Below are 576,716 nucleotides of genomic sequence, written 5' to 3' on the forward strand. Positions count from 1 at the left end.
TGTTAGATCAGTGGGCTCACCCTCAGTGTCTCCTACCTGGAGGGCTTAGTTAAAATGCAGGTGTGGGTCCCTCCTCTGCAGAGTTTCTCATCCCATGAGTCTGGGGTTAAACCTATCATGTACATGCATCACAGTTTCCCAGGCAATGCTGATGCTGCTGGTCTGGGGACCACAGTTTGAGAACTACTGTTATGGATGTGGCAGATTTTAAGCAAGACAGTGAGTGGGCAGATTTTTATTTTATATAACTTTTTCTGGTGATTTAGTGAAGCATAGATTTGGGGGTTTTTTGGGGGTTTTCTTGTCTGTTTATTTGCCTTTTCTAGGGCCGCTCCCATGGCATATGGAGGTTCCCAGGCTAGGGGTCTAATTGGAGCTGTAGCTGCCGGCCTATGCCACAGCCATAACAACTCGGGATCCGAGCCGCGTCTGCAACCTACACCACAGCTCACAGCAACACTGGATCCTTAACCCACTGAGCAAGGCCAGGGACCGAACCCGCAACCTCATGGTTCCTAGTCGGATTTGTTAACCACTGCGCCACGACAGGAACTCCAGTGAAGTATAGATTTGTGTAAGCACCATTAACAGGCTTTCAGCAGTACACATAAGCCATAACTGAAATTTGAACTAGGACAAAGAAGTGATGTCCAACTGGAAACAACAGGTAAAAGAAATCTCATTAACTGTCTGGGTTTGCTGGCTCATTGAATTTGATTCAGGTGGGGGCACAGGGGAGCGTGGAAGTGGAGTAAACGAGAGAGGAAGAAAGGCCTTGGTCCAACTGTGAAATTTCTAGTAGGGGGAACAGGATGATGGCATTAGCATCAAATGAGAGAAAAAGAATGAAGCAAAGGTAGCAGGTTGACAGGCGGTGGATATGCTAAACTGAGTTTGAAGGTGGGACTTTGAACTGGAGAGAGCCCGCAAATACTTGGTCATCTGAATCCGAAGCCTGGAGAAGATACTTTGGGTAGAGATACAGATTTGAGAATCATCAGCAAATAGGTGGGGCCCTGGGAACTGATGAGCTCACCCAGAAATGGGAGCAGAAGGAGAGTGGGGAGTTTGGAGTGAGTCCTGGAGTGGAGCTTCTTCCCATCCCTGCGTAGAAATCACCTGGGGATTCTGTTAAAATGTAGGTTCTGATCCAGCTGGTCAGGGGTGCGGCTTGAGAGTCGGCATCTCTAACAAGTTCCCGGTGAGGCCAAAGGTGCTGTCAGCACTATTTCTGTAGTAACAAGGCTCTCTTGAACCCCAGCACTAGAGGGCCGAGCGGTACAGAGAACAGGGAGAACTCCTGAAGTATGTATGACATCGGAGAACTGCAAAGGCAATTGGGAGAATGTTTTCACAGAAACCAAGAGAATAGACTTTTCAGAAGTTTACCCACGTCTTAGAGGTAAATGTATAGCCGAGGAAAGCAATCTGTTCTCTTTACCCATCTAAGGTTCATTGGCTGGGACCAAAGGCAGACTGACGACAGAAAAACAAACGAGGGAGTTTCCTGGTGGTTTGGCGCTTAGGACGCTGGGAACTTCCATTGGCCATGAGTGTGGCCCTGAAAAGCAAAAAAAAAAACAAAAAACAAACAAACAAACAAAAAAACCAAACAATAAAAGGATGGTCAAGCCCCAGGGCCTGGCTTACAATAAATCTACAGTAAAGTTTGAGGATGTCTGGTTTAAACGATGCAACATAAATGTGCTATTGGAAAGTTTCCTCCAAACAAATGGTGATCTGGGCATGACGTATATGCTTTGATGATTGAAAAAAAAAAAGCACAACCTAAAAGTTCAGAATTATGTTTTTTTCATCAAATTTGCTGAGGATTTAAGCCAGGGAGACAACTTCTCAGGAGCTCTGAGGGACTGCTCCCTGGAGGTTAGCGAGGAGACAGGATGGACAGTTTTTGCAACAAGAATAAAGAATTCAGAACATCAAAGATTACTAGTTTGTTTTGTTTTGCTTTTTAGGGCCGCAAGTACGGCATATGGAAGTTTCCAGGCCAGGGGTGGAATCAGACCTGCGGCTGCAGGCCTATACCACAGCCACAGCAACTCAGGATCTGAGCCACGTCTCCTGTTTTATTCCATCCGGTCCCCTCAGTGTGTGCAGTGGGGGCAGCTGCAGTGGCTGAGGGAGAATGGCCATGACATCCTTTTGTTTACTGATATGGCAGGTGACATTCTTTGCCCACAGTTGTTGGTTTCGGCCTATGAGTGTTGAGGCATTAACACCCGTATTAACATCCAAAGAACACAAATGTCAAGAAGAAGATGACTCATGTTTTGGAGCTCCCGCTGTGGCACAGTAGGCTAAGGACCTGGTATGACTACAGCTGCAGCTCTGACTCAGGAACTTTCATATGCTGCAGGTGTGGGCAAAAAAAAACCCCTCCTAATTTGAATGCAGATTCCCAGGATTGGGCTTTCTGGAGGCTGCGGCTGATGCTGGAGGGGTGTGTGTGGAGCTTGTGTCCCCTCTCTGCAGCCCCTCTCTTGCTTGCTGTCTTCTGTGGGGCCTCCCTCCTAGGCCTCTCTCTCCAGCAGGGTAGCCTGGCCCTCGTGGTAGCTCAGGAATGCAAGACGGAGGAGAGGGAAGCTGGAAGGCCTTTTTCGAGGCCGAGCTGAGAGGCAAGGGGAATCACTCAGAGGCCCAGCACAGGCAGGTTCAGAGGGAAAGGACTTTGCCCTGTCGAAACACACGACTGATTCCTCACCAGCCCCTGGGCTCCTTGTCTTGTGGGTCACTATTTCTCTTGTAGGTTTCCACTACAGGAAACTCAAGGATAAACTGAAGGACTTGGCTGAAATTTCACTGCGACAGTAGTAAACAAAAAATTATAGTTCCAGAGTTCCCGTCGTGGCTCAGTGGTTAACGAATCTGACTAGGAACCATGAGGTTGAAGGTTAATGATCCGGCTTTGCTGTGAGCTGTGGTGTAGGTTGCAGACTCGGCTCAGATCCTGCGTTGCTGTGGCTCTGGCGTAGGCTGGTGGCTACGGCTCCGATTCAACCCCTAGCCTGGGAACCTCCATATGCCGTGGGAGTGGCCCAAGAAATAGCAAAAAGACAAAAAAAAAAAAAAATATATATATATATATATATATATATATATATATATATATAGTTCCAGAATTCCCGTCGTGGCTCAGCGGTAATGAACCCAACTAGTATCCATGAGGATGTGGGTTTGATCCCTGGCCTCACTCAGTGGGTTAAGGATCTGGCATTGCCGTGAACCGTGGTGTGGGTCTCAGACATGTCTCAGATCTGGCATTGCTGTGGCTGTGGTGCAGGCCGGCGACTACAGCTCCAACTGGACCCCTAGCCTGGGAACTTCTATATGCCGTGGGTGTGGCCCTAAAAAGCCAAAATATATACATATGTATGTGTATATATAGTTCATGAATGGTCTGTTTATTGAGAGAAATTTTCCTTGAGCCTATCTGTATCTTGCTGGAGAAAATAAATGATGCCTTCAAGTTATACGCTCTCTTTTAAGCGAAAAGGGTTAATCTGTCGTGGGATCAGGGTAACCATGAATAATTCATGTGGTCAATAACAACGTATTCATGTATTCAGAGCTTTCCTTCAAGCTGGGTTTACAGAGATTAAACAGCCATTGTCCCTGTCCACAAAGAATTGCAGCATTTTGGCTTTGTAGTTGCCTTTTGAATTTTTGAATTCTTGGGGTTATTTGTGGCTCCCTAGGTGACCCTAATCTGTGGACGTGAGTGGTCATCAGCCTTGGAACATGAAACGCTGCTGTGATTTCACTGGTCTCATTCCCAGCTCGGGACAGGGGGCCCTCCGTCATTTATAAGATCCCCTACCAAATATTTCTGGGGAGTCCCAGTGGCATGTTATACATGTTGGCAAATGAATCCATTCCTTTTGGTTGCTACCAGTCACCTCCCTTTGGAGCTGTTGTTGATCTGCTGTCTGCAGTCTGTGCACCTGTGAGCTGTGTGTGGCTGATCGTGGCAGAGCTGAGCAGGCCACTGTCCCCTTTGCGTTTCCCTCTGTGGGATTCAGAGTGTTTCCTTTCAGGAAGATTTTTCAGCCTAGACATCCCGAAAGACTCCCACAAACATCAAAAGTGCTTACTAAAACAGAACATGGCGTTCCCTGGTGACTCAGCAGGTTACGGAACTAGCATTGTCACTGCGGTGGCGAAGGTTTGATCCCCAGCCCAGAAATTTCTGCATGCTGCAGGCCTGGCCAAAAAATAGAAATAAAATAAAATAAAAATAACAACAACAAAAAAAAACATAGATATTAACAAATACCTGACTTCCTGGTTTTTAAAATGAATGGATGAGTTTGTCAGAAAGGGAAGGAAACCCAGAGTCCTGGCAACAGACAGGAAGAAGCAAGCTGGGAAGGCACTGGCTGTTTTAGGGGTGGAGCCCTGAGTTCGGAGCTGACATGGAGGTGGGTGGGATGGGACGGAGGGGCTGGGGTCAGCGCCTTGGGCCTGTGGAAAGAGGGGATTCCCATCACTGCTCACCTTGCACAAAGGCAGGACCCACGAAGAGCTACACAGTTAAAAATAAATTTCATAAAATGGAGCTGGAAAGCAAATAAACCTGTCTGCCAAGACTGGCATACGTGTGGTTATAAAGGTCTTTTGAGAATCTGTGACCACAGCCTAACCTTCTTGTAAGTTTAGGGGCTGGCTGAATTCCCTCTATTTGTAATATCTGAAATAGAGAATCTTTAAATGGACCCAGGTCTCACAAGTACCTTGTAAAAGCGAAGGTAAGTCTTCCCAGAGGGGAAGGTACCACTCAGCCCTAAAAACGTGCTCACAGATTGCATTCCGAAGCACATGAGTGAACAATCACACACACACACCTACACATACCCACACACACCCACACCTCCCCCCTCCAACGCTACATGAAGAAACAAGCCACCATGAGCAAGAGTCAGCAGGAAAAAAATCTTTAGAGATTTCAGGTGTTAGAAATATCAGGTAGAGACTATGAATTGTGTTTGATATATTTCTAAAAGTAGGAATTGAAACCTAAGTAGGAAATAAACTAATGAAACAACCAGCATACTTAAATTTGAAAAAGAACTTCTAAAACAATGTCCTACTGTATAGCAGATAGCACAGGAAAAGATATTCAATATTCTGTAATAAACCATAATACAAAAAAATATATATATAACTGAATCACTGTTGTACAGTAGAAATTAACACAACACTGTAAATCAACTATACTTGAATAAAGTACTTTCAAAAAGAAGAATTTTTAGAAATAAGATATATAATAGTTGATATGAAAAACTTGTTAGAAAGATTAAATATAGACTAAACTGAAACCTGAGACAAATAAAGAAATGATCCTGAAGACAGAGCAGAAATACACACAAAAAGCTCAAGTATGAGAGGGAGGCTGTAACACACAGAGGCTACAGAAGTCCAACATATGTCTAAAGAGAATGGTGGGAGTTCCCGTCGTGGCACAGCGGTTAATGAATCCGACTAGGAACCATGAGGTTGCAGGTTCAGTTCCTGCACTTGCTCAGTGGGTTGATGATCTGGCGTTGCTGTGAGCTGTGGTGCAGGTTGCAGACGCGGCTCGGATCCCGCGTTGCTGTGGCTCTGGTGTAGGCTGGTGGCTATGGTTCCGATTAAACCCCTAGCCTGGGAATCTCCATATGCCTCGGGAGCGGCCCAAGAAATAGCAATAAGACAAAATAATAATAATAATAATAAAAAAAAATTAAAAAAATAAAGAGAATGGTGTCCGGTAATATCTGCAGATGTAATGGCTGGTTAAAATAAACGAGGAGTTCCTGTTGTGGCGCAGCAGAAACGAATCCGACTAGGAACCATGAGGTTGCAGGTTCGATCCCTGGCCTTACTCAGTGGGTTAACGATCCGGCTGTTGCCGTGAGCTGTGGTGTAGGTTGCAGACACGGCTCGGATCCCACGTTGCTGTGGCTCTGGCGTAGGCCGGCAGGTACAGCTCTGCTTCGACCCCTAGCCTGGGAACCTCCATATGCTGCGGAAGTGGACCAAGAAATGGCAAAAAGACAAAAAAAAAAAAAAAAAAAAAAGAATTGGTGTCCGGTAATATCTGCAAATGTAATGACTGATTAAAATAAATGAGGAGTTCCTATTGTTGCGCAGCAGAAACGAATCCGACTAGGAACCATGAGGCTGCAGGTTCGATCCCTGGCCTTGCTCAGGGGGTCAAGGATCCGGCGTTGCCATAAGCTGTAGTGTAGGTCACAGACGTGGCTCAGATTCTGTGTTGCTGTGGCTCTGGGGAAGACCCGGCGGCTATAGCTCTGATTCGACCCCTAGCCTGGGAACCTTCAGATGCTGCGGGTTCGGCCCTAAAAAGCAAACAGAACAAAACAAAACAAAAAAACGGAAGGAGCAGGGAAACAATGATATTCCAAACTGCTAAAATTACTCTTTATGAGACCAGGCAAGTTGGAAGAGAGCGTGGTGGGTGGTGTGTGTGTGTGTGAGGTATGCAGGTGGATGCTCGTGGGAGTGCGTGGTGTGTGTTAGTGTAATGGATATTGTAGCACCTTGTTCCAATGGGAGGACTTTCTCTTTATCCTCGTTTATCTTTATTTATTCTGTCCTTCCCAGTCTCAAATGGATAGTTTCCTTTATTTTTAAATTCCGTTCTATGGTTTAGAAGATGCATGTTATTATTGCTTTCTTTCAGGCAAAGTATATCATTAATACAAAGTTTTTCTATCAACATCTGGAGATATTTAGAATCCCAAGCCTGCTCCCAAATCAGAAAGGATTTTATCATACTATTTATTGGAGTCTCCTTCCTGTATCCCTTTTTCATGCTATCGAAAATTATAGATTTACCTTTAAGACAGTTTTCAAAGACAGCAAAGGTGAAAGAATTTTATAGTAAACAACTCATGTACCCACCACCGAGATTCTATCAGTATTTTTTCCACCATTGTTTTAGGGCATGTCTTTCCCTTTGTTCATCTCAGCTATCTGTTAATTCATATTTATTTATTTATTGTCTTTTGTCTTTTGAGGGCCGCACCCACGGCATATGGAGGTTCCCAGGCTAGGGGTCCAATCAGAGCTGTTGCTGCAGGCCTACACCACAGCCACAGCAACACTGGATTCAAGCTGCATTTGCCACCTACACCACAGCTCACGGCAATGCTGGATCCTCAACTCACTGAGTGAGGCCAGGGATCAAACTCTGCAACCTCATGGTTCCTAGTTGGATTCGTTTCCACTGCGCCACGACAGGAACTCCCATCTTATTTTTTGATCCTTCCAAGCATATTTGATAATGGATCTTTTCTTTTCTTTTTTTTTCACTTTTTAGGGCCACAGGTGCAGCAGATGGAAGTATGGATGGAAGTTCTCAGGCTGGGGTCCAACAGGAGCTGTAGCTGCCAGCCACCGCCACAGCCACAACACCACCAGAGCCAAGCTGCGTCTGAGACTCACACCACGGCTCACAGCAATGCCAGATCCCCGACCCACTGAGCAAGGCCAGGGATTGAACCCTTGTCCTCGTGGATACTAGTCAGGTTGTCTACCGCTGAGCCACAACAGGAACTCCCATTTACTTTTGTTTTGAAACCAAATAAAACAAAAGAGCTATTCTTAGTAATAAGTCAAAGCCTGATTCATTTGCCAATGTATTTTTTTTTTTCTTTTTACCAATTTTTTTTGCTCCCACCTCTTCCACTTGCTGCTCATTTTTGCATCTGTGATGATGTGTGACTCTGGTAAGGCCTATTCCCCAGTTTGTTATTCCATGTGATTTGTGAGTGGGAAGAGTGGTGAAAATGGCCTGTGTGAACTGTGCAGTGAATTAGAGTAAATGAGCTTTAAGCAGGGGCCGGAGATTTCTTCTCTGCTAATGCCATGCTTCAACTTTATGACGTCTGTTTGCCTGCCAAGAGATATTATGGCAGTCTTCGAATATTTATAGAAGGATTGGCTGGGATTCCTCAGGCTTTCTAAGGGAAATAGAATGTCTTGAGTTGCTCTCCATATTATTTTATTATTACTATTAAAATTTATTCTCTTCATAAAGAGCTAGCATTCCATAATAAAGAGTTTACCATTCAATCAAGTACCCATGTATGATATCTCCAACAGGCAGCACTTAAATGTCCAAATTCAATTTCATGAACGCAATTTCCCATTGAAATGGAAGCAACATCACGTGAGGAACGGATCTCCGAGGTCTCTAACAGGCAGACGTGTGAAGGGTTAAAAGCCGAATCACTAAGGGCTTTTGGCTTAATGGGCTTTTTAGCTGAAGGGAGTTAACAGGCTGAGTTCGTACAAAATGAGCCCATCACTTAGAGCTCCGGTTGGAAGAATTAAGAGGAGAAAAATCATTCCTTTATGTGACATGTTAAGTCATTTTTGTCTGGTTCTAAGGTAGAAATGTGTATGGCCATCAGCAAAGTGGAGGATAATTTTATTTTAGTTCCATTGAGGCATACTTGATAAGCTGTGAGAACAGGAAGGAAAGGGGGAAATTTTCTGGTTTTTTTTGTTTTGTTCTGTTTTCCTTTCCCTCATCAAAGACTTATAAAAACATCAGTTACTTCTGCTTAAAACAGGTCGATGGGGAGTTTTGTTGTGGCTCATGGGTAAGGAACCCGACTAGTAACCATGAGGACGTGGGTTTGATCTCCGGACTTGCTCGTTGGGTTAAGGATCTGTTTCTGCGGTGAGCTGTGGTGTTGGTTGCAGACACAGCTTGGATCCTGTGTTGCTGTGGCTGGGGTGTATGCCGACAGCTACAGCTGTAATTTGACCTCTAGCCCAGGAACTTCCATATGCCATGGGTGCGGCCCTAAAAAGCTAAAAGCAGAAAACAAACAAATACATAAATAAAATAAAATGGGTCTATCATAGTAGCTTCTCTATCAATTATTTGAACATTAGACAAAAACTGTGTTTCGATTTTGGCTTCGCTGTTACCCGTGTGTAACCTTGTGTGGGTGACAATGATTCAGAGCCTCAGTTTCCCCATCTATAAGGATATTAACCCTTTCCTTGCAGCACTGTAAACAGGAGCATGATAAGGTATAACAAATTACATGGCTCAGTGCTTGGAGCAGAATAAGTACACAAAATGTAGCCATCATTATTATTATGTTTCTTTTGCAATTGCCTCAATTTTTACTTCAGTCTTATTTCCTTAGGTAGCTTGCAGAGTTACCACTGGTGTGGGTTATTTGGAAAACATAATGTTTCCTTTCATTTTTATTTATGTATTTACTTATTGGGCCATGCCCACAGCAGGTGGAAGTTCCCAGTCCAGGGATTGAAACTGTGCCACAGAAGTGACCCAAGCCACTGCAGGGACAATGCTGGATCCTTAACCTGCTGAGCCACAAAGGGACTCCTAATTTTTCCTTTTACGATGACTTATAGAGACTTAAAATATCTTCAGACCAGACAGGGACCCTCAGTTAAATGAAGAAGTTGGTTAGATGACCACAGAAGTACATGGCAACCAAACTCATATATGATATATTTAGTTTCCCCTCTATGGAACTGGCTGGTACTACTCCCATCCCACGTGTTTGTGCTTCTGGTCAACCATTATTTCCACTTTCAGTCATCTAAATGCTTCATCTGTATTCCCTCTGATGTGCTGCGGTAAGAAGGACGGCATGACCAACGCCTGAAGCATGTGTTTGAATGGTTCTGTTGTGATCTTAGGATTCTCTAAGCTTCTGTTTCCTCATCTGTGAAATGGGGATCTGAATCTCTCTCCAGAGTTTCTGTTTATCCACATAAGTATTGGCAGTGAGGATGTCAATTCTCTATAAGCCATGAATACTCTCGATATATTAATGCAGCAATACCATCCATGTATTGTTAGCTAATAACCTGGAAGCAACATCACATTCGATTCTGAATTAGGTATATGTGGAATCCAAAATGGGGCACAAAAGAACCCATCTACAGAACAGAAACAGACTCACAGACATAGAGAACACACCAGTGGTTGCCAAGGGGGAGAGGGAGGGAGTGGGATGGACAGGGAGTTTGGGCTTAGTAGATGCAAACTATTACGTTTAGAATGGCTAGGCAATGAAGTCCTGCTGCATAGCACAGGGAACTATATCCAAGCACTTGTCATAGAACATGATGGAAGATAATGTGAGAAAAAGAATGTATATATATATGTATGACTGGGTCACTTTGCTGTACAGCAGAAATTGACGGAAGATTGTAAATCAAATCTACTTTGAATAAAAAAAAATCTGAAAAATCTGCTGATAGAAGTATCAAGAGAGAAGTGGTTTCAGGGCACTGAAACTCAAATTAGCTCAAGGTGAATGCACTGGCCCACTTGATGGGGAAGATGGACGCATGCAGGTGGCACTTGTTTCAGGCACGTTAATGTCCAATAGCTCTGTTGCTCCTGATTTCATTTTCTTACCACGAGGACAGGCTTTCCCTTGGCTGCTAACAACTTCCAATTTGTCTTCTTCAAACTTTGTGATCCAAAAAGAAAAGGTGCTTTTTTCCTCTACTTACATCTTAAAAAAAAAAATAAATAAAATAAATTGCAGGGAAGAATTCTCTGCCCAAATGCTTGCAGCCAGGGGAATGAGGCTCCTTGAGTGGAAAGACTTGGATCAAGAAGGCAGAGTCTGGGGCCTGGCAGCCCCCAGAGAATTATCTGATGGAGGAGAGGAAGAGGTCCTGGAGCAGTTCTCCCAGAGCCAAAGGCCCCCTGTGCAGACACCACGACAGCTGTCATCATGAGCAGAGGGAGAGAGAAGAAGAGGGTTCTGCTGAAGAGTCTGCTGTCCTCATGCATGGCCCAGGTGTCTTCATCAAATCAGCCACCCTCCTGCAGTGTGACCATCATCTGGGTTTGTCCAGGACAGTCCTGTGTCATGCCCATGCTCCTGGCATAATTATTAAAATCATCCCCTTTCCTTTTCAAATGTGTCTCGGTTTGGACAACAGGTCACTGTAAATAAGCTCCATTAGCCATTTGACCTCAACCACCCAACCTTAAATCATCCTATTCCTTTGACTCAGCTGAACTTGGATTTGAGCTCTGATCCCCTGTATATCCAACCCCAGGGCCTGATGGTTTCCAGCTGGGGTTCCTCTCAGGACCTATGTATTCTTACCACCTCCTTCCCCTCCCAGGAATATTCTGGATTTTATATAGGGGTGACAAAGGCTTTATAATCTGCTCATCTGCTCTGAGCGCCTCTGGTAGTAGAACTTTCCTTCCAGGAATTGCTCCGAGTTAAATGTCTAGTCATTTTCTAAATAGCACTGTTTCTCCCTGTGCTTTTGTTTTTTGACACTATCAGCCCCTAGAGGCATGGCCTTATATTTCCCGTTCTGATATACCCACCATGGGACATGGGGCAAGGGTGAGGATGGATAAAGCAATAAACACAGTGTGATGATAGTAAAAGAAGAAAAAAAATTCTTGATTGTGTCTGTCCTTGTGTCCTTCAAATACCAGCTAAGAAGGAAGCATCCTTTGTCAGCTTGGCCTGTTACCTCCCGGCTGTGGTTGTGCTGATCAGGTGGAGACAGTGAAGAAATTGCAATCTCAATTCCTACCCAAGAAAGGATGAGATAGGGAAGAGGAGTAAAGTGCCAAGGAGACGAGGTGTGCAATACTGAGGTCTCCCCCCACTGTAGTTCTTCCCTGTGAATGGTGTTCCTACCTCTTCATATGCTGCAGCAGGCGATGGAAGAAGCACTTCCTGAGCCTGTGCAGCTTGCCAACCTGAGTGGGATGGGGGAGGGGATGTCTGGTGCTTGCAGTTGGGGATTTGATAAAAAGACACAGCTGCTGTGGAGAGATGTACTTGGAGGACCCTGTGTGTAAAAAAGGCTTTTTGGAGCGTTTTTCATGTAGTCAACAAATCATATATGTTTGTCCTCTGCTTTGGGCCAGGCACCATTATAAATTCTAGGGATTTGGCAGGGCAGTATATAACATCTGTGAGATAAAGAAAGAAAATTATACATGGGTCTCTGACCCTGGTTCCTGGCATGGAGCTCCTAAAACCCTTGTAATTTCTTAAGTGATGAGAATACTAGGAGCAGAGTTTCCCATTGTGGCTCAGTGGAAAATGAACCCAACTAGTAGCTATAAGGATGCAGATTCGATCTCAGGCTTTGCTCAGGTCAAGGGTCCGGTGCTGCCATGAGCTATGGCATGGGTCACAGACGAGGCTCAGATCTGGTATAGTTGTGGGTGTGGTGGAGGCTGGCAGCTGCAGCTCTGATTCTACCCCTACCTGGGAACTTCCATGTGTTGCAGGTGCTACTCTTAAAAAAAAAAAAAAAAAAAAAAAAAAAAAAAAAAAAAAAAGAAAGAAAAAGAATACTAGGAGCATCTCTTGTTCTAATATTTGTCTTTGACCCCTGACACTGGGCTCCTAAAATTCCTAACTGATAAGTACTAGGTGCATCTTTTATTCTAAGGAGTCGACTGAATTGGCTTCTGGATGGCAGCTGGTTAAGTGGACGACCCAGCCATGATTAGAAGATTTGCATTTTTAGTTTCCACCTCCTCCATCCTTCAGAGAGGGAGAGGGGCTCCAGATGGAATTAATCATTGATCACACCTATGTAAGGAAGCTTCCATAAAAATCCCAACAGCAGGAGCTGTCTTTTTCAGGCCACGCCCATGGCACGGGGCAGTTCTCAGGCCAGAGATCAAATCACAGCATCGACGGGAGTGGCTGCATTGACAACGCTGGATCCTTAACTACCTGTGACGCAAGGGAACTCCCCAACAGTAGAGGCTTCTGAGAACCCCCCACACCGGGAGGGTGATGCACTTCAACTCCACCAGAACAGATGCTCCTGTGCTCAGGACACTCCTAGACCTCCCTCTTTGTATTTCTTCATCTGGCTATTCATCTGTGTCCATTAGTATATCTTTAAAAAAAAAAATGTCTCCTAGAGTTTGGTGAGCTACTCTAACAAGTTAACTGAACCCAAGAAAGGGGGGTGGTTTGGAATGTTCAATCTGTAGCTAGTCAGAAGCACAGCTGATTATGTCTGAATTCCGTGTGTGGTGGGAGTTAGTCTTGCAAAACTAAGACTTTAACTTGTAGAACTGATAACTATCTCCAGGTAGATAGTGTCAGAATTGAAATGAATTCTTGGACCCCTTGCTGGTTTGGTGCGCAGCCGTTTCAGATGTGAAGAGCTTTGCGTAAGAAGTGAAGTAGATTCTCAGGGAAAAACACTGTAGGCAAGAACTGGATTTTCCCTTACACAGGTGGAAAGCTGACATTTTTGTATTTTAGCATCTATATGTACATAGTAGAGCACTCTGTTCTGGCAGAGGCTACATTTTACTGGGCTCTGACAGTAAATAAACAATGTTTGTTTTGGACCGACAATAAATGAATGTAATAAAATACAAATGATACAGCATTTCAGGTAATGACAGGTGTGATAAGGAGAGTGGGTAAAGCAGATCTGGTGTGCTGGAGTTCAGGGAAGGTAGTTGCAAATTTAAAATGAGCCATCAAGGAAGGCTTCACAGAGAAGACATTTGGCAAAAACTCTGTGATGAGGGAGAGCGGGGCAAATACCTGGTAGAAAGCCTTCCAAACAGAACAGCCTTCGCAAAGTCCTTGATGCAGATGTGTGTCTGGTGTGTTCAGAAACAGCTGGGCCTGGGGAGTTCCCGTCGTGGCGCAGTGGTTAACGAATACGACTAGGAACCATGAGGTTGCGGGTTCAGTCCCTGCACTTGCTCAGTGGGTTAACGATCCGGCGTTGCCGTGAGCTGTGGTGTAGGTTGCAGACGCGGTTCGGATCCCGCGTTGCTGTGGCTCTGGCATAGGCCAGTGGCTACAGCTCCGATTCAACCGAACCTCCATATGCCGTAAGAAATAGCAAAAAAAAAAAAAAAAAAAAAAAAAAGAGAGAGAGTTAGGCCAGTGTGGCTGAAGGTGGTGGGGGAGCAGGCAGGTAGTGTCGGCAGGTCATGGACGGCTTGCTGTAAGGTCATTTAACTTTGAGAGAAATGGGAGCCTGAGGCTTCCTGGCAGAGGTTTCTAATTGCATCTCTGCCTAATGCATCTGGAGGGATATTATGCAAGGTAATTCCTGCAACAAATCTTCAGTATTTGTTTCTTTTGAATGTGACACGGTGCTGGTTCACTGGACACAGTGTATTCATTCAGGTTTCAATAGGCTCTGCTTACAGTACAGCGCTTTCCCCAGAGAGGCCCTTGTTGAATGAACAAATGAGACTGGACCTGCAGGTAGGTCCTCAACATCTTATTTCAACTTTATGGCACTCGCACCCTTTCAAGACTTGGGTTCTAGTCAGCTGTTTGTGCTTTCAACTAGATATTTCTGCCTCTGTCTTTGCTCACCCCATTTCCCCCTACTTGCAATGCTCCCCTCAAATTCATTCCACTTAATTGAAGTTTAACTCTTGTTAAAGACCCTGGATAGGCTCCAACTTCCTCCGGGAAGGCCCCCTAGACCCTCTGGTTTTCTTTTTTCTGAGCTCCTTCAGCATCATTCCTCTGATACCTTTCATTGGTTTAATCTGTTGTATTGGATAACTTTTGGGGTGTTTATTTAAAAACCACTTTTGTACTCTTTCTATGTGTTAGGCCACCAGGACATAAATGCTAGCTAGATCTCCGGGAGATACTTCTTTCATTTTTGTTTTATAGAGGATGACAATATGAGAGGCTCAGCCTAGGCAGATCTCATGCAATTAATGAACAGAGCGCAGCGGGATCAGATGCTAACTCCAGAGAGCCAATAGACAGGGTACCTCCTAGTCATAAAAGGGTTAAGCCCATCTTTCCGTCCCACCTCCAATTAACTCCACCCCTTTCCCCGTGGATTAAAAGCTGCGCGGCCAGGGCCTTTTGGTCGCCGCGGCTCGCCGTAGTGCTCCTCCCTCACCAGCTTGGCCCCGGCCAAACATGGCGGCCTCCGAGTCAGCGCCGGCTGTGAATCAAGGCTCAGCGGAGGGCGAGGAGGAGACGATCCTCTATGACTTGTTGGTCAACACCGAGTGGCTCCCGGAGACAGAAGTACAGGTGAACCAGGCTCGTCGAGGGCTGCAGCCAGCCTGGCGTGGACGCTGCACCGGCAGAGCCACGTAGCAAGAGCCACGTAGGAGAGTGGCGCCGGGTGGGCGGGGGAGCAGGGCTTGGCGGCTTGTGCGGTCGCCCTGGCAACGGCGCCGTGGGTAGTAGGGGGTCTGGGTCCCCCCGAGTGGGTTTTCCTGGGATTCCTCCTGGGCTGCAAAGTTGGGTTTTCGGGGTCTGAGGCACGCACCTTCCCACTCTGGTTCTCAGTTTCACCGCCTCTGCTTGGAGGGGAGGCGCAGTGTTGGACTCGGGGATCCTTCTCATATCTAGACTCTTCTGCGGTCCCTTCCCGCGGGCCAGCTAGGGCTGGCCAGGGCTGATCCTCATCTGCAGTGGCAGGATTTTCCAGGATCCTACAGTCTTCTCAGCAGCTGATGGGCTGCCGTGGAGCGCTGCATCAAACTTGTACGCCTATTTGGGCCCCAGTTCCGTTAGTTCTTGTGCATTTCAGAGAACAAGCATTTGATAAGTATATGTGTGTGTCATGTCCATGTCCCAGATACTGTGGCAGGTGCTGGGCTTACAGAGGTGAATAACTGTCGGATGCAGTCTAGAGGGAAGACAATGTAGTAAACGGTTTCCATCACTTAGGGTAATACGAGCTGTAATAGCAGGGTGAACAAAATGCCCTGGGGAGTGAAATTAGAGGCTATTGAGCAGGGACTGGGGTCTTTGCTAGCAAAGGGGTCGTAGGGGTTGGTTATCTTGACCTTGGGTTATAAGTTTCAGAGAGGGCCTCCCCGGCACAGGGTGAAGAGCAGGAACCAGGAATCTACTTTGATTCAACATACTTATTGTTCAGTGCGTGCCAGTCACTGTTGTAAGCTCAGAACATGCAGGAAGATCAAAAAGGACTTTTTTTAAAGATCATGGGTGGGCATAGAGTCCAGCCCATATGAATTCTTATTTACAACTTTTCTGTATTTCTTTACTGGAGAAAGTACGCATTCTCCTACTTCTCCTGTAAAGTTTGTTTTCCTTTAACCTCCTTCCCACTGCAGTTTGTGCTTGTCTTGAATAATTTGTTTTATAAGCCACAGAGATCCTCCTATGTTGTTGTTTTTCAAGTATTTACTTAGTTTCTTTGTCTTGAGCAATGTGACTATCCTATAGACTATGCAACTAGGAAGCTGTTGCTGCTGCCATTGGTTAAGTTTCCACTCAGCCCTCACTGGTTAGTTAAAATAATGTTTCAGAATGCTCGACTAGATAAAGTGATTAAATGAGCACAGCATCAACTTACACTGAAAGCTCATAACAGTTTTTTGTTTTGTATCTGTTTGGTTCTGTTGATGTAAACTGAACTACAAGCTCTTGGAAGAGAACTACATTTATTTCATCTTTTTTGTTTTTTGTTTTTTTTTTTTTGCTTTTTAGGGCCGCACCTGTAGCATATAGAAGTTCTCCAGTTGGGGTCAAATCAGAGCTACAGCTGCTGGCCTATACCATAGCAACACAGGATCAGAGCTTTGTCTTCGACCTACACCACAACTCCGGATCCCTGACCCACTTATCCAGGCTATGGATCGAACCTACATCCTCGTGGATATTAGTCAGATTTGTTCCTCATGAGCCACGACGGGGCCCCCTCTGTCATCGTTATATCCCTCCCCGGGACCAAATTCTGTCTTAATTAACGTGGAGTGAATGTGAGCAATTCATGTTTGTTGACTGAAATAAATTTTGTATACTTTTAAGCCATATCTGTCTGCACTTAATTTATGGCCATTGTTCATTGTTCCTTTTTCTTTTTCATGGTGCCCTGGGCCAGGGATGGAACCTGTGCCACAGCAGTGTCAACACAGGATCCTTAACCGGCTGAGCCACCAGGGAACTCTCCTCTGTTAAAAATGTTTTTTTGCTATTCTTCCTTTCTTGATAGCACTGTTAGTACACCTCACTCACTGTTTTTGTTGTGCCTGGTATTGTTTAGTCTCTAATTAAGAAATTATTTAATACATCATTATATATCAGTGTGGATGTCAGCATTTTTTCCCTGTGGATATACAAACAACATTCAATACATTTGCTTTGAGGTATGAGTTTGTTAATCCATATGACCATTTTTCCTGCAAGCAAAACTTGTTTTCGGCCTCTGTAGCCCACCAAAATAGACTGTGCTGAACTGGCAACCAGTGTGGTCTTTGCCCTTGACTTTTGTGCACTGATGTTTTGATTTGGAAACATTTCCCCACAAGTTCTTGTCCTCCCCTGCAAAATTCATTCTGACAGATGCCTGTAACTCTACCACCCTCACTTGCACTCCCGCTTTTCCTAGTCCTGCTTCTCCTTGTTCTGTATCTATAATTAGTTTCTAAATTCTGGTAACTTGTACTCAGCACTCTTGAGTATTAGCAAAGAAATGTAACTTTACATTTTGATAAGTATTCCTAGAAAATTCTCAAATGTTTTTGGTTTTTGTTTTTCTGTTTGTAGCCTAGAGGCAACCGAAAACATGGTGCATCCTTTATAATCACAAAAGCAATTAGGGGTAAGTATAGCTTATTTAATTTTCTGCATGTAATGATAAATTAGGAGTAATTTGTTTCCCATTTGTATTTTTTCCTATTCATAACTGTGCTGTTTTAGGACATTTAAGGAAATGAAAACAGATTGTGTTCTTTTGACTTCTAATGTAGCGCCTGATTAAAAGTGAGTAGTATAAATATTACCTGTTTTATCTTATAAAAAATGTATGTATTTCAAATACATGTGATATGTCTATATCTAAATCTACATGTATGTATACAAACATGTGTATGCATATGTCTGCAAACAGATATTTTTAATGCAGCTTAAGTATGACCTGAGTTTAGCTACTTTGGATGTGTTCTAGAAGAAACGAAACTCAAACCCTTATGAGTCTCAGAAAATCTATAGACATTGAAAGTGAAAAGAGGGTGACAGACTGTTTTAAGTGGTTTACATGGCGTTTCAGACACATCTGGTCCGAGTCATTCAAGTTTGATTAACGAAGGCACTCATTTAACTACTGACACTTTCCGTATGAGCTCACAGGATCTGCGCAAGTCTTGAGCACTAGCCTTTAAACTGTGCTGTGAGGCTTTCTGTATGTTAATTGATGTGGTCCTTTACCAGGCCAGCGAGGTAGGTGCTATTACAGATTGATTTTTTTTTTTAGCTGAGGAAACGTACCCAGTGTCCTTCATTTGGAGTTTGTCTTTCTGGCTCCAAAGCCCATTCTTTTTTTTTTTGTCTTTTTGCTATTTCTTGGGCCGCTCCTGCGGCATGTGGAGATTGCCAGGCTAGGGGTCCAGTCGGTGCTGTAGCCACCGGCCTACGCCAGAGCCACAGCAACACAGGATCTGAGCCGCGTCTCAACCTACACCACAGCTCACGGCAACGCCGGATCGTTAACCCACTGAGCAAGGGCAGGGACCGAACCTGCAACCTCATGGTTCCTAGTCAGATTCGTTAACCACTGCGCCACGCCACGACGGGCACTCCTCCGAAGCCCATTCTTATTATACTGGGGAGTGTCAGCTACTCAGAAAGAGAAAATTCAGCTGAAAAAGAATGAATGTGTATGTATGTATAACTGAATCATCTTGTTCAGCAGAAATTAACGCAGCATTGTAAATCAGCTATACTTCAATAAAACTTTAAAAAAGGAAAAAAAATTCAATTCCAAAGGAATTGAGTGCTAGAAATTAACTATATCTTCTGATAAAGGTAAAATAACTGTATCTTCTGTTAGAGCATATTCAGTTTTCATTATCACAAATGTGAAAGTTCAAAAATTTAGAAAATATACAAGTAATAAAATTGTACAAAGTTTAGGGAATGTAGATAACCACAGATTAGAGTAAGTAATTTGATCATTTTGCTAGAGAGAATCTCTTATTCTTTAGATGTTTTGCTATTGATATATATAATTGTGGATACATGTTCACACATACATGTACATTTTATTTTGCTTTTGCTTTTTGTTTTTTAGGGCTGCACCTGCGGCATGTGGAAGTTCCCAGGGTAGGGGGTAAATTGGAGCTACAGCTGCCAGCCTACATCACAGCCACAGCCACCCGGGATCCAGGCCACGTCTGTGACCTTCATCACAGCTCACGGCAACACCGATCCTTAACCCACTGAACGAGGCCAGGGATCGAACCTGCATCCTCACAGATACTGGTCGGATTCATAATCTGCTGAGCCGCAACAGGAACTCCCTGTGTACGTTTTAAATGGGATCACATGAAACATTACTTGTCAATAATGTATTAGAGTTTGTTTCCTGTGAACTTCCCTGCTTTAGACACTATTATTTTTTAAGTCTTTGTAAAGTACAAAATGGTATCTTCATCTTTTTTTTTTTTTTTTTTTTTTTTGTCTTTTATCTTTTTAGGGCCACACCCGAGGCATATGGAGGTTCCCAGGCTAGGGGTGTAATTGGAGCTATAGCTGCCGGTCTACGCCACAGCAACACCAGATCCGAGCCGCCTCTGTGACCTACACCACAGCTCACGGCAACTCCTGATCCTTAACCTACTGGGCGAGGCCAGGGATGGAACCCGCAATCTCATGGTTCCTAGTCGGATATTTTCATCTTTATACAAATATTTTGGTCTCAGAGAGTGATTATAATAACTCCTACTCCATGGTTTTATTAAAGCCTCTTAGGTGAAATTTAGCATCTCAAACCACTTTTACTACTTGTACTGTTAGGAAATATTTCTAAGTTTTGAATGTTACAAACTTGAGTCTTAAATATATGGTCTTGTAAAGATTATAGTGTAGGAGTTCCCTACACTGAGCCCCATGTGGCTCAGGAAACGAATCTGACTAGCATCCAAGAGGACACAAGCTTAATGCCTGGCCTCACTCAGTGGGTTAAGGATCCAGCATTGCTTTGAGCTCTGGTGTAGGTCGAGACACGGCTTGGATCTGGTGTGGCTGTGGCTGTGGTATAGCCTGGGAACTTACATATGCCGTGGGTGAGGCACTGAAAAGACAAAAATGAAAAATAGGTTATAAGTGTATGTATTTGCAGGAGTTGTATTTTCCTTGTTTTGTAATGATTTGGTCTACAATATATTTTAGATTTATTCATTAATTTCATCAATAAGTCTAAATTGAAAATGATTCCTATAGGATAGCTCATTCATATTTGGCTTTGCTGTTTCTTTTTATTACAGATCATTTATTATTTTTCCGCCAATATATCTGCTACAGGTGAGTGGTCAGTTCTTCAGAGAAATAGTATGAATATCAAATGCAAACAATGTTATCCTATTAATGATCTAAACTTTCAGAATTGAATCCCATCTTGTGTGTGATACAGATGCTGACATTCAGTTGAACCTGGTTTATGAAACAGACCTTTCAAACCCTTGGCCTAACCTGACAAGTTCTCTCAGTAGAAGTAGAGTAATTTCAGTCCTTTAGTCATTATTATCTCAGGACAACTTCTTTCTCTGAGTGTTCTCAGCCTTTTCTTGAAGGCCCCATGATGGACCTGTGCTTGTTTATCTTTTTAAAAACCTTTTTGTTCTTATTGCTGTCTCAGCTCTTGCTGATGGTCCTTCAGTTTCTGTGCCTGAGTGAAGGTTCTTTAGGTTTCAGTTTTTGAGAACTTTTAAATTCTTTTGAATTTTAAGTATATTTTTAGGCCTGGTGCTAATTTTCAGCCTTAAAAGGAAGAAGAGAATGATTATTCTGACCACAGATATAATTGTGCTTTCAGATACACAAGTAGGAGCTGTTGTATAGAATTATTTACCATAGATTGTTTTTTCCTTAAGGATGACTAATCTTAAAAGCTGCAGAGATTAAATAGAGTTCTATAAAAGAGACCTTTGACTCTTCTTTAGGTAGGGTTAGCAACAATGTTTTTCTACTTTTGCTGTGTGTAAATTTAATTTCTTTTTTTCTTTTTTTTTTCTTTTTAGGGCTGCACCTGTGGCATATGGAAGTTCCGGGCTAGGGATCAAAACAGAGCTGCAGCTGCTGGCTTACAGCCACAGTAATGTCAGATCTGAGCCACATCTGTGACCTACGCTGAATGCTGGGGCAATGCCAGATCCTTAACCCACTGAGTGAGGCCAGGGATTGAACCTGTATCCTCATGGATACTAGTTGGGTTCTTAACCTGATGGGCCACAAGGGGAACGCCTAAATTAAATTTCTTATTTAATTTTGTCTTGTTTTTGGGAGTGTGGGTTGTAATAGAGAAGAGAACCGAGTGAGAGAAGGTGGTCGTGGGGAGGGCAGTCTAAGAGGCAGGCCGTTTTTCCTGGGCTGCCCTTGCTCGTGCTGAACACCCTCGATAGGGATGCCGGAGGACGTTTCTCTTTAGGTTGGTCTTGACAGCCCTGTGCCTATTTATTGAGAAGCAGGACTTGCAAGAGCCTCCCACTGATAAAAAGCCTGGTCCTGTGTGTAAACACCTTATTCAGGCATCGGGAGGTCTGTTTCTCCCAGGAAGTCCCTTTCTTTGAATTGGTCACACTGACTAGTGGACAGATGTGAAGGCACCAATTGGTGATTCTCTAGTCTTCCCCATGTTAGGTTTCTTTCCAAAAGCTTGCAGTTCAGTTTTTTGCTCTTGAATTTATGGTAATTATACCTAAAGGTATAACTTCAAGTGTCTTTTTCAAGTTTTTTTCTTTTTTTTTTTTTGGCTTTTTGCTATTTCTTTGGGCCGCTCCCGCGGCATATGGAGGTTCCCAGGCTAGGGGTCCAGTCGGTGCTGTAGCCCCTGGCCTATGCCAGAGCCACAGCAACTCGGGATCCGAGCCGCGTCTGCAACCTACACCACAGCTCACGGCAACGCCGGATCGTTAACGCACTGAGCAAGGGCAGGGACCGAACCCGCAACCTCATGGTTGCTAGTCGGATTCGTTAACCACTGCGCCACGACGGGAACTCCAAGTTTTTTTCTTTTAATTGTGATATAAACAGGCCAACAACTATAGCCATTAATAATTGTTGCTATTCTGCCATATTTGCCTCAGAGTTTTTTTTTTTTTTTTTTTTTTTTTTTTTTTTTTTTTTTTTCCCCCCCAGGGCCACACCAGTGGCATTTGGAAGTTCCCAGGCTAGGGGTCCAATCGGAGCTGTGGCTGCCAGCCTCCCACAGTCACAGCAGTGCCTGATTTGAGCTGTGTCTGTGACCTACACAGCAGCTCGAGGCAATGCCAGATCCTTAAACTAGTGAGCGAGGCCAGGGATTGAACCCGCATCTTCATGGATGCTAGTTGGGTTCCTTTCCCCTGAGCCACAACAGGAACTCCACCCTCTTTTTTTTTTTTTTTTTTTTTTTAGTGCAAGATGTTACATCTGAAGCTCCCCCCACCTTTGCTTCACTCCTTTCCTCTCCAGGGGAAATTATGTTGTTCATATCATTCACGTGCATGTTTCATATTTTTATTATAATATTTCTGTAACTATCTTATGGCATTAAATACTTTCTGTTTTAAAAAATGAACATAGACATGTTGGATGTATGTTACAATATTTTTCTTTTTTTTGTTTTTTTAGGGCCACACCGCTGTGGCACATGGAGGTTCCGGGCTAGGGTTCAAATCAAATCAGAGCTACAGCTGCTGGCCTGCACCAGAGCAAGGTGGGATCTGAGCCGTGTCTGCGACCTACACCACAGCTCACAGCAATACAGGACCCTTAACCCACTGAGTGAGGCCAGGGATTGAATCTGCAACCTTATGGATGCTAGTCAAATTCATTTCTGCTGCTAAGCCACGATGGGAACTCCTGCAGTTACTAATGTTTTTTAATCCTCTTTTGTATTTTCTAATTTCCATAATGTTTTTTTTTTTCTTTTTTCTGTCCTACTACCCTCTGTCAAATTGTCAAATTATTTTCCCTCTGTTTTTTGCTTTTTAGGGCTGTACCCACGGCATAGGGAAGTTCCCAGGCTAGGGGTCCAATCAGACTATAGCTCCCAGCCTACACGTACACAGCCACAGGAACACAGGATCCAAACTGTGTCTGCAACCTACACCACAGCTCACGGGAATACTGGATCCTTAACCCCCTGAGTGAGGCCAGAGGTTGAACCCGAAACCTCATAGTTCCTGGTCAGATTTGTTTCTGCTGCACCACGACGGGAACTCCTCAAATTATTTTCTTTTTCTCTTCTCCACTTACTCTCTTGACTTTTTCATGTGTTCCTCCTCTAATTTGTTGCCTCACTTGATTCACAAAGGGTGGATCATTTCCTCATGTTTTTTGTGAATGATGCTCTTGGGAGCTTCTGCTTGGGAATCTTGCATCACATGAGTCAAGTGAAACTGCAGTCCAGTGTTGCATGTGGTGCAGACTTGGGGATTTGATTTGTTCACAGGAGGTTTCATTCTCAGCCCCCACAGACCAGAATTCCAGGCAGAGATGAGATTTCTGAAGTCTCCCGAGACCCATGGGGAGGTTTGTCTGGTTTTCCTTTCACTGATAGTGTAGTCATTTGAGGGTCCTGGCCTTTGCAGGAGTCTCACTTCCAACTCCTGTCCTTCCTGGGGCCCACAGCTTATTTCCTCTGCCAGGTGTTAACTCCTTTCTTTGCCTTGAATAATTCTGACTTTCAGTTCTCTTTGCGCTTGTAGTACTTGGAGGTTTTTCTTTCTTTCTTGTGAGTTTAGCTGTACACTAGAAGTTTTTTTTTGTTAGAGTTGAGCCAGAATTTCTAGGTGTGCATTGCAGGAAGGGCTTCTTACAAGCTTACTTTGCTAAGTCGCTGGTACCCTCAATATCTTTCCCTTAGAAAGAACATAAAAATTTATATCATTGAACACATTACCATGTGTTTGGAAATAGAAAAATGTACGTGGTGAAATTTCATATATCCAAATTTAGTAACTTTTGGTTTGGGATTTGCAATATCCAATTTTTATATTCTAATGGAAAAAAAATCCCTAGAGCTTGCTACAGATTTATATGCTACTTACAATATCTAGATATTTTTATGTAGTTTTCATGATTAGATTTTTTATTTTTTGTTTTTTCTTTTTTAAAGTATAATTGATTCACAATGTTGTGCTGCTTTTTGGACTTCCCGCGTGGCTCACAACACAATGTTGTGCCGCTTTTTTTAAAAAAATACATTTTATTGGAGTATAATTGACATGATTAGATTTTAAGTTAATGTGTTGTGGTTTCAGCCCTGCACCTTTTTTGCTCCCTGATGGACTGGTTCGTTTGGTGAATAAACAGATAAACTGGCATTTGGTACTTGCGAGGTAAGGATGTGTAAAATTCATGTGTTTCTCTACCTGGATTAGCATTTAAATTCCGTTGTGGATATCAATCTTGGGATCCTGATGGCCTGCAGTCTTGCTTTTTATTGTGTATTTAAATTCCCTTTGTATGTATGGTTAGTATTGTTTAAGTGTGTTAATTCAGTTGCATTGAATCATTTTGTCTGCTTTTGTACGTATATACTCATCTAACTATAAGGTCAAAAGTTGGATAATTAAAGTTGTGAAAAAAATTCAAAAATGATTAACTTCTTAATTATGTCTATGTTGAAGGCTGCTGCAAATATTCATATAGAAAATTTGTTTCTCTTTCTCTGCCATGAAAGCAATGGGAAACTTTTGGCTGCTGTTCAAGATCAGTGTGTGGAGATCAGGTAACTGTTACTATTAATTCATACTCAAAATTTCCCTTGAGAAAAGTTTTACATAATGGGAACTAAGATATTTAAAGGGAGCATATTTAAAAAAAATTTTACGATTAAGTCACGTAATTTTTAGGTGTCAAACACCAACTTCTGCCAATTAAAGGATGAGGGTTGTTTTTTCAGAGTATGCCTCCTGCTTCCCCAGATCACTCTGTCTCCTGAGAAACTTTATTTTCTTAGTAGACAAAGGCACGTCTTCCAGAACTCTGAAGCTCACTCTTGTTTGTCTGGTTACTGCCGCGTCAGCTAAGCAGGTGTTCAAGGCAGCTGCTCAAGGAGGTATAAGAAGTGTAGTGGCTGCTTTCCTCTGTTAGCATAAAGCTGTAGATGGGTTACAGGGCTGCAGAAGACTGAGGCTACATGTTACTTGAGGCCGGTGATACTCATCCGTCCTCTTAAGACCTCAGCAGCGTTACATACACATCTAGAAGACTTCTCTAAGCTGGGCTTTCCATGTACTTTTAAGTTATGCATCAGTTGTGAAAGAAATGGCAACCATAGCAATAGCAGCTGATTCAGGAAAATTAGTTCCTTTTTTTGGGAAATTAACAGCAGCAGATTAAACGTGTTACACCTCTAAAACTGTGGGCTCCTTCTTTCTCCAGGCAATGGAGATCCGCAGAAAATAAGCAACGAGGAGGAAATTTTAGGATGCCTAGATACCAGTCAAAAGTTTTGTATTTTTTTTTTTTTTTTTTGGAGTTCCCACTGTGGCACAGTGGACAACCCTACCCATATCCACGAGGATGAAGGTTTGATCCCTGGTCCTGCTCAATGGGTAAGGGATCTGGCGTTGCCATGAGCTCTGGTGTAGGTCTCAAGTGCAACTCAGATCTGCTGTGGCTGTGGTGTAGGCCAGCCTTTAAAGCTCTTATTTGACCCCTAACCTGGGAACTTCCATATGTTACAGGTGTGGCTATGGAAAACAAAAGAATCCAAAATTTTTTTCTGCTAATTGTTATTGACTAAAGGCAGTATTAGTGAGCATTCAGTTTTTATCACATTAGTTGTAGCTTTCTGTTTGTGCAATTTCCTTTTCCATTTATCCAAACAGACATGGACCCCTCAACTTTTTGGAGGAGTAGACAAAGGGCTTTGTCCTATTGGGGCACCAACTTCAAATCAGAAGGCTCCGTGATTCTTCTTCAAAGCATCGGGATAGAAATGATTGACAATACTGACAGCCTTTCAAAATTTCATTACCTCATCTGGCATAGCTTTCATAGGCAGGGCCCTCTTTTCTAACCACAGCAGTGAGCATCAAGATGGCACAGTACTTGAACTGATAGTGTTCATTGAAATGGACTGGCATTTCGTATTCCATTTGCTGCAGTGATGTGAAATGTATATTTTGGAGAAATGTGCTCCTGGTGTGACTTCTATACGAACATCAGGTAGTGATAAAAATTTCCATCTTTTTCCCATGAAATGAAAACGCAGATGGAATGATTTTAGGTGTTAGGATTGGTGTATGCATGCAGGGATTAGATTGGTAGGTAGGTTTGTGAAGGAGAGTTGGACCAGGAGTTTCTAGAATTTGTTAATAAAAAGTTGGGATGAAATTATTTGCTTTCATAAGAGGATTTGCTACTGGATTGTTAGCGTGTAAAATATTTATGAAACTTACACATATATCTAGCTCTAGGAATTTACTCATGCCTTTGAGAATGAGTCCTAAGGAAAGATTTCTGGGCAACAGAAGTGATGCTTATCGAGATCTTATTCATCTGGTCTCTAATTTGCCAAAGCTTTGCAACTTAATATGGTTAAAGACTCTTAAATAGTGCAGAGTCAGTTCTATCGGGAAGCCATTCAGAAACTCATTCCCAACGGACTCCCCTTTCCCCTGATGAGGTGCCAGTCCTTTATGCTGCACGTAATATAATCAATACATTATTACACTTCATGATAAGATAATGCTAACAAGGTTGGGCACTGTTGAAATGCTTTCCATGTGTTAACTCAGTCCTTGCAGAAGCCCTGTGAGGTAGGTATTGCTATTTTGCTCTATTTTAGAAGTGGGGACACTGGCACAATATGGTTAAGTACCTTGCCCAAGGATTTGGAATCAGCTGTGCTTGCTGCGCTGCTCATGCACTCAGCTACAGGTCTCTACTACCTTTTGATCATTTCCTTTGCCAAGTTCCATGTATCCTGTTGGTTTACATATGGGTTTCCTCCAGGATATTTAGGGCCCCTTCGTTGCACAACTCCAGGGGGTGCCATTTGCCTAAAACTCAATGTGAATGGGATCTGAAGTCTGCAGCTCCAGTTACACTGTGTGTTCCTTGGAGGCATGGGCTGTCTTTTTTTTTTTTTTTTTTTTTTACTCCCTAGTGCTTTTATATTTCTTTGAGGATAATAAGTGCTAAGTTGATGTTTGATGAGTAAGTGGCGTGTTTGCAAGTGGGATGGGGAAGCAGATGCTGGGGGCATAGCATACTGACCTGCTCAGAGTTGGCACTCAGTTTGTTGAAAATAGACATACACGCTTACTTTGCAGCAACGTGAGAGGAAGTGTCTTTGAGCAAAGATGTGGGCTGGTCAGCAAAGAGAAAGGACAAGGTAACTACCTGAAGTAAATGCTAAAAATAGTGGCCGTGCCTGAATTTTTTTTTTCTCTTTTTCTTTTTACGGCTACACCTGCGGCATATGGAAGTTCCTGGGCTAGGGGCTGAATCGGAGCTGCAGCTGACAGCCTGTGCCATCGCCACAGCCACACCGGATCCTAGTCACATCTGTTATCTGTGCTGCAGCTCACAGCAACACTGGATCCTTAAGCCACTGAGCAAGGCCAGGGATCAAACTCACATCCTCGAGGACTCTATGTTGAGTTCTTATCTTGCTGAGCCACAACAGGAACTCTTGCCTGAATTTTTTTTTTTATTTTTAAAATATTTTAATTTTTTTATTATTCAAATGAATTCATCACATCTGTAGTTGTATAATGATCATAACAATCACAGGATTTTCATCCCACAGCCCAAGCACATCCCCCCACCCCCCAAACTGTCTCCTCTGGAGACCATAAGTTTTTCAATGTCTGTGAGTCAGCATCTGTTCTGCAGAGAAGTTCCGTCTGTCCTTTTTTCAGATGCCACATGTCAGTGAAAGCATTTGATGTTGGTGTCTCATTGTATGGCTCCCGCGGCATATGGAGATTCCCAGGCTAGGGGTCGAATCAGAGCTGTAGCCGCCGGCCATGCCTGAGCCACAGCAACGAGAGATCCAAGCCATGTCTGTGACCTATACCACAGCTCACAGCAACGCTGGATCGTCAACCCACTGAGAAAGGGCAGGGACCGAACCTGCAACCTCATGGTTCCTAGTTGGATTTGTTAACCACTGCAGCATGACGGGAACTCCTTGTTTATGTTTTATATCTTGTATCTCTTTGCTCAGTGTTTCCTGTAAGTTATCTATCTTTGCCTCCAGTTTATTTCTAATGTCTTGCATCATCTTCAGCATCAACAGTCTAAAGTCTTCTGCTTGGAGGCTGGGAATCTCCTTACCGCTTACCTGATTTTCTGGGCTTTTTCCTTTCTCCCTCATCTCTGTTATAGTTCTCTGTCTTTTCATTTTTATAGGTTTTTGGCGTGGTGACCTTTTTACAGATAATAGAGTTGTAGCCTCTCTTACTTCTGATGTCTGCCCCCCTGTGGCTGAAGCTGGTAGGGGGCTTGCTGTAGGCTTCCTGATGGGAGGGGCTGATGCCTGCCCACTGGTAGGTGGAGCTGATTCTAATCCCTCTGGTGGGTGGGTCTTAGTCTCTGGATGGGATTAGAGGCAGTTGTGTGCCTGAGGGGTCTTTAGGTAGCCTGTTTACCTAGGGGTGGGGCTGTGATCCCACCTGGGTTGTTGTTTGCCCTGGGGCTTCTCAGCAGCTGAATGATGGGTGTGGCCAGATTTTCCCAAAATGGCCACCTCCAGAGAAAGGCAGCTGCTGAATATTCCCAAGAGCTTTGCTTTCAATGTCCTTCCCTCACAACAAGCCACATTCACCCCTGTTTTCCCAGGACGTCTTCCAAGAACTGCAGTCAAGTTTGACTCCGATTCCCATGGAGACTTTGTTTTGCCCTGGGACCCAGTGCGCATGAAAGAATGGGGTCTCCGTTTCCCCCAGTCCCGTGGAGCTCCTGTGCACACGTCCCACTGGCCTTCAATGCCAGATGCTCCGGGGCTCTTTCTCCCTGTGCCAGATCCCCACACGTGAGAGTTTGATGTGGGGCTCAGAACTCTCACTCCTGTAGGTGAGTCTCTGTGAACCAGTTAGTTTTCAGTCTGTGGAGCTTCCCACCCGGGAGGTATGGGGTTGTTCATGTCGTGAAGTCACCCCTCCTACCTCTTGATGTGTCCTCTTTTTCTTCTGGAGTAGGATATCTTTTTTAAGGTTTCTGGTCCATTTGGATAAAGAGTGCTCAGACTTTAGTTGTGAATTTTGTTGTTTTTAGGAGAGAAGTTGAGCTCCAGTCCTTCTATTCCACCATCTTATTTTTTTTTTTTTTTTTTTTTTTTTTTTTTTTTGCTATTTCTTGGGCCGCTCCCATGGCATATGGAGGTTCCCAGGCTAGGGGTTGAATCGGAGCTGTAGCCACCGGCCTATGCCATAGCCACAGCAACGCTGGATCCGAGCCGCGTCTGCAACCTACACCACAGCTCACAGCAACGCCTGATCGTTAACCCACTGAGCAAGGGCAGGGACCGAACCCGCAACCTCATGGTTCCTAGTCGGATTTGTTAACCACTGCACCACGATGGGAACTCCTATTCCACCATCTTAATCCCGTCCTCTGTGCCTGAATTTTAAGATGATTGTTTTTGCTATTCCGCATGGTATATTACGGTGAAGAGCACCTACAGTCCAAGACTGGCTCCAGTAGTAATATTGGTAGGAACCTAGTATTCAGTCACTATTTGGTGATTGGGTTAGAATATGAAAGGTAATTTTAGTCTCTGTGGTTATTATTTGATATTAGGGAGCAGTTACACAAAGGAAATGGTTTTTGTGGAAAACTGCCAAGCTGAAATCTACTTTAGTTTTAGGAGAGATCTCTGCCTTTTGCAAAAGGAGACTAGGGCTGCTGTTTGCTGACTTTGGTTTTGTGGTGAGAGGCAAATGGCTCTAATTGCCTGCTCCAAGGTGGCACAGTCAACCTACTTGTGTGTGTGGGGCTCACATGGGTAGGTGACTTGTTGTGAATTGCTGCGTTAATTTACAGTGCAGTGGTAGTTGCAGATTATAAGTGGCCAGTACATACTTCCTTTTTTCCTAAATAGTAACAGTTTCTTATGACTACGGGCTATTGCTGTTATATATATGGGGACCGATTAGAAACCATCACAGAACACAACAAAAAGCACTAAAATAAGGGCTGCTTATAAGAGAAGCCACCCCTTCTCCAATTTGCTTAACTGTCTTAAGTGAAAAAATTCTGTAAAGTTGTGACAAAACAAATTTATGTCTCCTTCTTTTTTTTTTTTTTTTTTGTCTTTTGTCTTTGTTGTTGTTGTTGTTGTTGTTGCTATTTCTTGGGCCGCTCCCGCGGCATATGGAGGTTCCCAGGCTAGGGGTCCAATCGGAGCTGTAGCCACCGGCCTACGCCAGAGCCACAGCAACGTGGGATCCGAGCCGCGTCTGCAACCTACACCACAGCTCACGGCAACGCCGGATCGTTAACGCACTGAGCAAGGGCAGGGACCGAACCCGCAACCTCATGGTTCCTAGTGGGATTCGTTAACCACTGCGCCACGACGGGAGCTCCTCCTTCTTTCTTCTTTTCCACCAAAAAGAACAAAGTACAATTTGTGATTATATTAAGAGTCAAAGTAATGAACATTTAAAAATTTATTTATTTTTAGAAGTTTTATTGAAGTATAGTTAATTTACAAGGCTGTGATAATTTCTGCTCTACAGCAAAGTGACCCAGCCATACATAAACACATATCCATTCTCTCTCACAGATTCTTCTCCCACAGATTCTTCTTCTTCTAGATGATACCAGAATACTAAGTAGAGTTCCCTGTGCTATACAGCAGGTCCCCATTGGCTAATGGTTCCAAATTCCTCGGTGTGTCTGTGCCACTTGACTTGGGTCTAGTTGATGCAAATTTATATGTACTGTCTTATTTAATCTTTTCCCCTAAGCTGTGAAGTTGGTGTCGCTTATCATATTTTATTGAAGGGAAAATTAAATCATACTGAATATTTTGTCCGGTTACCCAGAGAGCTGAAATCAGGTCAGCTTCACGTCAAAGATCATGTCCTTTCTGCTCTGTGCCACATGGAGGCTAGAGTCTAATTTACTGAGGAAATTTACTTTCATATTTGTACCTGAATTTTGTTAAAACGTAGTATTTTAACAAGTGGCTAAAAATCTTGGAGACTTTAAAATTGCTTTAAAGGTAATGCTTAGTCATTTCACAAATATTAGAAAATGCAGTTAAGTATTTATGAAAGAACAAATTTCACTATCCAAAAGTTGTTTACTATTAACATTTTGGTGTATGTTCTTTGGAACTTTTCTGTGTGTATGATACATATGTATTTAGTAGAAAGATCCTCTGTATTGGATACCTTTTTATTGGTAACTTTTAAAAATTTATATATTGTCAGCATCTTTCCATGTCAATAGTAATTGTATAATATTTCATTGAGTGTACATAGCAAAAGCTAATAAACCTTTTATACTGGCTATGTTTTTTCTTTCATAAATTAGACTGCATTAATTTCTTTGATATCTGTGTATATCTAATTATTTCCTAGGGATAACTTTATAGAACTTGCTGAATCAAATACTATGGACATTAAAGTTTTATAATTATTACTGAATTATTTTCTGGAAGGTTTACCTATTTTCATTTTTGAAGATTTAATAATTAGACTACTTTGGTATATATTTCAAGATCACAGACATTAAATAGGTCACTGATAGAAGTATTATATGACCGATTAAAACAAGACAAGACACTTTTCCCTAAGTGATTAAACTGTGTAATATGATATAGAGCAGTGGTTCTTAAACAGGATCAGTCTGTAGGGGAGGGAGTTATACTTGGGGCCCCATCCCAGATTTACTGAATCAGAGTTTTTGGGGATGGGTCCAGACATCTCTATTTATATTAAAAGAGAGTGCTTAAAATTACTCATGCTTGTAACACTATGTTTCTAGTGTAGCTGTGTTCCTAGTGGAATAATGGATTGGAAGAAAACATAGTCACCAGGGAAGAGCTCTTATTTGAGACACAAACCATCCATGAGAGAGAAGGAATGATTTAGTGTTGTCTAGAGAGGTTGTCTCGTCCATGTTTGTGGTGGTTTATAGCACTGTATAGTAGTGTTGTTATGGCAAAACTGTTGCCTTAATTTTATACGTATTTTGCAGGTCTGCAAAGGATGATTTTACATCTATTATTGGGAAATGTCAAGGTAAGAGTTGGCAAAATATTTTAAAAATGAAAAATTTGAATCTGGAGCAGTTGACAGTATTTAAGTCAGAAGAATTGTTTATTGACAAAGGTTATGACTGTATTAAAATAATTAAAAAAACATCTTAACTGACTTTCTTAAATCTTTTGCTTTAATATGTGAATTTTGGAGAGATTTGTAATTGAAACTGTTTTAAAAGAGTTTAAGCCAATTTTAGGACAGTGAATTTGTAAGCATCTTTAGTCTTTTATTTGGAATTCAATGCAGAAAATAGTTTGTACACATGTCAATTGTTGGTCAAATATAAACTGGTAAATAGTCTGGGATTTGATCATTCTCTGATATGGTTCAGCAAAAACTTACTGTCACCGATGTATTGAACCATTTTGCTGAGTCATGGGGGTATGATTGTGAGCCAGGCATGATCCCTTCCCTCGTGAGGCAGATAGACACTCACATGGGTGCTTACAGGCTTTGACAGATCTGATGAAGGAGAGATGCAGAGTGAGAGTTTAGTGTGAGATGAGATTGTTGGGGAAAAGTGGCTTTTGGAAAGCAGCCTGTGGAATGAGTAGAAGGTGAGAAAACGGGGAGCGTTTGAATCTGCTGGAGCAGTGCGTGAAAGAGCAGGGGGGGCCCTAGGGGAGGAAATGGCTCAGAAGGTGCTGTTGGGGAAACTCATCCATCACGTAGGTGTTATGCCCAGGGCCTGCAGGGCCGTCTGTCTGACCCTGTGCTTCTTTACCAGTGGGGTAGGTTGTAGGAACCTCGTGGTGATAATCATGGTCGGGGTGACGATGACACCCACTGTCATGTCCTGCCTGCATGTCGGGCACTGTGTTTAGTGCTTCCCATGCACTTGCCCATTTAACCGGAGGAACATGGTGTGTTTGTTTGTTGTGTCTTAAAGCAGTGCTAGGAGAAAAGAGATAATCGACAATGACAGAGCAAAGAAAAGGAAGGTGTTGGGTGGTTCTGAAATCTACAAAACAGTGGTAGTAAGGAGGATTCCCTAGGCTGGTCTTAAGCTTAAATTCACCATTCTAGGGCCAGTTTCCTTTTCATTTTTCTTATTGTCAGCTGTCCAGATGTGTTCACAGTATTAAAGAGGAAATATTTTAAAAATGTTTTGAGTCCCATGTGAATGGTGATACAAATTCTATTAGTATGTCAAAATCAGTATTCTTTATACGGATAAAGTAGGAATAGAGTTCTTTTTTGGGGGGGTATACAACGTGCAGTGGCTTGATGCGGAATCTCAGTTCACAGCAGGGATTGAACCTGGGCTGCAGCAGTGAAAGCACCAAGTCCTGACCTCTAGATCACTAGGAAACTCCCAGTAACAGAGTTCTTACGGAGTTCTCTTTGCACATAGTGTATTTGTCACTAAAAGCAAATGTGGAACTTCCTACATATTTATATAAATTTACCTCCTCTTCGTATAATCTCTTCCTTCCCTTGTGTTACCTGGAGTACCTTGTTCTTTCAGTACCCTGGCCAGTGGTAGGTACCATTATCTGACCAAGCCAAAAATCTAGAGATTGGCTCTTCTGTTCCCTTCTCTCCCTTCCTCCTTTCTGTCTTTGACAAATATTTTAGTTGCCACCGTATGCCAGGTGCTGTTATCCTAGGCACTACATGTACAATAAACAGGTTACCTTGATTTAAGGCCTTAAATCAAGGGGGAGAAGCGAAATAATTCATTGTACTTATGCCGAGTGCCCCAGTGGAGAAGCCTTACTTTTTAACTTAACTGACCACGTCCTGGGAATCCAATTAAATGGCTCTTGGTTCCTGCTTGTGCACTGCAGCCATCACAGCCCCAATTCGGGTCCTTAACATTTTCTTTTTCTTCTTTTTTCGGCCGCCCCACGGCATACCAAATTCCTGGACCAGGGATTGAATCTGAGTTGCAGCTACAGCAATGCTGGGTCCTTTAACCACTGTGCCGGGCCGGGGATCAATTCTGCATCTTGGTGCTGCAGAGATACTGCCAATCGCTTTGTGCCACAGTGGGAACTCCACTTAATATTTTTTTACTTGGTTTCTTGCAACAGTCTCCTGACAAGGTTTTCTTCCATATGCCTTTCACTAATCCTTTCTTTACACTGCTTGTCAAATTGACCATTCTTCAATGACAATTCTGTAGTGTTTACTCTTCAAGTCTGGCCCTACTGCTTTCTAGATATTAAGCTTGGACAAGTTACTTTAATTCTCTGAACTTCGGTTATCTGTAGTATGAGCATAATTTTGCAGATTGGGTTGTGGAAAAGTGTGAACTAATCGATGTGTAAAGCTCTTAGCATAATGTCTAACATGCTAAGTACCTAAGAGACAGTAAGCTACCATTATTGCTACCTAGTACTGTTATGCAGTTCTTAGTATCTAGCTCAGAACATGAGACCTTTCAAAGTCTGCATCTCTGTCCTGTAAGATGCCCCAGCCATATGCCCTGTGTTTAGTACAAGGTAGCTTGCAATTTTCTAGCCCCATTGTGCTTTTCATGCTTTGGTACAGATCGTTCTTTGAATCTAGAAGCTCCCATCTTTACATTTAATTAATTAGTCCTGCATGTTTTTGTCCAAGCATCAGCTGTTTGGGAAACTTTTTCCCTTGCTCTCTTCCTCGTAAATTGTGTATATTTCTTTATTTCTGTAGGACTTTTTGTACTTCCTTCACTACACACTACACGTAGCCTTGTCTACTTTCCTTTTTTAATTGCTGGTTTGCTTGCTTGATTCCTAATTAGACTGTAAATTCTTTGGAGGCAGGGCTCCTGCCTTAACTTCTCCTTCATTCCGAGTGCCTAGCATGGTGACTGACACATAGCAGATACACAGTTTTTGGCCATGTCCAGTGGCTAATGGCACTTGGGAACTATTAAAATGAGGTTTATTCGTAGATTCTTTTATAAAAATATTTCCTATGAACTAATTTTAGAAATTCATTATGGCGTGCATATGTATGTGTGTGTTATATATATTGTATGTTGTACACACGTTTATAGATAATTGTCATATTCATATTTGTTATTCCTGTTGCACACAAGTGTGTATACATACCACATCTGGAACAATAACATAGATAAGCGGCCCTGTTGACATAGTATCTTTTTGAGCATAATAGAAGGGACGTAGCATTTGTGAATTCCTAAATGGAGCTGTAGCATTTTCTGAATTTGTTTCCTATAGTCTCTTCACCAACATTTATTAAGGTAGACAAGGCTCGGCTTAAATAACGTATAGGGATCAAGAAGTTGCCAGAAGGGTAATTTGGGGATATTCAATTGCTTTTTCTCCAGTGCCTCCCTCTTTTTTTGGGTGTGGACTTGGGGAGCCTGCAGGGGGCTTCTGAGAAGTCTGCTCAGAATGTTGGAGTCATCCAGACCCACAGGGCCTCTTTGAGCTTTGTCTTTGGACACCGGCTCTGAGCCAATACTTAGAAATTTGTAAGTTAACATGAAAATGGAAGCTTAACCCTTCTGTATTTCACACAAATTGTAATATTTATTAGAGCTTTTACTGTCTACAGTTAATGTGGCAGCATGGATGAGATAATAATGCTTTGAGAGCTAATGTTTTATTTTGTTGGCTTCTGAATGTGTGAATTTATGACTTTAATACTGCATTAATGGCTTCTTTCCATTTCATATAATGTGAGGTAATGATCATTTGCTTATTATCAGACTCATCTTTATGGGAATAACTCTCATATGCCAAATGATATTTCCTGTGTATGCCTGGAGAGAAGGAGCCAGATTGTTGCTAATGCATTTTTGAAACTACATATTACTGTCTGCAAACTGAGATAGGAGTGATTTGGTTTCACTTTCACATTTTTCAATTATTGTTTTATAAAATAGATGCTACTTGAGGATATTTTAAACATGGCTGGCAACTTGTTTTGGCTATGTTGGCCAGGCCATAAGTAGTAATTCAGTCTTCTCTTTCTATCTTGAATAGTGACCTAAAAATGGCACAAGGAAGTAGACTTTTTTTTTTTTTTTTTTTTTTTTTTTTTGTCTTTTTGCCCTTTCTTGGGCTGCTCCCACGGCATATGGAGGTTCCCAGGCTAGGGGTCAAATCGGAGCTGCAGCCACCGGCCTACGCCAGAACCACAGCAACTCGGGATCCGAGCTGCGTCTGCAACCCACACCACAGCTCATGGCAACGCCGGATCGTTAATCCACTGAGCGAGGCCAGGGAGCAAACCTGCAACCTCATGGTTCTTAGTTGGATTCGTTAACCACTGCGCCACGACGGGAACTCCAGGAATTAGACATTTTTAGAGCTGTACTATGTCCAATCAGGAGATTTTTCTCATACCTGTGATTTTGAGATACCATAAACCAGACCTTCCTGATGCTAAGCAGCAGCTTACCTGTTGTGGGTGAGCTGAGGTCCTGTCAGCCCTCCAGGGGCCCTGCAGCTGCCACAGTGCATGCTCAGACTGGTGGCCTCCAGTTCCCAGCAGCCTTATCAGCTTACCCATAGGCACCTACAAACATAGTTTATGTATCTTGACATGATTTTTGTTTTTATCTTTATTATTTCCTTTCATCTGCCTACTAGATTTAATTTGCTCATGTTGATCTGGATGGAAGATGGAAGTTTTAGGTCACTGACTTGAAACATTTTTTTCTTCTATAAGCATTTAAGCTTGTTCTAATATAAGCATTTTTGTTACTGATATTATCTTGTGGTTGGAGAACATGTTCAATATGATTTTAAATGTATTGAGGCTTGATTTATGGCTCAGCATATGGTCTCTCTTCAAAAGAATTCTGTCTTCAAAAGAATTTGATTCTTGCATATGGTGCAGTTACTGGGAATGGTAGTTTATAAATGTCAATTACATTAAGTTGGATGTTAAGAGCTGTTAACATTTTTATGTCTACTGATTTTCTAATTGTTCTATCAATTCTTGAGAGAGGAAGGTTTAAGTTTCCAAATATAATTTTGTATTTGTTTATTTTACCCTTTAGTGCCATCAGTCTTTATGTATTTAAGGATTCTAGTTTTTATGGGCCTACATATTTTATTTTGTCTTCTTGATGAAATGACTCTGAAAAGACTCCTCCTTTACTGTGTTGGAATGTCCTATTCTATCTCCAGTAATACTTTTTGTTCTATTTTGTCTAGTATTGTCCCTTTAGCTCTTTTATGATTAGCATTTGTATGATGTATCTTTTTCTCTTCTTTTACATTTATCTGTGTATCTGTATTAAATGTACATTTCTTGTAGAAAGAATATAATTTGAGACTTTTTTCAGTCTGACAGTTTGCGTTTAGAACATTTACATTTAATGCAATTATTGAACTAGTTAGGTTTAATTTTACCTTCTTTGTCCTATTTCTTTTCTTTAATTCTAGCATTTGTTCTAAGGTTTACAGTGTATATTTAAATATTATTTTATTAAACACTGTGCATCAATTCCCTCTTACTCTTTTGTACTGTTGTCTGACTTTTTAATGTTAAACCATTGTAGTGTTGTTGTTGTCAGGCCACTTTAAGAAATTGAAAAGCAAGGACAAATCTTCTATTTTTACTTCTATTTTCCACTTCTGTTACTTTTCAACTTTATCTTTCTGTAAAGCTGAGCTTCTGTTTGATAGTGTTTTCCAACTTGAAGAACTCAGTTAATATTTTTTACAATGCAGATGTTTTGATAAATTCTCTCAGTGGTGCTCTGAAACCATCTTTGTTTTTTTTTTTTTTTTTTTTTTTGCCTTCATTTTTGTAAAATATTTTCTCTGGATGTAGCATTCCAGGTTGACTTTTTTTTTTCTTTTAGCTCTTTAAAGATATCATTGCATTGCTTTGATGAGAAATCAGTAATCTTTGATGATATTGTTTTCCTGTAGGTAATGTCTTTTTTTCCAGCTGCTTCAAAGATATTATAATTGATTTCAGAAACTTGATTATTACATGACTTGATTTTGTTTTTCCAGTTTATCCTGCTTTAGGTTCATTAAGCCTCTAAGATGAGTGGATTTGTAGATTTCATCACATTTGCAAGATTGATGGACATTATTTAAAACTCAAATAAGATTTAACTCAGTCTCTTCTCTTTTCTGGCATGCCAAATATATTATAGATTGGTTGTGTATTCCACTGGTTGCTGATGTTCTATTAATTTCTTCAGTTTTTCCCTCCATTCTTAGTTTGGATAGTTTCTTTTGCAAAATCTTGAAGGTAGAAGCTTATATAGATTTCTTTTTTTTGCAGTGTTTAATATGCTTTTAAATCCATCCAGTTTTTTTTTTTTTTAATTTAGGTATTGCCTTTTTCTTTTTTCCTTTTCAGGGCTGTACCTGCAGCACATGGAGATTCTCAGGCTAGGGGTCTAATCAGAGCTGTAGACGCTGGCCTGCACCACAGCTACAGCAAGGCCGGATTGGAGCCATGTCTGCAACCTACACCAGAGCTCACAGCAACGGTTCCTACCTAGTTGGATTCATTTCTGCTGCCCCATGAGGGGGAGCTCTGCCTTTTTCATTTCTAAAAATGGTTTGATATTTTATAGTTTGTATCAGATTCTGCTGAGAGTCCCTATTTTGTTTCTTTTTTTTTTTTGTCTTTTTGTTGTTGTTGTTGTTGTTGTTGTTGCTATTTCTTGGGCCGCTCCCGCGGCATATGGAGGTTCCCAGGCTAGGGGTCGAATCGGAGCTGTAGCCACCGGCCTACGCCAAAGCCACAGCAACGCGGAATCCGAGCCGCGTCTGTGACCTACACCACAGCTCAAGGCAATGCCGGATCCTTAACCCACTGAGCAAGGCCAGGAATTGAACCTGAAACCTCATGGTTCCTAGTCGGATTTGTTAACCACTGAGCCATGACGGGAACTCCCAAGCTCTGTTCTTTATCTCAGTTCACTGAGACTTCTGCCTCCTATTTGAGGTCCCCCCCCCTTTTTAAAAACAAAACAAAACAAAACAAAAAACAGCTGCATCCTCTGCAGGTGGAAGTTCCTAGGCCAGGGACTGAATCCTTACTGCAGCTGTGATCTCTGCTGCAGCAACTCGGGGATCCTTGAACTCCTTGTGCTGCGCAGGTTATTGAACCCATGCCTCCTCAGCACCCAAGCCGATGCAAGCCGGATTCTTAACCTACTGGGCCACAGCAGGAACTTTTTGCATTGCGGTCTGGAAAGTACTTCCTGGCAGAGAACAAGGATGGTCCTGGGGCTCAGCTCATCTGTTTCTCTTCTCCCAGTGATCACATTCTTGCACTGTTTGTCGTAATACCCCTGAAAACGGTTCTTTGCCATGTTTTATTTTTATAGTGGGAGGCCTCGTCTGAAACTAATTACTGTGTTTTTATTTTTTCTTGTAACTAAAGAAAAGTACATGATATCAAATAACAGAAGTAGAAAAAGTAACAAAAAGATTGTCTCAACTTGTACTCTTAGAAACTTAAAAATTTAATATAAAATCTTCTATGCTTGAATGAACCTGTGAATACATGGACTAGCTTTTCTGGTGGCAAAATGCAGTCATCCTGTGTCGTTTGTTCTCCAGCTTGTTGCCCCACTTAGGGCATTGATGCTAATGTCTTTTCCAGTCGATGTGTACAGCTGTGCCTCAGTCTTGTAAGTGTAGCCGCAGGGTTCCATTGTGAGAATGTGCACCACCTTTTAGTTTTCCTTTCCCCGGTTTGTAGAAGTTGAGACTCTTCTCTTTTCTCTTATCCATCTTTGTGCCCTTTCGCCCCCAACAGCGCTGGAAAAGACATGCTGTTTGCCCATGGGTGTAGTGTTCAAAATATGATAGCTACAGCCGTAGTTCCTTCCTGAAAGTTAGACCTGTTTATACAACCATGAGAAAGGTGTGACTGAAGCCATTCTTTCCTCCCTTGTCCGCACCATATGTTACCTATTTCAAAAATACTCATCTGGTTAACAGGCAGAGGGAAGAAAGCATCTCATTTTCAATTTACCTATCTTTAGTTATTAGATAGGACATAGGTTAAGTGGATTTAACAATTTTTTTAAATTGTTAGATCATATCTTTTTGTCTATATTTCTCTTGATTATTTGACTTTTCATTATTTGTAGTTTTCCTATATAGTATGACAGTTACTCTTTTGTCATATATGTTGCAAATATTTTTCCCAATCCATTTGTCTTTTAAATTTTTCATGATGTCTTTTTTTTTTTTGCCATGAAGCATTTTTTTTTTTGGTGACTGCATTTGTCATTTTTTCCTTTTCTTAGACTTTTCTCATTCAAAGATTGTAAAATTTTTCTCATCTTCCCCCAACACTCTTATTTCAAGCATTTAAATATTTAGCTCCTCTGCATGTCCTTCTAGCCCCCAGTAGTTTTCTTTTGCGCACTGATGTAAAGGTCAGAGGATATTTGGGAGAGTGTTCATTGGACCACTGGTGGTCACCCCATGGTCACACCCAGCTCTTTTATGCAGCATGGAGAATAAAACCTGGTATTCCTTATTTCAATCCCCCCCCTTTTCCATTTCTAATTTGTGTAAATGAGCACTGGATTGAAGTGTCCTCCTTTAGCACTTGAGTACTGCTGTGTACAACAGAGTCACGTTAACAAACCCAAGTTCACGTGCCTCAGTGAGGCCAAACAAACCGAAACGGAGTTTGGGGCAGAGAAAGGTTTTTGCTGTTTTCTTTTCTGCAATTTTATATCTCTATATGCATGACCTCTTAAAGGTCAGAGCCTTCAGAATAGGCTGTCCTGTGTATTTCAGACTATAGGCAACATTATTTTACAAAAGTACAGAGCCAGCATGACCAAGCAAAGGAAGCAGAGCACAGGAGTTAGAGCTAAAGAAACAGAATATGGAATCAGACTTGTTCTTCCTGTTACACTTAGGCACTGGTGATAAAGTTATGAACAAAAAGGACACAGTCCCTGATGCTTCGGAATTTATAGTTTGATGCATAAGGCAGATAATAAAAAGTAGGCAAATATATCCTTATTTGGGATAAGGGCTGTGAATGACATGAAATCGTTGGAATGCAGGAGAATAATGGAGCCTGCCTAAGCAAGGGAGATTGAAATGGAGATGTGAAAGATGGAAAGCAGCCACGGTTCAGGGGATGGGTGCTCCAGCAGAGAAGACAGCACTGGCAGAGCTCTGAGCTGAGAGCCACTTGGCAGCCTGGCAGGTTGAAGGGGCTGCAGCTGCTGGAGAATGAGAGTGGGTATAAAGAGTTTTGCCAGCAACTTGGCAGTTGTCAGATTGCTAGTTAACTTTATCATCAGCCTCTTGGACTACTTTTCAGAAAATTCCATTGTCACTTGCTTTGCAAAAATCGGTACTGTTCTAAAACCTCTTCTAAAACCACCCAGGGTGCTGGAAAAATCTGGTGATAATGTCTTTATTTTCACATTGTTGTGTGAAAGCTTATCTTGTTATGAAAACATATCTTTATCTGGGTCAAAACACATGTTGAATTTTCTGGAGCTACTGGCATAACCAGTAGAAGGAATAGTAAAAACAAATTCCCTTCAGGTGGAATTTATCTCAGACAAACATAGAAAGAGGTACATAAATCTCTTATCCTCTTATCAAAATGAAATAGGAGGAAAGGTGTGTTATTACAGGTAAAACAGGAATAATGGGAAAATGTTGCTCTGTTTCGTTAGCATGTGAATATTTTTCAGGGTAGTAAATTGTTCTCTTGCTGGTGTTTGTGTAGCATCTGAGCACATGCAGGTTTTGTATTATTTATCATTTTGTGCCAAAATTTACTTCCATGTTTGATTTTTTTGTTTACAGCCATGCCCCTGTCATGAGGATGTGGAAGTTCCTGGGCCAGGAATCAAACCCCTACCATAGCTATAACCAGAGCCACAGCAGTGACAATGCCAGATCCTTAACCTGATGAGCCACTCGGGAACTCCTGAGTTCGATTTTTTCTTTTCTTTTTTTTTTTTTGAAGCTATCTGAGGAAGAGAACTGATCTTTTGCTTAACTTTATTCCTGTCATTAAAAAATTGCTTTTCCAGAGTATATGCAGTATTTTGGTTAGGCTTTAATAAAATTCACTAGAGCTTTCTGTGTTCAAGGGCCTCTCTTGGATTTTTGGGGCATGGTTTTACCTTTTTTTTTTTTTTTTTTTTTTTGTCTTTGTCTTGGGTTGCACCTGCAACATATGGAGGTTCCCAGGCTAGGGGTCTAATTGTAGCTGTAGCCGCCGGCCTACATCACAGCAATGCGGGATCCGAGCCACATCTGCAATCTGCACCACAGCTCACAGCAACGCCGGATCCTTAACCCATTGAGCAAGGCCAGGGATCGAACCTGCAACCTCATGGTTCCTAGTTGGATTCATTAACCACTGAGCCATGACGGGAACTCCTGCTTTTACCTTTTTATAGGTAGTCAAAGTGAAGAAACTCATTGATATCTGATACACTCTTCCCATACACAGAACATGCTTTACATATATTGAGGAGATAAAAGGGAAGTTTAAATTCTGCAGTATCTCGTTTAGGTGGAGAGAAGACTTCAGTTATATCATTCACGTTTAATTGTGTTAGTCTCTGAGGTATGGTAAACCTGTACCATTACATTGCCCTATAACTACAGAGTTTTCTGAGAGGCTTGGGCTTAGAAGCATTAATCCCTTTCTACTCCAGGTCCTGGGGTGGCGATGTGGAAGAAGACATTGTCTCAGAGACTTGTGGGGGAAATAATCAACAGAAACAACATCTGATCTGATAAATGTTATGAGACACTTCTGTACACTTTATTTAGGAGGGCACAGAGAGGAGGGCAGTCAGTTTTGAAGACTGACGAAGAAGGAAGAGGTGACAGTTTATTTCAATAGGTGATTTTAACAAGAGCCTTTGGGTAACGTTGGAGATGAACGTTCTGGGTAGAAGCAGCAGTGTGCCTGAGACACAGGAACTGGAGTGTGCTGCTTTGTTTGTTTGCCAGGTGGTTGTACTGTGAGCGGGTCATGAGATGTGTGATGGAGGAAGGCGTGGGAGGTAAGCTGGAAAGCCATGGTGGGACCGTCTGTGAGGGGCCTTTCGTGTATATGGAGGAGTTTAGACTTGATTTTTGCTGGAAGTGAACAAGCAGCAGGAATTTTAAAGCAGCAGAAGGATGTGGTCTGTTTTACAAAGATGTCTTTGGACTATTAAGGGAGGATTAGAGAGAAAGAGACTGAAGGTGGGAAGACCAGTGGGAGGCTGTTGTGGAAGACTAAGCCGGAGATGATGAAAGCTGAATGGGGATATTAGCAGAGAAGAGAGAAAAGGCGGCGTTCCTGGGAAACCTTTGAGGCAGTAATCCTCAGGCTGAACCCAAGCTGAGCCTGGGGGCAGCGCGTTGTAATGAGGTACCCACGGCACATGCAGGCAGCACACTTAGGTTCTGGGCTTGGTTCCGACCTTGACTCGTGGTGGCACCCTGCGTCTCCTGACCTTTAGGCATTTTTGTTGGGAAGGGGAGGGCCCTTCGTTTCTGGGATTCTAATAAGGGGAAACGGAAGCCAACGAGCAAAGCTAACACCGTTTAGAGTTTCACAACATCTTTTCTGCAGTTAGTAGCCTTTCTATTGTTTTAACAAAAAATTCGGAACAGAAGAAAGTACAGGTGTTGGATTTATGATTGAGAACAACTCTTGATTCACATGCCTAATAGACATGTGTATTTTTTTCTCTAATACTGTGTCAGTATGATCCCATTTGGTATCTCTCATTCCTTGGCCATGTCTGCAGCATGTGGAACTTTCTGGGCCTTGGGTGGAAGCAGCACCACAGCAGCGACCTGAGCTGCTTCAGTAACAGGCTGGATCCTTAACCTGCTGCACCACAAGGGAACTCCCCACTTTGTATTTCTTCAGCATATATACATATATAATTTTTTTTTTAGGCCCTCACCTGCGGCATATGGAAGTTCCCAGGCTGGGGATCAAATTGGAGCTGTAGCTGCCGGCCTACACCGCAGCCACAGCAACGTGGGACCCGAGCCACGTCTCTGACCTACACCACAGCTCACGACAATGCTGGATCCTTAACCCACTGAGCCAGGCCAGGGGTCGAACCTGCATCTTCATGGATGTTAGTTGGGTTTGTTAACCACTGAGCCACAATGGAAACTCCATTTGGCATTTATATTTGATGTACATATTTAAATGACCTCAGTTGAAATTTTCATTTTTTTTTTTCTTTTTGCTTTTGGAGGATCTAAACTCATTGCATTGGAATTATTTTCTGCCTAGTCTTTATGCTTTTGATCTTTCTTAATTTCATAAGTATTTTGTGCATCTCATTCCTGAGCTTTGCCAGACAGGGCTTGCTCAGCATTTAGCCGACTTTGCTTCTCAAATAAGTGGGATGAGGCTTGTTACGGTTTGTATTTCTCACTTTTACTTGCAGTGTCTTCCTGGGAACTGTTCTTTTCTCGTGAACAGAAGTGTCGAGATCTTTAGGAAATGTTGTAGGACTTGAATACGTTCTTGAGTGGCAGTAACTACAAGTGTCAACTATCTTTGTAATATTAAAAGCACTTCTTTTCTTTTCATTCTAGTTCCAAAAGATCCAAAACCCCAGTGGAGACGTGTGGCGTGGAGCTATGATTGTACCCTGCTGGCTTATGCGGAGAGCACGGGAACCGTGAGGGTGTTTGATCTCATGGGAAGTGAACTCTTTGTTATTACCCCGGTACGTTCATACCTTAAAGTGAAAACATTTTTTTTTTTTTTTTTTGGACTACCTTTTGTGTATAGGTACTTGAATGAATGACCTGTGATGAGATAGGAAATTTAAATTCATTATTATTCTGATGTACATTTATGATGCTTAGATCTAGTTAGAGATCTTTGCATGAAATGTTTATTCTTTGTATTTTGTAGTGCACTATCCAGACATAATCTACCATCATTAAAAGATACTAGTGAGAGGTCCCATCATGGCTCAGTGGGTTAAGGACCTGACATTGTTTCTGGGAGGGTTTGATCCCTGGCCTTGTTCAGGGGTTAAGAATCTGCCACTGTTGCATGCTGTGATATAGGTCAGATCTGCATGCCGCAGGTGTGGCTCAGACCTGGTGGTGTTGTGGGTGTGGCATAGGCTGTGGCTGCAGCTCCAATTTGATCCCTGGCCTGGGAACTTCCATATGCTGCAGGTACTGCTGCAAAAAGAAAGAAAACAGCAACAAGATGCTAGTTACTAAACACTAAATAGAGGTTCAGAAAGCTGTTATAAAGTTCCAGTGAAGGAAAGAAGTCAAAGAACCATTCTGGAGAAGAGTTTGAATTTGTTGCCCTAAAAGGATGAAATTGAAATGGAGAGTGGAGAAAAAAATTAATGGTAGTAATAACATGTATTTGTATAGTGCTTTGTAGTTTATAATGACTTTGATGTATATTCTTATTTAATATTCACAACACCCTTTGAGTGCCTGGGGTAGATATTCTCTTCATTTTATAGTTAGGGAGCTTGAAATTGTGAGGAAGTAAAATAACTTCCAACAGTTATCCAGTTAATGTGTCTCTTTTAGGAATTCAGTGCTTTTTACTTTGTATCCTCCTTCCTGGAATGAACAAAATAAAAGCGCAGGTACTAGTGGTTCTGATTCTGGTTGCATCTTAGAATCATCGTGGAAGTTTTATTTATTTAGGGCTGCTCTTGAGGCATATGGAAGTTCCCAGGCTAAGGGTCGAATTGGAGCTACAGCTGCTGGTCTATGCCACAGCCACAGCAATTCCAGATCCGAGCTGCACCTGTGACCTACACCACAGCTCACGACAACGCTGGATCCTTAACCCACTGAGGCCAGGCATTGTACCTGCATCCTCATGGATACTAGTTGGGTCCATTTCTGCTGAGCAACAGTGGGAACTCCAGTCACAGGGAAAGCTTTATAAAGAAAAGAAAAACAAAATTTCTAGATCGCCCAGGCTCTGCTGACAGAGAGTTTGACTTAATTGATCTGATTGGGCCCTGGATATTAATAATGTTTCAAGTCTTTCAGCTGATCCTAATAGGAAGCTGGTGATGAGAACCAATGATAGAGTGATTTTTGTTCAGAAGTGGGTGGAAAAAGTTGAAGTTTTTGATTTGAGCCATTGGGCTCGTGTTATGGAAGTCCTGGGGAACCAGACTAGGAAGGTTAAATTACTATTTTCTAGATTAGCACTGTCCGATAGGAGTGCAGTGTGAACAATATATGTGATAATGTGTATAATTTAAAATTTTCTAGTAGCATCAAGTTCAACAGGGGAAATTTATTTAATATATATATTTTACTACAACATACCCTAAATCGTTACATGTTAAAATGACTGTGAAGTATTTCATTAATAATTTTTACGCTTTTTTTCTTCAACACAAAGTCTTTGAAGTTTGGTGTGCATGTTTATGACCTATCTCAGTTCGGACTAGCCACGTGTCAAGTTTTCAGTAGCCACATGTGGCCTCACAGTTTCACTGAGCGGTTTCTAGATGATGGGAGGACATCCAGGGTGAAAATCTTCATTATGTGGGCTGCCTAAGGTGCACACGTCTTCAGATCTACAGTAAATGTAGCCTGCTGTTTAGTTGCTGAAAAAATGCCGGTATCGAGAGTGTTTTAAGTGTCCTTCCCTTTAAATTCCTGATGAAGCAAATGGAAATAACTGGAGACTTTTTTTTCTTATCTTTTTTTTTTTTTTTTTTTTGGTCTACTTAGGGCCATACCCCTGGCACAAGGAGGTTCCCAGGCCAGGGGTCGAATTGGAGCTGTAGCTGCTGGCCTATACCACAGCCACAGCAACTCCAGATCCAGGCCCCATCTTCGACCTACACCACAGCTCACGGCAATGCTGGATCCTTAACCTCTGAGCAAGGCCACTGACTGAACCTTTGTCCCCATGGATGCTCATCAGATTCGTTTCCACTGAGTCATGACGGGAGGTCTGTCTCCCCCCTCCCGCCCCCCAGCGGTGGGAATTAACATATTAGAGCTTATATCTGAACTCTGTCTTAGAATTTTTTGAGGCTGCATGATGGTTTTTTGTTTATTTTGCAGTGGAAGTATAGTCTGAACAGAAGTTTACTTACTTGGACATGTCACCTGAAGAGGCTGCTATGGTTCCAGCTTGTGGTTGGGAGGGCTAGTGTAGACGCAGGGGTCTAGTTCTAGGCACTTGGGCTTGCGTATTTCTTCGTATCAGATCAATAGGGCAATTTTACCCAAAGTACCATCTGGCAAGGCCAGGGCCTTGCATATCTTTCAGTTACACATATGTTGATTTCTGTCAAGTACCGTTTGAGTAACTAGTTTCCCCCTCTTCTACAGGCATCCAGTTTAGCAGGTGATTTGAGCTATGCCATTGCTGGGTTGATATTTTTAGAATATAAAGCAAGCGCGCAGTGGTCTGCAGAACTCTTGGTCATCAATTACCGAGGAGAACTTAGAAGCTACCTTGTAAGGTAAGCATACACTGTATTTGGGGTGTACTATTTGAAATAATGTTTGTATGTCTGGTTTAGTGTCAAATTTTGGTGCTTTTTTGTCTTTCAGCATTTTATTATGAAAAATTGCGAATATTTAAGGAAGGTTGAAAGAATTTTTATAGTGAACCCTCATATACCTCCACTTAAATTCTATGTAGCATGTCACTGTACTTGCTGTATCATGTTTCTACCCATCTCTCTTTCAGGCCATTGCTCAGTCCTATTTTTTAAATAGATTTCAGAGTCAATGCTTGAATACTTTAATTTAGCATGCATATCATTGAAGTTCATGAATTCAGGCTCAATATTTGCTTATAGCTTTCTTTCTTTTGAGATAAAATTTGTATACAGTGAAATGCACAGATCTTAAATGTACCAACCACCGAGTTAGACAGATGTGTACACTTCTGCAATTGAAACCCGTATCAAAATGTAGAACATTACTGTCATGCTAGAAAGTTCCCTCATGCCTCTTCATGGTATATTTGCCTACACCCACTCTCAGAGCAACTCCCGTTTATAATTTTTTTTCCATCATAGATTAGGTTTTGCCTGTTCTGGTGATTTACATTCATGGACTCAGTTTGTACTCTTGTCTAAGTCTTCTTTCATTCAGCATATTTTTGAGATCTCAGTAGTTCATGGTTGATGAGTGTTTCACTGTATGAATATCTCATTTGTCTTAGCTTGGGTTTCTGTGACAGAAGACCATAAACTGGGCAGCTTATCAACAACAGAAATTTATATCTGACAGTTCTGGAGGCTGGAAGCCTGGAATTGGAGTGCTAACGTGGTCAGGTTCTGGTGGGAGCCCTCTTCCGGGTTGCAAACTGCCAACTTCTCCTTGTATGCTCACCTGGTAGAGAGAGGACTAGCTAGCTCTCCAGCCTCTTCTTAGAAGGGCACTAACCCCATTCATGAGGATTCTTTTCTTATGACCTAATATCTCCCACAGACTCCACCTCCAAATGACATCACTTTGGCATTAGGGTCTTACTATATGAATTTTGGGGAGATACAAACATTCAATGTATGGGGGGTCACAGACATTCAGTCCTAACACTCATGTTTGTTTAGCTATTCCTCTGTTGATGGACTACAGACTTTCCTGTTTTGGGCTATTGTGAATAAGGCTGCTATGAGCATTCTTTTTTATTGTTATTTTTTTTTTTGTCTTTTTGCCATTTCTTGGGCCACTCTTGCGGCATATGGAGGTTCCCAGGCTAGGGGTCTAATCGGAGCTGTAGCCGCCGGCCTATGCCACAGCTATAGCAATGCAGGATCCGAGCCGCGTCTGCGACCTACACCACAGCTCACAGCAACTCCGGATTGTTAACCCACTGAGCGAGGCCAGGGATCGAACCTGCAACCTCATGGTTCCTAGTCGGATACGTTAACCACTGCGACACGACGGGAACTCCTATGAGCATTCTTAATACGTCTTCATGGGTGCATGCTTTCATTTCTCTTGGATCAAATATCTTTGAGTGGAATTGTTGAGTCAGAGGGTGGATATAGTTCGTTTTTCAACGAAATTACCAGACCTTTTCCCAAAGTGGTTAGTCTTCCTGCTAACAAGTTATCAGAGTTCTGGTGGTTTTACATCCTTAGCAAAATTATTTGGTGCTGTCTACCTGTTTAATTACAGACATTTTAATGAGTATCTAGTGGTATCTCACTGTGGCTTAATGATGTTTATTTCTTATTTACCTCCTTGAATTTAGTGTTGGAACAAATCAGAGCTATCAAGAGAGTCACTGTTTCAGCTTTAGCAGTCATTACCCTCATGGCGTCAACACAGCTATTTACCATCCTGGGCACAGGTAAGCAACCCTTTGTCCTCGTATTTGGTGGAGTATTAGGTGGATGTAGAAGTCTCGGCACAGTTTCGAAGAGATGCAGTTGTCCATTCTGATTTTTATTCTGACTTCTCCATTTCCTCTCTTGTGTATAGTTAGCTTAATGTCTGTAATACTGTTACAGTCCTCTTCTGAATGTTCCTGCTCATCTGCCTGGCAGACAGCTTCTCTGAGCCAGATGGAGCACTGGAAGTTGTCATCAAGGAATGTCTTCTCTCTCGGTTCTCTGAATCTTTATTTTTCCTACCTGTAAAATGAGTATAATATGTAACACCCAGCATTGTTGGCAGAATTGATAACATAGTGCATATAAAAGGCCCTTCCTTGCACAGAGGGCCTCAGTGGATGTTCTTCACCGCTCCGTTCCTTCTTTTCAAGTTAGGGCTGCATCGATTTTTGCATGGTTGGTTCCTTCAACTATAGGCAGACTTCGGAGATACTGTGGATTCAGATTCAGACCACCGCAATAAAGGGACTGTTGTAGTAAAGTGAGTTACATGAATTTTTTGGTTTCCCAGTGCTTATCAGAGTGTGTTTACACTATACTGTAGTCTGTTACACTATCCTGTAGTCTGTCTAAAAAAGAAGTGCATGTCTAAATAAAAATAAAACATTGATCATAGATCATCATAACAAATACAGTGATAGTGAAAAAGTTTGGGGGTTCCCATCATGGGTCAGTGGTAAGGAACCCAACTAGTATCCATAAGCATGCAGGTTTGATCCCTGGCCTCACTCAGTGGGTTAAAGGGTCTGACTTTGCTGTGAGCTGTGGTGTAGGTCACAGACGCAGCTTGGATCTGGCGTGGCTGTGGCTGTGGTGTGGGCCGGCAGCTACAGCTCCTATTTGACCCCTAGCCTGGGAACCTCCATGTGCCGTGGGTGCAGCCCTAAAAAGCCCAATTAAAAAAAAAAAATTGCGCTGATAGACTTGCTTTATGCACGGTTGCCACAAACCTTCAAATTGTTTAAAAAAAAAATTGCAATGTCTGTGAGGTGTAATAAAGTGAAGCACAGCAAAACCAGGTGTCCCTGTTTAATCCTTTTTTGTATATTGCCACTTCTCCATGTATTTGCCATCTATTCTGAGGGTTACTTAAACCTTTGTACATTTTCTTTCTTTCTTTTTTTTTTTTTTTTGGTCTTTTTTTTTTTGTTGTTGTTGTTGTTGCTATTTCTTGGGCCGCTCCCACGGCATATGGAGGTTCCCAGGCTAGGGGTTGAATCAGAGCTGTAGCCACCGGCCTACGCCAGAGGCACAGCAACGCGGGATCCGAGCCGCGTCTGTGACCTACACCACAGCTCACGGCAAAGCCGGATTGTCAACCCACTGAGCAAGGGCAGGGACCGAACCCGCAACCTCATGGTTCCTAGTCGGATTTGTTAACCACTGCGCCACGACGGGAACTCCACCTTTGTACATTTTCTACTTTCAATGATGTCTCCCCTTTAATTTTGTTATTTGAGAATGAAATTTACACACATTTTACAAATTAGCAAAGCTAACCCTTTGGTTCTCTAAAAGGGAAGAATATCAAATTTTGAATCAAAGTAGCTTGAGTTCTGAATTTTGAGACATACTCTTTTGGCAAGTCCCTATAAACTCTCTGAACACTAGTGAACTTAAGTTTTTTGATTGAAAATGTATGCAAGGTTTTTTGTTCACTATTTAATCCTAGGTCTGTCCCAATGTTTTGTTTGGAATGGTGTGGCTATGAAAATTTCATACTAAAGTACATGCTGCCCCACCACATACACTGAAGTCCCATTTATACTTCGCTGATTCCATCCCCTCCGGCCCCCTAGAGATAACACTGTCCTGAGTTTTGTGTATCATTCTGTTGCTTTCTTTATAGTTTTACCAGTTATTTATATTTAGTTTTGCTCTTTGGCTATATAAATGGAATCATACGGAAGACATACAAGTCTTGCTTTCTGACTTGCTTTTTGGTATATGTTGCTCTAGTTCATTCATTTTTAAGTACCATTGGGATATTTCATTTTGTGAATATATTGCAACATATTTATTTATCCTTTCTCCTGTAGATGGAACTTTGCTTCCAGTATCTTTTTGGTTATAAAAATAGTACTGTGGCAAAAATCATTGTGTATTCCTCTCATGTATGTTCCAGAGTTTTTGTAGGATATATAGCTAGGAGCGAAATTGTTGAATTGCTGGGTAAATACATCTTGAACTTTACTAGGTAATACAAATGTTTTCTAGAGTGGTTCTACCAATTTAAAATCCCGTCAGCAGTGGATGAAGGTTTTCTGTTGCCCCACATTCTTATAAGAACTCTTGATGATGTCAGACTTTTAATATTTGCTGATCTAATAGGTGTAAAAGAATATTTCATTGTAGCTTTAATTAGCATTTCCCTGATTACTGAAGAGGTTGAGAAGCTTTTCATGTTATTGGCCATTTATATTGCCTCATCTCTGAAATGCTTTTTTATACTGTTATTTTTTATTAGGTGCTTGGTCTTGACATTTTTCTATATTCTGGATATTGATTTAGGGTTGATTTTATGCTTGATAAATATTTTTTTCCCAGCAAGTGACTTGTCTTTATTTCCCTTGTAATTTACCTTTTCCTTTATGAGTTGTATCCATACGTAGTTCCAAGTATTAAAAGGTTTGGAAAACTGACTCCTCCACCTGATTTCTTGCTGTCCAGGAAGTTAGTTACTTCACTTTTAGCTTCTTTTAGGAGATTGCTTTGGCTGTTTTGGCAAATCATGACCTTCTGTAACTTCCTAAGAAAGATTACATGTGAAGTATATTTTTTTGAAGCCTTGTATGTCTATAGGTAGTTGTAGTTTTTTTCTTGATGATTATTTGACTGGATAGAATTGTAGGCTAGAAGTAGTTTTCCCTTAGGATTTTGAAGGTATTGCCTGATTGTCTTCTATCTTCTAGTGTTGCTCTTGAGAATTCTCATGTCAAGATAGCATAAAATCCATTTTTTTTTTGTTTTTTTTAGTCCTCCTCCCCTCTGAAAGCTGAAATTTTATTTTTTTCCCTCCTGATGTTCTGAGGCTTGACTGTTATGTCTTAGAGTAGGGCTTTTAAAAAAAATTATATCTGTAATACTGGCCCTTCAATTTTGGTACTTACTTTTGGGAAAATTCTTTGTTTTGTTTTGCTTTGAATGGCCATACCTGCAGCATATGGAAGTTTCCAGGCTAGGGGTTGAGTTGGAACTGCAGCTGCTGATCTACACCACAGCCACAGAAACTCTGGATCCCGAGCCATGTCTGCAACCTACACCACAGCTCAAAGCAACGTGGGATCCTTAACCCACTGAGTGAGGCCAGGGATCAAACCTATATCCTAATGGATACTAGTTGGGTTCATTTCTGCTGAGCCACAACGAGAAGTCCTGTTTCTTAATTTCTTCCTCTGTTACTTCTCTTCTCTCCAGAATATCTTTTATCTAGATATTGAGTATCCTGAACTCACCTTAATTTTCTCATTCTTTTTTCCTCTTTGTTGTTGGGGAAAGGAAGTAAGAGATTATTTTAATTTCTGTGTAGCTATACATAATGAAAAAAGTGGTTTGAAGCACTTTTGAGATTTGTTATAAATACAATGATGCATGTGATTTTGCTAAAAAGAAAAAAAACCACCCGTGTGTTCTAGCTACTTTTTTCTTTTTTTTTTTTTGTCCTTTTGTCTTTTTTTTTTGTTGTTGTTGTTGTTGCTATTTCTTGGGCCGCTCCCGCGGCATATGGAGGTTCCCAGGCTAGGGGTTGAATCAGAGCTGTAGCCACCGGCCTACGCCAGAGGCACAGCAACGCAGGATCCGAGCCGAGTCTGCAACCTACACCACAGCTCATGGCAACGCCGGATCGTTAACCCACTGAGCAAGGGCAGGGACCGAACCCGCAACCTCATGGTTCCTAGTCGGATTCGTTAACCACTGCGCCACGACGGGAACTCCTACTTTTTTCTGATATATATTCTAATGTATTAATTCTCCATGCCTCATCTTTTTTTTTTTTAAACTAGTCATTGTGTTTTTAGTTTCCGTTTTTCTATTTCTCATGTCTAGAAGTCCTCTGTAGTCATTTTAAGAATCTCTCTTAAGGGAGAAAAAGGAATTGAAATGAGAATTAAGTGAGCCACTAGTTGTTTTGAGAATCAAATACATAGTAGATACTCAGAAAATGATCGGATTGAGTAAATAGACTACTATTAATTTTTCCCTTTTGATTTGTGTAGATCTTGTCTTGAGTCAGTTGGTATATCCTTAAGAAATTTGAAAGTCAGTTTCAAAAGTTCCAATTAAAACAGCTAAAAATTCTGGGGTTCCTGTTGTGGTGCAGTGGAAATGAATCCAACTAGGAGCCATGAGGTTGCGGGTTTGATTCTGGCCTTACTCAGTGGGTTAAGGATCCGTCGTTGCTGTGAGCTGAGGTGTAGGTCCCAGACACAGCTTGGATCTGGCGTTGCTGTGGCTGTGGTATAGGCCTGCAGCTGTAGCTCAGATGAGACCCCTACTCTGGGAACCTCCATATGCTGCAGGTGTGGCACTAAAAAGCAAAAAAAAAAAAAAAGAAAAAGCACACACAAAAAAACAGTTAAAAATTAGAAAAGAATATGCTAAATACAGTAAATAAACTGAAATGATGATAGGTGTTTGTTTTACTTTAGATGAAATTGAGTTATCACATGCTGAGTTCTAGAGTTCTTCACATTTTATAAAATTGAATGTAATTGTACATGCTGCAAATAATTACATTTTCTTAAATATTTCTTTTGCTTATAAAATAACACATTATAAGAATAAGAAAATTGTGTTGCTTTTTTTTTTTTTTTTTTTTTTTTGTCATTTCTTGGGCCGCTCCTGCGGCATATGGAGTTTCCCAGGCTAGGGGTCGAATCAGAGCTGTAGCTACCGGCCTACACCAGAGCAACAGCAATGAGGGATCCGAGCCGCGTCTGCGACCTACACCACAGCTCGCGGCAACGCCGAATCATTAACCCACTGAGCAAGGGCAGGGACCGAACCTGCGACCTCATGGTTCCTAGTCGGATTCGTTAACCACTGCGCCACGACAGGAACTCCTGTGTTGCTTTTTAATCCTTGTCAACTCCTTATATAAAGTATGGTCTTTTAATGTTTTTTTTTTTTTTTTTAATGTTTCAGATCTTGTATTTTCCTTGCACAGCTTCACATTAAGGCTTGAATTTCAATTTTGCTGCTGGAAAGGGAATGGAACGTGTTTTGCTTTGACATGCTCAGCTCTCTGCTGTGAATTTACCAAGCCTAGAGAGTGCATATATCATACCCCTGACTCCAGTTGCTGGTCTAATTTGTGTCGGGGGTGACCTATTTCTTCCTGTTTTCTTTGATACTATGTTCAAGCAGAGTTTGCTTTTTGCTCTTTTTAAGGCCTTTTCTTGATTTTGTTCAGCTTATTTTGTTGTTTTAATGCATGGTTATTAATAGCTTTCTCAGCGTTTATATACATTCAATAAATTAATCTATTGTCTTTTAAAAAGTATATGTGTTCTGTAAGAGGAATTGTCTGTATTAGGAAGATTGATGAGGTGGAAAGTCTAGTCTATTTGCTAAATGGCCTGATTTTCATTACTGTCTTATTTATTGTGGCCTGTGTTCATCACACAGTGTTAGGTTTGTGGAAGATGCAAAGATGGAGAACATTCCTGACTTCAAGTTCTCATATTTTTGAATGATAAATGATACACACATATGTTATATATGTACATGTGTGTGCAGTTGACCCTTGAATGACGTGGGTTTGCGGCCCACCTGTTCGTATATTTTTCATTAAATACGTGCTATAGTAATGCACGATCTGTGGTTGGTTGAGGAGGACATGCATGCATGGATGGGGAGGGCTGTGTAAAGTTACACAGAGATTTTCGACTCCTAATTCCCACGGTGTTCAGGGTCAATGGTACATCTCCTACTGCACACACAAACACACACAGGTAGTGTGGAATGTGTATTTCTCTATGTAAATGTGTATGTTTGTGTGTATGTACATAAATAACGGGGATGCAAGCTGGCAAGAAGTAAGGGCCTTAAAAGAGTACAGATAGTTTTATGGGGTTCCAGATACAGGGGATGTTACTTCCTTGAAGGATCAGGGTAGTATGACAGGTGGCATTAGGACTCACTTTGGAGAATGGATATGATCTGCACGTGATGGGTGTTCCAGACAAAGTGACATTGTGAACAGTGACAAGAGGCAGGGGGTCGCAGTGTATTTTTGGGAAATTCCAAGTGCTGTAGCTTGGTTGCCATTGTAGGGTGTGTGCAAGAGGGGAGGGAGGTGATAGCTGTGGTGGGAGACCGGGTGATGGAAAGGCAGGTTGAGGCCAGGTGACTGGGAGGATTAAGTGGTTTCTTATTCTCGAGGAATCTCAAATTTTTGAGATGAGGAAACATGATCAGCTATGCTTTGAGGCACGTTAGTTCAGTTGGGAGGTGCTAGAGGCTGAGTCACTCACAGACGATGTTTAGGCCACAGGCAACTCGGGCCTGTTCACTTTCCTGTGTAGAGTTGCTGTATATACATATGTATTGATTTCATTAATTTTTTTCTATTTTGATGAATAGATTTTATATTTCCAATTAGAATTCAGAATACAAAGACATACATACATGTATTTGTTGCCTTCAGAGCAGTAACATCTAGTATGAGAGCTCTGTCTCTTGATTGGTGCCTCTCTACGTGTGGGCTCCTTGGATAAGTGACTAATTTCTTGAGCGGAAAAGAAAAATTATTTGTTTCTTTTGCCTTTTCTCTTCTATTTGGTATTCTTCTGCAGTCCTCACATTTTTCTATTTTATTTTTCTTGTCTCTTGTAAAAGAAGGTTTTTGTTTTTGTTTTTGTTTTTAAAGGGCCTTACCCATGGCATATGGAAGTTCCCAAGCTCAGGGTTGAACTGGAGGTATAGCTCCTGGCCTACGCCACAGCAACGTGGGATCTGACCCTTGTCGGCTATACCACAGCTCATGGCAATGCCAGATTCCTGACCCACTGAGCAAGGCCAGGGATTGAATTCTCATGCTCATGGATACTAGTTGGATTTGTTTCTGCTGTGCCACAATGGGAACTCCCAAGAAGTGTTATTTTGTATCTCAATCCTTTGCTGATAGTTTTGCTTTGTTCAGCTTATTTCATAATGACGATGCCGTTGTCTTGGTTTATTGCAAATTCAATATTAGACTTCTTTTTTCCTAGCAGTATTTCAGGAAGGTAAGTGGGGTTCACTTGGCACCATGGCTTTAAAATGAATCATGCAGTAAATAGTTATTGCATGGTAGTAATTTGTCCTAAATCAGATTATGTTCATTACTGTTTTAGGCTTTCACTCGTTGGTCTAGGATGTAAGTAAATGTATTTCTGGGGGAGTGGTCTCAAAATAAAAATTTTGGAAAGGTAAATACATTATGAAATCAGAGGGAGGGCCACTTCTTGGTTCTTCAATCACACACAGTTTTTGATAGCAGCCAACTTGGAGATGGATGACGGCATTAAGGTTTCTGAATGAAAATTGCTAGAAAGCGAGGAGTGTGTGTGTAAATGCCCTATTGTGCGTTTGCTAGGTTGTTTATATTTTCCATTCTTTTTCAAATGAAAAAGTTGAAATATCACATTTTTATTTATTTTTGGTTACTCAAGTAATGTGGGCCTGTGATATTTATCATCCACAAGGATTTTTATAAATGTGAAATAAATCAGCCAGAGTGGAGTTGGAATAAATTGAGAACATACAAACTCAAGGTTTTTGAAATTCATCGTTTACTTGATGCTATGAGCACTGTTGAAGAGAAATTGAGGTGGTAAATTGGGTAATATGAAACAAAAATTAATTGAGAGGCTTCGGGATAAGCTCTATGGATTTGCTGATTTTTGACTGTTTTCTTTTTACATATTCTCACTCAGAGCTTAATGAATGCATTTTATCCTCTCCAGACTGTTTTATATTCTGGTTCTGTTCTCCTTCCTACACCTACCCCAGTACGTTTCTGCTTTCTCTTTTCTGTTCTCACTGTTCTCTTTGTTGTGTTAGTTTGGGCTTACATTGTACTCTGATTCCGTCTAGGAGGAGTCTCCTGTCTCCTCTGCGTTCTTACAGGGAGGACATTAAACTTTGGGTGCAGGTGGGGACTGTGCTGGGTGGTAGAGATACAGATGTACTGCTTGCCCTCTAGGCGTGTACAGTCTCTTTTGGGAGTCATACATTCACAATGAGGACAACCACGAAGTAGAAGTTCAAATACAATACTTTATCTATGTACAGTAGGCCTCCCTTATCTGCAGGGCCTGTGTCCCAAGACCCTCAGTGGATGCAACTGCAGATTGTGCCGAACCCTTTAGATACTATGTTTTTTTCTTTTTAAAAATTTTATTTTTTTACATTTTAAAAAATTAAAGTATCGTTGATTTACAGTGTTTCTTTAATTTCTGTTGTGTAGCAAAGTGATCCAGTCACACACAGTTCCTTGTGCTGTACAGTAGGGCCCCATTGCCCATCCACCTATGTTTTTTTCTTATATATACATACATATTTATGATAAAGTGTAACTTATAAATTAGGCACAGTAAGAATATTTGAGTTGCCAGCATCACTTTTGGGGCCATTATTAAGTAAAATAAGGGTTACGTGAACACCAGCCCTGTGGTACCTCCCCAGTCCATATCTGATAACCTGAATGACCACTAAGCATCTGAAGTATGAGATTCACTGGTCAAAGGGGTGATTTACCTCCTGGGCAGGATTGAGCAGGTTGGGGCAATAAGGGCAAGTTAGGTAGGCTTGTATTGCTATAAACTTTCCTCTTAGCACTGCTTTTGCTGCATCCCATAGGTTTTGGAGTGTCATGTCTTTGTCATTTGCTTCTAGGTATTTTTTAAATTTCCTCTTTGATTTCTTCAGTGATTCATTGGTGGTTTAGTAGCATGTTGTTTAATCTCCATGCGTTTTGTATTTTTTGCAGTTTTTTTCTTGTTGATTTCCAGTCATATAGCGTTGTCGGAAAAGATGCTTGATATGATTTCAATTTTCTTAAAGTTACTGAGGGTTGATTTGTGACCCAGAATGTGATCAATCCTAGAGAATATTTTGTGTGCACTTGAGAAGAGAGTGTAGTCCTCTGCTTTTGGATGGAAAGTCCTATAAATATCTATAAGGTCCATTGGTCTAATGCTTCATTTAGGGCCTGTGTTTCTTTGTTGATTTTTCTGTCTGGATGATCTGTCCATTGTGTAAGTGGGGTGTTAAAGTCCCCCACTATTATTGTGTTTTTGTTGATTTCTCCTTTTAAGATTGTTAGCAGTTGCCTTATATATTGAGGTGATCCTATGTTGGGTGCATATATATTTTCAATTGTTATGTCTTCTTCTTGGATTGATCCTTCAATCATTATGTAATGTCCTTTGTCTCTTATAATATTCTTTATTTTAAGGTCTGTTTTGTCTGATAGGAGTATTGCTACTCCAGTTTGCATGGAATATTTTCTTCCATCCTCTTGCTTTCAATTTGTATGTGTCCCTAGAAGTGAAGTGGGTCTTTTGAAGACAGCATCAATATGTTGTGTGTGTGGTTTTTTTTTGTTTTTTTTTTTTTTTTTTGCATCTATTCAGCCAGTCTGTGTCTTTTGGTTGGTGCATTTAATCCATTTACATTTGAGGTGATTATTGATATGTATGTTCTTATTGCCACTTTATTAAACTGTTTTGGATTTGCTTTTGTTCTTTTTTTCTTTGCTTCTTCTCTTGTTCTCTCCTCTTGTGGTTTGATGACTATCTTTAGTATTGTATTTGAGTTGCTTTTTCCTATTGGTGTGTGTGTCTATTGTACATTATTGGTTTGTAGTTACCCTGAAGTTTTGATGTAGGGATCTCTGTGTGTGTGTGTGTGTGTGTGTATATGTATATGTGTATATACGTGTGTGTATATATGTGTGTGTATATATATGTATATATATATGATATTGTTTTAAGTTGTTGGACACTAGTTGCAAGTGCATCTCCAGTGTCCTGCATTTGCACCCTCCTCTTCTCATGATTTCTGATTTTGGTAGCATTTTGTGTGTAGATTATTTCCTACCTTTACTGTTTATATGCCTGTACTGGTGAGCCTTGTCATTTGTGGTATTTTTGTTTGTGGTTGTGGCCTTTTCTTTTCTGCCTAGAGAAGTTCCTTTAGTATTTGTTGTAAAGCTGGTTTAATGTTGCTGAATTCTCTTAGCTTTTGCTTGTGTGTAAAGCTTTTGATTTCTCCTTCAAATCTGAATGAGAGCCTTGCTGGGTAGAGTAATCTTGGTTGGAGGTTTTTTCCTTTCATCACGTTAAGTATACCATGCCACTCCCTTCTGGCCTGCAGAGTTTCTGCTGAAAAATCTGCTAGTAACCTTTTCGAGGTTCCCTTGTATGTTATTTGTTTCTTTTCCTTAGCTGCTTTCAGTATTTTCCCTCTGTCTTTAATTTTGGTTAGTTTGTTCATATGTGTCTCGAGGTGTTCTTCCTTGGGTTTATTTTATATGGTATGTGTTGTACTTCATGGACTTGAGCGAGTGATTCCTTTCCCATGTTAGAGAAATTTTTGGCTATTATCTCTTCAACTATTTTTTCTGGTCCTAATTCTCTCTCTCCTCTTTCTGGCACCCCGATAATATGGATGTTGGTGCATTAAACGTTGTCCCAGAGTTCTCTTAGATTGTCTTAATTTCTTTTCAATCTTTGTTCTCTTTTCTGTTTCACATCAGTGATTTCCATTAGTCTGTCCACCTTGCTTATTCGTTTTTCTGCCTTCTGTATTTTGCTGTTGGCTGCTTCTAATGAATTTTTTATTTGAGTTATTGTATTTTGCATCTCTGCTTGCTTAAGCTTTAAATCTTGTATTTCTTTGCTCAGTGTTTCCTGTAATTCATCAAGATTTACCTCCAGTTTATTTCCAATGTCTTGAATCATCTTCACTATCATAAGTCTAAAGTCATTTTCATGGAGGCTGATAATCTCCAGATCATTAGCTTTTTTTTTGAGGGGTTGTTTCTTGCTCCCTTGAGATATAGTTCTCTGCCTTTTCTTCTTGTATAGATTTTTAGTGTGGTCTCTTTTTTTGCACACCAGTAGAGTTGTAGCCTCTCTTGCTTCTGATCCATTAAGCATTTTATATACATGAATCCTTTACCCTCGTGGGATAAAGGGAATATTCCACATAAATAGCTAGTACTTGGGGGGGGGGAATCAAAAGTGTTCATTGTGTGAATGAGGTCTTAAGGGATAGGATGATAACTTCACTGGCACAAAATGGAAGGAAAACAGTCTTGTGCACAGAATGGGAAGGAGTGCAGTGAACTACACGGGGGCCACAGTCTCTTAATACATCACCCTTGTCTAGGGAAACGTCACTTGGCCCCACAGATGTTTCCATTTTATCTTGTGGAGGGGATAATGTTGAGAAGTTCCTACCTTAGAGGTTTACTCAAGGGCACAGGTAAATTTTGTTTCCCTCTTATAAGGTGTAGGATCCATTTAGACCTATGACATGCTTTTGGAAGCTAATCAGTGAGCCTTTATAGCCATTACATTGCCATAAAATTGCCCATCTTTTCTTTCTAGTTCCTAAGGTCATATGTATTCTGTGAGAATCAAGGCAGTGAGGTGTAAAAAGATGCACTATATTGACAACTGGAGCAGCAGTTGGGTTCAATTGCATTAGGAAATTTTCATAAACCCTAGCTAGCCAAGATTAATAATTTTATAAGAATCAAGTCTAGCAGACATTATAGGAAGACCCATTGGCAAGGATACCTGGCAGGGAACCGTTCGCATAATTCAACAGAGAGTGGAGTTGGGTTCAGAGATAGGAGTGACTTTTCTGAGAGAACAAGTTTGAGCAAGACTTAAAAAATTAAACTACTGGTATTGAAATAGAAGGTAAGAATTTGGTTCTGAAATTAGGATTCAAAATAGACATGGAATGAGCCATATAGATGGATGCTGAATGTACTATATTGTGCTTTTGCAGTGAAGTTGCCTAAGTCCATCCTAATAATTGGGAGGAAATTAGGTTTTTTGATGATAGTCATTGACATCAACTGTGGATTGAGGGAAGGAAAGCCGTCTCAGAACTCTGTGACAGACAACATTGTCTGTATTGAACTAGTAAATTTTTGTAGGAAAGAACACTTAAGATCAAATTAAAATTAATTACAATTGGGAACATTTCTGTGATCCTGTAAGGAGGAATGGCTTCTAGCCATGAAGTGGTAGGTAACAGTTTTGAGCTCTTACTTTGCTAGGCATGGTCTTGAACACTTTTACTTTGGGGACATGGGGACATGTAGTTTTTCTTTCTTTTTTTCCCTCTGCTTTGTTGGTTGTATGCAGCAAGCCCATTGGTCATGGGACAGGGTATATACAAGAGTTTCTTGCTGTTATTATTTCAAATTAAAGTCCTTGGCTTTAAGAAGTTTTAAGCCACTAGATGGCAGGGTCTTCCAACAGTTACTAGATTTGAAGGCCTTTCTTAATAAATCATTAATAATTCTTCATGGAATCAATTTCTAGGGTCACGTTTAGCTCTCCCAGTGCATCCGGATTGAGTGTGGTGTGATGTGTTGGGGGGTTGCTATCCCTCCCGACCTTCCTCTTCTCAGATGGGCCTTACTGCCCCTTGTTCTGCTCTAGCCTCTGCCTTTACTTCTGCTCAGTTAATTCAGTTCTGGTGGTTTGGTTTTGTTTTTTGCTCATTACTTATAGTTTATTTTTGTTGTCTGACACCTACATGCCTGCTTTGAGTTTTAGCTTCTTAGAACGTCAGAGCTGGAAAAGAATTTCATCCATCGTTTGTCTCAGCCCCTTCATTTCTCAGGTGGGAGAACTGAAGCCTGGAGAGGTTAAACCAAGGACAAGGACTCTGTCTTATTTGTCTTCGTGCACCTGCTGTTCTTTGCACACAGCAGTGCACAGATAGATGTTTCTTGAGTGAAGCAACTGTGGCAAATGGTGTGAAGGATATAGACACAATCTCTTTGTCCCAGTGGCTTGACATTTAGTGATGGAGGCATGATTTAAATAACTGTTGCAGTTTAGAAGGTAGCCGGTGATAATGTGCCTGGGAAGTGAGCAAGATAAACCATTTCGTTTTGTTAAGGACCCCTTGAACTTTCTGCCCAGCCATCCCTGCTTGTCTTTCACTGGCCAGAAGCCCTCACTGCACCATCACCCTGCAGCACACCCTGTATGGAGGTCGCCGTGCATACAGTGCATACATCGTGCGCCCTTGGCCGGGAAGGCTCTTCACCTGATGCCTTTATCTGTCCAGGACATTGTTTAAAGGATAAATGTTTGCTTGGTGTTACATGTGAAGCCTTCCTGACCTCTTCTCCAGACAGCCAGGCTGTTTCTCTGCCCCACTCAAGGGAGTGGTCAGGTTGGCTTGTCCTTTTCCCTGGAGTGGACGGGGCTCGTTGTCATTCTGTGTGTGACTAGATGTCCACAGCCATCAGAGAAAGGAGGGTGGGGGCAGGACGCATGCCAAGCCTCACACCGTGGTTGATACTGATGCCCTGGGAGAGCTAAACACGGTGCTACAAATGGATTCTGGGAGTTAGGAGCGCTTTATTAAACAGCCCTTCATTGGCCCTGCACATTCGTCACTGCTGAGCACACAGTTTGCGTTTGTACATAGCGATGGGATGAAGGGGGCTCATATGATAAGACTATGGTACTTTGTTGCAGAGGGATTTGAACCCCACGCCCCTGGTTCCCAGCCCGTTTTTTTTTTTTTTTTTTCTATTTTCCACAATATTTTGAGGTTGAAGATTATCGGGAAAGTTAATCTCTTTCTCCTACTCGTGTTTTTAAGGAAAAGTGGTTTTAACTCCTACATATCATGTCTTTTAGCCTTCGGAATTTAATTTGTATTATAGAAATTCTGTATCTCTTTATATCTTTATGGAATAATTTACATATATAATTTGGGATACTGTATCTTAATGTCTTAAGCTGAAAAAATAGAAGTACAGGGAAGGATGTAATGAATACCTAAGTATCCTACTACCCAGGATTACCAAATATTAATATTGTCTGTTTTTCTTAAGGTGTGTATATGTATATGTATGGATACACTCAGATATAGAAATAAAAGATAATAGTACAAACAAATTTCCTAATTCCATTCCTTTTCTTTACTTCCTCTTTTTCGAGGCAACCTACTCTCATGGTTTTGGTGTATAACCTTCCAATATATATTTTTATATTCTTTTTATACTGTACATGTTTCCCTGAACAAATTACTGAATTTATTAATTCATCCCTTTTTTTAAAAAAAAAATATATTATTTTTTTCTTCTTAGGGCCACACCTGAGGCATATGGAAGTTCCTAGGCCAGGGATCGAATCAGAGCCGCAGCTGCCAGCCTACACCACAGCCACAGCAACACAGGTTCTGAGCTGCTTCTGTGACCTACACTGGAGCATGAGGCAGCGCTATATCCTTAACCCACTGAGTGAGGCGAGGGATTGAACCCACATCCTTACAGAGACAACGTCGGGTCCTTAACCTACTGAGCTGCAAGGGAGACTCCTGTTTATCCCTTTTAAACATTTAAAGTATTTCTATATTTCTGCATTATAAATATTTGCTGCATGAAGTGTAATTCTTTTACCAAGAGATCATTATGCCTATGGAAGAATTTCTCCAGAGTTGTCTTCGAACACAATTTAGGGGATTGTTGGCAGGGTGCAATTGTTAGGTATTGTCCTGTCAGTCTCCAAAATGATTGTTCCAGCCTCACCAGTAGTTTGTAAAGGTTATTGTGTCCCTAAACATAGAGGGTGGCTGGTGTGTGTGTGTGTTTTTTTTTTTTTTTTCTTCCCCTTTTAAATAGGGCTCTTTTATTTATTTTTTTCAATTTTGAAGAGGTCAACTTGCAAATTTTTAAAACTTAAAAAAAACTGGGAGTTCCTGTTGTGGCTTAGCAGTAGTGAACCAGACTAGTATCCATGAGGACTTGAGTTTGATCCCTGGCCTCGCTGAGTTAAGAATCTGTTGTTGCCATGAGCTATGGTGTAGGTTGCAGACACGGCTCAGAGCTGGTGTGGCTGTGGCGTAGGGCAGCAGCTGCAGCTCTGATTTGACCCCTCACCTGGAAACTTCCATATGCCACAGATGTGGCCCTAAAAAAAAAATTAAATTTTTTAAAAAATTTAAGCTAAAGCTGCCTGTCTAGGCCACAGCCACAGCAACACCAGATCTGAGCCGCATCTGCAGCCTACACCACAGCTCACGGTCAAATCCTTGACCCACTGAGCGAGGCCAGGAATCAAACCTGCATCTTCATGGATACTAGTCGGATTCGTTTCTGCTGCACCACAACGGGAACTCCTAGGCCGGTGATGTTTTAATCTGCATTATTGGCTTTTGTTTTTCTCCTTTTGCAACTTGCTTATTCTTTGTCCATTTTTCTTTTTTCTTTTTTTTTTTTTTTTTTGTCTTTTTTGTTGTTGTTGTTATTGTTGTTGTTGTTGTTGCTATTTCTTGGGCCGCTCCCGCGGCATATGGAGGTTCCCAGGCTAGGGGTCGAATCGGAGCTGTAGCCACTGGCCTACGCCAGAGCCACAGCAACGCGGGATCCGAGCCGCGTCTGCAACCTACACCACAGCTCACGGCAACGCCGGATCCTTAACCCACTGAGCAAGGGCAGGGACCGAACCCGCAACCTCATGGTTCCTAGTCGGATTCGTTAACCACTGCGCCACGACGGGAACTCCTGTCCATTTTTCTTTTGGGCTGGTTGTGGGAAATCTTTATAGATTGTTTGCTAAAGCATATTCTCTGTTATGTGTATATTGTGTTGTAGATAATGTTTCCTGATGTGGGACTTACCTTTGCACTCTACTTATGGATAGAACTTGTAGATTTTAATATGGTCACATTCGAAGGAGATGTCCTAACGACACTAGGGTAGGAGAGTGTTCACAGGTCAGCTTGCACAAAGCGTAATGGGAAAGATATCAGTGTGATGAGTTGGCTCTTTTAGAACTCTGCTCTCCCATGGGAATTTTATATTTGTCTAGTTTCATTACGTCACTTTGTTCAATTCCGTAAGAAATACTGTTGGCATTTTATTGGCTATTTCCTTCTTTAAGGTATTGAGAGCCGTCAGAGAACATGGCATCTCTGTCTTTATCTGTAACTCTGTCTTTCAGGAACATTTTGAAATTTTCTTCCTGATGCTTTGCTTTCCTTCACCAGCTTCTCGCCTTCACATTGTCTAGTGCCTTCCTGATCAGCTTGTGACTCTCCACCCCTGCTCCTGGCCCTTTCCCTTCTCTCTGTCTCATCTTCTCCTCTATAACTGCTGGAAGGCAGCAGAATGAGAGTGAGTATCTGTAGCATCTTTCTCTCTGTGCTACCTAAGCAGGAAATGGGTGCTTTAAATCCACTCATTCAGGAAACATTACTTGCATGTATGGTGCTGGGCCTCAGACTTCTCTCTCTTCCATTGACTGTTTTCCATGAAGTTATGTGGTTTCACTTCACTTTGGCTACGGTTACCCAAGAAGCCTTTTCCAACACTGATCATGATGGAAAGCTGATTGACTAGGCCACGTTGATTTACTGCCCTTAATCACTTGTGGATGAGCCCTATTCGACATGGAATCCTATAGAACAGTAAAGTAATGGACCAAATTAACATCTTGAGGCGGGGTTGATACCTTGGCGTGCACACTGCTGGAAATAACCATCACTGGTGTGGGCTGGGCCGCATCTCCAGACATGGCTGTTATCTTTCGTGCCATTTCATTCCAACCTCTCAGTTGTTCTTTCTTCTGTGCCCCTGATTAGAGTGTGAGCTCTGAGTGCAGGGAGCACAGCTTGCTCATTTTTCTGTGCTCAGTGCCCTGCCCGTTGCCTGGCATGCAGTAGCTGCTGGTCACCCCTTTTGTGAGTATGGCGATGAAATCACGTCTGTACCCTCCGCCTTTAAGCACACATGCCTGCTTGCCTGGTAACGTGCTCTTGTAGCTGGAGCCTCCTTGTCCCAAAGTTGCTCTACCATCTGGTGGGAACAGTACACGATTAGTTCCAGCATCTGTCTCTTTCCCGCTTACTCTTCAGCCCGGTGTGAATGGAGGAAGGGCTGTCGGGACGCAGTTACTGACTCTCTTTTATGTTTAATGGAGCTTCTCCTGTAGCCGGTTTGATCTGTGCATGGCCCTGTTTATCAGAATTCATGGGGAGGAAGTGTCTTCTAGCATCAGGGCCACGGGATGAAAAGAAATCCGAAATCCTATTAGCTCTCCTTCTATGGTTAGGCAAGGTAAGGTTTTACACACATTTTCTAATCTGAGAATTGGACATGACATCTGTCCCTTCCATGACATAGTGCAGATTAAATAGTCATGCTCACCCCCTTGAGAAAAGAATTATATGGTTAATATAAAATACATATATGCTCAGTGTTGTACAATGAGTAGCAGAAAATTACTTCAGTTATCAGAACCTTCTGTATCCTGGCCTTTTGGGGATTCGTTGAATTCTCCAACAGTGTTTTGTTTTTATTATAATATTAGGCAACTGATTTTTAAAGGTATGTTTTATGAGACTTAATGTGTTTTTTTCTGTTTGAAAAAATGCTGTGGCTGGATTCAGAAATGTAGATTCAAAATTACTTGTTTTTATTTATTCAGAGGAGTTTTTCCTAACAAATTGACTTTTGAAAAAAGCTCCTTATGGAAAATTTCAAGAATTTACTTGAATATACTGACTCCCTGGTTTGTGCCAGCCATTCGGTGGCCAACCTTATTTCATCCACATCCTCAGCTCAGCTTCCAGCCTCCTGCTCCTGGAGTATTATGAAGTAAATCTTGGACTGTGTGATACTTTGTCTGAATATTTCTGTGGGTATTTTTAAAAAATAAGGAATCTAAAACCAAATATGAAGTAATTATCATACATGTGAAAAAGGTAATTAGCAGTAATTGTCAATATCTTGAAATACATAGATTGTTCTTTTTTAATGTGTTCATCTGCTTTTCATTCTCTCCTCTCTCCCTGAGAGGGAGAGGGAGAGAGAGAAAGTGTGCGTGCATGCGTGTGTGTGTGTGGATGTGTGTGGGTGTGTGTTCTGAAGACACCAGGTCATTTATTCTGTAGTTGCCTATTGTCTAGATTTTTTAGATTTACCATTGTTTAAACTGTATCTCTGTGGTGGTGTTTGAAGGGTTTTTCTTTTTTCAATTGTATTTTCTTCAAATTGGTAGAGCCAGAGGAATACTATGATTTTATCTGCATTAGATACACTTTTTTTGAACTTTCTTTGGTGTTAAAGCATCACTTGAGCAGAATGGTTGCTGTTGGCAAGTAATACTTGTACTACAATTCACAGTACTAGCTTGACTTTGGACCAAAATATCTTTTGCCCTGGTAAACGGGGTTAATTATGTTGTGTTAGCTCAGAGGACTGGACTAGGGTAGAAACAGCTTGATGGGTTGCTTCAAGCCATCTTCTCAGAGTTTGTTGCTTTTGATTTGCTGTGATGGAAACTTGTTAGACCGTATGTAAAAGCAGTAGGAAAAAGGTTTTGGGTGAAGGCTGAAGTGTTTGTGAATAATGCACATGCAGATTACTTGAGGAATTTTGAGACTCGGAGATAGGACTAAGCTCTGCGGCTCAACCTGGAAGGATTTTATGCAGTTTTGAAAGTTTTACGTCTGAGAATATACATAGAGATGAGGTTTTAAAAAGCTGTTATTTTAAAATGGTTGGCTTATTTCAGAACAGGAACAGAGTGTTGTGGGTCAATTGTGCTTCAGAAGCAAACTCATAAAAAAGATCATGAGGCCGTACACCTTAAGCTTATGCAGTGCTGCATGTCGGTGGTGTCTCAAAAAAAAATGGGGGAAAAGAAGAAGACTTTAGGATCTGGCATTGTCACAGCAGCAGCTTGGGTCCCTGCTATGATATGGGTTTGATCCCTGCCTTGGGAACTTTCACACACATGGCCAAAAAACAAAGCAAAACTGAAAAAAGAAGTGAATGCTAGAAGGTTGATCAAACAGGAAGAGGGCAGTTGGTAGAATGGGTCTGACCAGTTGTCTGAGCGCTGGGGATGGGAAAGAAACAAGCTGTGAGTTTTCTTTGGGTGCCGTCACAGAGTACCACGGATGCAATGGCTTAAAACAAATGTGTTATCTTACACTCCTGGAGGTGAGACGTCCGCACCAGGTCTCGATGAACAAAGTTCAAGGCGTCAGTAGGGCTGTGTCCTTTCTGGAGGTACTGAGAGATGGCCTTCCTGCCGCTGCCAGCTTCTCGAGCAGCCCCAGTTTCTTGGCTCATGGCCCCTTCTGTCTTTGAGGCCAGCAGTGACGTCCCTCTGACACTGACTCTCCTTCCCTCCTCCACTTGTGAGGACCTTCATGGTTATTGGGGACAACTGGATCATCCAGGATAACCTCCCTATTTTACGGTTGTTTGTTTAGCGACCTTAAATCTAACAGGTTCAAAGGTTCTAGGGACTCGGACGTGGACGTCTTTGGGGGCGGGGTGCGTTATTCTGCCTGCCCCACAGTGTAAGGACCAGCTTTACTTTGCGCACTGACCGAGCTCTTTTTGGCTGCCCGGGAGCAGGCCGAAGGTCTTGAAGGGTGATGCTGAGAGCTCATGCATGGTGTTCCCTCATGAGGTACTTTGAATTATAGAACGTTTAAAAGTTATTGGTTAACATAACCATAAAGCCAAGTCCATATTTTGATTTGCCAGATCTAAATCTTATGATGTGTCATCATTATCTTTCACCTTTTGACTTTTATGCAGAACCTACAATTTTTTATGTTTTGATTGATCTCTGACCATGCTCTAGAAAAAGGTAAATACCAATTTGTGTAATGAGGTGCATCCTTTTTTTTTTTTTTTTTTTTTTTTTTGGGGGGGGACACAGTGTGGGCCTGGTGATGATGAATACTGCACACCTTTGGATGTAAAGGGAGCTTAATGTTTTCCATCATCTGGAGCAGCACTTGATTATGTAGGATGGAGCCTTATATGGATGTGACCAGAGAAACCTCTGTTTAATGTCTTTTTTTTTTTCCCCCCACTCTTAGGCGAAAGAGAATTTCCAAAGAAGCCCCCCCCCCCCAATTAAGGCATTGAGAAGGATATAGCTTCTTTTCTGCGACTCAATTTCCTTACTGTTATTGGGAACAACAAGAGTTTCCTTTCATATATCAGAAGTTTTACTTTCACACTTTCTTAGGCAGGTGGCTGTGATGTCTTTATACAGTTCTCTGCCTGATGTACTGAACGTAACTTCACAAATTATAACTGTTGGGATCCATTATTCATTAGCTTTGTTTGTGTCGTGGTCACGTAGACTTAACTTTTAGTGCTTGTTAGACTGTTTGCCTTGTTGGTAACTGGCCTCTAATTGCAATGAAGTGTAAAAAATAGAAATGCGAACCAGTCATAATGGGCAGCTAAACTACTAAACAGTCTTTCTTCAGCCCGGTTATTACTGTATGGTTCTGTTCCCTCCACAGCATTCCCAGCTGTCATTTCTTTCTATCATCTGTAACCGTGCCCTGGCTGCATCTGATGCACTGCTATAATTAATACATTTGTGTCTCTGAGGCCATGCATCTGTTTATTAGTTTATTGGTATTTATAAAGTTGCTTAGTGGTCAACCTGAAAACATTTTTTCTCATTTCTAAGTTCTCGTCTGGGTTTTAGGTGTTTGAATGTGTAAATGAAAGCAAAATGATAGTGGAAAAACTATCTGGTTTTCTATTACTTGTTCCCTCTAAAATATTTGCCACCCAGGATTAGTATATACTACTTTTATTTCAGTTTTCTTTGTGACGGTGCCTGTTTTTGCTCTGTTTTGATGCTGTCTTGCTCATATTTTTAATTGATCGTTTCTTTTTATCTTCCTCTCTTAGACTTTTACTGATCGGTGGGTGTGAAACTGCTGAAGTAGGCATATCACAAGCTGCTAGCTGTGGACTTTCTGCCTGGAGAGTTCTTTCAGGATCGCCTTATTATAAGCCAGTTATTACTGGTGGAGACAGGGTCACTGCAGTAAGTATTAGTTATGCTATTTCACTTTGCTAATAGGTCTTAGATAAGCCTTTTGTAAGTTATAAAGAAACAGTTTGCCTTGAATGAGGAAAGTAACTTAATGCGAGTGAAATTTTGGGACTTCTTTCAAATACCAAATTTATCTAGAATGTGTTTCATTTAACTTGGGTCTCATTCTTTAGGAACAGTATTTGCAGATACTAGAAAAACAAATAACCGAACTGTAGTTCCATTTCTTGCATTTGCTTATTTGGACATTAACATTTGTTGAGTCCTTTTGATGTGCTGGCTGCTGTTTTGAGTGCAGTTCCGTGTATTAGCTCATTTAATTCTCTCTCCCTTTGAGATCAGTATTGTTGGGAGCCCAAGTCTGTTGATGAGAAAAGTGAAATTCACCGGGGTCCCCCAGCTAGCGAGGGACAGAATAAGAGCAGAGACTCTGGCAGAAGTTCCCTGGTCAAGCTCTTAACTGCCCTGGCCTTCCATGTTGTTAGGGACCACTTGTTTTATTCTAAAATTGAGCTGCTCTTTTATACCAAGCCCTCCTTTATGTGGTAATCATCAGTATAAGCTGGGCTCTGTTGTGATAGTAAAAACATTCACATAAGTGTGCAAATGAAAAATCCTGACGTTTCAGTGGGTTGCAACATAAGCATGTTTTCCTTATTGGTGGTAAAGCCTGCTGCTGCCACCATGCCCCCTAGACAGTTGTTGCAAGGGCCGAGTCAGAGGTCTGTGGAGGCTGGTAACCTCTTGAGGGCGCGCTGCCTCAGCCTATGGCCTTCTGAGGGGAGGAGGGGACTGGAAGGTGGAACTCCTAACTGTCTGCCCCGAGAACTGCCATCGCTTCTGCTGACAGGTCATTGATTGTACCTCATCATATGGCCCCTCCTCCCGCCAGTGGGTGGGGGACGTAGTTTTCTGTGTGTCCAGAAAGGTGAGAAAAACTAGATATTAGTGAATATTAATTGTTTCTGCCACATTGGCCTCTCTGTGATACAATGTGTCTTGGTTGTTTGCAGAAAGTCTGTGATCCTAATTATGCACCCTGTGCTTGGTCCGTGGCCTTATGGGTGGTGGGCACTCAGATATTTTTCGAGTGAGGGAAGAAGTCAGAAATTGGCAGAAGTGAATGTGCTCAGCTGGTTATTCCTGTAATGAATGTGTCTGTTCCATTATTATTATTTTTTTTCTTTTATCTTTTTAGGGCCACACCCACAGCATATGGAAGTTCCAGGCTAGGGGTCTAATTGGAGCTGTTGCTGCCGGCCTACGCCAGAGCCGCAGCAACACCACATCCCAGCAGCATCTGTGACCTACACCACAGCTCATGGCAATGCCTGATCCTTAACCCACTGAGCAAGGCCAGGGATCGAACCCGAAACCTCATGGTTCCTAGTTGGATTCGTTAACCGTTGAGCCATGACAGGAACTCTGTTCCATTGTTCTGTCTCAGAATATATTGATTTCAAAATAATCATATAAAACAATGGTTGATGGTTTTGATGTTGAAAAGGAACCAGTGAAGAAGTACTCGTGAAAAGAAATCTTTAGCAATCATAGCAAGCTTTTATTAACTTTTTTTACTTAGCTTTTAGTGTATACTGAAACATGTGATTGTGAATTTAACCAAAGTAATTTTTAAAAAAAGTTATGTCCCTTTAATTGGTTTAATATGGCACCAGACCTTAAAACATTTGTCTTTGTGGATCAGTTTATTTATTTTGTTTTTTAATTTTGTTTTTTAGGGCAGTACCTGCGGCATATGGAGGTTCCCAGGCCAAGTGTCTAATCGGAGCTACGGCTGCCGGCCTACGCCGCAGCCACAGCAACACCAGATCCGAGCCACATCTGCAACCTACACCACAGCTCATGGCAACCCCGGATCCTTAACCCACTGAGTGAGGCCAGGGATCGAACCTACAACCTCAAGTTTCCTAGTCGGATTTGTTTCTGCTGCACTATGATGGGAACTCCTATAGATAAGTTTATATTGTGCTGTGTTTGTGCTTTTCCTTCCATTCACGGACCCTCTATTTACTCTGGCCTCTATTGATTGTCTCTGCAGGGTCCAGTACGGAGTCCAGTTAAAGTATTACTAGCCATGTTTCACAGATAAGATCTCCCAGAGCCTTAGGCTCCTTAACAACTAAAAATCAGGGCAGCAGGGGTAGAACCAGATCTTCTGGTTCCTGTTCAGCACCTTCCCTCACTCTCCACATGAAATGATATACATCTTGTTGGCACTGTCTAATTTATGCTGCGATTATCTCATAATTTATTTAAAAAAGGAGTGAAGTCGGAGTTGCTTATACATTTTGGACATATTTCATATTTGCAGTAATTGGGTCTTGTTTCTCTGATTTCACACCCTGCTTGTCATTTTATATGTGTGATGTATCAGGGCAGATCCTGAAAAGAGTTTGAATAGTTTGATCTCTTGATTCTAAATATGATGACTGCAACTTATTTTTAAGTAGTTCAGTCAAAGTATATATATGCACACACAGACAAAGCAAATGTGACAAAATGTTAGTAATTGGTGAACTCAGGTGAAAGATATCCTGGTATTTCATTGCGTAGCTATGAAATTTGTCAAATTTAAAGGTTGGGGGTGGGGGAGAAAGAAAAAACAGGAAAGTGTGGAGGATAAAAGGCGAGAGAAAGCAGGCGACCTGAAGGTCTGTTTTAATAGGTTTGGTCAGGGGTGTTTGTGACAGAGCCTGGGACAAGGGGAGGCGTGGGGGACAGTCACGTGCTATGAAACCTTTTTTTCACCTTGGCTTCTTTGAATTTTCTGGTGCCTTCACTCTGCTCTTTACCGAGGTATTGGAATCTGCTCTGTGGTCCTTCTCTCTCAGGCCCGAAGCCTCAGTATTGGAGTCTCTTAAAACAAAATTGCTTGTGTGCTGACAAAATAAGTGAGGGAAATATTGAATTGCAAATTGGATGCTCCACTGTATGATAAACTTCTTGAAATGCTGCAAGTGTATTTTAATTATGTTAGTGCCTTTTAAATGTGTCTTGCAGCTAAACCCACAATCATTCTGCATAGCCTTCCCCTACCTCCAAATAATTTGAAGCAATAGGACTAGTTCTTCTTGTCAGGTGGCAGATACTGTTCGCATCGAACCTGTTATTGTTTGTTTCAGGCTGCTATTGTGTTGAGGTGGATATCGACGGAAAAATGCTGCTGACACATATATTCTTGTCTCTCCCAAAGCTGCTAGATTGTAAAAGAGACTATGCAAAATTCAATATACGCATTGACCGAAGTTTCCAAATTAATGTCCGTGTCATCTATATGAGAGAGTTTTATTCATACATTTGTTTGAGGTCAAATCACAGCCCCAGGTCTCAGGAATGTAAAGGTAGCAGGCGTCATGGCATTACTGTACTGGAGGATATGGCTGTGTCTGCAGAAAAGGACAAGAAGCCATAGCAGATCCTGGGTTAGAGTTCAGTAACTGAGGGAAAGGAAGGAGCCCGGGCTCAGGAGTCAAAAGGCTGGGGCTGGAATTTTAGCCCATCACTTCCCACTGGTGTCTTAAGGCGCTTGCCAGGATCAAAGGAGGTGATGCATGTGAAGGTACTTGATGAATGGTAGAATGTTCACCAGTGTTAGATAGTATTACCTTTTTTTTTTTTTTTTTCTTTTTAGGGCCACACCTTTGGCATATGGAAGTTCCCAGGCTAGGGGTCCAATCAGAGCTGCAGCTGCTGGCATATGCCACAGCCACAGCAGTGCCAGATCCCAGCCTCATCTGTGACCCACACCACAGCTTGCAGCAACACCAGATCTTACCCAGTGAGCAAGTTCAGGGCTTGAACTCTGGGCTTCATGGATACTAGTTGGGTTTGTTACCACTGAGCCACAACGGAGACTCTTCTGTTTGTGTTTTTAAGGTGGAATTTTATTTTTTTATGTATTTTTGTTTGTTTGTTTTTTTTAAGGCTGCCCCTGCGGCATGTGGAAGTTCCCAGGCTGGGGGTCAAATTGAAGCCGTGGCTGTCAGTGTATACCACAGTCACAGCAAATGCCAGATCTGAGCCCCCATCTGTGACCTGTGCTGCAGCTTGTGGCAGTGCTGGATTCTTAATCCCCTGGAGTGAGACCAAGGATTGAACCTGCGTCCTCATGGATACTAGTTGGGGTCTTAACTCACTTAACTCACAATCCTTCAATGGTGGGAATTTTAGAAAAAAAATTGTATAAAAGTGAACAAAAATGACTTTCGTTATTGATGCTGCTGTTTTTCATTGTACAGTGTTGTGGAAAGAACACAGGCTTTTTGAAATCCTGTTTCCCTGTGAAAATAGAAGTATTTAGAATATCTTCATAACATCCTGCCACCTGCCTACATCTGTGCTTAAATTCCCTAACTTTTCTCATGTTATTTATCGGTGAACTGTACTTGCACCAGCTCAGGCCAGCTCCTTATTTGTCCACCAGATCTCAGACTCTTGCTTATTGAAGGGTATTTTTCCAGATCATGAATCTTGCTGCCTATTAGGTTTATCAGAACCAAACATGCGTTTGGTTTTCCCATTATAAAAGCTCTAAATCTTGGGGGATTTAGACACCTTACTGAATCCTGCTCCCACCCCATTTCTTTCCTCCTCTTGTGCATCTTTCAGAGTTGTCTCCACTTGATTCCAATTCCTCTTTTTCCATCCTCTGTTGAATTCACTTGAATGGGGCTTTATTGCCATGACTTCATTGAAACTATCTTGCTGATGTAGCAGTGCCCTCCAGTATTTTACCAGTCTTATCATTTTATTGGTATTCTTCAATTCCTCTTGATTGCATATACAAAAATCAGTGAGTTTCTTTTATTGTCCCCTTTCCCTCTTCTTTCTCCTTCCTTTTTAGTTGTGTTATTTCTATTTTGTCAAAACATGCAATATTTGTACATTAGTTTCAACCCTTATTCTCATGCTGCTTTAGTCATACATGTTCATTTCTATATTTAAAAGTTCTCAATGTCACTTTTAAGTTTTCCCAGTCTCTTGTTGGGGTGAAATTATCCTCTAAAGATGTTTGAGACGGGCTCGTAGATGCAGAGTTCTTTAAGTTCTTGTGTGTTTGGAATTGTTTTCCGTAGCCTGGATGTTTGAAGGGGAACTTGTCTGGACATAGAATCTTTGGTTTACCCATTCTTTGATTGATTGCTCTGCTTTGGATGTGGAAATTGAAAGGTTGATGTAAGTCAAATTATCTGCCCTTTGTATGTTATTTGGCCATTTAGTTTGGAGGCCTTGAGGATTTTCTTTTTCTTTGAAATCTAAGTTTCCCTAGGATATTTCTTGGACTTAATTCTCCTAGTACCTGTTTATTCTTTGAATATATAGATTGAGATCTTTTTTTCATTATAGCCCAAGTGTTTTCTTGGACTGCAATTTTTAACAGTGCTTTTAGCTAGACTTTAGGTCCCTTTGCTGGCTTGCCTTGTCTGTTCCCTTGTCTGTTCTCTGGACCCAGCCATGTTTTTTTCAGCTTGCTTTTGCTCACCACCAAGCCTTGTGGTGGCCTGGGTTGAAGTTTGGGTAATTCTCTAGCTTCATGTTAAGCTGAGGGTCTGGTTTTCATGTAGATTTATTTCTCCGTTCTTGTATTTTCTTGCTTTTGGAGGAGATGTGGAGCTGGGCCATCAGTAGTATTTTTAGCTACTCAGAAATTCTGGTAGGAACATTTTTAACCTGCATGAAAGAATACCCCCTTTTTTGCCTTTTCCTTTTAAATTAAGGTAAAATTCATATAACGTAAAATTGACCATTAACTATTTTAAAGTGTACAATTCAGTGGCGTTTAGTACCCTCACAGTTTGAGCAACTATTACTGCTATCTAGGTTCAGTACATTTTCATCACCCCAAAGAGAAATGGCAAACCCATTAGACACTCATTCCCTCTTCTCCCCTCTCCCCGGCTCCTGGGAACCACTAGTCTGCTTCTGTTGCTATGGATTTACCTATTCTGAAAATGTCATATAAAATGGAATCATATTATATGAGACTTTTGTATCTGGCTCCTTTCATTTAGCAACATATTTTTGAGGTTCATCCAAATTGTAACATGCATCAATACTTCATTCTTTTTATGACTGAAGAATATTCTCTTGTGTGGATATACTGCATTTTGTTAATGCATTCTTACTAAAGCATTTGAATTGTTTCTACTTTTTGGCTGTTATGAGTAGTGTTGCTGTGAAGAGTTATGCAAGTATTTGTTTGAACAGCTGTTTTTAATTCTTTTGGGTATATACCTAAGATGAAATTGCTGGGTCATATGGTAATTCTTTTTAATTTTTGAGCAGCCGCCATTTTATGTACCATTTTATGTTCCCACCAGTAATGTACTATTGATAACTTCAATAACACTTACTTTATAGTTCTAAAAAATACATGCATCTCTCCTTGTTTTTGTAAGCATATTTCTTTAAAAAATTTTTTTTTTTAATTTGTATTTTTGCTTTCCAGGGCCGAACCTGTGGCATATGGAAGTTCCCAGGCTAGGGGTCAAATTGGAGCCGCAGCTGCTGGCCTACACTTCAACCACAGCAACGCCAGCTCCTTAACCCACTCAGTGAGGCCAGGGATCAAACCCATATCCTCGTGGATCCTAGTCAGGTTCGTTAAATACCGAGCCACAAAGGGAACTCCTATAAGTGTATTTCTTAAATCTAAAAATGAAAAAATAGTCTTGTGTTGATTTTATTTCAAATACCTTTTTAAAAAAATTATTATTATTATTTTTTTTGCTTTTTAGGGCTGCATCTGAGGCATATGGAGGTTTCCAGGATAGGGGTCTAATCGGAGCTACAGCTGCCAGCCTATAGCACCTACACCACAGCTCACGGAAACCGGGATCCTTAACGCAATGATGGAGGCCAGGGGTGGAACCTGCAACCTTGTGGTTCCTAGTCGGGTTTGTTTCTGCTGCACCACAAATGAGAACTCCTCAGATACCTGTTTCTAAATGATGGCTTTTCTTTTCTGGTATTTTTCAAGAGTAGGATTAATTACTTCGGGAGTGAAATATCTGTTGGGAGTATTGACCTTTTTCATGGTGATGCTAGGATAAAATGGTAATGTGGGGTGGCTACATTTGAGAAGAGCCACTCATTAGAGTAGATTCTAATTTGCCTAGGTTGTACTAGACTTATTATGTATACATTTAAAAAACATTCGATTATGGGAAGGAATATTTTGTAACATTTGTTACTTGGTGAATTTTTTTTTTCCCAAATCTTACCATGATACTTATTCATGATTTTCTTAGTTATTTCTTAAAATATTAGATTTGTATAGTTTTCATTTTATGATCAAATGAATGAGAAAGCATGCCATTGACTTTTTTTTTTTTGTAAATGTGTTTATTTTTTAGGTACCAAAGACACTGGGATTATTAAGGATGTTGAGTATCAAGTTTTACAGTCGCCAGGGACAAGAGCAGGTAACAGAAATTGGCTTCTCAGTTCAAACCTTGTGCTTCTCAAACATTTTTGCCAGAGTCTCCTTAAGAACAGAGTTGAATGGATCTTGAATATTGTAGATTTCATCTGAACTTGTTCTTCATTATACACTATGTAGGTATGTGCATTAATCAGAATTCATGGAGCTGTTCACTGAAGCTTTATGTTTTACTATGTACCTCATTCTTATCTCAGTAAAGAAAATTAAAAAAAGTTAAAGAATGAACCTAGTTCTCTTAGGTCTGGAGATAGAGCCCAAAGGGGCATCCTGGAAGCATCATATATATCTTTGAAGTTTCTAATTTTATCTTATGTGTGAATTTTGTATCCTTGTCCATAACATACCCTGTTTGTTTTAAAATAAAAAAAGGTTCCTTCCTAAATCTGAGATTATTAATGTTCTAAGAGGATATGAACCATGTTGATCCAGGGCTTCAAGTGCCGTTGTTCACCTGTTTTGTTCTCAGAGGGAGAAACATGGATCCACGGCAGGGATGCTGGACCGTTTCATCCTGAACATAGCCGGGTGCTTAGGCACTGCCTCCGAGGGTGATGGTTACATTCACCCCCGCAGCATGGCTCTCTCCAGGGTCTTGACATACACGGGGGCATCGCACATACTCCTTTCTGTTTTTTTGGGGGGAATCAACCGAAGTTTCCCGTTTCTTCAGTTTCTTTACTAAACCAAGGGAAATTGTGAGGAGTGTAACAAGCATTGTCTTGCTGCATTTGTGCTTAATATATTTAAAATTTTGAGTACTAGTTATTTCTCTGCCATTAACTTCAACTAATTCATGTCTTCTGGGTTGGTTTGGTATTCTATCTGTGGAATTGAACAATGAAACTACTCTTTATGTCTAGAGAGTCACTTTGATTTTTAGTCCCTTGCATGTTGACACTGTGTTACAGTTAGCATTCTCTTTAGTCATTTCATGGAGTTTGTCTTTCAGATGATGGAAATATATGTGAAATGAAATGCTTCAGTCTCTGCCATGTGCTTCGTTCTTTTTAATTTACTTTGTTGTCTCTATTGGTCTTTCTGGTCCATGGTAGTGCATGAGAACATTAGTTTGTTTTCCTGGATCCTTTTTCTATCCTTTTTAATACTATTCAAATAATAACTTTTATCTTTAGTGGATTTTAAAGGGCTCACTATTTTTTTAAATTCTTTTGATGACAAGCAACTATGTGGAGTTTTAGCATTTATTTATTCTTTTAGACAAACAAGCACTTACTTCGAGCCAGCCATGGTGTTAGAGCTGAGGGTGAATAGATGAATAAAATGCAGTGAGCTTCCTCAAGGAGACCTCAGTGTCGTGAGGGAGGCAGATGTAGAAGCAGCAATAAAACAGTGCAATATTACATATTTTTAACCTCTTCCATAATGTAATATGAAGTGCCATCGAGGTGCAGAGGGCAACCATTTAACTCAGGAGGTGACACCTGATTTGAAAGTGAGCAAGAGATCCTCAGGCTGATAGGGGAAGGCTGGGCAGTTCCAGCCTGGGAGAAGCATGTGTCAAGTCCTGGATGGGTCAGAGAACATTGCTGAAAGCTCTGCTCTGCTGGGGGCTTGGATTCATGGACGCTTACTATTTGTATTCCGTATTCATTTTAGTTGGACCAACATAGTTGTGGATTGATAGACATGATTCTCCTTTGCACCATATCCTATGCATATTAAAAGCAGTGTTTATCGACTTGGTATGTTATTAGGCAGACATGGCTCTGTTCAATCACTGTAAGCTGACCATCTTCTTACTCTTTCGAACCTCCTGGGAAGTCCACATGGGTTTTACCTTGACTCCTGCTGTTGGTTTTTCTTTTGTGTGGAACTCAGCACTTATTTTTATCCATGTTCTCTATAATTGAACTGAAGGAGGAAGAAGCAAGCAACTGTTTTCCTTATATTTTGATCTTTCTTTGTGACACCGTGTACCAGAGTCCTTAAGTGTTTGGAATTTTAAAAAATTCTTTATGAAATTACAGAATGGTATTGACTTTTAGAATACTAAATATCTGAATGTTATATGAGTATCTTACTTGTATTCATTGGTTCCCGCCCCAGAAATAATTATGGGGCATAGATTTTTAGCATCATGATTTTAGAGCTGAAAGGCCTCATAGAGATTATCTGATAATTCCTTATTATTGTAAGTGCATTCTAGTTTATGAGTCCGTTTACATAGTCACACAGAATGCTCGCCTTAATGGCACTCTGATGCCTGTTTTATTGATGGAGAAACTAAAGCCTCAAGAGAAATGACTTACCCACATTCACCCACCTAAGTAGGGTCAGACATGGGTTTGGTCTTGAGTTGGCTCATGATCCAGTGCTTTTTTTCACTACCTTTTATTGGCTCTTATCTAAACCCTTAGTTGGACAATTGAAGAAACAAAAGCCAAGATATATTGTATTTAGAAGTAGCTCAGGTTAAAATTTACTTATCTTACAAAGAATGATCTCTTACTACTCAAGTTATATTTCTGTTTTAAAATGTGCTGTCTCTTCTATTTTTTGGACATGCTTTCCTATGTAGTTAGTAACGACATAGTTAATACTTACTTCATTTTGTTCTATTCCCTTGTCAGAGTATAAAGTAGCAGCATTGATTGGACAGTATTAGAGGAAATATTTATAAAATAGCTAAGGGAGTGATTTTCACCTTGTGCGCATTCAGTAAATGATACTGGTGGCTGCTGTTCTGATCTGTCAGTTTCTTTATATCCGTGGAGCCAATAATTAGTAGTCTCTGGGTCCTTTTTAAATAGTGGTTTAGCGGAGTTCCTGTCATGGCACAGCAGAAATGAATTTGACTAGGAATCATGAGGTTGCAGGTTTGATCATTGACCTTGGTCAGTGGGTTAAGGATCTGGCGTTGCTGTGAGCCGTGGTGTAGGTTGCAGACATGGCTCGGATCTGGTGTTGCTGTAGCTGTGGTGCAGGCTGGCAGCTGCAGCTCTGATTCAGCCCCTAGCCTGGGAACCTCCATATGCTGCAGGTCTGGCATGTAATACTATCTTTTGAAGTGTATATTGATAGTCAAAATTAGTTGTTTTCTTTTGAGCCTCTTTTGTCACCAGAAAGTTTAAATCTTTTTATGGTTTGGGCTTTCGAGGTCTTAAGAAATTCTTCCACATGCTGATGTTGTAAAAATGTTCTTATACTTTCTTCTAAAAGTTTCACGGTTTCGCTTTTCAGTTGTAAGTTTTATTTTTTTATTTTTATTTGGTTCCTAGTCAGATTCAATAACCACTGAGCCACGACGGGAACTCCAGTTGTAAGTTTTAAATTTGTTTTTGTGGCTGGGATGTAGTAGGAATCTAATTTAATATTCTCTACATGGCTAGCACCGTTTATTCAATGCCGTATTCCTTGCCAGTTACTTTATATAATGCCTCCTCCATCAGGATAGACATTTACAGAGGGTACATTAGAGCTCTGTTTCTCTGCTTTTTTCTGTTTCATCGGTGTACATGTTTATTTTCATGACATTTTCTAATAGTTTTAATAAACTGAAGCTTTGGAGTTAAAAGATAGTTTATTTTTTAAGGATGTTCACTTGGAAACTGTTTTTTTTTTTTTCCCCAAAGATTTTTTTTTTTCCTTTTCTGTATAGTTTTGCAGTACCCTCCGCCCCCTACCCCCTCAGCCTGTTAACCAGGCTTTTGAGGATGACTTTTCTGGTCTTGAAAATATATTTCTAGGAGTTCCCATTGTGGCTTAGTGGAAACAAATCCGACTAGGAACCATGAGGTTGCAGGTTTGATCCCTGGCCTCACTTAGTGGGTCAAGGATCCAGCGTTACTGTGTGGTGTAGGTGCAGACGTGGCTGGGATCTGGCGTGGCTGTGACTGTGGCGTAGGCTGGCAGCTGTAGCTCCAATTTGAGCCCTGGCCTGGGAACCTCCATATGCTGTGGGTGTGGCTCTAAAAAGCAAAAAAAAAAAGATTTCTGTTTATTTTGGGTGGTCAGACTGCTAAACTATAACAGGCTGGAAGATCTTCTGAACTCCCAAGGGCAGGGATTTATGCTTGTTTAGTTCACTGCAGCTTCCCCAGAGTGTATGTGTTATTGAATGAACTGTGTGTTATTGAATACGGAATATTCAGTAAATAATTGTTGAGTATTGGAAGAACAGTGCTTATAAATTCACCTTTTATTAAGCTGATTTTTTTTTCCTTTAAGCTCATGTGGTAATTGAGAACATGTTGAATGTGTGCACTGGAATTCAGTACTGTAATTTTAATACCGCTCGTACCTTTGAGAGGTAAAATGAAAGTCACTCATTTTTAATTGTTCTATATAGATGATAGACAGCTGAAGAAGGTGAGGCAATTTAAACTAATCTCAGCACAAAGATCTGATATTTAACATTAAAAAAAAAACTTTCTTAGAAGGGACATTTGAAAAATTTCATGTAACGTTTGAGAGAAGTCACAGTTCCTACCCTAAATATTACTGCCATTGTTAAAGGCTTTAATTAGTGTTTTTAATTAACACAAGATCAAATGGACATTTGAGCTAGTGGTTTAATGTAAATGAGAAGTAGAATTGGAAGTTAAAATAATGTTTTACGTTATTCATTTCAGTAGTTTTTTGCCATACAACAGACTCAATGAAGTAAGAGGAAAATATCTTGAAACGTTTTAGGAAGAGATTTGAGATGGGGTGGTACATAGGAGAGCTGACAGTGCAGTTAATTAAAGCAGACATAAAGGAATTATTAACGTAAGAAGGCAGTTTCCTGTGCAAAAAGCTGTCTAAGTCCTGGTCCCAAGCCCCGTGCTGTCTTCTTGGCGATGCTAACTTAACAAGTAATTAGCTAGACTACCTTTCGGTGAAGTTAAAACCATGGAGTAAATTGAACCAGATGTAAGTGATATTCACTGTTTTTCTTTTTGCTTTTTAGGGCTGCACCCATGGCTTATGGAAGTTCCCAGAATAGGGGTCGAATCAGAGCTGCAGCTGCCAGCCTACACCACAGCCACGCCAGATCCAAGCTGTGTCTGTGACCTGCACCAATGCCAGATCCTTAGCCCACTGAGCGAGGCCAAGGAGTTGAACCTGCAACCTCATGGTTCCTAGTTGGATTCGTTTCCGCTGCGCCACAGCAGGAACTCCAATATTCACTGTTCTTGTTTTTCTCACCTTTATCGAGGTATATTTGACAAATTTTAAGATAGAATGTACAGTGTGATGTTATGATATACATCCATATACATTGTGAAAGGATTTCCCCCCATTAAGTTAATACATACCTCACCTCACATACCTAGTTTTTGTGTTGTGTATGTGTGAAAACATTTAAATCCTACTTGCTACAAATTTCAGTTATACGATACAGTTTATCAACCATAGTCACCATGTTATTCATTAGACCTTCAGACTTAATCATCTTATAACTGAAATTTTGTACCCTTCCACCAACCTCTGCCTATTTCCTCCGCCCTAGCCCCTTATAAGCAACGATTTTTTCTACTGTTTTTATAACTTTGACGTAAAAAAAAAAAAAAAAGATTCCAGATATAAGTGATACATACCATTGTAGTATTTGTCTTTCTGTATCTGGCTTATTTCTTCAGCAAAGTGCCCTCCGTTTTCATACGTATTTTTGCAAGTGACAGCATTTTTTCTTTTTAAAGGCTGAATACTCCATTATGTGTGTGTGTGTGTGTGTGTGTGTGTGTGTATCACATCTTTATTCATTCAGCCATCGATAGACCCTTAGGTTGTTTCCATACCTTGGCTGTTGTGAGTAAAGCTGCAACGAACTTGAGATACTGGTTTCGTTTTCTTTGGGTATACCTGCAGAAGTGGGATTGCTGAATCGTGTGGTAGTTTCTTGAGGAGCCTCCATCCTGCTTTTCATAGTGGCTCTGCCAGCTCATATTCTCACCAACAGTGCACAGATGATCCTTTTTCTCTCTGTTCTCATTAGCATTTGTTATCGCTTGTCTTTTTTATAATAGCCATCCTAATATATGATATATCATTGTGTTTTTGATTTTTATTTCCCTGTTGATTAAACAACTTTTTGTGTACCTCTTGGCCATTTGTGTGTCTTTTTTAGAAAAATGTCTATTTAGATTCTTTGCCTTTTTTTTTTTTTTTTTTGTTTGCTTTTTAGGGCCATACCTGCAGGATATGGAAGTTCCCAGGTGGTTAGGGGTCAAATTGGAGATGCAACTGCCAGCCTATGGCACAGCCACATGGGACCTGAGGCACATCTGTGATGTACACTGCAGCTTGATGCAATGCTGAATCCTTAACTCACTGAGCCAGGCCAGGGATTGAACCTGCATCCTCACAGGCACTCTGTTGGGTACTTAACCTGCTTATCCATAACAGGAACTCCTTTGTCTGTTTTTAAATTGGGTTATTCATTTTTTGCTATTGAGTTGTATGAGTTCCTTGTATATTTTGGATATTAATCCCTTCTTAGATATGTGGTATATGGATGTTTTCTCCCATTCCATAGGTTGCTTTTTCATTTTGTTGGTAGTTTCCTTTGCTGTGTAAGAGCTTTTTAGTTTGATGTCGTCTCATTCGTTTTTGCTTTTGTTGCCTTTGTTTTGATGTCAAATCCCCAAAAAATTGTTGCCAAGACCAATGTCAATGTCAAGAAGCTTACCCAATTTTATGTTTTCTCTAGGAGTCTTAAAATTTCAGGTCTTATGTTCAAGTCTTTCATCCATTTTGAGTTCACCATTTAGAGTTCACTTTTTTATATGGTATAAATTAGGGGTCCACTTTTCATTCTTTTTTCATGTGGCTGTCCAGTTTTTCCACTATCATTTATTGAAGATGAATGTATTTTTCGCTCCTTTGTGTATTTTTCGCTCCTTTGTTGTAAATCAATCAACCATATGTGCCTTAGTTTATCTCTGGCCTCTTCTATGCTATTCCACTGACCTATGTATCTGTTTTTATATACTATACTGTTTTGATTACTATAGCTTTGTAATACATCTTAAAATCAGGAAATATGATATCTCCATCTTTATTCCTTTTCAAGGTTGCTTTGACTACTTGGGTCTTTTGTGGTACTGTGTATAAGTTTTAGGATTTTTTTTTCCATTTCTGTAAAAAATGCCATTGGAATTTTGACAGAGATTACATTGAATCTATAGATCACTTTGGGTAGTATGGACATTTTAACAGTAGTAATTCTTACTTTCCCAATTCGTGAACATGGAATTTTCATTTATTTGTGTCATCTTCAAATTCTTTCATTAATGTTTTATACTTTTCAGTGTATAGCTTTCTTACTTCTTTGGCTAAATTTATTCCTAGGTATTTTATTCTTTGGTGATGCTGTTGTAATGTTCTTAATATCTCTTTCTGATCACTATTATTGTATAGAAAAGCAATTGAATTTTATATGTTCATTTTGTATCCTGCAATTTTATAAATTTATTTATTCTAACATGTTTTTTGGTGGAGTCTTTAAGGTTTTCTATATATAATATCATGTGATCTGAAACAGAGCCAGTTTTGCTTCTTCCTTTCCAAAATGTATGTCTTTTATTTCTTTTTCTTGTATAATTGCTCTGGCTAGGACTTTCTGTACTATGTACAGAATAAACGTGGCAAGAGTTTGCATCCTTGTCTTGTTCCTGATCTTTAGAACATTCTGCTTTTCACTGCCAAGTTATGTATTGTTGACCAACATTTCAGCTGTTGAAATGGTTAAAATGAAAATGGCATTCATGGTTGAGGAATGTGAAAGGAATTCACAGATACATTTTAACCAAAGTGAAAATTACAGCTGCATCTAAATTTTATTGCCTTTACAACTTTACTTAATTCAAATGAAGGAGAAGAGATTGTTCACATATGCTGAGAAATCTTAATACAGTATGAAGGATTATGGCTGGAATATTTGAGGTTTACTTCTGTTGTGATATATAGTTGATTAAAAAGCCATTTCCTATTTCCAAAGGGCACACTCCTGAGTTCTCTGCCTTGCCAACGAAGCAGACATTCAGACTTTCACATACTGCAGGCTCTGCTCACTGAATTTAGCATGTATTTTCTAAGTGTGGCTTTACGTCTTGTGTCCCAGTTACTGTCAGGATAATAAGTTATTTTCTGGGCCAGAAATACCCTGCATGCTATAGATACTCAGAAATGTTTCTACAGGAGTTCCCGTCGTGGCGCAGTGGTTAACGAATCCGACTAGGAACCATGAGATTGTGGGTTCGATCCCTGGCCTTGCTCAGTGGGTTAAGGATCCGGCGTTGCCGTGAGCTGTGGTGTAGGTCGCAGATGCGGCTCGGATCCCGCGTTGCTGCGGCTCGGATCCCGCGTTGCTGTGGCTCTGGCGTAGGCCAGCGGCTGGCTACAGCTCTGCTTCGACCCCTAGCCTGGGAACCTCCATATGCCGCAGGAGCGGCCCAAAAAATGGCAAAAAAAAAAAAAAGAAAAAAAAAGAAATGTTTCTACAAATGAAAAGCAGAGTTTATATTTCAGAAGGAAATCACTGTGTTTCTAAGGTAACTTAGGTGACTTGTCTATCATTGACTGACTACAACAATTGCTACTAATAACCCTATCTTCTGACTACTCTGCATATTTATGAAAGACAACTTGGGACATGAAAGAAATGTCCACTTGATGTGCATGCATGATAATGTCTGGGATTTGCTTTAAAATACTCCAGGGGAACAGAGTTGCCACTGTGGTACAGTGGGTTGAGAATCTAACTTGGGTTGCTCTGGAGGCATGGGTTCAATCCCTGGCCTGGTGCAGTGGGTTAGAGTATCTAGCATTGCTTTAGCTGAGGCTTAGGTTGAGGCACTGGATTCAATCCCTGGTCTGGGAACTTCCGTATGCTCTGGGTACAGCCATTAAAAAAAAAAAAAAAAAATACTCCAGGGGACAAAATTTCCTGAGGGAATTGCAGTGATTGGGGAATGATATGTGAGACAAGCTTGAAATGTTGATGTTCGTTTAAGGTGGTTTTTGGGCTCATGGGTATTTGTTATACTATACCTTCTATTTTTGTGTATGTGAATGCAAATTTCTACACCAAAATGCTTATAGAAAGGAATGGTAAGGTTCAGTGTGGATGTCATGGCATCAAATGAAACTAAAGGGATCAGAAGGAAAAAGCAAGTGGAAACATTTAATGTATTTAATTGCTTGAGTGTGTAGGAAGGACCGAAGAAAGGGGGGGATGGAAACATAAGAAAATTTATTATTTCTCTGATCATAGTACTTGTGTAACTTATTCACATGATGCAGTATACCGTTTTTGTGTTTGTTTTCTTGTTGGAGAGATTGATGAACTTCCTACTTGCTTTCAAAGCACTTGTAGTGGAGTTTGATGGCGCATATGTAATACCTGCAGGCTACCGTACAGATCAACAATGGCTAATTATTCAGGTGATGAAACAGTACGGTGTACATGGATATAATTCTATACCAAGGAGCATGCCTGTCACCACTGGAAAGGATGTGGCCCCGGTGAGGGCATGGAGTCAGGTGACATGGAGTGGGCTGGAAGACTCTGTGCCTGGTTCAGGCTCTACCACTGATGCTTGAATGATGATCGTGGGCAAGTGTCTTAACCCTTCAGGTCTTCAGTTTCTTCCTCTGTAAACTCTAAAGGATGGGTGGAGAGTTGCTTTATTAATAAAAATCTAGGCTTTAGGGGCCCATCTTTTGCAAAACCATGGAGCTAATCGACTTCAGTGTTGTGAACGGAGGATGCCAGGTCCTTTGTCTTCCACTCACTCCTCTCTCTCTCCATCACCCAGGAAGGGATGTGATCTATTTAAATTTCTACTTGAAGTGCTTTTGCTCTTACTGCGTCTCCTTCCCAGGTATCTGTGTTTTCAGCTTTCTTACGTTTAATCACAGCCTTCTGGGGTAGACCTGTTAGATCAAGTTAAAGCGATTTTGGTCCTCAGTGAGGAGAGTAGAGGATGCGAATCTTTTCTGTCCACTCATCCAGCGTGTTCCTCACTTCCTGAAATTGTTCTCTTTGCTTTTGATGGCTAGTGTGCCTGACTCATTTTAGACCTGAGGACTTAAACTCTGACATACAGTGGCCAGGTGGATAATAAGGTGAATTGAGCTACCTGTAAATTCTGATTTTTCAGTATCATCACATTTAGTTTTCAGTTCTGCAGCTTTGGGCCTCAATCTTGGGGCCCTAGTGGAGAATGAGGGGATTTGGCTAACTGCAAAGCTTAGAACCCTTCGAAGACCGAGTGTACTGCCTAGTCCCATCTGACTGTTGCTGTTTGGGCCCTTTGTTGCCAGATTTTCTAAATGGTCAGGAGAAATATGATTGTGGATTGCCATTTTCTGGTCTGTGTTTTATTCTTTGTGGTTAAATTGCCTTTGAAACCCTGTTCTTAATAAATGCTCGAATGTGAAATAAGCCTTTAGTTAGTGTTTCTTCTATTCTCCTGGTTCTGTTGTAGTTGGTAGGCAGGTGCCATCCCTGTCCGGATAGTTTCTCTTTTGGTAACTGAGCAACGCTGGTGTTCTCCTGGGAAGGGTCTGCGGGATGACCTGGACGAGTCGTACTGAGAAGGCACGTCTTTCTGTGTGTACCCGGGGTTGGACGTGTACTGTACACTATGAAGCGTCTCTCTTCGGTGGTAACACTTAGATGCCTTAAAGTGAATAATTCGTCAGCAGATCTGGAATATTTTACACATGTGTAGTGTTTCTTTAGTTAAGGGATGCATTTCCCTCTAGTTGGTCTTGAGGTTCTCTTGTGGCTCAGCAGGTTAAGGATCCAAAGTTGTCACGGCTGTGGTGCAGGTTTGATCCTTGGCCCAGGAACTTCCACATGCCATAGGCATGGCCAAAAACAAAAAACCAGAAACTTAATTTCCCCTAGTGGTCTTTTGTTCCCATCACACTTTGGACCCTCTTTTTCTCCCTCTCTCTCTCTCTGTCTTTCTTCTCCTTTCTTTTGCAGCATGAATTTATGGCCTGTCCCTGGTACAGAATATTCCAGGCATTGTGTCTATGTAGAACCTTGTAAAAGAGTGGACCCAAAATTCAAGAAATTTGTAATTTTGTCAACATCAATCCATAAGAAATAAGAGAACTCATGGTAATCTGTGATATAAAGGAATATTAAATTTTTTTTTTTTTTTTGTCTTTTTAGGGCTGCATCCACAGCATATGGAGGTTCCCAGGCTAGGGGTTGAATCAGAGCTGCAGCGGCTGGCCTAGGCCACAGCCACAGAAGTGCGGGATCTGAGCTGCGTCTATGATCCACACTGCAGCTCACGGCAACACTGGATCCTCAACGCACTGAGTGAGGCCAGGGATTGAGCTTACGTCCTCATGGACACTAGTTGGGTTCATTACTGCTGAGCCACACCGGGACCTCCAGGAACATTTTTATAATGCTCACATATTTGGCTTTTGGGTTGTATGTAAATCACGACGTTGTAAAGTAGATTTAAAAGGTTCTTTAAGGGCCAGTGTCCTATTTTTTTGTAATCTGGAGCACATTTATAGTGTTAAGAAGCTGTCAGGATCCTTTATTGAGAGAGATCATTTACGGCATGGCATCCCTAAAGAACGTTATTAAATTCTGGAAGCTATTTCTCTTTGGTTACCAGTTCCTTGCTCTGACGTTAATATAATTGTTGTCTAGGATGGGATCTTTAAGATGAGCCTTTCTCCAGATGGGACCCTCCTTGCAGCCATTCACTTCTCAGGGAAGCTAAGCATCTGGGCCATTCCATCTCTGAAGCAGCAAGGGGAGTGGAGTCAAAACGAGCAGGTATGTCTCTTGATGATGACTTTTCCTAGAGTGGTTCTCATTTAAGGGCGAGTATTGATAATACTGTCATTTTGGTGATACTTTACTGCAGCTCACAGCTCTTATTTAGTCTCATCATTCCAAAGCTGTCCCGTTCTTTACTTAATTATAATATTGTCCATGCAGTAGGACAGAGCAGGAACAGAGAAGTGCTCTGGACTGGTGGACGGTAATCTGCAGTTCGGAACAGTCTGTACCCTGAGTGCTATCTGTCCATTAACTCTCCATTTCCCTCTTTTTCTCATTACAAAAATAGAGTAGAGAGGTTAAGTTTTCAGCAAAAATCAACTAATATCAAAGATCTGAAGGGTCAGTATCCTAAAAGGGTTACCCTTCTTCCCAGATCTTGGAGTGCTGGTCACCGTGGGCTGACTTAAGGTTGCAGGGAATTATCTTCTCTTCATTCAAGAGGTAGATAGAAAAGATACAGAGAAAGATAGAACTGATACTTTTAAAACAATTAAAGTATAGTTGATATACAGTGTTGTGTCAATTTCTGCTGTACAGCAAAGTGATCCAGTCATATATATATATATGTATACATTCCCTTTTTTGTATTATCAGAACTGTTCATTTTTTTGTTTTAGTGTCTGAAAATGACAGGGTTTAAAATTAACCAATTTGACTTGTTAGTAACAGAATCAACATTTATTGTAATCAAAAGTCAGGATGGGCAAGTAAGGTCTGCTCAGAAAATGTCATGTGTTGTGCTGGAGTGACGATTTAAGAAAAATCTCAACTAGAGCTTATGTTATAAACCAGTTACTCCTCTGATGGTGATTTTGCATGTCAGCACTTTAAGTGTTAATTCCCCTTCTCTCACATTCCCGTTCCCTTTTCCTGGAGGAGTATCCTGTCACCAGCTGTGATGCGTAGTTTTGTGAGTCTAAGATAGGAGCCTATTCTCCCAAAGTTTTGAATGGATCGAGGCTGTTTTTGTTAGCATTCTTTTGATTTTCATTTTGTCAGCCTGCACCATTAAAAGAATTCTTAATTAGCAAAGAGCAGTTGGTAGTTTTCAAATAGAGAAGAAGGGAAAGGGGTTTATCTACACTTAGGTGCTCCATCACAGACTACATTTTGTTTTTGCTGTTCTTCAGTTTTTTCTCTTAGAAATAATTGAGGAAAATTCTTTTCCTGCCTAAGCTCCTTTTGGCCTTCACGTCTCTGCCTCTCTCTTTGTCTTACTGGATCTAGATTTATTCTAAATAGGAGAGAACCTCCTCAGTGTTCAACCTCAGGAGCTTAAATACAGGGAACATTTTTTGTGTCTCCTCTGAAATGAGAAATAAGTTAACTTACACCTTCCCTCTAAAAGTGGAGTGCATCACCTCTCAAAACTGTTTTCTGTCTTCAGCTAGGCTCATCAGAGAACTGATCCAGAAGGTACTGTGCATTTTTCATGGTACCACTGTATAAGTGATAAAATAGTTAGCTTTTGTTATTTGGAAGATCCTGATGTTTTATTATATGTGGGAAATTTCACTTTTGGGCAAGTCAGAATCAACATTTTGTTTTGATTCAGGTCCTCTGACTTCATGGGTCAAGCACTTTTTTCAGAGAATCTTCTTACAGCACTTATGTTTAGAGATGCTGACTAACTGGGCAAGCTGGGTATTAGCTAAGATATTAATGGGAAATAGAGATAGCCTGAGTGGTTTATGTGACACCTCCTGGATTTGTGTAGTTTGTTATATAGAGATGCTGGGAATGTGAAAATTTTAGTAACGAGAAGTATATAATATCCCTTATCAAATACATGGTACCTTTTGTGTATTCATCACTGGCTGAAAAACACTTAAAAACATTTAAAAAGCTGAAAAATACTTGAAACAACTGCTCTTTTCTCATTCCTCTAGCAATAATCAAGTGACCTTGGGTCAGCCAGGTAGGACAGGCGTTGTATTTCTTGATGGCTGCTCTGGGAAATGAATGGACAGCCCCTTAGTTTAAAATACAGTATATGGTGATATATAGCATATAATCAGCCTGTAATTTTAGCTTAAACTTTGCTGGAGAAAAAAGTACTAATGTTCCTGTAGCCCTGTACAGCCTTAAAGTCTTTTATCAAATTTTGAATTCAGCTCTTCTGGGACTTTTTTCATGCAATAAGTTAACTAAGTTAATGTGCTTTATTTGAATGAATTATTTTCTCTCTAAAACTAATGATTAAAGGTAGTTGTGGAAGTGCCTGTTCTGATGTACTTGTATCCAGTTTTGAGTTGATTAAATACTTTGGCTTTTATTGTCAATAGGAAAATCCATCTGGCTTGAAATCTGTATTAAGTTTTGTTCATGTTTAGAATACATAGAAAAATTACCAAAGTGATTTTCATTTTAAACATTGCCCATATGTTATGTTTATATATTTACATCTCATTTTTTGCCTTAATTTTTCTCCAAAGAAATTTTATTGCTTGCTTATTCTTCCTCAGATGTAGTAGACACAAAACTTAACCTTTTCCATTCAATTTCACTTGCTCTTTGACATACAGTAGGTGCTGGACTGATTTCATTAAGCGGATAAATCATTGAAGGATAAGTAGGAAGATGACAGTTCCTATGATTAATTTTGATATAATCCACAGCTGTTTTTACAACTTCATTAGACTCTCAGCTCTTTGAGAAGAGGCACTGAGTATACATTTCTTCCATGTGATCGAACAAAGCATATTAAATACTGGTAGATGTTTATGGAATGAATAAACAGTTGAAAGGTTGCTTTTATGCTATTGGTGACAAAGTGTTTGTTATACCTAGGTTCTAGTTGTAAAAAAAAAAATAAACACATAAAATCTTTAAATCTGAAGAAAACAGAGTTAAGCCATGTGCTTTAGCTGTGATAGGCTTTCTTTACAAAATTTATAGCTGTATTCTTAGGGCCTTCTCTGGGCACCCGCTGCACGATAAAGTGAGGGCACCTTCGGCCGTTTTCAGACACGGGGTAGCACATCATAGAGAGGAGAGACATGGAGGTTGCTTTTCAGAATATATCAGCGTAGGACGAGGAGTGAGCACTGCCCACCCCTACCCCCTGTACTTGCAGGGGGGTCTTGGGAGCTTGGTGAGCCTGTCCTAAAGCAGCCTACAGAGTTAGTACCAGATGTCCCATGGCATGGCCAGGTCATGTTCACCTCACAGATCGAGTCCATGGGGTTGATGGGTGGTAAGTCTGGGCCAGTTTGAATAGTAGGAGGGGAGCAGGGGGAACGTCAGCTTAGAAAAGGGCAAGGAAGCAGCTGTCAGGTTGCTAGTCTGGCAGGCTGCCTCTGCCTGAGGCAGAGTTAAGTTCGGGATTTTGTTTGGGCTTATTTCTTAAATATACTGTACAGATAACTTCATCAAACTCCCACAGATGATGAAATTGAACATTTAGTTCGGATATATAGGCTCAATCTGCTATGTACTTCTAGGATAAAAATGCAATTATATACCCCAAAGAACTTAAGTACTCAAACAAATACATTTGCACACATGTTCACAGCAGCACTGTTCACAATAGCCACAAGTGACACAGCCCAAATGTCTATTATTACAAGGGTAGATAGCAAATTGTGGTGTATATGTGCGAGTATTATGCAGCCACACGAAAGGAATGAACCGCCAGTGCATGCTACAACTTGGATGCACCTTGAGAACATTATGAAAAAGTACAAGAAGCCAGACACAAAGGGTTACATATTGTTGGAATCTATTTATACAAAATAGCCAGAATAGGTAAATCCACAGAGACAAAGTAGATTGGCAGTGGCTGGGGCTGAGGGGAAGGGAAAAGGGAAGGAACTGCTTAGTGAGCACGCGGTTTTATTTTGAAGTGATAAAAATGCTTTGAAATTAGATGGAGGTGGCAGAACATTGTGAAAGCACTAAATGCCACTGAATTATTCATTTAAAAATGGTTAATTTTATGTTAATTGAATTTCAGCACAATGAAAAAAAGATCTAGTTTTCTCCCCTCCAAAAAAATCCCACAAAACACACAAAAATGCATACAATTAGAGCACGATGCCCTGTACTGCTGTACTTTAAACCGACCTACCTGTGTTCCTGAGTGAGCTTAGTATTTTCCTAGCTGTGTGCCGTTGCACTGTGCGCTCCCACCGGGCCATCCCCCTCCACCCTTTGCCCACATCCAGATCTTCTCCGGTCTTTAACGTCTAACTCTGTAAGGCGCCTTTGTGTTTTTTAAGCACCCTTCATCTTTCTCAAGCCCAGATCCAAAACGATCTTTTCATCCTTCGAAGACCCCTAGTACTTGTCCGCTCTGCCTCTTCTTGGGCAGTTAGCAGTTTTGACTCCCATCACTTAGCTTGTGCTTGAGTAACGGGGCCTGTAAGGTGTGTTGCTGTTGTTGTTTTTGCCCTTTTCCCTCTCACAGCATAAGTGCACAGCATTCATTGACTAAATCGCAGAAGAAACTGCACTTGTGAGAAGGTGTAGAAATACTTGTACTATGTCAACTAATGGGCCTATAGCTTAGGCGTTCTACTTAGAGCTCCGTGATTCAAGAGATGGATTAGTTCGTTCACTGGTTCAGCTCCTGCAAAGGGGCGGGGGTGCTGGTAGATGTAGGAGTACAAGGCTGACAGTTCTGGATGCAGAGGAACAAATCTTCACTTTGGGTTTACAACTGATTGCACGCGAGACAGCCGTCACTTAAGCAGTCTACTGGGAATGGTCTAGTCTGGAGGCTGCTGCTTGTTCATGGTGCTCTTGCTCATGAACCATGATTCTCAAAGTGCTTAGGCTAGGGAGGCGACTCCTTCTTACATTTAAGAGTTCTTGTTAAATTTCTTTGTAATTCATATGTCCTTAAATTTACCCAAAGCCGAATTGTAGTTGTAGTTGGCAGGGCTTAGAGTTGCGAAGCATGTACTCCAGAGTGTGAGTGAGGAGGCACAGGTGTGAGCATACAAGTGAACGCTGGTGTGCATCTGGTGCCACGAGCGAGGTCCAGCTGGTGGTCTGGCAGTACTGAAAACTTCAAAGGTACCTTATAAATAGTCAAATAAGTTTTCAATTTAGTTGATTATTTTTTACTAAAACATACCTTATTCTATTCTGATTTTTTTTATAATTTTTTATTTTCCCACTGTACAGCAAGGGGGTCAGGTTATCCTTACATGTATACATTACAATTATATTTTTTCCCCCACCCTTTGTTCTGTTGCAACATGAGGATCTAGACAAAGTTCTCAATGCTATTCAGCAGGATCTCCTTGTAAATCTATTCTAAGTTGTGTCTGATAAGCCCAAGCTCCCGATCCCTCCCACTCCTTCCCCCTCCCATCAGGCAGCCACAAGTCTCTTCTCCAAGTCCATGATTTTCTTTTCTGAGGAGATGTTCATTTGTGCTGGATATTAGATTCCAGTTATAAGTGATATCATATGGTATTTGTCTTTCTGGCTCATTTCACTCAGTATGAGATTCTCTAGTTCCATCCATGTTGCTGCAAATGGCATTATGTCATTCTTTTTTATGGCTGAGTAGTATTCCATCGTGTATATATACCACCTCTTCCGAATCCAATCGTTTGTTGATGGACATTTGGGTTGTTTCCATGTCCTGGCTATTGTGAATAGTGCTGCAATGAACACGCAGGTGCGCATGTCTCTTTTAAGTAGAGTTTTGTCCGGATAGATGCCCAAGAGTGGGATTGCGGGGTCATATGGAAGTTCTATGTATAGATTTCTAAGGTATCTCCAAACTGTTCTCCATAGTGGCTGTACCAGTTGACATTCCCACCAACAGTGCAGGAGGGTTCCCTTTTCTCCACAGCCCCTCCAGCACTTGTTATTTGTGGATTTATTAATGATGGCCATTCTGACTGGTGTGAGGTGGTATCTCATGGTAGTTTTGATTTGCATTTCTCTTATAATCAGCGATGTTGAGCATTTTTTCATGTGTTTGCTGGCCATCTGTATATCTTCTTTGGAGAAATGTCTATTCAGGTCTTTTGCCCATTTTTCCATTGATTGATTGGTTTTTTTGCTGTTGGGTTGTATAAGTTGTTTATATATTCTAGAGATTAAGCCCTATTCTGATTTTTTGAAACATAAATTTTTTTTGTAAATAATTAAGTACCAGGACAATCTGTTTCTTCCCCCAATATATAAATTGCCTTTTATGGCAACTTTTTTTTTTTTTTTTTCCTGATAAAGCGAAAGAATGATGTCTTCTATCCTCAGGGTCCCCTCTGAACCACTGACTTATCATGTTAGTGGAGAGCAGAAAGCTCTTTCAGGCTATGGAAAGAAATACTAGTAAATACTAGTTTTAATACTTTATAAAGTGGTAGTGACTGATAAATTGGTGGTTAAACATAGATGCGTATTTTGTTGTCTTAGATGAGAAAGCAACGTTTTGACCGAAGGACAGCACCACTTTTTTTCAGGCTTAAGATTCCGTATAATCCCCCATTGATATTTTACTGTTTTTTTTCCCCCATACTGTTGTGATTCTGGAGGTTATGGAATTAACAGCAGGCCTGGAAAGTGTCTGGCAGTGGCTTAGTCTCAATTGTTTTGTGACGTTTGAGAGATCATGATGTGTCCTTACCTTCTCAGAGCTGGGCATGGCATTATGTTGCCATGAGACTAGAATGTGAATGAATTGAGTTTGAGGACTGCGTGGTTGTGTTTTTTTTTTTTTTAATGGCAGCACCTGTTGAAGTTCCTGGGGGAGGGGTCAAATCCGAGCTGCAGATGCTGGCCTGCACCACAGCCACAGCAACACCAGATCCGAGCCACATCTGTGACCTACACTGCAGCTTGTGGAAACGCTGGATCCTTAACCCACCGAGTGAGGCCACGGATCAAACCTGCATCCTTAACCTGCTGAGCCACAACGGGAACTCCCATATGTGTTTTGACTTTGTATGTTTTTAGTCATTGAGAGTTAGAACTGGAGATGACATGGAAGTTGTGGAGTCCAAACCTCAGGGCTGTGAGCACCAAGGCCTGGAGCATCGCTGAGCTCACAAGTGGTAGGGTAGCACTTCACTGCAGGCCCGTGTTGGTTCACAGCAGCATGGCTGTTCTAGCCTCAGTGTGTGTGTGTGTGTGTATGCAGCATTGTTAGCATATCCTGCTTTCATTTGTATTGTATACTTGCTGTAATTGTTCTTATTCACACTGTTTTCTTTGTTAAATTGAGTCTCAGTACTGGCATGTGCACTTTTTAAGTGTAAGAACAGTTGCTTTTCAAGATCTTAGGGAAGAATAGATTTCAAGTAGATATAACGGAAAGATCAAAGGAAAGCATCATTTCTATATCTTGTTAAAAATATTCCATAGCTCTTGATGTTCTCGTAATTTTATTACATTGTTGACTCAAGAAGTCTTTGTGCATATTTTTCCACATTTAGCCAGGCTATGACGACCTTAATCCTGATTGGAGACTCTCTACTGAGAAGAGGAAAAAAATCAAAGGTGAGTTTTATGAAATATGATAATTAAAACCTTAAGAGACTCTTGTTGTTTTTTAGATGCTTTTTAGATGAGGCAGGGAAAAACATCTTTTTTTTTTTTTTTTTCTTCTACTCCCCTAGGTTCTCTGGCCAGGGCCCTGTAAAATTAGATTGACAAAAGACTGATGAATAGGAGAAAAATAAGAGAAGTTCATGTGTATGAACACTGAGTTGACACCCATGCAGAGATGAGCACCCAAACAGAAACAGTAAATTTATAGAGAAGTGACAAGACAAATTGTGGGAAGGCACATTTGAGGGGCAGTAATGAAAGATAAGGACGAGGTTGTCATGTAGATTCCTTTGGTGCAGTCTCTGGGCTGATAAGGGGCTAGATTGGCTCCGGTGATTAACTCTTGACCTTCTGAGACCAACTTTGTAAATTGATGTCCTGCTTTTGGGCAAATAGGAGGAGTGCAGAGAGCTTTTCTTGTATCTGCCTCTCAGTTGCCAATCCTTAGACCGGAGTGGCATATGTGGCTTGTTTTGCTGCCCTATATATAAAAGTCTCTAGGTTCTTCTGTTTCACGTTGGACGATTTTCATAGAACCAGGGACAAGGCATCAGATGGTCAGGTATTAATATTTCGGGTTTTCCCAAGGCTGAGGCAGAGCCTGGGCCTGCCACTCTGCTTTCCCTCCTCAAGCCATGGCACAAGTTCATGGCTTTAGAGTTCAAAGGTCACAAGTGTGCTCCATTCGCATGTACCTGGGGGAGCTAGCTGGAGGGGATTCCTTATAGGGTAAACTTTGAATGGTTATCTCTAGGGCTGGGCTGAGGGTATGGTGGGTGGTAGTTAACTAGAGATTAGAGAGGCTTTCTCTTTCTTTACCTTGCATCCCAGTGTCTAAAAAAGTTGTTTTAACTGTTTTAACAATAAACACGTATTATTTTTATAAATAGAAAAAAAATCAATATTTACATTTAAATAAAAGCAATAGCGATTATTTGGTAGATTAAAATTAAAACCAAAAATTAAGAAGTTGAGTTATTTTGAGTAATTGGTTCATTTTTCTTATGGCAAAACTCCCCAGGCTAAATACTTCTGAATTTTTAAGTGTCTCCTATAAAATCTGTGATAATTGCGAGGTTCGGAATCTTTATTAAATCATTCTTATAATTCACAAAGAGCCTGAAAGTATTGGTTCGTTAATAGCCTGTGTTATATTCATGTATTATTTTCTTTTGTCAAATAATCATCTAACATTTTCATTCAGAAGAACATTTTTGAGAAAAACTATAATTTGTCAAGGCAGAGGGCTGACTGCATGTTTAGATGATTTGCTCCTTTTCATACCACCTTGTACTTAACTGTAAGCCCAGGAACTCTGCTTTTCATATTTTCTTGGCATTCTTTATTTGTGCTTATTTTATTTATTCTTCATTTATGCTTTATTTATGGATTGCTTTATGCTTAACTTGGAAGAAAAATTTTGGGTTGTTCTGGTCTTTTTTTTTTATGATCTTTGCTTTTAATTAAAATAATGAGTTATTCTCATGGAACTAACCTATTTTAAAATCTATCTCCTAGTCCAATGTTTGTATATATTTTAAAATTTATGTTCTACTGTTGTATGTATTACCTTTAATCTCATCAGATCCTTAGTGGAACAAGTAAGATATAAAAGGGCAATAAAATTAAAGTAAATATAATGCATTTCCTTTTGAATGCCTCAGTTTGGTGAACCACAATTCATTTTCAGTTCTTCCCAAATTCTTCACTGGTCTTACATATGTTTTCCTCTTTCTGATGAGTGGAAAGCGTAGGGGGGAGGGAAAAAACTCTTTTTCCTACTACTCTACTAGGTTCTCCAGCTGAGACCCTGGAAATTGGACTCACCAACGATGCATTAACAAGGAAAAGGCATACACATTTATTTAACACAGGTGTTGGGAACACAGGAGCCTTCATAAGGAAACGAAGACCTGAGGAACAGTTAAACTTGATCACTTTTATGCTAGGTTGGATGCAGAGTGGAAAGTTGTGGAAAACATGGTAGGACCAGAGAGTCTGAGCTAAGGGTAACAGACTGGGAGAGAGTCAGCAAGGCCTGTTGTTGCCGTTCGTCTTGGCTTCCCTCTGTCTTCGGAGATAAGGATGCCCCTTTCCTCCAGGTGTAGAGTGGGCACCTCTCACTCCTAGTGTCTTAAGGACGATCCAGAGGAGGGTCCGAGCCCTTGCGGAAGCTGCCGTTTCTCAGTACACACCTACCTTGTAACTTACATGTTGAAAATGGTGACAAATCTGAATGTTTTTCGTCTTTTGAGAGGAAAGACCTTAATATACTTACCTTGCATCCCTACAACGTAAGACTGGGACCGGCAAATTGGTGGCATCCAGATGTCTGTTAAATAAATTACCCTTTGTATCTTACTGTTGAGTAAAGATCGGAGTGACAACCTACATTCCATTTTTTATTTGTCATACCTTTAGGACCCAAATATGGTTTTAAACTTAATTATTGGACTGTGTCGTATTTAAGCCACACTGATGGGTGTATGTGTATTTTACTTTTCTCCCGTTAGATAAAGAGTCCTTTTACCCACTGATAGATGTGAATTGGTGGATGGACAGTGCAGTGACTTTGGCTCGCTGCTCTGGTGCCTTGACCGTGTCATCGGTGAAGACTTTAAAGAATTTACTGGGAAAATCCTGTGAATGGTTTGAACCATCACCTCAAGTCACTGCTACCCATGATGGGGGATTTTTAAGTTTGGAGGTAATGCTTTCCCTTTTAAAGAAACCATTGTGGAGTTCTGTCTTGGTGCAGCAGAAACGAATGTGACTAGGAACCGTGAGGTTGTGGGATTGATCCCTGGCCTCGCTCAGTGCCTTAAGGGTTGGTGTTGCTGTGAGCTGTGGTGTAGGTCACAGACCCGGCTGGGATCTGGCATTGCTGTGGCTGTGGCATAGGCCAGCAGCAATAGCTTCAATTAGACCCCTAGCCTGGGAACCTCCATATGCCTCGGATGCAGCCCTAAAAAGACAAAAGACAAAAAAAATAAGTAAATAAAGCAACCATTGTGTTTGAGAGTAAACATGTGTTGTACCAAAAATCTAAAATACCTGATTTTTTAAAAATTTGGGTTATCCCATTATTTAATCTTGTCTTTAAAAACATAAAGTTGCTACTGGAATCAGAGATTGAGTATAGTATAAAAAAGGTTTGTTTTAGTTTAAAAAATTGCATTGTGTAAGGATGAAGAACATTTGTAGTCATTTTGTTCTCTATAAAGCATTTCATCTTCATTGACTTGATATATTTTTTTTCTTTTCCGTAGACTAGTTATCTTAAGGTGTAAATAGTATTACTACCTAAGACATACATTTTTAACCTATCCCCATGAAGTATGACAACTTACTACTTCTGATTCTTTTCGTAAGAAAAACTTACTTGTCGTGACTAAAAATTTGAAAAAAGGCTAGTTCTTTGAAGTTATGTTTTAGTCATTTAGAATTCTTATTTTAAGTCTTTCGAAGGTAATGTCCTTCAGTAGCTTTCACTTCAGTGGAGATTGACAAATGTCTTTTACTCTTAAGTTTGGTACTGAGTCTAAAGTTATTCTTTAGAGAGAACCATGGCTTAAAATCGAAGCCAACTCTTTTAAGTCTAAAATGAAAGTTATCTTGAACAGACAGGCCTTTAGACTTAGAACTTTGTGAAGCTTTAGACATTGTTTAAAGGGGGGAGGTGGTGGGACGGTTCTTCTTGGCAAAGCAAATAAATACCTTCATGTTCATTTTCTAAATAGACTGAAAAAATCTTTTCACAGCAGGTACAGAGAGGAATTTACATACTTGACTCCTTTATTTTCCTAAAATAATTACCAGCCATATATTTTACAAGACCGTATATGAAAACAGGCTTTCGTTGTAGAGATGTGGAGCCGGTAATGTGTGTGCATATTTCCAGAGCCCTTGACATGTGTTGCGTTTGTTGTCTGGTTCCTTTGAGTTGCACTCTTAGTCTTAATCACGTGGCTGATCTAATGAATCAAACCAGAGTAGAAGTAAAATGTATGTATATATATTTTAATAGAGTTCCTATTGTGGTTTAGCAGGTTAAGAACCCAGCTAGTATCTGGGTCACAGATTTGGCTTGGATCCCGAGTCGCTGTGGCTGTGGTGTAGGCCGGCAGCTGCCGCTCTCATTCAGCCCATAGCCTGGGAACTTCCATATGCTGCAGGTTCGGCCGTCAAAAAAAAAAAAAATTAAAAAAATTGTTCTTTTGTTCCTCATAAGTACTTTAACCTCTCTCTCTTTTTTTTTTCCCAATTCAGTGCGAGATTAAACTTGCCCCCAAACGATCTCGTTTGGAGACAAGGGGGGCAGAAGAAGATGAAGGAGAAGAGGACTCTGATTCTGATCAGGAAACGTCCACCAAGGCTCGCTACTTTGGTTACCTACAACAGGGCCTGTACCTGGTGACGGAGATGGAGCGGTTTGCACCGCCCCGGAAGCGGCCTCGAACCATCAGCAAACACTACCGCCTGGTGAGCCTGCGGTCCACGACCCCGGAGGAGCTCTACCAGAGGAAGGTGAGGGTGTCACCCCGTTACTAGCAGAGGTCGCAGGCATGGGGTTTTATTTTACCTCCCGAGAAAAAGGTATTTTGTTAACAAAGGAAGAAATTTAGAGCGGGATTGTTACATCATCGACCTGTCAAAAATGCCAGTATTCTAAAGCTTTTGAAAATAACCCTGGTCCTGTGCCTGAGTCATGGAAATAAAAACAGTGGATGAAGGTGAATTCACTTAGACTGATCGTCTGCTTGGTGGCTCAGCCCAGGTTTTTGCTCCGCTTCCTGGGGCCCTCAGCTGTCGCCTCCTCTGGTGAAGGACCGCGGTCACTCAGCCCACGGATGGTGAGGGAGGAAATGCAGGCTTGCTGTTTAGGTCGGGGGTTGCCGGGAGGCGGATTCGATCAACCCTGACTGTCCCCGTGTTTGTTCAGTGTCATGGGCGGAGTCCTGGATGCACTGCTCATCGTGCCATTTACTCTGTAAACAATGGGCATTCCACCTCGATTTCTTGGCTTTCTGGTAAAGCCTCACAAGAAATACTTGATCTCTTTGCCCCTCGGGTTTGTGACCTGCTGCTGCCACGGCGCACGTGAGGGTGGTTCGGGGCACGGACCAGCTGTTTGGCCGAGGGATTGTCGTCATTCGTTATGTCATTAGAGCCACCCTGGGGACAGTTTGGTGATATGATGTTTCCCTATCCTTGTCCAAAGATTGAAAGTGAAGAGTATGAGGAAGCCTTGTCTCTGGCTCAGACCTATGGCCTGGATACTGACCTGGTGTATCAGAGGCAGTGGAGGAAGTCAGCTGTCAACAGTGCTTCAATTCAGAATTACTTGGTATGTTTAAGTACTTTGGTAACGTGTATTTAAATTCAAACATTCGGGATGCCTTTTGGTCGTTGGCCTTCACATTGGAGCACTTCCGTTGCTGACTTCTCTAGAGCTGACGAAGCGTTTTACTCACCTTGAAAAACTACCTCGTTAGCAGGTTCTGTCGGCTCTGCAGCTGGACCTCGGTGCTGAGGCTGTGTGGGCACCACACGCCACCTGGCGGGCCTGATGCTTTCCCTTGGTCATCCTCAGTTACCTCTGTGCCCCTGCATCAGCCAGGGTCCTGTCAGGAGCTGGGACCACACAGTAATCTGAACAGGGACAGTTTTGATAGGGAGAATTACTTTCTAGCAATGAGGGGTTTAACTGTACAAGGGTAAAGAGAACTCTAAAGACAATTCTAGGCTGAAGGGAATGTACCCAGGGAGGGAAGAAACCTGGCAGGGAGGCCTCCCCCTGGGCTGAGATTCAGTCACGTGTCCTTGGAAAGGAGTGGTTACAGCACTTGGGGTGGAAGAGAAGTTCTTGGAGCTGCCTCAGGCCAGGGCTGGTCCTTGGTTGCCACGGTTGGCAGCAGGGAAAGGCGGGATGGATGGCACGCTGAATGCCTATTGTAAGGGTGCCAGGGAGCTGAGGTTGGGGGGCTAGGACTGGAAAGAAAAAACTCCCTCTGAAGGGCAAGTGAGCCTGGCTTAGGAAGCTTCCTATTCAAGGGTCCGTGGGAAGTAGTCTCCGAGGAGGGGGAAGGAAGCACCACCACCTGTCCCTCCAGGCATGGCCGGCTGCCAGGACAGGAGCAAGAAGAACCAGAGCACCTCCGGGCCAGAAGCAGCCTCGTCCCCTGCAGTGGCCCCCAGCGCCCTCTGTTGACAAAGCTTAATATCATGTCAGCTGCAAATGGGAAATGTAGTTTATCCCAGAGCTGGCTCTCCTTTGCAGAGGAGAGGCAATAGTAGATAAAGCCGTATCAAGCTTGCCAGATGCCCCCCTTTGCTTAAGTTGTATTCTTCCTGCTACGTGCGACCACAGTTAAAGTTACCGTGTAGTCTGTTTATTGGGATCCGTGGCACCTTTGTAAGGAGGTAGTTGGACTCCTGCCTGCTTTTAGAAGGTTGTGACTTCACATGTGACATTTAGAAAGGAAAATATCTTTGCATTTAGGAATATTCTAACAAATGTTAGGAAATTTTCACAGTAATTGTTTTCTCTAGAAATTCATACACACAAATAATTAAAAATAAAAACAAGAGTTCCTATAGTGGCTCAGCGGTAACAAACGCAACTGTTATCCATGAGGATGTGGGTTCTATCCCTGTCCTCAGTCAGTGGGTTAAGGATCTAGCATTGCTGTGAGCTGTGGTGTGGGTCACAGACATGGCTCGGATCTGGGTGTTGCTGTGGCTATGGTGTAGGCCAGCAGCTGTAGCTCTGATTTGACTCCTAGCCTGGGAGTTTACATATGCTTCAGTCGTGGCCCTAAAAAGATTAAAAAAAAAAAAAACCTGAAAAAGTTGTAGGTAAAAAGTTGATGTTTCAACCAAATAGGAAGATGAACTGTTAATATAAGTAAGAGATCAGAGATGAGAGCAAATGCAAGATAATGAAATAAAGGACGAAGGCAGAGTTGCGTGTATTTGCCTTAGAATATGAGAACACTGTATTATCTTTTGAGACTTAGGACAGTGAGTACATAAGATCTTGCGTGTCCACTTAGTGGCGTTTTCTGTAAAAACAATAAAAGGCAGTTTTGGTCTCTGAAGGAGCTGACAGATGTTAGGAAAGACAGACCAAGTGCATTATTTTATCGGGGGAAATATGTGATCCAGCACAATAAACAGAAGAGTAAAGGCACCATGCCAGGCGTGGTGAAGGGGTCTGGGCCTGGCATAAACATGGCCTTCACTTTTTGGGAGCTTATAATCTTACTGAGAAGACAAGCTTCATGCCTAAAATAGAAAAGACCGTACAGGAAGATTCCAGATACGTGCTGTGGGAACCCAGTGAAGGTAGCAGTCACTGTAGACTCTAGTTATGGACGTCTTTATCATATAGTGAAGGTGTTTTGGGCTGGGATTTGGAAAGATGCAAAGTAGGCCTTCTAGAATAGTAAGAGAGGAAGGTGTTCTTACTGGGAAGAGTTGTATGAGCAAATTAAAAGAAAATGAAGGAGTTGCCATTGTGACCCAGCGGAAACGAATCCAACTAGTATCCATGAAGATGCAGGTTCGGTCTCTGGCCTCACACAATGGGTTAAGGATCCGGCTTTGCTGTGAGCTTGGTGTAGGTCACAGACATGGCTCTGATCCTATATTGCTCTGGCTGTGGCTGGAAGAAGTAGCTCTGATTGGACCCTTAGCCTGGGAATTTTCATATGCCGCAGGTTTGGCCCTAAAATAAAAAAAAAAAAAAAAAGAAAAAACAAACAAGCATGACTCATGAGACCAGTGACTAAGACTGTCCTATTCACTGTTGTATTTATGTCTATTTTCATGGCGCCCATAAAGTAAATATTTCTTGGATGAATAAATGAGCTCTGTAAGTAAACCAGTCTGTTAAATCAGATTCCATGGTTGTGAACATTGGGGCGTATGATTAGAAAGATGTATTGATTTGGGTTCAGGTGGGAAACCTTGCCAAGGACGAGAGGCTCCTGCAGTGTCCCTCGTGTTAGGTGTTGATGACGTGGACTGGTGAGGCGGCCATGGGCATGGAGAAGGAGAAGGGAATTCAGAAACATTTGAGGAAAGCATTGCTATGAGGGAAAGCGTGAAGGCGTATACAGGCAATAAATGGATTTTACTTTAAACTTATATCCACGGGGACTCTTCATAGGAAGAGGGCTAGTCAGGGGTTTTTAACGGAGTCCGAGGGAGCTGTGGGAGGGAGGAGTGGGCCCTTGGCTTTTACAAAGAGCAGCGTATCCTGCCTTTTCATAATTAAATTATCACCCGTGCTTTGGGATACATCTCATGGTCAAGGAAACACAAACCTTGATGTACACAGCCTCATACAGAAGCACAGAACCTCCTTAATTTTGTTTCAAAGTTAAACTTGGTCATTACAGTAGGATAAATCTTCCTTAATGGCTTTAATTTCTACTCTTTCATATAGCCCGAATACAAATTAAAGAGCAACTATCAAAGTTTGGGAAGTTTTTTTATGTTTCCAAAAAAAGTACTACTGAGCTTTCTGTTTCCATGTGAAACATTTCATGAGAAGAAAAGCAGGCCATTGGGATCATATTCCCTGCATCCAGTTCTAATTACCATTAGGAAAATAACTTGGTTTTTTTTTTTTTTTTTTTTGGTGCTTTTAGGGGTGCACCTGTGGCATATGGAGGTTCCCAGGCTAGGGGTCCAGTCGGAGCTGTAGCCGCCTGCCTTCACCACAGCCAAAGCAATGTGGGATCCGAGACGTGTCTTCGACCTCTACCACAGTTCATGGCAACGCTGAATCCTTAACCCACTGAGCTAGGCCAGGGTTTGAAACCAAATCCTCATGGATGCTAATTGGGTTCATTAACTGCTGAGCCATGATGGGAAGTCCAAAAATAGCTTTTTGATGTTGAACTTCTTAGCAGCTGCCTGTAGGTAGCTCTGTTCCCTCAGGTATAGCTTTATGTTTCCAGAAGGCAGTTGTCAGGTATTATCAGATGTCATGAGTTCTTTAATGCCTCTGTTTCCAGAGTAAAATAAAGAAACGATCCTGGGTTCTTCATGAGTGTTTGGAAAGAGTTCCTGAAAATGTGGATGCAGCAAAGGAACTGCTTCAATATGGACTGAAGGGCACAGACCTGGAGGCCCTTCTAGCAATAGGGAAAGGAGCGGATGATGGCAGGTTGGTGACAAAAAGTAGCAAAACGTAAAGGTGGCTTTGTGAAAACCTTTAACCTGAGACATTGGAAAGGGTAAACTTTGCTTTCTTTAGGTTGTTCTGCAATGAAGCAGTTGCCTTTGATTAATGCTTTTTTATCTGAGGTCACAGTTTTATTATGTTACATATGTTTGTATATGACACCTTGATGCTAAGAAAAGAGCAAATTCTATAAACACTTATTGAATACAGGCCGTTTCTAAGCTGGGGGCCTATTGTGGCGTGTACCTGGGTATGCTTACTAGTCAGATGAGCCACCATACGCAAGGCTGAGCTTCATCCACTCTGTTAGCATCATTACCTTCTTCAAGAAGTACTTTGATTAAATTATCTATCTTGTGACAGCACCTAATAAACTTTTAAGCACCATAGAAATGTCAGTTAATAACAATAATAAAGTTATTTGACAAGAGCCATTGTTCATCAGGCATTTGGAACTTTCTTGGAGATGTAAATGTGGTAGCATATTTGATAAGTAATGCAGCTGAGGCAGACTTTCATTATCATTTTAAGACCTTAAATAGAAGTGATTCACATTGTAAATTCTGGGAGCATTTTCTCCATAGACGGTTTCTTCTTAGCTGGCTCTAACCTCACATGTTTTTCTAAGCCATTTCCATTTTCTTGATTTTTTTCGAATTTCTGCCTCTGAAGATTACTGGTGACTTTTGCCCATCCTATGGATGTAAATGAGTGAATCATTTTGCTTATAAGAGCAAAAACTTTCAAATAATTGGTTGTTTCTGTGGCACTGATTAAGAAAAGTCAGTCGAAGTAGTGGAAAAGCATTTTGACTACCTGAAATTAAAAAAAAAAAGAAAATAGATTTTTTTTTTTTCTCTTGCAGATTTACTTTACCTGGAGACGTGGACATTGACAGTATCTCCTATGGGGAGCTTTCCCCAGCTGACGAAGAGCCTGCCAAGAAGAAAAAGGACAAGGAGCTCAAGAAGAGACAAGAACTACTTAAACTAGTGAACTTTTCAAAGTAAATGATTTATTACTGTTCACTTAGTAATTTCTTTAAAATAACTGGAAATTTAAGTGTTTTTTTTTTTTTTGACTAGTGATGATTGTTCTACACTATTTCAGCAACTTAAATTCACTTAATATTATTTTACTCTTGTGCTTTTGTATACTGTTGCATGAGTTCTGGGCTTAATGGAATATTGATCATTTTTATTTTATTTTAGATCTTAGATAAATGGGCTTGTAGCTGAATATGTGGCCTAATATGCTTATTTAAACAGGTTAACACTGGAACAAAAGGAACTTTGCCGTTGTAGACTGAAATTATTAACCTACTTAGATCGGCTGGTAACATATGAGGTAAGGAGTATTTATAATCAAACCAATTATGTTCATTTGATCTGTCATTATAAATGCTGTGAATGCCTTAATATCTGATATTCTTGGTCTTGAGAGCTCTTTGGGGAAAAGTTCATTTCATACAGAAGCAGGTTCTCTTGTATATCAGTTTTAGTAAAAGTGAGAGATTCGTGAAAGGCCAGAATTTGCTTTGTTAGTCTAGGGAATAGAAATGCGTTTGCTATTTCAGAGCATATGTGTTTCCTAGATTTACCGTCCTTTTCATTGACTTTTATTTTACATTTAAAACTTTAAGATTACAGCATATAGCTGTCTACAGCACCACATTTTAGTATACATTTGATTTTCGTATTCTTAATGTGAATACTTCTGACTTGTTTTATTTTAGTGATTTGTTAGTGGTTTGAATTTAGTTCGTTGAACTTTGATCCTAATTGCGGCCTAAATTAGACACCTAGAGTATTTTTCAAAATTGTTTCTTGAGGGCCCCAAACACAGATGTGCTATGTTGGGTATTTCAGTAGCACTCTGTACTGTCAGATTATTTAGGTATCGTTAAAGGTGTGAGAAACATTTCATCAAATACATAGCTTAGCTTGCTTTTTCACATGATCCTCATAGATTAAGTTACCCAGGATTTATTACAAACTTCTCACCTTTGAAGTTTGACTTCATCTGCAGGTTACTTCCTCCATCTGTCGTAGCCTTCCTTCTGTGGGCATCCCTTGGCTCGTGGTACAGCAGTCACCTATAGGGACTCAGTAAATGTCACAGCTATTACTGTGGTGCCCATCCCAAGAATAATGGAGGTATTTAGTACTTTTGATGCCTGCAGGCAAGTAAAAGCATTTGATTCTTCAAATGTTAATATTTAGAAATGTTTTCAAACAAAACATTAGTGCCAAAAAAGACAATTTCTGTGGTTATTAGAAAACATGTTAATTAGTATATCACTTCACGCAAACAGGTTAAAAAAAGAATTCCTGATAGTTTTATCTTTAGTACAATTAGTTTGACTGTTGGATTGTCATATATATTTTAAACATATCTTTTATTATGTCGCTAAGTTCTGTGATATATATATAGGTAATATATAAAGGTACATTGTGAATTTCTGTGTTCACTATAAATAATGTAGTTTATTGTAAGATACAGATATAGTTTATTATTTTTTTTATACTTAGCTTTAGTTTCACTGATACCTTAAAAAGTCCCATAAAATGTTCAGAGTTCACTCTCCATTAGTTTTCCTTTATTATTCTTTAGTATTGAATTTCTATTTATTTGAGAGTAGTAAATGCATTTATTATTGCATTGTAATAGTGACATTTAAAGTATTTGTTGAGCTCACAAAAAGGGAATTAAGCTAAGCTTTTGAAAAGTAGGTGAAGTTGATGAGTTTGACTGGTAAAAGTTAGATGTGAAAATGTTCCAGTATAATGGCTTGCCAGCTAGATGGTGGTAGAAATGGCCATTGCATTGCAATCGTAGGGCATGGCTCATTTTATTAATTCTGTGATAAATGAGATTAAAATGGATTTATTTAAATTTTACATGAGTGCCTACTGTATGCCAGGTAGTATGCCAGTGCTGGAGGTAGAGAGGTGAGCAAAGAATAATCTTGAGACCTCTGGAGTCCTCACTGTAAGGCAGTCGTGATATGGAGAACTGATGAGGGAGCGTAATGGAGCCAAACGCTGCATTTTTCGTGGGGATGTCTGAGAAGACTCTGGGAAATGGTATTTCAACTAGTCCTTAAAGAAGTAAGGCCCACTCAGGGGGCTAAGGGACTGCTGTGTGGGGGACGCAAGCCTGGAAGCTCCATAAGGGCAGGGGTTTTGTCTTGATTTCTTCAGTATCCCAAGAGCCCAGATGATACCTGGCTTGTTGAGGAGCTCAGTCAATATCGGTTGAAGAAACTAATAGATAAGAGAATACCTTAAACAATACCAACGTTGCTGAGGACTTACTTGTCCGCCAGTGTCTTAGGTACCGAATTCAGATTATTTCTTAACAACCCTTTGAGACAGGCATTATCATCTTCTCAATTTTATGGATGTGAAAATTGAGGCTTAGTGAGGGGTAAGTAAGTATTTTGTCTAAACAAATAGGAAGCAAGAACTCATAGCTAGGTGACTCTGATTCAGTAACCTGTGCTGTGGAAAGAAAGCCTTCTGCCATGAAAGAAGTTGGCATGTTCCTGAAAAAGGAAGCCAGTCAGGGTGGCGAGGCTGAGGGGGTGGGGAAGGAGGAGGCCTGGAGTAAAGGTAGGAGAGATGGTCAGAATGGTTTGTGGCCACATTTTGAAAGGGCTTTCCTGCTCTGTCCTGAACTGAACCTGTGTCAGAGGTTGAGAGAGTTGAGGAAGGAATGAGAAATGGGGAAGTGGAGACAGGGTTGTGGGCAGCTCCTTCCCAAGAAGGTTTATTGTTTAGGGAGCAGAGAAGCTGGTGGTAGCTAGAGGAGTGCATCAGATTAAGGGTTGCTTTGTTAATGGAAAGAAGGTGTATTGTCTGTATGCTGATTGGAACGAGCCAATACAGGGTGAGGAGAAATTTACGAACAGAAGAAAGAGGGACTAATTGGCATGATTTTAGAAATGGAAGCAATGGGATCCAGCATATTAGTGGAGTTCTGTGGCTTTTTAAGAAGCAGATACATGTTTTTTTCCTGTTGCAGCTGAAGGAAGGAAAATCATACTGGTATTTACGGGTTGATAGGTAGGTACAGTGGGTTGGAAAATGGAGGACTTCCCATCTGATAGTGTCATTTCAGGAAAGAATATGTGAAGCAGGGTTTTCAGCAGAGAGTGGTGGCAGCGGAATACAGTGTGGAAGTTCTGGAAAGAATGAAAGAATACTGGAAAAATTCCTAACAGAGTAGCAAAGAAAACTTCTAGTGGAAGTGGAGGAGTGTCAAGGGACAGCAGAAAGTATCTATTTGAATTTTGCTCTCTTGGATTTAGCAGTTCTTTAGCTTTTTAGTTTGAAATTTTTCAAACCTTCATGAAAGTGTAGAGAATTGTATAATGAACCCTGATGTATTCATGAACCAGCACCAGCCATTTCCAACATTTTGCCAGTTTGTATCCTTTATTCTTCACCTTCCCACTCCTGTCTTTTAAGTATTTTAAAGCAAATTCCAAGTATCTCATTAATACTAAAGTATGTATCTCTAAATGTGGTAAGGACTGAACCACAATAACATGATTATTTATAGCAGAATTAGTAGTTATTCTGGTACCTACTTCATGTTCAGATTTCCCAGGTTGCCTTCCAAATCCTTTTTTACAGTTGGTTCATGTGACTCGAGATCCAAAGAAAGTTGAGATGTAGAAATTTGTTGTGAGCTGTCAGCTTGGTTTTGTCATGTTTCTCCAGGGACTTTGGGAAACTTGTACTCAGGGTTTATGGTTGAGTTTAACTAGGGAGGAAGTTTGGCCAGGTGCCGATGATAAAGAGGAAGCAGGGATTGAAGTCTCCTCCTGAGGATGGACTGGGGACGTTAAGCTGGTTAGAAGGGCTGAGACTTTGAGGGGAGATAGGAGGTGGAAAGAGAAGTAGGGGCAGTGGATTGGATGCCTCAGCGAGGTGGGGGATTTGTTGACATGCCACATACTACACACCCTAGAGGGAGTGGGGAGAAGAGGAGCAGTGGGCACAAGTCTTGTGCTTGACATTTGAGTTGTCACAGAGACTTCTTCGTGATGAATGAGATCCAGGGTAAGGTCATGGGATGTGTAACTGAGGTGAAATAAAACAAATGATCACTGAAGATGAGGAGTCGGAACTAAGAACATTTTAGAAATGTTTTCTTCTTTGATTTCCTTGTGTATGCATTCAGTTCTTTTTCCCCTGTTCCTGCCGCTCCTCCACTTTCCAGATACAGATTTCCTTTTCCTTGCTCATCTTTTTAATGGCATTGTTCCTCATTTCATTTCATTCTCCTTAATCTCCCTTGACATTCTCACTTCTGTCTTAATAACTGCATCACAAGCTAACATGTCTTACTCAAGAATTCTCGACCTGTGTATCCACCTGCCTCCTGGAGAGTACCTTTTATTTTTTATGTTTTAAAGTTGAAGTATAGTTGGTATAAATGTTGTGTTATAATTTTTGTTGCAGTTGAGGTAAGTATTCATGCACAGTCTTAAGTACTCTTTCCCATTAATGATTTGTCCTAAGGTATTGAACACAGTTCCCTGTGCTGTACAGCAGGACCTTGTTGCTTATCGTTTCCAGTGTAGTACCTGCATCTGAAAACCCCAAACTCCCCACCCATCCTACTCCCTCCCCCTCCCCCTCGGCAACTGCAAGTCTGTTCTCTATGTCTGTGAGTCTGTTTCTGGTTTGCAGACAGGTTCATTTGGGTTATATTTTAGATTCCACATATAAGTGATATCATATGGCGTTTCTTTCTCTTTCTGACTGACTTCACTTAGTATGATAATCTCTAGTTCTGCTGTAAATGGCATTATTTCATTCTTTTTTATGGCTGATGAATTTTCCATTGTGTGTATATATATATATACACACACACATATATGTACATACATATATATATATATATATATACACACCACATCTTCTTTACCCATTCATCTCTTGGTGGGCATTTAGGTTGTTCCCATGTCTTGGCTATTGTGAATAGTCATGTTATGAAATAGTGGTGCATGTGTCCCTTTTTTTTTCCTTTTTTAGGGCTGCGCTGTAGCATATGGAAGTTCTCAGTCTAGGGATCAAATTGGATTTGTAGCCATTGGCCTACACCACAGCTGCAGCAACGCCAGATTCGAGTTGCATCTGTGACCTACACCACAGCTCAAGGCAACGACAGATCCTTAACCCAAGTAAGGCTGGGAATTGAACCTTCGTCCTCATGGATGCTAGTCAGATTTTTTTCTGCTGAGCCACAATGGGAACTCCTGCATGTGTCTTTTTGAATTATAGTTGGTCTGGATATATGCCCAGGAGTGGGTTTCTGGGTCATATCATAATTCTATGTTTAGGTTTTTTTTTTTTTTTTGTCTTTTTGCCATTTCTAGGGCCGCTCCTGTGGCATGTAGAGGTTCCCAGGCTAGAGGTTGAATCGGAGCTGTAGCCGCCGGCCTACACCAGAGCCACAGCAACGCGGGATCCGAGCTGCATCTGCAACCTACACCACAGCTCACGGCAACGCCAGATCCCTAACCCACTGAGCAAGGCCAGGGATTGAACCCAAAATCCCATGGTTCCTAGTTGGATTTGTTTCCACTGCGCCACGACGGGAACTCCTATTTGTAGACTTTTTAATGATGGCCATGCTGACTGATAGGAGGAGGTACCTCCTTGTAGTTTTGATGTGCACTTCTCTAATCATTAGTGATGTTGAGCATCTTTTCATGTGCCTGTTGGCCATTGCAGTGCACCTAGCACATAATTGACACTTAATAATTATTTAAGAGTGTTTGGTCTGCAATTTACATGCATCAGTCCAGCAGCAGTAAAGTTAATCTAAAGTTCTCATACAGCTGTGGTAGGTGCCCATAGTACACAGTCATGCTTAATTGCTGCTCATTTGTTTTTACCAGGTGGATTTTGGTTGTCCTCTTGTAATTAATTTTACTGCCTATTTCGTTTACTTCTGAATTTTTTTTAATTAACAGCATTTATAAATATAGCCATTTTCAAAATAAAGGCAAGAATGCAGATGTAGTACTTTAGTTAACTGTTGAGAGTTTAATTAATTCAGGCCTTACTTATTTAGGTAGGCAGAATTGTAATGGTTTTTCATATTTTCTTGTCACCCATATTTAAAAGCTTTTCATTAAATCACTGTTTCCCCTCAGGAAATCCTTGGAGTGCCTCATGCATCTGAACAGAGATATGATGCTGAATTCTTTAAGAAGTTCAGAAATCAGAATATTGTTCTCTCAGCAAGAACTTATGCTCGGGTAATTTTTTGTAAATAAAACAATTATAGTTATTAACACTTTCTAAGTCTTGGAGCCATGTTAATGTTTTTGCATGCATGTATCATTATATTTCCTTTATTTTGTTGTAATATTAATAAATGTAGAGAAAATAGAATCATCATATAAAATTTTTTTCCCCCCTAACTGCCTCGTGGCATATGGAGCTCCCAGGCCATAGATCAGTCCAAGCTGCAGTTGTGACCTAAGCTGCAGCTGCGGCAGTGCTGTTTCCTTAGCTGACGGTGCCGGGCCAGAGAGCCAACCTGTGTCCCAGTGCTCCTGAGACCCTGCCGATCCTATTGTGCCACAGCAGGAACTCTGAAAATAGAATCATGTTAAAAAATTTTTTTATTCATCATTCCTAGTTCTAAAAATAGCTTTTAGAGTATTAGATTGAGAAATGTGATACAGACCTGGAAAAATCAGGAATATTTCAAAGCACTTCATGTCAGAACTGCATAAACAAGTAAGTTTTAAGGTTAGGAATGTTGTCATACAAAATCACTCCTTTATTTCTAAGGTTCACAGTAGAAGCTTACACCTTGCCTTTTGTACAGGAAAGTAATGTACAAGCCCTAGAAATTTTGTTCACCTACCATGGATCTGACCTGCTTCCTCATCGCCTTGCGATTCTGTCCAACTTCCCAGAGACCACTTCTCCACACGAATATTCTGTTTTGTTGCCCGAAGCTTGGTATGTATACTATGTTCACTGAATTTTACCTGTTTTCTAAATAACAATTTTTGTTTCATGCTGAATACCTTAAATTAGAACAAAATTAATGTAATCTATTTAAATTTTTTTTCTGATTATAAAATTATTTCTAACTTACTTTTAAGTGATCCTGAAGCCAAAATGTGTCTAGCATAATAGGCTCACCTTAACTTAAGGAGCATGAACTTTGCCTTTTCTTTTCTTTTTTTAAAAAAACCCTTCTGATTTCATGGTTTGTGATCAATATGGTATTATGGTTAAGAGTAGTCTTTAGGATAACAACGTGTGTTTGAATTAGTCGTATCTTTTAGAAATTGAAGTATAGTTCTGACAGTATTAAGTAGTAGGTACAGGAGACCCAGGAATATCTGAATCCTGCTTGTCTCAACAACCTGTTCTCCCTATTCCAGAGGCACAAAGACAAATGGGAGATCAAAGTACCTCTTTCCTGTTAGACTAATGCTCCTTATCTCAGTTCAAGGCTGCTTGGTAGTAGGGTTGTGACATATGACATGGACACGAAGTCCGGGGGAAACATTGTCTCAGTTGTTCTGCCTGGTGGTCTTCCAAAGGCCAGAACATCAGTTCCTGGAAGTGAAGAAAAGAGAATATACAGTTGACCCTTGAATGATGTGGATTTGAACTTGGTGGTTCCACCTACATGTGGATTTTTTTCAATACTAAAAACTACAGGACTGCACGATCCTTGGTTGGTTGAATCTGAGAATGTGGACCTGTGTGTACAGAGGGAACCTCATATTTAAGGGCCTGACTGTAAGTTATATGTGGGTTTTGATTGCATGGAGGGTTGGCTCCTTCCTCCTCCCTGTCATTCAAGGCTCAGCTGTATTTACCTCAGAGATGGGCAGGTCATCAGCCCCAGGCCTGAGTGGCCCCTGGGAAAAGAGAGGATTGCAGAGCACACCTTGCTTCTGTCAGTGACCGCATAGAGGTACAAGGCAAGAATATGTCCATTTGTGAGACCTTTTTTTTTTTTTTGTCTTTTTGCTATTTCTTTGGGCCGCTCCCGCAGCATATGGAGGTTCCCAGGCTAGGGGTTGAATCGGAGCTGTAGTTCCTGGCCTACACCAGAGCCACAGCAACGTGGGATTGAGCCGTGTCTGCAACCTACACCACAGCTCACGGCAACGCTGGATCGTTAACCCGCTAAGCAAGGGCAGGGACCGAACCTGCAACCTCATGGTTCCTGGTCGGATTCGTTAACCACCGCGCCACGATGGGAACTCCCCATTTGTGAGACCTTTTGCATGCAGTGAACAAGTCCATTAGTAAATATGGCTCAGTCATTAGTTATCTGATTTATCCTTTCTAAATTTATTTGCCAAATCTTAAAATAATGCGTTGTGTCCATATCTTGCTTACTCACATTGCATATTTTTAGTAATAAGCAAATTAATGTGTATGAACTCTGCTTGTAATTTAGACAACACTGTAAGAGGGATTATGCCAGTTCTGACTGAAATCATTGTTACACACTTTAGCTACTGCCAACCGACAGTGTTAAGGGATATGTTGGAATTGGGAATCATTTGGCTTCCTCATTCCTCCTCTGTACCTTGTCCTGATACCATGTAAGCTTAGATTGATGATGATGATGAATGGATATTTATAGAGTAATTAGTATGTATTTGGCATACTTATATCTGGTCTCCAAATAATTTTTGTATTAATCTCTTTAATCATAGAAAGCTGATATTTACAGAGGTTTAATAGTATGTTAAACTTTGTGTAAGGGTTGCTAGGATTTGAACTTATAATTATTTAGAGTTGTAGGTCAGTAAGCTCTAAAAATAGAAATTATAAACTCCTTGTTTTGCACTACTGTTTGTACTACAAAAGTAATTCTTTGTTGTGATAAAAGTGAATTAAGAGAAGAAGCTTGGGATGCACTTTTCAATCAATTTCTTTTAGATCTGAATAGTGATAAATGTATTTATAAATATTTCACAGTATAATTCATTTATTTTCTATTTGCAAAATTAATCTGAATGGAAATGACTTTTTCTACTGTAAATTGTTAGTACAGAAAAATGACCACTGTCTAAAAGTTTTTTTTTTTTTTTTTGCCTTTTCTAGGGCTGCACCAAGGGCATATAGAGGTTCTCAGTCTAGGGGTCTAATCAGAGCTGTAACCGATGGCCTACGCCACAGCCACAGCAAGGCGAGATCCAAGCCGCATCTGTGACCTATACCACAGCTCATGACAATGCCGGATCCTTAACCTGCTGAGCAAGGCCAAGGATCGAACCCGCAACCTCATGGTTCCTAGTTGGATTCGTTAACCACTGAGCAGGATGGGAACTCCTAAAAGTTTTTTCTAAAGGCGATTTATCCTTAGATTTGAATGCATTTATTGTCATTGTCTTCTGCTGATTGCTTGGACAAACATTTGGTTTTAACCTGAAATTTCAGGATTGGCTTGTAGAATAGTTTTGCAATGCCCAATGCTAATACGTTATCATTGAATGTTCCGTTCTGGGGCCTGCCATACTGACTTACATTGCAATAAATACTTTAGGTACACTACAACAGTAGAGGGAATTAAAAGATGTTATTTTGAATCTTTCTTTTGGGATATGTTGCTTAGCCTGTGAAAAGACTGATTTCTAATGAGTCCTTCAGTTCTATTTTCAACTTACTGAGAAAATACAGTTTTTGGTAAATCTTTGTTTTTCAGGAAAGTCTTTCACATTGAGTGTATTTTTGTTATAGTTAGAGAAAGAACAATAGATTTTAATAGTATGTCTCTCTCTACTTACGATTTTATGTGGCTGCAGAGCGAAACCGCAGGTTTCAGACAGTGTCTTCTGGGAGGTCTTCACTGGGAGGTCAAAGAAATTATTCCTTTTCCTATAGTCTCATAATTCTTCATTCATTCTTATAGTATAGCACTTTTTATTTTGTATTATAGTCATTTTTATTACTGCCTTTTTGTCTCTTCTTCCCTTTTTTAATAAGCACCCAGCCTTAAACTCACTAACTCTTCAGGGTAGAGGCCATCTCTTCCTTAGTGTTGGATCCCCAGGGCCTGGTGGGGGAGGGTGCTTGTGTAGTGGGTTCTTTAAAGATGTTTGCTGACTCAGTAGATTAGGTGCCTCTAGTGCCCTTTTGCAAAAGAGATTAAAGGCTGTCCTGAAGGGATTGTGACAGAGTCTACTTTGAGCTGTTAACTTGGGAGGTACCCAGGTAATATTTCACCAAGGTTCCCAGGGCCTTAAAAGATTCAATTGCTATTTTAGCCCATAGTTGAAGCCTGTACTCTTTACCCTAGGGTTTTATTCTAATGGACATGTAGATCCATAAGATATAATCAATCATAGGACTTAATTCCTTTTGGGGGGACTGTATTCTTTAAGTACTTAGCATTCATCTCAAATCACTTGGAAGCATTGGGCTGATGGACACAAAGTGTCTGATTATTGGAAGGTGGACACCGCCCTGCACTTACCTGCTCACCATGAATGGAGCCTCTTCCACATGCCTGGCACGATGGTAGGAATTTTGAAACGAGTGAACACAGCTCCTTGTCATCAGGTGTGCTTCACACACCCACAGAATTCCCTGCTCACTGCATCATGCTTTCACACAGCAGAGAGTTGAGTTGGAAAGACTAAATCTTCAGCCTCTTTTGCTTTTTCTTCAATTTCTCCTCAGTTGTAATGTTCACAAAATGATCTTCCTTGTTCACTGCATTGAACAGCCAAAGAACTTTGTGTTCACTTGCCGTGTTTTCCTGTGAGGGCGTCCATTTTTCAGCGGCAGAGCCTGTGTTTCATCCTGCTTTATCTTCCATTCAGCCCCACCCACTTGTTTTCTGCAAGTAATAATGACTTTAATTATCTGTTGAATCGATTGGAAACAAGTCACTAAGGTCTATACGTATGGCTCCTAAACACAGAATGGCTGTGCAGCTCTGCACTGCCTGCAGCCTGCTGTTGGGATGCATGCTCCAGTGCCCTGCTCTGCCACACAGGCTCTGGCTGTCCCCCAACAGGCTGTAGGGCTTTCCAAGGTGAGTCTGTCCCTGCCGATGTGCCCTTCACCCAGATCTTCACGTGACTCGGCCGCTTTCTTCCTTCAGTCTCTACTGAAAGTCTCCCTCTTCCAAAAGCAACCCCCTTGCCTCCACTCCCCTCTCCCCCACCCCCTGCCCTTATCCAAGTTTTGTTTTTTTTCATAGCACTTATACCTAACATGTTATCTGGTTATTTACTGGTCTTCTCCATTTTATCTGATCTTCCTTGGCCTTTCTATTTACAATTTTATCCTCACTTGAAATCCTCTTCTCCTGCTTTATTTCCTTCTTAGCATTTATCTGTAAGTTAGTTTGGGTTTCACTTACTTACGTGTTTATTGCCTCTTTGCTCTTCTAAAATGTCAGCTCAAGTTGCACAAGGATTTTTGTTCATTTTCTTCCCTTCCTAACCCCCTGCACATAGAACTGTGCCTGGTATGTTGTAGGCACTCAGCATGTACTTTCTGAGTGTGTGGACAAATGAATGACCAAATTAATATAAAATCTATAAGGGAAGGAATTTGTGTCTTGTTCTCTAATGTAGCTTCAGAGTCCAGAAGAACATAGAAACAAAGCGGTACCTCCAGAAGCTGTTTTGATTCAATGAGTGTGCATCTCTGGGTTTTACAGCTGAGAGTTCAAGCTATTCAGTATTCTGAAAAGCAGTAGTAAGTTATGCTAACCGGTTGACCTCTTACCTGCTCTGTTTTGAGATCCCATTGGCAGATTTTTTTTTCCCTTGGCATTTAACCAGTTTGATTAACTGATTTTGACTAAACCAAATTTAATGATTGCTGGGAAACTTCTTTGGTTGGTGTTATTTTAGTCCTTTATATTGTCACTCTTAAATCATCATGTGTGTTTGACATTGATGAAATGTGACCGCACTGTATAAAACTCTTAAATTATATTTTCTGTCATAGGTGAAACATTTTTTTGTTAGTTACCTATTTTAATTTGTCATTGCTGTAAAATGTTTATTCTTTAGTTGACTGTTTTAGGCTTAATGAACAAAAATGACATTTCTTACTATCTTCTTTAACTTCCACAATTTGTAGTAGTAGAGTTTTTTTTTTTTTTTTTTTTGGTGAAAGAAAGATAAATATATTTTTTGACTTTTAGTACTTTTGATGCTTATAACATGTTTTAGAAAGTTTTTAGATTTTTTATTTATGCCTTTTGTTTTGTAAAACCCTTCCAAAATGACGACAGTGATATGGTTTAAAAGGTTGTGTTTTAAATAGGTGCCTGTTGAAATAGTATAGGTGAAGGCTAAGGGCCAAATTGCTGAGATTTGTGACTGGAACATGTTTCCTAGGTGAACCTCAGTCTTCTCACCTGTAAGATGAGGATGGTTATAGCACTTGATAGCACCGTGAGAATGACTGAGTTAATATATATAGAACACTGGGAACAGTGCTTGGCACCAAGTAATTGCTATCTAAGCATTAGGAATGATTATTAATGCAGAATCCCATGCTAAGGTCTTGGCTGACTATGCTTTATATAATTATTGTCCTAAACTTCTCATTGGGATATTTTTATAGTTACGAAAAAGTTGCAAAGTTCATACAGAAAGATTCCTATATATCCTTCTCCTGGCCTCCCCTTCCTTCTTACACAATTATAACATGTTTGTTAAAGCGACAGAATTATTGCTGAAACAGTGAGTTCTGCCTATAACTTGACATACACCTTCCTAAAAATCACTGCACTGTGCAAAATGGTGCAATGAGAACCATAGGGCTTATTGGGAGAATAGGGTTAGTGGAACAAAGGAATGTAATTTAAAAAATCACACTATAGTTTTACATGTGTTGAATGATTAAGACACACATAAATTCTAAAGTAGGGCATTTTACCTTGAAAAAGACCTGAAGGAGACTGCCTATGGAGTGGGTGTTGGGTGAGTGGCAGCCTGTGTGTGCATCAGGCGGAGGAAGAGAGTGATGAGAGCTCCAGTGCAGGCTTATGACCCCAGATGTGACTTGGGGTGGCTCCTGACCCATTCTGGGAACATGTCGTTACAGCTTGATGTTTGCGGAGTATGTGTGCATGGAGTTTTCTGTGTTCATCTGAGTATCTTGTGGATGGAATTGGCCATCAGCAAATGGGGAATTTGTTACGCTGAACTTGTTCCCTAAAATATCAATTCATTGAATCAAATGTGCATTTTGAAAACGGCAGTGCTGATTGTACAAACGATTAACTGAACTACTTATTTATTTGGATTTGACCAGTTTTTTCTCCTACTATTTTTTTTTCTGTTGCAGTATCTGATCTAGGATACCATATTGCATTTAGACTTCATTTACTTTTAATATATGGAAATAAACTGTCATTCAATATCTGTCACTCAGGAAGTTTTCTGACACATATATTTACTAGACAATGAAATTGATATTATTTATATTCCTGGATTGCTTCCAGAATCAGCAAGTAAAGATTGAATTATATTTAGTGTATTTTGGGATATTGCAATATTTGAAATATTTTGTAGTGTAAGCGGCAAAGCTGTTGATGGAAATAGAATATCTAGAACACCTCATGCTTTTCATCATCCTTGAAAAACTGTTTCTATAGAAACTTGGCAGTTTGTCAGCTTGTGAATATCTAAGTTTGTTAGATTATTTGATTGAAATTTTGACTATGAAAAGCATGCTGTAATATGCAGATGGGCTGTGCTTGTGTGAACCATGAAAATGTGTTTTAGATAATTCCATTTTCTTTTCAGAACTTGTGATCATTCGAGTTATTTGACTTCTGGTCATTCTCTACCTTTAGTTCCATAGTAATTTATGTGACCTATCATTGAGGCTAAAATGAATAAGAGGCTGAGTGAAAAGTTTGAAGTTACCAGTTGTGTAGGTAACATAAGATGTCAACCTAATCTTAGGTCCGTATTTACCTTGTCTCATGTTCAGAAACTGCTGTTACTCTAGAGCTTAAAAAGTACTTCTCCCTGCCTTCATTTAGAACAACCTTGCAAAACAGTCTGATAAATTGTATGACACACCAACTGGCAGAAATTTTTCCCCTGTGACCTGCAGACCCAGGTCCTCTGTGTGCTCTGCATACTTTATTTCAAGTGCTTGTCCTCGGCCTTTTATTCCTTTGCTAACACTAAATCATTCCTGCTTTTCTTAGGCCTTTGTTTTTTTGATACTCTCTACGCCACTTGATAATGCAACAGAAAGTCCAGGGTCTCAGGAGTTTGGGATCAACAGATGTAAACTATGATATATAGAATAGATAAGCATCAAGGTCCTAGGGTATAGCACAGGGAACTGTGTTCAGTAGTCTATGATCAGCCATAATGGAAAAGCGCTTGAAAAGGATTGGGTATATTTATAACTGAATCACTTTGCTGCACAGCAGGAATTAACACAACATTATAAATCAACTATACTTGAATAAAACAAATTAAAAAAAAAAGAATATCCAGGGTCCCCAGGAATTTTCCCATTCTCTCTGTTCAGTGGGAAATGTCATCAGGTAAATGCATTTTGCATCCTTTTCTCTTTTCTCATTGATAGGTTTTTGTCACTCCCTCAAAACTGGAAGGCCTTTGGGTGGCCAGTTGAGAGGATATTTTTGTTTTCAGAGGTTGCTAGTATCCTGTGGCAAGTCCTTTTTTTTTTTTTTTTTTTTAATGGCTAGGTTAACACATATATCATAATCAAGTGCTGTGAATATGGTGGTAAATGCTATGATGGATAATAACTGTTGGATTAATAGGTGGTGGTTATGTGAAGACACTGGGAAAACACAAGAGGCTGATGTAGCAAAGTAAATAAAATGGAGTCACGCATTCTTTTTAAAACAATCTGGGAAGGCAACCTGTCTGACTTTTCGTACTTAGTCCTCACATATATTGTATCACTTAGAGTACAAAAGATGTTTCTAGTTAATTTGTTAATTGAAAGTGAATTGGTACAGAGGTTTTCCAGGAAATAATTCTGAATCTTTTCTACTCATGTGTTTATGTGGCTCAGTCCTGTTCATAAAGATTTTTCTTTCCAGAAAAGTTTAAAAGGCAGTTTTTATTGGCTATTCTATTTCCTTCATAATTTTTGGTTGTTGTAATGAAATATCACTTAAACTATAGCTTAGATGATGAAATAATTATGCAAAGATGGGAGCATTGCATTCACTTTTGATTCTCAAGGGAAACATAAAAGTATTTCCTTTCCCTTTAAAATTGAAAAGTTGATTAGTTACCTAATCAAAATTCAGTTCCCATGTGTGCAGTTTATTTCTGAACTGCTCTGAGCAAAGAATAATAAATTGGTTTGCATTCTAGGCTTGAAATAAGTATTTGGCCTTCTGCAGTGACTGTCAATAGACAGGTGTAGAGACAGCCTGCTGCAAAATGGGGTATGTTGGCAGTTTCTGAATCCAAGGGCAATCTGGTGGTTGGATCAGAAGGAGAAACACCAGGCAGAGCCTCCCTTGTCTGGGAGCAGGGTCTGGGGCTGCGGCGGGAGAATTGGTTTGCACGTCTCCTGGTACCATGGGCATCTTGGATCTTGACTTGATTAGTTCTTTTTATTTTAAAGCAACCAAATAGAACTAGAGCAAATTTTTTTTGATTATGTGGGTGGAAACAAGTATTATTTCAGAGTAATTTTTATGGTCCTTGGAAAGTATGGTAATATTTGTTACGTATTTGTGACTCCGAGAAATTCTAAAGAAATCAAAGTATAATGCTATGTTAATTTCTTTCCTCTTCTATTTGACAAACATTTCATGATTGTGAAACTTTAAAGAAATTTCGAAATGAATTTTTTATTTTACGTACAATGAGATAAGCAGAAAAGGGATTATTGCCCTGCTTTTAGGGTAAAAATTTTGAGAGGCATTAGGGAAATATTTTCTGATGGAGAATTATTTTAAAAAATAATTTTAATTGCATTATTTTACTATATGTATAACTATTGTCAGATGTTTTTAATGTGGTTTAATACAGTTTGAAGTTTATGATTCTTCCAGTTTTATTATGACGTACTTGATGTATAGCAGTGTATAAATTTATGGAGTTTATGATATTATTTGAAATTAAAACATCTTTGAGAGGGTACTTTTTCTTTTTTTAAAACTAGTACATTCTTGTAAAAATCTGTTACTAGATCCAGCATTACCTAGTGATACCAAATGATACTCTTTTCACGGAGATGATTTTTTTTTTTTTTTATCATTACTCACTTTCTTCCAAACTTTAAATACCTTGACCAATCATTTCAGAACATGGGATCTTTAAGTAGATTATACCATCTTCCAAATGATTGAATTACCATTAGGGAACTAGGCCCTATAATTCTTTTTGATCATACAATGCCTTTTCAGAAGTCAAGATTTCATTAATATGTAAATACTTGCCTGTAACAGCACTGAATCTCCCTAGCACATGTATTTAACATAAATAAGTATGATACACTTTTTCCAGTTCCTGAAACAGGCCAGCCTGTTTAAATATTGTATCTGTACTAAGTAAATGTCTTTTAAGGAGCACATTCATTTCTGTAGCCAAAGCACAGGCGTTATTTTAAGAAATGTTTTGACCTCAGTGTGTACAATTTTTAATCCTAGAAGTTTAGGTACTGTGTGTAATAATTTTTAAAAAATCCTTGACATGTGTAAAAGGTGGGGTCACCCGCACGGTGCCGCACATACTGGACGTGAAGTGATGGTGTTGCACACTGCAAGGAGCACAGGCTTGCAGTCAGTAGTGTGAGTGTGTGTCCCAGTCCTGCTACCTGGCAGCTGTGTTACTTTTGGGAAGTCACTCAGCTTCTCTGGACTTGAGTTTTGTCATGTGTGAAATGGGGAAGTTGTAGAAGTATTGTGATGATTAAGTAACCTAAGAGCTCTATCGTGGAGCACAGTTCCTAGCATGTGATTGGCGTTTGGTCTTTGGCTGTGGTTGAGTTAATAGCAGATATGGCTGTAGCAGTAAGAGCAGCAGTGACAGTTTTTAGTACATGTTGATAGGAATGTGATATATTTTAGTTTCAATGGTATTAAGTAGGCTTGTAATAAACAAAATGCAGAATTATAATGGGGAATACTCCTTCTTAATGTCACCAGTGGTTTGATTTCTCACCCAGGACGGTGCCCCCTTCCTGGTTTCAGGTACGTAAGATTCCAGATAAGTAAAAAGTTGAACATTGTTTCAGATGAAGTTAAAGGTTTTAATTTAACTTTTTATTGAATTATAGGTAAAGCAAAGTGAACAAATCATAAATGGACAATTTGATGGACTGGCATACAGTGAACGAAATTAAAAAGAAGCAGACATAACCAGCATCCCTCATACCCACTCCTTTTACCCTCTTCTGGTCTCCTCACCCAAGAGACCCACTGCCCCGACTTCTAACATACGGTTTAGTTGTTACTTGTTAAAGGTGTGGAGTGGCTTATGAGGACTATTTTGCCTAAACTCTGGAAGGCATAAAGCACTTTTCTTCTCAACAGAAATCAGATTTCTGATGTTCTTGAAATTGAATGCCTCTCTTACTTTTCTAATGCAGGAAGTGCCTGACATTTTGTTTTTTTTATATTTAAAGTGTGTCTATCACAGACCGGATATATTTGGATCTTGCTGTTTTATCTGGTAATCTGCCTTTTAGTTGTCAGGCTTGACCATTTACGGACATGTCTTGTTTCATTGCACTTCACAAATACTGTGCTTTTACAAATTGAAGATTTGTGTCAGCCCTGCATCAAGCAAGTCTATCGGCGCCCTTTTTTCCAAAAGCATTTGCTCTCTTTGTCTGTGTGTCACATTTTCGTAAATCTTGCAATATTTCAAACTCATAAATTATTACATTTGTTATATGATCCGTGATCTTTGATGTTACTGTTGCAAAAGATTATGACTTGCTGAAGGCTCTAATGAGAGCTAGCATTTTTTTTTTTTTTTGTTAAGGAAGAAATTCAAAGTTAAGGTATGCACATTTTTCTTTTTAGGGCAGCACCTGCGGCACATGGAAGTTCCCAGGCTAGGGGTCTGATTGGAGCTGCAGCTGCAGCCTACACTATAGCCACAGCTTGCGACAACGCTGGATCCTTAACCCACTGAGCAAGACTGGGCGTTGAACCTGCATCCTTGTGGATACTAGTTGGATTCTTAACCCATTGAACCACAATGGGGATTCCTAAAGTATGTACATTATTTTTGAAGAATTAATGCTATTGCAAAATTAAAAGACTATAATGCAAAAATAACTTTTACATTGGTGGGAAACCAAAACATTCACATGACTGACTTTGTTGTGATACTGCTTTATTGCTATAGTCTGGAACCAAACCTGCAATATCTCTGAGATACATCTGTATGTTTAATGTGTAGTTCCGTATAGCCCGTTTAAAGCTAACATTTTGGTATTTGGTTATTTGTTTCACTTACTGTTTCCCTTTTCCTCTTTTCCTTCCTTCTTTTGCATGGGATATTTTTATAATTATATTCAGTCTCTTCTACTGGATAAGCTACACTTGCTTTTGTTTTGGTTTTTTTAGTTGTTACTCTAGGGCTTACCATGTATATATTTAAGGTATAATAGTCTGCTTTCAAACGGTAGCACTTCACATTAATGTGTAAGAACTAGGCTGTGGTAGTTTTCCAATCTCGCCCTTCTGGCTTTTGTACTATTTTTTGTCATACATTTAACTTTTACATATGTTATGGACTCCATAACACTTTTTTAAAAATCATTTTTGCTTTAACATTTAAAAATTAAAAGTGTGTTTTTAATATCCAGCACAAATGAACATCTCCTCAGAAAAGAAAATCATGGACTTGGAGAAGAGACTTGTGGCTGCCTGATGGGAGGGGGAGGGAGTGGGAGGGATGGGGAGCTTGGGTTTATCAGACACAACTTAGAATAGATTTACAAGGAGATCCTGCTGAATAGCATTGAGAACTATGTCTAGATACTCATGTTGCAACAGAAGAAAGGGTGGGGGAAAAACTGTAATTGTAATGTATACATGTAAGGATAACCTGACCCCCTTGCTGTACAGTGGGAAAAAAAAAAAAAGTGTGTTTTATGTCTACACATACATTACCATTTCCGTTGCTCTTCCCTGCTTTGCCCGGATAGAAATTTCTATCTGGGAACAATTTCTTTTCGTCTGAGAGACTTTCTTTAGCATTGCATATAGTGCTAGTGTGCTAGTGATGAATTCTCTCTGCTTTTGTGTCTGAAGTATTTTTTTTTTTTCTTTTTAGGTCTGCACCTGCAGCATGTGGAATACCCAGGCTAGGGGTCTAATCAGAGCTACAGCTGCTGGCCTACACGGCAGCTCACAGTGCCAGATCCTTAACCCACTGAGCGAGGCCAGGGATGGAACCCGCAACCTTATGGTTCCTAGTCGGATTCGTTTCCTCTGCGCCACGACAGGCACTCCCTGAAGAAGTATTTTACAATTTTTTTTTGAGTTTGGGACACTAGGCCGGTAGTTATTTTCTGTTAGTACTTAATGAGGTTTCACTCCACTGTCTGTTTACATTGCTTCTGATGAGAAGTCAGCTGTCATTCTTATCTTTGTTTCTTTTTACATCATGTGTCTTGTTTTCTCAGATGCTTTTCACATTTTCTTTATAATTAGTTTTGAGCTGTTTGATTTTGGTGTACCTTAATGTGGTTTTCTTCATGTTTATTCTGATTGTTGCTCATTGACTCTTTTGGATCTACCATATAGGAAATTCATGTCTACTGTGTTCTTCAAGTATTTTTCCCCTTCCTCCTCCTATCTCCAGTACACATACTCTTCTGGGACTCCACTTGTATGAACGTCAGCCACTTGATTCTGTCTCAGCTCTTTCTACTCCATGTTTCATAAATTTACTCATCTTCTGCAGTGTCTGCTATGAATGATACCAGTGTTTTTCATCTTATTTGCTGGATTTTTCATTCTGAGGGGGTAAATTTGGGTCTTTTTAATTTTGTCTCTCCTTATCATGTTGGCGTTTCTTGGAAATTGATTATGCTCCTGGCGATGGGCCATAATTTTTTGCTTTTTTGCATCCTGGTATTTTTTATTAGATGTTAGACATTTATGTTGGTTTATCTCACTAGTAGAGTTCCTATCTCAGTTGTTATGGAACATGCTTTGTCTTTTTAAAAATTCTATTGGTGTAATCAATCATACTGAGTTTTACCAGCTATCTTATTGTGTATACAGTAAGAATAACTTCACTGTGCAGTTGATCTAAATAGGTTTCTGAATTTGTAATGGGTTAAATTAATCTGTATGGGTTTTCTTTTTTTCTTTTTGTCTTTTTGTCTTTGTAGGGCCATACTCATGGCAAATGGAAGTTCCAGGCTAGGGGTCTAATTGGAGCTGTAGCAGCCTCCTACGCCACAGCCAAAGCAATGTCAGATCTGAGCCGTGTCTGCAACCTACACCACAGCTCACGGCAATGCCAGATCCTTAACCCACTGAGTGAGGCTAGGGATTGAACCCACAACCTTATGGTTCCTAGTTGGATGCGTTAACCACTGAGCCACGATGGGAACTCCTGTATGGGTTTTCTTAATCTAAAAAGTATAGAAAGTGATCCAACAGTGCAGGTATAGGAGTATTTATTGTTTCTTCCTTGTGGATAATTTACAGCTGGTTTTTATTACAGGATCAATTCCCTCACCATTTTCTGTATTTCCTGTCTCTAACTTTGTGAATGAGTGTTTATTGTGTATTTAAGAATCTGTATTAAAAAATGAGACTCATTTACTTCAAATTCTCCAATATTTTGCTTTCTTTTGCTTCCAATATTTTCTAGTTTAGCCTTGACCCTCATCAGCAATAGAGATGTTTTATAATATCTTGCACTCCAAGCACCTGTACCATTGCCTTCCTGATCACAGCCTATGGAACTGACACCAGAGCCTCTTCCTCTTTATCTCTGTGGTTTTCACTTTTTCAGTTGTGATTATATGTCAGTCTGCAATGTAATTTGGCCTAGGCTAAGAAGACTCTTGATGAAAAGGGTGTAAATAGACTTGTACAGCCATATCTCAGTGCAAATGATCTTTTATGCCACTTTGTTGATTGAAAACCTAGGACAGTCCACATCTCTTTGTGCTTATTTATGCTTATACACGCAGGCCAAGAGTTACCTGCAGTCTACAGTATTGCAGTGTCCTTATGGCATGGGTATAAGATAGGGAGTTATACAGTCCATTTTGAACATTTTACGTCAGAAATGTTTGAATAAGCCTAAGGTACATTATCTAAATCTTTAGCTGCAAGGAAAGCATATCTGAAGCTGTAAATACTCTTGTGGCTTTGGTGTATTTTTTCTTTTATTTTTCATACATTTATTCATATTTATCCATCTCTTCTTTAGTCTATCCATCATCCGTCCATCCATTAAATATTTAATGAGGTTTACATGAATGCCAGATACTGAATTAAGAATATAAAAATGACTAAAGCTTTGGAGGAGTTTATAGTTTAGTAAAGGAGCAAGGCACAAATAAATATAATTTAGTGCACTGAGAGCAGTAAAAGAAATACATGCAGGGTTTAGTAATTTGAAAGAAAGGCTGCTAAGTTGCTTGGACTGGGAAATCTTCAAAGGTTTGAAGTTTTTTCTTTAACGAACACTACATTGATTGACACAGTTAAAGACAATATCACAAATTGGCATTCCAAGAATCTTACTCTACTTTCGTCCATTTAGATGAGGGAAAAGTGCTCTATTTTTGGTTTTTCTTTTTACGTATCTTATATTCACGTTTGTTCTTTCTATTACCGTTATGCAACTTGGTTTCCAAACTATACATTTTTTCTTTCTTTGAAGTTGTTCAGAAGTTAGAGTCCCTTCTTGAAGCTTGCCGATGAATTTCTTGATGGAATCATTTTACTGAGATCCAGTCTACGCTAGGTACAGAGCGTATATAGTGATTCTACGCTGAGAGATGGTTAAAGTAGCAGTGAGCTAAGTGCTGAGTTATCTACATAGTCCTGGCCGTGTGGTCTTCTTCTTAAATTGATCTTTGTATTTTTCTCTTATTGTTCATTTGTATCTCGACCTAATCTTATATTTCTAGTTCTAAAGAATTTTCTTGCTGAGAGCTCTGCTCTTAGAATTGAGAGAATATCAATGGATCTGTTTCTACTGATCATTGAATCACTTACCCATTCATTTAGTAAGTCAGCAATGACTTTTGAGCTCATACTTAGCTACAAATTTATCATCATAATATTTAACTTATAGGGTGTTTGAGGATTAACTGGTGTAATGCATTTATATAAATTTCATTAAGATTATTATTTATGTATTCTTACTGTGCATATGAAACTGCTAGGAGTTGTGAATGCAGAGAAGTATTTACAAGAGAGGAGTATTTACTTTTAGTGGGGATATAAGATGAGTGCTAGGAACTTAAATCCAGGAAAACTTGAGAAGAATGTGCCACCTGTATACTGTCATAAGGTTAAATAAGAGTAAATGCTGGAAGAATTGTCCAGTTATTAGTAGTAAGAACTTAGGACAGGAAGAAAGCAGTCTGGCCTGGAATGGTCACAGGAACATCTGAGAGAAGTGGGAATTTGAGCTGGAGGAGGTGGGTTCAGATAGTTTGGGCGTCACAGTGCCTGAGAATGCAGGCTCTGAAACCAGACTGCCTGGGTTCAAATCTCACATGCAACTTTTTAGTTGCATGACTTCGGATGGTTACTAAACGTTTCTGTACCTCTGTCTTCTCTTCTGAAAAATGGAAAAGGGTATTGCCTATCTCAGGACTGCTGAATATGTGTGTGTGTGTATATAACAGCTTAGAACTTTATAGTGGTGCTCACACATTGTACATACTCTGTTGGTAATAGGCTAGGCAGAGTTGGATAGCTTTTCAGTTAATGTGTGAAGGATCCATTTGTTGCAGGTCTATAGACAGGAATATGCAGGGATTTTGAAAGATGACATTGAGGAAATCAGTCTTCTTATGGTTTGGAGCTGCATGGGCATTATTTATGCTGTTTTATTTGGTTATATGAATAAAGGGAAATAAACTCCTTTTCCTTTTGTTACAACTCTGTTAGTACTGCAACCTTATATAGGGTCAGGGTTTATAATGTACATTGATACAAATTTGGTATATTTCATTAGTTTTGTAGTTGATAGATTCAGATGTCTTCTACTGTTTTTTTTTTTTTGTTTGTTTGTTTGTTTTTTGGTGGGTCTTGATTTCTTAATGTTTTTTGAATTAAGGGCCTTACTCTTAATTCTCTGTACTGATTCTGTGTCAGTCTATAACACAGAACTGGAATGAAATTGGTTAGATTTTTTTCTTATTACTTCCCTTTTGATAGTTGTGGGCGTGTAGTTTTGGACTTCCCGAGTGTGAGGCTAGTCAATTCTTATTTGACTCTTAGACCTCAGATCTTTCAGTATCATCACATTTAATATGTATTCTCCAAAAATTGAAATATGACTGCCTCGAATCTACAGTTTAGTTGATAACTATAAATGAACATTGTAATTCACCAATTTTAAGTAGAGCCCATATTTTGTTTTCTTTTTTTTAATGAATAGTTGATCCACAATGTTGTATTAATTTCAGGTGTACAGCAAAGTAATTCAATTATGCATACATATATATACACACGTATTTATATATACGTATTTATGTATATGTATATTCTCTTTCAGATTCTTTTCCCTTATTATTATAAGATACTGAGTATAGTTCCCTGTGCTACACTGTAGGACCTTGTTGGCTATTATCTTACCTATAGTAGTGTGTATATGTTAATCCCAAACTTCTAATTTCTCTCTCCTCCTTTTCCTCTTTGGTAACCCTGAGTTTGATTTCTAGATCTGTATGTCTGTTTCTTTTTTATAAATTGGTTCATTTGTATAATTCTCTTTCTCTTTCTTATTTCACTCTAGTATGATAATCTCTAGGTCCATGCATGTTGTAAATGGTATTATTTTGTTGTTATGGCTGAACAATATTCCATTGTATAAACATACTGCATCTTCTTTATCCATCTGTTGATGGACATTTAGGCTTGCTTCCAGATCTTGGCTATTGTAAATAGAGCTGCTGTGAACATTGGGGTGCATGTTATATTTTTGGCTTAAAGTTTTGTCTGGATATATGCTCAGGAATGGATTAGCTAGGTCACATGGTAACTCTGTTTTTAGTTTTTTAAGAAACCTTCATATTGTTCTTAATAGTGGTTGTACCAATTCACATTCCTACCAGCAGTGTGTTGGGGGTTCCTTTTTTTCCACACCCACTCCAGTATTTATTATTTGTAGACTTTTTGATGATGGTCATCCTGACAGGAGTGAGGTGATATCTCACTGTAGTTTTGATTTGCATTTCTCTAATACCTAGTTATGTTGAGTATTTTTTTCATGTGCTTGTTGGCCATTTATCTGTCATCTTTGGAGAAATGTCTATTTAAATCTTCTGCCCATTTTTTTTTTTTTAAATTGGGTTGTGTTTTTTTGATACTGAGCTGTTAATATATTTTGGAGATCAATCCCTTGTCAGTTGCATCATTTGCAAATACTTTCTCCCATTCTGTAGGTTTTTTTTTTTTTTTTTTTTTTTGTCTTGATTACGATTTCCTTTGCTGTGCAAGAGCTTTTGAATTTAATTATGTCCCATGTGTTTATTTTTTTTGTCTTTTTGTCTTTTCTAGGGCCGCACCTGCAGCATATGGAGGTTCCCAGGCTAGGGGTCTAATCGGAGGTATTGCTGCTGGCCTACACCACAGCTACAGCAATGTGGGATCCGAGCTGTGTCTATGACCTACACCACAGCTCATGGCAATGCCAGATCTTTAACCCACTGAGCGAGGCCAGGGATCGAACCTGCAACCTCATGGTTCCTAGTCGTATTCGTTAACCATGGAGCCACAACAGGAACTTCCCATTTGTTTGTTTTTGTTTTTATTTCCATTATTGCAGGAGATGGATCCAAAAAGATATTGCTGCAACTTATGTCAGAATGCTCTGCCTATGTTTTCCTCCAGGAGTTCTGTAGTATCCTGTCTTACATTAGGTCTTTAATCCATTTTGAGGTCATTTTTGTGTATGGTGTTAGAGAATGTTCTAATTTCATTCTTTTACTTGTAGGTGCCTAGTTTTCCCAGCACCACTTATTGAAGAGATTGTCTTTTATCCATTATATTTTTGTCTCTTTTGTCATAGAATAATTGACCATAGGTACATGGATTTATTTCCGGGGCCCATACTTTCCATAGTTGCAATAATATAAACATGAAAATTGTCAAAAAATAAGTCAAAATGAAAATATGCATTTATACATATTTTTATATGTATAACACCAAGTGTTGAATGGAAAAAGTATTATTATTATCATTTATATTGGTTTCTTATTTAATGCAATGATGGCTTTTAAATAATTCAAATGATATTTTTACTGAGAGAGCAAGATCAGGTCTTTATTCAAATGATTCTTTTATGGTGGTACTGAAACAAAATAATCCAGATAAAAGGAAATTTTTAAAAATTAAACTATAGTTGATTTAAAAATACTAGTTGCAGGTATACAACATAGTGATTCAGTGTTTCTGTAGATTATAGTCCACTTAAAGTTATTATAAAATTTTGGCTATATTCCCTGTGCAATACCGTATATGCATGTATCTTATTTTATGCATAGTAGTTTGCACCTTTTAATTCCCTACCCCTATCTTGCCTCTCCAAAAAAAAAAAAAAAAAATTGCTGCAACTTTTGTTAAGGAGTATTTTGCCTATGTTTTCTTCTAAGAGTTATTATTGTTTCTAATCTTACATTTAGGTCTTCAATCCATTTTGTGTTTTATCTTTGTATATAGTGTGAGAAAATGTCCTAATTTCATCATTTAAATATAAATTTTCCCCATACTACTTACTGAAGAGATTGTATTTTCTGCATTGTATATTCTCGCCTCTTTTTTCAAAGGTTAATTGACCATATGTGTGGGGGCCTAATTCTGGATTCTCTGTTCTGTTCTGTGGATTTTTGTGTCTGTTTTTTTGTGCCAGTGCCATACTGTTTTGATTATTGTAGCCTTATAATATAGTGTGAAGTCAGGGAGTGTGAATCAGCTTTGTTCTATTTTCTCAAGATTGCTTTGGTTATTCAGAATCTTTTTTTGTTTCATAACCATTTTAGGAGTATTTGTTCTTCTAGTTCTGTGAAAAATGTCATGGTTATTTTGATGGGGATTGTGGTAAGTATGTAGATTGCTTTGGGTAATATGGGCATTTTAACAGTATTAATTCTTCCAGTATATGAACATGATATACCTTTCCATTTTTTGTATCATCTTCCATTTCTTTCATTAATGCTTTATAATTTTCAGAGCATGCATCTTTCACTTCTCTGTTTAGGTTTTATTATGAGACATTTTATTCTTTTTGATACTATTTTAAATAGGTTTGTTTTCTTTCTCTTTCTGATAGTTCATTATTAGTGTATAGAAGAGTGACAGATTTGTGTATATTAATTTTGTGTGCTGCAACTTTACTAAATTTATTTACTAGTACTAATAGTTTTTTGGGGGGAGACTTTAGGATTTTCTATATGTACTAGATATTCTATAATGTCAGTTTGTTTCTTCCCTTCTGTTTTGGTTGCCATTTGTTTCTTTTTCTCGTCTGAATGATCTGTCCATTGATGTAAGTGGGGTGTTAAAATTCCCTACAATTATTGTATTATAGTTAATTTCGCCCTTTATGTCTGTTAATATTTTCTCTATGTATTTAGGAGGTTCTCTATTAGGTGCATATATTTTTACACATTATTGACCTCTTTATCTTTATGTAATACCCTTCTTTATCTTTTTGTTAAAGAATTCCTTGTATTTATTATGTAAAGTATATTTGATTTACAGCATTAAATTCTACTGTACCACAAAGTGATTTATTTATAAATGTATGTATTCTTTTTCATATTCTTTTCTGTTGTGGTTTAATCACAGTATATACTTCATTTTAAAGTCTACTTTGATAAGCATTTTCTACCCCAGCTTTCCTTTTGTTTCCTTCTATTTCCATGAAATGTCTTTTTCCCTTCTCTCATTTTCAGTCTGTGTGTGTCTTTAGCCCTGATTTAAGTCTCTCACAGTTGACATATAGATAGGTCTTATTTTTTTTTTTTTAATCCAGTCAGCCACCTTATATCTTTTTTTTTTTTTTTCTTTGCCTTTTCTAGGGCCACAGCTGCAGCATATGAAAGTTCCAAGGCTAGGGGTCGAATTGGAGCTATAGCTGCTGGCCTATGCCACAGCCATAGCAATGCCAGATCCAAGCCACATGTGTGACCTACACCTCAGATCATGACAACACTGGATCCTTAACCCACTGAGCAAGGCCAGGGATTAAACCCACATCCTAATAGATACTAGTCAGGTTTGTTACTGCTGAACCACAGTGAGAACTCCCTATATCTTTTTTAAACCTTTTTTTTTTCTTTTGAAGTATAGTTAATTTACAATGATGTGTTAGTTTCAGGAGCAGAGTTAAATTATATATGTGTGTGTGTGTGTGTGTGTATATATATATCGATGTGTATACACATATATATATATGACAAAGAGATCCAACCTTATCTCTTTTTCTCCCTTCCTACCTGCCTCCATGTGAGTCTTTCTTGACAGTCCTCATGGTAGAAGAGCCTTTTCTGCTAGACTCCAGGTGGTTTTCAGCAGAGTTGCTCCACCTGTAGGTGTATTTTTGATGTGCTCCTAAGGGGAGGTGAACTCAGTGTCTTCCTGCTCTGCCGTCTTGATCTCCCCAGTCATAAAAATGATTACGTTACTGTTTTGTTTGCTTTTTAAGAATGTTATCATTGTAGCTTATTGTTTAAGTATAGGCCATTGAAACTGGGTTTGAACATATCTTTTTCTCCCTGGTAACTTTGCTTGTAGCAAGCATAGGTATGCTTCATCTTTCTGAGTACCTTCAGTGTGTTTTCTTCAAAATCAGAGCCGTCTGTTCAAGGGGCAGATGATGGTGGCAGTGGTGTAGAGGAGCAATTTTCATACCATTGATGTCGCTCGTCATCCTTTGCCCTTTGTTTTGTTGACCTTAAAACCATTGTGAATAGCATCCTTTCTCAGTTATTTATAACAAACGTTTCTGGAACTTTCTTCAATGGTTTTCCATTTAAGTTGATGGTTTTCCATGAACTTTAATGTTTTTACACCTAGTTTTCCTCAGAAACAATTTAATGATCCTTTGCTCATGGTTAAATGTTTGTTTTCTAACTTGATTGTAAGCATTTGGGAGAGAGATGATCTCTTGTGGAAACTGTTATTTACTTCTGCCTTATAAATCAGCGCCTCAGATTTTCTTACTATTTTATTTCATTGGCCAGGTGCCATATATGGCGGTGTCGGTAGAGTTTATTGACGTTGGGCATTTGTAAATATATTCATTAATAGGATTATTAATATGTTACTATTTGTCATAAAGTAGAGCTTGAAATGTTAATCAGTCATATATATCCCATATTTCATTTTTTATGACAAACTTTCTTTCTGGTGTTAGTAATAATGATGCTTTATTGATGAACACTTACTATATACCAGGTACTGTTCTAAAGGCTTTATAAGCTTTAATTTGATCCTCCCCAAATCCAGATGAGGTGAATACTCCTATTAGCCCTGTTTCACTAATGAGGAAATTGAAGCACAGGCAGAATGAATAACTCGATCAAGATTATATAGTTGGGTGGGTGGCATCACAGTTGTTAAACAGAGATTAGACTTCTAAGAGCATACTCTTAATTATACTGGATTCAAATTCAAGAAAACATTAGTCTCATTTTCATTTTAGGCACCTATTATTACAGTATTACTAAATACATGAGGCACCTGGGTCCCGGAAATTAAGTTAGTGGTCGAGAAGAATTCAGATCCTAGAATAGTGGTGTTTTTTTTTTTTTTTTTTTTTTAACTCATATATCTTTTTTTACACATTGGTAACATGTGAAAATATTGGCAAGTATCAAGATATCTTATTAGCTTATTCTATACTTTCTAAGTCATTTATTCACGAAATTGAATTCTGTTGGTCTAGAAGAGAACTCTGAATGGTGCCTTTAAATCGCTTTTTTCCATTTTGGCTTTCTGGGTGATAACTAGCTTTTTAATTGATTTCCCATTGAGTTTCAGATCAAGTTTGACTTGTTCAGTGATGGTAATCACATGCAGTTATACATGTAGGCCCAAATTATTATTTTTTGTTCTTTCTTTTCCAGAACATTTTCTTCTGTGCTGAATAATAGAAATAAATATAACTTCTCATCTTAAAACCAGTACATGAAAGGTGGCAATTAGTGGTAATACATTGTCTGTTTAGCCCTTTGTTTCCAAGGCACAGAACACGAATAAAAGAACTTTTTGTAAGTTTATTCCTGATAAAATTTCTTTGAAATAAAACACGTATATTTCCTGTGAAAAATAATTGGTGAGGGAATAGTTGAACATAATAGAACTTGTTATAGTCATTCCTCTCCTGCTGACAGATAAATGCTACCTTCAAATGAAACCAGCAAAGTTTATTGTTTGGACTAAAACAATGAATAGGTTCTAATAAAAAGAATCCTCAAATTAAGCAAAAGCAGCCATTATTTTGTAAAGAGATAATTTAACTTTACCATGTACTTCCTTTTTTAGTGGGGATGATGCATTTAAATTTTAAGTCTTCCCTAGCAAAGTGGAAAACAATAGGATAAAAAGATGAAATGAAGCATATATAAATATTGCTTTGTGTTTATAGAACTTTAAATTCAAGGTGCTAAGTTTTGCAACTAAGCAAACTTCCTATAGTTCTTTAGAAGGAACAGTTGCTATTTTCTAGGTTTTTTTTGAACCACCTTTTCACTTAACCCACTTAGTGATTAATTTCATGGCTAATATTTTTGTTGTGAACAGAATTAATGAAAATATTTTCCTCTGAATTTTGTTAAGCATTCTATCATTCTGTTTACCTTATAAAAGAATAAAAGAAAGAATAAGTACCTAAATTTGGGCATTTTAACAAAGGTAGTGATAGAACTCATTATTTTGAAGTTTAAAGAATTTCTGGTCAGTTTTAGAGAAATGTGTATTCTGAAATCTTTTTCCCTCATAAATATAACATAACATGTCAGATTATCTAGGTGGTACCTCTATTCCGTCACCCATATAGTTTGCTCTTTCAGCCGGGTAATAATCTATATCAAGAAAGTATTCTTGTTCTCATTCTGATTTGCAAATAGCATATAAATATAACTCCTTGACATATCGGGTTTTGTTAATTAACTCTCTGCTTTTATTGCTCTATTCCAATTTTGAATTTTTGTGATACTCATGAAAACACTCCAAAAAACTTGATTATGTTGTCAGTTAATTCATTTGACACATTATTTTAAAGTCTGCTGAATGTCAGGCACTATTTTAGGTTTGAGGATTGTGGCAATAGACAAAACAAACAAAAAAATCTGCCCTTAAGGAATTAATATTCTGACTGGAGAGGAAGTTTTCTTTCTTAAATGCTGTCATCGGATTCATGACAAAGAATTTATGGTGTTTTTACAGCAACCATTTTAACTCCTGAAATTCATTTTAAAATAATTTTCTTTGTAGAACCATCCTGGAAGAAAATCAAAGAGCAGAAAGAATTTTCTTTTTTTTGTTTTTATGTATGTCTTGATGACCAGACCTCAGATCAAGCCATATTTGGTAGAAGTTAGTTTCATAAGATTAGTGCTAGTGTCTACTGGTGTTGAGATTGTGTTTTATTTCATTTTAAATGTATCCTTTAAATAGACATGTTAAAAGGTCCTTCTTAGGTCATCTGAATTAAAATTTGGGGAGGTTTATATTGTCCTCTACCTGCTACACAGGAGTCTAACCTGGTGGCCACCTACTGGCCAAAAGGGTGAGCTTTGGACTCTCACTGTCATGCTGTGTTTAAATCCTTGGCTCTGTCCTTTACTGACTTTATGGGGTGGGGGGCAAGTTAACCTCGCCTCAGTTTTCTCATATGAGGGCGATAAAATCACCTATTATATTAAATGGGAAAAACTAAATTAGGCATTGTGTATTAAAAGTATTTCTTCTGTCTGGTCCATAGTGAGAAATCAGTCAATATGAAAGCTCATGCTGTTGCAGGTCATTGCTAATATACTGCTACTAGTACTCTTGTCACCGTGTCAGTGGTGATCAGCACATTTAGAAACGTGTAAACATAGTTGTGCTGAGCCTTGAAAATGCAGCAGAAATACTCTGTTAACCCAGGACTCTTCAAGCCTATGCTTTGGACTGAGCCTCAGAGCAGAACTTATTTTTAATGCGTGTTTTGATAAAAATAGGTATGTGTTCTTACCCATTTCTGTTCACTGAAGCTTAACAGTTTTACAGTTTTCAAACTATCAAATAAATGTTACTTTGCTGAGATTCCCACGCTATTACTAATCATTTTATTAATAGCCCTTGTACCTGACACATACTTTGTAAGAAAATACATATCTCAACTTGTGATAATTTTTCTCAAATATTTTTGGAAAATGTTTTGTGTAGCTTATGGAACCGTGTCTGCTTTAATTAGAAGAGGCAATAATAGGTTGCAGTGTTAATTTTTTTTCCTTGTTCCTCAATTCATTGTTACAATTTATTCTTATTATTATCTTTGTATCCAAATGTTAACTTTTTTCTTTTTCATTTTCATTTCAGTGATCTGTGATAAAGTATTAGTTATTGATGGGGAAGAAAATAAAATAGGTTTTTACTTGGTGACAAATAAAATACTGTTGTTTGTTGCATCTATTCTAAATAATCAGCTATGTGATTCTGAAACTTAAAAACATGAAATTGTAGTCTTTGAAAATGCGTGTCTGGTACATAGTTTGTTAGGACATGATATGCTGGCTAAAAAGTGGGTAAAATACTGTGTTTTTAAAAATATAATAAATTTCTTATTGTGAATATCTGATGGGGGACTTTGACTTCAGATAATTTGCACCAATAGTAGTAACTTCAAAGGGGATGCTATTTGGTGAATGAAACCTGCCCATTTCCAGACCTTTTTAGCTTCTCTCTTCCTCCTAATCCCCAGTGGTCTCCTATTACCTTTTGTGTGAAGACTGATCTCTTTATCTGTGTCATTTCCAAACACTTAAGAAGTATTTCTTGAGTAAAGCATGTTTCATAACTTAGTAAGATAAGAAAGTACAAAACATCACCTCATAATATACAAAAATGCAGTCGTTTTTCTGGGGCTATGATGCTGCTGTTGATACTCAAATACGAGAAAAGATGTACTGAACTATAAAAGCAAGGCATTTAACATTTTCAGAATTTTTGTGTTCATTCTTAATTCAGGCCTGTTTTCATGGATTTATGGAATATTAGAGCTAAAAGATACCTTAGAGGTGATGTTTGAAGGGCTTCACTTTAGAAGGTCGTGTGTCAAGGACGGCATAGCTGGTTAGAAGACAGATCTGTTTCTGTTTCCCTCCTTGCCTGATGGGCAGCACACCGCTCTGCTGTGGTACTTTACTGTCTTTGCCTGACTCTCCCTTTTTAATTTATTCTGAATTCCATCCAATCAGGACTTGTCTTTGCCCTTAGATTCTCCTTCTGTCATTTGTCAGTGATATTTTTAACCTGTAGAATATTTCTTCACTCTTGCTGTTACCTATTCTTTAGGTCTAGGCTGTCTAATACAGTAGCCACCAGCCACAGGTTAACTAATTAAACAAAATTAATTGAAATTAAACAGTAAAGTTTTCTTTTTTAGTATCAGTGTCACATTTCAAGTGGTTAATATGGGTACATGTAGCTTAGTGCTTGCCATATTGAGTAGCACAGTTATAGAATATTTCTGTGATCACAGGAAGTTAGATTGTAAACTTCTGTTTGTTTTGTTTTTGGCTACACCTGTGGGATGTGGAAGTTCCAGGGCCAGTGATTGAACCTGGGTCACAGCAGTAACCAGAGCCAGCAACCCACTGAGCCACTAAGGAGCTCCTAGATTGTTAGCTTTTTGAGGGTAAGGGACCATTTATGTTGGTATTAAGACCATAACACGTGGACTTTTGATAAATATTTAAAATAAAAAATATTAAAGTATTTGATGTACAGTGTTGTGCCAATTTCTGCTGTATGTAGACTTCTGATAAATGTTTTAGAATTTGTATTCACACATGACCCATACCATCCTTTAGTTTCTTGCCAAATTTTTTTTGAATTTTCCTTTTCCTTTTGAACTATTTCATGATTAAAAAGAAATCAGCAATTTGGTATTTTTAATTTAAATACTGTATATGATATGTATCATGTACCGCTTCACATAGAAATCTTGGAGGTTTAAGGCTACAGAAATACTTTTGCATCATGTTCCTGGTGTGGCCAGCCATTGAGGTCATGTGTATTTTAAATGCTGATTATGCTTTGTTTTTTTTACTTTTAAGTTATGATGGTGACTCCTTGATGATCATTCCTTGGCATGAGCGTAAACACCGAGAAAAAGATTGGTGTGAGGAGCTGGAATGCAGGTAAGAATGAGCCAGCATGATGGATCCTTGATTTTTTTGTGGATTGGATGAATAGAAGGCCCTGTACAGGTGGTGTGTAGTGGACGGTTGTTTATTTGAGAGTTTGAGTGAACTTTTTTTTTTTTTTTTTAAACTTTTTACTCAAGGTTTGTTAAAAATTTGTTTAGTGTAGTAACATTAAATGCTACAAAGGAATTATTCTACGGGTGGTCCTTATATAATGACTATTTTCATTTCACTCTTTGACATATATAGGTATATTTTCCATAGTTATTATGGTATGCATGCAAATTTTTTTTTGTCTTTTTTTTTTTTTTTTTTTTTTTTGTCTTTTGTCTTTTGAGGGCTGAACCTGTGGCATATGGAGGTTCCTAGGCTAGAGATTGAATTGGAGATATAGCCACCGACCTACACCACAGCTTACGGCAACACCAGATCCTTAACCCACTTAGCAAGGTCAGGGATCGAACCCAAGTTCTCATGGTTGCTAGTCAGGTTTGTTAACTACTGAGCCACAATGGGAACTGTCAGTTTTGTTCTTGATTCAGTTTTTTTGTTTTGTTTTTTGCTTTTTGGGGCTGCACCTGCAGAATATGGAAGGTCCCAGGCTAGGGGTCGAATCAGAGCCACAGCTGCTGGGCCTACAGCAGTGTGAGATCCAAGCCACATCCGTGACCTACACCACAGCTCACAGCAACACTGGATCCCTGACCCACTGAGCAAGACCAGGATTGAACCCTCATCTTCATGGACACCAGTTGGATTCATTTCCACTGTGCCACAATGGGAACTCCTTGATTCAGTTTGAATTTTCACTTTGATAAGACTTAACCATGGAAAGCCTCAGCACATGGAGGCGTCAGGTCCTGCAGAAGGGGGTGGGGGCTGAGGTGTGGGGCTGCAAGTCCAGATGAAGAGCGTTTGCATCCCTTTATCTTCCAATTCTCAAAGTCAGGTAAATATTCCTTGCTGGTTTTACATTTCTCATGAGTCACCTTATGTTTTTGATTTTTTCAAAACTATGTATATGAATTATGTGTCTGATAAATGATGAATAAAAGCCCTTACAGGTAGTGCGGCCATGGCACATGAAATTTGGAAGGTCTCTTCATTTTATCGCCAGTGTTGGCAGTGTTCCTTCATTTTGTATCTTTAAGTTTTGATAACTGAGTTAATAGAATATGTAACCTTTAGTTACCTTTTTCACTTCAGTGAATTTTATTGTAATAGCAATTGAATGTCCTGCCGGGTCTTTGCTGTTATTAGCTTTTAAAAACTTGTTTTAAATTTAATTTTTGTATTAAAGTTGTATATATTTGCAAATAGATTAAAGATTTAATGTTTGCTACAAATCTTGTTTAAAAAAAAATAGGCAGGGGGTCCCCTGTGGCTCAGCAGGCTAAGGATCTGGCATTGTCACTGCTGTGGTGTAGGTTCTATCCCTGGCCCAGGAACTTCTGCATGCTTCCTGTGCAGCCATCCACCCCCCAAAAAAAGCAGAAAAGAAGCAGAAAGCAAAACTCATACCCCTTTGTTCTTCATCTTTATATCTTGCTCACCTACTTTGAATTCTTTTAAAAGATTCTTCTGGCATTTACTCAGGTCTCTGAATAACATAATTGGATAGCTTCTTGATTTTTTAGTTCTGTGGACTTGCTTTAGTGGATGATAATGGTTCAGTTTCTCTTTACTCCATATGCCCATTCCTCTTTGAGTATTTACATGACACTTGCACCCCTTTAAAAGTCTTTCACTGTCATTGCAGTGGAGTTTCATGAAAAAGTAGAGCTTAATGTGTGGTATGTATTAGCTATATTTAAGTAGAAGTCCTTGGTTACCAATCGTGATGAGAGCTTGAAGAGGCAGATACATTGAAAGGGCAGAGGCCGATGCCCGTGGATGCGGCGGGAGGGAAGGTGTGATCCTGTGGACCACAGCTCTTGAGTTGGAGATGGTGCTTCCCGCAGCCGAGCACTGATTCGCCTGATGCTTCCCGCTCTCCTTAGCCTGGGCCTTTGTAGGGTTCCAGCAAGGAGCTAAAAGGAATAAGGGCATTTCTTCTTAGACCAAGCACCGCAGGCTAAATTATAAGCAAAACTTGCTGCACCGAAACTCCTAAAACTCTGAAAATGAAAAGACAGGGAAAGTTTGACAGAAGAGAAGGTACTTTAAAAGATGATACAAATTTGCAGAACATAGCTTTTTATTTTTTATTTTTTTTAGGGGCCTTGCCGGTGGCATGTGGAAGTTCCTAAGCTAGGGGTTGAGTCTGAGCTGCAGCTGCTGGCTTAGGCCACAGCCACAGCAACGCCAGATCTGAGCCTCGCATCTGTGACCTACATCACAGCTCACGGCAGTACCAGATCCTTAACCCACTGAGTGGGGCCAGGAATTGGGAACCCAAATCCTCATGGATACTAGTTGGGTTCGTTACTGCTGAATCACAGTGGGAACTCCCAGAACCTATCTTTTTAAAGTCCATGTATTCTAGCCACAGCCTCTGTAGAAGCAATGCCAAGTAGTCATGCTGCGAGCCACACGGGAAGTCCAAAGTCCGGATATTCTATTACTTTTATTTCCCCTGAACCATTTCTCCCACCTTGTACCTTCCATCTCTGGCAATTGCCAGTCTGTTCTCTGTATCTACGAATTTGGTTGTGGGATATCTTGTTGCTTTTCCATTTGCAGTTGGGCTCTGAACAATGCAGGGGTTGGGGTGCTGGCCCTCTACGTGGGCAAAAATTTGCCTGTAATTTATTTCATTTTATTTTACTTTATTTTTTGCTTTTTAGGGCCGCACCTGCAGCATATGAAAATTCTCAGGCTAGGGGGATCAGAGCTGTAGCCACCAGCCTACACCACAGCCACAGCAGTGCAGGATCCTAACTGCGTCTGTAACCTACACCATAGCTCACGGTAACACTGGATCCCTGAACTGTGGAGTGAGGGCAGGGATTGAACCCGCATTCTCATGGATATTAGTTGGATTCATTTCAGCTGCGCCGCAGTGGGAACTCCTGCCTGTAATTCATAATTGGCCTTCCTTTCATATCCGTGTTTCTCTGTACATGGATTTGACCAACCCTGAATGGTGTCACTATGTAAATATTACTATGCTGTAATGTTTACTATGGTACATAACCTGCATGTAAGTGGACACGTGTGGTTCAAACCCGTGTTGTTCAAGGGTCCACTGTAATTAATGCTGTCCTCTGTTAGGTCCAGTAATACTGGAGGAAGAAGAGCCTGCAGTAGTTCTACTCATAAAGTACATAATCTAGCAGGAAAGACACTGCTTCTGTAAATTACTCATGTGATGAAAGGTTATGAAGGGGACATGCAGCGGCCGTAGGAGCATATAATAGGCAGACTTAAACTGGAAGGAGGCCAAGGAAGGTTTTCCTGGGGAAGTGAGGCGAAACCTGAGATTGGAAGGATGAGTGGGATTTAGCTCGTTGGAGGGCGAGTTTGGCAAATAAGGAGCATTAAGAAGGCTCATGGTGAGGTTCTCCTTCAAGGACTGAAAATAAGACCTATCTTGTTGAAATATACAGAACAGAAGTGAGCTTGACACCAAGATGAGGCTAAAATACTTTATGGCAGATGACAACCTGTAAAAGCAGCTGTGGGGAAGATATAATCAGGTTTCTGTTTAAAAAAAAATAACTATTACCTCAGGATATCATTAATTCAGTTTTGATCTTGTTGCATTTGAAATGCCTGAGAAACATCTAAGAGCAAATAGAAGGATGCCTTTTCCGCTTTTAAGTGAAGTCTGGGTCAGGGGTAAAAATATAGAGGTTGTTGTAATGTCTGTGGTAAATTATATTGTAGCATTGAAGGAGGGTGGTACCTAGAGAGTCCAGGGAGCAGAGAGGAACCTGGAGTGTTTGGAAGAGCTAGTATTTAATGGTCGCTGAAGGAGGACAGTCTAGCAAGGATGACTGAAGAGGAGCAGCCAGAAGATGGGATGTGTGTGGCTGGACAGTATGGCATACCGGAATGAAAGCTAAGGATGTTTCTGGAAGGAGAAAGTGATGAAGTCCTATCAAATACTGCTGAGGGGGAAATAAGATAAGGACTGAAAAAACAGCAAAGGGACTTAAAATTACTTGTGGGTACTTCTTTGAAATGGGGCAGCTTTAAAGGGAAGATTTTAGCAGAAGTAATGGGGAAAAGCCACTGGTCAGAATGGTAAAGACAGTCGTAAGACTAGTTAGATAAAGGAATATCAGTTGCTGTTGCACAATAGCTTGTCCAGGGCATGAAGGTAAAACACCCAAATATTGGTGAATTTTGGGTCAACTTATATATTATGACTGCTAGTAATTTCGGTGAAAATAACACCTGTAAATAAAAATTAAGCACCTATTCCGTGCCAGGCAGTGTTAGTGTTCTCTGTGTACTTTATTATTTTATTTTGAATATTCTTGCATGGTATTATTCCCATTTTTTATATGAATAAAATGAATCTCAGATTGGTTTTAAATAAATAACTTACGCAAGATTTCACAGCTTCCAGTGATGGAATTACACTTGGGTTCTGACTTCAAAGCCCATTCATTGCCTTACAGTAGTGACAATTACCCCTTATCATTTACTGCTGACTTACTTTAGATGAATGAATATTCCTCATGGAACCTGGCCTTTCCCCTATTTCTATCTGAAATACCTTAGTTTAAGTTAGTTTTTTTTTTCCCCATTTTCAGTCCTTAACCATTGAAAGCCATTGGTCAGGGTCATCCTTATAAAAACTCCTCATAATTTATGAGCCCTGTGATGTTTTCCCTGTTTACAGTCCTCTAGTTGGTGTTTCTTTTTCACTTTTGCAAATGTCAGTGCATTCCTCTGTTGCTGACCTACTAAAGTAATATAACGTCAGATAATATAATCAGCATAAATAAGGCATATTTCCTCTTATTTTTATGAACATGGAAAATAAGGCTTCTTAATTTATATTTGAATCAGGATCAACTGGAGGTGTTTTTGCTAAACTAGGCCTGGCTTGCCGTCACAGGGGACTGTGATTTAATAGGCCTGTGGCAGGCACCCAGCCATGTGGATTTTCTAAAAGCTTCTTAGGGTGATTCTGATTTTATTAAATACTCACTTGATTCATTTGTGGCATAGTTTTTTTTTTTTTGATTTATTTTCTATTCTGATTTTTTTAATTGGGAAAACTAGTAGGAAAGTAAATAAGCATTTGAAAAATGTCCCATTTATCTTATAAGTGTGCAGGTATGTATAGGTGCGCGCGCGCACACACACACACACACACACACGCACGCACGCATGCATACTGCCCATCTCAGTAACCTCTCTCTCACCATCTCCATCTCTGCCTCCCTCTCTTTCACAAAATTATAATTTCTCCCAGCATTTCAATCAATTACTAATTGTTCTTTTTGTGCTTTGCAGAATGGTGGTTGAGCCCAGTCTCGAAGATGAAAGTGAATTCTTGTACGCTGCACAGCCCGAGTTACTGAGGTACAGGACGGCCCGGCTGACAGTGGAGAAGGTTATGGACTGGTACCAGAGCAGAGCAGAGGAGATCGAGCATTTTGCTCGACAGGTGAGGCCAGCGGTGTCATGTCGGACCCTTGGCATTCAGTGTGTGCTTTGGCCACTGACAGCAGTGCCAGGGGTCAGTATGTGGTTTGCAAAGGATGGAATGAATATTTCTTACTACTTTTAATCATACATTCTTTGCCTCAGAAACTCTCGCCGGCTTTTTTTTGATTCCTAAAAAGCAAATACTTACAAGCAAAGTTGTTGAAAATCTTTCTTGAAAATGTAAGCTGCAAAATATGTACCTATTTTTCAGAATATCCATATATGCTTAATAGACTTAATATCATTTTAATTTAAAAGATTGTATCAACATAAAAATGCTTGATGAGTCCCCTGTCCTAGTGCACTAATCCAGCTGATTTTTATTTGGCTTTCCAGGAACCCTGTTTGAAGCTGTTTCTAATGCCTTGAGTCCAAGCCTGATTTCCTTCAGTTCCCATGTGCCTTTACTGAGATGCATAATAACTTCATTAGAGAGGGGGTGTGGAAGAGAGAGAGATGAGGGTTGTACTAAAGCTTAAGAGATCAAAATACACATCTCGACTCTTCCACTCATAGACCTGTTGACTCTGGACCTTGCTTTTTTCCAGGGAGTAAGGTCTTACCAGCGTCAGCGAAAATCAACAAAGAAAATTTTGTAGAAGAGAACATTAACAATTCTACTAATTGTGTTCTCTGCAAATGTAAGCAAGAGTTGTCTTCCTCCTAGAGAACAGAAGTTGGCAATTTGGAGCAAAGAGTGGCAGAATGCCCTTTGAAATCTCATTCAGAGTCTGGCCAGTGGTTGACTTTTTCATTATACTTGTGGTCTTGGCTTTGGATTTCCTCCCATCAGTTTTTCATTTGACAGGAAGGGTTTTATCCAGAGGGTCTGATGAGCAGGAAGGAATAAACCCTTTTGTTAAAATTTCTACTTAGTGTATCTGGCATGGCCTTGTGTCTCCATTTGATAGCCTTCTTGAATTTCTGCTTAATTTAATTCCTATTTTTAGTATTCATAGAATTGAAGATTAATTATTTGCTCGAGCCAATGGGACTATTAGAGATTAGAATTTTGGGGGGATGGGTGAGAATGTTTATGATTGACTTTTCAGGTTTTAGAAGATGGCTAAGGACATTTGAAAATGTTTAGCATTCGAAGATACCCGAGTGAAAAGACTCTCTGGAGGCGATTCAGTCTAATTCTCTATGTTGTAGGCAGATAAACTAGGTCCATACACCGTAAAAGAAAGTGAACCATTTGCTCAGGGATATGCAGTTGCAGAGCAAGACAAATCTAGGTCTCTGCCTAATCTTTCATATAGAGTCCATATAATTACACACTTACAGAATCCTAATGACTGAGAGCAAGAGCAAGATAAATTAATCTAAAAAAGTGGTCCTCTATTTTCAGACCCAGCGTATCTTTTCTGTAGTAAATATTTTGTAATGCTTCCTTACTATGCTGATGTGAAAATCATGGCCATATCTTATTTACAGAAATAATTACAAAAATTAATATAGGGACTTAACTGTGGTGTATGGGATAAGTAAAATAAGTAACTGCTTGGGCATGACGACGCTAAAAATGTGACTCAAGTCAGTGAGGAATCACTTTGAACAAGGTAGCTGACGTTGTAGACAGATTCAAGTGTATTGTTGAGTTAAACAACCACAAATTGCTATCTGGGATGTGAGCAAATGATGGTAAACATGTTTTTTTTTTCCCCCCTCAGGACATTTGAAAAGGTAGGCAGGGATTAAGACAAGGTGGTTGTGCTGGACCTCCCTGCCCATAGTGGGACGTCCGGCATCCTTGGCTTCCACCTGCTTGGTGTCAGTAAGTTCCACTGATACTTGGGTAGACAGAAATGCCGACCCAGACTGTCAGAACGTGTCCTGGTGGACAGTTCTGCTCCCACTAGACAGTAGTCTTAGACCAGCGTCATGCATCTGGACATGAGCAGTTCATACTGGTCACGTTAACAAAGGCATTATTATTACTTTGCTGATATAGCAGAAACTCATCTGGTGATAACTGATGAAGAAAGCTCTCAAGTGAGTTGAAGAGGTGCATTTTTTTGTAGTTTTTATAGGCAAATGTAGGTTATCTGCCATGTAGCTAGATAGCTTTTAAGACCAATGGCATCATATGATTTATAGGACTTTACAGACACTTGCAGTTTACTGTTGTCTCTGGCTAATAAGAAGAAGGATCCTGTTTGGACCAGTTTTGTCTGAGCACTTGGTGGTTTTTAGCTGAACTTCTAGATGTCGCATTTGTTATTTGCTGCCTTTTCGGTAGTAGCCATTGTAAGGACCGCAAGGTGATGTCTTGTTGTGGTTCTGATTTGCCTGTTAGTGATTTTGAACATCTCTTCATGTGCCCATTGGTCATCTGTGTGTGTGCTTTGGAAAAATGTCTATTCAGCTCCTCTGCCTATTTTTCAATCAGGTTTTTGTTTTTTGTGTGTTGTTGAGTTGTGCGAGTTCTTTATGTTTTGGATATTAACCCTTTATCAGATATATGATTTGCAAATATATTCTCCCATTTGGTAGGTTGCCTTTTTATTTTATTTTGCTTATGGTTCCCTTTTCTGTGCAGAAGCTTTTTAAAAGTTTGATATTTGTCTGACTTGTTTATTTTTGCTTTCGTTTCCCTTGCCTGAGGAGACAGATCCAGAAAGATACTCTAATCTGATGTCAAAAAATGTACTGCCTGTGTTTATTTCTAGGGGTCTTACAGTTTCAGGTCTTAGATGCAAGTCACTAATCCATTTTAAGTTGATTTTTGCATATGTATGAAATAGTGGTCAGTTTCATTCTTTTGCATTCTCTTCCTACACCATTCAAGAAGAGACTGTCCCCTCTCCATTGTGTGTTCTTTGTTCCTTTGCCAGGAAAAAAAAAAAAAAACATATATATATATATATATATATTTATTTATTTCTGGACTCTCAATTTTCTCTTGTCTTTTTTTGGTCTTTTTCTAGGGCTGCACGGGTGGCATATGGAGGTTCCCAGGCTAGGAATTGAATCAGCTGTAGCCACCAGCCTACACCACAGCCACAGCAACATCAGATCCTTAACCCACTGAACGAGGCCAGGGATCGAACCTGCATCCTCATGGATGCTAGTCAGGTTCGTTAACCACTGAACCACAACGGGAACTCCTGAATTTTCTCTTATTGATCTGTATATCTTTTTTTCTGCTAATACGAATTTTAGTTTTAAGTGACTGAAATTTGGGTTACACAAAATATTTATTCACGTTTTTAAGAAAGTAGCACTAACAAAAAGAAAAAGGACCATACTGGAATGCAAAATATTATTTTTACACCTACTTGTCTTTATTTGTTTATTTTATTAATACTTTATTTTTTTAGAGTTTTCAGTTTGTACAAAAATTGAATAGAAAGTACAGAGTTCCCATATACTCTCCTCACTTTCTGTCCTACTCACTATTTATCCCAGTTATTAACATCTTGCATTTTTAGTGGTATGTTTGTTACACAAAGATGTCTTTTCATGGACAAGTGGATAAACAGTGGTACATCCACACAGTGAAATATTACTCAGCTCTAAGAAAGAAATGATTAGTCAAGCCATTGAAAGATGTAGAGGAATCTTAAATGTATATTACTAAGTTCAAGAAGCCAGTCTGAACAGGCTATGTACTGTTTTTGCTAGAATGTCCCTTAACTCGAATCAGGCAAAACAATGGAGACAGGTAATAGATCTATGGTTGCCAGAGATTGATGGAGGAAGGAAGGGTGAATGGATAGAACAGAGATTTTTTTTATTTTTAGGGCTGCACCCGAGACATATGGATGTTCCCAGGCTAGGGGTAGAATTGGAGCTGTAGCTGTCAACCTACACCACAGCCACAGCAACACAGGGTCCGAGCCGCGTCTGTGACCTACACCACAGCTCAAGGCAATGCCAGATCCTTAACCCACTGAGTGAGCCCAGGGATCAGACCTGCATCCTCATGGTTACTAGTCTGGTTTGTTACCTGGTGAGCCACGACAGGAACTCCCACAGAGAATTTTGAAGGCAGTGAAAATACTCTGTATGATGCCATAATGATGGATGCATGTCTTATATGTTTGTCTAAACCCTTAGAGAGTAAACACCCACGTGAACCTTGGTGTTTAAACTGTGACCATTGGGTGATGACGGTTTGTCATATAGGTTCCTTGATGGTAACAGTTGTACTACCCTGGTGGAGGGTGTTTGTGATGCGATAATGTGGGAGGCTGTGTGTGGGTGGGGGCGAGACTGGTATACTCGCAGTGTCTCAGTTTCTAATCCTACTTTTTGTGCTTTGCAGAACAGTAGTTGAGCCATTTACACACACACACACACACACACAGATAGGTAGATAGGACATATATTCTCCCTGACTTCTGTTAGCTGCCTTCTTTCCAGCATGGCTCAGCTCTGCCACGCCACACTGTTCTTTGTCATCACTTTCTCAGTGTTCACTCCTGGTTTCCCTGGGGTCTGGCTACTCCTGCCACTGCATTGAAACTCCATCAGACAGGCTCCCAGTTTGCCTTTTAATGTCCGATTCCCTTCATTTGGTAACAAGACTGTCCTTGGACAACTGCTGTTTCCTCTTTTCTGCCATCTCTTCTTGGTAGTCTCTGCGAATCCATTTCACTATCTTCCTTGTCCTTGTCTTGGTTCATTTTCACCTCTGTGTGGTGCAGAGTCTTTGGCTTGCCCCTTAAATATTGTTATTCCCCAGGGGGCTGGAGCGTCACTAATAGAGGGTCTTCTAATACTTGTAATTGCAGTTCTCCTAATTAGTCTGCTTATTTTCAGTCCAGTCCATTTGCAATTCACTCATCATTCAGTAAATACTGAGTATTCTTTCCAAAGTGTAAGACTGTTTATGACATGCCTCAGTGAAAATCTTTTGATGATATTTGCATTTTAGGATAAACTATAAGTTCCTTAGCTTGGCAAACAATGTTCTGTTTCATTAGGTCTGTCCCTACTATTTTAGTCTCATTTTTCTTTCTTTCCTTCCTTTCTAGTGCCACATTCTTGGCATATGGAAGTTCCCAGGCTAGGGGTCGAATCGGAGCTGTAGCAGCCAGCCTCTGCCACAGCCACAGCAACGCTAGATCAGATCCGCGTCTGTGACCTACACCACAGCTCATGGCAGCGCTGGATTCTCGTCCCACTGAGCGAGGCCGGGGATCAAACAGGCATCCTCATGGACACTAGTTGAATTTGTTTCCACTGCGTCACGACAGGAACTCCTAGCCTGGTTTTTCATTGCTTCACTTCATACCTTCTTTTCGGTTTAGGGAACAGGTCGTACTTGCCCAGCACGTCTTGCCTCTCTGCCTTCCATGCTGTTCTGCCCTTCTTCTTCCCTCACTTACTCACATCCATTGATTCTTAAACTCTCATTTTACATGTTCCCTGCTCTGGGAGACTTTGTGACCCTCTCCCTTTGGGCTGTGGTGCCCTCTTCTTTGAGATCCCAGTCTCCTCCGCCCTTCGCCAATCATTCATTTACCAGATTGTGTTTCCCTGCAAGTTGGAGGCGTCTTTGAGAGCTCGTTTGGAGCTTCTAGCAGGGGAGCGCAGCTTCTCGTATACCCTTGACCAGTCAGTCCTCCTCCATCAGGGATGGTCGTCCTCCTCGGCTGAGTGTGCACCTTTGGGAGGGAGGGCACACCTGGCTAGCCAGCCACATCAGCCAGACCAACCCTGGCCACCAACAGGGTGACAGAGTCGAGCCAGGTTGCCCTCACATCCCAGAGACGTCTTTGAAGGAAGGGACCTCGTCTTACTTAGTTTTATATTCCTAACGCCTCGAATGGTGTTCAGTTTGTAGTAGGTCCTCGATTCATAATTGCTGTTCCAGGAGTGAGGGGGTAAATAAGGCACTCGGGGTTAAGGCTACACTAGATGATTTTACCATCACTTAGGCTATGTCATTTTATAAAGCTGATGAGGCAACAGGGAGTGAGCTTGCTGTGTACTGAGCACCTGTAGAAAAGCCCTTCTTTGTTTTTGGTCTCAAGGAGGTGTAAATATTTGAATTGAAATAGAGAAAGTGTCTACCAAAATTAGTTGCTCAGCAAGTATTTATCAAATGTCATCTATATGGGAGGCATTGTGGAAGGAGAGGCACCGAACAGGAACATGGAAGCTAGACACTCGTGTTGAGGAAGAGCGCTGGAGTGAAAACAGGATGCACTGGGCATTATCACTAACTCGCTGTAGGTTTTTTCCTGCTTAAACATTGTTTGGAGAATTTAAGTAGACAAATATGTGTAAAACTGCCTGGTAAAATGTAATGCTCTACAAATTTAATATGGTTGTCTTTTTCTAATTTTTACTTTCAGGATTTCTTGCTGATTATTTGATTCTTTCGAGACAGTTTGTTGCTGGTATATTTAATAAAGAACTCTAATGTTTTGCACTAAACAAGAAATGCATGTTCGTGGTAATATGATTTTGTATAAAATGATTATAAGAATTCTGTACTGGAGGTCTTTACTTTAGGATATATGGGAAAGATACAACACTCGTAGACTAACTGTCACATTTCCATTTTAGGTTGACTGTGCATTATCGCTTATTCGACTTGGAATGGAGCGGAATATTCCTGGTCTGCTGGTTCTCTGTGATAATTTGGTCACTCTGGAAGCGTTGGTTTATGAAGCTGGGTGTGATTTAACCCTAACCTTGAAAGAACTCCAGCAGATGAAAGACATTGAAAAACTAAGATTGCTGATGAATAGTGTAGGTTTTATGCTAAAACTTTTTAAGTATTCCCTGTGTCCTTTAATTCATGTGTGTCTCCAAGCCAAAGATGTAGTGCCCTTCAAGCCAGAGAACTTAGTCAATAAAGGAAACTTTCTTGACTTTTAAAAGAAAAAGTTCAAATTTAACGAGTAAATTACTGAAGGCATCTGAAACCATTTTGGCTTTTTTTGTACCTTCCTTGCACTTCATTCATACTCATCTGTGTATAATTCCCACCCCCTCCCCTGTCTAGCTAGGAATATTTCTAAACTAGCTGTCATATTAGTAATCTTTTTTTTTTTTTTTTCTCTTCTGCTTTTTGGGGCCACACCCATGGCATATGGAAGTTCCCAGGCTATGGGTCGAATTGGAGCTACAGCTACCGGCCTGTGTCACAGCTGTGGAATCTGAGCCACATCTGTGACCTACACCACAGCTCATGGCAGTGCTGGATCCCCGACCCACTGAGTGAGGGCAGGGTTCAAACCTGCATCTTCGTGGACCCTAGTCGGATTCCACAATGGGAACTCCAGTAATCATATTTCTAATCCTTTACTTTGTTAAAATTCCCAACTACTTATATATTCCAAGGTTTTTAAAAAAAGTACTGAAGGTCAGAGGGCCGGATGGTTGTGTAAAGGGAACATCTTGGCTTGAGGGTTAGTGTGTGTAGGAGAGTTTGCCCGACCATTCTTAGATTTTGGGGAGATCTCTCTAGGGAGAAAGTAGTCTCCAAAGGTAGGAACTGATTGCTCCGGAGCCCTCTGAGTAGAGAGCCAGCTTCGAGACAAGAATGATGGGCTATGGAGGTGGTTTGCATGGATGGAGAAAGGGCTGGAATTGCGGGGGGGGGGGCCCCCTCTTGTTCTTTCTTTTTTTCATATTCTTTTCTCTTTTCCTCTCTTTTCTCACCCCTCTCACCATCTTTTTTCCTCTTCTCTATCGCCCTTTTCTCTCTCCCTATTTCTTTTCTCTTTGCTAATTTCTTTTCATTATGATACAGCCCGTGAAAATTGAGTTGTGTTCCATGCAAGATGCCTCTTAAGAGGTTCAGGTGTATCTCCTGGGGTCATTAAGAGGAGGGATTGTGTAATTTCAGGGATAATGAGTAAGATGATGGGTGTCATTTGGAGTTTTATGAAGGTGGGTATGAAGGGGTCAAACAAACAGAGGAAAAAGATGCAAGAGAATCTGGGATTCTGTAGCTAGGGCTGGTTACTTTCTAGAGCTTCTTTATGTTTATCTGTGTCTCTGCTCTTTTCTGTTTCACACTTGCCGTTGGCCTATGGTCTCTGTTTCTTTCTGACTCTTTTCCACATGTACACTTTTGGGACAGAATCTCTCTTTGCTCTGGAAGACTCATGACTGAGGAGTAGTTGGTGGTGGTGGTGGTGATGGGAATAGTGTCTTGGTCTTTCAGAGCTGAGGGGCCCCAGGGTGATGATGGCACTGATGACGTGGGCCATTGCTGCTTTGGCTCCACCAGCCCCAGGCGGAAGGTGATTCTCCTGCCTCTCAGTTGCCTTGTGAGGGGGAATGGTGTCTGTTTTAGAACGTTTGGGCTTTGATTGTTTCACGTGAACCTGCTTATCTTTGAGCTTTATAACTTGTTGTCTGTGATTATCGGGTATTTAATATAACTTGTGCTTGTTTGTTTTGGTGAATTACATTCTCAGTGTCCTGAGGACAAGTATGTGACCAGTGCTTACCAGTGGATGGTTCCCTTTCTTCATCGTTGTGAGAAGCAGTCCCCTGGTGTGGCTAATGAGCTACTAAAGGAATATCTAGTCACTTTAGCTAAAGGGGACTTAAAATTTCCCCTGAAGATATTTCAGTATTCCAAGCCTGATGTAAGTAGAAACTTTAACTTCTAAAAAAATTCTCTGTACTTTTTCCCCTACAGAATTACATTTCATATTGATTTCTTTCTTCTTTTAAATAATTAGCTTTGCAAGTAATTTCTCTTTAAGCAGAAGAAGTGGTTGTCATTTTTTTATTCTTTAAAAATGTTCCAGCAGTTTAGTCCAAAAATTTGTTGGAAGTTCATACAATTATGTTTATCTTGATTGATTTACTCCCGAGCGCGTCGACTGTCTATTGTATTATGGAAACTGGCAATACCAAAATGACTAATGGTTGAACGGTATTGAATTCTCACTGTAGGTAGGTGCTTCACAAGTGCTGACTCATTTAATCCTTATAACTATCCTCTGAGGTAGATATTTTTATTAATATTCCCGGAAAAGAAAATCGTGATGTAGAGTGGCTAGGCAGTTGCCCAGGGGCACAGGAAGGAGCGGAGCTCAGGTTCAAACACAGGTTTTTCTAATTTCCCAGCTGGGTTCTCAACCATCATGCTGTACTGTGACACCAAAGAAGAGGAAAAGATTTCTGCCTGGGAGGACCTTCATAATATTTATTAAGATCTTTAAGATCTCATAAGGAGATCTTGTTATTATTCTTATATTCTCTTATATTTGCTGAAGACTGATCTATCTCTCTGTATTTCTGTAGGGTTCAAGTTCAGATTCACTGGTGATAAGCCATTTTGTTAAGTGCTGCATACTTTGCAGTGTAAATAACCTCTTAATTTAGCCATAAATCAAATGTGCTATTTCAGGGGATAGCGGCTCCCTTTCCCCTGGAGGGACTGGAGCAGGGTGGCGTAGTCACTGGATGCACTGACTGTCGTGAGATTTAAATTAGGCTGGGATTCAAGCAGAAGCCATTGATGCCTCCTTCCAATCCTGAATTATAGTTGAGTGTACTTTGTGTACTAGCCTTCGTGAGCGATCTGAAGTCCTCTAAGGTATATGATTATAGATCGGTATAATCAAGATAAAAGGGAAAGTGTTGCTTAGTTAACCTCGCACATTTCTGACTTCTGGAAGGGTAGTCTGTGAGGACCATCCCTGTCCATTGATTGTTTAAAAATTTCCATCTTCTCATAAGCATTTCCACTTACTATTCTGATTTTTTTTTTTTTGGTCTTTTTAGGGCCTCACTTGCGGCATATGGAGGTTCCCAGGCTAGGGGTCAATTGGAGCTACAGCTGCTAGCTCACGGCAATGCCAGATAGGAGCCGCGTCTGCAACCTACACCACAGCTGACAGCAACTGCAGATCCTTAACCCACTGAGCAAGGCCAGGGATCGAACCCGTGTCCTCCTGGATGCCAGTCAGATGCGCTAACCACTGAGCCATGATGGGAACTCCTATTCTGATTTTAAATTGGGGCTGGTTTACTGTGAACCGAGGGTGGGCTGCTCATGACAGCAGAATGCCATCTGAGAAACAGGATGGATTGAGTATGAATGTTTTAAGAAGAATCTTGTTGTGGTCCTTCTTCCTTACAGTTTTGTACATCCTTTGTATACAGTCAGCTCTTTGTTGTTTTTATGTGGCAGTGGAGCATGTGCCTTTTGAATGAAACACCATTTGTCTCTGTTGAAATATGTAAACAACAAAGGAGAAAACGGTCGAGGTTCTGGGCTCTTCCTTCCCATCCAACTTGTCTGTTTCTCGCTGTGTTATCTTTCCGTGACACAAATTTGGTCAGGTTGTGATCTGTGGAAAGTCTCTGGCGGCCCACCATTGTCTGCAGGGTAGGCGCTGGTGTGGAAGGTGCTTGACGGTCTGCTTCTAGTCGGCCTCTGCAGCCTCATTTCCCTCCATGAAGGCACCAGCTCCCTCACTAACTTTGCACCTCTTCACCCTGTCCGGTCCTTTCATGCCTCCGTGTGTTCTTTGAGGCTGTTTGCTTTATTTAACAGATACCATCTGTCCCTTGGCATCCTGCTCTCCAGGAGTCCCTTGGCTGCGCATCCTTCCATGACTTCTCTGGGCTGCGGCGGGGCTTGCCGCGTGACAACCCATGTCACACGGTGTTGCGTTGCGTGTTCAGTCTCTCTCTCTGTTTCCTAGATGTGTCCTCTCTGTCTTGGGTGTCTTCTGGGACTAGCATGGTCCCTTCTAGAAAGCAAGTGTGCAAGGGCAGCTGAATGAACGATTCACACTGCATTTCATTATGATGCTTTAGGTCGCTTCATTACACTTGTTGCTTTACTAGGATGGTACCTGAAGCATTGTTTTTATTTTACCTTATTTGACTTTTTACAAAAACAATACCCCTTGAATCTGCTGTGAATCACGCACCGGGTATTTTTGGTAAAATAAAATGTATCTGTATCAGACAGCTTAGGCTAAGATATTCTGATTAACACGTGGTCTCTCAGTCTTAGTAGTTGACAACAGCAAACGTTCATTTCTCCCAAGCCTCTTGAAGGCTGTGCTTGGGCTTCTGCTCTGTTCCATGTATTATTCATTTCAGGACTCAAGCCTAGAGGAGCAGTCGCCTTTCCAAACGTGTGGCCCAGGAAAAGAACAAAGTAGAACCACACAGCAGCTCTTAGCTCTAAGCGTCTCAAGTTACTTCCTGTCACATTTCACAGGCTGAAGGAAGTTTGTGGCCAAGCCTGGTGTAAATGAGGCAGAGAAAAATAAACCTCTCCTAGAGTTAGGGAAACAGATAATGGGAAACAATAATGCAAATATAATGTTCTCTTTTCGACTATCTCATGTATTTCCAAACTCTTCCTCTCTCTTATAAAATCTTGATTTTAAGTGCTCATCTCTGTTTTAAGCCATTGCTCTTTGCTTGTCCCCCTGTTTGCACAGTGAGACTTGTGAAGTAACTTGGACAAATCTGGATGGAGCTGACTTGGCAGGAAAATATTCTATCTTCTGCCATTGTTCTGTCTTCCACTGGTATTGTTAAGATGCATTTGTGCATCAGAACTATATGGATTAAAAAGAAACCAATTTCCTAGGCCCAACTCAGAATAGATTAGAATTTGGGGGATAGGGTCTGGAATATACATTTGACAATTTATGCAGTGATTCCGACGGGAAGCCAGTTATAAGTGCAAATCATCCCCACTTTCCCACTCTTGTTTGCTGTCCCTGCCATTCTTGTATGGCGAGGGCCCCTTGAATCTGATGGGGATTAAGCTGTTGCAGGTTTCAAAGAGATGATCCTATTTTCAGTTCTTCTCTCTTCCTGGAGGTGGTCCTTCAGGAGTCCACGTTAGAAGCATTGGATGCTTAGTAAACCCTCCTTGTAGATCCCAAACCGTATCCCAGTGGACAAATGGGAAAGTCTGCTTAACACTAAACTCTCAATTTCTTGCTGGCCTGCTTTTGGCCCATACTCCTTAGGAAATTGAAAAGTGCCTCTAGAACTGTACTCTTCAGTGTATAGCCAGCCACTGGCCGTGTGTGGTTATAGAAATTAAAACATGAAATTGAAAATTCAGTTACTGAATCTCACTAGTTTTCTATGCTAGTCCCAGGGTTTTATAATTAAAAACAGTGCTACAGTGAATAAGCTGTCCATATTTATTTTGTATTATTGCTGTATCTTCAGGGTATATTCCTGCAAGGGGATTCCTGGGTCTGGAGGCAGAGTTGGGTCCATATTACCAAAGTTCCCTTCAGAGGGGCTGTTCCTCTACAGACAATGTAACGTGACTGTTTCTCCGCAGACAGAATTTGTTGTTATGTTTAAAATTTTTTGCCAGTGAGATGGGTGAAAAACAGCATTTCGATGTTGTTTCAACGTGTTTTCTCTAAATATGAATGAATCTGAACATTTTCTCATATGTTTGAGAGGCATTGCCATTTTGGTGAATCGTCCATTCTTGCCTTTTCCTCATTTTTCACTTAGATTTTTGTTTCTTTGTGCCTTAACTTTTAGAAATGCATACGTATTAGTGTCCTTATCCCTTTTTTATTGTGAGTCTTTCTCCCAGTTGGTAGATTGTCTTTGGACTTTTATTATGTATTATGTCATGTAAAATTTTTTACACTTTATTTTTGTATAATCAAATTGATCTTTGGTTGTTGTTATTGCTTCCATATTTTAAGTCTTGGTGAGAAAGCCTTTTCTTGCTGTAAGTTTGAAAAATCACTCATGTTTTCTTTCAGTACGTGTATGGCTTTATTTTTATGTTTAGATTCCTCATCTATTTGGAGTTGATTCTTTTGCATGGTGTGAGATGTGGAATAGTTGTCCAAGCACTATTTAGTTAAAAAGTTTATTTGTACCTGAGGGATTGGAGAGGCCACCTTTGTTATACACAAAATTTCCATTTGTTTTGAGCCGAATTCTAGAGTTTCTTTATTGCTTTATTGGTCTGTTTGTCCATGTACTACATACCACACTGTTTTAATTATAGAGATTTTCTGATGTGTTTTAAAAATCTGGTATGAATTGTAGTCCTCTATAGTTCCCCCATCCCAGTATTTTATTTTATTTTATTTTATTTATTTTTCTTTTTTAGGGCCCTACCCCTGGCATATGGAGGTTCCCAGGCTAGGGGTTCAGTCGGAGCTACAGCTGCCAGCCTACACCACAGTTCATGGCAATACCAGATCCATAACCCACTGAGTGAGGCCAGGGATTGAACCTGCGTCCCCGTGGATACTAGTCAGACTCGTTTTCACTGAGCCACGATGGGAACTCCCCATTCCAGTATTTTAAAAGCTACTTCTGTATGTTTTTTTACTATCTTAACTTTAGTATAATGTTCAGTCACCTTATTAAAAAATAAGATATCGAGTTCCCTGCTGGCTCAGCAGGTTGAGGATCCAGTGTTGTCACTCCTGTGGCTCAGGTCACTGCTCTGGTGCAACTTTGATCCCTGCCTTGGGAACTTTTGTCTGCTGCAGGCGCAGCCAAAGAAAGAAAGGAAGACTAGGGAATGTCATCTGTTCATGTCTGTCTGAGTGTCTTTTTGGAATGTTCAAGGTTTTTCCTCATGTAGATTTTCCACACTTGGTAAATTTATTCCTAAGCACTTAATTTTCTCTTTATATTACAGATTGAGTTTTCTTTACCCTCATTTTCTCTGTTTATCGTTTGTGTATATGAAAGTTATTGATTTTTGTATACTAGTTTTCACTTATTCTTTCACTACTTCATTGATTTCTTTTGTTGCCCCATTCTCTAGGGTTTTGCAGGAATTTTTAACATCTATTGTTCAGTTTCTAGTTGTGTAGTAGTGCATAATTTTAAGACTTTATTAAAAGAAATTATGACTTTCTTAGATTTTATCTTGCCTTTCTCTTTCTTTTTTTCTTTTTTCTTTTTTGCTTTTTTAAGGCCACACTCATGACATATGGAAGTTCCCAGGCTAGGGGTTGAATCAGAGCTACAGCTGCCAGACTACGTCACAGCCACAGCAGTGTGGGTTCCGAGCCACATCTGTGACCTACACCACAGCTCACGGCAACATCGGATCCCTGACTGACCAAGTGAGGTCAGGGGTTGAACCTTCATCCTCACGGATACTAGTTGGATGTGTTTCCGCTGCACCGCAATGGGAACTCCTCCCCTTGATTTGCTGCCTGTGGTGGGGAAGACTTACTGACGTCTTAGGAAGTCCTAGATGTGGGCTCTCATCTCTTAACTTGAGGTGGGGCAAATGATGGTTTAATAGTGACCTCTGAGATATTAGGACAGGAATGGTGGAAATAAAAGGAAGCGTGTCTCACATTATGTGAAGTTAGATGTCTTGTAGCGCCTAATAGGACAGCAGTGAAAAGTGTCTTTTAAAATGTGTGCATTATGATTCGTGTACAGAGTAGATTGTATTAAGAAAGATATGCTGAGTGGCCCAGGAAGAGAGCACAAAGGGGCCGTAGGAGTACAGAGAGGAAAAAGGATTCATGAGGAGTTATTCATTGGAACAGCATTTATGGAGCACATGCAAGAGACTCTAGACATCTGGGGAAGTTGAACTGAAGTCAGCCAAACAGAACTAGATTATTAGGGAGGTTTAGAGACTAAGGCTTTAAGCTTACGTTCCTTGAGAAGACATTCCAGGTAGAAGTAGAGGATGACAGGGAGACCTCATCGGTGGAATCCCATGTTTAGATAAAGGCAAGAAACTTAATCTAGGTGAACTAAAACTTTGGAAAGGCATTGGCCCCTAGGACCAGAAAAGAGAGTTGGCATCGGGCCATGAAGGAGCTCGAGTGCCGGGCAAAAAGTTTACTCTTTATCTCTCACATCGAAGGTCTGTTAAAGGGCTTTTTACAGAAGGTTTTGAACCTACCTCCTCACACATATGGACTCTAGAACTTTCAAGCGACACTTCACTGTCTCCAGGAGGGAAAGATAGGAAGCAGGAAGATGGAGAAGAACATCAAGGACTCTGGCTTCTGTTTGAGCCGGTTTCCCAAGTTGTGCCAGACTGGAATGCCTTCAGTCTCTTCATCTTCCTCAGGTGCTTTCTTTCCATGCGGGAGGCCTTTGTTACTGTTTTTTCCCCAGGCTCTTCCATTCTGTTCAGGAAGCTCTTCTGCAGGATGGTGAGAGCCCACTCTTGCTTAGGCTCCCAGCCAGCCTGCATTTGAATCCCGACTTGACCCTGACCAGCTCGTGCCTTGAGCAAGCTGTTTGTCCTCCCAGTGCCTCAATTTTCCCTTTATGTTAAGTAGAGACAGTACTAACTTAACAGGATTGTTTTGAGGATTTAGAAATTAATGCATGTCAAGCGCATAGAAGCCGTACCTTGCGCACAAGGAGAATGGGAAAAGTTGGCTCTCTTCATTAATTTTTATTAACGCTTGCTTTTGTTATTCCCTGCTTGTCCCTATTTCACCAGTTTGTCATTTTGCAACCTTGGATAACTAAGTCTTTGTCAAAGCTTGATGTCAAATTAAGGCTATGTTTCTTAATACCTTGAAGAAATCCATGTATATAAGTCCTTTAACCCAGATGCTTTTTTCTAGAAACCCTTACTTCCCTGGTAACCTTGAATGTTTCTTCCCATCCATTCCTTCCTTTCATCCATGGATGTGATTTTTCTCCTGAGAAAATGCCTCTGTTTGGTGACTTCTCTCCATCACTTTCCTATTTCTTTTGTAATTTTCTACTAAAATGCTGGAAACAGTAGATCTTTATTATGGAAATTATCTTAAACTTACTGTATTATTGAAAAGAGCTCTAAGAAAATAGTTTCACACTTCCTTTTTTTTTTTGGTTAATATAAGCATTCTGCATGTATTTATTTAATCCTCACAGATGTTAATATCCCAGCTTTATAGATGAGAAAAACAAAGCACAAATCTGTAATTTTTTTAATCTCAGAAAATACTCTAAGAATGGGAATCTGTAATTTGCAATGGGAAAGTGACCCCAAAGAGTTATCTTTCTGTGTCAGAAATATGGAGTGTGTTCTGTGATGTGAATATTACTGGATTACAGTGTGACTTCTTTCAGATACAATGTTGGTACTGTTTAGTTAAATGACTAATATATAATGTACTGAAAAATAGCAGGCTCGAACATCTCTGAATATTAGTTAAGGGATTTTATATATTTTTGTGATTGAAACACATAAAATTTGGCTTTAGGGTTAGAAACATTTTTAATGAATTGCCTTTGTAATTCACTCTGTTTCTTCTATCTACTTTATCTTGAATGGGTCATAAATTGAAGAATCTGTTTTCAGCAGATGCAAAGCTTATGGGTACAAATTATCTTTTCTAGCTGATTCTGTAATTAAAATGCAATTTCGTTTAGAATTATTAAAGACCCTAGAAGTCTGTAAGCTAAAGAAAAACCAAGATTTGTTTCTGCAGCTGATTAATTGCACTGTTTAATATTCTATTGAAGTGGTACTGGGATATGGAAAACTGACTCTAAATCTACTGATGTTTAGTACAACATGCTTTTTTTCCCCTCTAGTTGCAGCAAAAAATCATTCCTGATCAGGACCAACTGATGGCGATAGCACTGGAGTGCATCTATAACTGTGAACGAAACGACCAGCTCTCTCTTTGCTATGACATATTAGAATGTCTGCCGCAAAGAGGCTATGGGTAAGCGTCCTCAGTGGGCCAACTTTATGCTTGTGTCTTCGTACTCTAACAGTTAAAATGAAAATGTTACTTCCCTGAATGTTCATTATGGAGAATTTGGGGAATATTAAAAAAAAAAATGAAATTATCTGCACACCTGTTGCCCAGAGATTAAACTTTTATTTTTCCAACAGTATAGGGGAAATTGACCTTGGTAATTATCCATTGAAAAACAAACAAAAATATCACTACCACTACAACAAAAAAATACTTTAAGTGGATAGACAGTGATGTATCTTTGTGCTAAATTATTTCTAATTAAGCGTTTTTCATATTTATGGGCTAGTTGTATTTATTCTATGTATTTTTTGTTCTTATCCCTTGCCTAGAGTACAACTTTTAAGTATTAATGTATGAATATACATAACATTTTTTCTTTTAGTTTTATTGAGATATAATTAACATACAGCACTGTGTAAGTTTAGGGTTTATAGTATAATGACTTGACTTACATTATGAGGTGATTACCACACTAAGCTGAGTTAGCATCCATCATCTCTTACAAATACAAAAAAAAAAAAAAAATAGAAAAAATGTTTTTTCCCTGTGATGAGAATTTTTGGGATTTATTATCTCAGCATGTTTGAACTATAACAGACATCAGTGTTGACAGTGGTCAGCATCCCCAGGACCTGTTTATCTTATAACTGGAAGTTTGTCCCTTTTGACTGTACTTCCCCAGCTCCCACCTTCCACTTCTAGTACCAAGAAATCTGACCTCCTTTTCTGTGAGTTTGTTAAGGTTCCACATAGAAGTGAGATCATAGGGTATGTGTCTTTCTCTGATATAGTTCACTTAGCTGAAACCCCTCATGGTCCCTCCATGTTGTCATAAGTGGCAGGGCTTCCTCCTTTTTATGGCTGAATAGTATTTGTGTGTGTGTGTGTGTGTGTGTGTGTGTCTGGATCACATTTTATTTATCCATTCATCCACTGATGGTCATTTGTTTCTGTGTCTTGGCTCTTATAAATGATGCTGCAGTGATCATGGGGTGCAGATATCTCTTTGACACAGTGATTTCATTTTCTTTTTTTTTTTTGTTGTTGTTGTTGCTATTTCTTGGGCCGCTCCTGCGGCATATGGAGGTTCCCAGGCTAGGGGTCGAATCGGAGCTGTAGCCACCAGCCTACGCCAGAGCCACAGCAACGCGGGATCCGAGCCGTGTCTGCAACCTACACCACAGCTCACGGCAACGCCGGATCATTAACCCACTGAGCAAGGGCAGGGACCGAACCCGCAACCTCATGGTTCCTAGTCGGATTCGTTAACCACTGCGCCACGATGGGAACTCCCGTGATTTCATTTTCTTTAGATGTTTACCCAGAAGTGGAATTGCCAGATCATATGGTAGTGTTATTTTTAATTTTTTGAGAAATGAATGTACATAATTTTAATTGGTCTTATGTTTAAATGGACATTTATATAGCCTTCTTTTGGACCATTTAGTTTTATGCAAATCGGATTTATATTTTCTCTTTGGCAGTCACACAGCCATTATTCTTTTAATCACTTTTAAAGTGTAGTATATATTAAAAATGTCATGGAGAAGTTAATAACAGCACATGAAAGATCACTGAATGAAAATTTAGTGGGCCTGTTGCTAAGCCTTTGTGACTTCAGCTGAGTCACCTAACATTTCTGATCATCAGTGTCCTTATTTGCAAAATCAGATATTGAGACAAGAAGTCCTTCTCATGCTCTGTTTCTTTTTCTCCTCTTTTTTCTTTTTTTCCCCTCTTTTCCTTCCAAGATATTTTTTTTTGGGGGGGGGGATGAAATGAATGATAAAAGTCATTGATTTTTTTTCAACCCAATGTGAAATAGTTGTTTCATGTGGTCATTACTGGTACTGAAGTAAGGTGAAAAATTGATGGGGGAAGGATATTTGCATGGTACCAAAGCATTACCTTTAGCAAATATTTTAAATTTTTTTGGTAATTTTGAGAGGAGAAGTATACATTTATAAAGCCAAAGGCTCACTGCCATTACCTTTAAGTTACCAAACATGGGATCACTTACCATCAGCCTGGCATTATGTGTTTGCTGGTGAGAAGCAGTATGAAGTAAAATAGTTTACCCCAAACCTAATCAATCCTGTAAGCCAAACTTCTAGTGTATAGTAAATTCAGGGAATAGGAGAACAAGCTAAATGACACCATGACAAGAACAACCAGATACATTCAGAATGTAGAGATCCTTTGGGTCAGATTGTCTTTACACTTTGAAAAGCAGTGTCCTGGAGAAAAACAAATTGGTGGAGACGGGGAGGTGCTGTTCTAAAATCAAGGAGTCTAAAAGAACATGTGGAGCTCCCACCATGGCTCAGTGGTATCCATGAGGGTGCAGGTTCAATCCCTGGCCCTGCTTTGTGGGTTAGGGACCCAGCATTGCTGTGAGCTGTGGTGTAGGTCACAGGTGGGGCCCAGATCTTGCGTTGTGGTGGCTGTGACATAGGCTGGCAGCTGTAGATTCTGCCCCTAGCATGGGAACTTCCATATTCCTTAAAAAAAAAAAAAAAAAAAAAGACGAAAGAACTCTGTTCCTTTCTAATTTTTAACCATAAACTAATGTGTGATCTGGTTAAAGTCAGGGTATTGAAAGACTTGTAATAGATGAACAGCTGTTGGTTGCCCTCTTTCCCCATCTTCAGATACCTGTCTTCAAAAAGCAAACATCATTATAGATCATGTCTTCCTTCTTGACTTTGACTGCCTCATTTAAAATACTACGCTCATACATGTCATTTATTGATGTTACAGTTTTAGATAGTTACTGACTTTTCTGGAAGCCTACTCTTGCCCCACACTTACTTCTCTTAACCATTTTTTTCAGTGTAGTTAAAGCAGTATTTCTATCATTATGATTACGTAAATACTGTTGACACAGGGCTAGTATGATTATATTCCTTTTTATGCAACTTTTTGTTTTTCCTGCGTTGAATAATTTCTTTTTTTGGTTATTGTTTATGTTTCCATTTCCCTCCTCCACTCTTCTGACAGAAAGGTAAGCCTTTTCTTGGTCAAAGATATCTAGTAATGTCTCCTTTCTCTTTTTCACTCTGCTTCTCTCTCTCTCCCTTTTAAAACATCTTTCTTAGAATTGTTTTTTCTCTGGCTTTGATATGAAAGAATTGTTCGCTGTTGTGCTGCTGTACAACCACCATCCTGGGATTTTTGTTTCCCCCTCTCGTGTTCCATATTGCATTTCTGGGATTTATTATCTTCTCCTTTCTTTCCTCAATTTGATGGAACACCGTCTTGAATAGTTTCCTATCAAAGATTTCATGGACACATTTTATTTTAAGACTGTCACATGTCAGAAAAATATCATAATTGCATCCTTATCCTTGATGGAATCCTTGGCTGTGTATGGACGTTTAGGTTGATAATCTTTTTCCTTGTGAGTTTTGAAGGCGTCACTCTTGGCTGCTCCTTCGTGCATTGCTGAGGAGTCCAGTGCTGTTCTGAATGACTACTTCATGTTTAAATGGCTTTTTCTTCCTTTTTCGGAATGCTTCACTGCCTTCCCTCATCTTTAATGTTCTTAAACATCATAAGGATGTGTTTAAATTTATCATTGTTCGTTTATTTATTTTTGGGTCACACATTTTTGGCATGCAGAACTTCCCAGGCCAGGAATTGAACTCCAGCCACAGCACACTGTATCCTTAACTCTTAGGTCATCAGAGCACTCCATTCATAGTCTGTTTAAATAGTGTGTTCCAACCTGGAAACGCACATCCTTCAGACCACTGGAAATTTTTCTTCTATTTTTTCCCTGTTACATTTCCTTGATAAGTTTATTTGCATGTCCTTTTTTTTTCTGTTTTTTGCACTTTTAAAATTTATTTACTGCCCTTTTTACTCTTTCCACATCACTTTTTGTTTAATGATCTTGGAGATATCTACGGTTTTATCTTCTAATCCATATTTTGAATTTTAAAATTTATTTTGGCTTTCTTATTTAAATTCTAAGAACTTTTTCTCATTCACTTGGAAACAAAATTGCATCCTACTCGTGTTTCACAGAGGCATAAATACTCTTCTGTCTCTGCATTACCCTCCCTGCCATCATCTCTCACTTTTCATATTCTTTTTGTTTGCATCTCTGCCTTTATTTAGAAGATTTTCCTCCATGTCTAGTGATTCTGGACCATGAATTTATTTCTAAGATACTGAAAGCTGATTGGGAGCCTTGAGACAAGCTGAAGCCTTTTCATTACAGGAGTGTTTGGGAAATTGCCTTGTCTGTGAGCAGCTAGAGAGTGTCAGTCTTGTTTTGGTTTTGATTTTGGGGGGAGGGAGGATAATCTTAGATTCTGTCCATTGCAGTACAGAAAGGTTGGGTGGTCTGTAGCTCCAGCTCAGTCATCTCTTCTCATTATGGGTCTAGGTACTGACCACCAAAAAGGAATCAAAACATTTTGCGGAGTTCCTGTCGTGGTGCAGTGGTTAACGAATCCGACTAGGAACCATGAGGTTGCGGGTTCAGTCCCTGGCCTCGCTCAGTGGGTTAACGATCTGGTGTTGCCGTGACCTGGGGTGTAGGTCGCAGACGTGGCTCGGATCCCGCGTTGCTGTGGCTCTGGCGTAGGCCGGTGGCTACAGCTCCGATTGGACCCCTGGCCTGGGAACCTCCATATGCCGCGGGAGCGGCCCAAGAAATAGCAAAAAGACCAAAAAAAAAAAAAAAAAAAACAAAAACATTTCGCCTTGTTATAGGCAAAGCTAAATGGAGATGGTGCTAGTGTGTAATACTTCCCTTCCTCAGTGTAGGTTTAGGGAAGCTTCATGTAGGGAGAGGTATAACCACAGAGTGGACTCAGCATCTTTGTATTACTGACACCTGTTCAGATATGACCACAGGCTCCTTTGCCTCCTCGGTGAAGAGCAGCGAGTGTGCCTCTGGGAACCGTGGGTCTTCAGGGGGCAGCAAAAGGCTGGTGCTGTGGATTGTATTCACAGTTTTGTAGCAAAATGTCATTGCCCATCCTTTAGAGACCTTAGTCCAGTGGCTACTGGAGTGCTGGTGGTCAAAGTGCTCTTCCAGAGGGTGACAGGAGATGCAGAGCCCTCTCCTTCAGTACCCAGAGCAGACGCGGTGGAAAGTTTCTTCCTCGGGTGGCCTTGGTGGTAAGGACAGATGGTCCTTCTGTCAGCTTGGTGCCCCTTTTTGTCCCTGACCTCTAGGTAAAATCATTGCCTTCCAACTGACGTGTGATTTTTTACAAATGAAAGTGTTCGGCTTTGTTCTTCAGTAAGATCAAATAAGCGTTGAGTATCAATTAGAGTTTAGCTATTAACTTTTAAAAAGTAATTTGCCTACATGAGATAGTCATGGTATTAATAAAGTGATATTAAAGATATAAAAAAATTTTTTTCATGTCCTTTTAATTATTATGGTGAGGGGATTAATATTTTGTTTTCAAGGAGTATGGAGGCTAAAACGCCTTTTGTGAGTATGTGTGGCTCAGAGCTTCTTTGGCCTCAAATTAGTAGTTTCTGATCCAACAGATTTTTTTTTTTTAATAAACACAAAAAGTGTCATGATGCTCTTTGGTTGTTCCATTTATTTCTTAATGATTGGTTTTTTTGCAATTACAATTTTCTAAAATGCAATTATAAATTGGCTAAGTATTAAAATACAGGTCTTGGTGGTAGTTCTTTTTGTTCATCATGCCAAGATTGTCAGTTTATAGTCTCCCAGGATTAGTTGTTTATTTTTAGTGGTTAAATGGTTGTTATTTATGAAATGGTAAACTGTATATTTTTTCACTGTTTTGGACTTCGTATTTCTGAGCATCTTGCCTAGGTGGCACGTTCCATCTGGCTGAAAAAAATCTTTAGTCATATTTGTGAATGTCAGTTCACAACGGAAGAAGACATTCTGAAAATCTCTGACAGATGTTTATTGTAGAGCCACAAAGTGATAATTTAAAAAATATTATTTCTGGAGTTCCCGTCGTGGCGCAGTGGTTAACGAATCCGACTAGGAACCATGAGGTTGCGGGTTCGGTCCCTGCCCTTGCTCAGTGGGTTAAGGATCCGGCGTTGCCGTGAGCTGTGGTGTAGGTTGCAGACGCGGCTCGGATCCCGCGTTGCTTTGGCTCTGGTGTAGGCCGGTGGCTACAGCTCGGATTCAACCCCTAGCCTGGGAACCTCCATGTGCCGCAGGAGCGGCCCAAGAAATAGCAACAACAACAACAACAAAAGACAAAAAGACAAAAGACAAAAAAAAAAAAATTATTTCTGAATGAGTATGTTAAGGGAAGTTAGCTCTGAAAATTGGTCTTGTTGTTGAAGGATGTTAAATGGAATATACCCAATATCCAAATTTATCACTCGAGATCAAGACCTAAAACTTGATTTAAAAAGATAGTCCTTGTAAATTACGCTAAATAATTGCCACATAGTTTTAGACCAGGGCCTATTATTAGTTTAAAAAATGAGTGAGGCTTTTGTGTTTAAGTTAGGTCATTTTTAATTTTCCAAGTCAATAGAAAGGTTTTTTATTTTTTGTTTTTATTTCTTTTTAGGGCCACACCTGTGGCACATGGAGGTTCCCAGGCTAGCGGTCAAATCAGAGCTGCAGCTGCTGACCTACACCACAGCCACAGCAACGCCAGAACCAAGCTGTGTCTGCAACCTACACCACAGTTCATGGTAATGCCAGATCTCTAACCCACTGAGTGAGGCCAGGGGTTGAACCTGCGTTTTCATGGGTACTAGTTGGGTTCGTTACCACTGAGCCACAACGGGAACTCCCAGACAAAGGTTTTTTTAATGAGTTTTCTTATTACATCCTGATGTCTTGCTGGAATCCAGTCCATCACTGGTGGGAAGGCCCTGAGAGTGTCAGGTACAGTGGTTCTCAGTGGAGTCTCCCCTTCAAGTTGGGGACACAGAGTCGCATGGGGTGGAAGAAGCCTTTTATAGGCTGCTTAACTTTTCTGCCAAGTCCTTTCCACTTGTCCGTGCCAAGTCTGTCCTACCAGTCATGGTTTTTATTAGTTTATGATCTTTTTCATGGTCGTGTTTCTCCTAGTCCCCTATTTTTATTTTTATTTTTTCCTGAGCGTTGTCTCTACTCCCTGGAAGGAGTGATCTGTATGGTGGCTACGTACTTTTGCTTCATTTTAAAATATTGTAGTGGAGGCAGAGTGTGAGAACATGGAAGATGTCCACTGAGTGTATAGAATTCCACAGGAACCTTCCCGAGGAGCCCAGGTGGGGCAGATGGGCCTGGGAGAATGCCATTGCATGGGCCATGATTCCTGTTCTGCTCTGTGGGTTAAAAGAGCAGAAATAGATCATCACTTTACAGCCTTGGCTGCTTCTTAAAAACAATTTAAAAAGGACTGCAGTTGATTTGTAATTCTTTTTTGTTTTTAGCAGAGCTGAACTAAAAGTTGTTAAGAAAGTAATTGTCCAAATCTCACTAATCTGTATTGGAGAATATTGTTCTGCTCTTGTATTTTTTTTATCGTGATGTCTTTGAGTTATGAAAGATGCTGAATGAGTTTAGGAGATAAGACTGACGTTTTAACCTGGACAGTATAATACTGTTATATATTAAAGACAAGGCAAATATTATTTCCTTTTTTTATTTTTAACTTAACCGAATTTGGTATTTTAGATAAAAAGCTGCTACTGAAACAATTTAAATTCTCTTCTCTTAATCCTTTAGTCATAAGACAGAGGTAACCACAGCTCTTCACGACATGGTAGACCAACTGGAACACATTCTCAGGTGAGAAAAATGATGCTCTGTTGGCTCCATGCTGATTAAGGAGGTCTGTTTATGTTACCTGAAATATGCCCAGTGGTCATTTCCAGCTTAGCCTCCACATTTGCCTGACTCTCTTAAGAGTGAGTTTCCTTAATAACAAATGTAATCCCAGTGTATTTTTGCAGAATGCTGCAGTAGTAGGCACATGGACTTTGAGGATTAGTAGATGTATGTTCAAATCTAGGGGTTGCTGCTTACTCGCTGTGTAATTTTTTTTTTTTTTTTTTCCTTCACACTCACAGCAGGCAGAGGTTTGCTGGCCAAGGATTGAACTTGAGCCAGAGCAGTGGCAATACTGGATCCTTAACCACTAGGCCACCATGCAGCTCCTAGCTGTGTGATCTTTGAGCCTAGGGTTTTCTTAGCTATAATATCTGAGATGACGGAATTAATATTTGGCTAAGCATTTAAGGTGCCCCACACATAGAAGGTAAATAAGAAGTCTTAGTTCCTGCAGCAGTTATTACATCAATCAGCAAACAATGTTTATTATACCTCTAACTTTTCTTTTTGGGGTACAATACATTTGATTGGTTATCTGGATTATATTAGTAACTCTAGCAATGTTCTTTATTCTGAAAATGAAATTTTTTAAATATTTTATTTGTAATGATTTTTTTCCCCGTTATAGCTGGTTTACAGTGTTCTTTCAATTCTCTACTGTACAGCAAGGTGACCCAGTCACACATACATACATTCTTTTTTCTCATATTATCATGCTCCATCATACATGACTAGATACAGTTCCCAGTGCTATACAGCAGGATCTCATTGCTTATCCATTCCAAAGGCAGTAGTTTGCATCTGTTAACCCCAAATTTCCAGTTGGAAATGAAATATTAAACTATTACGGAGACTGAAAATTTCTAATTTGCTATTCAGGAGTCTAATATTGTTTGCTATATTCATTTTTATATGTATGTATAATGTGCTTGTGTGTAATTTTTAAATATTTGCATTAAAATAAAATTAAGGATAAATTTTGTTCTTACATAATTATAGAAATTGTGTATCACTTGATAGTGATAATATCTAAAGTTGAAGAATTTAGAATCTGCTAATTAGATCTCTCTTCTCTCCTCCCCTGAAAAATTGAACATACTCTGACCAAAGCTTAATAGGTTAAGTCAATGTAGCTTCATTCCTTACAAATGTGCATGGTTATCTTGGCTTTCTAAGGAAATTGAGAAGAGCTCTCTCAGAGAGATATAGTATATTTATTGCACAAAATCATTACTTCATAATAAACATCGTTTATTTCACCACATGTTCCTGGGTGTACCTGTGGGTTGTCTTGATAGTCCAGCTAGGCTCTCAATAGCACGAGGAATGAGTAACACCCTGGAGGTTTCTGGATAATACCGTGGTCTTTTACTGTTGGCCTTAATTTACTGACATTCAGAAAGAACTTTTTGTTGCTGTTCCACCTCATAGCCGTGAAGAGTTGGTAAATGTTGTAGTGTACATAATGTCATGTGACATGACCCGTGAGATTTATCTTTACGAAGAATAACTGAATTCTCTCCTGCCTCTTTTTAAGTCCAGTAGTGATTAATTCATAAATGTGAGATTTGGTGAGACAGACAAGGTATATATACAGTGCTGATGATTATGGAATGATCTATCTCAAGAAGATTTATTAGAGAATACGAATCTTATTTGTTTGTTTATAGAAAGGATTCTTGAGGGAGATTGAATCTTACGGTGTTTCTCTAGTTTTCCAACTCTAAAATTCTTTGCTTACTGCTTTTCTAGCAGCCTTGCCTATAACGAAATACTCACCAGGGTTAAGAGTTAAAGCAGGGTATTGCAGTGATATATTTGGCTTCTTTTGCTGACTTGAGGCTTTTACAGTCCAGGCAAGTTGTAAAAAAGATTTTGAGATAAGGATCTTGCCAGGCTTTTTAAAAGATGTCAACTTATCTCAAATATATTATAATAAAAGTCAGTAGGGGAAATAAGATTTGATATGTAATTATTAGTTTTTTTTGCTGAAAATTAATGTAGGTAGTGTGTAAAATTGGGTCATTTTCTGTGATACTCCTTTTTTTTTTTTTTCCCCCAAGTACCTAACACCTAAGTGCTATTTGTATTTTTAAGATCCTTAGAGCTTTCTTTTTGGGTAGCAAGACTTCTTTAAAAATTCTTCTTTCACTTATAGTGTGTCAGAGATTTTGGAGAAACATGGACTTGAGAAACCAGTTTCATTTGTTAAAAACACTCAGTCCAGCTCAGAAGAGGCACGCAAGCTGATGGTTAGACTGACCAGGCACACCGGTCGGAAGTGAGTAATAAGCCAAATTAATCGATTATTGTATATGATTAAAAAGAAGTTCTGTTTTTTTTTCCTTTGCTGACTTCATTTGTTTATTAGTTTTACACTTCACAATTAGGTTTGTGGCTGGCCCATTTTGAGAGTTCATTTTCATTTATTTTTCAAGGTGTAGATTATTATTTTTTAATATCTAAATATTTTAGTATCATTTGTTGAAAAGACTGTCCTTTATGTACTGTATTGCATTTACATCTTTGTTGAGAATCAGTTTTCCATATAATGGGGGCCTATTTTGGGGTTCTTTATTATGTTCCATTGATCTATTTGTTTATCTTTGTTCTCATAACCATACTGTTTATCATTATAGATTTATAGTAAGCCGTAAAATTCCTTATTTATGTCTCTTTAAACAGTTTATTATTGTTACTTATTTATCTGCCTTATGTTCCCTTTAAAATGATAAACTTATCTAGGGCAAGTGTCATCAGATATCTAATTTGGAGCCTTACATATCAACAACCCTTTCTCAATAATTGTTAAATGAATAATTTAATTTAGAAGATTTAAAAAACTTGTCTTTATTTTATTTGGCCGTGCTCTTGGCATGTGGAAGTTCCCAGGTCAGGGATTGAACCCATGCCACAAGCAGTGACCTAAACTGCTATAGTGACAATGCCAGTTCCTTAAACCACTGCACCACGAGGGAACCTGAAAAGTTAATCTTAAGCTTTCTTTATAACTATAAACAACTGGTTAATATTTCCGATTGTGTTGGCTCTACTCTAGAACTTACTCTTCAAATGAGAAAGCCATGCTGTTGCCGATAGATGGCCTGCTATCTTTTCATCGAATCCCCAGAGTACTTCTTAAGTCCTCGAGGTTAATTTCTACTTAGGGCATTCTGCTTACTGTAAATATATAAGACAGTATGGGTTCTTCTCCCTACCCCCAAAGTACTCAACTTGAAATGAATCTTAATTATTTCATATATGCTGACATGGTTTGGCCCTTAGTACATATAGAATTTTTTTTTTTTGTCTTTTTTATTGTTGTTGTTATTGTTGCTATTTCTTGGGCCGCTCCCGTGGTATATGGAGGTTCCCAGGCTAGGGGTCTAATCGGAGCTGTAGCCACCGGCCTACGCCAGAGCCACAGCAACGCAGGATCCGAGCCACGTCTGCAACCTACACCACAGCTCACGGCAACGCCGGATCGTTAACCCACTGAGCAAGGGCAGGGACCGAACCCTCAACCTCATGGTTCCTAGTCGGATTCGTTAACCACTGCGCCACGACGGGAACTCCGTAGAATTTTCTTATGCATATTCTAAATGGTGGCAGATTTCACTGAATCTGTTGCACATCAGGTTTTACCATCTTGAATGCAATACTCTTTCTCCCTGGAAAATACACCTCCATTCCAAAGCTGTAACTAAATACATCGGGCTTGTATTCAGGTATGTCTCTGTTAATTTGCAAACCTCTTGTAGAGTGCCTCCAAGCTCTACTCTGGGTTCTTATTTACTGAATGTATTCTGAAAAGACCACTGGAAATAAGGTCTTATAATTTATTTTAATTAGAACCTGTACTTACGGCGAGCCATGTGCGAGAAAACATTAATACCATCTGTCCCACTGTTGCCGCTTCCAGAACAGCTGGGCTATCAGAACTTGAATTCAGCTAGATGATACCTAGGCCCGATTTTATGAAGCTGGTGCAAGAGAGGCCCCCACTTTATCAAACATTTTGCTATTTCTCTGCCTGCAAGTCAAATCTGAAAGAGCCCTTCAGCCTTTGAAGCCCACCCAAAGGGTTCCTATGCTAAGGTCTAACTAGTAGATATATTTCAGGGATTATCCTGGAAGACGTGCAAATATATCAGTTTGTACTGTGTGTTTGCATGCTGGGGGAAAAACGTGTTCCCTTAAGCTTTATTTTGTGTAGGATAGAGATAATTGTTAGTTTTGAATTAACAAGTATAAAATGCTATAAGCAAATGAAGTTTGTAATTATTAAAAGTTTTAGTTGGAAAATTCCTGAAGACTAGAATTTTTGCAGGAATGATCCTAAGTGCTTACTTTTTCCATAGAAATACCATGTTTTTGTTTGTTTGTTTGTTTTTTTGGTTGTGTCTGAGGCTTGTGGAAGTTCCCTGGCCAGGGATGGAACCTGCACCCAGGTTGTGACAAGGCCAGACACTTAACCCTCTGTACCACAAGGGAACTCCCAGTTTTTGCAAGGATGATTCCAAATGCAAACTTTTTCCATAGAAATGCTATTGAACACAGTTTACTTGCCCTGTTTTTAATGCATAAAGAAAACAATGCATGGAAAGGAGATACCCAGTTGGTACTTGGCAAACACAAAACCAAGCGAAACCTGCCCTTTTCAGACCGCGAGATTCATGGTTACGTCAAATGTCAAGACTAGAACGACTGTGATTCCCAGACTCATATATATGCACACATACGTAGTTGTCTTTTTAGGGCCACACCCATGGCATGTGGAAGTTCCCAGGCTAGAGGTCCAGTTGGAGCTGCAGCTCCCGGTCTAAGCCACAATCACAGCAGTGGGGGATCGGAGCCGTGAATGCGACCTACATCACAGCTCTCGGCAATGCTGGATCCCTAACCCATTGAGCGAGGTCAGGGATTGAACCCGTGTCCTCATGGATGCTATGCAGGTTCGTTAACTGCTGAGCCAGGAGGAGAATGCCCCAAACTCGTACATATTTAACAGAGATGGACTTTTGAGCGGGGTGGGGAGAATTAGAGCACATTTCTTCCCCTTACTAGACAGTATTAGTGACCATGTACGTGACTACGGAAAAAACAAACGCTTGTAACTTTCAGATTTGTTCATTCACATTTGTAGAATACTATTTATTTTTTTAATTTTTTTATTTTTGTCTTTTCTAGGCCTGCACCCGTGGCATATGGAGGTTCCCAGGCTAGGGGTCTAATCTGAGCTGTAGCCACTGGCCTATGCCAGAGCCAGAGCAACGACAGATCTGAGCCACATCTGCAACCTACACCACAGCTCACGGCAATGCCAGATCCTTAACCCAATGAGCAAGGCCAGGGATTGAACCTGCAACCTCATGGTTCCTAGTTGGATTCGTTAACCACTGCACCATGATGGGAACTCCTAGAATACTGTTTTATACTGGAAAAATATGGGGAGTCTTTTCATACATTCTAGTTGAAGTTAATCCTCAGAATATACAAAAAAGGAAATCTGAGGCTCAAAGAAATTAAGAAATTTATTCAACTCTATACAGGTAATCGAGCCTGCTTTTATACTTAGGAAAAAATCTTGCTTCGGTGTCTGTTTTATCAAAATTAATCTCATCCATTCCTTATCATTCTCTGAGATGGGCCATAAGTGAGAAAAGTGAAATTCTGGAAAATTAAATGCTCACAATTACGCAGTGACTCTCTGTGACATTGTTGGCAAGACTGTTTCCGCTGCTTCAGGAGAATCTGAACCATTAATTCTCTAACTCTGGACACAGACATGAAATGGAATTTGATCAGCTGGATTGTGTCAGCCTCAGTGCTTGATCCCTGAATGGTAGATTGCTTCTGACCTGGAGGGCCTGTAAATGAACTAGAAAACCAGATGGGGGCTTTGGGCTTTCCCTGTGTGGTGACTAGCATGTCCTTGAGGGGACCCTGAAAACTCTATGGAGTTGTTACAAAGGGTACTGGCTTCTTCCTGAGCCAGGTGTAGGCACTGTCTTGTTGCACCTGGGCAGAAGAGACCTGGGCAGTGCTCCGTCCCATACTCCAGGGCCTGCTGCCAGAACTCCCACTGAGAGGACCCGGAGGCCGCCCTGCTGAGAGCCGCCTTTCTGCCTCTAGACTCAGGCCAGGTGTGGCCCCTGTTGCCTCTGGGTCTGCATGTGTGGTTGAAGCTAAGAAGAGTCCCTGCTGGTGGTTGCCAAGAGATGAAGATGGAATTTGAAAGCGACTCTCCAGGGGCTGTTTTGCTGTATCACAGCTGCTTTATCTTACCGTGCTTTATTTCACCTTAGCAGCTCATAGCTGGATTACCTTGGCCATTATCATTTGGTCCCATTCCAATTATGTGTCTAGGCAGCTACAGCAGAGGCAGTTCTGGCAGCCTCTCTGGCATTGATACATTGCTGCCCAACTTTCCCCTCTTTCTTTAATCATTTTTTTTTCCCTGGAAATTCAAATGAGATATATTTCTGTTGACCATCTGGGAGCTGTGTGTCATATAGAATGGTGGCTTTTTCTTTTTTTTTCTTTTTTTTTTTTTTACTTTTGGCCAATTGAAGAGAGCAATTTCATGAATTTATTTTTTTTCCTTTTCTCCTCTCTTGGTTTTCCAGGCAGCCTCCTGTCAGTGAGTCTCACTGGAGAATGTTGCTGCAAGACATGTTAACGATGCAGCAGAACGTTTACACGTGCCTAGAGTCCGACGATTGCTATGAGGTGGTATACGCACATAAACTGTTTCCTTGTAATTGAGAAATTTTAGCTGTTACTTGTGCTCACTGGACACACAGGTGATGGCTGTGAGCGTCACTGAAATTAATAGTATGCAGTTATTACATGATGCCTGGTAATTGAGTACTGCGGTATAGTTTAAGCACTTTCATATCTAACTTCCTATCTTCTCTCTCTGTTCGTTGCAGCATCATTTATTTAGTGGGTTGATTCCCAGCTGGGAAACTTCAAATCATACTTGACTACTCTCCATAGTTCTGTTGGTGGTCACCAAAACGTAGTTGATGTCTCTGAGAAAACTCTTTTCAGATCTGTCCTAGCTTCATCTCTGCTAATTTGCAATAATCCTCCAAGCTTGTTTCCCTACATCCATCTCTCTTTCCTGTTTACACTGAGAGAGAGAGAGAGAGAGGTGTTCTAAAACAGCCTATTCAGGACACTCCCTCCTTAAAATGTGTTGCTTGTTCCATATCGACAGTCAGAAAGTATCTATACTTCTTAGTGTGGCACAGAAGCCACAGGGCGTTCCAGCGGCCCTGTCCCGCCTTTGACACTCCACCACGTGCCCTGGGTGCTGGTCGTGCCAGATCTGTCCTGACTCCCTCCACTCTCGATGCCGTTTCCTGTTTCTGTGACTTTGTACACATTGACCTCTTTGCCTGGGCTGTATTCCTCTTTTTATAATTTGAAAATTGCTGATGATTTTTAGGGGTCAGTTCATTAATTACACCTCTAGGATGCCTTTCTTTGTCCTTTGATAAAACTTGTCTCTAGTATAGCCTTTCTTTCAAATGCAGTGACTTGTTTATTTCAGTGTGTTTCTTCCCTTTGGTCATTAGCTCCTCGGTGGGCATCATTGTGTTTTATTCATCCTCATCTTCCCCAGTGCCTATTCTAGTGTCTGGCACATAAAGGATACCTAAGGATGGTTAGATGACTAGGAGTGTAAGCGAGGGGGATTTAATCCTTATTTTGGAAGGTAGGGTATTACCATCACATTACTCATGGTTTGTATGGGAAGGATGATCCAGCTAACCCATTTTTAATGAGATACAGTTTGAAAGAGGGTTCTTATTTGAATATTCTTTTCAAATAAGCCCAATCAAAATTGTGTAAAGTATTTCTTATGTTGCCCTGCTCTGACACTGTAAAGCATAACCCATTGATAAAATAAGAGTTATAAAATAGGTCTCTGTTTTGTGAAATTGGTTGGCATTTTAAATTCAAGGTGATTGAGTTTAACAAGGTGATTTTAACAACTATAGACTGTTGAGAAATGAAAGGTTTTATATTTGAACTTCAGGATTTCTAGGCTTGGTGAGTGTAAAGTTGGTATTGAGTATCAGTTGTGCACAGTATCAGACCGTGCACAACTGCCCGTAACTTGCCTTTGTATCTAAAGCAAAACTTGACATTCGGCTTCAGGGGAAATTAATCTACATGCACATAGGATCCAAAAAGTTACTGTCAATAGTATGCCTGAAATGGTGTTTTAAGTGAGAGTAGCATTATTTCCTGGTATTTTCTGATTCTGATTGAAAAATTGGCATTATGTGTGTTACACTTGAACTCGCTCCTGTGTAGAGTAATCCTTCATGACAACCTGACATACTAAATCGTTTTTGTTATATTTTAACACCTTTGTATTAGGCTTTGATATTTTAACGACTTTGGGCCATTAGTCTTTCTCCTTTGAGAAAATATTTGAAAGCATATTATAATGGTTGTGAAACGATTCTAGGAGATAATTAAATTTGGCTGCTTAAATTTTAAAGCATTTTAGTGCCATTTAAATTACACTGTATTGTCTTGCTGACTTTTGGCCATTTTTGTTAGGTTTTGCTGTCCTTGGAAAATAATTTGAAATCTCACTGGCATAATTTTGATAAAGTGCAAGATTTCTTCTGTATAGCCTATAGAGCAGAAATCTATATTGTTCATTTAAGAAAAATCTTGAAAAATATTAAAGTGAATAAATGGTGTTTTTCAGCATTGGGCATTGACTTTTTTATTATTATAATTATTTTTAATAGTTATTTCCCCAATACAGTTTTTTTTCTACTGTACAGCATGATGACCCAGTTACACATACATGTACATATTCTTTTTTCTCACATTATCATGCTCCATCCTAAGTGACTAGACATAGTGCCCAGTGCTACACAGCAGGATCTCATTGCTAATCCATTCCAAAGGCAATAGTTTGCATCCATTAACCCCAAGCTCCCAAACCACCCCCACTCCCTCCCCCTCCCCCTCAGCAACCACAAGTCTATTCTGCAAGTCCACGATTTTCTTTTCTGTAGAAAGGTTCATTTGTGCCTTGTATTAGATTCCAGATATAAGTGATATCATAGGTATTTGTCTTTCCTTTTCTGACTGACTTCACTCAGGATGAGAATCTCTAGTTCCATCCATGTTGCTGCAAATGGCATTATTTTGTTCTTTTTTATGGCTGAGTAGTATTCCACTGTGTATATATTACCGTGTCTTCCTAATCCAATCATCTGTCGATGGACTTTTGGGTTGTTTCCATGTCTTGGCTATTGTGAATAGAGCTGCAATGAACATGCAGGTGCATGTGTCTTTTTTAAGGAAAGTTTTGTCCGGATATATCCCCAAGAGTAGGATTGCTGGATCATATGGTAGTTTATATATATAGATTTCCAAGGTATCTCCATACTGATCTCCATCGTGGTTGTACCAGCTTACATTCCCACCAACAGTGCAGGAGGGTTCCCTTTTCTCCACACTCCCTCCAGCATTTGTTATTTGTGGACTTATTAATGATGGCCATTCTGACTGGTGTGAGGTGGTATCTCGTGGTAGTTTTGATTTGCATTTCTCTAGTAATCAGGGATGTTGAACATATTTTCATGTGCTTGTTGGCCATCTGTACATCTTCCTTGGAAAAATGTCTATTCAGGCAGGTTTTTTGCCCATTTTTTAATTTGGGTTGTTGGCTTTCTTGCTGTTGAGTTGTGTAAGTTGCTTGTATGTTCTAGAGATTAAGCCCTTGTCAGTTGCATCATTTGAAACTATTTTCTTCCATTGTGTAAGTTGTCTTTTTGTTTTCTTTTTGGTTTATTTTGCTGTGCAAAATCTTGTCAGTTTGATTAGGTCCCATTGGTTTATTTCTGCTGCTCTTATTTCTGTTGGCTTTGGGAGACTGACCTGGGAAAATATTCATAAGGTTGATATCAGAGAATGTTTTGCCTATGTTCTCTTCCAGGAGTTTGATGGTGTCTTGTCTGATATTTAAGTCTTTATTAGCTATTTTGAGTTTATTTTTGTGCATGGCGTGAGGGTGTGTTCTAGTTTCATTGGTTTACATGCAGCTGTCCAGGTTTCTCAGCAATACTTGCTGAAAAGACTGTCTTTTTCCCATTTTATGTTCTTGCCACCTTTGTCAAAGATTAATTGACCATAGGTGTCTGGGTTTATTTCTGGGTTCTCCATTGGTCGGTCTGTCTGTTTTGGTACCAGTACCACACTGTCTTGATGACTCTGGCTTTGTACCATTGCCTGAAGTCTGGGAAAGTTATGCCTCCTGCTTGGTTTTTGTTCGTCAGAATAGCTTTGGCAATTCCAGGTCTTTTGTGGTTCCATATAAATTTTTGGATTGTTTGTTCTGGTTCTGTGAAAAATATCCTGGGTAATTTGATAGGGATTGCATTGAATCTGTAGATTGCTCTGGGTAGTATAGCCATTTTTACAATATTAATTTTCCAACCCAGGAGCATGGAATATCTTTCCATTTCTTTACATCTTCTTTAATTTCTTTGACTCTTTATGGCTAACTTAAATAAACGCAAGGAATAGAGAAATTGTTACATTAAAGTCATTTTTGTCACGTGGAGTGAGCCATTTTCACCCGTCATGTAAATGATTAAGGTTATTCATTGATAATATAGTTTCTGTCACAATATGTATTTTATAGCAGATTCCTTGTACATATTAGTAATTTTATCCTTATCAATCAATTTAGTAAAGTCCTGTCTAAAAATACCTTCTCCAGAATCCTAGAAACAGGTGAAAGTAAGGAGGTCCTATGAAAATCAGATTGCCTTCCTAATTATCAGAAAAACCTTGATTCTCCTTGAAATCTTCTTATCAACTCCTGCTTCTATTTCTCTGCTGTTTTCACCCAACAGCGGCCTAATAGGAAAGAGCATTCTTGGGGGAAAGTTCTTGTATTAGTTATATATTGACGTTATTAGTATGGATTTAAAGGGATCTCTTTAACAATTTTCTGGAGAAAGTAAATAATCTTAATTATAGAATAAATTTTATGTTAATTGTGGTGCTATTAGTTGCCTTGTAAAATACAATGACATTTGTACAAATACCTTCCATCAGTGGCTTTGGTTTTATTTAAATCTTAATTTGCAGATTGGAAAAAATGTTATATGGCATATTGTAATTCTAATGACTAGGTGTGAGTAGAACATTTGTGGCTTGGATGTTTAGTTTACAAGACTGACTTCAGATGCTTTAAGCAGTAATTTATTATGTGTATCATATTCAAAGACTTTCTTTCAAAGAACTGAAATGTTATAAATAGTTTAAGCAGAGTGTGGGATCCTGTTTTTATTGAGGGTGAACTTTAGATATTTTATTCAAGTATTCATTGTAACACATTAAAATAATTATGTTTACCATTGGTTTGTTCAATAAATTATTTCTTCTTTTGGAAAGATTTTTAAAAATTGAGATGCGTACACGTAACACAAAATTAACTGGTTTTGTTGATGGTGGTTTTTTTTTTTTTTATGTCTTTTTAGGGCTGCACCTGTGACATATGGAGACTAGGGGTTGAATTGGAGCTGTAGCTGCCGGCCTACACCACAGCCACAGCAACAGCAACACAGGATCCGAGCTGCATCTGCAGCTTACACCACAGCTCATAGCAAAGCCGGATTCTTAACCCACTGAGCGAGACCAGGAATCAAGCCGGCATCCTCATGGATGCTGATCGTGTTTGTTAACGGATGAGCCCCAGCAGGAACTCCCCCAAATTAACTGTTTTAAAGTGTCCTTCCTGGTCGTTTAGTACATTCTCAGTGGTGTGCAACCTCTTCCTTTAGGATAGAGCCATTATTTATTTCACTTGATATCAAAGCCTCTGTTGTGTTAAAACCTGAATCCTACCCTCTTTATTAGGCATTAATTCCAGTTCCTTCTTTTTCCCAGATATTTACAGAAAGCCTTCTGTGTTCCAGCCGCCTTGAAAATATCCACCTGGCTGGGCAGCTGATGCACTGCAGTGCTTGTTCGATAAATCCACCAGCTGGTGGGGCCCATAAAGGAAAAACCCAGTACAGGGTCAGTTATGAGAAAAGTATCGACTTGGTCTTGGCTGCCAGCAGAGAGTACTTCAATTCTTCTACCAACCTCACTGACAGCTGCATGGATCTGGCCAGGTAGAGCAACTGTATTCTCCGTGGGAGCGAGGGGTCGGAATACGCAAGCTCCAGTGTCGGTTTTATGCCCTCCTGTATGGGGTCCTCAGTCATGAGTACACATTGACTCTGCTGTATGGGGCACAGATGTTTGTTTCTTGAATATAGAAAGAAAACTTAATGACATCATGAATATCCATCAGCTTTCTCGTGACCATTTTTCCCTAGCTTGCTTTCCCATAGTCATTTGAGCTGATTGTCGGTAAGATTGTACTTCTCTCCTGTTGGGAGAAATTCATGTGGTGGCCTAAAAATATCAAGTTCTGGAAAATTTTGGCACATTTAGATGATGTCTGTACCTTTTACATGACTTCTGCTCTACTTAGGGACAGGGGACCTGAGATGATAAAGCTCAAAAGTTCCTTCCAGGTAGAATTTCTGGCTTGTGAATTTTGTTCTTCTCTTGGCCTATTGTACTGGAAATTTAGCATTCCTCTTTTTGCTATTGACTCTTGGGAGCCTTTTTTTTGCATAGGGGACATTTGCCCTTTGCCTCTCTTAACGATTTAACTATGTTGGTAAGTTCCTATTATATAAAATTTATCTTTCAAATTGCTATTAAAATTTTTAAAATTATTTTTTCTCATGCAAGGTTTCTATCTTTTGTATTATCCTTTGAAAGACCTCTAATTTGCAAGACCGCTGAAATCACTTTTCATGTTTTTTTTTTTTTACTACTTTATTGTATTTTTGCATTGAAATTTTAGCCTATTTGGGATTTATTTTGATGTAGTGATTTTGGTAGTAGCTATGTAGAGTTATTTTTCCCACCAAATGACAGGTAGTCGTTTCAACTGTAGCAAAATCTTAAAGGTAACTCCCCCCTCCCCAGAGATATCACAGAAAGAATCATGTTTTCTCAAACCATGTTATTGAACTTGACAGAGTTGTTTAAAATAGTAATTTTTTTTTCTCTCCCAAGGGGTTATATTTCTATTTCAGATGATGAAAATATCAAATAGAATAGCCTTTGAAACTGGGAGTTGTGTTTGACCTAAATCTTTTTGACAGATTTCCCAGAGATCATTTTAAAAACTGTACCTACAGTATTTCCCTTTCATTTCGTCCTCTTTTCTCCCACAAGGACATACCTTAATGACATATGTGTGTCATGTAGCACTTATGTATATATTTGTCACCTGTGGGGCCCAGATGTATTTAATTGTTCACAGTTTTATTTAATTTGAAAATAGCCTATCCATTTTTATTGATTAAATTACGGTTTATTAACTAATTTCTTGTAGTTGAGGAAGCAATACATCCACAAGATAAAATATTCAAAAAAACGAAAAGGATAGATATGGACAATGCCTTTTTGCTTCTGGTCTCCCTAGTTTTATTATCCTACAGCTGTTTTAAAATCAGTTTCTGGTGTACTATTCCAGGGGATCTTATTAAATGTTACCGTCTTCTTTCTTAAATCATAATTAAGTGTGTCCCTCTTGAACGTAACTTTCTGTGTCTTATTTTATTCACTTACAATCTATATTGAAGGTTTTTCCATGCGAGTACATACAGGTTTGTTTCATTCTTTATTGATGGTTGTTTGACTTCCAATAGAATTTATTTAATCTGTTCCTGACTTCGTGTCTTTTATTTTAAAAAGACCGTGGTGGTGAACATCCATAATTCTGTCTGGCCTTGTGAGAGCCTATCTGTAGTATACATTTCTAGATTTGAAATTCCTGGGTTCCAAGGTGAGTGCAGTTAGAATTTTAGTAGGTACCACAAATAGGTATCTTTTACACTCGAGTCAGTAAAAAGTATGTGTTAGTGCTCATCTGACTTAAATCCCCAAATTTTGCAAGAGCAGGCTCGGCTCATATTTGTTGTTCAGTCATATGGGTGGATACTGGGGTAGATGGCTTCATGTGCGGGTCCAGGATTTGGCATCTGTTGGCTCTTCATGGCCTGGTCTCTTCCTGCCTTTCTAGACTCATGCCCCTGCTCCTCTATATGCACTTTTAGAAAATGGGATTATCGTTAGTGAAAATATTTATTAAATGTACTTTCACTGAGTCTTTTAAAATTTGCTTAAAATATTCCATGGGTATCACAAATTCTTAGATTGTCACATCAACTTTCTCCTATATTTATCTCAATATTGCATCACCGACTGATCTTCTGATCAGAAAACTGTCTCCTATGCAATTCCTTAGGTTATTCTTTATTCCTCTGAGGGACAGAATTGTGACTGATTGAAGACCTTTCTGTTTTCCATAAAAGAATAACTGGAAATTACCAGGATTCCTTCTGTTTTTTAAAAATCCTTTTTCTATGATTATTATCTTTGGAATCAATGGTAAACAGAGCACTAAACCCAGAATTAAGGGGTCTTGCTTTTGTACCATGATAGCATAACATACTATCAGCATGACCCTGTGCAAATCACTTCACCTCCAAGCTTCAGTTTGGGCTTCTTTAAAAAGCAGATGGTGATATTTGCCTGTCTCACAGGCTTGCTGTGAGGATTAAATAAGATATCAGAAAGCCTCCAGCAGAATACCTGGAATGTGGTAGGTTTTTGATAAATATGTATTGGATCTCATGTTGTTGGACGTGGCAAGGCAACTTAGCTGAACATATGTTACTTTTCCTTTTAAAAAATGTATTTCTCCTAGGTGCTGCTTACAGCTGATAACAGATAGACCTGCTGCCATTCAAGAGGAGCTAGATCTTATCCAAGCTCTGGGGTGTCTTGAAGAATTTGGAGTAAAGATCCTGCCTTTGCAAGGTGAGTTTTCCACTTAAGTGTTGCACTGTTAGTAACTTACTTTGCATTAATTTACTAGTGTTCCTTTTTAGATTTTTAAACTAAATGAGCAATGCCTTTGGTCATTTAATCCATTAGCAATAGATCCCATCCTCTGTGCCATTTTTCAGTACATTAGTACAGCAGTGAGGCCATTGGATTAAACAAGAAAGAGGAGTTCCTGTTGTGGCTCAGCAGGTTACTAACCTGTCTGGTGTCCACAAGGATACCGGTTTGATCCCTGGCCTCCCTCAGTGGGTTAAGGATCCGGCTTTGCCGTGAGCTATGGTGTAGCTTGCAGATGTGGCTCGGATCCCATGCTGCTGTGGCTGTGGGGTAGGCTGGCGGATTCAGCTCAGATTTGACCCCTAGCCTGGTAACCTCCATGTGCCGAAGGTGGGGACCTAAAAAGACCAAAAAAAGAAAGAAAGAAATCAATGATGAGAGTTTTGAGAAATAGATGGATGAGAGTTTCAGGTTTATATCAATTTTGGATTGCAGTTTATTTATTTCAGTTGCAAAGATTTAGAAGTAGCTATAAATGATAATAGTTTATTTCTTTTTTTGCTACTGCAGAATATTCTTTAATTAAATACCTTTTTTTTTTTTTAATAGAGGGAATGACAGGAAGTTGTTGTTTAGAGTTCAGTTACTAGCCATCTCCTAACACTGCTCACCTTCCTTTATGTAAAGGTTAGAGGTCAGGTTTGTACCCCCCAAAACAAGCGTGCTGTTAGGCTGTCACCTGTCCTCAGCTGTTTCGTGCTGGAGCGTGGCGGCCATCTCCCAGTGTCCTGAACCTTACCTGACATGTGGGAGGTAGATTCTCTGTTGCTTCAAATCCTGGACCTCAAGGCTCTAAACGAAGTGGGTGGCTTGCTTATTAGCAGTGTGCTTGGCTGGTTTCCGTGTACTCACTTATCTTTATTCTTAACTCTGGAAATATTTGGAATTGGGGTGGGGGAGGTGTAGCAGAGTTCCTACCCTCTCTGGTTTTTGATAAATTTTCACCAGAATTGTCTCTCTCTCTCTCTCTCTCTTTTCCAAACTTCTAGTTCCCTCGGTCAGCGATAGCCTGTTATGGGTCCCTTGACGTCTTGTCTTCTGTAACACTTTGAGTCATGTGGATCTTAGGAATATGAGCCAGTAGAGACAGTCTTAGGTTTTCATGTGGACTTTCATTGTAGTTTTACTAAAAATTAAACTTCTGCTTGTTAGGAAAATTTATTAGACTTATAAATGGTAGTATTACAATTACCTTGAATATTGCTGTTGGAAAATTATTTGTATTTGTGATTATAAATATCCTGCAAGGTCTGAACCAATTATATTCAAGGTGATTGTTAAATCACTAGAAAATTCTGTTCAATCGCACCATTCACGTAATTTTTGAGCTCAAAGCTTCTTAAAATTATGAGGGTAATCAGAGTTACTCAAAGGCATTTTGAACTTATTCTCAAATATCTTAAATCATTAACTACCTCCTCTGAAACTTTTTTTTTTTCCCCCTGTTTTTTAGGGCACACCTGTGGCATATGGAGGTTCCCAGGCTAGGGGTCGAATCAGAGCTGCAGTTGCCAGCCTCTACCACAGCCACAGCAACTTGGGATCTGAGCCACATCTGTGACCTACATCACAGCTGATGGCAATACTGGATCCTTAACCCACTAAGCGAGGCCAGGAATCGAACCCGCATCCTTATGGATCCCAGTCGGGTTGTTAACCATTGAGCCATGAAGGGGCTTCTGAAACACTTTTTTAATTGAAGATTTCAGTCACAGGAGAGTCCAGAGTCCTATGAAACTTTTGTCCTTAATATCTCGTTAGGTCAAGTCATTATAGTTTTGATTCTGCGTGTGTTTATTTTAATCCAAGTTATTTAATCCAGTCAGATTGGTATAATACAAAAAAATAGTTTTCCAAATGCTATTGAATTTTGCAAATTACTTTGAGCTCGACTTTTCTGTGGTACTCCATGAGCAGTATTTGCACATCACCTGATGGGTTTGAATATCTGCAGCCAAACCTGCCATCCTGCTGTAGCTTCTGAAAAATTTCCTGACTGAGAGTCTTAAGAAAGACTTGGCTTTCATGTCTTGCCAGCAGTTCAGCTTGATATATTGATTTGGAGTTTCCTATTAGAATGACTGTCAGAAAAATCTTCGGAATGTGGAGACATCATATCCCTTTTGTATCCTATTTGTTCTATTTATGCCACAGATATAATTTAGGTTTCAGCTTCTTTTGTGTCCATCAGTAATTCTGGACAAATAAAGTAACTTGATATTTAAAAGATTTATGGTCTAGGTGTTTTTATTGTAGTCAGTGTACAGTAGTTCCTTTTGTCACTTTGTTTTGAAGCCTTCTTTGCCTACACTTCAGGAGTTGCTATTTCTTATCAAGAAGGCTAGTGGAAATGATAAGGTATAATTCATGAGTTAACAGTAAAGAGGACCAGAAATATCATACAGAAGTGGCTCCTGTGTAAGGGTCTCCTATGACGTGTTAGTGTGTGCATGTGTGTACTTCTCCCTGTATCTTGGGTGTTTGTGAAAATTATTCTTACTATTTATGAGCTGTTTGAGAATATTTTAGTTGTCTTCATGTTTTTTTCTACAATAGGGCAAGTCTGTTTTCTGGGCTCACCGTTTTGTATTAAGCCCAGCCTGGAGTCTCTTTTGCGCCTTATTGCTGAGTAACTGGACCCGTGGCTAAACTTTCTTTGTGTTTAACTTTTCTCCTTTACAAAATGGGCACAGTTGTAAGCCCATTATAGAATTTCTTATAAAGCTTGAGTCTGTATGTTTACAGGGCCTGGGACGTAGTACGAGCTCTGCAAGCATCAGGTGTCATTTTTGTTATTTTCCTTGGAATAGGTGCTTGTAATGAAGGTACAGCTAGAGTGGCCTTGCCTGCTTTCTCCTCTCTCCCTTCCTCCCCCATTTCCACTCTGCTTTCCTTACCTTCGAGAAAGATTAGTTTAGGCACTTTTATTCCCACAACCAAAATAATGGCTTTGAGGGCTTAGTACACTGATAACAAGACAGAATCATGCCTGCAGGTCATGTCTGAGTTTAAATTCTGATTCAGCCACTTTGAGCTGTGTGATCTGTGGCAACTTAATGTTTTTGAACTTCACCTTCCTCAGATGGAGATAATAATAAATATTCCCCAGAGAGTCCTTAAAGTTATCTTGAACACGGAGAATCCTTATATTAGAGGAGCCAATATTTAAACATTTCCGTGAATGTTCGTAATAACAATTGAGTGGTTTTTATGTTTTCTGTATACTTTGCGTGCATTTATTAATTCTTGAAAATACCCCATGAGGCAGTGGCAGTTATTATTTTCATTTTCCCAATCAAGGTTAAGTAGCTTGCTTATGGTCACACAGCTGCTTAGAGGCAAAGCTAGGTAGTTTGGCTCACGAACCTGCGTTTGTGACAGTTGACAGTACTCCGTTGCAGAGGAGGGGCGACAGTTCCTGTGCTCTCGCTCCCCAGCTCCGAGTCTGACTTCTGCACGTTACCTTCTTCCTCCCCTGTACAGTCAGATTGGTACTGATGCAACTTCACAAGTAACCGTTTATGTTGTGCACCTTGGATGCCCTTCATGAGCGACTGAAATGGATGGATAAGGGAATGAGGCTGTGAAAGACACTGAAGGAGCCCAATTGAATTCAGGTCCCATCACTTTCAGTGACCTTGGCCAAAGTACTTAAAAGTACTGCACCTCAGTTTCTTCTGAGGATAGTAGTGCCTGCCTTGTAAGGTTCCGCCTTGTAGGGTTAACATCCTTAAAGCACCTACAGCAGTGCCTAGGACACAGGTCGTAGTCATTTCATGTCAGCTGTTATCATAATAATTGTTCCTGTTGTATTTATTTGGTCCCACCTTCCCAGGTAATACGTGTTTCTTGAAAGTTAACACCTCTGTCCTAAATAGATACCCTTTCTTCCTAGCATATACCTGATGCTCTTGAATTCAAGGTTTTTCCGTGTACATGGGCTTAATTACCCCATAGTGTGAATTGGTGTCCATAAGACATGTTTTATTTTCCTAACGTCTAGCTTAAGTGGGAGGATTTTTTGGAGGAAAGTTAATGAGTTGGACCCACGAGCAATTTGAGGACTCCTGTCCTCCAAACTGGGGAGACACGGTGGACCTAGAACATGGATATTTGGACACGGAATGGATTTGCGGAGCTGAGGAGAGGTTGTTCTGGTGTAAGAGGAAGTATGTGAAGTTTCCAGACGTCACCATCTTTAAAATGTTCCCTCTGTCCCGACACGGCCCTTGAGAAGGTGACACTTTTTCTTACCTTACCAATGAACCAATGCCAGTTCATTGACTGTATTTCAGAAGCTTGATGACAAAGATTTGTGTGGTACATAAGTCATTCAGAAGCAACACTAACTTTAATTTTTTTTTTTAAATTGTGTCTTTCTCATAATTCTTACTGATCTGGGGGTTAACACAGCTTTCACTTTGTCCATTTGTTCAGTTGCCTTAGATTAGGAAGGTCATGATGCCCTTTGTTGTGTCCTGATCACAAGTCTTCAGTGTGTCTGTCTTTCTTTGTAGTGCGATTGTGCTCTGACCGGATCGGCCTCATCAAGGAGTGTATCTGCCAGTCCCCCACGTGCTACAGGCAATCCGCCAAGCTGCTGGGCCTTGCTGAGCTGCTGAGGGTAGCAGGTATGTTTTGAATGCTAAACTGCGAGTACAGGATCGGCATTATTCTCAGCATCATCCTAGGAAAATATTGGAAACATGCTTACAGGAGGCAGAGGAGCTGCTTTTAGGCAAAGACTTGTCTTTTCTAGAAAGGCTAGTGTGGTATAAAAATGGGTACCACCTCCATTGAGCTGCTTGGACCTTCTCCTCTTTAAATGAGGGCAGGCTTATTTGGGGTGCCAGGAAGTGGTTGAGAGGCCAGAAACAGAAGTCAGGATTACCATTTATAACCAGAAAGCTTCTATGTAGGACTAGCCAGCCCTCCCAGTTTACCTTCAGTGTCTAAATCTGGTATAATGTTTTTGAGCCTGAATAATTTTTTAGAAAAATTTGTGCATTTTGCTAGTTGGTTGGGTTTTTGTATGTATTATTTCATTTTCTGTTAAGTGGTGTTGATATGTTCTTCCCATTTTACAAGGGAAATTGAAGATCAGGAAAGTTAAGCATCTTGCTCGGCAGAGTTCAAAGGCAAACCATAACTTTCAAGGAAAATCTTTCTGACTCTGGTCACGTTTCACACTGTTCTGCTTAGCAATCTTTTAATACTTTTGTATTGTTGGCTTCTCCAGTGTGTATTCCAGTTGATGGGCAACTTCAAGTGTATTCTCATCTTCTTGAACGGTTTTTAAATGTGCAGCTTAAAACTTTTGAATGGGATCTGGCACCACTTTGTGACAGTTACCTTCCTATTTCAACTGAAAGAATAAAGACCCCCTGCTGACTTGAAACTCTAGTTACCTGACCTGGACATGTTTGTCTGTTTGCTAAGCAGTCTTCCTTTGGGACAAATCCATTTTCCAGCCCACGTGACCCCAGTCAAGATGCTTTGCCGCAGTGGCTGGCAGCCAGTTCAGGGTTGACTGTGTGACTCAAGCTGAGTCATTCAAAATCTCTCCTAATATTAGGTGGATAAACATAGGAAGACAGAGGCTCTTTCTTCCTTTCCAAAGGAAAATCATAAGGATACATACAGCCTTGGGGATGCTGGCAGTCGTTATTCTGGTCAGTTTCCTGAAAATAAATACGTTTGCGAGAGAAGGGAGATAGATGCTCCAGTGATATCCTACATTCCTCTGGGTCTAATCCTGCTTAAAGGTACTTCTACTTCCAGCATTGTTTTACTTAAATACAGGTAAATTCCATTTTTAGCTTTAAGAAAAGGATATTTTTGTTTATATATATATATATTTCTTTTTCTTTTTTTCTTTTTTTTTGGTCTTTTTGCCTTTTCTAGGGCCGCTCCTGCGGCATATGGAGGCTCCCAGGCTAGGGGGCCAATCGGAGCTGTAGCTGCCGGCCTACGCCAGAGCCACGGCAACTCGGGATCTGAGCTGTGTCTGCAACCTACACCACAGCTCACGGCAACGTCAGATCCTCAACCCACTGAGCAAGGCCAGGGATCGAACCCACAACCTCATGGTTCCTAGTCAGATTCGTTAACCACTGTGCCACTACGGGAACTCCTTGTTTATATTTTGAACTGTAAAATATATTTGGACATTCCCTCATGGTGCAGCCGCTTAAGGATCCAGCATTGCTGCAGCTGTGGCACAGGTTACAATAGTGGCCCAGGTTTGATCCCTGGCCTGGGAATTTCTTCATGCTGTGGGTGTGGCCAAGAAATAAATAGAATTAGTATTTAATGGACACATTTTTGTAATGTTTTAAAATCTTAATATATAGAACTCTTACTTTTAAGGCCTATAGTTGGAGTAAATTTTAATGTGTCAGCTGTTCTTTTCTAGCCTGTCTGAAAGCATCGCAGTAGCATCTTTACCTTTAGTAAGGTGCTGACACAGTGGCTGGGGCCGGTCATCCATCCGGAGGCGTCTTGGATGATTGGGGAGAACTTGGGTGTGGAATCAGAAGACTGGTTCAGTCCAGACCGTCTTATTCGTTTGCTAAATGATTTGAGCTTCAGTTTCTGCATCTGGAAAGTAGGAATGACACTCCTGGCTTCACCTGCCAGGCTGTATATAAAAGACCCAAGTGAGTCAGTGCATTTAAGAGCACTTTTTACCCTTTGAAGCCCTGTGATCATCTGGGAGGAATTTCATAAGGATCCAGCTCATAGACACTAATGAGGCTGTCAGAGATGCTGTCTGCATTTTCCATGGACCTGCCTGCTAGGATTCATCTCCCTTTATGTCCTGTGACATTGCCACGGAAACAGGAATATCAGTGATCCTGGCAAACGTGCACTTTGAATGGGATGAGCATTCTTCAGTCTGCAGAGAACACGTGCACAGAGTACATGGTGCTCAGCCCTCTTTCCTCATTGCAGCTATTTTAGCCCTGGTATTTGGAGCCATCTCAGCTTGGCCACCACTGTTGGACCAACTTTAACGTGGAATCTGTATCATAACTAACGTGCAGTATCATCAAAAGATAAGACTAGTATCCACATTTCATTCAACACAGTATTTTTATTGTGAGCCATGTGAGGACACATAATTGCTAACACATATCAGTGACCGCCCTGCACCAGCTCCTTTCTGTCTGCTTGTCACACGTTAGCAGTTCCATTCTGCACAACCACCCCTGTTGGCCACATTTTCAGGTGAGCAGATAGAGGCGGCAGAGAGGTAAAGCCCTCTCACTTTGTCAGGTACTTTTGATAGAAAGTTCTGTGACACACCAGCTGCCCCCGGGGATCTAGAAAGGGCTGAGGAAGCCGTGAATCGTGCTTCATCGTGGGTGTGATGGTCGTACGTGGCGTCCGTAACCTGTTATAGGACTTGAAGAAGGCGATTCTCGTGTTTTGCTACGGTGGAGTAGTATTAAGAAAGGCATCACAAGGCAGGTGACATGTTGCTGAAGCTTACAGAGTGTCATGGTTATTTATTCTACATTGTAAGCCACCCCGAAACGTACAGCTTGAAACAAAAAGCCATTTCTTTATCTCTCCCAGTTCTGGAGTTGGACTGGGCTTGGCTGGCCAGTTGAGGGTCTTTGATGAAGTCGTGGTCAGATATAGCTGCTAGGGGCGGGCTCATCTCAAAACTGCATTCTTCCCATGTCTGGCATCTGGGCTGAGAAGATTTAGAGAGCTGGGGAATGGGATAGTTAGGGCTTTCTCTTCTCTGTACGTTTCTCCATATAGTCTGCCTACAGTGTTCTCAGAGCACCCAGGTTTCCTATGTGATGGCTGAGAGCTTCCTGAGTTAGTGTCCCAAGAGAAACCAGCAGAAACTTCATGATATTTTTCTATAATTTAGTCTTGGAATTTCAGCAGCTTCATTTCCATGTGTCTTTTTTTTTTTTTTTTTTTTTTCCTAATTCCATTGTGTCTTATTCGCGGAATCAGTCACACAGGCCCTCCCAAGTTCAAGGGAAATACTTATAGGCTTTACCTGAAGTCAGCTGGACCTGGGTGATCTGCCCCTGAACAGGCTTGGATGGTTGCTCCTTGGCGGGTGGTGAGAGGCCTCAGCTCCTTGTCATATGGAGCTCTCCACAGGGCTGCTGCTTTTTTTTTCTTCCTTTTCTTTGGTCATGAAAGTTCTCAGGCCAGGGATTGAACCTCCACCATAGCAGTCACCTGAGCCATTGAAGTGACAATACCAGGTCCTTAACCTGCTGCACCACAAGGGAACTCGTCCACAGGGCTTCTTGTCTGTCCTCTGAACATGCCAGCTACTGGGTTTCTCATTGATCCACAGGAGAGCAGGAAGGATTCTGTGATGCCTTTTATGACTAGTTTTCCAAGTCACACGCTGTGACTTATACCTTGTTCTGTTTGTTAGGAGCGAACCACTAGTTAGCCTCACTCAAGGGGAGAAGCATGAAGCTCCACCTCTAGAAGGGAATATCAAAGAATTGGTGGACAGAGTTTAAATTATGTTTCATATACTCAAGGCCTTGTCATACCATCATTAGTGTCTTCTTCAGACTAAACATCTTGATCATTTTCAAAAATAGATTTCTAATCTGGCCATACTCCTTGCTCTTCTCCCTGTGAATTTCATTTTTATTTTGTTTGTAGTATTTCTCTAGATGTCATTCCTCAGGCCTGTTTTTACTTAAGTTTTTCCTTTTAACTGTCTGCTCAGATTGGAACTTAGTAGAAATAAAAGCAATTAATATTTGAGCTGTAGACCAAGAGATCATATTTGACCCATCTGCATATAAAATATTACATTAGCAGCAAGAGTAATTCTCATCTTATACTTTTATACTCATCTAAGTTACTTTTTACTCTGCCCTTCATAGCAGATATATGAATCTCATTTTTAATGTGAGGAATGAGGAATAAAGAAGTTAATAATTTATTGACTATTTCACAGTTAAGTTTCTGACTTTAAACCCTTCACTTTTATTTTGTGTTTTCACCTCTTTTGATGTCAGATGCTGATAATCAGTGGCCTCTTAAGCTGATGAGGGGCTTACATTACGTCTGCAAAATACCTTCACAACCTAGCCAAGTTGTCACATGAAAAAAAAAAAAATCACACTTAGCTCTTTCATTTTTGATTTGATATTCTTATAAATGCAGATATTTCAAGAGTACTCTCTAGGAAATAGGTTTGCAATTGTGATATGTGCTTTTATTATTGAGTAACTGTTACATATTGCTCCATTTTTAATATTACATGTTCTGTTTGTAATACATAAATATATTTTAATAATATTATGAATCTTAGTGCTCTAAGATCTCTTTTTTAGAAGTTCCCATCGTGGCTCAGTGGTAACGAACTCAACTAGTAGCTATGAGGACGTGGGTTTGATCCCTGGGCTTGCTCAGTGGGTTAAGGATCCAACGTCACCGTGAGCTGTGGTATAGGTTGAAGACGCGGCTGGAATCTGGCATTGCTGTGGCTGTGGTGTAGGCCGGCAGCTACAGCTCTGATTCAACCCCTAACCTGGGAACTTGTATATGCCTCAGGTGCAGCCCTAAAAAGCCAAAAAAAAAAAAATTTTTTTTTTAAAGAATCTTTTTAGGTTAGCTTGGGCTAGCCCTTGCCTTAGATTCTAGTCAAATCCCTGAAGCACAGAAAGAAGGTGAATGGAGGATATACTTAAAAGTCATTTAACTTTTTCTGTGCTGTAAAAGTCATTTTACTTTTTATTCCAGATAATGTGAGGGCTGTGTGTGTGTATGTGTATAGTGTGTGTGTGTATAAATAAGTTTCTGTTACCGCCTTAAAATATGAAAGATTTTTTATTTTTTTCTTTTTGGCTTAAATAAATTGTATTTGTGTTGCAATTTTGAATTGTCTTGTAATTGAAAACTACATTCGGAACCGAAACTAAGTTCGTTGAGAGTATATTTTTCGAGCCCCTGTTATGTGCAGGACTTGGTACCAGGTACTGAGAATTCATAACGAAACAACTGCCGTCCTCCAAGAACTGAAATTCTGATAGAGGATGGAGGTCATTAAAAAAGGTGATCCCAGTAGTTTGGTTCAGAGAAGGAGAAGGAAAGAAACATGGAGGAGGGTGCCCAAACCACGTGTTTTCAGCGAAGAAAATGTGGAGATGCCATAGAAGGAAATGACGTCTAAGCTGACCTTTAAGAACATTCCAGGGAAAATGATTTAAGATCTTCGAGTTGACATAAGCTGAATTTTGGTATATGTTCTTAATCTGGACGCTCACTATGCTAAATCAAAGCTTAGTACTGTCGGTGGTCAAATGACAAAACGAAAACAATTTCATAATGAGTGTGATGCCCTTTATTGGAGGGAAGGCAGTCCAGGGGTTGGGGCGCAGAGCTCCTCACTTGCAGTGGCACGCTCTTCTGGAGGGATTTGTGGCAAGAGTGAGTTTTGCGGCATGTTGGAGTAGGCAGCGTGGAAACGGGGCTCAAGTGGCCTAGAGGTCAGGATTTCCTTCTAAGGCAGCAGGTCCGGGTCTCTAGGGTAAGCTGAGCACGCTGGGCTGGGTAGGGGGTGGTGGCTGGTGTATATCAGGTCCTCTTGCTCACGTTTCCTGCGAAGTGCAGACTGGCTCAAGTTTAGATTTGTGACTTGAGCTGGGCCTCTTGGTCAGCCTGATACATGAATTAATTTTATCACAATGAAAGTCTGAAGTTTAAACCCTTTTTACTTTATGTTTACATTCTCCCCCTCGTATCTGTCATTTATTATAATTAGAACATTCAACGGGTAAGATATTTTAAAAAGTCAGAAAAAATGTTTAAAGTTCCTATTGGGAGGAAAACTTTACCTCTTCCCACTTAGGTTGGAATGGCTGGTCTGGGGCTGATATTCATCACTGATCACTTAGGAGGCAGAGCTAATACCATGACTAATAAAAAGGTGGGAAGATCTGAGTGGCCATGACTTTTGTCCTATAATCTTCTCAAAATCAGTCTAATCTCCACTATTTATTTTGAATTAATTGGAAAGATAGTGTTAAGGAAGATGCTGCCCAAATCAGTAAGTGGTTTGCCTGTGTTCACAGGGGAAGACCCAGAGGAAAGGCGTGGACAGGTCCTGATCCTTTTAGTGGAGCAAGCCCTTCGTTTCCATGACTACAAAGCGGCCTCTGCGCACTGTCGGGAGCTGGTGGCCACAGGTGAAGTAGACCCTGCCTAACCCCGTCTTCCTCTCCTCTTTATGGGATTAATAGTGGAAAGGCCCGTTTTGGAATCACTTGGCCTAGTTGGCAAGCCAGACACTTTGTATTTATAAGCCACGTTTTGTGAGTGCTGGCGAGTATGTGTTCCATGTGCTTGTACATTAATATAAATATTTTAATGAGCTCAAGGGTTATATTTTATCTGAGATTTTGGTTGCTTTCCATTCCATAGTAAAAACAGGCTCATAATTTTAATAGCAGTTTTATGTAGATATTTTAATGCCTTTTTATGTGTTTGTTATGTAAAAGAAAATTTAAAAATTTTGAAGTATCTATAATTTGTGACTAAATTGCCAATATTTCTATTCTTTACTTTTTTTTCAAAAGATAACATGACACTTTTCAAATTAATGGTGAGAAATTGCAAAGTCGTTTGCAACCCTAAAATGTTCCATATTGAAATTATAATTCAAATCCCTGGAGGATAAGCAGGTTTTATTGTGGAATAATTTCTCTATTAAAGAACACATTCCCCAGAGGGGTAGGAAGTGTCATCTTATTATAGGCTTTGCACTAAATGATCTGCTTTTGTAGCTGTGCCCGAGTATATGAAAGCTCAGGCCCATCTTTTTACCTGCTGTCTGTGGGTTGCTAGTGAGCGCTGACCTGCTGTCTGTGGGTTGCTAGTGAGCGCTGACAAATGCAGCGCTTTGCTCCGTGATCCCTCCTGGAGTTGGGCACTTTGTATATGACGTTTGTATGCTTTATATCTACTGTTAAAGAAAAAAAAATATTCTAATACTTGTTAAAAATGGTAAGAAAACTCTATTCAGGACTTTGGCAGAGGAAAGAGATCAGGTTCAATGCTGAGTGAAGAAAAGAGAGCTGGGAATTTATAGCCCAGGAGCAGAGTGAGGGCATCAACAATGGGTAAAAAAATCCCAGTGATGAGACCTCAAGGGTAGGGGAATTCTTTTTTTTTTTTTAAATTTAAAATTTTTTTTTGCATTTTAGAGCCTCACCCGTGGCATATGGAGATTCTCAGACTAAGAGTCCAACTGGAACTGCAGCTGCAGGTCTACACCACAGCCATGCAGGATCCGAGCCACGTCTGCGACCTATACCACAGTTCATGGCAATGCTGGATCCTTAACCCACTGAGTGAGGCCAGGGATCAAACCCTCAACCTCATGGTTCCTAGTCGGATTCATTTCTGCTGTGCCACGATGGGAACTCCCAAGGGTAGGGGAATTCTTACTGAACCAATTTAGCAGGATTTTTGCTGGTGGAGGCCAGGGTGATCAGGTATCAAGGATAAGAGGTTCTCCCTAAACTGACTGGGCAGGATTCTTGGTAAAAGTGGATTATACGGGTTCAGCAAGGACTGGCCAAGGTATAGGCCTGACTAAAGTTTGGTCAAGGAAAGAGTCTAGCAATGCATCTATGAAAAATTTGGAAACTCTAGGAAAAAGGTCAATGCTTTACAACCTCAGCATTAGAAAATCGGCTTTGTGGAAGAAGTGCGTCCTGTAATATTAACCTCGTGATTTTGCAACATTAAGTTGAGAGAATAATTATGATATTCTGGAAAATCATTGTCTTAATTGATTATTTATTTGAAGAGCTTTGTAATAATTGTTTTCCTGTAAGGATGGTACCTGGATTGATGGAGAGGAAATAGTCTGGGCTGAGGCCTTTGTACTTAGGAAAAAAGACCGCTTTCTAACTGGAACACCTTCAAATAAGAGTAAAAGTGCATTTTAAGAATTCAGAGTATAAGCATTGCATAGGAAAAAAAATGTCTGCTGGTTGTCAATGTCTGTGTTTTTGTCATTGTCCTTGAGTATCTTCATGTCTGAAGTGAAGGATTCTGTATAGCTGTCTGTAATAATCTCTCTCTAGCACTTTGCGCTTTATAAAGGGCTTTTAAATGCAGGTTATTTTTATTTTATTTTAAAAATTTATTTAAAAATTTTTTTGGCTGCACCCTTGGCTTGAAGAAGTTCCCAGGCCAGGGATCTAACTTGTGCCACAGCAGAGCCCAAGCCACTGCAGTGACAGCGCCAGACCCTTAACCACTGCGCCACAAGAGAACTCTGGTAAATGCAGGTTGTTTTTAAATAAACCTTGTTTGATACAACTGATAAGTCAATGAAGGAGACATTCTTATTATTGTCGTTTTTTTCCTAGTGGTAAAGGATGTGTGATGCTTGGAAATTTCATAAGCTCATGAAAGTGCTTGGTTCACACTCTCAAGTCTTTTTGAATTTAGGTATCCATTTTTTTTACTCAGCATTTAAGCTCTGTAGATTATTTGTAGTCATCATCAGGTAATCTAAAATTTAACCTAGTTTATTAGAAAAATGTGAGGGCGGCAGTGCTGAACTTTCTGGATAATCATCTTTCTTTTGTGTTTTAGGTCCTTAGGTGCTTCTGCTTATGATGTGTATCACTGTGTATCACTAACGACCCACTTTGCTCTGGTTAACCTAAGACCCAAGCAGAAAGCCATCGTATTTCTCATGTGAGACGGAAGTTTTCTTTTCCCTAGTGAAAGCCAATTTGTTTTTTCTGGACCACTTTTCAGGTTATTCTAAAAGTTGGGATGTTTGTAGCCAGTTGGGACAATCAGAAGGTTACCAAGACTTGGCCACTCGTCAGGAGCTCATGGCTTTTGCTCTGACACATTGTCCCCCCAGCAGCATTGAGCTTCTTCTGGCAGCTAGCAGCACTTTGCAGACACAAGTAAGTGCTCTCCATAAGTAAACCCTTAACTGTATCAAGTATATTTTGTTGGATCTGTGGATCTGAGATTTGTGGTCTTTTTTTTTTTTCCCCAATAAAATGAAAACTTTTGATTTATGGAAAACAAATTGTCACTTATGTGAAAAGGGATTTGAAGATATTCTGATATAAAATAGTGTTAGCTATTTTTTTTTAACAGAGGAAAAGGTACAGTATGAGAAAAGAAAGTAATGTTAGGAAATAAATTATTAAATATGGTGGAGAAAGTTAGTGTTAAGAATAAAATATATAAGAAATGGTTTGTGCAGTATGCTGGAAACCATGGAGGTAAAACCAGTGGTGGCACCATCCCCTTAGAAGTCCTTTGGAAATGGCAGAATGTGGGCTTCGATTTTAGAGAAGCTAAATGTCCTGCAATTCATGGGATGGACCTGCATCAGGGAGGGTGGTGCTTGGGTTGTGAAACTCTGTAAAACATGTGGAGAGATGCTGGATTTCAACGTTTTTATCTCATAGTCATTCATTACGTTGTATATGAATGAATGAATGAATGAATTCCACTTCTTTTTGGTCTTTTTTTTTTGGTGTCCTTTGATTTTTTAGGCCCACACTTGTGGCATGTCGAGATTCCTAGGCTCGAGTTGAACCAGAGCTATAGCTGCCGGCCTATGCCACAGCCACAGCAACGCCAGGTCCATGCCGCATCTGCTACCTACCTACAGCTCACAGCAATGCTGGATCCTTAACCCACTGAGCAAGGCCGGGGATTGAACCTGCGCCCTCAGGGATGCTAGTCAGATTCGTTTCCTCTGAGCCACAGCGGGAACTCCTGATTCCACTTCTGAAACTGTGGTTCCTCCTTGTGGAGGTGTTCAAGTCCCAAAGCACAAGCCTGTCACCACAAAGTCATCATTTGGAAGTAGTGGGATTTTTTTTCCCTCCAAAGAGAACTTCTTAAATTTCAACCCTGCTGAGTCAGGCGGGGCAAATTTAAAAACAATTCCTTTATAATGTATCATGTTCTTTTTTCAGATTCTTTATCAAAGGGTGAATTTCCAAATCCATCCAGAAGGAGGAGAGAGTATCAGTGTCTCACCGCTGACTAGTAAAGCGCTGCAAGAGGTGGGCAAGGATGAGAGGGAGGGTGAGAGATGGATGAAACGGAGCTGCCTGTGTGTGTGTGTGTGTGTGGAGAGACTCTTGTTCTTTTACACCTTTTCTGTGTGTGAAATAGAATATTCATATAGAAAAATACACAAAACAGTAATGTCCAACTCGATAAAGTGTCACGAGGAAAACACCCATGAAGCCATCATACTGATGAAGAAACCGTCAAGCCTTCTGGGAGTCCTGCCGTGGTGCCCTCTTCCAATTCACCTTCTAACCCTTCTCTCTCCTTCCAGAGAGCCTGACTGATCCTGATAACTAGACCCATTTGTGTTTCGTTCTTGTTTTAAAATAATTTTAAAACCTATCACATCCATCCCAATATAGTAGTTTAATTTTTACCTATTTTTATACTTTATAGAAGTGGTTGTGCTCAGTATCATGTGTTGTAGTTGATTCATTGTTGCTGCTCTGTAGAAGGTAATTGCCTTGTGCATGTATTCCAATTGTTTCCTTCTAATGTTGGTTGACATTGCTTTGTTTTCAGTTTTGGCTACTAAAAATAATGCTGTCATCGTCCTGTATCCGTTTCTAGTGAGCATGTGCAGACCTTTCTCTCTGGGTCTGCCCACCTTGCCCTGGAAGTGTGTCTTATCAGACGTGTGTCTACGCTCAAGCTCAGTCCATGATCCCAAATGACTTCTTCAGGTGGTTTTACAACCCTCACACTCTCAGCAGCAGTGTTGGGATGCCATTTATTCCAAGCCAGCACCTTGGCATGGATGCTTTTCTGAATTTCCCTGTGCCCTTAAATGTTTAAAGATAACGGTTTGTGATTTTGATTTGCATCTTTCTGCTTGCTAATGAGATGGACTTATCTCAGGAGAGACCCTCTTTTGTGAGGTTCCTATTCAATTCTCTCGTCCATTTTCTGTTCTTGAAGTTCTTATGAATTCAGTGTGTCTGAACCCATTAAGTGTATATGTGTCTCAGGAGAGTTATCCTGGGAGAGCACGGAGGAACTGTACTCCCGGACACCTCTCTCCTGTTGGTCAGCCTTTGCTCCGGGGAATGTAACTTTTTATGCTATTTTTAGCAACATAGAATTGACATTTTTAAGGTCAAAGACAGTAGCTGTTTCTCCTATTCTAAATGGATATATTAAGAGATGCCAATGCTCTTCATAGATTGGTTTCCATAGGATTCCTTTAGGTGGTGAGCCTCACTTTCAAAGTATAGAGTGTCGTTCATTTTTCTAGTAACTATTTCAGAAGGCATCTGTTGTGATAAGTGAGCTACATCTAATCTTTTTGTTTGTTTTTTGTGTGTGTTTTTTTTGCTTTGTATTTCCATACTTTGATTTTACTTAATTTTTTTTTTCGAGATATAGTTGACATACAAGATTATGTAAGTTACAGGTATGAAACATGGTGATTCACAATTTTTAAAGATTATGCTGTGTTTATAGTTATTATAAACTATTGACTGTATTCCCTGTGCTGTACAGTATATCTTTGTAGCTTATTTATTTTATACCGAAGAGTTTATATCTCTTAATCCCCTACCTCTATCTCGGCCCTCCCTCCTTCCTTCTCCCCACTCGGAATCACCAGTTTGTTTTCTTTGTCCTGGGTCTGTTTCCTCTTTACTCCATTCACTAGTTGGCAGTATCTGTCTGGCCAAACTCATATATAGTTGTTTAATGTATAGTTACTTTCAGAACCCTGATACAAAGCTTGAGTTGTGGAATCTCTTGATAGAGTTAGGACAAGAGTATTTAGTTTTTGCCTATGGTGGAATAGGAACAGTTACCTCATTTTTGTCATTCTATCGTTTATGTTAAAATTCAGTCTAACAAATGTGTATTGTATACCCATGTGTGTCCCCGGGTCAGTGCTAAGTGATCTGAGGATCTCAAAAGAAGTTTGAAGTAGGACTCTTGGCCCTTAAGGAGTTCTGCCGTCCACACTGCAGACAGTGGACTTCTTTCTTACTGTTGTTGTGATCCCTTTGAATTGAAGTCATAGCATTTTCCAGGGGCCAAAAGTAGTGGGGATGCATTTTGTCCTTTGGCCTGTCTTGACCTGTCCTCGTACTGATTCATCACTGTTTGGCTTTCCCTTACTGGGTGGGAAAGCACATTAAATTCTATGCTGTGTTCTCCACCGTAGGAAACGTCACGTTCGGAACAGTTCTTATATTGGCCAACAGTGACTAAATATTCTGTGTGTTGGAAGGAGTTGGCAGGTTTTACCATTTTTCAAGGTCCAGTTGAAGACCTGCTTTTCATGTGGTCTTTATTCCAGTTGGTGTACCTTTTGAGCCTCTGATCCTTCCCCACTCGTCCGGCCGCCTCTCCCACGCACCCTCCATCCTCATGTCTATTCATGCCTTCCAGACACGTGTTGTGTTCCAGTCAGGCTGACCTTGTGCCGTTCTGAGTCGGTTCTCTCACACGTTTGGTGTTATGTGAGGCTCCTCTGCCTGCTCTGCCCCTCTCGTCTTGGGCTCTGGTCATCTGTCTAACCCGCTGATCCCATCTGAGGTGTCATGTCTTTATAACGTTTTCCTTGAATCCTCACTGTCCCCTTCTCTGTCTTTCCCAAGCATCTCACGTCCTTGTACCATTAGTACGGTGTGGTTTGTCTGGCAACTGGAAATGTGTCATTTACTTTTGCAGTCTCTCCACAGAGTGCCTGAGACAGAGTGAATGCCAGGTAAATGTTTAATAAAACCAAGTTGGACACTCCCATTGCAGAAAGATTAGCATATGGCAAAAATGAGCTAGAGTGTAGATTTTGGCCTAAAAAGATAAGGAATTTCCACTTTAACTGATGTGTGTGTGCTCTGGTTGCTATAAGGTCTTTTTAGATTCTGGCCAGTGTGAAGGGAGTATCATTTCTCTGTTCAGAGTAGAATTGCAACATGATTCTGCTGAGTTCAGCTCCATCAGCTTATCCTGACTCCCCATCCTTCTTTATAAAATCCATGAAAAACCTTTTGTGGCTTTTGGGTTTCCTATTTTCTGCTTCTCTGATGAATTAGAAAGTGTCAGCCTGGCCCCTTGGTGGCCTCTTTGGGTAGGACATGCTGTGTTACAAGTGGGCACATATTGTTCCATTAAAATCTCTTCAGTAAATGAAGGAGACCGCCAGCAGTTCTTCACAGGATCCACTTAGCAAGGAAAGGGAATTCTTCCAAAAAAGATTTTTTTTTTTTAGTGCCTTAAAAGTTTTCCTCTTCCCACAAGCTGTGATGGATCCAGATCTCATGAAAGGCTAATCCAAGCCCTCAGTGAAGACATTCTGGCTTTGATTCATGATCACATTTCAGAATATCATAGCTACTATTATTAGATTTAAATACAGCGCTTAGCTGTATGATGCTGTGTGTTACACATTAACAGTTGATGTAATAACCATATTATGTCATAAATGAGAGCTGACTGTATATGTAATCTGCTTATTGCTGAAGACTTTCATAACTCAGTTGTGAAAATAATGATTTTTACTTGTATATCTGAGCAAAGTGCAGATGTAATTGCTGTGTGGTTGCATTTGCATTAGTACAAGTGGAGCCTCCAAGTTTGAGGATGTTGGCTCTAGTCTCTGTGAATGAGATCTGTGTTTTTAAATAGAACAAAATGCATAATTTGTGAATAACTACCAAATTACAGATTTCCACTTTCTTATTAATGTTGGCTATTATGAGTTTTAGATGTAACAGTATTCTACCACTTAGAGTGTATTAACATTTTGTGTAGCTAGTATTAGTTATATCACTGTAGCCAATGGTGTTTTCCCCAGATAAATCTAATTAGAGTTGGAAATGGATTATACAGAAGGTTCCCATTAAGAAATCATTTTCACTGTGGGAAATCTTGTTATGAACATTTTTAAGTGGCTACAGATTTATACAACTGGACGAATTAATGTTTAGAACTGGGGCATGTGCTGAGCATAGAGCTATTTTGAATTTATAAAAGGACTGTTAAAAAATGCTGAAATGAAAGTAAGCCAAATGGCAGTTATATTTCAATACCAGAGACGACCCATACTTTTCCCCTTTACCAGTCGTTGGGCATTTGGGTTGTTTCCACTTTTTAGCATCACTTTTTAGCTGCTAAGAACATTGGTCTTTGTGTAGGAATATGTTGATTTCTCATGTAGGTGTCTCGGAATGGAGCTGTGGCATCGTATGGTGTTTTGTGTCTTCAATGTTGGAAGGAATTGCCAGATGGTTTTCCGAAGTGCCTGCGCCATCTTACTTTCCCACCAGGAAGTATTAAGTTGACAGTTTTTTCACATCCTTGCTAACTCTTATTCCTAATGGGCTTTTTGATGAAAGCCATTCTTACCATTTTGGTATGCATTTCCAAATAACTAAGGATAATGAGCATCTTTTCACGTGCTTATCGGCCATTTATATGCTTTCTTTGGTGAAATGGCTATAAATATTTTCCTCATTTTTAACTGTGTTATTTTGTTATATCCTTATTAAGTTGTAATGATTTTTTGTTATTTTCATTTTTTATTTTATTTTTCATTTTAGGGCCATGCCTGCGGCATATGAAAGTTCCCTGGCTAGGTCTTGAATCAGAGCTGCAGCTGCCGGCCTACACCACAGCCACAGCAATGCTAGATCTGAGCCGTATCTGTGACCCACAGCGCAGCCTGCAGCATTGTTGGATCCTTAAGCCACTGAGCAAGGCCAGGGATTGAACTCGCATCCTCATGGGTTCTTAGCCTGCTGAGCCACAAAAGGAATTCCTGTTGCTATTGTTTTTAAGTGCTGGATACAAGTTGTTGTTGGATGTATGATTTGAAAATACTTTTCTTTCAGTGTGTGATTAGATTTTTTTACTTTCTGAATGGTGTCTTTTGAAGTACAAAAGCTTTTAATAGCACTTTTCTAAAATTATAGTTGATTTTTGATGTTGTGCCAATTTTTGTTGTTTAGCATAGTGACCAGTCGTACATACATATACATTCTTTTTCTCATGCTACCTTCCATTGTGTTCTAGCCCAAGAGACTGGATATAGTTCCCTGTGTTATTCAATGGGACCACATTGCTTATCCATGCTAAAAGTAACAGTTTGCATCTACTTAATTCCAAACTCCCTCCCTCTCCCTCTCCTCTCCCCCTTGGCAACCACAGGTCTGCTCTGTATGTCTGTGAGTCTCTTTCTGTTTTGCAGATAGGTTCGTTTGTGCAATATTTTACATTCCACATATAAGTGATATCGTATGGTATTTGTCTTTCTCTTTCTGACTTCACTTGGTATGATAATCTCTAGCTGCATCCATTTTGCTGCAAATGGCATTATTTTGTTCTTTTTTATGGCTGAGTAGTATTCCACTGTATCTCTATGCCATGTCTTCTTAGTTGATTCCTCTGTCAGTGGACACTTTGGTTTGTCTTGGCTATTGTGAATAGGGCTTCTGTGAACATCGGGGTGCATGTGTCTTTTTAAATTATAGTTTTGTCCTCTAGATGATATGCCCAGGAGTGGGATTGCGGGTCATATGGTAGTTTTATATTTAGTTTTCCAAGGAACCACCATGCTGTTTTCCATAGTGGTTGTACCAATTTATGTTCCTACTAACAGTGTAGGAGGGTTCCCTTTTCTCCATACCCTCTCAAGCATTTGTTGTTTGTGGTCTTATTAATGATGGCCATTCTGATGGATAAGAGGTGGCACCTCATTGTAGTTTTTATTTGCATTTCTCTGGTAATTAGTGATACTGAGCATCTGTATGTCCTCTTTAGAGAAATGTCTGTTTAGGTCTTCTGCCCATGTTTTGATTGGATTGTTTGTTTTTTGTTGTTGAGCTGTGTAAACTGTTCGTATATTGTGGAAGTTAAGCTGTTATTGGTTGCATTGTTTGCAACTATTTTCTCTCATTACATATGCTATCTTTTTGTTTTGTTTATGGATTCCTTTGCTGTGCAAAAGCTTGTATGTTTGATTAGGTTCCACTTGTTTATTTTTGTTTTTATTTCTATTGCCTCGGGAGAGTGACCTAATAAAACATTTGTACCCAGTCTATTAATATTTATTAACATTTTCTTTTATTGCTTGTGCTTATTGCCTGTGCTTATTATAGTTGTATCTAAGAAATCTGTGCCTAACTCAAGGTAGTGAAGATTTACTCCTGTGCTTTTCTTGAGTTTTTTTTATAGTTTCAACGTCTAGATTTATTGGTAAATAAGTAATAATTTTGGATGAGGTAAGTATGGGCTTGAGGAATATCCACATACAGAATCGATAGGATCATATTTGTTTTTTCTTTTATGTGATTTCTTGTTCCTTCTTAAAGAATTTTAAATCTGTATTGCACAACGACACAAACATATAAACATACAAACATATAACTGGGTACATATAAATCAGTATAAATGTATTGCCCCAGGCAATGAGCCAGGCTGGAGTTCTCTGCCTTACAGGGAATCCTTTTGCGTCTCAATTCTTCTCTGGGAAGGAACATCTGGGAGCCATTGCTGGCATCTGAGTTCTGAGCCCCCAAAGTGAACTCTGCAAACCCCAGTGTCTTTAGGCTCTTTTTTCTATTATTCTCAGTATTTTGGAACATGGTGAATATACTGAGGTATAGTTCATGGCTCCGTCTTGACTGGAATGTGTAATACTTGCTTTAATTACAAGTGTAGTACAGGCTTTTAACAGTCCACTTACACGGAGATAGGAGTTCAGATAATCAATATAATCTGCTATACTTTATTCTTGAAAGAAAAAAAAAGTGAAACACTTCAGATAAAATATTAACGTTTGTTAACCTTTGATGAGAGGTGTATGTGTATTTGTAGAAACTTTGGTCTTTCTAATTTTTTTAAATATAAAAATAACCAATGATATATTAATATAGAAGTTCTCTTTCTTCTCAGTTTTTTCTCCCTCCCTGTTCTATGAATCCTACTGCTCAGAGGTGACATTTTCAAGTTTATATATATCCTTCCGACTTTTTCTGAGTGTGGACGGATCGTACAGCTCTCCTCTTTCTCCTCGAGGACTATTATTTTGTTCTCTAAATGAAAATGGATTCATACTGCATATATTATTTTGAAGTTTGCTTTTTTTCATGCAATATTATGTGGCAGGGGTATCTGCCCTTGTCGTTACACAGAGACGTTTATGTCATGGTGGGATAGTGGTTGTTGGATGCATGTACCATGATTTATTTATCTTTTCCTTTGCTTTTGAGCATTTAGATTGCGCCCTGTTGTCCTCTATTTTAGACCAAAGGGCACTGAGCATTTTATGTACACGTCTTTGCATTGTGTACTAGGATTGCTCTGGGATAACAATGGGAGAAATGGGTTCCTGAGAGAGAGAATTTCCAATTTCTTGTGGTTTATCCTCCATAACCTTGTGTAAGTGCTAATTAAAAAATTGGGTAGGGAAAAAGAAAACAAGCATATACTTCGTATACCCTAGTTTTTTCTAACTACAGATCTCTTAATCTGGATCCAGGAATGCCGGAAGATCCAAAAAGGGTTTGTTCTCTAAAGCCCCTGAAATGGTGTATCAAATTTGATGTGTGTTTGTGTGTGTCTTCTAGTGACTTGTGTGTTGACATATGTACACATGCATGTGCATTCAGCTTCCTGGGGAAAGCACTTAATGCCTTCATCAGAAGTGTCTAGGGGGCTGTCCTCCCAAAGAGGCGGGCATCTAAGTGTAGCCTGGCCTGTTCATTAGCAGATGAATTGAAGCATAGTCAGGTTTCATAGAGTGATTTACTCCATGGGGTATTTTTCTATTGCTTCTTCTGGCAAAGAGTCCCAGAAGCAGCATCACCAATAAAAAGGGTTACATTCTTACTATTTTGAATTCAGGATGAAATTTGCTCTAAGTGTTAGGTGAAGGGAAGTAGTTTGGATTACTTGTAGAATTGTTGGAGGAGAAGGGATAGTGGCTGAACTCTGTAATCCTTACCTAGGCTATCGGTGCCACCAGCTCAGTTAATAGGTGGTTAACAGGTTGCTCAGAAACTAACCCTCATATTATAAGACATCAGAGAAAGCATCTCCTAAATAGATTATCCTAGGATTTGATCAACAAGAACTGTTTCTGTAGATAAGCCAGGCTTGACATGTGAAACTGCCCATGTTCTTGTGAACCTGTTTGGTAATGTTGTCTATTGCAGGATCTGAAAAATATCATTAGTGCTTAGTAAGTTAACCTTTGAGCTCTGCAACACTTGACATTAGTGAGATTTCATGTTAAATTTTATGCTGCGGGTTGTTGACTTGGTTTGGGGGATTAATCTATTTATGCCGTCATACACTCTAAATTAATTAGCAGTGTGTAACTCTGAATATAAAAACTGCTAGTAGTCATCATTTCAGGGGTAAATTTTGCCTAACCTCTTTTTTATTTCCATATTACATGAAGTTGAAAGAAACTATTTTCCTCATTAATGACTCTGGTTACACTGTAATCTTGGTAGGCTACCCCCAAATTAAATGCTTCTGTGGTCCAAATGAGCCTTTTATTTTACTTTCTCTTTTGTAATTCTTATTAGGGAGAAAATCTATCACAGACATTTCTGAGCATCTGAATTTCACTTACCTTCTGAAGCAAACTTTTCAGTTTCAGATGTTTTAAAATTTTCTATCTTGAGCTAGCCAATCCATATGAACAGAATAAATCACATTTATTTTTTGAAATGAAATAAGTTTTATTGCCTGTATTTTCTGATGTTTTTCAATTGATCTGAACAAAGTTGTATCTCTTTTAAGTGCTGTATTTCTTACCATGTTTGTTTTTAGTTCTGTACTTGAACTAGTTAATATTCAAATCTTTCAGTATGCCCTCTTGATTAAGAAGATTCTGACTGGGTCACCTTGCTGTACAGTAGAAAACTGATAGAATACTGTAAACCAACTATAATGGAAAAAAGTAAAAATCATTTAAAATAAAAACTAAAAAAATAAAAAAGATTCTAAAGATGAACCAAAATTGACAATGTGACATGGACTCTTATTTGAATAACATTTAGCTAGTGAAGCCCGAACCATACTACATTTTAGAAAATGTTTCCTCAAACATGTAAGTAGTGCATTAAAACCAGACTCATCCCTGTCTACAGATACAAACTGTAGATTGGGGGTTTTCACATTCCCTGAGCATTTGGTAATGAATAAACACAGTCCATGCACTTGAACAACTACTGTCTAGTTGGAAAGACAAACAAAATATAATGTCAATATATTATGGACGGTGCATTAAAAGTATGCATATAATCCTGTGAGTGCAGCAGGATTCCACTAACAGCTAACATGCTACATTTCAAGGAAAATATGGAACTTCTTTGTAACTTTGGAGTAGGAAAGTATTTTTTGCCAAAAAAAAAAAAAAAAAAAAAAAAAAACCCTGATAAATTGAACTAATTTTGAAGTTTAGGAGTTCCTCTTGTGGCGCAGTGGGCTAATGATTGGGCTTGTCTCTGTGGAGGTGCCAGTGTGATCCCCAGCTAGGTGAAGTGGGTTAAGGAGCCAGTGTTGCTGTAGCTGTGGCATCACAGCTTTTGGCTGGGATTCGGTCCCTGGCCTGGGAACTTACATATGCTGCGGGAGCAGCTGAAAAAGAAAAAAAACGTTTATAAACTTCTTTTACTAAAGATGCCATTGAGACAATGAAAAGAGTATCTGCAGAATAGAAAATATTCACAATTCATATATTTAATAAAGGCTGTGAATCCAGTGTGTGTATGTATGTGTGTGTATGTATATATGTATGTGTGTGTTTGTGTGTGTTTATATATAAAACTCCTGCAAATGAATAGGAAAGACAACCAACAGCAGAATGAACAAAAGAGATGAACTGGCACTTTGCAGAAGAGACAGTGGCCAATAAATGCAGGAAAGGGTGTTCAGTTTTATTAGTCACTGGAAAGATGCTAATTAAAACCATAAGGAGATCCCATCACATACTCCCTAGAACTGCTCAAATGAAGAAGACGTGAGATACCAGGTGTTGGCATGGATGTGGTGCAACCAGAACTCTCGTAGCTGCTGGTTAAGAGTATAGATTGGTATAATCATTTTAGAAAATGTTTGGCCCAGAGTTCCCATCGTAGCTCAGTGGTTAATGAATCCGACTAGGAACCATGAGGTTGCAGGTTCAATCCCTGGCCTCGCTCAATGGGTTAAGGATCTGGCGTTGCCATGAGCTGTGGTTATAGGTGGCAGACACGGCTCGGATCCCATGTTGCCATGGCTCCGGCGTAGGCTGGCAGCTACAGCTCCGCTTCGACCCCTATCCTGGGAACCTCCATATACCACGGGAGTGGCCCAAGAAATGGCAAAAAAAAAAAAAAAAAAAAAAAAAAGACAAGGAAAAAAAAAAAAAGACAAGACAAGGAAAAAAAAAATGTTTGGCCCTATTTACTAAGTGTGGACATTTGCATACTCCATAGCAGTTGCATTACTAGGTATGTACCCAGAAATGCAAATGTTCACTAGCATATTACTAGCATGTTCAAGGCAGCGGTATTGCTCTTAGGTCCAAATTAGAGAGTGCCCGAACACTCAAATCAGGATAAAAAGTTTTGATTTCTTCACACAGTGCCATCGTATATTAATAATGCATTGGCATTACACTAACAATGAGTTGGACAATCTTTAGGTACAAGAATGTGAATTTATGTTGAATGAAAGAAACCAGACACAAAAGAGTACATGATTCCATTCATATAAAGTATAAACCCAGTCAGATTTAATTTGTGCTGCAGGAAATCAGGATAGTCTTTCACCCCAGTCTTGGCAGAGGTGGTGGCTGGGAGTCAGCTCGAGAGGGGAGGTGTCTGAGATTCTGGTCGTCTTCCTTCCTTTTTTCCTTCCCACCCTGGGGCTTATGGAGTTCCCAGGCTAGGGATCAAATCCCAGCTGGAGTATAGACCTAGATCACAGCTGTGGCTCTGCCGATCCTTAACCCATTGCACCAGGATCAAACCCATGTTCCTGCTACTGTAGAGACACCATCGTAACCGGGTCAGGAAGTGAGGAGGCACCCTGGGCAGAACACATGAAAGTGAAGGGCGGGCACATGAGGATGAAAGGCAGCAGAGGCAGGACCAGCAAGAGACCCAACAACCACACCAAAGCACCGCCATCGCCACCCTGACGGAAGGGACACCACTGAACAGCCTGACACAAAGGGAAGTGAGGAGACACCCTGGGCAGGGAGGTTGCTTATGGGGGGCATATTCACCTTGCTTGATCTGTAGTTGACTTTTTTCTCAGATGGTAGCCCAGTGCCCACTGGGCAGTGTTGTCGTAAAGCTTGGGAATGTGAGTGTGAGGCTAGATCTAGCTCGGTACCTGGCACATACTAGGCGTTTGAGGAGTGGTAGCCATTATGATTCTTGGATTCTTACAATAAGAGTCCAAGGCACTGCTTGAGGTAAATAACCAGTCTAGATATTTCTTATTCCTCTCTGGGAGCCAGGTTCTCTGTCCTTCCTCAACAACTTGCATTGCTCATTTTTAGGTTTACTGCATCTAACCTCACTTAACAGACTGTTTTTTTTTTTTTCCCTTGCATTGTTTTGCTTTGTTTGCTTTTTACTCTCAGCCCTTCACTAAGACCCAGCTTGGTGATCAGCCACTTTTTCCTTTTTTGGATGGTTGGATTCAGAATCCTTGAATTTCTCTGCTTACCTGAGGCCCTTTTAACCTTTAAAAAAATTAGAAATAAAAACATCTGAGCTTCATATATGCATTCCGAGACAAATGTACTTTATTTAACCTTGTATATTCCCAGCATCGCCACCTTCATTGAGTTCCTGATTATTTTAAACTTGGGCTCGCTCACCAGTCTCCTAACTGGATTCCTGCTCCTGGAATACTATTTGTAAAACACAAATCTGTGTTACTCCCTTTGTTTCAAGCTGTGCAGTGGTTGTCCCTTTCATCAGGGTGGCGATGGCGGTGCTTTGGTGTGGTTGTTGGGTCTCTTGCTGGTCCTGCCGCTGCTGCCTTTCATCCTCATGTGCCCGCCCTTCACCTTCGTGTGCTCTTTGCTACACTTCATTGAATCGCTCAGGCTTTCTCCAGTTTGCCATGTTGATTGATGCCTCTCATTTTCATCATCACCCTTTCTTCCTCGGAAGCTTTAGATTCTTTCCTGCTGAAATACTACTTTCCCTGTGAACACAGCTTTCTGTGACTTTGCCTGTAGGCAGAGGGCACATGACTTCTCTTCAAGCCCCAGAGTGCTTTATGTGTACCTCTGTTTTAGAAGTTGATATTATTCTGCAGTGGTTTGTCCATATCTTTGCCTCCCTTTCTTGTTTTTTGCTGCTTGAGGGCAGAGACTGTGTCTTTCTTGCTATTATTACCTTATTGCCTAGTAAAGTGTGAGACATCAAATAAGAGTCACTGAGTGAGTACTTGCCAAGTAGGTGAATGAATTCTACCTGGTTTTTGTTTTTCCCCCAGGTGTGGTTTCTAAGTAATTCAAAAATACAACATAAATTGAGATGCTTACTATCTTTTACATATAATTACATACATACATATGTATATCTATAGCCCTATGCATATATATGGAGAAAGAAAATGTCTAGTTACTACAAATTTCTTTTGAGATTACTTTCCAGAATAGGGCTACTATGGAGTGTTTTTCCGAGAAGCACATATGTACATAGTACTGTTTCCACTCAGTGCAGAGTTACTGGGCCAGAAGCTGAGAAGCAGAATGAAGCAGAGTGTGCGTGAATCCAGAGCTTCCGGTAGCCCAGAGAGGCGTGCTGGATGAACTTGGTGGGTTACATGCACAGTGGGGTGCTGTCCAGTGGAAAGAGGCCCTGCCCCAAAAATGCAGGACAGGCGTTGAAGGAACCACCTGTACCACTGTGTAACAGCAGAAGCTCCTTGGCTGCGGCTGTGGCCTTGTGAGAAAAGAGGGGTGTCTGGAGTGCAGCTTGGAATCAGCTTGTTTTTCTTCGGTTGAGCTAAGTCACACATGATGAGCCAGCTATGTTGCCAGAGTGGAGAAGAAATGAGCCTCCTGCCATCTGCTCAAATAGTAAAGAAATTGAGGAAAGAATTCTAGTATTGCTACCATTAAACTGTTTCTGGTTTTTGCAATCCCTTGCAGTCCTTATGCCCAGTATACACATAAAATGCTTGGCAAAGCCCTAGCACATAGCAAGCATTCAACATGGCATCTATTGTTATGACTACTCTTGGAGGGAGAATTGTGTTTTTTCCTATGTAGGTCTTTCTACCTTGTCCTTTGAGAAGTGTCGATAATCTTCATTCCATCTCCCCACATCCCATCCCCCCCCCCCCCCCCCGCCACACGCACACATATGCTGGTGCACACGCTCACACATGCTGGTGCCCAGGCAGAGGGGCGGATGGATGCATAACCCTCCTATTGCTGGAATTGAGAGAAGGAACCGAGGATGTAAGACTTAGCCTCGCTGGTTTCCTCCTGGTCTTCCTGTTGATAGGAAGGGTGCGTTCTGCTCTGGTCTCTGTTCCTGAAGGTTAAAGGCTTGTGGGCTGTTGAATTTACTTGTTTCTTTAGGCCCTAAGGCTTTAAAATCTAGCGTGTTCTACCTTAACTGTGCATCTCAAATTTTTTTTTTGTCTTTTCTAGGGCCACACCCACGGCATATGGAAGGGCCCAGGCTAGGGGTCTAATCAGAGCTGTAACTGCTGGCCTACGCCAGAGCCATAGCAACACGGGATCTGAGCTGTGACTGGGACCCACATCACAGCTCATAGCAATGCCTGATCCTTAACCTGCTGAGTGAGGCCCAGGATCGAACCTGCAACCTCATGGTTCCTAGTCGGATTCGTTAACCACTGAGCCACGATGGGAACTCTGCATCTCATTTTGGAGTAGCTGCATTTCAGCTGTGCAGTTGCCCTGCAAGGCTGATGGCTGTTGGGTTGAACAGCACAGGTTTAGGGCAGTTTTGGGAGTTTATTCTTCTCAGTTTTCTGCTACCAATAGGATTGATAGGATTATTTTGCTTAGATGTGTCTGCTCTGCCAACTCCTTCTTGGAAAAGTTACTGCAAGATATAGACTTGCAGAAAGATGTTAGCTTCATTTTGACGGAAGAAAACTAGGTCCTATGTGGAATGTGAGCAGAGGGAGTCTGGGAAATGCAGTCTTTGACTTTTCAGCTTCTAGCAATAGTAGCACAGTTTGTCTGGCTTTGGGAATGGAGTGGGGTACACACCAAGCTGCAGTACCTGCTGTAAAATCTGAAACCCAGAGAGGTGCTGTTTTGTATTGATAGTAAACCAGTTATTTTTAGAATAATCGCCCTTCTAGTCAGTCACTTTAGCATGATATTTTTTTAAACATATCATCTGTTTTTCTGTTATTTTCATAATTAGATTATAATTTATTATACAGTGAGTTGATGATTTATACCTTTCCCAAAGTCCAAAAAGCCCATTAGGAAACACAGGGGTTTTTAATGTTTTTTTCTTTCCTTTTTTTTTTTTTTTTTTTTGGTCTTTTTAGGGCAACACCTGCAGCATATGGAGATTCCTAGGCTAGGAGTCAAATTGGAACTGTAGCTGCCAGCCTACAGGACAGCCACAGCAATGTGGGATCCAAGCCACCACAGCTCATGGCAATGTTGGATCCTTAACCCACTGAGCAAGGCCAGGGATTGAACTTCCATCCTCATGGATACTAGTCAGGTTTGGCACTGCTGAGTCACAATGGGAACTCCCATTTTTTTTTTTTTTTTATTAAATTGAGATATATTTGATACATGTCCTCGTGTAAGTTTAAGGTGTATGATGTGGTGATTTGATACATTAATACTGCGGTGTGGTTGCCGTTGTACCATTGCTCACACGTCTGTTGCATCACATAATTATTATTTCTTCCAGTGTTGGGACACAGTTTTGTTTTTCATATTAAAAGCGTAGTTTAGAAAATCTTTGGGGAAAATTTCACCAACAGCAAAGTGGGTAAATTGTAAATATTGGTTAATATAGCTTAAACACATTTCCCTTTAGAAGTAAGAATAAAATTCAAACGGTTTTCTAGAAATCATTATGTATCCTAACATGATGTAATCATTTTCTTTTACTTATATAACATTACTATAATTTAGCAGCTATAAAAAAATGCAGTTTTATTTCTCCTGTAGGACAGCACTCTGGCTTGGATGGGTTTTTGCCTGAAGTCTCAGCCAAAATCAAGATGCTGACAGGGCTGTGTTCTTTTCTGGAGGCTCCAGAGGAGAATTGGTTCCATACACATTCGTGGTGTGGCCAGAACTTAGTTCCTTGTGTTTGTAGAACCGAGACCCTCATTGTCTTGCTTGCTGTCACCAGAAGTTGCTTCTCAGCTTCTAGATGCCTCTCACATTCTTTGGCTCCCGGTCCCCTTCATGCATCTTCGAAGCCAGCAGTGATGCGTTGAGTCCTCTCAGGCTTCAGCTCTCTCCTGCGTCCTCCCCATGGCCTCTCTCTGGCCCCAGCTAGGAAAGGCTCTCTGCTGTACAGGCTCAGCGACTGGGTTAGTTCCATTCACGTAGTTCCCGATAATCTCTTCACCTCAAGGGCTGTGTTATTAATTGTATGTGCCAAGTCCCTTTGCCATGTAAGAGCATCTTTGCAAGTTCTGGGGATTAGGATGTAGACATCTTTGGGGGCCGTAATTCTACCTCCTGTTCGTGGTGGCTCTCAGGTTGGTCTCAAATGGTGAATTTGTCATTATTCAGTGATTACATGATTTATCACCTTTTTGTTACTTAAATTACATATTAATGAATAATGTGATGTAGATCTAAATAGCCAAACAAAACTATCCTTCTGGTAGTGGCAGGAAAGCTATTTAAAAGCAAGACTAGACCTCATAATTTTTTGTTTTATTTGACTGGGATACTGTAGAAAAAAATAAGTGGAAGTAGACAGACCTTAAACCAAAATTTTGATTTTTGCAGAACAAATTTATTTTTCTTTGATCAAAAGCACATGTGGTTGCTGTCATTTCTATTTAAACGAATGTTAATACATTGGTATTTTTCTCCACATGGAATCTCTTGGGTTAGTAAATGGAGAGTTTGAATTTTAGCTGATTGCTTCAAGATTGGCAGGAGGTTCCACATTATAAACCTTTTAAATGCTGTTAATCATCCACTTGTTTAGATGAAAAAAGCAAAATAGCTTTCAACATTTAAAGGTGGAGGATCATGGCAGCATTGTTCAAATGAATAATTTATTTCTTAATCTAAATAATAAATACTTTATAATGTCAAAAAAAAACATGAGTATCTTCTTGGAGGGTATTAGATTGGTAAAAAATAAAAAACCCCTTATTTGCCTTGTAAATATTTCTGAAAGGGATTATTTGACTAATAGGGTAAGATGTATTTTCCTTTACTCAAGTTTCTTTTGTAACTGATTCAAGGAGATGACGATATACTAATAGAGCTTTATTTCACATTTTTTCATCATTGGTAAAGATGGACTTTGAGTCTGTTTATGTTCAGTTTGAAGTAGTCGCATCATCCCTCTCTGCTCTTGCGCTGAGGCGTGTTTTGGCTCTTGCCGGTTTCTTTTTTTTGAACCCAGGGTGAAGGAAGTATTCCAGGCAGCAGCTCGGCTGACCTGTTCCACTGGACCACCGCCACCACCATGAAAGTCCTTTCCAACACCACGACCACCACCAAGGCGGTGCTGCAGGCCGTCAGCGACGGGCAGTGGTGGAAGAAGTCCTTAACCTACCTTCGACCTCTTCAAGTAAGCAGTGCCTCTTGCTTTTTAAAATCAGTTGTGTAATTCGTATCCATTCATTGGCACACTTTTCAGTTGGTTTCACTGCTGTTATACCTTTATCTGCTTTGGGTGATTAAAATAATCTCTTAAGAAATCTAGGTCTCCTTGGAGTTCCCGTCGTGGCACAGTGGTTAACGAATCCAACTAGGAACCATGAGGTTGCGGGTTCAATCCTTGGCCTTGCTCAGAGGGTCAAGGATCTGGTGTTGCCGTGAGCTGTGGTGTAGGTTGCAGATGCGGCTTGGATCCTGCGTTGCTGTGGCTGTGGTGGAGGCCGGTGGCTACAGCTCCGATTCAACCCTGAGCCTGGGAACCGCCACATGCCGCATGTGCGGCCCTAGAAAGGACAAAAAAAAAAAAAAAAAAAGAAATCTAGGCCTCCTGTCAGATAGGGAATAAGTAATTTACTTTCTAGAATGGAGTGCACTACCACACAGTACTTGCAAAAGGCATTGATATATATTCAGGTAAGGTTTGGTTTATACGTCAGAATTGAAGTTTCCTGGGATGAAAAGGAAAATGATGTGACGCAGGCTTTCTCCCTCATGCTCTGTCTCCGTAGGCCAGCAGTGGAAGAGAAGGCCAGGAGCCCGGCTGGGGGCGGTCTTAATTCTCTCTGGCTTCTGTAACAAAAATAACACAGACTTGGTGGCTTAAGTGACAGACATTTACTTCTCACAGTTTTGAAAACTGGAAAGTCCAAGGTCAAGGCCCTAGTAGACTTGATGTTGGGTGAGGACCTGCCTCCTGGTCCATAGAGAGCCGTCCATCCACTGAGTCCTCACGTGGCAGGAGGGTGAGGGACGTCCCTGGAGGCCCTTTTATAAGCGCACTAATCCCGTTCCTGAGGGCTTTGCCTTCCTGACCTAACCCCCTGCCCAAGTCCTCACCTCTCGATAGTGTTACACTGGGGCTGAGGCTTTCCACACAGGAAATTTGCGGGGACACAGACATTCAGTCTTCGGTAGCCTTTGGGGAAAGAGAACAGGTGCACAGATTCTTTCATGTGTTCTGGGCTCGGGACGAGCAGTGGCGCGGTTGAGCTTGCTTTCCGGGACATCTGGAGCCACCGCGTCCCTGCTTCCTCACCCTGATGTCCTTGATCTCACACTGGAAAGCGCAGAAGAACAGGACAGGTGGCATTTTATAAATTCGGCCCAGACACCGGCGTATCTTCTTCATTCATTCATCCTGCAGGAATCTTCCACATGTCAAATGTGCTTGTCACTGGGAAAGGAGTGGGGGAAACACTTCAGTCTAGTTCCCTTCCCTTGTGTAACCTGCGTTTCAGTGGCAGAGATGAGGAAAGCAACACATAGACATAGGCACACCGAGCTATGTGGCATGATGGGGCAAAGAGAGAGACACTCTACCCTGTATTCTGCTGTAGTCTCCATGGGAAAAGAATCTGAAAAGGAATTCAGGTAGAACCGAGTCACTTTCTTGTACAGCGGGAATTATCACAACGCTGTAAAACAACTACAGTAAAACTAGAAAATGTTTGTATGATAATGTCGTGGCAGGTGGTAATGAGTGCTCTGAAGAGAAGTTAAGAAGGAAGAGGAGGATGAGCGATTTGGGGGGAGGCGTTCTGAGTTAGATTGGGAAGCAGAGTTTCTCAGAAGGGGAATCACTTTGAGCAGAAAGCTGATTGATGGAGGATAATGTGAGAAAAAGAGTGTATATATGTATGTGTGACGAGGTAACTGCTCTACGGTGGAAAGTTGACAGAACACTGTAAGGCAGCTATAATGGAAAAAATAAAAATCATTAAAAAATATAATTCAAAACGAAAAAAAAAGAGCTTATTGAGGCAAGCAGAGCAAGTGTGTTTTCAAGGCATGTGCTTGACATCTTTGCCAGGATACAGAGGAGGCCAAGGCAAGTAGGTACAGAGTGATGAGTGGGGAGAAAGGAGACACGATCAGAGAGGTGGGGAAGAGGCCAGACTTGCCAGGCCTCCCCAGACCGTGCTAAGGAGTACAGATTTTGTTCTGAGGGTGATGGAGAGCAGTTGTGTGATCCCGCTTCACTTTCAATGACGTTATTCAACTGCTGCGTGGAGAGCGGGCAGTAATGCGTCAGGAGTGAAGCAAAAAGATGGCTTTCTCTTCCAGGACTCTGGGTGAGAGGTTGGTGGTTTGGATTAGGGGAGCCACGAAAGAAGTGGGAAGTGTTTGGTGTGGGGATGTATTTTGCGGACTTGCTGATGGTCTGGGGGTGGGATATGCAAGAAAGAGAGCTAAGGATGATGGCCCAGACAGCTGTGTAAGTGAAGAAACCACTCACTGCTGTGCCATGCACTTGACTTTGAGTTAAGTCTGTGCATCTCTCTTTGAGGGGTTATGTCTTTTTTTTTTTTTTCCCTCGTCTTTTCTCTCTTTAGGGCTGTACCCGTGGTATATGAAGATTCCCAGGCTAGGGGTCTGATCAGAGCTGTTGCTGCCGGCTTATGCCACAGCCACAGCAACGCCAGATCCGAACCGAATCTGCTACCTACACCACAGCTTACGGCAACGCTGGATCCTTAATCCGCTGAGCGAGGCCAGGGATTGAACCCGCAACCTCATGGTTCCTAGTTGGATTCAATTTCTGCTGTGCCAAGACGGGAACTCCCCTGAGGGGTTATGTTTTAGAAAAAGTTTTCAATGTTATGCCTGGATCTCTTGTGTTTATTGGGTATTGGTTGTCATTTTTACTGTCATTTATAGCAGCAGCTTCGTTGTTTTCTTGGGCTGTGCTTGGCCTAAAGCAAGTGCTTAGTAAACTTCAGAGGAATGGGTGAGTGTCTTTTACTTGGCTCTTCTGATAAGGAGCTTTACCATCTGTTTGAAGAGAACAAAACATAAGATAATTAGCCGCAGGAGCGACTCTAAAGTATTGCTGATGCGGAGTGCCGATGACCAGGCTCACAAAGGCACGTGTGTGGGTTGTGCTTGTGGAGCAGGTGTGGATAATGAAGGGGGCACAATCTTGTCTTGCCTCCATCTGGTGCGGTTTCAGCAGGCATGGTCTGAGGTGGGCCTGGAAGGAGGGTGGGCTGTCAGCATGGATGGGACCTCTGTGATGAAAAAGAAGGGCACAGGCCAGTGGGATGCATCAGGGGATGGTTTGGTTGGAGCTCAGAGTCAGCCTTCAGTGTGAGTTAACATTTAATAAATTTGAATGTTACTGAATGTCGTTTAGATTCGATCTTAGCAGCCGTTTGCATTGTTCGGAGCTCCTGACAGTTTTGGGAGCAAGGGAGCAGTGTGTACAGAGTGGTGTCTTGGAGAGGTTATTCTGACTGGCGTATAGAAAGCTGGCCACACGTGTAACGCTGACTACTTCAGTGTTTCTGAGGCAGTGATGTCAAAGCGACCAAGAAAATCAAGAGACGCTTCGGGGTGAGGTTGAAGTGCTGCGGTTAGAAGTGGTGCTTATACTCACATTCTCGGCTGGGCAGCCGTGTCCCTCTGACGCGCACTCTCAGGATCCCACAAAGCCCACTGACTGATCTCCCCCGAAGGCCACTGCTCTTCCTTTCCTCCTTCCTTCCTTCCCTCCACTCCCTCCCCTCTGAGCTCTCTTTCTTTTTACCCACTCTTCTTCACTCTGTTCTTTCAGGGGCAAGAATTGGGTGGTGGTTATCGAACTGGAACCAGAGCCAATGAAGGTCTAGAAAAACAAGGCTGTCATCCTTTTTATGAATCTCTCCTCTCTGATCCCTTCGTCATAGAGGTAAGGACAGGGTGCCTGTGAACACAGATTTAACTGTCGTGCTGCTGTGGGCATTTTACCAGAATTTTCTTGCTTTGTTCTTAGCCATGTTATTCATTGGTTTTATGTGATTTGCTTCATGGGTATTGCCACATATTATGAGCCTAAAAAGTCTGTTGATGATTTTACATAAAATATTATGTTTTAGTAAAGGAGAATTATAATCCAGGTCATCAGAAGATAGAAATCTACCATTATGTTTTCTAAGAATATCTTCATAGAGAAAAAGACGCCCCACAAATGGTGTAACTGCTTCTTTTGTCCAGTCTGAAGTGACTTGTGAGAGCTTCGCAGAAGTATTGCTGAGAACTGGGAAACTGGCAGAGACTAAAACTGAAGGAGAAGAAGTATTTCCAACAACGGAAGGTATGAAAGAAGTGCCCTGACAGTGTAACTCATGTTAGGAGAATAGTAAGACTTTATAAGTGAATGAGAGTTAGGAAAAACAGTAATAACATTTTTAGTGATTTTGACTAGCTTAACTTGACACCATCATTCATTCATGTATATATTATTGATTTAAAAAATTTAATGAGTACCTACTGATTTCCAGACACTTAGTAATATTGAGGATTTAAAAGGATAAATAAGAAACAATTCCTGTCTTTAAGTTACATGTAAAATGATTCTTACAGTGAATGGTATGGAATAAGGAGCTCAGTAAAAATTTCTTTCCTCCTTTATGTAAGAACTCTTTAAGTGTTTGTTTCATAGAATGTAGATGCATCTTTCATCTTAAGAATTTTCTGCATGGTGGCATATCTTTCCATGAAGAAATTTTGAAAAGAATGAAATGTATGCAGGTTTACCACAGACAACTTGCTGTTTGTACTTTTTTATTCTTTAGCCTTCTTACTTCTTTTCAAGGTTCCAGGTTAATTGCCTTGACTATTTTTTTCAGTTCTTTCTTTCTGCTCTGCCATCCTCTGCAGCACCTCAGAATTTGAGGGTTACTGGAGCTCCGGCTATCATATCTATATTCCAGGCATCAGAAAGGAAGGAGGGGGTGGAAACAGTTTTTTGGCAGTCCTGTCCACAGCTTCCACTTACATATTTCTGGCTGCTTCTAACTGCCAGCAAGTCTGAACCAACCTGTCTCTTAACCAAGCACATTACAGTGTGGAGTAAAGTTTGGGGAAATGTGTGTGTGGAGTCGAACTGCCAATGTTCCTGGAAACCTTTCCCGTAACTTCTTTTTAGATAGCGTTTTCTTTCAGTCAGGATTTATGTGCAGGTGGGACGAGGGGAAGCAAACCCTGCTTCCTTACCCACTGTGCGGAGCCATCGGATACCGGGGTTTTTACCAAGTGTGCCACCTTCCTTCAGTTCCGGCATGCCTGTCATCACCTCTAGTTTTTCCACCTCTTATTGTTTCTGAAGTCAGGGTACAAGTCACAACTGATGAGGACTTTGTTGTTTCTTTTTTGTTTTCTCCAAAAAGCTATTATTAAATTCATGACACATCTTACAGATGATAGTGAGCATACATGAAGAGCATAGTTGGATTGCTATTTCCCCTTTTAATTGTTCTTCCGCATTCTTTTCTTCTTTAAAAAAGTCTCTCTAATTAGTTACTCATGGATTAAATGATGATCAAGTATTGGGATACCTTATGCAGACAAAATCTAAGACCTTAAGAAAATACAGGGTCAGGCATGGGGGCATCATCTGTTAATTGGCACAATAAAGAGGTGAAATGATACCTAGCAATTGGGAAACTCTGACATGTAGTACTTTAATTTATGATTAAGCTTATAATATATATCTATATAGATACCCACCTCACATACAGCAGACATGCCTTACCAAAAGGCGAAAGAATGGAATCCCATGCCAACGGTCTGAAAGATGGCCGTGTCCTTGGAGCAGGTGCTCTCAAATTGATTTCTCAGGTTATTAAGGCTTCTGCTAGTTTCCAGAGCTGTTTTTGGAGAAAGATGGCGTGTACTTGAGTGTAAGGCCCTGCTGAGGCCCTGATTTCTGGGTTCCTGGCCTCTCCGACCACGGGCTTCTTAGAGGACTTGGCCATCTTTGCTGCAGTTGGTAACTGAATGATAAGGCATCAAAATGATCTTGAAACAGGAAACAGAGATTTTCTATGGGCTAAGATGGGCGAATACAAGAGGCCTTGGGAGACGGACAGATGGCAGGGCGAAGAAATGGTGTGAAGAGGCTTCCTGGAGCCGGTGATATTTGACCTGGGTTTTGGAGGATGAATACGAATAAAGTAGATGAAAAAGTGGGAAATGGAGAGGAAGGTGGTTTGGGGGAGGGGCAGGTGGATATTTTAGGTAGAGGGAATAAAATTCCCAGAAGCAATGCAGTTAGATATCACGATTTTTCAGGGACTTGTGTTATTCTGGTACCTGGAGGGAAGGGATGTGGGCAGCCAGTGAAGAAGTGAGGTGGCAGTAGGCTGTGAAGAATGTGGGTACTGAGTTAGACTTTTTGTTTGTTTGTTTTTGTTTTTGTTTGTTTGTTTTTTAGGGCTACACCGGTAGCATATGAGGTTTCCAGGGGGTCTATGGGTCTAATGGGAGCTGTAGCCACCGGCCTACACCACAGCCATAGCAACGCCAGATCCGAGCCGCGTCTGCAACCTACACCACAGCTCAGAGCAACGCTGGATCCTTAACCCCCCAAGCGAGGCCAGGGATCAAACCTGCAACCTCATTTTTCCTGGTCGGATTCGTTTCTGCTGCGCCATGATGGGAACTCCCCACATTAGATGTTTTAAGTGAAACCCTCTACTGAAAGCTGTAGAGATCTCAAGCAAAACAATATTATTCAGTTTTTCTTTAACTTCCTTATCTGTAAAGTGGGCGTAACTGCTTCAGGCTCCATCTCTGGATTGTTGCTCCCTAATGATGACAAGGGGACCCCATCTGTGCACCTTTTTTTAATTTAATTTTTCCTTTTTTAAAAAATATTACTCAATGAATTTATTACATTTACAGTTGTACAATGATCATCACAATGCAATTTATAGGATTTTCATCCCACACCCCCAGCACATCCCCCCACCCCCCAAACTGTCTCCTTTGGAAACCATACGTTTTTCAAAGTCTGTGAGTCAGTATCTGTTCTGCAAAGAAATTCATTTTGTCCTTTTTTCAGATTCCACATGCATTTCAGACTCCACATGCATGTCTCATTGACTGACTTTACCTAGCATGATAATTTCTAGGTCTATCTCTGTTGCTGCAAATGCCGGTATTTTGTTCCTTTTAATGGCTGAGTAGTATTCCACTGTGTATATGTATCACATCTCCTTGAATCACCCCTCTGTCAATGTACATTTAGGTTGTTTCCAGGTCTTGGCTCTTGAAAATAGTGCTGCAAAGAACATTGGAGTACATGTGTTTTTTCGAGTCATGGTTTTCTCTGGATAGGTGCCCAGGAGTGGGATTGCTGGGTCGAATGGTAGTTCTGTTTTTAGTTTTCTGAGGCATCTCCATCCTGTTTTCCACAGTGGTTGCACCAATTTACAATCCCACCACCAGTGTAATGGGGTTCCTTTTTCTCCACACCCTCTCCAGCACTTATTGTTTGTAGACTTTTTGATGATGGCCATTCTGGGTGGTGTAAGGTGGCACCTCACAGTGGTTTTGATTTTCATCTCTCTAATAATGAAGTGATGTTAAACATCTTTTCATGTGTTTTTTGGCCATCCATATGTCCTCTTTGGAGAACTGTCTGTTTAGATCTTCTGCCCATTTTTGGATGGGGTTGTTTGTTTTTTTGGTATTGAGCGGCAGAAGGTGTTTATAAATTTTGGAGGTTAATCCCTTGTCCATTCACTTGCAAAGATTTTCTCCCATTCTGTGGGTTGTCTTTTCGTTTTGTTTAGGGTTTCCTTTGCTATGCAGAAACTTTTAAGTTTGATTAAGTCCCATTTGTTTGTTTTTACTGTCATTACTCTAAGAGGTGGATCTGAGAAGATGTTGCTGTCGTTTATGTCAGAGAGTGTTTGGCCTATATTTTCCTCTTAAGAGTTTCATAGTGTCTGGTCTTATATCTAGGTCTTTAATCCATTTGGAGTTTATTTTTGTGTATGGTGTTAGGGAGTGTTCTACTTTCATTCTTTTCCGTGTGGCTGTCCAGTTTTCCCAGCACCACTTATTGAACAAGCTGTCTTTTCTCTATTGTATATATATATTCTTTCCTCCTTTGTCATAGATGAGTTGGCTGTAGGTGTGTGGGTTGAATTCTGGGCTTTCTATCCTGTTCCACTGATCTATATTTCTGTCTTTGTGCCAGTACCATATGGTTTTGATGGCTGTTGCTTTGAAGTATAGTCTGAAGTCCTGGCACCTGATTCCTCCAGCTCCATTTTTCTTTTTCAGGATGTCTTTGGCTATTCTGGGTCTTTTGTACTTCCAAACAAACTTTAAAATATTTTGTTCGAGTTCTGTGAAAAATGTCTTTGGTATTTTGATAGGGATTTCATTGAATCTGTAGATTGGCTTGGGTAGTATAGTCATTTTGATAATATTGACTCTTCCAATCCACGAGCATGGTATATCTTTCCATGTATTTGTGTCCTCTTTGATTTCTTTCATCAATGTCTTATAGTTTTCAGAGTACAGGGAGTACAGGTCTTTGTCTCTTTAGGTAAGTTTACTCCTAGGTATTTTATTCTTTTGGATGTGATGGTAAACAGGATTACTTCCCTAATTTCTCTTTGTGCTCTTTCATTGTTAGTATATAGAAATGCCATTGATTTCTGTGTGTTAATTTTGTATCCTGTGACTTTGTGAAATTCATGAATGAGCTCTAACAGTTTTCTGGTAGGGTCTTTAGGATTCTCTAGGTATAGTATCATATCATCTGCAAATAGGGATAGTTTTACTTCTTCCTTTGCAATTTGGATTCCTTTTATTTATTTTTCTTCTCTGATTGCTGTGGCTAGGATTTCCAAACCTATGTTGAGCATTAGTGGCGAGAGCGGACATCCTTGTCTTGTTCCTGATCTCAGGGGGAATTCTTTCAGCTTTTCACCATTGAGAATGATGTTAGCTGTGGGTTTGTCCTATATGGCCTTTATCATACTGAGGTAGGTTCTCTCTATGCCCACTTTCTGAAGGGTTTTTATCAGAAATGTGGGTTGGATTTTGTCAAAGGCTTTTTCTGCATCTATTGAGAGGATCATATGGTTTTTATTCTTCAGTTTGTTAATGTGGTATATCACACTGATGGATTTGTGGATATTGAGGAATCCTTGCATTTCTCAGATAAATCCCACTTGATCATGATGTACAATCCTTTTAATGTATTGTTGGATGCTGTTTGATAGTATTTTGTTCATCAGTGAAATTGGCCTGTAGTTTTCTTTTTTTGTGGTATCTTTGTCTGGTTTTGGTACCGGGGTGATGGTGGCCTCATAGAATGAGTTTGGGAGTATGCCTTCCTCTGCAATTTTTTGAAATAGTTTCAGAAGGAGAGGTGTTAGCTCTTCTCTGAATGTTTGATAGAATTCGCCTGTGAAGCCATCTGGTCCTGGACTTTGGTTTGTTGGAAATTTTTATATATGTATGTATGTATTTATTTATTTTTGCAAAGCTTCACTCTGGCTTTTATTTTCAGAGAAAATGGTCAGGAAAGCAAATTTCATCTCTTCTCATTAGAAGGCTAATGGGCAGGTCATGATAACGGGTGCGGGGGTGCAGAGGACCACAGAGGCTTGGATCATCTTTTAATCTAATAAAGGAAATCAGCAGAGATTCTTACCAATGAAACACGTGGGCATATGAAGGAAACTAGAGCCCAAGGGAAGCAGCATCTTTTAAGGGCCTGGCATCTTCAGGAGATTGTTGTCTTCCTTATGCCTTTGTTCATGCTGATTTCTCAGTGAAAAGCCCTCCTCTGCTACTAGGGAATAAGCACACATTCTTTTTTTTTTTTTTTTTTTTTTTTTTTTTTTTTTTTTTTGCCTTTTCTAGGGCCGCTCCCACAGCATATGGAGGTTCCCAGGCTAGGGGTCCAATCGGAGCTGTAGCCGCTGGCCTGTGCCAAAGCCCAGGCAACGCGGGGCCCAAGTCAAGTCTTCAACCTACACCACAGCTCACAGCAACGCCAGGTCCTTAACCCACTGAGCAAGGGCAGGGATCGAACCCGCAACCTCATGGTTCCTAGTCGGATTCGTTAACCACTGTGCCACCACGGGAACTCCCATAAGCACACATTCTTCAGAACTCTTTTCAGTTGCTAGTTCCGCCTTGTATTCTTGTTTTGTGGCTAATTCCTTCTGCTTTGTATCACATGAACTTGGATATGAACCTGCATGTCCTGCAATGCCTCAAGGGCAGAAGTGGTGATCTTCAAATCCTGTGCTTAGCAAGACAGGTATTTAATACATATCTCTTGGCTCAAGGAATGTTTGAACAATAGTAATATTTCTTTGAATATTAAAATGGCAAGCTCTTTTAATACCTGATTGGAGTATTTGAATTTACCTCCTCTGAAGTGGTGCCAGGATAGTATGTAAACTTGTCCACATTGTTTAATTAATACCAGAAGGGTTTGTGTTGGCTAAAATCCTGGAGAGCATTTCTGTTTCATCTAGCAAATACTGTTTAAAATGCCTTTTTTGGAATTATCATTGATTTGGGAGTGCGGGTGATGTGGTATTGTGGTTATGTTTAAAAGGGAAATTCCTGGTATGACAGTAATATGTGCTGAAATATTTAGAGGTGAATTAGATGATGTCTAGGATTTGCTTCACAATGACCGAGGAGGGATAAAGAATGGGAATTGAGACAAAGACCAGACATGAGTTGATCGTTGTTGGGGTGATGGATACGTGGGGGTTCATTAAACGGTTCTCTTTACATTTGCATGTGGTTAAAATGTCCCATAGTAATTTTTTACATTTATGGAAGAGGAGAATCTTCTGTGGTGTCACCACTGGACAATAAATACGAAACCATAGACCTAAGTTTCTTCTGCTCCAAATGCCCACAACACTTGACATTTTGGACGAAGCAAAAAAAAAAAAAAACAGACAAGGACACTTGCCTCATTTTTGACCACTTTCTTTCTTAGGTCTCAGGAATGCATTTCAAAGGGGGGGGGCCAAGATGCATTTTCAAAGATTGCAACTTGACCATTTACTATTATAAGTGCATGTAGCTGTAACTGTTTGTGGCAGACTTAGAGGACTGGAATGGACAAAGGGAAAAAAAAGGCTGCAACACCAGGATCTCACCCCAGAAATACTTTGAGATCACCCAGGGCCATCACAATCCAGGATGAGTATCTGAAAACTCTTCCACCCCCCCAACTCCCTCCACTGTGTTCCATTTAGCAATTTTCATGAATCGTGTATTTCTTGCATGGAGTTATTATATAAGGGATTTCCCATTGTGACTCAGCAGTAACAGGCCCAACTAGGATGCATGAGGACACGGGCGATCCCTGGCCTCCCTCAGTGGGTTAAGGATCCAGGACTGTGGGAGAATGGAAAAGGATCTGGCACTGCTGTGAGCTGCAGTGTAGGTCGCAGATTTGGCTTGGATCCCGTGTTGCTGTGGCGGAGGCCTGCAACTCCAGCTTCAATGCGACCCCTAGCCTGGGGACTTCCATATGCTGCAGGTGTGGCCCTAAAAAGCAAGGAAAAAAAAAAAAAGAGCTGTTAGATAAAAACACAAGAAGCCAAGTTAAATTTCAATTTCAGGTAAACAACAAGTAACATTTTAGGATTAATGTGTCTCAAATACTGCATGGGACATACTTATTTTTATTTACTAAATCTGGCAACCTTATTCTTGGGTCTCTGTGGTGCTTATAATTCCAACAGTTTGACTAGTTGATTAATTAGTTAAAGGCCCATTTCCCATTTTTCATTGGTTTAATTGTTCTGAAGAGCCTTTTTTAGCTCTGCCCTTCACTAAAACATTGAACAAAGGCCTACCTTTATTCAAAAATACCAAACTCTATATAGAATACCTGTATTTTCAAATCTAATTAATTTTTAAGCAATAAAACATACACTAAACTAACACTAAAAGGCTGATAATGAAAAACAGCTGGTTTTGGAGTTTCTGTTGTGGCTCAGCGAGTTAAGAACCCCTCCAATATCCGTGAAGATGTGGGTTCAATCCCTGGCCCCTCTCAGTGAGTTAAGGATCTGGCATTGCCGTGAGCTGCAGTGTAGGCTATAGATGGGGATCCAGTCCGGAGTTGCTGTGGCTGCAGTATAGGCCAGCAGCTGCAGCTCCAATTCAACCCCTAGCCTGGGAAATTCCATATGCTGCAGGTGCAGAAAAAGAAAACCAGCTGGTTTCTGCTACACCCTTTCCTGAACCCTAGACCCATTCACTCTTTAGAGTCCACAGTAAGTAGAGGATACCAGCCTTACAGCTACCTTCTCATCACTAAAATATAGCCTTATACTGTTACTAAGTTATCAATTTTTGGCATTACATGTAGTTTCTTTTGCTAGATGGAGATTTAATTTTCCCCCCACTATTCTTTCTCCCTCTTTCTAGTTTTATTACTGGATTGTTGGAAATTTTTAATCACAGTTTCAATTTCAGTTCTTGTGATTGCTTGGTTCATCTTTTCTATTTCATCTTGGTTTAGTCTTGGAAGATTGTAATTTTCTAAGAATTTGTCCATTTCTTCCAGTGCTGGGAGCCGAGAAGATACAAGGAGCCAAGGAAGGGAGCTTGCCTGAACGGTGCAAAACTGAGGGCAGGCTCCTAATCAAAAAAAAAGGACCTTGCCTGATGGCAGAAAAACCTGAAGGCAGGTTCCTAACCAAGGAAGGGAGCTCACCTGAACGGTACAAACCGAAGGTGGGCCTCTGATCAGGATAAAAGCCTGCCTGCGTGGTACAAGCCGAGGGCAGGCTGAGGCCTGCCTGTGCAGTACAGTCTGACGGCAGGCCTCAGGTTACACGGCTCTCATGTTGATGGGGAAGAATTGGGGCTTTCCTGGGAAAACAATTTCCATGTTTGCCCTGGAGAACATGGATTGTTTCTCGGGTGACCTAATCTTTCCTGTTGTTTTATTTGTTATTCACTTTTCCTCAGTCTTCCCTGATTATTTGCTTATTATTCTTATTTCCCATTCTTATTTTCCTATGGTGACTTGTGATTTAACAAAGTTACAATAATAATACGAATTTCATCCTGAAGGACTCCCCTATTTAAATCCAACTTAATTAGAACATAGTGTTTATCTACTAACTAGTTACACAGTAAACTTTAGAGTTAGGATTTTAATGAGGTTTATAGAAGTTACACACATATTATTCATGATCAAGAGAAACCTAGCTGTGAGTTTTGTCCTTGATTTTAGAAACTTTTAGCGGTAGCTGGCTAAGTTGATTTGTATTTTCTCATGCTGTTTCCCTGCCAAGGACACTTTGAATAGACACTAGTCTGAAGACAAGAATTGTTATGTTTGTGGCCTCTTCAGCTTGTAAAAATTGGCTGGCCATGAGATGGTTTGTGCTGAGTCTAGTCTCCTCTTTCCCACATGATATGCTGTGCCTGTTTGTCCTTGAATTGTACTCACTAAATTTAATTAGGCTGAAGATTTTAAAACATGACATATTGCTACTGTACCATGTGATCAAAAAACCAAGCCTAATAGTTAACCAATGTACTTTGAACACCATGATGTAATCTGTAGTGAAAAACTGTCTATATAATCAACTGTTTAAGCCAATAAAGTCTGAGCAGTCCAGCGCCCTGAAAGAAGGGACAAAGAGGCTGTCTCCATTAAAAACGCTGATGCCGTTCATCTCCTCTCGGGACTTGTACGCCCTGGCTGCTGGACCTGGTTGTTGGAGCTGGACTCCGACATTCTGGCTTTTCCATTTTAAAGTCTATTTTGTCTGATATGAGTATTGCTACTTGAGCTTTCTCTTGATTCCCATTTGCATGGAATATTTTCTTCCATCCTCTCAATTAGTATGAGTTCCTAGAAGTGAAGTGGGTCTCTTGAAGACAGCATATATATGGATCTTGTTTTTGTATCCATTCAGCCAGTCTACATCTTTTGGTTGGGGCATTTATTCCATTAACATTTAAGATAATTATTGATGTGTGTGTTCTTATTGCCATTTTATTAATTGCTTTGGATTTGTTTTTGTTGCTCTTTTTTCTTCCCTTCTTCTCTTGTTCTCTCCTCTTCTGGTTTGATGGCTATCTTTAGTGTTGTATTTGAGTTGATTTTTTTCTTATTTGTCTGTGTATCAATTATAGATTTTTGATTTTCAGTTATTCTGAAGTTTTGATATAAGAGTCTACGTATATACGAGCTTGTTTTAAATTGTTGGTCTCTTAATTGCAAATGCAACTCCAGTGTCCTGTATTCGTACCCTCCTCTTCTCACGATTTCTGATTCTGGTGGCATAATTGTGCGTGGGTGATTTCCTTTCTTTGCTGTATATATGCTTTTACTGGTGAGCCTTGTCATTTGTGGTATTTTTGTTTCCTGTTGCGGCCTTTTCTTTTCTGCCTAGAGAATTTCCTTTAGTATTTGTTGTAAGGCTGGTTTAGTGTTGCTGAATTCTCTTAGCTTTTGCTTATCTGTGAAGCTTTTGGTTTTTCCTTCAGATCTGAATGAGAGCCTTGCTGGGTAGAGTAATCTTGGTTGGGGGTTTTTTCCTTTCATCACATTAAGTATATCATGCCACTCCCTTCTGGCCTATAGAGTTTGTGCTGAAAAATCTGCTAATAACCTTATCAGGATTCCCTTGTATGTTATTTGTGTCTTTTTCCTAGCTGCTTTCAATATTTTCTCTTTGTCTTTAATTTTGGTCAGTTTGATTAATATGTGTCTCAGGGTATTCCTCCTTGGGTTTATTTTATATGGTACGCGTTGTGCTTCCTGGATTTGAGTGAGTGGTTCCTTTCCCATGTTAGGGAAGTTTTCAGCTATTATCTCTTCAAATATTTTTTCTGTCCCCTTCTCTCTCTTCTCCTTCTGATGCCCCTACAATATGGATGTTGGTGCATTTAACATTGTCCCAGAGTTCTCTGAGACTCTCTTCATTTGTTTTCAATCTTTTTTCTCTTTTCTGTTTCACATCAGTGATTTCCATTAGTCAGTCCTCCACCTCGCTTATTTGTTTTTCTGCCTCCTGTATTCTGCTGTTGGCTGCTTCTAGTGAATTTTTTATTTCAGTTATTGTATTTTGCATCACTTCTTGTTTAAGTTTTATGTCTTGTATCTCTTTTCTCAGTGTTTCCTGTAAACTATCCATCTTTGCCTCCAGTTTATTTCCAATGTCTTGCATCATCTTCTGCATCAACAGTCTAAAGTCTTTTTCCTGGAGGCTGAGAATCTCCTGATCACTTCCTTCTTTTCTGGGGTTTTTCCTGTCTCCCTCTTCTGAGTTATAGTTCTCTGTCTTTTCATTTTTATAGGTTTTTGGTGTGGTAACCATTTTACAGATAATAGAGTTATAGCCTCTCTTACTTCTGGTGTCTGCCCCCCTTGTGGCTGAAGTCAGTATGGGGGTTTGCTGTAGGCTTCCTGATGGGAGGGACTGGTGCCTACCCACTGGTAGGTGGAGCTGATTCCTATCCCTTTGGTGGGTGGGGCTTTGTCTCTGTGTGAGATTAGAGGCAGCTGTGTGCCTGGGGGGTCTTTAGGCAGCCTGTTTACTGAGGGGCGGGCTGTGATCCCATCTGGATTGTTGTTTGTCCTGGGGCTTCTCAGCACTGATGGGTGTGGCCAGATTTTCCCAAAATGGCCACCTCCAGAGAAAGGCACCTGATAAATAGTCCCAAGAGCTTTGCTTCCAATGCTCTTCCCCCACAACAAGCCACATTCACCCCTGTTTTCCCAAGTGGCCCTCCAAGAACTGCAGTCAGGTTTGACCCAGATTCCTATGGAAACTTTGCTTTGCCCTGGGACCCAGTGCACCTGAAAGTCCGTGCGTGTCTTTTGAGAATGGGGTCTCCATTTCCCCCAGTCCCTTGGAGCTCCTGTGCACTAGCCCCACTGGCCTTCAGTGCCAGATGCTCCAGGGGCTCTTTGTCCCACTGCCAGATCCCCACCGATGGGAGTTTGATGTGTGGCTCAGAACTCTCACTCCTGTAGGTGAGTCTCTGTGATACAGTTACTTTCCAGTCTATGGGGCTTCCCACCGGGGAGGTATGGGGTTGCTTATAATTGCCCCTCCTACCTCTTGATGTGGCCTCCTCTTTGTCTTCTGGAGTAGGATATCTTTTTGAAAGTTTCTGGTCCATTTGGTTGAAGATTGCTCAGTATTTGGTTGTAAATTTTGTTGTTTTTATGAGAGAAGTTGAGCTCCAGTCCTTCTATTTCATCATCTTAATCCCACCTGTGCACCTTTTCTTAAACACCAGCCCTGGCCTGGGTCACCTTCCTTGCCATGGATCATCTCATCCTTAGTCCATCCAATTATGATTTCACCACGTTTTTGTAGCCTGCTGCCACAGTTCTCTCTCCTTATTGCACATCAGAATCACTTAGAGGTTTTTTAAGAAATACTGGAGCCTGGGGTTCAATGTAGACCATTTATTTCAGAGTCCCTGAAGTGCACCCTCAACTTATCAGTTACCTGTTAAAAGTCCTAGGTGATTCCATCGGCAAGCCTCGGTTAGGACCCTTTGGGTGTTTTACTTAAGATCATAGATTCTAGAGTTCCCATCATGGCTCAGTGGAAACAAATCTGACTAGCATCCATGAGGGCACAGGTTTTATCCATGGCCTCATTCAGTGGATTAAGGATCCGGAGTTGCCGTGAGCTGTGGTTTAGGTCGCATACCTGGCTCAGACCTGGCATGGCTGTGGCATAGGATGGCAGCTGTAGCTCTGATTGGACCCCTATCCTGGGAACCTCCATATGCTGCATGTGTCTGTTCTTTAAACTCTGACATGCTTGCTCCCTCAGCCTCTCACCTGGCAGCCTGGAGAAAGCCTCACCTGTGTCTTTTATATCTTTGTCTAGTCTTTTCAACTTAAGGGTCACATCCTGAGTTCCATATCTATTTCTAACACTTTTAGATATGAGAGGTGCAAAATCAATGTCACTTCACAATGAAGAGAGAAAGTACAGTGCGTGTATTAACAGTTACTGAAATTGAGACCATGCTTTTGGTCAACCTGAATCCAGGTTCCCAGAGACACGTTTTCTCTTCTTAGTAGTGTCAGTGAAATTTTAATGGGACTGTGAGGATTTTCTTTCTGTTCCAGTGTTTCTTCAAATTGTCTTTCCTGACATGTTTTAATATTACACAAAGGGAAAGAATCCAGATGCATTAAAATACTATTTTTTTTCAATTATTGAATTGAATGGGAAAAACATTTCCTATTGTGTACATTAAGAATAGAAATATTTTTTTCTTTTTTCAATACGGCCTTACCTGCATAAGTTCCTGGAAGTACCTGGAAGTTCCTGGGCAGGGGGTCAGATCGAAGTATGGTTGCTAGCTTACACCACACCATAGCAACACCATATCTGCGCTGCATCTGTGACCTGTGCCACATCTTGCGGCCATGCTGGAAGCTTAGCTCACTGAGTGAGGCCAGGAATCAAATCCTCATCCTCGCAGAGACTATGTCAGGTCCTTAACCTGCTGAGCCATCACGGGAATTTTAAGAATAGAACTTTTTAAATAAAGAAGTGATTTTAATAATAGTCATCCTTTTATAATTTACATTTGGGTTTAAAATTTATGAAGCATTTTCATAAACACTATCATATTTTCTCTTTTTTTGCAGATAAACAGGCAACTTTATTATAAATGAAGTACAAATAAAATGTGATCTCATAGGTTTAATGCATTAAAATACTAATGACATTTCATTTTTTAAAAAAAGTGTATTTATATATTCGTTCCTAACCCTTGGAATTTATAAGAAGTCAATCAACAAACTATAACAGTACCTTTCCCAGCATGCCTTTTGTTGTATCTGTCAAATGGCTTTCTGACTTGAATAAACCTTGCATATGTTTTATCTTCCAGTTTTTTTTTGAGATATAGTTGACCTATAGCACTGTGTAAGTTTAAGACGTACAGTGTAGTGATTTGATTTATATACGTCATGAAATGACTGTCAAAATAAGTTTAGTGAACATCCATCATTTCATATAGATGTGAAATAAAAGAAAAAGAAAAATATTTTCCTCATGTTGAGAACTCTTAGAATTTACTCCTAACTTTCATACATAGCAGCGTTGATTATATGGATCATTTCTACATTGCGTTCCTTATACTTACTTACATTATACCTGGACGTCTGTGCCATCTGATGACGACTTTCACCTAATTCTCCCTCCCTCTTACCCCCTGCCTCTGGTAACTGCAAATCTGATCTCTTTTCCTGCACGTTTGTTATTGAAATACAATCGACCTCTAACGCTGTTAGTTCCTGGTAGATGGCATAGCGACTTGATATTTCCATGTGTTATGAAATGATCACCCCTTTGGTATCGGCTGATAATGCTAATACATCTGAGGCCGATGTAGCTGGCTATTTTATACTGTCAGATATTTGTTAGAAGCTCAGCAGATCTGAAGAATGATGTAGGTTAAATGATTCAAATTAAAAATCATAAAGATCTAACTCCTGACTTAGGTTCAGAAGTAGGTCATGATACAAATTAAACTTCCCACCATGGTCTGACTTTTCAGAATTTTTTTTTAATAAAGTAGATGAAAATGTTTTTATGGAGACCAGCTGAAGAAAATTGATCATTATTTATTTAGCTAAATGAATGATTTAATGGCTAATGATTTCCAAATCAATGATACGGGCAGCTTTCCTCTGTGAATTTAGTTCTGGAATTAAATTTATCATAGAGTGCTTTCCAGAGGCATTTACTTTGCATAGAATTAGTGCTTGGAGGCTTAGGCATAGATTTCATCTGATTTTGGCTGTATAACTTGTTTAGAAGATGCATTGTATTCAAGGTCAGAGAATAAGCGTTGCCAATTAAATTCATACACACTGCTAGATGTAGGGCATGCCTTTTCATTTATTTATTTTAATTTTATCTTATTGGGGTGTAGTTGATTTACAGTGTTGTGTTAGCGTCCTGTTTACTGTAAAGCGGATCCATAATTCACAAATGTGGATCCTTTCTTTCCCTTCATAGCTTATTACAGAACATTGACTAAACCGCCCCGCACTGTACAGCGGGCCCTTGTTAGCTTTCTGTCTTATGTGTGTGGACACTAATCCCACTTCCCAATTTATCCCTCCCCCTGCCATGGTCTCCCCTTTGGTAATCCAAAATGTAATTACTTTGAAATCTTTTTGTTCGTTTCACTTTTATAAATAAGTTCTTTGTATCATTTTTATTAGATTCCACATATAAGTGATATCATAGGTTTTTTTTTTTTTTTTTTTTTTTTTTTTTGCTTAGCATGATATTCTCTAGGTTCATCCATGTTGCTGCACATGCCATTATAGTCCATTCTTTTTTATGGTGGGTAATAGTCCACTGTATATTTGTACCACATCTTGATCCACTGCTCTGTTGATAGACATTTAGGTGGTTTCCATGTCTTGGCTGTTGTAAATAGTGCTGCAGTGAACATTGGGGCGCATATATGTTTTTGAAGTATGCTCTTCTCTGGATATATGCCCAGGAGTGGGATTGCTGGATCATATGGTAGTTCTATAATTAGTTTTTTAAGGCATCTCCATACTGTTCTCCATAGAGGTTGTATCAATTTACATTCCTACCAACAGTGTAGGAGAGTTCCTTTTTCTCCACGCCTTCTCTAGCATTTATTGCTTGTAGACTTTTTGATGATGGCCATTTTTACCGGTATGAGGTGAAACATCATTGTAGTTTTGCTTAGGGCAGGCCTTAAAATAAATAAATAAATAAATATGTATATTATATATAAAATAAAATATATTTATGTAATATATTAATATATGTAACATATAACATATCTAATAATATATAATTTATAAGTATATAGTACATATACAAACATATAATATGTAATATATAAATATACAGTATGTGTAAACATATAATATATATTATATATTATATTGTTAATATAACATATTAATAATACATATATCTTAAGGGGTCATGTAAAACCACTGATCTAGTCAGCTAGCATGATGTCTGGTGGATCCCAGTGACACCCCATGGATCCAGTCTATTTCAGATGCTCACTGATGATTTTGTTACACGTCGCTTCATATGACTTACTGATTCAAAGTCTGAGAAGCTTATTCTATGTGGGGGTTTGATTTCCACTTTGCAAGAACGATCGCGCCTCAGGGAGGGCTGCTGAGTAAGTTTGCGTGGCGTGAAGTGCGGGCAGTTACCTCGTCTCTCCCCGCCCCTCTCATCGGTTTTCTTCAGCAGTTTTGTGTGTAGTCAGGAGGGGTTCTGAGCTGGGCCCTGGGTTGGGTTGTAGAGATGAGTGAGCTGAGGTCTGTCTGTGGGAGAAGAAGGTGTCACAAGCTGACTTCAACGGTGTGTCATGGATCTGGGTTAGGGAAGAGTTATAGTCTCTTTGCTTTTGACTTGGGGACGTGTGGGATGGCGGGGTACCTGACGCCAAGGATAGTGGTTTTTCCCAGTCTTGGGGTAGGTCGTGGGCTTCGTGTGGCCAGAAACTCAGTGGCCTGAGTGCTGGAGAAGAGCATCTGGGTTCTTGCCTGCAAGGATCTGTCAGGAAGCCCCATTTGGGAAAGAAGGAACAGATGGGGAGCTTGAGCATTTGACAGTTTTCAGAGAGGATTTTTTTCCCTTTTTTCTTCCTCAGTACTTTATTAAGGAAAATTCCAAGTGCACAGAGACGTTGAGAAAATTGTACAGTGAACGCCACAGAGTTTCCACACTATCTTACTATACTTGCTACAGTCCATCCACAGAGCCTGGCTTCTTTGCTGACACATTTCAGAGTTGTGACATCATCACACCTCAGTGACACTGCCCTCTGCATATCTTTAGCCAGAGTCAGTATTTATTACACTTAGATGAGATGACATTACGAAGAGTGAAACACAAACATCTGAAGTGTAGATGTGAGCTTGTGTGAGCTGAGACGGGGGTAGCACCTGACTCCTCTCAGGACGCAGGTCATCACTGTCACCCCAGGAAGGTCATGTCTGCTTCCAGCAAACGCCCCCCCCCCCCACAGGCAGGTGACAGATGTTCTGCTTATTCCCCTGCTGTAGATCAGTTTTGACTGTTCTAGAATTCATTCAGTGGAAGCACGCAGGATGTACTCTTTTGTGTAAAACTTGACATTTATCTGCCTCTATCAGGAGGTATTTTTCTCCTTTCTTCTTCTCTTTTTTTCAATGATCGAGAAGTATTCCATTGTATAAATATACCACAGTTTACCCATTCTCCTGTGACGGGACATGGGGGCTTTTTCCAGCTAATGGTTGTTAAGAAGCTGAAGCTTTTTCAGAGTTGTCAACTCTTGTGTGGCATTTTTGTGGACTCTGTTTTTACTTCTCTGGGGTAAATACCTAAGGGTGGAATTTGGGGCCAGCGATTATGGATTCATTTAGTTTTAGAAGAAACTATCAGTCCTCTCTTACTTTTCAGCTCTTATGACTTTTTTGGCTCTGGTTTTCCAAGACCTCAGGTTCTCCATCTGAATTTTACCTGCCTGGCAAGGAACAGAAAGGAGCCTGCTCTCAGGAGAGAAGCTGTGCAAATGGGAAAGTCACCAAGGCCATTTCGTTTTCCTAAATGACAGCTACCTCCAGTCTCTGTCTGCTCTCAGTGCCTTCTGGTACTTGTTTTTTAGACCTTATCCAGAGTTTATAGTTTTCATCTGCATGAAGCCTGTACCAATAAGCGAATGCAATCACAGAAGAATTAAAATAGAATTATTATTCTGGATTTCCCCAGAGTTCATCCAGTGACAGTGGGGCAAAAGTCTGAGTCATAGTTCCCCAGAAAGGGGAAATAGAAAGCCACAATGCCTTTTTCTTAGGATTTAATTCCAAGGAATCAACTCACATGAATGAAGACTTACCCTGTGGAGAGGATTTTGAACTTAGCCCAACTTTAAAGGATCTTCATCATGAGCAGCTGAAATAGATTTCAAGGAGCCTCTTGAGAAATGGGCCAAATGGACATTCAAGTGGGTGAACTGTGCCAGCTCAGTAGCAGTCCTAGTAGAGAGGCTGAAGTGAGGTCTGGTTTTAAAGTGAGAATCTAAGAAATAAAAAGGCACATGGCGATTCGGCAATAGCTATGAAAATTATACTTGTGGGTGTTATTTAACCTAGCAATTCTGATTCTAGGAGTATATCCCATGAAAAATATGGCACATGCATATCGACTAAAAAAAAATGCACGACTTAAAAGTTGAGTTATGTTTTATTCAGAAGACGAAACTGAGAACTTAGACCTGGGAGGCAGCATCTCAGGTAACCCTGAGAAAACTGTTGCAAGGAGGTGAGCAGGGAGCTAGGATATATAGAAGTTTGGCAACTAGGAGCAGGTAGTAGGAACAAAAGATTACTCGTAATAACAGAAAACCAGGTATCTCAAGTTAAGGAAATTAGTGCTTTTCTAGGTGTGGGAAGATGCAAAGGTCTGGGGTCACTGGAATTATTTCTTTGACATGCACCTCAGCCTTCTGGGGCCAGTATCCTGTCTTTCACAGCCTGAGTTTCCTCTGCTCACCACCGGGAGCGGCTGCAGTCTGATGACCATTAGATGGCAGGTATTCTTTGTTTCCTTCCTGAGTTGCCTCAGGGCTCCTGCTCACCCTTGGCGGTGGCATCAATCACTGATGGCTGTGACATCCTTTGTTTGGCAGGCACTATTTTATATCTCATGTTCATTGCTTATAGTAACAGCAGATTGTGGATAGCCTGATAGATACTGACAGGAAGAGATATCTTATTGTGGATCTCCTGTTTCCTGTCTGTATTAGTCGGCTTGGGCTGCCATAACAAAACACCATAGGCTGGGTGGCTGAGACAACAGAAGTTGACACTCTCGCAGTTCTGGAGCCTGGGAGTCAGGGTGCTAGCAAGGTCAAGTTCCGGTTGCTCTTGGGTAGCTGTGCGGTGGGAGCACTGAACCCTAACCACTAGACTTCAAGGGCAGCAGTCTTGATGTAGGTTCCCAGTCCTCGTCCCTTTGCAGAAAGAATTTGGCAAAGAGACGGAGAGTATTGAGGCACACAGAGTGTTAAGAGAGAAGGTGAGAAGATGCATGTGGAGAAAGCACCAGCAGGCTCCAGTTGGGGGACAGGGTGGGCGGAGAGAGAGACAGACGAAGAGAAAGAGCGACACAGGCCTTGGAGGTGGTTTAAAGCACTTGCATGGGGGCAGTCCTTCCCGGTGACCTCTCGCTGGTCATCTTGCTTTGTCTGGCTTTGAGTCCATATCTGGCCTGACTCAGGGCCCTGCCCTGTGCGCATGTGGATCCTTTAGCCAAGGTGGATTCCCGTACCAGGGTCTCTGGGAAGTTGACGGGATGTATGGTGGTCTGGTGCCCTCTCCCTTCTCTGACTTTTAAGGAACCTTTATTCACATGTGCAGTTCCAGAGGTCTCCTCGACCTCAAGAATGAGAAATATGTGGTCTCTTTATCTTCATCCACGCAGGACGTAGCTCCTTCTTGCTCCTGCGGTCATCTTTATCTCGAAGTATCTGTCCACAGGAGACAGATTTTAGTTGCTCAGCTTGGGACCCATCTATCCCCTGCCTCATGGTGAGTGGTCTCTTCTGGCTGGTGCAGGCTGCCTGCTGCTGCATCTTCACATCAGGGCAGAGAGGGAGCGCACACGCACACGTGTGAGGAATGCTGGCAAGCAAGCTCTGAAGTCTCTTCTCGCAAGGGCACTAACTCCATCATGAGGGTCCCACTCTCATGACCTCGTCTAACCATCACCTCCCGAAGACCCCATCTCCAGATTCCTCACATTGAGAGTTTGGGCTTCAACATTTAAATTTGAAGGATGCACAAACACTTGGTTCATAACACTGTCTTTACAGATTAACTGCCTTTCTGAGTTTAGGTGATTTACATAGCTTTCCAAGCCTATATAAAATGAGATAATGCTGTTTTCTTTGTGGGAGTTTTTGTGGCACTTAGATACCTGGCATGGATTACTCTATCTCATACTGGCTCTTCAAAAAAGGTATTTTTTAAAAAGTTATAAGTATTTTTATTTTATAATAATAATTGTTATATAAAGGGATGGCATGAGCAGAGGCAGAGAGTTTGCATTATAGGTCATTGGAGTGTCAGATTAATTTGGCTGGGGTATAGAGTAGAGATAATGTCAATTAAAACTAGAAATTAAGGTTGGCCCATATTTATGAAGACCTTGAATGCCAAATAAGAAAGTTCCTTCTTTAGGGAATGGGAAACCACTGAAGGTAGGGATATATGTGTGTGTGTGTGTGTGTGTGTGTGTGTGTGTGTGTGTGTGTGTGTGTGTGTGTTTTAAGCTGGGGAGAGACACAATTATCAGTACTTAATTAGCATTAATATAAAGTTAATATGAAACTGTTGTTTAAAGAATGGATTGGAAGGAGAAAGACTGAGCGCATCAAGCCAAGTTGGGAGGTCATTGAAAGGGCCCGGTTTTTAATCAGTGACCTGCTAAACTAGGGTTTGTGGAGATGAAAACAGAAGGACATGTGAAAATTCTTCAGAAATAATTCACCAGGATTTGATGACTACCTGAATGTTGGGAGCAGAAAAGAGACTAGAGTCCAAGGTGATACTGGGATTTTATGTTTGGCTCATTGGGAGAATAATGTTCTATTTTCAAAATAGGAAAGATACTGGCTACTGAAAGATTAACTGGGGGAAACATTTTACGTACCAGTGTTTGACAAGCAGTTGGAGATGCACGTCTTGGGAGATGGGTCTGTCCTAGGGATTAGGAAATTCACTAAGGCGCCAGCTGGGGTGGAGAATACAGCTGAGTTCCCCGGGGAGGAAATGTGAAGTGAGATTAACAGAGAGTGACAAAATCACCTAACATACCCATCGTGAGCAACGAGGACCTGGGACCCCATGACCTTGAAGCCACAGACAAGGTTGCCTGGCAGCGCCTAGCACTGCAGTGAGATTTGAGGGAAAAGACCATTGAGTGTGGTGCTTTTTGGAGAGACATGGATGGAAGCTGGTTTTTAGGGCCCTGAAGGAAGGAGTGTCAAGGTGGTGTATGCAGTAGCAGGTGGTCACTCCTTCAGGAAGTGTGGTGGAAGGAGGAGGGCTGAGTGTGGGTTTTCACGGGAAGGAGTAGGCGCCGTGTGGCAGGCACGCTTGGACAAGCTTAAGAGGAATAGCTTGGGCTCCAGGCTGTGGGGTGTCTCTGGCTGTCTAGAACTTGGCCCTGGGGTGATTAGGGCAGAGGGATGATTGGGTCTGGAGGGTAAAAGCCAGAGGGGGGTGGTGGTTCAGAGATCCCACCCTGAACTGGTTGGTTTGCAGATCGAAGGCGTGCTCACAGGGAAACTGCTCTGGAACTGCAAGCCCCCCCCCCCAGTGTCAAAGCAGACAAGTTTTAAATGGGGGAATAAAACCCATGTGACTATTACTGACTCAGTGCAAATGCTTGTATTTTAAAGTGGTTATTTTCCATACTTGGTAAAAATAACAGTGAATCTTTTGCCTTCTTCGAAGGTGATTTTTGTCCTTACTTTCAGCTCATGGAAATTAACTATTTCTTTTCTCTTTTGCCTGCTGAAAGCTCTGTATTCAATGATATATGTTCAAGAAATGCTAGTGACCATCTTGTGAGTTGTATCTGTGAAATATAATATAGCTGTTTAAAAAATAAACCTACAGGGACTTCTGTACTCAGCTGGAGACTCTCCCTCCCAGACGTCTTCTGGGGACTGTGCATTTATTCCAACTATGTTGTCCTGGCTCTTTTTTGTTGGGTTGTTTTTGTTTCGGAATCTCCTTCAGGGTCTGAAGCGTATGCTTATGAATAGCTTCAGTAGGAGCATATTTCCCTCCCTTGAGGGTGCTTTAGTTTTTGGAAAGAGCCAAATGTACATGAAATGGAGTGAAAGATTGAGTTGATGATATGATTTTTAAAAATGTAGATCTGACTGGAAGACAGACAGTAAAGGGACTGACTTTTCCGCGTAGGCCTTAGCCCGGCCCCCGCCTCAGCTCTGAGAAGGATGGTCCCCACAGCTGGAGCAGCAGCCACTCACCTGGAGAAGGGCTCTGGGCTTTGGAGAGACAGGGCATTTCGATGCACTTGTCTGAAAGTCGGCTTCTTTTGTGCGTAAGGGAGGGAAATACCTGAAGAAAATAAAAACGAAGGTGGACAAATACTAGATGAGGTTGCAATTCTAGGTCACCCCATTAGAAAGAAAAGAAAGAAATAAAAAGAAAGTTAACAGGGAAGAATTATTCACATGTGAAACTATTATTTTTGTTTTTTTCTCCAAAATAAGGGTCCTGGAGTACTGTTGGGCAGGTATTAAATGGCAAAATACATAAGGCAGACATAAGTCAGAATAGCAGCCGTGTGTGTGTGTGTGTGTTTGTATGGTGTGCAATTTCTGAACCCAAATAGACCAGAATTTTCAGCACACTAAGCTTATGTGCTTTTTCCTACTTCTTCTGAAGTCCGAAACTTATCACTTAAAGGTTTCGTCATTCAGTTTTGATGGTGTCCTAGAGTACATTCAGCAATCTCATAACTCTTCTTTGCTTTCATATTTGGTTGTACAAAATTTGATTTGGGCCCTTTGCATTGTATTTTTAAATTATTTATTTGGAGAGTTTTTTTGGCCTAGTGTGTTTATTCTGAAAGGGTAGGGACTCTGGTTCTTATTTTAGGGCAATGTCTGGTTCAGAGAAGTTTCTTTTGATATTGAATGGAGGGCTGAATCTGTAAACAGGCCTTTAAATGAGTAGTTTTTGATCAGAAAACATGTCTAAAACAGTATGATTCCCTGGGAAGCCTGGAGCTGACAGGTGGTCCGGTTTGGTTCATCAAGTTTGGAGAACACAGAGGAAATGACTATTTAGAGAGTTAATATTCCCTTTGTAGAGGTGCAGTGGGAAAGCTCAGTTTCTTTTCCCATGAATCATCCACAGGGCATGTCAAGTTTTAGGTCAGCTTCTGACACTTCATCCACTTATAGCTGGCTCCTCACCCCAGCCCCACCCCCCACTGCCCAAGCTCAGATTTTATATGACTAATTTTAAATTTTGGTTTAAGTAAGACACAATTAAGAAGGTAAATGTTCTGGGGACAAAAAAATGTTCTGCATTTACAAAGTGAAATATTATTTACCTTGAATTATTTAGATACCGTTTGCCTTCAGTAATGGAGAGTCTTTGTTTGTTTGTTTTGTTTTGACCGCACCTGTGGCGTCTATGCGGGAGTTCTAGCCCAGGGATCAACATCACCCCCCATCCCCGACTCCTGTGCCACAGCAGTGACAAAACCAGATCCTTTACCTGCTGACCTGCTGAGCCACAAGGGAACTCCCAAGTCTTTGTTCTTTAAAAATAAAAGAGTACATCGTGATTACAGTGACTCCCTGTATTAGTCACTTAAGACCCTAAAGGAAGGAATTCCTCCACATTAATACAAAATGTATGTACACACAGGTGTTACTGGCAGTGTTCTCTCTCTTACTAAAGCCGTGATGTTGATACTGCTTATATCATTGAGATGTCGCTTATATAAAACATTTTGTGAAACACTTGTAGATGTTTGGGATTTTTTTTTTTTTTCCAGCTGAATCTGCAGTATGTGGAAGTTCCTGGGCCAGGAATCAAACCTGCGCCATAGCTACAGCAATGCCGGATCCTTAACCCGCTGTGCCACAAGGGAACTTCCACTAAGGTGTTAATATAATCAAAGCAAGAGACTGGTTTTCCTTTTATGGAGTGTGGTGAAGAGATAGAACAAAACCATATTATCACCATTGTAGTAATCAAAAGATTTCTCCTAAATCTGCACTCACGAAGCTGTATTGTCGCCCTGATTGTTCTCATACGGACACCTTCTACAGAAGCTGTCGTTGGTAGACAGAAATGTACAGCAAAACCAAAAGATCTGCTCTGGATGGAAACCATGGAAACCATCCTCACTGATCTGTTTGCACTTAGACTTTCTAGTTGCACTAACAGGGTTTTCCCCATGTGTAAGTAACAAATAGGATAATTTGTCTCCGTTAAGGCAAGTTATCACTTAACATAGTTTCACGTAATCTGTCAGTGATGCTGAATAGCCTTTGATAAAAAGATCTTAAAGAGTTCTCTGAAGCAAATTACCGCTGAAATCATAGAGGACTAAAATCATGGCACTTAGTAACTGTGATTGTCGTATGGATCCTCCAATAAAATAATGCCGTTTTCTTTTTGTCTGCATTCAGTTCTTTTGCAACTGGCAAGTGACGCTTTACCAAACGATATGACCTTGGCTCTTGCTTATCTCCTTGCCTTACCACAGGTAAGTTTACGCTTACCAAGAAAGCAGGACTTAAACGCGGAATAAACTGAGAGTCCTTACCGGGGATTTTCACCAGTGAATTGTTTATTATCTGCTTCACTTCCTTCTGATTGTTCTTGCTTGATGGAAGGACTGTGGTAAATACCCAGTGAGTAAATTCTACAGTTTTAACTGAAATGTTCATTTTTAAATCTACTTACACATGCATGGGATCTGCCTTTATAACATCTAAATTGTAATGTAGTCATATTAAGATGAGCTTGAGCTTGAGTAGGTGTGGTAGAAACTTTGATCCAAAATTCTGCAGTAATGATCAGAAACATAACAATTTATTTTTTACACACAATATTATTTATATAAATTTCTAGAATTAGGAAAACGAACCTATAGTGATAGAAATCAGATCGGTGGTTAAGAAAAATACCGGTTTATGATGCTTATGCTAATTTCCATTCAACCGAAGGTCTTTCCCTCTTGCCCCCCTGTAGGTGTTGGACGCTAACAAGTGCTTTGAAAAGCAGTCTCCCTCTGCGCTCTCTCTCCAGCTGGCAGCCTATTACTACAGCCTACAGATCTATGCCCGGTTGGCTCCGTGTTTCAGGGACAAGTGCCATCCTCTCTACAGGGTGAGTCCTCATGGTCTCCACTCTGTTCATGAGCAGGGTTCAAGCGTTGCTAAAACAGTTAAGACATGTGCTTACCTCTTTGGAGGGACTAATGTGCTTTGTGTTCAGGACGCAATCCCAGTGCCTGGCAGCCTAGCAGCCCTTTTGTGTTGGACGTAGTTGCTTTTCCAGGCATTAAGTAAGAGGTAGAGTTTCTGATATTTATTGTGAATCCTGATTTACCCCCTAGCTTTTCTAATCATTTGCTTTCTTTTACAGCAGTCTTAGGAAAGGCTAAAGTCATAGGAGGGGAGAAATGGAGAACTGGCTGTTTAATTTCCCTTCTCAAAAGGAAGATGGCTTCATCCAGTTTAGAAGAGTAGGCAGTGTAGTTCTTGAGCAACACTACATTTTATTTTTAAGCCGGAGCTATAAGAGTAGCAGTGGTGCAGATAAAGTGCTGATCACCTTATGCCTGCTTGCCCCCCAGCTCCTGATAACTTTTATTACCGTTACTGTTGATTTCTGAGTGAGCGCACCTGAGTATGGCCTCATGTTATGCCTGCCTTCTTTTGTGGACATGGAAGTGTTAGAGATGCCGCTAAAAATGGGAGCCCTCTGGGTTTGCTTGTATATACCAACTTTAATCATTAGCGTTGGGAAATTCCCTGCTTTTTATACTGGACATTTTAAGAGAATTATGACCTTAAGAGCAGATAAGCAAATAGATGAGACTTTCAAATCCGCCCTGTGTACAAATTCATGGTTCACATTTCATTGGGGCAGGATTCTTCCTTCCCCACCCAAAACAGAGTGTAAAAAAATAATTTCACGGAGTTTCTGTCGTGGCTCTGTGGTTAACGAACCTGACTAGTATCCATGAGGACATGGGTTTGATCCTCAGCCTTGCTCAGTGGGATAAGGATCGGGCGTTGCTGTGAGCTATGGTGTAGGTCACAGATGTGGCTCAGATCCCACGTTGCTGTGGTTGTGGTGTAGGCTGGCAGTTAGTTGCAGCTCCAATTTGACCTCCATATGCTGAGGGTGCAGCCCTAAAAAGACAAAAAAAAAAAAAAAGAAAAAATGAAAAAATAAATAATTTCAGCCAGTAAAACATATCTAAAAACATGTAAATCTATGAAAGTATTCCATTCATAGCAAAATCACTGGCTTTCATCCACAAGTTTTATTTAGAAAGAGGAGTGGGCCTGGGAAACCATCTGCCACACAGGTTACTCTCCCGAGGGCCTCATCATGAGATGGGTACTCTTCGCAGGCGTGTTTTATGAGGATAACACTGGGCCAAGAAAGGACCATTTCTTTCTTTTTTTTTGAGCCAGTTGATACGTGACTTTATTTTGGAAATGTTGAATTTTTTTGTTTGTTTTGTTTGGGGCCACACCTGCGGCATGTGGAAGTTCCCAGGCTAGGGGTGGAATTGGTGCAACCCACACCACGGCTCCCAGCAGCACCAGACTCTTAACCCACTGAGTGAGGCCAGGGATTGAACCCGCGTCCTCATGGAAACGAGTGGGGGTTTGTTTCTGCTGAGCCACAGTAGGAACTCCTGAATTTTTTTATTGTTGTTTTTGAAAACTACTGCTGCTTCATACAGTCCTTTTAATTCTATACTTTGGTAATATTCCTCTGTTTTGCTTTTATATCGCAAATATCTTTTTATGTGGAACGAGAAACTGACTTACTGTGTTATAAATTGAAGGAATGAAGTGATTATATAGGTGGAAGAGTAGCAAGTTTTATATCCGAAACAGTGTGCTTATTGCTTTTCTTATTACATGCAGTCAGATAGCTGGCAAAGAGTGTTCACGGGCGTACTTGCTGCTTCCGAACGCCTTCATCGTTTCAGGAGTGCTCTGTGTGTGCATAAGTACCACATAATCGGCTCCTGAACTCCCAAGTAGTATGTGCTAGTCCCATGTACATATCTGTATTAAGGTCATAGCGTGTGCCCCGCTCTGAGTGCCACCTTTTACCCCTGACCTCCCCGAGCACCCCGTGTGCCCTGGGCCCTGACGGAGCCTTGAGGTGAGAAGGTGAGCATAGTTGCCCAACCTCAGTGCACTCACCACTGCCCATGAGTCCGTGAGACACACTTACCTAGGGATGTGCTAGAGGAGCTGCGGGTTAGGGGACTGGAAACCCAGGTGAGACAGATGACACGTTCACACTGTTTCGAAAGCCAAAGAGCTGGCTGCAGAGCCTTATTTTGGCTTCATCCTAAGTATCATTTGCTAAGAATTTTAATTGAAGTTGACCTCTTCCAGAAAAATTGTACAATGTATATTTTTCCTATCTTCCCTGATAGTAAATTAATTTGCACCAAAAATTAAATCATGTCCTATTTGTGAGAGAGGTGAGGTAAGAGAAAACCATTACATTCCACCCCAGCTTTTATCTCTGACAGTCCCTGTTTCCTAACCGAGACACTCTCTGTGAAATCCCATTGACGGTTTCTGCAAGTATGGTGAGCCGAGAAAGAAGGTAGAACCTGGAAAGACAAAGGTTAGAAGTGAAAGTCTATCCATCCTGGTTTCTTCTGTGTTTCCCATAGTTCTTGTCACTTGGCAGAAAGTCTGCTTTATTTTCAGGTCTTACATTTTGCGTATCATTTCATCGATCCACTGTTGATTACCTACTATGAAGTCCATAGAGCTTGGCATCTGCAGTATGAAGAGTAAAGAGACTCGATTCCTGCCCCCTTTCACCCATCACACCATCAATTTTTCCCTTTCAACTGTGTCAACCCCCCGTTACTGCCCCGATTCCAGGCTTCACCTGCCTTTTACTTGGACGTCCTGCCCCTCTGGCTTTGTCCCAGAAGGAGCAGGTCCCGAGTTTGGGACCTGAGTGATCGCTGGCTTGCAGGTCTAACGGGTGCTTCCCAGCATGGTGATTTCACTGGCTGAGGTCCAAGCTCCTGCGTAGGATAGGGAGGCCCCATGGGGAACTGGCTGGCTCTTCCTTACCCTGCCAGCTGCGACCCCGATACTCGCTCATTCGAAGTTTATGTCCCAGCTGTTTGAATGTGCATTTCTCTCCCACGCCTCCACCGGTGCAGGTGTAACTCTCCTGTCTTCGGTACCCCTTCCTTCCTCCCACTGGCAGCAGCCAAGTCTGAGCTCCAAGGCGCCTCCTGGGTGAGGCCTTGGCCGCCGCCCTCACGGCTCTCCTGCACACAGCCCGCTGCAGCAGGTCCTGTATGCTGTGGGAGCTGATGCGTAGCTGCCTTCTCTCCACGTGGCAGTCTTGGCGAGGGCAGGGGTCCCATCTATCGTGGAATCCCGAGGACTTCACCCACTGTAGTTATTCAGTGACTGTTCATTGGCATGTGAATCCGTTTAGGAATTGTTTCAACTGCCGTGGTTCAGACAGCCTTCAGGCTTCAGTTTTACAGTTTTTTTGAGTCCTGACTCTTGGATTTGAAGGAGTCAACGGCTGAGCCCATTAGCTGGATGTTTTAAGTACATTGCGGTTTTCCATTCACTACCTAATGGCTCATTATTTGAGGCTTTTTAGCATCTTCTCTGCATAAAGTGGCACTGCTGAGTTTGGAATTAGATATGACACACTCCTGATGAATCATCTTGGAAACTGAAATCAAAGAGGTTTCAATTTGTTGCCTGCCCGTAATAACACTCAGGGAAGCTCAGCTTTCACTCAGGTGTCAGTGCAGCTTGTTTCCACTTCCACAGTCTTTGCACATTTTCTCTTCCCACCCCCCGGAGTTCGGAGCTGCGGGAATGATAACTTAGGTAAATTACCAGGTTTGAGTAAAAGTACTGACTTAATTTATGGTGTTATTTCTGACAAAAGCCCTCTGCATCTCCACGGGAGGCACACGCTGAGCCCGGCAGCAAGTGTGGATGCTCTTCAGAGCAGCCCCCAGGCCTGCGCTTGTCTTTGTAGAGATGCGCTTAGATGGCCATGTCGTGATGACTGTCCTGTGGTCACTTGTGGAGAACTTTCTCTGCGAGTACTTGTCCTCATTAACTTTTTTTAATCTTTAAAAAACAAAAATGCACACATGGCAAAAAAAAACCAAACCTCAAATGATGACAATTGTATAAAATAAAAAGTCAGTGTTTCCCTTTTGTGTCCTTCCAGAAATAGCTTATGGATATACATATTTATATAACAGTTTTATACTAATACGAGGAAACGCTACACGTTTTTCTGTGCCTTGATTTTTTTCCTTTATATCTTACCTTTTCCATTATTGTAAATGAATCTTTTTTAAAATTCGAAGTATAGTTAATTTACAATATCGTGTTAGTTTCAGGTGTACAGCAAAGTGATTCAGTTATATATACACACACATACATATTCTTTTTCGTAGTCTTTTCCGTTATAGGTTATTGCAAGACACTCAATATAGTTCTCTGTGCTGTACAGTAGGACTTTCTTGTTGATCTGTTTTATGTATAGTAGTTTGTATCTGCTAATCCCTAACTCCCGATTTGTCCCTTCTCTCCGTAATGCATCTCGATATATGATTTCCTTAGTGTTCTTTTTAAAAAAGTTTTGGAAGAGAAAATCAGTTAAAAATGGAAACATATCTTTTAGTTTTATATGCTAGAGAAGAAAGCCCAGCAGGGAATGAAATTCAAAACTTTATGGTAGACTATTTCTGAAATGTGTTTTTTTAAGCAACTAATTGAAAATACTAAGTAGAAAATTATCTCAAGCAAATAACAACCCTAGAGGGGAAACATACCACCTGTTTAAAACTTTCCAAACGATATTACCAAGAAATGGAGACTATTAAGCCTGAATGGATTTATTGCCTCTACTAGTAAGTTGTAGATTAAGTCATTAAGCATTCTGGTATCATAAATATTTATGTACATTTTGTTTTTATGGGGATTTGACCATATTCTTTAAAGAAATTGTATTTTTTTCACTCCACTAAAGAACCGCATTGCCAAATTTTTTGGAAAAACTAGAATAATTTCACTGTAGTTTTTAAATTTTTGATGCCTTTTTATGTTTTTAGCTTTTTTAAAAAATTAGAGAATAGCTGATTTTACAGTGTTTCCGTTTCTGTTGTACAGCAAAGTGACCCAATCACACACTTCCCTGTGCTGTACAGCAGGACCCCATTGCCCATCCATTCCAAGTGTAACAGTTTGCATCCGCCTACCCTAAAATCCCTGTCCATCCTACTCTCTCCCCACGGCTACCACAAGTCTGCTCTCCATGTCCAGGATCTGTTTCTGGATTTTTCTTTAAAAAAAAAAAAACAAAAAAAATTTTTTTGTTTTTTTTTGTTTTTTTTTGGTTTGGTTTTGTTTTGCTTTTTAGGAGCATTTGGCAGTCTCCAGGTAGGGGTTGAATTGCAGCCACCACTACTGGCCTGTGTCACAGCCACAGCAGTGTGGGATCTGAGCCATATCTGTGACCTACACCACAGCTCAAGGCCATGCTGGATCCCCAACTCACTGAGAGAGGCCAGGGACCGAACCTGGGTCTTCCTGGATACTAGTCAGAGTCGTAACCCATTGAGCCACAATAGGAACTCGGCTGTTGCTGTTTTGTAGATAGGATCATCTGTGCCATATTTTAGATTCCACATCTAAGTGGTATCGTAGAGTGTCCATCTTTCTCCTTCTGACTTAGTTGACTTAGTATGAGCATCTCCAGTTCCATCCATGTTGCTGCAAATGTCATTATTTTGTCTTTTTTATGGCTGAGTAGAACTCCATTGTATATATGTACCACATCTTCTTAACCCACTCATCTATCGATGGACGTTTAGACTGTTTCCCTGTCTTGGCTATTGTGAGTAGTGCTTTGATGAGCATAGGCGTTTTTGTAGTATCATTTTGATACTGGATGTGGAAGACTTTGAAACTATCTGTAAAGTCTTTCAAAAGTTTCTTAGAGGCTAAAAGCTTTCATACTCATGGATCAAGTCATTGAACTTAGGTTGGGGAAAAAGAGGGAGAGAGGTTGGAGTATACTCCACACTCAGAAAAGTAGTGACTTTTAGTGTGAGGCTGGACATAGAACATTCGCGGAGCCCTGCCAGCAGGGTGGGGAGAAAGGGCCTGAAGGGGCGGAGAGCCCTCTAGGCAAGAGGCTGGGCTTGGTTTACTTCCTCAGCGTGGGTTGCCTGAGAGGCAGATTGGCATCTGTAAACCAGGAACGTTAGGCTCCTGTGCCCGTCACCGGGTTGGTATGAGGGTCAAATGACATTCGTGTGAAAGTGCTTTAGAAACTTTAAGTGAAGTGAATGAATGAATGTATGAAATGAAGTATTGGGCTGGGAAGAGGATACCTCTGGAATGTTTTGAGAGGGATTGTGATAAGCACAGGGGGAAAATTCTTGAAATTTAAGTCAAATATTGGAAGTAATCGTGACCACTGAAGGTCCTGAAGGAAGGGATGGAAAGTAGTAGTGATAATGATAAGAAAATAATTTACATTAAAAGCTAAAGCTGGAGTTCCCGTCGCGGCGCAGTGGGTAACGAATCCGACTAGGAACCATGAGGTTGCGGGTTCGGTCCCTGCCCTTGCTCAGTGGGTTAACGATCCGGCGTTGCTGTGAGCTGTGGTGTAGGTTGCAGACGCGGCTCGGATCCCGCGTTGCTGTGGCTCTGGCGTAGGCTGGCAGCTACAGCTCCAGCCTGGGAACCTCCATATGCCTCGGGAGCGGCCCAAGAAATAGCAAAAAGACACACACACACAAGCTAAAACTTACAGCATGCTCATCCATCTACTCCATTTAGTCTTCATGAAGAGTTCATCGTGGAGATACTGCTTCAAATTTAATAATAACAACAACAATTTTAGGAAAATCTAAAGCTCAGGAAGGAAGAAGTGGTAATCCAGGTTTTTTTGATGCCAGAACTACTGTTTTTTTCCTCATAACTAATTTTTTTTGGGGGGATGACTTTGTAAGAATTAGTACTATGTTTTACTCAAAAAATTGAAGTGTTGAAAATATTCCTATACACTTAATATCTGACCCATAAACTTGAAGACACTTAGCAATGTATCATCAAGGAATTAATATAATGCCCCGATTTACCACGTTATTAGAACAGAAGTTTAAAAGGAGATACGTTGGTAGGAGGAGGTTGAACAGAAAATGATATTCTAAACTCTCTCTGTTCTCAATCTTCTCTGTTAGAGAAAACAAAAGACTTGAGAACATAGCTCAAGTCAGATACCCAGTTGAACACCTGCCATGGTGTGTCCTCCATGAGCATGTGTATTTTTACCCATGTGTGTGGATGTATACAAGATAAGAGAGAATGTATGTGGAGGAAACATTCAGTCTGAATGCAGGATAGAATGACAGCACCAAACCCACCACTGAAGGTTGATCACTTGTAAAAGGACTCAAGTGCCAAGTCTCATTTGCATTTAGTGGGAGCTGCGTATACATTGATCTCATCAAGATCCTCTTAATTTTAGAAGATACCGTTCCTGCCCAGCAAATATAAAAGGCTGGTTCTTGGGAGGCGTTATGCCCGGGCGTCCTGTCCTGCCGTGGACCCCGCGTGGCCTTTGTCAGGTCCCTCACCTCCTTCCCCTTCTGCAAGTCGATGGTGCTGGTAGACTCTGGGCCCACGGGACTGTTCGCATTAAGTGACATGCAGTTTATCTGTGTTTAGCATTATGTCTTTTCCATGCCGAAGACCAAAATGTTAGGTATTTGATCTTAAATATTTCTTTAAAAAGTGAACACATTTGATGTACAAAGAATATGAAAAAAATTATTCACAGAGGGGCTAGAAAATTACTCCTTCGTAGAGAGGAGAGATTAAAGCTGCTTAAGGTGTGTAGGAACCTATTGGCTATAATTTGTTGGTCTGAAATTGTATTTTTAACGAAGAAATCTGTTCTGAGTATTTAGTGGAGGCATCGATGAGATGAGAAATAGACCTTCCCCAATTTCATACCTGAAGGCACTTACAAGGATTTATTTTTGTTTTCATGATTAAATTCTTACACATTTATAGAGTTTTAGCCTTAGAAAGCTATCTGGTGGCACTCTCTTGGTCTACACCTGAAGAAATTGAGCCCAGAAGTGTCAAGTCAGTTGCTCCCTCTAAGGATCCCCAGCATTCTTGTTTTGTGGTTCTGTAAAGGTCTTTGTGTCCAGATGCCTTCTGTGAGTTGTTTATGGGGACAACTTTGTCAGTCACTGGTTTTAGTTCCTTGAAGGTAAGCTCTGGGCCTAGTTTGCTTTCATATAATGATGGAGAAAAGAGTAATTTAAAATATCTTATTTGTGCCTCCCAACAAACCATGAGGATGCTGCGCTTGTTGACTGTCTTATAGATGAGGAGACAGATAGGAAGTAACTTGCCCCCAAATTGCGTCTCCACTAAGTGAAGAATCTGGGACATGGACTAGCACTACTAACTTACAAGCCACTACTGCTGTTCAGTGGGTCTCCCTTTCACTCCACACCTGATTTGTGGAGGAAATTCTAATGTGCTGTGGAAAAGACAAATTCATGAAGTGCACATGGTCTCTGCCTCTGGAAGCTGTAATTTAATACTCAGAGAAGAAGGCAACATAAATTATGCAGTAGAGGGAGAATTGAAGTGCCATTGGTGTATACCTTTGAGTAATTTCCATAATCCCTTTCACTTCTGGAGCACCTGCTTCATGTGAGATGGTCAAGTTTGCAGTCACTAAGTCACCTGCACAAGGTTATCGAGCTACTAACTTCTGTGCGTCTGTGCTTGCTACACAATGCCAGGCCATTTCTTCATCGACAGAAGCAGAGAATAGGTTCTTTTTGCCACATATGAAAATGAAGGTTGTGTGTGCAGCTTGAAGCTCTCTGTAAGATAAGTAAATGCCAGTGTAAATGTTAGTCTTGGTAATGGAGCTCATTGTTGCTGCATTTTGGAGCTTCACTTTCTACTGGTTTTGGAATTTGTTTCATGAATTGCATTGGAATACAAAGAGAACAGACATGAGGTCAAGTGTATGGGCCCCTATCCTAGTAGAGGTACCAAATCCTTGAGATGCCAGAAAACAAAAGTGAAAAAATGGATGTGGAACAAAAATGGAGAGACCGTTGGGAGAATGAAGGTGGTTGATGTCATGAGCCGGCGTGGGAATCAGTATCCTGAGTCACACACAGAGATGGGCTGCCTGGCGGTAGCCTCTCCTTTAAAGTGCATTGGGCAGCGTGCGGCTGAGGACTTTGGTCTGGAACCACAGGGCCAGTATATATGGAAAACAGCCTTCTTCATTTTTTTTGATGATCGTAGGTTTGTTCCTGGAGTTTGTCTGTTTTTTTGCTCACCTTTTTCTAGTGATACCTGTGTAGTTCGCCTGGAAATTCACTCTTCCAGGAAGCCCTCTCTGATACCTGCCCAGTTCCCACTCCTGTGTATTTTGGCAGAAGCCTGTGCTTCCTTGTATCCCAGCATTTTGCAGTTGCTTGCTTGCTTGTCTCTCCTCATAGACGGCATTCCTGGAGGAAAGGATCGCATCTTCTTAGTGCATGACCTGGTACACAGTAGGTGCACAAAAAATAATTTGTTGAATGCTTGGCAGGTAGTCCTAGAGCTTATTTTGGAGCATTAGTTTTCAAACCCAGATGTTTAGGCTGGCGACACAGATCTTTGGTTTTTGAGAGCAGGACTCAGTGCATGCCTAGAGGTAGGGGAAAAATATAGTAAGATTGGCTTTTTCTTAAATCTACCTGCTGGAATCCAAGAGGATTTCTTTAATTGGTTTTTATCGTTACTCCCAGCCTGTTCCTTAATAGGATCAAGAGAGAGAATGTCAGGCTGGGTTTGCTAATAGAGTCGACATTGACACATCTCCTGTGTAGCTTAGAATAATGGCTCACACATAAGAAATGCTGACAGCTTACTATAATTAGATGTGTTTCTGAGAGCCAAACGTAGAGTCTAGAGATTTTTTTCCCCCTAATTTGCTTACATTAAAATACGTACCATTTCTTACCAGAAATTGGGAGGGATTGAGTTAATGTTCTCGTATTAGGTAATTCCACAATCATGGCTGAGCTGCTGTTGCTTAATTGACACCCAGACCAACTTTCATATAAATCAGTGTGGCCGGTTAACCAGTTGTTTTCCTTTCCTCTCAGCTCTTGGGTTCTGGACTTTGTTCTATTTGAATAATTGTATTGTTGTTAGGGAAGCTGCTAGAATTTACAGCGCAGTCTCCCATTGAGCCCCAAACTGAGTGGTGTAAAAATTGGTTGCATGCTTTCTTATGCAACTAGAAAAGTTTATGATTTTAGGAACAGGGATGGGTTTTACCCCCTAACTTATCCCTGGAGAGAACACTCTTCTTTCTAGCTATCTAGGCATTTCTGGTGAGGTTATTGAACTGCAGCTTTTTGGGAGGCGGTGACGGTGGCGGGGCACCTGTGTCAGATAGAGTTCCTGGACCAGGGATCAGATCCGAGTGGAGCTGTGACCTACACTGCAGCTGTGGCAACTCCGGATCCTTAATCCACTGTGCCAGGCTGGGGATCGAACCCATGTCCCAGCGTTCCAGAGATGCCACAGATGCTGTTGTGCCACAGCAGGAACTCCTGAACTACAGCTTTGTGGCAGAGAACACTTGGATGGTCCAAAGAATGTATTTTCCTAGGGCAATGATGACAGAAATTACTACTAGGGTGGATTATATATAAGTGACCAGATAATTGGGGAAAACTCTGGTATAGGATGATGGTAGCTAAAAAGCAGGCATACGTTATTTTTCAAGTGGGTAGAGATTTTTTTAAGGTAGAAGGACAGAGCAGGAGTCCAAAACCCCACTTCTCTACTCACTTCTGTGTCCTGGCTTTGTGGTCTGCACATGGACCACCTCTGCGATTGCCTCTGCAGGGGGCTGTGAGCCCCGACTGAAGGGCAGCAGTGCGAAGAGCCAAGCAGGTGCGGACAGGCATGGTCGTCGTCTTCCTGCTGTTGCTGTGTTTCTTTTAAAGAAAATACTCTTTTTGTTACTCACAGGCTGATCCTAAAGAGCTAATCAAGATGGTCACCAGGCATGTGACTCGATTTGGATGGGAAGCCTGGCCCGAGGACCTGGTGGCCCTGACCAAGCAGTTACAGCACTACAACGAACGTCTCCTGGACTTCACGCAGGCCCAGGTCCTTCAGGGCCTGCAGAAGGGTGTGGACGTGCAGCGCTTCACTGCAGACAACCAGTATAAAAGGGAGACCATCCTCGGCCTGGCAGAGTAAGCGGTGCCTTTGGCTCCTACAGGGGTGGATCTGAAATGCACGAGAACAAGTTGGGTGATCAGGACTGTTAGTCACAGTCCACTGAAGATTTACATTCATGGTTTTGCTCTAAACAGGATTTCCCTGACTTCTTCCGTCCCCATGAGAGACTTGTTTGTCTTTCCAAATAGATCAGTAGATGCAGACAAGATTTCAAGCCTGCAGATTGAAGTAGTAAGGATGGGAAATTTTTTTTTTTTTTTTTTGGAGTTTCCCACAATTTGATAGCCTGATACCAATATCCTTTTGAGGAAGTGGGGTATGATCAGGGGTGAAAAGGGTGAGGCTTACTATAGAAATGTAAAAACAAGATTGCTTTTTATTTCTGGCTGGCTTCTCATTTTTCTGCTACATGGAGATTTAATTTCTCCAGGCTGCTGAACATTCGGTACAGTTGACTTAGTGCAAGCGGCGGGACTGAGTGTTGTGGGTCGGGGGTACCTTTATCTGTCCTGAGTTTCTAGAGGAAGAGGAGCTGACCGGCCCTGGCAGTCTCTCTTGTTCGAGGCTGGTAGCGGCTGCCATCTCGCAGTATGTCCCAGAGGACAAATACACACTTTTGATAAATATATAATAAGAAAAGCGAGAAAAGCAAGCTCCCGTGTGAGATGGTGGTACAGTTCAAGGCCCCTGGGAAGGTTCCCACCTGGGGTCTGGGCTTCTCCTCAGTTTTAAATATGGTTTTTATTTTTTTGTTTTAGATCAAATGAGTTCAGATCAGATGAGAATAACTTACATGTCAGACAGTGGGAGTATGGAAACCAGTTTTTCAAAAGGCGTGTTCACTCACGGTGGTTATTCATGAGCAGTGTTTTGTTTTTAGCACCCCGGTTTGTGGAGTGTTTGTTTAGCATGGGCAAGGAACTGTGTTAGGTGCTTTATAACCTCTATGTTAGAAACATCTTTTAATCCTTAGAGATACCCCTTGATGTAAAGTGTTGTCATCCCCAGTTGATGGCAGAGGAACATGAGACCTGTTGATACTGAGTCTCTGGCCCAGGTTGGCACAGGTGGTGGAGATCACAGCTGTGAGTTTAGCCCTTTCTCTGCCACACACCAGGGGCACCATCTCATCTTCACCACAACGCCACGTGCCCTCCCCATCCTGCTTGGGTGAATCCTCAAGCAAGCGTTGGTATGCAGTTCAGTCTAGGCTTGCAGCCTTTGATACAAGGTTCAATTGTGCCTACATTTAATGATTATTTCTCATCCTGATAAGTTACCTTAAAATAACAAAGCGTCTCGGTTATGGTCATGCTGTATGCTGGTTTTCATTGTCATTCTTAAATCTTTAAGAAAGTGGCAAAGTCGCCTTGGTACTCTGTAATGATTTTATATTAGCCTGGCCTTCTTTCCTACTGGAAGATACCCCGAATTCTCTTTAGAGTGAGGCAGGGGACAAGAGATCAAAGAAGGGTAGTAGGAACAGCCTCTAGTGGGATTCAGTTAAGAGGAGAAAGATAGCATGTTTTTTGTTTTTGTTTTTCCTCTTCCCGTCTATTCTCTGTGAGATTCATAATTTCATACGGTCATTTGACATCCAGTTTGAAAGTGACCAAAGAGGTCATTTAGTCCACGCTCCTTACTTTTGGAAGAGGAATTGAGATCCGCAGAGCTTTAAGGCATTGTTCAAAGTCACAGAACCAGAAGTCGAGCCTAGGCTTCTGATTTCCTAGCCCCGTGGGCTTTTCCTTTGGGCATGTAGGAACCCTTGGTGCCCTGCTCATGGTTTCTTAGGAGAAGGTTATCGTGCAGACAAAGTTCAGGTGAGACAGGCCTTACATCATTAATTACATCTTACTAGGACTTTTGTCTTTTATTTTCTTTTTTAAGTATCCAGCTAGCACATGCTATTTGAAGTATGTCCTAGAGGACAAATACACACTTTTGATAAATATATAATAAGATCTTCTCTACAATCTTTTGCTTAGAAAAATATACAACAGTCTTTAGATGGCTTGTTTAAAATGTCTCCAAGTGTCCATGGGTTTTCTGAGGGTGGAGGTAGCATGTTCATGTCTCACATACTAGACTCCTTGAAGGAGCTGCTGCACCTGTAACGGTAGGTAATCTGACCTTTATTTTCTTACTAGTTGTATGTCCCTGTTAATGGCAGTGTGTTATAGTTGTCTTTGGTTGTCTGCTTATCTTAGTATATTCTCAGTGGTTAGGGAAACTTTGAGGAGAACATGGTATAGTTTGGTTTCTTCCCACTTTTATCAGGTGGTAAAGATATGAATACTTAGGGAGCACATACCTGGTGTCAGGCATCGTGCCAGACCTGCGTTTGGACCACTAGGGCGAGCTGCTCGTGGCGCCTGCTCTCAAGGAGCTCTCATCCATCATGTGGACGTAGGGACTCAATAAATACTTCAGGAAATAATTTGTAATTGACACTTAGCTAATAATCCATCCCTTGACAGACCTAACTCAATCTTGGCTTTTTTTTTTTTTTAATAGTTTATGAGCAAAGAATGGTTTTTATATTTTTAAAGGTTTGTGGGAAAACAAGAATTAAAAAAAAAAGACAATAGAAAGAAGAATATGCTACAGAAACTGTACGGCAGCCAAGCCTAGAAGATTTACCCCCTGGCCCCATGCAACAAACATTTGCCACCCCTGGCTGATGAGCCATGCACCGTCCTGGCTTCCTTAGTCAGGGGTAAATAGTCTTCACAGTATTACTTAATGATGGCAGAAATTTCATTCCCATTTCTGTGGTTTTGTCCACCAGTCTTCCAACCAACAATTCCATCCCTCTACTTCTGAGGTGGGGGTCCTGCAATAGTCTTCCCCAGTTGCCTGGACCATGGGTGCCCTAGACCAGAATTCCTTATATGCCGCAAATCTGGTGATGCCGTTCCCTGGTTTAAACTTTCCACTGACTTTCCTTTGCTTGTGGGTGAGATGCGGGTCCTTCATCAGACCTCGGACCCCGGCCACTCCTCTTGTGGCCCCCGCTCTCGCTTCCTCTGTCAGAAGCCCGTCTGTCTCTTCTCCCTGTTGACCACCTTTGCTGGGTTAATCCTCATTTCTTCTCTGATAGGTGAGTAGCTCAAGTTGGTCCCTCTCTCATGTCTGTCCTCGCACCATTTCGCAGTCGTTTCTTTTACGCTCCCACCATTCTGTTTAATTACGGTTCCCATTTCACATCCTCCACAGGCTTTGGGCTCCTCAAGAAATATCTTGTTTGTCTTCATGTCCTAAGAAGCTAGCAGAGTAGCCGACATGGTGTAGAAAATAAAAATGTGTTGAGTGACTGACTCTGCTGTCTCAGATAGCTGCCTGGAGGGCAGGGAAAGACAGAGTCCTTGGCACTACTCTTTTGCTGGTGTCTAGATCTGAGGTTTTTTTTAATCTCAGTACCTTTTGAACTGGGTCATTCTTTGTGGTGGGAGGGTGGTTGCCATGTGCTGTAGTCCGGTCAGCGGCCTCCCTGGCCTCTATCCACTAGATGCCAGCAGCTCTCTCCTTTCCACTCCCACTGTGATGGTCAGTCATGTCTCCAGACGTTGTCAGATGTCTCCTGGGGGACAAAATCATCCTTGGTTGAGATCCGCTGATCTAGACAATTCCTCGGTCAGTTACAGTGCACCACAGTGAAAAAGGAGCATTAAAATTCCTTGGGTGTGCTCTTCCTGAATAACTGAAGTGTTTTATTGAAGGCTGTGCCAACTGCACCCCTCTCAGCTGGAGAGTGGTTCTAATGAGCATTGCCTTTGCTGATAAGGTCACGTGTTTCTCTTCTCTCCCTCCCCTGTGGCTGATGGACATCCTTGAAGGACACTTGAGGAAAACGTCTACAGCATTGCTCTTTCGCTGGCCCAGCGTTACAGTGTCTCCCACTGGGAAGTTTTTATGACCCATTTGGAGTTCCTGTTCACCGACAGTGGGTAAGCACAGAATTCATGTGTCAGTTTATTTCCATGTCTTCCATCTTGGAGTCTATTTTAGAAGAATCTTGAAATCGTCGCGTTGCGCTATAATTATCTTTGTATAATTTCTCTTCATACATCTCTGATATACCAGTCTTCAAATAATAGTCTCTTAGTTTTTGAGAGTTTAATAACCCCGAGTTAGAGACTTTAATATTTGTTTATTTATTGAGAATCTATTGTGTACTAGGAACACTACACGATAGTAGGGTTACATTAGAGAGCAAGAGCAGGAATTCCAGCTGTCTTGGAACTAAGAGTCTAGGGTGGGAGACAGATTGTAATTGAGTAATGATGTAAGCAAATGTGAAATTAAGAGCATGTGAGGATTTGGCATAGTCAGAGAGGATGCTCCTGAGGAGGTAGCTCTTGACCTGGGACCTAAATACTGACTCAGAGTTAAGTACACTGCGGGGAGGAGGGACTCATTGCCTAGAGGGCAGAGCAGGTAAGTGCAAATGCTTTGACAAGAAGGAATGTGATGTCTGAGGCCTAACAGGTGGACAGTGTGGGTGAGGCCCTGAGAGTCAGGGGGCATGGGATGTGATGGGGCTGCTGGGAGCCAGGAAACCAGACCTGGCAGCAAGCCCATGCAGGCCCTGTCCAGGGTTCTGGGCTGTTTCCTAAGAGAAATGGGAGGTGATTAAGGATTTTGGTAAAAGATAGATGATACGATCAGACTTGCATTTTGGTCACTTAGGCCACCATGAGATGATACGATCAGACTTGCATTTTGGTCACTTAGGCCACCATGTTGAGAACATTTTGGGGAGGCCAGTGTAGGCACATATGGACCAGTTAGGGAGCTGTTATAGTGACAGATGACCTAGCCTGCAGTAGGGTTTTGAAAGTACAGGAGAAGTGAGAACGGGTTTCGGAGATACCTGGAAGGTGAAGTAGAAGGTACTAAATAAATTGCTTAGTGTTGATAAACTGGCTATGAGGTGAGTGAAAGGAGAAGAAGACACCTGGAATCATCTCTTGGATTTTCGCGGGTGATCTGCCTGTTTAGTGATGACATCATTCAGTGAGAGTGGATAGCACTAATTCAGGACACACATGTTTAGGGGAGGGTGAGGAAAAGGCAAAGGAGTGGAAAGGTCACACCTATTGCAATTCCCAAGAGGAGGGGTTTAGCAGACAGTGCGTCTTACAGACCTGAAATTCAAGAGAGGAGGTGGAGCTGGAATGCTGATTTGGAGTTGCGTGCATATAGATGCTAAGGAGCTGTGCTGTGGGTCTGCTTCAGGAGTGAATGTGGGAGGAGGAAGGAGAACTTAAGACAGACTTTGAGGATCTTCCACAATTAGTGGCAGAGGAAGAGCTGCCCGAAAAAAGGACCGAAGGAGCAATCGAGAGGGAGGTGGACAAGCAGGAACCTTGTCTGGGGAAGCTCTGGGAAGAAAGAGTTTAAAGATGTGTGGGTGACGTTGGATCGTCAAGACCTGCTTGTAATTTATCAGCTTTACTTTTTTTATTAGTATCTTTGAAATCTGCCGTCTGCATTTTAAGTATTTATGAAATTGCTACATGGGTGATAGTGTTTTCTTTGATAAATGTTGCACTGACTTCACGGTTTTTGAAGCATGGAGATACGTTCAAGTAAATGTTTCTTCTGATAGGCCTATGGACGTAAAGACATCTTGGCGTTTTATTAAATATCTTTTTCCTTTCATTGAATATGACATAAAAGGCTGTCCTATCTGTACAAACAGGATGCTTCATTGGTCTTTGAATATAGTATAAATTATGGAGCCATCTAGTAACGTGCAAGACTGTTCACGGCAAATCATCACACCTGACAGCAGTGCGATTATGCAGACGCACAGCAATTACAAAAGCAGGAAGTCATTACCGCCCAGGGTCATTACTTGTGAGTGACAAAACACCTACAAGGATTGAGCAAGTGGTGTTGGCTTGCTGTTCTTTGCCTACAGGACTGTCGTTCACCTACAGGATAGTCGTTTCGTGAGACTTGGTAACACAAGTATTAGGGGTCAGCTTTATCAATACAATGGAAATTGTCCAACCTTTACTTGTAGAGCAGATGCTCTTGGGAAGCGAATAGGTCAGAGTTACAGGAAGGAGAATGTTCTTTACCTTAGGGCTTTATATTATGACCGCTACCACAATGGAAGCCCTTCTTTCCATGATCTGAACCCTCCCTTTCCCTGTGGTGATCCTTCAGGCCACTTTCCCCCCAAGTAGTGAAAGATTCCTGACACTGGCACAAAATAGAATAAGTGAAAAGAGGCATTTGGGGCCTGTTTTCATCTTGTGGAAAAGTGCTCAGGCTTTGAATCCTGCAGGTCTGGGTTCAAACCCTGGCTCTTGGCTTCCCTCTAAGAGGTGCCCTTGGTAGACAAGTTGTTTCCTCCTCGGACCCTAGGTTTTCTCCTCTGCAAAGTTAGCATTCTTATTCCATTCTGCAGAACTGCCGAGAGGCTTGAGAGATTGATGCAGAACACCTGACACGTAGTAGACACCCCAAGGGAAAGAAAAAAGCAGCCGCTGTTGGTAATTCTGGAAACGGCCCAGATTTCCTGAAGTCCTTCTCTGTTAGCCTCACTTTGCAGTTCTGAGTTTTAAACAGTTATTTTCCAAGTCGGTGTGGCTGTCATTTATAAGATACCTGCTTTTGGGGAATTACTTGAGATGACGTAGTCCTGTGTGTGTAGGAAGTGCTCAGTAAAGGACGCCTGTTGCCGTTTCTGTGCTTTGGTGTCTTTTAAAATGTTTTTTGTTAGGTGATAATATGAGACTATATAAACCAGTCAGAATTGACATTTTATGAGAAATGAAAAGACTTAAAGGGGTTAGGGTTGTCCTTGTGGAGGAGAAGAAGCCTGTTCACATGGCCTTTCTTCCACGTCCCCACTCTGTCCACATAGAACGTTCCACAGGGGGACTCACCAGGTATTAGTGACGAGAAAGCAGAGTTAAATTTCATTTTTTTGGTTGGCCAAGACAGTTGGCTGCAGTGTCGGCAAAACTGAAGGAGGACATGCTGATTGTGACCAGATTTTTCCCCACATCATCACATACTCAGCTCTCAGGCAGCCCTGCGGGACCGTTCTGCCACATCTGTGGCCTTTGAGTGGCAAATATCTTGGACTTTTCCCTCAGGTCAGAGTAGTTGTGATTTAGAGGGTAAAATTGTCTGTTCCCACGGGAATGAGTGGAGGGGGCCTATTCACCCATCGTCCTGTGGTCATCATGTGGCTTTATGTCTCTTCACACTTTTAGGACTAGTCTTTGGAGGAAGTGGGCCTCGCGGTCAGCTCCTGGATCTGTCTTATCAGTCAGTGTCAGGTTGGGCAAAGGAAAATGCACTTAAATAAATTTGTTTCCCTATATGGATGCAAGTTCTTTCATTACATGAATCACTTTTTTTTTTTTTTTTTGCTTTTTAGGGCCCCACCTGTAGCATATGGAGGTTCCCAGGCTGGGGTCCAATCGGAGCTGCAGCTGCTGGCCTGAGCCTGAGCCACAGCCACGCCAGATCCAAGCCACGTCTGCAACCCACACTACAGCTTACGGTAACACGAAATCCTTAACCCACTGAGCGAGGCCAGGTATCGAACCCACGACCTCACGGTCCCTAGTTGGATTCGTTCCCGCTGAGCCACGATGGGAACTCCATGCATCACATTTTTGAGAGGTCACCATCTTGAAGCCATTACAGAACGCCTTCATCATGGGATTGGCACTAATAATTTATTCCTTATGCTTTTAGTACAGCTCATGCTAGTTTCTTTCTGAAGTTAGTCTCTGAAAGTTAAATTTGCTCTATATATTTGAGCTGCTTTCTAGCTAAAACTTAAGCAAAGCACTTACACAGTTTTTAAGGTTAGTCATTGATTTGATTAGGGAAATGTCCACAGTAGATTCATAGTATTTCTTCCTACTCTCTTGAATGTGGGTTCTTTGGAATTGTTTTCTAAGCAGAGACTTCATGTCTTGTTCCAAAGAGAAGGTAGCAGCTTCTTTTGATGGCAACTATTAAAGTGGGTTTTCGATTGCTGGCATCCATGAAAGACCTTAGCACATTGTAATTTCCTGAAGAGGGAGGTTTTCGTCTTTATCTCGTGTCGGGAAAGGTGTTCCAGGATCTCTCTTGACAAGATAATGGGGTGAAATTGCACATCAGGCGGACTGACGTGTAGGTGCAGAGGAACGGGTGAGGGGCGAGGGGAGGTAATGCTGACGGAGAGGCTATACTGAGAATCGCGTCAGACACAGATGAACTAAGCTGTTAGGATTTAGTCATTGTCCGTTTTCCAGACGGGTCTGTCTTGACCGCGTTTATCAGGTGATGGGAATGGCGTGTGGCGGGAGAACACTAGGTGACTGCTGCTGGGGGAGAGAACGGAGGTCCGTGGTACAGAAGGAATCCTGTTTCTGAAGCGGGGGTCAGCGTGGGTGCCTGACCTCCACCGATTGGTGATTGGTGGCTGCCTTGTGACAAGGCCCGCAGAGCCGCCCACGAAGAGTCCAGACAGATCTGGGCGCTGGGCTGAGGCAAGTCGCTTAACCTCTCCGATGACGGTTTCTTGTCCGTAGGTTGGTAATGACTTAGATTTAACTCGCTTGGCGTAGTGATCCATGTAATAAGGTTTTTTTCCTCCTCCATCGGGCGTGTTGTTCTGCTTGCGAATCTTTGTCCGTCCGAATCGTCCTATATTTCCTTATTCACTACGTTATTTGCAGACTTGACTGTGCCGATTAGGAAGGGACACCAGAAATTCTGTGACTTTCATATACTGCTGGCTGTACAGTGCAGGAAGACATTGGAGATATCGCAGGTTCGGTGCCAGACCACTGCAATAAAGCAAATATCGCAATAAAGCTAGTGCATATGAAACTTGCATTTATACTATACTGTCCTCTATTAAATGTGCAAACACATTATGTCTAAAAAAAAAATGCAGGTGTTAAAAGATACTTTATTGCTAAAAAAACACAGAACAGTTACAATAGTAACATCAGTGATCACTGATCCCAGATCACCGTAACCAACAGAATAATGAAAAAGTTTGAAATATCAAGGGAATTAGCAAAATGTGACAAACATAGAGTGAGCAAACATTGTTGGGGAAAAATGGAATGGAGTTGTTCAACACAGGAGTGCCACCAACCTTCACTGTGTAAAAATGTTTGCAGTATCTGTGAAATGCAGTAAGTGCGAAGCGCAATAAAGCGAGATAGGCCTGTATCCTTCAGAGGTGACAGTGCATACTTTGAATAGTGATGGTATCAAGAATAGTTCTGAACTAGCCATCCGTTTCTACCCACTGTTTCCCGTATGGGTCTTATGCTTTCCTGTCTTGATACTTTTGGTCATGTTATTTCTGCTTCATTCCTTTCTACAATGCCGAGCTCAGGTACCTCTTTTTTTTAAGCCTTCTGTAGTCATTGGGATTTACCTCCTCTGAAGTTACGGCCTCGGTGATGCTATTCTTAATAGGAGTATAATTGCATGCCCTTTATCAGCTCATACTGTTATTCTGCATTGTTGTTTCTGTATTTGTCATGCAGCTAGATATTCAAACTGCTGGGTGAGAGCTCTACCTCGGAAATCTTTATACCCTCACAGTGCTGAGCACAGGGCCTCATCCATAGAGGACACCTAAGTTTTTGTTCATCTGCCCATCTGTTTAGCATCCATGAGGCCATGTCGAGGTTTCCATTGTACCACATACTGATGCTTGATACTGAAAAACTAGAAATAAAGAACTCATGGTATCATCTTTGCCATCAAGTGTTACATATCTAGTGAGAGAAGCAAGGTGATAAATAGTTAAATCATGTTAAGGATAGAAGGCCACTCTGGGAACTTTTTATAGATCGGGGACATTTTTGTAGATAAGGATAGTTTTGTAAATGTTTGAGTTGTGTCTTAACAGAAAAAGTAGGATTTCTCTTTAGGTGAAAGTTAAGAGTGTTTTCAAATTCCTTGATATTTTGACTTTATAGATTGCTGCTGTTAGCTCAAGTATTATCACACATTCATATTTTTTTTTTTTTGTCTTTTATCTTTTTAGGGCTGTGCCTGCGGCATATGGAGGTTCCCAGGCTAGGGGTCGAATCAGAGCCCATGCCAGAGCCACAGCAACCTCATGGTTCCTAGTCGGATTTGTTTCTGCTGCGCCAAGACGGAACTCCCTCACTCATAAAAATTTTAAAATATGTTATGTATTAACTTTATAAAACAAAAACTGGTCTTGGCACTTTCTGAAAGTGGGAATTCCAGTAAACATGGTACAGTATTTCAGAGGAGTTGCTTTTAAATGATATGAAAGCTAACTTTGGTCTGGCCAGAAGTCTCACTTCCTGCTCCCAGATACCTGCATTGGTCTTCTTGGAAACCCTGGAACCTGGGCTTTTCTGTTAGTGCTGAAGGCTGCCTGAAGGGCACTTAGAGCTAGAAAGCTTAAAACTTATCCTACGTGGGGTGTGGGGTTACACCAGGCAGGAGGCACTGTGTGGTGCCCAGAGAGAAGCGTAGGACCAAAATTCAGCCCCCTCTTCACTCCCTAAACCACAAACTGATCAGCCCAACAAAACTCTGTAACAGTTTTTTCAACAGTTTAATTTTAAGTGATTTTTAAAAATTGCATTATAAAGACATCTAAGTCAAGATGAAAATATTAAGATATGTGCTCTCTTCAGGTGACATTCATTACTACAGAGAATTCAAGTGAAAGTGCAAGTGTATGTTCTTTCCTATTTATTTCTCTTTGAACACAGTTTCAAGTTTACGTTTAATGAATGTCAGTTCAGCTTGGATATAAAGCTTATGCCTAAAAGGTGAGATTGTTTCATCCCCTCAGTGTTTCCTGAAATAGTAAGTTTCTTTACATTTTTATTTTTTTTATTTAAAAAAATTTTTATTATAGTTGATTTACAATGTTGTGTCACTTTCTGCTGTACAGCAAAGTGACCCAGTTATTCATTTATATACATTCTTTTTTTCACATTATCCTCCATCATGTTCCATCACAAGTGATTAGACATGGTTCCCTGTGCTATACAGCAGGGTCTCATTGCGTATCCACTCCAAATGCAATAATTTTCATCTACTAACCCCAAACTCCTAATCCATCCCACTCCTTCCCCCTCCCTTGTGGCAACCACAAGTCTGTTCTCCATGTTCTCATGTTCTCTACAAGTTTTGTTTCTTTTCTGCAGATAGGCTCATTTGTGCCATCTATTAGATTCCAGATATAAGTGATACCATATGGTATTTGTCTTTCTCTTTCTGACTGACTTCACTTAGTCTGAGAGTCTCTGGTTCCATCCATGTTGCTGCAAATGGCATTATTTTGTTATTTTTTACCGCTGAGTAGTATTCCATTGTGTATATGTACCCTATCTTCTTAATGCATTCATCTGTCAAAGGACATTTAGGTTGTATCCATGTCTTGGCTATTGTGAACATAGGGGTGCATATATCTTTTTCTTTTTTCTTTTTTTGGTCTTTTTGTCTTTTCAGAGCCGCACTCACAGCACACGGAGGTTCCCAGGCTAGGGGTCTGATCAGAGCTGTAGCCGCAGGCCTACGCCACAGTCACAGCAGTGCAGGATCCGAACCTCATCTGCGACCTGCACCACAACTCATGGCAACACAGAATCCTTAACCCACTGGTGAGGCCAGGGATTGAACCTACAAGCTCATGGTTCCTAGTCAGATTTGTTTCCGCTGCACCATGACGGGAACTCCGCATACATCTTTTTCATTGAAACTTTTGTCCAGATATATACCCGGAAATGGAATTGCTGGATCCTATGGTAGTTCTATATTGAGTTTTCTGAGTACCTCCATACTGTTTTCCATAGTGGTGGTACCAATTTACATTCCCACCAACAGTGTCGGAGGGTTCCCTTTTCTCCACATCCTCTCCAGCATGTGTTATTTGTAGACTTACTAATGATGGCCATTGTGACCAGTGTGACGTGGTACCTCATAGTAGTTTTGATTTGCTATTGACATTTTTATAATGAAGCTCATATTTAAAATTTTTCTTGTGACGTAAGTAAATAGTGTATGGTGGAAGGTGACAGATCTGGGTTCACTTCCTAGCTGTTAAGCACTGGGCAGCTCTCTGCTGCAGGAACGTGAAGTAATGCCTACCTCCCAGGGTTACTGGAGACCTGCCTGAGATCAAGGGAAAATCATGCAGCATGACAATAGGCATTTAACACCTTTCTTTCCCTCTGTGTAAACTACCTGCACCCTGGTGGTTTACCATCTTTGATTAGGCAGCAAGAATGGACTTGTAAGAAGAAGGCTTTTTTCCTGGGTTTAAAAAAAAAAAAAAAGCCTGTTGTCTAATAAAGGAACCAAATCTCCCCAGAATTTCTTTGTCTCTTAATTTCAGTTTGTCCACAGTGGAAATTGAAAACCGAGCCCAGTCCCTTCATCTCTTCGAGACATTGAAGACGGATCCCAAAGCCTTTCACAAGCACATGGTCAAGTATATTTACCCCACGATTGGCGGCTTTGATCACGAGAGGCTGCTGTATTATTTCACTCTTCTGGAAAGCTGTGGCTGTGCAGATTTGGGGAACTATACCATTAAGCCAGAAACCCACATTCGGCTGCTGAAGAAATTTAAGGTCGTTGCATCAGGTAAAATGGTCATTTTCCTGCTTGAACTCTTTGTTTAAATTCAATCTAGGGCTTAATTTTCTACACTCAGTCATGTTCCTGCATTATGGCTGCTTTAACTGTGAAACCACAATATTTTGATGCTAATAAGCTTTAATTATTATCTCTCCAACTTCCTTCCTTACTGATGAAGGAATTAAATAGTGGAGAAACTTAAGTCACACAGTGGCTCACAGCAGACCTGGTGCTAAAATCCAAAGTTTTTGACTAATTTGCCAAAGGTTTTTTTCCTAGTCCCATTGGTTATATTTTATTTATTATAAATGACAAGGCTGAGACACTTTACAGTAGGCAATTCGGCAGAATTTCACTTCAGTGGAGCCTATATTTAAGTGTGTATGGAACTCTTAAAATAAGAGCACTTGCGCAAGTGAACCTGTGTATAACACAAAGACTCAGAGACCTAGAAAACAGATTTGTGGTTGCCAAGGGGTGGGGGCGGGGAGCAGGGAGGGAGTGGGATGGGCAGAGAGTTTGAGGTTAGTAGGAAAACTATGACATTGAGAATGGAGAAGCAATGAAGTCCTACTGTATAACACAGAGAACTGTATCCAGTCTCTTGGGATAGACCAAGTTGGAAGATAATGTAAGAAAGGGAAGGTGTATGTGTAGATGTATGACTGGGTGACTTTGTTGTATGGCAGAAAGTGACACAGCATTGTCAATCAACTATACTTTAATAAAAAATTTTAAAAATCAAAAAAGACCCCTTGGATCTCTGATAAATTGTGGGAATCTTGAGGATAGTGTCTGTGTGTCTATGGTCATAACTTCAAAATCAACTACATTAATACCTCTCAAAGCCATATAATACTTTATAATTTACAAGGCACTTGCAAATCTACATTCATCTGGTACTCATAACAACTGTGAGAATTTAGTTTACTAGGGGTTTACTGAGTGACCAAATCAGACTCTGGACTAGACACAGCAAAGAGGGAGGAAGATTCAGTCCCTGTCCTCAGGGAGCCGTCGAGATGCCAAGTGAATAACAGATGAAGCCAGCACAGTTTTAAGAGTCTGGGTAGAAGAAAACTTTGGTGCTGGGGAGAGACTGAGGGCGTGAGGGGGGTCGCCCCTCCCTGGGGTGCAGATCAGGGCGCTGGGGCTCACCGGAGTTGGTGACCTGTCTAGGCCTGCATGGTTGGTTAAGCTGCAGACGGGGATTCAAACTCAGATGCTCTGATGTATCTAATCAACAGGGGGAGCCGCCTGCTGTTAACTGAAGCTTTTCCTTCGGCCGTGCCCAGGGCCTGCGTGCGTGTCTGTATGCTGATATTGCAGTGAACTACTTTTTTTTCTTTGCTTTTCTTCCTACTAGGTCTTAATTACAAACAACTGACAGATGAAAACAGGAATCCTCTCGAGGCGTTGGAGCCGGTCCTTTCAAGCCAAAATGTCTTATCCATCTCCAAGCTCGTCCCCAAAATCCCTGACAAGGAGGGGCGCATGCTTTCCGCCAGCTCTCTGTACACCGTCTGGTTACAGAAGTTGTTCTGGGACGGAGACCCTCACCTGCTTAAGCAAGTCCCGGCGTCACCGCCGGAGTGGCTGGGGGCCTACGACGTCTGCCTCAAGTACTTTGATCGCCTCCGCCCGGGTGACCTCATCGCTGTGGTGGACGCCGTCACCTTTTCTCCGAAAGCGGTGACCAAGGTAACCCAGAGATCGCGGCCAGTGCACTGGCTGCTTTAAAAGAAGTGAAAATTGCTCTTACGTTCTGCACGTGTTGTTTTTTTATTTCCGTCCTCGAAGTGGAGGAGGCTTTCCTGTTTGGCGTTTCTGGTGTTTGCAGAGCACGAACTGTTTTCATCGGAGGTCCTTTTCCTCCAGCGCCGCCGTGCAGGTCGCCCGAGGCAGCCTCGGCTCTTCCCACTTGCACGTACGTTTTGTACGTGTTATAGTTCTCATCCTCTGGCATTTTTATAGTAAATACCCCTCCTGTTCTTTCCAGGCCCTTGTTACCTGCATTCAGAGGCAGACTGACAGCTTAGCTGTGGTTAAATGGAGGACTCACAGGAGCCCCAGCCATGACGCAGTGGGTTAATAATCCAACTGCAGCAAGTTGCTGTGGAGGCCCAGGTTCAATCCCCGGCCCAGCACAGTAGGCTAAAGGATCCAGCATTGCTGCAGCTGTGCTCGGATTCAGTCCCTGGCCTGGGAACTTCCATGTGCTACAGGTGTGGCTATAAAGAGGAAAAAAAAATTGAGGTCTTAACAAAGCTGGCCGTAACTATCAGGTTGTGCGTGACTTTGTGGGAGATTCAGCCTTGGGAGGCTGTGTGGCTCTTTCCAGTGTCTGCTCCGTGCTCAGGTTTGAGGCCCCTAATTCCTGCTCTCGATCCTTTAACAGTGTGGACTTTCACACAAAATAGATGATGGGGGAACTTCGCCCTCTCGCCCAGATGCTGCTGGTCAGCCAGTGGGAATTTCTGACTGCTCGGGAGCTCTCCTGGAAAATCTCCCAGCCTCTGATCTCAACTGCTGAACTGTAGTGCCTTTGGAACTCCTTTTTCATTTTCTCTCACCCATCGTAGCTGCTCCGCTCTCTTCCCCCAGGTGGCAAGTGTGCCCAGCACCCCATCCATGCATTGTTATTATGGCTAATAGTGTCCTGAAAACCGAGCCTAGAGGCTAAGAATCAAGTCATTTGCTGGAGGCCGGCACAGGTAGAGGTCCAGACATCTGTGGCGAATGCTGGTCTTAGCCCCCCGGCTAGATTCACGGTTGGTGGATGACCAAGGATTTCATTAGCTTCTTCTTGTAACTCAGTTCAGTTAATAACGTGGCTGGAAATTTTATAACCACTGCTGTAAAGAGGAGATAATCATTTTTGTTGTTTTTAAGGGAAAAAACTAAGGATGATTGTAAAGAGAGGGAGCATGATGTCTTTGAAAGAGCGCAGGTTTGGAGTGATATGGCTTTGAACTTTGAACCTGCCACTTATGAGCCCTTGTTTAGCCTCAGGAATCTTTTTTAGCCTAATGCCTCCTTGAGGCAGAGGCTGTGGCTGAGCAATCTGTGAAATTGCTAACAGTGTTACTCTGAATTTAACAGATGAGGAAAGTGAGGTTCAGCATGGGTAATTTGGTCATAGAGGAGCCACAATTTGAAAGAAAGGAGGCTTGTTCCAGAGTCTTTCCTCTTCACCACGGAACTGTACTGTCTCTAGGAAGTTGTAGAACAAACAGCTGAGTCAAGGGATCTGGAGCCGTTGTAGGAACTGGGAGAACTGTGGGGCCAGAGAGCCCCACGTCAAGCGGAACAGACTGTCACAGGCTCGTTCCAGAGCAGGGCTGAGTCCAAATGAGGAAGGCCCGGCAGGAACCTCACGGTGTCTGGGGAAAAAAAGGAGTCCAGCATATTTTGGGTTCGAATCTCCATGGATGAGGAGACATTCTAGTCCGAGTACTGGCAATGCTGGAAGCATGCTCTAGAGGGAAGGGGCTGAGCCAAGCGGGGAATTGAAATCTAAGAAATGACTCCAGAGCTGGGACCTGTGAACTGGCTGAAGGCGCTGGACAAGCAAACAGGCCAACCAGCAAGATGGAGGGGCCCAGGCTGAAGGAGCTTTTTCTTATTTTATATGAGGGCAGAGACAAAGCCTCACATGGCCCGCCAAGGCCACGTATTGATTGTGAGCCTGTATATGGGGTTGGACACACGGTCTAGGCTTTCCAACAACTACTATTACACATGATTAAACAAATTTAGAAGTTGGATTTTGAGTTGGCTCAGTTTCAGTTATTTGTGCTGTTTTAAGTCAGGTGGTTTTAAATTATAGCATCTTCTTACCACCTTAGTTTCTTAATTGCCTATCTTTAAGATGCCCTCCAGCCACCTGAAAATGTATGACATGGTTGGTTGTGGACGTATGTGCATTTTTCTGAGGAGTTTTTCCTGAGGCAGAGATGCAGAGCTGACCCAGTAGGGGTTGCTTTCTCTTAGTTCAGATGATGTACTTCTCACAAGATAATTCTTTTACCGTAAACTACCAAAAGGGGGTTTTCTTTCTTTTCTTTCTTCTTTCTTCTTCTTTTTTTTTTTTTTTTTTTTTTTTGTCTTTTTGCCTTTTCTAGGGCTGCTCCTACGGCATATGGAGGTTCCCAGGCTAGGGGTCTAATCAGAGCTGTAGCCACTGGCCTACGCCACAGCCACAGCAGCACGCGATCTGAGCCACATCTGCAACCTACACCACAGCTCACGGCAACGCCGGATCCTTAAGGATCCTTAACCCACTGAGCAAGGCTAGGAATTGAACCTGCAGCCTCATGGTTCCTAGTCAGATTCGTTAACACTGAGCCATGACGGGAACTCCCCAAAAGGGGGTTTTCTACTGAGTCGGGTAAGCTATGGAAAAGTGAGACAGATACCTTAACTTGGTATCTTGAGTCTAGCTTTATATTCATTCTCGTTTTATTAATTGGCAAGCTTTAAATTTTCCATTTGGAGAGGAGAAGTATAAAGTTTAGATACATTGTGTGTTTGAAATCAAGCAGTGCTATCCTAGAGAGAGGGAGAAAGAATAAAAGAATAAATTCAAATTGAAATACAACCCTCACATGTCAGAGGACACATTTGGAGAAGAAAATGCAGCCAGATACGGCCAAGCTTGCAAAACACCAGCTGTTGCCACAGCTTGTACATGATGTTAGAAATGTAAAATCAGTGTGTGTTGCTGTCTGTGGTGTGCAGTTTTGAACGTGAACCCGCGTTTAACTCAGAGCCAGGCTTTTGGAAGGAGCTGGGGAACTACTGCCTAGTGAAAACCCCACTAAGCAATGGTTCGGAAACTGGACTTCAGCGAGTATTCCCACACCCTGCATTTAGCACCCATTCCACGGCAATATAAACCAGAGAAGCTCTCTGCCTTCCTGAGAATAGTCTCTTAGTTGCCATTTGCATCAGCAAAATTTGTGGAAATTCTGGGGAAGATAGTCACAAAATGGCATTATGTCATGTAGGCAGAGACTGAATTCGCATAACATTCGAGGTGATGCATATGCGGGAGGGAAAAGAATACCAGTGTTTCAAGTGCATTGGCTCCCGTTCTGAACTGTCGTGATTCCTCTGAGTCAGGTTAGAGGTGCTCTCCTATTGCTTTTCCAATTCAGTCCTTAGAAACATTTTTGTAGAAGGGTCAGAGAAGGCATTTAGCGGGTTAGAAAGCCGGGAAAATGGTCACCGAAGCTGAAACGCGGCTCACCATGCTGTTGGCTTGGTTCAGACAGGATGTGGTTGGTTAAGGGGGAGCTTGCGTGGAATCCCAGCCTTCATGTTTTATCCTCCCCACTCGATTTCAATTGTCAGTATAGCAACATCCAAAAATAGGGACGTGGAAAATACTCCTCTGACTTAGGGGATGCTGCTCAGAAGTTTGTTGGAATCCTTTCAAAGCCCCAGGTAATGACAGAATTAGAAGAGCCCTTCTAGTATCCTGCCCGATGCCTCTCACCCTGGAATTGGATGGGCGTTCGCCACCCTCCCCCACCCCGCCTGCACCCTGTATTTCAGCTCCCACCCTGGGTTTCTGAAAAGAATGCGTCTCCGTAGGGTTAGAGCAGAAAAATTGTTGAGAATCTCTTATCTAGTCTGACTTCTAAGCTTCAAGCATCATTTCTACTGGAAAGTAAGGCATTACTTCTGCTTTTATACTTATTTATACACACACACACACACACACACATAAGGAATCTTTCCTTTTCGTCTTCTATTTCCCACTTTTGGGTTCTGCCTCCTGAAGCTGTGGAAACAGCATAAGGGCATCTCTTTTTCATATGACTGTTGAAATTCTTGAACTAGCCTATTGTTTCCTCTCTTATCTTATTATCCAGACGCTTTGGCACAAAAATCTCAAAGAATAAATTTATCTTAAAAACCATGATATGGGAGTTCCCGTCATGGCACAGTGGAAACGAATTCAACTAGGAAGCATGAGGTTGGGGGTTCGATCCCTGGCCTTGCTCAGTGGGTTAAGGATCTGGCGTTGCCGTGAGCCGTGGTGTAGGTTGCAGACGTGGCTTGGATCTGGCATGGCTGTGGCTTTGGCTGTGGTGTAGGCCAGCGGTTACAGCTCTTATTAGACCCCTAGCTTGGGAACTTCCATATGCCGAGGGTGCGGCCCTCAAAAGACAAAAAAAAAAAGACAAAAAAAGCCCCAAAACAAAACCATGATATGACCTCAGAATAAAATGTATTTCATAAGTTTAAGTCTCAGTCAAAAGTCTGCCTTGTAGTGTTTGTTGCCCCTGGAGACATTGGAATGTAAAGAACATGCCTGGAAGAAACTTAAAACGAAGGGTTTTTCTTCACAGTAAAATTATTATAATTGAGAATCGCGGGCCTCATGAGATTGGAAGATCTTTGGGGGCAGGGATAGTGCCTTTTACCTCTAATGCTTTAGTTTCCAGCGTAGTATAAAGCAGGTTCTCCTTATTGTTCAAGTAATTAGTTATTATCATATGTTGGCATTCTTAAGTCTTTTCTTCTTTGGATGCCTTAATGTTCTTAAACATTGTTGAGGACCCTGAAGAGCTTTTATTTATATATAACATCTATTGATATTTTATCATTTTAGAAATTAAAACTAAGAATTATTAGAAATGTTTAATTCATTTAAAACTACCAATACTAGACCTGTTTATAGGTTGATATGAATGGCATCTTAATGGAAAATCACTATTTCAAAAATAAAAATTAATGAGAGAGTGACATCATTGTATAGTTACATGTCTGGCTTAATAGAACACAGCTGGATTCTCTTATTTGTTTCTGTGTTCACTTTTTGTTATTTTGGATGGAGAAAATGAAGAGCTCCCAGCCCTACAGAGATACAAGGTTAGAAAAGGGAGGAATGCTTTCATAGCCTCTGGTGTAGTTTAGGGTGTTCTTTGATGCGACACTAAAGCTCAACAAATGGTAGGTTCTTAAAGACTAGTTGTCCTGTGGAATCAGAAACCCTATCCTTTATCTTTTGTACTCTGTTCTATTCACACCATTGTTCCAGATTTTACTTTGAATGGATATTCTGCCCAGATGCGATTTGTAATATAATGCATCAGGCGTTTGGAAAATCGCGGTTCCCTGAATTATGCAAATCATTCACGTTGATGCAGTGCCTTATACATTATCAACAAAGTCACATGGATAATTATGAACACCCATCTCAGCTGATGCGTCTTGAAACACTGGGAAGCCGTCAGGCTCACAGTGGTGGATAGAAGGTTTCCAAGATTCTAATTTTTGCTTGAAAGCTCAAATTTTATTATTGGCAACAAATACCGTGAGTTGTTTTCCTTGAAACGACAAGCTCGCTTTTTTCACTTTGGAGAAAATGTTTGCCAGATATTCAAGGCTGAAAAGCCCAAATTTGTCTATTAGTTGTTCTTTCAGGCAAAAATGATAATGTGTGCCAAAGCCGCTATTGCAGCTACTCATAGTTCAAGCAGTCACACAAATGCCTTTTCCTTATTACACTTCAGTATATAGTGAAGTGTCTGTATGTATCTTTCAGTTCATCGCATAGACATGCTCAGTGGTTGAGAGTTAGTCAAATTAATCATTTTTATTCCTTCATCAAGTACATTCTCAAGTGAAAACGCCCGTGGAGAACACAGTAACTCCTAGTGCAGTTTGTTGCCACTCCCTTGATTTGTGCAAAGCCCCCACAGTTTTACCCACCATTGCTCTTTTCACTATCATACACCTGTCAATACAGTGAAAAAAGGTAAATTATATTATAGTGTCATTATCAAAATAATTTTGACTTTGCCGACTCCATGAAAGAGTCAGGAACTCCTGTGGTTTGGGGACCACACTTCAAGAACCTCTGTCATAGATTATTGTTTCTAAAACCACAGCCATCCTGGATACCCACATGAAAGAGCATGCCAACTTCCCAAGTATTTGTAATTCAAATAATGTGAAGATACGTCTGGGAAGTGCAGAAAGGATTGTCTTAAAACATCAGTTTATTAGAATGGTTTAATTTCGAATCAGCTTTCCAGATGTAGGTGTCAGAAAGAATTGGAGACTGTAAATGGATTATGTGTCTGCTGATATCATTATTCCACCCTTTGACTTTGTGGACTTGCACTATATTTTTTCCCTCTACAGATTTTAGCCTTCATAATTATTTTAGCTAACACTTTTATTATTACTCAAGCTTAGCAGGAAGTTCTCTGGGAGAGACGTACACGAAAGGGGAAGGGGCTCAGAGTAGGGTGCAGCCCCTAAGGGACTTTCCTTTGACTGTCACCTCTGCTTGATTCCCAGGCCAGGCCATATCAGCTTGAGAAGGTTTGACTTTTCTGGGGCCCGTACGCAGTAGAGTTTGAGGGTGATGCGGAACCATCATTCCACCCCTCCTTCACTCACACCCCCTTTTAGAATTCAGAGCAGTGGAAATAAATTTCAGCAACAAATAAATACTGTTGGAAGAGCCGGAACTGGGGAGCATGGCCTGGATCTGCCATCCAGTGGTCTCTTTTGCAGAAGTTTGCACTTGTTTGAAACTTGGCTAGTTAGAGCTGCTGCGGAAAGTTACTCCAGAAGGAAGCAAGGATGAGGGCACACTGAGGACAGGCGTGGCAAACGGGGCATAGCTCTGGGGCAGGAGCGGGGGCTTCAGGAGGGGAGGGGGAGGGGAGCCAGAAGCGCTCTTCCTGCAGTTCTGCTTGCGGGTTGTGGGGGATGGTTTGTCCTCATAATGGAAAAGGCTGAAGAGAGGACAGTGGGCTTTTTGTCTCCTTAACTGATTCAGCTTCATGATGAAGCTGCCAGGAAGGGGAGAAAGGCATCCAGGGCCTGTCAGGACGTGGTGCTAGTGCTCCCACTTCGCAAGGCCACTCCTTTCATCCCTGTGAGTCTGGGGCAGGTCCTCCTGGGCTCAGTAGCCGTGGTGCAGCCTCCGCTTCCGAAAAATTCTAAGATAGGTCAGAAGAGCACATTCTCCCAACCCCATGTGGGCTAGACTAAAAGTTCACTCTCTGTTCTCTGGATTTTGCCCAGCTGGACTGATGATTAAAATTCTTCAGAAGTTCAGCAGTGAGCTTAAATGAGAGTAGAAATAGGGCAAGTATTACAGGTCAGCAACTTTAAAATGGCCTAAATTTAAATGAAATTCCCAGGGAGAAATTGACATCTGAAAAATCAAATCCTCTTGCCCTTTTGGTTAAAGTTCAGTTATATCAAAATCCAAAATTCTTAAGTTCGACAAAAGTAAAATTCAAACATGATTTTCCCAGTTTCTGCTCTGTCTTAGCCAGAGAGGACTGGTTTAGGGCTGGGTAATAATACCAGATTCCTTCTGGGTAATGTCAGAATATAGTCTTTTGCTTTAGGAGTGTAGCTTCTTCAGCAAATCTGAAGTTAAATTAATCCCCCCCCCCCAAGTTTTCTGTGCATCTCATTAAAAAAAAAAAGAAAAAAAAACTCTAAAAGGGAAAAAAAACAAACTTGTATCAGCATCAGCTCCATAGCTGTGCAATTTAGAAAACTCAAGCAATTCACCAGCCCTGAAACTGCCAAGTGAAACAAGCTTCCTGAATCCTCTCCTTAGTTCAGTCCAAACACACATTCCTAGAACGCTGGAGAGCAGGGAAGTGGCTTGGTGGTGTGGGCGCAAAGGAGAGTAGACAGAGAAGGCCTCACGGGGCTTAGCTTCGCCAGAATATCAGGTCAGAGCATTTGTCCAGAGATTGACCGGGTAGATCTCCCATCAGGTTACCTGTGGTGTGGCTCCTACACGGGAGGAAGGAGAAATACATCTGCGCCGCTTCTTCTCCAAGACTGATTATTTCGCCTGTCCCTGTGTGTGGTCACGCTGCCTTTCTTACTTGCGTTTCCCCATTTAAGCTCTGTGTTCCTCTCAGTTCAAGCATTACAGTGGCCACTGTCGCTGCCTTTTTGCAGTGGGATCCCACAGAAACCTTGGGATGTTTGCCACTCGTGCCCGTATGTTTGTCTTTGCTGAAAACCACCCTCAGTAGATCTTGCAACTGAAATCAATGTCGGTGTTTTTGAAACCTGTGCCCCTTAGGACCTGGAGAGAATTCCTTCCCTTGCTTTGTGCTTGTGTCTGAGTTTTATGCTTGCACTACTTTTGTGGAAATAGAGGTATTTCTATCATATCTTCGGGGTTTGATGGGGAAAGAGCAGTAAGTGGCATCCTGTCTCCCCAAGTTACAGTCAGTTCAGAGAGTGAGGGGTCAGCTCAAAGGAAACCCAAGTCACTCTACAGCTGGGAGGCTTAGAGTGACAGTCGAGTCAGCCTCCCTCGTACTTGCTCCCTGCACCAGGTCTTCAGACAGCCCTGCCAAGCACATGGGTGGATCTGGTGAGCGGTGCTGCTGCTCAGAAGGGCTGCTCCCCAACTTGACTCCCATTCACGGGGCCCAGAGAGGCGGCCTCGGGATTTGTGCTGTCCAGCAGGACTGTGGTGTGAGCCTCACATGGAATTTGAATTCTTCTAGTCACTGTGTTATGAAAAGTAAAACAAAATAGATGAAATCATCCTAAATATTATCATTTCAGCCTGTAATCAATATGAAAATATTAGTGAGCTATTTTAACATTCTCGTTTTTATTTGCTCTCCGCGATCGATGGTGTACCTGCGTCACCTGTCGGTACAGACATTTCAGCTGCTCAGCAGCCATGTGAATGTATAGGACAGATAATGCTTCTCTGGAACCCAAACCGGGCCTGTCCCACAGATGTTTACCCCTGGAAGGACAAGAGCAGAAGAAAGGTGCACTCTCCTCCCAGGCAAACCTCGAGAAGGAAGAGAAAGAATAGTCACCCACAGCGCCTCTCTTCTCGCCACGTCACCAGCTGTCCCTCCTCCCTCCCCGGGAGGGAGAGGTGGAGAGAGAGGCCTGCTTCCTTCTTGGGACCCGTCGGGGGAACCTCCTGCTCCGTGCGCCTGGGTAGGAGCTGCACAGGGAGAAGGCGGTTCCTGCCGCACACACTAAATGAATGTCAAGCTGCCGATAAATGATAAGACCTTAGGAGTGACTTGCACGCGACGTAATCTCCCCTCCCCTCCTCTCCCGTAGTCATCGCAACAGTCCTGCAGCAGGAACGACATCCCAGGTGGAAAGGAACAAACTGCAGGTTAGAGGTTAAGTAAGTTGTTCGAGGTCAGAAGGCAGTTAGTAGCGGGTCAGAATTGCAGACCTAGTCCCACCTAGTCCGTGTCACGGGTCGTCAGTGAGCGATGGTCCTTTTCCTCCTTAGACAGGCGCTCGCCGTTTTCCAAGGCGAGCTGCTCATTTGGTGGATACATTTATGTTAGGCTCTTAGTGGAGTCCGCACCTGCCCCTGTGATCTGTCCTCCTTTCTGTGACAACAAAGACATAGAATCCCTTCCTTCCTTGCTCTTGGGGAAATGGAAGAAAAATACCATATATTCCCCAAGGCTTTTCACCCTCATTTCTTTCTCTTTTCTTTTTCCTTTTTTTTGGGAGTGGGGTTTGGGGATGTGTGCCCACGGCCTGCAGAAGTTCCAAGGCCAGGGTTCCAGCCTGTGCCACAGCAGCGACAACTCCAGATCCTTTAACCTGCTGAGCCGCACGGGAACTCCCCCCATTTCCTCTTTCTGCTTCAGATAACCTGGACTTCATGTATTTTGATTACAGTGATCTCCTCCATAGAATTGGTGTGTTCCAAAAGAAAGAGAAAAAGGAAAAAAATTGCCTCCATGTCTTAGTTTTCTAGTGCTGCTGTAACTAATTACAACCTACCTAGTGGCCTAAATAATACCAATTTGTGCTCTTAAACTGCTCTAGGTTGGCAGTCAGACATGGTCTCACTGGGCTGAAATCATGGCTCAGGCAGGGGTATGTCTTTTTCTGGGGGGATCCAGTGTCTGCTCACTCATTCGTCCTGGGCTCTTGGCCCTTTCCCTCCATCTTCAAAGCCAATGGCATTGCATCCCTTTGACCGTCTGTCTTTGCATTTCTCTGAGCAAAGCCGGGAAAGGCTCTCACTGTTAAGGATTCACATGGTGAGTTTGGAGCCCTTGTGAACAATCCGGGATAATCTCCCCATCCCAGGCAGTAGACCCCTGATGACAGCCACGAAATCCCTTTACCCAGCCCAGTAACACAGCCGCAGATCCCAAGGATTAGGAGGTAGGCATCTTTAGGGGCCAAATTCTGCCTACCTATACTTTTATATAGAATAAGGTTTTATAAAAGGACTGAAGTTTAAACCAAAGAGGAAAAATGGTAAAAGGTATTAAAAAAATAGGGACTCAAAGTTGATGTAATATCGTAATACAGTCATAGTTTTGTTTATACCTGAGTAAATAGATTTTAGTTTATTCATGATAAAACATAATTTACTTTAAAGCCAAATAAACTCCAGGCATCTCTGTTTCTCATTCCTGGCATATTCATCTCCACATTGATCTTTATGTGTAATTATCGGAGTATACATTACAGCAGTGAATGAAGATCTTTGGATCAGCTTCATAATTTTTTAAATTGAAAGCATGTGTATTGAGTGCACATTTGTCTCAGAAGATGCTGTATTTCTGAAGCTCCTGTTGCTAGGTGGAAAGTGACATTCTCATATTTTTTTAGGACTTTTTTTAGAGCAGTTTAAAGTTAATAGCAAAATTGACAGGAAGGTACAGAAGTTCTTATTTGCCCCCGCCCTTACAGGTGCATAGCCTCCCGCCATTATCAGCATCCCTCCCCAGAAGGTGCTTTTTTTTTTTTAAACAACTGATAAACCTACACTGACTCATCATTATCACCCTAAGTCCATAGTTTACCCTAGAGCCCACTCTTAGGGTTGTACATTCTGTGAGTGTGGACAAACCCATAACGACAGGTGTTATCTGTCCATCATTAGAATATCATAAGAGTATTTTCATTGCCCTAAAAATCCTCTTTGCTCTTCCTGTTCATGCCCGACCCCCAACCCCTGGTCTTTTTACTGTGTCTAATTAGAATGTCATCCGTATAGTTGTATAGACTCTAGGTACATACAGTCCTAGGCTACGTAGCCTGATTGTAATCTGAAATCAGTCATGTGCATTTAAGGTTCTCCATGTCTTTTCATGGCTTGATGGTTCTTTTCTTTTTAGTGCTGACTGATATTCCATTGTGTCGCTCTATCATTTTGAAGGACATCTTAGTCACCTCTCAGTTTTCTCAGGTATGAATCAAGCGGCTATAAGCATTAATGTGGAGGTTTTTATGTGGACATAAGTTTTCAGTCATTTGAATAAATACCAAGGAGTGCAGTTTCTGGATTGTATGTTAAGAGTGTGTTTAGTTTTGTAAGGAACTTCCAAACTGTCCTCCAGTGTGGTGGTACCAGCTCATATTCCCACCAGCAAGGAACGAGAGTGCTTGCTGCTCCACATGCTGGCCTGCACTCGACGGGGTCAGGTTCTGGGTTTGGACCATTCCAGTAGGTGTGTGGTGGTATCTTGCTGATGTTTTAAGTTGCCTTTCCCTCAGGATATATGAGGTTGAACATCTTATATGCTCATTTGCCATCTGTATGGTAATTGAACCACTTTTTAATCACGTTGTTTATTTTCTTGTTGTTTTAAGAGTTGTATATTTTGTATAACAGTGCATTGTCAGATATATCTTTGGCAAATATTTTCTTCCAGTGTGTAGCTTGTCTCTCATCTCTTGATGTTGTATTTTTCAGAGCAAAAGTTTTTCATTTTAATGAAGTCTAGCCATTAAATATTTCTTTTATGGATTGTGCCTTTGGCATTAGATCTAAAAACCCAGCCACTCAAGTTCATCTAGATTTTCTCCTATGTGACCTTATAGGAATTTCTAGTTTTGTGTTTTACATTTAAGTGTATAGAGTATGGTACATTTTGAGTTAATTTTTGTGGAGAATGTAGGTCTGCGTTTAGATTCATTTTTTTGCATGTGAATGTCCAGTTCCAGCCCCATTTGTTGAAAGGACTGTCTTTGCTCCATTGTATTGCTTTTGCTGCACCCTCTGTCAAAGATTAGTCAACAGTGTGGGGGCATGCTCATATGGTAACCGTCCCCCCTAAGTTTTATGGTGTTTATTGCTGCTATTTTATGATCACGCTAAACTCGACTATAAAATGTTATATTTAGTCAGTTTTACAAGATGACTAAAATGTTAACTCATAATTTTTTTTTCTTGGTCTCATAATGAGTATTTTGCTCATTTATCTCTGGTTTTGGTGTAATCATCATTTGACTCCTCTGATTCTGAACTGAATGAGTTTTATTCATTCCAGATACACTCATGAAATGTTTATGTGAGCACATTCTCAGTGCTAGTGTTTTAGGTGCTGTAAATAAATAAAAGACTGCGAAGCTCCTTGCTCTTCTTGAGAGGCTCCCAGTTGATGGGATGAATCTGTGCATGCATCATCAAATGAACTATATTCATTTATTTTGTTTTATTTCTTTTTTTTTCCTAGGGCCGCACCTGCGGCACATGGAGGTTCCCAGGCTCAGGGTTGAATCGGAGCTGTAGCCGCTGGCCTACACCACAGCCACAGCCACGCAGGATCCGAGCCACATCTGCAACCTACACTACAGCTCACGGCAACACTGGATCCTCAACCCACTGAGCAAGGCCAGGGATTGAACCTGTGTGTCCAGTGATGCCAGTCAGATTTGTTAACCACTGAGGCACTACAGGAACTCCTGAACTATGATTTAAAATAAGAAGTACTGTTAAGGGTATTAATAAATGCTGTGTATACAAAGGAAGAGGTAATCAATAAATATTGAATGCCTTTTATATTCCAGGCACACATCTGTTGATAATGCTGCCTAACAGTGATTATTTCAAGGTTCTCAAATGCGCAGTATATACCACTCCCATCTGACCTTCAGCTAATCTGGGTACATTATTACAGTTGTAAACATTAGTCTCCCATTTCTGTTCTTGAATGCCTTTGCTTTTAAGGAACCATTTTCTTCCATTTTCCAAGGTGAGAGTTTAGTTTGATAAGCATATCCTATCTTGACAAAAATGCAAAAAGCCAGGAGCTTAGGAGATAAGAAAGAAGAGCAAATCTGAAAAGGAATTGTTTCTCTGGTGTGATTGTCAAAGGCACAGAATAAACGGGAGCAGGTGGGACACCTGAAGGATAAAGAATACAGGTTTAGCAACGTGATATGATGTAACAATTTACTCATAAATAAATAAAATGTGAAAGATGACCTTCTGTTCAAGACTAAGGAAAAGAAAGACTCTCCTGTTCGAGGTTTCACGTGGTCTTCTCATTTCCAAAGCTGATTATTTGTCCTCTTTGTCCTTTTTTCATTTATTAAAAGTAAAAACATCTGTTAAGTTCCTAGACCAGCCAGTCTGGCTTTCCCATTTGGTGCAGGATCTTCCTCTCTTCAAATATGCGGCATGGCTGATTTGCTCACACAGTGAACAAGTATTTATTGAGTGCTGGGGAAGGCAGTCACTAAGATGGCCTTGAGAGAACCCCACCTTCCAGCATTTAACCCCTTGTGTCCTCCCCTCCCCAGAGGGTGGGCTGGAATTATGAATTTACTCTCATGAGCAGAATACGTCCAGCGGAAGTGATGGGACACCGTTTCCAAGATAGGTTACCAAAGACCAACGTCCTTCTTAGGTGCACGTACACGTGCTTTCTCTCTCTCTCCCCCACGCCCACCCCCCATCATGCACTCTCCGGGAATCCAGCTGCCCTGTTGAGCAGCTCCACATGGCGGGAGACCAAGGCTGCTGATAACCAACCGTGGCAGTGAACATGGACCTGCTTCTCCTCCTGCCACCCCACTGAGTCACCAGATGAAACCACAGTCCCAGCCAAGGGTTCGATTATATAAACTCGTGAGCAGTCTTAATCCAGTGGCATCTGGCTAGGCCACACTCAGATTCCTGACTCATAGGGAACCGTAAGGTAATCAAGGTTTTAAGCTTCTAAATTTGGGTAATTTTTTATGCAGTAATGGAAAATCATCATCAGTTCCTCCTCTGTATCAGGAATTGTTCTCAGGGCTGGGCGCACAGCACTAAACGGTGTCGGCAAACATTTCGGACATTAGGGACCGTGCACCAGGGAGAGATGGAGACTGGACAGTAAACAAGATGATTAAGTTCAAGTATGCGAAACGGTAGTAAGCGCAAGAGAAAAATAAACCTGGAAGGACTCAGAAGTGCCAGACAGCAGGCTGGCTGCAGTTTAAATAAGATGGTCAAAGAAGATCTCACGCGAGCAAAGAGTTTAAAGAAGTAAGGCAGCAACAAGCTGTTTGGTTATCAAAGGGGAGATGGACTAGGAAGTGGCAAGTCGTGACAGAAAGCACGTGGGGCCTGTTTAAGGAATGCCAAGGAAGCCGGTGTGACTGCAGTGGAGTGAGAGAGCAGTGGGAGGGAGGTAATAGGACAGGGCCAGCATGGGCAGGGCCTCGCAGGACAATGAGACCCCATTGGAGCGCTGTGATCAGTCCTGGCATTTTCACAGGATAGCTCTGCTGCCATATAAAGGCATTACAGGAGGCAGGTGTAGAAGCAAGGCGATAGCTTAGATGGCAAGTGTATTTTTCCAAGTAAAAGATGAGGATGGTTTGGATTGGGATGGTAGCAGTGAGATGAGAAATGATCAAATGCTGGGTTTATTTGGAAGCTAGAGCCAAGGGGATTCATTGATGGATTTGATGTGGGATGTAGGAAAATATTAATAGTTCAGGATGGTGTCAAGATTGTTGGTCTGAACAACTGGAAAAGTGGAGTTGCCGTTTACTAAGATTGGGAAGGAGCAGCTTTGGGGAAAGGATCAGGAGTTGTTATTAAGATTTTTATTACGTTTTCTGTCAATTTCTGTACAGCAGAGTGACCCACTCATACATATATATAGTCTTTCTTTTACATTATTCTCCATCATGTTCCATCACAAATGACTAGATATAGTTCCCTGTCTTATACAGCAGGATCTCATTGCTTACCCACTCTAAATGCAATAGTTTGCATTTACTAACCCCAAACTCCCAGTCCATCCCCCTCCCCATTTGGCAACCACAGGTCTGTTCTCCTTGCCATGAGTTTGTTTCGTTTTGTAGATATGTTCATCTGTGCCATAATTAGATTCCAGATATAAGTGATATCATATGGCATTTGTCTTTCTCTTTCTGACTTCACTTAGTAGGAGAGTCTCTAGTTCCATCCATGTTGCTGCAAATGGCATAATTTTGTTCTTTTTTATGACTGAGTAGTATTCCATTGTGTCTATATACAGCATTTGCTTAATCCATTCATCTGTCATTGGACATTTAGGTTGTTTCCATGTCTTGGCTATTGCGAATGGTGCTGCAGTGAACATAGGGGTACATGTGTCTTTTTCAATGAACGTTTTGTCTAAATATATGCTCAGGAGTGGGATTGCGGGTCATATGGTAGTTCTATATTTAGTTTTTTGAGGTACCTCCATACTGTTTTCCGTAGTGATTGTACCAATTTACATTCCCACCAACAGTGCAGGAGGGTTCCCTTTTCTCCACACCCTCCCAGCATTTGTTATTTGTGGACTTATTAATGACGGCCATTCTGACCAGTGTGAGGTGGTATCTCATGGTAGTTTTGATTTGCATTTCTCTAATTAGTGACGTTGAGCATTTTTTCATGTGTTTGTTGGGCATCTGTATATCTTCTTTGGAGAAATGTCTATTCAGGTCTTCTACTCATTTTTTAATTGAGTTTTTTGGATTTTGTGCTCTTGAGTTATAAGTTGTTTGTATATTTTAGAGATTAAGCCCTTGTCAGTCGCACTGTTTGAAACTATTTTCTCCCATTCCATAGGTTGTCTTTTTGTGGTTCTTTTTTAGGGTTTCCTTTGCTGGAATTATTTTATGTATTAAAATTGATCTGCCTTTTTGTAAGATTACATCATTGGAAGACGGTGGGTGGTGGGCACATGGGACCTCTCTATACTATTTTGCAGTTACTTGTGAGCCTATAATTATGTCAAAATAAAGAGGTTTTTTTTTTCTTTTAAAGATTGGTAATGGCTTGTAAACACCCAAGTCAAGCTATTGACAGTTGTACATATGACTCCGGAGTTCAACAGGAAGCCTGAGTTGTAGAAATACATTTGGGAATTGTTAGCATAGAGAGGAGTTTAAACCATGAGGTTGGATAAATTTCCAAGGGAGTGAGTAAGGTAGAAAAGGAGAATAGGAATTCTCACTATGGTGCAGCAGGTTAAGGATCCAGCGTTGTCTCTGAAACAGCATGGATTTGATCCCTAGTCCTGCACAGTGGTATTAGGATCCGGTATTGCTGCAGCTGCGGCATGGGTCACAGCTGCTGGAATCCATCCTTGGCCTGGGAACTTCCATATGTCATGGGTGTGACCATTAAAAAAAAGAGCAGAATAGAGGATTAAGGGTCAGCGCACTCAATATTAAGATTCAAGGGTGAGGAAGAACCAACAAAGATTACCAAGATGTTTAAGATTTTTTAAAGTATAGTAATATTTTTATTCATTAATGGAAAAGCATCATAGCAAATGAAAAATGATACAGGAAGGAGAGGGGAGACTTTCGGAGGTTAATGGTGGGATGGTGGCCCCGAGAGCCCAGGGGGAAGGGTTGGCCTTGGGCAGGATGCCCGTCACCTCCCCACGACAGCGGCAGGGAGGTGGAGCTGAAGGGCACAGATGCGGGGAGGAGCGGGATGTGGGACAAGGCAGGTCCTTTAGCAGCAAAATAGGTGGGGAGTTACGGGGAGACTGCTGGGCCTCCTCAGGGCACCCTAGGGAGCTCCTCTCCCAGTTGTCACCATAGCCCTGCTTACGAACTTGGAAAATGTTAGCAAGTGTACTTTACTTGAGGCTTGATGCCTGCACAAACCTACCTCCCCTCCAGCATTTTGACTTTGCCTACACTTTATCCTGTCAAGTCATCCTCGTGCCAGATGCCCGCTTTTATCCTTAATCAGATTTACCTAATCATAAAGTATATGTTAGAATTTTTCCTTATCAATTCAACAGTTTCTTTCTTATGAAGTACCCATGTTAGAATTCCTTGCCTAAACAACTTAATCCCGGTATACTTATTTATTTACAGCATGGATTGTAAAGGTAAAAATAAACATTTGCTACTGTTGTTAAAACTTTTATTGCTACTGCTTCTATTTTTATTGAGGCCTGTGCTAGTCTGATGGACCGAACCCAAAGGACATTCGAGATATGGTCCTGCTTCCAGTGGGCTTACAATCGAGGAATAAAAGGCAAGGAAACATGAACACTGGACCCGAGTGTGATAATTTCCCCACACATTAGGTAACTTGATATTCCTGGATATCTTGGGGTGGCTCTTAAGCATTGTCATCTCCAGTCCTAAAGGACGACTGTCCCAAGTTTAACAGACAGTGCGTGTCCAATCCCACTTTCACATTCAGGTCTCCTGATCGCAAATTTGATGTTGATTGTGTGAACAGTTCTGTTTTAAGGCTTGGAAAGAGGAGAAGGGTAGCAGAAATAAGGAAAATCTAGGACATAGTGAATGAAGTATTTTGCATGTTCATGAGCCTATAAAAAGTCTGTCTTACCTTCTGATCAGTTGGAAAGTTCGTTTGACCTAAATGGATCATACATTATAAAGAGTCCCCCAAAGACAGTGCAGTTTGAATGTACACGGAGTGAGCAAGCTGGTGAATGCTGTGAGTGGCAGCGCGGCTTGGAGAAGAGCAGCCTCTTCTAAGGAGGGAAGAGACGTAGCGTGAGTGTCAGTCTCTGCCGGCTGCTGTACATGCCTCGTCTCATGCACTCTTCATAACCACCGTGCCCAGTGGCTGATTCCAACCCCTCCTGGTTTATTTGGCTGTGCCTGCAGCACATGGAAATTCCTGGCCAAGGACCGAACCTGAGCCACAGCAGTGACAGCACCAAATCCTTAACTTGCCAAGCCACCAGGAAACTCCCCACCCTTTTCTGTGGATCGGAAAACTTAGGCTCAGGGAAGTTAAGGGACTTACTCTAGCTTGCTAGCATGTAGGTGGCAGAGCCAGGATTTGAACCTCATTCTGTCACATTCTGAAACCTTGTTTTAAACCTGCTGTTTATGGAAAAGCTGGAGCTCTGTTTCATAGATTCATTTAGACTTTACTCATTCACACTACTGTAAATAGTCTGACACAAAACTGGTAGTAGAAGCTGGCAGGGCACCTTGGGGGCAGTCATTAGAAATGCACAACTGAGGTGGTTCTGAGCGGGGAGCAACCCAGAAGTGGTTTCAAAAGTAAAGCATTTGAAAGGATAAATTGGCATGACCTTGGGATCGGCTTCAGCTTTCCTGGGACTTCATAGATCTTATTTGTCGGTGCATGTGTGGCACAGAATGAAACTGTTCATTGTGCATGGGGCTGGCAGTGGGTGCCAGCTCAGAGACCGAGGGAGGGCATCCACACAGGTCTTTCTCGGGCAGATGCGCCGCCGTGCTCCATCCTGCAGAGCTAGGTTATTTCAGGCTGTGAGGAACCCCCACCCTCTCGTTACTTCAACCGAGGGATCACCGTGGTGGGAATAGCAAGGAGCCAACACAGTGAAGGTGAATGAAGGAAACCGTTTCAGGGAGTGAGGCTTCCCACACAGGTCATGACACAAAGGTGAGAACCTGCTCACCCCACCCCCACCTCACACTCACACACTCATGCTCACTTGAACATTCCCCACAAGAGGAAGCTATCACCAACCAGCATAGGGCAGCCCAGCAGGCAGAGCCTTGAGCCACCCTGCAGGTCATTGTTGCGCCTCTGTGTCGCTGCATTCGGCTGAGTGCTAGTCAGAGTGCTAGTGCCTGGACCCATCAGCTGTGGTCGGATTCTGAGAGGTTTGTTGCCGAGAGGATAACCTGTTTGTTTTGTTTTTTGTTTTGTTTTTTTGTCTTTTTGCCTTTTCTAGGGCCCCTCCCGAGGCATATGGAGGTTCCCAGGCTAGGGGTCTAATCAGAGCTGTAGCCGCCGGCCCACACCAGAACCACAGCAACGTGGGATCCCAATCCGCGTCTGTGACCTACACCATAGCTCACGGCAACGCCAGATCCTTAACCCACTGAGTAAGGCCAGGGACCGAACCTGCAACCTCATGGTTCCTAGTCGGATTCGTTAACCACTGCACCATGGCGGGAACTCCAGATAACCTGTTTTTAATAGATTCCTATTGCCGCTTCTTCGAAGAGGGGCTGTGGGTGTATTATTCACTCCGAATACTGTGACCTAAGTATCTAAGAAGCCTAAGCATCAGGCCATAGGTGTCCGTCAGCATCACCCTGTATTGAAGCGGGCAGCTGATCCTTCCAGCAGTCTGTCCTAGTCGTCCTGGCTGCACCTAAATGTGGCTCTCAATTAACCATTTTCCTCCTCCTGTCTTTTCACATCCAGCCCTCAAACAAGATACTGTAAGAGAAGGAAGACGACACTTACTGTAAAGTTGCTCTGCGCATTGTCCTGCCAGCTCTGTGAAGTAAATGCTTTTATCACCATTTTAACAGGCAAGAAAATTAAGGCTCAAGGAAGTTAAATAACTGCCCCAGAGTCCCAAGAGCTAGAAGTGACCACGTCAGGATGCCTACATAGGCCTGCTCCCACATCTCCCTTTCCGCTGTGTCCTTTGCCTGAGAAATTTGGCTGCCAAAGCCCATCTGGGGTGGTTGTGATTCTTGGCTTGACTGGCCAGCGGAACCCTCATTCTGTTCGTGCTTAGAAAATTATTTCACATTGGCTAAGGTAATCATTTAGTAGGAGAGATTGAAAACTGGCCAAAAGACCTTGTACACAGGCCAGTTGTAATAAATAACGCCTCAGCTTCCGAGCTGCTGTGCCTCTCTGCAGCCTTTGCAGGCATCTCTGTTCACGGACACAGGGACATCCTCCTTCCTGGGAAGCACGTGGGTTCTCAGTTTCCAGGGCGTGGAGTCTTGGGGAAGAGAGAAGGATACATCAGTAATCTCAGAGTAACGTGCAGCAGATGCCAAGGCATATTTTAACATGAAAAAAAGCGGAAGGGGAAAAGGAAGCTGAAACTCACTCCCTACCTAGATGCTCTTCTCTGTGTGGCTGACTTCACGGTTGCTTGTTGTTCAACCATAAATCCTCAGTGGCGTGGCCTCCCATTACTGCTCTGTTCTTTGTTCATCCCAGAAGCTCCCTCCTGTCATTTAAGTACCTTTTAACTTATAAGCAGATTTACCTAATTACTGTTATATGAATACTTTCTCCAGCCTGAGCAGCAGAGGGACCTATAATGAAAAACCATGCTCTCTGCTCTCAGCTGGTGCCAGCAGCTTCGGAGTATTGGTACCCGGAGGAAGATGCCTGTCTACCTACAGCCATCTCAGGGTGCTGGTTGTTCTTGCCTACCTGACAGCCAGGGGCAACTCTTCATAGATGGAGATGGTAAACAAAGAAATTAGAGGAAGATTGATAGTTGATATGACAGATGACTTGTAGTGTGGTAGCTTTAAGGTAGAAGTGGTTAATACATGAGTTGATGGGACCAGCCAGGACAAGTCCCCATGCTAGAAGAGAGATTTAAGCTGAATCTTTTTTGTCTTTTTGCCATTTCTAGGGCCCCTCCCGCGACATGAGGAGGTTCCCAAGCTAGGAGTCTAATCAGAGCTGTAGCCGCCGGCTTACACCAGAGCCACAGCAATGCGGGATCCCAGCTGTGTCTGCGACCCACACCACAGCTCACGGCAACGCCAGATCCTTAACCCACTGAGCAAGGCCAGGGATCGAACCCACAACCTCATGGTTCCTAGTCAGATTCGTTAACCACTGAGCCACAACGGGAACTCCTTAAGCTGAATCTTAACACATGAGGATGTGTGTCCTGAGCACCACAGAGGGAGTGATGAGAAGAGAAGGAATATTCCAGACATATTTGGCGGTTTTCATAAGGTGTGGAGTAACCTAGCACCTTCACTTGACTACAAGACATAGGGTATAAATGGAAGTGTTTGGATGGAGCTAGAGAGAGAAGGAAGGAAGGGCCTGGTAAAGAACGAGAGCTCTTGTGTATCTGGCTAACAGTTTTAGACTATCCTGAGAATGGATCAGTTAGACAGATTTTAAGCTGTGTGGTGACATTTTTGGATTCTTACTTCAGAAAGATCACCTTGGTGACGGTTGGAGAAAGGCACAGCAGGCACCAGCCCAGACACAGAGGAGCCCCGGTGTGAAGGCCATTGCGGCATTTGCTGGGAGAGCTGGTGATGGACCAGAGAGGCATCGACAGCACACTCACTCTGTTTCCCATCATTACTATAGTGCAGGCCTGTCCGCCGTGCCAGTTTTCATAAGGAATTTGTGTAACATCCTTTGAGGATACTGTTGAGGGATTTTCCATCCCACCTGTATGTGCGAAAGACTCTGAGGGATTGATGCCACTTATCAGATGTCAGAAATTCCCATGAGGAGAACAGGGGAAAACAGTTTAAAATGAACGCTGAACGCTGAGCCAGGAAAATCTGGAAAGTCCCTCTGTTAAGACTGTGGCCTCTCAACACACTGAGTTCCATCGTGATAGATCGTGACACATTGTCAAGTTCTTCTTTGGTAGCATGGCGACAGGTTTATAGTTAGACCTTTCTGAGTTCCTGCCACGCTTGACCTTGGGGAAATTATCTTCTGAGTTTTCTCCTCTTTATATTAGGGAACAGTAATCACTACTCTATACATGTAGATTAATTTTAGAATGTTTTTAGACACAAGCGAAAATCCAATTAAATTAGCCTAACTGAGCAGAAAATGCACTGGCTCACGTAACCCAAAGGCTGCCCTCAGGGTTGGCCGGTTCAGCAGGGGGTAGGCATCGAGGAGCCAGTCGCTTCTCATCTCTTTCCTCTTCTGTCTGTGCTAGTAGCTTCACCACCAGGCTCTTTGCTTCAGGACGCTCAGCGGTCATTACTGAAATGACATTGCTCCCTAATCCATGTCCACTCAGGTGGGGAGAGAGGGCTCCGTGCGAGCACCAGGCAGAAAGTCTGAGCTTTTTACTGGATAGATCGCCCCGAGGCAGTTCCTGCGGCTCTTGGCATGCCAGGCACAGGTTACTTTCCATCTCTGTTACCTGAACCAAGCAGTGTGGCGAGACGGATGAGAGCACCTTGAACGGTCACCTCTGCCAGGACTAACCCTGGAGTAGCCCCGAGTCGGTCCTACGCCCACTGCATGGTCAGCTCCTACGCGACGCGGTTTGGGTCTGAAGGAGAATAAGCACAACATCTGGAGCATGTCCCAGGAATAACTGTTGTGGTGGTTATGTAAAATAGCAGATTTAAAGAGCTTGGTGTCAATAGATACTCAGCATTGGTCAGTTCCTCTTCTGCTTTTCTTTATCCCTCCTTCTGGTTTATTCTGACTTGTAAGATTGAAAAATGGCATTCAGATTCCTTTCAGCCCAATTTCTAGCAACAGTTTAAGTTGGTTTTGAATGATCCTAAGTAGTTGTAAGTGTTGGGATAAGATCTGGATTTTTGGAGTTTGCTGTTGGCCTAACGATTAAGGATTCACTGTTGTCACTGCTATGGCACAGGTTTGATCCTTGGCCCGGGAACTTCCACATGCCACTGGCACAGCCAAAAACAAAGGATCTGGATTTTCATATTTACACTTGGTTTTGATATGAATTCTGTAGATCTACTTAAAATGCTCTGAAGAACCATTTGTGTCGGGTGTCCCCGGCATGGCTCTGATAGGAAGAGATTTTTAAGTGGGGAGCGTAAGTGGATGCGCTCAGATCTTGTTAAACCCTGTGCGTGCGAAGCAGCAGCGCAGCAGTGGGGACTTGCCTTCCTTACAGACTGAGTAACTTTTCATTTCATTCTTCATGGCCCTCTCCATTAAGGTAAAGGTGACCTTCAAGCTGTTGAAAAACTTAGGAATGTATTAGCTTGTGTCACTGCTCAAAGCAAATAGTGAAAAAAGCTAGGGCCACTTACACTTCGCTGAAGGAGAATTAATGGGATGCTTGTACAAGGCGAAAGGCAAAGATAAAGTGGCCTCTGTATCCTGCGTCATCTGTTTTTATTACATAAGCAATTGATAGTTAAAGCAAAGGAGCAAACTTGTCATGTTGATTTTGTTAAGTATATAACTGAATGTGACAAAGCTTGTGTTCTCATTTTTGTGTTTGAATATCTCAATTATGTTAAAGCAAACATTTTCAAGACTTCTCAGTTTCATTTTCTGTTGCAGCATAGCATTTAAGGTACTATTTCATAATATTCTCTTATTTACAGCTTTAAAACAGCGCTTAAAATGTTAGACAAGGCACTGAGAGTAAAAAATGAGTAAAATATGGATCCTGCTCTGACAGATCTTTTAATTTAGTAAGGAAGATAGAGAAATCAGGCTTATATGCAGCACTCAGAATCAGCACAGAGAGATGAATATAACATAGATGTTGCTTTTTATCAAAGTCAGTTAAATCTAACTTAGATAATTTGATACCTTGTTGGTAGCCTCTACCTCTGCTGGCCCCTGCAAGGCATCCTGTCGTCATTGGAGTAAATGTGCAGATGTTTTACAAACGATGAGTTACAGTGCATTAGTGGTTCCTGTAATTAGAGGGTTGTGATCCGCATTAAAACCGAACAAACAGGAAAGAACACTAGACTGTAGATTAATATCAGAAAATACCAGATTGCACCTCACCACAACAGGGGCTATGTTGTTTTATGAAGCATTTGTTGGCTTTTAATACATGCTTACATGTCAGTCCATGTATCATGGATACTGGGTTTTGGTATACAGTGTGCTTCTTACTATGGGTCTTGGACAGAAATGTCGAGACGTTACTGAGCCAACTGACAGGTACCCGACTGCATGCAACTTGGGCAGCTAGCATAGGACAGAGTCTGTATGTCTTTTGGTTCTTCAGTGTTTATCATTTAAATCCCAAACTATCTTCTTCTTTCACCCCCCCTTCCTTCTGTGCTCCTGATTGTCCCTCAGCCTCCAGTCCTGGGAACCCCTTTCAGCCATATCCCATCTTCACCCCCAGCCACTGGCGTTAACCAGGAGAGACCTGGTGCAGATTCAGGTTTCTTTCCACCAATGCCAGTGCCTTCTCTAGCCTCACAGAGAGTCAGCGAGTATAACAAGGGCTCGGAAATTGGCCTTGTTTAAAGTAGCACTCAGTTGATTTCAGTCTGGGTGGTCTAAAGATGACACTCAGGGAAGCAGTACTTCCAAGCAGTGCACTTCACTTTTTTACTGATGTACCCAGGAGAATTTAAAAGAACCCGGTTAGCCTCTCGCGCACTTGATGCCTTAGTCCATTCCAGCTCTGTAACAAAATGCCACAGACTGGGTAGCTTATGAACAACAGAAATTTATTGCTTACAGTTCTGGAGGCTGGAGGTCCAAGATAAAGGTACCAGCGTGGTGGGGTTCTGGTGAGACCCCTTTTCATGGTTGATAGTAGGCCCCTTCTCACTGTGTCGTCACGTTGCGAATGGGCTAGGGGTTTTTCTGGAGCTCCTTGTATAAGGCTCTAATTTTGTTAATAAGAGCCCCAGCTTCATGACTCAAGCATCTCCCAAAGGCCCTACCCACTAATACCATCACCTCTGAGAGTTAGGATTTCAGCATGAATTTTGAGGAACACAAACATTCAGACCATAGCACTTGATATTTAAAATCTCTCATGATTTTAAATGGTTACAAAGGATGATATACTTTTGAATACTTTAATATCGGCATTTAAAGTAAAACTATTACATAGCTCTGGTTATCCAGGATAATCTACGTTAATGTAGGGATTTAATATCTACCACTGTCCCTTTTAAAATACAAGAGCAATGGCATTCCCTTGTGGTGCAGCAGGTTAAGGATCCTCTGTTGTCACTGCCGTGGCTCAGGTTCAACCCATTCGCCATTGGTGTGGGGAAAAAAAAAATTACAAGAATAAGCACATCTTAACAGTTAGAAAGGTTACATCTTTCTGTTTTCTCAAACTATTTCTACTCTGTTTCTTTTGTCAGAGAAAATAAAGCTAGACACTAGTTAAAGGTGGTAGAGGCAGATTTTATTGCATGATAACTACTGCAATGGGAAGAGAGCCTAGGTAAGCTGCGTTCTACTTAACAGAAGCACAAAGCAGGAGACTTCAAATGCTGGGATGTGCTAAGGGAGGGACTCTGAGGAGGATGGGAGATGGGGCTGGTCCCTGTGACTAGGCCATCTGGGTTTGCTAATTGACACAGGTCTGTAAGAGAAACCTCCTATCTTTATGACAGAAGATAGTCGTGCAGATTGGAGCAAGGAACCTACTAAAGTTGGGCCCTTACCCTTCCACGGGGGGAGCAAGGGCTGTCTCCTTAAATCTTTGCATTCAGGTCCTTGATGAAACAATTCTGTGTGGTCCAAAATGTATATTTCAAAGGGGCAGAGAAAGGGTTTATAACTGCATGCTTTGAAAAAGCAACTGCTATAAGAGGGGCTCAGAAGGTTGGCTGGAACAGACTGGAGTCTGCTAGCAGCACTGAACTTTCTCAGGCAGGCATTTACAGGAGGACTTTGGTCGTCCTTGAGACAAGGCTTTAAGCTGTTAGAGGTCATGTGGCAAGCAGACTTCGGTCAGGCTCTTAGTGAAGGAGTTTGGACATAGAGCTGTTGTAGTTCATTTTTATATACTTCTCATCATAATGCAGGTTTTATGCTTACAAGTCTTATTTCTCTGCATCAAATATTATATAAATAGGAATGAACATTTAAAGCTTTTCAAATGATCATAGGACTCTAAGATTCTTTTAAAAATTATTGAGTTATTGTTTCAAATATTGAGGTATGTATTAGAACAACATAGCTTAACTTCTTATAAAATAAGCATTAGTTATGAAAAAAAATGTGTTTAAAACGTACTTCTAAATGAGATGGGTTGGGCGTGAAATGTTGTTTTTAATTAGTTTATGTGCCCAGGGCTGACTGTTAGTTATTGCTAGACTGATACAGCATTCAACATCAGTTCTTTCTGTTTTATATCTTTATAGATATGAATGTTTAAAAACTTTGTTCACACCAGATGGGGAAGGAATTTTGTCACAGCAGTGACACTTGATTCTTTGAATGCCTTCAAGGTTATCAGCCAAAAATCACATAGAAATATTTAAAAATTTTTTTTATTTTTGTCTTTTCTAGGGCTGCAGCTGCAGCATATGGAAGTTCCCTGGCTAGAGGTCTAATCAGAGCTGTAGCTGCCGGCCTTCGCCAGAGCCACAGCAATGCAGGATCTGAGCCGCGTCTGTGAGCTACACCACAGCTCACAGCAACACCGGATCCTTAACCCACTGAATGAGGCCAGGGGTTGAACCCGCAACCTCATGGTTCCTAGTTGGATTTGTTAACCACCAAGCCAGGATGGGAACTCCCAGAAATATATTGTTAAAAATTGTTTGTAGGAGTTCCCGTCGTGGCGCAGTGGTTAACGAATCCGACTAGGAACCATGAGGTTGCGGGTTTGGTCCCTGCCCTTGCTCAGTGGGTTAACGATCCGGCGTTGCCGTGAGCTGTGGTGTAGGTTGCAGACACGGCTTGGATCCCGCGTTGCTGTGGCTCTGGCGTAGGCTGGTGGCTGCAGCTCCGATTCAACCCCTAGCCTGGGAACCTCCATATGCCACGGGAGCGGCCCAAGAAATAACAACAACAACAACAACAACAACAACAACAACAACAACAACAACAAAAGACAAAAAAGACAAAAAAAAAAATAAATAAAAAAAATTGTTTGTAATAATTTATCAACTGACAACTCAGATCCTTCATAAATTTTGTTGAAAGCAAAGAATTGGAAACCTTACGACATACAAAAAGACATATGCTGTTGAGTTGGTGGAGTCCTGTCATACAGTATTTTGAAGTGCTTGTCCCCTTGTTTGGTGTTCTGGAGCTTTTCAGACTCTAGGACAACATATCAGAGTCTGATTCAGGGAGAATGTGGGGCATGTCTTTCTTGTGTAAGTGGAGGAAGGCTGCAGTGAAAGAGAATAGGCTTGACCTTGACCTCTAGCATGTTCTCAAGACCAGTCTTAGGAAAAATATTTGGAAAAGGTAAGCTGTTAGAAATGGACTCTCTTAAAATTATCTGAATCTATGTACTCTTTAGAAAGGCTTTGTGGCTGGTGGCACACATACCCTGGCTTGTAGACCACTGGCCCAAAGGAGAATGTCAGTTGCCCAACATGGTGCCCGCAGTGATCCCAGCCCTCCTTTGCATCTCTTCACTGCAGGACTCTCTCCTGCCTGAACACATTCCCATTTTCCATTTACATTAGGACTCTTCCTGGTGCCCCTACAGCTGTGGTTTTTCCTGGTGTGGCATGAGCATGAGATTGGAAAAAGAAGAGCCTCTACCTTTCCTTGGCCATGGGATTTGGCAGGTGCTATGAGGGGATCAGACTCCTGGGTTTTTTATCTTTTTCAAAATCGATGCTTCCTCTTTTCCAAATGGACTGTTAGCTGCTGCTCTGCATCCACTCTCCCCACCTCAGACTCCCCAAGTTAGTGAGCCCCTGTTTTTGGTGGGAGTGTATTATATCCCTTAGGGGTCTTAGAGTTCAGTAAAAGGTTGAGAATCACAGCTATACAACATCCTCCCTCTCTCATTCTCTTTTAGTCTTGTGTGTGGCATGGGGAAGTTCCCGAGCCCCAGATAGAACCATCAGTAACCAGAGACAAAGCAGAGGCAGTGCTGAATCTTAACCACTGGGCTACCTGGGAACTCCTAGAACATTCTCTCTCTCTTTTTTTAAATTAATCAATGAATGTTACTACATTTATAGTTGTACAATAATCATCATAACTGCAAAGAAGTTCATTATGTCCTTTTTTTAGATTCCATATGTAAGTGATAGCATTCGATGTTGGTGTCTTACCATCTGACTAACTTCACTTAGCATAATTTCTAGGTCCATCCATTGCTGCTAAATATGCCGGTATTTCTTTCCTTTTAATGGCTGAGTAATATTCCATTGTGTATATGTATCACATCTTCTTTATCCACTCCTCTGTCAATAGACATTTAGGTTGTTTCCATGGCTTGGCTATTGTATATAGTGCTGCAGTGAATATTGGAGTACACGTATCTTTTTGAGTCATGGTTTTCTCTGGATAGATGCCCAGGAGTGGGCTTGCTGGATCAAATGGTAATTCTATTTTTAGTTTTCTGAGATATCTCCATACTGTTTTCCATAGTGGTTGCACCAATTTACATTCCCACCAACAGTGTAATAGGGTCCCTTTTCTCCACACTCTCTCTATATGATCCTCTCAATAGATGCAGAAAAAGCCTTTAACAAAAATCCAACACCCATTTCTGATAAAAACCCTTCAGAAAGTGGGCATAGAAGGAACCTACCTCAACATAATAAAGGCCATATATGACAAACCCACAGCTAACATCATTCTCAACAGTGGAAAGCTGAAGGAATTCACACTGAGATCAGGAACAAGACAAGGATGTCCGCTTCTAATGTTCAACATAGGTTTGGAAGTCCTAGCTATAGCAGTCAGAGAAGAAAAATAAATAAAAGGAATCCAAATTGGAAAGGAAGAATAAAACTGTCACTATTTGCAGATGACATGATACTATACCTAGAAAATCTTAAAGACCCTACCAGAAAACTGTTAGAGCTCATCCATGAATTTTGCAAAGTTGCAGCATACAAAATTAATACAAAGAAATCAACTGCATTTCTATATACTAACAATGAAAGATCAGAAAGAGAAACTAGGGAAACAATCCCATTTACCATCACATCAAAAAGCATAAAATACTTAGGAATAAACCTACCTAAAGAGACAAAAGACCTGTACTCTGAAAACTATAAGATGCTGATGAAAGAAACCAAAGATGACACAAACGGTTGGAAGAATTGATATTGTCAAAATGACTATACTACCCAAGGCAATCTACAGATTCAATGCAATCCCTCTCAAATTACCATGGACATTTTCCACAGAACTGGAACAAAATATATTAAAGTTTGTTTGGAAGCACAAAAGATCCAGAAGAGCCATCCTGAGACAGAACGTTCTCCTTTTCACGCTTCTACTTTAGGTGCCACCTCCTTCGCCAAGACTTTCTTGCCTTTCTAAGACAATTTTCCTTGGTGCACCTACATAGTTTATACTTCTGTCGCATTTTATAAATATTTATTTTTGTGTTTGGCTTTTCCACTAGGAGGTATGGTCTTCAGTGGTAGAGCTTGTGGCTTAATTTACCTCTGTATCCTCTGGGCCAAGGCCAGACTTTGCACGTGGTATGTGTTGATGCGTTGAAAGGAGGAGGAAGAGATGAAGGAAAAGTAGCCTGAGGTTTTAAAGGGAACCCAAACAGAGAGGATATCTATCTATACTTTGTCAAAGAACCTGTTTTCAATCTTTCAAATTAACTGTGATTTTTTTTTTTAACTTTGCTCTTGGTTTCCCCCTATTTTATGTAGTTGCTATTAGCAATGTGAACAGGAGGCAAACCCTGCTTTTTTCACCTGACTGTAGGTAGCATCTGGGTTTCCCTAAGTTACCTGCCATTTCCTACACTTCAGCCTTATCTTCAGAGTCACACGATACTCATCTTTAAAAGAAAAAACAGTATCTGCTTCGCAGGTTGTATCAGCCTTAAGGTACCGGCACGCGAGGAGAGCTGTCGTGGGAACTGGGAATCAAGCACTCCCTGAGACGATCGCCCTGATGCTGTTACTCTTCCGCGAAGCTCCTTCCTTGCCTGGACCCCAGTCGCGAGGAGGATGAAGAGCAGTCCCGTCGGCCTGACACACAGGCCTTGGCATTGGGCCACTGCTTCCTCCTCCCTTGTGCCCTGACAGGCCTCGACTTACACCACAGACGTGCTCCCAGGTTCCCACTTGCTCCTTTGACCTGGGGGCCTCTTGAAATTCTTCTTTTCCTGTCTTAGTGCCTACTCACTCCCGAGGAGTCTCCTTAGACGTAGACTCCATCCGCAAGCCTTCCTGCCTCCCAGCCTCTCACTTCCGGTGGATGGGGACAGTTACCCTCCTGCACCTGGATAATGATCCGAGTCCTGCTTCTACGTAATGCCCTTTACGTCTTTCCACCTGGAGTTCAGCCTCCCCGGGCACAGGGACCTGATCTCGTTTTGTCTGCGTCACCAGCACCCGTTCCGAGGCAGATGCACAGCGCCTTCGCTGGGTGGATGTCACTGAGTGAACTGAAAGCCATCCCTGGTTTAAAGTCCATGTGCCTCTTCCTGTATGCCTTCCAGTCACTACCAGCTGCCACTGTCCTGATGGCCTCCATCTGGTCCTGAGTTGTTTGTTTCAAGTTCTTTAAAGTGTCCTTTTGCCATTTTGGTCTCATGGGCCCTGCTCCCCCAAGAACAGGATACTGCAGTCCCTGATAAATTGGAGCCCTTTTGGCACATTCTGGACCAAAGTTTCTAGGAGGATGTTGAGAACATGTTGTTTCATTGCACTTTTAAAGGTTCTTTTATCCCCCTGTATGTTGAGCCGAGTTGTTTAGTAATTTAGCAGCTATTTTCTGTTTGTCTACAATGTGCTAGACATTGTATTAGATGCTGGGGTTACAGAGATTTAAAAAGCACAGTTTCTACCCTCGAGGGTCACATTGTTTAGTTGGGGAAATGTACAAGTAGCCAGACAATTTTAACACAGTGTGTGATGTGTTTGTAAGCTTTAAAAGGAGCCCAGAGGGGAGGACATGATGTTAGGGACAGGGTCTCAGAGGGGTCAACCCTGAACTGGTTCTGGAAGGACAGGCAAAGGCAGGCTTGAGAAAGGGTGACATTTTTTTCCTCAAATACCTGTAGTTTCATCCTGTTAAAAACATAAGATTCTCCTACAGTGTGTTTTTAAGTGGAAACCAGATAAAACATTTCCATGCCGTTATGCTCAGTATCCAATTCCCTTCAGTGGCTCCCGAATTCCTGCAGGTGAGACTCCCTAGCTGCCTGGCGCTCAGAACTTCTTACAGTTTAGTCTTAGCTCCTCTTTCCAACTATAGCTTTTTGATATTCTAGTTTTGGGGGGGTGGGTGGCAGTGGTCGCTACACTGTGGCCCACAGGTCAAATGAGCCCACTGTCAGTTTTTGTACCGCCCTTAGCTGAGACTGGGTTTTACCTCTTCTTAGAGGAGTCTAGGAACTAGCCAGCCAACCAACCCACCAAAAGGGTATGTGGCCTGCAAAGCCCAGCATTTTCTGTCTGGCCCTTTACAGCCCTGCCCTGTCTACACAGAAGCCTCACCAGTGGTTTTACCTATGTCGTAAGCTTTCCCACTTGTGCAGCTCTGCTTTTGCTCTTCTTTCATCTTGAGCTGCTGTCATTCATCCATTCATTTGTTTATACGTTTGGCAGATTTGTTGTATATGAGCCACCATCCTGGGTTCTGGGACGATAGCAGTGACAGACAGTAAACAGACAGAAACACAGTGTGTGGGTTGTAAAGGACAAGTCCTGTGGGGTAAGAGAAAGAGGCCGAGTGAGGATAGAGGCTGCTATTGAGAGTGGTCAGGGGAGGCTTCTTGGATGAGGCGACATATGTGCCAAATCCTGAGGGAAGAAGCACAGGATGGAGCCATGAGGATACGGGGAGAGAACATTCCAGGCAGAGGGACCAGCACATGGAAAGACCTGCAAGGAAGGCAGTGTTGGGAGTGGGCTGAGAGTGTGGAGGAAGGCAGGATACAGGATTGGAGAGCTGGGGTGAGGTGAAGGGCAGATCCCATGGGGTGTGGTAGGGCATGAAGCCTGGGTTCTATTCTTAGTGAATTAGGAAACCATTAAATGGATTTGAGCAGAAGAGTTGACATGACCAGCTTTATGTTTTTAAGACATCACTCTGCTACCAGGCAATTGGAGTAACCGGGGAACCCCAGGATCACAGTGGCTGAAAACAGCAGAGGTTGGTGTTCTCTCGCGGTCCTCATCCAATGAGAGACACCAAAGGACTCCACACCACAAAATCACTTAGGGTCCAGGCTGACGGAGGTGCTACCGTTTTGTATTGGTGCCGTCTGGGACCTGCGCCCTCCTCAACTCCAAGGCTAGGAAGGAAGGGTCACGGGGTCATGACGATGTTGGTTACTTTTTGCCTTGGCTCAGAAATGACACACGACACCTCTGCTCAGGTGTCATTGGCTGGAACATGGCTCATCCTGCAGCAAGGGGGTTGGCAGATGCCGTGGATTCCATGGCGTCTTGGGTTTGGTGAGCACCGCTCTCTGTGCCACATGGGGAGACCAGTAGGGACCATGGAAATACTTGAGAGGTGGTGGTGCTTGGGGACTGAGTGGTGGCAGTGAAGGTAGGAGGAATTGTGTAGAGTCGGAATCTTTTTCGAAGGCAGATCCAATCAGATTTGCACACGTCATGGATGATTCCTAATTTTCTTACCCTTCCCACCAACTTCTCTGTTGTATTAAATGTGCTTTCTTTGAGCCTCATTCTTGTTTTTATCTCATTTTTCTATAGGGCCTGCAAAATAGATGCTTAGTACCTATTTATTGAGAGAGAGAAAAATTTAGCCACTCATGTTTATTTTACAAAAGCTGCATTTTAAAAATAACAATTACTAATTCTGTCAGGGACTAGCTTCACAAAATCTTCAATTGGTTGTTATAGTAGCGATGTGTATGAATGACGTGTTAATGCCATGGCTTCAAAAAAGAAAGTAAGGTATTCCCATCGTGGCTCGGTGGAAACGAATCTGACTGGCATCCATGAAGACCCAGGTTTGATCCCTGGCCTCGCTCAGTGGGTTGAGGATCCAGCGTTGCCGTGAACTGTGGTGTAGGGTCTCCAACACATCTCAGATCTGGCATTGCTGTGGCATAGGCTGGCAGCTACAGCTCTGATTGGACCCCTAGCCTGGGAACCTCCATATGCTGTGGGTATGACCCTAAAATAAAAAGACAGAAAAAAAAAAAAAAAGAAGGTTAAGAATGAATGTTCCTTATGGTTACAAGGGATGGTGAAAGCTGCACATTTTTATTCTGGTATATTTTAAAATTTTACTCGTCATTTCCTCCATCATAAAAGAACTTAAAGAAAACAAGTCTACTAATTCAGTGGTAAACATAAATCTTAATCCCACCCTGCAGTTTTCTGGCAATAAACCAGTTTTCCCAGAGCTGAGGCAAAGAGCTTAAGCACCCAGTTAAGTAAAACGCACAGTCAAATAACAGCTCTTACGCACTGTCGTTCTGCCTCTTTGAAGTCCCAGCTCTCAGGAAAATTAACTTAGGGTTGCATTTATCTATACTTTACATTCTTAATAAGTGTCAGGTTATTTTGTTATCCAAAAGATTGTTTAAAATAAGGAAATAAAAGCTTTTCTGAGGACACCGGTGATGAGGTCAGACAATTTAAACTCCAGGAAAAAAAAAATCACTCACCTCTTGTGGCCGACAGCAAGCGTGAGAGAGCATAGAGTTCAGGGTGTGGGAGACAAGGACCGCATAACACTGAGCAGATGGTCTGTGTGTGTGTGAGCAGGTGGAGGGCGCACCTGGACGTTGGAGCAGAGGGAGCGAGAAGAGCATGGCACTGAGACAGCAAGATGCATCCCGACACGGAGGAATGACGAAGAGTCTCTGTGTCTGGAGCTTAGGCTCTGGGTTACAGTTACACTGTGAGGCTAGAGGGTTACTTGAAGCCAGCCTGTGAACATCCTTAGGTACCATGCTAAGGAATTTGGGAGCGCATAAAGGGATTTTTCTACCAAGCAATTACATGACAGGTTTATTAGGAAGATAAAAAACTAACAGGTGAAAGATAGCCCATGTGTTGTATCGGGTGGTCAACTTAAAACTCAGCTTCCATGTATTGAGACTTACTATGAGTGAGGCATTTTGCTGATTGTTTTATGTATTATCTCATCTCATTTAATTTCTTAGGATAAAATTTTATCATAGATGACATTTTCCATATTTTCCGGAAGAAAACAAGGCTTGATGCATGTTGTCAAGTTACAGGGTTGCCCAGCTGGTGAAAACGAAACCCAGGTTTCTTTTTTCCCCGTTTTTTAAAGTTGTATTGACGTATAGCTGATTTACAGGGTTGTGACACTTTCTGCTGTAGAGTGATTCAGTTGTACATCCATTCTCTTGCAGATTCTTTTCCCACATAGGTTATCACTGAATATTGGGTAGAGTTTTCTGTGCTATAAGGCAGGCCCCCATTGGCCAATCATAACATATGCCTCATGCAGGTGCCAATCCCAAACCCCCCCAGTCCTTCCCTCCCTGTCCCACCTGTCCTTTTTTAGTAACCATATGTTTTTCCAAGTCTTGTGAGTCTATTCCTTTTCTGCAGAGAAGTTCATTTGAATCCTTTTTTTTAGATTCTACATATAAGTGATATCATACGATGTTTGTCTTTCACTGTCTGACTGACTCCACTTAGTATGATACTCTCTAGGTCCATCCATGTTGCTACAGGTGGCATTATTTCATTCTTTTTTATGGCTGAGTAATACTCTGTTGTCTATAGGTGCCATATCTTCTTTAGCCACCCCTCTGTCGATGGACATTTAGGTTGCTTCCATGACTTGGCTCTTGTAAGTAGTGCTGCAAAGAACATAGAAGTGCATGCATCTGGAGTTCCCGTCGTGGTGCAGTGGTTAACGAATCTGACTAGGAACCATGAGGTTGTGGGTTCGATCCCTGCCCTTGCTCAGTGGGTCAACGATCCGGCATTGCCGTGAGCTGTGGTGTAGGTCGCAGGCACGGCTCGGATCCCGCGTTGCTGTGGCTCTGGCGTAGGCAGGAGGCTACAGCTCCGATTAGAACCCTAGCCTGGGAAACTCCATATGCTGCGGGAGCAGCCCAAGAAATGGCAAAAAGACACACACACACACACACACACACACACACACACACACACAAAGCAGTGCATGTATCTTTTTGAATTATGATTTTCTCTGGGTAGATGCCCAGGAGTGGGATTGCTGGAGCAAATGGTAATTCTATGTTTAGTTTTCTGAGGCATCTCCATACTGTTCTCCATAGTGGGTCGTAGCCATTTATATTCCCAACAATAGTGTAAGAGGGTCCCTTTTTCTCTGCATCCTCTCCAGAATTTATTGTTTGTAGACTTTTTGATGATGGCCATTCTGGGTTGGTGTAAGGTGGTACCTCATGGTAGTTTTAATTTGCATTTCTCTAATAATTAGTGATGTTGAACATCTTTTCTTGTGTTTTTTTAGCAATCTGTATGTCTTCTTTGAAGAAATGTCTATTTAGATCTTCTCACTTTTTGATTTTTTTTTTTTTTTATATTGAGCTGCAAGAGGTGTTTGTATATTTTGGAGATTAATCCCTTGTCAGCCACGTCATTTGCAAATACTTTTTTTCCCATTCTGTGAAACTCAGGTTTTCTGAGTTTAGTACTCTTCCCGCTTACCAACTCATCCAGTGATGGTTGACAATGGGAAGTTAAATCCGGGACCTATGGAAGGACACAGAGAGACCCACTCTTTCTCCCGCAGCCCTGCTTCCTGCACGTGTACATTGCCTGTCCTGTTTCTTTTTTCTTTTTCTTTTTCTTTTCTTTTCCTTCCTTCTTTTTTTCTTTTCTTTCCTTTCCTTTCCTTTCCTTTCCTTTCCTTTCCTTTCCTTTCCTTTTCTTTCCTTTCCTTTCCTTTCCTTTCCTTTCTTCCTGCCACATTCACGGCATATGGAAGTTCCTAGGTTAGGGGTTGGATCAGAAGTACAGCTGCAGGCCTACACCACAGCCACAACAATACCAGGTCCAAGCCGCGTCTGTGACCTACACCACAGCTCACAGCAACACCAGATCCTTAACCCACTGAGCGGGGCTAGGACTCAATCCCGTGTCCTTATGGATGCTATTCAGGTTTGTTACTGCTGAGGCACGATGGGAACTTCAGTGTTGTTTTTAAATCCTTTTAAGGCTCTAGTAAAAGCATGTGTGAGTAGCTGACAGGAGACTAAAACCCAGGGTCCAGAGCAGCACAGATCAGCAGGGCCTAAAAAGGGTCCAGAATGGCTCAGGGGTATGTGGTGCCTCCATTGCAATAGGTTAAGTTTAGACTCAATCTTATATTCTTGAGGCCAAGTGAACTAACATTTTAAATATTATTAGAAAAATAGAACCCTTGCATATACCTGGCTGTTACTATTCGGTAAGCAATTGGTGAGTAAAGGAGTGCATGTAACATTTTATAGAGAATTGGGAAAGTTGAGAACAGAATTGCCCATAATCCCAACACATTAGTTCACATAATGATCTCTGATATGTTGTGTGTGTGTGTTTTCTTCAGCCACATGCACAGGTATAGTTCCGATTTTAAAGTAAGCCTAGCATAGACACTTTGATGATTTCTGATTCCTAAAAGTGAACATTTTATGGTAACCATTTTCCAAATGCCTGCACTGTTTTTATAATTCTAATTTTAATGGTTGCGTGATAGTCTATGTAGTGATTTATCATAAGCTGGTTACCATTTCTCTTATTATCATGACAGATCCCTTTTGAAGTTTTATTTTTATATTCTTATTCCAGTTATAATGTTTTCTTGTTTTGAATTTCTTCCTTAAAATAAATGATCAGAATTGGTTGTAGAAACGACTGCTCATTTTTGCACCGTAACCAGTAATCTATTTGAATATCACTTTCATCATAACCTCACCTGCTTTGGAGTATTAGCATTTTAAAAAAATCTGTATTTGCTAATTTAATAGTTCAAGTGGTCCTCGCTGTTTTTGTTTTCTTCACAGAAGAAATCCTACTTAGCACAAGTCCTGTTCACTCAAGTTGCATGTATTAAAATTTTACTCTTGTTCACTTTTGCCACACTAATACCTTATTAAATATGCCGTATATAATAATATCAGGTGATTTGTCTCACCTTTGTTCATTTCCCTTTTTTTTGTTTGTTTGTTCAAGTTATCTGTGGAGGCACGTAAAGAAATGACTGTGAAAGCTATTAAGACAGTTCAACATTTTATTGAGAAGCCAAGGAAAAGAAGTTCCGAAGAAGACATTCAGGAAGCAAGCGATTCTAAAATGACCTATGTAGATGCTTTGAATCATCTGGAGAAATCACTGGCTCACCTGGAAACCCTCAACCATAGCTTCATCCTTTCCCTGAAGAATAGTGAACAGGTAATGAAATGAAAACTTCTGTATGCTCATTCACTCATAGTATCAGGGTATTCTTTCATTTATCCTTTAAAGCTATAGACACAGTTTTGATAGGGTTTTCAGTCTTGCAGATTTTCTTCAATAGCCATTTTTTTATTGAAGTATGGTTAATTTTACAATGTTGTGTTAGTTTTGAGTGTACAGCACAGTGATTCAGTTAACATATGTGTGTATGTGCAAGTATTCATTCTTTTTCAGATTCTTTTCCATTGCAGGTTGTTACAAGTCATTGACTCTAGTTCCCTGTGCTATACAGTAGGTCCTTGTTGGTTATCTGTTTTATGTGTAGTAGTGTGTATATGCTAATCCCAAACTCCTAATTTATCTCCCTCCCCACAATCTTGCAGATATTTAAAAAAATAATCTTCAAACTTTATTCTTTAAGTTCTTTATTATCTCTTGGTTGTCAATTCAGTTTTCCCTCTTTAAAAATAATTTTAGGCCATGTAACACAATTGGTAACCTGGGGAGGACGGGGTTGGGGGCTGAATTGCACCCAGGATGGTTGCCTGGGCTGAGGGAGTGGTCACTAAAGCTGAGGAATGAGAAAGACTGGTTTTCAAGCTCTACTTCTTGCTAGAAGGTGGTTTGTCCTCCAGTTGAATATGATAGAGTTCCCCCTCTAAATTTCGGAAAATTCAGAAATGGCCATCCATAGCTGCTTCAACATTTTTTTTTTAATTACATGTATTCACTCTATTTTAATGTTGCATTTTCCAATATAACTTTATCCTTGATTTGGTGGTTTTGGCTGATAAAGTTTTTCCTGGTTGGTTTCTGGTTGAGATCCTCATGGTGTCTCAAAAAGCCCCTTCCTGAGAGCCAGGAGCCCCTGCCCGTGGTGAGGTTCGGGGACCAGGGTGGTGGGACTGCTCGATGAAACGGATTCTCTGTAGCCTTTGGAGCTTTTCTTCTGTATTGTCACAGTCATGGGAACTTTAACCTTCTTTTCTATAACTGAAAAGGTGACAAATCAATAAGTTAATGGTTTTCATCTAGGTGGAAACAGTGTTTAGGTATATAAAAAATACTCCATTTGCCCTTAAATGCTATGGAAAATGAACCTGTAAGTGGCCACTAACCTCCTATTTAATTTGTTTATCGAATTATATTCTTGGCTTGAAAAAAAAATAGTCTTGGCTATAAAGACCAGTCGGTGGAGAGGAGTCCAGATAATGAAGAAATTTAAGACATCAAAATATGTATGAGATACGTAATGCAAGCCCCTCATGCCAAAAGATAAAGGGGAGAATTCACACGTATGATAGCAGTTTTATTTCCTTTTGTATTTTTCAGTGCCTATTAACCTATCAAATGAATAATATTAAATAATGGTATGAGAATGTAGAAGCCTTTGCAGGGAGCGAATTGGCCTTACCCATCTTCATTTTATCTTGTTGACATTTGCGGTTCTATAATCAATAATTATAAGAACTAGGATAAAATTTGAATCTTCCTGTAAAAGTGATTTATATTCATCAGAATAAAATTTTTAAATACTTATTTTTCTAATTGCATATTTTATATTCAAATCTGGAAACCGTCATTACTCTCCTTGGAATAAGGATTGTCTTTCAGCAGCTATAGTAGCGTATACATGGAGCCAAGGGGGTTATTAACAGAAATAGCCATTTGCTTCAACTAGGCTGTGATTTAAAGGTACCACATAGCTCTTTGTGAATGTTCAGTTAGCCCACGATAGTCCGTCACATGAAATTCTTCTGGTTTCTAAATTGGACATTTTATGACTTCATTAAGGTGCCTTTCATAGCAAAGGCTGGAAATAACCTTCAACCTCTTATATCTGTCCCTTTTAAGTTCAGGCCTTGATTTTACCCTCTTCAATTATATACTCTGTGAAAGAACATCTTATATACTCAAAAAGGTTAGTGCAATTTCAATTAAAGGGCCATTGGAGCCTCCATTTCCTCTTTTCTCAGTAGGGACACTGGTAAGTGCCCTGCCTGAGTCACAGGCATTTTTCTGTAATAGAAAGTTTCACAATGGGGAGAATAGTGAAATGAAATCTCACGTGCCCAACTCCCAGCTTCAGCAGTTATCAAAATGTGACCAATCTTATTTCATGCCTACCCCTACCTATCTCTACTCCAATGGATCATTTTAAAGAAAATCTAGTCACTTATGATGGAGCATGATAATGTGAGAAAAAAGAACATATACATGTATGTGTGACTGGGTCATCTTGCTGTTCAGTAGAAAATTGGCAAAACACTGTAAACCAGCTATAATGGAAAAAATAAAAATCATTATAAAATAAAAAAAAGAAAAACAGTCATTTCTTTTATTCATGAATCTGACCACATCTAATCTATTTCTAAAAGATACAGTTTAACAGTTGTTATAACATTACCAATTAAAAAGTTAATATCATCAGATGTCCAATTAATGTTTTGATTTTCACCTGATTTTGTTTGTAAGACAAAGCAGTTATATTCAGAATTAGTTGTGAAACCTGGAAAGTAATAGAGTAGCATTAAGTAACCACATTTAAAATGCTGGACAGGAGTTCGCGTCGTGGCGCAGTGGTTAACGAATCCGACTAGGAACCATGAGGTTGCGGGTTCGGTCCCTGCCCTTGCTCAGTGGGTTAACGATCTGGCGTTGCTGTGAGCTGTGGTGTAGGTTGCAGACGCGGCTCGGATCCCGTGTTGCTGTGGCTCTGGCGTAGGCTGGCGGCTACAGCTCCGATTCGACCCCTAGCCTGGGAACCTCCATATGCCGCAGGAGCGGCCCAAAGAAATAGCAAAAAGACAAAAAAAATAAAAAAATAAAAAAAAATAAAATGCTGGACAAAAGTATCTTGTGTCCTGCTTCTTAAATCATTTGTTGTCACATGAGTTTTTTTTTACAGATATTGTCGAAGAGGGGAAGACAGGGTGGGACGAGGGTGCCATGGGGAAAAGGGAGGGTTTCCAATTCTGACCCCTTACTGGCTGGCTTTGAGACTTTGGACACATTACTTAACACCTTTGGACTTCAGTTTCCTTTTTGATAAAGTGGAACTAATCGAAACTCCTCGTAGTGTAATTTTAAACATTTAATTAGATAACATTTGTACCATACTTGGGTTTACATAGTTGGGACCTTTTTTTTTTTTTTTTTTTTGCTCCACACCTGCAGCATATGGAGGTTCCCAAGCCAGGGGTCGAATCAGAGCTGCAGCCACCAGCCTCTGCCACAGTCACAGCAGCACCAGATCTGAGCTGTGTCTGCGACCTATACTGTCGCTTGTGGCAACGCTGGATACTTAACCCACTGAGCCAGGCCAGGGATTGAACCTGCATCTTCATGGACACTGGTCATGTTCATTACCCCTGGAAGGCCATGTTTAATAGGTTATAACTGTTACGTGGTTATAGCACATTAATAATAACAATAATAACAGAGAAATTTGCACTTAATGAGCATTCCTTTGTGTCTGACATTGTACCAAAGGACTGATTCTTATATTACTGTTATTACTATTTTTGTCTTTTTAGGGACGCACCCGAGGCATTTGGAAGTTCCGAGACTCGGGGTTGAGTTGAAGCTATAGCCACATCTGCGACTTACTCCACAGCTCACGGCAACGCTGGACGCTTACCCCACTGAGCAAGGCCAGGGATCAAACCTGCATCCTTGTGGATGCCGGTCAGATTCATTTCCGCTGAGCCGTGATGGAAACTCCTGGTTCTTATGTTACTGAATGTTTACAACACCGTCTACTCGTAGGAACTGATGGTCCTCATCCTCACGTGATAGACAATGGAACTGAAGAGCACGGTGACTTACTGCTCAATAAAGAGCACAGCAGGAACTTGCACTCCAGCCTCAGTGGCCCTGGAGACTGCCTGTTCCTCGGTGTGCTGTCTGTGGTGGTGGTATGTTTGGTTTGAGAGTCTTGGCGTGTGTGTCACTCTGTCCGTGTTGATACTGACACGTTGGATGCCATACGTTTGCAGGAAACGCTGCAGAAGTACAGTTACCTCTATGATCTGTCGCGATCAGAAAAAGAGAAAGTTCACGATCAAGCCGTGGCCATGTGCTTAGACGGCCAGCCCCTGAGCCTGATTCGGCAGCTGCTAGAGGTGGCCGTGGGCCCTCTGGACATCTCGCCCAAGGCCGTCGTGCAGAGTGCAGTGGGGAACATCATCTCTGCACTGAGGTGAGCTGTCACCCAGCTCTGAGGAACCCCGGAGCTGATGTTTTGCCTGCCAAGGGCTTGTTTCATGGTTGTTATTAAAGATAAAATATCATCCTACAGGTGGGAACATTGTATAAACTATGAAGTACTTTATAACAGTGAGAGATTATGAGTAGACACGTTAGTCTCACGTCTTCCAATATCTGGAGAATGGACACACTCTCTCTCTCTGTCTCTCTCTCTCTCACTCTCTCTCGTAATTCTTGAAATATGGGAAAGGCCAGAATGGCGTGTGAAGCAGGGAGCTAAGTGTCAGACTAGAGTGTGGATTTTCAGAGCTTGATGTTTCAGAGCTTGTTGTTGCTAATTCCCCTTCTTTGCAGCAGTGAGGAAACGGTTCCCAGAAGTTTCTTTTGAAGTATACAAGGCATACACTGAAGTATACACTGAAGAAGCTGGACATCTGTCAAATATCTTAGGACGTTATTTACCTGCAATTAATGGCATAACACCGACAATTGAGAAATTCTAGCTTTCCGTCTATATGGTGCTACCTTTGCAGGAATGCATCCAAGAGGATTAGAAAAGAGGGGAGCGTTAAGCTGAGAAAATAATGAGGCATCAAGTGCTTTCTGTGAATAATGCAATTAGGCTAAAAGATTTAGTTGTGTTTAATTTATTCTTTTAAGCATTCTTTGTAATTCTGTGTTGCTCTTGAGGAACTTTTTGATTAAATGCGTGTCAGTTTTCAGCAGCGGAACTGAAAGTAAATGAGCCTTTATCAGTTTAATTACCCAGCTTCATCCAGTTTTCACCTTAATGCTCTGAGGTATCTGGTAATTTTATATATAGGGAGAGAAATAAAATATCCTAACAGTTTTTAGAAATCACCAATGCGAAATGAATAAATACTCTATTATGAGCTGTTGTGTTTTGTTAGTGATGGTAGTTATGAGTCACTTTCTTCTTTCAGCTGATGACAGATAATTGCACCTTCTGATTCAGTTATCTTTCATTATTTCTAAAATCAAGGCTTAGATGAAACAAAAACAAAAGTTTGAAAAATTGGCACCTTGAACATAATTTATTTTTCAAAAATTGCACATTTTCATAGAATCAAGATGTGACATATTATTTTTATATTTATAACTTTCTGACATAAATTACTTCTCTCTCCTTCCCTGTGCCCAGTTCTACTACTGAAGATTTTGTTCTGATCTAATAAACGTTATACTTAGCACACAGAAGACATTCAATAAAAGTGAATTAAATCTTTCAGGAAAGGACGCTCCAGAAGTTCAACTACCTCTTTTTCAAAGAAAAATAAATGCTATTGACTGAGTCCATAACATTTACTTTTTAGGAAGTTAGTGAAATTTAATAGGCATAAAATGATGAAGGCATGAACTTACTGAACTCAGCAGTTGGTTTAAATCATATAACTTAAATTATTCAGAAAACTCATCTAAAACTCCTTTTCTCTATTGTATTTTTAAAATTCAATAAATAGAGTTCCAGACCTACACATTGGTAAAATGGGGCATAATAATAATAGTGCCTGTCTCGTGGGCTGTTGGGATTATTAAGTGGCAAGATGTGTGGCCCAGCAGTGTCTGGTACCTAGTAAGTAAGTACCATGTAAATATTAGTATTTTTGGGGAAAAACAGGCCAACTGGAGAATTTAGGTGATTCTTATGTATCTAATGGTTGAAAGAAATCGTATGTTTAATTCCTTTGAATGTTTTTTGAATTTTTGAATGACACAATGCGAGTAGATTTTGTTACTCCCCCCCCTTTTTCTTCGCTATTCTCTTGATAGGAAAACAAGCCTATATTAGACTGGAGCTCCTTAAGGCGGAGAAGGTTTCGTGTCCACATCCTTAGCGCACAGCGCAGGGCTTGGTACCCTTGGAGGTCGCATATACCAGGACTGGCTCTGAGCTGGCGGTATCTGCGCTGAGATCTAGCTGGCTTCACGCGATGTGAATCCCAGCTTGTTGCTGAGGCTTGAGCCACCCTGTTCTGAATCCGTTCTCCCTGTCTCTCCCTTTGCAGTGGAGGCAGTGCTGACCTCGGGGGGCTGACCGACCCGCTCCGCGTCCTGGAAGGGGTTGTTGCCGCGGTCCACGCCAGTGTGGATGAGGGGTAAGACCAGAGAAGTTTGTGTGTCTCACTTAATGGTGTTCCTCAGAGTCCTAGAGTTACCTTTTAATACCCGTGTTTATGTCTTTTTTTTTTCTTTTTTTTTTTTGCCTTTTCTAGAGCCGCTTTCCACAGCATATGGAGGTTCCCAGGCTAGGGGTCTAATCGGAGCTGTAGCCCCTGGCCTACGCCAGAGCCACAGCAATGCAGGATCCGAGCCGCGTCTGGACCTGCACCGCAGCTCATGGCAATGCCGGATCCTCAACCCACAGAGCAAGGCCAGGGATCGAACCCGCAACCTTATGGTTCCTAGTCGGATTTGTTAACCACTGAGCCACAACAGGAACTCCACATCCGTGTTTATGAAGCTTCCACCACTACGCCTCTTTTCTGGCCATTTCCGAAGGAAGAGCTAGGGACTCTGGAGATACGTTTGCCCAGCTGTCCTCTTACCCATCAGCCCCCGCAGGGCACTCTCCTGTCTCCTGGGCCTTCCTGGCCATGGAGAGCTGGCCTCTTCTCTCCTCCTTCCCAGGGCGGCCAGGGAGAGGAAACTGCTCCAAGCTTCCTGAGGGGGTGGAAGCACATGTCCAGAAGCCTAGTGCTGATTAAGCAGGACATTCTTAGAGCATGTATGTTACTCTGTAAAAAGCTTTATATATGTTAGAGCTGTCTTGTCTGAGCACTAAGAGTATACAGGTTTTATAAGTCTAGAAAAGCGTGTGTCTCTACTGCGATTATTACTTTTCTTTCTTTTTTCTTTTTACAGCTGCACTGTAGCATATGGAAGTTCCCAGGCTAGGGGTCGAATCAGAGCTGCAGCTGGGGCCTATGCCACAGCCACAGCAACACCGGTTCTGAGCCGCATCTGTGACCTCCACTACAGCTTGGGGCAATGCTGGATCCTTAACCCAAGATCCTTCACCCGCTGAGAGAGGCCAGAGATTGAACCCATATCCTTAAGGAGACAATGTTGGGTCCTTAACCTGCTGAGCCACAGCGGAACTCCTAATGCCATTTCTAGAAAGAATTTTTCATTCAGGTGCAGTAGTAGTGGTCAGAATGACAGCAACAGCAAATGGACAATTAGGTATTTCCCAGAGTTTATGAAGATCTTTCCTATGGCTGATATCCATGGCAACCCTGTAAGGCCTCACCCCAATTTTCTTTTTTAATGGAACATATAATATAATAATAATGAAGCATATTTGAGAAAAACACTCATGGTTCATTGAGTGAAGTCATTGTTTTTATTTGCATATTACTTTCTAGTTTGATCTTAGTGTTAGTTACTTGCTGTTGGAACTTCTTCCATTTATCTTTGTGGACTTAATGGTTGTAGGTTTTTGTTTTGTTTTTACAGCTGCTCCTGCAGCATATGGATGTTCCAGGCTAGGGGTTGAATCAGAGCTACAGCTGCTGGCCTGCACCACAGCCAAGGCAATGCCCAACCTGAGCTGCGTCTGTAACCTACACTGTAGCTCGTGACAACACCAGGTCCTTAACCCACTGAGCAAGGCCAGGGATTGAACCTGCATCCTCAGGGGGTAGTAGCTGGATAGCTGGATTCTTAACCCACTGAGCTATGGTGAGAACTCCTAATGGTTGTGAGTTGTGACAGCTGTGTATGTTGTTGCTGTGTTCCGATGAGGAGCAGAAGGCTCAGAGAGGGGAATTGACTGGCCCAGAGTCATAGGCCTGGGGCATGAAAGCAGCTCCCAGTCCGGCCTGCATCGTAGTTCAGTGCTCAGATGCCTTTCCAGCATATTTTCATGCATCACTTTGTGCCCACGGTTCGAGTCAAAGAACGTAGGATAAGCCACGTGGGTACATCCGGAAAAACATGGCAAGCAGGGCCCTCTGCTTGACCTGACTTTTGATTTGCACAGTTTTCCTAAACTCCTTTGCTTGTGGGTCTTTAACTGGTAAGAAAGCTACAGCTGTGGCTTAACTTAGGCCTCTTATTCTAAAGAGCAGTGTCATTGTTCTGCATGTTTTCTGTGTGCCACACTCTGTGCTCGGTCACGAACATTTATGGGTAAGAAATAACCTCCAACGCCGAGGCGCTGGAGTCTTGCAGGGGAGACCAGCTCGCCCGTGGCCCTGGTTACTGTGAGATAGAGCAATAAGTGCTGTGCTGGGAGGAAAACGCCTGGTGGGGGAGAGTGGCTTCTGCCCCTGCCCAGGGAAGTCAGGGCAGATCCCCGGGGCGGGAGGGGGCATTGGACCTGGTGTATGGAATCTGAGTCTCTGAGCAGGAGGAGGTGGGCACTGGCCCTCCAGCTGGAGGAAACTGCCTGAGGAAGGCGATGCAGCAGATAGCGGGGTGGGCAGAGATGCTGCGTGGGAATCCTGCAGCCCTTCTGGAGGGTGCGTCGAACTGCTGTGCTTCCCGTCCGTCAGTTTTCAGCTGGCTGCTCCCCACTGAGCAGCTGTCAGCGGACCTGGATCCTGGCCTCACATGATGAAAGGGATCTTAACGGGCGCTGCTAAAGCCCCTTCCAACGGGGTCCCTCAGGGTTGTCCCTCTGGGGGCATCTTGAAAAGATTAGAAGGCAATGTTTTTCTTAGTCCATTTCCAGCCAGATATAGAGAGGACTCCAACTTAGTTCTCTTTAATACAGGCTGTCTTTTTTTAAGGTTCAGTTTCCTAAGAGGAAGACACTGGGGAATGGAGAATCTGAACAAGGTCTTACTTTTCATCCCAGGGACACAGAATAACAAAGCCTCCTTTGAAAAAAAAAAAAAAATACAGTGAATTTTTTTTTTTTTTTTTTTTTTTGCTTAAAAAAGAAAAAGAGGAAGACAGACAGAGCCGTAACTTTTATTCTTGGCAAGTGTGTTTTGAATGTTCACGGTCAAATCCGACACCCCTGTCCTCAGTGCCCGCTTCCTGACGGCGTGTCCTCCAGGTCACAGAGAGGAGTCACTCTCTCCTGTGTAGGTAGTTCTCAGGGGGGTCTTCAGAGTGACATGGGGATTCAGACTCTTTTAAAGTAAGGCTCTGGGATTCGTGTTACCAATTACTACATGTAAAGTAGATGAACGACAAGGTCCTGCTGCATAGCACAGAGGGCTGTGTTCAGTATCTTGTATTAACCTACAATGAAAAAGAATTGAAAAAGTGTGTACGTGTGTGTGTGTGTGTGTGTTTGTGTATATATTCTGGTGAACAGCAAAAAAGATTCGGTTATGTATCTACATACCTCACATGCATATATTCATATGCTCTTGGGTGAGACATAAACCACCCCAAGATACTCATGGCAGGGAGACTGCATAGAGAAGTCAGAATTTGGGTGTGTACGTTAATGGCTATGCCTAGGTGTTTGGTTTGATGCAGAATTTGTCGACAGTTTGGGCCTTTATGAGCACGTCCTCCTCTGACTCTCTTTGTCGGTAGGGACGTCATCTGCCTTTTAACCGCAACTCCTGCTTCTCCCGAAAGCCCCCTTTCCTTCTTTTACCTGCGTCAAATGTAAATGACATAAAACCACAGCGCCCAGGCGGATACCAGTGGAGCCATCAGCCACCTATACAGGCTGACGTTCCTTTCAGTTTAGCTGCATTATTGCCTCTAGATACCGGCGGGGGGGGGGGGGGGTATTCTGGGAGTGGGAAATAAAGTCAGAAACCTTGTATACCACCTACAATTAAAGTTTAGATTATTATTCCGAGGCTTGTCCTCATTACATTTATTTTTATGAACCTCTGTGTCTTCATCCATTACAGGCAGACATCAGGGTTGGGTTCAAGGCCGAATAAAGCACGTCACACACATTTTTTTGGTTTTTCAGTGTATTTTAAAGTCATGTTTACGCTACACTGTAGTCTGTTAATTGTGCAAAAGCAATGTGTCTAAGAAAGCAGTGTGCCTAGCTTGATGAATTTAAAAATACTTTATTGTTAAAAATGCCAAAACCATGATAATAGTGACATCAAAGACCTCGGCTCACAGAGACCAGAACAAATATAGTAGTAATGAAAACGTTTGAAATACTGTGAGAATTACCAAAATGTGACACAGAGACATGAAGTGAGTGAATGCTTTTAGAAAAACGGTGTCACTAGACTTATGCAACTCAGGATTGCCACAAATCTTCAATTTGTAAAAAAAAAAAAAAAAATGCAGTATCTGCGAGGGCAATAAGGTGATGTATAATGAAATGAAGTGTGCCTGGGTCTATTTATATCTGTAACATCATATTCTGAGAGACTTTTAAACTTCTAGTTCGTGCTAAGACTTAGTTTATTAGTTTCCTCAAGCAAAATAAGTTTTAAAAATTCAACAGCTAAAATAATAATGTTTTGAAACAATGCATCTGTTAAACCAGGAACTAAGAGAATACCGTCACGCATCCTAAAACCAAAAATCTAATGGGCAAACGTCACCCCCTCTGTGCCAAGGCCTTTGGCAAGTCACTTGGTCCTCAGCTCCCCTCTGTCATATTGTTATCATCATCTCCATTTTACAGCTGAAACGACACTCAGATTGTGTAGTTTGTCCTGTGTCCTCCAGGTAAGGACGTGCTGTGACCTTCTCTCACCATGTCGCGTCTCCTTTCGACGTTAAAGAGTCTGCGATGGACAGTAAGATGTCATTGAACTTAGAAAAGGCCTAGGGTCTTATTAAAATACAGATTTAGCTTGGGTAGATGTGGGCAGGGCCTGTAATCGTGCATTTCTAACCAGCTCCCAAGGGCCCCTTAGTCCATAGACTGACCTTCGCAATGTCTTAAGGCATTACTTTCCTTTGTTTTCTCACCTCTTTCACCTACTTCTCTCTGCCTTGGCCTTCTTGCCTTCGTTACTCCCTTTCCTGGACCTGTAAAAATTTTCCTAACAGAGATGACCCAGAAGCCTGAACCAATGTTTTAGTGATTCTCAAAAGGATGTACAGAAATAAACCCACTCAGAAAATAGATAATTAACGAGGCATTCCCCTGTGCACTGGGCGAAAAGGAAGAACGATTTCCTTCAAAACTATTGCATAGTTTAGGAGTTTCTGTTTGTTTGTTTAAATTGCTACTTAATCACAGTCCCAGCCTCAGCTGTCTGAAAGCTTCATGTCTATTGATCTGTGTCAGATCATCCAGACTTCATTGAGCTTTTCGGTGTTGTGTGGGGACTTCACATTAGTTTTAAAGCACAAGAAAGCTGGGAGTGGGGGGGATAGGGAGGGAGGGAGGAAGCAGAGAGGGAGGAAGGAATCAAACCCACTAGAGAAAATTGCATCTGATTTCTTCTTCTTCTTCATGCTCTGTGAGGCAGAGTAGATCCCCAGTGGTCTCCGGCACCTGCAGTGCATGAGCACTCTGTCTGTGATGTGAACCTGCTGGAAGCCATGGCCACTGACCAGGACGGGGGGTCCCTCTACCACGGCGTATTTCCTGGGGCCACCTCAGGCCCTATCCGTGACTTCACAGCTGCTATTTCTGTCTCATTCCAGTGAGATGTGTCCGTGCGTTTATTGGTAAACAAACCTCAAGAAGAGATGCTGATTGGCATGCTTTTGAGAGCAGCCAAGAAGACATTATTAGTATTTATCAAAAGTTAAGATCTGAGATTGGAATTGTGTGCACACTACAGTTCTTGCCTATGTAGGAATTTCTCTTTTAATATAACTTGATTAAGATAATTATTTGAAAAACATCACACTTTTTATACGACTGTAATGCCTTTAGCCCATTACACATTCATTTGTTTCCGACCCCCTCACACTGCCAGGTGCCCGGGTTGTTTCATGCGAGCTGATCCATAGAAGACGTTGCCCTGGGGAATGTCGGCGCCACCCAGCTGCCTGTGTAGGGAGGACCCCGTGCCCAGGCTGTGGGTCCGTTCCGCACCTACCCAGAGTCTCCCACTGCTCCTTACATGTCCTCCCTGCACCCTCACCCCCACCGTCTGTCCTTCCTGGTCTCTCAAGCCAGCCTAGCAACTTGCAGACCAGAACTGGCAACCTCACTTCCTACTGAGGCCAGGCAGGTCGTAGAAACGAGCAAGGGGACTGGGCTTACGGGAAGGTGGGACGTGCTGGAGCCTGAGGGGAACTTGAGAGCTCAGGAGGCCTCATCTAAGGAACACGGCTGCCAGTGTGTCGTATCTTCCAGCATTTCAAGGGGAGCTGGGTTGTTGAGAGAGAAGATCCTAAGAGATGTTATGACAAGGAAAAAAAGGGTTTTTCTTTTTTTTGTGTGTATGTGTGTGTATATATGTGTGTGTGTATACATATATATGTGTGTATATGTATATCCTGTGTGTGTTTATACACATATACAGGATGATGGATGGGTTTTCACAAAACTTACTACAGTAATCTTCATGATATAGGTAAGTCAAGTCATGCCTTACACCTTAAACTTACACAGTGCTGTATGTCAGTTATATCTCAATAAAATGGGAGGAAAAAAGCTGGTAAATTTTTTTTTTTTTGGTCTTTTGTCCTTTTAGGGCCACACCCGCAGCATATGGAGGTTCCCAGGCTAGGGATCTAATCGGAGCTATTGCTGTGGGCCTACCCCACAGCCCCAGCAATGCAGGATCCGAGCCGTATCAGTGACCTACACCAGAGCTCACAGAAGGCCGGATCCTTAACCCACTGAGCGAGGCCAGGGATCGAACCCGCAACCTCATGGTTCCTAGTAGGATTCGTTTCTGCTGTACCACAATGGGAACATGGTAAAACTTCCCATGGTAAAACTTAATTGTGTAACATTTTTGAATTTGGGAAATGGCATATATTATGTAAGCCAGTACAAAAACTTGGCTATTGGTTTATAACTTCGATATAGAAGATCGGACAGAGTGACCTCATGTTCCCTTGAGGTGTTCTAATTTTATGACATTTATATTTATAAGAAATTGCAAAGGTCTGTGCTTTTCTTGTTTGAACGTAGTCTTTTGTTCCCCCATTCTCAAGTAGTCATTTTATTTTGTGTCATGATAAAGCATCATGATATATGAAGTGCTTTCATAATTTTTGTCTCTTTTAATGTACCTCAACCATTTAAAATTCAAGTTTGGGTGATCTTTGTATGTTTATGTCACACAGAATCTGCAAACTCTTATGAAAGGATCAGCTTATTAATATTCTCAGACTCTGTCTTTTTTCATTGATTCAGTAATTGCCTTTGTTTGGTTGACACTCCGCTTCCAGTCCTTTGCAGTTTTGTGAGTTTCCTCTCGTGGTGCGTTACATAACAGAACACCACATTCTCAAAGTAATCATTCAGTGAACCCATTCATTGTCGCTGCTCCCATTTTTCCTGTTAATAGCATATTTGTATATTTCAGAGGACTCCTTATCTTTTGGGCCAAAACTGATTGTGTGGATATGTGTGCGTTTTCTTTAGTAGTTAATTTTGTAATTACCGTCAGTAGTACAATAACCTCCCTCCCAACCCTGAAAAATCCTCATTATAGGGGAAAAGGGGAGAAAGCAAATGTCTGTGTATTTGCAGTGAAACCGTGAGAGATTTTTCTCTATTATCTGTTTTATATCTTTTTAAAGTCATTTATGTAACTTTTATAATAAGGTAAAAATGCTTCAAAATCATGTTCTCTTTTTATTCCTAAGCTCATTACACCTTCTCCTTGATCTTATAAAATATTATAAAAATGGAATAATTTTCCTTCTCATTCTGGTTTCTTATATTATAGAAGTAATAGTTGGTTATTTTTTTACCCAACTATTTGTCTTGAAAAATTTAAAACCCACAAAAAAGTTGTAAAGATAGAAAAATCAAGGAATATTTTTTCCCTTGAGTCACCAATCGTTAGCATTTTATCACAGTTCTTGCATTCTCTCTGATTTTCTCTCTCCCCCTCTGTGTGTGTGTGTGTGTGTGTGCGCACTTGCCAGATCATAAGAGTGACTATAAATTTTAAAAACTCAAAATTAAACTATTTTGCAGCTAAAAACTTCAGGAGATAATGTTTAGTCGATGTCCTGAATGACTTCCTACAGAGCTGCCTTTTATTTTTGTGCAGTCTAAGTGAGCCCAAATAGTCACAACATATAGTCCAGCTCATCTAGAACATGGTCCTTCTAGAACACAGTATTTCTGCTTTAGGAATGAGTTGTCATGATTTTATTATATATTTGAACTATCAGCCAGAAGTTAGAGCAGTTTTCTCAAAAATGTCCAAAGTTATCAACTGCACAAGTTCTAAGGTAAAAGGAATCTAATTCAGTTTAATGACTTGGAAAATGTTATAATAATAATCTCTGTGTATCGCATCAGTACCTGCGTAATTTAAATCTTCTGCTATGGCTTCTGGAAGTTATCCCCCTTTGGGTCAGTAGCATTGCTCAGTCATTGACAAGGCAGTAAGGTCCGCTAAGTTCAGGGCTGGCTTTTGCTGTGAACAAGTCAGTAAACCTCTCTCTGGTTCTTTCCTCATCTGCAAACTGGAGATGAGAACAGAGTACATGGAAAACGTCGTAATGGTGAAGTGATGTGATTCGTGGCACATAGCAAGTTATTGACAGCTTTCCTCCTTTCACCACATGCGGGTTATTATTCCATACTTGTTATTAACAGTTTTCATCCTTTCATCGTATGCGGGTTATTATCTCGTAGGTATTAACCGTTTTCATTCTTTCACCGTATGCAGGATATTATTTCATAGTTAGTAGGAACAGTTTTCATTATTTTACCGTATGAGGTCCTGCATTATTTTTGTAACTTCCATCTAGTCTTTATGACTCCAGCTTCTTCTCATCCTAGCTCATTCTTGGCATTTGGGTGAGAGGGTCGGAATATCAGCGTCTTATTTATGTGAAGTTGGTTTGGAATCAAAGTGAAACATGTGCTTTAATCTTCTTTTCTCCTGAATTCTACTTAGTCTGACCACAGCAGGCCTCACCCGGAGGGCCTGGGGCTGCCCCGGCCTGCACCCCTGTCTAAGCACTAATGTGATTGTGCTGCTCACTGCCCAGATGCCCTCCTTCATCGCCATCCCCACAAAGCAAGACCAGTGTCCTCAGTAATCATGGTTGGCACTAATTCAGGTTCTTAGTTATGTGCCAGATAAGGTACCGTGTGCTTTATTTCATTTTAGATATGGCAGTCTCAACCACTCCATGAATAAGGGGTTGTTATCCATCTCCAGTTTATAGATAAGAAACTGCGGCTTAGAATCACGAATTGATTCCTTGGTCCACGTAGCGCCATCTGGACATGGTCAGTCTGGGAAGTGAATCTGGGCTGAGGACTTCAAGCCCTGTGCTCTTCAAAGTGTGAGGCTGCACAACCGTTGCAGCCCGTGGACCAGCTTCTGGTTATCCAGGTCAGGAGACCTGGCCTCCCTCCACTCTCCTCCGAGTCACCTCCAACACCTGTGCTTTCGCCACTCCCGGACGTGCCTGCGTGTCCTTCGGCATCTTTGACTTCTTTTTCCCTTGCCGTTCTCTTTATCTAGATTATATTTTCACACATGTCCTTTTATGTGCCTCCCATCTGTCCTTGATGGTCCTGTTCAGAGGCCACGTCCTTGATGCTACCCACTCTTCCTCTAAAACAGTTGTTCAACTGTATACTGTGTTAGTTGGAGAAGAGTCACTTGTGAGATTTTTCTGTTCCCTTGCACTGTTCTCTGAAGCCCAAGATCATATAATTTTTCAGCCCTGATCATCAAGTGCAAACTGTTATTTTGATGATACTGAAATACAACAATGATGATTATTCAGATGATGGTTACTGTTTATTAAGTCCTTTCTCTGTGCTGCCTGCAGTGCTGGCTGCTTTATATACCTTATCTTGGTTCCACAGCCTCCCGGAGACACACTTTCAGGAACTTTGCTTACTTAACTATAAAATGGGAATGATTTTGATTGAACATTATTAGGAAAGGGTGGGCCCAGGTTTCACAGGTCCATCAAATTCCAAAATAGTACTCTTTCCACTACACAATGCAGTCTGATTTCTTTGCACGTAGTAAATGTCTAGGAAGTATTTATGGCATTCTGCTTCTTTTGCACCTGTTTTGCCATTTCTGATACATATTAGGGACACTCATCACTCATGAGTAAACCTAACAGACGTCTTTGTAAATGAAGGAAATACTTAAACCAGTTATCCACAGCATTTTGTAATATATTTTATTCATAAATACAAATAACAAACTTTGTTTTTAAATTTAAATTGCCGTGAAATTGTATTGGCAAGTATATTATAGAATGCACACAGAGAGAAATACTCAGTGATATTACAGAATCTTGTTCTTCTTGGAAGTTTGAAACAGTTTTCTATGGTCTTGTTATTTCATCATTTGAAATTGGGCATAGGTGATTTATTGTTGGAAGTCTCATAAGAATCTGGTTATTAAAGAAAACCTGTATAATTCAGTGCTTTCGCATGGATCTCTAGGGCCTTGTGAGAGTGAGGCTTCTATATGGGCGACCTCTTAACAGTCATCCATAGTAATTCATGGACGTCATCGTCAAAGAAGTCCATTTGGGGGTATAAGCAAGGATGATGGTCCATTTGGGATTACAAGCAAAGGGATTCTAGTACTGGATAGAAAGTTGTACAAATGTCCCTGTCTCTGAATCCTTTTAGACATCCCAGTTCTTTAATAACCACACCGTCATAGTTTATCTTTAGGGTAGTATAAAATGTGACCCTTTATTGAAATTCTATCACAGAAAAACAGTAGAAGGAACACGGACTTTGGGATCAGACTGCACTCATAGGGGTATTTGTGGGCGTATTATATCACTTCCATGAAGCCTGTTTCCTCATGTAGGAAATGGAATTTGCAGGTACAGCATGGCGACTCTAGGTAACGATACTGTAGTATGTATTTGAAAGTTAGTGAGTTGATCTTAAAAGTTCTCATCTCCAGAAAAAAAAAAAACTGTAACTATATCAAGGGATGGATGTTAACTTATTGTCGTAATTATTTGGCAAACATGTATCAAATCATTATGCTATACACTTTGATACAGTGTTATATGTCAGTCAAATCACAGTAATTACAAGTGGGAACCTGTAAAATAAAATGGCATAATATTTACTCTGCATAGTTATTGTCAACTAGTCATAGCTTATATAAAATGGTTAGAATGATGCCTGGCACTATGAGTATCATTAGTAGAAGTTAGCCCTTCTTCTTTTTGTTTTTTTTTTTTTTTTCCTTTGAATTCAAGTTTATTAACTAGGTGATGAAATAAGCCATCCATGAAAATTGTATCCCAAGATTCATTTTGTTGGCCAAGACTAAAATAACAATCAAAGATTTTTCCAAATGCCTACCTGGTCATCTAAATCTCTAGCACCCTTCTCTGTGAACTGTCGTCAATAGGAACAGTTATCACTCTGAAAGCAGTGCTCTAAATTAAAAACAGTTTGATTTGCAACTCTTTAACTTTTCCCGTTATGCTAATTGTCAATTCATTTCAACAAAAAGAGAGTTTGTTAAACCCTGGGAACTAGATGGTCACTGGGCATACATCTTCACAGAATTTTGGAAAAAGCCATAGTTCTTAATGAACTTTGCTTAATAGATAGAGTAGCTAAGAATATATCAATAATGATTATTTTTATCTGCTTTACATAACTCATTTTAATGTGATGCTGTTTAAAAATCACATGTATTTTACATTTTTAGATACTTATTATGGGTTGCTTTAAGGTATTTAAAACCTACATTTTCCCTCTCAGTAGGAAAAAAGGAGAGTCACCCAGCAAACAAGCTTTTAGGTCGATCACCACACTTAATTACTGGAATGAGGCTAAGTCTTTTTTTTTTTTTAATCTAACCTTGATTTTGCAGAGAAGAGCTGGTTTCCTCTGAGGACCTGCTGGAGTGGCTGCGGCCCTTCTGTGCTGACGACTCCTGGCCTGTGAGGCCCCGCATCCAGGTGCTGCAGATTCTGGGACAGTCGTTCCATCTGACGGAGGAGGATGGCAAGCTCCTTGTGTTCTTTAGAACAGAGGCCATTGTCAAAGCCACTTGGCCCCACAGACAGGTAAGGGAGCATCTGCCTGGTCAGTTCGTGCTTACTGGAAACTCCCTGCAAGTGAATAATCAGCTTGCTAATGCAAACTTCCCAGAATGTCACCAGTTCAGCTATTTAGTGGTTAAATACGTGCAACAAAATTTGTTTGTTTTTCTGTATGTTTGACTGTACACAGTAGATGATGCCTCACTCATCTAACCTGTCTGAATCACTTTTCTCTTCGTAGGGTGTAGTCAGGATTTCTCACCCTATCAGTTAATTATGGCAGCTCACCCTTTCTGCAGAGAAAGGCCTCTCTAAGTGCAAATGCAGGGTACAGTTTAGCGAAGTAGTTTCTTTCATGCTCTGCCCAGGCACTCACATGTCCTCTCTTCTCTTATGTACATAGACAGGAAGAGGCAGACTCCCAAGAGCTTGGTTTCCCTCGGTCTGTCCCCACTCTGCTCTCCCCTGACCATATCAAACTTAATGGGACCTTGACTTCCGTACATTTGAGCTCTCATCATCATCGTTGTTGTGGTTGTTGCTATTGTCTTCCCAACACTGCGAAAACTCAGAAGCCCTGGATGTTATACTTAGCATTTTTCAAATCCCTCTAAGTATGCTGTGCAGGCATTCCAAGCTTAAATGCGTGTTGATTGAGTAAATCGAAATGCTAATTTCTAAATCAAAGCAATACGATGGCTGTTGAAGTTTGGCTTAGATGCTAAACTGATGCATCCTGAAGATGAAGGATCTGAGAGTCAGGAGCCTTAATCAAGTGCTTTAGCTTGCCAAGTAGACTAAAGGCCAGTAAAAGTTAGACAAGAAGACTTCCTAGGTAACCTGATCTGCAGGTTTCCTGGAAGTCTGACTCCAAATCAATTTACCTTCTAACTTTAAAGCCTTGCTTTATAATTTATATTTGTATCCTTATTACTTCATTTAAAGAACAACGAACTTTTTTTTAAAAAAGAGCCAAATACTTAGAATAACTTGAGACTCATCTCAGAGCATCTTCACAATTACCTCGTATATTCTATTTCCCTCTGTGGGAGAAATAAATAAATACTATTACCTTTTCTTCCAAATTACAAAATCTGAGGTTTAAAAAGATGGACTTACCAGAGATTCTCTAATCTTGCCAAATTGTTGAAATTAGTATTAAAACACTAATATCCGAGTAGTATGTCCTCTGAAGCATCATGACCTCATCAGATTCTCTAGTCTCAACATTTTGCTTTGAATTGCATCAAGAGACCACGCACAGCCTCTTTAAGAGCCGTCTCTGAGCACAAATACCATGGGCTGTGACATATCCCCCAGGTCCCTGGCATACTAGATGCCAAAGTATGCTTGTTTTCAGCCTGCAGGAAGGCTCACGCAGCATCCTTGAGGCGAGCTGTCAACTAGGTCACGTTGTTTTTGTCATGAGAACCTTAGGTTCTGACTCATCCTCAAGCAAATGAACATTGTTACTTGTATGTACTTTTCTGACAGAACCTCCATTTTCCAAGTTCTCCACATGCTCAATTTCATCTCCCCTGATGGCTGGAGCCTGGCAGGATGATGAGGCCGGATGCTCTTGTTGGAGCCTCGCTTCACGTCATGTTAGATCTTTATACCAAAGATATTACAGAACAACATGGAAACTGGGGAGAGGGGAAAATATCCATCACATGTGTCGTGTTGAAGTGTTACCGCCTATACTTTGCTATCTGAGTCTAAACACTTCAGAAATAATATAAGTATAACCACCATTTTTCTTTTAAGCTTTTCTCAGTGTTTCGATTATTCAGACAAGTTGAAGCTATTATATGATTTCAATGATGTCTCAATATTGCTGCGATTTTAATTTCATCTTACTGCAACTTTCTCCAGAAATAGGATTTACGGGGGCTCAGCCTTTGTTAACTCTTTTTCCTTGCACTCTTCTTCTAAACCGACTTGACCTGAATTTCACTGAACATGAACCTTTGCTCTCATCTGCGAAGTGCACTTGCTGCTCCTCACGTAATCAGTTTCTTCCAGTGGTGTGAACTTTTACAGGCCCTCAAAAAGCATTGCTCCTGGAGTTCCCATCGTGGCTCAGTGGTTAACAAATCCGACTAGGAACCATGAGGTTGTGGGTTCAATCCCTGGCCTTGCTCAGTGGGTTAAGGATCTGGTGTTGCCATGAGCTGTGGTGTAGGTTGCAGATGTGGCTCAGATCCCATGTTGCTGTGGCTGTGGTGTAGGCTGGTGGCCACAGCTCCAATTAGACCCCCTAGCCTGAGAACCTCCATGTGCCGTGGATGCGGCCCTAGAAAAGACAAAAAAAAAAAAAAAAGCTCTCCTGATTTCTCTTGACTTTAGTAAAATCATCTCATGTCTCCTTTGCTTTTTAAATTTTCTACCTCCTCTTACTTTCCCCTTGTTTACAAGCAGTTTTCCAGTCTTCAGAAGCTAATGATCTGAGTTTCTCGAAGTCCTTGGCAGTGGAAGTAAGAAAACTACCATACCACACTTTAATTCATTCTGAGTTTATATGTGGTGTGAGAAAATACTCCAGTTTCTTTCTCCTACTTGTGGCTGGTAAGGATGTGGAGTAAAGAGAACCCTTGTACATTGTTGGTGGGAATGTAAATTGGTGCAGCCACTGTGGAAAACTGTATGGGAGTTCCTCAAAAAACTGAAAATAAAACTATCACATGGTCCAGTTCTACTCTTGAGCATATGCCCGAAGGGAATGAAAACACTACTTTGCAAAGATAAATGCACCCCAGCGTTCATAGCAGCAGTATTTACAATAGCCAGGGTATGGAAACAACTCAAGTGTCCATCAGTGGTTGAATGGATAAAGAAGATAAGTAGATGTGTGTGTGTGTATATCTGTGTGTGTATATATACCCAATGGCACATTACTAGGCCATAAAAAAGAATGAAGTCTTGCCCTTTGTGACATCATGGGTGAGCCTCGAGGGCATTATGCTTAGTGAAATTAGTTAGAAAAAGATACTGTATGTTTTTACTTTTGTGTGGAATATAAAAAATGAAACAAAACTGAATATTACAAAACAGAAACAGACTCATAGGTACAGAGAACAAACTCCTGAATACCAGAGGGGAGAGTGTGAGGGGAAGGGCCAGAAACGTGGAGGAGATGAACAGGTCCACACTGTTAGGTCCACGTGAACAAGGATGTCATGCACAGTGCAAGGAACGTAGCCAGTGTTATTATAATAACTTTAGATGAAGTATAATCTATAAAAATACTGCATTACTGTGTCATATACTTCAAACTAATATGATATGGCAAGTCAACTATATTTTAATTTTAAAAAAACTATCATAGTGACTTAATCATGTTATTTGTCTGTAGATTTCTCCAAACTGAATTAAATCACCAAGTGTCTCTTCCTCCTCCTTTAAAGGTTAAGTATTCTGTCAGCCTGGCAGTGCTTATTCAGATTATTTTGGAGGGCAAGCAAATTTGGTGGGGCCACTCTGTCTTAAAATTGCAAATAGCTGTTTGCTGCCTGGAAAATGAATGCAAAAAAAAAAAAAAATGTAGCATCAGAACGGAAACAGCAGCAACTTCTGGAATGCTACAGAAATATGCCCGTAGCTTAAATTCGAGGAGGTCTCCATTACTGTTTCTGAAACCCTGTGTTGTCTGTCACTGGGGCAGTAGAAAGATCAAGACACTAGTGGACAGGTCATGTGCGTGTGTCTCCACCCTCCCTCCACCATTGTTTATCATCTTCCAGAAGATTCTTTTTGTTGTTGTTGTTGTTATAGCTGATTTACCGTGTTCTGTCAGTTTTCTACTGTACAGCATGGTGACCCAGTTACACATACATGTACACATTCTTTTTTCTCACAGTATAATGCTCCATCATAAGTGACTAGATAGTTCCCAGTGCTACACAGCAGCGTCTCATTGCCTATCCATTCCAAAGGCAATAGTCTGCATCTGTTAACCTCAAGTTCCCAATCCATCCCACCCCCTCCCCTTCGGCAACCACAATTCTGTTCTCCAAGTCCATGATTTTCTTTGCTGGGGAAAGGTTCATTTGTGCCTTGTATTAGATTCCAGATATAAGTGATATCATATGCTATTTGTCTTTCTCTTTCTGATTGACTCACTCAGAATGAGAGTCTCTAGTTCCATCCGTGTTGCTGCAAATGACATTATTTTACTCTTTTTCTATGGCTGAGTAGTAGTCCATTGTGTATATATACTACATCTTCCTAATCCAGTCATCTGTCACTGGACATTTAGGTTGTTTCCATGTCTTGGCTATGGTGAATAGTGCTGCAATGAACATGCGGGTGCATGTGTCGTTTTCAAGCAAAGTTTTGTCCGGATATATGCCCTAGAGTAGGATTGCTGGGTCATATGGTAGTTCTATGTATAGTTTTCTAAGGTATCTCTACTGTTTTCCATAGTGGTTGTACCAGCTTACATTCTCACCAACAGTGCAAGAGGGTTCCCTTTTCTCCACACCCTCTCCAGCACTTGTTATTTGTGGACTTATTAATGATGGCCATTCAGACTGGTGTCAGGTGATATCTCATGATAGGTTTTTTTTGTTTTTTTTGTTTTTTTTGTTGTTGTTGTTGTTGCTATTTCTTGGGCCGCTCCCGCGGCATATGGAGGTTCCCAGGCTAGGGGTTGAATCGGAGCTGTAGCCACTGGCCTACGCCAGAGCCACAGCAACTCGGGATCCGAGCCGCGTCTGCAACCTACACCACAGCTCACGGCAACGCTGGATCGTTAACCCACTGAGCAAGGGCAGGGATTGAACCCGCAACCTCATGGTTCCTAGTCGGATTCGTTAACCACTGCGCCACGACAGGAACTCCTCATGATAGTTTTGATGTGCATTTCTCTAATAATCAGTGATGTTGAGCATTTTTTCATGTGCTTGTTGGCCATCTGTATGTCTTCTTTGGAGAAATGTCTATTCAGGTCTTTTGCCCATTTTTCAATTGGGTTGTTGGTGTTTTTGCTGTTGAGTTGTATGAGTTGTTTGTATCTTCTAGAGATTAAGCCCTTGTCAGTTGCATCAACTGAAACTCTTTTCTCCCATTCTATAAGTTGTCTTTTTGTTTGCTTTTTGGTTTCCTTTGCTCTGCAAAAGCTTGTCAGTTTGAATAGGTCCCATTGGTTTATTTTTGCTTTTATTTCTGTTGAAAATTCTTAAACTGTGAGCCTTGGCTACTCGTGTGCAAAATGGAGCCTTGAGCCAGAGGAGACAGCGAATGGTTTGCTCATTTCTGTCATTTCCTTCACACACGTTCAACTGTTGTCTTCACCTCCATGTCCTGAAAACCTAGAAGACCCCAAAATGTTGATTGCACAAGGGTCTCATTTTCTTAATTACTCCCTAGCTCCTTCTCCTTTCTCAAAGGTAATATTAAGGATAGAGACAGATTCTTACAGGGTAAAGATAATAGATAATGACATTGCAGTGTTCAATTACCAGAAAATGTGGGACCGCTACCTTCACTGTGGCTGGTAATCCTCTTAGGCAGACTTTGCATACATCAAAGTGGGACTTAATATTTAATTATCCTCGAGGTGCCCAAAGTAGTGGCCCCACAAATCAATGTGTTGCTGGGAAACCAGCCAGCTCCTGCAAAATTAACCACAGAGTCTGTGGTGCCTGCTACCTCAATGGTTCTCACAGAGACTGCGATTTCTAGTTTTCTAATGATTAGTTAACAGAATTAAAAATTCAGAGGCCCTCATTTTTCAACAGCTTGAGAGGCCTTCATTTCCATTCCAAAAATATGCCCCAGCTTGAAGGGCCTCTGGAAGGCAGAGGAAGGGGGGAGAGAAACGTGGGGAGGTGGGGGGGGGGCATGAATGTATTGTGTTAATTGCCTTGGTACAATTTATCTAAGTTTTTCAGGTTTTGTAATTTTCTAGTTAACTGGTGCATGAAAAATATGGGTCAAAATACTAATGTTTCCTTAAAAAATTCCCTACCCCGTCATCTCAATTTTTTTTCCTGTTTTTATATAAAAAAGAACATGTGGCTTAGAGTTTCATCTTGCCCTGCAAAATTTCAGTCTGTCTGAATTCATGGTTGTAAGTCATCAAAAGAAAGAATTAGCTAAAGACAGCTTCTAACCGAATTACAAATTCATGCATTTTGCCTGCTTTGAAACATCATCAGCCCTTCTGGTCAGAGGCCAGTTTGGCTTCACTTGCCAGAACACCAAAAAAATATGTACTTCTTTGTCAGAGAACAATGGAAAAAGTTGTGTGCAAAGTTATATTTAGTTGCTTACAAAAGATTTACTGGTATCTTAAATGTCTTCAAAGCTGACTCATTGCTATAAATGACTTTCTTTTTTGTCTTTTTTTTTTTTTTTTTTTTTTTTTGCTATTTCTTAGGCCGCTCCCGCGGCATATGGAGATTCCCAGGCTAGGGGTCTAATCGGAGATGTAGCCACTGGCCTACGCCAGGGCCACAGCAACTCGGGATCCGAGCCGCATCTGCAACTTACACCACAGCTCACGGCAACGCTGGATCGTCAACCCACTGAGCAAGGGCAGGGACCGAACCCGCAACCTCATAGTTCCTAGTCAGATTCGTTAACCACTGCGCCACGACGGGAACTCCTGATTTTCTTAATATAGGATAGTATTTGATGTTAAAAATGTGTTCGAGAGTCACCGTTCTGGCTCAGTGGGTTAAGAATCTGACATAGTGTCCATGAGGATGTGGGTTCAACCCCTGGCCTCACTCAGTGGATTAAGAATCCTGCGTTGCCACAAGCTGTGGTGTAGGTCACAGATGTGGCTCAAATTCGATGTTGCTGTGGCTGTGGCATAGGCCTCAGTTGAAGCTCCAATTCAACTCCTAGCCTGGGAACTTCCTTATACCACAGTTGTGGCCATAAAAAGAGAAAAAAAAAATATGTTCACACGCATATATTGCCTAATAGCCATGAAATCACAAATTCCTAGAACTAGAAGACACTTTGAAAAGCATCCCTATTCAGTAGTCACATTTTATAGAAAAAGATATAGATGTCTAAAAAGGGAGAAGTTATTTCTTCAGATTTTAGCTTAAATGTCACTATTTCTAAAATGACTCCCTCCACCCAGTCGCAGCCTATTTTATGGGCATTTTTATTCTCTTCTAGTCACTTACCACTCACTATATGCTGACTTCTTCCTACCTGTCTCTCTCTCTGTTTATTATGTTATGTCTTTCTTCTTCCATTAGAATATAAATTCCACAAGAACAAGGATCTTACAGACACTCAGTAAATATTTGTTGAATAAATGAATATTAAATCCTAAAAAAACATGTCCAGGGTCACCTTTAAAATGGCAAGGCCAGGACTCCTGACATTCAGTCCGATGTTCTTGCCATGAATGATGATTAGATCATGTTGCTGCCCCCTTATATGCAAAGAAAATGATTTGCTTGGAATAACGGGAGTGTTTCCTCACAGTATAGCCTGGTGCTTTTAAATGGATATTGTTTTGTATTAATTTGCAGTATTTTGCTGACAGTGATTTCTGACCAGCTAGTTGCTTCTCATATGGAAGCACACAAGTCACCGGCATGTCTGTCCAGATATAAGCCAAAGATGGATGTGCCTTTTTTCCTAAGAGGATTCACACTGAGCGAGCATCCATACTACTGGGTGCTGCAAGTATCTGGAGACCTTGAGCAGGGACCCCTTTATGCATAATGGTCTCTTCCTTAAAAGACTTCGTCCTCTTGTCACTGGCATCGTTGGGGGAAGGAGAGGGCACAGTGGTGGCATGCATCCTAAGTGTCCATCAGTGCATTTAATCTTTAGGAGATGCAAACTCTTGCATTTGGAGTGGATAAGCAATGCGATCCTGCTGTACAGTCCAGGGAATGTTATCTAGTCACTTGTGATGGAACATGATGGAGGATGTGAGAAAAAGAATATATATATGTGTGTATGGTTGGGTCACTTTGCTGTAAAGCAGAAATTAACAGGACATCGTTAAGTCGAGTATAATAAAAATATTTTTTAAAACCCCCAAAAGTAGTCTCGCAGAGTAGTTACTATTCATGCGGTTTAGATGAATCACGTGACCTAGAAGATGCAGTGACACGACCTACCCAGCTTGTGAATGATAGGACTGGAGTTCAGACCCACGGCTGTGTGATTTGGAGGCCTGTGTTCTTGGCCTCGGCCAGGTCTCCTTCCTGTCTTTCAGAGGGACACTAAGCACGGATATGGGGCAGGGTTGGACTCCAGACAGCTTGCTCTGCTGACCTTTGCTCTCCCCACGTCACTTCCCGTGATTGAGTGGGATTAAGGGTGAGAAATCAGGAGTTTGATTCAGAGAGCCGAGAGCCCTGCTTCTCATTTTAGCTTTTGTAATCCCTCAGTACATGGCATTGTGTCTCTTTAACTGCTGCTCAATTAAAACATTCTGAAAAACGCCACACCTGATAACTGTCCTTTGAACAGAGCACTATGTGAACTATTCGCAAAAGGTTCTTCAAGCACAGGGTACAGGCCATTCACTGGGCTACGCTCTTCAGAGGGGTGAGGGGGGAGCAGGGGGAGAAGGAGGAGAGAGGGAGTGGGAGGGGAGAGGGAGGGGGAAGTGGGGGAGAGGGAGGGAGGAGAGGGAGGTGGGGGAGAGATTATGACATTGTAAATCAACTTCAATAAAACTTGAAAAAATGAAAAAAAATCACCTGCTAATTTAAGTATTCATTGGTGATCATTACCTGAGATAATGGTCACTGGTGTTTCCCGATGGTATTTTTTAATCAGTTGTTCCCCTCTTTATACGTGAATTTATTTATTTGTTTACATCGTCACAAGCTCAAGGATTCTCATTTTCTCTGGTTATAATCTATGACTATCATCACTTTTATTTTTTGCTCAAACTATCTCAGATTTGGCCACTGGGAGTTTCTTTCAAGTTTTCTCCTGCATCCTTTTGACTTGTGCCCGTCCCACCATTTTTTGAACCACGGATGTCTGAGTCCTCTTGTACTTTCCCTGCCAGGCTCTGGATTCAGCCCTTGGCTTCAAGGGGTCTTGACTTTTTAAATGAAGAATAGTATTTAGGAGCCAGTACTTGGGTGCCAGGTGTACTTGTCGATGTGGTGCTATGATAGCTTCTAGATCCTCTCGGGACAGAGCGTGCACATGCTGCCTACATCTCTTTTTATATAGATCTACACTTGCTTTGAAGACTGTGAGTTTGTAATGATACTTGCAGTTGCAATCCCGTTCATTCTAGTCTCGCTTTTCCTTATTTGTAAACTCCTTTCTCTGCCAGTGAGAAACTTAACTCTCATTATCCTCCAAGTAGTTGCTTATTTACTTAATCCTAGAGCACACATAAAATATTTTTGGAAATTCCAACCAACTTTCTAGCTGGACTATTTGTGTAGAGCTCTTTTTGTCTTTGGCCTTAGAGTAATAGCACTTGTCAATCCTCATTTTTCCGTGATTACCTCTCTCTCTCTCTCACACACACACACACACACACACCCCTTCAATGCATTAGCTGTATTCACTTAGAATACAGACAGGTTCATTTTATTTCTCTTTGTACAGTTTTCCCTGTTCTTATTTGCTTCAGGTATGGGTTTACCGTTGGAGTATGTGAAACATTTACATGCAATGTGACAGATCATCCTCTGGAGTCTGGTGTTTTTTCTTTTTTCACTTTTGATACTTTGAAGTGTAGACATTCTTGACCTATAACTGTGCTGAGTGTATGCAGTTGTCTGTAGTTTTATTTTCTTCTCTCTTTGTTTTGGAAGATAGGTATGTGTCCTATGTATAGCATGCGTAGGAGGCCACGTAATTCAGTGGCCACTGCTTTCTTCTGCTATGCAGAACTCTCTCTGGACGACTTCCAACTGAAATTAAAAAAAAAAATAGATTCAAAATAAAAGCTCTGAATGTTACAGCAGAAATCAGTTTTCACTTAAGCGGAGAAGATGTTTCCTGTACTGTAGTTTTCATATATTTTAGGGCCAGCCGTCTCTGAACTGACCATTAGGCTTTGTGTGTATATTTATCGTTTATACCTCATAATAAGGAGGTGATCATGTTATTCCATTCAGCACATGAGCAGATAGGCTCAGAGAAGTTAAGAAATCTTTGCAATATCTCTGCTAAACTGAAGCAGAATGATGTGTAATAATGAACTGCCTGTACTGGTTGCCACGGTGGTAGCTCAGTGGTAATTCAGACCTGTGTAGGTGTGAGTGTCTGTGTGTATGTTGTCCCGTGTTATGTTATATATTGTATTCTCAAAGTAACCTGATAGGTTAGCTGCTATTACCTTATTTTTACATATGAAAACACTGAGACTCAGCTATTTATTTTTACATGGTCACAGAGCAATGAAGTGGCAGGGCCAGTATTCAGAGTCTGAACGATACACTACAGTGAAAGCATTTCCAGCTCCATGAATTATTCTGTTAATACTTTTTTCACTTTTAACTAGAAAACAAAGTCTGGCCTTAAAAACGCGGCTTGTATAGCAGTTCTTTAAGGTAAACACAGGTATTTACGAAGGCTCAGATGGCGTGACTGATTATTTGTCGTAGAGAAAAAAGGTGTAAGGCGAAATCATTTCTTTCTTTATTTTAACACAAAGTATTTCCCCATCATATGTCTCATTTTAAAATGTTTTCATTAAATGTCATATTTAACCATGTGAAAATATGTATTATGTATTGAAGTTACACCTGCGCGTATAGGAATGATTTTGAAATATGCTTTATTGTGTCATTTCTGTCTTTAGAGATACAGTAAAATAAGTAGGATGATATAAAACATGGTTTGTAAGGACAGTTACCAACTTCTGTATGTTTCTGTGTTTGTGCACACACACACCCCCACATACAACCCCAAACATCCGGAAACCCCTTAGGAACCTAATTCTTTCCTTGGGTTCCCCCCACCCCCATCCCAAGGGCGTGTTTGCTGTGCCCCAGGAGAGACTTTTTATGGCAACCGAGAACCCTTTAGTCTTGAACAGTTCGCAAATAGGCCCTCATTTTCCTGAGAGAAGCAGAGCTTAAACAGCTGTGCTCCTCACCAGACCTGTAGGCACAGGTAGGAAATAATTCAGTCTCTCATCTCTTTATTCCTTCTCAGGACACCTTCCTGTGTAGACGGTCTCCCCTCCGGATGGCCTGGGGAAGGTCATTGGAACCTTTAGGCTGACTCAACAACACACTTTGTCTTTATTGCAAGCAGCACAGGCTATAGCGCTTGTGAAATTCGCTCAGTAGCTGTATCTCTTCTTTAGTTCTCCACCAGAGAGATGGGATGCATCTGCTAGAGGAAAGCTGTCCTACTTTTAATATTTAAACTTTAGTCCTATTTCTACAATTTTATATTTTCTATGTAATGAAACTTATGCTCAAAAATGGGCATGCTCATAATTTACATTCTGTTTATATTTTCTTACAATAATAGTGAATTACTGTAATTATCAGTAATAATACTGTTTATTGAGTACTTGCTGCATGCAGACGCTGGTCTATACACTGCTTAGACTGGAGAGGTAGTCAGTCTGACAGTGTATGACTAAGCTGGCCCCACAGCTCATGACTTTTGTGTTTTCTAAAAACTTGACTTAGCTTCGCCAGAGATATTGGTCAGATCCAGTGGACACAACAGGCAGTGTTGGCCACCTGAAACCTTATAAAAAGAGTAGCTGTAATATACAAGGGTCTAGTACTCTAGAGGTCATTTCTGTCGCCTTTTCATATTTCTGTATAGCTATTGAAGTAGGGATTTTTGTTTGTTTTGTATTTTGTGTACAGAGAGAGCTCAGTCTGACTTCGCTGGGTTGGCGGAAGGGGCTGCATGGTCCCTTGGCACCTTTAAATCAGGTGTCATCATAGGAGCCTTTTAGAACCAGGCTAGCAGCTCATAAACTCACGTGGAAGATAGGAGTACGGTGATGAATGATGGTTCTGTCAGTAATAATCCTCTGCATGTTGATAACTTTTTTTTTATTCATCAGGTACTTTCATATGCATTAGTATCTATTTCATATTCGCAAATATAAAGATAAAATAAACTGCTGTCAATGCCTATAGGAAGGTGCAGATTTCAAGAGAGGTGGCTCAGCTTAAGAAGTCGTGTTCATTTCCAGCAGCTGCAGAGACATTTAAGGTTAAAGCTGTTCTCATCTGAGTGTAAGTGACTCAGTCCACTTTTTCAAGGACAGTGACTCTGCCTGATAAGGAGGCACAGCTACTTGACAAATTGACGTACAGCAAAGGTTAAAGTCACCCAGTTCAGTGAGGAGAGAACATTACTTTCAGAGACACAAGGGAAAGAGACACTCGCCTGTTTGAGCTGCATTTGAATTTTGCCCTTTGAAATCCTGTGGTTTTTAGTTAGTGGTGTCAGGATGGAATTGTTACCAGCTCTACGATGCCTGTAAAAGAGTGGGCATTTTCACCCTTTGTCAGTGGGGAAGGGACAGAAGTGTTAAAAGAGGTGTACACACTTTCATTTTCACTGGGGAAAAGGACAGAATAAAACCAAATGTAGGAAAAAGGAGCAGTTGCTCTCACTTTTATGTTCTTGGATCTGTGGAAGGCATTAAGGAGTCATTCCAGATACTTTAATTATTGCACAAATGAATGAGATTTTTTGAAGAGATAAAAGTTAACCCATGATTCTTTTATCCTAAGCAGCCATGTTTCATTGTGTTCTTTTTCTGCCCTTCCTAATCTACAGGCATATTTTTTTTTTATTCTACTTTTTCATTTTTTTAGCGCTGCACCTGCGGCATATGGAAGTTCCCAGGTTAGGAGTCAAATGGGAGCTGCAGCTGCCAGCCTACCCCACAGCCCCACAGCAACGCGGGATCCAAGCGATATCTGCAACCTACACCACAGCTCACGGCAGTGCCAGATCCTTAACCCACTGAGTGAGGTCAGGGATTGAACCTGCGTCCTCGTGAATACTAGTCGTGTTCGTTACTGCTGAGCCACAACAGGCACTCCAATGGGCATAATTCTTATTGGAAGAAATCATAGCGCAAGTCCGTCATTATGCTTTTTTATACGTAGCATAGTATGTAGATGATAATATACCTAATCATTTATTGTGTGCCTACCGCGTGCCCGCCTCTGCTCACTATTCATATTCTCTTAGTATTTATAAACATCATATGCATATGTATTTTCATCTTACAGAAGAGAAAAATTAAGCCTCAGAAAGGTCCAAGAATGTCTCCAAAATAAACATTTTTCCATGTTACTTTGACTTTATCAGCACTAATTTGAAAGCTGCACATTTAATTGAATTGCCCTTTATCATGCAGTATTTTAGCGTCTCTATGTAGTATGTTATGAAGTTTGCTACAAAGCCCTTATAAAGTACGTCAGAACGTTTGAGAGCCACCCACAAGGAGTTTTTCCTTTATGTTAAAATGTGTTCTATAGTCATTTCATAGTATAGCTCTTTCGATACTTATGTCAGTTCTCTGTACTTTTATGAACTATATTTAGATACGCGGAATATATGTATTTCAATATGAAGTGCACAACTTTCCAAAAAGACAGAACCTGATTATGTCGTAGGTTCGCAGTCATGCTCAGCTAGGTGCCTTATTTTGAGATATTTTATGGTATTTTAAATTCCCATGATATTAATATAAATCACATGCACTCACCACCTCTGTAAGCCTCTGAGATGCGTTTGCTTTAACTTTTATTGTCTCAGAGCAATACTTCTCTTCCCAATACATTTTTTCAGAAAATGTATCAGATTTGTGGCATAGTGATTTTCTTCAACTTAAGGTTGTTTAAATTTTTTAGCCACTTATGAGCAACATTATCAGTCATGATATGAAAATATATTCGTCCAAAACCGTCTTCTAGAAAGTAAGTAGATAACGTCATTTTTTTTTTTTAACCCAAAAGTTGTATGTTGATTATTTGCTGTGCTTCATGTTCTCTGCTGACCACTAGGATTTTAATTATAGCTCACTTTTTCAACACTGAAAATTTGAAGGTGTTTTTATTGAAATTAAGACCAAAACAGGAAGGCCCAATATCATTGTTACCTTTAGTGTCCTAGTCAGTGTAGTCAGATGAGAAACAGGAATAGGAGCCGTGACTTCTTAAAAAGCAGAACTGCCTGAGTTCCCTTTGTGGTGCAGTGGAAGGAAATCCGACTAGAATCCATGAGGGTGCAGGTTTGATCCCTGGCCTTGGTCAGTGGGTCAGGGATCTGGCATTGCCATGAGCTGTGGTGTGGGTTGCAGACATAGCTCAGATCCCTCAGTGGCTGTGGCTGTGGCCAGCAGCTATAGCTCAAATTTGGCCCCTAGCCTGGGACTCTCCATATGCTGCACGTGTGGCCCTAAAAAGCAAAAAAAAAAAAAAAAAAAAAAAATTCCCATTACTGTAGATTATGTCATCCTAATTTCCAGAAAACCCAAGAAAAATACTGAAAACGACTAGAATTAATAAATACAATTTATTGGAGTTCCCATCATGGCACAATGGAAAAGAATCCAACTAGGAACCATGAGGTTGCAGGTTTGATCCCTGGCCTCACTTAGCGGGTTAAGGATCCTGTTTTGCCGTAAGCTGTGGTGTAGGTCACAGACGCGGTTCAGATCCCACGTTGCTGTGGAGTAGGCCGGCAGCTGTAGCTCCGATTGAACCCCTAGCCTGGGAACCTCCATATGCCGCAGGTGTGGCCCTAAAAAGCAAAAATAAATAAATAAATAGAACTTATTATAGGGGCTGAAATAAATAATAGAAGAATATATATGTGAAAATACCTCACTTACTGGTTAGGGGCTTAATATGTATGAGTCTAATTATAAAGACTTAACCTTTTTATGTTTTTTTTAAGTATAGTTGATTTATTACCTTTTTAACCTAGTGTGTCATCATTTTCTTAAATTATAGAGTAAATATTATTCTTCAAGTGAAGAAGTACTAACTCATTATCTAGAAAGCCATGTTTGGACATCTTCAATTAATACTCTTTTTTAAAGCACAGAGTTTGCTAATAAGACAGACTAGTCTTGAACTCTTTCCCCACAAGGTGAATTGTAAGCATCTCTAAAAACTGTTGAGAGGAGTTGCCTTGTGGTGCAGCAGGTTGAGAATCCTGCGTTGTCGGAGTTCCTCTTGTGGCTCAGTGGTTGACGAATCCGACTAGGAACCGTGAGGTTGTGGGTTCAATCCCTGCCCTTGCTCAGTGGGTTAAGGAGCCAGCATTGCCGTGAGCTGTGGTGTAGGTCCCAGACGTAGCTAGGATGTGACGTTGCTGTGGCTCTGGCGTAGGCCGGCACCAACAGCTCCGATTTGACCTCTAGCCTGGGAAACTCCATATGCCACGGGTGCGGCTCTAAAAAGACCAAAGACCACTGCAGCTGCTTGGGTTACTGCTGTGGCATGGGTTTAACCCCTGACCCAGGAACTTTTACATACCATAGGCATGGCCAAAAAATAATAATAATTATGAAAAATAAGACCGTTGAGAGACAGTTCTCTATGGATCCCTCAGATTTCTCCAAGTATTATGAGCTGAAGCACTTTGTGTAGCCTTGAATCCCTAAGGTTTTCTCTTGTTTTTTTTTCTAAAGCAATTTTATAGGTTTATATATATCACTTAATACATTTAACTCTCTTATCAGCTTTGAGTAATTTTTGCATAAAGTGTAAGGTTTAGGTTGAGGTTTCTTTCCCTTTTTTTTCCTCTGAATATCCGTTTCCTCCAGCGCCGTTTGTTGAAAACACTCTGTCCCCCATTGAATGCTAATGCCCTTGGTCAAAAAGTCAGTTGGGCTTGTTCTTTTCTGGGTTCTCTGTTCTCTGTCTTTGATCTTTGTGAATATCTTTCTACCAGTACCACTTATCTCTCTCACTGTAGCCAATTAAAAGCCTTACTATTGAGTAGAGTTATTCCTCCCACTTTATTCCTCCTTGTCAGGATGGTTCATCTGTTCTAGGGCATATGTCTTTCCATATTTTATAAAAGCTTGTCAGAATCTGCAAAGATCCTTGCTGGGAAATGTTTGATAAGCACTGCATTAGACCTGTAGATAAATCTGGGGAGAGTTGACGTCTTTACTATGCTGCATCTTCCCATCCATGAACATGGTGTATCTCTTCATTTATTTAGCTCCTCTTTGATTTCTTTCATTGGAATTTCATATTTTTTTACGCTATAGATCCTACACGTGTCAAGGTTTTATTTTCTTTGAAGTAATTATAAATGGTATTTTTATTGTCAGTTTTCACGTATTCATTATGTTAGTGTATAGAAATGTGATTGACTTTTGTGTGCTGATTTTTGTATCCTGTGCCTTTGCTGACTCGTTCATTAGTTCATTCACTCAATAAGTACCGTGCATGTACATTTTAAGTAGTGGGGATAAACGAGTGAGCAGACAAAGGGCTGTGTTTCCACCAACAGATAGGCACTATGTCACATACTTGTAAGTGCCAAGAAGGAAAATAAAACAAGGCAGGGGAGGAGATGGGGTCGGAGGCTACTTTAGGTAGGACAGTAACGCAGTGCGCCTCTAAGGTGACATTTGAAAGATCTGAAGGAAATGAGGGGAAGAGCCCTGCAGGTACCTGAAGAAAGGATGTGCTGGGCAGAGGGAGCAGATCCAAGTTCCCGATGGAAGCAGGTGTGATGAATGCAGAGGGCCTGAGAGACCCTGAGGCTGGAGGGGACTTGAAGGTGGTGAGGTCAGGTCATGACAGGTGGGTGTCTTGAGTTTGAAAGGTTGTTTTTTGTTTTTTGTTTTTTTTTTTTAACATTTCTTTATTTTTTTATTTTTTTGTCTTTTTTTGCCATTTCTTGGGCTGCTCCTGCAGCATATGGAGGTTCCCGGGCTAGAGGTCGAATCGGAGCTGTAGCTGCCAGCCTACGCCAGAGCCACAGCAACGCGGGATCCGAGCCGCGTCTGCAACCTACACCACAGCTCACGGCAATGCCGGATCGTCAACCCACTGAGCAAGGGCAGGGATCGAACCCGCAACCTCATGGTTCCTAGTCAGATTCGTTAACCACTGCACCACAACGGGAACTCCGACATTTCTTTATAAATAGGCAAGAAAATATTGCCGAACTCCTCCTAAGACCACTAATTTAAATAATTCTCAGCTTCTCTAGCTTACCAAGTTCTCTGGTTTCAGAACATCCTGATTCGAGTCTAATTACGTGTTGGCTCTGCCGCTTGCTGGTTATTTTACCGGGACAGAAAAGCCCATTTCTTCATCTGTAAAGTGAGGTTAATGACGCCTGTGCTGGTCTCCACACGAAACTGTTGTAAGAGTCAACTGACTTATTGTATTATAAAATTCTTTCCAACGCTAGAAAACAACTTTTGCACTATTATTCTGTGGAAGAATGACATGGGGTTTTAAGTCAGGTCTTGAAGGATCTGACAGGTCACTGTGTAAGCAGGACTCCCCACAGCAATTTCCAAGGATTTCATGGGCCATGACAAGTTTTATAAAAATGAAGAAATCGTGGTATAACGGATATAATTTTCCAGGTGGCTCCTTGGGATCAGAGCCAGAATGACCATCGCATCAAATGTTTTGGAAACATGAGTTAGTACAGACAGTTTAGCAGATATGTAGGTACCATCTGTCCTCATTATCCTTTCGGTGTATTGTCACCTGTCTTATATACCCAAATAAAGAGCATCTGTGTTAAAAGAGGCTAGAAGACAGGAGAACCAGCTTCTGGCTTAACTTTTCTACTTAAAACTGCTAACTTAAAATAGCAAACATTTCCTTCACAGAGGTGTGGGGAAATGGGACTTGCTTTAGGACTGCCTCACCATAAAAGAAGGATCATTTAGTTATTCAGTGAGAGGAAGGATGAGTAGTTTTCTTTGACAGACTTATTTTGCATTAGAAATGGAGAGACAGGATTTCCCCTGGTGGCTCAGTGGTTAACAAACCCGACTAGTATCCCTAAGGACTCAGATTCGATCCCTGGCCTTGCTCAGTGGGTTAAGGATCCAGCGTTGCTGTGAGCTGTGGTGTAGGTCACAGACGCGGCTCAGGTCCTGTGTGGTTGTTGATATGGTGTAGGCTGGCAGCTGTATGTAGCTCTGATTAGACCTCTAGCCTGGGAACCTCTATATCCTGTGGGTGCGGCCCTAAGAAGACAATAATAATAGAAATGGAGATACAAAAAAAGATGTTTATTTTGAAAAAAAAATTCAAAACAAAATTCTATGACATGTTCTTTAGTGAAATCTTTAATTTCAAATTAGAGAAATTTTCTAGAAAACATGAAGATGTAGCAGTAGTCATGCTAAAATGAAAATTAGCAATGCATTTAGGATAATTTAAACTAAAATATTGGCTAAAGTGGAGTAAGGTGAACTAGTACAATTCCATATGAAACAATTCATTATTTCAATGTAACATATACTGAATGTGAATAATCCAGTTCTAGGGAAATATACTTGTTTGAATTTATTTTGGCAAGAATATTAAGAACCATTCTGTGATTTTGTTCTGAACTTTTTTTTTTTTTTTCTTTTTTGGCACCCTGAGGCATATGGCGTTCCTGGCCAGGTATCAGATCTGAGGTGCAGTTGTGACCTAAGCCACAGATGTAGCAGCACTGGATCCTTAACCCACTGTGCTGGGCCACAGATCGAACCTATGTCCCAGCCCTGCAGAGATGCTGCTGATCCCATTGTGCCACAGCGGGAACTCCCTAAATAAATTTTAACATAAGTGTTAAAACAGTTATAACAGTTATGAAATTGGGTAAAACGGGGTTTTGGAAGGTTCTGGGGGGAGTAGGATCAGGGAGGGATGTTGTTGACTCTAACTATAATTCATTGTAAAAATTTCCAAAAGTGTGTTTATTTTTTCAGCCTTTTCTAGGGCTGCTCCCGCAGCATATGGAGGTTCCCAGTCTAGGGTTCTAATCAGAGCTGTAGCCGCTGGCCTACACCTCAGCCACAGCCACAGCAACTTGGGATCCGAGCCGCATCTTTGACCTACCCCACAGCTCACGGCAATGCCGGATCCTTAACCCACTTGAGCAAGGCCAGGGACCGAACCCGCAACCTCATGGTTCCTAGTCGGATTCGTTAACCACTGTGCCACAACAGGAACTCCACAAGTGTGTTTAATCAGAAGAGGCAAATGTGAAATTTTCTGTAAAGCAGTTCAGTGGCCTTGGCCATGAGTTTCAGGTGTGTGTCGCCCCTTCCAGGTGGATGTAGCCGACACGGAGGATGAAGAGAAGCGCTACTCGCTCTTCACAGAGCTCCTGGAGACCAGTCACCGAGAGGCTGAGTTCCAGCACCTGGCCCTGCTCCTGCAAGCTTGGCCGCCTATGAGACGGGAGTATTCGTGAGTATTAACTCAAAGTAGGCTTTTGTTGTCTCAACTCTAGGTTTAAAAATTCAGTACCTTCAGAGAGCCAATGAAAGAAAAAGTCAGTATCTTTGAGATGAAATTAGAGTTGTTTTTCTGGAAATATTATAGTTTTGTTCCATTTCCCCTTACTCCTAAACCCAAATATTTTATTCAGAAACACAGACAGTGCTTGATAGTACTATCTGATTTATGAAGTCAGCAAAATAATTCTGTGCCAGTATGCTGGCCAGGCAATTTCTGACTCTTACCACAGCTTACAGCGCTAACTTGCAATTGATAATGGGAATTATCAGTGCATTCCATTGCATAACATTTGTTGAGAACTCACAATGTTGTGTGCAATTGACATAATCAATTTACACAACACATCTAAGCAGGAAGGTGACGTTATCTGCTTTTATAGATGAGACAGTGGAAGCTCAGAAGCTCAGTAACCAGCCTCGCCTGCTTATTAAGCGGAGGAGGCAGCGTCCCGGCACCTTCACAGCCTATCTTGTTTCCTCCACGTCCCGCCGAGCTCACAGACACCACTCAGAGCTTCATGGAGGAGTTGCACCATCCTTGCTCTGGCAGCCAAGGATTCCTTTGGAAGAAGTGGCCAGGTTTCCTCTGAGCACATAGGCTGGCTGTCATGAGCGGCTGCTCCTCGTTGGCCAAAAGCAGGAGCACCAGGGCCTCTTGTCCCAGTGCCTGCCGGGCCAGGACTCCCTCGGCCCTTCCACCGCCGGCAGCCCTGTGTGAGCTTCAGACCCTAAAGGAGGATGTTCCCAAAAGTCAGTTCTTCCAGGAGCAGCCTGGGGCCGCCTGGGAACCCCTGGGCCACCCTCTTCGCCTCCATCCTCGGATGAGACCATTATGAATTTCTGAAGCAAACCAAGGACAGGGCTGTTGTTGGTGGGATCTGTTTTTTTAACCAAGTGTTTGCAGAAAGAAAAGAAGTGTTCTCAGACCTCAATCATTTGTGGCAGAGGAGGCACGCTGCCGTGTCTCTTGTGAGCACAGATTCTTCGCTTCCCTGTCTGAGACTCTGCAGCACAGATTCCCACATCGTAGAAACTTTGGTTTCACCTGTGACAGCGCCTCGAAACAGCACTTCCGTTTGGTTCCCAATTATCTTGGCAGAACTGCCTCAGGACCTAGGGGTGCTTGTTAAAAACAGAGCCCGTGCTCACCTCCTAAGTCCAACTCTGGGGCCAGGGTATCAGTTTCTAAACAACTCCTAGGTGATAACAGTGGAAGTAGATGTGGGACCTGTCAATTAGATGGTCAGTAATCCCTCTATTTTTTAGAAAATGGGTTGAATTGTAGATTTATTCATACACTCAGAGTGGATCTCTTAGCTAAAGAGAATTTTTTGAATTCAAAATATGATACCTCTAGTAGATAACTGGCTTTATAGCTTCTTTCACATTATTATCATTATTGTTTTGTTATTATTAATGGCACGAGGGGATTCATACCCGCACCACAGCAGTGACCTGAGCCACTGCAGTGATAACGAAGTCCTTAACCGCTGAGCCACCAGGGAATTCCTTTTTTATTTTGAGAACACTGACCACTTCAAATCTCTCACTCACAAGAAGCAAAATCAGCTTCACTTAAAAGGTTGATTGCATTTAAAGCATTGCAGTTGTAGACAAAAAGGTATTCATTTTTAACGGCCTAGTCTTGCTTTTGTAGTCCTACCTGAAATTTACAAATTGCGAACCTGTGTTTTTCAAACCTCTTTGTGAAATCATTAGCATCGGAACCAAGCATCAGCAGTCTCCTTACCCCTCTGACCAGCTTTGTCTGCTCTCCCTAAGAGAAAACCAGAGAATGAATCCAGGACGGTCCATTCCTGCTTCCTTCCTGGCTCAAAGTGGTGTTTTAGCACAGGGGAGCATAAGATGGAATACCTAAAACAGGTTCTTCAAGGGGCTTTTGAGTACTTTTCCCCCCACGAAAATCCAGTGTATGACTCCAGCACTTCCAAGACAACCAAAAAAAAGAGAGAGAGGGATGGGGAGGAAAGGGTAGAATGGCAATAACTGAATGTTGCTGGTCAACACAGTCAAAAACTGAGAAATTTGGAGTTCCTGCTGTGGTGCACTGGGTTAATGATCTGGCTTGACTCTGTGGAGTCGCTGGTTCGATCCCCAGCCAGGTGCAGTGGGTTAAGGATCCAGACCTGCGGTAGCTGTGGCACAGATCACAGCTGAGGCTTGGATTCAGCCCTGGTCTGGAAACTTCCATATGCCGTGGGGGCGGCCGAAAAAGAAAAAACTGAGAAATTTGCTTGAGCCATCTGACTGCTACCAGCTTTGGGTTTTTAGCTTTAGTCCCTTGTAGGACCAGGTATGGAAAGCATAACAGACATGCACTTACAGAAGCTCCACAGTTTTCCTTCAGTGTATCACAGCTGGCTCGTGGAAGAGATGTTTTTTTAATTCGGTGACCTTTATTATATTTATAGTTGTATAACCATCATCACAACCTGATTTTAGAATATTTCCATCCCAGTCGCCCAGTCCCTCTCTCCCCCCAACCTGTCATCCTGTTCCCTTTGGTAACCATAAGTTTTTCACAGTCTGTGAGTCTGTTTTTATTCTGCAAATAAGTTCATTTGTATCCTTTTTTTAGATTGCACATATAAATGATAACATATGATCTTTGTCTCTCACTGTCTGACTAACTTCACTTAGTGTGATAATCTCTGGGTTCATCCATGTTGCTGCAAATGCTGTCATTTCATTCTTTTATGGCCGAGTAACACTCCATTGTGTGTGTGTGCGTGTTATACACACACACACCTTCTTTATCCACTCCTCTGTCAGTGGACATTTTAGGTTGCTTCCGTGTCTTGGCTGTTGTAAATTGTGCTGCAGTGAATATTGGGGTGCATGTATCTTGTCGAGACATGGTTTTCTCTGGACAGATGCCCAGGAGTGGGGTTGCAGGATCATATGGTGATTCTGTTTTTAACTTTTTGAGGACCCTCCATACTGTTTTCCGTAGTAGTTGCACCAACTTCCATTCCCACCAACAGTGTAAGAGGGTTCCCTTTTCTCTGCACCCTCTCCAGCGCTTACTGTTTGTAGACTTTTTGATGATGGCCATTCTGGCTGGTATAAGGTGGTACCTCATAGTAGTTTTGATTTGCATTTCTCTAATAATGAGTGATGTTGAACATCTTTTCATGTGTCTTTTTGGCAGTCTGTATGTCTTCTTTGAAGAAATGTCTAGATCTGCCCATTTTTTTTATTGTGTTGTTTGTTTTGATATTGAGCTTCGGGAGGTGTTTATATATTTAGAAGATTAATCCCTTGCCAGTCACTTCATTTGCAAATAGTTTCTCCCATTCTATAATTCTATCAGTTGTCTTTTAGTTTAGTTTTGTTGAGGGTTTCCTGTGCATTTTGATAGGTTTTGTCAGGGGGGTGGGGGGGGCCCGCACTGCTGCCTGCTGGCCCATCAGTGTTTTCACGGCAGGGAGGCAGCCTATTAGAGAAAAACCCAGGAGGGCTGATTTCAGACCTTAAAGGGGAAAGCAGAGGGCAAGTCCTGAAGTGCACGAAGACGCTAACATCAGCCAGAGACCCCGAGCTTTCTTTGTACCTTGAAAAAAGCAGTATTCTTTGTCCTCATGGGTTGTTAGTTTGAGCTGAGACACAAAGGCTTTGCCACAGGCTGGTGTTGTGGGTCCCTTGTGGTTGCATTTGATGTTTTTCTCAGGGGCAAAGAATGAAACTCTTTCATGGGAGAGACCATCCTCATGGGTGCTCTGGGTCTAGAGTCTAGAGCCCAGCTAAGGAAGGGAATGAACGGACTCTTCATAAACAGTAAAATTGTTTTCAATGTTGTAAGTGAAATCTGCACCCTGGAATGGATGTGCCTTTACCTTGTCTCTTGAAATGTATCTCGGGATTTTTTTTTTTTTTTTTGAAGTCAGAGCAGTGACAGCCAGAGAAGGGGGATCAGAGGCAAACTTTGGTGTGCTTTATGTCTCCAAAATTAGGAAAGTAGATCGTAAGATGTGCCTGCTGTTCAGAATGATTCTTCACAGTGACAAACATCACTCATTAAATGATACAATCCTGCACAGAAAACAGGACATTATCTTTTCACAGCGAAAAGAGCCGAGGCCCAGAAAGGTTGGGTGGCCTCTCCAGAACCACGCAACTGGGCCGAGAGAGTCGAACTAACTTGTGTGAGTCACCCAGGTAGTCAGGGAGCCAGAAGGTGAGCCCGAATTGCCAGGCCTCCAAGCAGCCTGTGCTCCTGGACGCCACCCGCTGCCTCCAGGCTGGGGGGCCCCTCGTCCACCCCGCGGCGAGCCGTCTTCCCTGCGCGAGATGGTTTGTTTTCTCCGAGACAGACGTGAGGGACGCGCCATCCAGATTATGATTGCAGTTTGCCGAAAGCGTCTTCCTTCAAAAAGTGGAATTTCTTTTCGAGTTTAAAAGTATTCATCACAATTGATATAAGTTGCATCCTTTCCAACGCTTTGCCTTCTTCTCCCTTCGAACCAGCATAACTGAGAACCCGTGGGTGAGACTGGCCACCGTGATGCTAACCAGGTGCACGACGGAGAACAAGGACGCGCTGGGGAAGGAAGTTCTGAAACTCTGCCGCTCTTTATACCACACGGAACAGATGCTCCCTGCAGAGGTGAGTGGGTATTGCAAGCGACTTTCCTGGGGTGGCCCTTTGCTGTTCCAGACTCTTTCTTAGAAGCAACATCAGCCACTGTACGTGGGGAACATTCAGCCTAAGCTATCAGTAGGCAAAGGCCCATGGTTGTAACAGATCAGATGAAGAAAAGCCGCGCTGAAAGGACGCTTTGAGGACGTTTTCTCTTTGTTGGATGCTCTGAAGCAGTTGGCCTTTCTCAGGTCCTAGAGTAGAACTCAGTTTTCGGTTTTTTTCTTTTTCCTTTTTTTGGATGCCCTTTTATGTCTCACTCAAGTTTCTGTTCCAAGAGTTCATGGTAGCTCAAGGGTCATGTCTGGCTGAACCTGGCCAGTGGGTAACGTGGTCGTGAGCCTTAGCGCACCTCACAGGTGACCAGCCACTCTGATTTCCACATGCTTTTGACATCATTGTGATAAGATTGCATGACCAAAATACTTTTTTCTCTGTAAACATGGTAAAAACTCCGCCGCCTCCATGCGGAGCTTGGTTCTCTATTTGATCCCATCATGTGAGATTATTTGTGTAACATACAGTGAACATGGGTTGTGTATACATGTTCTCTGTTCACACACATACACATTTGTATATTCTAAAATAAGGACATGTTAACAACAGCTCCCTCCTGTGGCTCTGACCTCGGCAGTGTATTGGGTGAGGAATTTAAGTCTTAAATTGAAGCATTTGGATAACAGCACTAAATTGATTAATTGCTCTTTGAGTTTCTACCACATAGGAGATAAACTTGAAAATCAGAAATGTGATCCTTTGAATCTTCACTGTAATCACTCAAGGAATATATTCTCATTGTGAATGTACATTTAATGAATTGTTTTCTGAATGAAGGATGGCTAAGTTTTTTGATTAAATGTTAAAATATTGTACCCATTTTTTTAAAAAGTCTTCAACCACCAGAATGACAGTTATTGTATAAAATATTTAAAGTTCCAATACTGGAGTTCCTGTTGTGGTGCAGCAGAAATGAATCCGACTAGGAACCGTGAGGTTTTGGGTTCGATCCCTGGCCTCATTCAGTGGGTTAAGGATCTGGTGTTGCTGTGAACTGTGGTGTAGGTTAAAGACATGGCTTGGATCCCATGTTGCTGTGGCTGTGGCGTAGGCCGACAGCTCCCACTCTGATTCGACCACAGGCCTGTGCCTCAGGTGTAGCCCTAAAAAGCAAAAAACAAAACCAAAACAAAGCAAAATAAAGAACTGACATCAAAAATAACTCCATAACTCCAGTGGCCTGTGATTTGCATGTATCAACTACTTACTTACCTGGCATCTACACTGCTGTATCGTGAGCACCTAGAGGGTGGGGACCATTGCCGTAGCGTCTGTATCTCATCCGAGGCAGGATTCAATACATCCCGTCCATCACAGAGAGTGAGGACCCGCTCAGTCTGGTACCCCACTTTGAGTAATCTGTCCACCACGTGGGTTTCATCTTTGCCTTAACATAAGCTAAGATCAAACATTGTTGGGTCCAGACCAAAAGCTGGAAGTGTCCTACTCCCCGGTCTGTTGAATCTGGTTAGAAAATGTTATTCAGGACCTGCTGTAACCGTTTAACAAACTGGCGTTAATAGCAACACCTGACATTTGCTAGCACTCTAGGGCTTTCACTTCCGTTGACTCACTTCGCCTTCACCGCCTCTGCCACCACCTGTTAGGAAGTTCCTTGATGTCCATTTGATGGCTGATGAAGTAGAGGCTCTGAGGGCAAGGTTCTGGCTCAGGATCACTCAGGCAGTAAGTGGCACATTTGGTTCTCAAACCAAGTTTCTCCGCTTGAATGCTTAAAAAATAGATCCTTCCCAATGGGCCACTCTTAGCTCACTTGGGGTGGATGCACATTGAATGTCCGTTATGTAGCTAAGTTTTATTGCCAGTTTTCTCCCTTTCTATGGCCCTTCCTTCAAGAATGGCCTACAGAGTCTAAGGTCTAGATGATTAGTGTTTTATTTATTTATTCATTCATTCATTCATTCATTCATTCACTTATTTATTTTTAGGGCCACACCCGAGGCCTATTGAAGTTCCCAGGCTAGGAGTTGAATCGGAGCTACAGCCACTGGCATATGCCACAGCCACAGCCATATCACATCTGAGCCGCATTTATGACCGGCACCACAGCGCTTGGCATTGTCAGATCCTTAACCCACTGAGCAAGGCCAGGGATCTAACCTGCACCCTCGTGGATACTAGTCAGGTTTGTTACAACAGGAACTCCCAAGGTTTGAATCTGAACCACAGCTGCGACCTGCGCTACAGCTGCAGCAACTCTGAATCCTTTAACCCACTGTGCTGGGTTGGGGATCAAGCCCACACCTTCCCAGCAACCCTAGCCACTGCAGTCAGATTCTTAACTTACTGTGCCATAAAGGGAACTCCCACAGTGACTTTTCTTCATCCTTCTTTTGCTGTCTTGGTTTCTATCTTTTAATTGGATACATTTGTAGATTTTTTTTTCCTTAGGATACTGTGGCAAAAGGAACTTTGCTGATGTTGTATACTATTTTTATTCATCACTAAATGTGCTCAGATGAGAATTAGGATTGCCACAAAGGAAGGAAGGGTATTACTACAAATGAAAATGTCTGTTAAGTTTGGTTTTCCACATTCGGAAATTATATAGTCTCGTTTCAGAGTTCCATAAGTATCACCATGGCAGTGGGATTATCCATGACTCACTTTTTTTTTTCCTCTGACACCTTCGGTTGCCCGACTGCATGTGTGAGAAACACCCTTGCCTGGTTATCTCTGGTGGGACTTAAAGGGATGTACTTTCTCCTTCATCCCCATTCCCCGTCCCCCACGAAGTTCCTATACATAGAGATTTTTTCCCTCTGACTCTTCAGAACGCTTTTTTGTGACTGCCTGCTGTTGCTTGGGGTACTTGTTTACTTACAGCCGTGATGGTTTTGCTGATGGAAGGTACCACCAGGAAGATAAAAATCACCGTTTCTCACAGGGCGTATGTCCCACAGCCTTGAAAGTTACTTATCCTCGTTCTGCGCTTGTATCCATGGCAATCTGAGAAACAGTCTCAGGAGCAGAAGATCTGTAGAAATTGGCATAAAACTGGTTCTTGGCATTTAGATTTAAAATTCTGCATTCCAGCTATTTGCGACTGACCCTGAGGGTCCACGACTCTGCCAAGGCACAGCGTGAACCAGCATCACAGATCCCACAGGCGGGCGTGTGGGTGTTGGGCGCCTGGCTAATGAGTGAGCCAGCTAACCCCAGCTTCTCAGTCTTAGTGTGGTGGTTCTCTCTCCTGGTTGAGGCACGTCTGATGCTGTCGAGAGCTTGGTTTTTAGCCTGGGCGGCGCCCGTCTCCATGCGCTTGCTGCAGGTCCTGAAACACCTGTAGGCGCTGGATGCCCAGGGCCAGCAGCGGGTGGTAGAGGACAGAAGGCCATTTGGTGGGAGGTCCTGCTTCTCTGAGGACCATCAGCCGCAGGGTGCAGGGCATCGCCATAAATCACAGCCCATGGGGAGGACACCTGCTTCTCTTCATTCAAGGCCTCTCTTGTTCTATGTCCCGATGGCCCGATGGTTTGAGCCATGAAGGTGCCATGTATGGGGTCCTGTGGTTCCCTTTGCTACTTTGACTTTTCTTGCAGTGCCCAAATCCCTTCATAAACATCCTAATAAACTGTCCTCTGGTAGCACAAGGGGGACTACCTGGTGGACGCAGTTTAGTATGTAATTATAGACGAGGATTTAGCCAGTAACTGATAGCTAAGAGAGAAAAAAGACTCAGTCGCTCTCATAAAATGAATTCCTCCATTCCTGGATGTCCTTGCCAGGCCGTGGACTATCCCTTAGGCTGCCCAGAGGGGTATATCGGTTATTTCCATCAACTTTTTCATCAAAGCTAAGAGCAGCCAAATGATGTACTTATTCTGAATGTCATAGATTGCTGAGAAATACCTATTTACCAGTTACCTATAACTTAATGAATAAGCAAATGTAAGTATTAAGAGAGAAATATAAAAACATTGGGGGGTATGTTATGTACCAAGCAGGTTTGGAAGACAGAGAAGGAAGAACACTCTTGCCCTTGAGTAAGGCAGAAAGGCCGGGGAATAATTACAGTAGTGTAGATGACGTAGGAAATATTTTACAGAGCATAGTCAGGTGCTCGGAATGCCGAACGTGGGAGATCAGAGGTGCCATTGCAGGAGGTGGCGTTTTCCTGTGCCTTCGAAAGCTGAGACGTAAGGATGGATGGGGATTAATCAGACAGGCAGCAGAGGTTCCGTGGTGTGTGCAGACCCAGAGGCCTGAGAGCCTGGCGCGCTCAGCAGCACCATCCACTGTGGGAGCCACGGGCCATGCCTGGTTATTTCAATTAAGAAAACCTGGGTAAGATAGAAAATGGGGTTTCTCATTTGCAGGCTGCATCTCTAGTGCTCCCTAGCCGCATGTGGCTCGCGGCAGCCCTGTGGGACAGCTCGGGTTCGGAGCGTCCTCCTGCTCTCTGTTGGGGGGAGGGGGTGCAGGCGGGTTGGGGGGAGCGTTGCTCTTCCTTACAGGAACACTGTAAGTGGACGCTGAAACAGGTTGGTGCATGGCAGCCGTGCTAGACTGTTCTGCATGGAGTTTATTTTTCATCCTCCCAAATGTTTTCAGCAGGTTTGGGCATCCCAGATTAAAATCCGCATTTCTCTTTGGCCCAGATGCTGAATGAACCCCCTCTATGAGTGTCCGCTGTGCTTTAAGGCACACAGAGCACGTCTCTGAATTGGAATCCGTGTTCGAAGGACACGTTTTACAGAACTGCTACCCTGCTGCTCTTGATCATTTTCACACAAGTTTGTGTGGCACATCTTTCAGTCTGATTTCCAGCAGAGACCTGCTGGGTGAAAGACGAGAAAACTACAGCGAGTGCAGTTCCAAAGAGATCCTCATCCCAAGCTTTAACTAGGCGCTTCTTAGGTCAGCCTGATTTTTTTTTTTTAGGGCTGCACCTGCGGCATATGGAGGTTCCCAGGCTATGGGTTGAATCAGAGCTGCAGCTGCCAGCCTACACCACAGCCACAACAATGCCAGATCCAAGCCACATCTGTGACCCACACCACAGCTCACGGTGATGCCGGATCCTTAGCGCACTGAGCAAGGCCAGGGATGGAACCCACATCCTCACAGATACTAGTCAGGCTCATTACCACTGAGCCACCACGGGGACTCCCTGTGTCAGCCTGATTTTACCTGCTCTTCATAATAATGTAGCAGAATTATGAAAATACAAATTGGAGTTTTTCTTCTCTGATAGGATACTGTTGAAGGAGCACAGGAGAAAGCTCAGTCCCACCCAGCGTGGTAATTCTCAGTTCTTTCAAAAACAACCCTCGCTTTATTTAATGAGGTCGCACTCATCGTCTGGTCTTTGACCCAAGTGTTCTGTTCCTTATGTTACAGCGAAAGTCAGAAGCATGCAACTCAGCAGGGAGGAGAAGCTTGCAAATTTATTTTCTGTGCTTTTTATACTGTTGTTGGGAAGGATTACCATTTGTTATCTTCTGTAAAAGTCTGCTCTTTGATGACAGGTTCAGCCAGTATAATAAAGGGCCGAGAATGAAATTCAAAGACATCTGTGGAGATCCAAATACATTTTTGTTTTTTATTTGTTAGGTTTTTTTTTTTGTTTGTTTTTTGTTTTTTGTCGTCTTAGGGCCGCACCCACAGCATATGGAGGTTCCCAGGCTAGGGGTCCAGTCGGAGCTGTAGCTGCTGGCCTTCACCAAAGCCACAGCAACATGGGATCTGAGCCACCACAGCTCACGGCAATGCCGGATCCTTAACCCACTGAGTGAGGCCAGGGGTCGAACCCGCATCCTCATGGATGCTAGTAGGGTTTGTTAACCACTGAGCCACGATGGGAACTCCTCAAATACATTTTTCTGGATCACAGGCAGTTTTCATGAAGATGGAATAGCTTAAGTATATCAAACATTCAGTCCATCTTGACATTAGACCCATAAACAGGGTGTAAAATATTTAAAGTGCTGATTTCCTTTGTTGCATTTTCATAATATTAACGATTGATAATAGTTTTATGGTTAAGCCCTTAGTATATGTTATACATTATTGTACATTATGATTTATTAATACGCAGACAAAACACCACAGACTAAATAGGATTACCTCCATTTTACTTGTGAGGAAGCTAAGGCTCTGAGAGTTTAGGAGAATGAATTACTGTCCCATATCCATCCAGCAGGATCCCAGGAGGCCCAGAAAATAGCAGTATTGTAGATGAATATCTGATGCTTGGAAAGCTGTTACAAAAAAGATGGGGAAGCGCGCGAAGCAGGTACCAAACGCTACATCCGAGTGCCCCCAGGGGTGCGCTTTGCACAGACACGGACGCGCACACTTGGAAGCCAAGGTGTGGGAAGATGGAGCGAGCCTTGCTGGGGCTGCGAGGCACATCCTTGTTTTCTCACTCACACAGTCGCCCTGTGGTTTCAGTGCGTGAAGGAGCTGTGCTCGCTGCTGCTTCACCAGGCCCTGCTGCTGCCGTCCCTGAAGCTTCTCCTCGAGAGCCAAGATGCGGGTCTGCACGCCCTGGCCCTGGAGCACGTCACCGCCGTCGCTCAGGTACCCCCTTCTGTCGCAGCGAAGTGGATTCGTGTGGCCGTTCAGAGAGAGCAGCCACCATCTACTTAGGCCTGTTTAGTCCCCGCTCTTCTCTGAGCACAGTGGCTGTTTGTGTTTTGTCTGGGTGGGTGTTTGCTTGTTTTACAGACATTTACTAAAACTCCTGCCATGAAGCACACATTGTGTGTGTCTACATGCTGAGAATACCAATCCCAGTAATGAAGCGGTGTGTTAGTCTCTTTAAGAAAATGTCAGAGCTGCCTGCAACCAGCAGACTAGTCCTCTCGCCACTTGAAATTGGGGCGGAAGAACTCCTGGCAACAGGCAGGTTTTCTGTGCCTGCCTGTGTTTGGTTATCTACTAATTAAAGGTGAGAAAGTAGCTGTGCCTGCTGTTTACTGGCACTGTCGGAAGTTGCAAGCTCGCATCTCCTCTGGCACCGCCTCTAAAGCTGCGCCGCCGTGGTGAGGAATGGGGGGGTGGCGTCAAGGCTAGAAAGTTCTCCCTCAAGGCTGGTTGTCTTGTTATCGTGATTAAGGAAGAAACTCTCACTTCCCTTTTAAATTTTGTACTTTAGGACTAGATAGCTCAGGGTTGCGTTTTAATGAATTTGCATTGTGTGATTCTTACTGAAACCCTTCTGTAGGGCCAACGTTCTTTCATTTGAAGTGTGTGTGTCTGTGTGTGTGTGTGTGTGTGTTTTAACAAAAACATAAGAGAATGTCTTCTAGGGACCAGAGAAGGGAAGACACCCCTGGAGCGGAGGTTCAGCGAAGAGACTGATGAAAAGGTGTCGTGGATGTAAAATTTTGTTAATGACAAAGGATGCAGAGCGTAGAACGTCCTTGCATTTGGAAATAGTCATAATGAACAAAATGAGAAAAACCTAGTGCCGTATTCATTTAGGTGAATTTCTAAAATACCGGAGAGCCTCTGTGAAGTTTCACGAACACCCTGTTATCACTGATACCTGAGCCCAACGGGGGCCTTTTGGGGACCTGGACAGCACGGGACTTGAGGGGGACGGTCCAGTGGTAGCCTCCCCATCGCTCTCCACTAAAATGGATCCTGGGAAGGGCATTCCCGAGATGCGCTCCTGAATTCCATGGGCAAGCGTATCCACTTTAAAGACTCTTTATCTCAAAGGTATCAGTCAGAACTGCAACTAAAACTGGGCTTGCTTAACTGCGAACCAGCCCAGCTGCCTGCTACACCCCCTTCCCACACACACGCAGTCAAAGTAAGACGCTAAATGGGAATGTTGAAACCCCGAGTTGTTTTAAATGGCACTAGTGCACTGTGATCTGTACCCGTGACAGGTGGCGTTGTGCTAAAACTTGCATCATCCCTGCAGCCTGTGGTGTGGTTCTCCTGGGACTGCGATGATAAGTCCCCAAACCTTTGTGGCCTGCAGGTGCAAGAATCAAAGCTGGGGGTGTCAGGTGCTGAGAAGAGTCCCTGCCCTTCCCCTGAGGCCCTTTCTGAGGAATTCAGTCGTGAAACTGACTCACAGCTTCTCTATACTCGATCAGTCCGTCAGGGACCTTCCACTGTGTTCCCAGGACCCGATGCATCCTCCAGCGAACTAAAGTGTTGCAGAGTTTTCCAGCTTCTAAATATTTTCTGCCTTTTAATTTTGAGATGATTTTAAGTGCACATACAGTCGTGGGAAATAATACAGCAAGATTTTGTATCCCCGCTACCTCGTTTCCCTGAGTGGTGAGAGGTTGCATGACTGCAGCATAATTATAACCAGGACATCGACACTGATGCAGTCTCAGTTTTACATGCCCTCGTGTGTGTGTGTGTGTGTGTGTGTGTGTGTGTGAAGTTCTGTGCAGCTGTCACATGGAGTTTCGTGTGACCACTCCTACCATCAAGAGCCAGAGCAGTTCCATGACCAGGATCCCCCAGGCCACCTTTTATAGCCACAGCCACCCGCCTCCTCCCCCGTCCACCCGGCAGCCACTGGCAGCTGCTAATCTGTTCTCCATCTCTGTAATTTTGTCATTTCAAGAATGCGGTATAAATGAAAAGAAATTACTATAATTTATCACTGCTCTGCCAGTGCCATTCAAAGGTCATGGTACACCTTTCTGAGGAAAGAGTTTCATTGGGCCTTTTTGCAGGGCTCCTGTCAAGCTATTTTAAATCGTACTTGGTATTGCAGTGAGAAAAGAACACGTTGGCTTTCTTTGTGTGTGTTTATTTTGCTGCTCACTCTGTCCACTAGTGGGGGACTCTGAGTTCATCAATAACCTGTTTCTCCCATATCGGTTATGGATGGTAGTTCCCAGTGACATTAAAAGAACAAAACATCTGTCAAAGGGGCTCCTCTGATAGGCAGTGGTGCCTGCACAGTGCACGGATCCAGGCAGAAAAGCACCCCCTCTTGCTCACTGAGTATTATTCTGCTGTTCATGATGAGATACTGACAGCTTTATAGATGTTTACATTGCAAAGGATGATGCCTAAGTGCTGATGCCAGAGATTGTCCCAGCCTTCCCTCCAATAGCATCCTCACTTCTTTCCCTAAGCTTTTCTGAAATGGCAAACCTCTGGGGTTTCACATGTCCTTTTTACAAATGGCCAGCAGCCTCTTTCCTGGGCCAGAAATAGAAAGGCCCTCTTAGAGTTTATATTGTTGATGAATAATTAAAACCATGTGGGGTCCAGATGGCTAGATCGCCCTCTCCATCAGCCTCGTGAGAGCGAGAGCTCACCTTCAAAACCTTCTTCCCTCCAAGAAGGACACTCCTTGCTGGTGTGTTTGCATCTCGTTTCTGGAAGATTTTCTACCATGTGGAAGCCTCTTGACTCATTTCATCCCTGTAAGCAGATGTGTATTTATAACAGCTTCATAGACTGAAACATTTCCCGATTCATAATTCCAGATGTGCAGTGGCTTCTGCTCTTCACTGCTTCCTTCTTCTAAGCACTGCTGGGTGCCTCTGTCCCCACCCCACATCGCAGGGACTGTCCTGGACTGCGCGCCTGTTAAGAGGACAGTTCGTGGCGTGATAAAGGAAGAGTTTAAGACCTTCAGCACCTGCTCATTTCTCCCTGATGCCAGTAATAACTGTCTTGCCATGCCAGCTGTGCCAGGCGTTATAATAAGCACCGCCTCCCTTTACCTTCTTCCTAACCCTCTAGGAAGGTAGCATCCTGGTTCCGTGCTGAGACTCAGAGGTCATACAGCGAGTAAACAGCAGGAGCTGAAAGTAAAACCCTGGATCTAATGTTCAGAGTCTGTATTCAACCCTGCTGCTCCTTCTTCCATAACTGAGTGGGCTCTCTTATATTGGAAAAGGGTTATCCCCACAGAGAAATGGGGTTGCTGAAAGCACCTCGAATCTTTGAACATCAGCATTGCAAAGAGGAGCGCAGAGCTCGCCAGACAGCTTACCTGGTACAGGGCTTCCTTTTTCAGATCTGCCAAGTCACCAGGCCGGGGCCGAGCACTGCTGGGGGCAGGGGGCCGACCTCCTCCCCGAGGGCTCTGTGCCGCGTCCTGAAAGCCCTCGCAGGGGAGCACCTCGGGGATGAGGCTGCGCCCTTTATCTCGAAGCGTCACGTCATGGCCCTTCACGTTCGGGGTAAATGTGATCATTAGCCCCTTTGATGTTGCTGTGAAGGCCCCGAGACCCGCCAGCATGACTTCCGTGACCAGTGCGCAGGTTGGAGGGAGAGCTTTGAAGATGCTCAGAAAACACGCTTGGATTAACATATGTACCACTGACCTTTGGCGAGCGCCGGGGTTGGTCTGCGTTTAGCTGCAGGTTGGCCCCGCATCCCTGGATTCAACCACCCGGGGACTGTGTAAAGCTCTAGCGTCTGTTACTGATAGAAATCCAGGTATGAGTGGCCCACACCGTTCAGTGCCCACGTTGTTCAAGGACCAGCTCTATATACAACCACGAAAGCGTCCTTTCTTTGTTCCCCGTTTCACCCAGTCCGGATTTCCAACCAGGACCTCGCTGGCGAGAGTCTGTTCCACCTCAGCATTGCCTTTCCACGCGGAGCGCCGGCCCACACACCTTCCTTGTCGCCCCGCAGGCCGTGGTAAAGGGACGTGGGGCTGGGCTTCTAACAGCCTAGTTGGGCGTCTGCAGAGTCCTTTGGCTTTGGCCCCAACGTCAGCTGGTTTTCTCCTAAGTGTATCCAAACCCGATTAGGCTGAAGTGACCTCGTCATGAAACGAACAAGTTTCCTGTGTATCTTACAGGGATATCAATTGATATCAAACTGATTTTTTTTTTTTTTTTTTTTTTTTTTTTTTTTACACTCACTGTTCTTTTGGCTCTTTTAGTACCAGGCTCTTCCTCAGAATCTCAGGCATATCTTCTTATTTCTAAATATCATTTGAACCTGAACATGGGTAGGCATGTTACTTCTGCCCATCATCATGCTTCCTGAACTGGTGGTTGGTCTCCCCGAAGGAAGCTCTGCAACCCACAAACCTCCCGAGAGCTGGATGCCTCTCGTGACAAGCAGCTCACTCCCTCTGGGTCAACCTATGACATTTCCAGACAGCTCTGATGGTTGCTAGACCCATGGTACCCAGCCTGGTAACACCTGCCAGAGTGAGGAATGGGTGGGACGTGTCTAAAGACGAAAAAATTATCACACCTGTGTGCATGAGGCATCTTCTCACGGGGAGACTGGCAAGGGGTAGTAACACACGGAATTAAGCAAAGTAGGAAAGGGACAAGGAGAGAGTGTGGACCTAGCCAAACTCAAGACCCCAAATGGAACGTTTAGTGACAGTCATCAGGATGATTAAGCTTGAGTCTTCAAGTAGTCTCTCCTGTGGTTAGATCCTAAGTCAGAAGATTGTCCTGCTGTTAAATCCCATGCCAGGACCAGGGCTGGTTATCTGCTGAGAGGTGGCACCTGAATATCATGCAAATAAATAGGGAAAACAAGAAATTACATGCAGGCATTTTTCTTATTCCAAGTATACGCTTGTGTTGCCCCTTTATTCTTCTGTACTTGTAGTTGATATATTTAATAACTTTTTTTAGTAATAGTAGATGTAGCGGTGAGACAAATATCCTTCCCCAAAGTAAACAGTGAAATAATATTAAATAATCTTCTTTAATTGAAATGAGGTCCTGCATGCATCATGCTTCTGGGATTTCAGCTTCCCTCATTATTGTAATTACTCTTAGCTTCGTATAGATCCATAAAATCAAAGATTTAATTCAGAGAAGGTTCATTACCTATTGTTGAAACAGGAATTAAGCAGATAACATTTTAATGGCTTGGAAGACAGTAGTGCTTTTGTGCTTTAATAGATTTTTTCCCCCCCAAGATCTGCAAAGTTTCATTTATTCTCAAAAATTAATCACTGACCAAAAAAAAAAAAAAAAAAAAAAATCGCTGGTAGAGAAGGCAAGGATTTTACTTATTTTATGATCTATATGTAAGGCTTTCTCCTTCTGTGCTTTATTCCTGATTTGTTTCACTGTGACATCTTCAGCCATTTACTGAACTTAAACTCTATAACCAGGTGTTGTGCTGGGCACTTTAAAGCATAGATGGTCTCCACCCCTGTATGTCACGTGGAAAGTGGGAGACTCTCTTTAACAAGGACACACGTCTGTTTAGCTGAAAAGCCAGGATCGGAAGTTGGTCTCTCATCCCAAAGCCTGTCTGCCTTCTTTTCACACAACGACTGCTTCTCACTCTAATTCACAGTTATTTGATCAGAGGAATTGAATCAGCTAATCCTCCTGGACTTGTCTCATATTTATTTCAAACATCCACCTGAGTCCACAAACGACAGAATATATTTTCTTTCCCATGCCCCCAAGTCACCAAGCCAGTGTCAGGAATATGTGATTTTCCATAGACCGCATAACAACGTGATTCCTGATTGCAAAGGTACTGTTGAAATCAGAAGGATATGTATAGACACACATATCAGTTGCTTCAAGGAAGTACAACTTGTGAGCTTTGAAGCAGTAGGAAAAGAATCATGAGAAGATCATCTTCTGACAGCATGAAAGTGTAAAACATCCGTAAGAGAACAAATAACCAAAACAAAATTGCAGACAACAGATTGGAATGTTCATTATAACCAAAATCAGGGTTAATGTTTTACAAGGAACTCCTTCGCATGTGAAAAATTATGTTGAAACTCTCGTAAATGAGCAGAGTTTGATCCTTCCCGCAAGAAAAAAATTCAATGATAGGAAAGTTTGGGAAAAAAATTCATCCTTGCAAATAGACAAATTCACGTTAAACATCTTTGGGGAACCAGTGCATATCTCCTAAATAGCAAAAAGATTTCCTTTTCAAAATAACAACTTCCAAAGCTGAGACGTTTATAGTGAGACTGACCCACTGCTCCCCTGAGGACCATTCCAGCACCACTGTAAACGAGCCAGTCAGCCTCCCGGTGTGACTGCACTGCTCATATTCTCAGCAAAACGTGTTTCAGATGCTTCGCTCCGTATATTAGGTGCTTAGGCTGCCATACGGGAGTACCACAGATGGGGCAACTTAAGCATCAGAAAACTATTTTCTCATAGTCCTGGAGGCCCAGAGTCCAAGATTAAGGTGTCAGCAGGATTGATTTCTCCTGAGGCCTCTCTCCTTGGCTTGTAGACAGCTGCCTTCCCCCTGCGAGCTCACGTGGTTGTCTCCTGGCTTCTGTTCTAATAAAGATACGAGTCCGATTGGATAAAGCTTCACCCAGTGACTCATTAAACCTTATGTACCTCTGTAAAGGCTTGTCTCCACATTCAGTCATTCTGATGGATGGGGATTAGGACATCACGGTGTGAATTTGGGGGGATACAGTTCATCCCACAAGATCCCAGTTCTCCCTCTCCTAATAATTAATCCTGAGGAGGTAATTCAAATAAAGAAATCGTACATGTAAAACTCCTTCGTTGGTAGTGTTTCAGGAATATCAAACAATCAAAACCAGCAGTTTATAGCAGGTGTCGAATAACTTGTTCGATAGGCTACTTTGCAGCTGTGAAACTTTGTAGGCATGAAAACTATGTGAAAATATTCTTTAATCTTTTCAACATAAAATTGAGAAAAGCAGGATACAAGTGTCATCTGATTGACTGTGAAAAGTATCCGCATACGGATAATTCCTGGAGGGCAAAGGAGGATGGAATAATTTCCTTGCGGTGATCCAGACACAGACGACTTCTTTCTTTTTTAAAACTGTTTCCATTGTCTCTTTTCTTTTTATTTCAGAAAGAAAAAGAGTGCAGGTTAGAAGGAATAATTGGTGATAAGACAGCCCCAGGTTTCTGTGACAGGTAGCACCCGAATTTTAGTGCCTTAAGTGAGCATTTTACTCAAAAACAAGAAAAATCAAAACAAGTTGAGGCTTAGCGAATTCCTCTCCCAGCCCAGTGACTTAGCGCTGATGCCAGGCGCTGCTGTGCTGAAGGGAAGGGCTGCTCTGACCTCGATGTCCGAGACGGGCAGCTGGGTGTGTGGGGAGAATTGGTCTTGGCTGCCTGTGACCTGGGGCAGTGCACTTCTTCTCTGACCCTCAGGATCCTCCTCTTTATTTTTTTTGTCTTTTTAGGGCTGTACCCGTGGAATGTGGAGGTTCCCGGGCTAGGGGTTGAATCAGAGCTGCAGCTACCAGCCTACACCAGAGCCACAGCAACGCAGGATCCGAGCCACGTCTGAGACCTACACTACAGCTCATGGCAATGCCAGACAGACCCTTAACCCACTGAGCGAGGCTAGGGATGGAACCTGTGTCTTCATGGATGCTAGTCGGGTTCATTACCGCTGAGCCACAACGGGAACTCCAGGCTCCTCCTCTTTAAAATGCAGTTGTTGGAATGGGTCCTTAGAAGGGCCATCTCCTTCTGTACTTTAATTCTCTATTTTGTCCCAAATATGCACAGAATAATTATCTTTGCAGGTTTTTTTCTTGCACATGACAATTATAAAGTATGCTCTGGCCCTTCCGTATATCTTGCATAGATATCAGATAGAAATCCAATCAGAATCAGATCAAAAAATCAGAGGAAGGGAATGTAACAGAGTCAGCCACTTCATCTTCCTGGCACTTGATGGTGAGAAGCTAAACCAGAACTCCCCACTCTTTCCCCAGCCTCTGCTCGGGCTCAGTGGAGGCCGGCAGTTTGAGTCTCTTTAGGGGACCAAAGGGGAGCCATAGTGTGTCACTTCCAGGACTTAACCTTAGGCTTCCTCAGCCAGGATAGTGGACAGAGAGCTTGTTCATGGTGGACACCCACCCTGCCCCAGGTCACAGGCAGCTCATCCAAAAGGCTGGGCACATCCAGAGGGAAACCAGTTTTAAGGATGACATCACACCGGAGAGAAGCAGATAGAAGAGGGGAATCAGGAGCAGCAGTTGCTGGCATTGACAGAACCCCCGTCTCTTCCTCGAGCCGAGAAAATCCATCATCCCCTTGCTAGGGGCCTTTCAGGCTCCCAAGGGGAGGGGTGGTAAGTAAACAGAAAGCCTAATAAAGGTGCCCTAGCCTGAAAGACTTATTCAGGGCAGCAAAGAAAGTGTTACCCTGCAGTGTCTGGGCTCTGAGCCTTTTTTATCCGTGTATTTTATCAAACATTTGCCTGTAGCATCTTGGTGCACACTCCGTTCCCTCCTGGAGGGTTAGTTGGAAGGGTTCTTTATTTTTAAGGGTGAACCAAATAACGTTCACAGTAGCTGAGCTACTGTGCACATATGTGTGTGTGTGCGTGCATGCGTGCACTTGCACAAGCATGCTTACAGGCAGCAGTATACAGTGGAAGGATGGGTGCTTTGGAGTGACCCATCCATTCATATATTTATTCCACAGATCTTACTGAGCCCCTAGCACTAGGCACAAGCTATTCTGGGCCTGGGGGCCGCGGGATGAGCAGAGGAGACAGCATCTCTGCCCTGGAGGAGCTCTTGTCCTGGGGGAATAGACACTAAGCATCAACTAGTCGGTGATGATGGTTCCTGGTCCAGCTCACCCTGTAGCAGCCATGTGACATTTGCCACACGGCTCTGACCTCACTGAGCCTGTTTGTGCATCTATCAAGTGACGTTAGAACTGTCTTCAAGGGGCGTTTCAAGGCTTAGGGGGAAGGTGCCCTAGGGTAGGGGTGGGGGTGGGGGGCTCTCAGGAACGGCAGGCAGGACGTGTGGGGTTCAGGTCCTGCTTTCCTGCCCCCAAGCAAAAGAGAAAGGAGGGAAGGAGGACACACAGGACCTGAAAGGAACCCCGGAGGGGAGGTTGGAAAGCTCTTGTGCCCTGTCAGCAGAAGACTGGGGCTTGAACCAGCTGCTCTTGGCACCACCTCTAAAAATAAAAACAGATAATGCAAAATTGAGTTCAACCTCCATGTCTTCCTTCCTGAGTGGTGGGTGAGCAGAATGTGCATGTTGATGGGACGAGAGGCCAAGAAGAAACGGTTGCCCAGAGTGCACCAGACTCTTGAGTCTGAGCCGAGCACAGAGCTCGGGTCCTCGGCACGCATGCGTGCACCATACAGCAGTGTGATAGGGTTCCAGGATGCAGGGTCATCTGGCCGTTGACAAGTATTGATTAAGCTGGATGCTGAAACGAAAGGAGGTAAACCTCTGTGCCCTCAAGGAGCTCCCGGTCAGCAGGGACGGCAGGCGTGCCATCACCATAGTGCAACACGGGGAGCATGTACAGCACCTGCGAAGAAGGCAGAGGGAGGTGGCATTGGAGCTGATGTTTACATTGGATTTTGAAGGATCACAGGGTTATTGGAGGGAAGCCCAGCGCCGTCTGGTGGTAGGTCTTATCCCCAGAACTTCTTTTGTTTAAATCCTTGCAGCCAGCAGGCACCCTTGTCCTCCTCATCTTCAGTAGCCTCTCTTCCTTGTCACAGCACACAGCACAAGCTCACTGGGGACAGTTATGCAATAGAGTTGGTCTAAACATGAGATAATTGGCTTTGAAATGCCACATTATTTTCTGCAGTAACCACCACCAAGACTATTAAAAGCACACAGTGACTTGAAGGAGAAGCTGTTGTGAAGCTGTTGTGTGACACCCCAGTGTAGATGCGAAGCTCTAAAGTTTGCGCTATCATTCGTGTTGACTCACGAAAGTATGGACGCGAATATAAGATAATGATTACACTACAAAAATCTATAGCAAATGTGATCATTGTAAATGATAAAATTGTATAAAATAGAAAAATATAATCTATGTGTCAAAGCCATGGAAACCTTACGTAGACCAAGAAGGTAAGACCAGGGAGAAAGTACAGAGAATATGCAACCAAAGAGCCCAGAAAACATGTTTTAAAAGGGTAAGTGTGGGGAGTTCCCGTCGTGGCGCAGTGGTTAACGAATCCGACTAGGAACCATGAGGTTGCGGGTTCGATCCCTGCCCTTGCTCAGTGGGTTAACGATCCGGCGTTGCCGTGAGCTGTGGTGTAGGTTGCAGACGCGGCTCGGATCCCGCGTTGCTGTGGCTCTGGCATAGGCTGGTGGCTACAGCTCCGATTCAACCCCTAGCCTGGGAACCTCCATATGCCGCGGGAGCGGCCCAAGAAATAGCAACAATAACAACAACAACAACAACAACAAAGACAAAAAGACAAAAAAAAAAAAAAAAAAAAATGCATGTTCCTTTGTGAGGTTTTAAAAAAAAAAAAAAAAAAAAAAAAAAAAAAAAAAATAAAAGGGTAAGTGTGGTGCTAACAGCTTTCCAGAGGCTTAGGGAAGAACAGTTTTAAACCCCTCCTGTCGGTCATCCTGTTGACACAAGTGGGCTGATGGATATGCTTTTTCAGTGGAGTAGAAAAGGGTTTCCACTCTTCTGGAAAGATTTTTTTTTCCCGTGAATCTACATAAAGGAGAGGTTTGGGGTTAAAGGATGTGGGACACGGCGAGGCACCAACAAAATGGTACATGTTGTGTGAACGCTCAGGCTTTGGAGAGGGATGGACGGGGAGTTTGGGGTCAGAACGTGCAAACTATTACATTGAGAATAGATGAGCACCGAGGTCCTACCGTGTATGTAGCACAGGGAATTATATCCGGTCTCTTAAGACAGAACATGATGGAAGACAAGAAAGGGAATGTATGTATGTGTATGACTGGGATACTTCGCTGTACTGCAGAAATTGGCACAACATTGTAAATCAACTCTATTTTAATAAAAAATGTATACAATTTTTTTAAAAGAATGCTCCATCAAAAAAAAAAAATTTTTAAGTCAAAAAGCTCAGGCTTTGAAGTTAAGACCGGACCTAAATTCAGATTCTGGCTCCACAATTTAAGCAACCACGATGTTAAGCAAAATTCTTCCCCATCGATTTCCGTCTCTAAAACCAGGAGGCGAAAGTGCTGACCTCACAGGGCCGAGCTGGGAGGACTCGGGCAGTGAGGGGTGTACAGGGTTGGGCCAGTTTCTGGCCCTCAGTGTGGTAGCCGTTGCAGTGATTCAAGGGCGGGCAGGTCTTAGGCGAGAAGGAAACCAGGTCTGTCATCCGTGTGTGACCTCAGAGACACTTGTGTCCCAGTGTGCTTTTTGGAGCAGGCACCGTTGACCAGGGTAGAGGGGTTTCTGCTGACAAAGCAGAAAGGCAGTGCCCAGCCCACCAGCGGGGAGAAGTCGGCAGCACCCACTCACATCTGTCTGTCTGATTTCTCCAAGGTGAATGATTCCAACTGTGACCCGGAACTTCTCTCCCTGCTCCTGGACGCCAAGCTCTTGGTGAAGTGCGTCTCCACTCCCTTCTACCCGCGTCTCGTCCAGCACCTCTTGGCCGGCCCCCAGCAAGGGCGCTGGGACGCGGAGGAGCTGGCCCGACACCTGCGGGGGGCCGGCCACGAGGCCGAGGCTGGGTCGCTCCTCCTGGCCGCGAGGGGCACACACCGGGCCCTGAGGACCTTCAGCACGGCCCTGGGCGCCGGGCAGCACTGGGTGTGAGCGGCCACCAGCCCTTGGCCCGTCCTGGGAGCCTCCAGGGGCAGCATGTGTGGCTATTGATTATTCTCCATGGTTCCAGCCACTTGCAAATAAAGCTGTATATAAATGATGAGCAAGCTTTGTTTCTTTCTTATAGTGATTGGTCAACATACTTTCTTACTAGAGAGACTTGACTCTTATTTATTTATTTCGAACCGTCTATTCTGGTAGAATACAATTAACGCAGTGTCTAAAACTGCACTTCAGACCGTTGCCTGTGGTGTGGACTGGTCAGTGGTTGGCTGGTTGGAGCACGTGTCCTGGATGGAGGAAGGATGGACCCAGATTCATGTCTCGGGTTATGCAACTTTGGGCAAAGCAGTCCCTCTTGGATCCTTAGTCTGTTGCGTAGAAAGTGAGGATTGTGTTACTTATCCCACGCTCATCAGATACTCGGCAGGGGAAATGGTAGCTCTTCTCCCCCCTTGCTTGTGCAGACAAGTTTTGATTTTAAGGCCATAGGCGGATGATAATGCCTGCCCGTGAGGGCTGCCTCCTGATGAAGGGCCTCCAGCCCTATCAAGGTCCCAGTACAAGATTGACAGATTTGCATGACTATCAAGCTTGTGTAAACAGGTGGGTGGGTGGGCCACAGCCAGTGCAGATGCCTCCCTGTTGATTCAGCCTGGTGGGGGTCCCTGCTAACATATAGCCAATCATGGCAGGGCGTGGCCAGCAACACCCTTGGGAAAACCAACATAGAAAGGGCCTTCCCTGCATGGGAGGGTAAGGACCCTGATACGACCCGCTGGCACTTGCTTCCTCCAGAAGTGGGAGCTTGAAGGTAGAAGTTCTGGGCTTTGCTCTTGTGAGAGCCTCACAGCGGATTCAAGCCACAGCAACAACCTAGGCAGCGACTGGGAGAGAAGAGCAAACTGTGTGACTGCAGGACCATCAGGGTCCATCTGAGGCACCCTGGTCTTTCCCTCGACCCCAAAGCAACATTCGGAGGAAGGGAATGAGGGAGGGTGGCCGTGTATTCATCAGATGTTTAGTTTAGGTAGATAATGCCATCTAGGACACTCGTTATTACAGTGAATAACTTCTAATTCGTTTAAGTAATTTGGAAAGACTGTCTTTGGTCAACTTCCCTATTGCTTTGTCAGAGCCGGTGGACTGAATGTGATGTGCCTCGCTGTGTGTCATTGATGTGTGGCCCCTTGGGGCAGCCTGGTGGCCACCTTTCCTCCCCACACTCTGACCAGTGCCATACACACACCCTGGTTGGGTACACCCTCCATCTAAGAGGAACTTCGATTCACCTTCACTTGCCATCACCGTCGTCACCATCCCCATCCCCATTATCATCACGCCGTCCCCATCACCCCCATCACCCCCACCATCATTACACCATCACCGTCATCACCATCACCCCCATCATATCATCCCCATCACCACTGTCATCCCCATCCCCATCATCCCCGTTATCCCCCTCACCCCATCATCACCCCGTCCCCATCACCCCCATCACCCCCACCATCATTACACCATCACCGTCATCACCATCACCCCCATCATATCACCCCCATCACCACTGTCATCCCCATCCCCATCATCCCCGTTATCCCCATCACCCCCATCATCCTCGTCATCCCATCACCCCGTCCCCATCACCCCATCATCATTACACCACCCCCATCATCCCCAACCCTATCATCCCCACCATCACCATCATCACCATCACCCCACCATCCTCGTCATTCCTATCCCCATCACCCTGTCCCCATCACCCCCAATATCATTACACCATCACCCCCATCACCCCCATCACCATCATCACCATCACCCCCATCATCCTCGTCATCCCCATCACCCCGTCCCCATCACCCCCATCATCATTACACCACCCCCATCATCCCCAACCCCATCACCCCCATCACTCCCATCACCCCCACCATCATTACACCATCACCGTCATCCCCATCACTCCCATCATCACGTCACCCCCACCATCATTACACCATCACCGTCACTACCATCATTGGCTTCACCTTATTTCTGCTTCTATGAATGTAGCTATAGACTCCTCTGGGGGGAAAAGAAAAAGGTTTGTATCATCTTTGGAGGAGATTTATTGACATAAAAGCTCACTCTGCTGACTTTTTTTTTGGGGGGGGTGCTTTTCAGGGCTGCATCTGCGGCATTTTGAAGTTCCCGGGCTAGGGGTTGAACTGGAGCTGCAGCTGCCAGCCTACAGCACAGCCACAGCAATGCCAGATCCGAGCTCTATCTATGAACTACACTGCTGCTCAGAGCAATGCTGGATCCTTAACCCACTGAGAGAGGCCAGGGATCAAACCCACATCCTCACGGATACTGGTAGTGCTTGTAACCCTCCGAGCCGCAATGGGAACTCCCTCACTGTGCTGACTTCTTCCCAGTTATCTATCCCAGGATTGTACCAGCCTCTGAAATACTTCCCAGGAAAGGGCTCAGTGTATTTCTCCCAAAGTAGGTAACATCTGTCCAGACTGACCCACAGGCCCCAAAAGCCTTCCTAGAATTCTGAAGGCACTGGTTGTACATGTGGCTTTAATGAAGCTGCTGCTAGGAAGCATGCCGACTGGCAGCTTGGGTTTTTCTCTAACCTTCCAGCCAACTTCCATCCTTTCAGGTGACTGAAAGTATAAAGTGAGCAGTAGTCTGAGACAGCATAGTCCGTTTTAGTGGCATCCACCCAGAGGCGGTTTTCTTCTCATTTCAGAACTAGAGGCATTATACACCAGTATGGCATCCTGACTATGTAAATGAATAAACTGAGGCCCAGAGGGCCAGCATAGCACTGAGCGGTGGGTCCACATCCCAGCCCCCACCCCAATATGCTTATGAGGCCGAGATGCCCTAGAATAAACTGTGCAGCTCTGACCTGACTCATGTCCTTGCTTATCAGAGACCAGACTTGCAAGGTTTGAGCGGCTTCTATGGGGAAAAAAATAGAGCAAAGAAATAAAGGAAATCATTCCAGATTCACATCAATCGCATCAATCCTCTAAAAGACTGGCTTGGTCTTTCGAATGTTTTGTTGGCATGTAAACTGTTAATCATAAATGCTAGATAAAGAAGGAGTTCCTGTTGTGGCTTAGTGGGCTAAAGACCCAACTTGTATCCATGAGGATGTGGGTTTGATCCCCGGCCCTGCTCACTGGGTTAAAGTTCCACCATTGCCATGAGCCGTGATGTAGGTCACAGATGCAGCTCGGATCTGGCGTTGCTGTGGCTGTGGCATAGACCAGCAGCTGCAGCTCCAATTAGACCCCTAGCCTGGGAACCTCCATATGCCGAAGGAGTGGCCCTAAAAAGGAAAAAAAGGAAGTGAGATAATATGTTGTCTTTCTTTTTGTAAAAAAAATTGGCCCATACTTTTCTCTGAAAACAGAGTAAGAAAGGGCTTCACTCTTGCTCAGATGTCATAGCCGTGCTTGCCTGGAAAGCGGACCCCACGGCGAGCAGAGGCGGGAGTGAGCCTTTGGCATCAGGTGGCCCCAGCGTGAATGTCATGTGACCTCCAGGCAAGCCAGTCCTCTCTCTCAGCCTCATGCATAAGCGGGCTAGTAACGCCTTTCTGGATATTGCAGTTCAACAAGGTGACGCCACCGCCTCGCAGCCCCCAGTGGCCCTGTGCCCTTCCCCGAGCCCCGCTCCACCAGGGGACTCCTCTCTGAAGGTGGTGCTGGGACCCCTCTTCAGCTGCAGAAATTCTCTCCCAAACTTATACCCCAAGCTCTAAGCACACTTGATCATTTAATGTCATGGTAGCTTATCAGGAAATGAGGCACAGAGAAGGTAAGTAATTTGTCCAAGGACACAAAGCTAGCAAGTGTGCAACAACCCTAGGTCATCTGACTCAGAACCTCGCCCTTGGCCGTGATGCTGGACTAACACTGAAGGCCTTCAGGTCCTCTGCCAAGGAACCTGGATGAATTTCCTGGAGGGCATTTGAATGACACCAGGCTATATTTTCCAGCCCTCCCTTCAGTCACAACATCGTAGCAAAGGGGGGGCCGGGAAATGTCCTTGGAGTCTGCAGCTGCCGGCAGACGTCCCAGCCTTGTGAAAGGTGGGCTCCCTTCTCTCTGTTCAAGAGCTTTCATCCCGCAGTGGACAGACGCCCCTACTTCTCGCAAAGGACCTTCCCTAGTGTTCCAGGTTTCCCCCAAGGGGCAGTAAGTCTGACCACCACTGCCGGTCTCTGTAGACTCTGCTTATGGCATCACCCCACTGACGGCAACGAGAACAAGCCTGCACCTTCTAGTTCATACCCGCTTTGAAGGTCACTGAGCCCAGTGGTTAACAATCGCGCTTGTGCATTAGAATCACCTGAGGAGACTTGAAACCGGACTGAACCAGTCCCTACCCCCAGCCATTAAATCAGAATATCGGGGCTGAGGCGCCTTTCTCTGGAAGGGTGGCTGGGGCAAGGGGGAGCCTGGGGAGGGGGGGGCTGTCAAAGCCAGTTCTCTTTCCCGCCCTTCCCTGCGGGGTGAGCAGGAACTGCCCTAAAAGGCAGAGGACAATTTGGGGGGATGAAAAGGCCCATCCCTTGTTTAACCTGCAGCTGAATGTAGGCCTGGAGCTGAGGCGGTTCCCTGGGTCTGTTAAGTTGCCCCCTCCCCTTGAAAACTGGGTCTTATCATTCTGTAACGGGACTCAGTGGAGCAGGAGAGCATTTGAAGGCGAGTCTGCCCTGTTCTTTGGCAAGAGGAGGCCACCCTTTGCTCCAGGTAACTGGACACGCAGCTGCTGGCTCCTCTCCTCTGCCTCCAAGGGCGGGGATTCCATCCCTCTTCCTAACAACCCCAAACTCATGCTGCACTGAGGAGGGCCCAGAACCTGGGACAACAGGAACACAGCACCGGGCGTGCAGCGCTTGAGAGGAAGAAAAGGCCTCTCGTCGGCAGGTCCCTACGTGGGCGGAGTCTGAGAAGCCGGCCTGGTTCCCTGTGGTTCTGATGAACCTGGAGTCAGAGACTCACGCTGCAAACTTGAGAACACCCGGCTCACAGCTGAGAGCCGAGTGCCTCACGTGCACCGGGAGAGAAGTCACGCTCAGCTCCGAGTCTGAGGCCGGGTGGAGCGGGGGTGCCTCCTCCCCGGCGGCGGTCACAGCTCTGGACGGTGCGTCAGGATGCGGCGGATTGGATTTCAGAAACCAAAGCCCGCGGCAAAGGTCAGGGGTGCGGTGTGGAATCTGGACAGCCCTGGGGGTGGGGGAGGCTCTTGGGGGGCCGTCCTGGTCCTAGACCAGCCAAGCGCAGGAGGTGGGGTTTCACCCTCAGCCTGGCCGATGGAATTGGTGTCATCTGCACCCGCGACACGCCTCTTGCTGAGGCCGCGAGGTCCATGAGAAAGCCCCGATTGGACTCGGGGTTCTGGGTTTGCGATCCCCTGGCAGCTTCGCCTTGGCTTTCTCTGTGTGTTTCCTGTCTACACCTCTCCACTGCTGTGAGGCTCCGGTTCATAGGGGAGTGCCTCCTCCGGGGTCTGGGGGCAGGGGAGGGGGTGTCGGGACCAGGGCCCTGGCTGGAGCTGAGAGCTGCGTGGACAGCCTGTCCCCAGACCTGTCCGTCTACACAGGCGTGGCCAGGGAGTGGCCTGGCACGATGCCGTACTCCTTGAGGATTCTGGCTGGCTGCGCCCTGCTGTCTCCGTGGCCAGGCGCTTTGCTAAAAGGAAAGGGGTTGAGCACGGCCGCAGCGGCAGCAGCCGGCTGTCTCCACTTATAAAAGATATGACCCCAAAGGGACCCAGGCTCTGTTAGGCGAAAGAGAGCCTTTCAACCCTTGAATTTCTTATGAAAGTGGAACTTTTTATCCCGCAGCCCTCGAGAAGGGATGCTCCCTTTTAGAAAAAAAGACCTAACTCCAGCTATAACCCCCGTGGCTGGGAGAAAGCCCAGCTCTCCTCAAACTTCAGTTCGGTTAGGGCTCAATCCCTGTGCCATTTCGCTTTCAAACTCTCGCTGATTAGGAGGTGGGAAGACTGGTCCATTTGCGACGTCCAGAGGCCTGTGGACTAGAGGGACCCCTGGAGGTCACCCAGTCCAGCCTCCCCACCGCCCTGTTGGGACTCCCCCCGTCATCGCCTCTGTCTGAAGGTTGTCACAAAGCAGGGGTGGCAGCAGGAGCTTAAAGTTCCATCGCAGGAGTGGTGACCTGCCTCCTCCCAGCCGCAGGGGGTCGCTGTGATGCAAGACCCCCCCCCCCAAAGCCGCAAGCAAGCCCGGGTGTGTGCGGTCTGCAGGGGGTCTGGCCATCTTGCGCCCTTGGACGTGGCTGAGCCAGCCCTTTCGCTCATCCTCTTGGCCCACAACATGTTGCGCCAAGTCCCTGAATGTTCTTGAAGCTGCTCCTTTTACTACAGAGGACGCTGAGGCCCCATCTTCACCTGCTCCCCGCCCTCCTCAGCCTGGTCTCCTTGCCTCCGGTCCTTCTACCCCAGCGCCCCTCCTGCAAGCATCAGAACCATCTTCCTGAACCATATCTAACCCTGTCCTCTGCCTGCCCGGCAAGTAACGCACTCCAATGGCTCTGCGTGGTCAACCAGAGAGGCTCCCTAGCCGTGATAATCCAAGCCTTTCACATCATGTTTGGATCAGTGGCAGTTTTTTATGTAACTTGCAACGTCCATTATAGGTATATCCTCACAATAACCTCACTGCTAGAATTTTTATGCATTTTATTGAGCCTGATGAGGCTCACAGGTTAAACAATATGTGGATCATGTAGTCAGTCGGTGGGAAAAATGAGTTCTGAACTTTGTGGTCTTTGAGGCTCAAATCTCTATTCTGCATCCCCAAGCTCTGTGTGTGTGTGTGTGTGTGTTTCAATTGTGGTAAAACATACGCCGTAAAAGTGACCATCTTACCTATTTCTAAGTGTACAGTTTAGCAGTATTAAGTGTCTTCACACCGTTGTGCAAACAATCTCCAGAACTTTTTCATCTTGCAAAACTGAAATTATACACCCGTTAAACAACTCCAGCTCTCCCCACCCTGTACCCCCAGACCCTGGCAACTACCATTCTACTTATGCTGTAGCATATTTCAGGATGCCCCTCCTTTTTAAAGGCTGAATAATATTCCATTGTGTGTATCTACATACCATGAGCAGATGTTCTGTTTTGTTTTGTTGAGCCCCAGTTAGCATCATGGCATCTTGTCCACTCTCTTTGTTTATGGTAGGGCTATTCATAACAAGGTCTGCAAGCGGAAGCAGTCTGGGCTCCACATGGCAGATGCCCCATTGAAGCCAAGATTAAACCCACAAAAAAGAGCTGAGCCAGTGCCCTCTCAGGGCTCCATCCCTGGGAGTTCCCACCATGATTGGAATCTGGGTGTCCAACCCATGGAGCAGCAGCTGCTCCAGCAGAAGCATCCTTGGCACACAGGTGGACCGTGCCCTTCCCTGATCCCCTCCTTTGTAATTCCTGGTTTATTAGAGTAAATGCCGGGTGGGGATGGGGCGGGGTCTAGGCATCCAGGCTCCTGCTGCCAAAACTCCATCTTCCCTGGAACGATGCATCACCTCCTTTCATCCTGACAACAACTCTGGGAGGCCGGTCAGCCTAGTCCCCAACTTGCAGAGAAGGAAAGATAGGCACAGAGAGGCGAAGTCACCCCCGCTGTGAGTGAAGGACCTCTGCCATCTGAAGCTAACTCCTGGTGCCCCAGGGGCCGTGGTGTTGCCTGCAGGTGAATGGCGGCCTGCCTGGTGGTACAGGGAAGTGGAAAGGCACCCCGGACCCACCCCCAAGCTTGGTTCCCCGCCTCGTTCCCAGTGCCTTTTCTGAGCCTCTTCAAGGGGGGGTGGCTTTCAGTTCCCAGGAGCGGTGATGGCAGATGGCACAAGGATGACTGCCACACCACGCTGGGGTCTCCACAGCCCTAGACAGTGTGGGGGGGGGGGAAGAAATACAGGTGCTATTGATAGAGGACAGCGCAGAGCGATGGGACTGGCCACTGTGCACACTCATATCCAACTTCAGAAAGGGCAGGGGCGGAGGCCCTCCGGGAACCCCACATCTAGGGACCCAGACACCTGCACAGGTCCCTCTCATTTCTTATCAGTGTCACTGAGTCCTCTGCCTGCCAGTTTCACTCACTCCTACAGATGGGCCTTCTCCATGTGGCGGGGGTTCCTGGGCTTGATCCTGATGGCTGGGCCACCGGAGAGGAGAAGAAAGGGAGCCTTCCTTGTCCCTCCCATCATCAGGCAGATCCCAGGGACGGGCTTTGGTTGGGTCAGCACTGCTCTGCTACCAGGTGGGGAGCTGGGCCTGGCCACGGTCCTAGTTTAGATCTCAGCTGGACAGCAACAGGGAGCAGCTATCCTCAAGCCTCCAGAGGGGGTACCGGGAGGTCTGTGCAGCAGAGACGCGATTTCCTCAAGTTGGGATGTCGGCTGAGGGGCAGCCTGGTGCAGAGTGATGAACAGATCCGGGAGCAGCCTACTCAGCTGTTTACTAGCCGTGTGCACAGGCAGGGGCCTCGGTGTATCTGCCGCTGGCACTCGGTGGCCCCTCTCACCCCATGACCCCTCTCACTTTTAGACTTGCTGAAAGGGACAGAACAGCAGCCCCCCCACCCCCACCCCCCGCCCTTGTCTTGCCTTTCAGGAGCACCTGCAGGAGTTTCCATGGTAACGGGATGCCACAGCCCTGCTCTTCTCTGCCCCGGGGCTTATTAGCTCCTTTCTGTCTGTTAACCGTGCTGCTGCGAGTTGTGGGCCCAGAGAGTTTGCCAGAAAAGGGTAATTGCTGTATAAGTTCAGGGCTTCTGGTCCCGGAGGCGGCCTGGAGCTGGTCTGTCCTCTGGGGATGGAGGTTACCGGGGTCTGTGCTATTGCTCAGGCCTCTCAGCTTAGGGGATGACCTTGTAGGGTAGGTGCAGCAAGGTCCTGACAGGCTCCCGACTTCCTGGGGGCACTGTTCCCACCACCCTGGTATGTGGAGTGGCTGGGACTGTGCCCCGGGGGGTGGGAGGGGGATCATTCCTATTCGTCCCCTCCATTTACAAGGCACATCCCCAGCCTTGGACTCTCAAAGCAACTGCGCCAGGAAAATACTGTTGTCCTCATTTGACAGATGAGGAAACAGGTGAAGACGGGTGCAGTGACACACACAGGGTCACCCAGCAGGTGAGCAGCAGAGATGGGAAGAGGACCTGGGTATGGCCATCCAGCTCCGTCCCTCTTTCTTTCCGCTCCTCCTCCCCCATTCTCAGGTCTGCACTTGGGCTGCAGACCGACTCTTACCTCGAGAGTCAACAATGAGCTCAATGCAGCTTTGTGTGAAATAACCATTTTTCTTCTGCTGGAAAGAAAAGTGCATCTGTGTTTCATGGTGCCTGGTTATCGTCAGACTGAGAGACGGGAATTCTGGGTGGTGATGAGGTGGTCCAGGTAGCAGAGGCAGGTGAGGGGGTCATGCTATGAAGATGCTCAGAAGAGGCGTTGGGAGCTGCAGGGGGCTCAGAGCCAGGAAGCACCTGGATCTGTGTGTGTGTGTGTGGGGGGGGTTGTTTGTCAGTTTAGAGGGTTGAGAATGAGGCTCCCGCTTAAGGTGTGTGATAATTCTATACTCCATGCGGTGGGTAGAATCTTTTTTCAGTTAATAAATTAAACCTGTTGGGTCTTGGGGCCGTGCTGATTTAGACTTGGAATGGAGCTCTCATCATCCCTTGGTACTGGGTTAATGGCCATGGGAAATAGAGAGCTGAACGTGAAATGACTTTGCCCACAGACAGCTTACATCAAGGGGAGACGCTTTAGTTCATTATTCCCTAGGATGGGCTGACATTAGAGCAAACTTCTTACCTGGGCGATCTGCTGACCGCTGGGGTTGTACGGATGGGCTTCAGGAGGTCCAAGAAATCCAGAAATTGCCTGCAAAATTGTACATTATATATGGTGTGTGGGTGTGTGTGAGGGACGGGGGAGAGAGAGGGGAGGATGCCCATGGCTTTCTCTGAATTCTCAAAGATCCAGAAGCAATACTACTGAATAGGAACCTTTTTGAGGATGATACAAGTGGCAGGATTCAAGACACGAGGCATGAGAAATTGTGTTCCATAGAGCCTGTGCCAGCATGGAGCCTGCGGGTAGAAATATGGTCACGGCAGTCAGTGGACTTGAACTCCATTCTACAGGCCAGGTTAACTTCACATACAGAAAACCACACACCCCTGTGCCCGGCGACCTGGACCTCCATCCCCTTATCTGCTGTAGGAGCAGGCTGGGCAGGGGGTCCAGGCCCCCACGCAGCTGCTGTTCTGGTTGCAGCGTAAACAAGGCCATCTTTCTCAGCATCGCTGTGCTCCCACGGAGAACGGCCTTCTCTTCCCTGGCTGGCGCAGCTCAAGGACACAAAAAGAACTCAGAAGACAGCATATTTGGGGTCCAGAAGTGGTTGCTTTTAATGCTTGTCGAGCATCTAGTGAGATTCAGAATAAAACCCGCCACTGTGAAAGAGGCTGTGAAAGCAAAGGCGCTTTTAGTACCCTGGGTTCTGCCTTGTTCGAGATACTCACCTTTCCATGGTGAAACATAAACCTTCTGTGTGCCTTGGCACCAAGAAATGCCTGGTGATGGGTTGCTGTTGATTTCTTCTCATAGACCATCTGGGCCACCAAGGCGGGATCTGTAGGAATGCTTACGTGGTGGAAAGGGAATGGAGAAGCGGGCTCACACTTTTTCAACAGTCAGTTTTATGCAGCAAGGCAATTACTTGCGCAGGAAGAAGGAAGATTTACATCGTCTAGAAATGCAGAGCCTTGCGAATATCGTGCCGTAAAAGGCAGTGCCTGGAACACGGCCCGGCTGGGAGGTGGGTGGCTCTGCTTTCTGGGCCGCTAGCAGGACACCACCTGCACCAGATCCGGAAAAGGGGGGGCCCACTTGCCCTGGAAGCTGTGGGGCAAGGGCACCGGGTCCCTGGGGAGATCGGAGTGTGGGGAGCAAAGTGGTCTTGAATACTTCCCACTGAGCTGGATTTGATGGGAAGCCCCGTCTCGTCTCTCACTTTAGTCCTGGGAGCGCCCCCTCTTTGTCAGTCTGTTACCTGTCAGAGCTTTGGACAAAAGAGTCCTTGTTGTCTTGAAGGAAAAGAGAAACCCTTGTTCTTCGAGATGGAAGGGAAGGGAATGAACAAACATTAACTGAGTCCCTACTATGTGCCAGGCGAGGTGTTGGGCTCTCAGTGTATGTAGTTTTCTCCTGAACCTAAAGGCCTTCTGGGAGGTGGAAATTTTCATCCTTATTTATAGCTGGGAAAATGCCTCGAGACCACCCACTTGCCCAAGGACACTCAGGTCGTTAAGCGACAGAGCCCCAGAGCTAATATTTTTGGTTTTCGCTATATAGCGCTCTAATGTCTTAGACATGTCACTACTCTGCCGCTGCAAATTTGTAATCTCTTAGGCCCCTGGAAATGGCTGAGGAATCACCCAATTCCAGCATCCTTTTAGAGTGGGGATCCCTCTGCTGCCATGGCTCCCCAGCTCCATCACTGGATAGACCAGAAGCCACTGGAAGAGTCACCGGGTCTGCTACCCTCCTGGGGCCCGTGGCTGACAAGCTGGCAGCCCAGGGAACCGGCAGGAATGAATGTGGGGTCAGTTCACTGGCTCGGCTCTGGTGGCGGATCCATCAGGAGGCTCCTGTGTTGGGACAGGGCCGGGCCCAGGTCTCGCTCATGGAGAGACGGCAGCTTGGCCGCGTGGAGGAGTTGCTCAGCCAGTCCTGCATGATGGAACCACACGAGCAAGTGGAAGGCACACAGCAAACGAGAATGAAACGCAGTCATGCTCCCCAGATCCCAGAAACGAGCTTTTCCAGCTCATTTTCCGTCTGCAGGACTCTGAGATGAGTGGCTAGATGTTGCAGCTGAGAAGCGAGCCCCCAGACCACGGTGTCTCTGCAGCCTCTCTGGGGAAAAAAAAAAAAAAAAGAAAAAAAAAGGAAAGCAACCCTGTCCAGCTGCAATGTCCTTCTCCCCGCGGAGGCCCCGTGAACAGCCCGGCGACCTTGCTCCAAGCCCAGCAGTGAGCTGGGGCTATAATGTCATGAAACTCATTTCCATCTGTCAACTTCTTTAATTAGGTGGGGAATTTCATCGACTGTCTGTGGACCTAGAAGAGGACCCAATTCATCATCTTTCAAACTTGGAAGAAACCAAAATAAAAATATGCCAACTTGCAAGCCGATACGCTAGGCTGGCCTTGACGCTTTAAATAATCATTACAACTGAGCGAGGCGCTGGAGTAATAATCTATGCCCCGCGTGCCAGAGCCGGGGTGATATGCTTCGCGGCACTTTATTCCTATCCAGGCTTCAGAGTGCCAGCGTCTGATCCTGCCGTCTGCACGAAACGCTGCTAGCCTCAGGAGTCCTTTATTTCCAGGCTTCTAAAATCCTAATGCTAACACACATTAGTACAGCATTTTTTAGTTTATAAAATGCTTTTATGGACATCATCTCGTTTAATTTATGACTTACAACCTCTCCGTAACTCATACCCTCTCTATAAAGAATTAGCCTCACTTTACATAGAAGGAGGCCAAGAATTAGAGGGGCGAAGTGAATTTCCCAAGGTCACACAGGCAGGAAGAGACCACGCAAATCCTTGAGTTTGGGTCTTCTCACTTCAGGCCCCAACACTATGTATTCCTCTAGGGCAGTGCTGGCAGATGTCACTGTAAATGTTAGTTGAATACTTAGAGTGACGGGGAGCTCACTCTCAATCTCATTGCGCTGTGGAACAGCTCCGATTGTTTGAAAGTTAGGGCAAGATTGGCCTCCATGCAAAATCCGATCTTGGAACCTGCAGGAGCAACACAGAGCTTATCTGCTCTCCTGCAAACAGCCTCAGAACTCCCCACCTCACACCACATCACATAGCTCATCCTTCCCTAGCTTGCTAAAAAGAATAAGGAGTGTATCAAGTGTTTTGCTCAAACAGGCTACACTCTGTCTATAACACATTTCTAAGGGGAGTTAGGGAACACGGGCATCGCTGATCAAACTCACACACCATCTGGCCACCCCCATTGATAGATTTCTGCCAGCCACTGACATTGAAATAACTGGGCAGCAGTTACTGAATTTCTGCCTGCCCTCACTTTTGGAAATTAATCTCGGGTTTTTGTTTGTTTTTTACCTGAAGTGGCCCTGAAAGCCCTCGGAAATTTCCTGCAGTGTCTTGGGGTATAACTGTGTGATCCTAGAAACTCTTCTGTCTTGTGTATTCTCTCCTGTCCTGTCGTGGATTTCCACCTGCCTCCTCCTGCCTGTCTACCTTTGCTTCTGTAAAGACGGTTCTCGCTGGAGAAGTTGTGAACCAAAGAAGCCAGACCTTGAGCCCAGACTTCTCTGACTCTGGTTCCATTGTTCTTGGACCCTGTGTCACCTGCATGCCCTCTGGGCTCCCACTTTCCTGCTCAGCTACCCGCCCCTGGGTGAGGAAAACTCTAGCTTATAGACCTGATCGTGAGTCCCGCCCTGGGCCACGAGCAATGGACTTGATTTGCTCTGAGAAATCCTGTGCCCCAGGCCCCCTCCAGCAATGCCTGAATGAATAGGCTTGCACGTTTAGGGTAAAAGTTTGTGACTGTCACTTTATGGTTAGCCCCAAAGCAACAGAGGGGCCCTGAGGCTTGGGAAGTCAGGAAGCCTTCTCGGAGCAGGTGAGACTTGGGGCAAATTGACTGTAACTTGCTCACTACCATCCATTCAGGCTGATGACTACTCAGCTATAAACCAAAACACCTGACGCCAGTACCTCATCCATCCTCAAAAAACTGGATTGATGCCAAAGATGTGGGTCTAAGATGGCTTTTTCTTTCTTAAAATGGGAGAATAAGCAGTAGAACCTCCCTTAGTCCTTTTAGCTGGTCGCTGTGAACTTAGGTAACGAAATAAATCTCTAAGCTGTGAATTTAGATAAAGAAATACAGCTCACATCTCTAGACTACAGGCAGGTTCTATTTTTTTTTTTTTCAAGTCCTTCTTTTGTTTGTATTTGTCACTTGTGAGGAAGCCAAGGTATCATACTTCTTTTGGTCTCATCAACGCTGGAGTTAGGCCTGAGCTGAGACTTTCAGCCACTGCCCCCGAGGAGCTGCACAGGCTGGGCTGGGCTTTCAAGCAGGCATCTTATTGGAGGGGGAATTCTTTCCATTTGCGATGCGAGGCTCGGGGCCCAGGGCTCATCCTGTCTAGTTTTCAAGGCTCAGGTTGGTCCAGGAAGCCCTCAGGGATTGCCACAGCCACCCTCACCCGAGCACATGCCTGTCCTGTGCCCACAGAGGGGCTGCCCTCAGCCTGGCCTGGCCTCCTCTGCCCCTCTGTCTTGTTCTCCAGAACTGAGGTCACACTCCCCCTCCTCCTGGAACCTTCTCTGGACACCCGCCCCTAAGACTGTGTCTAGGGCCCTGTCCCTCACCTTTTCCGACCTGCTTTGTTGCAGGGACCCTGGTAATCACTGACACCTGTGTCCCCCACTGGCTGGGGCCTCTTCAGCAGCAGGGCCTGGCCTCCCCCGCCATCCCCCACCCACGGCATCTCGGAAGAATGGCCACCGTGCAGCAAAGTCTCTGGCTGCGGTCACGTCTGACCGGCGGGCTCAGGTCAGTGGTCGACTGCCTTCTGGCTGTGCCATGTGTGGGTCTCCTTTCCCAGCCCCGTCCCAGGGACTCAGAAGCAGTTCGAGGATCGTTGGTCTCCCCTCAACCCCCCTCCGCCTTCGGCCCAGAGCTGGGTACCAGGAGATCAATTCCTAGACTGAACTGTATGGAGTCTGGAAACACATGCCTTCACCTCTGCTTTTTTATATTCTTTTTTTCAAAATCTGCTTTTAGCCTAGCTTCGGGCCTCAGGTAAATCCTGCCAGATTTCTCCTGATCAGAGCCTGCTGTCTCATGTTTAAACTCAACAGGAGACCCGGGAAATGAATTGTTTGCTCCTAATTCACTCACGAAGTGATGCGATAATTATGTCTCGGCGTCCCCAGCGACAGTGGCGTGTTTGCGGGCTGCAGGCACGGGGGCGGTGAGCGCAGGTGGGCTCAGGGCTGCCTCTGCTGAGCGGTAAAGGGGCAGATACCTTAAATACGTTCGGTCCGAGGATTTGATTTGTCACCGGCCAGGGCTGGAAAGGGCCTTTGTCGTCCAGCCTTCTCTCTCCTAGTAGATTTCCTGGAAAACAGCGCGGCGAGCCCCCCGGAACCCCTGTGCAGGGGCGGGGCCGCAAACCTCCCTTCTGAGCCCCGCCCCCTTGTTCTCGCGCCCACCCCTGCACCTGCCGCCCGCGCAGGGCTCTCCCGCCGCGGTGACACCGGCAGTTGGTTTCCTTCGATGTGGATGCTTGGGCGTGTTTCCCTGTGAGCCTTCTAGAACAAGGGACGGTCCTGAGAGCCTCGGCAGGTTAGATGCTGCCGGGAGAGCCAGACCCTCCGTGGCCTCGAGGAGCCGCAGGGGCAGGCAGCCAGCTGACCTGCACATCTGGGAAGCTGGCTCCTCAAGGGGCGGTGGGGGGCGGCGGTGGGTAATGCCAAGGGTAGTGTCGCCTGCTCTGCGGCTCACAGCCTTGCTGTCCCTCTGAGCGCCGTGTATGGGTCAACCTTAGTTTCGCAGCCCAGGGGAGCTGGCACTTGGAGGGGCTGCCTGCTGCGCCTGGCCCAAGGAGAGGGGGCAGCCCTGCCCATCTGCTCTGCCACGTGCCTCTGCTCTCTGCGAAGGGCCGAGGACTCCACTTCCGGGGTCCTGCTCCATCCCCGCTCGGGTTCCCTAGATGGGTGCTGGGGGCTTGCTTTCAGCGTGTGGAGTCTCACAGAGGGCGAGGGCCTCACTCATCAGTCCCTTTATCCCCACACCCACCTCTCAGGGCCTGGTAGGAGTAGCTCCCAGACCGCTTCCACCATCCATTTCCAACCAGCGATGCTGGGGTTTTATTTTATCTTTTTACACGACCTGCAGCAGGAGTCTGCCCTCCTTGTTTCACCCTCACAAAGGTGTCCGCAGCCTTAAGACCTACAGCCACTCCATCCTGAAATCAGACCCAATTCAACCTGACCTCTTGCATCATACTTGAATAGATGTCACATCGAACTCAACATTTTAAGCGCTTCCCTTGTTTTAGGTAAGGTTTGAAACCCATTTAACCCTCACCACCACCACCTCTCTATGCAACAGGTGCTATTATTATCCCATCGCCCTGATGGGGAAACTGAGACACCGGGGCATTGAAGCAACTTGCCTGCGGTCACACAGCTAGGGAGTGGTGAAGCTGAGGTCCAGACCAGGCAGCCTGGTTCCTGAGTTTGAAAACTGAACCATTATTTCTGTTGCTCTAAGACCAGCAGGAGTGTTTGTCTGTTTTCTTCATTCCGGCACCTAAAACAGTTTCTTATTCATCACAGACACTCAATGAAAATTTGTTGAATGAGCACAGATGACTGAATAGGGGAGTGTGCAGTGTCTCCCACGTGGGAACTCTCACAGCAAGTGTTCAGCGGCATAAGCCGGCAGATCTCTGGTTCTCGGGGCATTAGGACCCCCTGAAGGGCCTGGTAAAAGCCAGATGGCCGCCCCACCCCCAGAGCTTCCCATCCAGCAGGTCAGCCCTGAGATGTGCTTTTCTAAAAGTTGCCTGGTGCTGCTGGCGGGGTGGGGGACCCCGTTTTGAGAAGCACTGGCCAAGAGTAAAACCCCGTCACACTTTTGCAGCAGGAATGGTGCTGGCAGGGGTCAATGTCCCCTGGGCCCCCAAAGTCAAGACCGAGGCCAGCCCCAGACTCACACCCTCCTGTTTGTGAGCACGTCGCCAGCCCCAGGCAGGCCTCTTTCCAACAGCCTCAGCAGGTCTGAGTCCTTTTAGCACCGAGTCACAACCGGAACAGCAGATGCAGCGTGAAGGTTGATATGTCTGTGCATTTTTGCTAAGACAGTGTATAAATGGCCCTTAAAAAAAGCCTTGGGTTCTTCAAAATTCCATAATAAAAATTATCAGCCTTATAGGAAAATAAGGTTAAAGGAGACCACTCAAAATCTACAGTGACCGGAAAGCCAAAGAAACCATAAAAATTAGTAATACGAGCACCCACAGGGCATTCAGCCCTGACTTCACTGGTATTTGCACCCAGCAGCATAAGCCACCCATTTTTTGCTGCCTTGAATTGGGGTGTGTACTTCCTCCACCAAGATTAGGTTCCGGAGGCCATTTCTTATCCACATTAAAAATCTACTCCAGGTGTAGCCTTCTTTGTTAATCCACTATTTTAATTCAGGGGATTAGCTCCACTCACAGCTTTCCCAGATAACCTCTCAGTAATCTGGAAAGCTTAGCAGTTCTAGTAGCTTCTAAGCCAACCACTTTGCTGTAAAGAAAGGCACTTTTGCAAATGGTCAGCTTTAATCTGAAGGTCTGCATGGATCGCGTGGGCTTCTTTTTAATTGTGCGAAAGTTGCCCCCATCGCTTCAACACTGTGACGCGCTGAAAGCAAATCTCACAAAGCAACATGCACCCCCCCACCCACCCTCGCGTTGTAACAGACAGGACTGGTTGCCAGGAAGATGGGCTTTGAACCCAGGAGCTGGCTGACTGCAAAGTCTGCACTGTCTCCTCTGTCTTCAGCCTCTGTTTGATGATGAATGTGCAAAAGCAACACCAACGCCTGTGCTGCTGTGGCCACGGAGGAGCATCTCTGCCTTGGATGGGCTCTCGAGGGCCTGGCGTGCGTCCTGCCCTTTGGCCCCCCTGCAGCACCTGCATGGTGCCCCGACCAGGTTTTATGAATGGAACTGGATTGGAGTCGGGAGTCAGAAAACCAGTCACACATGGAAGTGACTCCTTTGGGAGTGACATTTTTGACACTGTGTCTGTGGCTGACTTTCCCGGGGTGAGTTCTGGAAATTACTTCCGTGTTCACAGCCGAGGAAAGCATGCCATGGCAACCGCCACATGAATGATGAGCTGGGGCCAGGGTGCTTCCTGGGATTCAGCCACGCTGCAGAGTTCATGGAACACGTGTTGTCTTGGAACACTGTATGTGCGTGTGTGCAGGAGAGTGACCGTGGGGACCCTGGGATCAGGGCACGGAGGAGACAGCAGTCTGACCGAGGGTGGCTGGAGGGCGGTCTCCACCATGGGCACCGCAGAGGGGACAGACGGGGCTGAGCAGCCCCAGTGGCAGGATGCCAACCCTGCCTACAGTGGTGGGTGTCTGTGCAATGACCTTAGCATCCAGTCTTGCCCGGGATTCTGAAGTTGAGACTTCAGGTTCGTGGACTCTCCACCAAACCCCGAGAGCCTCCAGATCAAACCTTTTCTCCATCAATTAATCAATGTCGTGTTTGCTTTACCTGGTGATTTGAAGCAGTGAGTGGTCTGGGCTGAGAGTCAGACAAAGTCCAGCCCCCAGCCTGCCAGCCATTCATTTGCACGTGACCCTGGGCTCTCGGGGCCTCTTGGATCTCGCATTTGTAAAACCAGGGTAATCTCTGACTTCACAGCATCCTGGGAGCCTTAGGTGAGATGAGGAATTCTAGAAGGGTGCTGAGCACATGGTCCACCCTTGCGGAGGCATAAAAAGGTAGCTCACAACAGCAGGCTTCTGGGCATTTTTGTGGTCGGAGTGACAAGATACTCTTTGAAAGCAGAGAATCGTCCTGCACACTTTTCACTGTGAAATGTGGTGAAATAGTATAATCTACAGTTCGGTCTCTCCTTTCCATGGGCTGCGTGTTCAAAAGCTGCTTATTGGGGGCGTGTGGGGAGGGGGAGGGATATTTGGGTGTCCTTCTCTCAATCTCTGGTCATAAAATCTATCAGGAAAGTGGAAGGAACGTGAATAAGCGATTCGTCTAAAGTTTCAACCTTTGCTTTGTGCTCATCTGTGGGCCAGGTGTGGGTTCACATGTAAAACTGAGGAGTTCCCACTGTGGCTCAGCAGGTTAAGCACCCACTGTTGTCTCTGTGAGGATGCGGGTTTGATGACTGGCTTCGCTCGGCGGGTTAAGGATCTGGCGTTGCCGTGGCTCTGGTGTAGGCCTTGGCTGTAGCTTCACTTCAACCCCTAGCCAGGGAACTTCTGTGTGCTGCAGGTGCAGCTGTAACAAGGAAAAAGAAAAAAAAGTAAAGCTGAGAGGCGCTTCAGATATCGGGAGGGTGGCTGTTTACTTCCGCCTACAGGGCCCTCCCCACTCCCCTTCCGCTTCCTCATCCTCTGCAGACCCAGGAGGAAGAGGAAGAAGACAGGAAGCTTTTCCATCCAGCAGCCCCGGGGCAAGGCCCCACCCCTGCCCAGAATGGGATGTCTTTAGAGTTTTTAGCAAGGCCAGGCAGGGTGACTGATGGGAAGGATGCCCATCCGCAGAGCTGGCAGGTGTCTCTTCAGAAAGGATGAGGCCAGTGAGGTGCCTCTCAGATGCTTGCCATCAGTCCTGCCCAAGCCAGCATTTTGAGCTCTTCAATCAATCGCCCCCGCTGAGGCAGCACCAGCCGAGCACTCCTGACGTCAGATACGGGAGCCTTATTTGGCTCTAATGGGGATGGATCTCTGGCCGAGAAAGGTACATCCCTGTCCCAGGATGTGACACTCACGTGGCTGTGCACAGCCCACACACCTGTGCCCGCAGGCAGTGCCAAGCAGACCCGTGCAGGTGGAGGTTGACAGCAGCAAGGCTGTGTCCCCCTGGTTTGTCCTCTTCTCTACTTCTGGGTCTCTGTTACCCCTGATTTTTAGCTCATTTCCAAGTCTCTAAAGGCTGGGTGGCTGAGCGTGGTCACCCACAGCCGGCACCTTCCAGCATTTTCTGGACATTATCATTGCTCTATCCCAACACAGGGCTGGCTGTTCTGTATTCAGTAATTGGAGGTGATTCTGGATTTATTCTCTGACATGAATTTAGTGATTGTAAATGTCACAGCCTCACACTGTTTTGAAATACGTTCATGACTTCGGAGTCAATGGGAATTTGAATTTCGAGAGCTTGTTATTTCTCTTTCCAGGAAGAGGAAAAAAACAAAACAAAACCCCATACAGATGTAATAACACCTGGGTTTCCATGGTGACCACCTCCTTTACATTGGGCAAGGACTCCTCTCTGGTACCCACTCCCCTTTCCTGTTGGGGGACAGACGTTACCTGGTAAAGAAGACAACTGATTTTGAGTTCTCGCCTCCTTACTTGGCCTGAGTGCACAAGTCGTCCCTGTTACAAAAAACAAAACAGGTTTTGCTGATAATCGCCTCGTTCACATCGTATATGAAATATCTTGCTTCTATATCCCGATGAGTCTAGCCTTCCTAAAGCAGCTTGCACACACATCCCCCGACTGCAGTTGGAGACATTAATTGCAATTATTTAAAACAGAATGGTGTCATCCCGAGCCTCTAGAAAAATGGAGTTAGAAGCAGATGAAAGAATAGGCACCCTCCCCCCAGCGGGAGTGGAGCAGAAAGAACAGTGGGGTCGGAGGCCTGGGCTTCAATCCTAGTTCTATTACTGCTGGTGAGTCCAGAATGAGACCGTGAATCTCCCTGGGCCTCACTGTTCTCATCTGTAAAATGGGAGTAATGGCCACTACCTCATGCGTCACCAGGATTCAGGGAAGCAGCGGCGGTGAGAGCTGAGCTCAGAGAAAACACGTCGCACACAGGTGCCGGGTTGGAAGAGGGAAAAAAAGCTCATAATGGAGGGTTGTGCCAACGCAAAACTCCCAATTGCTGAGACTTACAGAGGGAGAGGAGGGGAAAGGAAAGAGAGAGAAGGGCAGGGAAGAGAGAGGATGGGAGAGAGACAGAGACAGAGAGAGAGAGCTGATTCATCCTGAAAAAACCCAAGAGGAAACATTTCCTCCAAAAGAAATATTCTGGGAGTCCCTGCTGTGGCTCAGGGGGTTAAGGACCAGATGTTGTCTCTGTGAGAATGAGGTTCCCATCCCTGGCCTCACTCAGTGGGTTAAGGTTCTGGCACGGCTGCAAGCTGCAGTGTAGGTCACAGATGTGGCTTGGATCCAGTGTGGCTGTGGCTGTGGTGTAGGCTGCAGCTGCAGCTCTGATTCAGCTCCTAGCCTGGAAATTCCCATATGTCTTGTGTGAAGCCGTTAAAAAAAAAAAAAAAAAAAGACCATTTTACATTGCACCAGAAGTAAAATTTTTACATTTACTGACACTTAAACCCCAGATTCTGCACATTTTTCCTGGAGAAGAAGCCCCGTCTCCTACCTGGGGTGGGGATAAGCCTGGCTTTGAGTTAAGATTCCAGAGCTTGGCTGAGAGATGCTTTATTTTCAACGTTTATACAAATGTATTATACAATTAAATGCCCCAAACACCCCATTGAGTAGGACTATACAATGAGATGGTTTTCATAAACTTCTTCACTTTATTTCTGGAGTCTCATGACTACATTTTAGGTGAGCGTAAAAGTTGAAGGATAGAGGCTTCTGCCTCCGGGATCCCTCTTAGCGTCATCATCTTTGGGCAGGTAGGATTCCTGCTGAATTTGCCATTGGATTGCAGAAGACATTCCTGAAATGGAAAAACCATAATCTTTCCTACTTGAATAGTGTTTCCCCATATTTATCAAATGTTTTCTGTACAAAAGATTTTTTTTTTTTTTCTTTTTTAGCCACTGTGTGGCCTATGGAGTTCCAGGGCCAGGGATCAGATCCGAGCCACAGTTACAACTCACTATGCTGGGCCAGGGATCGAACCTGTGTCCCCGTGTGCTCCAGAGATGCCACTGATCCCATTGCACCACAGCAGAAACTCCTATACAAAATCTTATAGAAGCCTGAACAGGGCCCTATAAGAGAGGTATTATTGCCATTTACAAATGAGGAAGGAGCCTGAGTCTCCAAGAGATGAAATGACTTGTTTAAGGTTGCTAAGGGTACCACTCTCTCTCCCAGGGACCTTGGTGTTCCCCACCCCTTCCCTGTGTCCCCGTTACTACTGCTGCTTTGCAAACCATGCCAGGCGGTGCTGTCAAACACCCATGTGTTATGCCTGTGGATCTGGCATTTGGAAAGGTCAGAGTGGGGAGGACTGCTGCTGTTTCATGCTGTCCGGGGCCCCTGCTGGGAAGACTGGAAGACTGGGGTGACATGACAGCCATCAGCCGTCACTCATTTGTCTCATAATTGAGGCCGGCTGCAGTGAGAGCACTTATACGTGGCCACACCACGTGGCTGCTTGGGGCTCCTCCCAGCATGGTGGCAGCATTCCAAGAACCAGGGTCCCCCAGTGAGCTGAGCAGGGGTCCTAGCACCTTGGAAGTCCCATGGCTTCCACCACAGCCACAGACCCACCAAGATTCCTGGGAGGGAAAATAGAGCTCACCAGCCTGAATGCAGGAAGGTCAAAGCACCTCGGGACAAGCTTGGGATGCAGGCTTGTCGATGTCAGGGGGCTGCTTTGGGAGATGTTCTCTAGGAGAAAAGCATGGAGCCCTTCTTGTTGGCGCCTCCCTCATGCATTCTACCCTTAGATGAGGGACTGTTTGGGACGGTGAGGACCCCGCTTGGTTTCTCTTTTGGATTCTCTTTTGTTCGACTCGCGAATGGGGCTAAAACATGGTGATGGCAGCAGGACTTTCTGGTTTCTAAGTTATCTTATCCCTGCCTAATTTCACAGAAGATCTGAGTTGGTTTTCCATATAGTGTGTGCACACATGCACATACACACACACATCATGGAGTATCAAAAAGCAGAAGAAAAAATCAGAAAGTAAAAAAGTAACTCACAGTACCATCCCATTTATTGTCTTAAAGTCACCCTTAAACAGTGATTGAAATACCGGGTCAGTCTCTGAGCTTCCTGGAAGTCAAGAAGGACCAGGAATGTTTGTAAAATTAGAGGTTCTTCCCCATTCCTTGTTATCTTTCCAAGCACTGCAGGCAGCTGTCAACTTAGGCTTTCTGGTAATTTTAAGAAGCATCTTACTTTTTAAAAAGATGATAACGGCCTGTGTTCTTGACATTTCAGTGGGAAAAGTCATGGGGAGGGGCACAGCTGGGGTCATTGTCAGGCTGCGGTCGAAGTCCCCTCCAGAGGCAGCATGTCCCACCCTGTCTCCTGGCTCATGATGGCCTTTTTCACAAAATCCACACCAGGGCCCTTGAGCAGAAACAGTTCTCAACTCCCACCACCCCCAAGAACAAATCAGAAATTCAGCAGAAGGATTAAGATGTGAAAAATACCTTTGGCATCTCAAAGGCGAACAGGAGACTGCCTTCTCTTTCTGTTATTTTTTTCAAGGAAGAGGTGAATTCTTTGAGTGACTTCTTTGTTTCACACTGAGCTGAGTACTGTGGCTTAATTATCCCATTCTTTCTTCTTCACAGCGTCTAAATCCTCTTTGTGATTTGATTGAGTCCATTTTGGCAACCAGACAAAAGTGATCCGTTCTGAGTCTGAAGAAATTAGCCATGAAATGAGCATCTCCTGACTCCTGGTTATTGCCTTTTCTAGGGTTTGGTCTATGTCGTCATTTAATATTGTTTTGAAAACACAGAAGGTCTATGGGCTCAGGTCTGAGGTCTGAGCTCGGAGGAGAACTGGGAGCCTGGGGTTCCCTCCCAGTTGCGTGGCCTGGGAGTCCGTTTCTAGAGCCCTCACTCTGTGTCGTCACACAGGCTGTTGCAAGGAGAAAGGGCACCGTGTTGGGAAAGCAGCAAGCCCGGGTCGTGATGCAGAGTGAAATGCTCCCTGCGTTCTGATCATTCTTCTTGTCACAGGCAAATAAGATCACATCCCCCTTCTGCTTAAAATGCTTGGCGGACCCCCCGCCAAACAGGGTCACTCGACTTTCTCTACCTTCCATCATCTGGACCCTCCTTCCCTCTCCAGAACCATCCTCATGATCTTCCTGAGGTGGGAGGCAGAGGGGGCCCTGGGCTGGGCACAGCTGGGACTTGTTTCTCTTCGACTCATCAAGGAACACGTTAATTGCATGGGCTGAGCGCTGCTGGAGTAGAAAGACAAGATGACCATTCAATCCCTCCCCAAGGAGACCTCCCCAATTACACATGCGCCGTAAGACTCTTAGAGGTCAGCAAGGGAGGGGGTGCCAGGCCATCCTAAGTCTTGATACCATCCCAGAACCCTTTGCTCTAGAATCCATCTTTGCCAAAAGATGTGCACGTATATTGGGAAGGGTCTGGTGTCCTGTCAGGTGTGAGAAATAAGAAGCTAATTGGCCAGAGGGAAGCAAAGACCCAAGAGAACTGTCCTGTGCAAGTGGCTCGCTCCTCCCTCGGGGGACACCTGTACCTGCACTCCTCTTTAGGGCGTGTACTCCTTCTTTGCTCGGACTTGAAAAAATAAGCCACTTCTGTGTGCTCTCCCACATGTGGTACCGAGCATCTAACAACTTTATACCTGCTTTTACAGTCTCTGCCTCCTTGAAACACTCTTTCTTTCCACAGGGGGGCAGGAATCGGGGCAATTCTGCTTCCAGTGTCTAGCTGGTCGTGTGGCTAGGACTCCTGATTTTCATCCAGGCTGCCCAGGTTCAATTCCTGAGCAGAGAATTCAGATCTCGCTTCAAGCTGTCATGCACTGCTGTCTCTCTGAGACCATTCCCTCAAGTGTCACTGAACCTCTTTCAGATTCTAGAAAGCTCGGAGGAGAGGAATTGAGCTCGCTGTTTTCTCTGCCTGAGCTTTTTTCCCCTTCGCTCACCCTCCACCAGACGGCCATCCACCCTCCCATCTCTGCTCAGGTGGGACGGCCTCCAGTCCCAGATCTGGATCGAGTCTCTAGCCTGTTCTCTGTCCTTGCACGAATCGGCCAAGGCTGTGACTCCCAGATAGCGTATGCTGGGGGCAGTACTGCTGGTGGTGGCAGATGCTGGGTCCTAAGACTTATCCTCCAATCTTGAGGAATTATTGTGAGCAGGTTTCCGCTCTCAGGGGTAGCAAAATAAATTTTCCTGGCCAAAGAGGATGCTTTTGTTCTGAAGAGACAGCTCCGAAGAGGGCCATTAGTTGCAAAAATGTAATGACCTTTGTCCCGTTGTCTTTGGAGAAAACTGAAGGAGCCATGAACTGGGGATGCAGATGTTTTATTTAGATATTTTTCTGCTTGGAATTGTAAATTGCTGGGTGCGGCTGAGCCAGAGCCACGTTCGGAGAAGCTTGCACCTTTTTCTCACATTTCATGATGTGTCTTGGTCCTGCTCAGTATGGGATGGATTTTTTGGTGCCAGAGTTGCTTGATCCAGGGGAGGAGAATGTTCTTATTCACAGTAGCTTTGAGCGGATGATCAGCACTAAGGTTCGAGTGTCACAGCAAGACGAGCAGGTGTGTCTCATAAACAACTTGACCAGACCAGGGACGAACACAACATGGTGTTAGTTAACCTTGAGACTTGCAGGATGTCTAGACCAGGGGTTGCCAGGCTTCAGGCGGCATCTGGTCCACCACCGCTTTTTAGAAATAAAGTTTCATTGGAGAAAAGCCGCACCAATTCCTTCACTTACTGTGACTCCCAGATAGCGTATGCTGGGGGCAGTACTGCTGGTGGTGGCAGATGCTGGGTCCTAAGACTTATCCTCAGATCTTGAGGAATAATTGTGAGCATGCTACAAACGGACACTAGAGCATCTGTGGCAGGGACCGAATGGCCCACAAAGCTGAAAGTAATGATCTTGCAGATCTTTCCAAAGACAGTGCGCCACCCCCGACCTGTCCACTGTGTTCCAATGTGACTGTCTTGCTGGGGTTCACGTCTGTGGGTGGCTGTGGGGTCCCTCCTGGAGGGGAGGATGCGCCACCGGCAGCTGCCCTGAGACCTCACCAGGCTAGAAGTGGGGTCCAGGGCCTTCCTTTCTGTGGATCTAACTCACTGCTTTGAGCCTGTCTGCTTCTCACTCCAGGCTCTTGCTGAGGGTCCCAGAAAGGAGAGAGCTGCTGTAATTTCACCCTGAGAATGGCTGTTCCATTCCGGTGCTTCCTCTCTTGGGTGGTTCTCTACAGGGCCAGTATATTTCCATAGCCTGTAGCCACGGGAGGGGGTTTTAACATCTTTGAGAATTTCTTCCCACTTGGAGTGAAAGCAGACCTTAGGGACCCCTCTATCTGGGCTCGCCAGGTTTTGGTACTTTCTGGATAATTACAGACGCCCTCCTGTGCCCCCTGCCCCCCTTACACATCTTCACACCCTCCCCCTCGCTGCCCCCTGCTTCTTGTCCCTCTGTACACCCATAAAGAAGGGCAGGAAGGGCCACTAAACCTCTGGCTCGCCCAGGACCCCTAGGCTGGGAGTTCCATCGCTGCTGAAGGACCAGGTGCCACCGAGAAGCCCCCTCAGCCCAAGACTGCATCGCAAAGACAATGGGCTCGCCAGCCCGGAGTCCAGTCAGGTTCAAGAAGGAGCTGTACTTATGATGAATGTCAAACCCACCCGAGGAGTAGATAAGCAAAACACAGACCGAGTTTAAATCATCCTTAGTAGAATCCAGGTCTCGCTCCAGACTCTCTGAGGCCACCTGAGGAGCAAACCTCACTGTCCCACCTTAACTTGAAAATGTCACCTTAAGATCTGGATGGCGTGAGAGCTCCCGGTGGAGAAATCTTTTATGGCGATACTTTATGCTGACAACAGCTCTACATTAGAGGGTGCAGCTGACTGAGATGAGCTTAATTTTCCATACAAATGTGGGCTCTTGGAAAGAAATCAGTTTTTTTCAGGTCGAAAATCTATTTTATCTCCCCTAATTAGGAGAATATGTAAAGCAAGACGGGGGGGGATGGTGCTCAATTTGCCATAAAAAGCAAGCCCAGTAGTTTATAAGATCACAATTTCCAAACAAGCTCTGGCCCATTAGAGGGATCATACATAATTCAGGACCCACTTGTTACTGCGTGTCTCATGCAAATTCCCTCAAATTACATTTCGGGGGAAAAAAATGAGGTTCATCTTCCAGCTTTAAATAGACTATTAGAAAAAGGGGTAGATGGAAAAGCCATAAAGAAGCAAATGATTTAAGTAACGTCGGTGTGAACTGGGGGTGGGCAGCCTTGAACGTAAGAGGGAAAAAGCCCCTGGTTCCGAGCCTCACATTAAGATAGAGCCCAGCAGGTAGCAGGTTGTTTTCACCTCCCTGTGTCTGCTTTGCAAGAATATCTCTCCCATCAGAAGTGAGGACCCTTCGATTCTGCGTGCTTCTTGTTTCTGGGGTCATCTGAATCATGACCTTCCAGTAAGTTGTCTTCTTGGACCTTAGAGGGGGGTGTGTGTGTGTACGTGCGTGCTAGGGGATGGGTGAGACAGAGAGACAGACTTAGGCAATCGGTGGTGCTATGACAAAATACCTTACTGGGTGGCTTATAAACAACAGACATTGGTGTCTCACGGTTCTGGAGGCTGAGCTGGGCACCAGCGTGGCCAGGTTCTGCGGAGGAGCCCTCTTCCGGGCTGCAGACCGCTGACCTCTCCTGGCAGCATCCCGTGGCAGAAAGAGGAGTGACGAGCGCTCTGAAGTCCCTTCCATCCCTTTTCTAAGGACACCGATCTCATTTGTGAGGGCTCCACCTGCATGAGCCAAATTACCTCCCAAAGGCCCCACCTCCAAAGGCTGGCCATCAGGTTTAACGCTGTGAATTTGGGTGGGGACACAAACATTCAGTCCCTAAAGAGAGCTCAGAGGAGGGGGAGAGGGGGAGAGAGAGAGGGAGGGAGAACGAGGGAGGGAGGGGGGGGAGAGAGAGAGAGAAAGACAGGGGGAGGGGGGAGGATAGGAGGGAGGGGGGCGGGAGGGAGATGGGAGGTGGGGTGGGGACCTTGTGTCTGGGTCTGGTGTCTAGCCAGCGGGAGGCTGAAGATGCCTCGCTGGGCAGCTGGCACAGTCAGAGATGCTCCTGGGTGCAGGAGGTGGAGGCCTCTGATGAAGAGATGCCGCTGCCTCCTTTTTTAACCACCGGCCCACTGGCCGGCCGACCTGGGCCCCGTTCTCCACTGTGATACCACCCGGACAGTAGAAGCTGGGGCACAGAGACCCTTGGCATTTGCTCCTGAAGAGTTTCCCCTGAGCTGCTCCAGCCCTCAGCTCTGAGGGAGAAGCTTGGGTTGCTGGGTGATCAATAAGCCAGACAAGGCCATGGGCAACCGGGGAGTTTAAGGGAGGCAATTAAACAAATTTCTCATGCAAGCACCCGGACGGGGATTAATTAAGATTTAAATAATTGAGCCTCCCTGGGTAAGTTAGAAGTGAAATACAAACGAAGAAGTACTTGGCTGAGGTCTGGGGGTGGCAGCGCCTCCTTCTGGAGACATAAAGCCGGCAGGGGCAGGAGGCAAGGTCCCTGTCCCCACCCCCGACCCTCTGCGCTGCTCAGCTCCTGCTCAAATGGGCGGTTCCTGGGGCCTGAGAACCGGTTTCCCACTTTCTCCAGCTCCATTCCTTCTACCTTCAAGGCATGGGTTCAGTCTTAGCTCCCCCTGCCCCCAGGCTTCGTCATCTTTGCGCTGGGTTCCTGCAGGCAGGCGTCTCCCTGACAGTCCCTCACTCTGAGTCCTTTCTGGCCCTTCCAGAGTTTAACCTCCCCCAAACAGCCCCAGAGGCTCCACCGAGAGCGCTGCATCCCCGTGGACTCCAGACTTTCCCCGATGTGCCTTTTCCAGCCTTATTTCCCATTTGCCCCTAGGCCTTTGGCTCCTGCAGAAGTGAGCTCCCGGATCCCCTCGGCTCTCTGCACCTTTGCACCCCAGGAAATGGCTTTCCCTTCTCAGGCCACCTTCTAGGCTGGTCTATCTCCCCCATGAAGCAACCCCTGGCCTTCCCCAGCCAGAGTGACCGTGTCCTACTGTGCCGGCGGGTGATGGATGCGTATGTGTCGGAAGAAGTCGTGGAGAAGGTGTGATCCAGGGCCCGTTGACCTGCCAGCTGGACCTGGGCAATCGGAAGCTCCTCACCCCCTCCCAGTCCTCAGTCCCACCCACCGTTCCCATGTGGGAACCACTTTCAAGGACGCGACCTTGAGAGAGCCCTGTGCTGTTGAGATCATCTGGGCTGCATGTGTGACTAAGCCCCGTTAAGGCCTCTCCACAAACTTAGAAGATTCTAGCCTTGGCTGCAGAGCTCTATTCACCTTGCAGCACCCCAACGAGCCTCCTACACAAGGTCCCCCTGCTCACTAAGCCTGCCACCCACCGAGCTGGGGGGGATGGCTGCTTTCTTAGGCCTCCTCTGCCCTCTGTGCCCAGAGGGCAATTTGGGATTTTTCCCTGGACTCCCAAGGTTTTGAACCAATAGCGTGCCTCATCCTCTCCTAGCTTCTCAGCTTCTTGGCTGAGAGGTCGCCTGAGTCCACGCCCTAAACTGGGGGTGATCTAAACGTCAGGGGAGTGAAGCAGCAGCGTGATCCCTTTCGTCCCAATCCCGGGAACAAATGTGCTGTGGAAGTTAGCATTGTTCAGGTTGGGGAGCGATGCGACGGCGCACCTGTTCTACATCATGCAGCAGCTCGGCAGGGCTGGGGTAGGTCCCTGCAGTCAAATGGGCTCATGTTTCTGCTGTGAAAGTGACAGGAGGCGTATGAAAGGGGCTAAAGACAATATTTAGCTTCAGTTAAAAATTCAGGTCAGATTCTGACCAAATCAGTTGGGAAAGAGTTTTCTGAGCTCTGTTGCTATTGGAATGGAAGTTAAAGAGACGGAGGGCCGGTGCTCCCCAAGGATTTCCCAAAGGTGCTCTCCAGGGAGGCTGCTGGAAAGAAAAAAAAAAAAAAAGAGCTTGTTTATGCTCTTTCCCAGCCAGACAGGAGAGTTAATTCAAACTCAGCTCATATCATATCGATGTGTCTGTAAGTAGAGAGGGCTGAGCTGAATGGAGAATGCAATTATAAAGATGCAGAGGGACCACTGGTGGCCTCAGGAAATCCTTCTAGAATCACGTCCCACGTGCACAGTGGTGTCTGGGGCTGGGGGAACTGGGTCCGGATGCCACCGGGTGATGGCTGCAGCCCCAGCCTGCGACTTGAACACGGTCTTGGGGGACCAACCACACCATCAGGCTTTGGGGCGGCCCCCCCCACCCCCCACCCCCGACACCACATCTCTGATCACTTTTGTCTGATACTCCAGCCGTGGTGCTTTAAAGAGCAAAGACACCCGGAAAGGTTAGGGAAAAGGGTCGGTACAGGTGATTAAAAGAAAAAATACCAGTCCCTGGTTGAGATGGTAGAGACTTCGGTGGGGGTCTTAAAAGAAGAACAGCCTTAATATCGAGGCATCCTTGCCTGGCCTGGGTAACCTAGATACCACCTCTCAAAGAAAATAGAGATCCCTTTCCTCGAGGGGGCCTCAGCAGCTTTCAAGTCACAGCTTCTAGGATTTATTGCAGGTCATTAACTGCTGTGCTACAGACACAGGGAAGAAGTGAGAAGATTAAAGAAACAGCAGAGGCTGTTGAGAAATAATTTGGCCTGTCTTTGTTGCTGGGAGTGTGCTGTTCAGCCATTATCACCTGTTAATTCTCGGTGTAACTTTGGGGAGGAAAATGCTTATCCCAGTGGCAGGCATCTTTTCAATTAATTCCATAGAGTCAGTCTGATTGTCAGTGGCTAGGACTTGGAGATGCCTTTCTTAGATAAATTTGAACTTAGGTAGGCAAGGCCTCAGCCAGGACCTGCTATGTAATTGGAAGTCCAATGCAAAATGGAAATACTGGGCCCCTTCTTCAAAAATTAGTGAGTTTCAAGATAGTGAATTTTCAGAGCTTTCAATGCAGCTTGGGGCCCTTTGGAGCCCGGGGCCCTGTGTGAATCCTTGGGTCACGTGCCCACGAAACCGGCCCTGCCCCAGGGCCTTCTGAGTCTTTAGAGGAAGTACAAGGCAGTAGAAGGTCTGTCTGCTCTGATCGGATCTCACCTCTGCCGTGAGAGTGCTGAGCCCGAGCTCAAGAGTGGTCAAGGGTCTCACCACTCAGATTGTTCCATCCTCCAGTGCTTTTGGCCAGAGAGGGCATTCGGTCACTCCACATCAGGATCCAGTGAAAACTCCAGGACTTGCCTCCTTCTGGCCTTGGCCTCCACGGGTTCTGGCTGAGGCTGCTTTTCTGCAGAGTCCCTGGGTCGGAAGCAGGGCCACTGGGATCTTTGGGGGTGGGGGCGTTCTGCAGGCATGTCAGCGCCGATCCTGCTGGGGATATTTGAGTGAGAGCTTCAAGATCGGGTTTCAGATTCTTTATTTTCAATCTCTGCTTGACTCAGTCAGGCTTATGTGCCGAGTTCTGGACTGGGTTTGGAAAGCTCTGTTCCTTCTCTCTTTCTCGGTCCACTGCATTCCTCTGGCAACATTTCCAGATGTCCTCCTCTCCTCCTCCTCCATTCTCTCCTTTTCTTTCTCTACTCCTGCTGAGGAGGGGATAAGAGCCTCCGTCTTGCCTTGCAGCAAAAAATCTTACCATTGTTGTGCTGTGAGTCTGGTTACAGGTCTAATGAAGCCTATGAGACTCCTCAGAGGAATGATTCTTACTGCACAGAATAAAATACATAGAATTACAAAACGATAAGACCAAATTAAATAAGGTTTCACTATATCGATATTATTATATCCATATAACTATGTAATATAACTATACATGTAGATGTGAAATGGACAGCGCTAACGGCCTGAACCTCGTCAGAACCCAGATTGGGGCTTGAACCCACGGCTTTAAATTACAATCACTCACCTGTGTCTGGACTCACTGACTGAGGTTCAGGTTCTTCATGTCTCTGCGCAGAAGGAATTCAGCGAGAGACAAAGTGATAGGCAAGAAATAGATTTATTAGGATAGGACTCTTGTGAGAGGCGCAAGCGGACAGGCAAGGAAGCTTCTGCCCCGAGGGTCCAGAGGGCTGCAGTTTTATCATCCAAGGGGAGTGGGGGCTAGAAAAGCCGGCCCCTTCCTTTCTGGGAGTAGTGGTAGCTCCTCCTTGGTATCCTGTAAGGTGTGTATTCAAATCAGCAGAAGGGCAGTCCTCAAATTCCTGCCCTGGGTCTGAATCTGAACGCAGGCCTCACCCCATCCCCCACCCAGTGACCTGAGGCGAGTCTCACCCCTCGGCTAGTCAAGCAAGCCTGCCTTTCTGACGGCTTTTTTTGAGCAACTGATTAACTTACAGTGATCTCCCAGAGTTCTCTAGATTTCCCTCTCCATCTGTGATCCTCTCCTGGGACTTCTGCAACTACCTGTGCCTACTCCATCCCTATCAGATATATCTAACACTACATGTGCTTTCAGTGAGTGAATGGATTTGATAACCCGATCTAGAAGAGACACTGTAACTTCCCTAAGTTTGAAGCAGCAATAGGCATACACAACATGTTGCTGTATCTGCAACAACTGTAATAGGATATAAAAATATCCCCCTGCGTATTGATGACACAGTTGCATTACTATTTACAGCTCTGGTTTGTTGCTTACTCTCCTAATTGGAAGAAATGCTAAATTTCAACTAGAGATGAATGAAACTGAAGGTGCGTAGCCAGGGGCATACACAATATTTTGATATATCTGCAACCGCTGTGATAGGACATGAAAATACCTCCATGTGTGCTGGTGACAAAGTTGCATTACTATTTATACCGCTCTGGTTCCTTGCTGACTTTCCTACTTGAAAGAAATGCTACCTTTCAGGAAGAGACGAATGAAAATGGAGACGTAATTTTTTCCCCATTCATGTTCTTGGATTGTCTGCATTCAGTCCTCCTGCTCTTATTAGCACATTTGTCCTAAAGTGTGCCGTGTCCCCCAAACTTCGCTGCTCACCCGCCCTTGCTGACTGGGACGAAAGAAGCTTGGTCTCTGCTTCCCTCCTGCGCCGCAGAACTGGGGCTGATGTGAGCCCGCGGCCGGCCTGCTCCACTTCAGTCGACTGAGCTCAAACCAGGACTGTCCTCGGTCGCGGCAACAGTGGCGGGCCTCGGACTCCAGCTACAGAAAGGACTTAAGCATTTTGCCAACACGCACCGAGCGAGAGAAGATGTATGACGCTCGTTCTTTAGGATGTGGAACCAGGTCAGCGTCCCAGAATGCAGTTCCCGCTGCAAACACAGTGCCCGCGAGGGAGGCCCAGCCCTCGCAGCGGTAGACAGACGGGCTGGCTGGAAACCGACACCCAATTGCATCTCCTTCCCATTTGGCTTTCTTTCCAGACAGAAGATGAATTAGATACCGAGCAAAATTTTTGGCTGAGTGAAGCATAGATGCTCTCGGCGCCAAAAAAGAATTAAAAGAAGCTGAGAGATGCTGTAAATAGGCCGGTGGAAGGGGACAAAAGGTGTCCTGTTGGGGGAAAGGTCACATGCGGAAAGAAACACTCAGTTTGAAAGACACCACAAGTGGAAACAAAGCGAAGCTCCAGGGGTTCGTGATGGAGAGGGAGGAACAGTGGGCAAGAGATGCTGGCACGTTTTTATAAAAAATTGAAGTATGGCTGATCTACAATATGACATGTTTTAAGGTATACAACATAGTGACTCAATATTTTATTTTATTTTTAAATTTATTTTTGTTTTTATATTTTGTCTCTTTAGGGCTGCAGCCAGGGCATATGGACGTTCCCAGGCTAGGGCTTGAATTGGAGCTGCAGCCGCTGGCCTACCCCACAGCCACAGCGACAGCAGATAGGAGCCGCATCTGTGACCTGCACCACAGATCAGGGCAATGCCAGCTCCTTAACCCACTGAGCCAGGCCAGGGATGGAGACTGTGTCCTCATGGGTGCTACTCAGATGTGTTTCTGTTGAGCCACGACAGGAACTCCTGACTCAATATTTTAAATAGATTATTCTCCACTTAAAGTATTATAAAATATTGGCCATATTCCCTGTGCCTTACAGTATATCCTGATAGCTTATTTATTTTACGCGTAGTAGTTTGTATCTCTTCATCCCATATCCCTATCTTGCCCCTCCCCCTTCCCTGGCGCCACTGATATAAACTATCCCTACTCTATACCCGTGAGTCGGTTTCTGTTTTGTTATATGCATTTGTTCGTTTTATTTTTTAGATTCCACATGTAAGTGAATACACAGAGTATGTCTTTAACTTCCCGAAGCACAATTCCTTGTAGATCCATCCGTGTTGCTGCAAATGGCAGAAAGTCATTCTTTGTCATGGCTGATACTCCACTGTGTACAGACATATATACACCGTGTCTCATCCATTCATCTGCTGATGGGCACGTCAGTCGCTTCCTTGTCTTTGCTACTGTAAATAACATGGCCGTGGACATTGGGCTGCACTCTCTTTTTGAATGAGTGTTTTTTGGTTTTCTTTGCTTGTATGCCCAGCGGTGGACTTGCTGCATCGTATAGTAGATCCTTCTTTTCCTATGTAGGACACCCTGGTGCCTAGAACCCCACAGTACGCTAGGGGTCCCTGCTCTTAAAGGGAATAATGCAAAGGAACTCTTTGGGATTCAAATCCTAAAACCTTCACGTCACATCTGGGAACTTTCAAGGAGCTGTAAACCTCAGTAAGCCTCATTTTCCTTACCTGAAAAAGAAGACAAAGACAGCTTTCTCCTTCAAAGGATGCTGAGGACGAAGCCATCCCTTCCTACCTTTTGACACACCTGGAGTGGGAGGAACCCAGGCTTGGAATGGGACAGGACGATCGGGTGGAAGGGGTCAGTTGGCTGGCAGTCTGCCCTCACACTTCCCCCCTTGAAACATTTGATTTTGGACAATTGTGGTCATCAGAACCTCTGGGAACAGTTAGGCTCCACCCCCTCCCTACGGGAACTACCATGGGCTTGGGAGTCAGGCGTCCTGCATTCCTGTCCCCACTGCCACTTCCTGGCTGGTGACCTGTCCTCAGTCTTCTCGCTTGTAAAACGGGCAGCAATTTCTCTTCGCAGAGCTGTGCAGGTGGTATAAGGTGGGAGAGCATATGCGGGACCCAGCAGGTGCTCGATTCTGCAGTTGCCGGGGCTTCTGCAGAGACCCTCTCTGGGGACTGCCTACACTTGTGACCAAGATTCCTCTGTTTCCTGCATCCCAGCCCCTGACCACAGCCAAAGGCACTGAAGCTGCAGCTCTGCCAAACCATATGGAAATGGAGTCCTAAAAACCCACTCATTTGCAGTATTGATATTAGTCTTGTTTTTATTACCAATAGTAACATAACAGTGGGGAAGAATACCAGCTTTAAAGTGGATTTGAGGGAGTTCCCACTGTGGCTCAGTGGGTTAAGAATCTGATTAGTATCCACGAGGAAGTGGGTTGGAGCCCTGGCCTTGCTCGGCGGGTTAAGGGCCCAGCGTTGCCTTGAGCTGTGTTGGAGGTTGCAGACACGGCTCAGATCTGGCATTGCTGTGGCTGTGGTGTTGACTGGCAGCCGCAGCTCCAGTTTGACCCCCAGGAAGCCTGGGAACTTCCATATGCTGCAGGTGCAGCCCCCCAAATTTTTTTTTTTAAAAAAGTTTACTGTGCCCAGGCATGGCTCTAAGTATTTTACAGATATTAACTCAGTTCATCCTTGAAACCACCTTATGTGATCAATAGTGTGGTCATCTCAACTGACTGAGGAGGGAGGAGTGGCCAGAGAGGTCAGATCACTGGTCCAAATTTCAGCCGTGGGTCAGCGTGAGCTGGGAATCACACGCACACAGCATCTCACACCCACATCCGGGGAAGAAGGGATGAAGAGTGGGCTCACCTCTGTCTCCCAGGGGTGACAGGGCCCAGGCCACACATCCCCGCCCCAGCCCTGGCTTCAGCTAGATCTCCAGACCAGGCCTCTGCCCTGTCCTTAAGCCATAAGATGGGGTGGTGGCACTGCCCACCGCACTGGATTGGGGCAATGATTGATGCTTTTGTGTGTGTGAAAGACCTTGGTCCCTGAGACATGGGGCCTGGGGGTGGCTGTGTTTCCAATGGCAGGGACCCCCAACCAGGGGATCCTGAGCCCAAGACCCTGCCTTCCCTCTTCCTGGGCGCCCCCCAGGCTCAGCCAGAGCACAGAGGATGCCTCTTGGCTGAGTCTGAACCTCCTCTGTGATGAGTTGCCTTCCAGGTTTGTGGCTGGTTCTTCATTGTTCCTTTGCTCTTGGGCCCTGCAGCTCGCACACCCCAGGCTGTGTCTCTGCTTTTCTGGAACACTGACTCCAAGCCATGGGTCCCCCCTCTTCCTCTCTGTTTTAGTTATTCTTTGCTGCTCCCGCAGAACGTCATGGCTGAAAGCAACCGTGTTTATGATTCCTCAGGACTCTGGGTCAGGAAGGAACACAGGATGGGGTGGGGGTGGTTCATACTGTCCCCTGTGATGTCTGCTGGGATCGGAACGAAGCGGACAGCATCTTTGCCTGTCTGGTCCCTTGGCCGGGAAGGCTGGTCTCGGCTGGGACGCTGTGTCTGTGTCATCTCCAGGGCCATTTTGCATGGCCTCTCTGTGTCATCCCTCCATCAGGGAAGCTGGATTTGTACGTAGACACAGAGACTCAGAGTCCCCACATCACAGAGCAGGGCTGTCAATTCTTCCTGAGACCTGGGCCTGGAGCTGGCAGAGCACCTGTCCCACCGCCTTCAGTGGTTAGTCTGGGTGCAGCCCACGGACAATGGGGAGGTGGGGCGGGTCTAAGCTAGGTGGGGGTATGGCAGCTGTGATGCAGGGGTGACTTTGGAGGCCAGCCACCACCTCTGTGTCCTTTAATGGTGACAGTGGTTGTGAGTATACCTGTGTGCTTGTTTCTAAGCTACATAGAAACTTGCCCAAGAGTTTTCCACCAGGAGAACTTAATCGATACACTCATGCCCGTCCTCACTGCCCCTGAAATTCCTGATTAATGACTGTCACTGGGGCCAGGGAAACAGCGGTAACGGGAGACTTGATGATCAGTCGACTCTGCCTCGGCTCAGGCCCTGGAAGCTTCCTTGCTCGGCTGACCGAGTCAGATAGGCTTTCTGAGAGCGAGCGCAGGGGCAGCGAATGACTTGGGCAAGTCCATAACAAATTGTTTCTTTTTTCCTGTTTAAAATAAAACCTGTTCCTGATAAACCCAGGGGACAGTCTGCTGGCAGAGCCCTGCTATCTTTCTGCTCCCTGCCCCCACCCAGTCCCAGCGGCTCAGAGGGTTTCCTGGGTGCAGAGCTGAATATCGAGACCAGCAAGAACCTGAGCCCTCTCCGTCCTTTTGAGAGGATGGGTTGGGCTGGGGAAAATCTGGACAGACCAAGAGGGTACCCACGGAGAGGCGGAGCAGAAGAGGCAGTGCACACTGTGTCCCCAGGGCAGAGATTCCCAGACTGTGTTCCTGGTGACACCAGCCCTGAGGATGAATGAGGTGCTTAGTCCCAAAAGGAGTTCCCAGCACTGAGTCTAGGAAATGCACACCTGCTAAAGGTTTTCTTATAGGAAATCAGCGCATCAATATATCAAAGGCTCTGAGAAGGCCTGCAATTAGGGAACATGTCCAACTCTGCTCAAAAAAAGATGCTCTACTTTCCCAGGAAGTTCCTCTTGTGGCTCAGCGGCTTACAACCTGACTAGTATCCATGAAGATGCAGATTTGATTCCTGGCCTCACTCAGCGGGTTAAGGATCTGGTATTACTGTGAGCTGTGGTGCAGATTGCAGACACTGGAGTTGCTGTGGCTGCGATGTAGACTGGCAGCTGCAGCTCTGATTCAGCCCCTAGCCTGGGAATGTCCATATGCCACAGCTGCAGCTGTAAGAAGCAAAAAAGAAAAGAAAAGAAAAAAAAAAAAAGAAAGCATTCCAAGACTGCTTCAGAGATTCTCCTTTTCTTCCCAGGATGTTTTAAGACCAGCCTTCTGGGGAGCACCCTTCACAAGGGCTTCCTCTGGGAAAGCAGGGAGACCCAGCCCAGCCCTCAGATGCAAAGGGAAGAGCTGGGCCTTGAGCAGGAGGAAAGTCAAGAGCTCAGGCAAGGTAGGACCTGGAGCAGATAAGTCTGGGCAGGAGGCAGGGAAGATTCCAGAAAATGACCTGGAGCGACCATGACTTCATTTCTTATCTGCCAACATGGCCAGCTGGGTTTCAAATGCAGAGCTCTTTTCACAGGGCTCCGTTGCCCCCATGAGTGTGATCCTGGGGGAGGAGAGAGGGGTCTTCACCCAAACCTCAGGCGGCAAGTGACTGGGTGTGGCTCCACCCTCCACGGCCCCAGATGGCCATGTTTGCCCTCTGGGGCCTGTTTTAGTGCATCTCATTGAAGGGCGTTGCCTTGAAAATTGGGTCTCATTAGCGTTGGGTGGGGAAGAGAGAAAAAAGAAAGTGAGGGAGAGAAAGAGAAAATTACTCAACTTTTCCAAATTTCCTTTGCTAGCATGGTAAGACGACTTTCACATTCTCATTTATTTATTTATTTTTATGGAGTTACATTTTATTCTGTAACTTGAGGGAAAGGAGACATTTCCTTTTTTTAAACTCGATGAATTTTATTACATTTATAGTGATACAATGATCATCACAACCCAATTTTATAGCATTTCCTTCCCACCCCACGTCCCGACCTGTATCTTTTGGAAACCATAAGTTTTCCAAAGTCTGTGAGTCATTATCTGTTCTGCAAAGAAGTTCATTGTATCTTTTTTTAAAATTCCACATATAAGTGATAGCATATGATGTTGGTGTCTCACTGACTAACTTCACAGAGCATGATAATTTCTAGTTCCATCTATGTTGCTGCAAATGCCATTATTTCATTCCTTTTAATGGCTGAGTACATGTACCACATCTTTATCCACTCCTCTGTTGATGGACATTTAGGTTGTTTCCATGTCTTGGCTATTGTGTATAGTGCTGCAATGAACACTGGAGTACACTATCTTTTTGAGTCATCGTTTTCTCTGGATAGATGCCCAGGAGTGGGATTGTTTGATCAAATGGTAATTCTTTTTAGTTTTCTGAGGAACCTCCATACTGTTTTCCATAGTGGTTGCACCAAAATAACATTCCCATCAACAGTGTTATAGGGTTCCCTTTTCTCTGCATCCTATAAAGCATTTATTGTTTGTATACTTTTTGATGATGGCCATTCTAGCCAGTGTAAGGGGGTAGCTCAAAGTGGTTTTGATTTGCATTTCTCTAATAATGAGTGATGTTGAACATCTGCACGTCTAGTTTGAAGAATTGTCTGTTTAGATCTTCTGCCCAGCTTTTGATGGGGTTGTTTGTTTTTTTGGTATTGAGTGTGGCAGGAGGTATTTATAAATTTTGGAGATTAATCCCTTGTCAGCCACTTCATTTGCAAATATTTTCTCCCATTCCGTGGGTTGTATTTTCATTTTTTTTTTTTTTTTAGGGTTTCCTTTGCTGTGCAAAACTTTTAAGCTTAATTGGGTCCCATTTGTTTATTTTTGTTTTATTGTCATTTAAATAAATAAATAAATAAATAAATAAATAAATAAATCCACCTCTAGGAGGTGGATCTGAGAAGATATTGCTGTGGTTTATGTTGGCCTATGTTTTACACTAAGAATTTTATAGTACCCGGTCTTATATCTGGGTCTTTACTCCATTTTGAATTTATTTTTGTGTATGGTGTTAGGAAATGTTCTAATTTCATTCTTTTACATGTAGCTGTCCCGTTTTCCCAGCACCACTTATTGAACAGGCTTTCTTTTCTCCATTGTATATTCTTGCCTCCTTTGTCATAGATTAGTTGGCTGTAGGTACATGGGTTTAATTCTGGGTTTTCTATCCTGTTCCACTGATCTATATTTCAGTTTTTGTGCCAGTACCATTTGGTTTTGATGACTGTAGCTTTGTGATATAGTCTGAAGTCAGGAAGCCTGATTCCTCCAGCTCCTTTTTTCTTTCTCAGGATGGCTTTGCTATACTGGGTCTTTTGTGCTTCCAAACAAACTTTAAAATATTTTGTTCTACTTCTGTGAAAAATGTCCTTGGTAATTTTATAGGGATTGCATTGAATCTGTAGATTGCCTTGGGTAGTATAGCCATTTTGATAATATTGATTCTTCCAATTCAAGAGCATGGCATGTCTTTCCATCTGTTTGTGTCATCTTTGATTTCTTTCATCAATGTCTTATAGTTTTCAGATCATATACATATTTAATGTGATGTTTTTCTTTTTTTATAAAAAATCCAACGTATATATAATTAAAAGGTTGCTGAAAGGTAGTTGGTTTAATTTCACCTTTAAAACAATCCTAAGACTTTTTCATCTGTCAATATGATGTAATAATCCTTTTACGCCTTACTACTGCTGAGAAGTTCAAATGAAAATAAGATGTGAGAGTATTTTGTAAACCATAAATGCTGTACACTTGTCAGTTATCAAAATCCAACTGCTACTACTGATGTGCTTTGTCATGGACTGAATGTTTGTGTCATCTCAAACTTCATGTTAGAAACCCTAATCCCCAATGTGAAGATATTGGAGATATATTTGGAGAACGGCCTATGAGAAGGTGATAAAAGTTAAATGATGTCATAAGGGCGGGGCCCTAATCTGGCCAGGCTGGTTCCTTTATGAGAAGAGGAATAAACACTAGAGATCTCTTTCTCTCTGTGCACATTCCGAGGAAAAGCTCTGTGACCGTGCAGTGAGAAGGTGGCCATCTGCAAGGCAGGAAGAGAGCTCTCAAGGAACTGAACTGGCCATCACCTTGATCTTGGACCTCCCAGCCTCCCAAAGTGTGGAAAATAAATTTCTATTGTTTAAGCCACCCAGTCTATGGTATTTTGTTACGACACCCTGAGCTGACTGCCCTCTTTTCAAAGAAAATTTCCTTTTGAGTCCTTACTGGGGTCCATACCCTGTCAGTGAAGAGCAGAACCATCAATCTCATGGACTCGGAAAAACCTGAAGCTAGCTAGATACTCCTTTAAATACGCAGGAGAACTGAGCTGATCACACACCAAACCTGTCTTTGCAACTCGCAGTGGCTATTACTTTTACAGCCTCTGGTCATGAAAACATGGTTTATTTTCTAGATGCGTGATGTGTGTGAGAAGATGTTTTTTAATCTGCTTTTCAAACACCACAGAGGAGCAAAGATTAGATGTTAACCCTGAAGAGACTACATGTGGATTACAATTTAGCTAAGAACAGCTTTAGCCGTAGTTGCTATTTTTAGGGTCACTCACTGAGGCCGTTGGTTGCTCTTAATAATTGCTATACACAATTTGGCACATCTATGAGCCTGACATAATGTTGGGCATTTTTACATATCCTATTTTACTTTATTAAATGTGATCCAATCCCCTCCCCCAAAGTCACATATGAGGTAAATTTGGCGAAACAATAAAACCTAAAAAACAAACAAACAAACAAAAAACAACCTAAAGAAAAAAAGGTGTTCTGATTGTGGCTCTGCAGGTTAGGAGCCTGACTAGTATCCATGAGGATGCAGGTTTGATCCCTGGCCTTGCTCAGTAGGTTAAGGATCTGGTGTTGCCATGAGCTGTGGTGTAGGTTGCAGATGCAGCTTGAATCTGGCATTGTGGTTGCTGTGCCATAGGCTGGCAGCTGCAGTTCTGATTCGACTATTAGCCTTGGAACTTCCATATGCTATGAGTATAGCCCTAAAACAAACAAACAAACAAAATGAAAAACAAAAGAAACCTAAGCTCTAGATCCAATCATGGTATATTTTTGCATCCAACTTCCTAGGTAAATGTTCCTTTTTTTAAAGGCACTTTTTCTCTAGGGATGAAAGCCATTCTCCAAGGTCTACAGTGGCAGAACTGGGTTTAGATACTGGATGTCTCTGATTTTGGCATGAAATCAACTGTTTATTCATTCAAAGTCTATTTATCAGGTAAATGTACTGAGTTTCTGGTAGCGGGCTGAGCATTGGAGTATACAATCCACTAGGACAGATCCTAATGGGAATAAACATTCTTTAAAAAATTTTTAAATTTTCATAGTAAGTAGACTATGAGCAAATAAAAAACCATTAGTACTAAGTGCTTACATTACAAGCATACACACACACACACACACACAATTTCTGCTTCTAATCTTCCCAAAGGCAAAAACTTCCAACTCTTTCAGCTACTGCTGGTATTTACTATTATGTTTCTAAATACCAACATATTTAATATATTTTTTTGCTTTTTTGTTTTGTTTTCTTCTTCCAGTTTTATTGCAATATAATAGACCTACAACCCTGTAAAAGTTCAAGGTGTACAGCATATATTTTGACTTACATACATCATGAAATGATTGCCATAATAAGTTTAATGACCACCCATCTTCTCATATAGACACAAATTTAAAGAAATAGGAAAACATTTTTTTCCTTGTGATGAGAACTCTTAGGATCTACTTCTTTCAACAACTTTCATTTATAACCTACAGTAGCATTAATTATATTTGTCATGTTATACATTACATTACTAGTACTTTATTTTATACTGGAAAGTTTATACTTTTTGACTCTCTTCATCCGATTGCCCCCCCACTCATACCCCCACCTCTGGTATCCACAAATCTGATATCTTTTTCTATGAATTTGTTTGTTTTTAAAGTATAGTTTGCCTACAACACTCTGTTAGTTCCTGGTAGAAGACTTTGTGATTTTATAGTTCTACACATTTCAAAATGATCGCCATGATAAGTCTAGTTACTATCGGTTATCATATAAAGAAATTTCAATTGTTGACTATCTTCCCCACATTGTACATTTCACACCTGCCTCATTTTCTTTGTAACTGAAAGTTTGTACCTTTAATTTCCTTACCTATTTCTCTCCTCTCCCCACCACCCTGTCCTCTGGCAATCACCTGTTTATTCTCTGTGAAAAATGCCATTGGTATTTTGATAGGGATTGCACTGAATCTACATATTGCCTTGGGTACTATGGTCATTTTAACAATATTTATTTTTCCAATCCATGAGCATGGTATATCTTCTGTTTGTGTCATCTTCAGCCTTTTTCATTGGTGTCTTATATTTTTTCCTAGTATAGGTCTTTTACCTCAGATTTATTCCTCAGTGTTTTATTCTTTTTGCTGCTATTATTGATGGGATTATTTTATTAAATTCTCTTTCTGATAGTGTGTTGTGAGTGTATAGAAATGCAACAGATTTCTGTATATTAATTTTGTATCCTGCAACTTTATCAAATTCATTGATGCGTATCTGCAGATGATGTGTTACCCCATTCACTTTTGGCGTTCAGTGTTCAGAAGTCATGATAGTATGATTTCCATGCCCTTAAAATTTGCCTTTTTTCCCCTCCTCTCTTGGATTAGCAAAGGATGTCTTGTTATGGCCATTCTGGGCTGATTTTCTCAAGTAGATGCTATCATCTTTCAATATGTAGTTTAATACATATATACTTAATTTTTATACAATTTTTTAAAAAAAATTTCTTGAATTTAAATTTTCAATGTTTGTTCTATTACCTTATTTAAGTTTATACAAGTTGGGTCTGCTTTGCCTATGTTATATTTTTTTAATATATATTTTTTAAATTTCTCTCTCTAAATTTTTTTTTCAAAAATATCTTTTAAGAATATATCATATCATATGGTACTGACAAATACCATATGATACCACTCTTAGGTGAATCTAAAATATGGCACAGGAGTTCCTGCTATGGTGCAGAGGGTTAAGAATCTAACTTTGGTAGCTGAAGTTCCTGCAAAGTCATGTGTTCAATCCCTGGCCTGGTCCAGTGGGTTTGAAGATCCAGTGTTGCTGCAGCTGTAGCTGTGGTGTAAGTTGCAGCTGCAGCTCAGATTCAATCTCTGGCCTGTTCTATATGCTGTGGGTGAGGTTATATATATATATATATATATATATATATATATATATATATATACACACACATATATATATGACACAGTGAATCTTATCTACAACACAAAAACAGACTCACAGACATAGAGAACAGACTTGTGGTTGCCAAGGGGAACAGGGGGAGGGAGGGGGATGGATGGGGAGTTTGGGGTTAGTAGATGCAAACTATTGCATTCAGAATGGATAAACAACAAGGTCCTACTGTATAGCACAGGGAACAATATCCAATCTCCTTGGATAAACCATAATGGAAAAGAATAAAAAGGAATGTATGTATGAGTATAATTGAATCTCTTTGCTGTACAGCAGAAATTAGTACAACATTTTAAGTCAACTATATTAGAATGATAAGCAATGAGGTCCTACTGTATAGCATAGAGAACTATATCCAGTCTCTTGGGACAGAACATTATGGAAGATACTGTGAGAAAAAGAATGTATAAATATGTATGACTGGGTCATGACTCTGTACAGCATTCATCAACTCAACACTGTAAATCAACTATGCCCTAATAAAAATAAATTTAAAGATTTAGGGAGTTCCCATTGTGGCACAGTGGAAATGAATCTGACTAGGAACCATGAGGTTGAGGGTTCGGTCCCTGCCCTTGCTCAGCGGGCTAAGGATCCGGCATTGCCGTGAGCTGTGATGTAGTTTGCAGATGTGGCTCGGATCAATGTTGCCATGGCTGTGGCGTAGGCCAGCAAATGTTGCTCTGATTGGAACCCTAGCCTGGGAACCTCCATATGCTGCAGATGTGGTCATAAAAAGAAAAAAAAATTACCATTAAATAATCTCTTTTAATCTTTTATTTCTTCTTAATGGGTTATCTATTTTGTTTATTCACTGCTATGTCCCCTTCTTTTAGCTTTCATTTCTAAAATACATTTTTAAAATGTCTTATTTTTCCTGTTCTATTATCTCACTTATGATTTTTTTATAGTTCTGAATAATACTATTGTTTCTTATCTTGTCTGAATATATCTTAGCTTATTTTGAGATAGGAAGTCCTGGTGTTCATATTTTTTGGTGGGTTTGCCTTTCTGGTGTGTTCTCATTATCTGTAGGGAGGGTGTTCTGCTCTTCATTCTTTTTTCCCAATAGCTTTGATTTCCATTTGGCCTGATCCCTTCTAACAATCTGTTTTTTGTTTTTTTTTTTTTAATGTGAAATTTGCTTTCTTGAAAAATTAGAGGGAAGACCTCATTTGGGGGAATTTTCTAATTTTATGTTTCTACTGTTTTTGTAAAAGTACACTCACTGCTTTCTAAATATTCTTCACCCTGTTCTGTTTACCCAGTTCTTTTTTTTTTTTTTTTTTTTTTTTTTTTTTGTCTTTTTAGGGCCACACCTGTGGCACATGGAGGTTCCCAGGCTGGGGTCAAATTGAAGCTGCAGCTGCTGGCCTACACCACAGCCACAGCAATGCCAAGTCTGAGCTGCGTCTGTGACCTATACCACAGCTCACAGCAACACCGGAGCCTTAACCCACTGAGCGAGGCCAGGGATCAAACTGTGTCCTCATGGATGCTCATCAGATTTGTTTTTGCTGAGCCACGATGGGAACTCCTTTCCTTATCCAGTTTTATCTAGACCTTATTTTTTCCTTTCCTTTATAATCCTTGTCCTACTCGGTGGGGGCTCTATTCCCAGCAGTTTTCCTCAATGTGGCAATTTTTTCCTGGACAGGATCCTTGGCTCATTAATTCTGCGAATTCACAGGGCCCATCCTGCTCCATCTCCCTCAGAGCACACAGAAGGCATGGTGTACTCACTTGCTATTAGAGTGTATCATCCCCTCTAGCTCTAGCTGTTGCAACAACTTGGCACTGGAGCTCTCTAGTGAATACCTGTTGGTGACTTTGTAGTTCTCAGGTGGACCAACTGCCACCAGATGCTTCCTTCTGCACAGATGCTGGCAGCACGCAGGTCTTTGAGCTGCTGTGGTTTGTCCTCACCCCCTCATAACTTGGATCTCACAGGGATACCGCATCACCTAGTGTTGTTGTAAAAGTTTAGTTTTTGCCAACTTAGTTTCTCTGTGTGTTTTTAGAGGTGTGATTTGGGGAGATTTAAAAACACATTGGTCTCATTGCCATCTTCCCAGAATTCTATATTTCATATTTCATGGTTTGTCATTTTAAGGCATTACCCATTGACATTGCCCATTATAGTAGAAAGGAATTCAGCTTTCGTACAGTCCAAGGCCCTCTTACTTCCTTTCCCTCCCTTCATTTTTCCAATAAAGTTATTTCCTAATAAATTCAAAATATATTATAACTATATTATTCAAATACTATATTATATACATATTTTTTCTTTCTTTTTTTTTTTTTTGTCTTTTTTGTTGTTTGTTGTTGTTGTTTGTTGTTGTTGTTGTTGCTATCTCTTGGGCCGCTTCCGCGGCATATGGAGGTTCCCAGGCTAGGGGTTGAATCGGAGCTGTAGCCACCGGCCTACGCCAGAGCCACAGCAGCGCGGGATCCGAGCCGCGTCTGCAACCTACACCACAGCTCACGGCAACGCCAGATCGTTAACCCACTGAGCAAGGGCAGGGACCGAACCCGCAACCTCATGGTTCCTAGTCGGATTCGTTAACCACTGCGCCACGACGGGAACTCCCATATTTTTTCTTATACATAGTTTAGGGACTTCTTTCCCCCTGGAAATTATTCTGAGATTATTAATTACATGGATATATATTTATCTATATATCTTTTCTTTTCCACTTTCGACATTATCTGTGTCCTTTAAGGTCTTTAGTTTGGTCTCCCATCCTTCATGCTAGAGACTTTCTTTCTGTTTTTTTTCTTGTTGTTGTTGTTGTTTTGTTGTCTTTTTAGGACCACATCTATGGCATATGGAAGTTCCCAGGCTAGGGGTCAAATTAAAGCTGCAGCTGCCAGCCTAGACAACAGCCACAGCAATGAGGGATCAGAATCGTGTCTGCAACCTACACTACAGCTCATAGCAACGCTGGATCCTTAACCCACTGAGCAGGGCCAGGGGTTGAACTTGCATCCTCATGGATACTAGTCAGGTTCTTAACCCAGTGAGCCACAATGTGAACTCCTCTAGAGGCTTCCTTCAAAGTTCTGTTTGTCTTTGTTTGTCCGCTCATATTTAAGAGTCGACTTAAAAGTGATATGGAGTTTTCTCTGTGGATTTGTGTTGGGGAGAGGGCTTGTCAACAGGTGGAATTCTTGCAAACTCACCTTTGCTTTGGGGTAGTCTGACAGTCATATGATTAGGTCTTTTATTTCATGTTGATCCTGTTCTCCAGAGAAGTGCCTTCTAATCTCCTGCATGGGAGGTATTTCCCTGGACAGAGAGAGGGGTCAGAGCTTTCCCATATTTGGGATGTAGCCTCTGAGTAATGTTCCTGCTTACAGCCTCTCTCCCTTACTCTGGCAAACAGGCTGTAACTTCTCTGGTTCAATTTCCGTTGGATCAACTTTGTCTTTGTTCTGGTTCGTCTTTGTGCATTTGTGCATGAGTACTTGACATCCACTACTCCCCATTAGTACATGCATTAAATGTTAGTAGGGCTTGCTTTTAGTTGTTTAAGAAAAATTATAAATAGAAGTTCTCCTATCTCCTTCCCATACCCAAATAACTCATTTTGCATCCCACTCCCCTGGGGTTTGTGCATCATCTGCTCCGGAGAAGGAAAGTCTGGAAGCAAAGACTTCCTAGAGTGAGGCAGTAGCAACTCTGCCTCTAAGTAGACTTTCATCTCCCTTCCTCGCCTCGAACCTTAGCCTCTCTCCTGCTTTTAGTGGACCTGGTGCCTCCACGTTCTGGGCTCATATAAATATTTGCCTCTACAGTCCTTGGATGCAGCCACCCTTAGCCTCTTCTGCTGCAGAAATTAATTGACTTCTCTTATTCTCAATGGTCTTCTTTACTAGTCCTTTTGTCTCTGTCGGTTTAGACTTGGAAAAATTTTTTACTGGCATTTTAATGAACTTTCGAGGGAGAAAGGGATTCACACAGGTGTTCCATCTGCCAGAAATACGTTTTAACAATTAATAATGAATATAAACAGAAATGCATTAGCATTTAAACCACTGAAGTATTTTAAAAACCTCCCATTACAGTGACGTCTCATTTCCAAAACACTTTAGGACACAGGTTTTCATGAAAGCAACGCGCGAGTTAAGCAGCAGAGAGATTATTATCCTTGGCATGGGGGGCGAGTTTAAGACTAAGAGTACTTATGGGATATAGCAGTGGGACGGGTCAGACCAAAACTTAGGACTCCTAGTTGTTGTTGCTGTTATTGTGGTGGTTATTTTAATCCATGAACTCAAGGACTATTCTGTACTTTTCCAAGAACTGTAATTGTGTGGAATTCAAGCCCGTTATCACTTGTTGATGGGCACTGAAGAATATAATATACAGAAGGGACCCCATTTTTGTATGAGCAGAGGCTTTTAGTTGACTATAGGAATGTAAACATGACCCTTCTAATGCATTTTTAATAGTCTCTATTTCTGGACATTAGCCAAAGTTTGCATCTTTAGCAGTAACAGATTTGCAATACAGGCCAATTCCTCCCTTAAGAGTTCCTCTAAAGATGTGAACTTAACCCCAACCCTGTCCATTATTTCCTTGTTTCAGTGAATTGATTCTCCGGTGTGTGTGTTCTGAGGTCTGTGCGGAGGGATATTTACTTGGCTTTAATTGATCGGATTGCTGTGGCCAGCACGCTGGAGATTATTCTCCACCTTAACCTCACTTGGCTGCTTGGATGTTGACTTTTAAAAACCTTTCTCAGACATGGACTGAAAAAGCTGACTGCCTTCCTCATGCTCCTTATTTGTAACTTGTATTTTCACCCTGAGAGGCTATAGGCAATCAATTATAAATTTCAAAACGATGCATTTTCACTGGTAGGTATAAGATATTACTTGCATTAAGTTGTAATATCTTGGTGCTTGTTCCAGATCAGGTCCAGCCAGGTTTCCAGCCTCTGCAACCATCTTACCCCCACTTCCCCACCTCCCTGGAGTTGTCCTACCCCCACGTGGTGACTCAGACCTTCCTGAACCAGATACATGTTGAGATTAGAAGGATGTAAGTAACTCTTTATCCGGGGGTGGGAGGGCGGAGTTCCACACCCAGTCCTCCTTGCTGAGTCAATAAGTAAAAGCAAGATAGTGTCATGAAAAGAACACAGGATTTGGGGGCTAGTTCTACTTGAATGTGTGTCCCATATCCATCCTTACAAGCTATAGCAGCTTAATTGAGTCTTTCACCATCTATGAACCTCAGTTTACTTAAAAGTAGAGAATGATTATCCCCTCATTGTTGGGTGATCAAAAAAAATCAAATGACATAAATTAAAAATGCCTAGCATACACTTACATAGAAAGTTAAACATACGCTTACACAACAATTGACCCAAGAACTCAATTCCTCAGAAGCTAGTCAAGAGAAAAAGCAAGTTTCTACTCAAAGATTATATACAAATACACAAATATTTATAAGAGTTTTGTTAATAATAAGTTCAAGTGGAAACAACCGAAAGGTCCATCAGTGGGCAAATGAATAAACAATTATATTCCTGCACTGGGACTCTACTCAGCAATAAGAAAAATGAACTGCTGGAGTTCCCATAGTGGCTCACTGGGTTAAGAAGCTGACACTGTCTCCATGAGGATGAGGATTTGGTCCCTGGCCTTACTCATTGCGTTAAAGATCTGGCATTGCAGCAAGCTGTGGTGTAGGTCGAAGATCTGGCTTGGATCTGGCCTGGTATGGCTGTGGCATAGACCTCAGCTGCAGCTCTGATTCAACCCTAGCCTGGTGTGAACTTCCATATGGTGCAGGTACAGCCCTACAAAGAAAAAAAAAAAAAAAAAAAAAACCAAGAAGGAATGAACTGTCGATATATGCTGCATTATTCTTGAAATCGTGATAATTCTTAAGATCATTATGCAGAGAAAAAGGAGCCAGACACTAAAGACTGTATGATTCAGGATGAAACTGCTGGAGAGACGAATCTAATCAATACCGATAGAAATTGAATCAGTGGTAACCTGGGGCCAGAGTGGGGGTGGGGATTGACTGAAGAGGGACAGGAGGAAATCTTGAGGTGTTAGAAATGTTTCCATATCTTCTTTTTGTAAGTTTATATATATATATATATATATATTTTTAGTGCCACACGTGCTGCATACAGAGATTCCCAGGCTAGGAGTCAAATTGGAGCCAAAGCCTCTGGCCTACACCACACAGCAATGCCAGGTCTGAGCTGCGTCTGTGACCTATGCCACAGCTCAGGGTAATGCTGGATCCTCAACCCACTGAGCGAGGCCAGGCATCAAACCCATGTCTTCATGGATACTAGTCAGATTTTTTTCTGCAGAGTCATGATGGGAACTCCCCAGTAAGATCTTCATTTTTTCGATTATAGTTGATTTACAATGTTCTGTCAATTTCAGCTCTACTGCAAAGTGACCCAGTCACACATATATACATTCTTTTTCTCACATCGTCTTCCACAATGTTCCATCACAAGTGACTAGATATAGTTTCCTGTGCTAAACAGCAGATCTCATTGCTTATCTACTCCAAATACAATAGTTTGCATTTACTAACCCCCAAATCCCTGTCCATCCCATGCCCTCCCCCTCTCCTTTGGCAACCACAAGTCTGTTCTCCATGTCCATGAGTTTTTCTTTCCATGGAAAAGTACATTTGTGCCGTTTATTAGATTATGATACAAGTGATATCATATGGTATTTGTCTTTCTGACTTACTTCTCTTAGTATGAGAGTTTCTAGTTCCATCTGCATTGCTGCAAATGGTATTATTTTATTCTTTTTAATGGCTGAGTAGTATTGCATTGTGTATTATATGCCACATCTTCTTAATCCACTCATCTATCAATGGACACTTAGGTTGTTTCCATGTCTTGGCTATTGTGAATAGTGCTACAATGAACATATGGGCGCATGTGTCTTTTACAAGGAAAGTTTTGTCTGGATATATGCCCAAGAGTAGGATTGCTGTGTCATATGGTAGTTCTGTATTTAGTTTTATGAAGTACCTCCATACTGTTTTCCATAGTGGTTGTACCAATTTACATTCCCACCAACAGTGTAGGAGGGTTCCCTTTTCTCTACACCCTCTCCAGTATTTGTTATTTGTAGACTTATTAATGATGGCCATTCTGACTGGTGTGAGGTGGTACCTCAATGAAGTTTTGATTTGCATTTCTCTAATAATCCGTGATGTTGAGAATTTTTTCATGTGTTTGTTGGCCATCTGTGTATCTTCTTTGGAGAAATGTCTATTCAGGTCTTCTACCCATTGTTTCAATTGGCTGTTGGGTTTTTTTTGCTTTTGAGGTGTAGAAGTTGTTGTATATTTTAGAGATAAAGCCCTTGTCAGTTGCATCATTTGAAAGTATTTTCTCCCATTCTGTAGGTTGCCTTTTTTTTTTAAAGGTTTCCTTGGCCATGAAAAAGCTCATTAGTTTGATTAGGTCCCATTGGTTTATTTTTGTTTTTATTTCTGTTGCCTTAGGAGACTGCCCTAAGAAAACATTTGTAAGGTTGATGTCAGAGAATGTTTTTGCCTGTGTTCTCTTCTAGGAGTTTTATGGTGTTTTGTCTTATGTTTAAGTCTTTAAGCCATTTTGAGTTTATTTTTGTGCATGGTGTGAGGGTGTGATCTAATTTCATTGATTTACATACAGCTGTCCAGTTTTCCCAGAACCACTTACTGAAAAGACTGTCTTTTTACCATTTTATATTCTTGCCTCCTTTGTTGAAGATTGATGGTAGGTGTTTGGGTTTATTTCTAGGCTCTCTATTCTGTTCCATCGGTGTGTCTGTCTCTTTTGGTACCAGTACCACACTGTCTTAATTACTATAGTTTTGTAATATTGCTTAAAGTTTGGGAGAGTTGTGCCTCCTGCTTGGTTTTTGTTCCTCAGGATTGTTTTGGCAATTCTGGGTCTTTTGTGGCTCCATATAAATTTTTGGATTGTTTGTTCTAGTTTGGTGAAAAGTGTCATGGGGAATTTGATAGGGATTGCATTGAATCTGTAGATTGCTTTGGGTAGTATGGCCATTTTAACAATGTTGATTCTTCCAAGCAAGGAGCATGGAATATATTTTCACTTCTTTAAATCCTCTTTAATTTTCTTGATTAATGTTTCATAGTTCTCAGTATGTAAGTCTTTCCCCTCCTTAGTCAGGTTTATTCCTAGGTATTTAATTTTTTATGTGGGTTATTTTAAAAGGTATTGTGTTTTTGTTTTCCTTTTCTAATATTTCATTGTTAGTATACAGAAATGGCACTGATTCCTGAATGTTCATCTTGTATCCTGCTCCTTTGCTGAATTCGTTGATCAGTTCAAGTAGTTTTTGTGTGGAGTCCTTAGGGTTTTCTATATATGGTATCTTGTCATCTGCATATAGTGACAACTTTACCTCTTTTCTTTCAGTTTGGATACCTTTTATTTCTTTGGTTTGACAGATTCCTATGGTGAGGACTTCCAATACTATGTTGAATAAAAGTGGTGAGAGTGGGCATCCTTGTTTTGTTCCAGATTTTAGTGGGAGGGCTTTCAGCTTCTCTGCATTGAATATTATATTTGCTGGGGGTTTGTCATAAATGGCTTTAATTATGTTAAGGTATGTTCGCTCTATACCCACTTTGGTAAGAATTTTTATCATGAATGGATGTTGGACTTTGTCAAATGCTTTTTCTGCATCTATTGAGATGATCATGTGGTTTTTGACTTTTTTTAAATGTGGTACATGAGGTTGATTGATTTGTGTATGTTGAACCATCCTTATGAACTTGGGATGAATCCCACTTGGTCCTTGTGTATGATCTTTTTTTACATGTTGGATTTGGTTGGCTAAAATTTTATTGAAAAGTTTTGCATCTATACTCATCAAAGATATTAGTCTATAGTTTTCTTTTTTGGTAGTATCTTTCTCTGGTTTTGGAATTAGGGTGATGGTGGCTTCATAGAATGTCTTTGGGAGTGTTCCTTCATCTTCAACCTTTGAAAAGGTTTAAGGAGGATGGGTATAAGTTCTTCTTTGTATGTTTGGTAGGGTTCACCTGTGAAGCCATCTGGTCCTGGACGTTTGTTTGTAGGGAGTGTTTTTATGACATATTCAATTTCGTTTGTAGTGATCAGTCTGTTAAGTTGATCTATTTCTTTTTGATTCAGTTTTGGCAGGCTGTTTTAGTCTCTGGAAAGTTGTTCGTTTCTCCTAGGTTGTCAAATTTGTTGGCATATAATTGTTCACAGTATTCTTTTATGGTTTTTTGTATTTCTGAAATATCCTTTGAGATTTCTCCTTTTTGTTATTTTGTTTATTTGAGTTTTTTCTCTCCTCTTCTTGGTAGTCTGACAGAGGTTTGTCAATTTTCTTTACCCTTTCAAAGAACAAGCTCTTGTTTTTATTGACTTTTTCTATTGTTTTCTGAATCTCTATTTTATTGAGTTCCTCTCTGATTCTTATGGTTTCCTTCCTTCTGCTGACTTTAGGTTTTTCTCATTTTTTTCTAATTCTTTTAGGTGGTGTGTTAAGTTGTTGATTTGAGATTTTTCTTCTTTTTTGAGGAAGGCCTGTATTGCTATTAACTTCCCTCTAAGCACTGCTTTTGTGGCATCCCATAGATATTGGATGGTTGTCTCCACGTATTTTTTTAAATTTTCCTTTTGATTTCCTAGTTGACCCACTGGTTTTTTAGTCTCCATGTTGTCAGTTTTTTTCTCATTTCTTTTCCTGTGGTTGATATCTAGTTTCATGCCATTGTGGTCAGAGAAGATACTTGAAATAATTTCTATGGCCTTCATTTTAAAGTCTATTTTGTCTAATATGAGCATTGCAACTCCTGCTTTCCTGTCTTTTCCATTCACATGAAATGTTTTTTCCCATCCCCTCACTTTCAGTCTATATGTGTCCTTTGCCCTAAGGTGAGTCTCTTGTAGACAGCAGATTATAGGCTCTTGCTTTTTTATCCCATCTGCCACTCTATGTCTTTTGATTGGAGCATTCCGTCTATTGACATTTAAGATAATTATTGATAAATATGTATTCATTTCCATTTTAAAACTTGTTTTCCAGTTGATTCTATGTTTCTCCTTTGTCCCTCTCTTTTTTTTTGGATGGATGATTTCCTTTTATTTTACGCTTCTTTCTTTTTAGTTTTTTTGGATGTAATGTTTGGTCTTGGTTTGTGGTTGTCCTGTTTTTCAAGTATGTCAACCCCTTGCTATATCTGCTTGCTTTAGCCTGATAGTCATACAGGCTCAAACACATTCTAAAAAAAAGAGTCTAGATTTTCTTACTTTCCTGCTCCATATTTCATGATTTTGAGGTCCTTTTTAAAACATCTTCATATTTGTTCTTTTGCTGTTCCAGTTTTAATCATTGATTTTAAAGTAGGGTTTTTTTTTTTTTTCCTTTTATCTCTGTGTACTGGCTTATTTAAGTGATTGTTTTCTAATTGTGATTTCCTCCATCCTATTCCTTCTTACTTCTTTTTTATTTAGAGGAGACCTTTCAGTATTTCTTTTCGAATGGGTTTATTAGTGTAGTACACTTTTAGTTTTGGTTTGTTGGAGAAAATCTTTATTTCTCTTTCGATTTTAAATGATATCCTTGCTGGGTAGAGTATTCTAGGCTGCAAAATTTTCCCTATTAAAACTTTGAATATATCTTGCCACATTCTTCTGGCCTGTAGTGTTTCTGTAGAGAAATCAGCTGATAGCCTTTTGGAAGTCTCCTTGTAATTAACTCTGTTTTTCTCTTGCTGCCTTTAGAATCCTCTCTTTATTTTTAACTTTTGCCATTTTTATTATAATATGTCTTTGTGTGGGCCTGCTTGGGTTCAACTTGTTTGGTTTCCTGTATCTTGATATCTGTTTACTTTAGATTTGGAAAGTTTTTAGCCATAATTTCTTTTTTTTTAAATTTTATTTATTTATTTTTTTACAAAATAAAATACATACATTTAAACACAATTACATGCACACAGATTATTGTATCATGGATCTTAAGAAACAGAATGACTCCCTCTGGAGAAGTGGAATGGAAAATATGCTGAGACAAATAGGAAATTTATTCTATACTTTTTCCCATTTTGTATGGTTTCATCTTTATTATTTAGTATTATCTATTACATTTCAATTTTTCTTTAAAAATTAGCATTATATTAAAATCGTGTATATTATGCAACTAAAATTTATAAAGAAGAAAGACTTAAATACCATTAAATATTTTATATAGCATAATAAAAAGAATAACTTAACTGGTAAGAATTATAAAAATAATATACCCTCTGAAAATAAGTAAAATATAAAATGCATACATTCGGAGTTCCCGTCATGGCGCAGTGGTTAACGAATCTAACTAGGAACCATGAGGTTGCGGGTTTGGTCCCTGCCCTTGCTCAGTGGGTTAATGATCTGGCGTTGCCATGAGCTGTGGTGTAGGTTGCAGACGCGGCTTGGATCCCATGTTGCTGTGGCTCTGGCGTAGGCCAGTGGCCACAGCTCCGATTCAACCCCTAGCCTGGGAACCTTCATATGCTGCAGGAGCGGCCCAAAGAAATAGCAAAAAAAAAAAAGACAAAAAAAAAATGCATACATTGGTTAAAAAACAGTGTAACTATATAAATATGTCCTCATAATTTGTTACATCTTATTGATTCTTCAATATAGGCATTACACCATTCTAGGTGATGTGATAAATAAGACATTATAGACCTTACATTGTACCATGGAGAGAAATGGTTATTAATAATAGAACTGTATTATTTAATTTTACAGTTGCATTATTTAATTATAATTGTCATAAATTCTTTTATGGAGAGGAAATCAGAATCAGTTCTAAGAAGACTTCAGCATTCCAAGAATGATGTCAAATGACCCCCTTCATGGCGGATTATGCACTTATTTAATATGAGATATATTTCTTCTGCAGAGATTCCTTGTTTGTGTATCAACTGTAGATTTTTGGTTTGTAGTTATCCATGTTAGGGAAGTTTTGATATGAGTCTCTATGTATATGAGATTGTTTTAAGTTGTTGTTCTCTTAGTTGCAAGTTTATCTCCATGTCCTGCATTTGTACCCACCTCTTCTCATGATTTCTGATTTTGGTGGTATAATTGTGCATGGATGATTTTGTATCTTTACTGTATATATACCTTTACTGGTGAGTCTTGTCATTTGTGGAATTTTTGTTTCCTGTTGTGGCCTTTTCTTTTCTGCCTAGAGAAGTTCCTTTAGTATTTGTTGTAAGGCTGGTTTAGTGTTGCTGAATTCTCTCAACTTTTGTTTATCTGTGAAGGTTTTGCTTTCTCCTTCAAATCTGAATGAGAGCTTTGCTGGGTAAAGTAATCTGGGTTGGAGGTTTTTTCCTTTCATCACATTAAGTATATCATGCCACTCCCTTCTGGCCTGTAGAGTTTCTGCTGAAAAATCTGCTGATAACCTTATTGGGGTTCCCTTGTATGTTACGTGTTTCTTTTCCCTAGCTGCTTTCAATATTTTCTCTTTGTCTTTAATTTTGGTCAGTTTGATGAATATGTGTCTCAGGGTGTTCCTCCTTGGGTTTATTTTATATGGTACTTGTTGTGCTTCCTGGATTTGAGTGAGTGGTTCCTTTCCCATGTTAGGGAAGTTTTCAGCTATTATCTCTTCAAATATTTTTTCTGTCCCCTTCTCTCTCTCTTGTCCTTCTGGCACCCCTATAATATGGATGTTGGTGCATTTAACATTGTCCTGGAGTTCTCTGAGACTCTCTTCATTTGTTTTCAATCTTTTTTCTCTTTTCTGTTCAGCATCCATAATTTCCACTAATCTGTCTTCTACCTCACTTATTCGTTCTTCTGCCTCCTGTATTCTGCTGTTAGCTGCTTCCAGTGAATTTTTTATTTCAGTTATTTTATTTTGCATTTCTTCTTGTTTAAGTTTTATATCTTGTATCTCTTTGGTCAGTGTTTCCTGTAAGTTATCCATCTTTGCCTCCAGTTTATTTCCAATGTCTTGCATCATCTTCAGCATCAACAATCTAAAGTCTTTTTCCTGGAGGCTGACAATCTCCTCATCGCTTAGCTGATTTTCTGAGGTTTTTCCTTTCTCCCTCATCTGAGTTATAGTTCTCTGTCTTTTCATTTTTATAGGTTTTTGGTGTGGCGACCTTTTTATAGATAATAGAGTTGTAGCCTCTCTTCCTTCTGGTGTCTGCCCCCCTTGTGGCTGAAGTCAGTATGGGGGTTTGCTGTAGGCTTCCTGATGGGAGGGGCTGATGCCTGCCCACTGGTAGGTGGAGCTGATTCTAATCCCTCTGGTGGGTGGGGCTTAGTCTCTGGGTGGGATTAGAGGCAGCTGTGTGCCTGAGGGGGTTTTAGGTAGCCTGGTTACTGAGGGGCGGGGCTGTGATCCCACTTGGATTGTTGTTTGCTCTGGGGCTTCTCAGCACTGACTGATGGGTGGGGCCAGATTTTCCCAAAATGGCCACTTCTAGAGAAAGGCAGCTACTGAATATTCCCAAGAGCTTTGTGTCCAACGTCCTTCCCTCACAACAAGCCACATTCACCCCTGTTTTCCCAGGATGTCCTCCAAGAACTGCGGTCAGGTTTGACCCAGATTCCTATGGAGACCTCACTCTGCCCTGGGACCCAGTGCACATGAAAGTCTGTGTGTGCCTTTTAAGAATGGGGTCTCAATTTCCCAAGTCCTGTGGAGCTCTTGCACACAAGCCCCACTGGCCTTCAATGCCAGATGCTCCAGGGGCTCTTTCTCCCAGTGCCAGATCCCCGCACATGAGGGTTTGATGTGGGGCTCAGAACTCTCACTCCTGTAGGTGAGTCTCTGTGAATCAGTTAGTTTTCTGTCTGTGGAGCTTCCCACCCAGGAGGTATGGGGTTTTTTATATCGTGAAATTGCCCCTCCTACTTCTTGATGTGGCCTCCTCTTGTTCTTCTGGAGTAGGATATTTTTTTAAGGTTTCCAGTCCATTTGGGTGGAGATTGCTCAGTCTTTAGTTGTGAATTTTGTTGTTTTTAGGAGAGAATTTGAGCTCCAGTCCTTCTATTCCTCCATCTTAATCCTGTCCTCAAGACAGAGTTAAAGTGTCATGTTCATCCTATTGTATTAAGGATTCATCCAGCCATAATTTCTTCAAATATATTTTCAATCCCCCTTTCTTTTTCTTCTTACGGAGTCCCTGTTATGCAGAGATTGGCCCGTTTTATGTTATCCCATAGATCTCTTATATTGCGTTCACATTTTTTCACTTGGTTTTCTGTCTGCCATACTGATCAGGTGATTTCTGTTATTCTCCCTTCCACATCACTAATTTGTTCTTCTGCATTATCCATTCTGCTCTTCAGTGACTTTAACTCAGCTTGCACCTCTGCAAATGAATTTTCTAATTTTTCTTGGCTTCTCCTTATATTTTCTACTTCCTTCCTAAAGTAATCTGCATTACTATTCATATCTACTCTTAATTCCTTCATATTCACTTTTAATTCCTTCAGTAATTTCACTATTTCCTTTTTGAACTCGGTGTCTCTTAAAAGGCAGATCTGTTTCATCCTTTGCTCCTTCAGGTAGATTCTCCTGTTCTTTTAGCTGGGAATGGTTACTGAGCGTCTTCATTTTGCTTATATTTTTCATATTCTCTGAGTTTAGGGAAAACAACTACTGTAGTCTTGGAGGGCTGTTTATATGCATGAGCACTTCTGGGTATTTTGTGAGAGCTTACTTTTTATTTCTAGAGTTCTATGCATGCTTCCAGGGAGATGGTGGTAATGGGCAGTGCTGGTAGCTAGTGCCTTGTTGTTGGGCCCTTGACAGTGGCAAGGACCTGTGGGAAGGTGTTGCAGGCTGATCCTAGTTGCAGGGCCCTGGGAGGTGACAGTGATCAGGCAGGTATAGGTGGTGCCCTGAGTGTTTGGCAGTGGCAACAGCAGGGCACGTGCATTCCTAGGGGAGTGAGAGCAACAATGGGTGGTGCTTAGTTGCAGTGCCCTTTTCTTTGCTGATCTCTGAGTTGCCTGGGGCCTCAGGTATAGCCTGTTCACAGACCCATAGTGGTGGAAAGTCATGCCTAGCACTGGTGTCTGAGATGATGAGATGTTGAGATGTCTGCTGTGGTTTGCTTGTACCACCTGTAGATCATGCAAGAGGTGCCCCATTGAGCTTAGCTCCCCACTACCCTTAGCTCACAGAAGAGGTGTATGGCCACCTGTAGCCTGCACATGAGGCACCCTGTCACCTGGAGCCCATGCAAGTGGTGCCTCACCACCTATAGTCTGTGCCAGAAGTCCCTGCCCTCTGAGATTCTGTGCATGTACAGGGAAAGAGATTCCTATGGTGGTCTGCCTCTCCTGCTCTCACCCTCCCCAACAATGGTAACTTGCTTCTCCTGTGGGTCCAAGTTCCCTCTGCTGTGGCATTTGGCTCCCCAGCCTGTGGCACACTGCTTCCTAGCCCCTCAGGCTGTCTCCACACAGAGAACCCCAGTTCTCTCCCCAGAACTGACCTCCAGAGCCTGAGTCTCAGCACCTAGCCCCTGCCATCTCAGGTTATGGTGTCTGGGGCGGTGGTGCAAATGGTCTGTGCAGCTCTCACTCTGCTTTGCTCTCCTTGGTCCAGCTGCTGCATTTTTCTCCATGACTTTGAGGTCCTTCTGTCTTGGCTGATCTGCCCATTTGTTAGGGTGAGTTCCTTTCCTCTTTGACAGCTCCCTCCCAGAGTGCTCGTCCCATCCTGATTCCTTCTCTAGCTTTTTTTTTTTTTTTTTTTTTTTTTTTTTTTTTTGCGTTTGTTCTACTCAGGTATGTGTGGAGGGTTTCTTGCCCTTTTTGGAGGTTTAAGGTCTTCTGTCAGCATAGAGTAGGTGTTCTGTGTGAATTGTTCTACGTGTAGTTTTTTTATGTGTTTCTGGGAGAAGGTGACCGTGACCTCTTATTCCTCCACCATCTTAATCCTTATCTCTCCATATCTTGATTGCAGGGTAGTTAGATGGGCATACACATTTGTCAAAATTCATCAGACCGTATGCTTAAAATGTGTGCATTTCATTGCATGCAAATGATGCCTTAATACAGATTTTTTTAAATGTCTGGCACAGAGCCTGACATGTAGTAGGTGCTCAGTAAGTGTTGCTTCTCCTCTATCTTTGGTTGTTGCTCAGAGAAGACAGTGTTGCTTGGTTCCTGCCTTGGGCTCTGTCTTGTGAGAGGGACAGAAACCAATTGTTTAGTGTCCTTCCCAGTTCCTCTGACCTTTCAGTGCATCACAGCCTCATAGTCCATTTGCTCTGCTAAAACGGAATACTATTGACTGATGGCTTAAACACCAGGAGTTTATTTTCTCATAGTTCTGGAGGGTTCCTGCCAGTTTGTGTTCTGGTGAGAGCTCTCTTCCTGGCTTGCAGATGGCAGCCTCTCTGTCTGCACATGGCCTTTCCTTGGTGTGTGCACATGGAGACAGAGATCTCTCTCTTCTTCTCCTTTTAAGGCTACTAATCCTGTTGGTTTGGGGCCCCACCCCTTAGAACCTTGTTTAACCTTAATTACCTCTTAATAGCTCTATCTGTGGATACAGTTCCCATTAGAGGTTAGGGCTTCAATATATGAAATTGGGGAGAACACATAGCAGACCCTGTGCCTGAAACTTTTTCCCCTGTGGCTATAGAAGAATGCTCTCTCCCTGCTGCTGGCAGTTTGGACATGCTGGGAGCAGCCTTTAAATTACTACTCCTGGAAGTTGATGTGTAATACCCCAGCTCCCATGCCCCTCAGGTAGACTCTGAGGGATGTGATTTTTGCCATTTCCCAGAGTTTCCCCTTGGGATGAAACCTCAGTCACCCACTGGTAACTAACTGGCTTAATGCCCCATACTTTATTGACTGCTTCACTTTCCTGTACCACTGACCCACTCCCTTTCCAACACTCTCTCTGCCTGTCAAATAAGCCATTTGAACTTTAATCCTCATCTCAGGGTCAGAATGTGGGAGAACCTAAAAAAAAAAAAAAAGAAGTGACATGCATTTGTACAGGTAACTGTAATGCCAGGCAGGCTGAAAACATATTCATACCTTAAGCCATGGTCAGAGGGATTAATTGAGGAAGAGAGAGTGATTCTGAGACAGGGATCAGAGACAGTTCTTGGAAGAGGTGGGGTTTGAACTGGGCTTTGAAAGATGCATATAACTTATATAACTTTGACAGGGAATTTTTTTTTTAAGGGCTGCATCCTTGGCATATGGAAATTCCCAGGCTAGGAGTTGAATCGGAGCTGCAACTGCTGGCCTACACCATAGCTACAGTAATGCCAGATCTGAGCTGTGTCTGCAAGTTACACTACAGCTCACAGCAACACTAGGTCCTTAACTCACTGAGCAGGGCCAAGGATAGAACCCGTGTCCTCATGGATACTAGTCAGGTTCATTACTACAAGGCACTCTTAGGGGAACTCCCGACAAGGCACTCTTAGGGGACCCAGAGAGAGAAGAGAGGAAGGGAAGGACTGAGAAAGAGTGAGAGATATTGAGAGAGATGGAAATGGGGTGGGGAGAAGAAATGTCCTGGGAAGGAGATTGAATGTGACACTTGGTGAGCACCTGTGTTATGTCAGACACTGGGCTAAGAGCTTGGGTATACAGAGCTGAGTGAGAACCAGTCCCTGTTCTCAAGGGTGTCATGGTCTAGTGGGGGAGTGAGGTGATTAATAAATAAGACACTTGTCACATTGCCCTGTGATTTGATGCATCATTTCCTAAGTGTTTGGGCTCCCAGAGGTTTTCCAGTGTCCTGTGTCCCCAGAGAGTCCTTCCTCATGCCAAGGCTCCCACAAGAGCAAAAGCTCAGCTTTTGAAAAACTCTCCATAGGCATCTCTCCAAAATTCAGTACAAAGTCCACAGTCTTATTTTAATGGCCTTGGCTAAATTCATGTTCAGCATTTGATTTAGAGCTTGCAGTGTTAATATTTTGTGCATAGGGCCAATTCTCTGGTGGTTTTAATATTTCATTTATCGACTGATTTAACTTTTAATAGTATCCAAAGCCATCTCATTAGATTACAGTGCTGAAAGAGTGCCTCTTTAATAGCTATCCCGTTGTTCGAGTAAATTCAATTTGGACAGATGTAGCCCAAGGCAAAAGGCAATCGTGATCTCCGAAATATTTTGCTATCCTCTATTCCAAACAGGTCTTAGCCTTCTCTCTGTGTGTGACTTGGATATGACAGATAATTCTCCAAAGATCCTGAGGGATCAGGGGAGAAATATGATCTGGGCATGGCCAATGGTCATTGTCGCATTAAACAGTATATGTGTGCTGTGTCCCAACCAGGTGTGGGGGGGTTCTTAGAAGATTGAGGTTGTGCCTGATTAATCTCTGAACCCCCAGTATCTTGCGAAGTTTTTGATACAAGGTAGAGATTTATTAAATGTTTAAATTAAATGGGACTTGAATTTTTATTTCAGGCACCAGGGAGTTCTGTCCTTGGTCCTGAACTGTTGAACCGGTTTTAAATGTCTTTTTTTTTTTTTTTTTTTTTAATTTCTTTATTCTCTTTTTTTTTTCCTTTTCTTTTTTGCTTTTTAGGGCTGTACTTGTGGCATATGGAAGCTCCCAGGCTAGGGGTCTAATCGGAGTTATAGCTGCCGGCCTATGCCACAGCCACAGCAATGCCAGATCCAAGCTGCATCTGTGACCTACACCACAGCTCATGGCAGCACAGGATCCTTAACCCACTGAGCGAGGCCAGGATTGAACCTGCAACTTCGTGGTGCCTAGTTGGATTTGTTTCTGCTGTGCCACGATGGGAACTCCTAAACAACGTCTTTGATGGAGGCATAAAGAACATCTTCTGATCCTTTAATGGCAGTAAGCTGGGAGAGGCCATAAAAACACTGGGTGAAAGAATTAGTATAACATAAAAAAGATTTTGCTACTCTGAGACATCCTCAATCTAATAAAAAATATAGCAGATAAATCCTCTTGTAACATTGTTTGCCCCTGGAAAGCAAAGACTGTCTTTATTTTTCTTTTCTCTTTTAGTTTATTTTTTTAAATTATAGTATTTAAAATGTTGTGCCAGTTTCTGCTGTATAGCAAAGTGACCCATTCACACACACACACACACACACACACACACACACACACACACACACACACAGAGGCATATACACATTCCCCTTCTCATATTATCTTCCATCTTGACCCAAGAGACTGGATATATTTCCCTGTGCTTATCTATTCTAAATGTAATAGTTTGCATCTACTAACCCCAAACTCCCCATCCATGCCACTCCCTCCTCTCTCCCCCCTTGGCAACCACAAGTCTGTTTTCTGACTGTATTTTATTTCTGTATCTCCAGAGTACAGACGAATGCTGAGTATAGGCTAGATGGACCATTAATGATTTGAAAGAATGCCTAATTACGAGTCCTACATTCCATCTGAAAGTCAGTTTCTTACAAGTGCATAATAGGGGAGATAGGAAAGACATGACTTAGCTGCTGCATTAAAAAAAAGAGAGTTAAACTCTTTAGTTCTTAATGGGCTCAATAAGTGTAGACTTGTATGGTTCTCAAGTAAGCTAACTTATCTTTTGGCCACGTGAGATAAGAAAGTTGTACAGACCATGGAGGTGACAGTCTGGCTCTGATCAGACCAAATTCTCACCTCCTCCTTCTGTTCTGGGACCTGTGCCAGGCTCCTTCTGTTAAACACTTGAAAGAAAACTTTAGGTGAAAAAATATATAGCTTCTGGGGATCTAGAAATATTAGTTTGCTTATTCATTTAATCTGAAATCATTTATTGAGAGGCTTCTCTGTGCCAGGCATCTTAATGATACAGGGGAATGGAAGACATTGTCCTTCCCAAGGAATTTACTCTCTAATTGTGGGGTAAGATTAAGGACCATCACACAAAGGGAAGATGTTTAGGAAAAACCTGGGACAGAGTGGGGCAAAGAGTCAGTGCCTAATGTTCGCCCTTGGAACGAATAGAATATGTTCATGTGTGTGAGAATCACCTGCCAGAGAATCAGCTGGTTTGGGAATCCAGAATTCAAGGTGTTCCTCAGGTGATGATGATGGTGTTGGGTATGGACCTCACTTTATTTAATTTAATTTAATTTTATTTTATTTTCCCACTGTACAGCAAAGGGATCAAGTTATCCTTACATGTATACATTACATTTTTTTCCCCCAACCTTTGTTCTGTTGCAACATGAGTATCTAGACATAGTTCTCAATGCTACTCAGCAGGATCTCCTTGTAAATCTATTCTAAGTTGTGTCTGATAAGCCCAAGCTCCTGATCCCTCCCACTCCCTCCCTCTCCCATCAGGCAGCCACAAGTCTTTTCTCCAAGTCCATGATTTTCTTTTCTGTGGAGATGTTCATTTGTGCTGGATGTTAGATTCCAGTTATAAATGATATCATATGGTATTTGTCTTTGTCTTTTTGGCTCATTTCACTCAGTATGAGAGTCTCTAGTTCCAAACATGTTGCTGCAAATGGCATTACGTCATTCTTTTTTATGGCTGAGTAGTATTCCATTGTGCATATATACCACATCTTCCGAATCCAATCATCTGTCGATGGACATTTGGGTTGTTTCCATGTCCTGGCTATTGTGAATAGTGCTGCAATGAACATGCGGGTGCATGAGTCTCTTTTAAGTAGAGTTTTGTCCAGATAGATGCCCAAGAGTGGGATTGTGGGGTCATATGGAAGTTCTATGTATAGATTTCTAAGGTATCTCCAAACTGTTCTCCATAGTGGCTGTACCAGTTTACATTCCCACCAACAGTGCAGGAGGGTTCCCTTTTCTCCACAATCCCTCCCACATTTGTTGTTTGTGGACTTATTAATGATGGCCATTCTGACTGGTGTGAGGTGGTATCTCATGGTAGTTTTGATTTGCATTTCTCTTATAATCAGCGATGTTGAGCATTTTTTCATGTGTTTGATGGCCATCTGTATATCTTCCTTGGAGAACAGTCTATTCAGGTCTTTTGCCCATTTTTCCATTGATTGATTGGCTTTTTTGCTGTTGGGTTGTATAAGTTGTTTATATATTCTAGAGATTAAGCCCTTGTCGGTTGCATCATTTGAAACTATTTTCTCCCATTCTGTAAGTTGTCTTTTTGTTTTCCTTTGCTGTGCAAAAGCTTTTCAGTTTGATGAGGTCCCATGGGTTTATTTTTGCTCTAGTTTCTATTGCTTTGGGAGACTGCCCTGAGAAAATATTCATGATGTTGATGTCAGAGAGTGTTTTGCCTATGTTTTCTTCTAGGAGTTTGATGGTGTCCTGTCGTATATTTAAGTCTTTCAGCCATTTGAAGTTTATTTTTGTGCATGGTGTGAGGGTGTGTTCTAGTTTCATTGCTTTGCATGCAGCTGTCCAGGATTCCCAGAAATGCTTGCTGAATAGACTTTCTTTTTCCCATTTTATGTTCTTGCCTCCCTTGTTAAAGATTAATTGACCTCACTTTTAAGGTGAGACATCAGTAAAGTTTTTCAGAAAGAAGCTTGACATGGGTACTAGCAGGTTCTCCAGAGAAACAGAACTAATAGTGTGTGTGTATGTGTGTGTGTATGTGTGTGTGTGTGTGTGTGTGTGTGTGTGTGTGTGTGTGGTGTAATGAGGAATTAGCTGACGAGATTATGGAGGCCCATGATTCCCACCACTGACTGTCAGCTCCTGGAGACCCAGGGAATTCAGTAGTGTAACACTAGTCCGAAGGCCTGAGATCCAGGGGATCTGATGGTGCAAATCTCAGTCAAGGGCAGGAGAAGACCTATGTTCCAGCTCAAGCAGATGACAGGAAGGGCATGAATTGTCCCTTCCTCCTGTTTTTGTTCTACTCAGGCCCTCACTGAGGAGGGTGCCCACCTACCTTGGGGCAGGTGATCTACTTTACAGCATCTATTGAGTCGAGTGCTCGTCTCCTCCAGAAACAACCTCACAGACATACTCAGAATGCTCAACCTGGGCAGGTTGTGGTGTGGTCAAGGTGACACATTAAATAAGCTTCACGACACATGAGGGGGCAGGGAGGATGGAAGGTTCAGAGCAAAGCTTAGAACCAGGCTGAGTTGGGAGTGGTTGCTTGTGAGACTGATTGCCCCCTCCTCACCGATGATCAGGATGATTCTGTTGGCTGGTTGGCTAGACATTTCTTCCCTCCTTTCCCCCCACCCTCCCCTCCCTCCTCAGTGCTCCACATACAACCCTCCAAAAGCTGTAAACCCTGACAAATAGGACCCTTCCCCAAAGAGCCTGACTGATTTTTGTTCAAGGCCCATGAATCCATCCTCTGGCTAGAGCAGAGGGTGGGATAAACATAGATGCAAGGAAGACACTTTGGGATTTGTTACAGCATATTCTCTTGCTCTTTCCAAGTTTCCAAATTAGTCTGATGGGAAGAGAAACACTAATCATGGGTGGTGATGTGGTGGTGGGGAGAGGGTGCCAAGCACTGTCCTTGGGCTCTTACAAGCCATAATCAGGCCAACTTATTCTTCAGTGTTGGAAAGAGCTTGTGCAAAGAGCAGTGAAAAATCACTCCAAGTCCGTCAAGGGCTTCCCATATCCTCTCTGTCTTCATCAAACCTGTGGAAGTTTACATTCTAGACACCATGGAATTGCAAGTCTGCACTAGAAGTCTGCCCTATAGGAAGTCACTACTGGAGTGGAGGAAAATTCAGATAAGATGGGATACCTGCACTACCAGATAGAAAGTACCCAGCATGACCCAACACCTGCCATTTTTGAATATTGTTCAACAAATATATCTATATGCATACCACTTGCTTCCCCATCCCTCAGGCACTGAGTAATGGAGATGGGAGAGCACTAGGGGGTGGAGAGAGTCTGCCGTTGATGGATGCTGGCTTGACCTACTTGCCATGACCAGCTCTGTCCACTTCACCCCCTTCTTGTGGTTGTCCCAGCCACTCGCCCCACCACTTGCTTTCCCATATCCCTCCACACTTGCTGCTCATTATTACCTACTTGGCCGTGTATTGAGTCTTCTGTCATGACGCTGGATTTTGCTGCATGTCACCTTGGGTAATAGCCCTCATGACACCTGGGACCCTCCGAATTGCCCTCACATGTTCTATGGATCCAGGTAGTTGAATGAAAGTAGAACCCACCTCCGACCCAGAGCTTAGAGAAAGCATTGTGCAGGGACCTTTTAATTGGGTCTTGAAGGCAGGTCCCTTCACCTCGTAAGAGCATGAGAAGGCAGGTCTCTTCACCTTGCAAAGCTGTGCAGAGGCAGCTCTACCCTGATAATCTCCACCTGCAGAGATGGATTGTAGACTCAGTGCCCCTTGGACTAGTCACTGTAGAGTGCAGTTCCCTCTCCCGGACACAGCTCTGCTCCCAGCCTCTCCCAGCTTTCAGGAAAATGATTTTCTACAGGATCTTACTATAGTAAGGACAGCTTCCTCTTCTTTGCTCTAAGCCCAGCCCCATCTGATGCTAAAGAAATATTAAGACTGGATAAAGAAATCTGTGCTTCTCCATCCATGATTTAATTGTCATCATTATTTAGGTGTCATTCTTACTTTAAAGCTCAGCTCAAATGTTACCCCTTCAATAAACCCATACCTACCCCATCCCACATTCATATGGGATGAGAAGCCTTTCTTGTCTATATGTATATTTATTTATAATTTATATTTGTTGCTATACTATATATGTATTATTAATTTTTATATACTTAAAATATATTATCACACTATAATTGTATATTTGTATTGTTATATATAATATAAATATGTAGGTAATTTAGGTATCAATTATCCTAGGAAACAGACACAAAAATAAAACATTTAAAGATTCAAGCTCAATGTGACATAGATAATATTCTAAATTGTACTGCAAAATCCTTTTTTTGCTGCCACTTTTTTTTTCCTGCCACTGGTATTAGTAATAATATCTTAAAGTACTAAGATTGGCCATGCTTCATTATTTTTGAAATTTTAACACTAGGTGATACAGTAAGGTATTGAAATTTTAAGCTCAATTTAAAAAAATGCTTAATTTTAATGGCTGTCAGAGCTGAAAAGGAATCTTCACAAAGAGGTGTCGATCCAAATGGAAGAGGGCATTGGTGCCTGTGTTTACTAAATTATGGTTCTCATTTGTCAATGCCATCCACCAATTATGCAGAGGTTTTTTTTTTTGAAATTGGGCTAGTAAATTTCCATCTTCCTGATGTCAGGCAGTTCTTCTTGCAAACTAATTGGAAGATATTTCACTTTCACATTTTTAAAACCAAGTGGGGAGCAACTCCATTGCAACTTCATTTGGGAGATTTTAAGCAGGCTGGAGACTTTTTGTTTAAGTGTGTATGTGTGATATGTGATAGGATTATAGTTGATAACCTATATCTGGCCAAGTGGATTGGCCAGAAAACACATAGTAATGGAAATGCTTTTGAAAATGCTCTTCTACACCTGAAATTGCTTCAGAAAAAATGGTTAATTCATCACTTACTCTTGACCCAAAGGGTCAAATTAAATTGTGTTTATTTTTTTAAAAATAATATATACCTGTGGCACATTGCTGAGAGCCACTTATCACCACTGGAAAGGTCACCAAATTTGATACCCAATCTCTTTGTAAAGGAAAATGTTGTAACCCATCTTCTAGTTCATGCAATAACGATGTCAAGTGCATTGGGTGTTCCAAATGAAGGTCATGGTCATGCCTTGTATTGTTATGAAGCTTTGTGAAAATCCTCCTATTCAAATATCCTTTTCCCCTTATATTTAATTACATCAATGGTGTTCGCTGACATTCTCTGCACCTCCAGCTTATACTTCTTTGCTGTGATAGCCTGAATAATGCTGTGAATGCATCTCATATGTGACACTATCTCCATAACCCCACTCTAGAATCTGTTTTCCATTTTAGTGGTTGCATTTCTACAGCATTCTGTAAAACACAGTGACTGTTATAGATTGAACTGTTGAGACTGTATCTTCTGCAATAACATTCCTTTAACTTTATTTTTATTTATTTATTTTGTCTTTTTGCCTTTTCTAGGGCTGCTCCCACAGCATATAGAGGTTCCCAGGCTAGGGGTCCAATCGGAGCTGTTGCTGCCAGCCTACGCCAGAGCCACAGCAACGTGGGATCCAAGACGCATCTGCAGCCTACACCACAGCTCACGGCAACACTGGATCCTTAACCCACTGAGCAAGGCCAGGGATCAAACCTGCAACCTCATGGTTCCTAGTTGGATTCGTTAACCACTGCACCACAATGGGAACCCCTCCTTTTATGTTTTGTATAAAGTAGTTCTTCATGTGTTATCTCAGGTTACCAACTGTCCTCAAGATGGACCCTACACAATGTCAGGGGCACATACCACATAGACTAAAATGTGCATGATGCCTTCTGGAGTGTGCAGTGCACAACCTGGACAACTGTATGAGGCCTTGGATTAAAACACTTCAAATCCAAATCTGTAAAAAGGGACACATTAGAAACATATGCACTTTGGAGTTCCTGTCTTGGCGCAGCGGAAACAAATGTGACTAGGAACCATGAAGTTTCAGGTTCGATCCATCCCTGTACTTGCTCAGTGGGTTAAGGATCTGGTGTTGCAGTGAGCTCTGGTGTAGGTCACAGATGCTGCTCAGATTTGGCATTGCTGTGGCTGTGGCATAGGCCAATGGCTACAGCTCTGATTAGATCCCTAGCCTGGGAACCTCCATATGCTGCGGTTGTGGCCCTAACAAGACAAAAGACAAAAGACAAAAAAAAAAAGAAAGAAAGAAAGAAAGAAAAAAAAGAAACATATGCACTTTAATTAAACTACCTGACAAAACATTGATACTACCTAAAAAATCATTTTTCCCACATAAAAATGTCTTCCAAGTGTATTTCTGGCAAAGAATGTGGCTTAATTTATCGCCATATTGCCAAATCTTAGCTCTCTGTAATTTCAGCCATGTTACTGCCTCAGGAAGAATGAAAATTTCTTAAAAAGCCTATATTCTGGATGTTTTACAACTTTGAAAGCCAAACCTATGTGTGTTTAGGGTATATGGGTTATCTTTCTAATAGTGGGTATAAATTCAAATAGAGCCTTTATAATTTAAATGGTTTGCGGGGACTGACTGCCTCTGTGATTTGATTAAAATCTCATCATTGTATAGCATCATCATAACACCTTTTAGTGTGAGTGAAAAATATTCATATTCAGAGGTACCAGCCTTTTCTTTTCTGGTCTGCTTGTGCTTCCATTACTATTATTTTCATCTGGATGTTTTTTGGCAGAAATCTTTTTAAACAGTGTGTCCATTTTCAAATAAATGCTAGGTAATATAATAATCTAATCTCTAATATAACTGGGTACACATGAAATACAACAGATGACAAATACAATAATTTACAATACAATGAAATTAGCAACAGGAGTTCCCATTGTGGCTCAGAGGGTTAAGGACCCAATACAGTCTCTGTGAGGATGTGGGTTCAATCCTTGGCATTGCTGCAAATTATACCATAGGTCACAGATGTGGCTTTGGATCCTGCATTGCTGTGGCTGTGATGTAGCCCGGCAGCTGCAGCTCTAATTAAACCCCTGGCCTGGGAACTTACATGTGCTCCAAGAATGGCAGTAAAGAGAAAAAAAGAAAAGAGACAGGAAATTAGCAACCAAGCATGGACACCATTGTCAACTGGAGAATTCTGTTTCCCAACAGGATTCCATGTGTCCTAGACAGGTGACCAGGCAACACTTGAGTTGAATAGCGTGGGGGTCATTCTGAGTATTGTGTTAGCACAAGGTAAATTTTTGCTATTTTTTTTAAGGTAAAGAAATAAAAACAGAAGGTTTATATTTTCCTCTGTCAGCATCACAGCATAGCCCATCTCAGAAATCACTGAGGTTAATATAACTTCTTTCTCTGTGGTCTTACCTGTACCCATACTTAAAAAAAAATTAAACTTTTCTTTTTAGTAAAATTACATGTGCCCATCGTAGGATATTTGGAAACTAGAGGAAAGCGTAAAAAGAAAAACTTTCTGTGATAATACCCCTCAGAAACAATCACCTAAAATCTTAGTATGTATATCTCCCTAAGCTTTTCTTGGGTACTGAAAAACTATAGTTGGTCTTAAACAGTATACAATATTGTATCTCCAATTTTCACTTAACAGTAAGTTCCTGTACTTTTAGCAACTCCCTGTAAATATTTTGGTAATATTTGGTAGGTATTTTGCTAGCATAGGAGACTCACATAGGCTCTGGGGCCAGATTGTCCTGGATGTGGGTTCTGGCTCTTTCCACTATCCAGCTGCGTGTCATTGGGTGAGGGACCCAGCCTCTCTAAGCTCCACAGCTCACTCTTTTATGAAATAAAAGAGACCACATCTAACACTAGGGATTGTCAGATAATAGATTTAAGGCACCTAATACAGGGTAACTGTTCAATAGATGGTTAAGAATATTTAGCAGAGGCTGGCCGAATCTAGCCTGCCACCTGTTTTAGTCAATAAAGTTTTATTGAAATGTAGCCCCACTCATTCCTTTATTTATCGTCTATGGCTGCTTTTGCTCCATAAAAACAGTTACGTAGTTGTGACAGAAACCCTGTGGTCCACAGAGACTAAAATAGTCACTGCTTTATACTCTTTACAGAAAAAGCTTGTCGACTCCTGTTCTGTAGTATTATCACCATTTACTCATCATAACTTTATAAACCTGAACAGAACTCCCTTTCAGCTTCCCGACCCATCCCTCAGGGGCTGACTAGTGTCATGTGTGAAGGGTCCTCTTTGACGTCCCTGCCCCAGCAGCTGCCCTCTGATGAAAGCATTTTCAGGGCAGGTGGGAAGTGCCAGATAATTTACAAGCCCTTCCCAGCAGACCTCAACCAGTGATGGACAGGAATTGCTGTTTAAACACTTCAGGTGGGCTCACTCTGTCCTGGCCCCCAGAGCTGCCCAGGGGACTCAACTTCAATGAATCAGTGTAGCAACTTTCTTCTTTCCCTTCCCTGTCTCCCCATGGTGTTTGCTGGGATCACCTCCCAGTAAATTCCTTGCTCCACATCCTTGTCTCAGGCTCTGCTTTAAGATGCTCCTGTCCTGCGTTCCATTGCCCTTCTCTCACATCTCACTCTCAATGAAGATAACTTCCGCTGGTTTCCACTGTGATGGGATGGTGGTAAATGGATAACAAGCGGGTCATAAACAAGTTTTTGTTTTAAAAATTTATTTTTTATTACAAAGGTAAATTAGTTTTATTTATTTTTATAGATTCTTTTTTCTCACATTATCACGCTCCATCATAAGTGACTAGATATACAGATTCAATGCAATCCTTATCAAATTACCCATGACATTTTTCGTAGAACTAGAACAATCCAAAAATTTATATGGAACCACAAAAGACCCAGAATTGCCAAAACAATCCTGAGGAACAAAAACCAAGCAGGAGGCACAACTCTCCCAGACTTCAGGCAATAATGCAAAGCTACAGTCATCAAGACAGTGTGGTACTGGTACCAAAACAGACATACAGACCAATGGAACAGAATAGAGAACCCAGAAATAAACCCAGACACCTACAGTCAATTAATCTTCGACAAAGGAGGCAAGAATATAAAATGGGAAAAAAGACAGGCTTTTCAGCAAGTCTTGCTGGGAATCCTGGACAGCTGAATGCAAATCAATGAAACTGGAACACACCCTCACACCATGCACAAAAATAAACTCAAAATGGCTTAAAGACTTAAATGTGAGACAAGACATCATCAAACTCCCGGAAGAGAACACAGGCAAAACATTCTCTGACATCAACCTTACAAATGTTTTCTCAGGTCAGTCCCCCAAAGCAACAGAAATAAAAGCAAAAATAAAAATTTATTTTTTATTAAAGTGTAGTTGAGGAACAGTGTTGTGCCAATTTCTGCTTTACAGTAAAGTGACTCAGTCTTACATATATATTTTTTATTTTTTGAATATTATTTTCCATCATGGTCTATCCCAGGATATTGGATATAGTTCTCTATGTTAAACAGTGGGACCTCATTGCTTACCCATTCTAAATGTAATAGTTTGCGTCCACTGACCCCAAACTCCCCATCCATCCCATTCCTTTCTCCTCCCCCTTGACAACCACAAGTCTGTTCTCCATGTCTGTGAATCTATTTTTGTTTTGTAGATAGGTTCATTTGTGCCATATTTTAGATTCCATATATAAGTGATATGTGGTATTTGTTTTTTGCTTTCTGACCTACTTCACTTAGTATGAGAATCTCTAGTTCCATCCATGTTGCTGCAAATGGCATCATTTTGCTCTTTTTATCACTGAGTAGTATTCCATTGTGTATATCTACCACATTTTCTTAATCCATTCATTCTTCTGTTGATGGGCATTTATGCTGATTCCATGTCTTGACTACTGAGAATAGCACTGCAATGAACATAAAGGTGGCTGTATCTTTTTGAATTGTAGTTTTGTCCAGATGCATACCCAGGAGTGGGATTGCTGGGTCATATGGTAGATCTATATTTAGTTTTCTGAGGAAGCTCCATACTATTTTCCATAGTGGTTGCACCAATTTACATTCCTACTGCAGGTGAAGGAGGGTTCCCTTTTCTCCACACCCTCTTCAACATTTGCTTTTTTGTGGACTTATTAATGGCAGCCATTCTGATCACTGTGAGGTGGAACCTCACTGTAGTTTTGTTTGCATTCCTCTAATAATTAGAGATTATTTTCTGGATGATATACAAATGGTTACTGTTCATCCATATATCTTCTTTAGAGAAATGTCTATTTAGGTCTTCTGCCCATTTTTTGATTGGGTTGTTTGTTTTTTTGTTGTTGAGTTGTATGAGCTGTTTGTATATTTTGGCAATTGAGCCCTTGCTGGTTGCATTGTCTGCAAAGATTTTCTTTTTCTCCCATTCAGTGAGGTTTTTTTTCTTTCTTTCTTTCTTTCTTTCTTTCTTTCTTTCTTTTTTTTTTTTTTTTGCTGTGCTAAAGCTTATGTTTGATCAGGTCCCATTTGTTTATTTTTGTCTTTATTTCTATTGCCTTGGGAAACTGACCCAATAAAACATTTGTACAGTTTATGTCAGAGGATCACAAACACGTTTTTATTGCATGTGGAGTGGCTGATCACCTACAAGAATCAGGAAAGATTGCTTAGGGGACAAACCGTCAGGCTGACCCCCAACCCCTCTCTGTACCCTTCCTACTCTGTTGACTGCTCCAAGTGTCACAGGTGCCTGGCAGGATGACATCTTCTTGTCTGTAGGTGGCAGACCATCCTTAGCCTTGGACACTGTGTGGATCATATGGGGAGAGTTGGAGGATGCTCATGAAGCACCGTGAGGATGTTGGGAAGATGGGCTTAAGGGATGAAGGACCATTTCTGAGCATTTGGCAACACCAAAGAATGTGCTGTTTTCTCATTTTTCACCTATTTTGCAGAGTTTTTCTGCAGCTCACAGAAAGGCTTTAGAAAGCCAGTAATGATGGCATTGTGGTTGGATCTGAGTGTCCGCTGTGGCCTTGACGCACAGCCGGAAGGGCTGTTAATTACCTCATCTTTGTCTCTATTTGACCAGCTGGTAAACGGGGGAGCAGTGGTGGAGCTTGTTTTAAAGGGCCAGTTGATGGAGTTCCTGCCGTGGCTCAGTGGTTAACGAATCTGACTAAGACCATGAAGTTGCGGGTTGGACCCCTGGCCTTGCTCAGTGGGTTGAGGATCTAGCATTGCCATGAGCTGTGGTGTAGGTTGCAGATGTGGCTCGGATCCTGCGTTGCTGTGGCTGTGGCGTAGGCCAGCAGCTGTAGTTCTGATTCAACCCCTACCTGGGAACCTCCATATGTCGTGGGTGTGGGCCTACAAAAGGCAAAAAGACAAAAAAAATAAATAAATAAATAAATAAATAAATAAATAAATAAATAAAGGGCCAGTTGACCTTGAAAAAAAAGTAATGAATATGAGTATATTCAGTATATTCAGGCTTGAGTTTTTTTTTTTTAAACCAAAGATCTTAGGAAGGGTGAAGTTGATGGGACTCATAGATAAAGAATAGGCCACAAGTTCTGCTCCGCATCTTAACAGACCCCTTGACTTCTGGCCTGCTGCCTCAAGAGCTGAAATGCCTCCGGGGGAGGTACATGTGAGGCCCCCATTGAGCCTTACAGTGCATGTGCCTGTAGGGGGTAGGGAAGCCTGGGAGATCCTTCTCTGCTCTTCCTCCAGGACAGGTGCAAGCAGCCTCCTGCAGCATCTCCGAGACATCATCAGATGCTGTGACCTTCCTGGATTCGGATGGGGGTGGGTATGGAGAGCAGCAGTCAGCTGGTGTGGTGATGTCACCTTCCAGGGAAAGACTGTATTTCCATGCCAGGGCCTGGCCACTGCCTAGACAAATGGCCATGGCCATCAGGGGAGTAAGAGGTGTTTTAATGCTCAGAGGGCAAGTCCTCCTCACGGCATTCCTCTGGGTAGTGGAGGATGATGGTGGGAGAAAGGGCTGGGTAAGGTTGGGGACAAGGCTGTGGCTCCTTCCGGCCGATTTTTGGACAGTTAGGGAAGCAGGTGCACAGGGTCTGCGTGCCTAGTTCCCAGTCAGACTCAGGCCAGGAAATGACAGCTTTAAAAAAGTATACTTTGAGGAATTCCCATTGTGGCTCAGCGGGTTAAAAAGCCAACTAGTATCCTTGAGGGTGCAGATTGGATCCCTGGCCTCGCTCAGTGGGTTAAGGATCTGGCATTGCCATGAGCTTCGGTGTAAGTCATAGATGCGGCTCGGATCCATTGTTTCCATGGCTGTGGTGAAGGCCGGTGGCTGCAGCTCCGATTTGACCCCTAGCCTGGGAACTTCCATATGCCACACTTGTGGTCCTAAAAAAGGGGAAAAAAAAAGGTAAACTTTTAAATACATTTATTGTTGAAAATGATAACATGCAGAAAATTAAAAGAAGAAAAAAATTCTATTCCCAAACCAAAAGAAAACTGTTAACATTTTAACATTGTATTAGTAGTATTTAAAAAAAAAAATCTCATTTTGAAAGCACGGTTGAAAGAACATTGTAGATGGCTCTGCATTTTGCTGGTTTTTTATATTATAGCATAAAGGTTTTTTAAATTTAATTTTACTGGAGTTTAGTTGATTTACAATGTTGTATGAGCGCCAGGTGTATAGCAAAGTCAATCAGTCATACATATAAATATATTCATCCTGGGAGTTCCCCTGGTGGCTCAGTGCAAACAAATCTGACTAGTATCCATCAGGATGCAGGTTCAATCCCTGGCCTTACTCAGTGGGTTGGGGATCCCGCCTTGCTAAGGCTGTGGTGTAGGCCAGCAGCTGTAGCTCTGATTCGACCCCTAGCCTGGAAACTTCCATATGCCGAGGGTGCGGCCCTAAAATATACATATCTGTATCTATGTGTATATATATATATATATATAATTATATATACATCCATTCTTATATAAATATATATCCATCTTTTCTCCATATAGGCTATTACGAACTATTGAGTAGATTTTCCTGTGCTGTACAATAGGTTCTCATTGATCATTTATTTTACCCAGTAATGTTAATGTTATATTATCCCCACTCTCTCAATTCTTCCTTCCTCTAAGTTTCACCTATCGTAACCATACGATTGGTTTTGAAATCGGTGAGTTTCTGTTTTTAAAATAAGTTCTTTATACAGATGGCCAACAAACACATGAAAAAATGCTCAACATCGATGATTATAAGAGAAATGCAAATCAAAACTACCATGAGATACCACCTCACACCAGTCAGAATGGCCATCATTAATAAATCCACAAATAACAAGTGCTGGAGGGGCTGTGGAGAAAAGGGAACCCTCCTGCACTGCTGGTGGGAATGTAAACTGGTACAGCCACTATGGAGAACAGTTTGGAGATACTTTAGAAATCTATACATAGAACTACCATATGACCCTGCAATCCCACTCTTGGGCATCTATCCGGACAAAGCTCTACTTAAAAGAGACACATGCACCCGCATGTTCATTGCAGCACTATTCACAATAGCCAGGACGTGGAAACAACCCAAATGTCCATCGACAGATGACTGGATTCGGAAGATGTGGTATATATACACAATGGAATACTACTCAGCCATAAAAAAGGATGACATAATGCCATTTGCAGCAACATGGATGGAACTAGAGAATCTCATACTGAGTGAAATGAGCCAGAAAGACAAAGACAAATACCATATGATATCATTTATAACTGGAATCTAACATCCAGCACAAATGAACATCTCCTCAGAAAAGAAAATCATGGACTTGGAGAAGAGACTTGTGGCTGCCTGATGGGAGGGGGAGGGAGTGGGAGGGATCGGGAGCTTGGGCTTATCAGACACAACCTAGAATAGATTTACAAGGAGATCCTGCTGAATAGCATTGAGAACTATGTCTAGATACTCATGTCGCAACAGAAGAAAGGGTGGGGGAAAAAACTGTAACTGCAATGTATACATCTAAGGATAACCTGACCCCCTTGCTGTACAGTGGGAAAAAAAAAAAAAAAAACAAAACAAACAAACAAAAAAACCTATAGAAATATTAAATTAAATCTGTGTTGAAGCTCAAAAAAAAATAAAATAAAATAAGTTCTTTTGTACCATGTTTTACTAGAGTCCACACATAAGTGATATCATGTGATAACAGTCTATAAACGTTTCTTCGCTACCCTAAAACCCTTTGCAAAACAGCCTTAACGGCTTGGTAACATCCGGATAAAATGGACGTAGTGTGGACCAGTCAGGGTCCCTCGGAAGAGCGGAGCTCTCTAAGCGTTTCAAGAGAAAGAATTTCCATCGGGGATTTCAGTGAAGAAAGAACCGGGAAGGCAAAGCCAAGCAGAGAGTCGAGGGGGCAACCCAGAGAGCGTCAGCGGCAGAACGCGCTTCCAGCCTGGGGGCTGCAAGCACAAAGGGAGGGGAGCGGGGCTGCAGGGTGGGAGCAGCTACAGCGGGTCTCCAGGGGATTTGGTCCACTCCAGAGACGCTGCCGGAAGCAGACGTCCCCCTCCCGCCTTGTGCCTTGCACCAGTGTCCCTCATTGGCTAACCTCAGAGTGGCCCCTGCTCCGCTCTAGACCTTCAGGGGCTCCCATTGTCTGCAGTCTAAAAAGTGAGCTCCTTGCGTGGCTACAAAAGTCCCTTCCCAGTCTGACTCCAGCTTAAAACGTCCATCTTGGCACCTCCTGTGTCTGCTCGCTACTCCCCAGGAGAAACACTAGCTCTAGACCCCACCACTTTTCAGTGTTTCCTTTAATGCCTCTGTGCCTCCGTACATGCCTCCTGGAATGCGCGTCTTATCCTTGCGAGTCTCATTCATCCTTCTAGACTCAGCTCCACCGTTACTTCGTCTTTGGAGCCCTCTGTCACCACTTCTCTGGGGCAGATGTGATCGGGTCTTCAGTGCAGCTGGTGTCACACCTGCTGTGGGATACTCTTGGGGGGTATGTGTCTACCTGTCCCCCCACTAGACTGTGCGCTCCTTCGTGATGGGGCCCCCCTCAAGGGCCTGTTTGCAGCTTCTCCCTGTGTGTACCTAAGACCTAGTGAGTGCTCAGGAGAGCAGAGCTGAATGTTTGAAAATGCTGTGTTCCTAGACCTACAGCTACTGACCGGGGAGAGTGTAAAGTGAGAGCAATAAATTGCAGAGTAATGTGTCTGAAATGCCCTGATTTTAATAAAAACAAATGATGACACCACCTATGTATATTTTATGAGCGTGGAGGAAGATCACACCAGCTGTCTCCACTGGTTACCTTAGGAGGGCTGAGCTGGAAGGCAGCAGGGAAGATTATTTTTCACTCTGCCTTTCAGTAATTAGAAAAAATTGTAGGGTACTCATGCTACCTTTATAATTTTGAGGAGGAATTTAAATTAAAAGATTAGATAATATGGAAAGAAATTTACAGTTTCCTCCGTAGAATTTGGCTGGGTCCACACTGCCCCATACCCCCCTTTCTAGAAACTTCCTGGAACCTGGAGTCTGTGATGGGAATCTATGGATTAGGGTCCATAGATTAGGGTCCATTCTGGAGGGTACACCACAGAAGGGGCCCAGGGCTCAGGTTGTCAAGGAGAACTTGGCACTTTCTTTGTGCCCCATCAGTCTGCAACTTCTCAAAAAATTCAGTCCTTGACTGCCAGACTGAACTTAAAGTGAGAGGCTTGGCTTCGCTTCCGTTACAAGAATCCTGAGCCATGCAGGCTCTTAATAAGAAAATTGATTCAGCCCTAGGCTTAATCCCCAAGGTGCAATTTTTTCCCCCCAAGACAGCAAGTTCATGGCTCTGCAATATTTGATTTAGATGTTTTGAAATGTATTTTTTGACAAGACTTAATTAAATGGATCACACCTGTATGGGAACATTTGACAATTTCCATAACAAATACTGTTACTACCCAAGCAATGTATTTTTTTTTTTTGTTCTATTGATGTCTTTTATGGTGATGTCATAAAAAGAAGATTATGACTTCTCATTATGAGGCAGATGGAGGAGAAGACGCCTTTGGATTACCGGAGAGGGGAATATGTTCTTTCCAAACAGTTACCTTAATAGCCATCATGGGTTGTCCTGGACATGAATGGGAGGTCCAGGCAAATGACTTTTTTATGGGCCCTGCTTTATAGCAGCTTCCTTTTGTACCTTTTAAAATGAGATCCATCAAACGTGAAGCTGATTTTTCAGTTTGGCTAGAAGCAGAGGTCCCACAGATTGTATATCTTTCTGAAACTCTTATTAAAAATTAACCAAATTCACTTTCTGCCTCTCTTAATTTAGTAGCAAGGAACTGGCTTACTTTCAAAATCCCTTATGATTCATTAACACTTTACATCTATAAAGTGTTGTGAGAAGCATCCATTTTTTCCTTTTGAAAATATTTTGTATTATAAGAGTAACACTGTTTCACTGTAATAAATGGGAAAACGGTCTTTCTCTATATTAGAAAAAAATAGCTAGGTTTGACTACTCATATAATGGGCATTTTCACCATCTGTTTAATTATTGTTTAAACACCATTGTATTTATTTTTATTGTTTCTAGCTTTGTGGAGGAATAGTTGAAAAAATACATCTTTGCGGTGTACAAGGTGAGGTTTTGACATGAGTAACATTGTGAAGTGATCACCACAGTCAAGTTAACACTTCCATGGAGGTCCCGTCGTGGCGCAGCAGAAACGAATCTGACTAGGAACCATGAGGTTGCGGGTTCAGTCCCTGCCCTTGCTCAGTGGGTCAAGGATCCGGCATTGCTGTGAGCTGTGGTCTAGGTTGCAGAGGTGCCCCGGATCTGGTGATGCTGTGGTTGTGGTGTAGGCCTGCAGGTGTAGCTCCAATTGGACCCATAGCCTGGGAACCTCCATGTGCTGTAGGGGAGGCCCTAAAAAGCAAAAAAACCAGAGAAAATTTCCATGATCTCATGTTGTTACATTTTGTGTACTATGTGTGTGTGCGCATGTGTGTGTGTGCATCCATTGAGAAGATTTAAGATCTAACTTTTTTAGCAAATTTCCTGTGTTCAGTACGGTGTTATCCATGCTGTTCATTAGCTCTCCAGAACTTCTTCACCCTGCATAACTGACATTTTGTACCCTGTGATCAGCATCTCCCAGTTTCCCCAGTGGCCTCCGGTCCCTGGCCAACACCATTGGTAACAGCTTGTTGATATTTAACCGTGGCTGGTAACATAATTTATTTAACTACTTCTCTAACAGTGGACCTGAATTCCTTTCAAGTCTTTCGCCTGTGTAAGTAACACCATGATCAGCTTCCTTATAGAAAGTCTTTGTCAGTCTCGCTGATCAATCTAGAATCGGCTCTGGAAGTGAAATGACTGGGCCCGAGTGTTTAAACGTATTGCCAACGCGCTTCTAGAAAGTTCGTGCTGACTTACACCTCCCATCAGAACCCATGACGTATATCTTGAACACGTTTATTAACCTTTTCCAGGCAGATAGAGAATCATAACTTCTACTTTAGTCTCTGTTCCTTGATTACAGCAGTAATGGAGCTTGGGGAGGGCCTTGAATGTCCTTGGTGCCAAGGACATAAACACTTGGCTCTATTTGAGGGACAGTTTAGAATAATCCCGTTTACATTCTATGCTTTAGGTCAAAATACAGGGCTTTGCTTATGGGATTTATCTGGCTTCTTCCTCCTCTGCCATCATAATGACCCACCTAGAAGGGCATTAAACCCATGATTTCCATGTAACTTAAGACATAATCATGCCACATGCAAACCCATGAAGCCCAAAGCAGATTTTTTTTTGAAGGTGACATCATATAGAGTCAATTACCCTGAACAGATTATGTTTTTAGTTCAGACTAATTGTCTGTGCGTTGGGCAACCCTGGCGGATGCTCTGGCTGCATCCACAGTCAGGGAGAATTGAGCCAGACAAGGGAAGTGCATCACTGCAGAAAGAGGGAACTTCAGGGATGCGGCTGAAAGGCCGAAAGGAAAACCCAGGCTTGTAACAATATTTGCTGAAGGAAATGGGGTGGGGGGGGGACAAAAGGCAGAAGCAATGCATTCTTTCTTTGGGAGCTAATTGATGACTCTACCCTGAACGTGCCAAGTCTTTTCCTTTGTTTCAAGTCCAATGCTCCTTGTGTTTTGCATATCTAATTAATTAGAACATGTACTTCCTTAGTTTGCCAAGGGTGCATAATTGATCATGCTGGGCTTCTGAAACCATCTCGGGAAAGTTTTTCAAAATATATGCAAATTGACTTACCACCAACTACGTCATTCAGTGATGGAAACCACTGGAAGTGTGGATCTATGGGAAGCACTGGAAGTGTACTTTACTTGGCCATTTTTATTTTTATTCTTGTGTCTTTTGTCTTTTTAGGGCCGCACCCGTGGCATATGGAGGTTCCCAGGCTAGGGGTCTAACCTGAGCTGTAGCTGCTGGCCTATGCCAGAGCCACAGCAAGGCCAGACCTGAGCTGCATCTGAGACCTACACCACAGCTCACGGCAATGCTGGATCCTTAACCCACTGAGTGAGACCAGGGATTGAACCCATGACCTCATGGTTCCTAGTTGGATTTGTTTCCACTGAGCCATGACAGGAACTCCCTACTTGGCCATTTTTAAAATCGGGTTGGGTGGGCATTTTACGAACAGGCAGTAGAAATAATGAGGCTGTATCTGCTGTATTTGAGATTTGGGGCATCAAGTTCACACCTTGCTACAGGTGCGGGTCATTGAATGAGATGGCCTCTGCAGGAGAGTTCATGGCCTGGGTACCTGTCATAGGTGGCCCAGGCACTCACTGTCCTCACTGATGCCCTGTCTCTGCAAGGCTGGTGCTTTAGTGCCCAACAGAGAGCCTAAAGCAGGTGCCCTCCCAAAATGAAGAAGGTTTCAGTTTCATGAACTTATCCAGGAGTGTTCAACCTTAGAAATCTAGGAAAAGGCTATTCTGACTTTCTCATAGCATAAGTTTTATGTTTGGATTTAGAGTGTGTTTGGACTTAGATGTGGGTAAGGATGGAGAGCAGGGTACCATAGCCTTTTCAGAGCTCAGGGTCACTAAATGACTTAGCTGAATGCGGTGTTGCCTAGAAGATGCTGCACAGGATGATGACCAATAAGAACCTCTCCCCAGGATCTCACAGTGTAGGTTACCCGAGGCTGGAGTGTGAAAATCATTTGAAATGCCTTTTATCCGATGCTCCAGAGCCCTATGTAAAGCCTTCTTGCTTCCTGTGGCTTTCCCAAGTAAGGAGTGAGATTTTGTCAGGGTAAAACATCGGAGTAAACCTGCATCTGGGTGTTGGTCTCGTTTGCTCCTTACCCAGAGGGACTGTGCAGCCTCAGGTGGGCTCTTTCCAGTGCAGGAAACACCATGCCTTCTTTCTTTTTCTTTTGGCCATACTCATGGTGTGTGGACGTTCCCAGGTCAGGGATCGAACCTGCACCACAGAGTCATGGCAGTAACAACCCTGTGGGTCCTTAACCTGCTGAACAAAAAGGGAACTCCCTGCTTTCCTATTTTACTTTTCTATTCGGAGCGTAATTTCAAAGCTGTCTTTTTAATTTTCTTTTTCTTTCTTTTTTTTTTTTTTTTTTTTTTTTTTTTTTTTTTTTTTTTTTTTGGACTGCACCTGCGGCATGTGGAGGTTCACAGGCTGGGGTCAAATTGAAGCTGCAGCCACCAGCCACAGCCACAGCCATAGCCACAGCCACACCTGGTCTGAGCCGAGTCTGCAACCTACACCACAACTCACGTCAACGGATCCTTAACCCACTGAGTGAGGCCAGGGATCAAGCCCACATCCTCATAGTTACTAGTTGGGTTTGTTACCGCTGAGTCAAACGGGAACTCTGTCTTGCTAATTTTTAACCGTGGAGTTTGCGGTAAATATAAAGGGGTGTTCTTTCCATTTCTCTTGGGGTTTTCTAGCTTGCTCTAGCCAGATGACTGTCTTGTCCCCTGAAAACACAGGGCCCATGGGAGAGACCAGATTACTAAAGCTGGGATCACTTGGTCACGTTCTCTTTTGGTCCAAATGCACATGTCTTATGTCAAAGATTATTTAATATTTTCCATCAATGGAAAGCAAGGCTGAGCTGGAGAAGTCTTTATGTAGCCCAAGTGATGAACCTGCAGAGGTAAGAATTACCTGCACATAGGTGATTGGACTTTCGGAAGAGAGTTGAAATTAGGGACTCATAACCTGAAATTAGGTTCCCAAAAGACTGAGCTGTCACTCCTCAGACAGGCACAAGGTGACAGGCTCGCAGGGAGAAAAAGCATGAGAGGAGAGGCCCATGGCTGGACTTGATGTGCTGAGATCACAGGTCAGACACCCACGTGGCACCCTCTGCCCACAGACACATAGTTTTGACAGAATATTTGAAAATCTTGACTCAATTGTCAACCTTTCAAGAGGTAGTGATTTCATGGCAAAATTTGACTTTCAGCTTTTTTTTTTTTTTGGAAAAGAATACCTGGGGACATAGCCTACGTGTCCCCATAGAAACCATTCCTGGGGTTGTGTGGGGACCATCCTCAGTGTACACACCGGAGCCCCCTCGCTCTGTGCTGTCCCCCTGTTCCTGAAATATTGGCTGCCTCCATACACAGATGCCAAATAGAAACACAGAGACAGAGTACGAGGAAATGGAAAAAGTAGTTTGAATTGCCAGGTGAAAGGGGAACACAACGGGCTAGTGCCTCAAGGACTGTGCCTCCCTCCCCTTGGAGGGGGTAGTGAGGAGTCTAATGGTATTTGAGGAGCGGGGTATGATCAGCCCATGCACCTTTTGCTGATGGTGAGGTAACTGGGACTCAGGGCATCAATCTTCTAGTTCCAACCGGTCTGGGGTCCACGTGCTTGTGGGCAGCACGCAGTTGACTTCTTCCACCGAATGAGGGCTTCAAGGACATGGCTCAGAATATTATCTATAGTCTTTGAAGAACTAACTGAAGGTCTTTGACTTTGTTCAATGGCTAAACTCTCATTATTCTGTCCTGCTTGACTGTTTCCCTTCCTCTCTGTATTTTATCACTTCTCTGATTAAATTGATGATTTGACTACAGTTTTTTCTACATATAATAAGACAGGTGGAGGACATGGGTGGCGGGGGTGGGGGGGGCATCCACCCTGGGAAGGCCTCACGGGTCCTGCTCAGTTACACCCCCATCCCCCTCCTGCACCCCATTACCCCCCTGACCTGTGGGTATCTGAGCTGTGACCTCAGCTCTAAACCCATGCTGGAAACATCAAGTCTTCTGTCCTGCCCTGGCCTCCATCTTCCCACGTGGAAAATGAAGAATTGGTTGAGGAAGAGTCCAGCGGATCACCCAACTCCCTCCATTTGTGATTCTGGTGTGATTAGGAAGTTTAATTACTTGGAGCATATATTTACTTATTTATTTTTTATTTAAAAATTTTTTTAAATTTATTTATTTTTTGTTATTTCCCCAACACCACACTTTTTTCCCCCCAACTGTACAGCATGGGGACCCAGTTACACATACATGTATACATAATTTTTTCTCCCATTGTTGTGCTGCATTGTAAGTATCTAGACATAGTTCTCAGTGCTACTCAGTAGGATCTCATTGCAAATCTGTTCCGAGAGCAATAGTTTGCATCCCTTAACCCCAAGCTCCCGATCCCTCCCACTCCCTCCCTCTCCCCCTGGGCAACCGCAAGTCTATTCTCCAAGTCCATGAGCATATATTTAAAAGCCAATTGCATTTCTTGGACCTTGAAGAATTCTGAAATTCATGAAATCCCTACAAAGCCATTTGTAATTTGACAAAGTGGGGCCAAGACTTCCAGTAGCTCGGGACCTTTTGGGGAACCCGGACGGGATGGTTTTGCTGTGGGATTGGTCTCCACATTTTAAACCAGCCAGGAGGCTGCAGGGGCGGGCAGTGGGCAGGAAGACACCCTTGCTCTGGGCTTGGCTAGTGGTGTGCTGTCAATCTAGCACGGGTCTATACAGTCCTGTCTATTTTGCAGGCCTTTCTCTTGGCCTGAATCCTGGTATTGTCTCTCCCATCTCAATCAGTTTTTGGGCTGAGGAGGACACTGGACCAGGAGTTTGCTGAGCTGGACTCTTGTCTTGGGTCGGCCGCAGACCCACTGCTTGGTCCTGCTCACATCCCTTTTTGCTTCTACCTCTAAGACTGGAAGAAATTTCTTCAAGCTCTGACATGCTATGACAGAAGGATCATCCTGTGCTTCTGTGGGGGACATCAAGGGAAAACCCACTGAACCTGCCAGTCCCCTGCAGACAGTGCGTCAGGGACAGGCCACAGTGCCAGCGGGGGCCCCTCAGTGGACCTGGTCACTGGTCTCAAGAAACTTTCCATCTAGTGGCAAAGATAAAGCATATACTTAAGCTGTACCACAGGAGAGGAAATAAGTGTCTTTTGTCTCCTTTTTCTCTGCTTTTAAAGGTCTTTTAAAGGTCTTTCATGTTCAACATCTGGGCCTTTGCAGCCAAACAGAAATAAATAATTTTAAAAGAAATCCAGAAAAATTGGAAATTGGGTTACATTTCCCCTTGATTCTTCTAAAAGATAGCTCCTATGACATACTCAAAAATTCTCTGTCCCTGTGGGGTCTTGGATCAAGTTCAAATTCTTTTGTATCTTTTTCTTTCCTTTCCTTTTTTCTTTTTTTTTCTTTTTAGGGCTGCACCTGTGGCACATGGAAGTTCCTAGGCTAGGGGTCAAATTGGAGCTGCAGCTATTGGCCTCTGGACTGCATCTGCGACCTACACTGCAACCTGCAGCAATGCTGGATCCTTAAAACACTGAGGAAAGCCAGGGATCAAACCCATGCCCTCATGAATACTAGTTGGGTTCTTAAGCTACTGAGTCACAATGGGAATTTTTTTTTTTTTTTGGCTTTTTAGGGCTGTACCCGCAGCATATGGAGGTTCCCAGGCTAGGGGTCTAATCAGAGCTACAGCTGCCGGCCTACACCACAGCCATAGCAACACCAGATCCGAGCCACGTCTGCAACCTACACCACAGCTCACGGCAACACCAGATCCTTAACCCACTGAGCGAGGCCAGGGATTAAACCTACAACCTCATGGTTCCTAGTTGGATGTTTCTGCTGCTCCGCTATGGGAACTCCACAATGGGAAATTTTTGGGTATCTTTTTTATTTTCCCCCCTTTTAGGGAGGTTCAAACTCTGGCTGGTCCTTCGGTAGGACAGCCTTCGCCTACCCACCAGGGAGAGGAACCCTGACTCTCGGCCATGCCCTCACCTCCACCTATGCCCTCCTGCTGGGCCTGTCCCCAGCTCTCCTCCTGCACAGCCCTGGCTGCCTCCAGGACCCCCTGATGCGGTGTGGGTCCCCTGTGACCTCCCTCAGCTTCTCTCTGCTCACTTACATGGGGCCCACTCTGTTCTGGTGCGTGCTGTCCTCAAACATCGCTCTCACTGTGCACTTTGTCTCTCCACCTCTGGTCCAGACAATTTAACCTCAGAATTAGTATGTTGAGCCCCTGCCACTTGGAGTTTTGTACCTTGGGCCCTCAGCAAATATTTGCTGTGTGCATAAATGAAGGAGTGAATAAATGAAAGACAAGCTAAAGGGACCTTGTCTCCCCAGGCCAGTGTGGACCAGCTTTCACGTTCTGCGAGTTCTCTTCTCGCTTCTATCAGTTTCTCCCTGGCTGGTGTTCTCTCTGTCCTGCTGTCAGGGTAGCCGGCGAGCAGTCCCTTATCCAAGGCATGCAGGACTGGCCAGCATCCCTCCCCGCCTGAGTGGGACCCGATTTTCAAGGTTGTCTTTCTTGGAAGCCTTAGAAGGGGGAGTTCTCTGAGGACAGTGACGGCTTTCCTTCCTCCAGGTTCACTGCTGTAGGGAAGGGCAAGGCTGGTCACTTTGTCTTCCTTACCTGTAATATCTGCAGCCAAACATCATTAGTCTGACCACTTAGGGCTGAAGGGCAGGCTAAAGAAGGAGAAAGGCTGGCCATGCACATCATGTTCAAGAAATCTGCAGTTTATCTTCTTGAACTACTTCTCACTGTGTGACCAATCTAGTGCCCAGAAGTTACTCAAATAGCTATTTTAATGAATAGATGAGAACAATGTATAGTAAATGTAGGACTCAGAATTGTCCACAGAAACAGAACCCACAGGTGAGCTGGTGGTTTAAATCCAGTGTAAGACCCACAGGCTTGAGGCTGAGTTTTTAGTTCAGTTTGGGTCCAAAGGCAGGGAAAAAAAAATAAAGTCCTGGTTCAGTCGTCACTAGGGAGGAGTTTCCTCTCAGCCTTTTTGTTCTTTTCAAGCTTTCGACTGATTAGATGTGGCCCACCCCCAGTAGGGAGGACCATCTGCTTTATTCATCTTTTGATTTCAGTGTTAACTTCATCCCCAAACTGCTTCATGGAAACAGGGTAATGACTGACCCACCATCATGACATTCTGTAGCCTAGTCTGGTTGACACGCAAAAGTAAACTTCCCAGGAAGCAAATCAATAGACCTTTCTATAATGAATGCTTTTCATGTGGTTTACAGTGCTTGAGCATAATTTGTTCTGTTTGTTCGAAACGTTCTGCTGTTTTGTCTTCACCATGAATAAACCAACTTCTCAGGCCATTGCAAAGGGGGAGGGGAAGGAGGGGGAGGGTATGTGGTGAATGGTGAGGGGCAAAGACCTTTCCACAAGGGATACCCCCTTGGTTGTGCGTGAGAATGTGAGTCGGTTTTTCCTGAGACCAGTGTTGGAAGAAGGAGGGTACACAGCTCTAGTGAGTTTTGGAGTCTGTGTTGCACCTTAAGGAACCAGAATTGAAGAAGCCTGGGGAACTTCCAGAGGATAATTTAGAGGCAAAGCAGATTTTCTTTCAGACACTCTGGGCTATTTCTAGCACTGGTTTTGCCAAAAATAAGCCACATGAATAATGGGTTAATTAATTAATGATAGGTATAATTTATTGAATATTGCTTCTGTGATTAAGAAAAAACCCTATTCAGCACGTATGATATATTATGCTAGATACTTTATATAAGTTTTCTTACTCAATCCAACCCACCAACATACCATCTGCAATTTTTGTCTCCATTTTACAGATGTTAAAATTGAGGTTCAGAGACCTTAAGCCCCTGTGCCAAGTTGCAGAACTGATACATGGGGAGCTGAGGCAGACATGCTGATTGTTCTGGCCCCAAAGCCCACGCTCTCTGACCTGTGTGGGTCTCACCTTTGTGGGAACCGTGCTGGTTTTGGTACAGGCTGATCAGTCATTTACAGAAACCTCTTAATGGAGTTTCTCCCCTTTCCTGATATGTCCAAACAAATTTGGAAGAACTGTAATTTTGTTGTGATGGATGAAAATGGTTTGATGACTCCATGTGTTATGCTGGTAAAAGCAGGCTCTACCTGGATCATACCTCCATTCTTCCCTCATCACAGCATTATTCTAAGACAGAATAAAAAATGGGGGAGAGGGCAGGCAATTCTAGCCCACAACGATTTTCTTTTCCAGAACACTTTTGCAAATAGTGCTGAAGGACGTACAGAGTCCACGTGGAATAGACAAGGACATTTTGTTCCTTCCAAATGAACCTGGAAGAAAAAGAACAAAAACCCAATTTTTATTTAAAAAGATTAGAGGGCTGCTGCTATGGACTTAGTCATCAAATATGTTGGTACCCACAAATTTGGGTACCCCATATTGATGCGCAGGACTAAGCAACGTGGAGTTAGGAAAGGAAGGCACGTCCTGCCCTTGTCAGTGATGGAATTAGGGGGTATGGTTGCAGGAAATAGAAACCTGTTCAAATGCTCTGGGATCATAAGATATTAGAAAAAAAGCAGAGTTCAGCTGGGTCCCACTGGCGGGGGGGCGGGGAGCGGGTAGACGCTGGGAACATTGGGGAAGTTCTGGCCCCTCTACCTCAAATGGTTTCCACGATCTCTGATCTCTCCTCAGCTCTACCCCACCCATCTGCTCCATTCTTTTTTTTTTTTTTTTTTTTTTTTTTTGGTCTTTTTGCCTTTTCTAGGGCCACTTCCTGCAGCATATGGAAGTTCTCAGGCTAGGGGTCGAATTGGAGCTGTAGCCACTGGCCTATGCCAGAGCCACAGCAATGCAGGATCCGAGCCATGTCTGTGACCTACACCACAGCTCATGGCAATGCTGGATCCTTAACCCACTGAGCAAGGCCAGGGATCGAACCCGCAACCTCATGGTTCCTAGTCGGATTGGCTAACCACTGCGCCACAACAGGAACTCCATCTGCTCCATTCTTCACATAGCTGCTACTAGTTGCCATGCCCACCATACAGAGATGCATGGAAATGAAAATGTTCCCAAGTATGAATAACTCCTTGAAAGCCCATTAACTTCCTGTGTGGCTTTAGTCATGTCCCAGGTCTCATCTTCAATTCTTAGGCAGATCTGGGTTTGAATCCCACTCCTGTGTATGGGTTGATTTGGGTGGGTTGGTGTCAGCCCTCTAAGTCTCAGTCCCCTGGTGGTAAAGGGGAGATGAGGGCTTCTAACACACATCTTTTATAGCGCCCTCTAAGTTTGGGGATGTGAACTGTTGGGTCCAGGGTGCTGGCTGGGTGGGGCTGATGCAGAACCTGGTCCCTAAAGGGCTGGGGCTTGTATGGGTGCGATTTCTACTCAGGGAAGCCAGCTGAGGAGTGGGCAAGAGAGGAAATGTGAGAGCAGAGCCGAGGAGGGCTGCTTGGGGCTGGGGAAGTCAAGTGTAGAATGGACCTAAACAAAAGGCCCACAGAAGTGACCTTCCAGTGACATTGTGAATTGAGGTTGTCAACTATCACCTGGTTTTGAACATAAAATAAGCTGGTGGTGGTGATGGGAGGGAAGATCTATTAGGACCAATCTCTGCTGAACCCCTAGCCCCCAGCTCAATGCTCAGCTCAATAGTGACTCCACAAATGTAGGTTATATGAATGAATTAATGGATGGATGGCAGAGGGGGTAGAGACGGCATGTAGATTACTGTGAGAGTAAATAGAACAGACCGGGTACAGGAACTGTGTGATGGATGGCTCTAGACCCAGGGCATGGGAGGGCTTGGGGGCAGAACCAGGTAAGTTGGTCTGGTAATCGCATCATCACCACCACCCTCATCTTATTAACAGCTATCATTTTTGAGTGCTTTTCTGGGGCCAAGTTCTACACTCAATTGTCTTGTTGATTTAGTTATTACAATGCCCTGAGGCAGATACCATGATCTTCATCTCAAAGATGTGGGTACCAAGGCTGAGAGGTTAAAGACCCTGCATAGGTGATACATCTGGTGGGTGGATGAGTTGTGATTCAAGCTCAGATTTGCCTGACTCCCAGCTATGCCCTTAGCCTCGTTGTCATACCATCTGCCGAAATGCAACCTTCCTGAGTGGACAAAAATGGCCAGACTTCTGGGTGGCAGCCAAAGTCTCAAACAATTTGGGCTCCATGACGCATCTGGTCAGTCATCCCCCATGGATGCAGGGAACTGAGGGCAGTTGTCTAACAAGTGGAGTGGGACAGCTTGGGCTCTGGGTCCATGAAGAAAGGGCCCAGGACCATAACTATGCAGGATGGGGGAGAGGGAAGGGCCCTGGCCCACTGAGTGTCTCTCTCCAGTGAGGAGGCCCAGAGAAGGACAGAGCTGCATTGTGAGCAGTTTCTTTCAGAATGGGATATCGGATATCACCTTTGGATGAAGAGGTCATGGTATGGAAGAGGACATGGGTGTTAGGAAAGCCAGTGATCTGTTGAATGTGCTTGGGTTAGAGACCTTGGGTTAGAGTATTGGACTGTTCTTATAACATCACAGTAAGTAAGTAAGTATGACATGTGGGATAGCTATCTATCACCTATCCATCTATTTAATCATCTCTCCACTCATCTATTTACTATCCATCCATCCATCCATCCATCCATCCATCCATCCATCATATCTATCTATCTATCTATCAACTATCTATCTATCATCCATCTATCTATCTATCTACCTATCTATCTATCTAATCAACTATCTATCTATCATCCATCTATCTATCTCCCTCTCTGGGCTGAAGATCTCAGGGAAGAGTGAGGAGGCCTGTGGACAACTGAGAGGGCTTAATTCTGTGTGTACTACCATCACAACATCTCTCTCGGAGACACCCCCTTGGACCTCCCAAAAGTAACTTGGAGAGCCTTAGAGTGAAAGGTGAAGATTTGGCCATTGTACAGGTAGGGATGGCTTGCTAGTCAAAATCCTAAATTAAAGTTACCATGACCCCAATAGCTCGTCAGAGGCTGGTGAGACCTGGGGTTGTCTGGGCTGACAAGGAAAATGGTTTTGTCTTTGCTTGGTTGAGCTAGGGACTGTGGGTATAGATGTGAGATAACACTGAAAGACAGAGATAATTTAGGGGGAAAAGTCAGCCACCCTTGCATGATGGTCCCTTTCTATCTGAAGGGTTAGGTGTGTCTGTGAATTCTTCGGCAGCCCTCCTACCAAGAGGAGGATTGATATCTCAGCCCTTTGCATGTGAGTGGGCTTTGGGACCAATAGAATAGAGTGGAAGTGATGCCCCTAAGAAATTGGGGGCTTATGCTTCCTGGCTCTTTGCATGCTCTTTCTGAGAACTCTGAGCCATTACAGAAAATGTCTGACCATCCTGAGAAAATTGTGCTGGAAAGGTCATGTGGTGCCTTTCCAGGCCAGTGATGCCCACCGTCCAGCTGTCCCCACCAGGGTGCCAGACATGGGAGTGGAGCCATCTGGTCCTCCTGACTGGCTCATCCACCCACTGAATGCTTTCAGTTGATGCCACTTGAAGCAGAAGATGTACCCAGCTGAGCCTTGCCCAAGTTCTTGACCCATAAAATCATGAACTCTAATGAAATGGTTGCCTTTTTCTGTTAAGCCACTGAGTTTTGGACTAATTGGAATAACTTGTTACGGGGTAACAGCTTACCAGAACAATCATCCTGCAGATCTCTTTTTTATCCAAATTGGCAAGGGCTTCAAGTATGGGTCATGAAATCAATATTTCAGCAAGGAGAGGAGGTATAATTGGCACCCAGGAGCATTTTTGGGTCATATTGCTCTAAAGATGAATATCTGTGGATGAGGCTTTATTCTCATCAGCTCAGGTCTAGTAAGTTGTCTCGTGATGCACATGAGCCCTTTGGACTTAAAAAGACTGGATTGGCCATGATGATTTAGGACTTCTGGGGGAGTAAGGACCACCATCTTCCAGCTCAGAGCCTGCCTAGTTCACTAGTGCTGGAAGAGAAGGATGATTCACCTGCCTGGCTGGGGCGTTGCCAGGGCATCCTGGTGGCTAGGACTGGCTTCTAGGGCAGAGTGTCTGGCTCATGGGGTGGGGGTCTGGCTTATTCTCCTTGGCTCCCTCCTCTTTTGTGAGCCCCTAGGGTGGCACTGAGGTCTTCTGTCCTTTATTCTTCATCAGAGTCAAACAATGGAAAGAAAACAAGGCTCCTTTGCCAATATGGTGGCTGTAGAAAACCATGCCATATAGTTTGAATGATTGTAAATGTCACCCTTTCTGGAAGTGTTTTTTGGCTTTGTACTCTGCCTGGCCCTTGGAGCCGGGGGCTGGCTCTACTGAGAGGTAACCAAGACCCAGTTTTGCCCTCCAAGAGCTCACATCTGTTAGAGGGTTATCGGAGCAAGATAAGTGCATTGCAGGGCGTGAGTGCCACCTGGAGGACCGGGCCAAGGGCGCAGAAGCCCAGGGAGGCTGACGACATTGGCCAAAACGGACTGGACACATCAGATACAATAGGAACCAGAGCTCTTTCAAGATGGCAAGAGCTTCAGCAATCCAGTGCTACCTCTGAGGTCCTGGTAGGCATGATGGGGAGAGTTTCAGGTTAGTACCAGGCACAAAAAGTTCCTGCCCATGGCCTTGGGAATTTGTGCTGAGAGCAGTGATGGTGGTGGATTCTGATGGATCCCACCAGAGGCCTCAGAAATGAGTGGTGGCTTCCTCTTGGTTTCTTAGGGATCTGAAAGTGACAACGATGATGGTGAAGGTGAGGTTCTTCATTGAGTTCTCACTGCACCTTAAACCTCTTTTTAAATTCCCAAACATTAATGAAGGAGGAAGTGTCATTCCCACTTTACAGATGAGGAAACTGAGATTTTGAGAAATTAAATGTTTCAATTAAGGCCACACAACTAGTTAGTGCCTGGACTAGCCACCCTGGTCTGTTCAACATTTCACCTTTCTTTCTTTCCTTCCTTCCTTCCTCCCTTCCTTCCTTCCTTCCTTCCTTCCTTCCTTCCTTCCTTCCTTCCATCCTTCCTTCCTTCCTTCCTTCCTTTCTCCTTTCTTTCTTTCTTTTCAGAAGAGTCAAACTTGGAGCTGAAGTCTCTGAGATTAATCTGGTCCTCTGTGATTTTACAGCTTCAGAGTCAGATGAGCCAGGCTTTGGAGGGGATTCTGAGGTCACCTTGTCAGTCCAACTATAACTTAAAACTTCATTGCCCTTTTCCTACTTGAGGGGAAATAAGAACAGACACTGGAGAAACAAACTTCACTTACATGCAGTTCTCTATTTCACAAGCTTGGTCACTGTAACAAATTGCAGTACATTTTATTTCCTCCTCCTTATATGATGCATTTTTCTCAAGTCTCAGTAGGATGGAAATTTATTGGGACCCAAAATTGCATTTTCTCTCTGATCTTGATTTTAGTGTGTGACTGAGAAGACCAGAAGAAAATACATCCAAATGTTAAGAGCCACCCTATCTGGGTTACAGAATAACTACTGACTGGTACAGCTGTTGTTTATCTTTTTTTCTGTACGGTCCAAGTTTTTTTCCAGTGAAACGCCCATTACTGGGAAAAAGTTTCAGTACAGCCTGGCAGTCAAGCATCTCACATTGAGGTTCCCCAAATCCTATCTCCAGGCCAGAGGACCAGGTCCTCTTACCCGGGGAGGACAGTGGAAGGGACAGAGATCAAAGCCCTTCTTGTGTGTGATTCACACACACGTGTTTCTGAGTGTGTCATTTCCTTGCAGAGATGCCTTGCAGAGATGTTGGAGAAAATTAAAGAGGCAAAGTCAACAAGTTTCTTTGAATTTTCTAGAAGGAAGAACTGATGGACGACAAAGCGTTATATCTTCTAGCAGTAAACGATGCTCTTAAGAAGGATGTGTTATGCTAACTTTATCCATATTCCATTATTGCTCTTGATAATAATACTGTGATACCCCCACCAGGCTAATTTCCATCCCAGCCACCACAGGGAAACATCTGACTATGACACTCCTCTGTTTGAAACCCTTTCAGGCCTCCCTATTGCCAGCAGAACAAAATTCTGTTCTGTGTTAAAGGAATACAAATTATCTGACAATCTCTGCTCTCAGCATTAAGTCTCAGCCAGTCCAGCTTTATCTTGGGGCCTCTGTACATGCTTGGCCCTATGTTCCGAATGCATTTTCTCCTCTTGTATACTGGGACAACTCCTATACAACCTTCAAAACCTTGATCCAGACCTCCCCTCTGAAGCTTTCCCAGCTCTCTTCCCTTCCCAGTGCATCACACTCAGTGCTACATCGTTACCTTGCAGCTACTCCCACTATTAAAAGAACCACAACAGGCTGATTGATCTACTTTTCTGTGTTCTCTACTGGGCTGTGAACCCTTTGAGGGAAAGAAAGTTCTCTTATTCATCACTGCCTCCCAGTTCCCAGCAAATGCCTGGCACAAAGGATCCACACTAAAGAATGTTGAACTGAATGCTGAATGGTTGGCTGTACGTGGTAGAAATGCCAGGGTCCGAGTGGTGTAAGCTTTTAAACAACATATAAAGAAGAGAAAAATCTGAACATGAAAATCAACATTTCTCTGCGTGATTTATAATTTAATTGTGTAGCATAAATAAGGTTGGTTTGTTTCATCTTTGCTATTGGATTATGGTGCAACAATCCTAGCACCTTTGGTTAAGAGCTCTGCGCTCTTGTGAAATCTTTCTCCCTTCTTCTGTGACACAGTACCGAGAAGTGAGAATCACAGGTGAGATGTCCAGGTGCATAACATTGTGCCCCATCCTTGGCCTTGGAAACCAGTAAGACCGGCAGCCGGAACTGTTCTGCAGGACTGTTGTATAGTCAGGGGCTTTTAGAAGGTAGCCATGGGGGACAACCCAATTGTGAACTTGGTCCACAGTGACGAAGGTGTCTGATGCTGAGTTCCTCGTGTGGCTCAAGTTCCTGTTGTGGCGCAGTGGTTAACGAATCTGACTAGGAAACATGAGGTTGCGGGTTCGATCCCTGGCCTTGCTCAGTGGGTTAAGGATCCGGCGTTGCGATGAGCTGTGGTGTACGTTGTGGACTCAGCTCGGATCCTGTGTTGCTGTGGCTCTGGCGTAGGCTGGCGGCTATGGCTCCGATTCGACCCCTAGCCTGGGAACCTCCATATGCTGCGGGAGGGGCCCAAGAAATGGCAAAAAAAAAAAAAAAAAAAAAAAAAAAAGAATCTGATGTTGTCTCCATGAGCAAGGATTCCATCTCTGGCCTCGCTCAGTTAAGGATCTGGCATTGCTGGAAGCTGCAGTGTAGGCCACATATATGGCTTGGATCCAGTGTTGCTGTGGCTGTGACATAGGCTGGCACCTGCAGTTCCAATTAGACCCTTAGCCTGGAACCTGCATGTATCGTAGGTGTGTCCATAAAAAGAAAAAAAAAAAAACATGTCTGATGCTACTGATACTACAGTGAGATGGAAACGATCTCAGATATTGAAGTGATTTCAGATGGGATCCTGGCTTACTGGACAACCAAGGAAACTGCCTTTGATGTTACAGGAAAGCAACTGGTCTCATCTCCTCTCCCCCTTGTGATATGCCTCATGTCAAGCCCCAGTCTGACACTGGGAGAGACCTTTTATAGAAAGATTTTGGGTGAGTTCTTCCTTGTATTTTCTAAATTTCAGCCTTCTCTGCATTCCCACGGCTGAGAGGACACTTCAGCAAGAGAGAGAAGGAGCACTGGCTTGCATTGGTCCCCCTCGATTCTGAGATATTCTAGATTCTATTTTGCTGGACAGACTTTTTCTTTTGGTGTTTACATCAAAACATTAAAAATACTCCATAATCAAACTCCTGGACATCTCATGCCAGTCCTCAAAACTTTTGCATCAGATAAAATGAAGTGAACCTACTCATCTTTTCAAGATTTGCTGTTGCTGTGGAATGGAGGGCAGAGACTGTCATGGGCTTTATTTCTTAAAAATTTTTAATTTTTTTGTTTAGTTTTACAATGATCATCACAATCCAATTTTATAGGATTTCCATCCCACAACCCCAGTGCATCCCCCCACCCAAACTGTCTCCTTTGGAAACCATAAGTTTTTCAAAGGCTGTGAGTCAGTATCTGTTCTGCAAAGAAGTTCATTGTATCCTTTTTTTCAAATTACACATGTCAGTGAAAGCATTTGATGTTGGTGTCTCATTGTACCGCTGACTTCACTTAGCTTGATAGTTTCTAGGTCCATCAATGTTGCTAAATGTGCCAGTATTTCATTCCTTTTAATGGCTGAGTAATATTCCATTGTGTATACATACCACATCTTCTTGATTCACTCCTCTGTCAATGGACATTTAGGTTGTTTCTATGTTGGCTATTGCAAATAGTGCTGCAAAGAACATTGGAGTACATGTGTCTTTTCAAGTCATGATTTTTTCTGTATAGATGCCCAGGAGTGGGATTGCTGGATCAAATGGTAGTTCTATTTTTAGTTTTCTGAGACATCTCCATACTGTTTTCCACAGTGGTTGCACCAATTTACAATCCCACCAACAGTGTAATGGGGTTCCTTTTTCTCTGCACCCTCTCCAGCACTTATTGTTTGTAGATGTTTTGATAATGGCCATTCTGGCTGGTGTAAGGTGGTACCTCATAGTGGTTTTGATTTGCATTTCTCTAATAATGAGTGATGTTGAACATCTTTTCATGTGTTTTTTGGCCATCCATATGTCTTCTTTGGAGAATTGTCTGTTTAGATCTTCTGTCCATTTTTTGTTGGGGTTGTTTGTTTTTTTGGTATTGAGGAGTAGGAGGTGTTTATAAATTTTGGAGATTAATCTCTTGTCAGTGGATTCATTTGCAAAGATTTTCTCCCATTCTGTGGGTTGTCTTTTTGTTTTGTTTAGGGTTTCCTTTGCTGTGCAGAAATTTTTAAGTTTGATTAAGTCCCATTTGTTTATTTTTGTTTTTATTGACATCACTCTAAGAGGTGGATCTGAGAAGATGTTGCTGTTGTTTATGTCAGAGAGTGTTTGGCCTATGTTTTCCTTTGAGACTTTTATAGTATCAGTATTATATCTATGTCTTTAATCCATTTTGAGTTATTTTTGTGTATAGTGTTAGGAAATGTTCTAATTTCATTCTTTTCCGTGTGGCTATCCAGTTTTCCCAGCACCACTTATTGAACAGGCTGTCTTTTCTCCATTGTATATTCTTGCCTCCTTTGTCATAGATTAGATGGCTGTAGGTGTGTGGGTTTAATTCTGGGCTTTCTATCTTGATGCACTGATCTATATTTCTATCTTTGTGCCAGTACTGTATGGTTTTGATGACTGTAGCTTTGTGGTATAGTCTGAAGTCAGGAAGCCTGATTCCACCAGCTCCATTTTTCTTTCTCAGGATGGCTTTGCTATACTGGGTCTTTTGTGCTTCCAAACAAACTTTAAAATATTTTGTTTGATTTCTGTGAAAAATGTCCTTGGTAATTTGATGGGGATTGCATTGGATCTGTAGATTGCCTTGGGTAGTGTAGTCATTTTGATAATATTGACTCTTCCAACCCAAGAGTGTCATCTTTGATTTCTTTCATCAGTGTCTTATAGTTTTCAGAGTACAGGGAGTACAGGTCTTTTGTCTCTATGGTAGATTTACTCCTAGGTATTTTTTCTTTTGGATGCAATGGTAAATGGAATTGCTTTCCTAATTTCTCTTTCTGATCTTTCACTGTTAGTTTGTAGAAATGCCATTGATTTCTCTGTGTTACTTTTGTATCCTGTGACTTTGCCAAATTCATGGATGAGCTCTAACAGTTTTCTGGTAGGGTCTTTAGGATTCTCTAGGTATAGTATCATGTCATCTGCAAATAGTGATAGTTTTACTTCTTCCTTTGCAATTTGGATTCTTTTTATTTCTTTTTCTTCTCTGATTGTTGTGGCTAGGACTTCCAAACTATGTTGAATAGTAGTGGTGAGAGCAGACATCCTTGTCTTGTTCCTGATCTCAGGGGGAATTCTTTCAGCTTTTCACCATTGAGAATGATGTTAGCTGTGGGTTTGTCATATATGGCATTTATTATGTTGAGGTAGGTTTCCTCTATGCCTACTTTCTGAAGGTTTTTTTTTTTTATCAGAAATGGGTGTTGGATTTTGTCAAAGGCTTTTTCTGTGTCTGTTGAGAGGATCATATGGTTTTTATCCTTAAGTTTGTTAATGTGGTGTATCACACTGATTGATTTGCAGATATTGAAGAACACTTGCATCCCTGGGATAAATCCCACTTGATCATGATGTACAATCCTTTTAATGTATTGTTGGATGTGGTTTGCTAGTACTTTGTTGAGGATTTTTTCATCTATGTTTATCAGTGAAATTGGCCTATAATTTTCTTTTTTTGTGGTATCTTTGTCTGGTTTTGGTATGAGGGCGATGGTGGCTTCATAGAATGAGTTTGGGATTTTTTGGAATAGTTTCATAAGGAGAGGTGTTAGCTCTTCCCTAAATGTTTGATAGAATTCACTTGTGAAGCCATCTGGTCCTGGACTTTTGTTTGTTGGAAGTTTTTTAATCACAGCTTCAATTTCAGTTCTGGTGATGGGTCCATTCATCTTTTCTATTTCATCTTGGTTTAGTCTTGGAGGATTGTACTTTTCTAAGAATTTGTCCATTCCTTCTAGGTTTTCCATTTTATTGGTGTATAGTTGCATATAGTAGTCTCTTAATGATCCTTTGTATATCTGTGATGTCCATTGTTACTTCTTTTTCATTTCTAATTTTATTGTTTTGAGTCCCCTCTCTTTTTTTTCTTGATAAGTCTGGCTAGGAGTTTATCAATTTTGTTGATCTTTTCAAAGAACCAGCTTTTAGTTTCATTGATCTTTTCTATGGTTTTCTATTTCATTGATTTCTGCTCTGATCTTTATGATTTACTTCCTTCTGCTATCTTTAGGTCTTGTCTGTTCTTCTCTAACTGCTTTAGATGTAAAGTTAGCTTGTTCATTTGAGCTTTTTCTTGTCTCCTGAGGTGGGATTGTGTTGCTATAAACTTTCCTCTGAGAACAGCTTTTGCTGCATCCCATGGGTTTTTGTATCTTTGTTGTCATTTGCTTCTAGGTATTTTTTAATTTCCTCTTTGATTTCTTCAGTGATCCATTGGTTGTTTAGTAGCATGTTGTTGAGTCTCCATGTGTTTGTGTTTTTTGCAGTTTTTTTCTTGTTGATTTCCAGTCATTTAGTGTTGTGGTCGGAAAAGATGCTTGATATGATTTCAATTTTCTTAAAGTTACTAAGGTTTGATTAGTAGCCCAGGATGTGATCAATCTTAGAGAATGTTCCACGTGCACTTGAGAAGAATGTGTATTCTGTTGCTTTTGGATGGAATGTCCTATAAATATCTATTAAGTCCATCTGGTCTAATGCTTCATCCAGGGCCTGTGTTTCCCAATTGATTATCTGTCTGGATGATCTGTCCATTGGTGTAAGGGGGGTGTTAAAGTCCCCCACTATGATTGTGTTATTGTTGATTTGTCCTTTTAAGGTTTTTAGCAGTTGCCTTATATATTGTGGTGAATCTATGTTGGGTGTGTAGATATTTAAAATTGTTATATCTTCTTCTTGGATTGATCCTTTGATCATTATGTAGTGACCTTCCATGTCCCTTAAAATATTCTTCATTTTAAAATCTATTTTGTCTCATGTGAGTATTGCTATTCCAGGTTTCTTTTGATTCCTGTTTGCATGGAATATTTTATTCCATCCTCTCACTTTCAATTTTTTATGTGTCCCTAGAAGTGAAGTGGGTCTCTTGAAGACAGCATGTTTATGGGTTTTGCTTTTGTATCCATTCAGCCAGACTATGTCTTTTGGTTGGGGTGTTTAGTCCATTAATATTTAAGGTAATTATTGGTATATATGTTCTTATTGCCATTTTATTAATTGCTTTGGATTTGTTTTTGTTGCTCCTTTTTCTTCCCTTCTTCTCTTGTTCTCTCCTCTTCTGGTTTGATGACTATATTTAGTGTTGTATTTGAGTTGATTTTTCTTATTTGTCTGTGTATCAATTATAGATTTTTGGTTTGCAGTTATTCTGAAGTTTTTATATAAGAGTCTATATATATATATATAAGAGATTGTTTTAAGTTGTTGGTCTCTTAATTGCAAGTACAACTCCAGTGTCCTGCATTTGTACCCTCCTCTTCTCATGATTTCTGATTTTGGTGGCATAACTGTGCGTCGATGGTTTTGTACCTTTACTGTGTATATGCTTTTCTGGTGAGCCTTGTCATTTGTGGTATTTTTGTTTCCTGTAGCTGTCTTTTCTTTTCTGCCTAGAGAAGTTCCTTTAATATTTGTTGTCAACCTGGTTTAGTGTTGCTGAATTCTCTCAACTTTTGCTTATCTGTGAAGCTTTTGATTTCTCCTTCAAATCTGAATGAGAGCCTTGCTGGGTCAAGTAATCTTGGCTGGAGGTTTTTTCTTTTCATTATGTTAAGTATATCATGCCACTCCCTTCTGACCTGCAGAGTTTCTGCTGAAAAACCTGCCTATAGCCTTGTCAGGGTTCCCTTGTGTGTTATTTGTTTCTTTTCTCTAGCTGCTTTCAAGATTTTCTCTTTGTCTTTAATTTTGGTTAGTTTGATTAATATGTGTCTCAGGGTATTCCTCCTTGGGTTTATTTTATATGGTACTCATTGTGCTTCCTGGATTTGAGTGAGTGGCTCCTTTCCTATGTTAGGGAAGTTTTCAGCTATTATCTTTTTGAATATTATTTCTGTCCCCTACTCTCTCTCTTCTCCTTCTAACACCCCTATAATATGGATGTTGGTGCATTTAACGTTGTCCCAGAGTTTTCTGAGACTCTCTTCATTTGTTTTCAATCTTTTTTCTCTTTTCTGTTCAGCATCCATAATTTCCACTAATCTGTCTTCTACCTCACTTATTTGTTTATCTGCCTCCTGTATTCTGCTGTTAGCTGCTTCCAGTGAATTTTTTATTTCAGTTATTGTATTTTGCATCTCTTCCTGTTTAAGTTTTATATATGTATCTCTTCGGTCAGTGTTTCCTGTAAGTTATCCATCTTTGCCTCCAGTTTATTTCCAATGTCTTGCATCATCTTCTGCATCAACAATCTAAAGTCTTTTTCCTGGAGGCTGACAATCTCCTGATCACTTAGCCGTTTTTCTGGGGATTTTTCTTTCTCTCTCATCGGAGTTATATTTCTTTGTCTTTTTGTTTTTATAGGTTTTTGGTGTGGTGACCTTTTTATAGGTAATAGAGTTATAGCCTCTCTTACTTCTGGTGTCTGCCCCCCTTGTGGCTGAAGTTGGTAGGGGGCTTGCTGTAGGCTTCCTGATAGGAGGGACTGGTGCCTGCCCACTGGTAGTTGTGGCTGATCCTATCCCTCTGGTGGGTGGGGCTTTGTCTCTGGATGAGATTGGGGGTGGCTGTGTGCCTGAGGGGTCTTTAGGTAGCCTGTTTACTGATAGGTGGGGCTGTGATCCCACCTGGATTGTTGTTTGCCCTGGGGCTTCTCAGTGCTGATGGGTAGGGCTGGATTTTCCCCAAATGGCCACTTCTGGCGAAAGGCATGCTGGTGAATATTCCCAAGAGCTTTGCTTCCAAAGTCCTTCCCCCACAACAAACCACCCCTGTTTTCCCAGAAGGTCCTCCAAGAACTACAGTCAGGTTTGACCCAGATTCCTATGGAAACTTTGCTTTGCCCTGGGTCTCCATGCACATGAAAGTCTGTGTGCGCCTTTTAAGAATGGGGTCTCCATTTCCCCCAGTCCCCTGGAGCTCTGGAACACAAGCCCCACTGGCCTTCAATGCCAGATGCTCTGGGGGCTCTTTCTCCCAGTGCCAGATCCACACACATGGGGGTTTGATGTGGGGCTCAGAACTCAAACTTCTATAGGTGAGTCTCTGTGATAGTTACTTTCCCACTGTGGGGCTTCACACCTGGGAGGTATGGGGTTGCTTATATCATGTAATTGCCCCTCCTACCTCTTGATGTGGCCTTCTCTCTGTCTTCTGGAGTAGGATATCTTTTTGAAAGTTTCTGGCCCATTTGGTTGAATATTGCTCAGTATTTGGTTGTAAATTTTGTTGTTTTTAGGAGAGAAGTTGAGCTCCAGTTCTTCTATTCTGCCATCTTTGTCATGGGCTTTAAGCTCCAAAGGCTCCCATGTCTCATAGAGGTGGTTATAAGAATAGATGCTTTAAAAAGATGTGCTATTTATGTAGAGATCTGGCCACTGAAAATCACCTCAAAGAACTGATTTGATATAGAGGACAGAGTGGTGGCTTTGTAATTATCTATCTTTAAATATCTCTCTACATTTTACCAGGAATACATGTTTTTTGGGGGGGAAACCACACATATTTACACAAAGGAAATTGTAAAATACTCATTGTTTGAAATTTTTACTAACCAACTCTGTTCCTCAGAGGTAACCACTGGCATGGCTTTCTGTGAATCCTTCCAGGCGATTTCTATGCATGTGTGTGTATCTGACAATGGTTTGGTTCATAAATGGCATCATAATCCACACAGTATATCAGAATTCCAGCAGGAATGAAACGCCACTCTATTGAAGGTTAATTTCCAGAAAGTTCAATTCGTTGCAAAGGGGTAGTTGCAAATAGATGAGTAATACTATGTAGAACCACACAAGGCAGACAGAAAACAGAGGCTGGTAGCAGCAGAATTGTCCCCAGCCTTGGGCTGAAGAAATGAGGGAAGATATAGCAATGAAACAAGAAGGAGAAAGTTGGATGAACACTGCTTTTTGGCTGGGGGTGCACAGCCAGCCCGAGGCATCCTTGCCATGAGAGAGCCAAGGGGATAAATACTTGGATCTCTCCCTCCTCTCCTCCCTCTTATCTGCTATTGGGGCTCCTCAGTGCAGATGCCAACAGGAAGCCTGAGGGCAGGTCTGCTGTTGTGGTGGTCCATATGTGCAATGGCCCATCTGTGTGTTCTCTAGGGGCAAAGGGAAGAATGCAGAAGAGTGGAGGGCAGGTCTCTCACCAGCATACACACTGTTCTGCAACTTGATTGTTTTTTTTTTTTTTTCCTTTTTATGGTCACACCTGCAACATAAGGAAGTTCCTGGCTAGGGGATGAATCCAAGCTGTAGCTGCTGGCATACACCACATCCACAGCAATGCCGGATTCGAATCACATCCGCAAATTATACCACAGCTCACAGTAACACCGGATCCTTAACCCACTGAGTAAGGCCAGGGCTCCAACCCATGTCCTAATGGATGCTAGTCAGATTAATTTCTAGTGAACCACGGTGGGAACTCCAAACATATCGTAATTTAAAAAACAACCCTACAGCATTCAACTATATGGGTTGAATGAATTACTTATCTAGTTGCCTACCCAAACCATTCAAATTATATCAGATTTTTTTTCTATCACTGGTAATGGCACAATGGAAATTTTTTTTGATTAATTTTTATGTAGTTGTACCCGTTTATCAACAAAATGAATACTTGAAGTAAAATTATTGATTTGAAGAGTATGTAGTTTTTAAATGTATAGAAATTCTATCAAATCATCCCAGCTCATGCTCTACCATCAGCTTTTTGCTAATCCCTCACCACACTGGGTATCATCTGTCCTTCAGATCCTTGCCATTCTTATAGGAAAGCAGGCTATATTGGATTTCACTATGAGTTAAGTTGACATTGTTGTATGTTCTCTGACAATTTTACTGTGTGTGTGTTTGTGTGCATGTGCCCATGCACAGACACTATTTGAAATCTGTTACTTGTCTTTTCATTGTAGGTTTAAGGTTTGCTATATTAGTTTGTAAGAGCTTTTTGTCTGTTAAGGAAGTTTGCCCTGTATCTGTCATATGATTTGCAAAACTTTCCCTCACAGATCTTTGACTTTTGATTTTGTGCTCCTGCCACCACCATGGCTATTTTAAAGATATTTCTTTTTATCAAATATAATTTGTCAATATCTTTCTTTATGACTGCTTGTTTTCAGAGCTTGCTTAAAAAGATTTCTTTCACTCTGAGATTATAAACATATGTTCTTTCCTCTGTTTCATTTCCTTCCTTCCTTCTTTTCTCTTTAATCCAGTTGTAATTAATTTTGTTTGTTTGTTTTTATGGTTGCACCTGCAGCATGTGAAAGTTGCCAGGCTAGGGGTCAAATCAGAGCTGCAGCTGCCAGCCTACACCATGGCCACAGCAGTAATGGATCCCAGCCACGTCTGTGACCTGTGCAGGTTGTGGCAACGCTGGATCCTTAACCCACTGAGCAAGGCTGGGGATCAAACTTGCATCCTCATCGATACTAGTTGGCTTCTTAATATGCTGAGCCACAACGTGAACTCCAGAATTAATTTTTTTATATAGGAATGGGATAGGAATCCAGCCTAGTTTTATCAAATAGCTGAACAATTGTACCAAGGCTGTTGATTAAATAACTTTTTAAAAAAATCATTGGTTTGAAATACTTCCTTTAACATTGCACAAGTTTTCATAGAGATTTGGATTTATTTTTGAGCTCTTTGAGCTATTCTCCTGTTCCCTCTATTCCTGAATCAACACAAAATTGTTTTGATAACTGTAGCTTTATAAAATATTTTAATACTTGATATTCTTTTCTTTACTCTTTATGGGAGGTCTTTCTGATTTTCCCCGAGTTTTTCAAGTGTTTTCTTCTGAAGAACTACAAAATCACTATGTCTAGTCCTAAAAATATCCTGTTGAAATTGTGATCAACAATAGCAAATAAGTTTAGAGATAGAGGTACACATATACTAACAGCAGCATAGTGTGTAAAGGATTAAAAATGGGAGGCTGAATGCCTATTAAGAAGATGATACATTAAAACACATAAAATGCATCAGTGAAAACAATGTATCGATGTTATCTGCATCCATATGTATGACTCTACCAAGCATAATATGAAGTAAAAAAGAACAAGTCACAGAGGAAAAGGAAACTGATATTTTAAACAATAGGAAGGCAGAGAACAGGTCTGCTGACATAGCCCATACAAACAGTCTCTAGGGGAAAAGGGCAGGGTGCAGAAGGATGGGGAGTGGATCTTTCCCACACACTGGTCTGCAACTTGATTGCTTTTTAATTTAACAATTTATTGTCGATATCTTGTAATTAAAAAAAATGACCCCATAGTATTCAATTGTATGGGGTCTGCCATGAATTATTTATCTAGTTTTCTATCCCAAGCCATTCAAGTTATATCAGTTTTTTTTTCTATTACTGGTAATAGTGCAATAGACATTTTTGTAGATTACTTTTTGTGAAATGTGCCAATTTATCAACAAAATTAATCCTTTGAAGTAGAATTATTGATGAAAATATGTATCACATGAAAAAGTATGTTTTGCTTAATAATACATATATAAGCAGTACAAAGTGAAACGAAATGCAGAGAAATTATAAATGCAAATTTAGGGTCATGACTACTCCCCTGGAGCAAGGAAGGGTTACAGGAGGGTTTATTATATTATTCTTTATACTTCTTTCTATGTCGTAGATGTTGATAATGATTTTTTAAATAAAAATGTCTCCTGAGTACATAAAATAAGTCAAATAAAATTGGAGGCTCCATTTATTCTCAGGTGAGGAGTGTCAATATCAGAGTCCTTTCCATTCTGTATGACCCCTAGTTAGGCAGTATATTTACCATTTCCATTACTGCTTTGTATTAAGACTATTTAAATATTTATGTAATTATATGTCCATAAAACTATACATACAAAATTATACATACAAAACATGTTTTCCTACTTCAAACCATGAAGTAGGAAAACATGTACCTGATTATTTAAAGAGGAACTCCTACTCTATAGAAGAAATCAGAAAGAATTAAGTGGGTTTGACTAGCTAAAAAAATTTAAGAATCTTCAATGTTATAAAATATTATAAAATTATAATATTATACAATTCAAAAGACAAATGAGGAATTAGAAAACTAAGTATAGGAATATGATAAAGGATTCATACCCTTAATATACAAAAATGTTCACACTAATCAGTAAAGAAACCCGTAAACTCTAATGAACACAGAGAGAAATTCACTGGAGAGTAAATACAAGTGGCCAATAAGCAAATAAAGTCAGCTAGCCTTACTGAAGTTAATTAAAACAACAAAGAGTATTTGTTTAACCTGTTAAATAAACCAAGATTAAAGATAAAAATTATTGGCAAGAGCTGTGAGCCAAGTACGCTCATCCACTGCTAGTGGGAGTTTTATTGGGTCAAACTTTTAGAAAGTCATGGGAAAATATCTCCAGAGCCTTAAAACAAACCACTCTGAATCAGTAATCCCTTCTAGAGATCCATCCTGAGAAAGTAGGTGGAAAAATTCGGATATTCATTTGTGTGGACAGCCATCCTCATTTGCATGTTTACTCCACAAACTCTTTGAGGACAAATATTTAATCAGTACACTTCACTTTTCCCTCGATAAAGTCTTCACTACCTCTTTGCGGCTCTCCCCCCCACCTCCAGCTGAGGGAGACCCTATCTAGAGGGGGTGTGTTGTTCTTACCTTCAGACGCAAAAGGGTGATAAATGCTTATTTCTTGTCTGGAAAGAAATGAGCCCCTTGAATTCATGAACCATAGATTTCTCCTTAAATCTGGGGATATCTATGTCCTTCTAGTGTAACTTGAAGGCACGTGGTATCCTGTTTCTGCTTGGCCATTTTCTGGGGAATATACCCATAATTGGTTATGGTTGAAACAGGATTTCTCAACCTCAGCACTATTAACCTTTGGTTCCAGACTATTCTTTGTTGTGTGTATGGGGGGGTGTCTTGTGCATTGGGGGATGTGTAGCAGCATTTACCCACTACATGCAATGGATGACAAACAGTCATGACAAACAAAAATGTCTCTGGACATTTTGGAATATCCTCTGCGGACTGAGAATCTTGGCTTCAAAGAGTTCTTCCTGGGAGAGTAGGTCTCTTCTTCCTCTGGGTTGGAAACATAAACTCTTGCTCTGGTTGACAGTGTTGATCTGACATCGTAAGAGCACATGGGATGGGATTCCACTGCAGGGACTGATGTGGGGAAGTGCTACCTGCCATGACTGCTTTGTTACTAACCCACTGTGTATTCTTGCATCAGCCATTTTCCACCCTCGATCTCAGTTTCTCCATCTGGCAAAATGAATTTGAGCTAGAATCAATGGCTTTTAAAGTGCCTATCAGAGGCTCTGTAGGGGCTGCTGCAAGTTAAATTGGACAGGAGAGAAAGAGACCCCTCTTTCTTCTTCCAAAGAAGCTTCACCTTGATCAGTTTCATGCTTTGGTCTTTCAGATAAGTGCTGTAACAGTGTAACTGGGTATACGTGTGATGACCTGGTGCCCTGAGAAATGTTCCAATGATGCCTATTCAGGGATGGCTGTGTGGGCTCTTAGGACAAGGGCACACCCCACTGAGCAGAGGGCTGGGGTTTTCCATGGCAGGGAGTTGGTGGTCCTGGTGGAACCCTTAGCTCTTGGTCAGGAAACTGGATTGGCCTTTGGCATGACCCACATTAATGGGCCTAGACTGATGTTGGGCTTCAAGACCCCTTCAAGGAGATTGAACTCAAAGCCTCTGGCCAAGACAAGAATTACCAGACCCTAATCACTGCCTCACCCATCTCATCGTAATACCCTTTCCCCCACCTTGAGCATCAGGGCCTACTCCTTCCTACCTGCTACTAGGAAAGAGATGTAGCCCACTCCTCACTCCACCCCTACAGGGACATAATACACTCCAACCAACCAGCAAGTGATCACAAGACCCCTCTTTTCCCAACCAATCAGCAGGTCGGCAGGAGTATCCTGAGACCTCTCTTCTCCCTGGGCTATAAAACCAGACGTGACCATGCTCCCAGGGTCGGCTCTCCCTGAGCATCAGGGAGTCATCCTACTGCACAGCAGCATCTCTCATCTCAAACCCTTCTTTCTTGGGAGTTCCCATCGTGGCTCAGTGGTAACAAACCCGACTAGTATCCATGAGGATGTGGGTTCAATCCCTGGCCTCGCCCACGGGGTTAAGGATCTGGCATTGCCATGAGCTGTGGTGTAGGTCACAGATGTGGCTCGGATCCCATGTTGCTGTGGCTCTGATGTAGACCAGAAGCTAAAGCTCTGATTCAACCCCTAACCTGTGAACTTCCACATGCTGTGGGTATGGCCCTAAAAAGAAAAAACAAAACAAAACAAAACAAAACCCCAAACAAATCCTTCTTTCTCATTGGGGTCAGCTCTCCCTGATTATCAGGAAATTGTCCCACTGTGCTTGCAGTGAATCTTATCTAAATACTCTTCTTTTCACTTTGCCTTGTTGGAAGTTCTTCTTTGGACCTTCATGCACTGCCCACAACAACTGGGAGTCCCAGGGAGACGTAGACTATGTCTGCATTTATTAGTGAGCTGCCCTGACCCTTGAAGCTGGCATGGAGCCAACAGTGCCCAGGTGACTTTGATTTTCATTGACAACAGCAGGGGCAGCAACTATGGAGCCCTCTAGCCTAAATGTGGGTGTGTTTGAGTTTTATTCTTGCTGAAAGATGGACCCAAGCTCACAAAAACAGCTGATCAAGACCCATTAGGGCCTAACATCTGATGAAGGAGCTGTTTCTGTTGGGGGGTAGAGTTGAAGGACTAGAGATACTTAGGGGAGAGCCATTCTTCTTTGTGCCTTGATTCCCTGGATGGGGAATTTATAGGCATAACTAGGACATAGCACTACAAGTAGGCCCCAGGAAGAAGAGCAAGTCAGGAGATAGTTGGGCTCCTCTTTTAAAATGAATTAATTTTTTTTCTTTTTTGTCTTTTTGCCATTTCTTGGGCCGCTCCCGTGGCATATGGAGGTTCCCAGGTTAGGGGTCGAATGGGAGCTGTAGCCACCAGCCTATGCCAGAGCCACAGCAGTGGGGGATCTGAGCTGCGTCTGCAACCTACACCACAGCTCACAGCAACACCGGATCCTTAACCCACTGAGCAAGGCTGGGAATCAAACCCGCAACCTCATGGTTCCTAGTCAGATTCGTTAACCACTGCACCACGACGGGAACTCCAATTTTTTAAAAATAAAGGGTATTGCCAGGGACCACTGTGATTGTGACATCCTCAAGGTGGGGTCTTCACAAAGGTGTGTGCACAAAGAACGTTTACTATTTCCTAAATAAAGGCTCTTGCAGCCACCAACCAATCACGTTTCAGCCACCAACCAATCACGTTGCAGCCACCCTTCACTGTGGAACCCGGGATGGAAACAGGATGCCCGCCCTCAAGCAGCCAGCCAGTGCAGCCACCCCAGTGGTGCATCTCAGGATGAGAAAGCATAGGATGCTGGCCCGATAGCTGAAGTGCATATCAAAGAAATGATTTCAATGATCCCAGACATTTGCATCTTCCTATACACAGTACATAGAAATTCACTAAATTCCTTAACATGAGATATCTCGTTTTATTTCTTTCTTTCTTAATGGTAATCTTTTGATATTCTGACTACCTGGTCTTTGTTGCACAAACTCCTGTATGTCCTGGCTCCTTCTTTACCTCTTGGGAACAGTCTCTCAGAGCTATCTGAGAGGCTGTCTCCCAGGCTTAAGTCCTCAGACTGTCAGCCTAATAAAACGTAAGTCTCAACTTCTAAGTTGTGCTTTTTTTTTTTTTTTCTTCATTTGATAGTTGGGACACCTGGATCAGGAGTGCAATGCGTCATGGACTTTTAAAAGGAGTCCCAGGTGTGTATGGGTCAAGAACCAGGTAAATCCAACTCTGTCAAGCATGACCTGTGCTTCTCTGTTATAATGCTCTCCACCCTACATGTTTCACAAATGCTCACAAACAAGGCTGCCCATGGGTCTGTCTTTCCTCATTCTCCCAAGTTTTTTGTTGATGTCACAGAGGAAAAATATCCTTGAAAATCATTTTTTTCCTCCCTCAGCATGACTGAAGATTTTATAGAGATGAGGTGAGAAAAACCTGCTGACTTTTAATTCTTTCAAATTTGAAAAGTAGATTTCATACTGTCATTTGCCATTGTTACCATCTCTTTTCCAGACCTGTCTTTTTTTTCCCCCTTCTCTTTTTGAGCCTAACTGAAATTATGATAAGACCTGCAGTTCCCACAGTGAGTAAGACTTCAGAGCTCATTGGTCTGAGGGATGAAGATCTTTCAGGGAAAGGGCTCATCAGCAAGGCTCAGGAGGCTTTGCTGGTAATCATTTCAAGATGGATCATTGATACATTACAATTACATTTTTTCCCCCACCCTTTGTTCTGTTGCAACATGAGTATCTAGACAAAGTTCTCAGTGCTATTCAGCAGGATCTCCTTATAAATCTATTCTAAGTTGTGTCTGATAAGCCCAAGCTCCCGATCCCTCCCACTCCCTCCCCCTCCCATCAAGCAGCCACAAGTCTTTTCTCCAAGTCTATGATTTTCTTTTCTGAGGAGATGTTCATTTGTGCTGGATATTAGATTCCAGTTATAAGTGATATCATATGGTATTTGTCTTTGTCTTTCTGGCTCATTTCACTCAGGATGAGATTCTCTAGTTCCATCCATGTTGCTGCAAATGGCATTATGTATGTCATTCTTTTTTATGGCTGAGTAGTATTCCATTGTGTATATATACCACATCTTCTGAATCCAATCATCTGTTGATGGACATTTGGGTTGTTTCCATGTCCTGGCTATTGTGAATAGTCCTGCAATGAACATGCGGGTGCATGTGTCTCTTTTAAGTAGAGTTTTGTCCAGATAGATGCCCAAGAGTGGGATTGCGGGGTCATATGGAAGTTCTATGTATAGATTTGTAAGGATAACTTGATCCCCTTGCTGGACAGTGGGGGAAAACAAAAAGATGGATCATTGAGAGCAACTCTGGTTTTTTTTTTTTTTTTTTTTTTTTTTTTGTCATAACTGAGAGAATCTCTTTTCTGGGCACCTTGACAATTTCCAAAGCAGCTTCACTGCTGGGCATGGTAATCAGGAGCTGCTTTAGGGAGTGCTGAACATCCTGCTGCAACAGTTTCGACACATTGGACCAAAAGAGGCTAAATGTGTGTGTCCTCACCTTCTTTTTTCAATAGTAGATAAGGAGATGTGTGCAGAATTTACAGGACCCAGGAATGGGTACCCTTCCTCAGGGGTGGCCTCTGGATGGGGCTGCCAGGAGTGCAGCTTGTTGTGTAGAAAAGCAAGTCAAATCAACTATACTTTCATTAAAAAAAAAACACAAACCTTCACAGCAAAACAAAACAAAACAAAAAAAAAAAAAAAAAAAAAAAAGAAAAGAAAGAAAGGAAAAAAGACAAAGAAAAAAAAAGACAAACAAATCAGAGTAGGGATTACTATTCTTTCTCCTCCTTCCACCAACCATTACTATTACTTACCAGAACAGCCTTGTAATAGGCAGTGAGGCTCAGAAGATGAATATATTATATCTGCCCAGGAAGAGAGACAAGACTCAAGCCTACCTGGTGAGCTCTGGACTGTTAAAAAAAATACTGTTCTCACCCTTGTTAGTGATGGTAATAAAGACTTTATTCAAGGGACCCCTGCGATGGGGTTTTGCATAGGGGAGAGAAATGGGGCTCAACTCTAAATCCAACAAAGAAAAGTAGGGATTTGTAGCCAAGGAGTGGGTTTGGTGGTCGGTGGATGGACAGTTACCTGGAGGGTAGGGGGTTCTTGCTCAACAGACTAGGATTCCTGCTGAGGGCTGTCCTGGATGGTCAGATGTCACTTAGGAGGATAAAGGGAGACACCGAATTTGATCAAATTTTGAGGGTGACCCAATATTGTGGGGAAGAGACTCTCATCAAACCCATGAGGCTGGTTTCTCGCTCTTAATGACAAGGCCCAAGGATGCGGTCAGGTGGGCGAAGGGCTTAGAGGAGCCCATCTAAAGTTTGGTAAAGGAGAGTCTTTGTCAGGACTTACATCCAGGTGTGGGTGAAGACGCTCCCTAGGGATTCAGGCCCAGAACTTTCCAGGGAAGCACATATAGAGCCCTTATCTCCCTCCCTGTCTCCAGAAATTTCGTTTCTTCCTTCCTGCTTGGAATGCCTCCTTAATTGTGACTGCCGTGTAATTCGGCTTCTGTGAATGAGCCAATCACGACAGACGTTTCATCCACATTAACACACTAGTGCTCACAGCAGACTAGGCTAAGCCCAGGCGAAAGGAGATGTTTCAACTATGAGGAAGAATATAAGAACACTAAGGCCCAGGGAGTTAAAGTGACACACAGCTGGTAGAGGTCACATCTACTCTTCTAATCCAGGGCTCTTTTACTTCCAAAATCCGTAACTTTGGAGCATTCTGCCTCATTTTAAATCTGTGTACACAATTCACATATGCATACAAGTAATTCTAGTGACTATCAGGGTGCTTGTCGAATACAGGGATATGGGGGCTAAATTCACCCCCTCTTTCTCCTACCTCCCTGTTCCCCCTTCTTTAGCTTGGAGAAAGGACAAGTGAAAGAGAGTATCATGTCTTATACCTTAGGTGTAGGTCTGCTCGCACTGCCAAGACAAAATGCTAGGGAGCTTAAACAATAGAAATGTATTTTCTCACAGTTCTGGAGGCTGGAGGTCCAAGATCAAGGTGTTGGCAGGACTGATTTCTTCCAAGTCTTCTCTGAGTTGCAGATGGCTGTCTCCTTGCTGTGTTTTCACATGGTCTTTTCCTCTGTGCATGCTCACTCCTGGTGTCTCTCCCTCTTCTTAAGAGGACATCAGTCATACTGGATTAAGGCCCCACCCATATGATCTCATTTAGCCTTAATTACCTCTTTAAAGACCAGGCCATTTCTCCAAATATATATTCTGAGATGTCTAGGGGGTTAGCACTTCAACATTTGAATTTTTCAGGGACACAGTTCACTTCATAACACCTTAACCATTTAAAAAATCCATTGTAGGAATTCCTGGGTGGCGCAGTGGGTTGAGGATCTGGCGTGGTCACCGCTGTGTTGTGAGTTTCCCTGGCCCAGGAACTTCTGTAAGCTGATGGTGCAGCCAAAAATAAATAAAACATAAACAAATCAGAAGTAAAAAATGCAAAGATGAAAAAAGACTTTTTCTTCATCCTGCAGGAGCTTATAGGCTAGATGCAGATACCTAAAGAAATATAGGGACCGGTGAGTGATTTTGGAACTCAGAGAATGGTCAGGCTACTGTGGGTTATAATGGTTGAGGAAGGCTTCTAGGAGGAGACAACATACAGGGGGTTTTGAAATGTGCACACTCATGTCTAGAAACTGGAATCCTGGGCATCTATTTTTCAGCGATGGAGCTGAAAGATGGAAATACAAAGACCGAGGTTTGCCCTGGAGTTGCCCACACTCCAGAAAAAGGGTGATTTTAGAGCAATTCAAGTATTGAAAATATGCTAGACAGGGAATTTGCAGCCCAGCCCAGGCCAGCCAATTGAAGTTGGTGGTGGGAACAGCTGTGGAGCTGTGCCCCTTATGGGCCCAATGGGGCACTGTTTGTGCTTATAACCTTGGCAGCTCCAATCCAGACTTCCTGAAGTGTTCTCCTCACCCAAGCCTGGTGTCCCCCTGCCCTAATCACATTGTTTTGATGGAATACTTAGCATCTGTCTGCCATTTAATTTACATATTGTTCAGATTTTGAGTTCCATGGGGCAGAACCCTGCTTTTTTATGTTTGGCTATTTGCACAGTTCATTCTGCATGTGTGACGCCCCTTTGAAGACATGGATGTTAATCAGAGTTTGGGTTCCAGCCACAACAAATTTTGACCTGACAGCATCTAAATCCTAAAAAACGTTTGAAAGCAGAATATACAGCCATTGTGCTCACAACTTGGGATAATTTCCATTAATTGCTCTAATATGCTGGCTCCTCTTTTTGATTGCATGCCCTTTAGAAGAGAATCATTGATACATTAATTACAGCTTTCATCCGGAGGTTCGAGCATTTCTAAACATTTATTTGAATTTCATGCCAAACTGGGGGATAATTGCATATAAAAGGATCATGCTGGGTTAGATACTGAGATGGGGTTTTCAAATATCCTTTCTCCAGTATAAATAGCCCAATTGGCAGCCCAAGCATCTCATAAGTTTGTGCAGCCTGACCAGGTCCATTTTCTGTGTGGCGATAACATAGGATGATAGATGATACTCTGAGAGGTAACCTTCAAGCTCAATGGCTAAGACATCCTTTCTGGTCCAAAGTTGTGGCAGGTGAGATTGCAAAGCCTGGGTTGTGGAGAAATGTTAAAGGATGCCAGCCACTGGGACAACAGTAACACAGATTTATTTTTCTACAGAGAATCCCAGAAGGGCCTATTCTGTCAATACCAGGTGACAGCCGTGTTAATGAGAATTGCGGATGGCCCAACTTAATTCCAGCAGATGGAGCCTGGCTGGGGCTGCCCTCCATTGGAAGGTCTGGAAGATCCTTCCTGGGGTCTCGGTGAACTATCTTGGAGGGGCCACAGTCTCACATAATGGCCCCCGGCTTTTTTCTTCTCTGCCAGGGCCCTCTTGATCTGTGTATATTCTTTGCAGGCTTAATCATGTAACACTTTCTTTCAGATTTCTTTGAGGTTGACTTTTTTCCCTGTGAAACTGCAGACGGGGAATTACAAACTGAGTATTTTTTTTTTTTTTTTTTTTTTTTTGTCTTTTGTCCTTTTAGGGCTGCACCTGCAGCATATGGAGGTTCCCAGGCTAGGGGGTCGAATCGGAGCTTTTGCTGCAGGCCCACACCACAGCCACAGCAATGCCAGATCCTTAACCCACTGAGTGAGGCCACTCATGGATGCTAGTCGGGTTCATTAACGCTGAGCCATGACGGAAACTCCCAAACTCAGGGTCTTAGTGATGTATACCAAAAGGAACTTGGCAAACACATGGTTTCCATAAACAAACATTGAATTGGCTTCCTCCTCCATGGTCATCACCTGCATAACTGGAAAGGAGTTGGAAAACAAGGACTCGGATTGGGCTCCTGGCTGGATCTGGATTCTCCCACCTGCCGAATTTCTGTTGGGGGTCCGACTCACCACCCATCGGGTGAATGGAACACACAAGAACTGTGGTTTCTTACCCCACCCACTATGGCCCACGTGACCTTGGGGTTGTCAGCCTGCCTGGGCCTCCTCCCTATCAACACACAGGACATTTTAATCTAATCACGTACATTGATACGACAGAGGCTGCCACTTCAAACTACTGAGGGTCAGGAGTTCCTGTTGTGGTGCAGCAGAAATGAATCCACCTAGGAACCGTGAGATTGCGCGTTCGATCCCTGGCCTCGCTCAGTGAGTTGCAGATCTCGTGTTGCTGTGGCTGCGGTGTAGGGCCAGCAGCTGTAGCTCCCATTGGACCAGTAGCCTGGGAACCTCCATGTGCCATGGGTGCAGCCCTATAGAGCAAAAAACAAACAAACAAAAACTACTGAGGGGCAAATACTTACTATGTGCTAAACAATAAGTCAGGGACTTTAGTGTATGATTTAATCTTCACAACTTTGGAAATTAGTTTTTATGCTGATAGGAGAAGTAGCTGCCTGAAGTCATAAAGCTAGGAAAAATACCCCCAACAACCCAGATCCAGAATGCCATTCTGCTCTTTCTCCCACGCCTGGCTGTCTCTCAGCCATCATTCTAGACCCAGTTGGGTTCAAATGCATGTGTGTGCATGTACATACACAAACGTGTGTAAGTACAAGTATTTTCCACTGGGTGAGCAAATTTCATGTCTCTGCTCTCCCAGATCTCCAAGGACACAGTTTTATCATCTTAAACCCCAAGCCCTGGACCACCCTTTTCAGCCTCTCTCAGAAGCAAGTCCTCATGGTTTTACTCTGTTTTAATTTTCTGTAGAGATGAAGACATAGTGGCTTTTAACAATATTTATACTGTGCATGGAATAAGGGAGCCCGATTTACAGGTCATCAATCATTTAGCCGCTTTCTTATATTTTTGAGAGTTCTGTACCCGTGTGCGAAAGTTAAACTGTTTTTGTTTTCTGGGCAGTCAGGGGGTGGGCATGTGTTTCCCTTATCTTTCCCTGAGGCTGCACCCAGCATCCAGCCAGCTCTGAGATGAGAATTAAGATTGTCTCCCCAATTTTGCAGCTGAAACCACTAAGGCTCAGAACGGTTACAGCCCTGGACTTCAATTACCTATCAGGAAAGATGAAGACCTGGGGTTCCAGCAATGTGAGGTCCTGTGCTCCCCCCTGCTGCCCCCCTGCAGGCTGGCGCAGCTCCCTCTCCCACCGCTGGCCCTCTTAGGCTGGGGAGACTGCAGGCCCATGGAGAGGGACGCCAGGAGCAGGGAAGGAGCACACAGGGGCTCAGCCGGCCCTGTGCTGTGTTTTCCCTTGTTTCAATAAAACATGATCTTCGTGCAGACAGCCCGATGTAGTCCACTGAATTCATTACACCAAGAACTCTCTCTGGGCTGTTCCCACTAAACGAAAATGTCACAGAGGCACAGATGGTGGCATTGAGACTCGAGCGGCACGGGGACATGGGTGGAGAAGAGCTTCCAGGCGATGGGGAGGGGCTTCTGAGAACATCGCGAGGGTTGGGGTGGGGGGCGGATCGCAAACCAAATCCGCATCCTTTCCGTCGCACTTAACGCTTTTCAAGGCCAGCTCGCCAATCTTACTTCCATTTGATGCTTTACCAGGGTGGTCATCCTCTCTCCGCGGGTGGCAGAACCAAAGCCCAACAAGATTCGGTGACTCATTCAGCGTCGCTCAGCGAGGGTGAGATCCTGGGCGCTTACTCTCGATTAGGCGATTATGCGATGTGTTAAGTGACCAGCCTTCTCCACAGAGTTGTTTTGCAGCCACACTGCCATCCTTCCCATCATAGTTCATGATTAAAACATCCCCATCTCTGATGAAAAATGCATACCTGCCCGTGGCCCCGCCTTCTTGCTGCGGGCTGACACTGGTGACTGGAATGGCCTTGATGCTGAGTGGAAACCCACCCCTTTCATCCTAATTCAGGCCCCCAGAGCTTCACAGAATACGTTTTCAGCTAAATTCCTCTCTTGTCCGGGCTGACATCTCTGGTTTCTTCAATCTGTTCTTATGGGAAGAATTTCGACCCTGATTGGCTTCTCTGGCCGCCTCTGGATGTGTATGAGCGAAATATCAATCTCCAGTTCCCCAGGTGGGGTCTCATCAGGTCAGTGCACAGGGAGGACTGAGGCTCTGAGGGGTCCTCTGGTGCTCCAGGTGGGACAGTCTCGGAAGAGGACATGCCATCCATCTGCCGACTTAAAAAAATGTACAACCTGACAGTTGAGTTAAGTTTTATTTGGGATGAAATTAGGACTTCAGTCTGGGAGACAGCATCTCTGGTAGCCCTGAGAAATGACGCCAAGGAGGTGAGGGGGGAGCTAGGATATATAAGACTTTTTGCAACAAAGGGAAGGTAGTAGAAACAAAAGATTTGCAGAAAACCAGGTTTACAGGAAATGATTTAGAGAAAGCCAGTTTCTGTGCGAAGATGTACAAGGTGTGGTCCAGACTCCATGTGAGAAACAGTGAGATCTTGTCCTCATAAGAGCACTTTTCCTTCATCTGTGGAGAGCATCTGAGTTTACGAATTGTTTCCATATCCACCGTCTCATAATGGCCCATGTCCCCCAGCCCGATATAGCAGTGAAATCAACATCAACCTTGGCCTGGTGATAGATTTTGCTAAAGTCTGGGATCAGAAAACAGGAGGATGTTCGAGACAGGAGCCAAAGAGAAGGCACATGAGACAAGGTGGTTCAGAGGCCGGTGGGGATGACATTGCTCAGACAGGGGCTGGAAGGAGACACAAGTTGGTGTTGGAAGCAAAGCCTTTGGGAATAGGAATCGTAAAGAGTGAGAGGGAAGGGGGCAGAAGGAATCCTGAGGGATCCCAGTGCTGCTTAAAACAGAGGCTGGCCTGCCAGGTCTCTGGTTTTGTGGCCCCTGCACGTGGCACGTGGGTCAATAAAGAGTCAGGGGTGCAGTGGCCAACAAAGCGAGGATATTAACCACCCTTTACAGATGAGGAAAGGCCGAGATTGCTGGCCAGTTGTGAAAACAGTAATCGATAGAACACACATTAAATTCTAGCCTCTGACCCCCTAATTCTAGCCCCTTTCTATCATCCGTGCCATTTCTGCAAGGACTTCATCTTTCCTCCCAACTACAGTGACCTAGACTGGAATAAGCTGCCTGAGCGTTAAACGCTCTATATGCTCATGCTGGGCTTGAGGATTAGGAACCTAAACCCTACGTCCTGTATGTGGTTTTGCCTGTTAAAACGGTAACAGCTGCCTGCTAAATGATCTGTGTTTTTGTTTTTGCATTTTTTGATTCAAAGCAGAAGCCAAATATTTGTTTAAATGTGCGTGTATTTTTTGTTAGATAACAAATTCTAGGGATTCTCAACCCTTCCACTATTGACACTTTGCACTGGACAGTTCTTTGTTGTGAAGGATGTCCTATGCCTTGGAGGGTGTTTATCACACCCCTGGATTCTGCTGGGGGCCAGTAACAACTATGCCTTTTCTCCCCTGCCCCCTACCACGCAACCGTGACAATCAAAATGAATTCAGACATTGCCAAATGTTCTCTAGGGGGCAAAGATTGCCTCCTACCCCCTTCATTGTGAATCACTGATCCATTCACTTGACTGCCATTGTTAAGATACTGAAGGGTTAGTCTCTTATGCCCAACTGCTCTGCTCCTCACCTGAAATTTTGGTTTTACACTTGGCGTTTTGGGCTTTTTATAAGAAGCCATGCCGGTCATTGCTGGGTGCACATAGGCCTTGTGTAAGGAGAGCTTAGGGGAAGGACAGATGCAGAGAAGGTGAGGGTTTCTGTGCAGCTGCCCGGGGCTGAGGCCAGCTGCTCTAGACTGGGTTTGTAAACTTTGGCGAATGTCAGCAGAAGGGGGAAATGAGAGCAGGGTCCAATCCTATGCAATTTACTCTGTCTAAAAAAACCCAAAGGAAACAAACAAGCATCCGTTTCTCAGAGGCAGGATGTTCCTTCTTGGCCTTGACTCTCCCAGCCTTCTCCTGTGGCTTAGCTGAAGGCCATTAGCTTTCCAGCTACTCTGTACCTAGTATCTTATGTCTGCGAAGTGTCCTCCTGGGTAACAGAGGGAACGCATGCATGCTTTTATTCTTTCAACAAGCCTGTACAAGTACCACTGCTTCCACTGGCAGATGAAGAAATAGAATCTCCTAAGAGCCCATATTTCCTTTTATTTTTTAATGAAAAAAGAAAAAAAACCCACTTTCAATCAGTCTTGACTATACAGAAAAGTTTTAAGTGAAGTGCAAAACACTTTTGTTTCCCTGAGTCGTCTGAGAGTTGGATATTGACGTCTGCCCCATCATATTGATGGCTTTAGTGTGTGTTTCCTACAGACAAGGACAGTAATCCACATAAACATGATATATGCACAAAATCATGAAATTAACATTGTTGCTATATGCTCTTCTCCACTTTCCATCCTGTTTGAGTTTTGCCACTTGCAAATGCATTTAGATAAGAGTCACTTGACATTTCTACTTGTCCTGTTTCCTGGGTCTCCTTGGGTCTGGAGCAATTTCTTCTATTTTTCTTGACTTTCATGACCTTGATACTTTTGTTATTTTGTTAAAAATTGAAATATAGTTGACGTACAGTGTTGTGTTAGTCTCCGGTGTACAGCAAAGTGATTCAGTGAGATATATGTGTATATACATTTTTTTTCAGATTACTTTCCCTTACAGGTTATTACAAAATACTGGGTATAGTTCGCTGTGCTCTACAATAGGACCTTGTTATCTGTTTTACATATACCAGTATGTATCTGTTAATCCCAAACTCCTAATTTTTCCCTCCCCACCCCCTCTCCCTTTTGCTAATAGTATGTTTTCTATATCTGTAGGCCTATTTCTCTTTTGCATATAAATTCATTTGTATCTTTTGTAAAAGATTCCTTATATAAGCAATATCATATGATATTTGTCTTTGTCTGATTTATGTCACTTAGTATGAGAATCTCCAGGTCCATCCATGTTGTTGCAAATGGCATCATTTCATTCTTTTTTTTTTTGTCTTTTGTCTTTTCAGGGCTGTACCCATGACATATGGAGGTTCCCAGGCTAGGGGTCCAATCGGAGCTACAGCTGCTGGCCTACGCCACAGCCACAGCAAGGTGGGATCCAAGTCACGTCTTCGACCTACACCACAGCTCACAGTGACACCAGATCCTTAACCCACTGAGCGAGGTCAGGGATCTAACCCGTAACCTCGTGGTTACTAGTCTGGTTTGTTAACCACTGAGCCATTAGGGGAACTCCATTTCATTCTTTTTTATGGCTGAGTAATATGACCTTGATACTTTTGAAGATTTCAGGCCCATTTTTTTGTTGACTGCCCTTCAATTTCTGTTTGTCTGATATTTCCTCATGATTAGATTCAGGTCGTGCATCTTTGGCAGGAATGTGGCAGAGGTGATGGTGTGGTCTTCTGAGGCCAATTTCTCCAAACATCTCACATTTGCAGCAAGTTTCTTTTAATGGAGAATGGCATTTTCAAGCCAAGTTTTGGGTGCTAGTGTTGCTCATGGCTACTATATAGAACTACAGATGAAAAGTAAATACAGTCATCCTTGTGTGTAGTATATATGTTTGTATTACACACAAGCACGCAGATTACATACACATACGTAAATGCATTCCCTAACTATGTCCACTGAGAGGCTCTAGGAAGAGTGTTATTCCAGCGTCATGATTTCCTACCAATATTTTATGCTTTAATAATGTCGGAAGCAAAAATACGGTAAACTCACAAAAATCATTATTTGAAAGTTTAATTATTTAATTCTCTTTTATACTTATTTCATTAACATTTTTTGAATACGTTTTTGGTTTTCTGCTCAATGTTTTCCATCTTCAGAAGGACTGAGAAAATGAAAACTTTGTAGTTCAACTTTCCCAAACTAAGTCCATGCAGAAGAAACGTAAATAACAAATCTCTTAAATGGTGTGTTTTGTAAGTTTGCCGTGTTTAGACTCTGACGTTATTAGAGCTTAAAACTACAACTGACATTTTGGGAAGACATGCTGGATATTGAAAACCATAAATTCACATAATTCTAAGCTAACAGAAAATGCTCTTTCTAGTTTTCTCCCTCTCCTTATTTGTATAACTCCCTTCTCTGAAAGTGAGAACTCTCCCATTATGGTAACATGTTTTCTAATTTTGTCAACCCCCGTAGGTAACCAGTCTCCCACCCTTGTGGCCTCCTGCCTGCAGGGGCTCCTCAACAACCCTGCACCCCCCACCCACAGGCTCCAGCATCCCAGCTGGGCTGCGCTGCTACCCTAAGCTCAGACTCTGACTTCCTGGTCTTGACCCTCCCTCACTGCCTGAATGGATGCTTTCCTTCTGCTTCTTGGCTCTCATGCCCTTCAAGGGGGCTCTATGTCCCTCACCCCCCAGCCCCTATCTTGCTCAGTGCCGCCCCCCTCCCCAGGACTAAGTTGTTCAGGAATTTAGGACTAAATTGCTCAGGAAAGAAAGAGGAAGATAACAGAAGAGAGAGGAAGGGCTCTTGAGTTACATCTCCCCCCAACACCCTACACCATGCCCTCTGGGAAGCCACTGGCATTCTTTCCTCAGTCTCACTCTTCCTGGCCCTTCAGCCGAGGATAACCCTTCCAATCACATCTTCTTCCTTGAAACTCTCTCCCCCTCTGGCTTCTGAATCTCTACTCTCTTGGTATTTCTTTCATCGTATCTCCACTGGGGGCTTCTTAAGCTCTTGACTGGTCGTTTCCTCTGCTCGCCCCTGAAATGTTGGCATTTGCTCATGATTCATCCTTGGTTTCCTTCTCTTCTCCTTAGACACTGTCAAGTGAAGTGATCCCATCCCCAGATCACGCAGGAAGCAGTGGAGGAATGTCATTTACCCAATGCCAGATGTAATAAATGATATGTCCCCTCCAAATCAGAAGCTGTAACTCAAACAGTTAAGTCCCTATTCTACAGGGCTTTAAAGACCTCTTAATATCTTAATGAATATCTGGATCTTCAAGGGTCATCATCCCAGTTCCAAATTTATTTGGTCTCCCAATTTTTTTCTATTGATTTTGCTTTTGTAGTTTCTGTTAACATTTTATAAAAGCGCAGGTGTTTAATGAAGCACTGTACAGAAAGGTCTGCTTTAAAGTGTTGTTTAAAGGGTGCCCTGGAAGACATTTTCCAGGAGTGCCCTGGGAATGTCAAACTCAGCTGGACCAACCTGGCTCTACTGGCGTGACCTAATCACCTACAAAAGGCCCCACCTCCTAATACCATCACAGTGGGACGAGGTTTCTACTTGGGAACTCTGGAAGAGACACATTCAGTCTGCAGCATTAGTGTTAATTTCAACCTTGCTGTCTCAAATTTCAACAGATCATTTGTTTATTAAAATGTAGAAGTCAAGTTAAGGGGACCATGACATACCCCTGAGGTAATTTTTAAATCAATGTACCCATCTAAACATTTTAATCCTACTTATAAAGAGTTGCAAATGACATAATTTCTGGCTTACTGTAAACTATTAATATTTTATAATAAAAATATTCTATCTCTTCTTTTAATGTATTTAATGGAATGCAAAAACCATAGAGATTTTATACTTACCATCATTAATTAAAAAAACTACAATACACGGATAAACTATTTTTTAACAGTGGCAAATTTATATTATTCCTTCTTCTCCTGAACATTGTTTTTCCATTTCGCTTCCCCTTCAAATGTTTAAATTAGCATAATGTAGTTTTACACTTAAAGATTTTTCATTAATCATCCTATCATATAGCCCTGCAACAAATATATGTACCTAATTTGCAATATAATTTGTACATTCCCTCAATTATTAAGGCTCTTAAGTGTTAACTTTTTTTTCTGTATTGGATTACTATTACAATCATTTTAATATGCAGTTTATCAGGGTATAGACATATACATACACTTGTTTATCTTATATATAAAAATATATATGATAAATCAGTATACATGATTATATAGAGATATCTATCTTTATATACAGAGAACAAATTTGTTTACTCATTTACTCAATGTGGAAAGTACATTTTGTTGGGAGTTATCTGTTTGTGAGATGGATCAGAGTGGTTCGTAGTGCTGTGATTCAAGGAGACAGCTAGGAGTTGTCATCTCTCTTTGTCTTGTGCTCCAGAGGCAGCTGAGCATGGGAAGCTTTCAGATTGATGAGAGGCAGACTTGTCTTCTGTGTGCTGGGAGAAGGATGGCTGTGAGAGGGGAGGTGGGCGATGTGAGCTGCCATGAGGTCAGCCTCTCCCCTGGTGTGTCTAGGACCTCCCAGGGCCTCAAATTTCAACTGGAAAACCACAGCTGTCAAGGCAAACACACAGATATGCTCTTGGTACATAAAGAGGGGCTAGATCTAGTGCTTGCTTTTTTTTAGGGCTGCACCCACAGCATATGGAGGTTCCCAGGCTAAGACTCAAATCAGAGCTGTAGCTGCCAGCCTATACGCCGCGGCCACAGCAATGCTGGATCCTTAACCCACTGATGGGGGCAAGGAATTGAACCCGAGTCCTCATGGATACTAGTCAGGTTCATTAACTGCTGAGGCACGACGGGAACTCCCTAGTGCTTGCTGTTGCAACTGGTTATCTAGAAGCTTCTTTCCCTCACTACTTTGTCTCGTGGGATCGCTTAGTGGCTTGGGGGTATGTTAAGTGTCAGTCTCTGTACTGAGCACTAGGGGACGAAGGTGAGCCAAACTGGCCCCCCGCTGACCAGATGTCCACAATCAAGACGGGAGATGACGGAAGTCCACTGTCACCGTGGCGCAGTGATGGGGCCCTATAGGAGGCCCAGGGGGACGAGAGTGCGTTCATAACTGGAGGTCAAGAAAGTTTTCATGAGAAAGATCCCATTTTAATTGGCCCTTGAAAAAGTGGGTGAGGTGTAAACATTCTGAGAGGGTAGGCAAACAACACGTCTCGAAAGAGGCAAGGAGGACGAAATATATCTGAGTCATTCCTTAATTGGTGTCTGCCATCCATCAATCACTGACTTGATCAAAGTGCCACAGTGACATTCAGGATGGGATCAAGTGATGTGTGATAAAACGCCTGAGACAAATAGAGGCGCTTTAATTGCAATATATATTAACGCAATTAACTTCATCATGATGATGATGATGAAAGACTGCATTTCACTCCAAAGTGCAGTTGTCTGCGGTGTAAAGTAATAACAGCCCCTTCTGGCTGCTTACTTTGTACTTTTGATGTGAACAACAACTCCAGGAGGTGGGCTTTACTATTATTGTCATTAAAAAGGAAACCATGGGAGTTCCGGTTGTGGCTCAGCAGAAATGAACCCGACTAATATCCATGAGGACTCGCTCAGTGGGTTCAGGATCCGGCGGTGCCGTGAATTGTGGTGTAGGTCCCAGACACAGCTTGGACCTGGCGTTGCTGTGGCGGTGGTGTAGACCGGCAGCTGCAGCTCCGATTTGATCCCTAGCCTGGGAACATCCGTATGCCATGGGTGCAGTTCTAAAAAAGCAATACATAGATAGATAAGTAAATAAGTAAATAAATATAAAAAAATGAAAAGGAAACCACACTTGGAGGGTGAGATGTCTTGTCTCAGGACCACAGCCGAGCTGGAATTCACAAACAGGTGTGTCAGACTCAGAATCGTGTGCTCTGTTTGGCCAGTGATCTGTTCCTGGCCTCCTTTTGCACCTCCATGAAATCCCAGTGTGGCTAGAAATTCTGCTCACAATTCCTCTGCTGGGCTCCCTTCACACAGTTCTGTTCAGGTGGCTGACTGATGTGTGGCTGGTTCTGCAGCTCTTATCACAGTGGTGAGATGGCCAGAGAAGAGACCACTATCTCTGGGACTCAGGGAGATGCAGGATGTGTTCATTGTTCAGCCACCAAGTGATCGCAGAGTGCATCTTCAGTAATTCATTCTGTCCTCCATAAATGGGTGACCGCTCAACACCCATTTATTAAGACACGCATTATTTGCAAGACTCTCTTGGGTACTGGAAATATAAAAAGGAAATGCTTAACACATGTCCTGAGGGGCTTATCAGGGAGGGGAGAATTCAGACAAGTAGACCCCAAGCATGACAGCGTGGAGAAAAACCAGGGCTGGGCAGGTCCAGAGGGCTCCATCCCTACCTCCTTAGACTCTATCACTCGCTGCCTCCTTCCTTCATCCCTTGTCTCATTCCATCTTCAAGAGCCCGTGCTCAGTATTACAATCTCCGTTTATGGATGTGAGAACTGAGGCTCAGATTAGAGAACTTGCCCAGGTACAGGTGGTCAAAGTGGAAACCTAATGGAACCCAGATTCCAGATAACCAAGCTGGGGTCGGTCCAGAAGCCACATGCCAGCAGCTGCGTTCACACAAACCTTCTTATCCCGACTTCTTTATTTTCTGAGCTGAGCTGTGTTTATCTCATTTCAGGTGCCAGTGCATATTTGTCTGCTTTGCTGTAGAGTTGCTAATGTTCAAGTGTTCCGTGATAGACACCATGCACTCTCATCACTTTCTAAAATCTGAAAAAATTTGAAATTTGAAGTCCCAAATGTTTTGGTTCAAAGATTGTGGATCTATTGCAGAGGTTCTAGGTTTTTTTTTTTTTTTTTGAGTTTTTATATTTCTTTTTAAAGAAGCACATGTACAAGGTAACAGGAGAGTTTGCACTGTGGCTCTTGGGTTAACAATCCTACCTAGTGTCCATGAGGGTGTGGGTTTGATACCTGGCCTCATTCAGGGGGTTAAGGGTCAGTTGCAGGTGCTGCTGTAAAAATAAATAAAAAAATGTAGTGGGAATTGTAAGGAGACAGCTTTCTGTTTGGGGGGTGTGTTGGGGATGGTGGCTTGGGCAGTGCCACTGAGGTGACTTGAGTGAGATGGAAGCAAGTCCCAGAGACCTCATGAGTGGAAGACAGCCTGAGTTTTGGATAATTCAGATGGTTCAACTGAGGTGGAGAGGAAAGGAACAGACCCAGGTCCATTAGAATTATAGTGGGGGCTAAAATCCAGGTCGAGGGGCTCCAGGCCAGACGCCTAAGGCTTCCAACTCTGTGGTCCGGGGCTGCAATGCCCGGGGCCGTGGAGCTGCCAGGAGCAGACAGCTGCATCCCCAGTGCCTTGGCTGTGACACGCACACGAGGACAAAGGTATATTGCAGCTCTTGTCTGCCTCTCTTTGTCAGATCCCTTGGCATCTGCTGGTGGCCTTGGCCCTGTCACCGGCTTGTTTACAAGGGCTGCACGCCCCTGCTCAGCGCATGGCTGGCCCTGTGGTCTGTGTTGGAAGCTGGTGGGCACTTATCTCCATCTCCTGACAGCATCCCTGGAGGAACCCTTGTCTCTCTTCAGGCTCTACAGCCGCTGGCCCCTTGCTTGGGAAATCAGCACCCTTTCAGAGAGAAAATGGCCTTGGGGTTTTGTTTCAGATTCACATCCCTGTGATGATGCTGACAAGCTTGGAGGATAGTAGTTTCCAGGCTCCCAGGAAGTCCCCACGGTCAGCAAAGCCTCTCCTCCCCCGGGCGGAGCTCAGTGGGGCCACGCTCATTGAGTCTGGTAGGTTGAACACTGGCTGGGCTGCAAGGATGCTGCAAAGTGGGAGATGGGAGTGAGTCTGAAAGGCGAAGATATTGACAAAGGAGGTGAGACGAGGCAGCCTGAGCAGGTGGGGACATGGAGAGGGCCTGCTGTGGCCCTGCAGGTGGCTGAGCACAGGTGACACCTGAGCTCTTGGCAGGCAAGTGACAGGCATTTGGGAGCCACAGGGCAGGTGACAGGGCTGCAGGCATGGAGTCCCACAGGGAAATTGGGGTACGAGGCGGCAGCCTAGGTTTGGAGAAAAGCTCATCTGGTCTTGAAGCTTTCCATTCCTTAAATATCACATCCTCTCCTCACTCCTGGCTTCTTTCCATCCACACAGCCCTTCACCTGACCGACTCCCACCCTTACTTGGGGATTCGGCTTAGGCCCCACCTCCTTTAAGACAGCTCCTCAGCCTCACCCTGCTCCTGGCCAGGTTGGGAGCATCTTCTCTGTGCCCCCAGCAGCCCCTTCTCTCTGCTACACCTTCATTCACAGGGCCTTATAATCACCTGTAACTGCCCAGACAGCATCGCTGAGGGAGACACAGCATCTGGAGCCCTAATGCGGACAGCACCTCATTGGTGTACGACTGGGGATGTGTGAGAGTGAAGCGAGCAGGGACCAGGACAGAACCAACTGTGGTCTCAGGAACTGGGATGGAGCCTGAAGCAGTCCATCTCCTAATGCTAGAAACTCCGCTGCTGCCATTTGGCACTTCTGGCCTTGGGAGAAGGTGGGTGCTGGGCTGATGAGAAGGTGGGTGCTGGCTGTGAGGTGGGTGGGGTGAGAAAGTGGGCCTGCTTCTCTCATGGGCTTGGGCATGCACTCTGACCTTGGAGGGACTTTGAGGGCAGGGAGAGAGCCTTGAGCTTGGAAGGCTGCTTTGCCCTCTCACCTCCTCAGCCCTCCTCTGCCCACTGTGGCGGCACTTCACTCTGTGCACCAGCTCGTTCCTCTCCATGCTCTGGGGCCCATTTACCGCCCCTGGTTCTCAGTGCTTTCAAGCTCCAAAAGGACAGGGACAATGTCTCTCTTTTTGTCTGCTGTGTCTTCTCTGCTCTGCAGAGTCCTTGGCCCAGAGAAGATTCCAGTAGCCATTTGCTGGTGGCTACAAGATTAAAGGACGATGGCAACTATTGATTGCCTTCTGTGGGCTACGCACCGTGCTAAGTGCCGTACGTGAGTTTTATAATTTAGGACGTGCAAAACACTTTGAGATCAGTATCCCTGTGTTATAGCTAGGAAACTGGGCCAGAGAGGTTAGGTAACTTGCCTAATGTCACACAGCCAGGAAGTCCCAGAGCTGAGATGGCTGCCAGGTCTTCTGTACCTGCTCCTTCTGTCTGGTCTGCCACCCCTGCCCCTCCATGGGCACCACATCTTTGTGAAGGTGGGGCTGAGGCTCAGGACCTGAGCCATCCTCATCTCCTTCCTCCCTGTTCACTATGTTCAGGCAACACAGAAATTCTTTCTCTTCTGCCTTCATCATGTCCCTCAGCTCTGTCTCTCTCAATCATATGGGCAGGACCCTGGGGAGACCCCGAGTACTTCGCCTCTGGACTCATGGCCCCCAGGTGAGCCAGCTTTAGTCCATCCTGCTTGGAAGAGTCATCCCCTTAGAGCAGCTCTCCTGCTCTGCACGTGGGAGTGCAGCCTCCCCCATCTTCCGGCCCCTGGTCAGAACTCCTGCCAGCAAACACCCAGCTTTGTCTTGCTGCTCTCCACCCACAGGTCTTTCTGGAGCTGACACCAGCCCACAGGTCTTTCTGGAGCTTCTTGACTGGCTTTGCTCTTTCTTCTTCACCTTGTCTCTCAGAACCTGGCCCTTCAAGGCCCAGTAACCTCTTGGTGACTTTTGCTAAGGCCCCTTGTGTACAGTTAGTCATTGGTTAAATCCATCTCCACTCAGCAATTTCCAGATCGTCATTAGTACAGAGTTGCCCAGAATAACTCTTTTTCCCTGTCTTGGACTGACTCTGACACGCTTCTTCTGAGCCACTAATTAAAAGTGAACTAAAAATAAAACCCCTGTCAGTATTAAGGTGGCAAAAAATAAAATAAATATAATAAAAATAGAATGATTTCTCTGTTTCCACGCAGTTGCGGTGGCTTCTTGCTATTACAGAAAGGAAGCGTTCTGCCCACTTTCAAATTATTCTTCTCATTTTTAATTGCCTCTGGAGCCTAAAAAACCAGGAAGGTTTGGAGTTTGTGTCTGTTGGGTCTAAGTGCTAATCCCCCCCGCCCCAATTCTATAATTATGTGCATACTCTGGTTAAAGGAGCGTTCTCTCAATTAGATTTATGATGATGGTTTTTCAAGTTTTCAAGAAAGTTTGAAGACTTAACGTGAATTGGAATAAGACCTTCCCATTAAGCTAGGTGTTTAGCTCATTCAAATTAGGCCTTAAGAACTAAAATAAGAATTATGAATCTGGCTTCCACCCCAGGACACAGAGGGCTGGAAGGAATATTAAGAACCAACCCTGCAATGAAAAAGAGTGGGTCTATTTCAAAGTCACGACTGTTTTTCAGAGAACTCAGAGAGCTGAGGTCACAGAGGCAGAAGACAGAAGCAGACACAGTGCCCTCGGGGAGAGAAGAGGTGAACAGCTGCTCACACAGAGGAGACACAGGGTGGGCGAGAGCATGTCTGTTAGAATATCGGGCAGATTGGTGAAGGTGGGATGTGGACTCGTGGGACAGAGCGAAGCCCGTGCAGCTCCTGAGCCTGAGGGTCTGTATCCTCTTGCAGACTTTTCCCATAAGCCCCACGAATCCCATCTATCCTATGAAAGATCTGAGTGAGGGAAACAGCAGCCTTGTAGGAGGGACGAGAAACTCTGCCCCAGCCCTCTTTCACCTCCACTCCAGCACAAAAGCCCCAGTCTGGGGCTCCAGGAAAGAGCCACTCTGCTATCCATGGGCTTTGGGGAATACTCAGGGCAGCAGCTGAAGGGAGTGAGGAGGAGCCCTCCTCCCCGGGAAAGGGAAGGATCAGATGATGAGCCCACAGCTGCAGAAGGGAGGAGGCAGAAATGCCTAGAAGACCACACCCCAGAAACCCAGGCTTGAGGTATGGGCCTGAGGTTAATTCCTCATCAGAGTTACAGAGACGGCACCCTCCCACCCCACTCCACCACCAACCTATGGAGATTCCAATGACAAACAGAGCAGAACACTGTTGAGGAAGGGAGAGGAGAGGACACGAATATGAAAGGAGAGTCACATCTCTTTTTAAGTCACATCACAAAGAAAGACCAAACTCAGAATGATACTGACACTGCCCTGGGAAACCCTAGACCCAAGCTGTCTCTACAGGAATTTGGAAGGCTGGTTATGCGGAGGGTAACCATAGCAACAATAAATCTCAAACCCAGTCCAGTCCCTGACACTAGAGACCTAGCCAAAGGAAAGGCATGTCCATTTCTAGACATAAAAACTATTCACCTCAGTCTCCCTGGTCCTACACATTCATGTCTTGCTTTCAATAAAAAATCATGAGATGTTTGAAAAGACCAGAAAAAGCAATACTCCCTCCCCTGCCTAAGCAACAAACAAACAAACAAAAACAGAGCAATCATCAGCACCCATCATAGATATGACACAGATGAAGGAACACTCTGACAGGAAAATTTAAATAACTATGATTAATATGCTAAATATGCAGATAGTTTCACTGGTGAATGACACCAAGCATTCAAGGAAGAAATAATATTTCTACACAGATTCTTTCAGAAAGTAGAAAAAGAAACACTTTTAAATTTACTTTATAAGGTTAGCATCATTCTATAATCCCAAGAACATAGAGGCAATGATCCTTAAGAAAATGCTAGTAAATCAAAGGCTTCAATACATAAAAGGGTAAATACATGGTGACCAAGTGGGACTCATCTCAAGAATGCAACACTGGTTTCACATTTGGAATTTGAACAATATAATTAATTTATTACTTGGTTATTTATTAACAATGTAATCCACTTATTAAAACATTGAGGAAGAAAGACTATAGATGAGCATCTCAGTAGAGACATAAAAAGCATTTGGAAAATTTACCACCTCTTCATGATATAAACTTAGGCAAATTAGGAATAGAAGGGAGCATCCTTCCTCTAATAAAAAGTTGCAGGGGACTGCAGGATCAAATGCCATCTGTGATGAATGAATCTGGTTGTATACCCTTGTATGACACAACCTTAGTTTAGGTGTGAGGAATAAGGATTTGACCTAAGAAACTTCGGAAAATAGTCATTTGCCTGAATATTATAAGGTTAAAGACAGGAGAGCCCTACCCACCAACACCATACTGATTGATAAGTTTGTTTCTTGCAGGGTATAAGTTAGCATTTCTGAAGTTACGTTACCTGTCTCCTAGGGTTTAACAGATAAGGACATAAACCGCAGCAAATGAGACTAGAATTTCTCACTGTCAGAGAAAGCAAATACAAATAAGCAAGAGGGACAAAAGTTAAAACGAACCTGAGTTGCTGTATTACATTTAGAGGTATTGATATGAACTCATGTTTATTTTGATATGTCAAAACAAAGCATGTACGTCTAGATAGTTACAAAAATAATGGTAGGTGTGTGTATATTGTTGCAGAAAAAAATATTCTAAAACTGGTAGAAAAAGGTAAGGAAGACTTTATTTAACATTATTGCAGTAGGGGTAGTTCAGTAGGGGAGAGAGAATGGGCTCAACACTGAATACACCAAAGACAGCTGGGGACATACAGCCAGCAAACAGCGTGAGGGGGATGAGTGGACAGAAATTACTGAGAGGATATATGAAGGGTGTGGGGTTCTTGCTAAAATGAACCAACCGGATTCTTGCCAAGGGCAGGTCAAGAGCTTTGGCATCAAAAGCGGGAGAAGAGGAACTTGACCAGACATCACGGGTGATCAGATGTCAAGGGTGAGGTGACTTTGCAGGATTCTTTGCTAAGATGGGACTGGGTAGGCCAAAGGTCAGGATGGGGAAAGGTCAAAATCTAATCAAGAAGAGGTCTCAGAGGAACTCAACAGAAGTTTAGTCAAGGGGAGTTGTGTTAGCATGCATGAATTACTATACATACATCTATTCCCTAGTTCTGTCTGCTGATAAAGAAAGCCTACAGACAGGGACACCTCAACAGCAATGAGCACACCCAGCTTCCAGATACTGGTTTCTAAATACCACTCTCCAGCAAAAGGGATTGGGGCACCTTGGAGATTTCTTAGCTGAATCCTGGGTTGTGGTGGGGGAGAAAAGAAAACTAATACCCTGATATAAAATATCACTGACTAAATAGGGGAGAAAGGGCAAATCTTCCTTACAAAGGAGTTCCAATTAATAAATGTATAGAGAATAAAGAAAATTAAAAAAATCTCTGTTAGAGCAACACAGTAATAATAGCTGCAGTCAAGATCAACTGATAAATTCTAAAGTTTGTCAGTGAAACTTTAAGGAGAAATCAGATATTTGCACAGACACAAAATAGCTCCTCACATTTATGAATTACTGTGGCACTTTTCACATTTGACAAAAAATTCAAAAATTTTTTGAATTTTCAAAATTCTTGGATGTGTCTTCCTCCAAAAGGCAGAGCTGTATACCTCTCCCCTTGAGTGTAGGCTGGAGTTTAGTGACTTGCTTTTAGCAAACAGCACAGGAAGGGACAATCATTCAGCACCTTGATCAACTGACTAAGGCTAGCATCGGTGGTCATAAGTCATGTTGATATCATGTGTCTCCAATACGATAATGTAAGGAGGACATGGCATCTTGTGGTACCCTTCCCCCAAATCCAGAACTTTGGTCTTGTCAACAACATCCCACAGATGCAGCATCCTATCTTTAATTGGATTCCTGAACAGAAAAAAAAGGGCATTCATGGAAAAACTAAGGAAATTCTAATAAAATCTGTCTGTAGTTGAATACCAACTTAATTTCTTACTTTTGATAAATGGACCAAGGTTTTGTGACATGAGAGGAAGCTGGTTGAAAAGTGTAGGGAAAACTCTGGACTGTCATTCGTATCTTCTAAAAGATACAATTATTTCCAAATAAAAGGTTTAAAAAATATCCTGAATCCTGATAGGGAAAAATATAGTGGACGTTACAGGTAAAGGATGTGGCCAACAGGCCAGGGATGTTTCTAGAGCGGAGCACACATTTCAGAACCAAGACACGGATTCAAGATCTTCCCTTCCACTCATTGTTGTTTTCTTCTCCCAGGAAGGTGACTCACTACCTCAATTTTCTCATTTATAAAATGTAAACAATAAGGGGGATTAGATCCAAGCACTGGATTAGATGCACGGATTAGATTCAAACGTGAGAGGCCAACACGATAGCAAGTATAACTGTCATGCACGTATCTGCCCATGTTCATGTTTGGAATCTTTCCAAAGGCTGTCCGTGCCCCTCTCCCTGGAGCCTGCCGGCCACAGTGTGTGGTTGGACAGGGCAGTATCATAGCCCTTTGTACTGTGAAGGCTGACACCTGGTAAATTAGCACCAATTTGCTTAATGAATGAATATACTTCCATCCCTGAAGTCATTAAATTATTATTTTCTGCCTTGTGTTGAACATAATTTAAGAAGAGAACCTACATGTCATAGGTAAGGCTAAAGACTTGTGCAAAGTCCTTTAGGAAGCTGGAGGCAAAGCCGAGCCCCGATTTCCAAAGAATTCTCCAGAATTCATTGGAAATAGCATTTTCTTTCTTTTCTTTTGTCTTTTGGTCTTTTAGGACCACACCCATGGCATATGGAGGTTCCCAGGCTAGGGGTCCAATCAGAACTGTAGCCGCTGGCCTACACCCACAGCCACAGCCACACGGGATCCGAGCCACATCTGCGATCTACACCAAAGCTCACTGCAATGCCAGATCCTCAACCCACTGAGCGAGGCCAGGAATCGAACCTGTGTCCTCACTGATGCTAGTCAATTTCACTAACCCCTGAGCCAGGAGGGGAACTCCAGAAACAGCATTTTCTCTGAGTAACCAAGACCATTTCTCCGACCACAGGTTCCTTATCGTAAAATGGGGACTTGGCAGAGGCAGCTCTGGTGTCGTTGAGAATAGTCACAACAAGGAGGTCTGGGTAGCCCTGAAGACCACTGAGCGAGTGCCTTTTCAGGACAGTGACGGTGAAGCTGCTTCCCGAATGTCCACTCTCTGCTTACGGAGCATCCCTCTGTAAGTCTGTGAAAACCAGCTGGCAAGAACCAGGTAGCCGGCAGAGCGCGTCTGTTCTCTTCTCTGTCTCTCCCCCACTCTGCCCACCCCCTACCAGGGTGTTGTCATCTGGGACCCTAAGAAGGCCTTTCTCCATCTCTTAATCAGAACTCCCACTGCCTCAGGACATCAGACTCTGCTGCCTGTGTTACTGGGGCTGGGGTTCTAGAAACTACCATGTCCAGAAGTGCAGGAAGCCTCAGTTGACGCAGGGTTTGAGAAGTATCAGGCTTTGGCGTGGAGGATCCAGGGTCCTGTGCCACGCTGAAAAAGCCACTTAACCTTTCTGAGCGTCGGTGCCCTCCTCTGTAACAGGATTAACAGAACCCAACTCTGCGTAGTACAACAAGGATTAACAGATAATTCGCATGAAATGATCTTGAAAGTCCTCTCTTCTGTAGCCCAGAGTAGAGGGATTTGGGGAAAAAAACCAAAAAAAACAAAAACCACTAGAAATGGATATATCTATATCTGAAATCTATGGGTGGGTTTCTGGCTCCTCTGTTTGATGTTGGGAAAGTCATTTTTCAGCCAGTGTGTATGTGTGTGTGCGCGTGCGCGATGTGGCTTGTGGGAAGCACGTCTTTGCCACTCTCAGCTAAGAGAATGGAACTGCGGTGGGGGACCTTTCCCATGGCAGTGGTATTATAGGGAGTTGGGGAAGTGCCCACAAATATGCAGAATGCTTCCCCCTTCTGTGTCTGCTCAGCATTTTGTTCAGACCTCTGCGCATGCTCCTGCCACACTGTTCTCTAATACTGGATTCCCCACCCCCAGCCGGCTTCCCTGTTAATACTGTGAGCTCTGCTCCCAGCGCAGGGCCTGGCCCAGGGTTGGTGGTCAATTGGTGTGCCCTGAATCGATTCATCTAATTGGAATTCCTCGGGGGAAGTTGAAAAATACCTGATGGAGACTGTGATATTTATTTTGGGAGAAGATGGTGTTTGGGAATTGATCAGTCTTTGCTAATTGGGCCGAATGGGCTCTGGCTTTGAAACCTGACTTGGATACATCATTGCTTGGGGAGCTCCTGTTAGCATGTGACATTTCATTGTTCTGTGCTGGCCTTTCTCCAATTACACTTTGGTGCTAACCAGTGCATTTATGTTTCATTTCAAACAGAAGGCTAAATGGAGAAAGCAAAACATGGGCCCTATTTATCTTATGAGGAAGCATCCTGCTGTCCTTCAGTGAAAATAATTGCTGGATTAAATAGAAGCATGGATGGTATTTACAGTTCAGAAAATCTCATTAAAACCTCACCGCTCTGTGAGGCACAGCTCCTCACCCCCATTATTCAGATAAGGAAACAGAGTCTTATGCAGGTAAAGCAAGTTGCTGGACATCTGCGTCAGGATACAACATGCGGTGTTCCATCTCATAGGGGTCATCTTTTTCTCTGTCTTCTCCACGGCCACCCTACATGTGATCTCTGCCTTTCCAGTTATTTTGTGAAATCTTCATTCCATACTCCATGGCGCTTCTTTTTAGTATGTTTTGCTGCAGATAGCATTTATTTTTCTGTTTTATGGAAAACCTCATTAATACAGTTTTGCTGTTCATTCCTCTCTAGGTGCAACATCAATAGGCTTGAAGATAGCTGAAATAATTGGACTGTGAGGTATGAGCTGGGAGTTTATTGTCAAGTCAGCTGTCACCAGTTCTTCAGCAATCTGGGGAACTCATCCATGCAAAGACCTTTTCTCCCCTCTTACCTGCAGATTATGCAGCATCAGCATATTAATAGGTAGCCTTACAGAATGCTAATTTTGTCATTTGGAATCTAAATAATGAGAAACACAAGCAGGGAATTGTCTAAGTTTTGTGTAGTAGCAGAGGAAAACTTAAAACTCTTCTCTCTGTTCAGCCTCACCCTTTATGAGAAAGCCTGAGTGAGAATTTCCCAGTGTTCTCATCTGTGAACTTTATTCACTGATTGGTTCATTTATCCAGCCTATCACCATTCACTGTCCATCAGGCACTCAGCCTCAGGCTGGGAATAGAACGTTTGCAGAGGGATCTCTGTCCACTTGCCTCACATTCTCAGATAATGGGCAGAGGGAGCCTTTTCACTGGAACAGGAGCATGGGGGTGGGGTTAGGATCATCCTGGCGGGAGGGGGAATACTGAGCCCAGTGCCAAGGGTTGGCCACAGGTCCACCACGCAGACTAGACCTAGAACCCAGGCTTTTTTTACTTTATTTTTTTTTTCAGGGCCCGACCCACAGCATACATGGAAGTCCCCAGGTTAGGGGTCTAATTGGAGCTAAAGCTGCTGGCCTATGCCACAGTCACAGCAAAGCGGGATCCAAGCCTTGACTGTGACCTACACTGGTGCTCACAGCATTGCAGATCCTTAACCCACTGGGTGAGGTATTGAACCCGCATCCTCATGGACACTAGTCATGTTTGTAACCTGCAGAGCCACAATGGGAACTCCTGGAACCCAGGTTTTCCAATTCTTGCAGGACTTTCTTTTCTTTCTTTTTTTTTTTTTTTATTTCCCCAATACGTTATTATTTTTTTTCTACTGTTCAGCATGGTAACCCAGTTACACATACATGTATACATTCTTTTTTCTCACATTATCATGCTCCATCATAAGTGACTAGACATAGTTCCCAGTGCTACAGAGCAGGATCTCATTGCTAACCCATTCCAACGTCAATAGTCTGCATCTATTAACCCAAAACTACCAATCCATCCCACTCCCTCCCCTTCCGCCTTGGCAACCACAAATCTGTTCTCCAAGTCCATGATTTTCTTTTCTATGGAAAGGTTCATTTGTGCCACCTATTAGATTCCATATATAAGTGATATCATATGGTATTTGTCTTTCTCTTTCTGACTTACTTCACCCAGTATGAGAGTTTCTAGTTCCATCCATGTTGCTGCAAATGGCATTATTTTGTTCTTTTTTATGGCTGAGTAGTATTCCATTGTGTATATATATATATATATATATGTATATATATATCACATCTTCCTAATCCAATCATCTGTCACTGGACATTTGAGTTGTTTCCATGTCTTGGCTGCTATTGTGAATAGTGCTGCAATGAACATGCAGGTGCATGTGTCTTTTTAAAGGAAAGTTTTTTCCAGATATATGCCCAAGAGTGGGGTTGCTGAGTCATATGGTTGTTCTATATATAGTTTTCTAAGTTACCTCCATACTGTTCTCCATTGTGGTTGTACCAGCTTACATTCCCACCAACAGTGCAGGAGGGTTCCCTTTTCTCCTCTTTACCACCATGGCCTCCTTAGCAAAGACATCCTGGAAGAAAGGGTGGAGGAAGGAGTGGGGTGGGAGCTGTATATACAAAGGCACAGCTGCCTGCCACAGTGTATGGCTTGTGGGCACTTCACACTGTTTGAAGTTGCTGAGGTTTAGGAGACTCAGTGAGGGGTCAGGATGGAGAGCCAGGCAGAGGCCAGGGCCAGGATATCCCTGTGGCCTGAGCCAAGAAGCTTATATAGGTCTTACATAGCCTGTGGGTCATGGGGAGAAACTAAATAGCTTTTAGCAGAAGTATTACCTGCTGACCTCTGACTCTGAGAAGGCTGTCAGGCTGCTGTGCAGATGATGCAGGGAGGGAGAAGAGCCTTCATAGGATGGAGCAGGCCAGGCCAGGCACTGTGCATGTGCAGACTTGTCCCTCAGCCTGAGGTCCTCAGAAGGTGCAAGCCTCAGGACTCAGAGCTAGACCAGCTGTGTGGGGGCCTACGGAACTCAGAGGGAAAACATCCCCAGTTTGCTGCCTGTGGACTGTGTGACCTTGTGCGATGCACCTGTTTTCCGGGACACCCCAACGCCTCATCTGTCAAATGAGTTCAGCCATCCCTACCCTGCCTCATCTTAGGTTCCTGAGGTGAGCCAGAGAAGAAACTGCCCAGGGTGTCCTCTACATGGTCAAGTGCCATCAAACAGGATTTGTTATTATCCCTGAATTCAGGGGGTGGCAAACGCTGGCCCGTGAACCCAATCTGGCTGGGGCTACCTGTTTCTGTAAATCCAATTTAATTGGAACACAGCTGTGTGCACTTGTTGACGCATGGTCTTGGCTGCTTTCAAACTGCAGTGGCAGAGTTGAGTAGTTGAGACACAAACCGAGTGGCCCTAAAATATTTATTTTCTGGCCCTTTATGGAAAAAGCTTGCTGGCTTCTGCTTTAAGTCATGGTTTATGGTTCTGACAACTTTAATTATTAATTAACGTGGGGAAATGCCCACGTCTCTTCCATGAATTCACTTGACTTCAATGGGGCAGGAGGCTGGGGTTCCTGTGGGCCTCTGGCTTTCTGGACCAGACACAGAATGATTTCTTGTGAGGAAGAGGGTATAGTCAGCTCCGAAGCCCTGCCAAGCTCCTCTCCATATAGAAAATGTGCATGGCTGTGGCACTTGCTAGTGTCATTTTGTTGGCTTCGTCCTAAGTCATCCTAGAAGAAATGCAAAGGAAACCAGCGCCAATGGCTTCCTGTGAATCGCTGCATGAAACATTTGCATTTCTTGTCTTTTCTTTCCTGTGAGTTATTTTAGCCTGATCATTGTTCATTTCCCTTCTTCTCTGATTTCCTGGACTAATTTAGTTTTTCTAATTCCCTCTCTCAGTAAATTTTCTTTCTTAGATTCCAATTAACAATCTGTGTAGAAATAAGTAGAAAACCCAACCAAATTATGGTCATTATTGCTCCATGACTCAGCTCCAGCCAGCGAGTGACATCGTCACTTCTTTGGTTCAAACCATTCCTGACACCCCTTTGCCTTTTCTGGCTCTGAGGATGGCAATTACACATTTATAGACAGAGCGGAACTAAGCAGAAAGGCCACCAGCCTTCAGGTGTGCCCCCCTGCATGGTATTCCCTTTCTTACAAAAGAAACCAATTTGGACTAAGTTTTTACATTAGGCCGCCAGCCACTCTCGGCTCCGGAAATATCAGGAGGATTTAGAAGCTACACGTGCCAGTAAATATTGTCTGTGTTTAAAGCCAATAGAGAAATACGTGAAGCACAAACACAAATCACCTTCATTTCTCACTTCACTTTCACTCCTAAAATAAAGTCTCATCCGAAGCCGCCTTTGGAATATGTGCTCTCAACTGCGAAAATGGGCCTGCCTTTCTGGGGCCTTATTTCCATTTAGTATCCAAGAGAAAAAAATTTAAAAAGGGAAAAAATAGAACATTGGTGCTGGCAGAGCCCCCAGAAGCAGCATAGTCAATGCTCATGATGCAGATAGTGGAGGGGCCCAGATGTGCTGTGCTCATTTATTTATTTATATGGAACTACCATCGGGTGGCTGCTGGGTGGCAGAGTTCTTCCTTTGTTCAGGAATCATTCATTCCTTTGTCGGATGTATGGTCAAAGATGACTTCCTACTTCCTGTCCTGAGCTGGTTACCTGAGCTGGATGCCTCTTTCACCTCCAAGCCACCAGGCACATCTCTGTCTCAGGCTCACTCATCCTTCTGGTCCACCCCAGAAGGGTTTCTTCCTCTTTCAATAGCCACTGTCTCCCTTGGGGATTTCTCCACCTCTTCCAGATCCAGCCACATCAGCCCCTAGCCCTCCCCGCCCTAGAACTGCTTTTGTTGTATGGGTTTTCATGGATGGATAAAAGATGTATGGGACAGACATGGGAAAGCAAAAATGTTCCTGAGTCTCAGAATGTGCATAGTTGTTGCCCTGGTCTGGGGCTCCTCACCTCTTCTGTAGAAGGACTCGGATCTCCGAATGGATAGCTGCTTAATTCTTCTTCTTTTTTTGGGGGGGGGGCAGTGCTACCCGCGGCATATGGAAGTTCCTTGGGCTAGGGACTGAATGGGAGTTGCAGCTGCCAGCCTATGCCAGAGGAGTAGCAACATGGGATCCAAGCTTTATCTGTGACCTACACGGAAGCTAGAGGCAACACCCAATCCTTAACCCACTGGACAAGGACAGGGATTGAACCAGCATCCTCACAGACACTATGTTGGGTTCTTAATCTGCTGAGCCACAATGGGAACTCTGAGCTGCCTACTTCTTTGATTCCTTGAACCTACCATCCCAGAGACTCAGCTCTGCCTTTCTTCAGCTCTGTCTATTGGCATCCAGGTCTGGAACACCGTTGGGGAAGACCATGACAGGGATTCCCAACAGCATTGAGATATGCCCTCTGCTCAGGGGACATGGGGTGGCTCAGGTGGGCTTGAACAAAGAGTTATGTGTATATTGGAATATGGGGCTTGACTTTATTCTAAGAGGAAACCCTATGAAAGGATTTGTGCTAGGGGCTGCCATGATCCAAGCTAAACTTTGGGAAATTTAATCTGTCACTGGTGTGTGGATTAGATTGCAGGGGATTAAACCTGGAGAGGAAGCCTTGTTCAGGCAGTAGTTCAAGGAAAACAAACTAATAAAAGGGAAACAAAGATGTTGAGACCTATGAGAATTACATTGAATTTACCTCTTCCAGGAAAGGCAGCCACAACCTCACCATCAAAAGGAACAGGTTGCCCCTAAGGGATGGAGGCCTTCAAATTCAATTTTGGAGAAGGATGGAGGGTGGCTGCAGTCCCTGGGTTTTCTTGGGGGTGGGGGAGCAGCCCTTGCAAAGACCAAAGGCAAGGGGGTCAGAGAGCAAAAACTTGGAGTTTCCCTTGTGGCTCAGTGGGTTAAGGACCCAACTTAACCCATAAAGATGCAGGTTTGATTCCTGTCCTTGCTCAGCAGGTTAAGGATCCGGCATTGCTGTGGCTGTGGTTATGGCCAACAGCTCCCTCTCTGATTCGACCCTTAGCTCAGGAACTTCCTTATGCCACAGGTATGGCCTAAAAAGAAAGAAAAAGAAAAGCAAAATCTCAAGTTTGACAAGGCAGCCTGGGAGGTGGGTTTAAAGAAGCCCTAGAGAATCAGTTCGGGATCAGCTGTTGTCATGAGCTGGGTGCCAGCTGCTGAGCCCCACATCTGTTTGCTGAGCCTGGATAGCACAAGCTCACCACTGGTCTGTTTTTGCTGGTCCTAACCAGTTTTCCCGGAAGATCTGCTCTCTTTCCTTCTTTGGAGCCCCGACTGCTGGCTCTTTTACCCTCTGAGGGGTCAAGGTCATCCTGAGAAAATCTGTATGCACATGCTCAAGACTCAGAAAAGATTTCCTTTATCCAAACAAACCAACCAGAAACGCTGGACTAATCAGATTCCTACCCATCTTTGATTTGGGCTCTGTGTGACCCTGGGCAAGTCCCCATGTTCTATTTCAACCTTGATTTCTACCCCTTCAGCTGTGATAACACTTATTTTATTTGGGTTGTAGTGAGGATTAAATGAATGAAGAATATACCTGACATTCAGTAGGCATACCATAGGCACACAGTATATGCTGGCAAGGAGTCTGATTGTGCAGCAGGGAAAAGAGCAAGATGATCATGAACTCCTTATTGGACTCCTGCTTCTTTCAGGTTCTTCAAGTTCCTGGGAACTTGATGTTTGAAGGATTTATTTTTAATGTTTATTTTTTCCTTGTCCTTTAGGGCTGCACCTGCAGCATATGGAAGTTCCCAGGCTAGGTCCAATTGGAGCTACAGAGGCCAGCCTACACCATAGCCACAGCAATGCCGGATCCAAGCCACGTCTGTGAACTACACCACAGGTCACGGCAACACGGGATCCTTAACCCACTGATCAAGGCCAGTGATTGAACCTGCATCATCACTGTCACTAGTTAGATTTGTTTTTGCTGAGTCACGATGGGGACTCCAGAAGTTTGAAGGTTCTTCAACCCTCCAAAGGCCTGGAGCTGGGGCAACCTGTGGGGCAGTCCTGGTGACACAGTGGGTGAAGTGCACCGTCTGGTTCATCCCTCCTAGTTTCAGGCTCACCACTCTTCTTTGTCTGCTAAGCTCCCCTTCTCCCCAGAGACAAAGATGGAATCCCCTTCTTGAAGAGGCTGGACTTACCAATGGCCTGACCTGCTACAAGATTTAAGCTCTCACTTCATTTATTCCCTGTTAAGTCCAAATGCATCTTCACTTCCTCACCTTTAACAAGATCTAGGAGGAGGTGCCGGGAAGGAAGTTATGAGCTCAAGAGGTGATTGGCTTCCTAGGCAACGCTTTCTGAGTTCTCCTGGGGTTATTTTCCAGCAATGATGGAGGCACCTGACCTGGGGCTGGGACATGGCCACAGGCTCAGGGAGGGGGCAGATCAGGAGTGGAGGCTTTGAGTAGAGCTCAGCTCTGTGCTGCAGTGGATTTGTTTTAAAGTCACAGCTTTCTGGAAGCCTTTCACCTTCTTTTACCTTCCCATGAAATGCTTATCTTAACAGTTCTGGCTTGTTCACCAAATATTGAGCTGTGCTGCATCCCTCCTGACTCCTAGGATGGGATTTGAAATAATCGGCCTTTGAATTTCCTTAATCTTCTTTGACCCACGTGGAGCCATAGATTAGCCTGTGAAAAATCATATGTAACTATTTCTTTAAATCCTTCCCTGGTTTATTTTTATGGGGATTTTGAATCATAGAGTGTTTCTGAGCTAAAAGCACCTAAAAGGTTGTTAGTATAGGAAGCTATTTTCAAGTTGTCTCCATTTTCAAGCCATTTGTTCAGTGTGCAACTCTAGCAATGGTTCTGCTATTGCACTGACTGTGTGCTTGGCACTTTCTTTACATTTAATCCTCCACTTGACTTCCTAAGGCTGGTGTTCATGTTCCTGTTTTATAGATTAGGAAACTAAGTTTTAGCCAAAGTAAGTCCCTTGTCCAAAGACACCAACTAATCAGATTCAGGATCTGTATTCCAACCTGGGTCTTCTGCTTCCACTGTTTCTATTTTCATAAGGGGTTAGTCAGCTGCTACACATGTGGATTCATTGTGTCTTCTATGGAACCCGGAGCCAGAGCAGAGGTGGAGCTACCCTAAGGTCAATGGAGCTAAAGCTTCAGGGCTCCTCACACCATGGTCACATGATTAGGTATTTGCATAAAATCTGCCCAAGTAAGATAGTGAGTCTGTAATCGATTAAGACCATTGTCTCTTGACTCTGATTTCCACCTTGTTTTTTACTACATCTCATGTCGCCTTGGGACAGATGACATGGATCAGCTAAAGACCTTTCTGGTATTGGCCAAAGCAGACTTGATATGGGGGACAGATTTGCTTGGGCTCCACAGGCTATATTCATGTGGTACTGGTTACTTTTGGGGATAAGTTACTTGTCTTAGGGAAGCAGGGCTTCCAGCGAACCTCCTGATGTCACCGTATTGGCTTGCCTGTTATCAGGACACAAAACTGTAGGGTCTGAGGCTATATTGCGATATGAACACATCCTATCACATTTGACATGGTTGGGTGATAACGGGAGAAACACAGCGTGAAAAGCACAGAACCAGGGGCTCGTCTGTGGGATATTCTTCCTACCTTGACATGTGTAAAACTCCAAGTTGGATGTCTGGTCCTTATCTAATGGTCAAATAGCAGTTCCCTCCTGTTGAGATGATAGTCTATAACGTATATAATTGTAAATTAATTATACTTTTATTATGTCATGAGAATTGCAGGAAATGGAATTTCTCAGAATACCTGGTTTGTAGAGTCCAAACCTGCAGCAGCATCACAATTAGCAGCTCTATGAATAAAGCCACATGTTTCATGCAGCCCAGCTACTGCTAATAAAGAAGAAAATTTAATCCATCATGCTGGAGGAAAGATTAAATTAAGTTTTTTATTGTCTTTATATAAATAGGTTTAGCAAATCATTGTCCTATGAAAAGAAGATCAAAGACTAGGCAGCCACAAAATGAAAAACGAAAGATTGTTGAGGTGTATCAGGCAGATGATTAGAGATAAGAAAACAATGTGTTTTATAGATTTTGAGACATTTATCATATTTATCCCTTTGTTTTTTTTTGTCAACAGAAAGCATTTATTCACTTTATTTTTTAAGTGAAGTGGGTGAAATGGTAAAGCTGCTGAGAGAGTGGGAAATGTGAGCAGTTAAACAGCTTGATCTTCCCTCATGAGGTCCTACTGTACAGCACAGGGAACTATATCCAATCTCTTGGGATAGAACATGATGGAAGATAGTGTGAGAAAAAGAATATATATATATATATATATATACATATATATATATATATGACTGGGTCACTATGCTGTACATCAGAAATTGATGACACTGTAAATCAACTATAATAAAAAAAATTGTCCTCTTTTGTAAAATTTGCAATTTGGAATAATTTACTTCTAAGTCCCATTAATTTTTCATTTTAGCTTTATTTTGATTTGTTATTTTGTATTATTTTTCGAGTAGAGGACCATTACATTGTAAAAGTTCCAGATCAGATCAAAAACATCAATTCCTGGATACTGGGCAGTTTTGTAAACTGTGAAGTGCTGTGAGCATGCTGGCAGCTCCAGTGCTGGGCCTTGTAAGTGGAGACTGGGTGGGATGGGAGCAGGAGGTACTGAGAGGAGTAAGATTTGGTCTCTTCTCCCATGGAGGTTAAACATGGGTGACTGGACAAAGTGGGGCAGACCATTGGGAGACTCCACTTGGTCCCATGACAGAAGGAGACATGGGGTCGTGTGGACCAGAGACTGAGCAGCACACCTCTGGTCCCCCCGGCCCTCTTTTTGCCCAAATAACCCCCTTTTTTAAAGCTGAGTGTGAGATCTCAGTCAGGGGAGTTTTCCTGTGGTGCAGTGGGTTAAGGATCTGGCATTGTCACTGCAGCGGCTTGGGTAACTGCTGTGGTGTGGGTTTGATCCCTGTTCCGGGAACATCCATATACTGCAGGTGTGACCTAAAAAAAAAAAAAAAAATATCTCAGTAGAGGTCTAGAGATTGAGTGGTGGTAGAGGAGGCAAAGGAATTACAACGCTCACTGCAGGGAAGACCAAAGCACCTTCATGAATATGAGCTCCAGAAAAATACTCATACTTCTGTCCTTTTGGTGTTGACCCTTGGAGGATCTAATTGATTCTTTGGGTTCCTTCTGACCCCAGAAGCTTTCCCATATTCTAGGCTCCTGTCAAGTTCTTCTCCTCCAGAACTTTCCTTGTTATTTATTTGTTTATTTTTTGCTTTTTAGGGCCCCACCTGTGGCATAGGGAAGTTCCCAGGCTAGGGGTCAAATGGGAGCTACAGCTGCTGGTCTGCGCAACAGCCACAGCAATGCCAGATCTGAGCTTCATCTGTGACCTACACCACAGCTCACGACAACACTGGATCCTTTACCCACCGAGTGAGGCCAGAGATTGAACCCGCATCCTCATGGACACTAGTTGGGTTCATAACCCGCTGAGCCACAATAGGAACTCCCACAATCTTCCTTGTTTGCTCAGCCTCCAAGAATATCCTCAGGTACTCCAGGTGTCTTTCTTACCTTGGCTCCTTCACAGCACCTCCTACCAGGGGCTCTTGGGCAGCTCACAGCTTCTCTGAGACTCAGGTTCCACATCTTCCAGGTATGGACAGGGTTCAAAGGGCCCTGTACTCTCTTTCTGAAGAATTTCAGTGAGTACCAGATGTGCAGTGGGGAGACAGCATTTGGGAAACTGTAGGTGCTAATGCTAGCTGTGTGTTCTCTGTACTTACATCAAATATGTCAAACCCTCCCAGTTAGGCCTGGAACAAGATAGCATTAATGAACTTGAGACCCCCTGCAGCTCTTGCCTGAGGTAGGTGCTCACCCAGGATTTGAGGGTGACCAGGTAGATAGTGACTCAGTTTCTGGAGTCAGACCTGGGCTGGAATTTGTATTGTCTTATTATCTTTTTGACCTTGAGGAATGTATTTGATCTCACTGGACTTCCATTTCTTCATTATCAAATGGGAAGGAGATGTAATTACTTCAGAAAATAGTGGAGGGAACTAGTGAGAAAATATATGTCAAGTGCCTAGTACACCTCCTGGCACCTCATCTAGGAAATTTTGCTCTTGCTCTTGTATTTGGAAAAACCTTATAAAAATACTCAGTGGTATTTATTTAATATAGTGACCCTACAAGACTCCAAACATGTATGGGATGCAAGGTCACTGATCATCAAGAACGTGCAAATTAAAAAAAAAAGTGGGACGTGGTATTTGCCTTTCTCTTTCTGACTTACTATATCCCATTTTTTAAATTTGCAAGTTATATGTGGAATCTAAAATATGGCACAAATGAACCTATCTACAAAACAGAAACAGACTCACAGACATAGAGAACAGACTTGTGATTGTCAATGGGGAGGGGGAGGGAGTGGGTTGGACGGGGAGTTTGGGGTTGGGAAATGCAAACTATTACATTTAGAATGGATAAACAACAAGGTCCTACTGTATAGCACAGAGAACTAGATCCAGTCTTTTGGGATAGACCATGTTTGAAGACAGTATGAGAAAAAGAATGTATAGGTATATGTGTGACTGGGTCACTATGCTATACAGCAAAAATTGTTACAACACTGGAAATCAACTATACTTTAATAAAAAAATAAAAATGGAATAATATTAAATAATGCAACATATTGGAAAAATCTAAAATATTGGTAGCATCAAGTATTAGAAAGGGCACAGAAAAGCCATTCCTTTCATATCTGGTTAGTGGTGGTTGAAACCGAATTCTTGAGAGGAGCTTCACAATTGCTACTTACATTGAAAACATACATACATTTTCAATTCAGCAATCCAACCTCTTAGTATTTACCCTAAGGAAACATTTACATATGTCAATTATGAAGGATTTGCAAGCGTTTTCGCTGCAGCATTGTTTATGGGTGAAAAACTGGTTCAGCTCTTCCTCCTGTCCTTTGTCCAGCTGCATGGACAGGTATCGGTATAGGACAGAGTCTTCTTTCTCATTGAGAATACACTCAAGAACTTGGCATTTGCTATCTTGGGGCTTCAGCCAAGGCTCAGACCAAGGGAGCTCCGTGAAGAATCCACTAAGACTGTAGTGTAGGCGGTATAGCTGGACCGGGACTCAGATCCCAGACTGTGGAAGCTTCCAGGTACAAGTCCTTAAATATTTATCTTCAAAAGTGAAAACACTGAGGCCCAGAATTACTTAACCATTTGTCCAAGCCCACAACAGCTCTTTAATGCCAGAGCTTCCAGGTAATTATATGAGCTTGTTGGTTGGTCATAACTCTTGTAGCTCTCAGTCTAATGTCAATTGTCATAAGTCCTCAACACAAGCTTCTTGATTCTCTTTGATGGTGATTGGCATATTGGTATAGAATCTATACCAATGAATGAATCTATACCAACAAATCTATATCAATGAAAACATTTTGAGAATACACATTCTCCTTTTATATTTGTAACCAAATGATGGCTTGTGTGCCTAGTGGCAGATCCGAGACTCAAAACTAGATTTTTGAGATGGGGAGAAAAAAAGACAAGCTTGCTCTGTGTCCTCGGGGATCAGATGTCTTGCCTGGAGAGGCCAGTGTGACACACAGAATCCCTGGCTGTGGCTCTCCATGCAGTTGTTTAGGCACTGTCTGCAGACATTTTTTCGTTGTCATAATTGGGAGGGGAAAGGGTACTATTGGCATCTAGTGGGTAGAGGCCAAGGATGCCGTTAAACATCCTACAATGCACTGAACAGTGCTCACAACCAAGAGCCAGCTGACCCAAACTGTCAACAGTGCTTAGTCTGAGTCCTTCCAGCAAATGAAAGGCTAAAAGCTATAGTGATGACTGTACAACAGAAATTCAGAGGAGGAAAAGGGCAAAGCTTGAGCAGGAATCCTATCTATAACCCCATCCCCATGGAGCTTTGCCTCTGGCCTTTCCTGTCATCCCAGAAGAGAGGGGTTCCCACTCCTGCTCCATCCTCCTTCTTGGCAGTGGCATCTGGAAAGGAACCACCGCCGAGGCCAAGGTCAGGGTGAAGGAACTCCTGGGTTCCATTAGTGTTCAGGGTATGATGGAGAGGGTGCCTCCAAGACTTCCTGATTCAGATTTACCCTCCTTGAACCTCTGCCAGTCATTCCTCTGCTTTAGAATCTCCAAAGCTTTGGCTTCATGCATGACTATGGCCTACAGAATTCTGACTCAGACCCTCTCTCCCCCTCCCTTCCCCCTGCTATCCACTGACTGCTGTCCCCTCTGTGCCAAACTAGCTATTTGAGGACATGGCCCACTCTTTTCACTTCTCACTCCTTCCATGAGATTTTGGGGGAAAAATTATGCTAAAAGGTATCAACTTCCCATTTTCCCAGAAGATGATTTTCTGAAGACAACAGACAGATGCTTAAATTAATTAAGAGCAGAAACAGCATGATGAAGAGTTCTCTCCCTGGTGAGCTGTGGAGGCTGAATGATTATTTATTTTTTTTCGTGCTAAAAAGGTTGCCTTACAGAAGACAAAATTACTGACATTTTTTGAAGAATGGGTCCTTTTGAATACCATTCTTTCTGAATTCTCAGCTCTCCTTTGAGAGAACACTGCAAATATTTGACTTAAGAGTCTGAGTTGAAAGCACCTAGAACCCGCCCCTCCCTTCTGATTTCCTCCCCCTGCTGGCCCCTCCCCTTTATTTGACAGGTGACACTGGGAAGGGTCCTGGCCAAAGCCTCTCAGGCAGCCAGTGGTAGAGGCGGGCTGGAAGGTAGGTCTGCACTCCTCCTGGTTCCTCTCCACCCTGAGATTTTTGGTCTTGGTAGAATCATTGACCATCTCTGACCTCCTTCATCTGATTTCTGCACAACTCAGATGTGGAAATAGATGGCAACTCACTCCTTTCCATCAGTGTGGCATTTATTCCTGAGTGGTTTCCATTAATACAAAGTCCTGCTCCCTCCACTTTTCTTTTTTTAAAAATAAAAATGTGGATTAACATAAGCATACTACTGTATATAAAAAAGGCAAATGACAAAGATCTACTGAATAGCGTAGATAACGACACTCAATGTCCTATAATAAGCTATAATGGAAGACTCTGAAAAAGTATATGTGTGTGTGTGTAACTGAATCATTTCACTGTACATTTGCAATTAACGCAACATCATAAATTAACTGCACTTCAATTAAATTTTTTTTAATGTGTATATTGAAGGTATACAACCTGATTTGATATACATATACCCTGTGAAGTGATTATCCCAGTCAAGCTAATTAACATGTCATCTCCCTATGCAGTTACCCTTTTTTTTCAGTGATGGGGGCACTTGTAATCTACTCACTGGAAATTTTCCAGTATTTAATGCAGTATCATGAACTATAGTCATCCTTCTCCTTTCTTGTTGGCTCTGCTTCCCGACCTCCCACCACATGCTGGGCTATATCCCTGATGAGACCTGACTAGGACACACACAAGAACACCAACACACACCAGAATATTTTGACAAGACATCAGCGCTTCTCATGCATTTCTCATTGCAACACACACAGGAGTGCACTTCGAATCATTTTCTTCAAACTCTTTTATCTCTCCCAAGGGTTTGCTGAAATGACTCTAGCTGGACTTCTGTATTTTACCTCATATTCCTTCTCTTTTGTTGCTAACGAGCTTCATCTGTGGAGTGAGGATAATGTGACTCAGCCTGAAGGCAGAGATTCTGTACCAGATGATCATTTTCAGCGTATCCCAGTATAAGATTTATAATTCAATTATGGTTCTAAGGGTAGTCACACCTTTAGGAGAAGGTCCTTTGATGAGAATTTGTAGCTGGACCTCCTAGGGGGACCTTCTTCTTCAGGTCAGTCTTACCTCCTGCTTCTTAGAGAGACTTTAAGTTCTCTACGAGCTTTAAAAGCACTATTTTAAAACCAACAACCCCTTGTTATGAATCCTTCTGGAGCTGAGTAAAAATCAACGCACATTTGCTTGCTCATTCAGAAAATGTTTTCCTGGTCATCTGTGTCATCCTAGGCTCTAAAGATACAGATTTGAACCAGAGAGAATTGTATCTTCCTGAAGCCTGCAGACTAATAGGGGGATAAATACATGCACCCAATATGTCAAGTGTTGTTATTGGTGTTGTAAACGTGGTGGTAAATAAGATAGATGAGCTCTTTGTTCTTACGGAGGTTACATTTTAGGGGAGAGTCAGGCGGGGGAGAGAGAGGAAATAAAATGTTAACAAATAGGTGTATATATAGAGAGACACACATATATACATATACATATATATGTAGATACACACACACACACACACACACACACATCAGGCAGTATAGTGACAATGACCTAGTTAAGACTCCAGTTAGGGAAAGACTTGCTTGTCCTCAGGCTGATACTGGATTGTCAAGGAGACGTGAGCACATTAGCACCTGGAGGAAGGAACGTTCCAGGTGGAGGTAACGGCAACGGCCCCTAAGTAGACTGTGATCGGATTGAGGATAGAAAAGCTGTGGCTCAGAGAGGAGGACGGTGTCAAAGGAATGTGGTGGCGTGCCAAATGATGCAGGGCGTCAGAGGCCAGAGTAGAGAATCTGAGTTTTATTCCAGTGCAATGGAAAATGATTCATATGTTTTAAGCAGGAGGTTGACACAACCTGATTTGTTTTATGTTATTTTTAAATATTTGTTTATTTATTTATTTGGTTTTTAGGGCCACAGCTTCGGCGTATGGACGTTCCCAGGCTAGGAGTTGGATTGGAACTACTGCTGCCGGCCTACACCACAGTCACAGCAACATCAGATCTGAGCTGAGTCTACAAACTATGCCACAGCTCATGGCAACGCCAGATCCTTAACCCACTGAGCAAGGCCAGGGATCAAACCTGCAACCTCATGGCTCCTAGTCAGATTTGTTTCCACTGCTCCATGGTGGGAACTCCTGATTTCTGTTTTAAAAAGACAAAAATGGGAGTTCCTGTCATGGCTCAGTGGTTAACGAATCCGACCAGGAACCATGAGGTTGCAGGTTCGATCCCTGGCCTTGCTCAGTGGGTTAACGATCCGGCGTTGCCTTGAGCTGTGGTGTGGGTTGCAGACGTGGCTTGGATCCCGCGTTGCTGTGGCTCTGGCTTAGGCTGGTTGCTACGGCTCCAATTAGACCCCTAGCCTGGGAATCTCCATATGCCTCAGAAGCGGCCCTAGAAAAGGCAAAAAAAAAAAAAAAAAAAAAAAAAAAAAAAAAAAAGACAAAAATGCCCTAGTCTTATCAGATTTTGGTATTAAAGTTTTTTGTCTTCATAAAACGAATTGGGAGCTTTTGGAACAGTTGTGAACAGTCATTCTCAGATTTTGGTGTGTGTCACCATCCCCGGAAAACTAATAAAGAACCCGGAAACCCAGACTTGTTGAGGTCCATCAGGGTCTGATCCTCAAATTTTTTTTTTTATAAAGAGGATCTGTATTCCTACCAAAGTTTGGAGATCACTAGATTGGAAAACAAAGCAATTATCTGTTATTTAAAGGTTAGATAAAATGCAGGTGTAAGCTCATAAGTTCCTGATGAGTTTTTCAATGGTGGTCCTTTAATCATTTTTCAGATTTCTTCTGTGGTGATTGATCAGTTCAACAGAGCTATAAAACAACTGCACTCATGAATATAAAGGCAAATCCTCTAAATATTAGTCAGTAGATTCCAGCAGTGCATCAAAAGAATAAGATGTGATGATGAGGCAGAACTGTTTTCCAGCCAGCTAAGGTTGAACCTCAATGGAACATGTAAGCATGATCCATATTTCAACAAACTGAAGGAGAAAACCTGCATAGTCATAATAATAAATGCTGAGAAGGTATGTGATAAAATTCAACAGGAATTCCTAACAGTAACTCAAAAAGGGGGAATCAAGTGAAATTACTTAAATATGATAAAGACAACAAAAATGGCAATGCCAATGACTACATTTGGTCCTAAGTATTATTCTAAATGGAAAAATTGTTTCATTTAAAATCAGGGGCTATAGAGCTTGACTGCCATTCCCTTCATTGTTTAATGTTTAGGGAGGTTTTATCGACGCCTGCCAACTGGAGATTGGCACTTGCCATCTGCCTATACAAGGATTGAATCATGAGCCACTGCAGCTGCCAACCCTCAGCACCCCCTGGAAAGAGCTCAGGGTGGAGATTGGGAGTGAGGCCCCCTGAGCTCTGGGAAAACTGGCAGAACAGCTCTTCAGATAATCATTTTCAGGAGAAGATTTTATAAGCCCAATTCTTGCAGCTGCTTGTATCTAGAAGAGCACGAGGATGGCTTATGTTCACGGTTTAAAAGTATAAACATTTTTGCTTTAGCTCACCTAATTACACCATAAAGACTTTGATTTTCATTTGTAAAAAGAAAAAAGAAAAAGAGAAGCACTAAAATTCTTCATGGTGACATCTACTCCTCGTGACTAGCAGTAACCTTCTGTAAAATTGTGTACCTGGTTGCGTGTACCTTCCCTCTTCACCAAAATTGCCTACCTACTAACTCCCCCATGCCCCCACCACCGCCTCTCTGGAGCAGTGTCTCAGAGCTATCTGAAATGCTGTCTCCCTTGCGCCCCAATAAAACTAAACTCACAATTCTCATGTTCCTTTTTTTTAAATTGGAAATGCAAAAATACAAGAAAATAAGTGCTACCTACATATAGAAGGAAGAAATAAAACTGTATCTTTGAGGTTATGATCTGTTTTATGTTTGAAAACCCAAGAAACTGTAGTAAAATTATTATAGTTATGAAGAGAAGAAGGTAAGGTGACAATATAGAAGCTATCTACAGAATTATTCGTGACTTTTTCCTCATTCGATATGGAATAGAATTGAAAAATCTAAAGTACTTAAGAGAAAATAAAACAAGAAAGACAGTGAATGTAAATGCAGGAAACTATAGCACAAGCATACCTCAGAGATATTGTGGTTTAGGTTCCAGACCACCACAACAAAGTGAATATTGCAATAAAGTGAGGACATGGCTTTTTTGATATCCCAGAGCATATAAAAATTACGTTTACACTATATTGTAGCGTGTGCTATGCAAGAGCACTGTGTCTGAAAATCAATGAACATACCTTAATTTGAAAATACTTTAGTGCAAAAAATGCTAACCATCATCTGAGCCTTCAGTGAGTCATAATCTTTTTGCTGGTGGGATGTTCAAAATATTGGGAGAATTATCAAAATGTACACAGAGACATAAAGTGAGCCAATGCTGTTGGGATAGTGGCGCCAATACACCTGTTTGATGCAGGGTTGCCCAAATCTTCATTTTTTTAAGAAACAATACGAGTGAAGCCTAATAAAGCAAAACACAGTAAAATGAGGTAGGTCTGTAAAATCAGTCTAAACCCAAAGCGTATGTTATTCTTCAATAGGAAGACCTCCTATCACACACTCGTTAGTTGTCCTAAATGAGTATTACATTTTAATGCCTTGCCAGTCAGAGTCCCCAGTTTGGGAGGGTACAGAGAAAATGATCCTGGGAAAAAATCTGAGAGGAGTTTGAGAAAGAAGAGGAAGTGGAGATTTGTCTTGCTAAGCATCATTGTACCATAAAGGCCCTATAATCAAGTTGGTATGGTGTCAGTTTCTGAAGAGGCAAGTAGTTGAATGAGGCACAAAGAACTTCTAAATATATCCCAGTTACATGTGAGACTTTATTTTTATTTTTTAATAATGATTTTTATTGTTTCCATCATAGCTGGTTTGCAGTGTTCTGTCAATTTTCTACTGCACAGCAAGGTGATGCAGTCACACATACATGTACACATTCTTTTTTCTCTACAGAGTCTGCGAGCCTTTAAAGTTTAACAATAGACGTTAAAGTTTATCTGCTGACACAACCAGATATTTATCTGAAAGAAACTAAATATAGACCCTCATCTTAAGCCGTATTTAATCCTACGTCACATATAAAAATACATTCCAGATGAATTAAAGAGTCAAATGTAGACAAATCTAAAAAACAACATGAGCAATGTAAAAGTTAGGAATAACTTCTTAAAGTTGCAAACCCAAAAGTCATACAAGAATGCGAAAGCATATTTGAATATATGAAAATTAAAATTTTTTTGATATAAAAAACTCCGCAAATTATAGTGAGTTATCAAAGGTAATGCTTTGATAATATTTTTCTTGCAGATAATAAATAAAACATGCATATTTTTAATATGCAAAGATTTCTTACACGTGAACAAGAAGGAAAACAACCATTAAGAAAACGAACAAGGAGTTCCCGTCGTGGATCAGTGGTTAGCGAATCTGACTAGGAACCATGAGGTTGCGGGTTCAATCCCTGGTCTTGCTCAGTGGGTTAACGATCTGGCATTGCCATGAGCTGTGGTGTAGGTCGCAGACAGGGCTCGGATCCTGTGTTGCTGTGGTTCTGGCTCAGGCCGGTGGCTGCAGCTCTGATTCGACCCCTGGCCTGGGAACCTCCATATGCCGTGGGAGCAGCCCAAGAAATGGCAAAAAAAAAAAAAAAAAAAAAAAATTGAACAAAAGACACAAATTGTCAATTTAGAGAAAAGCAAATACCAGTGGCCAGTCAGCATTAAATAACATTTAAATTAACTCTCAGTTAAGGAAATGGAAATTAAAATCACAATGAGATGTAATTTTCCACCCACTGGCACAAATTAAAGGAAAATATAAAAACGATGAATATCAAGTACAGGAGAAAAATAGTACTTTTCAGTTTCAACTTAGATATTTGAAAAGTTACAGCTTTTTTATTAAGCAATGGACAGCATCTATAAAGTTTAAACTACACATATCCTTTAGCCCACTCTTGGTAACCTTTCTCACAGAGATTAAATCCCCGAGATGTAAGCACTCATGAATAACGATGATTTGTGTGACATTATTCATAGCGGGGAAAAAAAAAAAATAACCACTTGGAAACAAATTGGTGAATATTCACCAATAAGGGAATAGCAATAAATTACAGTATGTGCATATATCGTGGTATGTTATACAGTCCTCAGAAGAATGAATTAGCCATTCAGTTGATTTGAAGGACCTTTCGCTAGGTTCTGTTGAGTGGGAAAAGCAAGATGCACTGAAATATGTATATATATATATGTGTGTGTGTGTGTGTGTGTGTGTGTGTATGTATATGTATTTTTTTTGTCTTTTGTCCTTTTTTAGGGCCACACCAGTGCCATATGGAGGTTCCCAGGCTAGGGGTCTAAACCGCGCCGTTGCTAACGGCCTATGCCACAGCCACAGCAACGCCAGATTCGAGCCGTGTCTGCAACCTACACAACAGCTCATGGCAACGCCGGATCATTAAACCACTGAGCAAGGGCAGGGATTGAACCCACAACTTCATGGTACCTAGTCAGATTCGTTTCCACTGCGCCATGACGGGAACTCCTGAAATATATATATTTGGATTCCATTTTGTAAATCAAACTGACAAAAATGCCTTCCATGTGTGCATAGATATATGTGTATGCACATACACATATGGAATTGAAATAACAGAGAGTAACATAGATGCAGACATGGAAAAATATAACTTATCAACATGGGTTGTGGTGTTTGGGGAGTGGTGGGGGTGATGTAGGTGGAGAAAGATGGAAGAACTCAAAAAAGAAACAGAAAAAAGACTAATTTAAAAAGCATATGCTATCACTTATGTGCAGAATCTAATAAAAATGATACAAAAGAACTTATTTATAAAACAGAAGTAGACTCACAGATTTCAAAATCAAACTGATAAAGGGGAAACCATAGAGGGAGGGGTAAATGAGGAGGTTAGGATTAACATATACACACACTACAAGATATGAAATATATAACTAATAAGGACCTACCGCATAGCACAGGGAAATCTACTCAATATTCTGTAATAACTTATATGGGAAAAGAATCTGAAAAAGAATGGATATATGTGTAAGTGATTCACTTTGTTACACACCTGAAACTAACACATCCTAAGTCAACTATATGCCAATAAAACTTTGAAAAAAGTGTTAATAACATTAAAAAAGCATATATATAATCTCCTTCATATATGTACATGTTTATATGTGTGCATTTAATTAAATTAAAAGATTTAAAAGGCATGATAACAATATTTAAAAAAAAAAAACTTCATGTGAGAAGAAAGGATATAATGTGCAAGAAAGGAAGCAGGGTGAATACCCCAGAAGCTCCTCTTGCCCAGTAACACAGGCAGCAAATCATATTGGCTGGGACTCCAAAATAATAGCAGACATGGGAGAAATAAACAGACTTGAGATATGTCTCGGAAGTTACAATTGACAAGATTTCTGGTAGACTTGACATGGAGAGAGTTGAAAGGTAAAGATGGGACTTAAAAATGAGTTTTAGTTTTTTGCTTTAGCGACTTGATGGAAAATGCATCCATCGTACTGACAGGAAAAACTGCATGAGGAGTAGGTCAGTTGAGGAGACAAAAAAAGAGTCCTCTTTGGGGGTAGGTTGAAAGTTTGAGATGCTCCTTGTAGTCTTACGGGAATGGTCAGGTAAGCTTTAGGACACAGACTCTGAGTGGACAATGCTGTCCCTTTCTTAGACTGGTGGGACTACACTGGCTGTTGGGTTGCATTGCCCTTATCTGCCCCTTGAGGACCAAGGCACCCATTCCCACGGCCCCTCTTAATGCCTCACAGCTGAGTCCAGAGCATACTGGTTCTTCTGCCCAGTTCTCTTTCCTCACATCTGTTCAGGTGATGCTCCCAAGACCAGAACCTAGTAAACCATCTACTGACCAATCTCCAGTTCAGAGTCTCTCTTCTAAAACCTGAAACCTCAGGATTACTCAGGTGCTCAGTGACTAGATAGGGACTTAGATCGAGTTCTTCTGAATAAAAAGCTTCTCATCTTTCTACATGACCTAAGCCAGTTTGGGATAACATCCATTAGAAGTCAAGCCTATGGCTCTTTGGAATTTGGAGTTTCCAACCTGCTGTGTGCTGTCCAGAGCTTTGTAACAAGTGCCAACAGCAGAAGCTGGACCATGGCCTGTTTCCCTGCACCTGTGAGCCTAGACTTACTTGTTCTAATAAGTCTTTATATCCCTTCAATTTGGGCCAAGGAGAGTAAATGCTTAAATTAGCTCAAGGTTGGGCCCCCAAAGGCCCTTCCAACCAGACCAGATGTGTGCTCTGCATCCTTCAAGGCCTAAGCCACATGTCCTTTCCTCTCTACCCACATCCCCAGCCCCCCCCCCCGTTAGCATTCATTAATTCAGTCAACAACACACAGCAATGTAGATCCTGCTGCGTGCCAGGACCTGGAAATGATGTAATACTATGTGGTCCTCTGTGCTCATTCCCCCTTATGTCACCTTTTCTAGAGCCCTCATCACAGTGAAAATTATTTATACCTTGGTTTCTCCCACCAGACTCTGTGCTCCTCCAGGTCACCTTCTTACTTATCTCTGTATTGTAAGCTTTTTTGGTATAATGTTTGGTGCAGAATAAACACTGGGCAAGTGGGGGTTGATTTTAATCTATTAATGACTTTAAACTCATCTTTCTGCTGCAGGCTTCCTTCATTTCAGAATCTAATGCTAGTAGAATTATCCTGCTTTTCCCCTGTACCCATACAGCAAGTTTTGTTTTAGATGTCTCAAAATAAAAGAGATGCCATGTAGCAGTCATTTTACCCATAAAAGCCTTTTCTCAGATCTTAGCTGTGAGGACTCTAAGGCAAGATGAAAAAAGTCTGTGTTTTCTTTTTGTTTCCAGTCTGCCTCTTCACCCTTGCTCTCAGAAATGGAGCCCTGGCTCTTTTTTCCCTCCATCTCAAACTGCCTCTGTGCTTTACTATGTTTTTCTGCCCAGCTTCTCTTATCTTCAGGACCAACCTCTCCACCAGAGTCTTTGACCTTCCGCTGGAGTCCTGTTCCATCTATGGTTTCTGCTCTTGCTTTTATCTTCATCCTGTCTTCAACACTCCCATCCCGAAACAAGCTTCTTTCAATCCAGCCACGCTCTCTACCTCCTGTTGTATCTTTCTCACCTCCCACACCCATCTCACCACACTTCTTGGAAGAAGAGCTTGAGCATTTGCTTCCACTTATTCCTCACATCACCCCTTGTAACATGTTTTTTTTTTTTTTTTTTTTTTTTTTTACTCCAAAATTCTGTATACTGGCTCTTGAAAATGGTATTGAGGAAGTTGTAACTTTGAAATCAAATCTTGCCCTCATCATCTTTAATTACTTTGAGAGTGGTTTATCTTCAATCACTTTCTTAGCCCTCTCTCCCTTTGGAAACACTTCCCTTAGAAAAATCTTCAGTAGTGTGGTCCAGTGAAAAAGAATGTGAAGTAAGCTAGACAGATAAAGATAAATATCATACGATATTACTTATATGTAGAATCTGAAAAAAAAAAAAAGGATAGAGATGAACTTACTTACAAAGCAGAAACAGACTCAAAGACAGAGAAAACAAACTTTGGTTACCAAAGAAGGAATGAGGAGAGAGGGATAAATCAGGAGTTTGGGATTAACATAGACACACTACCATATATAAAATAAATAACCAACAAGGACCTACTGTATAGCATAGGGAACTGTACTCAGTATTTTGTAATAACCGATAAGGGAAAAACAATAACATATATAGCAGATCACTGAATCTGTTTGCTGTACACCTGAAACTAACATAACATTGTCTACCCAACCAAAATAAATTTTTTAAATACATAAAATACATAATAAAAAAAAGAGTCTGGACATGGAAGTTAAACACAATGAGGTTCACCTTCTGGTTCTGCAAGAGTGGCTGTATGGCCTTGGACAACTTTCTTAACCTGTCTAAGCCTTGGCTTACTTAACCGTAAAATGGGGAGATAATTGTAACAACTGCATAGAGTGGTCATGAAGTTAAAATAAGATGACATATTTATGGTTTCCCTGACCCGAGGCCCTCAGAGCATATCACTGCCTTATCACTCTCTTGATTTCCGTGTTTATACACAATCTCTGTTCTCTTTCTGTCTTTCTAACTGCAGCTCCTTTTCCTCTGCTCATTCTGTAACAAAGATGTCCCCAAAGCACAATGAATGAAGAGCTATAAAGGAAGAAGTGTGACCTTTTAACAATGATCAGATATGAAGATATGAACACAAAAACTTTTGAGGAATAAGTCCTTGACTTTTGGCTTAATCATTTAGCTCATGCATAATTATAACCAGAAATTTTTTTTCTGCCATTTCAACATTATACTTCGATTCACGTTCCTTTACAATAATCTCTAATGATATTGCAACTATGTTTATTTTTGGGACTCTGATAATAGAGAACACAGTCAATCTATTGCCAGTTGGACGATTTATTTATTGTGCATTCAGAGTGAATGCGAATTATCTTATGTTCCTTGAAAGGAATTAGACATGGCTTGATATATTAGTGAAATCATTACCATTTCATTAAACTGTGTGTTTTGAACCAGACTGCTCTGTAGCTTATTGAAATGCAGAAAGTCATTCTTTTATGTGCATAATCACAGCTGATGGACAAATGTACAGCACTCAAAAGCTGCAGCATTTTGCATGAAATATTTGCCTGTACATGCATGAAATTTTGCACAAAATGACAAAGGCCTTTAAATAAAGAAAAAAGTCATGCAGAACAATTACAAAACGGCTTTTCATTTCAGGAAAAAAAGAATTTTTATCTGATTCTCAGAAGCTAAGGTTGATTTATTTGGTTTTGTGTACAAATTGTATGTGTAGAAGTAATTTTCAACCTTGCATACTTAGGAGCAAAGTTTAGGAATACTACTGCGTAGCAACTAACATTAGCAATTGATTAATTCCTTGATTAAAAAAGATAAAATAACACAGTCCTTTCATGCATATGTCAAGGTGAATTGCTCAAGCTTTACAATACCAACGGTTTTGCATAATTTTTTAAAAATACATAAAATGATAGTAAAGACAATGATAAAACAAGCCAATGCTTTGGGAAATAATCATATTTGTCATTTAATGTTTTGAAGGACCTAAGAAGGAGCCAAAATTATTTATTGGATTTTAGTTCTCATGGTCTAGAGCAGGTATGACGAGGCAGTGTTGTATTAGAGCCAAATCACAGAATCTGCACACAGGAAACAGGTTGCCATTCTGTTTCTGCTGATCACCAAATACGTGCAGTCTTTTTGGTTATTTTTTCTTTTGGAGTTATATTTTATATTCATCTTTAAAATAAGGATAGTCATGGCTATGCTCTCTGAGTGTCACAGGATTGAGTATCACCTTAGATGATGGCCATGAAAGATTCTTGTAAAATTGTGACTTACCATAAAATACTAGGAGTTAAGCATTATTAACAGGAAATCAGGCTGAGGCAGGCCAGTGCTCAAAGATGGGTTCCAATTTGAGGACAACTGTGACATTTTAGTCCTCAGGCCAGGCAAAGGAAACCCCTGAGATGTTGTGGGTATAAATACAAGCTCTCAGCTACCTCTCTTTTATTTCCTAGAGTTGCAGAGAAATGGGATGGTCTCAGAGGCTCACATGGGGGGAAAAGTCAGAGATTCCCCAAATCAAGGGCTTTTTATTATTATTATTAGGCTGGAAAGACTTTGCACATCACGTCATATCATCTGGTCCAAAAGTAGGCTTCCTGGATTTAGGAAGCCTTAGGCTAATTAGTGCTGAAACACAACCCATCCCTGGCCTCGCTCAGTGGGTTAAGGATCTGGCTTCCAGTGTTGTGGTGAGTTGTGGTGAAGGTTGCATGCAGCTCGGACCTCATATTGCTGTGGCTGTGGTGTAGGCCAGTGGCTATAGCTCTGATTTGACCCCTAGCCTGGGAACCTCCATATGCCATGGGTGTGTCCCTAAAATAATAATAAAAAAAGAAATTGACCGACTCTACAGAGAGAGAATGAATACCTCCCCTCCTCCATCATTTGCCCCCATTCTTAGGGTAATAGTAATGTCTACAGATGCCTTTTCATCTCCCCTAGAAAGTATTGTTTATACTTCAGATGAGCGTCCTTCACTTCTCCCCTGCCCCAATATTGCATTCCAGAGTAAACTCTAAGCTCTTTCACTCCCAGAAAGGAGATGAGGAAAATGGGACATATCTTCCTATGTTTGGAGCTGTTCCTGGGTGGTCACCTCCACTGGCTGCCACAACTAATAGGGAAAGTGTTAATGGAAAAGTTGACGTTGCGACGTCTGCTGCTCAGGGACAGAGTAGGAAGCTGGAGGGACCAAATAATGTCATTTAAACTTCCTATTGTGTTTCTGTCACTTTGTAAACCCTCATGATTTCTCTGGAGTTCAAGTCTCATGATCTGCATTTGACAAAGGTGGGAACTGACACTGGGAAAGTTTAAGTAACATGACTGAAGTCATGCATGTCATAAATTATGGAGCTTGGATCTGAGCTGAGACTGACTGCCAAAACCCAAGCTGTTTTCATTTTCAGTAGCTTTTGTTGCTTAATATTCTTTGACTTTTATCATTATCCCCATGAGAGTCTGGGGAGTTGATATCTGATATCCGCAGTTGGATAGAGATATTTTTTTGTCCTCATTGCCCTCTCTACTGAAGAGAAAGAATCACAATTTCCCGCCGTAAATCTTGGAAAGACTGGAAGCACAAAAACTCTAGGTTTGGGTCATCGCTATTAGCCGGGATCTTTTACATTTCCTATTACTGATTTTTGACAAAATATATAGTTCCCAGGAGAAAAAAATTCATAAGGAAAAAAGACTTAGGGAAAAAAAAAAACTCCACCTCTTTCAAATAAACAGAATAAGTTTAAAAACCAGGATGGCAAGAGATGGGAAATTACATGATGTGCTTGGACTTGAAAATCATGAATAAGTAAGACAAATATTAAAAGAGAAAATCAAAAATATCAATAGAATTGGCTTCCTACCTATCAAACAGCGTGTGACCAAATTCATCTCAGCATCAACTGCTGGCTTCTAAGTGGAATTGCACATTATGTGGGGAAAAAAGATCATGGCAGAACTCAGTGGCTGGCCTTAGATAATTGGCTCACCTAGTGTATCCAGATAATTTCGTTTTAAAATCAGTTCAAATTCTACGATGATGGAAATCAGCACACGTACTGCAAATGCCCTTGGGAGAAAGCAAAGTGCAATGAGAAATGGTCCTGTGTCCTTGCTTGGCATCATGTCCAAGTTCCCCCAGGGTGGCTGAGAATTCCTGATGGGCCTTAATGTCTACCTTGATGATGACAGAAGGACTGAATAGGGTTTAATGATGTTTTAAGGAGATCCTAAGTAGAGGCTCATGACCAACATCAAGGAGTAGGGAAAAATACAAATGAATGTCCGAAACAACCTCCTACTGCTGCAGCCAGAATGAATAAGGTCCTGAGACCCGTTAGCGAGTCCAAGCCCGGAAGTGTTGCTGGCCTTTTCCAGGTACTGCTGCTGGCTCAGTATGTACAACCAGGTGGCTTTGTGGCACGTCTGAGTTTGCAAAGAAGATGCTTAGAAAGCTGAAAAAGACATCTAAGAGATTGTATTTTTAATAATAAATAAATAGATATTTATTAAAGGATGCTCCTGTTTTCATAGGAATAGAGAAAGAAGAATAAAGAATTGACTTTAGTTTTATCACCAAACAGAAATCACCTTTAACTTTGTCCAGCTGTTTGTGGCTCAAAAATCAATGAGAGAGAGACAGAGAGATGGAGAGGGATGGGGGTGGGGGGAGAGGGAGGGAGAGAGAGAAAAATGTTTATAGGAAGGAAAGTTGCTTTTCATCAGAATGCTGAAAATCTGGGGAGAAGGTGAACTCAGTCTCCCCCCCCCCAAACCACCTCCAGAGATTCTGCTTGGCACAATGAAAGTTTGTAAAGGGAAAAAGAGAGGTAGTCTCAGTTAATCATTGTGAAGGGGGTCAGAGTTATTGCTGTACCTCCACTGTTGTGCAAAGCTTGTGGACTTCATGTGATTTTTCTTTAGATGCTGTCTTGTGCTCATAGTTTGTTCCAGAGATTACTGATGAGTGAAGCTAGGGGAGAGATCTGGTCATCTGTTAATTATTTACTCTTCATTTCTATTTCTTCGGTTTATAGAAAGAACCAGTAAGTCAGGCCAAGTATTGTGTGGTCAAGTGAAAGGTGTGCTAGAGCTGGAGAGGAGTAGAGCATGTGGGTGCCTGGTTTAAGGTTAGTGACAAGACAAAGGGGCCTTCTGCAAAGAACTCTTTCCTGCCAAAAGTTGCTTACAGCCTTATCATGTGAATCCTTCTTACCTATCCCAGCATAGTTTATTTTATTTTAATTTATTTTTTTATTTTTAAGGCCATACCCTGTGGCATGTGGAAGTTCCCAGGCTAAGGGTCAAATTGGAGCTGTAGCTGCAGGTCTTTGCCACAGCCACAGAAACACTGGCTCTGAGCCACATCTGTGACCTACACTGAAACTTGCAGCAATGCTAGATCCTTAACCCACTGAGTGAGGCTAAGGATTGAACCTGCATCTTCATGGGTGGTAGGTCAAGTTCTTAACCTGCTGAGCCACAGCAGGAATTCTGATTTTAATCATATTGTGAATATAATTTATATCAGCTTTTTAGGTATTATCATTTAACAAGCATTTTCTTTTTTAAAACCATCTTCATAATTATATAGCTTAATAGCTTTATAATAACTTTTCAAACAAATGTACCATAGTAAACCAGATTTGTATTATTAGCTAGCTATGTCATTGTTTCAATTTTTCCCTATCATAAAACAATGCCATGATGACGATCTTGTGCATAAAATTTATTACCCAGCTTCCAAAGGATTCCTTTGGATTAATTTCCAGAGATGGGATTTCTGGATCAAAGCATTTGATAAGCTCTTGATACATGTGAGCAATGTGAACAATTTATTTCCTGAAAGAACTGTGTGGTTTCACCTATTATAACATAGGCTCATTAGCACTAGGTATTCATATTTTGAACTCAATTTAAAATTTAAAACTATGTATTTATTTAATTTAAATTTATTGGATTGCTATTAAATAGAATATTTTCCCAAGTTGGTTGCCAATGTACTTCTTGATATTATTTGATTTTTTTAAATGCTCTTTGCCCTTTCATCTTGAATTGGCTTTAAACTGGTCTCCATGACTCTGGTCTAACCAACCCTCCTTCATTCCATTCTCCATGTGTTTCTAGAAGCATTCCTAAAATCAATACTCTCATCATGTCACCACTTTCTCAAATCTTTCAAAGGCTCTCCATGTCTTCTCAAGTAAATTCTTTATCTTCCATGGAAAGTCACCACAATATGGTACAAGCTGCCATGCTGCCTGGCTGGTCCTGGGTAACTGCTTTGATAAATATGGAATTAAATATTAAAATACATTACTTGATAGTTGTGCAGTGACTTATCTAGGATCACACATTTTTTTCTTCTTAAAATATGCTTCTTTTTATTTTTTCTTAAAGTCTAGTTGATTTACAATGTTGTGCCAATTTCTGCTGTACAGCAAAGAGACCCATTTTTACACACACACACACACACACACACACACACACACACACACACTTTCTTTCTTATATTATCTTCCATCATGGTCTATCCCAAGAGGATGGATTTAGTTCCCTGCACTTTACAGAGGAGGATCTTGTTGTTTATCCATTATAAATGTAGTAGTTTTCATCCACCAACCCCAATCTCCCTGCCCATCCCACTCCCTCCCCACTCCCTCTTGGCAACCATGAGTCTGTTCTCTGTGAGTTTATATCTGTTTTGTAGACAGGTTCATTTGTGCCACATATAAGTGGCAGATATCATATGGTATTTATCTTTCTTTTTCTGACTTACTTCACTTAATATGATAATCTCTATTTGCATCCATGTAGCTATGAATGGCATTATTTCATTACTTTTATGGCCAAGTAATATTCCATTGTATATACGTACCACACTTTCTTGTTTTTTAATTTATTTTTTATTGTTATTTCCCCCAACACACTTTTTTTCCCCCACTGTACAGCATGGGGACCCAGTTACACATACACCTACACATAACTTTTTCTCCCATTGCCATGCTGCGTTGTGAGTATCTAGACATAGTCCTCAGTGCTACACAGCAGGATCTCATTGTTAGTCCATTCCAAAAGCAATAGTTTGCATCCTTTAACCCCAAGCTCCCAATCCCTCCCCCTCCCTCCCCCTCCCCCCCGGGCAATCACAAGTCTATTCTCCAATCCCATGATTTTCTTTTCTGTGGAAAGTACCACACTTTCTGAATCCATTCCTCTGTCAATGGATATTTACATGGCTTTCATGTCTTGGCTATTGTGAATATGCTGCAATGAACATAGGGGTGCCTGTATCTCTTTGAATTGTAGTTTTGTCAGGATATATGCCCAGGCGTGAGATTGCTGGATCATATGGTAGTTCTATATTTAGTTTTCTGAAGAATGTCCATACTGTTTTCCATAATGGTTGTACCAATTTGCATTCCCACCAACAGGGGTCACACATTTTCTTAAATTCCAGGAGGTGGACAGCCACAGTTTCTTTGACAAGAACACCTGGATGAAAGACTGGGAGGGTCCGAGTATCACCTTTGTGTTCCTAATGGGAACGCAAGTCTGTTTTTGAGTTAGATCTTCCTGGGCGCCACTCCTGCCTCTGCCACTAATTTGGTGATGGCCTGGGGCAGTCATTTAACCTCCAAGTTGTTTGGGGATGAAATGCATTGTGCATTGTGCACACTGAAGATGCTAGGAAATGAAACCTCTTCCAAATCAAGGATGCTACTCCTTTAAAGTATAAAGTACTGACTAAAATAGTCAAATCCACATAAGCAGAGAATAGAATGGTGGTGGCCGGGGTAGGGGAGGGGGAAGGAACTGAAGTTTCAGTTACGCCAGATGAATGGGTTCTGGGGCTCTGTTGTCCAACACTGTGCCTATAGATAATCATACTGGATTGTATTCTTAAAAATCCATGATGAGTAGATCTCAAGTGTTCTTACCATAATAAAATAAAACTGTAAAGAATTTTGTTCTTGGGATTTTATTTTTATAAGCAGAAGAAACTTAGGCTTGCCAAAATTCACAGCACGGGTTGTAGCAAGTTTCAATAAAACAATGTTTAATTGTTGTCAGTTCTGGTATTAAGGTCATTTCTTAACTGGCAGGCAGTTCTCCTAGTTTTCCAGGACAATCCAGATCCTGGCTGTCTTATTAGCATCATTTTAGTGTTGAAAATATAAACCTCATCATACAATAAAGGCTGGTATTTGTCACTCACTGTTTGATCCCTAAAAACATTTCTTAAGTAATAAAAACAATGAAAATAACAGTGTCTCCACACTCAGTTTGGCAAATAACACATTATCAAATGCCAATTTTGGGCGAAAGTCTCAAGGGTTCTTATTTAAAACGTTGAAATCAATGAAAAATCAGGAAAACCTAAGACAAAAATATTGTAAAGATGATTTGTAAGCAAAACCTTTTCCTCGTCTCTAAGTGAATATTATTTTAAAAAACTTCTCAGAAACTGTAAATTGATTGTATATATTGGCAGATCTAGAAAACACTTATTTTGAAAGTTTGGCATCAAATCTGAAAATACAAATAAAAAGTAGTATAAAGCCAATGCTGTGTTCAATGAGCTGGATAGTAAAGAAACTGTTTTATACTTTGAAGGAGACCAAGTTTATTAGTGACCGGAGGCCAGGAATCCAATTTGTGAAGATAACTGAAGATTGTACATATGAAACCTTGGCTCTGAAACACTCTCCTAAATGTTATCGATTCCAGTGGCTTAGAAATAATTCAATGTATGTCCCAATTTTTTATGGCATTAAAAAATAGATGTCTAGAAATGGCTGGAAATTTCTCAAGTTGATTTATCTTTCACAAGTCCCAAAAGTAAAGTTGATTTTCTGATCCCGTGTCTTGCATTTTATTTTTCAGGTGCAGGAGAGCATTCTAATTAAACCCCATCCAGTCACAAACGTGAAATATCAGGTGCTTTAATGTGATTTGCTTCTGAATAGTCAAGGCTAGCTTGCTGTAAATATTTTGCTCTTAGCTTGTTAGAATCTAAGTAAAAAAAAGCGGCAAAGTGGGAGTGACATCTAGCAAGCTGGAGTCTCTGGTTCTGTCTGAAGAACTTGTAGGTTTCTTTGTGGGGATTGGGTTGGAAAGGGAGATCTGAGGGTCTCGGTTCCTTTGCACTCGAGAAACCCAAGCTGTGGGTCCTCAATCAGTCCATAGGGTCTTGGGTCTGCACTTGAGAAACCAAGGCTGCGAGTGGTCAGGTAGTGTTGTCAACACAAGCGTCTCAACTTTAAAGAGAGAAGGACCCTCCCCGGCCGGGCCATGAAGAAAAGCAAAAACTCACCCTTTTCCTGTTGCTTCTTCTTTGTAGCCTTGGTAACTGGGCAATCCAAAAGAACTTAGTTCTTATCTTTTGTCTCTGCATTAGAAAGCAAGCTTTGTGAGTACAAGACATTGTTGGTTTGGTTGGCTACTGTATTCAGAGTACCTAAAACCATCGCTGAATACACACTAAGCCATCCCAGGTACGGGTTGCAAGAATGAGAAAGTAAATAAACACAGTAAGACAAACCACTCCCAAAGCAGTCTCTCGGCTTTCTTTGCTCATCCAAAATCAGCCCCCTTTCCCTAAACTCTCCTCTCTTCCCTAAACTCTCCTCTCTTTCTCTAAACTCTCCTTTCCCTAAACTCTCCTCTCTTCTTCCCTTTGCAAATATTCACATCCTGAAAGCCCCAAGTACAATGTCCTCCAGGGCCTGTCTTGACCTCTGCTCTGGAAATTAATTTCTCCCTGCTCTGAACAGCTTATGCATTTCTTAATACTTTACATTACGTTGAGCTATATGTATTATGTAACCACTATAGTTTGATTTCAGATTGTATTGTTCTAGAATTATATTATACAATACCATGTTGTATTATAGTGTAATGTAACTATAGGTGTCACAGAACTATGTAGAGTTTTCTCCTGTTTGACTCTGAACTCCATAAGGTTAAGAACTGAATTGCAATCATCTCTTTAATCCCCCCAAAATGTCCAATATCTTGTATCATATAGGTAGATCGTCCATAAATGATTCTGGAATAAGCAGCCAATTCTGATAGTGTATATATGTGAAAATCCTATAAGAATGATCTGGAGAGTGGACTGTTCAAGAGCAGATAGATGACTCAGGGATTCTTCTGTTAAACTTGACCTTGCATCATAACAATATGGATTCACAGGATGTTACACAGCCATTTTTATTTGAACGACTTTGAGACAATGGCCTCAAAGATGCTCTTTTCTACCCGCCCCCCCACATCCACATCCCCAACTGGGAGGGATGCTAGGCCGTGATGGAGTCAGGCGCACTTAGGCTCAGAAATTGATCCTGACCTTCGCCAGCAGCGTGGTGCGTCCTTCACCCTCTCTGAAGCTTAGCTACTCTGTGAAGTGGGGAGAGGAATTCTTACCTCACTAGGCCCTTTTGACGGTTCAGTGAGAAAGTGATTGTCAAGGGCCCAGGTGTGCCTGGCACGAATCAGAATCTCAGCAAGCAGTGGCCCTGATCACCTTTGTCATTAGACTCGGGACTATTCTCAATGCCTCCCGCTCTTCTTGTCTTCATAGGACATGTTTGTCTAAATGGAAATGAGAAATGTGTTCACCACTGTTTATTGACTGTTTCTCACCAGCTCCCTCACAATTTCTTTGCAACATTCATTTACAGTCATAATACCTAAGCGTACTGGAGCCCAAAGGAGGCAGGCAGGACATAAACCCTGGAAAAGAGTCAGGTTTGGTTTATGTTACAAGGCTTGTAGTCATCTCAACTAGTCTGTTAGGTGCTGTACTAAGGATTTTATATACACGCTCTCTCCTTACAAAACATGCGCTCCAACCCTCCAGGATGTGGCATCTCTCATCTCCTTTAAGACACTGGCTCTTTGTGCACCCATTTTCAGGGTTAGGTTAAGTAGGAGAAAGAGAGGTTTTATGTATTGAACACTAACTAGTCTAGAATTACCCAAGAGTACATCCTGGGATTGCCAGCTCTGGGGGTTTCAATTAAGCCTGAGTGCTTTGCTTTTAGATACAGACATTACTGGGTTAAAGCTGACTGCTGTTGTTGTGCACACATTCTCCTTTAAGGAATTGATGAGAAGGGTTTGATCCCAGCCGCGTGGTGCCTACTCTAATGACAGTTCCGTTGCCCCTGTGTAAATGTCCCCTGATCTTGGCCACTCACTATTTGATACCTAAAAACGTTTTTAAAGTAATCAAAATTCTGAAAAGAATAAAAAGAACTGATTCCCCACTCCCACTCTGGCAAGCAAGTTGTACACAAGTGTTGCCTCATAGGCAATGAGGACTATAATAAAACCACTAAGGAGCACATTGGCCATTTGCAAAGTTCTCACTGTTCTTATTTGTCATTTATTTCATTCTCTGGTTTATACCTTATGCATGATTAGCCCTGTTTTCCACATAAGAAATTTGCAGCTCGAGGAATTCAAGTCATTTGCTGGAACACGCAGGCAATCGATGTTGCAAATGAAATAGGAATGTAAGTCTTCTGGCTTCCAACCCAAGGATTTAATGAATAGATAATAATGACTTTAAACCCTCACATCTGCGCATCAGCCCAAGCAGTCCTTGTATCTGCTTACTTGGCAATTACCAGCTAAGTTTCTAAATGGACTCTGCTGAGGTGCTTCAAAAGAGTTCTCTGTCTTATAGTAATGGCAATTGTATTTACAAGATTCATTTGCAAGACTTGTTCTCCATGGAGAGCAGGAACGTAAACTTGAGTGGAAGCCCTCTGAGAGTCTCAACAGAGGCGGGGTTCCCGCAGCCCTGAATTAACCAGTGTTCACTGCCTCCTCCCTCGCAGCTGCACAGATGGCTGGGTGGGGGAGTGGAAGGTGAGGTGGCTCTGAGAGGACCACTGAGCGGATGGACACGTGGACCTGTGGTCGCAAAGTCCCTCTCACTCTCCCCCAGGTCTAGTGCCTGCGCTCGTGTACTGGTCTGAATGGTACTTAGGATGTAGTCGGCGATCGCCAGCGTGCTATGAATCTCCGGAAAGATGATCACATTTGGAGAAATACAGCCTGCTCGTTGGCAGTGAGCCCCATCAGAGTCCCTTCTTTCTTACTGTCCTCTTGTGAATAGAAGTGTATTTCACTTCCAGAAGATGTGAGGTTGAAATTTTAATTGAATAAGGGACAGGAGATGCTCAGGGATGGTTCCCATAGCAACCACAGTGTTTGTGTGTGTCTGTGTGTATTTAATGTATGCATTTGAAGAGAAAAATCAGCTCATCTTTGCGTGCAGGTCTAGAATGTGAAACTGGAAAGGAAGGGAATCCGAGGTCCCGACAGTAGCCCGACGCTGGGTTTACTGCTTTCCTTGACAGGTGCACCTTCTCTGGCAACAACCAGCTACATTTTTCTATCTCTTTTCTCTCCTTGGCTTCATGGAGGCTGGGTGCCACCTCACACAAGGACACTGTGAGGACAAAGCCACTGGCTTATAAGAGGCAGGGTCCTGGAACAGGTCTCTGGCCTTTGCTTCTGGAGATGGTTCCTGCACCTGATCCATGAGAAAGGTGGAACCAGGGGCTTCGTTGGCAGACAGCTAGGGCCAAGTCCTGGCTTTCATTCATCAGCTCTGTAACCTTGGACACCTCCCCTTAACCAACCAGAACCTTCTTTTTTTTTTTTTTTTAATTTGTTTTGTTTGTTCCTTAAACCTGTCAAAGGGAGAATAAAGCAACTTGTCCAGTGCAGTATCATGCGCAGGAGAAAGAAGATGAGGACTAGGATTCGTGCTTTTTTTCTTTCCCCGAGGCCCCCCCGGGAAAGTGGGAACTCCACCTGCTTGGGGTTACACTGTTTAACTGGAAGTCATCATGACCTGGGAAGCTGTAAATTTTTCTGGTAGTGGGTGACGTATAACGACTAGCCCATCAATCAGAGAGGACGCTTTCCGGTAGGGGCCATGAGGAGAAGGGAACAGGGGCAAATGCAGGATGAATTAGGGTTGCTCCTCCATTTATCTCACATGTGTTTCTTTCTTCAGTGGGCACGTCGACACCAGCACCTTCTGGCTCATTGCACAAACCCAAGACCAACTCAGTATCCCGTGCTTGGTCAGGGCTGGGCAAATGTTGAGCTGAACTATACAGGACTTAATGCATTTGGCAGAAAAGCAAGTTCACGTAGCAGACTCGAGAGAGAAGAGAAGCAACTCATAATTTATTCAAGTATTTGGCATCCCATTATGTTTAGATACAAAAGCACGGGATCACTGTTAATAGGGTCAGAACTTGGACTTTGTATATTTCAAGTAGCGACTTGAAAAAAAAAACAAAAACAAAAACTTGCTCTTGTGATTCCTGTTGCTATTTGGATAAGAATCTTTCTGAAAATTCAAGTGAGTCTCCGCTGGGTGTCTTGGGATGGAGAGGAATAAACTTGAGTTTGCACAAAGCTTTACTATAGAGAAAATTGAGGGAATGGCAGCAGCTTTTTCCTTCTGAGCCCTTGAAACATTTTGTACTTGCTTTATCTAAGGGGCGATTTTCTTATAATATCAGCATCTGCTTCTATGCCCTTTGGAAGGCTGAAGGAACTCTGGGGTCCACAAAAGACTTCTTCCCACAATATTAAATTCAGCCTTGTCAACTCAAGGTTGGAAATGTTATTCCCAGCACTCAAGGGCGTCTGTCATGTTGAAGAAGCAACACAATCTTCCCACAGCCCAGAGCAATTATTTTGGAAGTATTTCCCTCTGGGCTGTGACAAGAGCAGGTGGACCAGGCAAAAGCAGATGTCCCCTGATTTGGAGGGAGCATTTGACCTTGGAGGATGGCCCTACCATGTGGTGACACATGCAGTTTGGTATTGAGACAATCTGGGCTGAAATCTGGACTCCACTCTGCATTTGCTCTGTGACGCTGGATCAGTTGCTTCACCTCTCTGGGCCTCCAATTCTCCATTTTTAAATTGGAATCTCAATAGTACTTAGCTGAGAGAGTCATTAGGATTCAATAGGCTGCATAGGAAAGTCTTAAAATGTTGATTCTTGTCATATACTACATAGACATAAATATCAGCAGCTATTCTCGCTGTCAGTGTCCTGGTGATTCTAGCCATCAGTGCCATGAGTGGGGTCTCTTGTGTTCTCCAGATTCTGATCGACATGACAGAATCTATTGGGGATCTACTGTGTGCCAAGTACAGTGCCACTGACTTACTGTACCTTTTTTCAGAATTGCACAGCAGAGAATGTCACTGCCTGATGGGTCTGACCTGACTCCTGGGTGGGGGGAGTTTGGGGTGGGGGAGACTTGGGAAGATGCTGTACATGTACTTGTGTGGGGTGGGAGAGGCATGGGGAGGGGAGCAGGATGTGGTGGGCCTGGGGCTGCCAGGCTGGGCATCAGAAGATAAAAATAGAGATTCCAGGGGGCACGCAGCTCAGCTCCGAGGAGGTAAAGAGCAGTGGAATGTCAGGGAATGATGCAGTCAGGCTGATGTTAGATCAGGCTGGGGTCCCAGGTCTGTATTTTATGAGCACAGACACCAGGGGTCCTGGATAGGGTAGAGGGACCTCTTCAGCATAATGTTTAGGGGGCTGAGCTGTCACAAGAAGGGGTGTTTCTGATCCAGTTGAAGGGCTAAAACAAATGTAGCATACATGGCAGGAGTGGTAGTTTCCCAACCTGGTTGTTTCTCTGAATCTCCTGGGAACTTGTTAAAAATGCAGATTCCCCTTTCTTCCTTCCCTCCTCCCTTCTTCTTCCTTCCTTCCTTCCTCCCTCCCTTCCTCTCTCCCTTCCTTCCCTCCTTCCTTTTTTTTTTTTTTTTTTTTTTTAGGGCCACACATATGGCATATGGAGGTTTCCAGGCTAGAGGTCGAATTGGAGCTGCAGCTGCCAGGCTACACCACAGCCATAGCAATGCAGGATCCTAGCCACATATGCAGCTTACATCACAGCTCACGGCAAATGCCAGATCCTAAACCTATTGAGCAGGGCCAGGGATTGAACCCACATCCTCATGGATACTAGACGGCTTCATTACCTCTCAGCCACAATGGGAACTCCCAGATTCCTCTTTCTGACTTACTTCACTTAGTATGAGAATCTCTAGTTGCATCCATGTTGCTGCAAATGGCATTATTTTGTTCTGTTTTTGGCTGAGTAGTAGTCCATTGTATATATGTACCACATCTTCTTAATCCACTCATCTGTGGAATCTAAAATATGGCACAAATAATCCTATCCACAAAACAGAAACAGATCACAGACATGGAGAGCAGACTTATGACTGCCAAGCAGGAGGGTGGAGGGAGTGGGATGGACGGGGAGTTTGGGGTTAGTAGGTGGAAACTATTCCATTTGGAATGGGTAAGCAATGAGGTCCTACTGTACAGCACAGGGAACTATATCCAATCTCTTGTGATAGAACATGATGGAAAATAATATGAGAAAAAGAATGTGTATGTGTGTGACTGGGTTACTTTGCTGTATAGCAAGAACTGGCACAACATTTTAAATCAACTATACTTTAATTAATTTAAAAAAATGCAGATTCCTCTACCACACATCTGCCCAGCTAATCAGATTCTGGGGGTAGGAACTGGAACCGTACAATCTTGGTAAACTCCCCGAGGGTTGTTGTGCAGTGAGCTGGCCTGGGCTCCAAGGATGAAGGTTTAGTTGCTACTGGTTTAGCCCATCAGGGAAGGATGGGAGAGAGAAGCTCCCTGCTGAGAGGGTGCCTGATGCTGGAACTGTCAGGCTCAGGGGCCGAAAGGGCTGCAGCCTGAGCTGAGGGCATGTTAAAGAAGACGAGGAAGAAAGCCTGTTCCAGGTAGAGCCCTGCATTCAGGTGGGCCCAGCAGGAGGCTAAGGTGGGAAAGACAACCAGGACAAGGAGTCGCCAGCAACCTCAGGACCACAGCTGCCAAGGGCACAGACATGCCTGGCAGGTATACCTCCCCAGAGTAGAGGCAACTGGCTAGTTGGCTAAGCCAGGCTGTGACACCCAGGGAAGCTTGTTAGGAGGGAAGGGAGAAACATCTCCCACACCCGAGGCCCCTCCCACATCCAAAAGCCCCTCCCACCTGGGGGCCGCTGGAATCCTGGGTATATTTTACTCTGCCCTCCCCAGACTCCTCCCTGACCTCAGCCAGGGGCTTCTCTGAACTGTGAGGTGCTCCAGGCTGAAGCTGCTGCTGGGCCTTGAGGGTGTCAGAGAATTTCAGCAGGTCTGAACCCTAGGAATGACTCTCTCTCTATCGCCACGACTGGGAATAATCCCCTCACCATCTCCCTGTAGTTGGAACCCCACTTTCTTTCAAGGATGACTTAAAATGGCAAACTTTCATAGGTTTCCAATATATTTTTTTATTGCCTTCAATTTCAAATATAAGGATTCGATCCAGTGAAACACATACCTACTGAGTGTCCATAATGAACCAACCCCTGAATCTGGTGCTGGAATGGACCAGAAAAATTAGGACAAGTTTCCAGTTATTAGGAGCTCAGTGCAGGGAAAGAAACATGCAGGTCACTATGCCAGGGAGTATGATAAGGGCAAATTCTGATTTTCAAAAGGCACGTAGAGTACTTATTTCTGTGCATGTTTTATCTTCTCTACCTAACTCGTTTTCCTAGAGAGCTGGGGACATGTCACATTCATTTTTGTATTTCCTCTGAAATAGTGGGTGGAACATGATTAGTATTCAATACATCTTCATTGGTCTGATTTGAATGGAATTCTATCCAGCACTGTGTTTTTAATACATATTATTATTTGATCCTAAACATTTTTAGGAACATGTTATATAATGTCAGGCTATAGGTAAGACAGATTTAGGAAAGTTTGAGTTGGATTTTGTTTTATTTCTAGCAGAGACTGGGTTTTTAATAAACACTGACTGTCAGGAGTTAAGATGAACTATAGTTTGAATATTTTTGGACAACTCTGAATTAGAAGAATTTGCCCGCACTTTGAAAGGGCAAATTGTGACACAAAATTATTCGGGCCAATTAGAGGATTGAAAAAATTGAATGAAATGATTTTCCCTAGGGCAAGGTGTCATTTTAGAAAAAGAGGTACTGTTTCTAAATGCTGAATGAGAGAAATGGACAAGGACTGCCTTAGAAAACAACAAAGATTCGGAGAGCAGGACAGCAAAAATGAAAATACCAGATGAGGAGTTCCTGCTGTGGCACAGTGGGTTAGGAATCCAGCTGCAGCAGTTCAGGTTGCAGCTGTGGCTCAGATTCAGTCCCTGGCCTAGGAACTTCCATATGCTGCACGATTGGCTATAAAATTAAAAAAAGAAAATACCAGATGAAATAGATATCTTCAGATTTTGCTCTGCTATTCCCTACTGATGGGATAATTTTCCTTCAATGCAGTATAAATGAAAAACCATGGGACAGATCTGAAGTAAAATTGAAGGTCACAGGAGTTCCCTGGTGGCTTAATCAGTTAAGGATCTGATGTTCTCACTGCTGTGGTGTGGGTTCCATCCCTGGCTCAGGAACTTTTGCATACCACGGGCATGGTCAAAAATTAAAAAAATAATAGAGGTTCACAATACACTAAATTGTGCCTTTAGGCAATTTAACCCTTCCCAGTGTATAAAACGGCCAGCATGATACATTATTTCCAGGGCTACTGTGAGGGACGATCTGGTGAGATAAGAGGTCCCTCAGGGCCCCCTGCCCGAAGTATATGCTCAGTAAATGGCTACTCCTCTTACCGAACCAAGCATAGGTCCACTCGCCCGTACCTGGTAAAATCGATCTGCTGACCCCAGGTTGTGGTGAAGGAAAGCTAGGCATTTACTGAAGGGCACCAAACAAGGAGCCCAGGCAGCTAGTGCTTAACAGACCCAAACTCCCCACTGGCTTTCAGGGAAATGTTTGTAAAGACAAGGCAAGGCAGGGGCATTGTGGGCTGTGTGATCAGCTCATGGACAGTCTTCTGATTGGTTGGTGATGATGTAATCTGGAGCCAATATCATTAACCTTCTGGTTCCAACCATTCTGGGGTCTACATGCTTGTGGGCAGCATACAGATAACTTCTTTCTCCTAGTGGAGGTTTCAGTATCTGCAAAACAGCTCAAAGGACATGGCTCGGAATATTACCAGTAGCCCTTGGGGAGGAACTAAAAGTCCTTGAATTTAATGGTTTTTTTGGAAAAACTATTATTATTTTGTCTTGGTTGACTATTTTCCTTTGCATCTGCATTTTCTCTTCTCTTATTAAATGTATTCTTTGGAACTTGGGGAAAGCCTAGGAGGCAAAGGATTTTCTACAAACAAGAGGCTGGTGGAGGCCATGGAGGGGGTCTGTGCTGGGAAGGCCCCATAGGGTCCTGCTCGGTGACCCTCCCTTTCAGATCCCTTCCCTGAGATAACTGTGGAGAGCTTAGTGGCAGTCCAGAAATCAGAAACAGATTTTCGCAAATATTATACAATTATCCTTTTGATGGCGCATGAGCAATGTCATTGGCTTCCTCAGAAAGAGTTTGGAGATGTGAAGTTGGAGCTGGTTGTGTGCTGGATGTGGATAAAGGTGACGAAAATGGCTGTGTGATGCTGGGCACAAGCTGAGGCCACGCTCAATGGTGTCTTGTTATTTACACCTTCCTTTCCGTCACCTCTCAAGAACCCCTGGCCAATGATTGGTGGGGTCCTTTGCCACCTGTAAATTGCTTACCTGAGAGCCTTCGAAGCTGCTGCTTTTTTTTTAATCTTAAGGCTGCACCTGAGGTATATACACGTTCCCAGTCTAGGGTTCCAATCTGAGCTACAGCTGCCAGCCTACACCACAGCCACAGCAACACCAGATCCTTAACCCAGTGAGGCCAGGGATGGAACCTGGGTCCTCATGGATACTAGTCGGGTTCATTGCTGTTAAGCCACAGTGGGAACTCTTTTTTATTTTTTCTCTGAAGCTTCTTACTCAAGCATTGGGTTATGGACACCGAGGCTCCTGGGACTGTTTCAAGCAAAGGAAATACCCAGACTGAGAGCTGCCTCCATGCAAACCTTCGGACTGTCCCTGCTGGGGGAAGCCCTGGACCGTTTTTTGAAAAATGAAGAAATATCTGTTGTTGTTTTTTTCCTTTGTTTTGTTTTTTAAAGCACTATTGGTTCCAACATGGGATGACCACATATTTTATTTGTCCAGAGACAGACACTTGGAGCATGAGTGAGAGGACCATTAAAATGGTCCTGGGATGACAGACATAACTAAGACTGTCCCCGGCAAACGGGACGTATGGTCGCCCTTGTCAGATGGCCTAACTATAAACCAGGGGTTTATATTAAGAGTGTGCTGTCTGGAATTATTTTCATTGTACTTGCAAGGACTTCAGCCCATGGCTGTACATCCATCTTGATTTGGTTTTTTCCTTTAGCTACCATCAAGAGTTTAATTTTCTGAAGACTCTGTTGTGAGAAAGACCCACTAGGCTTTGTGAGGAATAATATAAATACTCCATTTGCATAATGATTTACAGTTTACAGAGCATTTTCACACGCGTTATGGCACCAATCTGGGCCTCCTCCCTATATTTCAAACCTCCACATGGCAAACCTGCTGCCTCTGAAATGTAGCATTGTTTACACCAAGCTCTTCAGTGTCTGTCTGCTCCATGCCTACTTCCCTTCCTCCAGGAAGCCTTCCCTGATCGCTGCACACCATCCCCAACCTGGGAAAAAGGTGCTCCTCCTCAGAAACCCTTATTCTTCTCTGTCTTTAAGGAAAGAATGGGACTAATTCGCCACTGTATTCTGGAGCCAACTCAGAGCAGGAAACCAGAGAATATTTGATGAATTCATGAATCTGGCTAGAACAGGGCTTCTCAAATGTTAATGTGCCCCAGTAACTTGAAGAGCTTGTTGAAAGGAAGATTCTCATATAGCAGCGCTGGACCACCAAGCATCTCCACCAAGCACCCAGTTGATCCTGTGCGTCCTGGGACTATACTTTGGTTCAGTACTCAAGTACTAATTTGAACTTGGCTGTTTGTTGGAATTACCTGGGGAAGTTTTTGATTGACCCATGCCCGGAACACATCTCATGTTCAAAAATTTTTCCTGCCATATATTTTAAAAATTGTTCTCTTTTAAGAATAAGGTAAATGCTACAGTTAAATTGGTAAGCAGAAAAATGGGTATAGAATCATATTTTGGATGTTTGGGGTCCTGTTATGCACTTAATTTCGTCTCTTTCTAAATTACATGTTATTTGGGGCTATTTTAAATGATTATTTCCAGGGATGCAGAGTGTTCCATTGAATTGATGTGCGATAGTTCAACCTTTATTTTATTGCTGGTATTTATACCAATTTTGATTTTGATTGTTTTGGTGCTTATGCTTTTTTCCTTTTTTGTGATTATTTCCTTACACTCACAGAAGTGAGGTTATTGGATCAAATAGGTAAACCATTTATATGTGACTTGTCTAAGATTTTTCCTAAAGAGTCTTGAAAATTTACTATTTCACCAGTCAGAGGAGTTTATAATTTGGAGCACTTTCATGGAAATTGTGAACTAAAATTTGAAAAATTGTTACAAATTTGATGGGCAGAAACTTCTAAATTATATTTTAATTTGTACTTATTTTAAGTTCAGATAGGCTGAACATTTAAAAAGTATTTGTTTACCAATTGCATTTCTTCTTTTGTGAGTTAGCTCTTCTGCCTTGTTTGTTTTGCTTGTTTACCTAATTAGTATCTTAATCCTCCTGTGATTTTTTTTCTTAAAAACAAACAACAAACAAACAAATGCCTTCACCCATTTTGCCCACCCCCACCCGCTACCTCTGGCAATCACCAATGTGTTCTCTGTATCTATGGTTTATTTTATTTTATTTTGCTTTATTTTATTTTATTTATTTTATTTTTAGCTTCCATGTGTAAGTGAGCGCATACAGTATTTGACTTTCTCCACATTATTTTACTCAGCATAATGCCTAAAGATTCATCCATTTTGTGGCAAATGGCAACATTTTCTTCTTTTTAATGGCTGAATAATATTCCATTGTGTGTGTGTACCACATCTTTATCCATTCATCTGTGGATGGGCACTTAAATTTCCACGTCTTGGCTAATGTCACTAGTGCTGCAATGGACATGGGGGTGCAGATGTCTTTTCAAGATAGCAATTTCATTTCCTTTGGATAAATACCCAGAAGGGAAATTGCTGGATCATGTGACAGTTCTATTTTGAATTTTCTGAGGATCCTCTTTACTGTTTTTGTTTTCCATGTTGGCTGAGGCAACTTACATGCCCCATTCTCATCCTTGACAACATTTTTTATCCCTTGTCTTCTTGATAAGAGCCTTTACGAAGACATGAGGTTGTTTTGATTTGCACTTCTCTGATAATGAGTGATGTGGAATCCCTTTTTATGTACCTGTTGGGTATTTGCGTATTTGTTTTCTTCTTTGGAAAATGCCTTTTCATTTTCTCTGCCCATTTTAAAATTAGATTTTTTAATTGGTTTGTATGAGTTCTTTACATATTTTAAATATTAACCGCTTATCAGATGTATCATTTAAAAATATTTCTGGAGTTCCCTTCATGGCTCAGTGGAAAAGACTCTGATTAGAATCCATGAGGACGCAGGTTTGATCTCTGGCCTTGCTCAGTGGGTTAAGGATTTGGTGCTACCATGAGCTGTGGTGTAGGTCACAGACACAGCTCCGATCTGGCGTTGCTGTGGCTGTGGTGTAGACCAGCGGCTACAGCTCTGATTCAATCCCTAGCCTGGGAACCTCCATATGCCACTGGTGTGGCCCTAAAAAGACAAAAATAAATAAATAAATAAATAAGTTTCTTCTCACTCTCTAGGCTGCCTTTTCATTTTGTTGATGGTTGATATACAGAAACTTTTTCGTTTGATGTAGCCCCACTTGTTATATTTACTTTTGTTGCCTTTGCTTTTGTGATCACCTTCCCCCCACCCCCGACGTGCCAAATCATTGCCGAGACCAGTGTTAAGGAGCTTACTGCCTACGGTTTTTTCCTAAGGAGTTTATAGACTCAGGTCTTAGGTTTAAGTCTTTAATCCACTTTGAATTGATTTTTGGGTACAATGTGAGATGACGATCCCCTTTCATTCTTTCCATGTGGCTGTCCATTTATAGGAGAGGCATCCATCCTCCCTGCTATTTTTGTCATTTTCTTCTGTTAACATTCTCATTGACCACTGGGAACTGTAAGGGAAGAATTCAAAGTAATTAAAAAACATTCTCCCCCCCCCAACAGGTCCTACTTGAAACAAAAGGGAAATATCAAATTATCTTAAAAAGTATTATTTCGCTTAAGACCAAACTCTCTTCCATTTACTAGTGTACATTGCTCTTTGATTGATGGGTCCATTTGGATTGTTATGTCTTACATTTTATTTTATTTTATATTATTTTTTGTGGCCGCATCTGTGGCATATAGAAATTCCCAGGCTAGGGGTCAGTTCGGAGCTGCAGCTGCAGGCCTATGCTACAGCCACAGCAAACCAGACTTGAGCCCACATCTGAGACGTAAACCGAAGCTTGCAGCAATGCCAGATCCTTAACCCACTGAGGGAGGCTAGGGATTGAGCCCACATCCTCAGGAACACTATGTTGGGTTCTTAACCCACTGAGACACAATGAGAGCTCCTTGTCTTACATTTTATGTGGATGAGCAGCTGCGGTTCCTCTAGTTAAGACGGCCTTTCTTACAAATGGGCGTAAGCTTCTGTGATACCCCACATGGAGTATGACAGAGATAAAAATCATGAAAAGGATTGGTGAACACTCTTTGACTTCACTCTACGGGGAGGGGAGATATCTTATTTCCTTACCAGTGTTTTCAGGATGATGGTGTGTACCAACAGCTCTGGCCCAAACCTTTCTTCAGAGCAATAGTACTCATATCTGAACAAATACAAATATTTTCCCCTGTGGATTGACCAACTACTTTCTTTCTTTATTTTAATTTTAACTTCTTAATTAAAGTATAGTTGACTTACAATGTTTTCCAAATTTCTGCTGTACAGCAAAGTGACCCAGACTTACATATATATATATCTTCTTTTTCTCATATTCTCTTCCATCATATTCTATCCCAAGAGATTGGATCTAGTTCCCTGTGCCATACAGTGGGAACTTATTGTTTATCCATTCTAAATGTAATAATTTACATTGAGAATTAGAGTTGGGAATTGAGATTAGAAGGAGGCTGGTAGAAGAAGAGGTTAGGAAACCAATCTCAAAACTCATCAAAATTTGAATACTGGGGTAAGATATCAACTAAGTAAGAACCACATAGAAAATAAAGCGAAAGAATATATACAAAAATATATTTAAACATTTCTTACATCCCTACTCTTGGGTATTTGGGTGAATTGTTAGTTTTATCTCTAGGCCTAAAAGAAAATCTTTGTGTGGTAAAATTATGGGTAATATAGATTTTCCTCTTCATTCTTTCCAAGTTTTTATGGTTAGCCTGTCTTACTTTAATTGTTAGGTTAAAGTTATCACTATTTTCCTTTCTTAGATGGTGTTTTAATAAAGAATTTTATCTCAATACATTTATTTCTACATTATTATTTATCTGGATAGGAAACATCTAAAAATATGATTATTATGTTTAAGATACCTTCCAACTCTACAGTCAATGATTTTATGATCTATGTATATGTTTGTCATAAAAAGAAACATATGTCAGTATCAAGGTATGCTATGTTTGTGTAATATAACACTACAAATAATACTCAATATATCAGGTCAGCACAACAAGCCAAAAAAGTCATTTTTATTTGTTTATTTGGCCATACCCATGGTATGAGGGAGTTTCTCTGGCCAGTTATTGAATGTGAGCCACGACAGTGACAACACTGGATCCTTAACCTATTAGGGCATCAGGGAACTCCAAAAAGTTATTTTTAATTTGAAAAAAGGAAAAAGTCTAGTATCTGAAGGAACTTATTGAGAAATCAACAATGCTGTTCTGTGAAAATAGATGCTATTACTTCAAAGCACTGTTTAATGGTCTTAAAAACTTTTAGATGGAGTTCCCGTTGTGGCTCAGTGGTTAGTGAATCCAACTAGGAACCTTGAGGTTGCAAGTTCAATCCCTGGCCTTGCTCAGTGGGTTAAGGATCCGGTGTTGCCATGAGCTGTGGTGTGGGTCCCAGATGTGGCTCGGATCTCGAGTTGCTGTGGCTGCAGTGTAGGCCGGCGGCTACAGCTCCGATTAGACCCCTAGCCTGGAAATTTCCATGTGCTGCAGGAGTGGCCCTAGAAAAGGCAAAAAGACAAAAAACAAAACAAAACAAAACAGAAAAACAAAAAATACACGAAAAAAACATTTAGACAATTTTTAGGCAGGCACATAATTGATATTTGTCAAGTAAAGTTGTTCTAAACAATGAATCTGAACATTGCTTTGTAAAATTTTTCTTTCATTTAAAATGCATGTGCTCATCATTATGTGTCAACAAACAACAAATGCTGGAGGAGGTGTAGAGAAAAGGGAACCCTCTTTCACTGTTGGTGGGAATGTAAGCTGGTACAACCACTATGGAAAATAGTATGGAAGTGCCTCAGAAAAGTAAATATAGAACTTCCATATGACCCAGAAATCCCACTCCTGGGCATATATCAGACAAAATTTTCATTCAAAAATATACATGCACCCCTATGTTATTGCAGCACTATTCACAATAGCCAAGATATGGAAACAACCTAAATGTCCATCAACAGATGAATGGATTAAGAAGATGTGGTACATATATAAAATGGAATACTATTCAGCCATGAAAGTACAAAATAATGCCATTCGCAGCCACATGGATAGAACTAGAGATTCTCATATTAAGTGAAGTAAGTCAGAAAGAGAAAGACAAACACCGTATGATATCACTTATATGTGGAGTCTAAAATATGGCACAGATGATCAATCTATAAAACAGAAACAGATCATGGACATGGAGGGTGGCAGACTTGTGTTTGCCAGGAGGGGAGAGGGGAGAGAGGGGATGGTCGGGGAGTTCGGGTTGGTAGATGTGGGCTGTTCCATTTAGAACAGATGGGTGATGGGGTTCTGCTGTACAGCAAGGGGAAGTCTGTCCAGTCTCTTGGGTTAGAACATGATGGAGAATAAAAGAAAAAGAATGTGTGTTTATGGGTGGCTGGATTACTTTGCTGTACAGCAGAAATTGAAGGACCCTTGTAAATCAACTATACTTTAATAAAAAAATTAAAAAAATAAAATGCATGTGCTCTTTTGAAGGAGATATTTCATGGGCCAGGTTATTATAATTAAAATTATAATTTTTAAGTCAGAATTTACTTGAACTTAAAAAAATAACTGACTGATTAGCTGAAGCATGCCATACCTAATTTTAGATCTATATTTATAGAATAATTAGGACATTGACTTGCCAGGAGACAAGGAGATGAACTAATGAACTTCCAAAGTCTTTTCTGTGCTTATTTTAGGTACTTCTGAATTTAGAATTTCAAAAGAAATGTATCACCTAATACCTATGAAATTTTATCCCACGAACATTGAGAGCTCCTGTATTGATCAAATGATGCTATTTCTCAAATACATTTGTGTGTGTGTATAAATGAAAGATTATTTCTTTATTAACCAAGTTTAATATTTGATTTTCCCAATGCTAGGAAAGGTGCGAAAATAACCACCTTTCCCAAAGATTGCTCTAGAGGAAGAATTCTTGATTGTTTAAGTATGAAAGATATTGGCAAGCTGAAGAAAATAAACTTGACCTTCCAGGCAACAATGTATTTTCTGCAAATGAAGCAGGTTATTATCCATTTCTTCAAAAGTGCCTGAAAGCTGTTACTGTGAAATATAAGAAAAGTCTTGGTATGAAATACTTTTTGCAGAGTCCTTACAAAAATCAGGAAATAGTGGGGAATTGAAGAGACTAATGGAATGTGTTACGTATGAAAACCACTATTTCTTTCCACGGGTTGAAGGTATTATATTGCCAGGCAGATTTTATACAGTACGTCCTCAGGGGGAGGAGGGCTCAGTGTGTTGGATTAATTTTTTAACAACATACTACTTGGTAGTGTTAAATGTATTCTCTCTGAACTGTTGTGGATTTAATGGGCCATTCTATATGTTGGCAGGAGACATCAGTGTGGGAATTATAATGGAACATTCCAATCCATATCTTTTTAGCTAGATCGTTCAAAATAGCTTCCCCCCCACCCCCCAGTTATGCTGCTCCAAGATTTACCTGTGAGAAATTTAAACCTCTGAAAATGAGCAATTTTATTCTGCTCTGGGATCTTTGGAAGAGAACTCCTAGCTAAAACACACTCGAAATAGAATCTTGTTAATAAAATGATAAATATCCACACTTTATATGTGATTTCTACCCAAATGTATGGTGTTTCAAAGGATTTTAATTATTTCAACTGATGTGGCTGTGACTATTGTTTAACCTGTATCTACCCAGAGAATATCAGAAGATTGTGTGATCAATGTCAGAAACTGGTTTTGGGTCACTAGTAGACCTGAGATTTCTAAGTGTGCCCTTCTCTAGGATATCTGAACATGCTAATTTCCACACACAATTTCAGAATTAGTGATATAGTTCTTAACTGCAGTCGATTTATTTGTGCCCAAGTGGTCTCAGTTTAAAGCATAAGGGATTCAGGAGTTCCCTTCGTGGCTCAGTGGTTAACGAACCCGACTAGGATCCATGAAGTTGTGGGTTTGATCCCTGGCCTCGCTCAGTGGGTTAAGGATCTGAGTGAGCTGTGGTGTAGGTCGCAAACGAGGCTAGGATCTAGCGTTGCTGTGGCTGTAGCTCTGATTTAACTCCTAGTCTGGGAACTTCCATATGCCATGGGTGCGTACCTACAACACACACACACAAAAAAGGATTCAGACTTTCAAAATGGCAGCCATTCATAGAATATTTATTCATATAACAAACACCTTTTGACCATCTTTTTTAAAGGTACCCAACTAACTTCTAGACATGTAACCAACAAGTACAGTTCCAAATCCTCTAAGACAAGAATATAGCAAAGACTCCTGACCTCAACAGATTTCTGATTGAAATTGCGGCTATTTCCAAAGTCCACTGTCTTGGTGGCTCAGAGAGAAACAAACACCTTTCTTGAAGAGCTTGCCTCATTTCACGCTTTTAGTTGTACAGATATTGTCTATCTTATTCTTTAATGCCATTTAGAAGCTTTCCTTTTTTATCACCTTTGTTTTTGTAGTGGTGGGATATTTCTAGTACTCCATTTCTCTCAAGACCCTGCTTTTTTTTATAGGCTGTGCCAAGTAAGTTAAAAAATGTTGGAGTTCCCGTCATGCCTCAGTGGTTAACGAATCTGACTAGGAACCATGAGGTTGCGGGTTTGATCCCTGGCCTTGCTCAGTGGGTTAAGGATCCAGCGTTGCTGTGAGCTGTAGCGGAGGTTGCAGATGCGGCTCGGATCCCCCGTTGCTGTGGCTCTGGCGTAGGCTGGTGGCTACAGCTCTGATTCAGCCCCTAGCCTGGGAACCTCCATATGCTGCGGGAGTGGCCCTAGAAAAGGCAAAAAGACAGAAAAAAAAAATACATTAAGAAAAAAAAAAAAAAAAGTTAACCTCGCCCTGTAGTTGTTCTCATTTTCCCTTTATCCTGTTGGGATGGATGTGTTTTCTGGGTAACAAGGTCTCATCTTTCCTTTTCCTTTCTTTTCCTCTTTTGGTTATCGAACACAAATTTGTTTTCAAAACCATATCTATTTCTTCTGTTTCTGTTGTTCTTTTCCTGAACAATAGGATTTCTTTTTTTGCAAATATACTAATTCTGAAGTCTTCCCAGCCTCTCACTATAGTTTGAACTCTGCCTCTGATGAAGCTGATGCTTTGAATCATAATGCTCCAGACCATAGGGCTTTTGGATTTTACTCTTTTACCTTAATTTATAATAATTTAATAAAGTTTTCCACCATCGTAAATCCTTAAAGATGACATATCTCTAATATGATAAGGACTCTGCTCATCTATTACCCGTTTGTTCATAAAGCCTACCCAGTACAGAGACTCATTGGGATCCCTCACTCATTAAATCCAATGTCATAAATCACCTGGTATTTTTTCCAAATGTTCAAATATATCAGAAACTCATCAAATCTAGTTTTCTCCAGAAATATCCACTCTCCAATTTCAGAAGTGACCAGTTGTTCTCCAGCTTTGCTGCACAGCTCTCATTTGGGGACAATTGATAGTACTTATTCTTCCTTCCTGGACCCCATGTCTTCTTCTTCTTGGTTTGCTGCCTTGCTGTATTATGTAAGTTTTCTTGTTATCACTTGCTGCCTAGTAAACCACCTCAAAACTTATGGGCTTCAAAACTCATCTCCGCCTTTCAGTGGGTTAACTGGAGTCTTCTGTTCCACGTGGTAGTGATAAGGGAGCTGGGGTATCTGCAGGCATCCTAGGGCTTGATTGCTCTGCAAAGTGACGATGACTCAGGCACACAGTTTGCAGTCCGTGCCGTCTGTTGGCTGGGGACTCAGCTTGGGCAGTCAACCACGCACCTATGCGTGGCCTCTGTGTGGTGTGGGCTCAGCACAGCAGCCGGGTTCTGTGAGGAAGCATCCCAAGGATGAACTTTGGAAGTCCTAGAACATCATTTTTGCTGCATTCTGTTGTTCAAAGAAGTCACCAAGGCAAGCATACGTTGCAGGGAGAGGAACCAGACACGCTTGAGTTGAGGAGCAGTGCGTGCAGAGAGGAGGCGGGGCTGGCGGGAGCCTCTTGGTAGGTAGCTACCCTGGAAAGGTAACGCTGCTGTCATAAATAAACCCAGCACTTCAGTGACGTTAATCAATGCCATTTTACTGCCCACTCGCATTTCTCTTCTCTTCCCTTCTAGCTTGTGACTTCACGTTACCCTACAGCATTAGAGACTTTTGCTATAATTTAACATGGTCTTTTCATTCATTGTGGTGACACTCGATGGAAACTCAGGTGCTTTATGTATAGGAAATTTTCCTGCAGTCTTCATTTTTATTTTTTGGCTGAAAATTTCCTGCGTTCTTTATTTTTATTTTTTATTTTTCAACTGCACCCATGGCATGTGGAAGTTCCCAGACCAGGGATTGAACTTGCACCACAGCCACAACATGAGCCACTGCAGTGACAATGCCAGATCCTTAACCTTCTTAGCCGCCAGGGAACTCCCCTGTATTATCTCTTTGATAAATTTTTCCCTTCTACTTTTTTATTTTTCCTTATTGTTTCCTTTCTCTTTCATCCCAATTAGATGTTGGATATCTTTGATTGATTATCTAATTTTCTTATCTTCCTTTCTTCTGTTTATTTTATATCTTCTTCCTGGGAGATTTCCCAACTTTATCTTTGAACGCTTTTATTAATTTAACAATTGTGGGATATCAAATTTCAAAAATAATTTTTCTTGTTTTTTGGATTGTACCTTTCTGTAGCATCTTGTTCTTGTCTATAGGATGTGTTATTGTCTTTTACCTTTCTGATGATATTGATTGTATTTTTTAAAGTTATTTTTAAAATGCCTTGCTTCTTCTATGTCTTCAAGATTTCTAGTATTTTTTTTTTTGTCTCAATTTTTCACATCAGAGGCTATTTTTTCATATCTAGTGATTCCCTCCCCCCACTTATTCACATTAAGAATCAAAAAGTTAAAAATCAAATGATTAAAAACTCCATCTGAGCCTCTGAGTAGGCATAACTCCATCTGATAAGCTTCTCTATGAAATAGTTTGGCAGCAATTTTTCCCTTTGGGCCCCAAGTCAGTACTTGGACATCTTTTCTCAGGGGGCATCCGTTTCCTCTTCATGATAATCTCTTTGCTTTGTTGTGTGCATATGCTGGGCTGCTGGTGCTTTAGGAGCAGGGCAGTTCAAGAGGGCTGACATGGCAGCTGTCTCTTATTGTTTCTATTTTCTTTTTCATTCTTTTTTTTTTTTTCTTTATATGGCCACACCTCCAGCATATGGAAGTGCCAAGGCTAGGGGTCAAATCAGAGCAATAGCTGCTGGCCTACACCACAGCCTCAGCAAATCTGGATCTGAGCTGCATCTGTGGCCTACACCACAGCTCACAGCAATGCTGGATCCTTAACCCACTGAGCAAGGCCAGGGATCGAACCCGCAACCTCATGGTTCCTAGTCGAATTCGTTAACCACGGAGCCACGACGGGAACTCCCTCCTAGTCAGATTCTTAACCCGCTGAGCCACAACAGGAATTCCCTTATTGCTTCTTTTTTCAACCCTCGTGCTTCAGTCCTGCCTTAACTCTCTTGTCTCCAAATACAGTTTTCATGGTTCAGTTTTCTCAGAAGATAAATTTCAAACCTCCGCATGGGGGTTGTTTGGGGGAGGCCATTGCTTGGATACTCAGAGGTGAGAAGAGGTACCCGGGGCTGGCCCAGGGGGGTCTTTCACCAGGTGTCTACGATTACTTCCGGGGGCTTCACTCTGGCCTGTGCCAGGACTGGTTTTTCTGATGCTCTGTTAGCATTTTTGTTCTGCAGCCTTAGCTGCTTTCTTCCCTCTGCTAAAATACTCACTGCTCCTCCACCTGCTTTGTGCCTCCTGATTCTTTGAAATACTTTATATGCTTATTTTTCCTGTTCAGTTTGCCGTATAGGTTTTGTGGCATTTTTGCACCTTTTATTTAGCAAGCTTCTGAGAGGGACAGGAGAGAGCGTGATCCCACTGTCTGCAGGGTGTTATATCAGCAAGAGAGACCCATACCTAGCTCCTAAGGTGGTCTCCTTGTGTTAAAAGGCCCAGACTTTTTCCCAAAACACGTAAGCTTAGGCTAGGAGTGCCTTCTAGCATATATCTACCATGTGCTATGGGCAACATTCTCCCGTTTGTATTAAATTTTAAACTTTTCTTTTTCTAAAAACAATGAAGAGTTGACGGATGTTTCAAAATTAGGAATGGGAAGTCAGATAATGAACACTAGGGATCTATGTGATTTAGCCTCATATAAAGTAGTAATGGGGAAAACAAGAGCCTTTGGAGTCATAAGGATCTAGTTGTAAATCCCAGCTCTGCCACTACTTGCTGTGTGACGAGGGAATTTGCTCAACCTCTCTGAACCTCATTTTTCTTGATCTATAAGTATTAATAACACCTACTCTGCCAAGGTCTATTGAGGATTTAAGGTAACACTGTTAGAAGGTGGTCTTGGGATGATGCTTAATAAATTGTAGCTGTTTTTACTCCTACAGTATTGCCCTGATTCCAAATAGAAAAGTTTCTAGAGCTGCTGACAAATATTCTTTCTCAGACCCAGACAGCAGGACACTGCTAGACAATGGCTATTTAAAGAAAAACTTCATGTAAATACTTGGGAAAAGCTATCTCCTTATCTTCCCCATAAATCTTCTTCTTTGCTTCTCATAATGCAGAAATGAGTCCAGGCCTGGAGACAGCAGTATCAGGGCAATATTTTATAGTGTTATTGCACTTTGGATCCAAACATGCCCCGAGGATTTTATAAGCAAAAATGAAATTTCTTCCCATCCCTGTGGCATAAGCATTTCATTACTAAATTTATAGGCAGATAAACAGTGACTCACAAAAATGAAAACTTTCTCCCTTAACCTTGGCTATGACTAATGGAATTTGGCAGAAAATAGCTCTCCCTGTACCTCCATGCATCTTCTATTCAAGTTCTGCAATTTGATCCCCCACCAGGTATCCTGAGAATTGTGTGCAGAGTGGGATTAAAGAGAAGTCTTCTTGTAAAGAGACCAGATGTTATGCTGGGGCTGGAGTTGAGGGAAGGGGAGATGGGGGCTGGAGGCAGTGTTACATAAAAGTGATACTGCAAAGACTGGGTTTTACTGGAGTACAAAAGAGAAGGTATGAATGGGAGGACGTGTATCTAATAGAAAGACAGGCCATCGGAGACTTGATTCTTCTGATTGCCAGCTGTGGTCCGGTCATGCCATTCAATGTAACGTGTTAATTGCCTACCTACTATGTGCCAACTACACTCACAGCCAGCACTGTATTGATCTATTTCTCTCAACCTAGAAAAGTAGTCCTGGTTCTTTTAACATATCTTTATAGTTTTACCATGTAAATAGATAAAATTCTTTGAGATTAGTTAGACTCTACTAATGAAAAATTTGATTGACTTCAGTACATATTGATTAATCATTATACGCACAAAGCATCCCTAGGTAGGATCAGTGAGGGTTTTGAAGATGAATAGAGACACAATTTGGGCTCTCCTGTCCCTTCTCCAAAGCTCACACTCCAATGAGAAGGTAGATATCAGCAGAATGAACATGAATACAAGTCATGTGATGTTACATGCTTTGCAGGAGGCTTACAAAAGTCTAGAGTAGAGAGATGAAAAAGTGCTTTGGAAGGACCATGGAAGGTTTCACAGAGGAGAGGATCTCTAGACTGAGAAGTAAAAGAATAGATGGGATTTTATTAAGAGGAGCAGAGAAGGAAAGGTATTCCACGTGGAAGTATTACCCTAAAGAAAGGCATGACAGACTATGGACATTTGGGGGAAATAATGTGTGGGAATATAGTATGTCTGGCAGAAGAATAACAGGAGACAGTTGAAGAGAACCACTTATTCTTTGAGTGTTTTAGTATTCCCAACTGCCGAAGAAAGTAAAATAAAAATGTTTACATCAAGATCTCTTCAAACTCTACAGCTTCATGTTTTTGATAACTAGATGTAGGCCAACTTAAAAAAAAATGCCTATTGAAGAATTGGGGTAAAGCTAGTCAGATTCCCTGGAGAGGAGCCCATCATTTAATGAGACATAGGGGAATTTCTGACTGAGGGAAACTTGACACTGTTCTCTTATTCTACTTAAAAATTCAAAGAGAAGTACACTCATTGTCCTGGCTTGGGTCAAGTGTCATTGTTCTCTAGCCATGCCCAAGGATTGTGGCATGGAATTTGGGATTTCTAAGAAGTTGATTACTTTAATTTGCACCCTGTTTATGGTAGTGACAAGAATCAAAGCCAGGAGAAAGGGGTGGAAAGGTGGGATGCTTTTCATGTCATAAAAATAATGTCTGTGTATTATGGAAACTTGCCCCAAATTCCATGGCTAGATTTTGACCAAGCCTTGTGATGATTCTACTGTGTCATGCTGCTTCTTAAATGAGATAATGTATGTAAAATTCAGAAATTTACAAATCTTTTTTCAGTTACTATATCTTTTTGTTATAGAATTCTCATTGGATTCTCCTTCATTTCCCTTCTGCGATGCTTTGTTCAACCATTGTGTGTATCTTTTTCTTTACTTAAGCACATTTAAAATAGCTGCTTTGAAATCTTATCTATAAAGTCCACTGTGTCTTTCATCTCTAGAACTTTCTTCCTTCCTTTCTCTATTTCTTTCTTCCTTTCCTCCTCTTTCTCTCCTCCCTCCCTCCCTCCCTTCTTTCCTTCCTGCCTTCCTTCCTTCCTCCCTTCCTCTCTCTTGCTCCTTTGCTCCTTCTTGTCTTCTTTCTTCTCCTCCATATGCTCCTCTTTCTTCTTTTGCTATGGGTCACATTTTCTTGCTCCTTTGCATGTCTTTTCTTTTTTTTTTTTTTTTTGTCTTTTGTGTTGTTGTTGTTGTTGTTGCTATTTCTTGGGCTGCTCCCGCGGCATATGGAGGTTCCCAGGCTAGGGGTTGAATCGGAGCTGTAGCCACCGGCCTACGCCAGAGCCACAGCAACGCTGGATCCGAGCCGCGTCTGCAACCTACACCACAGCTCACGGCAATGCCGGATCGTTAACCCACTGAGCAAGGGCAGGGACCGAACCCGCAACCTCATGGTTCCTAGTCGGATTCGTTAACCACTGCGCCACAACGGGAACTCTTTTCATTTTTTATTCTATTCTGGACAATAGTGAATGCTACATGTTGGAAATCTGGATATTGCTGTCTTATTTTAAAGATTGTTGTGTTTCAGGTGGCATATTTACTAGTAGGTCAGCTTAACCCCTTTCATGTTTGGATTTCAGGTTTTTAGGGTGGTATATTAGTTTCCTAGGGCTACTTTAACAAAAAATACCATAAACTTGGTGACAGAAAATAACGTAAATTTATTCTGTCATGTTTTCAAAGGCCAGAAGTCCGAAATTAAGCTGTTGGCAGGGCTGAGCTCCCTTGGAAAACTCTAAGGGAGAATACTTCCTTGTCTCTTATAGATTTTGGAGGCTCCAAGCATCCTTTGGCTTAGGGATGCATAACTCCTTTCTACATCTTCATCTTTTCCTGGCCTTCTCTGTTTCTAGGTAATCCCTTCTTCTGTCTCTTATAATAATCCTTATTCAGTTGGACTTAGAGTGCACCCATATATTCCAGGATGACCTCGTCTCAAGATCTTGAACTTAATTACATCTGGAAAAAAATTTTTTTCCTCCCAAATAACATCACTTTCACAGATTCTGATGATTAGAACATAGACTTATCTTTTTGGCCACCACCATTCAACCAACTACAGTTGGGTCTAGAACAGATCTAACTCTGGAGATAACATAATACTATTCCCAAAGTATGGACTTTCTAAGATCTCAATTGAATGCCTGGAATTGTCAACAGGCTTTATGCATACCAGTCATTATAAGCGCCTATGTCTCACAGAACTATTCTTGTTGAGTCTTCCCCTGTACATATGAAATTTAATATTCAGCCAAAGACTTAAAGGAGCCCCAAATGCAGATTGAAAGAGCTCTTTCTCTATGCTAGTCTCTCCTCTGTGGTACCCTAGCCTGCAAATTCTAGCCACTCATTTATTTCCAAATCTGACCACTGCCTCCTCAACTCAGCCAGACTATATACTCTTTTGAGCTCCATCTTTCCACACCACAGTCTGAGAAGTGCCTCCAGGCAGAAATGTAGGACAATCAAGAAGCTCAACCTGTGGTCTAGTTATCAATTATTGCTTCTCAGCTCCGAATCCTAGTAATGATACTAGGGCCCTAACAGATATACCTTCTGTATTTTCTTCTCTCAAGGATCAGAGTCCAGTGCTATCTGCTGTTTTGTTTCTGAAAGTGTTGCTTAATATATTTTCTTCCCTAGTTTTATAGTTGTTTACAGTGGGTGGGCTAGTCCAGTACCAATTACTCCATCATTGTCAGAAGGGATGTTCTTCTTAAACCTCATAAACCACATATATGTCTAGGTGGCTGCCAAATAGGAGCCTGAATTTGAAAAATTAGACTTACGGACTATTTTTTCCTCACCAGTCATGATAAAGCAATGGCTGACCCAGAGATATCCATACAGCTTCTCTCTGGAAGCTAAAATAGTCTATATTGCAGTACCAATTATCCATGTACTTTGGACATAGACTTCAAGCTAGAGAAAGTTGGTGATATTTGCCTAAGACATTCAGAGATGGTGTGGTGCCAGTAAGGGGTGCATTGATACAGTGTTTTCTATTACTGCCCCACTTTACTAGTCACCTGGATAAATGAGGTCCCACTCATAGGATGGTGAACGGGATGGCAAAAGCATTCAAAGCCACACCATTTAAAGAAAGCTTAAGGGACTAAGATATGACATGAGAAACATCTTTAATTTTTGAGAGGCTGTCATGTGGAAGAAAGATTGAATTTGCTGTAAGTGAGCCAAGTGATAGGAGCAGGATCAATGGGTGTTATAGGAAGAAATAATTTGTTAAATTGAAAAAAGGACTCTTTACTAACCAGAGTTCTCCAAAGATAGAAGAGGCTGCCCCTGGAGAGAGTGGCTTTATGTCAGTGGACATGTATTCATTTTTTTTTTCATGCCCATTGCCCACAGGTTACCATTACTTTAGCAGCTTAAAATAATACCCTTTTCTTTTTTTAAGTCTTAGTTAAGTTGGTCAGAAGTCCAGGCAGGCTCAGCAGCATACTCTGCTTAGAGTCTTGCAAGGCTGGAAACCAAGATGTTAGCTTTAGGGTCATCCAAGTTGTTGGCAGAATTCAGTTCCATGAGGTTGTAGGCCTGAGGTCCTCATTTCTTGCTGAGTCTCAGCCAGGGGTCATTCTTAGTTGTAGAACCTGCATTCCTTGGCTTTTTGTCCCCTGCATCATCAAAGCCAGCAATAGGGTTTTGAGTCCTTCTTGGGCTTTGAATCCCTCTGACTCTTTTTGCTACCAGTTTGAGAGAGTTCTCTTCTCTTAAGGGCTCCTGTAATTGGAATCAATCCACTCACATAAGCTCTCCTTTTTAAGGTCAACTGTGTCATACAACATGACATAATCAAGGGAGTACTATCTCCTCACATTTACAGGGTTCGAGGACTAAGGACTATGGAATCTTGGAGGTTATTTTTAGAATTCCGCCTTCCACAGGAGAAATCCCAGCAGAGAATGGATGACCACTCAACAGGGAGGTTGTCCAAGCTTCTCAAACATAGAATGGTTCCCTAGACTAGATGAACCTTAAGGTTCTTTTCAGTCTTGCGATTTCATGAGTATTTTATTTAAACAGCATGCATAATAGAACATTCACTGAAAACAGGGACTGTGGATAGGGGACATGTTGGGGGAAACTGGTGACCCAGAGTAGAAAATTTAATCCATTGCTGTTCCAACATTGACTAATCAACCTGCACTGTGGCAGGTATTCTTGGTTACAGTGCTAAGCTCACAATAATTCTCTTGTTCTCCCACCAACACAGTCATTTCCTCCGATTTCTCCTTCTGCTCTACCACAAAGGATTCTGCTGTTCACCTGCTCTACCTTTCTATGCATCAAGGATGCTTATAGGCACTAGAACCTTCATTCATTCATTTCTTTTTTTTTTTTTGAGCTCCTTCTATGTGACATGTTCTTTCATAAATAATTTAAGGGTTTCAGATGGAACATGATGTCTCCTCTTAAGGAGCAAACTGTGCATTAGGAGAAATAAGTTGTACACCAATAACTGTTACTTAAGACCAAATGTGGCATTTGTCTAAACTGGTTGTGGGAATGTGTGGATAAAACGATGTGGAAATTAAAAGGAGGGAAGAGATCGGAGGAATCTGAGAAATATTCTGGGGGAGAGTTGGGTTTTCATCTGGGTACTAAAAGATGGGAAGGGTTTGGGCACATAGACGGGGGGAATGGCCTTTCAAATAGAGGGAGTTGTGGGGACAAAGCTGGAGAAATACGCTGGAGTCATTTTATAAGGTCTTGAATGTGGAGTTTAGACTGCAGGGAACATTCTGCTAAATGCATAAAATAATGACGATTGCCTCCTCCCACAAACTTGCCTGAAACAAAGCAATTCAAGTATTTGTAAGGAACTCCTGCACAGGATTATAATGGCATGAGGTAAACTTTAACACGAAGTACTAAACTAAAAATATTCCTGGGGAAGAAAGAACACCTTGCTTTATCCTGTTTGTTCATTTTCCTTTGCCTTTGATTCTCATTATTCCTATTTTGTGGGTTGAAGCTTCTTTTTATGTTTGTCAATGAAGCTTGTGTGATGCTTTGAAAGCCCTGGATACACTTTAAATTCTACTTTTTTTCCTTCCCTCAGTTGCTTTAACCTACGTCTGTCAAAAGCATATTTTGGTTCAGATGAACACGCATATTCAAAGCCATTTTAAATATTCCTTTTTAAAATCAAATCAAATCAATTTTACTTCTTAAAGTATTCCCAGGTTGCCTTTCCTTTGATTGTAGAGGCTTATTTTATACACCATAATTTAAAAGCAGTCCCACTGATTTCATGTCTATTTGATGCAGCCGGGCTTATAACTCTTGAGGACGAGGTGTCTATCAATAGTGGCCATTTCAAGGCCCTTAGAAAGGTTCCAGCTCATCCCCAATCTTCACATGCAGACTCCAGGGCAATTCAAGCTTCTGAAGTTCCCACATCAGGGCTTGAGGTGCGTTACAGCTAAAACCTTTATGTTGGTATTAGCCACTGACCCCTTGGTGTGATGAATATACCTTAGGGGGTTTGAGGAAAAGTGTCATGAAAAAACCAGAAGGGCAGAGTGACCGCCACTGAAGGGTGTAGCAGGGGGAGAGGCTTCACAGACACAGTGCTCTTTTTCCTCCTTGCACATTCGACGGTTGTGGCCAAGTGTTGTTCAAAATGGTCATTTGTCCAATATCACTTTTAATTTCAAAGACACTTGGTAACTCAGCCTAAGCCAGCTCTGGAGATAGCCAAAGTCTTAGATGACAGAGTGGGCTTTTACTTGGGCTTGTCATCACCCTGGGTCACTAGATGTATCACCGCCCTCTGCCCACCCCCCATCATCCAGTCTCCACTCTCTGTATCTCCTTTTTCCAGGTGATTTCTTTCAGAGGCAACCCAGCCTTTGGAATGATAGAGAACTGTATTTATATCCGGGGTTCCACAGTTTCTGAGCTGTGTGACCTTAGGAAATCACCTAACTTCTTCTAGCCTGCAAGGGCACATTACAAATCCCATGTGGAAACATGTGGTCCATGCTAGTTATACACTACTGTTTGGATTAATCTCATTCAAATGATGAATTTTCACCTGAGAAACCTTTGTTTTTTTGTCTGCCTTTTTTTTTTAACAGAGCATGCCATTTGACAGATATTGATTGACATTCTTCCTGTGTGCAGACCTCTGTGTTAGGCATTGTGAGAACTGTACAATTAAAATAGCATGTCCCTATGCCTCTTTAGATATTTCATCACATGCATCATCATGAACGCTGGTGATTGATGTGTGTGGGTGAGGGAGATGCAAGAGCAATGGGGATGGACACTTAGCTTGTCACAGTGAAATTTTATTTAGGAGAGTCTTGGTATTTTGGGGATTTAGCATATGTGGTTTTAATGATTCATGACACACGTAAGTCCCATGCTTGTGTGTAGTCATTTACAGTCCAGCTGAGTGCAAATATAAATTTCATGAATCCATGGAGGGACAAGTAACCTTGGTTGGCCTGTCAGCATCCACATCTCAGTGTCCTATTGCTGTTTCCTACTCATGGTTGGTAAGCAGTCAAATTTGTCATGCAGTGAAATTTTCTTTGTGGGCCATGCCAGGAAGAAGGCCAACAGGTTGACAGTGGTGGTGGAAGGAAAAGAAGAAGAAATTTTAGAAAGTGATGGCTCTTTGGCCCTTTTAGATGAATAAAACCATCCAAGAATAAATCTGGTGATACTTCTCATCTGTTAAATTAAAGAATTAAAGGAAATTTTATGTAGAATTAAGAAAGCAATTCAAGACATTGGTTCAGCAAGAGCTAAAATTTGTAGTTGTGAGAGAAACAAAATTTAAATGTACATTGTTGGATATGAAGAGAGAAGAGGAAAGGGCTATGAGTCTTCCTAGGAGATTCTCTATTTCTAGGAATTTTGGACCAGTTACTTTTACTACCATGCTAGCTTCTAGGAGGCATTGCTCTCTCTTTAATGATGATACTGAATGAGGACAACAGAGCCTTGCTTTAATACTCGGTGACACATATCGATGGAAGCTAGATGAGGTTTCACGAAGGGCTCGAGGGTGACACACTGGGAATAAAGGTCTAGTATTTGGCTCTGTATTTGGTCTTATAAGGCACAGATGACTTGTCTTCAAGTTGGGGTCTCCTACAGAGGTCTTCTTACCCATCTCTGGGCCACTTTTATTTGGCCCAGTTCATCTTTCCTTGTCCACTTGGAATACCCCCAAGAGTGTTAGATTCCTCAAATCCAGGCCCAAGAGATTGAGCCAGGAGTACCTTCAGGAGTAAGATTTTATTGCTGGGACAAACTTCATTACAACATTGTAATCTTAACATAGAGAGATTTTTTAAATAGTAGCAGACTTAGGTCATTATTTTTATTATGGGCCAGTGCCACTTGTCACCCACTCCTTGGAACTGCTGTTTCACACCATGTCAAGCCCATCACCATGACTCCTTTTCACGTTTCCCTTAAAGCCAGATGTTCAGAAGAACTTTAATGATCAACTTAGAGTTTTAATGAGCAAGACAGAGGAGAGAGTTTAAGTCATAATTCCCCAACAAAATGTAAAGCTGTTCACTAGACATTTCTGTTTCTCAGTGATCCATCTTGGATGGATTATTCTATGCAGATGAGGAAAATAGGGGTAGGATTTCCTTTGCCCCCTCTTTTGGCCAAGTTCAGCCTGACTCCTCCTTTCTTCACAATTTCTCCCCCCTTTATTATGGAGAATTTAGCGTTAGTATACCCAAACTGATCAAAGGGATTTGCAAGCTGATGGGGTGGGGTGGGGGGGGCTCCAGCATTCTTAGAAGGCTGTGGGCAGTTAAAACATAGAATTTGATGGGAAGGTTTTGTTATTTTGTGACAATGATATAAGCTCCGGTTTATGGGATGTTTACTACTTCTTAGGCACTGTTAAGTGCTTTTCTTGAAGATGTTTTTCCATTCATTGCTCACAAACATGTTAGATACTTTTATTACCCCATTTTGTTGATGAAGATAGACTGTTTAGCTTCTGTTGGTGGAGTATGAGTGTAAATCCCAGCAGTCTAGCTGTAAAGCCTGGATTTCTAAGCACTGTGCTGAATAATTGCCTTTCCTATACCAATAATTTTCATACCCTACATTGGAATCACTGCATATCCAATTAGGTCATTTATATTTTTAAGCTATATTTTATATTTATTTATACTAAAAAATATAGGCATCAGGGAAGTATTTCCTAAACTTCCTTCAATGATAGGGATGCATATTATTATTATTATTACTATTACTCCTCCTCCTCCTCCTCTTTGGCTGTGCCTATGTCACGTGGAAATTTTCCAGGGTCAAGAACTGAACCTGGGCCACAGCAGTGACAACTCTGGATCATTAACCTGCTCAGCCACTGCAGAATTCCTTGGATGCCTATTAGAGTCAAGCAAATTTCTCCCATGGAGAATCTGATTCAGCAGAGTCCTGAGTAACTGATGCTTAAGAAGCTTATTTTAAGGGGTCACTCCAGATGATTCTTGTCTTTGAGAAATTTTACTGATGAATGTTCCTGGTTCTTTCTATATTAGGAGCCCATCTGATGACTTTAGCATCTCAATAGTGATTGGCTCCTCTCCAAACTTGACTTTTCTTTCTTCCGGAGCCTTTATTGCTAGGACCCATTTTCAGCTAATTTTTGTGTATGGGCACAAGGAAGTATGGATTTAAGTTCATCTTTTTGCTTATGGATATCTAATTTTTCCAGCACCATTTGCTCATAAGACTATCATTTCTCCACTGAATTGCTTTTTATATTTTAAAAGGTTTTTTTTATTGAGATGTAATTTACACACTATACAATTCAGCCACTTAAAGTATACAGTTCAATGGTTTTTGCATGTCCACAGAATTTTCCAGCTATCACCACACTCAAATTTATTTATTTATATATTTTTCTCTTGCTTTTCAGGGCTGCACCCATGGCATATGGAAGTTCCCAGGCTAGGGGATGAATCAGAGTTCCAGTGCTCAGCCTGCACCACAATCACAGCAACACAGGATCCAAGCCACATCTGTGACTTATACCACAGTTCACAGCCACACTGGGTCCCTGATCCACTGAGCGAGTCCAGGGATCAAACACTCATCCTCATAGACATTAGTTGGATTCATTTCCACTGAGCCACATCGAGAACTCCCACTACACTCAAATTTAGAACATTTTTGTTATCCCCCAAAGAAGCCCCCTACCCATTAAGTAGTGGCTACGCAAGACACACTCCCCTGAGCGCTAGACAAACATTACTTTCTTCTCTGCAGATTTGCCTATTCTACACATTTCATATAAAAACAGTGATACAATGTATAATCCTTTGTAACTGATTTCTTTTTTTAGTATAATATTCTCAAGGTTCATCCATACAGTACCATACATCAGAACATTTTATTTACCCATTTATAAATTGATGGACATTTGAGTTTCCAATTTTTGGCTATTTTGGATAATGTTCCTATGAATATTTTTGTACAAATTTTTGTATGGATATATGTTTTTACTTTTCTTGGGTATATATCTGGGAGTAGAATTACAGGGTCATATGTAATTCCATGTTTAAATTATTTGAAGAACTCTCAAACTGTTTTCCAAGGCAATTGCACCGTTTTACATTCCCATTGGCAATGTATGAGGTTTCCAATTTCTTCTCATCCTTTCAAAAATATGTTATTGTCTGCCTTTTTTTTTGTCATAGTCATCCTGGAGGGTGTGAAGTGGTATCTTATTGTGGTTTTGATTTGCATTTCCCTAGCGACTTAAGCTATTAAGCATCTTCTCATTCTTATTTGCCCTTTGTATGTATTCTTTGGAGAAAAGTCTATTCAGATGTTTTGCCAATTTTTAAATTGGATTATGTAGGCCATCTAATGACCTTTTAGTATTGAGTTTGTAAGATTTCTTTATATAGTCTGGGATGACCTTATAGAAGTAGAATGGATTTCTCATCCAAAATTTAGTTAGGTTGTCAATCCTGCCCCAAGAGGATATGAAAAACTTAATCCCTCCCATCATTATGCTTTCTGAGGGAAGAAATGCAGCACCCCCCACCCCAGACAAGTCCAAAAATTGCTTGAGAAAGCAGGGAAAGAAGATTGATTCATCTTTCATTGTTATTAGGGAATGGAGCTAGGGAGAGGACTCCCATGAACGTGTCAGGGCTTTTGCTGTTTGAGCTCTTGCCAGTGCCATAGGATGGAGCATTCAGGCTTTTTAATCAGGATGTGCAGCAGAAGGGGAAGGCAGTGGGGCTCAAGAGCTGTCACACATCAAAAATGGAGTCACTCTTCTTAACTTGTGGGTAAAATTCCTTTATCAGATATATGATTTACAAGTATTTTCTCCCATTTTCTGGGTTGTCTTTTTTTTTTTTTTAACTTTTTTGATGGTATTATTTGCAGCAGAAAAGCTTTTGATTTTGATGAAGTCCAATTTATCTTTTGTCCTTTGTCCTTTGTGCTTTTGATGTTGTTTCTGAGAAACCATTGCCTAACCCAAGGTCACAAAGATTTATTCCTTTTTTCTTGTTCTTCTAAAAAGTGTATAGTTTTCACCTTTCCTTTAGGTGTATGATCTATTTTAAATTACTTTTTACATGTGGATACTCTTTAGTGAGATGATATTGAAACTTTGTCAAAAGTTATTTTTCATATATGTTCATATATGTTCTTTTTCTACATTTTCAGTTCTTTTTCCTTGATCTATTTATGTCACCTTGTTTCAGTTACTGTAACTTTATAATGAGTCTTGAAATCAGGTACTATCAGTCCTATAGCTTTGTTCCTTTTCAAAGTTGCTTTATCTATTCTAGATCCTTAGCATTTCCATGCAAATTTTGAAACTGGCTTGTCAATTTCTTCAAAAAAATGTGTAGTTGGTAACTTTAATTGGAATTGCGCGAATCTATTGATTGACTTGGGGAAAAATTGACACCTTGACCGTATTCAGTATTCCAGCCTAAGTAAAAAGTGTGCTTCTTTTTTTTTTAGGTTTTTTAAAATATATCTCAGCAGTGTTTTATAGTTTTCATGGTATAGATCTTGCTCATTTTTGGTAGTTTTAACTCTAAGTAGTTAATAGTTTTATGCTATTGTAAATGATAATTTTGTTTTAATTTCTGATGGTTTCTGTGATATAGGGATATAATTGATTTTTGTGTATTGACTTTGTACCCCATAAATTTGGCTAATTTCACTTATTGTTCCTAGTAGCATTGTTGTAGATTCCATTAGGTTTTTTTTCTGTATAGATGATTGTGTTATTTGTGAACCAAGATAGTTTTATGACCTTCTTCCTTCCTTCCTTCCTTTGTCTGTTCTTTCTTTCCTTCATCCGTTCTTTCCTTTTCTTTTCTTTTTTCTTTTCTTTCCTTTTCTTTTCTTTTTTCTTTTCTTTTCTTTTCTTTTCTTTTCTTTTCTTTTCTTTCCTTTCCTTTCCTTTCCTTTTCTTTTCTTTTCTTTTCTCTGTTTGTTTGTTTGTTTCTTCCTTCCTTCCTTCCTTCCTTCCTTCCTTCCTTCCTTCCTTCCTTCCTTCCTTCCTTTCCTTCCTTCCTTCCTTCCTTCCTTTCTTCCTTCCTTCCTTCCTTCCTTGCTTCCTTCTTTCTTTCCTTCTTTCTTCTTTCTTTTTTTGTATTTGCACCCACACCATATGGAGGTTCCCAGGCTAGGGATGGAATTGGAGCTGTAGCTGCCGGCCTACATTAAAGCCACAGCAACTCGAGGACTGAGCTACATCTGCAACCTACACCACAGCTCACGGCAATGCCGGATCCTTAACCCACTGAGTGAGGACAGGGATTGAACCAGCAACCTCATGGTTCCTAGTTGGATTTGTTAACCACTGAGCCATTACGGGAACTTCACGACTTTCCTTCTGATATGGATGTCTTTTATTTCTTTTTCGTAGCTTGCTGCACTGACTAGGTCTTCCAGTGTGTTGTTAAATAGATGCTGAGAGAGGACCTCACTATCTTGCTGCTGATCTTAGGAAGAAAGTCTTCAGTCTGTCATCATTATGTGTAATATTAGTTGTGGATTTTTTGAAATGAGGTTGAAGACGCTCCCTTGTATTCCTACTTTGATGAGAGGTTTTTTTAAAATCAGGAATAGATATAGAATTTTGTCAATTGCTTTTTCTACGTCTATTGAAATGATCATTTTTTTAGCATACTAATATGTTAAATTATATTGATTGATTTTTAATGTTATCCTACATTTTCATTCATGGAATAAATCCCTCCTGGTCATTGAACTGATTTCTTAGAGCTGTTATAACACAGTGCCTGAAACTAGGTGACTTGAAATAGCAGAAATTTATTCTCTCACTGTCCTAGAGGCTGGAAGTCTAAAATTAAGTTATCCCAAAGACATGGTCTCTGAAGCCTCTGGAGAGTATCTTTTCTTGCCTCCTTGCTTTCTGTGGTTACTGGCAATCTGCAGTGTTCTTTGGCTTGTTGATGCATTGCTCTAGTCTTTGCCTCCTACTGTCACATGATGTTCTGCCTGTGTGTCTTCTGCTTCTGTGTTCAAATTTCCACTTTCTTATAAGGTACTAATCATTGGATTAAGACCACCTTAATCATTACTTCATGACCTAATTTCAACTTGGTTACATAAGGAAACCCTATTTCTAAATAAGGTCATATTGGAGTTCTCATTGTGATGCAGCAGGTTAAGAACCTGACTAGTATCCATAAAGATACAGGTTCAATCCCTGGCCTGGCTCGGTGGGTTAAGCATCTGGCATTGCCACGAGCTGTGGTGTAGGTCACAGATGCAGCTGAGATTCCAGGTTGCTCTGGTTGTGGTGCAGGCTGGCAGCTGCAGCTCCGATTTGACCCCTAGCCCTGGAACTTCCATATGCCGCAGGTGCAGCCCTGAAAAGGGGGGAAAAACGTTCACATTGACAGGTACTGATGGTTAAAACCTGAAGATATCTTTTCAGAGAATACAGTTCTGCCCACCGCAGTCATGAAATATTATTGGGATCAATTTGCTAAAATTTATTTTAGAATTTTGCATTTATGTTCATGGGGGATATCACTCAGAGTGTTTTAAAATGCTATTTTGTTTTGTTTTGTTTTGCTATCAAGGCAATGCTAGATTCATAAAATGAATTGCAAAGTAGTCCCCCCCCTTCTAGTTGCTGCAATACATTGCATAGAATTGATGATATTTCTTTTTAAAATGTTTGACAGAATGCTCCAGAGAAGCCATTTTCCCAGGAAGTTTTCTTCTTGGAAAGGCTTTTAACTACAAATTCCTTGTCTTATAGCTATTGAGTCATTTAGTTTGTGTATTTCTTCTTGAGTTTGGTTGCTTGTGTCTTTCAAGGACTTGTCCATTTCATCTTGTGTTGAATTTATTGACGTAAAGTTATTTTTAACATTCTTATTATCCTTTTAATATTTATAGAATTTATAGTGATTATTGATGTTGGTTATTTATATCTCTTTTAAAACCAACTAGTCCGTATGAGGCTATCAATCATATTAGTCTTCTTAAGGGACCAGATTTTGGTAGGATTGGTTGGCTCTATTGTTTTCCTGTTTTTAGTTTCATTGATTTCATTCTGATTGTTATTGTTTCCTGTCCTCTGCTCTCTTTGTACTTAATTTGCTAATTTTTCAGTTTAATAAGATGGAAGCTGTGGTCATCGATTTGAGGCTTTATTCTCTTCTAATACAGATATTTAGTGCTATAAAATTTCCCCTAAGTACTACTTTATCAGCATCATACACACACATCTTATATTTTGATATTTTGTGTTTCTACTTTATTCTATTTAAAGTACTTTGTAATTTTCCTTTTGATATATTCTTTGATGCATAGGGTATTTAAAAGTTTGTTGTTTGATTTTCAAATATTTGGTGATTTTTAAAGAAATCTTTCAGTTTTGGATTTTTAATTTAATTCTATTTGTTATGACAACACCCTGTGTACAACTTGAGCCTTTTGTTTTATTGCTCAGAATGTTGTCTGCCCTGGTCAGTGTTTTTGGTGCGCTATTTTGGGTAATACATTCCATAACCATTAATTAGGTGAAGTTGTTTGGAGTTATATTCAAGCTACCTATATTTTCCCTCAATCCCTGTTTAAATATTTAACCAATTATCAACATTCAAGTATTAAAACATCCAGCTATAAATGTGGCTTTGTCTTTGCAGTTCTGTCAATTTTTCCTTTATGTATTTTGAATCCGTTATCAAGTACTTAAACATTTAGGGTTGTTAGGTACTCTTTATACATTGATGCTCTTTTTCCTGTTTCACTTTGGATAGTTACTGCTGCTTTGTCATAGCAGTTTCTTCTGTAACGTCCAACCTGCTTCAAGCCCATTTAATACATTTTAAAAATCTCAGATGTAGTTTTTATTTCTAAACATTTGATTTAAATCTTACTAATATTATCGTTGTCTCTGTTTAACTTTTTGGTCCTTGTCTGCTAATTCTAACAGGTGTCAATTATGGATGGTTTCAATTCATTGGTTTGTTTTATCTTATGGGTCCTATTTTCCTGCTTCTTTGCATGCCTGGTAATTAAAAAAAATTTTTTTTTAATTTTTAGGGCCACACCCAAGGCATATGGAGATTCCCAGACTAGGGGTCTAATCGGAGCTGTAGCCGCTGGCCTATGCCACAGCCACAGCAATGCCAGATCTGAGTTATGTCTGCAACCCACACCACAGCTCAAGGCAATGCTAGATTCTTAACCCACTGAGGGAGGCCAGGGATCAAACCCACATCCTCATGGATGCTAGTCAGATTCATTTCCACTGAGCCATGACAGGAACTCCATGCCTGGTAATTTTTGATTGGATGCTAGCCATCATGAATTTTACCACATTGGATATTGGGTATTGTATACTTATAAATATTCTTTATTTTTACTGTGGGAATCACCTAAGTTACTTGGAAACACTTGAATCCTTTTAGGTCTTGCTTTTAAGATTTTTTGGTAGAACAGAGCAGTGTTTAGTCTAGAGTGAATTCTCCAATACTGAGTCAACTCTTCTGAGTACTCTACCCAATGTTCCACAAATTACAAGGTGCTCCAGTCTCCCTAATGGGAATGGGCATTGTCTTTCATGAGCACTAAGTACCAGTTCCTCTGATCCTTTCTGATGGTTCATTCCTTGAGGAAATTTCCTCATACTGATTCCTGATCTGATGAATACTTGAGAAGGACCTCTGCATATTTCTGATATTTTTGAGCAGTTCTCTCCTCTCTGGAATTATGTTCTGTGAATGCCAGCCACTCAGGTCTTCCTGGATGCTCAGCTCCATTTTCTTAACTCCAGGGATCAATGAGGTTATGCCTGGGTTGGCCCTTTCTGCACTACACCCAGAAACTTTCTCAAGGCAGCTAAACTGGGACAGTCATAGGGCTCACTTCATTTGCTTCCTG

At 42.2% G+C, this 576,716-nt stretch overlaps 2 protein-coding genes across 2 annotated transcripts; both read left to right on the forward strand.

The window, feature by feature from the left end:
* Positions 1 to 14,893: 14,893 nt before the first annotated feature.
* On the forward strand, positions 14,894 to 370,668 carry NBAS (NBAS subunit of NRZ tethering complex). Its single transcript, XM_085016151.1, has 52 exons — positions 14,894 to 15,065; positions 17,556 to 17,610; positions 20,273 to 20,309; positions 24,251 to 24,328; positions 24,673 to 24,720; positions 32,154 to 32,197; positions 44,713 to 44,846; positions 47,464 to 47,597; positions 49,346 to 49,444; positions 70,420 to 70,558; positions 77,944 to 78,012; positions 89,665 to 89,793; positions 97,200 to 97,263; positions 99,828 to 100,021; positions 101,584 to 101,841; positions 102,536 to 102,661; positions 106,341 to 106,492; positions 107,376 to 107,516; positions 107,779 to 107,857; positions 113,685 to 113,789; positions 114,368 to 114,504; positions 140,992 to 141,075; positions 146,494 to 146,647; positions 153,211 to 153,396; positions 155,076 to 155,249; positions 163,153 to 163,286; positions 171,013 to 171,075; positions 173,276 to 173,398; positions 177,747 to 177,849; positions 183,058 to 183,287; positions 185,948 to 186,060; positions 190,662 to 190,775; positions 197,220 to 197,333; positions 199,924 to 200,081; positions 201,114 to 201,203; positions 217,770 to 217,937; positions 221,580 to 221,693; positions 221,999 to 222,098; positions 246,038 to 246,114; positions 246,603 to 246,740; positions 257,702 to 257,931; positions 261,757 to 261,867; positions 270,291 to 270,541; positions 271,902 to 272,236; positions 309,485 to 309,703; positions 313,705 to 313,907; positions 315,943 to 316,032; positions 327,808 to 328,003; positions 347,189 to 347,328; positions 351,867 to 352,005; positions 358,513 to 358,641; positions 370,281 to 370,668. The coding sequence occupies exons 1-52, from the start codon at positions 14,949 to 14,951 to the stop codon at positions 370,554 to 370,556; spliced, it is 7,095 nt and encodes a 2,364-aa protein (XP_084872277.1). The 5' UTR covers positions 14,894 to 14,948; the 3' UTR covers positions 370,557 to 370,668.
* Positions 370,669 to 375,604: 4,936 nt separating this feature from the next.
* LOC146404951 (uncharacterized) lies at positions 375,605 to 390,816 on the forward strand. Its single transcript, XM_085016153.1, has 3 exons — positions 375,605 to 375,762; positions 385,056 to 385,215; positions 388,221 to 390,816. The coding sequence occupies exons 2-3, from the start codon at positions 385,160 to 385,162 to the stop codon at positions 388,549 to 388,551; spliced, it is 387 nt and encodes a 128-aa protein (XP_084872279.1). The 5' UTR covers positions 375,605 to 375,762; positions 385,056 to 385,159; the 3' UTR covers positions 388,552 to 390,816.
* The last annotated feature ends 185,900 nt before the right edge of the window (positions 390,817 to 576,716 follow it).

This window comes from Sus scrofa, chromosome 3 (genome assembly GCF_054392235.1).
Source record: "Sus scrofa isolate SSC_HxYL_T2T_F1_AM1 chromosome 3, Sscrofa_HxYL_maternal_Yorkshire_Landrace_v2.0, whole genome shotgun sequence".
NCBI classification, from domain to species: Eukaryota; Metazoa; Chordata; class Mammalia; order Artiodactyla; family Suidae; genus Sus; species Sus scrofa.

Coding starts and splice junctions, on each gene's coding strand:
- NBAS (XM_085016151.1), top strand. CDS start 14,949: ATGGCGGCCTCCGAGTCAGCGCCGGCTGTGAATCAAGGCTCAGCGGAG. Junction 222,099..246,037: donor AGTATTTCCAACAACGGAAG/GTATGAAAGAAG, acceptor GTCTGCATTCAG/TTCTTTTGCAACTGGCAAGT. Junction 309,704..313,704: donor CCCTGAAGAATAGTGAACAG/GTAATGAAATGA, acceptor ATACGTTTGCAG/GAAACGCTGCAGAAGTACAG.
- LOC146404951 (XM_085016153.1), top strand. CDS start 385,160: ATGGCCACCGTGCAGCAAAGTCTCTGGCTGCGGTCACGTCTGACCGGC. Junction 385,216..388,220: donor CGTCTGACCGGCGGGCTCAG/GTCAGTGGTCGA, acceptor CTCTGTCTTCAG/CCTCTGTTTGATGATGAATG.